This window comes from Narcine bancroftii, chromosome 1 (genome assembly GCF_036971445.1).
Source record: "Narcine bancroftii isolate sNarBan1 chromosome 1, sNarBan1.hap1, whole genome shotgun sequence".
NCBI classification, from domain to species: Eukaryota; Metazoa; Chordata; class Chondrichthyes; order Torpediniformes; family Narcinidae; genus Narcine; species Narcine bancroftii.
The window spans coordinates 51,892,861-52,469,576 of NC_091469.1; the positions used below are offsets into that span (position 1 = coordinate 51,892,861).

Sequence of the window (576,716 nt, forward strand, 5' to 3'; positions counted from 1 at the left end):
TCTTCTTTGGTGCACCTCTGTCTCGGTGGCCAGTGGAGAGGTCGCCATATGACACGATCTTGGGAAGGCGATGGTCCTCCATTCTGGAGACGTGACCTACCCAGCGCAGTTGGATCTTCAGCAGCGTTGACTCGATGCTGTCGGCCTCTGCCATCTTCGATGTTGGAGATGAAGTCGCTCCAATGAACGTTGAGGATGGACCATGACAATGACTTGCATTTTGCTGTTAATCGGCATGCAATAATAAATCTATGCGGAAGGGCAGGTCCTAGAAGCAGGTAAATCACATGCTTTATTTACTGCTGATGATGTATTTTTGGAGACCAGACTTTGGCCTAACATGGGAAACGTACCAGCCAATTTACACCCAGCAAGAATCCATGAACAACAACGGCCAGAAAACTTGTTTTAATAATGATTGAGAAATAACCATTAGGCAGGATTCCAAAGCAAAGACCCTGTTTTACTACAGGGGAAAAGAATTTTCACTTGAGAGATCAGATGTCTCCAGTCAATGTGTCATTTTCTGGGCAGTATATCCAACAAAGCTGCGCTCCATTCTACGTTAGATTGCCAGCTTCAGTTTTGTGTTCAAGGATCTGGAGTGTGCTTTGAGAATGGTTTCTGAACACTCTCCAAGAATTTTGATGTTTTGGCTTTGAATGTCCAAAGGAAATGTCATGAGTAGAAGTAGATGAAGATACAACAGAAGAGGTTGAGTCTTTTAGATGGACTGTATGTATATGAAGGGTGCAGGAATATCGAAAAGTGCAAACAGCATAGTTTAAGTCTAATTTAGGCATAGTGTTTGGCACAAACATGGCTGAAGAGTCTGTTTCTGTGCAGTTCTATCTTCAATAGCTAATTTTAATTCTTTGCACAAAATGACTCCACAACACTTTGTGATATATGTCTGTCAAACTGGTCCAATCATAACACAAATAATAATTGCATATAAGGCCATAACATTTTAATAAGTCCAGTCTATTCATCATTTATGTCTGAAGCTCTCATTCATTCTTATTCTGTTCTCCAGTAAAACCCCTGGAATTCGGCACCAATGGGGATCGGTAAGTGAATTTTCTTGTTGCTTGAGTTTGCATCTTGCCTGATTGGCAAACTAATGGTGAGGAGTGCCAATTTTAAACCTGCATTTTTTTACCTGTTTATTTTCTGCTGGTTGCTTTGAAGGTGTTTGACTGTGTTTTGTACAGTGCATTAGACTATAATGAGAGAGTCGACTCCACAACTTCATAATTCAATGAATCTTACTCTTGGATCACTTTTGCAAAAAATACTTTAGTTTCTTCAGGTATTTGGTCTTTAAATCACAATCTATTTTCTGAGATTTGGATTACTTTGATAAATTTGGAAATGACTGCATGCAGTTTAACTGGCAGAATACATCTGCTTGGGCCTATTTTAAGGTATGCTGTACCTCGTATTCTTGATATCTTTGATGCAATCTTGAGACTAGATTCATTTGGAAAGAGAATCTGGCCTTGAAACTCAGTGGAACACTCCAATCCAATGATGGGTACCAATCAACTGAGCAGAGTTAACAATAAATTAGATTGGTCCCACGTTCATGCTAACAGCCATTCTCATGGAACTTTTGAGAGAAAGTAAATAGGAAAGGGAGGATAAAATCTGGTCATGAATGGGAGAACGCACATCCTATTATATTGCTATGCAGCCAAGAAACATATTTCTTATTCTCTTGAATCTGTATTAATGGAAATTTTAACAGTGAATACTTATTGGTTGTTTGGCATTCTCCAGTCATATATTTTAAGGGCTGCTGATTGGGCTGGTAGGAAAATGGGAGATTTGAACAAAACATGAACAACCTTTGTGGGCCTCATGTCAGGAAAAACAAGGACTGGTTCGACGAAAATAGCCAGGAAATCCAGGAGCTGCTGGTAAAGAAGTGAGCTGCCCACCAGGTTCACCTTACAAAGCCATCCTGGCCAGAGAAGAAACAAGCCTTCAGTCGCGCATGCAGCCATCTTCAGCGCAAACTCCGGGAGATCCAAAATGAGTGGTGGACTAGCCTCGCGAAACGAACCCAGCTCAGCGCGGACATTGGCGAATTCAGGGGTTTTTATGAGGCTCTAAAGGCCGTATACGGCCCCTCACCCCAAGTCCAAAGCCCGCTGCACAGCTCAGATGGCAAAGTCCTCCTCAGCGACAAGATCTCCATCCCCAACCGATGATCAGAACACTTCCAATCTCTTTTCAGTGCCAACCACTCAGTCCAAGATTCCGCCTTGCTCCAGCTCCCTCAAAAGGCCCTAAGGCTAGAGCTGGATGAGGTCCTCACCCGGGAAGAGACATAAAAGGCAATTGAACATCTGAAAAGTGGCAAAGCAGCAGGTATGGATGGAATCCCCCCAGAGGTCTGGAAGGCTGGCGGCAAAACTCTGCATGCCAAACTGCATGAGTTTTTCAAGCTCTGCTGGGACCAAAGAAAACTGCCTCAAGACCTTCGTGATGCCATCATCATCACCCTGTAAAAAAACAAAGGCGAGAAATCAGACTGCTCAATCTACAGGGGAATCAACCTGTTCTCCATTGCAGGCAAAATCTTCACTAGGATTCTCCTAAATAGAATAATACCTCATGTCGCCGAGAATGTTCTCCCAGAATCACAGTGCGGCTTTCATGCAAACAGAGGAACTACTGACATGGTCTTTGCCCTCAGACAGCTCCAAGAAAAGTGCAGAGAACAAAACAAAGGACTCTACATCACCTTTGTTGACCTCACCAAAGCCTTCGATACCGTAAGCAGGAAAGGGCTTTGGCAAATACTAGAGCACCTCGGATGACCCCCAAAGTTAATCAACATGAAAACTGCATGAAAACCAACAAAGTTGGGTCAGATACAGCAATGAGCTCTCTGAACGCTTCTACATAAACAATGGTGTGAAGCAAGGCTGCGTTCTCGCACCAACCCTCTTTTCAATCTTCTTCAGCATGATGCTGAACCAAGCCATGAAAGACCTCAACAATGAAGATGCTGTTTACATCCGGTACCGCACGGATGGCAGTGTCTTCAATCTGAGGCGCCTGAAAGCTCACACCAAGACACAAGAGCAACTTGTCCGTGAACTACTCTTTGCAGACGATGCCGCTTTAGTTGCCCATTCAGAGCCAGCTCTTCAGCGCTTGACTTCCTGTTTTGCGGAAACTGCCAAAATGTTTGGCCTGGAAGTCAGCCTGAAGAAATCTGAGGTCCTCCATCAGCCAGCTCTCCACCAGGACTACCAGCCCCCCCACATCTCCATCGGGCACACAAAACTCAAAATGGTCAACCAGTTTTCCTATCTCGGCTGCACCATTTCATCGGATGCAAGGATCGACAACGAGATAGACAACAGACTCGCCAAGGCAAATAGTGCCTTTGGAAGACTACACAAAAGAGTCTGGAAAAACAACCAACTGAAAAACCGCACAAAGATAAGCGTATACAGAGCCGTTGTCATACCCACACTCCTGTTCGACTCCGAATCATGTGTCCTCTACCGGCATCACCTACGGCTCCTATAACGCTTCCACCAGCGTTGTCTCCGCTCCATCCTCAACATTCATTGGAGCGACTTCATCCCTAACATCGAAGTACTCGAGATGGCAGAGGCCGACAGCATCGAATCCACGCTGTTGAAGATCCAACTGCGCTGGGTAGGTCACGTCTCCAGAATGGAGGACCATTGCCTTCCCAAGATCGTGTTATATGGCGAGCTCTCCACTGGCCACCGTGACAGAGGTGCACCAAAGAGGAGGTACAAGGGCTGCCTAAAGAAAGCTGTTGGTGCCTGCCACATTGACCACCGCCAGTGGGCTGATATCGCCTTTTACCGTGCATCTTGGCGCCTCACAGTTTGGCGGGCAGCAACCTCCTTGGAAGAAGACCGCAGAGCCCACCTCACTGACAAAAGACAAAGGAGGAAAAACCCAACACCCAACCCCAACCAACCAATTTTTTCCTGCAACCGGTACAACCGTGTCTGCCTGTCCCGCATCGGACTTGTCAGCCACAAATGAGCCTGCAGCTGACGTGGACATTGACCCCTCAATAAATCTTCGTCCGCGAAGCCAAGTCAAAGAACATATATTTCAGGCTTTTGTCTTTTCAATATTGCATTTAACATGTGTTAAACACTAAGTGCAGATCATACCACTACAAATTTAAGGCACTCAGAAGAACAATGAACTTTTTTTAATTCTCAGTCTACACATAATGTGAACTAGCTACTAATTCTTTTGGCTTTTGATATGGAAGATATTTGCCACTAGCAATCTAGTCATCCTGCATTTATTGAAGATATTTCTTTGGTTACTGAAATGTAATCACTGTCTGACAAAGGATGAAACAATGTATTTTTTCATCTTCTAAGCTATGATGCAATCACCATTATCATTGAGTTGCAGTTAAGGCTGTTATGACTGTTCCATCCTTAATAGTGACAAAAATATGGCAGATTGAAGCATAAACCCAATTATATCAAATGACAGAGTAAAACAGCTAAATATTGCATCAAACTAAATTGACAATAGAATATTTGTTATAAATTGGTATTGACAAAATGTTTTGAAAAATTGCTTAACCCACTGTGGAATGCAACAAACAAAAGCAATACGATTATTTATAAGGTCTTCATTTAACTAGGTAATAACTTTTACATCTAAACTTTTACAGCCTTTCCCATTCCATTCAAGCTGATAATAGAGAAGTGTAAGGAAATGCCTTATTGGTATGCAGTGTTCCAATTATCTGACAGAGTCAGAGCCCATTTACAACTAATAAGAAATAAGACGACAAAATTGAATCTCCTGCGTGAACTCATAATTTACATATTTATTACACAGAAATGCTAATGAGGCTAATAAGAATTCCCACTACTAATTTGAAAGTTGAGGACATTTTCCAACAAAATATCAATTGGTACAACTCACCTCAGAAATGAAGTAGATACTGCTCTGAAACCCTATTTCCCTGTTAATGCTTCATTATAAAAGGAAAATCCATCATCATGTCCAGAGAAAAGGATATTTCAGGGAAACTTATGCGGCAAAAATATCCATCGAATTAAACAAAATACTTAGAATGTTTCTATTATTTTCTATGTTAGAAGGTGATATTACAAGATGTCCTGGGCTTCAAAGTCTCTCACTCAGAACAATGGGCTCAGATTCAATGTCCATTCAAAGCAACCAGCAACAGCTTTGCTTCAGTTAAGTGGGCTCATATTTACATTAAATTTCATGACAGCCAATAACAGATAAATTTGACTGGCAGATGGTGTGGAATTTATGGACTTCATTAAAACCTCAAACTGTTTAGACTAGAAATCATTCTGCTTTGGCAAAGGCTCAATGGAGTGTTGCTGCACAGTAGTTCCATGCCAATTTTGTGTGAGGCCCTCCCACAATGAAGTGCTTTCACCCAGAAGGTCCATAGTGCTCTGCAAGGAAGTACAGATGTCTCATGGAAAGCTGCACAGATAATCCCATCCTATGCCATTGTGAGATGCAAATGCTAGAGGGAAAGGATATCCAATCAGGTGGCAGTGAGAACTAAAACTAGCCTATGACCATGGATCAGTAATAAAGGTGTGAAATACGAGACATATCTACACATTTTGCTGCACATATAGACAATATTCAAAGTTCATAGTTCAGATTTATGATCAGAGTACATACATGAAATCACATACCATCCTGAGATTCTTTTCTCGTGTGGGCTGAGCAGATTTTTTACTTACCAGTAGTTAAAGAAACTGTGCTCAAAAAAAGATGCGTGCAAACTGTGAGATACAAAAAAATCCAATAATAAATAATGTGTAAAATAAGAGACCTTAAATTACTCTCTGATTGAGTTTGTTGTCTAAGATTCTGATGATGGAGGGGTAGCAATTGTTCCTGAATCTGGTCGTATAAGCCTCTAGCACCTATACCTTTTTCATAATGGCAGCAGTGAGAACAGAGCACGTCCAGGTGGTGTGAATCCTTGATCTCCGTTAGCAGTGTTCTATGTTGATTTTCTCAATGATGGGGAGAGTTTTGCCCATGATGTATCCACTACCTTTCACAGAGCTTTCCACTCAGATGATTTGGTGCCCCATACTAGGCCATGATGCAGCTGGTCAGCACACTTTCTGTAACAAATCTGCAGAAGTTTGCCAAAGTTTTCCATGTCATAAAAAAACCTCTACAAACTCCTGAGAAAGTAGAGGTGCTGACATGCTTTCTTCATGATGACAGATGTGTGTTGGGTCCAGGAAAGGTCCTCCTAAATAGTGACTCCCAGGAATTTAAAATTGCTCACCCTCTCCACCTCTGCTCCCCCCAATGATCACTGAATTGTACACCTCTGGCTTTCCCCTCCTGAAGTCCACAATCAGCTTTTTGAGTTTGGTGATATTGAGTGTGAAGTTGCTAATAGCACACCATTCAGCCAAGTTTTCAGTCTCCCTTCTGTATACTGACTCATCATCCTCTTTTATACAACTACCATGATATTATCAGCAAATTTGGAGATGGTGTTATTGCTGATTTGAGCCATGCAGTCATAGCAGTAAAGCGAGTAGAGTAGGGTCTAAAAACACAGCCCTGTGGTGCTCTGATATTGATGGAGATTGTGGAGGATATGTTCTTACTAATTCTCACTGATTGTGGTTTGGAGGTGTGGAAATCCAGGATGCTATTTCACTGTGGGATATTGAGGCCCAGGTCTTGGAGTTTGTTGATCAGTTTTGAGGGGATGCTAGCATTTAATGCTGAACTCTAGTTGGTAATGTGCATCCAGATGTCTGTGTTTTTGATGTCCAAGTGTTTCAGGGCTTTGTGTAGAGCTAGTAAGTTAGCATCTGCCATAGCCCTGTTGCTGCAATAAGCAAATTGGAATGGGTCTATGTTGCCCCTTGGACATATGCTTCAATGCCAGCCTCTCAATATTTGATGATCAGATCAAAGATGTCTTTAGTTAAATGAGTTTGACCATACTTGGTTCAGTAATAGAGCAGGAGCTGCAAATTAAGAGTCAGGTACCAAAGGAACATGTTAACCTGAGACACATGAACAGGATATTGGACACCTTGTATTCCACATTATTAAACAGGTCTGCCTTTCTCAAGTCAGACAGGCTACAATTTTTCCATTATGGACTTTTCTGATGTGAATATTTTATTGCACTATGTGAGTACATTTCTTGTGAAACATTCTTACAACAGGGAAATATGAACATTTTTCATTTAAAATAAAAGGCTATGTGTAGAGAAAACTCGTACTGTTTCACTGTTTGAGACAGGGCAATATTGCAATTGTTCCAACTTTATGAAGGAGAAGTTGTACTTTTAGAAGACAATAAGGATCGAGAATGTCAATAAGGACCCACAGTGTAATAGCATCTTGGATTTCCTCACCTCCAAACCACAATTTTGTTGTTGGCCACAAGAGCAAACCTCAAGTGGGGGCAATGTTTTATCCTGAATAATGTCCAAATCTCTTCTACAAGGCAATTAAATTCAAGGGAAAAATTAATTCATTTTTAAAAATTATTTATTTTAATGGAGGAAAGTATTATGGATTCTCTAGACGTGGCTTGGGGTCCTGAAAGTCACGTACAACTTGAAATGAAGAAAGTAAAACAGCCCAAATTTAATGTTATGGCCTGACAAATTATATCAAGATAGATACATTGCATAGCTGCGGCCGAGGTGACAAGAACCCCAACCATTATGAATACACACAAGGCCGTAGGACCAGACAGCATACCTGATCAGATACTGAAGGACTGTGCAGACAAATTGACAGGGTCTTCATGTTCATATTGAACACCTCACTGCAGTAGTCCATCTCTGCAGGTGTCAAGACAGCCACCTTCAACCTGGTGCCAAAGTGGGTGCCAGTTACAGGTCTTAATGACTACCGCCTCATAGCACTGACCTCCATTATTATGAAATGCTTTGTGGTTCTGGTATGGCACACATCAACACACATCTCCCAGACATGCTGAACCCATTTCAATTTGCCTATAGAAGAAATCTATAGTCTTGCCCCAACTTTCCATCTGAAGTATGATACCTCATACGAAGGCTGCTATTCAGTGACTTTAACTCGGCATTTAATGCAATCATACCCTAGAGACTGGTGGAGAAGCTGTCCTCACTGAGACTCAACACCTCTCTCTGTAACTGGATTCTGGACTTTCTGACAGAAAGACCGGAGTCTGTCTGGGTCGGTAACAGAACATCAAGTACCGTCAAACTGAGCACAGGTGCTCATACTACTAACTCATGACTGCATCACCAGATCCAGCCTTAACAGAGTTATCTAGTTTACAATTGACACAACAGTAGTTGAACTCATCAGCAACAAGGATGAATCTCATTACAGAGTAGAGGTGGATTATCTCATGATATGGTGTGACAATAACAACCTGAGTCTTAGTGAGGATAAGACAAAGGAGACGATGATGGACTTCAGCAGGACCAGGAATGACCACACTTCACCACACATCTATAACTTGGTAGTGGAGAGATTAGAGAGCACCAAGTTCCTCAGATTCCACTTAATAAGTGACCTTTTGTGGATACACATCATATCCTCATTTGTCAGAAAGGTGCAACAGCGACTTCACTTCCTGAGAAGACTGAAGAGGGCAAGGCTACTGACCACCATCATGTCAATCTTCTGCAGGAGCTCTATAGAGTGTGTCCTGGCTGGCTGAATCAGTGCAGTACAGTTACTGTAGAGAATTAGATCAGAGGTCAATCATAAGAGAGGCAGAGTGGATCACTGTGGTCTCCTTATCACCCCCCCCCCACCCCCCCACCGCCATTGACGATGTCGACTGGGATCATTGTTTGAAAAGGGTGCGCTGAAGCATTGAGGACCCCCACCACCCTGCACATAGCATCTTTCAACTACTCTCATCAGGAAAGAGATACAGGAGTATCATAGCCAGCACCACCAGGCTGAAAAGCACTTTCTTCCTGCAGGCAGTGAGCACTTAGGACGAGAGAAAGCTGTTCCATAGGGTTGTACTTGTGCAATTCGATGATAATAAAGTTGAATTTGTACAATGGTCGTGCCTATATACCCGGAGTCGTGGTTTAAACATTTTCAAAGAATTCAGGCTTTTTTTAAGGAAGGCATGCAAAATGGTTAGAACCTACACCACTTCACACAACATCTATCAACTACTGCCATCGATAACTTAATAGCTAATTGTGAAGTTCTCATTAAAATACTGACTGCAGGCTCTTCCCTTTGTTTTCTGATTGGATAGATATAATCATTTCCCTTAGTCAAGGCTTGCAATGAATGCATCAGCTCTGAATGTATTTTCAGTCAATCAGTTTGTTCCCACTTCTGTTTGCCTATGGGTCATTCTGCATTTCTAGAATCATTTGGCTTTGACAAGCAAGCAACATTGATGCCTTATTGCCTCCACAGAATGCCTATTTTTTTTCCATTCAGGGCTGTTGTTAAAGTTCCTCTGACTTTAGAGCCATTTCATTCCAGCTATATCTTAGTGCCATTGGCAATTCATCAAATTTGGCTTAGGGAATTCTCCAAATACTGTGAGAGAACAGAATAAGCATCTCCCATTGAGTCAATGTCATGATGGTTAGGCTGCACTTTAGGCCTCTTACCATGTAATAACAAAACTTCTTGTGTAAACTATGTGCTGATAATTTAATAAATCCAGAAATTCAACACTGGAAGCAGACACATTCTCCTCACAGTGTTTTTCCACATTTGTGAAGTAAGTTATTCAACGCAAAATATCTCTTTTCCAAATTATTCTCTGCAGTGCCAGTCATAGTGTTAATTCCTCAGGTGGTTCTTACTAAGAGAAGGTTAAAAAGAAATCATTTCATTCGGAGTGCTATCCCCTTCTAGTTTATGCTTCTTGCTATTGCTTAATTTGAAAAGCTGGAGAGAGACAAGGATCAATACTTGACATCAAATATAAACAGAGGTAGAACTATGATTGCTGACAGGAATCGTACATTATCAATGAGATTTCAGTAAGGAAAGGCAAAGTGCAAACTAATAAAACACTTGCACAACACATCCTTCAACCTTGAATCTTGTCAGGGCACTGAATAGCACACGCTCATGGGGAGCATGATCGGTTAACATTTGGGAAACTATACTGATTCAAGAGTTGCGGTCTGCCTTGAAATTGTGATAGCCGCACTCCTGTCAAGGTACAAAAAGTACAACCAAGCCACACAGTACAATTCAAACAGACTTTATTTGAATAACGCTAGCGAGAATGAGCAGTCGTTAGTATTGAGAAGTGAAGGTCACCACACTAAGACTGTTTGGTCTCACTCACAGGGTACAATATTTAAGGTATCTTCCTGCATACAAATTGGATATCATTTCTTTGAATGTATTGTAACAACATATTTTTTGCATTTTGCATATCTGTGGTGGTACACCACCAGCCTACTGCAGGGGGCAACCTCTGTACCTGCAGGTGTGTAAGGGAACAGGAGACCTGGCCAGCTGTCAATCAGTCGGCCTGAATGGATCAAGCCCCACCTGGTCGGGTGTCAATCACCCTCCAGGATATAAGCCTGTGCTGGCCTCCTGAGGCCTCACTCAGAGTTGCTGCAGCCACAGCCAGCCTGGCTCAGTGGAAGTCTTTGTGGATTAAAGCCTGTTGTACAGTCTTTAGGATTCTGACGGGGTTGACTGAGTCACACCCTTTCTTACTGCTGTGTAACTGGGGTGTAAAATGTAAAAAGCGAGGGGGAGGCGGCGGCCCCGGCCTCGGTAGAGTGAGGCAGGCAGAGACTCCAGTCCGGGCAGAAGCGAGGGGGAGGCGGTGGCCCCGGCCTCAGCAGAGTGAAGCAGGCGGAGGCCCCGGTCCGGGCAGAAAGAAGGAGGTGGCGGCCCCGGTCCAGGCACAGGGAAGGCGGCGGCGGCCCCGGCCCCAGTCTGAGCAGATGGTAGGCGGCGGCGACCCCAATCCGTCAAAAGCGAGGGGGAAGCGGCAGCCCCGGCCTCAGTATCCTGTTGTCATACCCACACTCCTGTTCGGCTCCGAATCATGGGTCCTCTACTGGCATCACCTATGGTTCCTAGAATGCTTCCACCAGCGTTGTCTCCGCTCCATCCTCAACATCCATTGGAGCGACTTCATCTCCAACATCAAAGTACTCGAGATGGCAGAGGCCGACAGCATCGAATCCACGCTGCTGAAGATCAAACTACGCTGGGTAGGTCACGTCTCCAGAATGGAGGACCATTGCCTTCCCAAGATCGTGTTATATGGTGTGTTCTCCACTGGCCACCGAGACAGAGGTGCACCAAAGAAGAGGTACAAGGACTGCCTAAAGAAATCTCTTGGTGCCTGCCACATTGACCACCGCCAGTGGGCTGATATCGCCTCCAACCGTGCATCTTGGTGCCTCACAGTTCGGCAAGCAGCAACCTCCTTGGAAGAAGACCGCAGAGCCCACCTCACTGACAAAAGACAAAGGAGGAAAAACCCAACACCTAACCCCAACCAACCAATTTTCCCTTGCAACCGCTCCAAACGTGTCTGCCTGTCCCGCATCGGACTTATCAGCCACAAATGAGCCTGCAGCTGACGTGGACCTTACCCCTCCATAAATCTTCGTCCGCGAAGCCAAGCCAAAGAAGAAGACAGTCTTTATCTTTGTGTGTGTCTGATTCTGGCTAACAAGTGCACCACAATATCCTCTTCCTAAAGATAGGAAAATGGTTTGTTAACAATCATTTATTCTTATCTACAAGTCATAATTAAGGGACATTCTTCTTGCATACAAAATTCAACAGAAATCTAGAAGGTTGCTCTCAGTACACACTAATATCCATTCTCTGCCTGCCTGCCTGCCTGCCTGATTCCTGGTTTCTAATTAACACATGCAAATGGAGAGTTTCACTCTAATCTTAAATTATTAAAGTTAACAATGGTGGCCAAAACTTCAGGGCAGAAACAATTGTCAACCAGGAACTGAGTGGCATGGTCAGAGTTGCTGGACGTTTACTGCAGCCTTTTGACAACTCCTTGACTCTTATTGGCCATCAGTTTGTACTATTGTGTTAAAGATATCAAGCAGGCATCAGGATATCTGGAGCCTGGGGATTCTCTAGAGGAGGTGAGAATTGATTCCTGCTTGGGAGGTTTGTTATCTTAAAATTTAGACCCTATTCTCTGGATGCTTCTTGACTGAGTAAAACTTATGCTGGTTTTCTTATAAACCATGTTTGTAGCTATCTTAGAAACATGACTTTCTACATTTCTACATTCCCTATGAACACAACTTTCTACATTTCTACATTCCCTATGAACACAACCTTCTACATTTCTACATTCCCTATGAACACAACCTTCTACATTTCTACATTCCCTATGAACACAACCTTCTACATTTCTACATTCCTTATAAACACAACCTTCTACATTTTTACATTCCCTATGAAGACAGCTTTCTACATTTCTACATTCCCTATGAACACAACCTTCCACATTTCTACATTCCCAATGAACACAACCTTCTACATTTCTACATTCCCTATGAACACAACCTTCTACATTTTTACATTCCCCTCTGTTTATCATGAATATGATAACTAAAAAAAGGTCTGTAGAGAAAACTTGGACAGAATTAAAACAGTAAATCTACAAGGGTGGCTGGGAGCCAAAGGATATGTGCAGCAGACAGACATTTCACACCAATGTTATATAAGTCCTGTATCTCTCTTATTGCATGTGGTTCACCCGTTTAGTGATGTTGTCAGAGCTATATGTACAGCAGCCTTGACCTATAACTTTACAGGTCTTACCACGACCAGCCGGAATAAAATCATGGTCCATTGTCACTGTACGGATGGTAACCGTCTCCACTGATAGCTGAGAAACCACCTTCCCAGCTACTTGGTGTCCCTTAGCTATTTCATTAGCCAATAGCTCCCCAACACAGAGTCAGGAAACCAGCACTTAGGAAGCCTTTCTCATAATGCCCCAGGGAAACAGAATCATAAAGACCTGCTCCCATCCTAGAGATACCTCTCTTCATCCTGAACCCAGTTACCTCTGGCCAATCAGGGTATTAATGTAGTTCTGAACATGAGCCATAGGGGGAACCATGTCCAATTGGTAGTCAGACTTGGATATATCCTATGTCAAAAAACATTGTATACAGTGAAGTTTTACATCAACTTTCTCCTATCTTTGGTATGGTTATGTATCTGTGGGTCCCAAAAGATGTCTTGTTATTCTGTTGTCCTCCACATGTTTGTCCTGACTTTCACTTATCTGTGATCTGTTTAGTCTTAAAAATCCATTATCACTCCCTGTAAGGTATTAACCTGTCAATCAAAATTCCTCTTTTCAGACACAATTGTGATATTCAGTTCACACGTCTTTAGGTTTTAGGTGGGCCTTTTTCCTTCAGTCTGTTCGGTGTATCCAGTGAGGGTGTCCTTCAAGCTTTACTGCAGTCAGTGTTGTTTATCAGCACCTGGAATAGCTGATTCTCACTGAGTTCTCAATTTCCTCTGATTCCATTTCTCTCGAGGATGTAATTTTCAGATTCGATGTTAGGATATCCACCACTTTGATTCTGTTGGATTATTCTCCTTTAGGTGTACTTGATGTGAATGCACCGCTGTAGTACGCGTCAAAAGATCCAAAGACTTGTTGATCCAAACCAAGGCTTTTATTAACTGGAGCATATCACAAGTAGGTCGACAAGTCCAGAATAACCTGGTCTGGCTAGGAGCAATCCTTTAAGACCTGCCAGTAGGTGTGGCTACACTCTCAGCCATTCACAGTCATCCTACACTACCATCTGTACATATATACATATACACATTGGTGATAGAGTCTGTACTATCACAACCGTTCAAAAAGGTTTTAGTTAGATTACTCAAATATTTTCTTATGTTGTGGCCTGATGATGATAATTTCATCCCCACTGGCGGTGCAGACTTCACTCCACAAGATGTCCGAATTGGCTGTCCGTGGTCCATCTCTGCAGTAGATAGCCCCGACTTAACCTACAGTGTCACTCGCATTTTAAATAATGCTAAGGGTACCAATTATGCTCATTTTTAGCCCTGTTTCCTTAGTCAGTTATGCCCATTTAATTTTTTAATGTTCTATTTGCACATTCCACTATTTCTGCTCTCTGGATTTCATGGGAGTAGTGGAAATATTGCAAGATCCCCAATATCTTATTCAATTCTTTATTTTGCTCAGTTACAAAGTGAAGACCATTATCTGACTTCAGTACCTCAGGCAGTCCATAGCAAGGAATTACTTCCCTTGCTAAATTTTAAAATAATTGACAAAGCAGTATCATTTTAATAATTAAAGCACCAATATTTACAGCAATGTACTCGCAATAATTCAGTAAACTCAGATTAAGACACGAAAAAATGGCCTCATGGCAAGAGGAACATCTCTTCTGGCATGGTGTCCCTTTATCAACATGGTTTTATTGGCATGCAGCATTTTTTGTTATTCTTTTTTATCCGTCTTCTTCACTAAAATTTTGGATGCCACCATGTCTGTATTGAGGTATTTACAGTAATATTTATCATTCCCTCCTTACCAATGTGGGTGTAATTATTTACATAAGCAAGTTACAAAGATATCAAAAACTATACACATGTTTGGCCAGCAGGCATAATTTATAATTGAGTTTCAGGATGTGGGGGTGTTACCCCTCTATTCCCTTGGTTGGGACTCAATGGCAGTGGAGTCCCCCTACTTTAAGAAAGCATTTTTTAATTTTCTTTCTGTCCCAGTCGTACAGAAACTTCCTGTCTGCCTACTCACTTGGGTATCTTATCTCTGTTAGTGAGTTGCTGCAGTTCAATGGAATGGAAATATTTAGGCATTCTCCGTTTATTTTCAATATACCCAATTATTTATTGAAATTCATTTCAGTCTGCAAGAACACAAGGTTTGTGGTGGTACTGCAGGGGGCAACCTCTGTACCTGCAGGAGTGTAAGGGGACAGGACAACACCTGGGCGGCTATCAATCAGTCAGCCTGAATGGATCAAGCCCCACCCGGCCGGGTGTCAATCACCCTCCAGGATATAAGCCTGCGCCGGCCTCCCGAGGCCTCACTCAGAGTTGCTGCAGCCACAGCCAACCTGGCTCTGTGGAAGTCTTTGTGGATTAAAGTCTGTTGTACAGTCTTTATCTTTGTGTGTGTCTGATTCTTGCTAACAGTGCACCACAATTTAATCCACAAAATTTTCCCACAGCATCTATGGAAAAACTCCTGTGCGCAGGGAGCCTCGAGGTCGACCCACGCCATCCGGAAGCCCAGACACGCATCAAGATCTGGCAGCACATGGTCAAGACAATCATCGAGGCACATGAGGGCGACATCCTGGACTCTGATCGGAAGAGGTTGGTCCTACTCTGGTCAAAACTGGGTCCCCGCACCTTTCAGGTAACCAAAGGCTGCTCCACATACAAGAGTGCAATGGACACTCTTGAGAACTTGTACAATCCCCCCACGAATGTGGTCTGTGCAAGGTATCTCCTCAACACCCGAGCCCAGCAACCTGGGGAGATGGCTGAGTCTTACTTGGGCCACTTGCGAGAGTTGGCCCGACTGTGTCTGGCTGAACTCGGGGTAGGTGTAGAGGAGGGCGAGAGGCTGATCCAGGATGCCTTCGTCCAAGGACTATGCTCGAGGGCCATCCGGCAGAAGCTGCTGGAAGACAACATCTATGCCCTAACCAGGACTGTGGAAGTGATCCAAACCCTGGAAGCAGCAGCTCTGCACGTCGAAGCCTTTGATTCCAGGTTCCCCCAGGCTCCCTCATGGCCCTCTCGCACTGCAGCTGCAGCCCCAGGCTGAGCTGGGGAGGAGAATGTTGCTGTGGCAGGTGCCCGGCGCCCCTGTAAGTACTGTGGGTCCTGGTGTGGGTCAGATCGACGATCGCGCCAAAACTGCCCAGCTAGGAACCAGTATTGTTCCCAATGCGGCAAGAAAGGCCATTTTGCAAAAGTGTGCCACTCTAAACCTGCCGGCAGCTCAGGGGATTTCTATGACCTCCCCAACTCCCCTGCAGATACCCCACGTGACCGTGCTGGGCAGCGCCATTGTCCCCTCGATGACTTCCCCCTTCCCCGACTTCGACTGTACAACATCTGGCCCTGCCAGTGACTGTCACAGCGTGTGCCCTAAGCATCTGCACCAGACCCCACCCACACCGTTCACAGAGAACTACAGCAACGTCACTTCCAGCTCACGGTGTGACGTCACTTCTGGCTGATTTAATGATGTCACTGCCGCCAGATGTGATGATGTCACTTCCCTCGGCGCAGTGGACATGGCTAGGGAAGGAGTCCAGCCATGCAGCGGCCCCCCACATGCCACCACCATCTTGGGCCAGGCAGCCCCCTACACGGAGGGCCCCTGACAACATTAAGAACAATGTGGTCAACACAGGTGATGACCAGGCCACTCTACTGATGCTCCCCATGCATCCGGGTGCCATCAGCTGCCGCACGCCGCACCCAGCGACCCTCGGCAATGTGGTCAACACGGGCGATGACCAGACCGCCCTACCGACGCTCCCCATGTCTCCAGATTGCGACGACTCCGACTCCGAAACGGTCCTGGCTGCCACCACACTGACCAGGGACATCCCCCACGATCTCATGCGCTCAATGATGAATGTGTGAGTCAACAGGCAGGTAACTAAGTGCCTGTTGGACAGTGGCAGATCTTCATTCCCTAAGGTTAAAGGTCCAGCCCACCACCTGCTCAATCGCCCTCGCTGCCAAGGATAAGACCGTTGGTACCCTCGGGTGTTGCTCGGTCGATATAACGGTGGGAGGGGGAGACTTACACAGGATTCAGGCTCCTGGTCATGCCCAAACTCGGCACACCACTCCTCCTGAGCCTGGATTTCCAGTGCTATCGGCAGAGTGTCACCATTGGCTTCGGGGGGCTCCAACCTCCACTCACATTGCACAGCACGGCAACCTACCAGCCCCAGCCAATCTGCGGCCTCTCCATACTGCGCATCACCCTACCGGCGTTCTTTCCACATCTTGCGCTAAGCAGCAAGCCGATCGCCACCAGAAGTAGGTGCTATTGCGCTGCTGACAGGGACTTCATCAAGGTGGAGGTGCGGCCTTCCTGGTGGAAGGCATTATAGAGCCCAGTAAGAGCCCTTGGAGAGCTCAATTCCTGTTAGTAAAAGGGGGAAGTAAGTCGAGGATCGTTATGGATTACAGCCAGACCATTAATCTGTACACCCAGCTGGATTCCTACCCCCTGTTGAGGATCGCCGACATGGTCAATGAGATAGCCCGCTACCGGATTTTCTCCACGACTGACCTGAAGTCAGCGTATCACCAAATTCCTATCCACCCGAAGTCAAGCCCTACACCGCCTTTGAGGCAGACGGATGCCTGTACCAGTTCTGCTGGGTTCCTTTTGGGCTCACAAACGGGGTCTCCGTCTTCCAGCGGGAGATGGATGGCATGATAAACTGGCACAAGCTGAAGGCGACGTTTCCATATCTGCATAACGTCACTATCTGCGGCCGTGAGCAGCAGGACCATGATGCTAACCTGGAAAAATTCCTCCAGATGACCGCGGAGCTGAACCTCATTTACAAGGGGAAGGGTGTGTTCAGCACCACCCACCTTGCCATCCTGGGGTGCATCGTGGTCCATGGAGTCATCGGACCAGATCCGGAAAGGATGTGCCCATTAATGGAGTTACCCCTCCCCCCCCACGCTAAAGGCCCTCCGCAGGTGCCTGGGCCTGTTCCCTTATTACTCGCAGTGGGTTCCTCGTTTCTCAGACAAGGTCCGCCCACTGGCCCAAGTCACAACTTTTCCCCTCCCACCTGAGGTGCAGGCAGCCTTCACCCGCATCAGGCAAGACATCGCAGACGCCACGATGCAGGCTGTGGATGAGGTCTCCCCCTTGCAGGTGGAGAGCAATGCCTCTGACGAGGCCCTTGCTGCTACCCTCAACCAAGGGGGGGGGTGTGCCCCATCACCTTCTTCTCCAGGACCCTCCATGGCTCCGAGCTAGGGCACTCCACCATTGAAAAGGAGGCCCAGGCGAATGTGGAACCGGTCTGCCACTGGCACCACTACCTGGCCGGCAGGAGATTCACACTCCTCACAGACCAGCGGGCCATGGCGTTCATGTACCCACAAGAGCAAGATCAAGAATGACAAGATCCTGCGCTGGAGAGTTGAGCTGGCAACCTACAGCTACAACATCTAATACTGCCCCGAGAAGTTTAACGACTCCCCTGATGCCCTCTCTCGCACCTGCGCATCTCTGCATGACGACAGGTTGCAGGCATTGCATGAGACCCTCTGCCATCTGGGCGTCACCCGATTATACCATTTCATTAAGTCCTGAAATCTGCTGTACACCATCAGGGATGTCAGGGACATGACCAAGGCCTGTCGGGTCTGTGTGGAGTGTAAACCCCGCTTCTTGCGCCCCCCCCCCACCCCCACCCCGGCCCATGTTGTAAAGGCTACTTGGCCTTTTGAGCATCTCGGCATGGACTTCAAAGGGCCCCTGTCTTCCACAAACCGAAAGTCTACTTCCTCACAGTAGTGGATGAGTACTCACGCTTCCCTTTCACCATCCCTTGTCCGGACACCTCCATGGTAACTGTCATCAGGGCCTTGGGGCAGATTTTCGCCATGTTTGGTTACCCCACCTTCATCCACAGCGACTGGGGGTTTAGTTTCATGAGCGATGAGCTGCGCCAGTTCCTGACGGCGAGGGGCATTGTGACCAGTCGCATGACAAGCTATAACCCAAGAGGCAATCGGCAAGTGGAATGTGAGAATGGGGTGGTCTGGAAGGCAGTCTCCTGGCTCTCAGGTCAAAAGGGTGGGCAGTTGAGTATTGGCAGGATGCTCTGCCCGAGGCGCTCCATGCCATTCAGTCACTGCTGTGCACGGCTACCAACAAGACTCTTCACGAACGTCTGTTCTCATTCCCCAGGAGGTCAGCGACTGGAATGTCACTCCCGGCATGCCTCACGTCCCCGGGAGCGGTGCTTCTGCGTAAGCATGTATGGACACACAAGTCCGAAGCCCTTGTAGAGCAGGTTTTCCTATAACTACGCTTATGTTAGATTCGGCAGTGGCAGGGAGGACATCGTCTCAACTAAGGACCTGGCACCAGCAGGAGAACCCACCACACCACACCACCCTTCAACCCAGGACGACGCTGAGTGGGCATACATCCCCGTCTCCAGGCAGCTATGGGGCACCCAGGGCCTCCTTGACCACCAGGGGCCTGCTTCAGCCTTAGGAGACTAACCTCCCCCCACCCAACCAATACAACCCGCATATGTCGACCTGGCCCCCCCGGCCACCCCTCCATGCAGCACCACACCAGCCACACACACCCCTGCCGCCAGCCCCCCCACTTCCCCTCTGACTAGTGACCAGGAGTCAGTCCTACAACAGTCACAGAGACAGCAGCGGCCACCAAATCACCTCAACCTGTAAATATTGTATGTACATAGTTAGTGCGATTCCTTGTTACTGCCCCCCACCCCCCCCCACCTCCACTCCAGGACAATTTTAAAGAAGGGGGTGAAAGTGGTGGTACACCACCGGCCTACTGCAGGGGGCAACCTCTGTACCTGCAGGAGTGTAAGGGGACAGGACAACACCTGGCCGGCTGTCAATCAATGGCCTGAATGGATCAAGCCCCACCCGGTCAGGTGTCAATCACCCTCCGGGATTATAAGCCTTCACCGACCAGCCTCCCGAGGCCTCACTCAGAGTTGCTGCATACACAGCCAGCCTAGCTCTGTGGAAGTCTTTTTGGATTAAAGCTTGTTGTACAGTCTTTATCTTTGTGTGTGTGTCTGATTCTGGCTAACAGTGCACCACAAGGTTAATTTATGATGAAGTTTAAAGAGTCCTCAGCTTAAAGAAAATTGGTCTATTTTTTTTACCAAAAACAAGGGTGGTTTGAAAGTTAATATTCTGAATTAAAAGGATAGCAATAAAAATATACACGGCAGTGACCATTTTGAAGCGCTGTTTTCTCAACAAATCCCACCCTGGATGAGACATATAAGGCAATCGAACAACTGAAAAGTGGCAAAGCAGCAGGTATGGATGGAATCCCCCCAGAAGTCTGGAAGGCTGGCGGCAAAACTCTGCATGCCAAACTGCATGAGTTTTTCAAGCTTTGTTGGGACCAAGGTAAACTGCCTCAGGATCTTCGTGATGCCACCATCATCACCCTGTACAAAAACAAAGGCGAGAAATCAGACTGCTCAAACTACAGGGGAATCACGTTGCTCTCCATTGCAGGCAAAATCTTCGCTAGGATTCTACTAAATTGAATAATACCTAGTGTCGCCGAGAATATTCTCCCAGAATCACAGTGCGGCTTTCGCGCAAACAGAGGAACCACTGACATGGTCTTTGCCCTCAGACAGCTCCAAGAAAAGTGCAGAGAACAAAACAAAGGACTCTACATCACCTTTGTTGACCTCACCAAAGCCTTCGACACCGTGAGCAGGAAAGGGCTTTGGCAAATACTAGAGCGCATCGGATGTCCCCCAAAGTTCCTCAACATGATTATCCAACTGCACGAAAACCAACAAGGTCGGGTCAGATACAGCAATGAGCTCTCTGAACCCTTCTCCGTTAACAATGGCGTGAAGCAAGGCTGTGTTCTCGCACCAACCCTCTTTTCAATCTTCTTCAGCATGATGCTGAACCAAGCCATGAAAGACCCCAACAATGAAGACGCTGTTTACATCCGGTACCGCACGGATGGCAGTCTCTTCAATCTTAGGCGCCTGCAAGCTCACACCAAGACAAAAGAGAAACTTGTCCGTGAACTACTCTTTGCAGATGATGCCGCTTTAGTTGCCCATTCAGAGCCAGCTCTTCAGCGCTTGACGTCCTGCTTTGCGGAAACTGCCAAAATGTTTGGCCTGGAAGTCAGCCTGAAGAAAACGGAGGTCCTCCATCAGCCAGCTCCCCACCATGACTACCAGCCCCCCCACATCTCCATCGGGCACACAAAACTCAAAACGGTCAACCAGTTTACCTATCTCGGCTGCACCATTTCATCAGATGCAAGGATCGACAATGAGATAGACAACAGACTCGCCAAGGCAAATAGCGCCTTTGGAAGACTACACAAAAGAGTCTGGAAAAACAACCAACTGAAAAACCTCACAAAGATAAGCGTATACAGAGCCGTTGTCATACCCACACTCCTGTTCGGCTCCGAAGCATGGGTCCTCTACCGGCACCACCTACGGCTCCTAGAACGCTTCCACCAGCGTTGTCTCCGCTCCATCCTCAACATCCATTGGAGCGCTTACACCCCTAACGTCGAAGTACTCGAGATGGCAGAGGTCGACAGCATCGAGTCCACGCTGCTGAAGATCCAGCTGCGCTGGATGGGTCACGTCTCCAGAATGGAGGACCATCGCCTTCCCAAGATCGTGTTATATGGCGAGCTCTCCACTGGCCACCGTGACAGAGGTGCACCAAAGAAAAGGTACAAGGACTGCCTAAAGAAATCTCTTGGTGCCTGCCACATTGACCACCGCCAGTGGGCTGATAACACCTCAAACCGTGCATCTTGGCGCCTCACAGTTTGGCGGGCAGCAACCTCCTTTGAAGAAGACCGCAGAGCCCACCTCACTGACAAAAGGCAAAGGAGGAAAAACCCAACACCCAACCCCAACCAACCAATTTTCCCTTGCAACCGCTGCAATCGTGTCTGCCTGTCCCGCATCGGACTTGTCAGCCACAAACGAGCCTGCAGCTGACGTGGACTTTTTACCCCCTCCATAAATCTTCGTCCGCGAAGCCAAGCCAAAGAAAGAATTATGTCACACATATATGGCTCAATCCGAATCATTTCTGACTGTCCTTATTTGGGTTATAATTTGCCTCTAAGGTATTCCCTGCAAAACCTTTGAACCACCAAATGCTACAGCATGCATTTAGATCTGAAATGAAAGAAGAACCAAGTTTAAGCTGTCCTCAATGGTGGCCATTCGGAAGATGGGGTGTTGTTCCGATTTGCAGGTGACCTTTTCCAGCTTCTAAAAATGACTTAAAATGAGAGAATTTAAGACACCAATTTGTTATTTACTCCATGCTGGTATTTATAGTCCATTAAAGCAGCCTCCAATCACACTTGCTTTCACATCACACACCCTTCTATAGTTCTCTTTTTTGCTGCTTAGTTCACTTCCCCTTAAAATCATTTGTGGAATAAAACTGCACAGGAACAGTCTTTAACTCCACCTGTCAGTGCCAGTCCCAAGGTGCAAATCAAGCTAAAGTTCTGTCATTTAAACATCCCTCCATTCTCTTCATATGCCTTTGGCTATCTGGAAGCTTCTTAAATGTTGATATTGTATGTGTTTCCACCTCTTTTACTATGAGCCTGGCAATTCATCTCAACTTCATATTTTAAAAGCCTTTATCCAGAAAATGGCTTTATTGAGAAAAAGGTTTTATTGAATTGCTTACTCAATTTATTCATGATCATTTGCTTCTTATTCTTTAAATTATCTTCAATTTTACTTGTTTTCCATACACCATCATGACTTTATTTATTGACCATGGACAAGTACCTCCTTAGTTAATCTCTTGAGATAGAAGCCCCATTCACCCTGATTGAACTTTAAGCACTAAGTTTGCAGACTGTTAAGTAATTAGCCAGGATTGCTGGCATCTATTCAAGAAGGGGTCCATTTGAAAAAGAGTTCAAAAGTGGTTAATTTTCTGAAAGAAATAAATGACTCCTATGTAAATGGAAAAAAAAGATCAGCAATGGTGCTTTGCTTCTAACATAAAGTAACAAATGAAAAATGTGCACTGATAAATGACTTCTTTTTAATGCCAAAATTGTCTCCATGTTTTTAAAGAACTGCTAATTACAAACTTGCTTTTAGTGTCAGTAGAAAATTTAATGTGGGCTTAGTTGAAACAGCATTTAAAATGGTGTTATTATGTACATAAAAATAGCAGAACAACAAAGGAGTAAGTAGGTTAGGGGGATAGCAAAAGTCTAGGCACTTTCAGGTGGCCAATTGCCCCGCATGTAAAGCTGCATGTTTAGGCAATATGCGGCTGTTTTGAGGCCACCAGAATGTGCAGGAGGCACTCTTGAGGCGAGCTACATAACCCTCCTCCGAGAGGGATAATCAGCTCAGCTCAGTGGCTCCTCCAGCCATCTGAATACAGCTGGCTGAAAGCGGATGTTAAAGGGTTAGGCTCCTGACGTGGCAGTGACGTCGTCAGCCTGAGACGCCTGGCGCGAATCTTGAAGCACATTGTGCAGGTAGGCTAGTGCAGATACAGTCACTTTGTTTAGCAGTGAAGGAAAACAGTGCATTTGAACAATGGCTCCAAGAAAGGCTAGTAACTGGTCTGAAGAAGAGGTAAAATTGCTTCTAGACCATCTGATTCAGGAATCCTAGGAAAAGGAGCTCACTGGGACAGTTAGGGATGGTCCCACTTTTGAGCGGCTGTCCAGAGTGCTCGCAGCACAAGGGCACAGCCGCAGTAAAAATCAAGTGGTCACAAAGCTGAAGAGCATGAGGAAGAAATTCCACGCAGTCCTGGACCACAACAGGAGGAGTGGCAATGGGCGCAAAGAGTGACAGTACTTCAACCAGTGCCACACTGGTCCGCTACTCCCTTGAATGTAGCCAGCGCTCTGGAGACCCCTGAATCCCCAGAGCTCATCCCTGAGGGATCTCAGGGTTCACCCAGCGGCAATGGAGGAGACATGCTGGTCCAGGAGGAGGAGGCCACCACCAAGGACCCAGCAGCCACGGACTTGGATGCCCCCGAGAGAAGCAGCGCAGAGATCACTGTCCCTGGAAGTGGCGAGGTGGCACTCTCAACAGAGAACACAGGTACAGTGGCATTGAGGTTGTGTTTATGGAGAAGCACCTTAGCCCAATGCTGATGCACTTTTCCTATTTCCACCCACAGCCTCTGGTCCCAGATGCAAGCGCCAGCGACTGACCAGGGGTCAGGTTCTTGTGAAGGAGCTGCAGGCGATGATGTTGGCACTTGACAGGGAGGACAGAGACCGCCAGCGTGCAGAAGAGCCGCTGGATCATGAGAGCCATGCTCGCCGATCTGAGGGAGGACAAGGAAGCAATGTGCTGCTCCGAAGTGGAGAAGCATGCCCAGTCGATGTCTGAGTTTGCAGCTTCCCTACAGCACTGAGGGCCACAATGGACAGACAATCAGTCATTTTCAACAGATTGGTCACGCTAATGGAGACCTCCCCATCCCCATAGTCATATGGTCAGCCTCATCTCATGTACCTGGCCCCTCCATCCAGCATGCCATTTCATTCCATGCCAGTGCATCACGATAGTGGACGCTTTGGCATGACTGAGATGCTGGGGTCCAGGACAGGTTCCTCATTCCCCCACCTCCAACTCATACCTCTCGATGCTGGAATGAGGTTTGTGTCGGACTAAACATCCTTAATGCTGCTAACTCACTGTTCACTTTTGTTGTTCATGAAGCTCCTCATAAGTGTAATGTTCTGTGCAACATTTTAAGGATGGAAACATTCAGCAGTGAGATGCTTGGTGCTGGGTGGTTGTGTTTATTGTTTTAGTGTTTGATCTGCTGTGTTCAAGTGTGGAGTGGATTTGCACTGTTATTTGTCCATTCCATGGTTTCCTTCAAGTTTAAGAATGATGTGAAATGTTAACGTTGCGGTATCAACCTCAGGTATTTATGAGGCATTGTGATTTCTCAAAGAACGTCTTTTATAAAATTTTATTAATTTTTTGACAAGCACACAAGTCACAAGTTTCATTTATATGCGCCCGTTCATTTGCGAGAGCACATAACATGCCAGGCAGCAGGCTCATATCACCACATTGGGTGGGGAGGGTGGAGGGGGGTACGTCATGGAAAATGGGGAGCTGGGTAGCAGGGACATACTCTTACAGGATGGACATGATGGCAGAACAGATGGCCTGGTGCCCATGGCCCTGCTGATCAGCACGATCTGCGCTATTGGGTGCAGGACCATCTGCTTCAACCAATGTCCACTCTGAAGGGAAGTCTTCCTTGTTAATCTCACATATATTGTGCAGTACACAGCAGGTAAACGCCACATCTGGGACTAAAGTGGTAGAGATATCTAAACTCTTTGACAGGCATCGCCAGCGGCCTTTTAGATGGCCAAATGCATGTTCCACCACTATCCTTGCTGAATTAAAGGCCTTGTTAAATCTTCACTGATCCTGATCCAGTACTCAGTGCTGTGTGAATCCCTTAATCAGCCAGCTTTGTAGGGGGTATGCCGCATCACCCACAAGATGTGCTGGAACCTCCACTCCCTCAACATCCTGGACACCTGCAGACACAACAATGCAGACATGTAGTTAATTCATGCACCTGAACGTTGGCACAGCAAGCATGCATAACATTTGAAACACAGAGCTTTGAAGGGTGAACACTCACGTCATATGGGAAGAGGTATCCACCATAGTCCTCAGCTTTTCTATACAGACGAGAGTCGGCAAGCATCATGGCCGGCCACCCCACAAACACATCTGAGAAGCTGTAACATGAATGGAAATCACAGTGGAAATCACTGTGTTATAGTCATTGGAAATGTGATGTGATGTACATCAATAGAGGCTTAACTCACCAGAATCTGTGGTCAATCACCGCTTGCAGAACCACCGAGTGCAACCCTTTGCGATTGTAGTAGGCTGCAGCATCAATGCTGGGTGTGATAATGGGAATGTGTGAACCATCAATGGCACTAACACACATTGGGTATCCCCTTTGGGCGAAGCCATCAATGGTCTCCTGGAGACGTGTTCCACTTGACAGGGAGATGAAACATTTACCGAGGAATTTCCTCAAGGCGGCAGTCTTGCTCCACCATGCACCCAGTGCTTATGCCGATTCCAAAGATGGTACTGATGGATCGATGCTCACAAAGGGTGGCAAACCACCACAAGGCCACAGCTAATCGAAGTCCGGGCTCCAATGATCACTGCGTCCGGTCTATGCACCTTTTGGTGAGGTTCTATGAGTTCCAGCATGAAGTAAAAGGTGCCACGCGATATACGAAAGTGTCTCCTCCACTCAGTATCATCAAATTTGGTGAGGACATTACTCCAGAACTCAGCATCCTGTGGTCGGTTCAACCTCCAGAGAAAGCTCCATGTTTCAAATGTTATGCATGCTTGCTGTGTCAACGTTCAGGTGCATGAATTAACTACATGTCTGCATATCTAATTGACTGACCAGCAGCATTCGCCTTTGTCTGTGGCACTTACGTTCCGCACGCCTTTCAACTGCTAACTGCTGCCTTCTTGCCCTCAACCTTTGCAGGAACCTTCTCCTGATTGCACCCATGCGATTTTCAGATCTCAAGGACAATTGAAGAGCTTCAACAACACAAATAGCCTTAGCAAGGATCTGCCTTATCTCATTCTGAACACTCAGAAACGCTGAAATCATCATCATTATGTCTCCTTCCTGCACAGAGTCTCCCATTGTCCTGGGTTCCTTCATGTCGCGCTCAAAATGACATTATGTCAGTGGGCGGGATCACAGCTGACACTGGGCAGGAGCCAGAGTGTGCTCAGAGCCGTATCCTGTGCAGCTGTGTCCTTCAGATGGCCAGCGTTGCGCTTTAAACGCTGCCACCTGAATGGCAATTTAAAGGGCCGCTTCTGCTTCTTCAAGCACATTCTTAGCATAGAATGCACCTGAAAAAGCTTTATGTCTCTCTCCCTCAAAGGTGGGGATCTGGGTTTGAGTATAAGTGGACAAAGTGGAAATATATTTCAACCCTGTTGCGATCTGTTCCCGTTTGTTTATATAAATCATTCGCATCTGTACTTTCCCATGCTATAAATTGTGCGCTTTATTTTCTCAGGCTTGTTAATATTTTAATAGTAACTACCAGGTTTTTAATCTGAAATGATATTTGTGGCCTTTAAGTATCAAATTTAATGTAATGACCTCTACAGGGCTTCTGCTCTGACACTTGGAAGCCTCCACTTAGCATCTTCTAGCTTGATATGCTGGAGAAAAGTTCAATGTGCGTCTTTTTGGATGAGCTTTTACTGTTTCTGCTGCTGCCCCATACCTTACATCATCCCCCTCTTTTTCTTTTAATATGTCATTTTATTTTCTTATTACTTTATGATTCATTAAAAGTGCTTTTGTTTATTTTCCTTATCCCTCTTCTGTTGTTGTTTATCATGCCAGTCGCACTCTGATTGCAATACCTGCCATGTTTTTTGTGGACCATTTTGAGTGCTAATTGCTATGCCACTTTTACTGTGTTAACCCTCCAATTCTTATTCCTTTCCTTATCCCACTTTTTGGGAGCCTCCTCATTCTCTAATTCTACTTTTCCATTTCATAGAGGCATATTTTTTTCCATGGTCATTGTTCAGCATTGGGAATTTTACCGGTATTACACATCCCTCCTGTTGGCCATTTTTTAATATCCTAGTTTTTTAGTTAATACCACTGACAGGATATGGTATTGCTTACCATGTTCCCAGCCTGTTTTCCGAATAGATGCCGGACAATATCTCTCGTGGCAAGGTGCACTGAATCTGACTGAGTCTTCTTCCAAATGACCTTTGCACTTAGCAGGAATAAGGTGGTGCAAGCCACCAAGGTAATCTAAGTAGTGGTGAAGCACTGTATGTCTGAATAGTTTAAATAGATCTGGTTGAGAAGCAACCAGCTACCCAAAATGATACCCAAGTGTCAGAACGTACCCTTCCAAATGTACCATCAGCTGGCAGAACAACTTTCTCAATTTGCTGGCTACAAACTATGTGATGTCCAGCTCGTATGCGTTTTTCTCAATACAGGTACTCGTAAGACTCAACCATTATCATCAACAATGTCTTCAATTTCTTAATTCTCATAAACTCATCATTTCAACTTAAACATCTAATTTTATTGTAAACTCCTGTCATTTCAACATAAACTCATCTCCCCTCAGGTATCGTGTCTTGTGTTCTGGTTCTTTTTCTCTCGGCAGGAAACCAGATCAATCTCATATGAGGGACCACAATGTTACTCTGGGTCAGTGAAGGAGTTCAGGCTCAAGGGTCCCGAAGGTGCACTGCTGCTCCGTCCGATATCCCAGTATCCTTGTGGCCGCTTACAACATACGCAGTGATCTGACCAGTGAGAGATTGCTGATTATGCCAATGTGATAGCCACACTCCTGTCAAGGTACAAAAAGTACAACCAAGCCACACAGTACAATTCAAACAGACTTTATTCGAATAACACTAGCAGGAATGAGCAGTCATTAGTATTGGGTAGAGCCATTTTAGTTGGCATGATCTTGTGATGGATCCAATTTTAAAAAGCAGAGATTTTGGAAGACTAATCCACTGCGCTTTGCCAGCAGCCTAATGGGAGCTTGCGAGGTGGTGATTCGGCGCCGGTGTTTGTAGCTGGGTTTATTAATCGGAGAAAGATGTATCTGGTCTCGAGAGAGAGTGTTGAGGGATGAAGGATGGAGATCGGCCGAGTCCCCGATTGTCATACCGGATAGAAACATGGGTAAATCTCTTTAGCTTAATTGAGATGCCTGCATGTTTTCTCTGTTTCCTAGCAAATTAACAATCTGCAAACTCAGCAGTTAACCATTGTGAGCCCGGGAATGAACTGGTTCTTAAGAGCAAGCCACATGCAGTATGTCTGCAAACTGGGGTGATAGCGAGATACGTGAGCTCCTGGCGCTCAGGACTCAGGAGGAAATGGATCACCAATTTACTGGCACTGTTAAAGATCGCCCCACTTTCAAAAGGCTGGCCATTTAACTTAGGGATGGGGGCTTTCAATGCAGTAAAGTTCAGATCATAACGAAGTTAAAGAGACTCCGCAAGAAATTACACTAGGTGATGGATCTCAATGGCAGGATTTGCCATATTTTTATCTGTGGCTTTCCATAAGGGGAACAAGCAACACTGCCAATTTGCAGCATGATGGAGGACCCGGTTTCCCCTAAGATTAATCCCTGCAGCATCTTCCGGCACCAACCCCCCCCCCCCCCCCCCGCCACCCCCAGTAGTAGTGCTGATGCTGGAGACGTTAACACATTGGAGACGGACGCCACCCATAGGAAACGAGCAAGCAGCCAGGTGATGTTTTATTTTGCTTAATCGTTATCATTATTCTCATGTGTCTGCCAAAAGGACCCGTCCCCCAATGTTCCCCTTTTATTGTCTTTTCTCTAGAAACCCAGCCAAAGTAGACATTGACTAAGGTGCAGCTCATTTCGAAGGACATCAAGGACATATTTGTATCTGTGGACAAGGGGGATGTGGAGAGGGATCACCTTTGTGTTGAGAGGCAGAGGGGTAATGAGGACCAGATGTGGTGAATATGTTGGAAGTGGGTGATGCAGCATGGAAGTTAGATAGACTGCAGCATGCCCAACACATGGCTGGGTCCACCTCTATGCTCCAGGGCATTGGACTACAAATGAATAATCTGGTCTCATTCTACAAGGTTTGATGTCACATATGCCTGACCCTGCCCATCAGTTTCATCCCCCCCTCTTAGCATTACTAAATCGCCCCGACCCAGTACCATTCCCCTGAATCCCAGAGATGCCTTCACTCTACTCTGCCACGTATCGGTTACAGCCTCATCCAGATGGCATCATTTAATGAGTCAATTAATCCACCTTCCTCCACATGCAGGACTGATTTGAGATTATTTCACACATGTACATTGTGATAAGTATTATAATAAGTAATCAATAGTCATTTCCTCATGTATTTGCACTCTTTATTATTATTGCCTTGTTATTGCGGTTTTTATTGTGCTTGACGTGTTTCATGCAAAAATTAAAATGAAAAACTTCTGGCAAGTGGCTAAAACATTTAATAAATGATGCTATTTCTTTGCTTCATAAGCTTACGATTACTGAGTGGACCTGATCTGTTTACAGAATAGGATTGACATTAGAATCAGTTTAGTGGATTGACATAATATTGATTTAGTTGATAGACATAATTACTTCACGGATAACCTGGTGCATCATGGTAAACAGGTCGTTCAGGCTCAGGGGAGATTGGACAGATAAGCGTTCCACTCTGGCAAGAATAGTTCCTTGTTGAGTTCACATATGTTGTGTAGCACACAGCAGGCAACAACAATGTCCGATACAAAAGTGGTACAAATATTGAGGCACTTGGCCAGGCACATCCATCAAGCTTTCAGTCATCCAAAAGCATTTTTCACCACCATCCTTGCCGAGCTCAAGTGACCATTAAAACGTTCAATGGTGGGTGAAACCCTTCATCAGCCACTTCATGAGGGGTTAAGCTGGGTCACTGAGTAGATGCAGGGGGACCTCCAATCCATTAGCAGTTCTGGATTTCTGTGGGAAGAGCAATGTAGATTTATATGTACTTTCACAAATGAACAGTTCACTAATGTTTTATAGTGCCCACCTTACAATATCAGGAAAAAACCAAACTTCTTAACCTGCCATGAGTCTTATTTGAAGTAGTCAGGCAATCATTCCTTCAGTGTAACATCTAAATGTGTCATTGTGATCACATCCTATAGGGGGTACATGCCACCATGAAAGCATGAGTTATTGCCTGATCAATGCAAAAACAATGGTCGGTATGGTATATACACTTGCCTCACATGCTTAAAGGTATCTGCCCTTATCTTCATGTGTACAGCTATGCCAAACCCCATATACATCTGTGAAGCTGGAAAAACAAAATGCTGAGTGTATGGATAGACATATGGGACACATTATTCAATAAAGCCAGATAAGAGTGACTCAGGCCGTGATCCATACTAGTATGTGTGCCATTGGATACTCCCGTTTCACGAATCCATCAATTGTCTCCTGAAGATATGCATCACTTGGCAGGTTGACAAAAAGTTTAGAAGGGGCTCTCCTCAATGTCCCAGTAACCACACACACACACACACACACACACACACACACACACACACACACACACACACACACACACACACACACACACACACACACACACACACACACACACACACACACACACACACACACACACACACACACACACACACACACACAGTGGCGATACTGACACCAAAAAATACAACTGATGGATTGATATTCACATGGGGTGGCCAACCACCACAAAGCAAGAATGAATTTAAGTCAAGGTTCTGTTGCCAGTTTGTTGTCTTGCACCTGAGGTGAGGCTCAATGAGTTCCAGCCCAAAGTCAAAAGTCTTCCTTGACGTACGAAAGCATATTCGCCACTCATCATCATCTAAATTGTTGAGGACATTAGACCAGAATGCTCTCTCTCACTTCCGCATGCTCCTTTTAGATACCAGATCAAATTCACTTAAAAGAACCATATAAGGTGGCACGCCCTTTTGCCTCAAACTGCTCCCCGCTACTCTTCAAATTCAGCAGGAACATCTTCATGATTACACACACTCATTCTTCACAAGATTGGGACATAACATGCTCAAGAAAGGTGCAGAACATTTGGGTAAGTTCTAATACTGGAAGAAAGGAACTCGGCTAACATTCATACCTGCTGTTCGGCCTCCATCATTGTGTTCAAAGCGATTTTGCTTCCCAGCATGCATGTTCTACATCATAGCAGAGGGTGGCGCCGCTGTGACTCACATCCTACCCCTTTTGCCCTGAGAAGCCAGCTCGCTACATGAAAGAACTCAGCAATCCACTTTCAGTATGATCAGTGAATCCACCTTCCGATTCCCATTTTACATTGATCGTGAGTTGGACAATAAGGTAGCTTCTCTGTGTAAATACCCCTAATGACTAACATTAAGAATAAATAGTTTAAAAGGCAAAAATACTACACTATACTTACACTGAATAAAGTTCACTTGCATGAATTTCCAAATCTAAAAGTATTTTACTTTAATTTCAGTCACATTCTTTGAAAACATTTATCTTACTAAGCAGGGATAAGGAAACACTTCAAGAGAGTCAACCCAATGGTGAGGGGCTTCAACCAACTCATCATCCTCGGTGATGCCTTTGCTGTTTCACACAACTTTATTCAAACAGCTGCTACAAGCAAAGCATGACCAAAGCACTCCACTGGCTGAATATTTGCTCCCATCATCACCAAAGGTTTATGTGTTACTTCACAGAACACTTACTTTTATAATTTTTAAAATGTGTATTCTTACTTATTATTTTATTCTTATTTATTTTTTGTAATATTTATTTTCCTCATCTTTTTTTCCAGTTACTTGAGGCTTCCAGTTTCTTGAGCAGAAAATTGTTAGTTGTCCAATGCATCAGCAAGGACAAATCTTGAAGCTGAGGCAGACCATAACCCTCTTGGGCCAAGCATTTGAAGTCAGAGCTTGCAGTGAGGACAAAGAAAAAAAATACTCAGCAGGTCAGGCAACATCTATGCAAAAAGAAACAGAGTTGATGTTTCAGGTAGGTGTCTCCTGATACATTTTCTTTTCTTTTAAAAATATTTTTATTGAATTTAACATATAAGCATACATAATAAATGATGAATCATTGCATACAAGTAAATACATACAGAAGGGAGAAAAAAATGATGAGTAAATAAAAAAATATGCATAACTACATTAATAGCTATATATTAACAATCCAGTAATAAACATAATATATGCTACCATGTCAGACCCATTTATTAGACTGTTGTATTAAAATTAAAAATTAAAAAAGAATTAAACAAAGAAAAAATAGCTAAAAACTAATGGACTAATCTAATCTATCCCCTCCTTTTAATAAAGGTTACTTTTTTTAAAATGAAGAATTAAATAACGATGTGGAATCACTGACGACCCTGGAGAACAGACAAAGAATTACCAGAATGTATAATAATTATTGATTCTTCCAATTATAAAAACACACTGAGAATGGGCCCCAACATTTCATAAATTGAAACTTTGTATCTTTAATATTATATCTGATTTTCTCTAATCTTAAATATGACATTACATCATACTGCCACTGTAAATGAGTAGGCATTGCATCTCCTTTCCATTTCAATAAAATATCTTATCTGGCGATCAATGAGGTAAAAGCAGAGACATTTTCCTGAGATGCCAATAGAGGTTCATCTGAGTCACAAGAAAAACCAAACAGAGCAATTAGCGGACAGGGGTCAATGTTAATCTTGAAAATTGTTGATAGAGTTTGAAGAATCTCTTTCTAAAATCTCTCTAAATTTGGGCATTGTCAGAACATATGAATCGGAGAGGCTTCAAAATTTTTACATTTTTCACAAAAAGGATCAATATCTGCATAAAAATGAGATAACTTAAATTTAGACATATAAGTTCTGAGCACCACCTTCAATTGTAATAAGCAATGCCTTGGACAAAATGAGGAATTATTAATCAATCTGAGAGTAGAGGACCGATCTTCATCTGAAAATGTTATGTTCAAATCTCTTTCCCACTCTCTTTTGATCCCAGCCATTGGGACTGAATTTAAGTCTAGTAAATTATTATGAATACATGCTATTAATCGACCATGAAAATACTTAAGAGGGTAAATCATTTCATATATGGCCAACATTAAGAAAAAGACCAATAAGGAAAGCCTGGATTTAATTAATCAGATTAAGCAAATTAATCGCTCAAAACAAAAAATCCTGAGTTTTATAAGAGAAGAGTTGAACTTAAAACCAAATTTGATTTACTTTCTACTTATCCAATTGAACAGCAATTGTTAAGAAATAGAAGTTGTTTTATAGTCATGTGGAAAAATTTAGCAAGTTACTAGCTTGACAATTAAAAGTAATAATTGCTAAAAAAAAACAAATAAATAAGATTCATATGAGTGATGGCAATATGACATCAGACCATTCCAAAATTAACGAGGCTTTTAGAGAATTTTATACTAACCTTTTTACTTCTAAATTTAAGAATGATTAAGTTTCAATGTCAGATTTCTTCAATCAATTGAATTTACCTGTACTTTCTCAAGAGAAGTGGGCTAATTTATAAAATCCTATTTTGCAGGAGGATATAGCTGTGGCTATTTCCTCATGGCAGTCAGATAAATATCCTGGACCAGATGGATTTCCTGCAGAATTTTATAAATCCTTCTCTAAATAACTTGTACCTCTCTTTTCTTTGATTTTGCCTGATTTGTTTAAAGAAGAGAAATTACCTTTATCATTTAACGAAGCTTGCATTCTCAGATCAAACTGGTTTTATTAAACATCATCATTCCTATTACAATATACATTGACTACTGAATATACTATACATGCCTTCTAGTCCATCAATTGAATGTGTTCTTTCATTAGATGCTGAAAAAGCATTTCATTGAGTTGAATGGAATTAATTATTTGGTGCATGGGGTAAATTTAATTTTGGTCTAGATGTTATTAAATGGATTTAATTTAATAATATTCAAGCCTCAAAGCTTTAGTCCATTCTAATTTACCGCAAATGTCTATGTTTAATCTCAGTAACAAGGCATGGTTGTCCTCTTAAGTCCTTTGCTTTTTGATATCATATTGGAACCATTAGCTGTTGCTCTTCGACAGTGTAGAGAATTTAATGGTATAATTAGAGGAGCAATTAAACATAAAATAACACTTTATATGGATGATTTATTGCTTTTTATTTCAAATTTCTATACCATGCATATAAATCATTTTTGATAAATTCAGTCAGTTCTCAGCTTATATTAAATTTACATAAGAGTTAACATTTACCCTTAAAAGGTGCTTTTGAAGGCTATTCCAATTTTCCATTTAAAATAGTGAAAAAACATTTTCAATATTTAGGAATTACAATCACAAAAAATTATAAAATTGTACTGAAAGAGAATTTCTAGGTATTGTTTGATAGGATTAAACAATCATTATTAGGTTGGTCTCCCTTATTGATTACAATAATGCAACATATTAGTTTAATTAAAATGAATATTTAACCTAATTTTTGTATCTTTTTCAAGTGTTACCAATTTTTATCACCAAATTTTTTTTCAGCTCGCTGGATTCAGCTATTTCTACATATATATTTAGCAGGGGTGGGGGGAAACACATATAAATAAAGCCCATCTTCAAAAACTAAATTAAATGGAAGATTATCACTTCTAGATATTAGATTATATGATTGGGTGATTACTATACATAATTTACTTTTATTATTACATTTGGATAAAACAGTGAATCACAATTCCTGGATAGAAATTAAATTACAATTTACTGAGAAAAACCTCTATGTTGGCAATTTTCCTTTACCAAATTAATAAATAATCAAATGATGAAAAATAGATTGAGAATGTGGGCTCAGTTCAGGATTTTTTTTAGAATTAATGGTTTATCACTGGCTAGTCCAATTATAGCTAACCATCTTTTTCAACCGTCATTGTTGGATGCATAGGAATGGCATAGAAAAGGTACTCAATGTTTCAAGGATCTTTTTATTCAAAATAGTTTTGCCTCTTTTGAACAATTATCAGCCAAATTTAATTTTTCCAATAGGCATTTTTTAGATATTCACAAATTAGGCATTTTGTTCAGTCCCATAAATTTCTAACACCTGCTACATTTTAATAAGTCACCAATCTGAAATGTTGGACACATGGAGATCTTCAGGTGCTGGAATCTGAAGCTAAACATAATCTGCTGGAGGAACTCAACAAGTCAAGCACCATCAGTGGGAGACAAAGAATGGTTGAAGTTTTAAGCTAAACTCCTTTATTGAGACTAGATATTGAAACATCATCCATTCGTTTTCTCCCACCGGTGCTGTTTGACTGCTGAGTTAATCATGCAGATTGTATTTAATCTGAAATATTAACTGTTTTTCTCTCTCTGGAGATAGTTTGATTTGCCAAAAATCTCAAGCATTTTCTATCTATTTCAAATTTATGGATTATTTTTGCATTTAGGTCAAAGAAAGCAATGTTAGTCATTCAAATAGCATGGCTTCAGAGGAAACAGATTTCTAAAAATTGTTCGATGGGTAGGTGCGAACTGTCACTTTTCATACAAAAAGTCATGTTCCAGTCTGAAGAGTTTTACACCAGAAAGTTGGAAGTGCTAATGAAAATCCCACTGGAATGGTAAGGTTGAATTTCTCATCAAGCACAAAGCTCATTTTCAATACCACCTTTTTTTCTCCAGTTATAAGAAGGATTTCTGGGCTTTTAAGTTAATTCCCTTGAAAGAAAGAGCTTTAGACCTCTTCTGGTAGTAACCAGTCTCTTGAATCCAGAAATCTATGAGGCTTGATATGTCTCCAAATGTAACATTAGTTAAAGAGCATGATGATCAATCTGACCTCTTGAAACACAAATACCTCTTTTTGGTGCTGCTGATCTTATATTTTTGAGACATACAGTTGCACAGCAAGGTTTTTTGCCTGATGAATCTAAAGTGCAAGACATTCGAGATTTTCTTACACCCGTTACATTTGGCCAGTAGTGACATCTTTTAGGGATGATGAATTTCTACTGCTGTTTCTTGCTGAATGCCACAAAGTATCTATTACCCCTTACTAAACAACTAAAAAGATCCAATAAGGCCACTTATAAAAGACCATTGAGTTTGGGAGTTGATGCCATTTTGTGCTTTCAACTATGTGAGGACTGTGCTTGCAAATGCCATGATGCTTGCACATCAAAAGCCCAACACCTTGCTTTCTCTTACCACAGATGCCACTGTTAGTGCTGAGGGACCAGTGTTAAAACAACGAGTCCAAGGGCAATTGGAACTTCTGGCGTTTTTCAGCCAAGCTGTCACCAGCTCAAGCAAAACATAGTATGTTTGATCAAGAACTCCTAGCCACCTATCTCACAGTGAAACTTTTCTAGTTTTTGTTGGAAGGAAACCCTTTCACCACTTATACAGACCACCAAACTCTTACACATACCTCACGTACTAGCACACATCTCTACTCACCATAAGAAATCAAGTCAAGTCAAGTCACCCTTATTTATTATTCATACCATGCTCGCACAGTAACGTTGAGTGCATTTCTCCAGGACCAAGGAGCATATTTATATAAATATAAGTTAAAATAGAAGTTAAACATATTAGAATACTCTCTTCTCTTCTCTCTCTTTGGCTTGGCTTCGCGGACGAAGATTTATGGAGGGGGTAAATGTCCACTTCAGCTGCAGACTCGTTTGTGGCTTTCAAGTCCGATGCGGGACAGGCAGACACGGTTGCAGCGGTTGAAGGGGAAAATCGGTTGGTTGGGGTTGGGTGTTGGGTTTTTCCTCCTTTGTCTTTTGACAGTGAGGTTGGCTCTGCAGTCTTCTTCAAAGGAGGTTGCGGCCGGCCGAACTGTGAGGCGCCAAGATGAACGGTTTGAGGCGATATCAGCCCACTGGCAGTGGTCAATGTGGCAGGCACCAAGAGATTTCTTTAAGCAGTCCTTGTACCTCTTCTTTGGTGCACCTCTGTCACGGTGGCCAGTGGAGAGCTCGCCATATAACACGATCTTGGGAAGGCAATGGTCCTCCATTCTGGAGACGTGACCCACCCAGCGCAGCTGGATCTTCAGCAGCGTGGACTCGATGCTGTCGGCCTCTGCCATCTCGAATACTTCGATGTTAGGGATGAAGGCGCTCCAATGAATATTGAGGATGGAGCGGAGACAACGCTGGTGGAAGCGTTCTTGGAGCCGTAGGTGATGCCGGTAGAGGACCCATGATTCGGAGCCAAACAGGAGTGTGGGTATGACAATGGCTCTGTATATGCTTATCTTTGTGAGGTTTCTCAGTTGGTTGTTTTTCAGTTGGTTGTTCTTCCAAAGGCGCTATTTGCCTTGGCGAGTCTGTTGTCTATCTCGTTGTCGATCCTTGCATCTGATGAAATGGTGCAGCCGAGGTAGGTAAACTGGTTGACCGTTTTGAGTTCTGTGTGCCCGATGGAGATGTGTGGGGGCTGGTAGTCAGGGTGGGGAGCTGGCTGATGGAGGACCTCCGTTTTCCTCAGGCTAACTTCCAGGCCAAACATTTTGGCAGTTTCCGCAAAACAGGACGTCAAGCGCTGAAGAGCTGGCTCTGAATGGGCAACTAAAGCGGCATCGTTTGCAAAGAGTAGTTCACGGACAAGTTTCTCTTGTGTCTTGGTGTGAGCTTGCAGGCGCCTCAGATTGAAGAGACTGCCATCCGTGCGGTACCGGATGTAAACAGCGTCTTCATTGTTGAGGTCTTTCATGGCTTGGTTCAGCATCATGCTGAAGAAGATTGAAAAGAGGATTGGTGCGAGAACGCAGCCTTGCTTCACGCCATTGTTAATGGAGAAGGGTTCAGAGAGCTCATTGCTGTATCTGACCCGACCTTGTTGGTTTTCGTGCAGTTGGATAACCATGTTGAGGAACTTTGGGGGGCATCCGATGCGCTCTAGTATTTGCCAAAGCCCTTTCCTGCTCACGGTGTCGAAGGCTTTGGTGAGGTCAACAAAGGTGATGTAGAGTCCTTTGTTTTGTTCTCTGCACTTTTCTTGGAGCTGTCTGAGGGCAAAGACCATGTCAGTAGTTCCTCTGTTTGTGCGAAAGCCGCACTGTGATTCTGGGAGAATATTCTCGGCGACACTAGGTATTATTCTATTTAGGAGAATCCTAGCGAAGATTTTGCCTGCAATGGAGAGCAGCGTGATTCCCCTGTAGTTTGAACAGTCTGATTTCTCACTTTTGTTTTTGTACAGGGTGATGATGATGGCATCACAAAGGTCCTGAGGGAGTTTTCCTTGGTCCCAACAAAGCTTGAAAAACTCATGCAGTTTGACATGCAGAGTTTTGCTGCCAGTCTTCCAGACCTCTGGGGGGATTCCATCCATACCTGCTGCTTGCCACTTTTCAGTTGTTTAATTGCCTTATGTGTCTCATCCCAGGTGAGGACCTCATCCAGCTCTAGCCTTAGGGGTTGTTGAGGGAGCTGGAGCAGGGCGGAATCTTGGACTGAGCGGATGCCACTGAAAAGAGATTGGAAGTGTTCTGACCATCTGTTGAGGATGGAGATCTTGTCGCTGAGGAGGACTTTGCCGTCTGAGCTGCGCAGCGGGCTTTGGACTTGGGGCGTACACAGCCTTTAGAGCCTCGTAGAAACCCCTGAAGTCGCCAATGTCCACACTGAACTGGGTTCGCCTGGCGAGGCTAGTCCACCACTCATTTTGGATCTCCCGGAGTTTGCGCTGAAGATGGCTGCATGCGCGACGGAAGGCTTGTTTCTTCTCTGGACAGGACGGCTTTGTAAGGTGAGCCTGGTGGGCAGCTCGCTTCTTTGTCAGCAGCTCCTGGATTTCATGGCTGTTATCGTCGAACCAGTCCTTGTTTTTCCTGGAGGAGAACCCAGTACCTCTTCAGTGGATTGCAGTATGGTAGTCTTCAGCTGATCCCAGAGGGGTTCAGCGGATGAGTCCGTGAGGCGGATTGCATCGTCGAGCTTTGCTTTGAGGTTTGCCTGGAAGTTTCACTTCGTCTGACTGCAGGTTTCCAACATTGAACCTCTTTCTCAGGGCTTTACTGTTCCTGAGCTTTGGCTTGAAGTGAAGGTTGAGCTTGCAGCGAACCAGCCGGTGGTTAGTGTGGCATTCCACACTGGGCATGACCCTGGTGTGGAGCACATCTCGTTTGTCTCTTTCTCGCACCAGGACGTAGTCCAAGAGGTGCCAGTGTTTGGATTGGGGATGCATCCAGGTAGTCTTCAGGCTGTCCCTCTGCTGAAAAAGGGAGTTTGTAATGACAAGCCGCTGTTCTGCGCAGAGCTCCAACAGGAGGCGCCCATTGTCGTTGCACTTGCCGACACCATGCTTGCCCAGGATTCCTAGCCAGGTTTCTGAGTCTTTGCCGACGCGAGCGTTGAAGTCGCCAAGGATGACAACCTTGTCCGTTGTAGGGGTGCGTTGAATGAGGTTGCGCAGGTCAGTGTAGAACTTGTCCGTTTCTGCTGGTTCCGCATGAAGGGTTGGAGCATAGACACTGATGAGGGTAATGCGACGCTTGTTTTGAAGGGGGAGTCGCATGGACATGATCCGGTCCGAGTGGCCTGTCGGGAGGTTTTCGAGTTTGGAGGCAATGGAGTTCTTGACCATGAAGCCTACACCATATATGCATCGTTCATCCAAAGGCTTGCCAGACCAGTAGAGTGTGTAGCCCGCGCCGCATTCTTGGAGGCTGCCTACATCTGCCAGGCGGACTTCACTGAAAGCGGCTATGTCGATGTCAAGTCTGAGGAGTTCATGTGCAATGAGGCAGACCGACGTTCAGGTCGGTGGCTGTCAGCCTTGTCTAGCATGGTTCTGATGTTCCACCATTCTAGCTTGAGTTTGTGAGCATCTTTTGAGGGGGAGGATGTGGAGGGGCAGGACGTGGACATGTCCTCGGGCCTGTGCAAAGGAGCTTTTAGGTGGAGTGCAGGGCGCGCAGTACTGGCCCCACCCTTTACACCCATGGTTCATGTGCCGTGGCCAAGCAAGCTGGGACGTGGCAGCGAGGTCCTTGGGTCGTAGGTTTTATATCGGAGTGGCCTTCTCCTATGCAGGTTTCTTACCCGGGCTGGAGGGGTCTGCCTCCCCTCCTAGGTTGGTCCATACTGCCCGGACCGGGGCCGAGGCCGGGGCCAGCTTCTGAGTTCTGTGGTGGTCGCGGCGCCTCCTGAATTCTATGCCCCGGTCTGGGCAGAGAGTTGGAGGCGGCGGCCCCAGTCCGGGCACAGGGAGAGCAGCGGCGGCCCCGGCCCTGGTCCGGGCAGAGGGTAGGCGGCGGCGGCCCTGATCCAGGCAGGAGCAAGGGGGAGGCGGCAGCCCCGGCCTCGGTCGAGTGAGGCAGGCGGAGGCCCCGGTCCGGGCAGAGAGTTGGAGGCAGCGGCCCCGGTCCAGGCACAGGGAGAGCGGTGGCGGCCCCAGCCCCGGTCCGGGCAGAAGGTGGGCGGCGGCGGCCCCGATCCGGGTAAGGGGGAGGCGGCGGCCCCGGTCCGGGCAGAGAGAGATTAGAATACTAAAATATTAAGATTAGTACGGAAATAGTCCACAGTACCCTATCCACAAATGTTCTGAGAATTCAGGAGTCTGATGGTTTGGGGAAAAACTCTTGCCCAATCTGGATGTAAGGCCTGAGTGCTGCAGTACCTCCTACCAGATGGCAGAAGGGAGAACAATTTACATGAAGGGTGTGTGAAGCACTTAACAATGTTTATTTCCTTTTGCCTGCATTGACTATTGTAGATGTCCTTCATGGTGGGAAGAGAGTCCCCAATGATCTTTTCCACTGACTTCCCTATCCAGTGCAGGGTCTTGTGGTCAGAGGAAGTACAGCATCCTAATCAGGCAGTGATGTCTGTAGTGAGGATGGAGGGTGGGAGATGAACTATCCTCAGCCTTCGCAGGAAGTAGAGGCTCTGCTGGGCTTTCTTGGCTATGGAGTTGGTGTCAAGGGACCAGGTAAGATTCTCTGCCAAGTGTAATCCAAGGAACTTGACACTCTTGACTACCTCACCAGTCGAGCCGTCAATGTGTGGTCCTCCCAGGCCCTCCTGAAGTTAACAACCATCTTTTTTGTGTTTTATAATGTTCAGATACAGGTTGTTGGCTCTGTACCAGTCTGTTAGCGACTGCACCTCGTCTCTGTATGCTGAATTTTCATTCTTACTGATCAGGCCAATCACGGTCGTGTAGTCAGCAAACTTGATGATGTGGTTCAAGCTTTGTTTAACTGCACAGCCATGGGTCAGCAGAGTGAACAGCAGTGGACTAAGCACACAGTCTTCGGGGGTCCTATTCTCAGTGTGATAGTCTTGGAGGTGGTGTTACAGATCCTGACTACCTGAGCTCTCCATGACAGGAAGTTAAGAATCTAATTGCAATGAATCTAATTGCTAGGACTTCATCTTACAATTTTCACCAGACATAGGGCACATCCGGGGGAAAGCAAATGCCATGGCTAATGCCCAGTCCAGGTGTGATATTGATGCATACATACAATGACTATCATCGATTTCAGAGACGTGGCTCGTATACAGCACAACGATCCCTATCTTATCTGATATCATGAGATCATCTCTGGTCTTGATCTACATGATGTGAGCCTGGTTGAATCAGGTGAAACATTGGTCTGCGATTTTTCCACAGGAAGACCTAGGCCTTTTGTGCAATGAGGCTGGAGATTTTTTTGACTCTCTTCATAATCTATCTCATGCTGGTAGAAGAGGATAAATTAAACTGATTACAAAACATTTAACCTGGTCTCATATTAAATGGAATGTTTGTTTATTGGCAAGTACCTGCTTTCCCTGTCAACGCTCTAAAATCTACAGACACACAAAATCCAAGCTGGGGCATTTTGTTATTCCGGATTCTCGATTCCATCTTGTTTATTTAGACTTGGTAGGCCTGCTTCCACCATCCAGAGGCCATACTTATCTGCTCACATGTGAGCACCAGACTACCAAGGGGCAGGAGGCCAATCCTGTCACTGATAACTCTGCTGAGATGATTGCTTGGGCGTTTATGGATAATTGGATTTCATCTATCAGTGTTCTGGGCACTCTGACAATGGACCAAGTGTCTCAGTTTGAGTCAGGACTGTTCTGAGCTGTTACTGATCTTTTGAAAACTGCCCATAATTGGACTATGGCAACCACAGGCCAACAGCCTCATTGAGCATTTCCATCACCAATTGAAAACAGCATTGACACAGGTGGTGGTGCATCTCGGTGGAGCCCACAGTTCTCCGTGGCGTGGGTACTACTGTAAAGCAGGATATTGGATGTTTAGCAGCAGAGTATGGCACCACGCTGACTCTGCCCAGTGAGTTTGTGAATCTGATTCCAGGGTCAGCGCTCTCAGATCCAACAAGTTAGGTCAATCTTCATTGGGAAAACAGGAGATTACTCAGACCAACTCCTGTACGATATGCTGGATGATTTATTCTTGTGTTCCTTCGACATGAAGGTGTTCACAAACCATTTCATCCCTTTTAAGATGAACCTTTTGAGATTTTACAATGCCTCCTGAAGTCTTTTGTGATTGACAGGAATGGGAAAGCTGACACAGTCAACAGGTGGAAGCTGGCATATATCGATGGTCCATGCTCTGTGTCTATGCCAGAGCACCTCTGCCAATCGGAGCATGCACTGCCCACCTTGCAGCATCATATGAAGTCTGACCGGACTGCCAGTTACATAATGGGACAAGTCTGATCAGTCACCTCTTTTCATTGCTCAGAGGCTGGGTTGCATACATATCTGCATTGGGATTGGTGACAGTCGCCACTGATGATATATCCGAGGCAACGCACGGGAGTTAGAGCACGTATGCACGGGCTATTTCAGGAGGTTGCATACGTGGGATGGATCTCAGATGCAGGTGGAGGAGAATGAGAGCATCAGGACCACCCATGTGGCGGAGAGCCAATGAAAAGGTCAGAAGGGTTTGTCTGGGTGGTGTTTGGGGAGTTGAAGAATTCAGTGTTGTGTCTGAAGGGATTAAAAAGAGTCAACTGAAAGGAATACTCATTTAATTGTGCATAAACTGGGTAAATTACTCTTGCTACAGTATATACATTCACGTTCAGAAACACTTGGACTGGGAGCTTGCTCTGAGATATGGATTGGTTCTAATAACATACCAGTCTGATATTTTCTTTGGACAGTGCATTGCTGTCAAAGACCTTTAAACTGCTTGTAAAATTTCTGTGATGTAGTGCATTGCAATTCGCTGGTGTTTTTCTAAGGAATCATCTATGGAAGAAGAATACAATCTGATCCATTATTCACTTGAATTCACAGTCACTATGTGTAATTTCATCATTATTTTATTAAATAGAGCTGCTTCAAGGGCTTCCTAACTCTTCCCACTTTTATTCCCCAATGCACAAAACAGCCCCTTCAGCCCACCTTGTCCACGTTGACATAGTTGTTATTCTGAGCAATTGTCGTTTGCCTGCATTTAGTTCATTTCCTTTTAAATTCTTCCTATCCATAAAATGATTCAGCTAACAATTGGTATGTAAAATTAAGGCCTTTCTTGTGATGAAATAATAAATTAATGCACAAATCTCAAATAACAAAACAATGACAATGACAGGATATGCAGGAATGTCCTTGAGTAGAAAGGCACCGGGGACTTCAGACTTGTGGAATGACACAGACCATGAGTTCCTCAGGGTTCAGCAGGTGCTAATTTCTCAGAGGGCACCAATGACACCCTGCGTGCAATGCTGGTCTTCAAGCTGTGACACTTTTCATGAATTAGGTTCTGTTGTTGTGGATGCTCAAAGGTTATGGGCAAAGGAACGAGAATATACACACAGACTAGTCCATGATAGATAGAGGTGTGTAAGCCCAGTTTTGGTGGAGATAGAAGCATGAACTTTCTACATTTTTTCCTTGGGCATTTTTTGCAAGAGAACCCTTTCCTTTGATCCAACTCCTTCTGGACTGCAGATACAATGGGACCAGAATTAAATTTACTTTGGAAAAATTAACACACCTGGAAAATGTTCTGAATTCTCCACGATTATTCTAGCTCTGAAGTTCAGAGTGGGCATCTAGAACAAGCACTCGTGCATATGACTCCTAATACAACTGCAAGTGTCAAGATAATGCAAGATATGAAAAAGAATGCAGATGCCAGAAATCTGAGCCTAAAACAAAATTCAGTGAAAATTCAGCAGGTCAGGAAGTTTCAGAGTCTGTTTCTTTTTTCATTGAATCTGTCTGGCCTATTGCCAACATTTTGTTTTTAAGACCATAATAAGACTCACATACTACAAGATGTAGGAGCAGAGTTAGGCTATTCAACCCATCCAGTCTGTTCCACCATTTGAATTGTGACTGGTGTATTTTTCCTCTCACCCATTTTCCTTCCTTTTCCCCTCACCATTGACACCCTTACTTTTATTTAAAAAATATTTTTATTAATTTCAATAACAGTAAATTTGTACAGTACAATTATGGAATGTGCCACTGAAAAAAAGTTAAAAAAAAACCACTGCAAGTATAATCAAACAAATGAATTCACAGCCATAATAAAGAAAGGACCTAATAAATTTAAATTAAGCAAAACCCTTAAACCATAGTTTAAAATATAGTAATCAACCAAAAAAAAGGAGAAACAAATCTTTAATCAAAACCCTTCCATTAACAAGGTTAGAAAAAAGAACCTAGGATATGTATATCAAGTGACAACAACTTGGAAACCAACAACACATCAAGATTTAGAATAATCTTTAGATTATAATAGTCCATGAAAAGGCCCCATGTCTTTGAAAATTAGTATTTGAATCTTTAATGGCATATCTCTAATTTTTTTCTAAGCTTAAACAAGACATAGTATCATCCCGGTGGTTATCAACCTTTTTCTTTCCACTCACATACCAATTTAAGTCATCCCTAGGCCGTAGGTGCTCTGTGAGTAGAAAGGGATTGCTTACCAGGGTGGAAAGAAAAAAGTTGAAAGCCACTGTTTTAATCGTACCTAATTGACTCGTCATGTGCACGGTTTCATAACTCCAGAGGAAATGGGCCAATGACAATTTTTCTCAAGTCAAATATTTTCAGTAGCAATTGGGTCCAGAGCAGTGGTTCTCAACCTTCCCTTCCCACCTAAGCAACCCCTGACTAATCACAGAGCACCAATGTCATAGGGAATTACTTCAAGTGGTACGTGAGTGGAAAGGAAAAGGTTGAGAACTACTGACTTAACCATTGTATGTGTAGGTGGAATGTTACCTTTCCATTGGATCAACATCTGGCCATCAATGAAGTAAAGGATAAAATTTGGCTTTGAGATGAAGTCAATCAAACATCATCATCATCAGATGTTCCAAACAGAGCAATTAAAGGGCAAGGTTCCAATTTAACTGTAAGAATCATTGATCGTGTGATCACCCCTTATGAGTCAAGAATATATTAAAATTTCCTTTTTTGCAAGTAATTGATAATCTTTCACAACAGAGGCATCAATGTCTTTGCACTGTGATTTATGCTTTATTGTGTCAGTCTAATGCACAAAATAAAGCTGCATATTTAAATCATTCAATGTGACAAGGTGCATTGTAAGGCCAACACGATTTTTCAGTGCAATTCAGATTCATAATTTTTAAAAAGCACGTGCTTTATGAATGAATTCCCGATCTATGGCTTCTATATTGCAGGGCAATGAAGTGGGTATCTAAATGTAATTGATAGAGAAAACACCAGAACAATGCTTATCACCTTTGCTCACCCTAAACTCAAACATGTGGAAAGAGTCAAGAATTTAACACAGAAGTGAGATAATGGAAGGAGAGTAACTTTAGATCACTTTTGTATATTACTTAATAGCCGAGTGTAGCCGCACTATGTTGGCACTACAACTCCCAGGAGGCATTAAACCAGCCATGTGATGTCAGTGCGCGATGATGTCAGCGCCCGTCAAGCGTGATTCTGTCTTTTAAAAGGTTGAGCGGGTGATGAAAGAGTAAATCTGTTTGATTCACTCTAGAAATGCCTTGTGTGGTTATTTTGTTGTGTCCATTGCAATTTCAGTGGCCACAACTGGTGACCCCGACGTGATTCGAACATGCAGCCTTTTGATCTGGAGTATTGATTTCTTCATAGACTTGTATACCCTGATAAGCAGCAAAAACAGAAGTTTGCCTTTTATTTTATCTTCCTGTGAATAAATTGATTATTTAAAGAGCCTTTCTTGAAGCAATTTTTCTGCTTCAAAAGGTAACCTGTTGTAAATGATAACCATTGAATGACCAAAGAATATGCCAAGAGAAATGCCTCTCTTGACATATCTTCATGAAATCTATTCTTGTGCCAAATCCAGAAAGAGAAAGCTCTTATGCTATTGGGAAAGTTGCTGATCATAAGGGAGGCCAAAGAATAAACCATGAAAAATGAGTCAGAAACTGGTAGTCTAGGCTTCATTATTGTTTTATAGAATTAGCATTCTGGGTGTGTGTTCATTGAGCTGGTGATCATCTGGTGGAGGAGTGTGGTCATGTCGATAAAGTTTTCAAACTTGGGATGTGGCTTTAGAGAAGGACTGAAAGATGGTCAACTAATAACTATCATATTAAAGGGTGCCGAGTGTCTCTGCCTCCTTCCCACCAGCTCCCCATCCCCTTCCCTTCCTTCTCCTACCAGAAAGCTACCCTCTCCACCTATCACATCTTAGCTTTTATTTTTGTTTTGCGTCTCTCCTCCCTCATCTCCTCCCCCTCCCTCCTTCCTCCTTTTTATTTAGGTGCCTGTCTGTTTTTGCTTAGACCTGATGAAGGGTCAAGTCCTGCCATCTTGGTTATCCTTTGCTTCCTCTGCATGACCTGCATTTCTCCTGCAGGTTTGTATATTGCACTCAACCCCAGCATCTGCAGACTTGTTTAACCCCAACCTGCACCCTAGGGGTGTCATAAATAGCTGCTCCTATGGCAAAGCCCTGGAGAAAATGTGAAACATTCAGGACCAGTTCAGAATTGCAGAGATCTGAGCAACCATTGTAATGCACCATCAATAACTCCAAAAGACTGTAGTTGATCCAACTGATAGGCTTTTATTAGCTTTAGAACAAAAGCTCATCCATGCTGCTCAACTGTTCAGCACTGGACAGAGAGCTGTGGAACATTCTGGAGGCTGTGGGAGGAGCCAGAGGCACAGTCAGCCAATGGGTGTGCCAAAGCAGACAAATATATACATACAATGGTTACATTCACCCCTGGCAGCTTTTGGTCATTGTCCAGATCTCTTCAATGGAGTATGGCAGGTTGTAGGCATTGACGAAGTGGAAGAACCTCGTAACTCCGGGGTACCAGAGATCATTGTGAAGGGCTTGTAAGTGGTCAATCTGTGCACTGACACAGGTCTTGCGAGATAGGGCATCAGAAGGCTCATAGAGTTTCCCAGGCCGGTTCAGGATATTGTAATTGTAGGTGGACAGTTTGATTCTCCACCTCTTGTCATTCTTGATTTTACATGAACATTAACGTAACAGCCCATCGGCAATTTAGCAGCGTGAATCGTTTACCAGCCAGGTAGTGTCTCCTGTGCCACATTGCCTCGATAATGGCTTGGGCTTCCTTCTCGATAGAGGAGTGTCGAATTTTGGGGCCCTGGAGGGTACGAGTAAAGAAAGTAACTGGCCTTCCTGCCTGGTTAAGTGTAGCTGCAGAGCAAAATCTGAAGCATCACTTTCCAACTGGAATAGGATAGATTCATCCACCACGTGCATTGTAGCCTTGGCAATATCTGCCTTGATGCGGCTGAAGGCTGCACAGGCATCTGTCGTCAGAGGGAAAGAGGTGGATTTGATAATGGGGAGGGGGGTCTTGTCTCTATAGTTAGGGACCCATGGGCATTGTAAGAGAAAAAACCCAGGCACCTGTGGGGGAGGAGAGTTCCAGGAGTGGGCACATGCTGTCAGGGTCTGGATCAATTACTCCATTATCAATTATACAGCCAAGGATGCCAAGGCGGGTTATGCAAAACACGCACTTGGCCTTATTTTATGTGAGATTGGGGAGCTTGGCAGTTTGGAGGAATTCTTTAAGGTTGATATCATGGTCCTGCAAGTCATGGCCACAGATGGTGACACCGTCGAGGCACGGGAATGTGGCCTACTAATCTACCATGCAGTCCATCTCTCACTGGAAGATTGAAATCCCATTGGTGATGACTAAGGGGACCCGCAGGAAGTGGTAGAGGCAGCCATCTGCCTCATACCCAGTATACTGGAAGTCCTTTGGGTGACTAGGGAACTGATGATATGAGAATTTCAGGTTGAGGGTAGAAAAGACCTGATACTGGTGTGATTTGGTTCACCATATCAGATATATGGGGGAGGGGGTACGTGTCTAGTTGTGTGTATCTATTAATAGTCTGACTAGTTGATGATCATCCTGTTCTCTTCATTCCTCACTACCACTACCACTACGAGCTCTCAAAGAACTGGTGCTGGGCTCAACGATTCCCTCATTAAGTAAATGTTGCACCTCTTCCCGAATAAAGGCCTTGTCTCTAGTACTGTACCTCCTTCTTTTGGCAATGATGGGTTTATAGTCGAGGGTGAGATTGCTGAAAAATGGTGAGGGGTGATTTTGAACTCAGAGTGTCCACAGATTATGCGTAATGAGTGATTGGGTTGCTGGCTGTGTACGATGGGTGGGGGGGTGGGTGGGGTGCTGAAGGATAGGTGGAGTGCCATGGGCATTTCGAGATCTGCTGGTTACAGACAATGAGTGATAGATGGGGTCCATCAAATTCCATCGTCACGTTTTTGAGGTGACATTGAAAATCAAGTCCCAGCAACACCAAAAGTTTAAAGGTTTTGTAGTCTGTTCCCCGCACGGTCAAAGTCATTGAACTGTAGCCATGGATATCCGCCATATGTGACCTTGCAGCCAAGTAGACCTTTTGGTTAACTGGCCATACCACGTTGGATTAGCGCTGCACCGTGTTGGGATGAATGAAGCTCTCCATGCTCCCACTATTGAATAGGCAACTTGTCATGTGGCCATTTACCTGAATGTCCATCATCAACCTGGTGAGCTGATGCAGGCTGTCCTGGTCGAGTGTGATGAAGGCCTTTGTCGGAGTGTTTCTTGTCACTTTGGCAGAGAGGTCACATGGTGATTTGGAAGATGGTAGTGTCCAAGATGGCAGCCCACATGGCCCGCATGTGGCGCTGCTGAATCCTGAAGATGGCTCCCAAGATGGCAGTCCCTGCAACTCTCTCGTGGTGCTGCTGGGAAAACGTTTAGATCTACACACCTTAGCATAGTGTTCCTTCTTCCATTTGATGATCTTGGAAACTCAAGTGCAGATACCTATAAAGACTGTGACTTCAAGTATTTTTGAAGCTGAAGTAGACTTCTAGAGTAAAGGTGATTTGAGGGTAAAAGGATCGGGCAGAATAATGGCTAAGAATCAGTAAGTTTACACTGACCTACACCTGGTATCATTCTTATTGCCTGCATTCAGTTGACATAAGAATATATTGTGCACATCCATGGTCCTTTACATAACGATGGATAACTCAGAATAAAAATCATGGACATTATATATTATCTTCAAGTGATGGACATTATGCAACTTGAGGTAAGTTCACAAGTTTCAATCATTCAATAGTTTTCATCGAAATTGGATTGTATTCCACAAAAGGAAGTGATGCATTTCTTTATTAAACTGCTCAATAACATTTACTCCCTTGCAATACAATTAGCAATATAGTGTCGTCATTCTATGCCCCAGTTAGAAAATCAACATCCGCAGGAGCTAGATTTTTCACTTGTGTGTTTACCTGACTGACTGCCTGCAAAACAAAATTTATTAAGACCTCATTGATTATTAATATTATTTATTACATATTCTTGTGGATGGTAACCACTCTAATATGGTTAGTGTGGGCTCTCCAATGTATGAAAAGAACATTAACCATTAATATGCAAAAAAAAAACCTGCAAACACCTTTTGAGTTATGGAGTGTAATTAGAACTGGTGATTCATTCACTTGAAATCAATGGTCTGCATAATGTACCACAATGGTATTCTGAACAAGCGGAATCATAAATATGGGAATCAATCCACCACCTCTTTTTATTTATAAACCCTGACAAGGCAACTCAATGTCTGTCAAAGGAATTCTCAACATTATAACAATTAATGTATTCATGCAGAGAAATGGTAAAGGTAAAGCTTCCATTATTGTCATGAAATGCTACATTTAGAATGTAACTTACATAAAATTCTTTAACTTTTGTCTGCCATAAGGCAGACAGAGAGGCACCATTTTCTCTAGCTCCCCTCACAGAAACCTACAGCACCTGGTGTTCCCAGGCAGTTTCCCTCCAAGTACTGACCAGTCCTGTGCCTGCTTAGATTCTGAGATCTGACAATCCCAGGCATATTCAGGCTATTTGGTGCTGTTATAATTGAATTTGAGAAAAAATGTCACTAACTAATCTTGAAAAAAATAAGTTTACACCTAAAACAACAGTTACACCTACCCAAGGAAATTCCTTTGAGAAAAATTAAATGTTTGCAATGGCAGCCTTGTTCTTTACAGTTTTTTTTCTGCAGAAACTAAATAAACAAGGGTAAAAATACTGTTTGACTTCTAACTACTTGCTGGATCTGCCTACTCGCATTTTCAATTCATCCACTCGAACTCTAAACTTAACTATTTTGCAGTCTCTTTCCATTTGGATAATGGTCCATATCTTGATCAATCATGGAAATTCATGGTCTTACACTCCTCACATTAACTCTATTTTCCAGGATTTTGCTCAAGACACTATCTATAGCAGGGATTCCCAACCTTTTTGTTCCTCTGTACCCCTTGGGCATTTTTATAGGTTCCCATGTACCCCTAAAAATTAAGGATAAAAAACATGACATTGTGCAATCTGACTGCAGATTACAATACCATGTATTGTACGGTAGTGGTTATTCTCTCAAACCCAATGTACCCCCTGAAAAGTGCAAATGTACCACTGGGATTACATATACCCCAGGTTGGGAACCCCTGATCTATAGGGTCATTCCATGTCGGGCCTCCACCTTGAGACTAGCTATGGAGTAGATGGAAAAATGGGAATTTTTCAGAGAGCAGTCCTAAAAGGCTGCTCCAGTGTCCCATTCATATCCAGAGGTGCCTCGTAGTGCCCTCCAGATCCAACGGAGGTGGGGTGACTGGTGTCATAGTGCCACCCATCATAAAGATGTGGAAGAGCAATGGCCAGCTTCCCTACCCATAATCCCCCATACAGCTGAAACCACTCTATGGTTCCCAGAACAGTTTGGTCATTGTTCTGCCATGCTTTGAGCTGCAGAGAGTGGCCCGGTTTGGGTGTCCGAGCCTTCACTGGGCTCCCCCTGATGGCTTCCACTGCTCTGTCAGTCCCCACTGCCCCGCCAGTCCCAGCTGACAGTTCCTGCTACCCCCGACAGTTCCTTCTGCCCCAGCAGCCTCCACTGACAGCTCATGCTGCCCTGACGGTCCCTGCCATCCCTGACTTTGAGGGAGAGGGGTGAGTGGGCCAATTTGTGGCTATTTTATCAGAGCATTAACTTTTGGGAAGACGGGTCGGGGGCTGATGGCGTCATCAACCCGCCCATAAACAGCCACTTAGTGCAGCTGTACATTCAGATTGATCGGTGGAGGGCTGTGCTGTGGAGATTATCCCTCTCAGAGAGGGGTTGGAATATACGGCTCCTAGACCACTTCCACACATTCAGAAAGATAGGTGATATGCGTTTTGGTGGAGTTTCTCTACCTTTCCATCTCAACTTTTGGGCTATCTGAAATGGCCTTATATCGCATTACAAATCATAATGCCTCATTGCAACATGCTCCTCCACTGATATTTCTATTGTTAACACATTTGGCAGCCTTGCACTTCATTCCCTATTCCAGATCTTTAATGTAAATAGTTTATAATTGAGGGCCAAGTACTGATTTAGACAGACATAAATACAACACAGTAACAGGCCATTTCAGCCCACGAATCCGTGCCAGCCAATTTACACCCAATTAACCTAAACCCCTGGTACTGTTTGAATGGTGGGAGGAAACTGGAGCCCCGGGGAAAGCCCTCACAGACACATGGAGAATGTAGAAACTCCATACAGACAACACAGGATTCGAACCCAGTCCCAACCGTTGGTGCTGTAAAGGCGCTGTGCTAACTGCTACACAAACTAATCCTGGGGTGCTCCATTAGTTACATCCTGTCAGTCGGGAAAAAGGACCCTATTTATTCCTAATTTCTGTTTTCAATCCATGGAAAAGACCATCCAAACCATGGGGTCTTAATACATGCACCGGCCTTTTAAGGAACATCCTTTCAATGCATTTTGGAAGCCCCAAATACAAACACACTACATACATTTAAATTTTACATTTAGAGATGCATATGAAAACTGTCCTTTCCAGCCCTTACCACCCAAATAGACCCATGTGACCAACAAACTGACTGATCGAATCTTTCTTTGCTATGTGGAAGGAAACTGGAGCACCTGGAGGAAACTCCTTGTGGACAGCATGGGGTCCAATGCCAGGTCACTGATGCTGTAATAGCACTGCAGTAACCGTTACATTAACCATGCTGCATGTACAGTTAAATTTGTCAAACACAGCTTCAAAAAGGTCATTATGTGTTAAATCAGAAGATGCAATGCACTCCCCAGGACTTGTTCTATTTCATTGAAATAGTGTAGGAAGTCAAGCGCAGAGAGATCAGCATGGCAGTGAAATGTGGGATTAAAGCGACTGTCTGAGGTCATTTCTATGCTTACAAGTGGAACAAAAGTGTTCTACCAAGTAACGAGTTAATTTCTGTTCAGTCTTGCTGTTTTGCAGGAGACTGCATCATGAATAGCAAAATCAAACACTAATCTGAAAGAAGCAAGTGTTCAGCTGGACAGACTATTTGGGTTCTTTATAATGGGAACATGGGGATAAATGTGCTACATCCACCATGAAGGTCTAGGAAAGGTAGTGGGTATTGGCAGATTTGGAGAAAGGAACGAGACTCCTCAGAGTGGAGAATCCATTTTGAATACTGAAAAGGGAAGAAAGATCTTCTGATAAATGTGAAATCTGCATATTCTGGGGTCATGTACAAGTCACAAAAGTGAGGGAGAACCTCAGCAGGTCATGCAGCATCTATCAGAATGTCAACATTTCAGGGCTGAGCCCTTGTTGGGAGTATGAGAACTTGTTGATATTGAGTGATCGTGAATATCAAATTCTCACTTTAAATAGGATTTTAACCTAACTTCCATTAATTACAGTATGCCAATATATACTTTACTCATCTTTTAAAACCCCATTCTTTTCCAAATTTATCCCATCAAAGTTAATGAAAGAGCAGCAGTTTTAGCTGCAATTGCACCAATATCCTCCCTTGGAAGTTAGTCTCAAAAATTTATGTCCCTGCTCCACATGAATAATTGTGTCACATGGTTCCAAAACAGTTAATTTTGCATAGTTGACCATGTGGCTGCTTGAATCTGAAAACCCCTTTAAAATGTTTCAACAGATTTGCTGCGAGCTCTCATATGTTTTCAAAGCTCTGGGGCTCTTACTCATTTTCAGGGACTAGAAGAGCTAGACATTAGTGGGTACATCATCACAATTTTTATATTTTCTTATTAATTTTTTTGGATTATCACATCAGGCAAGACTTAATTAAGTTTCCATAAGCAGCTTTCAATTTTTTTAATTTACTTTAACTACCACTGTTAAATGGCAGGGGAATCTTAAGTCTGCTAAATTAATGGCTGTATTTCAATTTTGAAAGATTGTTATTGTTTTGGCAAACAAAATCTGAATAGTGGAGACATTCTACATTCTGGTAACAATCAAAATATACAACATATTAGCAGATTAGTTATAACCCAAGGCCAAAATGAAAATGTTTGCGCTTTGATTATTGATTCAGATTTATATGTGTATGCAGGTATAGATCTTAATTATGTCACTAGAAAACCTTTACAGGCAAATGTAAACTCAAAGTGCATCTTGACAGTAAATTTTAAACAAATCAGTTTTTCTTTTCAATTCACTACAACAAAAGAATGCCCATCACCCTTCTAATCTAGAAGTGCTTGTGGAATTTCTAACCATACGAGGTGGGCACTGATCCAAGCCTGGAGACTGAGTCCTTCCCTTGCATCTCCAGTCAATTGCTCATGCATTATTCACAGATATTTAAAAAAACAAAACTGTGTGGCAGTGCTGGGAGAGAAGAAAGAGAAAGACCAATGAAGAGAGGGATGGAGGGGAGTAAAAAAGGAGAGTGGGTTGAAGAAAGTTAAGGAGAAATGAACAAAGAAGATGGACTATTCAGACATCTGTCCTGTTATTCATTTTCGTGATGCAAGTTTTTCTGCCCAAATTGTTGGCTATCAATTCGCATGCACAAAAATGCTGGTGGAATTCAGCAGGGCATCCATAGAAATGAAAAGGCAGTTAACGCCCAGGGCAGCACAGTTAGAATAGCCATTAGCACAATGTTGTCTGTGTGGGATTCCTCCAGTTTCCTCCCATCCTTCAAAAACATACCAGGTTGAAGGCATATTGGGTAGGATTGCAGCATGGGCTCATGGGCTGGAAGGACCTGCTACTATGCTGTATGTCTAATTTTTTTTAATATATAATTGAAAACATTCAGGACTGAGCCTTTCTTCAGGAGGGCTGAAAATCAGACAGAGCTATAATTCCTAGTCCTCTGCCATCATCCCCACCTGTATTCACCTGTAACCTCTTGCCTGTTGATCTGCACTTTTCCCTCATCCCTTTCCACGCCCACCTTTTTATTCATGCATCTGCCTGATTTTCATTATTCCTGAAGAAGGGCTCAGGCCCAAAACATCAACTGCCTTCTGCTTTCTGTTGATGCTGCCTGACCCCCTGAGTTTAACTAGTACTTCACGTTGTTCCTCCTTCCTTTGTAATCTTTTTTAAAAACTAGAATAAAAAGTAATGAAAATAATGTTGGAATTAATAATAACATTTTATTTGTTTAACTGAAATTGGTATTTAGTGTCCTGGAATCTGGAACATTGAACATTTTGATCATTCCCAATTTATGTTGATGAAACCTGACCATCTTATCAGAGCCTTGTGGAGAAATTTAATCCTTTTCAATTCAGTAGCCAGAGATGAAAACTGAAGATCCGATGACACCAATATTGCTGAAATATATGATTGGACATGTGATAAGAATTGTGGTCTAATGAGTAGACCTCAGAAACTTGGAAAAAATTGCAATGAGGAGCTGATTTTTATGGTGGACATTAAAATAGATATGAAGACAGCTTAATAAACTCCACTGACACAGCCATTTGGCATCCAGGGATGGGATCAAACTATTCAAGATAAGAGAACATGGTAAACCATCATTGAATATGCCTCCTCCTTTAATCACCATTGCACTGATATTGCTGGTTGTGCATGGTATATCAGCTATGGAGATTTCAGGTGAAAAATCAAAATTGTTCCTGGAATATACAGGATCCACTTTTTAATTACCAAGTTATCATTCTAATTAAATACATTTGATCAATCAATGAGGATGTTTTTTTTTGTAAAATGAGCTAGAATTCTAGATAATGTGAGAAGATGAAAAATAATTGATCATTGAATTGTTTATTATATATACCGAGATACAGTGAAAAACTTTGTTTTGCATGCTAACCAGTTAGTTCAACTCATAATCACAGGTAGTACAACATAAAACAAAAGTGCAACTTGTATCATTACGGTAAGTCAAGGAGTTCAGGGTATAATGTTGCAAAGACAAGGGTCTCTGCATACAGAAAAATACAGTTAAAAGAACATCATCCGTTTCCATTTAGGAATCTGAGAAAGGCAGGACTGAAATTGTTCTTAATGATGTGACAGCTGCACACTTAATTCAAGAAAATCTTATCTGTTTGGGTGGCTTAACACAACGGGCCTTCCTTGGCCATCTCCTATCATTCAGTACATTTTAAGTTTTGCAAAAGAGAAGGATGGATTTCGCATGAGATATTAAAATGGTATTTTTTTTGGTGGTTGTTTTCTTGATGAATAATATCTGTCCTTAGAAAGACAGACGGCGGGGGCGTGGCAAGATGGCGTAGAAGAAAGAAGTATTCCACCTTTCCCCAGCTGGATCACTAAGTACCCGGTTTTTAAAAAGTATAAAAGTGGTTTATAATAATATTTACAGTTGTTTAAAAAACAGTGATTTATGATGGCATCTAAGGTGAAAAAATTTAAACCTGAACTTCAGAAAAAAATTACCATCTAAAAGTGCGGAAGAATTGAGGCCTACCAGCATAGCTGAATCCACGGAGTTGTCATTGGGAGTCTCCAAGCCTCAGAAGACTCCAGCCCATTTGAGTTTGACTCCAACACCGATCCTGTCTCCGCAAGATGGCACTGACACATTGATGAGCTCAGCCGTTGCCGACCCGCAGTCATGTGAAGTCGTGCGCGCGGGCGGCATGGCCAACAAGGGGACCCACGAAACTGCAAACTCACTGGGCGGCTCAGTGGCACGCAGTGTAGTGTCGGAGGATGCTCCTGCGCATCCGACAGCTTTGCCTAGCCTGTGTGGGGCATCCTGGGTCCGAGAATTGCTGGAGAAAGTGTAGGCAGTGGGGGAGCCCGAATGCCAGCATCCTGAAGAGGTCAGGGTGCCGGCGTCGGGTGTCCAGACCCGCAGCCGTTCAGCCAAAGGACCTACGATGACTGAGGAAGAAGAGGAACTTACTTTATTGGAATTGGAGCTTGCAGTTAAAGGAGGTGGATCTCAAAAAGTGGAAGTGAAATCTGGAATGGATTCAGTGTTTACTGTTTTGGAAGGGATTGCTTGTCAAATGCATAATAAGTCAAAACAAATATCAACTCAAGTGATTTATGGAGATGAAAATAAAAATAAATACCTTGTGTGACGAAATGTCAACTGTGAAACAGGAAATGACTGTAGTTAAAAGTGATATTAATAGATGCATAAAATCAGTTGATACTATGCAAGATAATTTTAAGAAAATTGAAACAGCCTTTCTGAGTGTCAAACTCGGGTAGAACGTAATAGAGAAAAAATGGAAAAAGTGGAAGGTTCTTTTGTAGATTAGGGGATTCAAAAAAGAGAATTAATGAAGAAGATTGATTCGTTGGAAAATCAAAGTCGAAGGAATAATGTGAAAATAGTTGGTCTTCCAGAGGATATTGAAGGTGCTGACCCTATAAAAATTTTTAAGCACTGGATCCCAGAGCTTTTTCCTGGAGGTTTGGAATTGGATAGGGCTCACAGAGCTCTGAGAAGAAAACCACTCCCAGGACAAACACCGATAGCAGTCTTAGTTCGTTGTTTAAAATATCAAGATAGAAAAATAATTTTATGTATGAAAGCACAGAATGCACAGCAGAATTGATCTCCATTAGTGGTTCAAAATAACAGTGTGTTCTTTTATGCTAATTTGAGCCAAGAGGTTATTAGAAGATGACAAAAATTTAATACCGCTAAAGATGTTTTGTGGCGAAAAGGCTACAAGTTTGCTTTTCATTATCCTGCAATTTTGAAGGTTTTCTATGGAAATTTTCAATCTCAATTTTTTGAAAATGATCATGATGCTTTGGTTTTTGCTAATTCTTTGCTGGAACTGTGAAGGAATGAGCATTCTCCTCCGTTGTCTCCAAAGAGGAGGGTAAATGGAAATGGAAATGGATATGGGAATGGAAGAAATGGAAAGTATGGAAAGAATGGAAAGAAAGAAGAGTTGACACAAAAGTCTTCTTGTTGTTGAAGATCTGGAGCAGTCATTGGGCTTGGAATCATTGGGCTGAATATATGGAGTATATTCTATTGTGTTTGATTAAATAATAAATATGTGTCTGGCTGGGGGGGTGGATGACACTGAAAACTTTGATAGTCATCAGCCACTAGTGGGTTTACTACTCCCAGATTTTTAGAGTATTACTACCTTTGGGTAGACTTCTTTGTATTTTTCTGTTATTAAAAAAAAAATGAGGGTTTTTTTTTCTTGGAAGAATTATAGAAGGGAGCATTATTTTCTAGTGTGTAAATATATTAGTAGTTAAAAAAGATGTATAAATGGAATTTTGCAACTTTTAAGGTTCAGCGATTAAATAATCCAATTAAAAGAAAGAGAATATAGGCTTATATTAAAAAAAAGAAAATTGTTTTTTTTTGCAAGAAACACATTTGACTGAAAAAGAACATTTGAAATTGAAAAGAGGTTGGGTTGGTCATGGTTTTTCTTCTTTTCATTCTAAGGCAAGAGGAATAACAATTTTGATTCATAAAAATTTACCATTTGAATTGAAATTTTCAGGGGGTATGCTAGCAGAGTCTTGGACTTTGTTGAATCTTTTTGCCCCTAATGTTTATTTCAGATGCTTTTTTATTGTTAACTCAAGATAATGAAAATGTTTTAGTTGGTGGTGATTTTAACTGTGTTTTCGACCCTTTATTGGATAGAAATCCAAAAAATATAAGGAAATCAAAGATGGTAACACAAATTAATGTGTTAATGAAAGATTTAAATTTGGTGGATATTTGGAGAAAAGTTAATCATACAGAGAAAGATTTTTCTTTTTATTCTTCACGACGTGATTCATTTTCTAGAATTGATTTATTTTTGGTATCAGCACATTTACAAGGTAGAGTATTAAGAGCTGAATATAAAAGTAGAGTTATATCAGATCATTCATTATTACTTTTATCTTGTGAAAGTTCTGAGGTAGTATGGCCATCGTTTAGATAGAAATTTAATGCAATGTTATTGAAAAAAAAGTTTGTTTCTTTTGTTAAATAACATATCTCTTTATTTTTGACCAAGAATGTTAAATCTGTGGATAATCATTTTGTAATATGGGATGCTTTAAAAGCTTATTTGAGGGGGAAGTTTATTAGTTATTCTATGTAAGTTAAGAAACAATACATGGCAGAAAGTTTAGAGTTAGAAAATAAGATTGCTGAGTTAGAGAAAGATTTTCATAAAGATGTAACAAAAGATTAAAAATTCACTTAGCGAGGTTGAAATTAGAATATAATACTTTACAAACATCAGTTTGAGCACCTAATTAATTGATCTAAACAATGTTATTATGAGTTTGGGAAAGAGCTCATAAGGTACTTGCTTGGCAATTGGAAGCTGAACAGACATCTCAGATTATTAACACTGTTAAGAAGAATTCAAAAGTTACCTCAGGAAATTAATGACCAGTTTTATTCATTTTATTTAAAATTATATACTTCTGAGGGGAAACAGGATAAAGGTTCTATTGACACTTACTTATCTAAAATAAAGTTACTGGTATGAGATGGAAATGAGGTTCAGGAATTAGAATCTTCATTTATGGAATTTGAAATGAAGGAAGCTATTCAGGAAATGCCCAATGGAAAGTCCCCAGGGGATGATGGATTCCCTGTGGAATTTTAAATATATTTTTTTTAATGATGATCTCTCTAATGTATTTGGAGAAGTGTTGAATCAAGTTACTGAAGATCAGAAGTTACCAGAATCATGTTCAAGTGCTTTAATAATTGTCATTCCAAAAAAAGATAGAGATCCATTAAAAGTGTCTTCATATAGACCTATTTCTTTATTACAGCCAGGAAATCCAGGAGCTGCTGGCAAAGAAGTGAGCTGCCCACCAGGCTCACATTACAAAGCCGTCCTGTCCAGAGAAGAAACAAGCCTTCCGTCGCGCATGCAGCCATCTTCAGCGCAAACTCCGGGAGATCCAAAATGAGTGGTGGACTAGCCTCGCCAAACGAACCCAGCTCAGCGTGGACATTGGTGACTTCAGGGGTTTCTACGAGGCTCTAAAGGCTGTGTACGGCCCCTCACCCCAAGTCCAAAGCCCGCTGCGCAGCTCAGATGGCAAAGTCCTCTTCAGCGACAAGATCTCCATCCTCAACCGATGGTCAGAACACTTCCAATAATTTTTCAGTGCCAACCACTCAGTCCAAGATTCCGCCCTGCTCCAGCTCCCTCAACAGCCCCTAAGGCTAGAGCTGGATGAGGTCCTCACCCAGGATGAGACATATAAGGCAATCGAACAACTGAAAAGTGGCAAAGCAGCAGGTATGGATGGAATCCCCCCAGATGTCTGGAAGGCTGGCGGCAAAACTCTGCATGTCAAACTGCATGAGTTTTTCAAGCTTTGTTGGGACCAAGGAAAACTGCCTCAGGACCTTCGTGATGCCACCATCATCACCCTGTACAAAAACAAAGGCGAGAAATCAGACTGCTCAAACTACAGGGGAATCACGCAGCTCTCCATTGCAGGCAAAATCTTCGCTAGGATTCTCCTAAATAGAATAATACCTAGTGTCGCCGAGAATATTCTCCCAGAATCACAGAGCGGCTTTCGCGCCAACAGAGGAACTACTGACATGGTCTTTGCCCTCAGACAGCTCCAAGAAAAGTGCAGAGAACAAAACAAAGGACCTACATCACCTTTGTTGACCTCACCAAAGCCTTCGACACCGTGAGCAGGAAAGGGCTTTGGCAAATACTAGAGCGCATCGGATGTCCCCCAAAGTTCCTCAACATGATTATCCAACTGCACGAAAACCAACAAGGTCAGGTCAGATACAGCAATGAGCTCTCTGAACCCTTCTCCATTAACAATGGCGTGAAGCAAGGCTGTGTTCTCGCACCAACCCTCTTTTCAATCTTCTTCAGCATGATGCTGAACCAAGCCATGAAAAACCCCAACAATGAAGACGCTGTTTACATCCGGTACCGCACGGAATGCAGTCTCTTCAATCTGAGGCGCCTGCAAGCTCACACCAAGACACAAGAGAAACCTGTCCGTGAACTACTCTTTGCAGACGATGCCGCTTTAGTTGCCCATTCAGAGCCAGCTCTTCAGCGCTTGACGTCCTGCTTTGCGGAAACTGCCAAAATGTTTGGCCTGGAAGTCAGCCTGAAGAAAACTGAGGTCCTCCATCAGCCAGCTCCCCACCATGACTACCAGCCCCCCCACATCTCCATCGGGCACACAAAACTCAAAACGGTCAACCAGTTTACCTATCTCGGCTGCACCATTTCATCAGATGCAAGGATCGACAATGAGATAGACAACAGACTCGCCAAGGCAAATAGCGCCTTTGGAAGACTACACAAAAGAGTCTGGAAAAACAACCAACTGAAAAACCTCACAAAGATAAGCGTATACAGAGCCGTTGTCATACCCACACTCCTGTTCGGCTCCGAATCATGGGTTTCTACCGGCATCACCTACGGCTCCTAGAACGCTTCCACCAGCGTTGTCTCCGCTCCATCCTCAACATCCATTGAAGCGCTTTCAAAGTACTCGAGATGGCAGAGGTCGACAGCATCGAGTCCACGCTGCTGAAGATCCAGCTGCGCTGGATGGGTCACATCTCCAGAATGGAGGACCATCGCCTTCCCAAGATCGTGTTATATGGCGAGCTCTCCACTGGCCACCATGACAGAGGTGCACCAAAGAAGAGGTACAAGGACTGCCTAAAGAAATCTCTTGGTGCCTGCCACATTGACCACCGCCAGTGGGCTGATCTTGCCTCAAACCGTGCATCTTGGCGCCTCACAGTTTGGCGGGCAGCAACCTCCTTTGAAGAAGACCGCAGAGCCCACCTCACTGACAAAAGGCAAAGGAGGAAAAACCCAACACCCAACCCCAACCAACCAATTTTCCCCTGCAGCCGCTGCAACCGTGTCTGCCTGTCCCGCATCGGACTTGTCAGCCACAAACGAGCCTGCAGCTGACGTGGACTTTTACCCCCTCCATAAATCTTCGTCCGCGAAGCCAAGCCAAAGAGAAGATAGATTATAAAATTATAGTGTAAGTATTAGCTAATAGACTTGCTAAATATTTACCTAAATTGGTACATATTGATCAAACAGGTTTTGTTAAGAATAGAAATGCATCATATAATATATTTCGATTAATTACTTTGGTCAACGTATATTGAAAGCAAACTAACCATCCTATGGTGGTTGCATTAGGTGTAGAAAAGGCTTTTGATAGGGTTGAGTGGGATTTTTTATGTAAAGTGTTTGAGAAATTTAAATTCGGCCCTTCTTTTATTGGTTGGATTAAAGCTTTATATATGAACCCGATTGCTAGGGTGGTGACAAATGGACAGATTTCTTTACCATTTAAATTGACTCATTCAATTTGACAGGGCTACCAATTGTCACTAGCCTTGTTTGCATTGGTTATTAAACTGTTAGCTCAGGCTATCGGACAAAATGAAGAAATTAGAGGGATGAGTGTTAAGAATGAGGAATATAAAATTAACTTATTTGCGGACAATGTGTGGTATATTTGACGAAACCGAAACGATCGTTGAAACAATTGGAAGAGTGTTTGCTGAAGTTTGGAGAACTATCAGGATATAAAGTGAAATTTTGCCAGTTGGAGTGGGAGATTATTCTGAATTTAAAACAATTACAAAATTAAGGTGGACAGGTAAAATTAAATGTTTAGGTGTGTTTATGGATACAAATGATCAATCATTATATCAATTAAATTATGTACCTATATTAAGATAGATTAAAGCAGATTTGATTAAGTGGAAAGATCTTCCATTAACTTTGATTGGTTGGGTTAATTGTATTAAAATGAATATTTTTTCCTCAAATTCACTATTTATTTCAGTCATTACCTTGTTTACTTTCTAAGGGCTTTTTTCATGATTTGAATAAAGCAGTGCGAGAGTTTTTATGGAAAGGTAAATTAGCCCAAGCGGTGTTGCATAGACTTACATGGAAGTATACATTGGGCAGACTACATTTACCACATTTTCAAAATTATTATGAAGCAGCCCAGTTGAAGTTTATTAGTAGATTGATGAATTTAGATCAGCCTCCCAGCTGGGCTAAAGTGGAAATGGCATGTATATCTAGGGTTGAAATACATGAATTTATATTTTGTTGAAATTTGATTTTGTTACAGCAATATGATATGCCGATATTGAAACATTTGTTAAAGATCTGAATTTTAAAAAAACAGGTTGTAAGGGTCGAAATAAAAATGATCAATTTTATCTCCATTGTATAACAATCAGCTTATTCCTTTTTTAATGTTTAATAATCATTTAAATATTTGGGATTCTAAAGGTATAAAGACAATAGAAGATTGTTTTGTCGAGGAGAAATTTCTTTCTTTTAAGAAATTGAGAGAAAGATTTGATATATCTGTAAATTCTTTGTTTGTGTATTATCAACTTAGAGCTTTGATAAAAGATAATTATGATAGAGAGATGATTTTACCTACTTTGTCGAGATTTGAATCTTTGATTTCCTCTATACCTAAAAAGGGTTATATTTCAGTTATGTATAATTTGTTACAAGATAGTATGGATAAGTCAGATTGGGTGAAATCTAAACTTAAATGGGAGAGTGATTTAGTATTTATTTTTCCCCATGATGATTGGGTGAATATGTGTCAGGACAATGTAATTAAATTGACTAATGTAAGATATGGAATGCTTAATTATAATTTTTTACATCAATTATATTTGACCCCGGAAAAGCTTTTAAAAAAAATGGATTTAGTCATTGTGATTCTTGTTTTAGATGTGGCTCATGTATTGGAACGTTTTTACATGCTGTTTGAAATTGTGTTAAAGTTCAATCATTTTCGCAAGGAAATAAAGTAGTTTTGGAGAAATTATATAATTTTATATTACCGTTAGATCCAATGATTTTCTTGTTGGGAAATTTGTATTCGTTAAGGGAAATGTGATTGGATAAAATTCAAATTGCTTTTGTATGTTTGGTGTTATCAGTAGTGCGTAAATGTGTTGCTAGTACATGGAAAATGATACTGAGATTAATATATCATGTTAGCATAATAAATTGAAAGTATGTATTGTTATGGAAAAAATGATAATTTACATGATAATTATTCTTCTTTCGTTAGTAAGTGGTCTCCGTATTTGAAATAAATGCATTTAGATATACTTTGAAATGTTATTAACATTTATAATATTTTCTTTTTATATATATTATAATTTATTTTTTTTGCTCCCCTTAAGGGAGTTGGCTGTAGGAGCGGGAGGGTGGGATGGGTGTTAATGCAAAATTTTCTTTGATTATTTCTATACTGTATGTTATGTTCTTGTTAACTTTTAGATAAAGTTTGAAAAAAAAAGTAAGACAGACGGCCACACACTTGTCACTGAAAGTAAATTGGGTGTAAGGATATTTCCTCATCACAGAACTGTATCTCAGATAATCTGAGCACCTTGTGCTTGAGGCAATTAAATGTTTGTGGTGTGTGTTAGTTTTAGTATAGAATAAGAAGAAACCAGCTAAAGATGCAGAATATACCATTGCAGTGGGCATGACATAACAAAGTTCAAAAAATATATTCAACTATTCTTGGAAAAGAAGTTGCATGTCTTCTATGAATCAGAGAGAGAGAGAGAGAGAGACAGCCGAGAGCAAAGAAAGCTCCTCACTACTGATGCCCTGACGAGTGATGGAAAATATATTTAAATGAGGTAACTTGATATCATTGTGTACGGTGTCTTGTCATCAAACTTTCATGAAGTAGCAGTGCTAGTGGTGGAGGCTGCAGCTGTTCTATCAACCCAAGTATTATAGGAAATTGTAGAGCATCCTAGTAATGAGTTGTGGGCAGCACGGGAGTTGTGTAGCAGTTAGCGCAATGCTATTACAGTGCTCTCTGTAAGTTTGTATGTTCTCTCTGGGTCCGCATGGGTTTCCTCCCACTCTTCAAAATGTATGGGGGTTGAGGTTAATTGGGTGTACAGTATTAGGGTGGCATAGGCTCAGGGATTGGAAAGGTTGTATTTCAAAATTACATTAAAATTAAATTGTAAGTAGCTGAGTCACACAGACCAGGAAGATTCAAACCTTGTTCTACTTTGAATTTGCAGATCAGTCAAGCCAACAGCAGCAGCACTTCAATTTTTATTAACACTCCCAGGTAAGATCAGATTAAAATTATCTGCATTATTGTAGGAAAATTGTTATAGAGGTCACTGCAAAATTGGCAAATGTGTTAACACTCAGAAATGTATATCGACTAAGTTATGATTTACTCTCATTAGATTAGGTTCCTTTCTGGAGTCACCAAGTCATGCAGGTCTAGAACAGTCCCTTTGGCCCATCAAACCTGAATCAACCATAAAGCATTCTCTAACCAATGGCATCATGTTCTCCCCACAGTTTTATCATTTGTCTCTACATTTTTATTGTCACCTACACACTAGGGCCAATTTATAGTGGCCAATTAACCTGTTAACACACTCTTCTTTGGGATGTGAGAGGAAATTGGAACATCTGGAGGAAACCCACATGGTCACAGGACAAACATGCAAACTTCACACAAAGGTCAGATGGAACTTAACCTGCTGGAAGTGAGGGGCAGCAATTATTTTAGCTGCATCACTGTGCCATATATTTTCCCAAGCTCATCAGGTCTCACACAGGAAATAAAACAAATGAGTATGAAAATCTTGCTGAGAGGGCAAAATATGAGGTGAGGGGATTGGGATTTAGAAAGGATGCGAACAGATTATTCTTCACTCACAGTGTGGTGGGCACATGGAACAAACTACCAGACAAAGTCGCAGAGGGAAGTACATTAGCTTCCTTTGAGAAACACGTATAGCTGGATGGATGGGAGGGGATTAGAGGAGTGTGGGCCCAATACAGGCAAGTGGGACTAAACAAAGAGGGCACATTGGTTTGGCCCAGAGAAGCTGAAATATAAGCACCTGAAATATTAACCTAGCTTCTCAATTCCTTGATGCTGCTTGGGTGTTGAAGGTTTCCTATCTTTGTGGTGACAGCAACAATACCTGTCATGTTCCTTTTGTCCCTGTCAAATAATATGTTCTCCATTCCGATGCTTTGACATTTAATTGCAATTTAGCAGGATGGAGTTAGAATCAACATTCTGAAGTTCCAGCTCAGATAAAATTCACTTCTTTTAGCAGCAGCTCTAATTTGCAAAACAACTATGTTCTTACCCTATGAAAAATCTTTACTGGAAAAAAATACAAGGTAATTAGCCATGAAATGCATTAACAATTAGGTTTCAATAGCTAATCTTTGAGTCATCCAAAAAGTCTTCACTTTCAAACGGATTGCAAAAACATGGCAAACATTGCAAGAACACACACAACCAGACGGGTTGAACTCAGTGAGCAGACAAGTTTATTGGAGGCTGCTGGGCTGCACTTACTCCCAGCCCGGACATGGCTGAGAACCGCGCTGGAGGGCGCTGACATCATCTGGGCATCACATGGTCCCCCAGCGCAGGTTTCTGAGCCCTGTGCTGGAAAGAAGGGAAACCCCTGATGGTACCATTTTGGCCAGCTGCCTCGCCGTGTGGCTTACAAGCGGGACCAGTTCGCCTGCCTAGTGGTGAGCCGCCACAGCAAATTATAATGTTATTTACATAGGAAGTAGGAACAGGAATAGGCCAAAAATGGCCCATCGAGCCTACTCCGCCATTCAATACGATCATGGCTGATCTAATTTATGACCTAACTCCACCTACCTGCCTTCTCCCCATATCCCCTAATTCCTCTATCATGTAAAAATTTATCTAACCGAATTTTAATTATGTTTAATGAGGGAGCCTCAACCACTTACCTGGTTAGAGAATTCCAAACATTCACTACTCTCTGGGAAAAACTATTTTTCCTCATCTCTGTCCTAAATCTACTCCCCCGAATCTTGAGACTGTGTCCTCTCGTTTTAGTTTCCCCGGCCAGCTCAAAAAACCTTCCTACATCTATCCTATCCATACCCTTCATAATCCTATATATTTCTATAAGATCTCCTCTCATTCAACAACCAACTGAAAAACCTCACAAAGATAAGCGTATACAGAGCCGTTGTCATACCCACACTCCTGTTCGGCTCCGAATCATGGGTCCTCTACCGGCATCACCTACGGCTCCTAGAACGTTTCCACCAGCGTTGTCTCCGCTCCATCCTCAACATCCATTGGAGCGCTTTCATCCCTAACGTCGAAGAACTTGAGATGGCAGAGGTCGACAGCATCGAGTCCACGCTGCTGAAGATCCAGCTGCGCTGGGCGGGTCACGTCTCCAGAATGGAGGACCATCGCCTTCCCAAGATCGTGTTATATGGAAAGCTCTCCAATGGCCACCGTGACAGAGGTGCACCAAAGAAAAGGTACAAGGACTGCCTAAAGAAACCTCTTGGTGCCTACCACATTGACCACCTCCAGTGGGCTGATATCGCCTCAAACCGTGCATCTTGGCGCCTCACAATTTGGCGGGCAGTAACCTCCTTTGAAGAAGACCGCAGAGCCCACCTCACTGACAAAAGGCAAAGGAGGAAAAACCCAACACCCAACCCCAACCAACCAATTTTCCCCTGCAGCCGCTGCAACCGTGTCTGCCTGTCCCGCATTGGACTTGTCAGCCACAAACGAGCCTGCAGCTGACGTGGACTTTTACCCCCTCCATAAATCTTCGTCCGCGAAGCCAAGCCAAAGAGGAACAGGAATAGGCCAAAAATGGCCAATTGAGCCTGCTCCGCCATTCAATACGATCATGGCTGATCTAATTTATGACCTAACTCCACCTACCTGCCTTCTCCCCATATCCCCTAATTCCTCTATCATGTAAAAATTTATCTAACCGAATTTTAATTATGTTTAATGAGGGAGCCTCAACCACTTACCTGGTTAGAGAATTCCAAACATTCACTACTCTCTGGGAAAAACTATTTTTCCTCATCTCTGTCCTAAATCTACTCCCCCGAATCTTGAGACTGTGTCCTCTCATTTTAGTTTCCCCGGCCAGCTCAAAAAACCTTCCTACATCTATCCTATCCATACCCTTCATAATCCTATATATTTCTATAAGATCTCCTCTCATTCAACAACCAACTGAAAAACCTCACAAAGATAAGCGTATACAGAGCCGTTGTCATACCCACACTCCTGTTCGGCTCCGAATCATGGGTCCTCTACCGGCATCACCTACGGCTCCTAGAACGTTTCCACCAGCGTTGTCTCCGCTCCATCCTCAACATCCATTGGAGCGCTTTCATCCCTAACGTCGAAGAACTTGAGATGGCAGAGGTCGACAGCATCGAGTCCACGCTGCTGAAGATCCAGCTGCGCTGGGCGGGTCACGTCTCCAGAATGGAGGACCATCGCCTTCCCAAGATCGTGTTATATGGAAAGCTCTCCAATGGCCACCGTGACAGAGGTGCACCAAAGAAAAGGTACAAGGACTGCCTAAAGAAACCTCTTGGTGCCTACCACATTGACCACCTCCAGTGGGCTGATATCGCCTCAAACCGTGCATCTTGGCGCCTCACAATTTGGCGGGCAGTAACCTCCTTTGAAGAAGACCGCAGAGCCCACCTCACTGACAAAAGGCAAAGGAGGAAAAACCCAACACCCAACCCCAACCAACCAATTTTCCCCTGCAGCCGCTGCAACCGTGTCTGCCTGTCCCGCATTGGACTTGTCAGCCACAAACGAGCCTGCAGCTGACGTGGACTTTTACCCCCTCCATAAATCTTCGTCCGCGAAGCCAAGCCAAAGAGGAACAGGAATAGGCCAAAAATGGCCCATTGAGCCTGCTCCGCCATTCAATACGATCATGGCTGATCTAATTTATGACCTAACTCCACCTACCTGCCTTCTCCCCATATCCCCTAATTCCTCTATCATGTAAAAATTTATCTAACTGAATTTTAATTATGTTTAATGAGGGAGCCTCAACCACTTCCCTGGTTAGAGAATTCCAAACATTCACTACTCTCTGGGAAAAACTATTTTTCCTCATCTCTGTCCTTAATCTACTCCCCCGAATCTTGAGACTGTGTCCTCTCGTTTTAGTTTCCCCGGCCAGCCCAAAAAACCTTCCTACATCTATCCTATCCATACCCTTCATAATCCTATATGTTTCTATAAGATCTCCTCTCATTCTTCTGAACTCGAGCGAATACAATCCTAGATGATTTAATCTTTCATCATAAGTCAACCCCTTCATCCCAGGGATCAACCTAGTAAACCTCCTCTGGACCGTCTCCAAAGCCAGTATATCCTTCCTCAAATATGGAGACCAGAACTGGACACAGTACTCCAGGTGCGGTCTCACCAGTACCTTATACAGTTGCAACATTACCTACCTACTCCTGAATTCAATTCCTCTAGCGATGAAGGCCAACATTCCATTTGCCTTCTTAATAACCTGCTGCACCTGCAACCTATCATTTTGCGATTCATGCACAAGCACTCCCAAGTCCCTCTGCACAACAGCATGCTATAGTTTTTCACCCTTTAAATAATATTCAGCTCTTTTATTTTTCTTGCCAAAGTGGATAACCTCACAATTACTAACATTGTACTCCATCTGCCAGACCTTTGCCCACTCATCCAGCTTAACTATATCCCTCTGCAGACTCTCCACAACCTCATTACAATTTGCTCTTCCACTCAATTTGGTGTCATCCGCAAACTTGGCTACACCCCATTTTGTCCCCTCCTCCAAGTCGTCAATGTAAATGATGAACAGTTGTGGGCCTGAAACTATGCTTCGCTGATAATACATATTGCATTTTATGTTTAGCAGCAAATCCAGATTTTAAAATCTTTCAATCAAGGAGGACACTAATGTGAGAGGTAACAGCATGGCACATTTTCAAGTGAACTATTATTGATGAATTCCCTTTTTTTTGACACTCAGCATGAAGTTTCCATCTCACAAAAAGCATACTCTGGTCAGAATAAGTGATGTCAGAATAAACGGGAAGAAATCAAATTCCTTAAGTATTACATCCTTTATACAAAACATATGGCAGGAATAGGAGCTTTAATCTGGGAGATGAGGAGAGGCAAAATTTTGATTTGGTTTCGCTCTTCAGTCTTTTTTTTTTAAAAATGAACCCAAAATATCTGCTTAGTTCAGAATTTAAAATAGTTACTTTAAATTTGTTTGAGATCAATTTTGTCATCCATCTTACAAAATAATAGATGTGATTAACTGAAACATACATTTAGTGTCATTTGACAATTTCCAATTCTTTCTCCATTTTTCACAAATGGCAATAGAGCCACATTAAGTGTAGTAGGGTGGCACTGTTAGTATAGCAGTTAGCACAATACTGGTAGGATGTCAGCAACCTGGTTTCTAATCCAGTGCTCTCTGTAAGGACTTTGTACATTCTCCCCATGTATGCATGGGTTTCCTCTCAGTGCTTCAGTTTCCTCCCGCTCTTCAAAACTTATGGGAGTTGTAGGTTAATTGGGTGTAATTGGGCATCAAGGACCTGTTACCATGCTCTATGTCTTAAAAAAGAACTACCTGATCAGCTGATTGTTTCCAGTAATTTATTTTTATTTATATTTCTAGTATCTATGTTGTTTTGATTCCAAATTTGCCGCATTTGTCTTTTAAATTATTGCATGACCATGAGGACCATATCAGTGGTTGATACCAGATTTCACCTACGTTAGAGCTGACTCTTTGCACTTTATTTCAGTACTGCACTGTTCATTAAGGGGGTGGTATTTTATATTTTTCCCATGTCCTCAGGTCTGATTCACCTTCAAAATGTCAGCATCTCCTCCACAGAAAAGGTTTATTCATGCTTCTCATTGAAATCTTACATTTATCTTGGAAGTCTGTGATCAGAAGATTATATGTTCAAGTCTCACTCCAGAGACGTGTGCACAACAATGCAAGTTGACAATATAATGTTACAAGCACTGCTTTATGGACCTCACTTTCAATGAAGGCCTTATCCATTAGCTCAGGAGAATTTTAAACATCCCAATGCACTATTTTCAGTGAGAGCAGGGGAGCTTAACCTTGGTAACTTGGTCAATATTTATCGCTCATCTATCTTAAAGGATGCATATTATACATTGATACCTGTGGATGCTCATGTTCAAAATTACTTAGCCACCGACCTTTTGAAATGTTGAAAGCTGCAGTGCAGGTATGATGTTACCATTCACTTTCACATGCACAATCAAAGAAATACTTACTGGCCATTTTATATGATATTTAACTAAAACGTCCTCTTGCATTTATCATGTATAGATATATTCATGCCATTGACTGGATGCTATAGATTCTGAATTGTTCATATGGCATTTAATGTGCATGCATAATATAGCACAATTTAGATTGGCCATTATATTAGGGAAGGTACTAAATCACATACATTGACGGTAGCTAATTAGCCTATCAACTTATCTGTGGGTAATGGGATGACATCCAAGCAGTCAGAGAGAAAGTGAAATTCCAATTAAATAACACACACATTCACAGTTGAAGCTGGATCCTGACGAGCAAAAAGCAAGAAATACTTTCCACTTTAACAAAGCTGAGATATTGCAGATGAGGGGAAGGAAGATGTGAAAATGAATATTAGACATCTTAGGACAGGGACATTAGAAATAGAATCAGTCCCTTATGCATGCTCCACCATCCTATAAGCTAATGGTTGATCTTTATCTCAATACCAATTTCCTTAATTCCTCCCATTTTATTTGGTTTCTCAAATATACAAAATATATTGCTTTCTGCTTTAAATATTCTCAGAAATCATCCTCCATAAGACTCTTGGATAGAGAATTTCAAAGATTCACCCATCTGGGTGAAATGATTTCTCTTCAACTCAGTCCTGAATGCCCAGCTTCTTATTTTAGGCCAATCACCAGTTCTACAACCCAAATCAAGGGAAGCACAGATTATACATTTGCATTATCAAGACTTGGAAGAATATTGATTGTTTCTGAGATTACTTTTTTTAAAACTCTGGACAATAAAGATACATCCTGCTTAGCTTAATTGGGAAGGGTGGAGAGAATGAAGGGTATGTCTACAATAACATTACACATGGGAGATAAGAGAGGCAAGAATCAAGGGGTTGAAAAACATCAGCTGGAGATAAAGATTTGTCAATGTTTTGGGCCAGAATCTTATCATGACTGACAAGGCAGTGGAGAGATAGCCAGTCTGATATGGACAGCGTGAGAGGAGTTGGACAGGGAACATTAAGGGATTGGTGAGCCAGGAAGGGGTGAAGGTTGACAGACAAAGTTAATTGCCAGGTGGCAGAAAAAAGGAAGAGAGACAGGAGATGGAAAATGAAGGGTTCAGGAGGATGATGAATCATACGTGGTAGAGTGGGATGAGGAGTGGAGAGAAAGGCTGCAGGTGCTAGAATTTGGTTAGAAAATGTACAATGAGACCTATTGGGGTCGGATGGATCAGAAGGGGAATGATGAAGGGGGAAGGATCCTATAGGGAAAATGTGAGTGGAGGAAGATGGAACCTGAGAGGGAGGGACAATTACAATGGTGGGAAAGGATCAAATATAGATTAGGGGAAAGAGAAAGAACTGAAATGACTCAGACAAAGAGAAAATAGATGTTAATTGAAAATTAAAAGTACAATGATCACAGCATTTGGTTGTAGGTGGAATATGAGAGGTTATTTCTGTTTTAATTATGGTTAATTGCATTCTCTACTTTCCTAAAATGCCGAGATACACCAAAATACTTTCAAAGTGACTACTTCCAATTTGTTTAACTCCAGAAACTGAGTTTAACCTTGGGTGACCATAATATCTCCTCCTAGTCAGTCTTTAACACGTTGTTAGTTACTGGTGGGAGTCTTGTGGGCAAAGTGGAAGTTCATTAAACAGAACAACATTCTCCATAATTGTTCCTTCAGGTCAAGCACCGTCTTTGCTCTGCCATCACACCAAACATTTCATGGCCACTGGGACAAAATCCAGTTGAACAATAGCCGCTGTGGTAATTCAAGAAAATAACTCGGCACCTTGTATTCAAAGCAGCTGAGCCTACAAATAAAACTGAAGAAACCACAAAATACCTGCAGATGCAAAAAATCAGAAATACTGGATGTAATTAACAAGTCAGGCAGTATCTGTTGAGAGTGAAACAGATTTAAAGCTTTACATCAGTGACTTCTCACCATAAGTGATATAATATTAATACCTTGCAATCATTGCCCACGGTAAAACTGATGTCAACTTTGTAAAGGAAGCCTCTCGTGTGATGATCTCAATCTAGCAAAGCATCCCAATGTATCACATTGTGCAGATTACATTTAAGCAAAAGTTTCAGGGAATCTAGTGGAATAGCCAAAGTTATTTGGTGAAGACTCAGGTTTTAGGGAAAAGTTCAAGTTCAGATTTTAAAATTTCAAATTCAACTTTATTATTACATGTATTGAGGTACAATATGAAAGATCATTTTGCAAGCAATCCAAACATAATACAGCAATAAAACACATTTATGTAGTTACAAAGAGATCAGTTAGAAAAAAGCAAAAGCAACACTATTTTATTAGTATGGGATAATAATGTTGAAGGTGTGCAAAAAATGCAGCAGGGCAAAATAGGAGTACCAGAGGATGTGAACAGCAAATCAAAGCATCTAACCTTCTCCAATATGAGATCAGTCAACTTCACAAAGATTAGTGGCTGAGTTGAGAGCCTTTCTGATTTGTTTCAAGCTAAGTATTCTTAAAATTTTCCCCACTTCATAAAGTGCGGAGGCGCCTGTCCATCATTACATGTGCTCATGTTTTGACAATCCTACATCACAATGTTCAGGGAGAGATATTGTAATTCAATACATCAAGCAGATGGGGAATAAATTGGGCACCCTGTTCCAACTTTGAAATGCTTGTCGGATGATGACTTTTTGTTAACTAACAGAGTTATTGATTTGTCATAGCATTATTTTTGGAGTCTCACAATAGTCTTGTGGGAAAGACTACTTTTTTTTTAAAGAGTGGAATGTAAAATGTAAGAAAGTTATGGATGCATAGTTTTGGATGATACAGTTTCTGAAACTACCCAATTAGCTCAAATAGACTGCAAGTAATAACTTCTCAAAAGAAATACGCTGAACAGAGGTTTAACTTATATATATGTAAAACATCCGTTTTAAGAATAAACTACCAGAGAAAATTCATTTGTGCACTTGTGCATGTGCTTTGCACACACAATTGGTGTGTGACTTTGTAGTGTGCCGCCAAGTTGCAGCAGATCAGTGCTGCACATCGATGTAGCCAGGGTAAGTCCCATGCAAAGCTCTGTGGATGTCAGCTATTTTCAGTCCTACTATGAGATTTTTTTTCTGAATACTGGCACTGTGAAAAGTGAGCCTATTGCTTATTTTATCCATCCTCCACCTCTAAGGAAACAATATTCAACTGCAATTGTTGCTTGAAGCCAATGGACAGATGGGCTGAATTATTTGAAAGAGTGTCAAGAGTGATGTGGGAGATGACACTTTGCTTCTCTAATGTCAAATTTCTCTTTGTGGGTGATAAATAGAACAGTACAGCTCAGTGCAGGCCCTTCAACCCTTGATGTTGTACTGACCCATATATACCTTCCTTAAAATAATACTAAACCCTCACAACCCCGTAACCCTCTAATTTTCTTTCATCCATGTATCTGTTTAAGAGTCCCTTAAATGTCTCCAATGTTTCAGCCTCCACTACCATCTTTGGCAAGGAATTCCAGGCATCCACAACCCTCTTAAAACAAACTTACCCATGATGTCTCCCATAGACCACTACAGCACAGAAACAAGCTCTTTGGCCCTTTAGTTCTGTGCCAAACCATTATTCTCCCTAGACACACACCCAGTCCATACCACACTTGTCCAAATATTTCTTGAATATTAAAATTGAGCCAGTATTCACCACTTCAGCTAGCATCTCATGTCACACTCCAACTCTGTGGGAAGAAATTTGCCTAATGTTCCCCTAAACTTTTCCCCTTTCAACCTTAACCCATGTTCTCTGGTTTGTATCTCACCCACTCTCAGTGGAAAAAGCCTACCTATTTTTACTCTGTCCGTCCCCCCTCATAATTTTAAATATCTCTATCAAATCTCTCCTCATTCTTCTACATTCCAGGGAATAAAGTTCTAATCTGTTAACCTTTCCCTGTAAATCAGTTCTTGAAGACCTGAAAGTTCCAGGGTGACCTTTGCAGTTTCCATGATGCTTCAGTGAGTGAATGGGAAAGTTTCAGTCCTGAGCCCATCCCTCTTGCTGTTTACAGTTACTGAGCCCAAGCACGACTGGTTAAATGTCCTGTCCAGTCACTTCCTGTACACAGTAAAACACCAAGTCTGCAGACACTGTGAATGATAGAACTCAACAGGTCTCGTAAAGACCATAGGAAGTAAAGATATGTCATCCACTTTTCAGGTTGAAGATTTCCTCTGGCATTATTTTGTTTTTACTTCAAGTAAACACACATTTTCCTCTTTAAATTAGAAAGATTAAATCTTTCACAATCCCAGGACCAGAAGTTTATTAAATAATATAAATCACATGTTCCACATCAACATGTCACCACCTCTGCAGGCAGTGTGTTCAGACTGACCTCTGGGCCATGCAGTGACAGATTGCCCAGTCAGATATAAGCAATGAATATAAACTGCCCAGTCTCCTTCATTCATCCTGCAGAATCCAATGATCCTGTCCCACCTGGCCAGAATAGTTTTGTTTATTTCATTGGACAACAATTTCTACTCTATGCCCAGAAGCATACCAGAGGGAGGCATCCAATTGTAGGAAGCAGTCGGTTCGCTCTCTTTGGTAAGGGCTTGCACTCTTACCATGCCAGAGTCACAACCTTGTGGTATGTGTGACTGCAGGCACCAACAGCACCTGTCTTTACTGCTGCCAGTCTATCTGCAATTGCCTTGCAGTACTTGCTATGCCAAGATGCCAGGTGAGCTTTTCTGTGATTAGGGGGGAGTTAAAAGATTCCCCTCACTGAAAGCTGAAGATGGTGAACATGATAACTTCACAAACATCTGGTGCCCCCAACTGTTGAAGAACGTATACCTGGTGATAAAAGCTGTTGCAAGCAATCGATTTGCAGATTGTGAGTAATGGTTTGAGAACTCACTGAACTGTTTCCTCCGTCTCCTGTGAACTATCCAGTAGATGTTAGTTGAGATATCCCAAACCCTACCCAGATGATAGTACATGCAGCAGGGTGCTCAATGCATCAGGTATGACTGGAGCAGAATGCTGAAGACCAACTCAATCTCCCCAGCAATAGCCTGCAGAATCCATGTCTGCACATTGTCCAATTCCCTCCCTCTCAATCCTTTAATCCATCCTCCACCAGCACCTCCCACCCAGGTCCATTATATTTTCCCAGAAATTGGCAGTGGAAGCATTCCTTGCATTCCACTGGACATCCCCATGTTTGGACCAAATAGGATCCAGAAACAAAAAAAAAAATCTAATTAGGAGAGAACATCAAATGCTGGACAATGAAGATTTTGCTTCCTGAACATTCTTGGGTATATTTTAGAGATTTTTTCACTGATGATCACGAAAATCACCTTAAAGTTTTCCTATCACCTACTGCTTTTTTAAGCTATAACCTATTTTTTTGTGATTTCCTGTCATATTTTAAGTCTACTAGTATATTGACCACAATGCAAGCTGTTTTGGTCAGTCCAAGCATGGCTGGGCATGCACTTAGTGCAGGTATTATGCGAATGTTGTCTTAGGCCTGGGCATGCTTTGTCAGGATAGATTCAGACTGGCTATACAAGCAGCTCACATAGACAAATGTTGTGCATTTACATTGAAGACAACAATGAAGACGCTGTTTACATCCGGTACCGCACGGATGGCAGTCTCTTCAATCTGAGGCGCCTGCAAGCTCACACCAAGACACAAGAGAAACTTGTCCGTGAACTACTCTTTGCAGATGATGCCGCTTTAGTTGCCCATTCAGAGCCAGCTCTTCAGCGCTTGACGTCCTGCTTTGCGGAAACTGCCAAAATGTTTGGCCTGGAAGTCAGCCTAAAGAAAACTGAGGTCCTCCATCAGCCAGCTCCCCACCATGACTACCAGCCCACCCACATCTCCATCGGGCACACAAAACTCAAAACGGTCAACCAGTTTACCTATCTCGGCTGCACCATTTCATCAGATGCAAGGATCGACAATGAGATAGACAACAGACTCGCCAAGGCAAATAGCGCCTTTGGAAGACTACACAAAAGAGTCTGGAAAAACAACCAACTGAAAAACCTCACAAAGATAAGCATATACAGAGCCATTGTCATACCCACACTCCTGTTCGGCTCCGAATCATGGGTCCTCTACCGGCACCACCTACGGCTCCTAGAACACTTCCACCAGCGTTGTCTCCGCTCCATCCTCAACATCCATTGGAGCGCTTACACCCCTAACGTCGAAGTACTCGAGATGGCAGAGGTCGACAGCATCGAGTCCACGCTGCTGAAGATCCAGCTGCGCTGGATGGGTCACGTCTCCAGAATGGAGGACCATCGCCTTCCCAAGATCGTGTTATATGGCGAGCTCTCCACTGGCCACCGTGACAGAGGTGCACCAAAGAAAAGGTACAAGGACTGCCTAAAGAAATCTCTTGGTGCCTGCCACATTGACCACCGCCAGTGGGCTGATAACGCCTCAAACCGTGCATCTTGGCGCCTCACAGTTTGGCGGGCAGCAACCTCCTTTGAAGAAGACCGCAGAGCCCACCTCACTGACAAAAGGCAAAGGAGGAAAAACCCAACACCCAACCCCAACCAACCAATTTTCCCTTGCAACCGCTGCAATCGTGTCTGCCTGTCCTGCATCGGACTTGTCAGCCACAAACGAGCCTGCAGCTGACGTGGACTTTTTACCCCCTCCATAAATCTTCGTCCGCGAAGCCAAGCCAAAGAAAGAACATTGATATAGATTGAACACATGTTGATGCACATGTTCTTCAGGAAATAGCATAGTGAGAGTGTACTTAACAATAGCATTTATTGTCTTCATGAAGATTCAATAGAGTAGAAAAGTCTTGACAATGTTGCATCAGCTGCAGTACATTCGGTTATATTTGTGGTGAGTATACGCTTAGAGCTCAAACATGCAGCGTGACTGCACTAATTAAAAATGCCTATTAGCTCCACTTCAGTTGTAAAATTAGTGACCAAGTCAAACTCTGGGCTCCTCACATTTGTTGTGCAACATGCGCAGTCAAACTGAGAGTTTGGCTCAGAAGTAAACATGATAAATTAAATAAAAGTTAATCTAATGTTTATTCAACTTCCTACTAGGTACAGCAAATCTAAAATTATCTTTGTATTCAGCTTGTTTTCTGTCATAATCCTTTTTATCAGGAAGAAAATATTTTGAAAAAAATTGTTGTCCAGTGAAATAAACAAAACTATTCAGACATACATATTCTCACCTTATCATCCAACCCCCTTCACCATCCTGTGCTCCAAATACAGCTGTGTGTGTTTATGCCCATCTCCCAGTACCGTCCTCCCAACTTAGATTCCTATTGCTTGCAATGAACTTCCTGGAACCTAAAAGGAAACTATTTGCCTCTTGTCACATTGACACGGGAAGAAATTTTCCCCCGTTAGACCAGCAACTATGGGGTTAGAGGAGACAGGTTGGGGCACAGGAGAGATCTTACTCTGAAACACTGCCCCACGTGGTGCACAGAGGCTGTGGGTGAAGGTGAGATGAAAACAAACCCTTCCCCCCACCCCCATGTCAGTCCTAGTGACAGAGCTTACCTGATCAGGCCTGAATATGGGGGACATGCTGGTGGGACTAGTAGTGCCAGGCAGGTCTGCCACCTCCACTAACTATCAAACACTACAGCATAGAAATCAGCCCTTCTAGACCATGCCAAACCATTATTCTGTCTAGTCCCACTGATCTGCACCCATTCTATAATGCTCCATAGCCCTTCCATCCAAACTTCTCGTGTCAAAATCAAGCTCACATTCACCACTTCAACTGACAGCTCACTCAACATTCCCACCACTATCTGTATGAAGATTTTCCCTTTAAACATTTCACCTTTCATCCTTAACACAGGTCATTTAGTTTTTAAATCTCTCCTAACCTCAGTGGGAAAGCCTGCTTCCATCATAATTTTGTATATCTGTATCAAATCACCCCTCATTCTTCTATGGTCCAGGGATACCTAACAGCAATGTCCAACAACTCCTTTAAGACTTGGTCTCCATATCGCTGTTTACCCCTAAACATCCCTCCCTTAGCTTTGTATGCGTCCTCTGGCATTTGCTGATCCTGCCCTGGGAAACAGGTGCTAGCTGCCCATTCTATCTATGCCTCCCATAATCTTGTACACCTCTATCAGGTCTCCTCTCAATCTTCTACACTCCAAAGATAAAAGCCCTAGCTCTGCTAACCTTGTCTTATAAGATTTGTTTCCCAATCCAGGCAACCTCCTGGTAAATCTCCTCTGCACCCTCTCCATAGCTTCCACATCCTTCCTATAATGAAGTTACCAGACTGAACACAATACTACAAGTGTGGTCTCATCAGAGATTTGTGGAGTTGCAACATGATCTCTCTATTCCTGAATTCAATGCCCCCATTAATGAATCCCAACATCCCATAGGCCTTCTTAATTATCCTATCAAATTGTATGGTGACCTTGAGGGATATATGGATTGGAACCCCAAGCTCCCTCTGTTCATCCACACTCTTAAGTAACCAACCATTAACCCTGTACTTAGCCTTCTGGTTTGTCCTTCCAAAATGCATCACCTCACACTTATCCATATTGAAATCCATCTGCCATTTTTCTGGCCAACGCTGCATCCTGTCTATATCCTCTTGTAACCTTTGACAATCTTCAGCTCCATCCACAACTCCTCCAACCTCTGTGTCACCTGCAAACTTACTGACCCAACCTTTCGCCTCTTCATCCAAGTCATTTATAAAAATCACAAAGAGCAGAGGCCCCAGAACAGATCCTTGTGGTACTTCACTAGTTATTGACCTCCAGGCAGAATACTTTCCTTCCACTACTACTCTCTGCTTTCTTCCTACAAACCAAATGTTTATCCACACAGTCAAGGTTCTACTGATTCCATGCTTCAGGACTTTCTTATTGGGCCTCTCATGAGGGACCTTGTCAAATGCCTTGCTAAAATCCACGTAGACCACATCTACTGCCCTACCTTCATTAATTTCTTTTGTTACCTCTCAGAAAACTCAATTGGATTCGTGAGGCATGACCTTCCTTTCACAAAGCCAGGCTAACTATCCTTGATTAGACTTACTTCTCCAAAGGCTCGTAGATCCTTTGTACACCACTGACACAAGACTCACCAGTCTATAATTCCAAGGATTCTCCCTTTTACCTTTTTTAAGCAAAGGGACTATATTTGCAATTCTGTAATCCTCCAGCAGCTCCCCTGTGGCCACAAAGGAATTAAAGATTATAATGACTGCCAGTAGAGCTCGTCGAAAGAATCAAAGACTTGTTGATCCAAACCAAGGCTTTTATTAGCAAAAGACAGGAGCTCTTCACAGGTGGCCGATCAGTCCGGAATGATCTGACCTGGCTAGGGACACAACCCTTTAAGGCCCAGACAGTAGGCGTGGCTTAGCTCTCAGCCAATCGCTGTAAGCACAGTCTAGATATTGTAACTATATACACTATATACATTGGTGATAGATCTGTACTATCACACTGCCCCAGCTATTTCTTCTCTCACTTCCATTAACAATCTGAGGTAAATCACATGTGCCCTGGAGACTTATCAATCTTGATGTTTTTAAGAAGATCCAGCACATCTTCTTCCTTAATATCCACATTGTCCAGCAGACAGGCCTGTTCAATTTCAACCTCACTGTGATCAAGTTTATTTGCTTTCATTAATACTGAAGCAAAATATTCATTTCGGACCTTCCCAACTCCTTCTGCCTCCAACACTGTGGCCTCCTTTATCCTTTAGCAGCCCCACCGTCATCTTTATTTGCTTCATGTACACATAGAATCCCTTACGTTTCTGCTTAATCCTACATGCCAAGACCTTCTCCGAAGTCCTTGCTTAAGCTCCTTCCTGTCTATTATATACTTCTCATGAGCCCTTCCTTTTTCCTGCTTTCTATATCCAACACAAGCTCCCTTCTTCCTTTTGACCAGTTGCCTCACCTGTTTCATAAGTCACAGTTCCATTTTTCTATCATCTTTTCCTTGTCCCAGTGGAAAAAACCTATCTTAAACCCTGGAAGTGGTCCCTAAACTTTCTCTTTATTACCTTGGTGCTTTCAACCTTGAGGATCTGTTTCCAATTTACTCTCATTAGTTCCTGCCTCATCCCTTCATAATGACCCCATCCCCAATTAAACACTTCCCCATTTTGTCTGTTTTTATCCTTTTTCATAGCTATGCTGAAGCTCAGGGAGCTGTGGTCACTCTCACCAAAAAGCTCCCCCACCGAGAGTTCCGCCACCTGACCAGGTTTATTACTGAGAACTAGATCCAGAATGGTCACTCCTCTCCACATTCTCTGTCAGGAGTCCTTCTTGAACACACCTGACAAATTCAGCCTCATCCATCCCTCTTGCAGTCAGGAGGCGCCAGTCTATATTAGGGAAGTTGAAATCATCCATAACTACAACCTTGTATTTCCTGCACCATTTCAATATCTCCCGGTTTATCTGCTCCTCGGTGTTCTGAGGGCTATTTAGGAGCCTATAGACTACTCTAGTACAGTGGTGGCTCCCTTCCTATTTCTGACTTCCACTCACACCAACTCAGTGGACACTCCCTTTGCAGCATCCTCCCTTTCTATAGCCTCAATACTATCCCTGACCAGTAATGCTACTCCCCATCCCACCACAATCCTCCCCCTCAGCCCTGCTCTTTCTACCTCTCATCCTATTCCTTTTAAAACACCTAAATCCCAGTACATCCATCAGCCAATCCTGCTCTCTTCCAGCCAAGTTTCTGTAATGGCCACAACATTGTAGTTCCACATACTAATCAATGCTCATAAGTACATCCCCTTTATTTCTAACACTTGTAGGATTGAAATAGATACATGTCAACCCCTCTAACTGGCTACATTTATGTTTTGTCCCCTGCCTGTCCTTCCTCATCAAATCAGAACACATCATCATGCTTTTGACCTTCTGCCCTAATCTCTACACTTACATTCTGGTTCCTACCCCTCATCAAACTATTTTTAAACCTTCCCCGTCAGCTCTAGCAAACCTGCCCCCAGGATATTGATCTTTTTCCAGTTCAGGTGTAGGCCTTCCTTTTTGTACAGGTCAGACCTTTCCCAGAAGAGATTCCAACAATCCACAAATCTGAACCCCTGCCCCCTGAACCAACTCTTCAGCCACTCATTTGTCTGCCACAACTTCCTGTTCTTATCCTTTGTGGCACGTGGCACAGGCAGCACTTCTAAGATTACTACCCTTGAGGATCTGCTTTTTAAACTTTTTTCATAACTCCCTACATTCACAATCTCAACCCTGCTCCTATCTATGTCATTGATCACCACGAGCACCATGACATCCGGCTGCTCACACTCCCCCTCCAGAATGCTGCGAATTCAATCTGAGGCATCCCTGACCTTGGCACCTGGGAGGCAACATAGCATCTTGGAACTTCAATCAAGTTCACAAAATCTCATATCTGCACTCCTAACCAACAAGTCCCCAATTACCATAGCTCTCCTTTTCTCCCCACTACCATTCTGAGCCAATGGGCTAGCTTCTGCACCCAAGAAACAGCCACAGGAGTACTCTGCACTGTCTGCCTATTCCCATTCCCTCTCCTAACAGTCACCCAGTTACCTGACTCTTAACTTTTGGGGGTGACTGTCTCCCTGAAGCCCAACAGTGTCACTTTCTCTGCCTCCTGAATGATCCAGTGTTCATCCAGCTTCAGCTCCATTTCCCTAACTCAGTATCCCAGGAGCCACAGGTGGATGCACCTCTTGCAGATGTAGTCATCAGGGACAATTGTGCTGTCCCAGATTTCTCATATGCTGCATTTGGAGCATCCCACTGCCCTAGCTGCTGTCTCCATTATTTTTCCTAGTTTAAATTCAAAGATCTTACCTTACTGGAATCCTCAGCCTCTGCTCACCATAGCCTTGTGAGTCTCTAGGTCCCACTCCTACCATGAGCCAAAGCCTCAAAGGGCCACTCCTCTTGAGAAACCCTTCTTTTTATTTGTCACTGCCCCTTATCTTAATTACTCCTGCCACCAATCACCTTTCTGCTTAATCCTTAACTTGTCCTCCACTCATTTTTTAAAGGCACTCACCTCAAGTTGGCTCCCAACACTCCCAGCTCTCTCTCAAGTCTCACCCTCCTCTTTCTTCAGTAACGGTTCCGAGATGTCTGTGATCTGAGTCCTGCTCTGCTCAGTTTTAAAGGCACAAACCTCAAGCTAGCTCCCGACACTCCCAGCTCTCTCTGTTCATACTCCTCCTCTTTCAGCAATTGTCCCAAGATGTTACAGATCAAATGCTTCACAACCAGAGCTAAAGAAAAACCATGGCTCAATGCAGAGGTCTGGGCAGCTGCCTTCAGTACAGGAGACAGGATGGAACTAAGATCAGCCAGGGCAGAACTCTCCCATGCAATCCAGAAGGAAAGGCATGGGTACACACAGAAAATTCAGTCAGCTGTGCAACACTAACACATGTGGTAAGGGAACAAAACTATAACAGACCACAAAACAACCTTGTGAATCAAAGATGGTGATACCTCCCTTCCTGACAGAGTGAACGTTTTCTATGCATGGTTCAACGAGAAGAACAGACCGATACCGAAGAAAGCTCCATGTCCTGCTGATGATTGGGCTCCCGGCATAACCGTGGCCGAGGTGAAGCAAACCTATCCACGGTGAGCCCACAAGGCAGTAGGACCAGATGATATACCAGGTTGTGTACTGAAGGGTTGTAGAGACAAACTGACAGAAGCCCTTACAGACATTTTCAATGCATCACTGCAGCAGCTCATCATCCCTGTGGATTCAAGACAGTGACCATCATTCCAGTACCAAAGAGGGTGGCAGTAACAGACCTGACCTCTGCCCTGTGGAACCGACTTTCACTATTATGAAATGCTTCGAGCATCTGGTGATGGAACACCTCAAAGTGCATCTCCCAGAGACACTGGACCCATTTCAGTTCACCTTCAGACGGAACCATTCCACTGATGATACTACAGCATTGTTCCTCCACTCCATCCTGACCTATCTGGAGAATGATGCCTCGAACGCCAGGCTACTCTTCATCAACTTCAGCTTGGTGTGTAATACGATCATTTTCCAGAGGCTGGTGGAGAAACTGTACTCACTGGAACTCAACACCCCTCTCTGTAACTGGATTTTGAACTTCCTAACAGAATGATCACAGTCTGTCCAGGTCAGCAGCAGCATATCGAGCACTGTTACACTGAGCATTTGTGCACCTCAGTGCTGTGTGCTCAGCCCTCTCCTGTTCATGCTATTGACCTATGACTTCAATGCCAGATCCAGCTCCAACAGAGTCATCAAGTTTGCAGATGGCACAACAGCCGTTGGTCTCATCAGCAATAACCGTGAATCCCACTACATAAAAGAGGTGTAAAATCTTGTGTTATGGTGCAAGAATAAGAACCAGAGTCTCAAGGTGGACAAGACAAAGGAAATGAATGTAGATTTCAGGAGGACTAGGGATGACCACCCTTCACTACACATCAATAACTATGTAGTGGAGAGAGTAGAAAGCACCAAATTCCTTGGAGTCTACTTAAGTCATGACCTATCTTAGACACACTTGTCAGGAGAAGCCACTGGCCACCCTGCTGTCAACTTCCTATGGAGCACTACTGAAAGAATCCTAGCTGGCTGCATCACAGTGTGGTGCGATTTCTGTAGAGCATTGGATCAGAGGGCCATCCACAGGAAGATAAGAGCGGCAGAGAGGATCATAAGTGTCTCACTCCCTCCTATCGATGTGATCTACTAGGATTGTTGTCTGAAGACAGCTCAAAAAATAATTAAAGCCTCCTACCACCCTGCACACACCATCTCCCAGCTACTCCCATTGGGATAGAGATAAAGAAGTATCAGAGCCAGACCCAGCAGGCTGAGAAACAGTTTCTTCCCATGGGCAATGAGACTGCTGAATGACTGAGGAACTGCTCATACAATCCCTCCGAGACCACTATTTATTTATCAATATGTATTTACTTTTACATAAGTACTGCATACAAATCATTTGTAAATATGTTTGCTATGCCTTCACTTGTGTTTGCAATGTTTATTGACATTGAGGATTAAAGAATGCCATTTCATCAGGTTGCAATTAAATAATGATGAACTTGAACTTGAACCCAAGAGGTGTTTCATGAGTGCAATGTGACAGTGTGGATAGCATCCAGAGAAGGCAGCCTCATAAGGGAGGACTGGAAGGAGCTCACAGAAGGAGGATGTGGGTATCTGAGACCGATTCTCTCCACCAAACTCCTGCAAGTAATATAATACGCATGAAACCTACACTTCACCCATGGAGCTCCTTACTAAAATATGCAGTTTGTTGCAGCCATAAAGTTAACACTGAAAGGTTCCTTTTTTCAAAGAGTGTGAAAGTCACAATGACTGTTACATTTTACATGACAGGTTCCTTCCAGTTCAAAGATAGCACTACGTTCAGGAACTGTTGATACCCCTATGCCATTAGATTCCAAAACAAAAGTTCATTCACAGACTCATTTAAGAATTCTGACTTTGTACATTATTTAATATTGAATATTTATTTTCTGTACTGCAAAGTCAGTTTGATTACATTTCTTTGTTTGCATTCTCTGTTTTGTATATGCATCTTTTCTTCAGCTTATTTTTTTTTACTATTGATAAGTAGAAATTCTGCCTGGCCTGCATGAAAAACAAACTCAGGTTAGTACGTGATGTGATGTATGTCCTCTGACCATAAATTTGAACTTGCAATATTTTGCATTGATTTTCACTAAGGAAAAAGATATGAATGATGGCAAGATGAGGTGGGGCATGTATATATTCAGGTGTATATTTTGAATCTTGAATGGATATCAGGAGGGGGTGATCTTTGGCCTCATGAAAAACATTAAGGTGGATAAATCTGCAGGCACTGGTGGAATCTATCCCAGGATATTGAGGCAGGAAAGGAAGGAGATTGCTGGGTATTTGCAGGGAACTTTATATCCTGCTTAGTCATAGGTAGGTCCCAGAGACTGGAGGATAGCCGAGGGCACGGCTTTATGGTGAAACGTGAAAATTTAAAGGAGATCTGCAAGGCAGGATTTTTGGATGGAGAGTGATAATTTCATGAAATGTGATATGAGGATTGATGGAAGCAGATTTAATGGCAATATTTAGGAGGCATTTAGACAGACACAGAACCAAACAAAGAATTGAGGGACAGACCAGTCTGATTAATTAGATGGGTGCAGGTTATATGCCATAAGGGTTCTGAGGTTAGTAAAGGATTACTTAAGACAGCATGTGAGTGGAAAGGAAAAGGTTGAAAATCACAGCCATGACTGGATATCATGCCTTACCTACTATATTGCTATATTACTTACATCAGTTCACATTGGTCTTGAGATTAATAGCTGTGCTTACTTCATAAAGGGGAAGGGGTAGAATGGTGGAGGATATCTGTCAACTCCAGTTGTACAGAGTGTGCCAATGGCAATCTGTTCTCCTAAGTGCCTGGTTTTATTTTGTCATTGAATGTGACTGTCACTTGGCTATCAGCTCATTTTCTATTAGCGGTGTTGACTCATAACACAGATATTTTAAACTGGAATCATACAGCACAGTGTTGGAGGTAACTTGTGTGACAGCAACCAAAGAATGAACCAGAAGTTCACACATTGCCTATATGAACACTTTAATTCCATTTGACTAATATTTCCACATTCCATTTTCAATTACTTTTAGTATCTGAATATATTTGCTGTGTTATTTTGAACACTTTCATTCCTTTTGACTATATTTTCACATTCCCTTTTCAATTGGTTTTAGTATCTGAATATATTTGCTGTGTTATTTTGAAAGCCTGGAAGATGATTCTGAGTGCAGCCAACCTTATGAAATGCCAATTGAGCTTTTGCAAACCTGTCTAGTTGTCATGTCTTGTTCAAATAAAAAGTAAAAATCTTAAAGAACCACAATGCATTACTAACACGATGTGATGGACAGGATTATGTTATTTTAATCAAGGTGTTTGCTGCTTATTTTGTTTTATGCATATTTTTGACATAAAGTGTGGAATTAATAACAGTACTGAAACATTCATTTATACAGCAGAGAATTTAGTTCAATATTCTATTGCGATTAGCACCAGTAAATATCTAAAAAGTTTACCTTTGTTAATCTTGTCTATTCAGGTTCAGCTTCAGTAACAAACTGAACCAACTTTAACATACACAAAAGTGTTGGATTAACTCAGCAGGTCAGTTTCCATCCATGGAACACAATAGGCTTTCCATAGAAGTGGCATGACCTGAGTTTCCTCAACAACTGTGTGGACTGCATGTGTTCCCCAGCATTGCAGATTTCTTATTTGCCTCCCATTCAAGCCTGAATGTGATTGATGCTTGATTTTCTAGAAATTCATATTGATGTTAAAATAGGTAATCTGGAATATATTGTTTACTGTTAACCTAAGATTTAGTGATTCCTGTACAATCCATATGAATAACTGAAAAGATTTTAAAGTTAGATGAAAAGATGAAATCTTTTCTCACAATAATTTGTTTCTTGGCTTCGGACGTAAACAAAATAAATTGCTCCTAATGTGAAACTCTAAGAAAAAGTTGTCTTTTTTTTATGTTAAAATCTCTCAAAAGACACTTTTAATTGCATATTCTCTCAAATGAATAGCTCTCCTAATTCATTTAAATTATGTTTTTGATTTGAAAATAAACATAGGTATTCCTCTTGAATTAATTAATGGTAAAAATCAGAAACAACCCTTGGAGTCATACTTATTTCCCTCAACATTTCAGAGTCAAACTCCATGATTTGAATTGTCAGTATTGTGTTCTATGGCGAGCTCTCCACTGGCCACCGAGACAGAGGTGCACCAAAAGAAGAGGTACAAGGACTGCTTAAAGAAATCTCATGGTGCCTGCCACATTGACCACCGCCAGTGGGCTGATATCGCCTCCAACCGTGCATCTTGGCGCTTCACAGTTCGGAGGGCAGCAACCTCCTTTGAAGAAGACCGCAGAGCCCACCTCACTGACAAAAGACAGAGGAAAAACCCAACACCCAACCCCAACCAACCAATTTTCCCTTGCAACCGCTGCAACCTTGCATGCCTGTCCCGCATCAGACTTGTCAGTCACCAACGAGCCTGCAACAGACGTGGACATACCCCTCCATAAATCTTTGTCCGCGAAGCCAAGCCAAAGAAATAATATTCTGTGTATAGTGCTTTTAAACAGCTGTATGTAATGTTAGATATAACCTGTGGGTCTGTTTGGAAAAGAACACTTCTCATTGTACCAGATATTTTGCGACAAATAAATTTATATAGAGTAGTTATTTTTTTGAGAAAGAAATTTAAATTTTAGCATGAAATCAAATTTACTCCTGCTCTTGTAGATCTTTGTTGTGTAAGACATGTAGTTTATTGTCACAAGCTCAATAGTGAAAAAATATGTATACATCAACCCAGTGTTCTTGATATTTAGCTTTTGTCCTTTCCCTGATCAATGTTCTTATGGATTTTGGGACAATTTTTTCTTCTTCAAAGGAGGTTGCTGCCCGCCGAACTGTGAGGCGCCAAGATGCACGGTTGGAGGCGATATCAGCCCACTGGCGGTGGTCAATGTGGCAGGCACCAAGAATATATTCTTGGTACACAGAATATATAGGAAGATCAATTAGCATCAAGCAAAGGCAGCATGGCAAAATCTAGTCAGTTCTTGGAAATATACTTTATAAATTGAGTGACTTTGATAATGAGAATCTCAAATCAATCATTTATTTTCTATAATAAATTAGTTGGAATTGCAACCGATACACACTTATTTTAATTTGGTGCATAGCTCCAAATTTTGAGGGAGATTTTGCACCCTGAAGATATCTAGAACTGGAGGGTATGATTGTGTGATGCAGCGACACAAGCACACTCATGTGCGTGAGCTACACAGCTGGACTTCTGACTTTCAGCAAATCACTATCTCCAGTCACACTCTTCATACTTCCAGCTTCCTATGTCCTCATGCTCTTCCACCATACACAGTTCGACTGTGGAATGAATTTTAAAATTGCAGATCAGATGCAACCTATCCCTTACATTTTTAATAGTCTTGCATAATTTTTTAATGACCTGAGAAAAGAATTTCATTTGTCACCTTGTGAAATATACTAGTTTTTCCACAACATTCAGATTTGCCCTTTGCACTAAAAAAGTGTTGTATCTTCTTTCATCTTCTGCAAGAGCAGCATTTACACTGAGTGGAGAGCGCGTCGAAAGAACCAAAGACTTGTTGATCCAAACCAAGGCTTTTATTAACTAAAAGACTGGAGCATATCACAAGTAGGTCGACTGGTCCAGAATGACCTGGTCTGGCTAGGAGCAATCCTTTAAGACCTGCCAGTAGGCGTGGCTGGACACTCAGCCAATCACAGTCATCCAACACTACAATCTGTACATATACACAGTGGTGATAGAATCTCTACTATCACACTTTGTTCAAGTATCGAGTGTTTCAGTGAGCTCTCATCCCTCAAACCATAATCATAACCTGGTAAAACAGGTTAGATGACCTGAAGTTACCAGACTCATATTTACTTAATATTCTTCCTATGTCGGAATAATCATCTAAATGAGGTTATCTTCTCCATGAGGTGCCCATTGGAATTTATTTTAATTGCAATAAAACAGGAGTGGTGCTGTATTAAAGTTAGAGTTGTAAAACTGTTACTCTGTGTTGGGACTATGTGCCACGTGGTGTTCCTCTACTGGAGTTCACCTCAGACCCCATCACCAAGGCAACAGCCTCTTCCTGAATACATACGACAGATGTCAAATAGGTAGTGCCAAAGTCGCTCTGGCTCTTCCAGAAGTGGACAATGAATTAACTTTTCATATCTTGAGGAAAGGGTGTGTTAGAGGGTGACAGAACACCATTTGATCAAGTGAGTGACAGTCAAGTCAAGTCAAGTTTATTGTTATTTGATTGTACAAGCACAGCCCAATGAAACAGCCTTCCCCTGTCCTTAGTGCAAAACATGCAGAAACAAACAGACATAACACACATACAGATAAACAAGAAATATGCAGGACAAGTATTTTATCTATACAAATAAATAAATAAATACTGTTTTGTACAAATGAGAGACTCGGATGGTTAGCAGTTCCTTTGGTCGTTCAATATTCTCACAGCTCATGGGAAGAAGCATTTCCTCAGCCTGATGATGCTGGTTCTGATACTCCTGCATCTCTTCCACGATGGGGGCACCTGGAAGATGCTGTGTGCAGGGTGGAAGGGCTCCTCAATTATTTGAGGACTCCTTCTATGGTATGCGCTTACTTCCTCCCCTTAAATGAATTTAAACAAAATATTCTCTCATCCCATTTTCTGTTTTATTCAAAATTTCTAGCAAATATGTTTTTGTTTAATATTTCACAAATGAATAGAAACAAGTTTATTCAATGTAACTATTGGATGTAATTAAGTTGAAATTAGAGCTAACTTTCAATCTATAAATTGAACATGTCTTGGAGTTAAGCTTTTGTAAAAATTGTTTCCCTTCCTTTGAACGATAAAATACACAAAGCTGCCTAGAACTAAATTATGTCATTTTTGATTTTTTTGAAAATGGGAAAGAATCAAAATCATTTAGTGTAAATTTCAACAGAGAATGTGAGAATCAACACCATAAATAGCTGGACCCTCTGCCTGGAGGTGCCATGGGCAATGTCACATGTCATGCAGTACTGACAAGATCTATTTGCTTCTTTCTCAGATACCACATTTTTTTCGGACAAGCAAGGATCACAGCTGGCTTATTTTGAAAACTGGGGCAGAGTTTGTCCATTGTGTGATAAAGGAAGATTCACTTATGCTTGTATTTTTTTAAAAATCACAGCATTATCCAATATGGGATGCTTTACCTGCTCAAGCACCTCAAATGGGTTTGAAAAGTGAATGCATTGATGATTTCAGTTTCATGGTGTATTCTTTAACTATTGAAATGCTCCAATCGAGTCTATCATTTGAATATCTGCAGTTAAGATAAAAAGAAAAATAAATAAACTATTGTAGCGTGATCACTACAGCTATAGCTCGGTTATAGGTCTTGGTTATAGCCTTAAGGCTGTAGCTCGAATCCGCAGGAGAAGAAAGACACACACACCAGTAGAGTGTATTCTCACTGAGTTTATTAAGTGGCAGCTCTGCCTTTTATAGTCAGCTTGGCCGCGTCACCACCGGGACATGGCTTGAACGGGCCAGCTGCTGATTGGCTACCTCAGATGCCCGGGTCCCCTGCAATCCACCGGCGGTGATTGGCCAGTTTCACCGCTCTGCCAGCGGCCATTAAAAATGAATATTTCAGCCCACACAATACTTTGGCGGTCGCTGCGTTCGATGGCCATTTCCTGTGTCGGCCCGAGGCGTGGGTCGCCACACTATATTAATATAGTTATTTTGTAGAAGATTTTTCCTGACATTGGTAAAAGTGCAGAAATTCTGACTGTAATGTCAAGCACAAAACAAACTGCTGTTGGAACTCAGCAGGTCGAGAAGCATCCGAGCAGGGAATAGAATTGTTGATATTTTGGATTGAGGCACTGCATTATCTCTTTACTAGATTCAAGATTCAAAAATCCTATATTATCATGTACAGAGCATGTAATATTACACAAAATTACCTTCTACCTACCATAAGGCAGACATAGAGTCGTCATTAGTGTCAACTTAAAGTAGGAGAGAAAGAGAATTAAAAGAAAATCCCTTCAGAGTTAAGTGCCCATGGATTTGCCTCGAGCACTCCTGCACCCTTTGTAGTCATATAGACCCCTATTTGATCTATCAGCAATCTGAGCTCCAGATCCAAACCTCTGAGACAATCAGGACTTCAGCACCTGAGGGCCTTTGGGAGCCCTTCTTGCCCTCAGCATTATCTCAGATTCTGGCTCTGTTATCAAGTTTCCATGAGCCTGTCTCCAACAGCCCACAGCCCATGCGGGTCCCCCAACCACAAGAAACCCTTGCTTGTCTGCTGCTGTGGTCACCGTCGTGTTGGATTGCCTCCTCTTCCTCTGCTTCTGAAGAAGGGTAAGGGGTGGTTTGGGGTTCAGAGGGTGTTCTCCCTGTTTCTCGTGCCCTACTATCTAGATAACCCACTGTGTTCCAGCAGAAGTTTTTTTTTCTCTGTTCCAGTTTTTAGCATCTGCATTCCCTTATGCCTCCAGTGTAATGTGGATCTTTGTCTAACTCCTGAAATCTAACCTTAACTTCATTGGAATTCCAGTATTATTTCCAAATTCTGATGTGTATGTCACCAGTTTTAGCATCAATAATGGAAAGGGGATTTCCATCCTGATGGTTTATTTATATCTTTTCTATTATTATTCTGCTCCTGGAACTAACTTGTTGCCCTGCCCTGGAGGATGTTCAATGACTTCCTACCTTATACAAGGCAGCATGAATTAGTATTTTTCATTATGGAAATACTTTTGCTATTAGGAAGGCCATGTAATCCCTCGAATGCATTCACCCACTTGATGGCTTGGCTGGATTTACAATGTTCAAGCCACCGTGAGTTTCTGGGTGATAGAGATCAGTGATCAAGAACTGAATGCAATCAAAAACTGACTTGTACAACCAGAAAGCAATGTTGAAGAATCTGTCACTGTTGCAGATTCCATTCAAGAAAAACTGAGGATAGCAGGTGCTGTGTGCTTGATTTCAACATGCAAACCCTTTAGTTGACAGCTCATTGCTGGTCCACATGCAATGTGTTCCAAGTGTGTCTGCATCCAATATCTCCAAGTAAAAGTGGAACATGTAGCCTGCCTGTAATGTCATTTGGTGCATGATATATGTCAGGGAAAAAGTTAGGTCAGCTGAGGTGAATTGCCTTTAAAAGCACCTGTACCAATTTTGTGATGAACATAATTTCACCACAAAATGATTTGCTAACTTGATTTAACCCATGTAAAATTGATATAGATTACAAATGTGTGTCTATGGATTTAATTATCCAGATTCATTTGTCATGATTTTTTTCAGAAGGTAAGAGGTCTCATTTTTTTTATTGGAGAGACTGATTTCTTTTGTACTCTTCAAGTTCAAACTCAGGTTTATTATTATCTGATTGTCCAAATACAACCTAACAAAATAAGGTTTTAAGGTCCTCAGCACAAAAACACAACCGGACTTAACACACATACAGGCAAACAGTATGTATGCAGTACATAATACATGTATAAAAAGAAATAAATATTGATTTAAGAAATAGTAGTCTTGGAGGGTAAGTATGAGCAGTTCATTCAGTCATCCAGCAGTTTCAGTCCCCATGGAAAGAAGCTGTTTCACAGCCTGTTCTATTACTCTATTTTGATGAGAACAGCTGAAACATGCTGTATTCAGGGTGGTAGGGGTCTTGAATGATTTTGCGCATCTTTTTCAGACAACAATATCGTAGACTATGTTGATGGGGGGGGGGTGGTAGGGAGATATCAGTGTGCCTCTCTGTTGCTCTTATGTTCCTGTGGATTCCCCTCTGATCCAATGTTCTACAGCAACCATATCACACTGTAATGTAGCTATCACTCTTGATAGAGCTCCTGTAAAAATTTGACAAGATGTTGATCAGTAGCCTTGCCCGCCTCAGTTTTCTCAGGATGTGCAGTTACTGTTGCACCTTCCTAGCAAGTGAGGAGATGTTTAGTGTCCACGATAGGTCACTTGTCAAGTGGACTCAAAGGAACTCGGTGCTCTCTCCTCTCTCCATTACTGAGTTATTGATGTGTAATGGAGGGTGGTCATTCCTAGTCCTCCTGAATTCCACGATCATCTCCTTTCCATTGTCCACGTTGAATCTCAGGTTGTTATTGACCCACTGTATCACGAGATTTTTTCGCCTCTTCTCCGTAGTGAGACTCATCCTTGTTGCTGATGAGGCCAACTACTGTTGTGTCATCGGCAAATATGATGATTGTTGGAGCTGGATCTGGTGATATAGGCTTGGGTCAGTAGCATGAAAAGGAGCAGGCAGTGCTCTGCATGATGGTGCTCAACGATCTGTTGCTGATCCCAACAGACTGTGGTCTTTCGATTAGGAAGTCCAGGATCCAGTTATGGAGAGGGACGTTAAATCCCAGTGAGAAAGCTTCTCAACCAGCCTTTTGGGAATGATTGTATTAAATGCCGAGCTGAGGTCAATGCACAACAGACTGGCATATGTGGTATTTTTCTCCACATGGGTCAGGATGGAGTGGAGATACAAGGCTGCAGCATTATCAGTGGAATGGTTTTGTCTGTCAGTAAATTGAAATGTGTCCAATGTCTCTAGGAGGTGCACTGTGATGTATTCCATCATCACATGCTTGAAGTATTTCATAATGGTGGAAGTTATTGCCATGGGACAGTAGTAATTGAGACCTGTTACTGTTGCCATCTTTGGCACCTCGATGGTGGCTGAATTGAAACCCACGGGAATGATGGACTGCTGCAATGACATGTTGAAGATGTCCATGAGATGGTCCACGCAGTACTTCAGTAGCCCAGCAGATATATTTTCTAGTCCCGCTACCTTGTTCGGGGTCACCTTGGATGAGTTCCCCTCACCTCGGCCAATCAGGGGCACATGGAGATTTCATTGGTGTCACCCTATTCTTCAGATCAACCTGTGTGGAGAAGTAATTCAGTTTGTCTGGGAGAGAGGCATCATTGTCTTTGACTCGCAAGGTGGTCTTATGATCTGTTATAGTTTTGATCCCTTGCCACATGCGCATCATGTTGCCGTTGTGGCATAAATGTATAAAGATCTTCTTTGTCAATGCATGCTTTGCCTTCCGGATAGCATGGGAAAGTTCAACACTGGCTGCTCTTACTGCCATCTTGTCTCCTGTCTTGAAGCCAGCATCACTAACTTTGAAAAGGGCCCAGACTGCTGCTTCCAACCATGGTTTCTGCTTAGCCCTGATTGTGTAGCATTTGATCTCGGTGACATCCTCAATACACTTGCTGATGTACCCAGTCACTGAACTTGTGTACTCCTCTAGGTTTACATGACACCTCCCTTAAATAGCTTCAGCCCATGGACTCAAAATAGTCCTGTAGCAGTTTTGTGGCCCCTCCCCCACCACTCCCCCCTCCCCAACTACATTCTGATCTCCCTTTGAACAGGCTTAATTAGTTTGGCTAGCGATCTGTAAGCTGGGGTTAGCAGGATAAATATTTGGTCTGAGTATCCAAGGTGGGCACAAAGGGCAGCATTGTACGTGCCGGGAATGTCAGTGTAAACCCGATCCAGAGTGTTCTCTCCTTTGGTGGTGGTTGATAGGCTACTGAAACTATGGTAAGACTGTTTTCATGTTGGTGTGGTTGAAGTAGCTAGCTAAAATCATAGCACTGTCAGTAGGTAATGTCTGTGCTTCACAAATGGGACCATAAAGCTCCTCATGGCTTCAACCTCATTAGCCAAAGGCAGAATATAATCTGTAGTGATCATTATGGCAGCCTCCCTGAAACAACTCCAGTTCATGATCTCAAACCAGTGCTGTTGTCCTCCCATCCACCCCTACCCCCCCAACCAGATTCTGATCTTCCTGTGAACTGGCTGAGATTATTTTGCCAACGATCTGTATGCCGAGGTTAGTAGGACAGATATATGATCCGAGTATCCAAGGAGAAGGTGATTGGCAGCCTTGTATGCACGAGGGTCATTGGTGTACACCTGATCCAGGATGTTCTCTCTTCTGTTGTGAAGATGACATGCTGTTGAAGTGATGGAAAGACTGTAATTGAAGCTGCCAGTCAAGGCACCATCAGGGTGGGATGTCTCGGCTTCACAGATGGCACTGTAAAGCTCTCTTTTGTCTTCACCCTTATTAACCGAAGCAGAATAAAAACTGCAATGATCAGCATGGCCAAGAATTCCCTTGGCAGGTAGAGGGGTCTGCATTTCACCAACAGGTATCTCTGCTGAGCAGAAGGTTTTTACAACAGATACATATGTGCAGCAGTTCTCACTGTAAATCCACAGTCCCTCTCCTCAAGTCTTGCCAGAAACAAGTGTCTCTGCCTGCCCTGAAGCAGGTAAGTCCATCAAGCTGGACTGAGTCACTGAGTCTGGAGTGGAGTCCTGGAGCCATGGTTCTTTAAGCACCAGAGCACAGCAGTCCTGCACTTCTTTCTCGTTCAGATGTAGTCTCATGCGATCCATTTTGTTCCCCAGAGATCTTAGATCATCAGAGGTGCGGGTCTGAAGGGGTTACTCTCAGTCTAACCCTGTTGCCGGCCCAGTTGCTGTGCTTTTGCTTTCTCCAACAGCACTTCTATCAGCCTCCTGCACCTCTCCAGCGACCCACTCCACTGTTTTCTGCAGTCTGCATCTGTTTCAGTAGGTTGAAATGGCTCAGTAGCTTACCAATCTGATCTGCTAGTTCCAAACAACAAATTCACATTTCACCCCAAATTCCATTTCCTAAGTGAAGACAATGATAAACTAGAGAAACTCAAAAACTGAATGCTGGAAACTTGAGTAAATAATGAGAGGATGGGGGACTTAACCAGTCAGGGCGCATCTGTAGACAGAATGGTCGGCCAACACTTCAGGTTGGGACCCTACATCAAGACTAAAGGGGAGATAGTAAACATTAAAGTAGGGGTGATGGGAAGAGGTCAAAAGGACACTGGACAAATGAAAGTGGGAGAGGTGGAGAGACAGATAGGAGAAAGAGAGAAATGGAGGATGGAATGGTGAAAAGAGTGAGAACAGGAGCAGGTAGAGAATAGATGGAAAAGAGGAACCAGACTGGGGGAGGATCACCTAAATAGAATATCCAACATTCATGCCATTGGGATTGACACTACTTGAAAGGAATATCATGTGCTGTTCTTCACATTTACAATTGTGCCCACTCTAGCACTGGCTTAGGCTGAGGACAGACAGGACAACTTCTTCTTCCATACTTCCATGATAACTATCTTCTGTATAAATTTAATAATTGTGTGAACTGCTTTGCATGATGACCTCATTGTCTTTCATGCACTTTGCTGCCAACTTCCACCCTGACCTCAAATTCACTTTGTTCATCTCTATCAAAACTCTCCCTTTCCTTGATCTCTGTCTCCATCTCAGGAGACAATTCTTGACAGACATCTTCATTTAACCCAGCTACTCTCACAGCTACCTAGACTACATCTCTTCCCATCCTGACCACTGTAAGGATTCCAGTCCATTCTCTCAATTCCTCCATCTCTGTTGCATCTGCACCTAGGATGAGGACTTCCATGCTAAATCATCAGAGATGTCCTCCTTCAATGTGGCTTTTCTTCTACCACCACCAACTCAGCACTTACCTGCATATCCTCCATTACCCACACGTCTGCCCTGGCCCCCTTTTCTCCCACATGCAACAAGGACAGGATTCCTCTTGTCCTCAACTACCACCCTACCAGAATCTGCATCCATCACATCCTCCTCCACCATTACTGCTACCTACTAGGTGATCCCACCACTAGATACATATTCACCTTTTCTCCCCTTTCTGTTTTCTGCAGGGACTGCTCTCTCTGTGACTCCCTTGTCCACTCCTCCCACCCCACCAATCATTCCCTTGGAACCTACCCCTCTGACTGCAGGAGATGCCCCACTTGTGTCCACGCTTCCTCACTCAGCACTATTTAAGCTCCCAAACAGTGCTTCTAAGTAAAACAACATTTCATTTGTGAATCTGCAGGGGTCATCTACTGCATCCACTGCTCCCATTATGGTCTCATTTACATCGGAGAGACTGGACGCAGACTGGGAGATTGCTTTGTTGAGCCCCTCAGCTCTGTAGGGTGCAATAATGTGGCTCTCCAAATAGGTTCACACATTTCAAATCCCCATCCCAATCCCTTGTCTGTCCATGGTCTCATGTACTGCCAGATTGAGACCACTCGTAAATTGGAGGAATAACACCTCATCTTTGGACTGGACACCCTCCAACCAGATAGCATTATCGGCAACTTCTCTGGCTTTCATTAATTTCCAACCCCCCCACTTCCATTCGTCTATCCATTCCCTGTCTCCTTTTGCACAGACATGATAAATTCTACATAGACCCTGATCATATCCAATTAGCATCTTTGTTGGTCTGAATTCCTCCCCATTGTTTGAATTCTGAGACTTTCTGATATTTCCTGCTTCTACCTTTTCAGATTTTTCTTTGAAGATAGGCTCAGGCCCGAAACATCGGCAATATATCTTTGACCCTTATCGATGCTGAAAAGACCATCTGAGTTCCTCCAGCAGTTTGGTTGTTTTTTTCTTCAGTCACAGCGTCTGCAGCCTATCATGTTTTACTTTTGCATACCTATATCACTAGATGTGGACAAGCTTTTTGCTGTTCAAGAGAATTTCAGTATGACCCATGAGATATTCTCAGATTGCACTTAATACAGTTGTCAGCAGTCTCTGACAAGTGTTTGGAACTTTAAAATAGCATTAACTAACTTTAAAGCTTTAACCCCTAAAAATCTAATCCAAATTGTTATTTTCTAGTGTTTTTTCATGTTAATGTTTAGCTTTCATAGTTTTGCATCAAGCTGGTCTTCCATTTGGATAACAATACACAGCAAAAAAATAATCTAAGTTGTAAATCTTTATATCTAATTCTTAATCAATGTATTTTACAATATCCAGAAGAGCTGCATTATCAATGTTTTGGGTGATAAATCAGCACAAGGAACTGCAGGGCTGCTGCGCTCAGGTGATTACAAAACCATGGCTCCTGGACTCCATTCTAGACTCTGCGATCCAGCTTGATGGCCTTATCTCCCTCAGGGCAGACACAGATGCACCTGCTTCTGGCAAGATTCGAGGAAGGAGACAATGCATTTACATCAGAGAACTAGTGCACAAATGTCTCTGTTGCAAAGGCTCTCTGCTCAGCAGAGATAGAGTACCTGTTGGTGAAATGTAGAGCCTTCTATCTGCCCCGGGAATTTTTGGCCACACAGATTGGCTCCGTTTATATTCCACCTTTGGTAAATGAGGGTGAAGCAATAAAGGAGTTTTATGATGCCATCTGTGAAGCTTAGACATCCCACCCTGATGGTTCCATGATTGTAACTGGCGTGCCAACCATGACAACCTGTGAACTGTTTTACCACAATTTCAGCACCTTGTTCACAATGCCACTAGAGGAGAGAATACTCTAGATCAGGTGTACACCAATGTGTCTGGCGCATATCACGTTTCCCCTCACCCTGGTTATTCAGATCACATATCCAGCCTGCTAAGACCGCCATAAAATGAACAAAGCCAGGATGTGACCAGTGGGGGTTGGGGTGGGGGGTAGACACAGCAATTACAAGACAGCTTTGAGACTGTGGACAGGAGCTGTTCCAGAGAGGCAGCCACCTACAACGTCCATGTAAACATCAAAATGTATGTGAGCTCATTGACTGGCTAGATTATCAAGTGCATTGAAGATGTTTCCGAGGTCAAATGCTGCACAACCAGGCCTCACCAGACAACGTATCTGCTAGGGTACTGAAGGACTGAACAGACCATCTTTTCTGCATGGTTCAATGAGAAGAATAGGTTGACACCACTGAAATCTCCATGTGCCCCTGCATTGCTACAGCCAAAATGTAGACAAAGTTAAATACTTTCATGTATGTTACATTCTAAATCTAGTATTATATGACAATAATGGAACCTTTACCTTTGCTCTCTCCAAGGTGAACCCGCATAAGGCAGCGGGACTAGAAAATGTATCTGCTGGATACTGAAGTACTGCCCAGACAAACTCATGGAGGTCTTTATGGACATCTTCAACACATCACTGCAGCAGTTTATCATTCCTGTAGGTTTCAATATAATGACTATCATCCCAGTACCAAAAAGGTCAACAGCAACAGCTGTCAATGACTACCACCCAGTGGCACTCACCTCCACCATTATGAAATGCTTTGAGTGCCTGGAGATGGAACGCATCAAAGCACACCTCCCAGAGACATTGGACCCATTTCAATTTGCCTACAGTCAGAACCATTCCACTTATGATGCTTGTCCCTCCACTAGGTCCTGGCCCACCTGGAGAACCAATGCCTCATATACCAGGCTGCTGTTCATTGATTTTAGCTAGGCATTTAATATGAGCATACTTCACAGGCACATAGAGAAGCTATCCTTGCTGGGACTCAACACCCCTCTCTGTAATTAGATTCTGGACTAAATGAAAGAGCACATTTTGTCCAGGTCAGCAGCAGAACATCGAGCACCCTCACCCTGAGCATTGTACCACCTCATGCTGTGTGCTCAGCCTGTTCTTGTTCATGAATGCAACACCAGTTCCAGTTCCAGCAGAGAAAAGATGGAAATTCTATAATGAAATGGTGCAAGGAAAAATAAACTGAGTCTTAACGTGGACAAGACTAAGATGATTGTGGACTTCAGGAGGAACAGGGTCAAACACCCTTCACTATACATTAATAGCTCAGTAATGGAGAGTAGAGAGCAACAAGTTCTTTGGAGTCTTCTAAGTGACCTATCCAAGACACAAAACATTTCCAACTCCACTTCCTGAGAAGACTGAGGCAGGCCACCATCCTGTCAACTTTCTACAGTAGCTCTGTCGAGACTGTACCATCTGGCTGCATCACTGTGTGTTATGCTTGCTGCAGATTGTGTAAACATCAGATTGGAGGACAATCAACAGGATCATAAAAGCAGCAGGAAGGTTCACTGGGGTCATCCTCCCCCTCATCGATGGTATATACTGGGATTGTTGTTTAAAGAGGGCTCGCAAAATCTGTGAGGATCCCTATCACCCCACACACTGCATCTTTCAGCTACTCCCTTCAGGAAAGAGGTATACGAGTATCAGAACCACCAGTATGAATGCTGATGAGCTGATCAAACCAACCCTCTGAGGTTCAACTATTTATTTAACAATAATATTTATTTATTTTAATATTTGTATACAAGCACTTTGCATATGTATCATTTGCTGTATGTGTGTTTGCAGTGTGTTTCACTGAAGACCTGTACAAATGGATGATAAATAAACTTGAACATGAACAATGACATGGGCTTCTAACATAGACAGAGGCTTTGTCCCATACTTGAAAAATGGTGCAGTCAATATATTATAATCATCTTCAGCAAATGCTGAAAATGCTATGCTATTGTTGATAACAATGTCCAACAATGCTTTAGATGGTTAACTAAATTATTGTACACATTACCCATCACATTGGTTTTGCATTTTTCAAAATTCATGAAGATGGTTAGCACAAAAAGTCTCATACAATCGAAGGTATCCCCAATGGAAACTAAAGAATTGCTCATAATTTTGCCTTGAGGAAGAGCAAAGGACAATAGCCTGGAAATGTAATCCTAGCCAATGCTATACAGTAGCATAAGGTGAAGTGGAATCCCAATGGAACTGTATTATGGAGGCAGAGCACAATGTGTGACTGCTTGTTCAACACTTACATTGGGGAGATGAATTCCAAGGCAAATATGAATTACAGATTTTAGTTTGTTAATGGAATCATTGTGTTTTTCCTATTTGAACTGCACTTTGGAGAAAACTGCACACCCCAATGAAATCTGCTCCACTATCATCAAATTGTTTCAATTGGCTGAGGCACAGAAGTATTTTGTCATGTTCTAGCATGAGAACTGAAATAAATTTATACAATCTGCTGTGGGAAACATCCTCTCTGACCAATATAATTTTATGATGTGCAAATCTTCAGCAAGTTTTCCTTGGATCAAGATAAAGAGTGAATTGTAAAGTCAGCAGAAGGTTCCCATGTTGGCTGCACCTAATAGTTTTGCAACAGAGGAAATACAATCTTGACTGAAAGTCCTTCAGTACCCAGTTCTCCCTTCCCCATAAATCCTTGATCACTTTAGCATAAGAAATAAATCAACCTTATTCTTGAAAATGCTGCTGTAAATATTTTGCCTGCATTGTTCTCTGTGGTAAAGTATTTCACAGGATCGTCACTTGACTGGGTGAAGAAATGTCCACACATCTAAATTCTATATCATAATCCCTGGTTCTGGACTCTTTAGCCATTGGAAGCATCCTTCCTGTATTTAGTTTCCCTTGTCCTGTTAGAATTTCACAGGTTTCTGAGATTCCTTTAAATGTTCTAATATACAAGGCTAAACAATCCAAACTCCCTTCATAGGTCTGGGTTGCTATTGACGGTATTGGTCTGGTAAACTTTGCTGCACTCTCTCCTTTGCAATGAACTTCGTCCTCAGGTAAGGAGACCACAACAGTCCACAAACGTTTCACTAGGGCTCTTTATGACTTCAGTAAGATATCCTTTCCCCTGCACTCATATTCTCTTGTAATGATACGCAATGCACAAGCGGTCTTTCTGATTTCTTGCCATACTTGAGTACAAAGAACAGTGCAGCCTAGGAGCAGGCCCTTCAGTCCATGTCTTTGTGCCAAAACTGATGCCCAAATCAAAATAAAACTCTGTGCTTGCACTTGATAGATTACCCTCCATCTCCCTTTATATTCACATGTCTCTCTAGAAGCCTCCTAAATGCAACTATTGTATGTGCTTCCACCACTACTCCTGGCAGCTCACTCTAGTATCTACCATGCCCGGTATAAAAATAAATGTCTTGCGCATCTCCTTTAATTGTTCTCCCTCTCATCTTAAATCGTGTCCTCTTGTGTGTGTGATACTTTAAACCTGGGGAGAAGATCATGACTGTCCTCCCAATCAATGTCTCTTATGATTAACATTATCAGGTTTCTCCTTAGCCTCCAATGCCCCAGAGAAAATAACCCAATTTTGTCCAACCTTTCCCCATAACTTGTACCCTATAAACCAGGCAACATCCTGATCAACCTCTTTTGTAATCCTTTCTAAATTCTTCATGTACTTCCTGCAATGGAGTAATCAGAATTGCACACAGTATTCCAAGTGCAGCCTAAACAAAGTTTTAAATAGCTGCAACATTACTTTTATACTTAATGCTCTTCCAAATGATGACATTCATACATACGCCTTATTACTTTATGTGGCCATTTTCAATGACCTATGAACCTGGACCCCTGATCCCTCTGGACAAGAGTCCTTCTATTAACTGTATATGTTTCCCTTACATTTGATCTCCCAAAGTGCAATACCTCCTTTTTTTGGATTAAACTATTTTCCATGTCAATGCTCATATCTGTAAATGGAACCTGAACACTTAATTTCAACGATTTGGATACAAACCAGATTGGCCTTGCTACACCTTCCCTTATCCCGATCTATCACCAATCAAATAATCATTTTTCTCTTTTAACAAACAAAGGGGTTACCTCACATTTATTCCTGCTAAACTGCAGCTGCCAAGTTACTTACCCAACTCGTCTTAATAACATTGGATACTCTTTTCATCTTCCTTACAACTGGTATTTTCCCTACTGCATGCCATCTACAGACTTAAACATGTTGCTTTTAGTTCCCTAATCCAAATTGTTGATATAAATTTGAGTAGCTGAGGCCCAGTCACTGATTCCTGCATCCCACCAGTCCTTTCCCACCATTTGGCTCTCAACAATTCTTAATCATACTACAGGTGCTCATCCTTTTATCTGAAATCTTTGGGACCAGACACTTTTCAGTATTTGGATTATGGCGGTGGTACAGATTCACACAAAACAAAGACACATGGCGCCGGATAAGGGGAGGTTGTGGTGGTGCTGGATGTTGGGGGGAGGGGGGAAGAAGATGAGATAAAGAAGGACCATAAAATCACTTGCATACTTTAAATGTTTTTAAGTAAAACATGCATTAAAACTTCAAACATAACTGGCTCAAACTAAGCTTTTAAGTAAAACTTACCCATGGGGGATTCTGTAACTCTTTTTGACATTTTCACAGTTTTCAGAGTCAGTGAGCCACAGAGGCATCTGACGTCAATGACCTCCGACATCAATGTCGTGCCGTCTGCGATGAATCAGGTATTCTTACACAGCGAATTGGAGGCACCGAACTCTGATTTTTTTCGGGCGGCACTTAAAAAGTAAACATTCCCTCGTGTTCCACTAATTAATGACACAGACCGACATGGGATTTTCAAGTGTGAGTTGAGTATGGATTGTGTCGAGTCAGGTTTGGTGAGCACATAACATCCATGGAAAAAATGTTTGGTTTTTGGAGGTTTTCAGTTTCCAGAATTATGGATAAGCATCTGTTGTACCATACAGTATAATTATATAATTCAAAGGGAGCTTGCAAAGCATCGCCTGATGAGCCAGATGCCAAACCACTGGGACTTCTTAACAATCGACTAGTGGATATAAAGGGTTTACTACACATAATTTTCCTTCCATCACAAAAAAAAATCCTTGGAGCAGAAATTATCCAGCTGAGAAAAATGTAATCAACATAAGCTAATGGCTTTCCTCCTGAATCCACTAAATGTTTGTCTTCAGCAGGAACTATGACTTAGACAGCTGAAAGCTTACATTGTAATTTTTCTTCACAACACCGTTGCATCTTGATGCTCTAAAGTGAAGGAAATTCCTTCTTTCCCCAAACCTGGTTCTTGTACTTAACAGAAGTGGTTTCAGTGTATGAAGATTCTCCTCAGAAAAATTGAGTGTCGATTAGTTAACTTACCATGAAACAGAAATGTATTGGCTTAAATATTGCCAACCTGGTTTGCTTTGATTTGATATGAAATAAAATATATAATTTCATTATTTACTCTATTTTAAAACAAAACACTTCAAAGTTAATTTGCTCCAATTAGTGTCAATGGGAGGCAAATTGATTTTATTTAGGATCTGCTTCTGTAGTTTTATACTTTGAAATATTGCATCATATTTTGTGCCTTGTTTGAATTCAAATCAGTGTAAGGGGAAAAAAGGTTTTTGGTGTGGTCTGAGCATTTTGCTGAAATCACAGATTATTTATGGCATGGTAATACTGATGCCCCACTTAGTGTTTTCACGCATCTTCCAGTCCTTACAGATAGAAAATCTACTGTAACTGAGGTTTGCACAGCTATCATGACTATTTCCCCTTTTCCTCCCCGTCCAATCTTAAGTCCCTACAATTCCCTCTCCACAACTTTCTTCTGACAAATATTTTCTATAAGATGGAATGAGTCAAAGATCTGAGTCTGGGCTTTCCACAAAATAATGCTGAATTTCTTGGAGAGAGTGCAGATCTGTGCTATTAGGGCTCATTTACATTCATCTGGAGGACCAGACTTCTGTTGCCGTACCAGACTTCACTGATAACTCAGATACCTACCTAGCTAGTGAACCAAGGATTCTCTATATTAGTTGTCCTTGATCCATTTGCAAAGTTGACAGAGACATACACGGCCTCCTGTGAGGGAGTTTACTCATATTTTATCACAGCTTCCTTAAACGACATCAGTAATTGTTCATAATACTGGTCAATACTCAGATGAACAGTGAACAGCTTTATGATGACTAACCCATGGTCAGTTTTTAGTAGTCATCAATACTCTGTATTCATATCTGTAAGTTATTTCCGTGTAATTTAACAGTCTTTTCCTCTTATAATCACTTCCAGTGTTGTAATTTTAAGAGAGATCAGGACTCTTTATAACCTTGGTCCTTTTTATCATTTCCAAATTTAGTTACTACTGTCTTCTTCTTTGGCTTGGCTTCGCGGACGAAGATTTATGGAGGGGGTAAATGTCCACGTCAGCTGCAGTCTCGTTTGTGGCTGACAAGTCCGATGCGGGACAGGCAGACACGGTTGCAGCGGCTGCAAGGGAAAATTGGTGGGTTGGGGTTGGGTGTTGGGTTTTTCCTCCTTTGTCTTTTGTCAGTGAGGAGGGCTCTGCGGCCTTCTTCAAAGGAGGTTGCTGCCCGCCAAACTGTGAGGCGCCAAGATGTACATCATTGGCAATCATATCTTCATGTCGTCAAGGCCCAAGTTCTGAAACTTGCTACTGAGACTTTTATACATAGCTACTATCCAGGTTTCAGAATCTACCCTTTTGTCTGGGATTTTGGTTAGCTATCTGTGGTGGTATACCACCGGCCTACTGCAGGGGGCAACGCCTGTAAGTGCAGGAGTGTAAGGGGACAGGCCAGCTGTCAATCAGTCGGCCTGAAGGGATCAAGCCCCACCCGGCCAGGTGTCAGTCACCCTCTGAGATATAAGCCTGCACCGGCCTCCCAAAGCTTACTCAGAGTTACTGCAGCTACAGCCAGCCTGGCTCTGTGGAAGTCTTTGTGGATTAAAGTCTTTACCTTGTGTGTGTCTGATTCTGGCTAACAGTGCGCCACAATATCCTATCATTTTATACATGGGGCTTGGAGTCTATTTTGTGTTGGCTATTTGTGAAGCCCCTTGAGGTATTTTATTGTATTATATAAATAAAGCATTATTTCTGTAATACTATTATCTACAGACATCCATCTTGTAGCAACAGCTATAAATCATATGATTGAAGTCTCAATCAATTGATTTTTTTTTAAAGTTAATTGCATCATTCTTTCCTTCTCCTTGCTTTGGTCCACATTCTTTGTAAAGGTGAAAACTCTGAGATGAAACTTCAATTGGAACCAGCCTTGGGCTTTACACATCAAAATTGAACAGTACCAACAGATCTGAATTAAACCAAGAAATCACAGAGGTGTAGAGGGACCAGTGTTGGAGACACAGGCAGATCATTCTAAACTCAGCTCACCACTTATAATTCCAACCACTCTTTGCTCAAATCTCAATAATAGAATTTGCCTGGAAAAAAAACATTATAGAACAAGAGCAAACCAATTGGACCCTGCACCTATGCAGGTGCTCTCTTCTTTAACACCATTTTCCCAGAGCTCCTTTATATCTTTTTTAAAAAGCTCATTTGTTTCAAACTGAGATGGTAATCTTTTTCTCCACAATCATTTCTGGGGAAATGTTTTGTGATCTGACAGTTCATAGTTGAAGACCCATCATTGTCACATCTCCATCCACTCTCCATAAACCATTTGCCGACAAGTAAGAAGAATTTTTCGCCATCTCTTCAAATAAAGTTCTCTTAATCAGTAGTTCTTCATTCCTTCTAACCCACTCACTGATGCCTATTTCTCATTCTGCAGAAATTAACTACCCCATGTTTCCACTCACCAGCCTTCATTGTAACAGTCTCCCTACATCCTCACTCTCTGACCGTCTCCTTTCTCCCATTCACTCTCTCTCCCAAGTTTAAGTTTATTTGGTACAAAATACCCAGTACAGTGAAAAGGACTCTTCTGCAAACATACCGACCGATTATCTTTAACATTGACCCAGTCATGTAAAGAGCATAGTTTACCTAACATTGGATTGAAATGAAAAGGAAGTTCCATTAGCATCAAGCAGGTGTAACATTAAAACCTTGATTATAGGCTTCATTCAGTAGGGATGTAACTGTCTTGAACCATCTAGTGTGTGCTTTATCACTCTTAAGCCTTCGGCCAATGGAAAGAGGAAGAGTATAATCTCTTGAAGGTATGATCAGGCTTTTGAAATGTTGGTTATCTTTTGTAAGTAGCGGGAGATGTAGATGGAGTCCATGGAGGAGAGGGAAGTTTGTTATAATTCTGAGGTGTATTCACTACTTTCTGTAGCTTCTACCAATCTTGAGTCATGCAGCTCACAAACTGTGCTATGATGCATCCAGCAAGTGTATTTTCATCTGTGTACCTGTAGAAGATTTTAAGGGATGGGTGGGGGGGAAACATGCTGAACTTCATTAGTCTTCTGAAAAACTAGAACTAGTTTTGCACTTTCTTGATGATTGAGTAAACTTGATTTCGCAGGTCAGGTCATTGTTGATATTTATTCCTAAGAACTTGAAGCTGTCTACTCTATCAAATTCAGTGCCTTTAATGTGGACAGGGGTGTGGACTCTTCCCCCTTCTCCTGGTTAATTATCTCCTTCATCTTATTTATGTTGAGAGAGAGGTTGTGATCTTGGCACCAGGCCATAAGACTTTCAATCTGTTTCCTGTACTCAGTCTTTTGTTATTTGGTACCTGGCCCATTACTGTGCTGTCATTGACAAATTTGAAGAGTTGGAACATTATTTAGCTGTACAGTCATGGATGTAGAAGGATTTTAGTAAGGGACTGTGTAGAATACAATTGTGAAGGATACATTTTTATCCGTTCCTCTCTTACTCCAATAAAATTGGGAGAAACAAGAACTTAGAGGACATGGGTGAAGCGTGAAAAATGAAATGTTTAAGGGAACCGAAGGGGGAGCTTTTTTACTCAGAGAATGCTGAATGAAAGTTGTGGATGTGATTTTGATTTAAATTTCGAAGAGAAAGTTAGATAAATACATAGGTAGGAAGGGATGGAGTGCCATGGTCAAAGTACAGGTCGAAAGTACAAAGCAGAAAAATAATTTGGGAAGATCTAGATAGGTTAATGGGCCTGTTTCTATTCTGCATTGTTCTATGGTATTCTGCTGTCATCCAAGTGCTCTATTCAGAATGTCTTGCCTTCCACTGCCTCATTGGGAACCACTCTAGCCCCTATTTACTTGCTTTTAGCACATTTCTGCACCATTGTCCCATTTAATTTTGTTTTATTTTAATTTTAAAGATATAGCATGGTAGAAGGCTTTTCCAGTTCATGAAACCCATTTTATCTAATTACATCTATTTAACCTACAATCCTATACATTGTTGGGGGTAAAAGGTAACAGGAGCATCTGGAGAAAACCCACGCAGACACGTGGAGAATGTACAAACTCCTTAATGAGAGCATGTCTCTTCACACCTGTCTTCCCCCAACTAGCACCTGAGAGATTCACTTATGTTTTTGGTTGTTTCGGAATACAGTAACGGAAGTTAATATCACCAAGGCAGATGCTTCCCCCTATTGGACCTCTGGTTTATGTGGATTGTGGAAAAATACATGGCCTCCCTGCCCATGTATAATATTGAGGATTGTGATGCTCACGTGACCTCTCAGTCTGAAATTTATTCGTAAGTCACATCACCTGTCAATCAAGGTTGGACTCTGGCCAACCATTAGTGCACACTTTGCTGTTGGGTCATTTAAAGTACTTAGCATCATCACTGGCTAGGCTCAGAACTGTATAAAACATGGATGCATAGAACATTTCTTTCTCTATGACTCGTGGTCCAAGCCCAGGACATTACTCCACACTAGGTCGCTACTGTGGACATCGCTGGAATTGCTGTGGATAAGGTGTGCAGTACACTTAAACTGAGCCATAGTACTGCGATAGATCAGTACTGCAGAGAGCTCCCCCCCCCCCCACTCATTGGTACAGGGATCCAGGAATGTGTGTGTGAAAGTCCTTGACTGTAGAATGTGTACACGTGTGAGCGTATAGAAGATAGGCAGCCATGGTATTGGATTCCAACCTGAGTCCGATGTGAATGTCTATATCATTATTTAGTAATATAGCAATTGATTATAATTTAATATTCTCCCCTGTTTGTCTCCTGTGTGTTCATTAAAATTACCTGTGATTGTAACCCTTGTGTCCAGACTTATCTCTCTGTGAACCTACCAAACTTGATACTTTCCAAACACAACACCTGTGATGGCAAGGAATAAGAAAGCTCTTGCTGCAAGAAACTAAATATCAAAAATACTTCCAAGCTTTTTTTCTACATATTCAAGAGCATCATGCATCCTTCTAGGAACCTTTCAAATAATCCAAAGGTTAGCAATATTTCACTGGATTGGAACAAGGTGTGACATCCTTCATGGTGAAACAATCTGCTGAGACTGCTGCCCAGATATACATTAAATGCACTTCCTGATGCTGTAATTGTACATACAAAAGGTGTCAAGGAAGAAATATGGGACGGTATCCAATCGGAATGCTTTTTCACTTAATTTTTAAGGAGTCTAAGCAATTCACAGATACACTTCAACTGTATTGTCAATTTTTCCTTTCATTCCTTTCAAGTTTAGATATATACTGAAATGAGAAGCGTTATTTTTTCAACAGTCAAAATGGAAGTCATTGAAACAATCTTCAGATAAATGGTGACAGAAATGAAAAGCTGATTGTTAGCATCCACCCATTTTCTTTTAAGTGCCACAGTCATTAACCCAAATGTGGTCATTTTGAATGAGTCTATTTAATGCCATGAGTACAGCTAAAGTATGCTTTGGGCTGACACATCCAGACAGTCGAGTTAAGGAGCTACAATTATTCTCCACTCTGCACATTTTGAGGCATTGTTACAAGCTATGAATGAAACAACCATTAAAAGCCTGGTCCCGAACCGGCAGGTGATTTTAAATTGTGATGAAAGATATTGACCATGATAAATAGATTAGAAATTAGCCTAAAATAAGAAAAAAAATAAACATTGCTCTGAAAATCTGAAACTAAAGCATAGATGCTAGCAATATTCAGTAGCTCAAAGAACAGAAATGGAATCAATGTTTCTCATTCATAACCTAATGTAAGAACTGAAATAAAAAATCCACAAATCTAAGTGCAGGGAAGGAAAAGGGTTATTGAGAGGAATGAAAATGCCTGTGATAGGGTGGAGACCAAAAGAAAGCAAAATAAATCTGGTGATGCTGTTGGCTGAAATAGAGCAATGAAAAGTGAATTAATCACAAACTGGAGACACAAATAAAAATTGGAAAGGAAAAATAGGAAAACTAATAAATGCTGAAGTAAAAATAGAACACTACAGCCAGAAATCTGAACAAAAAAACAGAGAATTCTGATAATACTCAGCAGGTCAAGCATCTTCTGAGGAGGAAGAGGGAGATAGAATTAACATTGCTGTTGATTATCTTTCATCAGAACTCGCCAATTCCAATAACAACACGAAAGACTGATTATCTGAAATTTGTAGAATACAATGTTGAATGTTCAAAGGCTGTTTTGTGCCTCATTGGGAGATTTAATGTTGTCACATAAGCATATGCTGGCCTTCATTGGTGCACTTTACTAAATGAAAAGCAAAGAGGTTGGAGTAAGCATGGAATGAAGAATTAAAATGACAGTAAACTGAAACATCCGCTTCATTCTTGTGACTGAATGGAGGTATTCAGCATATGGCACTCAGTATGCATCTGATGTCTTCATTGTTGAGCCGACTACACCACAAGAACTGAATGCAATAGGTTTCCATGAGACATGCACACTGCATTCAGTGTTTACACTTATCGTGCAGATTCATGGTTACTATCAGTAATATTAGATATTACATTCCAGATTTATTAATTGATTAAATTGAAACTCCCCTGCTGTCATAATGGGTTTCAAACACATCACATTATGTGTTCAGGCCTCTGAATTACTAATTGAATAGCAAAAATACTTCCCACTGAACCCTATAAATATAAATAGGAATTCAGAAATGTAGTCATCATTGAACCTGTAAACAGGGTGCATAAAAACAGATCTAAGTAACTCTCTACACACCAGCAGGAAGGAAGCTGCAGGAAATATGAAGCTATTCTGGACACATGGCTGCACCATTAGAGCTAAGAGGACAAAGAGAATATTTAAACCATTGCCAACTCAACTATCCCCAGTAAATTAAAGCATGAAATCATCAAAGATCCATAAAGTTCACATTAATGGTTTTGAAATGAGGTACTGCAAGCATCAGCTCTGCGGTACAGATTGTAGAGCTAATTGGAAAAAGATGCCTGAAGGAGACAACTCCTAGAAGATGGATTAGACAATGAGTTGAAGATAGGCCTTTGATTGCAACTGAATTTCTTGTAGTTACCCCAGGCAAGATAAAAATCTTTTAAAATAATTGAGTTGATCTCCTCTGTTTGCTCACTGATAAGATCCTAGACGTATGTTTACTATATTAAATTTGTTGATTATGCTTCCTGCAGCCTGCTAGCCACCTGTTTGAACTGCTTCAAATTCTATTTTTATAGTGACTTGAAGAAAATAATTGAATTTTGCATCACAATTCATATTATGTCTTTTTGCAAAGATTTTGTTGTGTGTCACAAAAAAAATAATATTCTGTCTCATGCTGACCTGATCCCCACTTCTACAATGGCTGCCCAGGGTTGCTTCATTGCCACATTTGCTTGATGCTGAGGAGAAATTCATGGACCAGATGCCAGTTCAGTGGTCTGGATGATGGATAGCCTTTCATGTCACACTGAAGGAGGTCCAGTCATGAAATTTCAATCATTATGAAGACTCTATCCCCAAATTTGGCATCTGTTTAAGCTGTAATTTTTGATAGGGTATAAATGCCACTGGCCATTAGACCTCTCCGGCATCATCGTTATACTAGCTCAGCCATCACCCACAAATGGACAACTCACCTAACCATCATCCGCAACTCCCCAACACCACCTGCACAATTTCCACAACATTCTGCAGAGTTCCAGTGGCTACCCAGCCACACTATTGGTCCTTGCATTTGATTTTCATCAGACTTCTTCAGTTTCAAGTTAAAGATGTCCTTCTGCAGTTGTACAGGGCTCTGGTGAGACCACACCTGGAACACTGAGTCCAGTTCTGATCTCTTAATTTGTGGAAGGACATGCTCGCTATTCATGAAGTTTGTTCCTAGGATGGCGGAATTGTCATATGCCGAAAGGTTGGATAAACTGGGTTTGTATACATTGGAATTTAAAAGAATGATGAGAGATATGATTGAGGTATATCAGATTATTAAGGGATTGGACATGATAGAAACTGATTACATGTTCCCAATGTTGGGGGAGACTAGGAATAGAGGCCATAGTTTAAGAATACAGGGAAGGCCCTTTAGGTCAGAGATGAGAAAGATTTTTTTTTAACCCAGAGAGTTGTTGGTCTGTGGAATGCTTTGACACAGAGGGTGGGAGAGGTGGGTTCTCTAGATGTTCAAGAGGGAGTTAGATAAGGTTCTTGTGCACAAGGGAATTAAGGATTATTGGGAGAAGGCAGGGACAGGGTACTGATCTGAATGAATGGTGGTGCTGGCTTGATAGGTCAAATGGCCCACTCAACCACCTATTTTCTATTGTCTATTATACTTGGTACAGTGTGAGGAAAGTTCTTCGATGAGCAGTCTAATGAGCTATCTCTCATATTTATGCAGCCATGTAAATTAGAAAGGCAAAAGCACTGTTACTGAGTACAGGTTACAATGAGAAAGTTATCAGTTTTACACAGCAAAGGTAATATAAGAGCATTGTTGAGGAGTTCATTTAGGAGCCTGATGGATGCAGGGAAAAGCCTTTTAAGTGTGATTTCACATTCTTGAACTTTTCAACCAATGGAAGGAGGGAGAGTGAGTGTGTCCTGGGTGTCATGAGTCTTTCACTATGTTGGCTGGCTCTGTGAGGCAGTGGGAGGTTTAGATGGAGGTGAGGCAAGTTTGCATGTTGTTTTGAGCTGCATGCACCACCTTCTGTAATTTTGAATGTTGAAAGAGCAGCTTTCACACAATGTCTTCCATCCAGCAAGTCTATTTGTGAATGTGCCCTTGTAGAACTTGTTGAATATCATGTGGGACATTTTGAACATGCTTAGTCTTCTCTGAAACAGAAGCATTGGTGTGCTTTCTTGACCATTGAGTCAATATGGTTGGACCAGGTCAGGTCATTGAAACTGTTTGCTCTCAAGAACTTAAAGTGATTCACTGTCTCTAGTGTCATGGATGAGAACAGAAATTCAGGCTCTAACTCCTCTCCTGAAGCCTCTGATCAGATTTCTGTTTTATTTTATTATTTATTTACAGCATAGTAGAAGTTGATTTGGGCCACTTAAACCCGTGCAGTCAAATTAAACCCAAATTAACCTAAAACTCCATACAAATTGAAATGTGGGAAAAAACCAGAGTACGCATGGAAAACCTATGCAGACAGTAGGAGAATGTATAAACCCCTTACTGACAGCACCAGATTACTGACATTGAAAGAGAAGTTGTTATCTTCAGACCATGCTACTAGACTTTCAATCTCCTTCCTGGATTCCATCTAATCATTATTTGATACCTGGCTTACAACTGTAGTATTCTTATGAAATTTGAAGATGGAGTTGGGAAGTTCTTGGCTGTAGAGTTGTGTGTGCAGAAGGAGTATAGTAGGGGAAACAGTATACATCTTTGAGGAGTGCTGGTGTTCAGTGTTATCAAGGAGAAATGTTATTACCTATCTTCACTGATTGTAGTCTATTAGACAGGAAGTCTAGGATCTATGGGGGTGGGGGGGGGGTGCTGTGGCCCTAATCCCAAAGTTTGGGATGAGTTTGCCAGAGACCTTGGTATTGAAGGTGGGGGATGAAGTCTATGAACAGTGATCTAACAGGTCCAGAATCATTGTTTGGTAGATATTTAGGCACATTATTGTGATTTAGGTCCATTATTGTGCTTTTCTTCAGGACTGGTATGATGATGGCCTTCTTGAAACAGCTGACATCTGCAGCCAGTTACCAGAAGAGATTAAAGATATCTGTGAATACTTCTGCCAGTTGATCTGTGCAGTCATGACAATGGACTCCATTTAGGCCGGTTACTTTCTGCAGTGAAACATGTAAGTCTGCAGATGTTGTGATTGTAGTAACAACACAGAAATGCTGATGAACTCAACAGGAGGAGGTAAAGATGTATAACCAGCTATTTGAGCTTGTGCACTTCTTCAAGGTATGAGTAACAAGAAGGCAGGTGTCCGAATTAAAAGGCTAGGGAGAAGAGCAGAAAGGGCAGGGGGAAGAATGTAGACCAACAGATTGTTAATTGGATATGGATGTGACACAGGAGAGAGGAAAGGTGAGAAATAACTGGGAGAGGGCTTGGGGAAAGGAGACAGAGAAACAAGGGAAGTGAGAGAGAGAAACAGAGCTAGAGAAAAGGAGACATGGGAGGGGAGGTTGGGGGGAGCTAACAAAAACAAGAGAAGTCCATGTTAATGCCATTTGGTTGGAGGGTGCCCGGACGGACCACGAGCTGTTATTCCTACAATTTGTGAATGGACTCAGTCTGGCAGTGCATGGGACTATGGAAAGATATGTGAGTGAGGGAATGGGGTGGGGAATTGAAGTGGATGATCACTAGGAGATCCACGCTATTATGGTGGAGAGAGCTGAGGTACTCAACGATGCGATCTTCCAGTTCGTATCCAGTTTCTCTGAAGTAGAGGACACCACAACAGGAGACCAGAAGAAGTATATGATCCCTGCAGATTCACGTGAAATGTTACAGTGAAGTGTTGTGGAAGGCTGAGAGGGGAGGAGAAGGGAAGATGTGTCTGACTTTAGGATCACAAAGTAGGTGATGGAAATGACAGAGAATGATATGTTGAATGTGGGGGCTGGTGTGGTTATAGGTGAGGACAAGGGGAACCCTGTCTTAGTTTGGGATGGAGCGGGCCATGGCCAATGTGTGGGTAATGGAGGATATGTGGGTGAGGATCAAGTTGATGGTGTTAGAGGGAAGCCATTTTTTTTTAAGAAGGAGGACATCACTAATGAATTGGCATGGAAGACATTGTACTGAAGCAGAAGTGGTGGAGATTGAGGAATAGTGAAGAAGGAACAGAATCTTTACAGGGGACAGGTTGTGAAGAGGTGTAGTTGAGTTAGCTGTGAGAGTTAGTGGGATTGTAAAAGATAGCGGTTGAGAATTTGTCTCCCAAGTAGAACATACATAAAACATTATAGCACAGTCCAGGCCCTTTGGTCCTCAATATTGTACCAGCCCATATCCTTCAAAAATATACCTGTGTACTAAACCCCTCCTATCTTGTAGCACTCTATTTGTCTTCCATCTATATGCCTAAGAGTCTCTTAAATGCGACTAATGTTTGAGCCTCCACCACCATCCCTGGCAAGGCATTCCAGGCACCTGCAACTCTATGTATAAAAAAATTACCCCTGATGCCTCACTAAACTTCCCTTCTTTTACTTTGAACATATATCTTCTGGTGTTTGCTATTCCTGACCTTGGAAACAGGCGCTGGCTGACCACCCTATCTATCCCTCTCATAATCTTGTAGACCTCCATTAAGTCTCGTCTCATCTTGCTATGCTCCAAATAAAAGAGTCCCAGCTCTGCTAAACTTGCCTCATAAGACTTATTTTCCAATCCAGGCAACATCCTGGTAAATCTCCTCTGCACCCTCTCCATAACCTTCACATCCTTCCTATAATGAGGTGAGCAGAATTATACATATTAGTCCAAATGTGGTCTACCCAGAAATTTGTAAGCTGCTATTTGACCTCTCTACTCCAGAACTCAATCCCCTATTAATAAAGCCCAGCACCCTATAGGCCTTCCTAACTATCCTATCAACCTGTGTGGCGACCTTGAGGGATGTATGGATTTGGACCCCAATGTCCCTTTAATCATCCACACTCCTAAGTGACTGATCATTAGCCCTGTGCTCAGCCTTCTGGCTTATCCTTCTAAAATGCATCACTTCACACTTATCCAGATTGAACTCCATCTACCACTTTTATGCCCAACTTTGCATCCTGTCTATATCCTTTTGTAACCTACGACAACCTTCAGCACCATCCACAACTCCTCCAACCTTTGTATCATCCACAAACTTACTGAGCCATCCTTCCGCTTCTTCATCTGTCATTTATAAAGATCACAAAGAGCAGGGGTCCCAGAACAGTTCCTTGCCAAACTCCACTAGTCACTGACCTCCAGGCAGAATACTTTCTTTCCACTACTACTCTCTGCTTCCTATCTGTAAGCCAATATTTTATCCACACAGCCAAGGATCCATGGATTCCATGCTTCATGACTTTATGAACAAGTCTCTCATGGGAGACCTTGTCAAATACCTAACTAAAATCCATATGAACCACATGTACCACCCTACCCTCATCAATTTCTTTTGTTACTTCCTCAAAAAATTCAATTAGGCTCATGAGGCACTAATTTCCCTTCACAAAACCATGCTGAATATCTTTGCATAGACTGTACTTCTCCCAATGCTTATAGATCCTATCCTTAAGAATCCTCTCCAGTATTTTGCACACCACTGACTAAGACTTACATAGTCTATAATTCCCCGGATTCTTCCTATTACCTTTATTAAACAAGGGGACCACATTTGTCATTCTCAAATCCTCTGGATCCTTCCCTATGGCCAAAGAAGATTCAAAGATCATAGTCACTGCCCCAGCTATCCCTTCTCTCCCTTCCCATGGTAACCAGGGATATATTGCGTCTGGCCCCAGGAACTAGAGAAAGGGTATAGTGATGTCAGAGAAGGACCAAATAAATTTGAGGTTGGGGTTGAAGTTGGCAGCAGGCTTTCTCTCCAGAGGAAGTCATGACTTGAGCAGCAATGACCATGGTGGGAGCACTTGATGTTGCTGCCTCATTGGCACCCTGTTCAAAGCCAGTGTAGAACTCATCAGGGAGACTTGTGCTATTGCATGTTATGCTGTCTGGCCTATTTTGTTGTCTGTGATTGCGTGAGACCCTGCCATAGCCTCTGTGTGTCTGTGATGTTCTCATGGGACATGAGCATGGTTGGGTACTGCTCTTGGCTGCCCTTATGGCCTTGTAGAGATTGTAAACTGCATCTCCTTATTTAAATATCAATTAATTAATTAACCGAATCTTAACAACACCATGTGGAACCTAAAAGCCTACCATGTGCTTTCAGGAGGGATTGCAGGCACCAGGGTGATGGACAATTTAGGAAGGTTGTGCTTTGACACTTATAGCAACACCAAAGCAGATTTAGTAAGTTAATACCTACTGTGCCCTCCTAACTAAATTATCAATGGGTATTTACTTACATTCATCTACTAACCTTGGGCCACTTAATGGAGAACTAATTAGATTTAAATTAATTTTGCTCATAAATGTTTTGTGACTTGGTTATAGGCTTCTAACTGTAAAGCAACAGATATTTCAGAAATAATATTAATTTGCTAATTATTTTGTTCCCTTCCTATCAGAACCATGTTCTTTCTGCTGGTTTTAATCTGATTATAATTTGTTTCCCTTCTCCCTTGAGCATTTCCAATATTGCTGAAGTTATCAGTAGAGTAGCACTACCAATAGATATCTTATCCACTGCCCTGTGAGCAGTACTTAACCAATTGCTTATTTACCACTGTCCCATCTAAACCATTGCCTCATTGCATTTGGAGAGTCTAAATCTCAGCATTTAATGTGTGCTGCAGAACTTTCCTTGTCTCAGTGAAGGCAGCAACCTTCTTCAGATTCATGCACACAAAGTGCATCTGAAATAATGCTATGAGCTTGGAATCCTCATTGACAAGGCAAACCTTTTTTAATGAACATCTTGTATGCAGAAAACATTAAGAACTGACTTCCTGAAGGCTGCGTAAAACTGAAACGTCAATGACGCATTCTTTCTCTGCTCTGCTTTAACCTCACCTGACTCTCCAAACCTTACCACCTTGACTTTTCATTCCTCTTCCTGAACATTTCTTAGTTTTTGGGGAATAATGTTGCATAGCAATTATGCAAATTGAGGAATATTAAATAAACAGTGCATTTCTCTTGAATTTATTTTAATTCAAGTAGCTTGTTTCACTCAAATACATCAAAATCAAATGCATGGATGTTAAAAATTGTCCAAAATGCACATGTCCGATGCATATGTACATTGTGCAATGTTTATGACAATAAGCTCATGATCAATTATCAAATAAAAGTGGGAAGGCAATTCTTTACTTTCCTTAATTTTAAAAAGGACTGAACAATGAATGCAGACCTCTGGCAAAGCCCATCACTGCCTGTGAAGACAAATAGAAGAAAAAAATAAATATCCGAAGTGCCACAGTTCCCAGAATAAACCATGAAAGTTCTAACCAAACTAACTGACATTTTGCACTGATAGACAATAAAGATGAAAACATTTGAATAATTGAAAACTCACCAGAACGCTCAGCTTAAGTGTAACTTCTCTATGCCTTTGCCTGCTCTAGTTCATCTAAAAAAGATGGTTGGAGCCAAGATAATGAACAGACTTCCATTTGCAGTTTAGAGGATGTTGCTGATTGCCCCAAAGAGCAACTTTGGAGAGCTTGACAATTAGGTGGCCAAACCTCAGGTTGTAGTGTATTGCTTTGAGGGGTTGCAGAATGGACAAACTCACCAACAGGCAACTGCAAGGACATAATAGGCATGATGAGTGTGTAAGTGCTCTCCTCCTCAGGGAAGATGGAAAATTCATGTTCCTTACAAGCACTGCTGCTCACAAAGGATGGAACATCAGCTAATTTAACAATCAGCTGGAGCATTGATTATCATGATTCATTCAAAGTAATTGCCAAAGTAGGTTTCAAAGATCTGATGGCAGATGTCCAAGCAGCAGTTGACCTTGTATGACAGAAGTTCAATAGAACTCTCATGCATGGGGTGGTTTCTTCTTGTGCCGTAATTTAATTTGCAGCAACAATCACCATTCGTTGCAAAAAGGCTTCTTAGTGTTGAGATTAAACTGATGATTTCATTCTACATTCTAGAAACCATTTATCTATTTATTTATTAATATACAGCATGATAAGGGGCCATTTCAGCGCATGAATATGTGCCGCCAAATTGCACCCAATTAAACTACCCCGACACGTTTTGAATGGTGGGAGGAAACCGAAGCCTCCAGAGAAAACCCATGCAGACATGGGGTGAACATTTCAACTCCTTATGGGACTCAAACCATGGTCCCGATCACTGGCACTGGATCAGCATTGCACTAAATGCCATGCTAATCATGCTGCCCCCAAATGCTAACTGTGCTGCTCCAAACTATGGGCTTTATGTTTTACACTTAAAGTCATGCAGAATTGGAGATCAATCCTGATATTCTACAAGACATCTTGTTCATTTTCTAAGCAATTACATAGGCACACTCATCTGCCTCTGTCAATGGAAATCTCTATCATAGTTCCGCAGGATACAGAGGAACAGAAGAGCTAGAACCAGGACTAGACCCCTTGAGACAGCTTAACTTTCCAGGATGATTGTTGCTGTTAGAATATTTGCTGTGATTCACTTCTTTGCCTTTCTCTATGGCCTTTCATACCTCTATGTTCCAATGATCTGTTGAATTCCACAATGAACACGTTCAATGACTCCATTTATGTTCCAATGATCTGTTGAATTCCACCATGAACACATTCAATGACTCCATCTATGTTCCAATGATCTGTTGAATTCTACCATGAACACATTCAATGACTCGATCTATGTTCCAATGATCTGTTGAATTCTACCATGAACACATTCAATGACTCCATCTATGTTCCAATGATCTGTTGAATTCCACCATGAACACTTACAATGAACACATCTCTGTTCCAATGATCGGTTGAATTCCACCATGAACACATTAAATGACTCCATCTATGTTCCAATGTTATGTTGAATTCCACCAGGAATATATACAATGACTCTGCCTATGTTCCAATGATCTGTTGAATTCAACCATGAACACATTCAATGACTCCATCTATGTTCCAATGTTATGTTGAATTCCACTATAACACATTCAATGACTCCATCCATGTTCCAATGATGTGTTGAATTCCACCATGAACACATTCAATGACTCCATCTATGTTCCAATGATCTGTTGAATTCCACCATAAACACATTCAATGACTCCATCTATGTTCCAATGATCTGTTGAATTCCACCATGAACACATTCAATGACTCCATCTATGTTCCAATGATCTGTTGAATTCTACCATGAACACATTCAATGACTCCATCTATGTTCCAATGATCTGTTGAATTCTACCATGAACACATTCAATGACTCCATCTATGTTCCAATGATCTGTTGAATTCCACCATGAACACTTACAATAAACACATCTCTGTTCCAATGATCGGTTGAATTCCACCATGAACACATTAAATGACTCCATCTATGTTCCAATGTTATGCTGAATTCCACCAGGAATATATACAATGACTCTGCCTATGTTCCAATGATCTGTTGAATTCAACCATGAACACATTCAATGACTCCATCTATGTTCCAATGTTATGTTGAATTCCACTATAACACATTCAATGACTCCATCCATGTTCCAATGATGTGTTGAATTCCACCATGAACACATTCAATGACTCCATCTATGTTCCAATGATCTGTTGAATTCCACCATAAACACATTCAATGACTCCATCTATGTTCCAATGATCTGTTGAATTCCACCATGAACACATTCAATGACTCCATCTATGTTCCAATAAACTGTTGAATTCCACCATGAACACATTCAATGACTCTATCTATGTTCCAATGATCTGTTGAATTCAACCATGAACACATTCAAAGACTTCACCTATGTTCCAATGATCTGTTGAAATCCACCATGAACACATTCAATTACTCCATCTATGTTCCAATGATCTGTTGAATTCTACCATAAACACATTCAATGACTCCATCTATGTTCAAATGATTTGTAGAAATCCACCATGAACACATTCAATGACTCCATCTATGTTCCAATGATCTTTTGAATTGCACCATAAACACATTCAATGACTCCATCTATGTTCCAATGATCTGTTGAATTCAACCATGAACACATTCAATGACTCCATCTATGTTCCAATGATCTGTTGAATTCCACCATTAACACATTCAATGACTCCATCTATGTTCCAATGATCTGTTGAATTCCAACATAAACACATTCAATGACTCCATCTATGTTCCAATGATCTGTTGAATTCCCCCATGAACACATTCAATGATCCCGTCAATGTTCCAATGATCTGTTGAATTCCATCATGAACGCATTCAATGAATCCATCTATGTTCCAATGATCTGTGGAATTCCACCATGAACACATTCAATGACTCCATCTATGTTCCAATGAACTGTTGAATTCCACCATGAACACATTCAAAGACCCATCTATGTTCCAATGATCTGTTGAATTCCACCTTGAACACATTCAGTAACCCAATTAAGGTTCCAATGATCTGTTGAATTCCACTATGAACACATTCAATGACTCCATCTATGTTCCAATGATCTGTTGAATTCCACCATGAACACTTACAATGAACACATCTCTGTTCCAATGATCAGTTGAATTCCACCATGAACACATTAAATGACTCCATCTATGTTCCAATGATATGTTGAATTCCACCAGGAATATATACAATGACTCTGCCTATGTTCCAATGATCTGTTGAATTCAACCATGAACACATTAATTGACTCCATCTATGTTCCAATGTTATGTTGAATTCCACTATAACACATTCAATGACTCCATCCATGTTCCAATGATGTGTTGAATTCCACCATAAACACATTCAATGATTCCATCTATGTTCCAATGATCTGTTGAATTCCACCATGAACACATTCAATGACTCCATCTATGTTCCAATGATCTGTTGAATTTCACCATGAACACATTCAATGACTCCATCTATGTTCCAATAAACTGCTGAATTCCACCATGAACACATTCAATGACTCTATCTATGTTCCAATGATCTGTTGAATTCAACCATGAACACATTCAAAGACTTCATCTATGTTCCAATGATCTGTTGAAATCCACCATGAACACATACAATTCCTCCATCTATGTTCAATGATCTGTTGAATTCCACCATAAACACATTCAATGACTCCATCTATGTTCAAATGATTTGTTGAATTCCACCATGAACACATTCAATGACTCCATCTATGTTCCAATGATCTTTTGAATTGCACCATAAACACATTCAATGACTCCATCTATGTTCCAATGATCTGTTGAATTCCACCATAAACACATTCAATGACTCCATCTATGTTCCAATGATCTGTTGAATTCCACCATGAACACATTGAATGACTCCATCTATGTTCGAATAATCTGTTGTATTCCACCTTGAACACATTCAATGCCCCCATCTATGTTCCAATGATCTGTTGAATTCCACCATGAACACATTCAATGATTCCATCTATGTTCCAATGATCTGTTGAATTCCACCATGAACACATTCAATGACTCCATCTATGTTCCAATTATCTGTTGAATTCCACCATGAACTCATTCAAAACTACAACTTGTTCGAATGATCAGTTGAATTCCACCATGAACACATTCAATGACTCCATCTATGTTTTAATGATCTGTTGAATTCCACCATGAACACATTCAATGACTCTATCTATGTTCCAATCATCTGATGAATTCCACCACGAACACATTCAATGATCCAGTCTATGTTCCAATAATCTGTTGTATTCCACCTTGAACACATTCAATGACCCCATCAATGTTCCAATGATCTGTTGAATTCCACCATGAACTCATTCAAAACTACAAATTGTTCGAATAATCACTTGAATTCCACCATGAACACATTCAATGACTCCATCTATGTTCCAATGATCTGTTGAATTCCACCATGAACACATTCAATGACCCATCTATAATCCAATGATCTGTTGAATTCCAACATGAACACATACAATGACTCAATTTATGTTACAATAATTTGTTGAATTCGACCATGAACACATTCAATGACACCATCTATGTTCCAATGATGTGTTGAATACACCATGAACACATTCAATGACTCAATCTATATTCCAATGATCTGTTGAATTCGACCATGAATACATTCAATGACCCCATCTATGTTCCAATAATCTGTTGAATTCCACCATGAACACAATCAATGACTCAATCTATGTTGCAATGATGTTGAATTCCACCATGAACACATTCAATGACTCCATATATGTTCAATGAGCTGTTGAATTCCACCATGAACACATTCAATGACTCCATCTATGTTCAAATGATCTGTTGAATTCCACCATGAACACTGTCAATGACCCATCTATAATCCAATGATCTGTTGAATTCCAACATGAACACATACAATGACTCCATCTATGTTCCAATGATCTGTTTTATTCCACCATGAACACATTCAATGACCCAATCTATGTTCCAATAATCTGTTGAATTCCACCATGAACACAATCAATGACTCAATCTATGTTGCAATGATGTTGAATTCCACCATGAACACATTCAATGACTCCATCTATGTTCAATGAGCTGTTGAATTCCACCATGAACACATTCAATGACTCCATCTATGTTCAAATGATCTATTGAATTCCACCATGAACACTGTCAATGACCCATCTATAATGCAATGATCTGTTGAATTCCACCATGAACACATTAAATGACTCCATCTATGTTCCAATGTTATGTTGAATTCCACCTGGAATATATACAATGACTCTGCCTATGTTCCAATGATCTGTTGAATTCAACCATGAACACATTCAATGACTCCATCTATGTTCCAATGTTATGTTGAATTCCACTATAACACATTCAATGACTCCATCCATGTTCCAATGATGTGTTGAATTCCACCATGAACACATTCAATGACTCCATCTATGTTCCAATGATCTGTTGAATTCCACCATAAACACATTCAATGACTCCATCTATGTTCCAATGATCTGTTGAATTCCACCATGAACACATTCAATGACTCCAGTTATGTTCCAATGATCTGTTGAATTCTACCATGAACACATTCAATGACTCCATCTATGTTCCAATGATCTGTTGAATTCTACCATGAACACATTCAATGACTCCATCTATGTTCCAATGATCTGTTGAATTCCACCATGAACACTTACAATAAACACATCTCTGTTCCAATGATCGGTTGAATTCTACCATGAACACATTAAATGACTCCATCTATGTTCCAATGTTATGTTGAATTCCACCAGGAATATATACAATGACTCTGCCTATGTTCCAATGATCTGTTGAATTCAACCATGAACACATTCAATGACTCCATCTATGTTCCAATGTTATGTTGAATTCCACTATAACACATTCAATGACTCCATCCATGTTCCAATGATGTGTTGAATTCCACCATGAACACATTCAATGACTCCATCTATGTTCCAATGATCTGTTGAATTCCACCATAAACACATTCAATGACTCCATCTATGTTCCAATGATCTGTTGAATTCCACCATGAACACATTCAATGACTCCATCTATGTTCCAATAAACTGTTGAATTCCACCATGAACACATTCAATGACTCTATCTATGTTCCAATGATCTGTTGAATTCAACCATGAACACATTCAAAGACTTCATCTATGTTCCAATGATCTGTTGAAATCCACCATGAACACATTCAATTACTCCATCTATGTTCCAATGATCTGTTGAATTCCACCATAAACACATTCAATGACTCCATCTATGTTCAAATGATTTGTAGAAATCCACCATGAACACATTCAATGACTCCATCTATGTTCCAATGATCTTTTGAATTGCACCATAAACACATTCAATGACTCCATCTATGTTCCAATGATCTGTTGAATTCAACCATAAACACATTCAATGACTCCATCTATGTTCCAATGATCTGTTGAATTCCACCATTAACACATTCAATGACTCCATCTATGTTCCAATGATCTGTTGAATTCCACCATAAACACATTCAATAATCCAATTTATGTTCCAATGATCTGTTGAATTCCACCATGACTACATTCAATGACTCCATCTATGTTCCAATGATCTTTTGAATTCCACCATGAACATTTACAATGAACCCATCTCTGTTCCAATGATCAGTTGAATTCCACCATGAACACATTAAATGACTCCATCTATGTTCCAATGATATGTTGAATTCCACCATAAACACATTCAATGACTCCATCTATGTTCCAATGATCTGTTGAATTCCACCATGAACACATTCAATGACTCCATCTATGTTCCAATGATCTGTTGAATTCCACCATGAACACATTCAATGACTCCATCTATGTTCAAATGATTTCTTGAATTCCACCATGAACACATTCAATGACTCCAACTATGTTCCAATGATCTGTTGAATTCCACCATGAACACATTCAATGACTCTATCTATGTTCCAATGATCTGTTGAATTCCACCATGAACACATTCAAAGACTTCATCTATGTTCCAATGATCTGTTGAAATCCACCATAAACACATTCAATGACTCCATCTATGTTCAAATGATTTGTTGAATTCCACCATGAACACATTCAATGACTACATCTATGTTCCAATGATCTGTTGAATTCCACCATAAACACATTCAATGACTCCATCTATGTTCCAATGATCTGTTGAATTCCACCATGAACACATTCAATAATCCAATTTATGTTCCAATGATCTGTTGAATTCCACCATGAACACATTCAATGACTCCATCTATGTTCCAATGATCTGTTGAATTCCACCATGAACACATACAATGACTCCATCTATGTTCCAATGATCTGTTGAATTCCACCATGAACACATTCAATGACTCCATCTATGTTCCAATAACCTGTTGTATTCCCTCTTGAACACATTCAATGACTCCATCTATGTTCCAATGATCCATTCAATTCCACCATGAACACATTCAATGACTCCATCTATGTTCCAATGATCTGTTGAATTCCACCATGAACACATTCAATGACCCAATCTATGTTCCAATGATGTGTTGAATATACCATGAACACATTCAATGACTCAATCTATATTCCAATGATCTGTTGAATTCGACCATGAATACATTCAATGACCCCATCTATGTTCCAATAATCTGTTGAATTCCACCATGAACACAATCAATGACTCAATCTATGTTGCAATGATGTTGAATTCCACCATGAACACATTCAATGACTCCATCTATGTTCCAATGATCTGTTGAATTCGACCATGAACACATTCAATGACTCCATCTATGTTCAAATGATCTGTTGAATTCCACCATGAACACTGTCAATGACTCCATCTATGTTCCAATGTTATGTTGAATTCCACCATGAACACATTCAATGACTCCATCTATGTTCCAATGATCCATTCAATTCCACCATTAACACATTCAATGACTCCATCTATGTTCCAATGATCTGTTTTATTCCACCATGAACACATTCAATGACCCAATCTATGTTCCAATGATCTGTTGAATTCTACCATGAACACATTCAAAACTCCATCTATGTTCCAATGATCTGTTGAATTCCACCATGAACACATTGAAAACTCCATCTATGTACCAATGATCTGTTGAAATCCACCATGAACACATTCAATGACTTCATCAGTGTTCCAATGATCTGTTGAATTCCACCATGAACACATTCAATGACACCATTTATGTTCCAATGATCTGTTGAATTCCACCATGAACAAATTCAATGACACTATCTATTTTTGCAATGATCTTTTGAATTCTACCATGAACACATTCAAAGACTCCATCTATGTTCCAATGATCTGTTGAATTCCACCATAAACACATTCAATGATCCCATCTATGTTCCAATGAGCTGTTGAATTCCACCATGAACACATACAAAGACTTCATCTATGTTCCAATGATCTGTTCAAACCCACCATGAACACTTTCAATGTCTCCATCTATGTTACTATGATCTGTTGAATTCCACAATGAACACATTCAATGACTCCATCTATGTTCCAATGAGCTGTTGAATTCCACCATGAACACATTCAATGACTCCATCTATGTTCAAATGATCTGTTGAATTCCACCATGAACACTGTCAATGACTCCATCTATGTTCCAATGTTATGTTGAATGCCACCATGAAAACATTCAATGACTCCATCTATGTTCCAATGATCTGTTTTATTCCACCATGAACACATTCAATGACCCAATCTATGTTCCAATGATCTGTTGAATTCCACCATGAACACATTCAATGACACCATTTATGTTCCAATGATCTGTTGAATTACACCATGAACACATTCAATGACACCATTTATGTTCCAATGATCTGTTGAATTCCACCATGAACAAATTCAATGACTCTATCTATGTCCCAATGATCTTTTGAATTCTACCATGAACACATTCAAAGACTCCATCTATGTTCCAACGATCTGTTGAATTCCACCATAAACACATTCAATGACCCCATCTATGTTCCAATGAGCTGTTGAATTCCACCATGAACACATACAAAGACTTCATCTATGTTCCAATGATCTGTTGGAACCCACGATGAACACTATCAATGACTCCATCTATGTTACTATGATCTGTTGAATTCCACAATGAACACATTTAATGACTCCATCTATGTTCCAATGATTTGTTGAATACACCATGAACACATTCAATGACTCAATCTATGTTCAAATGATCTGTTGAATTCGACCGTGAATACATTCAATGACTCCATCTATGTTCCAAATATCTGTTGAATTCCACCATGAACACATTCAATGACTCCATCTATGTTGCAATGATCTGTTGAATTCCACCATGAACACATTCAATTACTCCATATATGTCCAATGATCTGTTGAATTCCACGATGAAGACATTCAATGACTCCATCTATGTTCCAATGATCTGTTGAATTCCACGATGAACACATTCAATGACTCCATCTATGTTCCAATGATCTGTTGAATTCCACCATTAACACATTCAATGACTCCATCTATGTTCCAATGATCTGTTGAATTCCACCATAAACACATTCAATGACTCCATCTATGTTGCAATGATCTGTTGAATTCCCCAATGAACACATTCAATGATCCCATCAATGTTCCATTGATCTGTTGAATTCCACCATGAACGCATTCAATGAATCCATCTATGTTCCAATGATCTGTGGAATTCCACCATGAACACATTCAATGACTCCGTCTATGTTCCAATGATCTGTTGAATTCCACCATGAACACATTCAATGACCCATCTATTTTCCAATGATCTGTTGAATTCCACCTTGAACACATTCAATAATCCAATTTACGTTCCAATGATCTGTTGAATTCCACCATGACTACATTCAATGACTCCATCTATGTTCCAATGATCTTTTGAATTCCACCATGAACAATTACAATGAACCCATCTCTGTTCCAATGATCGGTTGAATTCCACCATGAACACATTAAATGACTCCATCTATGTTCCAATGATATGTTGAATTCCACCATGAACACATTCAATGACTCCATCTATGTTCCAATGATCTGTTGAATTCCACCATGAACACATTCAATGACTCCATCTATGTTCAAATGATTTGTTGAATTCCACCATGAACACATTCAATGACACAATCTATGTTGCAATGATGTTGAATTCCACCATGAACACAATCAATGACTCAATCTATGTTGCAATGATGTTGAATTCCACCATGAACACATTCAATGACTCCATCTATGTTCAATGAGCTGTTGAATTCCACCATGAACACATTCAATGACCCAATCTATGTTCCAATGATGTGTTGAATATACCACGAACACATTCAATGACTCAATCTATGTTCCAATGATCTGTTGAATTCGACCATGAATACATTCAATGACTCCATCTATGTTCCAATGAGCTGTTGAATTCCACCATGAACACATTCAATGACTCCATCTATGTTCAAATGATCTGTTGAATTCCACCATGAACACTGTCAATGACTCCATCTATGTTCCAATGTTATGTTGAATTCCACCATGAACACATTCAATGACTCCATCTATGTTCCAATGATCTGTTTTATTCCACCATGAACACATTCAATGACCCAATCTATGTTCCAATGATCTGTTGAATTCTACCATGAACACATTCAAAACTCCATCTATGTTCCAATGATCTGTTGAATTCCACCATGAACACATTGAAAACTCCATCTATGTTCCAATGATCTGTTGAATTCCACCATGAACACATTCAATAACTCCATCAGTGTTCCAATGATCTGTTGAATTCCACCATGAACAAATTCAATGACTCTATCTATGTTCCAATGATCTTTTGAATTCTACCATGAACACATTCAAAGACTCCATCTATGTTCCAATGATCTGTTGAATTCCACCATAAACACATTTAATGATCCCATCTATGTTCCAAAGATCAGTTGAATTCCACCACAACACATTCAATGACTCCATCTATGTTCCAATGATCTGTTGAATTCCACCATGAACACATTGAAAACTCCATCTATGTTCCAATGATCTGTTGAATTCCACCATGAACACATTCAATGACTCCATCAGTGTTCCAATGATCTGTTGAATTCCACCATGAACACATTCAATGGCACCATTTATGTTGCAATGATCTGTTGAATTCCACCATGAACAAATTCAATGACTCTATCTATGTTCCAATGATCTTTTGAATTCTACCATGAACACATTCAAAGACTCCATCTATGTTCCAATGATCTGTTGAATTCCACCATAACCACATTCAATGACCCCATCTATGTTCCAATGAGCTGTTGAATTCCACCATGAACACATACAAAGACTTCATCTATTTTCCAATGATCTGTTGGAACCCACCATGAACACTATCAATGACTCCATCTATGTTACTATGATCTGTTGAATTCCACAATGAACACATTTAATGACTCCATCTATGTTCCAATGATTTGTTGAATACACCATGAACACATTCAATGACTCAATCTATGTTCCAATGATCTGTTGAATTCGACCATGAATACATTCAATGACTCCATCTATGTTCAAATGATCTGTTGAATTCCACCATGAACACTGTCAATGACTCCATCTATGTTCCAATGATCTGTTGAATTCCACCATGAACACATTCAATTACACCATATATGTCCAATGATCTGTTGAATTCCACGATGAAGACATTCAATGACTCCATCTATGTTCCAATGATCTGTTGAATTCCACGATGAACACATTCAATGACTCCATCTATGTTCCAATGATCTGTTGAATTCCACCATGAACACATTCAATGACTCCATCTATGTTCCAATGATCTGTTGAATTCCACCATTAACACATTCAATGACTCCATCTATGTTCCAATGATCTGTTGAATTCCACCATAAACACATTCAATGACTCCATCTATGTTCCAATGATCTGTTGAATTCCCCAATGAACACATTCAATGATCCCATCAATGTTCCATTGATCTTTTGAATTCCACCATGAACGCATTCAATGAATCCATCTATGTTCCAATGATCTGTGGAATTCCACCATGAACACATTCAATGACTCCGTCTATGTTCCAATGATCTGTTGAATTCCACCATGAACACATTCAATGACCCATCTATTTTCCAATGATCTGTTGAATTCCACCTTGAACACATTCAATAATCCAATTTATGTTCCAATGATCTGTTGAATTCCACCATGACTACATTCAATGACTCCATCTATGTTCCAATGATCTTTTGAATTCCACCATGAACATTTACAATGAACCCATCTCTGTTCCAATGATCAGTTGAATTCCACCATGAACACATTAAATGACTCCATCTATGTTCCAATGATATGTTGAATTCCACCATAAACACATTCAATGACTCCATCTATGTTCCAATGATCTGTTGAATTCCACCATGAACACATTCAATGACTCCATCTATATTCCAATGATCTGTTGAATTCCACCATGAACACATTCAATGACTCCATCTATGTTCAAATGATTTGTTGAATTCCACCATGAACACATTCAATGACTCCAACTATGTTCCAATGATCTGTTGAATTCCACCATGAACACATTCAATGACTCTATCTATGTTCCAATGATCTGTTGAATTCCACCATGAACACATTCAAAGACTTCATCTATGTTCCAATGATCTGTTGAAATCCACCATAAACACATTCAATGACTCCATCTATGTTCAAATGATTTGTTGAATTCCACCATGAACACATTCAATGACTACATCTATGTTCCAATGATCTGTTGAATTCCACCATAAACACATTCAATGACTCCATCTATGTTCCAATGATCTGTTGAATTCCACCATGAACACATTCAATAATCCAATTTATGTTCCAATGATCTGTTGAATTCCACCATGAACACATTCAATGACTCCATCTATGTTCCAATGATCTGTTGAATTCCACCATGAACACATACAATGACTCCATCTATGTTCCAATGATCTGTTGAATTCCACCATGAACACATTCAATGACTCCATCTATGTTCCAATAACCTGTTGTATTCCCTCTTGAACACATTCAATGACTCCATCTATGTTCCAATGATCCATTCAATTCCACCATGAACACATTCAATGACTCCATCTATGTTCCAATGATCCATTCAATTCCACCATTAACACATTCAATGACTCCATCTATGTTCCAATGATCTGTTGAATTCAACCATGAACACATTCAATGACCCAATCTATGTTCCAATGATGTGTTGAATATACCATGAACACATTCAATGACTCAATCTATATTCCAATGATCTGTTGAATTCGACCATGAATACATTCAATGACCCCATCTATGTTCCAATAATCTGTTGAATTCCACCATGAACACAATCAATGACTCAATCTATGTTGCAATGATGTTGAATTCCACCATGAACACATTCAATGAATCCATCTATGTTCCAATGATCTGTTGAATTCGACCATGAACACAATCAATGAATCCATCTATGTTCCAATGATCTGTTGAATTCGACCATGAACACAATCAATGACTCCATCTATGTTCAAATGATCTGTTGAATTCCACCATGAACACTGTCAATGACTCCATCTATGTTCCAATGTTATGTTGAATTCCACCATGAACACATTCAATGACTCCATCTATGTTCCAATGATCCATTCAATTCCACCATTAACACATTCAATGACTCCATCTATGTTCGAATGATCTGTTTTATTCCACCATGAACACATTCAATGACCCAATCTATGTTCCAATGATCTGTTGAATTCTACCATGAACACATTCAAAACTCCATCTATGTTCCAATGATCTGTTGAATTCCACCATGAACACATTGAAAACTCCATCTATGTTCCAATGATCTGTTGAATTCCACCATGAACACATTCAATGACTTCATCAGTGTTCCAATGATCTGTTGAATTCCACCATGAACACATTCAATGACACCATTTATGTTCCAATGATCTGTTGAATTCCACCATGAACAAATTCAATGACACTATCTATGTTCCAATGATCTTTTGAATTCTACCATGAACACATTCAAAGACTCCATCTATGTTCCAATGATCTGTTGAATTCCACCATAAACACATTCAATGATCCCATCTATGTTCCAATGAGCTGTTGAATTCCACCATGAACACATACAAAGACTTCATCTATGTTCCAATGATCTGTTCAAACCCACCATGAACACTTTCAATGTCTCCATCTATGTTACTATGATCTGTTGAATTCCACCATGAACACATTCAATGACTCCATCTATGTTCCAATGAGCTGTTGAATTCCACCATGAACACATTCAATGACTCCATCTATGTTCAAATGATCTGTTGAATTCCACCATGAACACTGTCAATGACTCCATCTATGTTCCAATGTTATGTTGAATTCCACCATGAACACATTCAATGACTCCATCTATGTTCCAATGATCTGTTTTATTCCACCATGAACACATTCAATTACCCAATCTATGTTCCAATGATCTGTTGAATTCCACCATGAACACATTCAATGACACCATTTATGTTCCAATGATCTGTTGAATTCCACCATGAACAAATTCAATGACTCTATCTATGTCCCAATGATCTTTTGAATTCTACCATGAACACATTCAAAGACTCCATCTATGTTCCAATGATCTGTTGAATTCCACCATAAACACATTCAATGACCCCATCTATGTTCCAAGGAGCTGTTGAATTCCACCATGAACACATACAAAGACTTCATCTATGTTCCAATGATCTGTTGGAACCCACGATGAACACTATCAATGACTCCATCTATGTTACTATGATCTGTTGAATTCCACAATGAACACATTTAATGACTCCATCTATGTTCCAATGATTTGTTGAATACACCATGAACACATTCAATGACTCAATCTATGTTCCAATGATCTGTTGAATTCGACCATGAATACATTCAATGACTCCATCTATGTTCCAAATATCTGTTGAATTCCACCATGAACACATTCAATGACTCCATCTATGTTGCAATGATCTGTTGAATTCCACCATGAACACATTCAATTACTCCATATATGTCCAATGATCTGTTGAATTCCACGATGAAGACATTGAATGACTCCATCTATGTTCCAATGATCTGTTGAATTCCACGATGAACACATTCAATGACTCCATCTATGTTCCAATGATCTGTTGAATTCCACCATGAACACATTCAATGACTCCATCTATGTTCCAATGATCTGTTGAATTCCACCATTAACACATTCAATGACTCCATCTATGTTCCAATGATCTGTTGAATTGCACCATAAACACATTCAATGACTCCATCTATGTTGCAATCATCTGTTGAATTCCCCAATGAACACATTCAATGATCCCATCAATGTTCCATTGATCTGTTGAATTCCACCATGAACGCATTCAATGAATCCATCTATGTTCCAATGATCTGTGGAATTCCACCATGAACACATTCAATGACTCCGTCTATGTTCCAATGATCTGTTGAATTCCACCATGAACACATTCAATGACCCATCTATTTTCCAATGATCTGTTGAATTCCACCATGAACACATTCAATGTCTCCATCTATGTTCAAATGATTTGTTGAATTCCACCATGAACACATTCAATGACTCCATCTATGTTCCAATGATCTGTTGAATTCCACCATGAACACATTCAATGACTCTATCTATGTTCCAATGATCTGTTGAATTTCACCATGAACACATTCAAAGACTTCATCTATGTTCCAATGATCTGTTGAAATCCACCATAAAGACATTCAATGACTCCATCTATGTTCAAATGATTTGTTGAATTCCACCATGAACACATTCAATGACTACATCTATGTTCCAATGATCTGTTGAATTCCACCATAAACACATTCAATGACTCCATCTATGTTCCAATGATCTGTTGAATTCCACCATGAACACATTCAATAATCCAATTTATGTTCCAATGATCTGTTGAATTCCACCATGAACACATTCAATGACTCCATCTATGTTCCAATGATCTGTTGAATTCCACCATGAACACATACAATGACTCCATCTATGTTCCAATGATCTGTTGAATTCCACCATGAACACATTCAATGACTCCATCTATGTTCCAATAACCTGTTGTATTCCATCTTGAACACATTCAATGACCCCATCTATGTACAAATGATCTGTTGAATTCCACCATGAACACATTCAATGACTCCATCTATGTTCCAATGATCCGTTCAATTCCACCATTAACACATTCAATTACTCCATCTATGTTCCACTAATTTGTTGAATTCCACGATGAACACATTCAATGACTCCATCTATGTTCCAATGATCTGTTGAATTCAACCATGAACACATTCAATGACCCAATCTATGTTCCAATGATGTGTTGAATATACCACGAACACATTCAATGACTCAATCTATGTTCCAATGATCTGTTGAATTCGACCATGAATACATTCAATGACCCCATCTATGTTCCAATGATCTGTTGAATTCCACCATGAACACAATCAATGACTCAATCTATGTTGCAATGATGTTGAATTCCACCATGAACACATTCAATGACTCCATCTATGTTCCAATGAGCTGTTGAATTCCACCATGAACACATTCAATGACTCCATCTATGTTCAAATGATCTGTTGAATTCCACCATGAACACTGTCAATGACTCCATCTATGTTCCAATGTTATGTTGAATTCCACCATGAACACATTCAATGACTCCATCTATGTTCCAATGATCTGTTTTATTCCACCATGAACACATTCAATGACCCAATCTATGTTCCAATGATCTGTTGAATTCTACCATGAACACATTCAAAACTCCATCTATGTTCCAATGATCTGTTGAATTCCACCATGAACACATTGAAAACTCCATCTATGTTCCAATGATCTGTTTAATTCCACCATGAACACATTCAATGACTCCATCAGTGTTCCAATGATCTGTTGAATTCCACCATGAACAAATTCAATGACTCTATCTATGTTCCAATGATCTTTTGAATTCTACCATGAACACATTCAAAGACTCCATCTATGTTCCAATGATCTGTTGAATTCCACCATAAACACATTTAATGATCCCATCTATGTTCCAATGAGCTGTTGAATTCCACCATGAACACATACAAAGACTTCATCTATGTTACAATGATCTGTTGAAACCCACCATGAACACTTTCAATGTCTCCATCTATGTTACTATGATCTGTTGAATTCCACAATGAACACATTTAATGACTCCATCTATGTTCCAATGATTTGTTGAATACACCATGAACACATTCAATGACTCAATCTATGTTCCAATGATCTGTTGAATTCGACCATGAATACATTCAATGACTCCATCTATGTTCCAATGATCTGTTGAATTCCCCCATGAACACATTCAATGATCCCGTCAATGTTCCAATGATCTGTTGAATTCCACCATGAACGCATTCAATGAATCCATCTATGTTCCAATGATCTGTGGAATTCCACCATGAACACATTCAATGACTCCATCTATGTTCCAATGAACTGTTGAATTCCACCATGAACACATTCAAAGACCCATCTATGTTCCAATGATCTGTTGAATTCCACCTTGAACACATTCAGTAACCCAATTAATGTTCCAATGATCTGTTGAATTCCACTATGAACACATTCAATGACTCCATCTATGTTCCAATGATCTGTTGAATTCCACCATGAACACTTACAATGAACACATCTCTGTTCCAATGATCAGTTGAATTCCACCATGAACACATTCAATGACTCCATCAGTGTTCCAATGATCTGTTGAATTCCACCATGAACAAATTCAATGACTCTATCTATGTTCCAATGATCTTTTGAATTCTACCATGAACACATTCAAAGACTCCATCTATGTTCCAATGATCTGTTGAATTCCACCATAAACACATTTAATGATCCAATCTATGTTCCAAAGATCAGTTGAATTCCACCACAACACATTCAATGACTCCATCTATGTTCCAATGATCTGTTGAATTCCACCATGAACACATTGAAAACTCCATCTATGTTCCAATGATCTGTTGAATTCCACCATGAACACATTCAATGACTCCATCAGTGTTCCAATGATCTGTTGAATTCCACCATGAACACATTCAATGGCACCATTTATGTTGCAATGATCTGTTGAATTCCACCATGAACAAATTCAATGACTCTATCTATGTTCCAATGATCTTTTGAATTCTACCATGAACACATTCAAAGACTCCATCTATGTTCCAATGATCTGTTGAATTCCACCATAACCACATTCAATGACCCCATCTATGTTCCAATGAGCTGTTGAATTCCACCATGAACACATACAAAGACTTCATCTATTTTCCAATGATCTGTTGGAACCCACCATGAACACTATCAATGACTCCATCTATGTTACTATGATCTGTTGAATTCCACAATGAACACATTTAATGACTCCATCTATGTTCCAATGATTTGTTGAATACACCATGAACACATTCAATGACTCAATCTATGTTCCAATGATCTGTTGAATTCGACCATGAATACATTCAATGACTCCATCTATGTTCAAATGATCTGTTGAATTCCACCATGAACACTGTCAATGACTCCATCTATGTTCCAATGATCTGTTGAATTCCACCATGAACACATTCAATTACACCATATATGTCCAATGATCTGTTGAATTCCACGATGAAGACATTCAATGACTCCATCTATGTTCCAATGATCTGTTGAATTCCACGATGAACACATTCAATGACTCCATCTATGTTCCAATGATCTGTTGAATTCCACCATGAACACATTCAATGACTCCATCTATGTTCCAATGATCTGTTGAATTCCACCATTAACACATTCAATGACTCCATCTATGTTCCAATGATCTGTTGAATTCCACCATAAACACATTCAATGACTCCATCTATGTTCCAATGATCTGTTGAATTCCCCAATGAACACATTCAATGATCCCATCAATGTTCCATTGATCTTTTGAATTCCACCATGAACGCATTCAATGAATCCATCTATGTTCCAATGATCTGTGGAATTCCACCATGAACACATTCAATGACTCCGTCTATGTTCCAATGATCTGTTGAATTCCACCATGAACACATTCAATGACCCATCTATTTTCCAATGATCTGTTGAATTCCACCTTGAACACATTCAATAATCCAATTTATGTTCCAATGATCTGTTGAATTCCACCATGACTACATTCAATGACTCCATCTATGTTCCAATGATCTTTTGAATTCCACCATGAACATTTACAATGAACCCATCTCTGTTCCAATGATCAGTTGAATTCCACCATGAACACATTAAATGACTCCATCTATGTTCCAATGATATGTTGAATTCCACCATAAACACATTCAATGACTCCATCTATGTTCCAATGATCTGTTGAATTCCACCATGAACACATTCAATGACTCCATCTATATTCCAATGATCTGTTGAATTCCACCATGAACACATTCAATGACTCCATCTATGTTCAAATGATTTGTTGAATTCCACCATGAACACATTCAATGACTCCAACTATGTTCCAATGATCTGTTGAATTCCACCATGAACACATTCAATGACTCTATCTATGTTCCAATGATCTGTTGAATTCCACCATGAACACATTCAAAGACTTCATCTATGTTCCAATGATCTGTTGAAATCCACCATAAACACATTCAATGACTCCATCTATGTTCAAATGATTTGTTGAATTCCACCATGAACACATTCAATGACTACATCTATGTTCCAATGATCTGTTGAATTCCACCATAAACACATTCAATGACTCCATCTATGTTCCAATGATCTGTTGAATTCCACCATGAACACATTCAATAATCCAATTTATGTTCCAATGATCTGTTGAATTCCACCATGAACACATTCAATGACTCCATCTATGTTCCAATGATCTGTTGAATTCCACCATGAACACATACAATGACTCCATCAATGTTCCAATGATCTGTTGAATTCCACCATGAACACATTCAATGACTCCATCTATGTTCCAATAACCTGTTGTATTCCCTCTTGAACACATTCAATGACTCCATCTATGTTCCAATGATCCATTCAATTCCACCATGAACACATTCAATGACTCCATCTATGTTCCAATGATCCATTCAATTCCACCATTAACACATTCAATGACTCCATCTATGTTCCAATGATCTGTTGAATTCAACCATGAACACATTCAATGACCCAATCTATGTTCCAATGATGTGTTGAATATACCATGAACACATTCAATGACTCAATCTATATTCCAATGATCTGTTGAATTCGACCATGAATACATTCAATGACCCCATCTATGTTCCAATAATCTGTTGAATTCCACCATGAACACAATCAATGACTCAATCTATGTTGCAATGATGTTGAATTCCACCATGAACACATTCAATGAATCCATCTATGTTCCAATGATCTGTTGAATTCGACCATGAACACAATCAATGACTCCATCTATGTTCAAATGATCTGTTGAATTCCACCATGAACACTGTCAATGACTCCATCTATGTTCCAATGTTATGTTGAATTCCACCATGAACACATTCAATGACTCCATCTATGTTCCAATGATCCATTCAATTCCACCATTAACACATTCAATGACTCCATCTATGTTCGAATGATCTGTTTTATTCCACCATGAACACATTCAATGACCCAATCTATGTTCCAATGATCTGTTGAATTCTACCATGAACACATTCAAAACTCCATCTATGTTCCAATGATCTGTTGAATTCCACCATGAACACATTGAAAACTCCATCTATGTTCCAATGATCTGTTGAATTCCACCATGAACACATTCAATGACTTCATCAGTGTTCCAATGATCTGTTGAATTCCACCATGAACACATTCAATGACACCATTTATGTTCCAATGATCTGTTGAATTCCACCATGAACAAATTCAATGACACTATCTATGTTCCAATGATCTTTTGAATTCTACCATGAACACATTCAAAGACTCCATCTATGTTCCAATGATCTGTTGAATTCCACCATAAACACATTCAATGATCCCATCTATGTTCCAATGAGCTGTTGAATTCCACCATGAACACATACAAAGACTTCATCTATGTTCCAATGATCTGTTCAAACCCACCATGAACACTTTCAATGTCTCCATCTATGTTACTATGATCTGTTGAATTCCACCATGAACACATTCAATGACTCCATCTATGTTCCAATGAGCTGTTGAATTCCACCATGAACACATTCAATGACTCCATCTATGTTCAAATGATCTGTTGAATTCCACCATGAACACTGTCAATGACTCCATCTATGTTCCAATGTTATGTTGAATTCCACCATGAACACATTCAATGACTCCATCTATGTTCCAATGATCTGTTTTATTCCACCATGAACACATTCAATTACCCAATCTATGTTCCAATGATCTGTTGAATTCCACCATGAACACATTCAATGACACCATTTATGTTCCAATGATCTGTTGAATTCCACCATGAACAAATTCAATGACTCTATCTATGTCCCAATGATCTTTTGAATTCTACCATGAACACATTCAAAGACTCCATCTATGTTCCAATGATCTGTTGAATTCCACCATAAACACATTCAATGACCCCATCTATGTTCCAAGGAGCTGTTGAATTCCACCATGAACACATACAAAGACTTCATCTATGTTCCAATGATCTGTTGGAACCCACGATGAACACTATCAATGACTCCATCTATGTTACTATGATCTGTTGAATTCCACAATGAACACATTTAATGACTCCATCTATGTTCCAATGATTTGTTGAATACACCATGAACACATTCAATGACTCAATCTATGTTCCAATGATCTGTTGAATTCGACCATGAATACATTCAATGACTCCATCTATGTTCCAAATATCTGTTGAATTCCACCATGAACACATTCAATGACTCCATCTATGTTGCAATGATCTGTTGAATTCCACCATGAACACATTCAATTACTCCATATATGTCCAATGATCTGTTGAATTCCACGATGAAGACATTGAATGACTCCATCTATGTTCCAATGATCTGTTGAATTCCACGATGAACACATTCAATGACTCCATCTATGTTCCAATGATCTGTTGAATTCCACCATGAACACATTCAATGACTCCATCTATGTTCCAATGATCTGTTGAATTCCACCATTAACACATTCAATGACTCCATCTATGTTCCAATGATCTGTTGAATTGCACCATAAACACATTCAATGACTCCATCTATGTTGCAATCATCTGTTGAATTCCCCAATGAACACATTCAATGATCCCATCAATGTTCCATTGATCTGTTGAATTCCACCATGAACGCATTCAATGAATCCATCTATGTTCCAATGATCTGTGGAATTCCACCATGAACACATTCAATGACTCCGTCTATGTTCCAATGATCTGTTGAATTCCACCATGAACACATTCAATGACCCATCTATTTTCCAATGATCTGTTGAATTCCACCATGAACACATTCAATGTCTCCATCTATGTTCAAATGATTTGTTGAATTCCACCATGAACACATTCAATGACTCCATCTATGTTCCAATGATCTGTTGAATTCCACCATGAACACATTCAATGACTCTATCTATGTTCCAATGATCTGTTGAATTTCACCATGAACACATTCAAAGACTTCATCTATGTTCCAATGATCTGTTGAAATCCACCATAAAGACATTCAATGACTCCATCTATGTTCAAATGATTTGTTGAATTCCACCATGAACACATTCAATGACTACATCTATGTTCCAATGATCTGTTGAATTCCACCATAAACACATTCAATGACTCCATCTATGTTCCAATGATCTGTTGAATTCCACCATGAACACATTCAATAATCCAATTTATGTTCCAATGATCTGTTGAATTCCACCATGAACACATTCAATGACTCCATCTATGTTCCAATGATCTGTTGAATTCCACCATGAACACATACAATGACTCCATCTATGTTCCAATGATCTGTTGAATTCCACCATGAACACATTCAATGACTCCATCTATGTTCCAATAACCTGTTGTATTCCATCTTGAACACATTCAATGACCCCATCTATGTACAAATGATCTGTTGAATTCCACCATGAACACATTCAATGACTCCATCTATGTTCCAATGATCCGTTCAATTCCACCATTAACACATTCAATTACTCCATCTATGTTCCACTAATTTGTTGAATTCCACGATGAACACATTCAATGACTCCATCTATGTTCCAATGATCTGTTGAATTCAACCATGAACACATTCAATGACCCAATCTATGTTCCAATGATGTGTTGAATATACCACGAACACATTCAATGACTCAATCTATGTTCCAATGATCTGTTGAATTCGACCATGAATACATTCAATGACCCCATCTATGTTCCAATGATCTGTTGAATTCCACCATGAACACAATCAATGACTCAATCTATGTTGCAATGATGTTGAATTCCACCATGAACACATTCAATGACTCCATCTATGTTCCAATGAGCTGTTGAATTCCACCATGAACACATTCAATGACTCCATCTATGTTCAAATGATCTGTTGAATTCCACCATGAACACTGTCAATGACTCCATCTATGTTCCAATGTTATGTTGAATTCCACCATGAACACATTCAATGACTCCATCTATGTTCCAATGATCTGTTTTATTCCACCATGAACACATTCAATGACCCAATCTATGTTCCAATGATCTGTTGAATTCTACCATGAACACATTCAAAACTCCATCTATGTTCCAATGATCTGTTGAATTCCACCATGAACACATTGAAAACTCCATCTATGTTCCAATGATCTGTTTAATTCCACCATGAACACATTCAATGACTCCATCAGTGTTCCAATGATCTGTTGAATTCCACCATGAACAAATTCAATGACTCTATCTATGTTCCAATGATCTTTTGAATTCTACCATGAACACATTCAAAGACTCCATCTATGTTCCAATGATCTGTTGAATTCCACCATAAACACATTTAATGATCCCATCTATGTTCCAATGAGCTGTTGAATTCCACCATGAACACATACAAAGACTTCATCTATGTTACAATGATCTGTTGAAACCCACCATGAACACTTTCAATGTCTCCATCTATGTTACTATGATCTGTTGAATTCCACAATGAACACATTTAATGACTCCATCTATGTTCCAATGATTTGTTGAATACACCATGAACACATTCAATGACTCAATCTATGTTCCAATGATCTGTTGAATTCGACCATGAATACATTCAATGACTCCATCTATGTTCCAATGATCTGTTGAATTCCCCCATGAACACATTCAATGATCCCGTCAATGTTCCAATGATCTGTTGAATTCCACCATGAACGCATTCAATGAATCCATCTATGTTCCAATGATCTGTGGAATTCCACCATGAACACATTCAATGACTCCATCTATGTTCCAATGAACTGTTGAATTCCACCATGAACACATTCAAAGACCCATCTATGTTCCAATGATCTGTTGAATTCCACCTTGAACACATTCAGTAACCCAATTAATGTTCCAATGATCTGTTGAATTCCACTATGAACACATTCAATGACTCCATCTATGTTCCAATGATCTGTTGAATTCCACCATGAACACTTACAATGAACACATCTCTGTTCCAATGATCAGTTGAATTCCACCATGAACACATTAAATGACTCCATCTATGTTCCAATGATATGTTGAATTCCACCAGGAATATATACAATGACTCTGCCTATGTTCCAATGATCTGTTGAATTCAACCATGAACACATTCAATGACTCCATCTATGTTCCAATGTTATGTTGAATTCCACTATAACACATTCAATGACTCCATCCATGTTCCAATGATGTGTTGAATTCCACCATAAACACATTCAATGATTCCATCTATGTTCCAATGATCTGTTGAATTCCACCATGAACACATTCAATGACTCCATCTATGTTCCAATGATCTGTTGAATTTCACCATGAACACATTCAATGACTCCATCTATGTTCCAATAAACTGCTGAATTCCACCATGAACACATTCAATGACTCTATCTATGTTCCAATGATCTGTTGAATTCAACCATGAACACATTCAAAGACTTCATCTATGTTCCAATGATCTGTTGAAATCCACCATGAACACATACAATTCCTCCATCTATGTTCAATGATCTGTTGAATTCCACCATAAACACATTCAATGACTCCATCTATGTTCAAATGATTTGTTGAATTCCACCATGAACACATTCAATGACTCCATCTATGTTCCAATGATCTTTTGAATTGCACCATAAACACATTCAATGACTCCATCTATGTTCCAATGATCTGTTGAATTCCACCATAAACACCTTCAATGACTCCATCTATGTTCCAATGATCTGTTGAATTCCACCATGAACACATTGAATGACTCCATCTATGTTCGAATAATCTGTTGTATTCCACCTTGAACACATTCAATGATTCCATCTATGTTCCAATGATCTGTTGAATTCCACCATGAACACATTCAATGACTCCATCTATGTTCCAATGATCTGTTGAATTCCACCATGAACACATTCAATGACTCCATCTATGTTTTAATGATCTGTTGAATTCCACCATGAACACATTCAATGACTCTATCTATGTTCCAATCATCTGATGAATTCCACCACGAACACATTCAATGATCCAGTCTATGTTCCAATAATCTGTTGCATTCCACCTTGAACACATTCAATGACCCCATCAATGTTCCAATGATCTGTTGAATTCCACCATGAACTCATTCAAAACTACAACTTGTTCGAATGATCACTTGAATTCCACCATGAACACATTCAATGACTCCATCTATGTTCCAATGATCTGTTGAATTCCACCATGAACACATTCAATGACCCATCTATAATCCAATGATCTGTTGAATTCCAACATGAACACATACAATGACTCAATTTATGTTACAATAATTTGTTGAATTCGACCATGAACACATTCAATGACTCCATCTATGTTCCAATGATGTGTTGAATACACCATGAACACATTCAATGACTCAATCTATATTCCAATGATCTGTTGAATTCCACCATGAACACTGTCAATGACTCCATCTATGTTCCAATGATCTGTTGAATTCCACCATGAACACATTCAATGACTTCATCAGTGTTCCAATGATCTGTTGAATTCCACCATGAACACATTCAATGACACCATTTATGTTCCAATGATCTGTTGAATTCCACCATGACTACATTCAATGACTCCATCTATGTTCCAATGATCTTTTGAATTCCACCATGAACATTTACAATGAACCCATCTCTGTTCCAATGATCAGTTGAATTCCACCATGAACACATTAAATGACTCCATCTATGTTCCAATGATATGTTGAATTCCACCATAAACACATTCAATGACTCCATCTATGTTCCAATGATCTGTTGAATTCCACCATGAACACATTCAATGACTCCATCTATATTCCAATGATCTGTTGAATTCCACCATGAACACATTCAATGACTCCATCTATGTTCAAATGATTTGTTGAATTCCACCATGAACACATTCAATGACTCCAACTATGTTCCAATGATCTGTTGAATTCCACCATGACTACATTCAATGACTCCATCTATGTTCCAATGATCTTTTGAATTCCACCATGAACATTTACAATGAACCCATCTCTGTTCCAATGATCAGTTGAATTCCACCATGAACACATTAAATGACTCCATCTATGTTCCAATGATATGTTGAATTCCACCATAAACACATTCAATGACTCCATCTATGTTCCAATGATCTGTTGAATTCCACCATGAACACATTCAATGACTCCATCTATATTCCAATGATCTGTTGAATTCCACCATGAACACATTCAATGACTCCATCTATGTTCAAATGATTTGTTGAATTCCACCATGAACACATTCAATGACTCCAACTATGTTCCAATGATCTGTTGAATTCCACCATGAACACATTCAATGACTCTATCTATGTTCCAATGATCTGTTGAATTCCACCATGAACACATTCAAAGACTTCATCTATGTTCCAATGATCTGTTGAAATCCACCATAAACACATTCAATGACTCCATCTATGTTCCAATGATCTGTTGAATTCCACCATAAACACATTCAATGACTCCATCTATGTTGCAATGATCTGTTGAATTCCCCAATGAACACATTCAATGATCCCATCAATGTTCCATTGATCTGTTGAATTCCACCATGAACGCATTCAATGAATCCATCTATGTTCCAATGATCTGTGGAATTCCACCATGAACACATTCAATGACTCCGTCTATGTTCCAATGATCTGTTGAATTCCACCATGAACACATTCAATAATCCAATTTACGTTCCAATGATCTGTTGAATTCCACCATGACTACATTCAATGACTCCATCTATGTTCCAATGATCTTTTGAATTCCACCATGAACAATTACAATGAACCCATCTCTGTTCCAATGATCGGTTGAATTCCACCATGAACACATTAAATGACTCCATCTATGTTCCAATGATATGTTGAATTCCACCATGAACACATTCAATGACTCCATCTATGTTCCAATGATCTGTTGAATTCCACCATGAACACATTCAATGACTCCATCTATGTTCAAATGATTTGTTGAATTCCACCATGAACACATTCAATGACACAATCTATGTTGCAATGATGTTGAATTCCACCATGAACACAATCAATGACTCAATCTATGTTGCAATGATGTTGAATTCCACCATGAACACATTCAATGACTCCATCTATGTTCAATGAGCTGTTGAATTCCACCATGAACACATTCAATGACCCAATCTATGTTCCAATGATGTGTTGAATATACCACGAACACATTCAATGACTCAATCTATGTTCCAATGATCTGTTGAATTCCACCATGAACACATTCAATGACTCCATCTATGTTCAAATGATTTGTTGAATTCCACCATGAACACATTCAATGACACAATCTATGTTGCAATGATGTTGAATTCCACCATGAACACAATCAATGACTCAATCTATGTTGCAATGATGTTGAATTCCACCATGAACACATTCAATGACTCCATCTATGTTCAATGAGCTGTTGAATTCCACCATGAACACATTCAATGACCCAATCTATGTTCCAATGATGTGTTGAATATACCACGAACACATTCAATGACTCAATCTATGTTCCAATGATCTGTTGAATTCGACCATGAATACATTCAATGACTCCATCTATGTTCCAATAAACTGCTGAATTCCACCATGAACACATTCAATGACTCTATCTATGTTCCAATGATCTGTTGAATTCAACCATGAACACATTCAAAGACTTCATCTATGTTCCAATGATCTGTTGAAATCCACCATGAACACATACAATTCCTCCATCTATGTTCAATGATCTGTTGAATTCCACCATAAACACATTCAATGACTCCATCTATGTTCAAATGATTTGTTGAATTCCACCATGAACACATTCAATGACTCCATCTATGTTCCAATGATCTTTTGAATTGCACCATAAACACATTCAATGACTCCATCTATGTTCCAATGATCTGTTGAATTCCACCATAAACACCTTCAATGACTCCATCTATGTTCCAATGATCTGTTGAATTCCACCATGAACACATTGAATGACTCCATCTATGTTCGAATAATCTGTTGTATTCCACCTTGAACACATTCAATGATTCCATCTATGTTCCAATGATCTGTTGAATTCCACCATGAACACATTCAATGACTCCATCTATGTTCCAATGATCTGTTGAATTCCACCATGAACACATTCAATGACTCCATCTATGTTTTAATGATCTGTTGAATTCCACCATGAACACATTCAATGACTCTATCTATGTTCCAATCATCTGATGAATTCCACCACGAACACATTCAATGATCCAGTCTATGTTCCAATAATCTGTTGCATTCCACCTTGAACACATTCAATGACCCCATCAATGTTCCAATGATCTGTTGAATTCCACCATGAACTCATTCAAAACTACAACTTGTTCGAATGATCACTTGAATTCCACCATGAACACATTCAATGACTCCATCTATGTTCCAATGATCTGTTGAATTCCACCATGAACACATTCAATGACCCATCTATAATCCAATGATCTGTTGAATTCCAACATGAACACATACAATGACTCAATTTATGTTACAATAATTTGTTGAATTCGACCATGAACACATTCAATGACTCCATCTATGTTCCAATGATGTGTTGAATACACCATGAACACATTCAATGACTCAATCTATATTCCAATGATCTGTTGAATTCCACCATGAACACTGTCAATGACTCCATCTATGTTCCAATGATCTGTTGAATTCCACCATGAACACATTCAATGACTTCATCAGTGTTCCAATGATCTGTTGAATTCCACCATGAACACATTCAATGACACCATTTATGTTCCAATGATCTGTTGAATTCCACCATGACTACATTCAATGACTCCATCTATGTTCCAATGATCTTTTGAATTCCACCATGAACATTTACAATGAACCCATCTCTGTTCCAATGATCAGTTGAATTCCACCATGAACACATTAAATGACTCCATCTATGTTCCAATGATATGTTGAATTCCACCATAAACACATTCAATGACTCCATCTATGTTCCAATGATCTGTTGAATTCCACCATGAACACATTCAATGACTCCATCTATATTCCAATGATCTGTTGAATTCCACCATGAACACATTCAATGACTCCATCTATGTTCAAATGATTTGTTGAATTCCACCATGAACACATTCAATGACTCCAACTATGTTCCAATGATCTGTTGAATTCCACCATGACTACATTCAATGACTCCATCTATGTTCCAATGATCTTTTGAATTCCACCATGAACATTTACAATGAACCCATCTCTGTTCCAATGATCAGTTGAATTCCACCATGAACACATTAAATGACTCCATCTATGTTCCAATGATATGTTGAATTCCACCATAAACACATTCAATGACTCCATCTATGTTCCAATGATCTGTTGAATTCCACCATGAACACATTCAATGACTCCATCTATATTCCAATGATCTGTTGAATTCCACCATGAACACATTCAATGACTCCATCTATGTTCAAATGATTTGTTGAATTCCACCATGAACACATTCAATGACTCCAACTATGTTCCAATGATCTGTTGAATTCCACCATGAACACATTCAATGACTCTATCTATGTTCCAATGATCTGTTGAATTCCACCATGAACACATTCAAAGACTTCATCTATGTTCCAATGATCTGTTGAAATCCACCATAAACACATTCAATGACTCCATCTATGTTCCAATGATCTGTTGAATTCCACCATAAACACATTCAATGACTCCATCTATGTTGCAATGATCTGTTGAATTCCCCAATGAACACATTCAATGATCCCATCAATGTTCCATTGATCTGTTGAATTCCACCATGAACGCATTCAATGAATCCATCTATGTTCCAATGATCTGTGGAATTCCACCATGAACACATTCAATGACTCCGTCTATGTTCCAATGATCTGTTGAATTCCACCATGAACACATTCAATAATCCAATTTACGTTCCAATGATCTGTTGAATTCCACCATGACTACATTCAATGACTCCATCTATGTTCCAATGATCTTTTGAATTCCACCATGAACAATTACAATGAACCCATCTCTGTTCCAATGATCGGTTGAATTCCACCATGAACACATTAAATGACTCCATCTATGTTCCAATGATATGTTGAATTCCACCATGAACACATTCAATGACTCCATCTATGTTCCAATGATCTGTTGAATTCCACCATGAACACATTCAATGACTCCATCTATGTTCAAATGATTTGTTGAATTCCACCATGAACACATTCAATGACACAATCTATGTTGCAATGATGTTGAATTCCACCATGAACACAATCAATGACTCAATCTATGTTGCAATGATGTTGAATTCCACCATGAACACATTCAATGACTCCATCTATGTTCAATGAGCTGTTGAATTCCACCATGAACACATTCAATGACCCAATCTATGTTCCAATGATGTGTTGAATATACCACGAACACATTCAATGACTCAATCTATGTTCCAATGATCTGTTGAATTCGACCATGAATACATTCAATGACTCCATCTATGTTCCAATGAGCTGTTGAATTCCACCATGAACACATTCAATGACTCCATCTATGTTCAAATGATCTGTTGAATTCCACCATATACACTGTCAATGACTCCATCTATGTTCCAATGTTATGTTGAATTCCACCATGAACACATTCAATGACTCCATCTATGTTCCAATGATCTGTTTTATTCCACCATGAACACATTCAATGACCCAATCTATGTTCCAATGATCTGTTGAATTTCACCATGAACACATTCAATGACTCCATCTATGTTCCAATAAACTGCTGAATTCCACCATGAACACATTCAATGACTCTATCTATGTTCCAATGATCTGTTGAATTCAACCATGAACACATTCAAAGACTTCATCTATGTTCCAATGATCTGTTGAAATCCACCATGAACACATACAATTCCTCCATTTATGTTCAATGATCTGTTGAATTCCACCATAAACACATTCAATGACTCCATCTATGTTCAAATGATTTGTTGAATTCCACCATGAACACATTCAATGACTCCATCTATGTTCCAATGATCTTTTGAATTGCACCATAAACACATTCAATGACTCCATCTATGTTCCAATGATCTGTTGAATTCCACCATAAACACCTTCAATGACTCCATCTATGTTCCAATGATCTGTTGAATTCCACCATGAACACATTGAATGACTCCATCTATGTTCGAATAATCTGTTGTATTCCACCTTGAACACATTCAATGATTCCATCTATGTTCCAATGATCTGTTGAATTCCACCATGAACACATTCAATGACTCCATCTATGTTCCAATGATCTGTTGAATTCCACCATGAACACATTCAATGACTCCATCTATGTTTTAATGATCTGTTGAATTCCACCATGAACACATTCAATGACTCTATCTATGTTCCAATCATCTGATGAATTCCACCACGAACACATTCAATGATCCAGTCTATGTTCCAATAATCTGTTGTATTCCACCTTGAACACATTCAATGACCCCATCAATGTTCCAATGATCTGTTGAATTCCACCATGAACTCATTCAAAACTACAACTTGTTCGAATGATCACTTGAATTCCACCATGAACACATTCAATGACTCCATCTATGTTCCAATGATCTGTTGAATTCCACCATGAACACATTCAATGACCCATCTATAATCCAATGATCTGTTGAATTCCAACATGAACACATACAATGACTCAATTTATGTTACAATAATTTGTTGAATTCGACCATGAACACATTCAATGACTCCATCTATGTTCCAATGATGTGTTGAATACACCATGAACACATTCAATGACTCAATCTATATTCCAATGATCTGTTGAATTCCACCATGAACACTGTCAATGACTCCATCTATGTTCCAATGATCTGTTGAATTCCACCATGAACACATTCAATGACTTCATCAGTGTTCCAATGATCTGTTGAATTCCACCATGAACACATTCAATGACACCATTTATGTTCCAATGATCTGTTGAATTCCACCATGACTACATTCAATGACTCCATCTATGTTCCAATGATCTTTTGAATTCCACCATGAACATTTACAATGAACCCATCTCTGTTCCAATGATCAGTTGAATTCCACCATGAACACATTAAATGACTCCATCTATGTTCCAATGATATGTTGAATTCCACCATAAACACATTCAATGACTCCATCTATGTTCCAATGATCTGTTGAATTCCACCATGAACACATTCAATGACTCCATCTATATTCCAATGATCTGTTGAATTCCACCATGAACACATTCAATGACTCCAACTATGTTCCAATGATCTGTTGAATTCCACCATAAACACATTCAATGACTCCATCTATGTTGCAATGATCTGTTGGAACCCACGATGAACACTATCAATGACTCCATCTATGTTACTATGATCTGTTGAATTCCACAATGAACACATTTAATGACTCCATCTATGTTCCAATGATTTGTTGAATACACCATGAACACATTCAATGACTCAATCTATGTTCCAATGATCTGTTGAATTCGACCATGAATACATTCAATGACTCCATCTATGTTCCAAATATCTGTTGAATTCCACCATGAACACATTCAATGACTCCATCTATGTTGCAATGATCTGTTGAATTCCACCATGAACACATTCAATTACTCCATATATGTCCAATGATCTGTTGAATTCCACGATGAAGACATTGAATGACTCCATCTATGTTCCAATGATCTGTTGAATTCCACGATGAACACATTCAATGACTCCATCTATGTTCCAATGATCTGTTGAATTCCACCATGAACACATTCAATGACTCCATCTATGTTCCAATGATCTGTTGAATTCCACCATTAACACATTCAATGACTCCATCTATGTTCCAATGATCTGTTGAATTGCACCATAAACACATTCAATGACTCCATCTATGTTGCAATCATCTGTTGAATTCCCCAATGAACACATTCAATGATCCCATCAATGTTCCATTGATCTGTTGAATTCCACCATGAACGCATTCAATGAATCCATCTATGTTCCAATGATCTGTGGAATTCCACCATGAACACATTCAATGACTCCGTCTATGTTCCAATGATCTGTTGAATTCCACCATGAACACATTCAATGACCCATCTATTTTCCAATGATCTGTTGAATTCCACCATGAACACATTCAATGTCTCCATCTATGTTCAAATGATTTGTTGAATTCCACCATGAACACATTCAATGACTCCATCTATGTTCCAATGATCTGTTGAATTCCACCATGAACACATTCAATGACTCTATCTATGTTCCAATGATCTGTTGAATTTCACCATGAACACATTCAAAGACTTCATCTATGTTCCAATGATCTGTTGAAATCCACCATAAAGACATTCAATGACTCCATCTATGTTCAAATGATTTGTTGAATTCCACCATGAACACATTCAATGACTACATCTATGTTCCAATGATCTGTTGAATTCCACCATAAACACATTCAATGACTCCATCTATGTTCCAATGATCTGTTGAATTCCACCATGAACACATTCAATAATCCAATTTATGTTCCAATGATCTGTTGAATTCCACCATGAACACATTCAATGACTCCATCTATGTTCCAATGATCTGTTGAATTCCACCATGAACACATACAATGACTCCATCTATGTTCCAATGATCTGTTGAATTCCACCATGAACACATTCAATGACTCCATCTATGTTCCAATAACCTGTTGTATTCCATCTTGAACACATTCAATGACCCCATCTATGTACAAATGATCTGTTGAATTCCACCATGAACACATTCAATGACTCCATCTATGTTCCAATGATCCGTTCAATTCCACCATTAACACATTCAATTACTCCATCTATGTTCCACTAATTTGTTGAATTCCACGATGAACACATTCAATGACTCCATCTATGTTCCAATGATCTGTTGAATTCAACCATGAACACATTCAATGACCCAATCTATGTTCCAATGATGTGTTGAATATACCACGAACACATTCAATGACTCAATCTATGTTCCAATGATCTGTTGAATTCGACCATGAATACATTCAATGACCCCATCTATGTTCCAATGATCTGTTGAATTCCACCATGAACACAATCAATGACTCAATCTATGTTGCAATGATGTTGAATTCCACCATGAACACATTCAATGACTCCATCTATGTTCCAATGAGCTGTTGAATTCCACCATGAACACATTCAATGACTCCATCTATGTTCAAATGATCTGTTGAATTCCACCATGAACACTGTCAATGACTCCATCTATGTTCCAATGTTATGTTGAATTCCACCATGAACACATTCAATGACTCCATCTATGTTCCAATGATCTGTTTTATTCCACCATGAACACATTCAATGACCCAATCTATGTTCCAATGATCTGTTGAATTCTACCATGAACACATTCAAAACTCCATCTATGTTCCAATGATCTGTTGAATTCCACCATGAACACATTGAAAACTCCATCTATGTTCCAATGATCTGTTTAATTCCACCATGAACACATTCAATGACTCCATCAGTGTTCCAATGATCTGTTGAATTCCACCATGAACAAATTCAATGACTCTATCTATGTTCCAATGATCTTTTGAATTCTACCATGAACACATTCAAAGACTCCATCTATGTTCCAATGATCTGTTGAATTCCACCATAAACACATTTAATGATCCCATCTATGTTCCAATGAGCTGTTGAATTCCACCATGAACACATACAAAGACTTCATCTATGTTACAATGATCTGTTGAAACCCACCATGAACACTTTCAATGTCTCCATCTATGTTACTATGATCTGTTGAATTCCACAATGAACACATTTAATGACTCCATCTATGTTCCAATGATTTGTTGAATACACCATGAACACATTCAATGACTCAATCTATGTTCCAATGATCTGTTGAATTCGACCATGAATACATTCAATGACTCCATCTATGTTCCAATGATCTGTTGAATTCCCCCATGAACACATTCAATGATCCCGTCAATGTTCCAATGATCTGTTGAATTCCACCATGAACGCATTCAATGAATCCATCTATGTTCCAATGATCTGTGGAATTCCACCATGAACACATTCAATGACTCCATCTATGTTCCAATGAACTGTTGAATTCCACCATGAACACATTCAAAGACCCATCTATGTTCCAATGATCTGTTGAATTCCACCTTGAACACATTCAGTAACCCAATTAATGTTCCAATGATCTGTTGAATTCCACTATGAACACATTCAATGACTCCATCTATGTTCCAATGATCTGTTGAATTCCACCATGAACACTTACAATGAACACATCTCTGTTCCAATGATCAGTTGAATTCCACCATGAACACATTCAATGACTCCATCAGTGTTCCAATGATCTGTTGAATTCCACCATGAACAAATTCAATGACTCTATCTATGTTCCAATGATCTTTTGAATTCTACCATGAACACATTCAAAGACTCCATCTATGTTCCAATGATCTGTTGAATTCCACCATAAACACATTTAATGATCCCATCTATGTTCCAAAGATCAGTTGAATTCCACCACAACACATTCAATGACTCCATCTATGTTCCAATGATCTGTTGAATTCCACCATGAACACATTGAAAACTCCATCTATGTTCCAATGATCTGTTGAATTCCACCATGAACACATTCAATGACTCCATCAGTGTTCCAATGATCTGTTGAATTCCACCATGAACACATTCAATGGCACCATTTATGTTGCAATGATCTGTTGAATTCCACCATGAACAAATTCAATGACTCTATCTATGTTCCAATGATCTTTTGAATTCTACCATGAACACATTCAAAGACTCCATCTATGTTCCAATGATCTGTTGAATTCCACCATAACCACATTCAATGACCCCATCTATGTTCCAATGAGCTGTTGAATTCCACCATGAACACATACAAAGACTTCATCTATTTTCCAATGATCTGTTGGAACCCACCATGAACACTATCAATGACTCCATCTATGTTACTATGATCTGTTGAATTCCACAATGAACACATTTAATGACTCCATCTATGTTCCAATGATTTGTTGAATACACCATGAACACATTCAATGACTCAATCTATGTTCCAATGATCTGTTGAATTCGACCATGAATACATTCAATGACTCCATCTATGTTCAAATGATCTGTTGAATTCCACCATGAACACTGTCAATGACTCCATCTATGTTCCAATGATCTGTTGAATTCCACCATGAACACATTCAATTACACCATATATGTCCAATGATCTGTTGAATTCCACGATGAAGACATTCAATGACTCCATCTATGTTCCAATGATCTGTTGAATTCCACGATGAACACATTCAATGACTCCATCTATGTTCCAATGATCTGTTGAATTCCACCATGAACACATTCAATGACTCCATCTATGTTCCAATGATCTGTTGAATTCCACCATTAACACATTCAATGACTCCATCTATGTTCCAATGATCTGTTGAATTCCACCATAAACACATTCAATGACTCCATCTATGTTCCAATGATCTGTTGAATTCCCCAATGAACACATTCAATGATCCCATCAATGTTCCATTGATCTTTTGAATTCCACCATGAACGCATTCAATGAATCCATCTATGTTCCAATGATCTGTGGAATTCCACCATGAACACATTCAATGACTCCGTCTATGTTCCAATGATCTGTTGAATTCCACCATGAACACATTCAATGACCCATCTATTTTCCAATGATCTGTTGAATTCCACCTTGAACACATTCAATAATCCAATTTATGTTCCAATGATCTGTTGAATTCCACCATGACTACATTCAATGACTCCATCTATGTTCCAATGATCTTTTGAATTCCACCATGAACATTTACAATGAACCCATCTCTGTTCCAATGATCAGTTGAATTCCACCATGAACACATTAAATGACTCCATCTATGTTCCAATGATATGTTGAATTCCACCATAAACACATTCAATGACTCCATCTATGTTCCAATGATCTGTTGAATTCCACCATGAACACATTCAATGACTCCATCTATATTCCAATGATCTGTTGAATTCCACCATGAACACATTCAATGACTCCATCTATGTTCAAATGATTTGTTGAATTCCACCATGAACACATTCAATGACTCCAACTATGTTCCAATGATCTGTTGAATTCCACCATGAACACATTCAATGACTCTATCTATGTTCCAATGATCTGTTGAATTCCACCATGAACACATTCAAAGACTTCATCTATGTTCCAATGATCTGTTGAAATCCACCATAAACACATTCAATGACTCCATCTATGTTCAAATGATTTGTTGAATTCCACCATGAACACATTCAATGACTACATCTATGTTCCAATGATCTGTTGAATTCCACCATAAACACATTCAATGACTCCATCTATGTTCCAATGATCTGTTGAATTCCACCATGAACACATTCAATAATCCAATTTATGTTCCAATGATCTGTTGAATTCCACCATGAACACATTCAATGACTCCATCTATGTTCCAATGATCTGTTGAATTCCACCATGAACACATACAATGACTCCATCAATGTTCCAATGATCTGTTGAATTCCACCATGAACACATTCAATGACTCCATCTATGTTCCAATAACCTGTTGTATTCCCTCTTGAACACATTCAATGACTCCATCTATGTTCCAATGATCCATTCAATTCCACCATGAACACATTCAATGACTCCATCTATGTTCCAATGATCCATTCAATTCCACCATTAACACATTCAATGACTCCATCTATGTTCCAATGATCTGTTGAATTCAACCATGAACACATTCAATGACCCAATCTATGTTCCAATGATGTGTTGAATATACCATGAACACATTCAATGACTCAATCTATATTCCAATGATCTGTTGAATTCGACCATGAATACATTCAATGACCCCATCTATGTTCCAATAATCTGTTGAATTCCACCATGAACACAATCAATGACTCAATCTATGTTGCAATGATGTTGAATTCCACCATGAACACATTCAATGAATCCATCTATGTTCCAATGATCTGTTGAATTCGACCATGAACACAATCAATGACTCCATCTATGTTCAAATGATCTGTTGAATTCCACCATGAACACTGTCAATGACTCCATCTATGTTCCAATGTTATGTTGAATTCCACCATGAACACATTCAATGACTCCATCTATGTTCCAATGATCCATTCAATTCCACCATTAACACATTCAATGACTCCATCTATGTTCGAATGATCTGTTTTATTCCACCATGAACACATTCAATGACCCAATCTATGTTCCAATGATCTGTTGAATTCTACCATGAACACATTCAAAACTCCATCTATGTTCCAATGATCTGTTGAATTCCACCATGAACACATTGAAAACTCCATCTATGTTCCAATGATCTGTTGAATTCCACCATGAACACATTCAATGACTTCATCAGTGTTCCAATGATCTGTTGAATTCCACCATGAACACATTCAATGACACCATTTATGTTCCAATGATCTGTTGAATTCCACCATGAACAAATTCAATGACACTATCTATGTTCCAATGATCTTTTGAATTCTACCATGAACACATTCAAAGACTCCATCTATGTTCCAATGATCTGTTGAATTCCACCATAAACACATTCAATGATCCCATCTATGTTCCAATGAGCTGTTGAATTCCACCATGAACACATACAAAGACTTCATCTATGTTCCAATGATCTGTTCAAACCCACCATGAACACTTTCAATGTCTCCATCTATGTTACTATGATCTGTTGAATTCCACCATGAACACATTCAATGACTCCATCTATGTTCCAATGAGCTGTTGAATTCCACCATGAACACATTCAATGACTCCATCTATGTTCAAATGATCTGTTGAATTCCACCATGAACACTGTCAATGACTCCATCTATGTTCCAATGTTATGTTGAATTCCACCATGAACACATTCAATGACTCCATCTATGTTCCAATGATCTGTTTTATTCCACCATGAACACATTCAATTACCCAATCTATGTTCCAATGATCTGTTGAATTCCACCATGAACACATTCAATGACACCATTTATGTTCCAATGATCTGTTGAATTCCACCATGAACAAATTCAATGACTCTATCTATGTCCCAATGATCTTTTGAATTCTACCATGAACACATTCAAAGACTCCATCTATGTTCCAATGATCTGTTGAATTCCACCATAAACACATTCAATGACCCCATCTATGTTCCAAGGAGCTGTTGAATTCCACCATGAACACATACAAAGACTTCATCTATGTTCCAATGATCTGTTGGAACCCACGATGAACACTATCAATGACTCCATCTATGTTACTATGATCTGTTGAATTCCACAATGAACACATTTAATGACTCCATCTATGTTCCAATGATTTGTTGAATACACCATGAACACATTCAATGACTCAATCTATGTTCCAATGATCTGTTGAATTCGACCATGAATACATTCAATGACTCCATCTATGTTCCAAATATCTGTTGAATTCCACCATGAACACATTCAATGACTCCATCTATGTTGCAATGATCTGTTGAATTCCACCATGAACACATTCAATTACTCCATATATGTCCAATGATCTGTTGAATTCCACGATGAAGACATTGAATGACTCCATCTATGTTCCAATGATCTGTTGAATTCCACGATGAACACATTCAATGACTCCATCTATGTTCCAATGATCTGTTGAATTCCACCATGAACACATTCAATGACTCCATCTATGTTCCAATGATCTGTTGAATTCCACCATTAACACATTCAATGACTCCATCTATGTTCCAATGATCTGTTGAATTGCACCATAAACACATTCAATGACTCCATCTATGTTGCAATCATCTGTTGAATTCCCCAATGAACACATTCAATGATCCCATCAATGTTCCATTGATCTGTTGAATTCCACCATGAACGCATTCAATGAATCCATCTATGTTCCAATGATCTGTGGAATTCCACCATGAACACATTCAATGACTCCGTCTATGTTCCAATGATCTGTTGAATTCCACCATGAACACATTCAATGACCCATCTATTTTCCAATGATCTGTTGAATTCCACCATGAACACATTCAATGTCTCCATCTATGTTCAAATGATTTGTTGAATTCCACCATGAACACATTCAATGACTCCATCTATGTTCCAATGATCTGTTGAATTCCACCATGAACACATTCAATGACTCTATCTATGTTCCAATGATCTGTTGAATTTCACCATGAACACATTCAAAGACTTCATCTATGTTCCAATGATCTGTTGAAATCCACCATAAAGACATTCAATGACTCCATCTATGTTCAAATGATTTGTTGAATTCCACCATGAACACATTCAATGACTACATCTATGTTCCAATGATCTGTTGAATTCCACCATAAACACATTCAATGACTCCATCTATGTTCCAATGATCTGTTGAATTCCACCATGAACACATTCAATAATCCAATTTATGTTCCAATGATCTGTTGAATTCCACCATGAACACATTCAATGACTCCATCTATGTTCCAATGATCTGTTGAATTCCACCATGAACACATACAATGACTCCATCTATGTTCCAATGATCTGTTGAATTCCACCATGAACACATTCAATGACTCCATCTATGTTCCAATAACCTGTTGTATTCCATCTTGAACACATTCAATGACCCCATCTATGTACAAATGATCTGTTGAATTCCACCATGAACACATTCAATGACTCCATCTATGTTCCAATGATCCGTTCAATTCCACCATTAACACATTCAATTACTCCATCTATGTTCCACTAATTTGTTGAATTCCACGATGAACACATTCAATGACTCCATCTATGTTCCAATGATCTGTTGAATTCAACCATGAACACATTCAATGACCCAATCTATGTTCCAATGATGTGTTGAATATACCACAAACACATTCAATGACTCAATCTATGTTCCAATGATCTGTTGAATTCGACCATGAATACATTCAATGACCCCATCTATGTTCCAATGATCTGTTGAATTCCACCATGAACACAATCAATGACTCAATCTATGTTGCAATGATGTTGAATTCCACCATGAACACATTCAATGACTCCATCTATGTTCCAATGAGCTGTTGAATTCCACCATGAACACATTCAATGACTCCATCTATGTTCAAATGATCTGTTGAATTCCACCATGAACACTGTCAATGACTCCATCTATGTTCCAATGTTATGTTGAATTCCACCATGAACACATTCAATGACTCCATCTATGTTCCAATGATCTGTTTTATTCCACCATGAACACATTCAATGACCCAATCTATGTTCCAATGATCTGTTGAATTCTACCATGAACACATTCAAAACTCCATCTATGTTCCAATGATCTGTTGAATTCCACCATGAACACATTGAAAACTCCATCTATGTTCCAATGATCTGTTTAATTCCACCATGAACACATTCAATGACTCCATCAGTGTTCCAATGATCTGTTGAATTCCACCATGAACAAATTCAATGACTCTATCTATGTTCCAATGATCTTTTGAATTCTACCATGAACACATTCAAAGACTCCATCTATGTTCCAATGATCTGTTGAATTCCACCATAAACACATTTAATGATCCCATCTATGTTCCAATGAGCTGTTGAATTCCACCATGAACACATACAAAGACTTCATCTATGTTACAATGATCTGTTGAAACCCACCATGAACACTTTCAATGTCTCCATCTATGTTACTATGATCTGTTGAATTCCACAATGAACACATTTAATGACTCCATCTATGTTCCAATGATTTGTTGAATACACCATGAACACATTCAATGACTCAATCTATGTTCCAATGATCTGTTGAATTCGACCATGAATACATTCAATGACTCCATCTATGTTCCAATGATCTGTTGAATTCCCCCATGAACACATTCAATGATCCCGTCAATGTTCCAATGATCTGTTGAATTCCACCATGAACGCATTCAATGAATCCATCTATGTTCCAATGATCTGTGGAATTCCACCATGAACACATTCAATGACTCCATCTATGTTCCAATGAACTGTTGAATTCCACCATGAACACATTCAAAGACCCATCTATGTTCCAATGATCTGTTGAATTCCACCTTGAACACATTCAGTAACCCAATTAATGTTCCAATGATCTGTTGAATTCCACTATGAACACATTCAATGACTCCATCTATGTTCCAATGATCTGTTGAATTCCACCATGAACACTTACAATGAACACATCTCTGTTCCAATGATCAGTTGAATTCCACCATGAACACATTAAATGACTCCATCTATGTTCCAATGATATGTTGAATTCCACCAGGAATATATACAATGACTCTGCCTATGTTCCAATGATCTGTTGAATTCAACCATGAACACATTCAATGACTCCATCTATGTTCCAATGTTATGTTGAATTCCACTATAACACATTCAATGACTCCATCCATGTTCCAATGATGTGTTGAATTCCACCATAAACACATTCAATGATTCCATCTATGTTCCAATGATCTGTTGAATTCCACCATGAACACATTCAATGACTCCATCTATGTTCCAATGATCTGTTGAATTTCACCATGAACACATTCAATGACTCCATCTATGTTCCAATAAACTGCTGAATTCCACCATGAACACATTCAATGACTCTATCTATGTTCCAATGATCTGTTGAATTCAACCATGAACACATTCAAAGACTTCATCTATGTTCCAATGATCTGTTGAAATCCACCATGAACACATACAATTCCTCCATCTATGTTCAATGATCTGTTGAATTCCACCATAAACACATTCAATGACTCCATCTATGTTCAAATGATTTGTTGAATTCCACCATGAACACATTCAATGACTCCATCTATGTTCCAATGATCTTTTGAATTGCACCATAAACACATTCAATGACTCCATCTATGTTCCAATGATCTGTTGAATTCCACCATAAACACCTTCAATGACTCCATCTATGTTCCAATGATCTGTTGAATTCCACCATGAACACATTGAATGACTCCATCTATGTTCGAATAATCTGTTGTATTCCACCTTGAACACATTCAATGATTCCATCTATGTTCCAATGATCTGTTGAATTCCACCATGAATACATTCAATGACTCCATCTATGTTCCAATGATCTGTTGAATTCCACCATGAACACATTCAATGACTCCATCTATGTTTTAATGATCTGTTGAATTCCACCATGAACACATTCAATGACTCTATCTATGTTCCAATCATCTGATGAATTCCACCACGAACACATTCAATGATCCAGTCTATGTTCCAATAATCTGTTGTATTCCACCTTGAACACATTCAATGACCCCATCAATGTTCCAATGATCTGTTGAATTCCACCATGAACTCATTCAAAACTACAACTTGTTCGAATGATCACTTGAATTCCACCATGAACACATTCAATGACTCCATCTATGTTCCAATGATCTGTTGAATTCCACCATGAACACATTCAATGACCCATCTATAATCCAATGATCTGTTGAATTCCAACATGAACACATACAATGACTCAATTTATGTTACAATAATTTGTTGAATTCGACCATGAACACATTCAATGACTCCATCTATGTTCCAATGATGTGTTGAATACACCATGAACACATTCAATGACTCAATCTATATTCCAATGATCTGTTGAATTCCACCATGAACACTGTCAATGACTCCATCTATGTTCCAATGATCTGTTGAATTCCACCATGAACACATTCAATGACTTCATCAGTGTTCCAATGATCTGTTGAATTCCACCATGAACACATTCAATGACACCATTTATGTTCCAATGATCTGTTGAATTCCACCATGACTACATTCAATGACTCCATCTATGTTCCAATGATCTTTTGAATTCCACCATGAACATTTACAATGAACCCATCTCTGTTCCAATGATCAGTTGAATTCCACCATGAACACATTAAATGACTCCATCTATGTTCCAATGATATGTTGAATTCCACCATAAACACATTCAATGACTCCATCTATGTTCCAATGATCTGTTGAATTCCACCATGAACACATTCAATGACTCCATCTATATTCCAATGATCTGTTGAATTCCACCATGAACACATTCAATGACTCCATCTATGTTCAAATGATTTGTTGAATTCCACCATGAACACATTCAATGACTCCAACTATGTTCCAATGATCTGTTGAATTCCACCATGACTACATTCAATGACTCCATCTATGTTCCAATGATCTTTTGAATTCCACCATGAACATTTACAATGAACCCATCTCTGTTCCAATGATCAGTTGAATTCCACCATGAACACATTAAATGACTCCATCTATGTTCCAATGATATGTTGAATTCCACCATAAACACATTCAATGACTCCATCTATGTTCCAATGATCTGTTGAATTCCACCATGAACACATTCAATGACTCCATCTATATTCCAATGATCTGTTGAATTCCACCATGAACACATTCAATGACTCCATCTATGTTCAAATGATTTGTTGAATTCCACCATGAACACATTCAATGACTCCAACTATGTTCCAATGATCTGTTGAATTCCACCATGAACACATTCAATGACTCTATCTATGTTCCAATGATCTGTTGAATTCCACCATGAACACATTCAAAGACTTCATCTATGTTCCAATGATCTGTTGAAATCCACCATAAACACATTCAATGACTCCATCTATGTTCCAATGATCTGTTGAATTCCACCATAAACACATTCAATGACTCCATCTATGTTGCAATGATCTGTTGAATTCCCCAATGAACACATTCAATGATCCCATCAATGTTCCATTGATCTGTTGAATTCCACCATGAACGCATTCAATGAATCCATCTATGTTCCAATGATCTGTGGAATTCCACCATGAACACATTCAATGACTCCGTCTATGTTCCAATGATCTGTTGAATTCCACCATGAACACATTCAATAATCCAATTTACGTTCCAATGATCTGTTGAATTCCACCATGACTACATTCAATGACTCCATCTATGTTCCAATGATCTTTTGAATTCCACCATGAACAATTACAATGAACCCATCTCTGTTCCAATGATCTGTTGAATTCCACCATGAACACATTCAATGACTCCATCTATGTTCAAATGATTTGTTGAATTCCACCATGAACACATTCAATGACTCCAACTATGTTCCAATGATCTGTTGAATTCCACCATGAACACATTCAATGACTCTATCTATGTTCCAATGATCTGTTGAATTCCACCATGAACACATTCAAAGACTTCATCTATGTTCCAATGATCTGTTGAAATCCACCATAAACACATTCAATGACTCCATCTATGTTCCAATGATCTGTTGAATTCCACCATGAACACATTAAATGACTCCATCTATGTTCCAATGATATGTTGAATTCCACCATGAACACATTCAATGACTCCATCTATGTTCCAATGATCTGTTGAATTCCACCATGAACACATTCAATGACTCCATCTATGTTCAAATGATTTGTTGAATTCCACCATGAACACATTCAATGACACAATCTATGTTGCAATGATGTTGAATTCCACCATGAACACAATCAATGACTCAATCTATGTTGCAATGATGTTGAATTCCACCATGAACACATTCAATGACTCCATCTATGTTCAATGAGCTGTTGAATTCCACCATGAACACATTCAATGACCCAATCTATGTTCCAATGATGTGTTGAATATACCACGAACACATTCAATGACTCAATCTATGTTCCAATGATCTGTTGAATTCGACCATGAATACATTCAATGACTCCATCTATGTTCCAATGAGCTGTTGAATTCCACCATGAACACATTCAATGACTCCATCTATGTTCAAATGATCTGTTGAATTCCACCATATACACTGTCAATGACTCCATCTATGTTCCAATGTTATGTTGAATTCCACCATGAACACATTCAATGACTCCATCTATGTTCCAATGATCTGTTTTATTCCACCATGAACACATTCAATGACCCAATCTATGTTCCAATGATCTGTTGAATTTCACCATGAACACATTCAATGACTCCATCTATGTTCCAATAAACTGCTGAATTCCACCATGAACACATTCAATGACTCTATCTATGTTCCAATGATCTGTTGAATTCAACCATGAACACATTCAAAGACTTCATCTATGTTCCAATGATCTGTTGAAATCCACCATGAACACATACAATTCCTCCATTTATGTTCAATGATCTGTTGAATTCCACCATAAACACATTCAATGACTCCATCTATGTTCAAATGATTTGTTGAATTCCACCATGAACACATTCAATGACTCCATCTATGTTCCAATGATCTTTTGAATTGCACCATAAACACATTCAATGACTCCATCTATGTTCCAATGATCTGTTGAATTCCACCATAAACACCTTCAATGACTCCATCTATGTTCCAATGATCTGTTGAATTCCACCATGAACACATTGAATGACTCCATCTATGTTCGAATAATCTGTTGTATTCCACCTTGAACACATTCAATGATTCCATCTATGTTCCAATGATCTGTTGAATTCCACCATGAACACATTCAATGACTCCATCTATGTTCCAATGATCTGTTGAATTCCACCATGAACACATTCAATGACTCCATCTATGTTTTAATGATCTGTTGAATTCCACCATGAACACATTCAATGACTCTATCTATGTTCCAATCATCTGATGAATTCCACCACGAACACATTCAATGATCCAGTCTATGTTCCAATAATCTGTTGTATTCCACCTTGAACACATTCAATGACCCCATCAATGTTCCAATGATCTGTTGAATTCCACCATGAACTCATTCAAAACTACAACTTGTTCGAATGATCACTTGAATTCCACCATGAACACATTCAATGACTCCATCTATGTTCCAATGATCTGTTGAATTCCACCATGAACACATTCAATGACCCATCTATAATCCAATGATCTGTTGAATTCCAACATGAACACATACAATGACTCAATTTATGTTACAATAATTTGTTGAATTCGACCATGAACACATTCAATGACTCCATCTATGTTCCAATGATGTGTTGAATACACCATGAACACATTCAATGACTCAATCTATATTCCAATGATCTGTTGAATTCCACCATGAACACTGTCAATGACTCCATCTATGTTCCAATGATCTGTTGAATTCCACCATGAACACATTCAATGACTTCATCAGTGTTCCAATGATCTGTTGAATTCCACCATGAACACATTCAATGACACCATTTATGTTCCAATGATCTGTTGAATTCCACCATGACTACATTCAATGACTCCATCTATGTTCCAATGATCTTTTGAATTCCACCATGAACATTTACAATGAACCCATCTCTGTTCCAATGATCAGTTGAATTCCACCATGAACACATTAAATGACTCCATCTATGTTCCAATGATATGTTGAATTCCACCATAAACACATTCAATGACTCCATCTATGTTCCAATGATCTGTTGAATTCCACCATGAACACATTCAATGACTCCATCTATATTCCAATGATCTGTTGAATTCCACCATGAACACATTCAATGACTCCATCTATGTTCAAATGATTTGTTGAATTCCACCATGAACACATTCAATGACTCCAACTATGTTCCAATGATCTGTTGAATTCCACCATGACTACATTCAATGACTCCATCTATGTTCCAATGATCTTTTGAATTCCACCATGAACATTTACAATGAACCCATCTCTGTTCCAATGATCAGTTGAATTCCACCATGAACACATTAAATGACTCCATCTATGTTCCAATGATATGTTGAATTCCACCATAAACACATTCAATGACTCCATCTATGTTCCAATGATCTGTTGAATTCCACCATGAACACATTCAATGACTCCATCTATATTCCAATGATCTGTTGAATTCCACCATGAACACATTCAATGACTCCATCTATGTTCAAATGATTTGTTGAATTCCACCATGAACACATTCAATGACTCCAACTATGTTCCAATGATCTGTTGAATTCCACCATGAACACATTCAATGACTCTATCTATGTTCCAATGATCTGTTGAATTCCACCATGAACACATTCAAAGACTTCATCTATGTTCCAATGATCTGTTGAAATCCACCATAAACACATTCAATGACTCCATCTATGTTCCAATGATCTGTTGAATTCCACCATAAACACATTCAATGACTCCATCTATGTTGCAATGATCTGTTGAATTCCCCAATGAACACATTCAATGATCCCATCAATGTTCCATTGATCTGTTGAATTCCACCATGAACGCATTCAATGAATCCATCTATGTTCCAATGATCTGTGGAATTCCACCATGAACACATTCAATGACTCCGTCTATGTTCCAATGATCTGTTGAATTCCACCATGAACACATTCAATAATCCAATTTACGTTCCAATGATCTGTTGAATTCCACCATGACTACATTCAATGACTCCATCTATGTTCCAATGATCTTTTGAATTCCACCATGAACAATTACAATGAACCCATCTCTGTTCCAATGATCGGTTGAATTCCACCATGAACACATTAAATGACTCCATCTATGTTCCAATGATATGTTGAATTCCACCATGAACACATTCAATGACTCCATCTATGTTCCAATGATCTGTTGAATTCCACCATGAACACATTCAATGACTCCATCTATGTTCAAATGATTTGTTGAATTCCACCATGAACACATTCAATGACACAATCTATGTTGCAATGATGTTGAATTCCACCATGAACACAATCAATGACTCAATCTATGTTGCAATGATGTTGAATTCCACCATGAACACATTCAATGACTCCATCTATGTTCAATGAGCTGTTGAATTCCACCATGAACACATTCAATGACCCAATCTATGTTCCAATGATGTGTTGAATATACCACGAACACATTCAATGACTCAATCTATGTTCCAATGATCTGTTGAATTCGACCATGAATACATTCAATGACTCCATCTATGTTCCAATGAGCTGTTGAATTCCACCATGAACACATTCAATGACTCCATCTATGTTCAAATGATCTGTTGAATTCCACCATATACACTGTCAATGACTCCATCTATGTTCCAATGTTATGTTGAATTCCACCATGAACACATTCAATGACTCCATCTATGTTCCAATGATCTGTTTTATTCCACCATGAACACATTCAATGACCCAATCTATGTTCCAATGATCTGTTGAATTCTACCATGAACACATTCAAAACTCCATCTATGTTCCAATGATCTGTTGAATTCCACCATGAACACATTGAAAACTCCATCTATGTTCCAATGATCTGTTGAATTCCACCATGAACACATTCAATGACTCCATCAGTGTTCCAATGATCTGTTGAATTCCACCATGAACAAATTCAATGACTCTATCTATGTTCCAATGATCTTTTGAATTCTACCATGAACACATTCAAAGACTCCATCTATGTTCCAATGATCTGTTGAATTCCACCATAAACACATTTAATGATCCCATCTATGTTCCAAAGATCAGTTGAATTCCACCATGAACACATTCAATGACTCCATCTATGTTCCAATGATCTGTTGAATTCCACCATGAACACATTGAAAACTCCATCTATGTTCCAATGATCTGTTGAATTCCACCATGAACACATTCAATGACTCCATCAGTGTTCCAATGATCTGTTGAATTCCACCATGAACACATTCAATGGCACCATTTATGTTGCAATGATCTGTTGAATTCCACCATGAACAAATTCAATGACTCTATCTATGTTCCAATGATCTTTTGAATTCTACCATGAACACATTCAAAGACTCCATCTATGTTCCAATGATCTGTTGAATTCCACCATAACCACATTCAATGACCCCATCTATGTTCCAATGAGCTGTTGAATTCCACCATGAACACATACAAAGACTTCATCTATTTTCCAATGATCTGTTGGAACCCACCATGAACACTATCAATGACTCCATCTATGTTACTATGATCTGTTGAATTCCACAATGAACACATTTAATGACTCCATCTATGTTCCAATGATTTGTTGAATACACCATGAACACATTCAATGACTCAATCTATGTTCCAATGATCTGTTGAATTCGACCATGAATACATTCAATGACTCCATCTATGTTCAAATGATCTGTTGAATTCCACCATGAACACTGTCAATGACTCCATCTATGTTCCAATGATCTGTTGAATTCCACCATGAACACATTCAATTACACCATATATGTCCAATGATCTGTTGAATTCCACGATGAAGACATTCAATGACTCCATCTATGTTCCAATGATCTGTTGAATTCCACGATGAACACATTCAATGACTCCATCTATGTTCCAATGATCTGTTGAATTCCACCATGAACACATTCAATGACTCCATCTATGTTCCAATGATCTGTTGAATTCCACCATTAACACATTCAATGACTCCATCTATGTTCCAATGATCTGTTGAATTCCACCATAAACACATTCAATGACTCCATCTATGTTCCAATGATCTGTTGAATTCCCCAATGAACACATTCAATGATCCCATCAATGTTCCATTGATCTTTTGAATTCCACCATGAACGCATTCAATGAATCCATCTATGTTCCAATGATCTGTGGAATTCCACCATGAACACATTCAATGACTCCGTCTATGTTCCAATGATCTGTTGAATTCCACCATGAACACATTCAATGACCCATCTATGTTCCAATGATCTGTTGAATTCCACCATGAACACATTCAATGACTCCATCTATGTTCCAATGATCCGTTCAATTCCACCATTAACACATTCAATTACTCCATCTATGTTCCAATAATTTGTTGCATTCCACGATGAACACATTCAATGACTCCATCTATGTTCCAATGATCTGTTGAATTCCACCATTAACACATTCAATGACTCCATCTATGTTCCAATGATCTGTTGAATTCCACCATAAACACATTCAATGACTCCTTCTATGTTCCAATGATCTGTTGAATTCCACCATGAACACGTTCAATGACCCATCTATGTCCCAATGATCTGTTGAATTCCACCTTGAACACATTCAATATCCCAATTTATGTTCCAATGATATGTTGAATTCAAACATGAACACATTCAATGACTCCATCTATGTTCCAATGTTATGTTGAATTCCACTATAACACATTCAATGACTCCATCGATGTTCCAATGATCTGTTGAATTCCACCATGAACACATTCAATGATTCCATCTATGTTCCAATGATCTGTTGAATTCCACCATGAACACATTCAATGACTCCATCTAAGTTCCAATGATCTGTTGAATTCCACCATGAACATATTCAATGACTCTATCTATGTTCCAATGATCTGTTGAATTCCAACATGAACACATTCAAAGACTTCATCTATGTTCCAATGATCTGTTGAAATCCACCAGGAACGCATTCAATTACTCCATCTATGTTCCAATGATCTGTTGAATTCCACCATAAACACATTCAATGACTCCATCTATGTTCAAATGATTTATTGAATTTTACCATGAACACATTCAATGACTCCATCTATGTTCCAATGATCTGTTGAATTCCACCATAAACACATTCAATGACTCCATCTATTTTCCAATGATCTGTTGAATTCCACCATGAACACATTCAATGACTCCATCTATGTTCCAATGATCTGTTGAATTCCACCATGAACACATTCAATGACTCCATCTATGTTCCAATGATCTGATGAATTCCACCACGAACACATTCAATGATCCAGTCTATGTTCCAATAATCTGTTGTATTCCACCTTGAACACATTCAATGACCCCATCAATGTTCCAATGATCTGTTGAATTCCACCATGAACTCATTCAAAACTACAACTTGTTCGAATGATCACTTGAATTCCACCATGAACACATTCAATGACTCCATCTATGTTCCAATGATCTGTTGAATTCCACCATGAACACATTCAATGACCCATCTATAATCCAATGATCTGTTGAATTCCAACATGAACACATACAATGACTCAATTTATGTTACAATAATTTGTTGAATTCGACCATGAACACATTCAATGACTCCATCTATGTTCCAATGATGTGTTGAATACACCATGAACACATTCAATGACTCAATCTATATTCCAATGATCTGTTGAATTCGACCATGAATACATTCAATGTCCCCATCTATGTTCCAATAATCTGTTGAATTCCACCATGAACACAATCAATGACTCAATCTATGTTGCAATGATTTTGAATTCCACCATGAACACATTCAATGACTCCATATATGTTCAATGAGCTTTTGAATTCCACCATGAACACATTCAATGACTCCATCTATGTTCAAATGATCTGTTGAATTCCACCATGAACACTGTCAATGACCCATCTATAATCCAATGATCTGTTGAATTCCAACATGAACACATACAATGACTCCATCTATGTTCCAATGATCTGTTTTATTCCACCATGAACACATTCAATGACCCAATCTATGTTCCAATAATCTGTTGAATTCCACCATGAACACAATCAATGACTCAATCTATGTTGCAATGATGTTGAATTCCACCATGAACACATTCAATGACTCCATCTATGTTCAATGAGCTGTTGAATTCCACCATGAACACATTCAATGACTCCAGCTATGTTCAAATGATCTGTTGAATTCCACCATGAACACTGTCAATGACCCATCTATAATCCAATGATCTGTTGAATTCCAACATGAACACATACAATGACTCCATCTATGTTCCAATGATCTGTTTTATTCCACCATGAACACATTCAATGACCCAATCTATGTTCCAATAATCTGTTGAATTCCACCATGAACACAATCAATGACTCAATCTATGTTGCAATGATGTTGAATTCCACCATGAACACATTCAATGACTCCATCTATGTTCCAAAGATCAGTTGAATTCCACCATGAACACATTCAATGACTCCATCTATGTTCCAATGATCTGTTGAATTCCACCATGAACACATGGAAAACTCCATCTATCTTCCAATGATCGGTTGAATTCCACCATGAACACATTCAATGACTCCATCAGTGTTCCAATGATCTGTTGAATTCCACCATGAACACATTGAATGGCACCATTTATGTTCCAATGATCTGTTGAATTCCACCATGAACAAATTCAATGACTCTATGTTCCAATGATCTTTTGAATTCTGCCATGAACACATTCAAAGACTCCATCTATGTTCCAATGATCTGTCGAATTCCACCATAAACACATTCAATGACCCCATCTATGTTCCAATGAGCTGTTGAATTCCACCATGAACACATACAAAGACTTCATCTATTTTCCAATGATCTGTTGGAACCCACCATGAACACTATCAATGACTCCATCTATGTTACTATGATCTGTTGAATTCCACAATGAACACATTTAATGACTCCATCTATGTTCCAATGATTTGTTGAATACACCATGAACACATTCAAAGACTCCATCTATGTTCCAATGATCTGTCGAATTCCACCATAAACACATTCAATGACCCCATCTATGTTCCAATGAGCTGTTGAATTCCACCATGAACACATACAAAGACTTCATCTATTTTCCAATGATCTGTTGGAACCCACCATGAACACTATCAATGACTCCATCTATGTTACTATGATCTGTTGAATTCCACAATGAACACATTTAATGACTCCATCTATGTTCCAATGATTTGTTGAATACACCATGAACACATTCAATGACTCAATCTATGTTCCAATGATCTGTTGAATTCGACCATGAATACATTCAATGACTCCATCTATGTTCCAATTATCTGTTGAATTCCACCATGAACACATTCAATGACTCCATCTATGTTGCAATGATCTGTTGAATTCCAGCATGAACACATTCAATTACACCATATATGTCCAATGATCTGTTGAATTCCACGATGAAGACATTCAATGACTCCATCTATGTTCCAATGATCTGTTGAATTCGACCATGAATACATTCAATGACCCCATCTATGTTCCAATAATCTGTTGAATTCCACCATGAACACAATCAATGACTCAATCTATGTTGCAATGATGTTGAATTCCACCATGAACACATTCAATGACTCCATATATGTTCAATGAGCTGTTGAATTCCACCATGAACACATTCAATGACTCCATCTATGTTCAAATGATCTGTTGAATTCCACCATGAACACTGTCAATGACCCATCTATTATCCAATGATCTGTTGAATTCCACCATGAACACTTACAATGAACCCATCTCTGTTCCAATGATCGGTTGAATTCCACCATGAACACATTAAATGACTCCATCTATGTTCCAATGTTATGTTGAATTCCACCATGAACACATTCAATGACTCCATCTATGTTCCAATGATCTGTTGAATTCCACCATGAACACATTCAAAGACTCCATCTATGTTCCAATGATCTGTTGAATTCCACCATGAACACATTCAATGACTCCATCTATGTTCAAATGATTTGTTGAATTCCACCACGAAAACATTCAATGACTCCATCTATGTTCCAATGATCTGTTGAATTACACCATGAACACATTCAATGACTCTATCTATGTACCAATGATCTGTTGAATTCCACCATGAACACATGCAAAGACTTCATCTATGTCCAATGATCTGTTGAAATCCACCATAAACACATTCAATGACTCCATCTATGTTCAAATGATTTGTTGAATTCCACCATGAACACATTCAATGACTCCATCTATGTTCCAATGATCTGTTGAATTCCACCATGAACACATTCAATGACTCCATCTATGTTCCAATGATCTGTTGAATTCCAACATGAACACATTCAATGACTCCATCTATGTTCCAATGATCTGTTGAATTCCACCATGAACACATTCAATGACTCCATCCATGTTCCAATGATCTGTTGAATTCCACCATGAACACATACAATGACTCCATCTATGTTCCAATGATCTGTTGAAATCCACCATGAACACATTCAATGACACCATCTATGTTCCAATAATCTGTTGTATTCCATGTTGAACACATTCAATGACCCCATCTATGTTCCAATGATCTGTTGAATTCCACCATGAACACATTCAATGACTCCATCTATGTTCCAATGATCCGTTCAATTCCACCATTAACACATTCAATTACTCCATCTATGTTCCAATAATTTGTTGCATTCCACGATGAACACATTCAATGACTCCATCTATGTTCCAATGATCTGTTGAATTCAACCATGAACACATTCAATGACTCCATCTATGTTCCAATTATCTGTTGAATTCCACCATTAACACATTCAATGACTCCATCTATGTTCCAATGATCTGTTGAATTCCACCATAAACACATTCAATGACTCCATCTATGTTCCAATGATCTGTGGAATTCCACCATGAACACATTCAATGACTCCATCTATGTTCCAATGATCTGTTGAATTCCACCATGAACACGTTCAATGACCCATCTATGTCCCAATGATCTGTTGAATTCCACCTTGAACACATTCAATATCCCAATTTATGTTCCAATGATATGTTGAATTGAAACATGAACACATTCAATGACTCCATCTATGTTCCAATGTTATGTTGAATTCCACTATAACACATTCAATGACTCCATCGATGTTCAAATGATCTGTTGAATTCCACCATGAACACATTCAATGATTCCATCTATGTTCCAATGATCTGTTGAATTCCACCATGAACACATTCAATGACTCCATCTAAGTTCCAATGATCTGTTGAATTCCACCATGAACACATTCAATGACTCCATCTATGTTCCAATGATCTGTTGAATTCCACCATGAACACATTCAATGACTCCATCTATGTTCCAATGATCTGATGAATTCCACCACGAACACATTCAATGATCCAGTCTATGTTCCAATAATCTGTTGTATTCCACCTTGAACACATTCAATGACCCCATCAATGTTCCAATGATCTGTTGAATTCCACCATGAACTCATTCAAAACTACAACTTGTCCGAATGATCACTTGAATTCCACCATGAACACATTCAATGACTCCATCTATGTTCCAATGATCTGTTGAATTCCACCATGAACACATTCAATGACCCATCTATAATCCAATGATCTGTTGAATTCCAACATGAACACATACAATGACTCAATTTATGTTACAATAATTTGTTGAATTCGACCATGAACACATTCAATGACTCCATCTATGTTCCAATGATGTGTTGAATACACCATGAACACATTCAATGACACAATCTATATTCCAATGATCTGTTGAATTCGACCATGAATACATTCAATGACCCCATCTATGTTCCAATAATCTGTTGAATTCCACCATGAACACAATCAATGACTCAATCTATGTTGCAATGATGTTGAATTCCACCATGAACACATTCAATGACTCCATATATGTTCAATGAGCTGTTGAATTCCACCATGAACACATTCAATGACTCCATCTATGTTCAAATGATCTGTTGAATTTCACCATGAACACTGTCAATGACCCATCTATAATCCAATGATCTGTTGAATTCCAACATGAACACATACAATGACTCCATCTATGTTCCAATGATCTGTTTTATTCCACCATGAACACATTCAATGACCCAATCTATGTTCCAATAATCTGTTGAATTCCACCATGAACACAATCAATGACTCAATCTATGTTGCAATGATGTTGAATTCCACCATGAACACATTCAATGACTCCATCTATGTTCAATGAGCTGTTGAATTCCACCATGAACACATTCAATGACTCCATCTATGTTCAAATGATCTGTTGAATTCCACCATGAACACTGTCAATGACCCATCTATAATCCAATGATCTGTTGAATTACAACATGAACACATACAATGACTCCATCTATGTTCCAATGATCTGTTTTATTCCACCATGAACACATTCAATGACCCAATCTATGTTCCAATGATCTGTTGAATTCTACCATGAACACATTCAAAACTCCATCTATGTTCCAAAGATCAGTTGAATTCCACCATGAACACATTCAATGACTCCATCTATGTTCCAATGATCTGTTGAATTCCACCATGAACACATGGAAAACTCCATCTATGTTCCAATGATCTGTTGAATTCCACCATGAACACATTCAATGACTCCATCAGTGTTCCAATGATCTGTTGAATTCCACCATGAACACATTGAATGGCACCATTTATGTTCCAATGATCTGTTGAATTCCACCATGAACACATTCAATGACTCCATATATGTTCCAATGATCTTTTGAATTCTACCATGAACACATTCAAAGACTCCATCTATGTTCAAATGATCTGTTGAATTTCACCATGAACACTGTCAATGACCCATCTATAATCCAATGATCTGTTGAATTCCAACATGAATACATACAATGACTCCATCTATGTTCCAATGATCTGTTTTATTCCACCATGAACACATTCAATGACCCAATCTATGTTCCAATAATCTGTTGAATTCCACCATGAACACAATCAATGACTCAATCTATGTTGCAATGATGTTGAATTCCACCATGAACACATTCAATGACTCCATCTATGTTCAATGAGCTGTTGAATTCCACCACGAACACATTCAATGACTCCATCTATGTTCAAATGATCTGTTGAATTCCACCATGAACACTGTCAATGACCCATCTATAATCCAATGATCTGTTGAATTACAACATGAACACATACAATGACTCCATCTATGTTCCAATGATCTGTTTTATTCCACCATGAACACATTCAATGACCCAATCTATGTTCCAACAATCTGTTGAATTCCACCATGAACACAATCAATGACTCAATCTATGTTGCAATGATGTTGAATTCCACCATGAACACATTCAATGACTCCATCTATGTTCAATGAGCTGTTGAATTCCACCATGAACACATTCAATGACTCCATCTATGTTCAAATAATCTGTTGAATTCCACCATGAACACTGTCAATGACTCCATCTATGTTCCAATGTTATGTTGAATTCCACCATGAACACATTCAATGACTCCATCTATGTTCCAATGATCTGTTTTATTCCACCATGAACACATTCAATGACCCAATCTATGTTCCAATGATGTGTTGAATTCTTCCATGAACACATTCAAAACTCCATCTATGTTCCAAAGATCAGTTGAATTCCACCATGAACACATTCAATGACTCCATCTATGTTCGAATGATCTGTTGAATTCCACCATGAACACATGGAAAACTCCATCTATGTTCCAATGATCTGTTGAATTCCACCATGAACACATTCAATGACTCCATCTATGTTCCAATGATCTGTTGAATTCCACGATGAACACATTCAATGACTCCATCTATGTTCCAATGATCTGTTGAATTACACCATGAACACATTCAATGACTCCATCTATGTTCCAATGATCTGTTTTATTCCACCATGAACACATTCAATGACTCCATCTATGTTCCAATGATCTGTTGAATTCCATGATGAACACATTCAATGACTCCATCTATGTTCCAATGATCTGTTGAATTCCACCATGAACACATTCAATGACTCCATCTATGTTCCAATGATCTGTTGAATTCCACCATTAACACATTCAATTACTCCATCTATGTTCCAATGATCTGTTGAATTCCCCAATGAACACATTCAATCATCCCATCAATGTTCCATTGATCTGTTGAATTCCACCATGAACGCATTCAATGAATCCATCTATGTTCCAATGATCTGTGGAATTCCACCATGAACACATTCAATGACTCCATCTATGTTCCAATGATCTGTTGAATTCCACCATGAACACATTCAATGACCCATCTATGTTCCAATGATCTGTTGAATTCCACCTTGAACACATTCAATAATCCAATTTATGTTCCAATGATCTGTTGAATTCCACCATGAACACATTCAATGACTCCATCTATGTTCCAATCATCTGTTGAATTCCACCATGAACACTTACATTGAACCCATCTCTGTTCCAATGATCGGTTGAATTCCACCATGAACACATTAAATGACTCCATCTATGTTCCAATGTTATGTTGAATTCCACCATGAACACATTCAATGACTCCATCTATGTTCCAATGATCTTTTGAATTCCACCATGAACACATTCAAAGACTCCATCTATGTTCCAATGATCTGTTGAATTCCACCATGAACACATTCAATGACTCCATCTATGTTCAAATGATTTGTTGAATTCCACCACGAAAACATTCAATGACTCCATCTATGTTCCAATGATCTGTTGAATTACACCATGAACACATTCAATGACTCTATCTATGTACCAATGATCTGTTGAATTCCACCATGAACACATGCAAAGACTTCATCTATGTTCCAATGATCTGTTGAAATCCACCATAAACACATTCAATGACTCCATCTATGTTCAAATGATTTGTTGAATTCCACCATGAACACATTCAATGACTCCATCTATGTTCCAATGATCTGTTGAATTCCACCATATACACATTCAATGACTCCATCTATGTTCCAATGATCTGTTGAATTCCACCATGAACACATTCAATGACTCCATCTATGTTCCAATGATCTGTTGAATTCCACCATGAACACATTCAATGACTCCATCTATGTTCCAATGATCTGTTGAATTCCACCATGAACACATACAATGACTCCATCTATGTTCCAATGATCTGTTGAAATCCACCATGAACACATTCAATGACACCATCTATGTTCCAATAATCTGTTGTATTCCATGTTGAACACATTCAATGACCCCATCTATGTTCCAATGATCTGTTGAATTCCACCATGAACACATTCAATGACTCCATCTATGTTCCAATGATCCGTTCAATTCCACCATTAACACATTCAATTACTCCATCTATGTTCCAATAATTTGTTGCATTCCACGATGAACACATTCAATGACTCCATCTATGTTCCAATGATCTGTTGAATTCCACCATTAACACATTCAATGACTCCATCTATGTTCCAATGATCTGTTGAATTCCACCATAAACACATTCAATGACTCCTTCTATGTTCCAATGATCTGTTGAATTCCACCATGAACACGTTCAATGACCCATCTATGTCCCAATGATCTGTTGAATTCCTCCTTGAACACATTCAATATCCCAATTTATGTTCCAATGATATGTTGAATTCAAACATGAACACATTCAATGACTCCATCTATGTTCCAATGTTATGTTGAATTCCACTATAACACATTCAATGACTCCATCGATGTTCCAATGATCTGTTGAATTCCACCATGAACACATTCAATGATTCCATCTATGTTCCAATGATCTGTTGAATTCCACCATGAACACATTCAATGACTCCATCTAAGTTCCAATGATCTGTTGAATTCCACCATGAACATATTCAATGACTCTATCTATGTTCCAATGATCTGTTGAATTCCAACATGAACACATTCAAAGACTTCATCTATGTTCCAATGATCTGTTGAAATCCACCATGAACGCATTCAATTACTCCATCTATGTTCCAATGATCTGTTGAATTCCACCATAAACACATTCAATGACTCCATCTATGTTCAAATGATTTATTGAATTTTACCATGAACACATTCAATGACTCCATCTATGTTCCAATGATCTGTTGAATTCCACCATAAACACATTCAATGACTCCATCTATTTTCCAATGATCTGTTGAATTCCACCATGAACACATTCAATGACTCCATCTATGTTCCAATGATCTGTTGAATTCCACCATGAACACATTCAATGACTCCATCTATGTTCCAATGATCTGATGAATTCCACCACGAACACATTCAATGATCCAGTCTATGTTCCAATAATCTGTTGTATTCCACCTTGAACACATTCAATGACCCCATCAATGTTCCAATGATCTGTTGAATTCCACCATGAACTCATTCAAAACTACAACTTGTTCGAATGATCACTTGAATTCCACCATGAACACATTCAATGACTCCATCTATGTTCCAATGATCTGTTGAATTCCACCATGAACACATTCAATGACCCATCTATAATCCAATGATCTGTTGAATTCCAACATGAACACATACAATGACTCAATTTATGTTACAATAATTTGTTGAATTCGACCATGAACACATTCAATGACTCCATCTATGTTCCAATGATGTGTTGAATACACCATGAACACATTCAATGACTCAATCTATATTCCAATGATCTGTTGAATTCGACCATGAATACATTCAATGACCCCATCTATGTTCCAATAATCTGTTGAATTCCACCATGAACACAATCAATGACTCAATCTATGTTGCAATGATGTTGAATTCCACCATGAACACATTCAATGACTCCATATATGTTCAATGAGCTTTTGAATTCCACCATGAACACATTCAATGACTCCATCTATGTTCAAATGATCTGTTGAATTCCACCATGAACACTGTCAATGACCCATCTATAATCCAATGATCTGTTGAATTCCAACATGAACACATACAATGACTCCATCTATGTTCCAATGATCTGTTTTATTCCACCATGAACACATTCAATGACCCAATCTATGTTCCAATAATCTGTTGAATTCCACCATGAACACAATCAATGACTCAATCTATGTTGCAATGATGTTGAATTCCACCATGAACACATTCAATGACTCCATCTATGTTCAATGAGCTGTTGAATTCCACCATGAACACATTCAATGACTCCAGCTATGTTCAAATGATCTGTTGAATTCCACCATGAACACTGTCAATGACCCATCTATAATCCAATGATCTGTTGAATTCCAACATGAACACATACAATGACTCCATCTATGTTCCAATGATCTGTTTTATTCCACCATGAACACATTCAATGACCCAATCTATGTTCCAATAATCTGTTGAATTCCACCATGAACACAATCAATGACTCAATCTATGTTGCAATGATGTTGAATTCCACCATGAACACATTCAATGACTCCATCTATGTTCAATGAGCTGTTGAATTCCACAATGAACACATTCAATGACTTCATCTATGTTCAAATGATCTGTTGAATTCCACCATGAACACTGTCAATGACTCCATCTATGTTCCAATGGTATGTTGAATTCCACCATGAACACATTCAATGACTCCATCTATGTTCCAATGATCTGTTTTATTCCACCATGAACACATTCAATGACCCAATCTATGTTCCAATGATCTGTTGAATTCTACCATGAACACATTCAAAACTCCATCTATGTTCCAAAGATCAGTTGAATTCCACCATGAACACATTCAATGACTCCATCTATGTTCCAATGATCTGTTGAATTCCACCATGAACACATGGAAAACTCCATCTATGTTCCAATGATCTGTTGAATTCCACCATGAACACATTCAATGACTCCATCAGTGTTCCAATGATCTGTTGAATTCCACCATGAACACATTGAATGGCACCATTTATGTTCCAATGATCTGTTGAATTCCACCATGAACAAATTCAATGACTCTATGTTCCAATGATCTTTTGAATTCTACCATGAACACATTCAAAGACTCCATCTATGTTCCAATGATCTGTCGAATTCCACCATAAACACATTCAATGACCCCATCTATGTTCCAATGAGCTGTTGAATTCCACCATGAACACATACAAAGACTTCATCTATTTTCCAATGATCTGTTGGAACCCACCATGAACACTATCAATGACTCCATCTATGTTACTATGATCTGTTGAATTCCCCAATGAACACATTTAATGACTCCATCTATGTTCCAATGATTTGTTGAATACACCATGAACACATTCAATGACTCAATCTATGTCCCAATGATCTGTTGAATTCGACCATGAATACATTCAATGACTCCATCTATGTTCCAATTATCTGTTGAATTCCACCATGAACACATTCAATGACTCCATCTATGTTGCAATGATCTGTTGAATTCCAGCATGAACACATTCAATTACACCATATATGTCCAATGATCTGTTGAATTCCACGATGAAGACATTGAATGACTCCATCTATGTTCCAATGATCTGTTGAATTCGACCATGAATACATTCAATGACCCCATCTATGTTCCAATAATCTGTTGAATTCCACCATGAACACAATCAATGACTCAATCTATGTTGCAATGATGTTGAATTCCACCATGAACACATTCAATGACTCCATATATGTTCAATGAGCTGTTGAATTCCACCATGAACACATTCAATGACTCCATCTATGTTCAAATGATCTGTTGAATTCCACCATGAACACTGTCAATGACCCATCTATAATCCAATGATCTGTTGAATTCCACCATGAACACTTACAATGAACCCATCTCTGTTCCAATGATCGGTTGAATTCCACCATGAACACATTAAATGACTCCATCTATGTTCCAATGTTATGTTGAATTCCACCATGAACACATTCAATGACTCCATCTATGTTCCAATGATCTGTTGAATTCCACCATGAACACATTCAAAGACTCCATCTATGTTCCAATGATCTGTTGAATTCCACCATGAACACATTCAATGACTCCATCTATGTTCAAATGATTTGTTGAATTCCACCACGAAAATATTCAATGACTCCATCTATGTTCCAATGATCTGTTGAATTACACCATGAACATATTCAATGACTCTATCTATGTACCAATGATCTGTTGAATTCCACCATGAACACATGCAAAGACTTCATCTATGTTCCAATGATCTGTTGAAATCCACCATAAACACATTCAATGACTCCATCTATGTTCAAATGATTTGTTGAATTCCACCATGAACACATTCAATGACTCCATCTATGTTCCAATGATCTGTTGAATTCCACCATAAACACATTCAATGACTCCATCTATGTTCCAATGATCTGTTGAATTCCAACATGAACACATTCAATGACTCCATCTATGTTCCAATGATCTGTTGAATTCCACCATGAACACATTCAATGACTCCATCTATGTTCCAATGATCTGTTGAATTCCACCATGAACACATACAATGACTCCATCTATGTTCCAATGATCTGTTGAAATCCACCATGAACACATTCAATGACACCATCTATGTTCCAATAATCTGTTGTATTCCATGTTGAACACATTCAATGACCCCATCTATGTTCCAATGATCTGTTGAATTCCACAATGAACACATTCAATGACTCCATCTATGTTCCAATGATCCGTTCAATTCCACCATTAACACATTCAATTACTCCATCTATGTTCCAATAATTTGTTGCATTCCACGATGAACACATTCAATGACTCCATCTATGTTCCAATGATCTGTTGAATTCAACCATGAACACATTCAATGACTCCATCTATGTTCCAATGATCTGTTGAATTCCACCATTAACACATTCAATGACTCCATCTATGTTCCAATGATCTGTTGAATTCCACCATAAACACATTCAATGACTCCATCTATGTTCCAATGATCTGTTGAATTCCACCATGAACACATTCAATGATTCCATCTATGTTCCAATGATCTGTTGAATTCCACCATGAACACATTCAATGACTCCATCTAAGTTCCAATGATCTGTTGAATTCCACCATGAACACATTCAATGACTCCATCTATGTTCCAATGATCTGTTGAATTCCACCATGAACACATTCAATGACTCCATCTATGTTCCAATGATCTGATGAATTCCACCACGAACACATTCAATGATCCAGTCTATGTTCCAATAATCTGTTGTATTCCACCTTGAACACATTCAATGACCCCATCAATGTTCCAATGATCTGTTGAATTCCACCATGAACTCATTCAAAACTACAACTTGTTCGAATGATCACTTGAATTCCACCATGAACACATTCAATGACTCCATCTATGTTCCAATGATCTGTTGAATTCCACCATGAACACATTCAATGACCCATCTATAATCCAATGATCTGTTGAATTCCAACATGAACACATACAATGACTCAATTTATGTTACAATAATTTGTTGAATTCGACCATGAACACATTCAATGACTCCATCTATGTTCCAATGATGTGTTGAATACACCATGAACACATTCAATGACACAATCTATATTCCAATGATCTGTTGAATTCGACCATGAATACATTCAATGACCCCATCTATGTTCCAATAATCTGTTGAATTCCACCATGAACACAATCAATGACTCAATCTATGTTGCAATGATGTTGAATTCCACCATGAACACATTCAATGACTCCATATATGTTCAATGAGCTGTTGAATTCCACCATGAACACATTCAATGACTCCATCTATGTTCAAATGATCTGTTGAATTTCACCATGAACACTGTCAATGACCCATCTATAATCCAATGATCTGTTGAATTCCAACATGAACACATACAATGACTCCATCTATGTTCCAATGATCTGTTTTATTCCACCATGAACACATTCAATGACCCAATCTATGTTCCAATAATCTGTTGAATTCCACCATGAACACAATAAATGACTCAATCTATGTTGCAATGATGTTGAATTCCACCATGAACACATTCAATGACTCCATCTATGTTCAATGAGCTGTTGAATTCCACCATGAACACATTCAATGACTCCATCTATGTTCAAATGATCTGTTGAATTCCACCATGAACACTGTCAATGACCCATCTATAATCCAAAGATCAGTTGAATTCCACCATGAACACATTCAATGACTCCATCTATGTTCCAATGATCTGTTGAATTCCAACATGAACACATGGAAAACTCCATCTATGTTCCAATGATCTGTTGAATTCCACCATGAACACATTCAATGACTCCATCAGTGTTCCAATGATCTGTTGAATTCCACCATGAACACATTGAATGGCACCATTTATGTTCCAATGATCTGTTGAATTCCACCATGAACAAATTCAATGACTCTATGTTCCAATGATCTTTTGAATTCTACCATGAACACATTCAAAGACTCCATCTATGTTCCAATGATCTGTCGAATTCCACCATAAACACATTCAATGACCCCATCTATGTTCCAATGAGCTGTTGAATTCCACCATGAACACATACAAAGACTTCATCTATTTTCCAATGATCTGTTGGAACCCACCATGAACACTATCAATGACTCCATCTATGTTACTATGATCTGTTGAATTCCACAATGAACACATTTAATGACTCCATCTATGTTCCAATGATTTGTTGAATACACCATGAACACATTCAATGACTCAATCTATGTTCCAATGATCTGTTGAATTCGACCATGAATACATTCAATGACTCCATCTATGTTCCAATTATCTGTTGAATTCCACCATGAACACATTCAATGACTCCATCTATGTTGCAATGATCTGTTGAATTCCAGCATGAACACATTCAATTACACCATATATGTCCAATGATCTGTTGAATTCCACGATGAAGACATTCAATGACTCCATCTATGTTCCAATGATCTGTTGAATTCGACCATGAATACATTCAATGACCCCATCTATGTTCCAATAATCTGTTGAATTCCACCATGAACACAATCAATGACTCAATCTATGTTGCAATGATGTTGAATTCCACCATGAACACATTCAATGACTCCATATATGTTCAATGAGCTGTTGAATTCCACCATGAACACATTCAATGACTCCATCTATGTACAAATGATCTGTTGAATTCCACCATGAACACTGTCAATGACCCATCTATAATCCAATGATCTGTTGAATTCCACCATGAACACTTACAATGAACCCATCTCTGTTCCAATGATCGGTTGAATTCCACCATGAACACATTAAATGACTCCATCTATGTTCCAATGTTATGTTGAATTCCACCATGAACACATTCAATGACTCCATCTATGTTCCAATGATCTGTTGAATTCCACCATGAACACATTCAAAGACTCCATCTATGTTCCAATGATCTGTTGAATTCCACCATGAACACATTCAATGACTCCATCTATGTTCAAATGATTTGTTGAATTCCACCACGAAAACATTCAATGACTCCATCTATGTTCCAATGATCTGTTGAATTACACCATGAACACATTCAATGACTATATCTATGTACCAATGATCTGTTGAATTCCACCATGAACACATGCAAAGACTTCATCTATGTTCCAATGATCTGTTGAAATCCACCATAAACACATTCAATGACTCCATCTATGTTCAAATGATTTGTTGAATTCCACCATGAACACATTCAATGACTCCATCTATGTTCCAATGATCTGTTGAATTCAACCATAAACACATTCAATGACTCCATCTATGTTCCAATGATCTGTTGAATTCCAACATGAACACATTCAATGACTCCATCTATGTTCCAATGATCTGTTGAATTCCACCATGAACACATTCAATGACTCCATCTATGTTCCAATGATCTGTTGAATTCCACCATGAACACATACAATGACTCCATCTATGTTCCAATGATCTGTTGAAATCCACCATGAACACATTCAATGACACCATCTATGTTCCAATAATCTGTTGTATTCCATGTTGAACACATTCAATGACCCCATCTATGTTCCAATGATCTGTTGAATTCCACCATGAACACATTCAATGACTCCATCTATGTTCCAATGATCCGTTCAATTCCACCATTAACACATTCAATTACTCCATCTATGTTCCAATAATTTGTTGCATTCCATGATGAACACATTCAATGACTCCATCTATGTTCCAATGATCTGTTGAATTCAACCATGAACACATTCAATGACTCCATCTATGTTCCAATGATCTGTTGAATTCCACCATTAACACATTCAATGACTCCATCTATGTTCCAATGATCTGTTGAATTCCACCATAAACACATTCAATGACTCCATCTATGTTCCAATGATCTGTGGAATTCCACCATGAACACATTCAATGACTCCATCTATGTTCCAATGATCTGTTGAATTCCACCATGAACACGTTCAATGACCCATCTATGTCCCAATGATCTGTTGAATTCCACCTTGAACACATTCAATATCCCAATTTATGTTCCAATGATATGTTGAATTCAAACATGAACACATTCAATGACTCCATCTATGTTCCAATGTTATGTTGAATTCCACTATAACACATTCAATGACTCCATCGATGTTCAAATGATCTGTTGAATTCCACCATGAACACATTCAATGATTCCATCTATGTTCCAATGATCTGTTGAATTCCACCATGAACACATTCAATGACTCCATCTAAGTTCCAATGATCTGTTGAATTCCACCATGAACACATTCAATGACTCCATCTATGTTCCAATGATCTGTTGAATTCCACCATGAACACATTCAATGACTCCATCTATGTTCCAATGATCTGATGAATTCCACCACGAACACATTCAATGATCCAGTCTATGTTCCAATAATCTGTTGTATTCCACCTTGAACACATTCAATGACCCCATCAATGTTCCAATGATCTGTTGAATTCCACCATGAACTCATTCAAAACTACAACTTGTTCGAATGATCACTTGAATTCCACCATGAACACATTCAATGACTCCATCTATGTTCCAATGATCTGTTGAATTCCACCATGAACACATTCAATGACCCATCTATAATCCAATGATCTGTTGAATTCCAACATGAACACATACAATGACTCAATTTATGTTACAATAATTTGTTGAATTCGACCATGAACACATTCAATGACTCCATCCATGTTCCAATGATGTGTTGAATACACCATGAACACATTCAATGACACAATCTATATTCCAATGATCTGTTGAATTCGACCATGAATACATTCAATGACCCCATCTATGTTCCAATAATCTGTTGAATTCCACCATGAACACAATCAATGACTCAATCTATGTTGCAATGATGTTGAATTCCACCATGAACACATTCAATGACTCCATATATGTTCAATGAGCTGTTGAATTCCACCATGAACACATTCAATGACTCCATCTATGTTCAAATGATCTGTTGAATTTCACCATGAACACTGTCAATGACCCATCTATAATCCAATGATCTGTTGAATTCCAACATGAACACATACAATGACTCCATCTATGTTCCAATGATCTGTTTTATTCCACCATGAACACATTCAATGACCCAATCTATGTTCCAATAATCTGTTGAATTCCACCATGAACACAATAAATGACTCAATCTATGTTGCAATGATGTTGAATTCCACCATGAACACATTCAATGACTCCATCTATGTTCAATGAGCTGTTGAATTCCACCATGAACACATTCAATGACTCCATCTATGTTCAAATGATCTGTTGAATTCCACCATGAACACTGTCAATGACCCATCTATAATCCAATGATCTGTTGAATTACAGCATGAACACATACAATGACTCCATCTATGTTCCAATGATCTGTTTTATTCCACCATGAACACATTCAATGACCCAATCTATGTTCCAACAATCTGTTGAATTCCACCATGAACACAATCAATGACTCAATCTATGTTGCAATGATGTTGAATTCCACCATGAACACATTCAATGACTCCATCTATGTTCAATGAGCTGTTGAATTCCACCATGAACACATTCAATGACTCCATCTATGTTCAAATAATCTGTTGAATTCCACCATGAACACTGTCAATGACTCCGTCTATGTTCCAATGTTATGTTGAATTCCACCATGAACACATTCAATGACTCCATCTATGTTCCAATGATCTGTTTTATTCCACCATGAACACATTCAATGACCCAATCTATTTTCCAATGATCTGTTGAATTCTACCATTAACACATTCAAAACTCCATCTATGTTCCAAAGATCAGTTGAATTCCACCATGAACACATTCAATGACTCCATCTATGTTCCAATGATCTGTTGAATTCCACCATGAACACATGGAAAACTCCATCTATGTTCCAATGATCTGTTGAATTCCACCATGAACACATTCAATGACTCCATCAGTGTTCCAATGATCTGTTGAATTCCACCATGAACACATTGAATGGCACCATTTATGTTCCAATGATCTGTTGAATTCCACCATGAACACATTCAATGACTCCATATATGTTCCAATGATCTTTTGAATTCTACCATGAACACATTCAAAGACTCCATCTATGTTCAAATGATCTGTTGAATTTCACCATGAACACTGTCAATGACCCATCTATAATCCAATGATCTGTTGAATTCCACCATGAACACATTCAATGACCCAATCTATGTTCCAATGATCTGTTTTATTCCACCATGAACACAATCAATGACTCAATCTATGTTGCAATGATGTTGAATTCCACCATGAACACATTCAATGACTCCATCTATGTTCAATGAGCTGTTGAATTCCACCATGAACACATTCAATGACTCCATCTATGTTCAAATGATCTGTTGAATTCCACCATGAACACTGTCAATGACCCATCTATAATCCAATGATCTGTTGAATTACAACATGAACACATACAATGACTCCATCTATGTTCCAATGATCTGTTTTATTCCACCATGAACACATTCAATGACCCAATCTATGTTCCAACAATCTGTTGAATTCCACCATGAACACAATCAATGACTCAATCTATGTTGCAATGATGTTGAATTCCACCATGAACACATTCAATGACTCCATCTATGTTCAATGAGCTGTTGAATTCCACCATGAACACATTCAATGACTCCATCTATGTTCAAATAATCTGTTGAATTCCACCATGAACACTGTCAATGACTCCATCTATGTTCCAATGTTATGTTGAATTCCACCATGAACACATTCAATGACTCCATCTATGTTCCAATTATCTGTTTTATTCCACCATGAACACATTCAATGACCCAATCTATGTTCCAATGATCTGTTGAATTCTACCATGAACACATTCAAAACTCCATCTATGTTCCAAAGATCAGTTGAATTCCACCATGAACACATTCAATGACTCCATCTATGTTCCAATGATCTGTTGAATTCCACCATGAACACATGGAAAACTCCATCTATGTTCCAATGATCTGTTGAATTCCACCATGAACACATTCAATGACTCCATCAGTGTTCCAATGATCTGTTGAATTCCAGCATGAACACATTGAATGGCACCATTTATGTTCCAATGATCTGTTGAATTCCACCATGAACAAATTCAATGACTCTATCTATGTTCCAATGATCTTTTGAATTCTACCATGAACACATTCAAAGACTCCATCTATGTTCCAATGATCTGTCGAATTCCACCATAAACACATTCAATGACCCCATCTATGTTCCAATGAGCTGTTGAATTCCACCATGAACACATACAAAGACTTCATCTATTTTCCAATTATCTGTTGGAACCCACCATGACACTATCAATGACTCCATCTATGTTACTATGATCTGTTGAATTCCACAATGAACACATTTAATGACTCCATCTATGTTCCAATGATTTGTTGAATACACCATGAACACATTCAATGACTCAATCTATGTTCCAATGATCTGTTGAATTCGACCATGAATACATTCAATGACTCCATCTATGTTCCAATTATCTGTTGAATTCCACCATGAACACATTCAATGACTCCATCTATGTTGCAATGATCTGTTGAATTCCACCATGAACACATTCAATTACACCATATATGTCCAATGATCTGTTGAATTCCACGATGGAGACATTCAATGACTCCATCTATGTTCCAATGATCTGTTGAATTCCACGATGAACACATTCAATGACTCCATCTATGTTCCAATGATCAGTTGAATTCCACCATGAACACATTCAATGACTCCATCTATGTTCCAATGATCTGTTGAATTCCACCATTAACACATTCAATGACTCCATCTATGTTCCAATGATCTGTTGAATTCCACCTTGAACACATTCAATAATCCAATTTATGTTCCAATGATCTGTTGAATTCCACCATGAACACATTCAATGACTCCATCTATGTTCCAATCATCTGTTGAATTCCACCATGAGCACTTACAATGAACCCATCTCTGTTCCAATGATCGGTTGAATTCCACCATGAACACATTAAATGACTCCATCTATGTTCCAATGTTATGTTGAATTCCACCATGAACACATTCAATGACTCCATCTATGTTCCAATGATCTGTTGAATTCCACCATGAACACATTCAATGACTCCATCTATGTTCAAATGATTTGTTGAATTCCACCATGAACACATTCAATGACTCCATCTATGTTCCAATGATCTGGTGAATTCCACCATGAACACATTCAAAGACTTCATCTATGATCCAATGATCTGTTGAAATCCACCATAAACACATTCAATGACTCCATCTATGTTCAAATGATTTGTTGAATTCCACCATGAACACATTCAATGACTACATCTATGTTCCAATGATCTGTTGAATTCCACCATAAACAAATTCAATGACTCCATCTATGTTCCAATGGTCTGTTGAATTCCACCATGAACACATTCAATAATCCAATTTATGTTCCAATGATCTGTTGAATTCCACTATGAACACATTCAATGACTCCATCTATGTTCCAATGATCTGTTGAATTCCACCATGAACACATACAATGACTCCATCTATGTTCCAATGATCTTTTGAATTCCACCATGAACACATTCAATGACTCCATCTATGTTCCAATAACCTGTTGTATTCCATCTTGAACACATTCAATGACCCCATCTATGTACCAATGATCTTTTGAATTCCACCATGAACACATTCAATGACTCCATCTATGTTCAAATGATTTGTTGAATTCCACCATAAACACATTCAATGACTCCATCTATGTTCAAATGATTTGTTGAATTCCACCATGAACACATTCAATGACTCCATCTATGTTCCAATGATCTGTTGAATTCCACCATGAACACATTCAATGACTCCATCTATGTTCCAATAACCTGTTGTATTCCATCTTGAACACATTCAATGACCCCATCTATGTACCAATGATCTGTTGAATTCCACCATGAACACATTCAATGACTCCATCTATGTTCAAATGATTTGTTGAAATCCACCATAAACACATTCAATGACTCCATCTATGTTCAAATGATTTGTTGAATTCCACCATGAACACATTCAATGACTCCATCTATGTTCCAATGATCTGTTGAATTCCACCATGAACACATTCAATGACTCCATCTATGTTCCAATAACCTGTTGTATTCCATCTTGAACACATTCAATGACCCCATCTATGTACCAATGATCTGTTGAATTCCACCATGAACACATTCAATGACTCCATCTATGTTCCAATGATCCGTTCAATTCCACCATTAACACATTCAATTACTCCATCTATGTTCCAATAATTTGTTGAATTCCACGATGAACACATTCAATGACTCAATCTATGTTCCAATGATCTGTTGAATTCAACCATGAACACATTCAATGACCCAATCTATGTTCCAATGATGTGTTGAATATACCATGAACACATTCAATGACTCAATCTATATTCCAATGATCTGTTGAATTCGACCATGAATACATTCAATGACCCCATCTATGTTCCAATAATCTGTTGAATTCCAACATGAACACAATCAATGACTCAATCTATGTTGCAATGATGTTGAATTCCACCATGAACACATTCAATGACTCCATCTATGTTCCAATGAGATGTTGAATTCCACCATGAAAACATTCAATGACTCCATCTATGTTCAAATGATCTGTTGAATTCCACCATGAACACTGTCAATGACTCCATCTATGTTCCAATGTTATGTTGAATTCCACCATGAACACATTCAATGACTCCATCTATGTTCCAATGATCTGTTTTATTCCACCATGAACACATTCAATGACCCAATCTATGTTCCAATGATCTGTTGAATTCTACAATGAACACATTCAAAACTCCATCTATGTTCCAATGATCTGTTGAATTCCACCATGAACACATTGAAAACTCCATCTATGTTCCAATGATCTGTTGAATTCCACCATGAACACATTCAATGACTCCATCAGTGTTCCAATGATCTGTTGAATTCCACCATGAACAAATTCAATGACTCTATCTATGTTCCAATGATCTTTTGAATTCTACCATGAACACATTCAAAGACTCCATCTATGTTCCAATGATCTGTTGAATTCCACCATAAACACATTCAATGATCCAATCTATGTTCCAATGAGCTGTTGAATTCCACCATGAACACATACAAAGACTTCATCTATGTTCCAATGATCTGTTGAAACCCACCATGAACACTTTCAATGTCTCCATCTATGTTACTATGATCTGTTGAATTCCACAATGAACACATTTAATGACTCCATCTATGTTCCAATGATTTGTTGAATACACCATGAACACATTCAATGAATCAATCTATGTTCCAATGATCTGTTGAATTCGACCATGAATACATTCAATGACTCCATCTATGTTCCAATTATCTGTTGAATTCCACCATGAACACATTCAATGACTCCATCTATGTTGCAATGATCTGTTGAATTCCACCATGAACACATTCAATTACTCCATATATGTGCAATGATCTGTTGAATTCCACGATGAAGACATTCAAGGACTCCATCTATGTTCCAATGATCTGTTGAATTCCACGATGAACACATTCAATGACTCCATCTATGTTCCAATGATCTGTTGAATTCCACCATGAACACATTCAATGACTCCATCTATGTTCCAATGATCTGTTTTATTCCACCATGAACACATTCAATGACTCCATCTATGTTCCAATGATCTGTTGAATTCCACGATGAACACATTCAATGACTCCATCTATGTTCCAATGATCTGTTGAATTCCACCATGAACACATTCAATGACTCCATCTATGTTCCAATGATCTGTTGAATTCCACCATTAACACATTCAATTACTCCATCTATGTTCCAATGATCTGTTGAATTCCACCATAAACACATTCAATGACTCCATCTATGTTCCAATGATCTGTTGAATTCCCCAATAAACACATTCAATCATCCCATCAATGTTCCATTGATCTGTTGAATTCCACCATGAACGCATTCAATGAATCCATCTATGTTCCAATGATCTGTGGAATTCCACCATGAACACATTCAATGACTCCATCTATGTTCCAATGATCTGTTGAATTCCACCATGAACACATTCAATGACCCATCTATGTTCCAATGATCTGTTGAATTCCACCTTGAACACATTCAATAATCCAATTTATGTTCCAATGATCTGTTGAATTCCACCATGAACACATTCAATGACTCCATCTATGTTCCAATCATCTGTTGAATTCTACCATGAATACTTACAATGAACCCATCTCTGTTCCAATGATCGGTTGAATTCCAGCATGAACACATTAAATGACTCCATCTATGTTCCAATGTTATGTTGAATTCCACCATGAACACATTCAATGACTCCATCTATGTTCCAATGATCTGTTGAATTCCACCATGAACACATTCAAAGACTCCATCTATGTTCCAATGATCTGTTGATTTCCACCATGAACACATTCAATGACTCCATCTATGTTCAAATGATCTGTTGAATTACACCATGAACACATTCAATGACTCTATCTATGTACCAATGATCTGTTGAATTCCACCATGAACACATGCAAAGACTTCATCTATGTTCCAATGATCTGTTGAAATCCACCATAAACACATTCAATGACTCCATCTATGTTCAAATGATTTGTTGAATTCCACCATGAACACATTCAATCACTCCATCTATGTTCCAATGATCTGTTGAATTCCACCATAAACACATTCAATGACTCCATCTATGTTCCAATGATCTGTTGAATTCCACCATGAACACATTCAATGACTCCATCTATGTTCCAATGATCTGTTGAATTCCTCCATGAACACATTCAATGACTCCATCTTTGTTCCAATGATCTGTTGAATTCTACCATGAACACATACAATGACTCCATCTATGTTCCAATGATCTGTTGAAATCCACCATGAACACATTCAATGACACCATCTATGTTCCAATAATCTGTTGTATTCCATCTTGAACACATTCAATGACCCCATCTATGTTCCAATGATCTGTTGAATTCCACCATGAACACATTCAATGACTCCATCTATGTTCCAATGATCCGTTCAATTCCACCATTAACACATTCAATTACTCCATCTATGTTCCAATAATTTGTTGCATTCCACGATGAACACAATCAATGACTCCATCTATGTTCCAATGATCTGTTGAAATCAACCATGAACACATTCAATGACTCCATCTATGTTCCAATGATCTGTTGAATTCCACCATTAACACATTCAATGACTCCATCTATGTTCCAATGATCTGTTGAATTCCACCATAAACACATTCAATGACTCCATCTATGTTCCAATGATCTGTGGAATTCCACCATGAACACATTCAATGACTCCATCTAAGTTCCAATGATCTGTTGAATTCCACCATGAACACGTTCAATGACCCATCTATGTCACAATGATCTGTTGAATTCCACCTGGAACACATTCAATATCCCAATTTATGTTCCAATGATATGTTGAATTCAAACATGAACACATTCAATGACTCCATCTATGTTCCAATGTTATGTTGAATTCCACTATAACACATTCAATGACTCCATCGATGTTCCAATGATCTGTTGAATTCCACCATGAACACATTCAATGATTCAATCTATGTTCCAATGATCTGTTCAATTCCACCATGAACACATTCAATGACTCCATCTAAGTTCCAATGATCTGTTGAATTCCACCATGAACATATTCAATGACTCTATCTATGTTCCAATGATCTGTTGAATTCCAACATGAACACATTCAAAGCCTTCATCTATGTTCCAATGACCTGTTGAAATCCACCATGAACACATTCAATTACTCCATCTATGTTCCAATGATCTGTTGAATTCCACCATAAACACATTCAATGACTCCATCTATGTTCAAATGATTTATTGAATTCCACCATGAACACATTCAATGACTCCATCTATGTTCCAATGATCTGTTGAATTCCACCATAAACACATTCAATGACTCCATCTATTTTCCAATGATCTGTTGAATTCCACCATGAACACATTCAATGACTCCATCTATGTTCCAATGATCTGTTGAATTCCACCATGAACACATTCAATGTCTCCATCTATGTTCCAATGATCTGTTGAAATCCACCATGAACACATACAATGACTCTATCTATGTTCCAATGATCTGTTGAATTCCACCATGAACACATTCAATGACTCCATCTATGTTCCAATAATCTGTTGTATTCCACCTTGAACACATTCAATGACCCCATCAATGTTCCAATGATCTGTTGAATTCCACCATGAACACATTCAATGACTCCGTATATGTTCCAATCATCTGATGAATTCCACCATGAACACATTCAATGATCCAGTCTATGTTCCAATATTCTGTTATATTCCACCTTGAACACATTCAATGACCCCATCAATGTTCCAATGATCTGTTGAATTCCACCATGAACACATTCAAAACTACAACTATGTTAGAAAGGTCAGTTGAATTCCACCATGAACACATTCAATGACTCCATCTATGTTCCAATGATGTGTTGAATTCCACAATGAACAAATTCTATGACCCATCTATAATCCAATGATCTGTTGAATTCCACCATGAACACATTCAATGACTCAATTTATGTTACAATGATCTGTCAAATTCCACCATGAACACACTCAATCACTCCATCTATGTTCCAATGATGTGTTGAATACACCATGAACAGATTCAATGACTCAATCTATATTCCAATGATCTGTTGAATTCGACCATGAATACATTCAATGACCCCATCTATGTTCCAATAATCTGTTGAATTCCATCATGAACACATTCAATGACTCAATCTATCTTGCAATGATGTTGAATTCCACCATGAACACATTAAATGACTCCATCTATGTTCCAAAGAGCTGTTGAATTCCACCATGAACACATTCAATGACTCCATCTATGTTAAAATGATCTGTTGAATTCCACCATGAATATTGTCAATGACTCCATCTATGTTCCAATGTTATGTTGAATTCCACCATGAACACATTCAATGCCTCCATCTATGTTCCAATGATCTGTTGAATTCGACCATGAATACATTCAATGACTCCATCTATGTTCCAATGATCTGTTGAATTACACCATGAGCACATTCAATGACTCCATCTATGTTGCAATGATCTGTTGAATTCCACCATTAACACATTCAATGACTCCATCTATGTTCCAATGATCTGTTGAATTCCACCATGAAGACATTCAATGACTCCATCTATGTTCCAATGATCTGTTGAATTCCACAATGAACACTTTCAATGACTCCATCTATGTTCCAAAGTTATGTTGAACTCCACTATGAACACATTCAATGACTCCATCTATGTTCCAATGATCCGTTCAATTCCACCATTAACACATTCAATTACTCCATCTATGTTCCAATGATTTGTTGAATTCCATCATGAACACATTCAATGACTCCATCTATGTTCCAATGATCTGTTGAATTCGACCATGAATACATTCAAAGACTCCATCTATGTTCCGATGATCTGTTGAATTCCACCATGAACACATTCAATGACTCCATCTATGTTGCAATGATCTGTTGAATTCCACCATTAACACATTCAATTACTCCATCTATGTTCCAATGATCTGTTGAATTCCACCATGAAGACATTCAATGACTCCATCTATATTCCAATGATCTGTTGAATTCCACCATGAACACTTTCAATGACTCCATCTATGTTCCAATGTTATGTTGAACTCTACTATGAACACATTTAATGACTCCATCTATGTTCCAATGATCCGTTCAATTCCACCATTAACACATTAAATTACTCCATCTATGTTCCAATGATTTGTTGAATTCCACGATAAACACATTCAATGACTCCATCTATGTTCCAATGATCTGTTGAATTCAACCATGAACATATTCAATGACTCCATCTATGTTCCAATGATCTGTTGAATTCCACCATTAACACATTCAATGACTCCATCTATGTTCCAATGATCTGTTGAATTCCACCATAAACACATTCAATGACTCTATCTATGTTCTAATGATCTGTTGAATTCCCCCATGAACACATTCAATGATCCCGTCAATGTTCCAATGATCTGTTGAATTCCACCATGAACGCATTCAATGAATCCATCTATGTTCCAATGATCTGTGGAATTCCACCATGAACACATTCAATGACTCCATCTATGTTCCAATGAACTGTTGAATTCCACCATGAACACATTCAATGTCCCATCTATGTTCCAATGATCTGTTGAATTCCACCTTGAACACATTCAATAACCCAATTAATGTTCCAATGGTCTGTTGAATTCCACCATGAACACATTCAATGACAACATCTATGTTACAATGATCTGTTGAATTCCACCATGAACACTTACAATGAACACATCTCTGTTCCAATGATCGGGTGAATTCCACCATGAACACATTAAATGACTCCATCTATGTTCCAATGATATGTTGAATTCCACCAGGAACATATACAATGACTCTGCCTATGTTCCAATCATCTGTTGAATTCAACCATGAACACATTCAATGACTCCATCTCTGTTCCAATGTTATGTTGAATTCCACTATAACACATTCAATGACTCCATCCATGTTCCAATGATGTGTTGAATTCCACCATAAACACATTCAATGATTCCATCTATGTTCCAATGATCTGTTGAATTCCACCATGAACACATACAATGACTCCATCTATGTTCCAATGAACTGTTGAATTTCACCATGAACACATTCAATGACTCTATCTATGTTCCAATGATCTGTTGAATTCAACCATGAACACATTCAAAGACTTCATCTATGTTCCAATGATCTGTTGTATTCCACCATGAACACATTCAAAACTACAACTATGTTAGAAAGATCAGTTGAATTCCACCATGAACATATTAAATGACGCTATCTATGTTCCAATGATCTGTTGAATTCCAACATGAACACATTCAAAGACTTCATCTATGTTCCAATGATCTGTTGAAATCCACCATGAACACATTCAATTACTCCATCTATGTTCCAATGATCTGTTGAATTCCACCATGAACACATTCAATGACCCAATCTATGTTCCAATGATGTGTTGAATATACCATGAACACATTCAATGACTCAATCTATATTCCAATGATCTGTTGAATTCGACCATGAATACATTCAATGAGCTCATCTATGTTCCAATCATATGTTGAATTCCACCATGAACACAATCAATGACTCAATCTATGTTGCAATGATGTTGAATTCCACCATGAACACATTCAATGACTCCATCTATGTTCCAATGATCTGTTGAATTCGACCATGAACACATTCAATGACTCCATCTATGTTCAAATGATCTGTTGAATTCCACCATGAACACTGTCAATGACTCCATCTATGTTCCAATGTTATGTTGAATTCCACCATGAACACATTCAATGACTCCATCTATGTTCCAATGATCTGTTTTATTCCACGATGAACACATTCAATGACTCCATCTATGTTCCAATGATCTGTTGAATTCCACGATGAACACATTCAATGACTCCATCTATGTTCCAATGATCTGTTGAATTCCACCATGAACACATTCAATGACTCCATCTATGTTCCAATGATCTGTTGAATTCCACCATTAACACATTCAATTACTCCATCTATGTTCCAATGATCTGTTGAATTCCACCATAAACACATTCAATGACTCCATCTATGTTCCAATGATCTGTTGAATTCCCCAATGAACACATTCAATCATCCCATCAATGTTCCATTGATCTGTTGAATTCCACCATGAACACATTCAATGACTCCATCTATGTTCCAATGATCTGTTTTATTCCACGATGAACACATTCAATGACTCCATCTATGTTCCAATGATCTGTTGAAATCCACCATGAACACATTCAATTACTCCATCTATGTTCCAATGATCTGTTGAATTCCACCATGAACACATTCAAAGACTCCATCTATGTTCAAATGATCTGTTGAATTCCACCATGAACACATTCAATGACTCCATCTATGTTCAAATGATTTGTTGAATTCCACCACGAAAACATTCAATGACTCCATCTATGTTCCAATGATCTGTTGAATTACACCATGAACACATTCAATGACTCTATCTATGTACCAATGATCTGTTGAATTCCACCATGAACACATGCAAAGACTTCATCTATGTTCCAATGATCTGTTGAAATCCACCATAAACACATTCAATGACTCCATCTATGTTCAAATGATTTGCTGAATTCCACCATGAACACATTCAATGACTCCATCTATGTTCCAATGATCTGTTGAATTCCACCATAAACACATTCAATGACTCCATCTATGTTCCAATGATCTGTTGAATTCCACCATGAACACATACAATGACTCCATCTATGTTCCAATGATCTGTTGAAATCCACCATGAACACATTCAATGACACCATCTATGTTCCAATAATCTGTTGTATTCCATGTTGAACACATTCAATGACCCCATCTATGTTCCAATGATCTGTTGAATTCCACCATGAACACATTCAATGACTCCATCTATGTTCCAATGATCCGTTCAATTCCACCATTAACACATTCAATTACTCCATCTATGTTCCAATAATTTGTTGCATTCCACGATGAACACATTCAATGACTCCATCTATGTTCCAATGATCTGTTGAATTCCACCATTAACACATTCAATGACTCCATCTATGTTCCAATGATCTGTTGAATTCCACCATAAACACATTCAATGACTCCATCTATGTTCCAATGATCTGTTGAATTCCACCATAAACACATTCAATGACTCCATCTATGTTCCAATGATCTGTGGAATTCCACCATGAACACATTCAATGACTCCATCTATGTTCCAATGATCTGTTGAATTCCACCATGAACACGTTCAATGACCCATCTATGTCCCAATGATCTGTTGAATTCCACCTTGAACACATTCAATATCCCAATTTATGTTCCAATGATATGTTGAATTCAAACATGAACACATTCAATGACTCCATCGATGTTCCAATGATCTGTTGAATTCCACCATGAACACATTCAATGATTCCATCTATGTTCCAATGATCTGTTGAATTCCACCATGAACACATTCAATGACTCCATCTAAGTTCCAATGATCTGTTGAATTCCACCATGAACATATTCAATGACTCTATCAATGTTCCAATGATCTGTTGAATTCCAACATGAACACATTCAAAGACTTCATCTATGTTCCAATGATCTGTTGAAATCCACCATGAACACATTCAATTACTCCATCTATGTTCCAATGATCTGTTGAAATCAAACATGAACACATTCAATGACTCCATCTATGTTCCAATGATCTGTTGAATTCCACCATTAACACATTCAATAACTCCATCTATGTTCCAATGATCTGTTGAATTCCACCATAAACACATTCAATGACTCCATCTATGTTCCAATGATCTGTGGAATTCCACCATGAACACATTCAATGACTCCATCTATGTTCCAATGATCTGTTGAATTCCACCATGAACACGTTCAATGACCCATCTATGTCACAATGATCTGTTGAATTCCACCTGGAACACATTCAATATCCCAATTTATGTTCCAATGATATGTTGAATTCAAACATGAACACATTCAATGACTCCATCTATGTTCCAATGTTATGTTGAATTCCACTATAACACATTCAATGACTCCATCGATGTTCCAATGATCTGTTGAATTCCACCATGAACACATTCAATGATTCAATCTATGTTCCAATGATCTGTTCAATTCCACCATGAACACATTCAATGACTCCATCTAAGTTCCAATGATCTGTTGAATTCCACCATGAACATATTCAATGACTCTATCTATGTTCCAATGATCTGTTGAATTCCAACATGAACACATTCAAAGCCTTCATCTATGTTCCAATGATCTGTTGAAATCCACCATGAACACATTCAATTACTCCATCTATGTTCCAATGATCTGTTGAATTCCACCATAAACACATTCAATGACTCCATCTATGTTCAAATGATTTATTGAATTCCACCATGAACACATTCAATGACTCCATCTATGTTCCAATGATCTGTTGAATTCCACCATAAACACATTCAATGACTCCATCTATTTTCCAATGATCTGTTGAATTCCACCATGAACACATTCAATGACTCCATCTATGTTCCAATGATCTGTTGAATTCCACCATGAACACATTCAATGACTCCATCTATGTTCCAATGATCTGTTGAATTCCACCATGAACACATACAATGACTCTATCTATGTTCCAATGATCTGTTGAATTCCACCATGAACACATTCAATGACTCCATCTATGTTCCAATAATCTGTTGTATTCCACCTTGAACACATTCAATGACCCCATCAATGTTCCAATGATCTGTTGAATTCCACCATGAACACATTCAATGACTCCGTATATGTTCCAATCATCTGATGAATTCCACCATGAACACATTCAATGATCCAGTCTATGTTCCAATATTCTGTTATATTCCACCTTGAACACATTCAATGACCCCATCAATGTTCCAATGATCTGTTGAATTCCACCATGAACACATTCAAAACTACAACTATGTTAGAAAGATCAGTTGAATTCCACCATGAACACATTCAATGACTCCATCTATGTTCCAATGATGTGTTGAATTCCACAATGAACAAATTCTATGACCCATCTATAATCCAATGATCTGTTGAATTCCACCATGAACACATTCAATGACTCAATTTATGTTACAATGATCTGTCGAATTCCACCATGAACACACTCAATCACTCCATCTATGTTCCAATGATGTGTTGAATACACCATGAACAGATTCAATGACTCAATCTATATTCCAATGATCTGTTGAATTCGACCATGAATACATTCAATGACCCCATCTATGTTCCAATAATCTGTTGAATTCCATCATGAACACATTCAATGACTCAATCTATCTTGCAATGATGTTGAATTCCACCATGAACACATTAAATGACTCCATCTATGTTCCAAAGAGCTGTTGAATTCCACCATGAACACATTCAATGACTCCATCTATGTTCAAATGATCTGTTGAATTCCACCATGAATATTGTCAATGACTCCATCTATGTTCCAATGTTATGTTGAATTCCACCATGAACACATTCAATGCCTCCATCTATGTTCCAATGATCTGTTGAATTCGACCATGAATACATTCAATGACTCCATCTATGTTCCAATGATCTGTTGAATTACACCATGAGCACATTCAATGACTCCATCTATGTTGCAATGATCTGTTGAATTCCACCATTAACACATTCAATGACTCCATCTATGTTCCAATGATCTGTTGAATTCCACCATGAAGACATTCAATGACTCCATCTATGTTCCAATGATCTGTTGAATTCCACAATGAACACTTTCAATGACTCCATCTATGTTCCAAAGTTATGTTGAACTCCACTATGAACACATTCAATGACTCCATCTATGTTCCAATGATCCGTTCAATTCCACCATTAACACATTCAATTACTCCATCTATGTTCCAATGATTTGTTGAATTCCATCATGAACACATTCAATGACTCCATCTATGTTCCAATGATCTGTTGAATTCGACCATGAATACATTCAAAGACTCCATCTATGTTCCGATGATCTGTTGAATTCCACCATGAACACATTCAATGACTCCATCTATGTTGCAATGATCTGTTGAATTCCACCATTAACACATTCAATTACTCCATCTATGTTCCAATGATCTGTTGAATTCCACCATGAAGACATTCAAAACTACAACTATGTTAGAAAGATCAGTTGAATTCCACCATGAACATATTAAATGACGCTATCTATGTTCCAATGATCTGTTGAATTCCAACATGAACACATTCAAAGACTTCATCTATGTTCCAATGATCTGTTGAAATCCACCATGAACACATTCAATTACTCCATCTATGTTCCAATGATCTGTTGAATTCCACCATGAACACATTCAATGACCCAATCTATGTTCCAATGATATGTTGAATATACCATGAACACATTCAATGACTCAATCTATATTCCAATGATCTGTTGAATTCGACCATGAATACATTCAATGACCTCATCTATGTTCCAATCATCGGTTGAATTCCACCATGAACACAATCAATGACTCAATCTATGTTGCAATGATGTTGAATTCCACCATGAACACATTCAATGACTCCATCTATGTTCCAATGATCTGTTGAATTCGACCATGAACATATTCAATGACTCCATCTATGTTCAAATTATCTTTTGAATTCCACCATGAACACTGTCAATGACTCCATCTATGTTCCAATGTTATGTTGAATTCCACCATGAACACATTCAATGACTCCATCTATGTTCCAATGATCTGTTTTATTCCACGATGAACACATTCAATGACTCCATCTATGTTCCAATGATCTGTTGAATTCCACGATGAACACATTCAATGACTCCATCTATGTTCCAATGATCTGTTGAATTCCACCATGAACACATTCAATGACTCCATCTATGTTCCAATGATCTGTTGAATTCCACCATTAACACATTCAATTACTCCATCTATGTTCCAATGATCTGTTGAATTCCACCATAAACACATTCAATGACTCCATGTATGTTCCAATGATCTGTTGAATTCCCCAATGAACACATTCAATCATCCCATCAATGTTCCATTGATCTGTTGAATTCCACCATGAACACATTCAATGACTCCATCTATGTTCCAATGATCTGTTGAATTCCACCATGAACACATTCAATGACTCCATCTATGTTCCAATGATCTGTTGAATTCCACCATGAACACATTCAATGACTCCATCTATGTTCCAATGATCTGTTGAATTCCACCATGAACACATACAATGACTCCATCTATGTTCCAATGATCTGTTGAAATCCACCATGAACACATTCAATGACACCATCTATGTTCCAATAATCTGTTGTATTCCATGTTGAACACATTCAATGACCCCATCTATGTTCCAATGATCTGTTGAATTCCACCATGAACACATTCAATGACTCCATCTATGTTCCAATGATCCGTTCAATTCCACCATTAACACATTCAATTACTCCATCTATGTTCCAATAATTTGTTGCATTCCACGATGAACACATTCAATGACTCCATCTATGTTCGAATGATCTGTTGAATTCAACCATGAACACATTCAATGACTCCATCTATGTTCCAATGATCTGTTGAATTCCACCATTAACACATTCAATGACTCCATCTATGTTCCAATGATCTGTTGAATTCCACCATAAACACATTCAATGACTCCATCTATGTTCCAATGATCTGTGGAATTCCACCATGAACACATTCAATGACTCCATCTATGTTCCAATGATCTGTTGAATTCCACCATGAACACGTTCAATGACCCATCTATGTCCCAATGATCTGTTGAATTCCACCTTGAACACATTCAATATCCCAATTTATGTTCCAATGATATGTTGATTTCAAACATGAACACATTCAATGACTCCATCTATGTTCCAATGTTATGTTGAATTCCACTATAACACATTCAATGACTCCATCGATGTTCCAATGATCTGTTGAATTCCACCATGAACACATTCAATGATTCCATCTATGTTCCAATGATCTGTTGAATTCCACCATGAACACATTCAATGACTCCATCTAAGTTCCAATGATCTGTTGAATTCCACCATGAACATATTCAATGACTCTATCAATGTTCCAATGATCTGTTGAATTCAAACATGAACACATTCAAAGACTTCATCTATGTTCCAATGATCTGTTGAAATCCACCATGAACACATTCAATTACTCCATCTATGTTCCAATGATCTGTTGAATTCCACCATAAACACATTCAATGACTCTATCTATGTTCCAATGATCTGTTGAATTCAACCATGAACACATTCAAAGACTTCATCTATGTTCCAATGATCTGTTGTATTCCACCATGAACACATTCAAAACTACAACTATGTTAGAAAGATCAGTTGAATTCCACCATGAACATATTAAATGACGCTATCTATGTTCCAATGATCTGTTGAATTCCAACATGAACACATTCAAAGACTTCATCTATGTTCCAATGATCTGTTGAAATCCACCATGAACACATTCAATTACTCCATCTATGTTCCAATGATCTGTTGAATTCGACCATGAACACATTCAATGACTCCATCTATGTTCAAATGATCTGTTGAATTCCACCATGAACACTGTCAATGACTCCATCTATGTTCCAATGTTATGGTGAATTCCACCATGAACACATTCAATGACTCCATCTATGTTCCAATGATCTGTTTTATTCCACGATGAACACATTCAATGACTCCATCTATGTTCCAATGATCTGTTGAATTCCACGATGAACACATTCAATGACTCCATCTATGTTCCAATGATCTGTTGAATTCCACCATGAACACATTCAATGACTCCATCTATGTTCCAATGATCTGTTGAATTCCACCATTAACACATTCAATTACTCCATCTATGTTCCAATGATCTGTTGAATTCCACCATAAACACATTCAATGACTCCATCTATGTTCCAATGATCTGTTGAATTCCCCAATGAACACATTCAATCATCCCATCAATGTTCCATTGATCTGTTGAATTCCACCATGAACGCATTCAATGACTCCATCTATGTTCCAATGATCTGTTTTATTCCACGATGAACACATTCAATGACTCCATCTATGTTCCAATGATCTGTTGAAATCCACCATGAACACATTCAATTACTCCATCTATGTTCCAATGATCTGTTGAATTCCACCATGAACACATTCAAAGACTCCATCTATGTTCAAATGATCTGTTGAATTCCACCATGAACACATTCAATGACTGCATCTATGTTCAAATGATTTGTTGAATTCCACCACGAAAACATTCAATGACTCCATCTATGTTCCAATGATCTGTTGAATTACACCATGAACACATTCAATGACTCTATCTATGTACCAATGATCTGTTGAATTCCACCATGAACACATGCAAAGACTTCATCTATGTTCCAATGATCTGTTGAAATCCACCATAAACACATTCAATGACTCCATCTATGTTCAAATGATTTGTTGAATTCCACCATGAACACATTCAATGACTCCATCTATGTTCCAATGATCTGTTGAATTCCACCATAAACACATTCAATGACTCCATCTATGTTCCAATGATCTGTTGAATTCCACCATGAACACATTCAATGACTCCATCTATGTTCCAATGATCTGTTGAATTCCACCATGAACACATTCAATGACTCCATCTATGTTCCAATGATCTGTTGAATTCCACCATGAACACATAAAATGACTCCATCTATGTTCCAATGATCTGTTGAAATCCACCATGAACACATTCAATGACACCATCTATGTTCCAATAATCTGTTGTATTCCATGTTGAACACATTCAATGACCCCATCTATGTTCCAATGATCTGTTGAATTCCACCATGAACACATTCAATGACTCCATCTATGTTCCAATGATCTGTTGAATTCCACCATGAACACATTCAATGATTCCATCTATGTTCCAATGATCTGTTGAATTCCACCATGAACACATTCAATGACTCCATCTAAGTTCCAATGATCTGTTGAATTCCACCATGAACATATTCAATGACTCTATCAATGTTCCAATGATCTGTTGAATTCAAACATGAACACATTCAAAGACTTCATCTATGTTCCAATGATCTGTTGAAATCCACCATGAACACATTCAATTACTCCATCTATGTTCCAATGATCTGTTGAATTCCACCATAAACACATTCAATGACTCTATCTATGTTCCAATGATCTGTTGAATTCAACCATGAACACATTCAAAGACTTCATCTATGTTCCAATGATCTGTTGTATTCCACCATGAACACATTCAAAACTACAACTATGTTAGAAAGATCAGTTGAATTCCACCATGAACATATTAAATGACGCTATCTATGTTCCAATGATCTGTTGAATTCCAACATGAACACATTGAAAGACTTCATCTATGTTCCAATGATCTGTTGAAATCCACCATGAACACATTCAATTACTCTATCTATGTTCCAATGATCTGTTGAATTCCACCATGAACACATTCAATGACCCAATCTATGTTCCAATGATGTGTTGAATATACAATGAACACATTCAATGACTCAATCTATATTCCAATGATCTGTTGAATTCGACCATGAATACATTCAATGACCCCATCTATGTTCCAATCATCTGTTGAATTCCACCATGAACACAATCAATGACTCAATCTATGTTGCAATGATGTTGAATTCCACCATGAACACATTCAATGACTCCATCTATGTTCCAATGATCTGTTGAATTCGACCATGAACACATTCAATGACTCCATCTATGTTCAAATGATCTGTTGAATTCCACCATGAACACTGTCAATGACTCCATCTATGTTCCAATGTTATGGTGAATTCCACCATGAACACATTCAATGACTCCATCTATGTTCCAATGATCTGTTTTATTCCACGATGAACACATTCAATGACTCCATCTATGTTCCAATGATCTGTTGAATTCCACGATGAACACATTCAATGACTCCATCTATGTTCCAATGATCTGTTGAATTCCACCATGAACACATTCAATGACTCCATCTATGTTCCAATGATCTGTTGAATTCCACCATTAACACATTCAATTACTCCATCTATGTTCCAATGATCTGTTGAATTCCACCATAAACACATTCAATGACTCCATCTATGTTCCAATGATCTGTTGAATTCCCCAATGAACACATTCAATCATCCCATCAATGTTCCATTGATCTGTTGAATTCCACCATGAACGCATTCAATGACTCCATCTATGTTCCAATGATCTGTTTTATTCCACGATGAACACATTCAATGACTCCATCTATGTTCCAATGATCTGTTGAAATCCACCATGAACACATTCAATTACTCCATCTATGTTCCAATGATCTGTTGAATTCCACCATGAACACATTCAAAGACTCCATCTATGTTCAAATGATCTGTTGAATTCCACCATGAACACATTCAATGACTCCATCTATGTTCAAATGATTTGTTGAATTCCACCACGAAAACATTCAATGACTCCATCTATGTTCCAATGATCTGTTGAATTACACCATGAACACATTCAATGACTCTATCTATGTACCAATGATCTGTTGAATTCCACCATGAACACATGCAAAGACTTCATCTATGTTCCAATGATCTGTTGAAATCCACCATAAACACATTCAATGACTCCATCTATGTTCAAATGATTTGTTGAATTCCACCATGAACACATTCAATGACTCCATCTATGTTCCAATGATCTGTTGAATTCCACCATAAACACATTCAATGACTCCATCTATGTTCCAATGATCTGTTGAATTCCACCATGAACACATTCAATGACTCCATCTATGTTCCAATGATCTGTTGAATTCCACCATGAACACATTCAATGACTCCATCTATGTTCCAATGATCTGTTGAATTCCACCATGAACACATAAAATGACTCCATCTATGTTCCAATGATCTGTTGAAATCCACCATGAACACATTCAATGACACCATCTATGTTCCAATAATCTGTTGTATTCCATGTTGAACACATTCAATGACCCCATCTATGTTCCAATGATCTGTTGAATTCCACCATGAACACATTCAATGACTCCATCTATGTTCCAATGATCCGTTCAATTCCACCATTAACACATTCAATTACTCCATCTATGTTCCAATAATTTGTTGCATTCCACGATGAACACATTCAATGACTCCATCTATGTTCGAATGATCTGTTGAATTCAACCATGAACACATTCAATGACTCCATCTATGTTCCAATGATCTGTTGAATTCCACCATTAACACATTCAATGACTCCATCTATGTTCCAATGATCTGTTGAATTCCACCATAAACACATTCAATGACTCCATCTATGTTCCAATGATCTGTGGAATTCCACCATGAACACATTCAATGACTCAATTTATGTTACAATGATCTGTCGAATTCCACCATGAACACACTCAATCACTCCATCTATGTTCCAATGATGTGTTGAATACACCATGAACAGATTCAATGACTCAATCTATATTCCAATGATCTGTTGAATTCGACCATGAATACATTCAATGACCCCATCTATGTTCCAATAATCTGTTGAATTCCATCATGAACACATTCAATGACTCAATCTATCTTGCAATGATGTTGAATTCCACCATGAACACATTAAATGACTCCATCTATGTTCCAAAGAGCTGTTGAATTCCACCATGAACACATTCAATGACTCCATCTATGTTCAAATGATCTGTTGAATTCCACCATGAATATTGTCAATGACTCCATCTATGTTCCAATGTTATGTTGAATTCCACCATGAACACATTCAATGCCTCCATCTATGTTCCAATGATCTGTTGAATTCGACCATGAATACATTCAATGACTCCATCTATGTTCCAATGATCTGTTGAATTACACCATGAACACATTCAATGACTCCATCTATGTTGCAATGATCTGTTGAATTCCACCATTAACACATTCTATGACTCCATCTATGTTCCAATGATCTGTTGAATTCCACCATGAAGACATTCAATGACTCCATCTATGTTCCAATGATCTGTTGAATTCCACAATGAACACTTTCAATGACTCCATCTATGTTCCAAAGTTATGTTGAACTCCACTATGAACACATTCAATGACTCCATCTATGTTCCAATGATCCGTTCAATTCCACCATTAACACATTCAATTACTCCATCTATGTTCCAATGATTTGTTGAATTCCATCATGAACACATTCAATGACTCCATCTATGTTCCAATGATCTGTTGAATTCGACCATGAATACATTCAAAGACTCCATCTATGTTCCGATGATCTGTTGAATTCCACCATGAACACATTCAATGACTCCATCTATGTTGCAATGATCTGTTGAATTCCACCATTAACACATTCAATTACTCCATCTATGTTCCAATGATCTGTTGAATTCCACCATAAAGACATTCAATGACTCCATCTATATTCCAATGATCTGTTGAATTCCACCATGAACACTTTCAATGACTCCATCTATGTTCCAATGTTATGTTGAACTCTACTATGAACACATTTAATGACTCCATCTATGTTCCAATGATCCGTTCAATTCCACCATTAACAAATTAAATTACTCCATCTATGTTCCAATGATTTGTTGAATTCCACGATAAACACATTCAATGACTCCATCTATGTTCCAATGATCTGTTGAATTCCACCTTGAACACATTCAATAACCCAATTAATGTTCCAATGGTCTGTTGAATTCCACCATGAACACATTCAATGATAACATCTATGTTACAATGATCTGTTGAATTCCACCATAAACACTTACAATGAACACATCTCTCTTCCAATGATCGGGTGAATTCCACCATGAACACATTAAATGACTCCATCTATGTTCCAATGATATGTTGAATTCCACCAGGAACATATACAATGACTCTGCCTATGTTCCAATCATCTGTTGAATTCAACCATGAACACATTCAATGACTCCATCTCTGTTCCAATGTTATGTTGAATTCCACTATAACACATTCAATGACTCCATCCATGTTCCAATGATGTGTTGAATTCCACCATAAACACATTCAATGATTCCATCTATGTTCCAATGATCTGTTGAATTCCACCATGAACACATTCAATGACTCCATTTATGTTCCAATGATCTGTTGAATTCCACCATGAACACATACAATGACTCCATCTATGTTCCAATGAACTGTTGAATTCCACCATGAACACATTCAATGACTCTATCTATGTTCCAATGATCTGTTGAATTCAACCATGAACACATTCAAAGACTTCATCTATGTTCCAATGATCTGTTGTATTCCACCATGAACACATTCAAAACTACAACTATGTTAGAAAGATCAGTTGAATTCCACCATGAACATATTAAATGACGCTATCTATGTTCCAATGATCTGTTGAATTCCAACATGAACACATTCAAAGACTTCATCTATGTTCCAATGATCTGTTGAAATCCACCATGAACACATTCAATTACTCCATCTATGTTCCAATGATCTGTTGAATTCCACCATGAACACATTCAATGACCCAATCTATGTTCCAATGAGGTGTTGAATATACCATGAACACATTCAATGACTCAATCTATATTCCAATGATCTGTTGAATTCGACCATGAATACATTCAATGACCCCATCTATGTTCCAATCATCTGTTGAATTCCACCATGAACACAATCAATGACTCAATCTATGTTGCAATGATGTTGAATTCCACCATGAACACATTCAATGACTCCATCTATGTTCCAATGATCTGTTGAATGCGACCATGAACACATTCAATGACTCCATCTATGTTCAAATGATCTGTTGAATTCCACCATGAACACTGTCAATGACTCCATCTATGTTCCAATGTTATGTTGAATTCCACCATGAACACATTCAATGACTCCATCTATGTTCCAGTGATCTGTTTTATTCCACGATGAACACATTCAATGACTCCATCTATGTTCCAATGATCTGTTGAATTCCACGATGAACACATTCAATGACTCCATCTATGTTCCAATGATCTGTTGAATTCCACCATGAACACATTCAATGACTCCATCTATGTTCCAATGATCTGTTGAATTCCACCATTAACACATTCAATGACTCCATCTATGTTCCAATGATCTGTTGAATTCCACCATAAACACATTCAATGACTCCATCTATGTTCCAATGATCTGTTGAATTCCCCAATGAACACATTCAATCATCCCATCAATATTCCATTGATCTGTTGAAATCCACCATGAACGCATTCAATGACTCCATCTATGTTCCAATGATCTGTTTTATTCCACGATGAACACATTCAATGACTCCATCTATGTTCCAATGATCTGTTGAAATCCACCATGAACACATTCAATTACTCCATCTATGTTCCAATGATCTGTTGAATTCCACCATGAACACATTCAAAGACTCCATCTATGTTCAAATGATCTGTTGAATTCCACCACGAACACATTCAATGACTCCATCTATGTTCAAATAATTTGTTGAATTCCACCACGAAAACATTCAATGACTCCATCTATGTTCCAATGATCTGTTGAATTACACCATGAACACATGCAAAGACTTCATCTATGTACCAATGATCTGTTGAATTCCACCATGAACACATGCAAAGACTTCATCTATGTTCCAATGATTTGTTGAATTCCACCATGAACACATTCAATGACTCCATCTATGTTCCAATGATCTGTTGAATTCCACCATGAACACATCAATGACTCCATCTATGTTCCAATGATCTGTTGAATTCCACCATGAACACATTCAATGACTCCATCTATGTTCCAATGATCTGTTGAATTCCACCATGAACACATACAATGACTCCATCTATGTTCCAATGATCTGTTGAAATCCACCATGAATACATTCAATGACACCATCTATGTTCCAATAATCTGTTGTATTCCATGTTGAACACATTCAATGACCCCATCTATGTTCCAATGATCTGTTGAATTCCACCATGAACACATTCAATGACTCCATCTATGTTCCAATGATCCGTTCAATTCCACCATTAACACATTCAATTACTCCATCTATGTTCCAATAATTTGTTGCATTCCACGATGAACACATTCAATGACTCCATCTATGTTCGAATGATCTGTTGAATTCAACCATGAACACATTCAATGACTCCATCTATGTTCCAATGATCTGTTGAATTCCACCATTAACACATTCAATGACTCCATCTATGTTCCAATGATCTGTTGAATTCCACCATAAACACATTCAATGACTCCATCTATGTTCCAATGATCTGTGGAATTCCACCATGAACACATTCAATGACTCCATCTATGTTCCAATGATCTGTTGAATTCCACCATGAACACGTTCAATGACCCATCTATGTCCCAATGATCTGTTGAATTCCACCTTGAACACATTCAATATCCCAATTTATGTTCCAATGATATGTTGAATTCAAACATGAACACATTCAATGACTCCATCTATGTTCCAATGTTATGTTGAATTCCACTATAACACATTCAATGACTCCATCGATGTTCCAATGATCTGTTGAATTCCACCATGAACACATTCAATGATTCCATCTATGTTCCAATGATCTGTTGAATTCCACCATGAACACATTCAATGACTCCATCTAAGTTCCAATGATCTGTTGAATTCCACCATGAACATATTCAATGACTCTATCAATGTTCCAATCATCTGTTGAATTCCAACATGAACACATTCAAAGACTTCATCTATGTTCCAATGATCTGTTGAAATCCACCATGAACACATTCAATTACTCCATCTATGTTCCAATGATCTGTTGAATTCCACTATAAACACATTCAATGACTCTATCTATGTTCCAATGATCTGTTGAATTCAACCATGAACACATTCAAAGACTTCATCTATGTTCCAATGATCTGTTGTATTCCACCATGAACACATTCAAAACTACAACTATGTTAGAAAGATCAGTTGAATTCCACCATGAACATATTAAATGACGCTATCTATGTTCCAATGATCTGTTGAATTCCAACATGAACACATTCAAAGACTTCATCTATGTTCCAATGATCTGTTGAAATCCACCATGAACACATTCAATTACTCCATCTATCTTCCAATGATCTGTTGAATTCCACCATGAACACATTCAATGACCCAATCTATGTTCCAATGATGTGTTGAATATACCATGAACACATTCAATGACTCAATCTATATTCCAATGATCTGTTGAATTCGACCATGAATACATTCAATGACCCCATCTATGTTCCAATCATCTGTTGAATTCCACCATGAACACAATCAATGACTCAATCTATGTTGCAATGATGTTGAATTCCACCATGAACACATTCAATGACTCCATCTATGTTCCAATGATCTGTTGAATTCGACCATGAACACATTCAATGACTCCATCTATGTTCAAATGATCTGTTGAATTCCACCATGAACACTGTCAATGACTCCATCTATGTTCCAATGTTATGTTGAATTCCACCATGAACACATTCAATGACTCCATCTATGTTCCAATGATCTGTTTTATTCCACGATGAACACATTCAATGACTCCATCTATGTTCCAATGATCTGTTGAATTCCACGATGAACACATTCAATGACTCCATCTATGTTCCAATGATCTGTTGAAATCCTCCATGAACACATTCAATTACTCCATCTATGTTCCAATGATCTGTTGAATTCCACCATGAACACATTCAAAGACTCCATCTATGTTCAAATGATCTGTTGAATTCCACCATGAACACATTCAATGACTCCATCTATGTTCAAATGATTTGTTGAATTCCACCACGAAAACATTCAATGACTCCATCTATGTTCCAATGATCTGTTGAATTACACCATGAACACATTCAATGACTCTATCTATGTACCAATGATCTGTTGAATTCCACCATGAACACATGCAAAGACTTCATCTATGTTCCAATGATCTGTTGAAATCCACCATAAACACATTCAATGACTCCATCTATGTTCAAATGATTTGTTGAATTCCACCATGAACACATTCAATGACTCCATCTATGTTCCAATGATCTGTTGAATTCCACCATAAACACATTCAATGACTCCATCTATGTTCCAATCATCTGTTGAATTCCACCATGAACACATTCAATGACTCCATCTATGTTCCAATGATCTGTTGAATTCCACCATGAACACATTCAATGACTCCATCTATGTTCCAATGATCTGTTGAATTCCACCATGAACACATACAATGACTCCATCTATGTTCCAATGATCTGTTGAAATCCACCATGAACACATTCAATGACACCATCTATGTTCCAATAATCTGTTGTATTCCATGTTGAACACATTCAATGACCCCATCTATGTTCCAATGATCTGTTGAATTCCACCATGAACACATTCAATGACTCCATCTATGTTCCAATGATCCGTTCAATTCCACCATTAACACATTCAATTACTCCATCTATGTTCCAATAATTTGTTGAATTCAACCATGAACACATTCAATGACTCCATCTATGTTCCAATGATCTGTTGAATTCCACCATTAACACATTCAATGACTCCATCTATGTTCCAATGATCTGTTGAATTCCACCATAAACACATTCAATGACTCCATCTATGTTCCAATGATCTGTGGAATTCCACCATGAACACATTCAATGACTCCATCTATGTTCCAATGATCTGTTGAATTCCACCATGAACACGTTCAATGACCCATCTATGTCCCAATGATCTGTTGAATTCCACCTTGAACACATTCAATATCCCAATTTATGTTCCAATGATATGTTGAATTCAAACATGAACACATTCAATGACTCCATCTATGTTCCAATGTTATGTTGAATTCCACTATAACACATTCAATGACTCCATCGATGTTCCAATGATCTGTTGAATTCCACCATGAACACATTCAATGATTCCATCTATGTTCCAATGATCTGTTGAATTCCACCATGAACACATTCAATGACTCCATCTAAGTTCCAATGATCTGTTGAATTCCACCATGAACATATTCAATGACTCTATCAATGTTCCAATCATCTGTTGAATTCCAACATGAACACATTCAAAGACTTCATCTATGTTCCAATGATCTGTTGAAATCCACCATGAACACATTCAATTACTCCATCTATGTTCCAATGATCTGTTGAATTCCACCATAAACACATTCAATGACTCTATCTATGTTCCAATGATCTGTTGAATTCAACCATGAACACATTCAAAGACTTCATCTATGTTCCAATGATCTGTTGTATTCCACCATGAACACATTCAAAACTACAACTATGTTAGAAAGATCAGTTGAATTCCACCATGAACATATTAAATGACGCTATCTATGTTCCAATGATCTGTTGAATTCCAACATGAACACATTCAAAGACTTCATCTATGTTCCAATGATCTGTTGAAATCCACCATGAACACATTCAATTACTCCATCTATGTTCCAATGATCTGTTGAATTCCACCATGAACACATTCAATGACCCAATCTATGTTCCAATGATGTGTTGAATATACCATGAACACATTCAATGACTCAATCTATATTCCAATGATCTGTTGAATTCGACCATGAATACATTCAATGACCCCATCTATGTTCCAATCATCTGTTGAATTCCACCATGAACACAATCAATGACTCAATCTATGTTGCAATGATGTTGAATTCCACCATGAACACATTCAATGACTCCATCTATGTTCCAATGATCTGTTGAATTCGACCATGAACACATTCAATGACTCCATCTATGTTCAAATCATCTGTTGAATTCCACCATGAACACTGTCAATGACTCCATCTATGTTCCAATGTTATGTTGAATTCCACCATGAACACATTCAATGACTCCATCTATGTTCCAATGATCTGTTTTATTCCACGAGGAACACATTCAATGACTCCATCTATGTTCCAATGATCTGTTGAATTCCACGATGAACACATTCAATGACTCCATCTATGTTCCAATGATCTGTTGAATTCCACCATGAACACATTCAATGACTCCATCTATGTTCCAATGATCTGTTGAATTCCACCATTAACACATTCAATTACTCCATCTATGTTCCAATGATCTGTTGAATTCCACCATAAACACATTCAATGACTCCATCTATGTTCCAATGATCTGTTGAATTCCCCAATGAACACATTCAATCATCCCATCAATGTTCCATTGATCTGTTGAATTCCACTATGAACGCATTCAATGACTCCATCTATGTTCCAATGATCTGTTTTATTCCACGATGAACACATTCAATGACTCCATCTATGTTCCAATGATCTGTTGAAATCCACCATGAACACATTCAATTACTCCATCTATGTTCCAATGATCTGTTGAATTCCACCATGAACACATTCAAAGACTCCATCTATGTTCAAATGATCTGTTGAATTCCACCATGAACACATTCAATGACTCCATCTATGTTCAAATGATTTGTTGAATTCCACCACGAAAACATTCAATGACTCCATCTATGTTCCAATGATCTGTTGAATTACACCATGAACACATTCAATGACTCTATCTATGTACCAATGATCTGTTGAATTCCACCATGAACACATGCAAAGACTTCATCTATGTTCCAATGATCTGTTGAAATCCACCATAAACACATTCAATGACTCCATCTATGTTCAAATGATTTGTTGAATTCCACCATGAACACATTCAATGACTCCATCTATGTTCCAATGATCTGTTGAATTCCACCATAAACACATTCAATGACTCCATCTATGTTCCAATGATCTGTTGAATTCCACCATGAACACATTCAATGACTCCATCTATGTTCCAATGATCTGTTGAATTCCACCATGAACACATTCAATGACTCCATCTATGTTCCAATGATCTGTTGAATTCCACCATGAACACATACAATGACTCCATCTATGTTCCAATGATCTGTTGAAATCCAACATGAACACATTCAATGACACCATCTATGTTCCAATAATCTGTTGTATTCCATGTTGAACACATTCAATGACCCCATCTATGTTCCAATGATCTGTTGAATTCCACCATGAACACATTCAATGACTCCATCTATGTTCCAATGATCCGTTCAATTCCACCATTAACACATTCAATTACTCCATCTATGTTCCAATAATTTGTTGCATTCCACGATGAACACATTCAATGACTCCATCTATGTTCGAATGATCTGTTGAATTCAACCATGAACACATTCAATGACTCCATCTATGTTCCAATGATCTGTTGAATTCCACCATTAACACATTCAATGACTCCATCTATGTTCCAATGATCTGTTGAATTCCACCATAAACACATTCAATGACTCCATCTATGTTCCAATGATCTGTGGAATTCCACCATGAACACATTCAATGACTCCATCTATGTTCCAATGATCTGTTGAATTCCACCATGAACACGTTCAATGACCCATCTATGTCCCAATGATCTGTTGAATTCCACCTTGAACACATTCAATATCCCAATTTATGTTCCAATGATATGTTGAATTCAAACATGAACACATTCAATGACTCCATCTATGTTCCAATGTTATGTTGAATTCCACTATAACACATTCAATGACTCCATCGATGTTCCAATGATCTGTTGAATTCCACCATGAACACATTCAATGATTCCATCTATGTTCCAATGATCTGTTGAATTCCACCATGAACACATTCAATGACTCTATCAATGTTCCAATGATCTGTTGAATTCCAACATGAACACATTCAAAGACTTCATCTTTGTTCCAATGCTCTGTTGAAATCCACCATGAACACATTCAATTACTCCATCTATGTTCCAATGATCTGTTGAAGTCCACCATTAACACATTCAATGACTCCATCTATGTTCCAATGATCTGTTGAATTCCACCATAAACACATTCAATGACTCCATCTATGTTCCAATGATCTGTGGAATTCCACCATGAACACATTCAATGACTCCATCTATGTTCCAATGATCTGTTGAATTCCACCATGAACACGTTCAATGACCCATCTATGTCCCAATGATCTGTTGAATTCCACCTTGAACACATTCAATATCCCAATTTATGTTCCAATGATATGTTGAATTCAAACATGAACACATTCAATGACTCCATCTATGTTCCAATGTTATGTTGAATTCCACTATAACACATTCAATGACTCCATCGATGTTCCAATGATCTGTTGAATTCCACCATGAACACATTCAATGATTCCATCTATGTTCCAATGATCTGTTGAATTCCACCATGAACACATTCAATGACTCCATCTAAGTTCCAATGATCTGTTGAATTCCACCATGAACATATTCAATGACTCTATCAATGTTCCAATCATCTGTTGAATTCCAACATGAACACATTCAAAGACTTCATCTATGTTCCAATGATCTGTTGAAATCCACCATGAACACATTCAATTACTCCATCTATGTTCCAATGATCTGTTGAATTCCACCATAAACACATTCAATGACTCTATCTATGTTCCAATGATCTGTTGAATTCAACCATGAACACATTCAATGACCCCATCTATGTTCCAATGATCTGTTGAATTCCACCATGAACACATTCAAAGACTCCATCTATGTTCCAATGATCTGTTGATTTCCACCAAGAACACATTCAATGACTCCATCTATGTTCAAATGATCTGTTGAATTACACCATGAACACATTCAATGACTCTATCTATGTACCAATGATCTGTTGAATTCCACCATGAACACATGCAAAGACTTCATCTATGTTCCAATGATCTGTTGAAATCCACCATAAACACATTCAATGACTCCATCTATGTTCAAATGATTTGTTGAATTCCACCATGAACACATTCAATCACTCCATCTATGTTCCAATGATCTGTTGAATTCCACCATAAACACATTCAATGACTCCATCTATGTTCCAATGATCTGTTGAATTCCACCATGAACACATTCAATGACTCCATCTATGTTCCAATGATCTGTTGAATTCCTCCATGAACACATTCAATGACTCCATCTTTGTTCCAATGATCTGTTGAATTCTACCATGAACACATACAATGACTCCATCTATGTTCCAATGATCTGTTGAAATCCACCATGAACACATTCAATGACACCATCTATGTTCCAATAATCTGTTGTATTCCATCTTGAACACATTCAATGACCCCATCTATGTTCCAATGATCTGTTGAATTCCACCATGAACACATTCAATGACTCCATCTATGTTCCAATGATCCGTTCAATTCCACCATTAACACATTCAATTACTCCATCTATGTTCCAATAATTTGTTGCATTCCACGATGAACACAATCAATGACTCCATCTATGTTCCAATGATCTGTTGAAATCAACCATGAACACATTCAATGACTCCATCTATGTTCCAATGATCTGTTGAATTCCACCATTAACACATTCAATGACTCCATCTATGTTCCAATGATCTGTTGAATTCCACCATAAACACATTCAATGACTCCATCTATGTTCCAATGATCTGTGGAATTCCACCATGAACACATTCAATGACTCCATCTAAGTTCCAATGATCTGTTGAATTCCACCATGAACACGTTCAATGACCCATCTATGTCACAATGATCTGTTGAATTCCACCTGGAACACATTCAATATCCCAATTTATGTTCCAATGATATGTTGAATTCAAACATGAACACATTCAATGACTCCATCTATGTTCCAATGTTATGTTGAATTCCACTATAACACATTCAATGACTCCATCGATGTTCCAATGATCTGTTGAATTCCACCATGAACACATTCAATGATTCAATCTATGTTCCAATGATCTGTTCAATTCCACCATGAACACATTCAATGACTCCATCTAAGTTCCAATGATCTGTTGAATTCCACCATGAACATATTCAATGACTCTATCTATGTTCCAATGATCTGTTGAATTCCAACATGAACACATTCAAAGCCTTCATCTATGTTCCAATGACCTGTTGAAATCCACCATGAACACATTCAATTACTCCATCTATGTTCCAATGATCTGTTGAATTCCACCATAAACACATTCAATGACTCCATCTATGTTCAAATGATTTATTGAATTCCACCATGAACACATTCAATGACTCCATCTATGTTCCAATGATCTGTTGAATTCCACCATAAACACATTCAATGACTCCATCTATTTTCCAATGATCTGTTGAATTCCACCATGAACACATTCAATGACTCCATCTATGTTCCAATGATCTGTTGAATTCCACCATGAACACATTCAATGTCTCCATCTATGTTCCAATGATCTGTTGAAATCCACCATGAACACATACAATGACTCTATCTATGTTCCAATGATCTGTTGAATTCCACCATGAACACATTCAATGACTCCATCTATGTTCCAATAATCTGTTGTATTCCACCTTGAACACATTCAATGACCCCATCAATGTTCCAATGATCTGTTGAATTCCACCATGAACACATTCAATGACTCCGTATATGTTCCAATCATCTGATGAATTCCACCATGAACACATTCAATGATCCAGTCTATGTTCCAATATTCTGTTATATTCCACCTTGAACACATTCAATGACCCCATCAATGTTCCAATGATCTGTTGAATTCCACCATGAACACATTCAAAACTACAACTATGTTAGAAAGGTCAGTTGAATTCCACCATGAACACATTCAATGACTCCATCTATGTTCCAATGATGTGTTGAATTCCACAATGAACAAATTCTATGACCCATCTATAATCCAATGATCTGTTGAATTCCACCATGAACACATTCAATGACTCAATTTATGTTACAATGATCTGTCAAATTCCACCATGAACACACTCAATCACTCCATCTATGTTCCAATGATGTGTTGAATACACCATGAACAGATTCAATGACTCAATCTATATTCCAATGATCTGTTGAATTCGACCATGAATACATTCAATGACCCCATCTATGTTCCAATAATCTGTTGAATTCCATCATGAACACATTCAATGACTCAATCTATCTTGCAATGATGTTGAATTCCACCATGAACACATTAAATGACTCCATCTATGTTCCAAAGAGCTGTTGAATTCCACCATGAACACATTCAATGACTCCATCTATGTTAAAATGATCTGTTGAATTCCACCATGAATATTGTCAATGACTCCATCTATGTTCCAATGTTATGTTGAATTCCACCATGAACACATTCAATGCCTCCATCTATGTTCCAATGATCTGTTGAATTCGACCATGAATACATTCAATGACTCCATCTATGTTCCAATGATCTGTTGAATTACACCATGAGCACATTCAATGACTCCATCTATGTTGCAATGATCTGTTGAATTCCACCATTAACACATTCAATGACTCCATCTATGTTCCAATGATCTGTTGAATTCCACCATGAAGACATTCAATGACTCCATCTATGTTCCAATGATCTGTTGAATTCCACAATGAACACTTTCAATGACTCCATCTATGTTCCAAAGTTATGTTGAACTCCACTATGAACACATTCAATGACTCCATCTATGTTCCAATGATCCGTTCAATTCCACCATTAACACATTCAATTACTCCATCTATGTTCCAATGATTTGTTGAATTCCATCATGAACACATTCAATGACTCCATCTATGTTCCAATGATCTGTTGAATTCGACCATGAATACATTCAAAGACTCCATCTATGTTCCGATGATCTGTTGAATTCCACCATGAACACATTCAATGACTCCATCTATGTTGCAATGATCTGTTGAATTCCACCATTAACACATTCAATTACTCCATCTATGTTCCAATGATCTGTTGAATTCCACCATGAAGACATTCAATGACTCCATCTATATTCCAATGATCTGTTGAATTCCACCATGAACACTTTCAATGACTCCATCTATGTTCCAATGTTATGTTGAACTCTACTATGAACACATTTAATGACTCCATCTATGTTCCAATGATCCGTTCAATTCCACCATTAACACATTAAATTACTCCATCTATGTTCCAATGATTTGTTGAATTCCACGATAAACACATTCAATGACTCCATCTATGTTCCAATGATCTGTTGAATTCAACCATGAACATATTCAATGACTCCATCTATGTTCCAATGATCTGTTGAATTCCACCATTAACACATTCAATGACTCCATCTATGTTCCAATGATCTGTTGAATTCCACCATAAACACATTCAATGACTCTATCTATGTTCTAATGATCTGTTGAATTCCCCCATGAACACATTCAATGATCCCGTCAATGTTCCAATGATCTGTTGAATTCCACCATGAACGCATTCAATGAATCCATCTATGTTCCAATGATCTGTGGAATTCCACCATGAACACATTCAATGACTCCATCTATGTTCCAATGAACTGTTGAATTCCACCATGAACACATTCAATGTCCCATCTATGTTCCAATGATCTGTTGAATTCCACCTTGAACACATTCAATAACCCAATTAATGTTCCAATGGTCTGTTGAATTCCACCATGAACACATTCAATGACAACATCTATGTTACAATGATCTGTTGAATTCCACCATGAACACTTACAATGAACACATCTCTGTTCCAATGATCGGGTGAATTTCACCATGAACACATTAAATGACTCCATCTATGTTCCAATGATATGTTGAATTCCACCAGGAACATATACAATGACTCTGCCTATGTTCCAATCATCTGTTGAATTCAACCATGAACACATTCAATGACTCCATCTCTGTTCCAATGTTATGTTGAATTCCACTATAACACATTCAATGACTCCATCCATGTTCCAATGATGTGTTGAATTCCACCATAAACACATTCAATGATTCCATCTATGTTCCAATGATCTGTTGAATTCCACCATGAACACATACAATGACTCCATCTATGTTCCAATGAACTGTTGAATTTCACCATGAACACATTCAATGACTCTATCTATGTTCCAATGATCTGTTGAATTACACCATGAACACATTCAAAGACTTCATCTATGTTCCAATGATCTGTTGTATTCCACCATGAACACATTCAAAACTACAACTATGTTAGAAAGATCAGTTGAATTCCACCATGAACATATTAAATGACGCTATCTATGTTCCAATGATCTGTTGAATTCCAACATGAACACATTCAAAGACTTCATCTATGTTCCAATGATCTGTTGAAATCCACCATGAACACATTCAATTACTCCATCTATGTTCCAATGATCTGTTGAATTCCACCATGAACACATTCAATGACCCAATCTATGTTCCAATGATGTGTTGAATATACCATGAACACATTCAATGACTCAATCTATATTCCAATGATCTGTTGAATTCGACCATGAATACATTCAATGAGCTCATCTATGTTCCAATCATATGTTGAATTCCACCATGAACACAATCAATGACTCAATCTATGTTGCAATGATGTTGAATTCCACCATGAACACATTCAATGACTCCATCTATGTTCCAATGATCTGTTGAATTCGACCATGAACACATTCAATGACTCCATCTATGTTCAAATGATCTGTTGAATTCCACCATGAACACTGTCAATGACTCCATCTATGTTCCAATGTTATGTTGAATTCCACCATGAACACATTCAATGACTCCATCTATGTTCCAATGATCTGTTTTATTCCACGATGAACACATTCAATGACTCCATCTATGTTCCAATGATCTGTTGAATTCCACGATGAACACATTCAATGACTCCATCTATGTTCCAATGATCTGTTGAATTCCACCATGAACACATTCAATGACTCCATCTATGTTCCAAATCTGTTGAATTCCACCATTAACACATTCAATTACTCCATCTATGTTCCAATGATCTGTTGAATTCCACCATAAACACATTCAATGACTCCATCTATGTTCCAATGATCTGTTGAATTCCCCAATGAACACATTCAATCATCCCATCAATGTTCCATTGATCTGTTGAATTCCACCATGAACACATTCAATGACTCCATCTATGTTCCAATGATCTGTTTTATTCCACGATGAACACATTCAATGACTCCATCTATGTTCCAATGATCTGTTGAAATCCACCATGAACACATTCAATTACTCCATCTATGTTCCAATGATCTGTTGAATTCCACCATGAACACATTCAAAGACTCCATCTATGTTCAAATGATCTGTTGAATTCCACCATGAACACATTCAATGACTCCATCTATGTTCAAATGATTTGTTGAATTCCACCACGAAAACATTCAATGACTCCATCTATGTTCCAATGATCTGTTGAATTACACCATGAACACATTCAATGACTCTATCTATGTACCAATGATCTGTTGAATTCCACCATGAACACATGCAAAGACTTCATCTATGTTCCAATGATCTGTTGAAATCCACCATAAACACATTCAATGACTCCATCTATGTTCAAATGATTTGCTGAATTCCACCATGAACACATTCAATGACTCCATCTATGTTCCAATGATCTGTTGAATTCCACCATAAACACATTCAATGACTCCATCTATGTTCCAATGATCTGTTGAATTCCACCATGAACACATACAATGACTCCATCTATGTTCCAATGATCTGTTGAAATCCACCATGAACACATTCAATGACACCATCTATGTTCCAATAATCTGTTGTATTCCATGTTGAACACATTCAATGACCCCATCTATGTTCCAATGATCTGTTGAATTCCACCATGAACACATTCAATGACTCCATCTATGTTCCAATGATCCGTTCAATTCCACCATTAACACATTCAATTACTCCATCTATGTTCCAATAATTTGTTGCATTCCACGATGAACACATTCAATGACTCCATCTATGTTCCAATGATCTGTTGAATTCCACCATTAACACATTCAATGACTCCATCTATGTTCCAATGATCTGTTGAATTCCACCATAAACACATTCAATGACTCCATCTATGTTCCAATGATCTGTTGAATTCCACCATAAACACATTCAATGACTCCATCTATGTTCCAATGATCTGTGGAATTCCACCATGAACACATTCAATGACTCCATCTATGTTCCAATGATCTGTTGAATTCCACCATGAACACGTTCAATGACCCATCTATGTCCCAATGATCTGTTGAATTCCACCTTGAACACATTCAATATCCCAATTTATGTTCCAATGATATGTTGAATTCAAACATGAACACATTCAATGACTCCATCGATGTTCCAATGATCTGTTGAATTCCACCATGAACACATTCAATGATTCCATCTATGTTCCAATGATCTGTTGAATTCCACCATGAACACATTCAATGACTCCATCTAAGTTCCAATGATCTGTTGAATTCCACCATGAACATATTCAATGACTCTATCAATGTTCCAATGATCTGTTGAATTCCAACATGAACACATTCAAAGACTTCATCTATGTTCCAATGATCTGTTGAAATCCACCATGAACACATTCAATTACTCCATCTATGTTCCAATGATCTGTTGAAATCAAACATGAACACATTCAATGACTCCATCTATGTTCCAATGATCTGTTGAATTCCACCATTAACACATTCAATAACTCCATCTATGTTCCAATGATCTGTTGAATTCCACCATAAACACATTCAATGACTCCATCTATGTTCCAATGATCTGTGGAATTCCACCATGAACACATTCAATGACTCCATCTATGTTCCAATGATCTGTTGAATTCCACCATGAACACGTTCAATGACCCATCTATGTCACAATGATCTGTTGAATTCCACCTGGAACACATTCAATATCCCAATTTATGTTCCAATGATATGTTGAATTCAAACATGAACACATTCAATGACTCCATCTATGTTCCAATGTTATGTTGAATTCCACTATAACACATTCAATGACTCCATCGATGTTCCAATGATCTGTTGAATTCCACCATGAACACATTCAATGATTCAATCTATGTTCCAATGATCTGTTCAATTCCACCATGAACACATTCAATGACTCCATCTAAGTTCCAATGATCTGTTGAATTCCACCATGAACATATTCAATGACTCTATCTATGTTCCAATGATCTGTTGAATTCCAACATGAACACATTCAAAGCCTTCATCTATGTTCCAATGATCTGTTGAAATCCACCATGAACACATTCAATTACTCCATCTATGTTCCAATGATCTGTTGAATTCCACCATAAACACATTCAATGACTCCATCTATGTTCAAATGATTTATTGAATTCCACCATGAACACATTCAATGACTCCATCTATGTTCCAATGATCTGTTGAATTCCACCATAAACACATTCAATGACTCCATCTATTTTCCAATGATCTGTTGAATTCCACCATGAACACATTCAATGACTCCATCTATGTTCCAATGATCTGTTGAATTCCACCATGAACACATTCAATGACTCCAGCTATGTTCCAATGATCTGTTGAATTCCACCATGAACACATACAATGACTCTATCTATGTTCCAATGATCTGTTGAATTCCACCATGAACACATTCAATGACTCCATCTATGTTCCAATAATCTGTTGTATTCCACCTTGAACACATTCAATGACCCCATCAATGTTCCAATGATCTGTTGAATTCCACCATGAACACATTCAATGACTCCGTATATGTTCCAATCATCTGATGAATTCCACCATGAACACATTCAATGATCCAGTCTATGTTCCAATATTCTGTTATATTCCACCTTGAACACATTCAATGACCCCATCAATGTTCCAATGATCTGTTGAATTCCACCATGAACACATTCAAAACTACAACTATGTTAGAAAGATCAGTTGAATTCCACCATGAACACATTCAATGACTCCATCTATGTTCCAATGATGTGTTGAATTCCACAATGAACAAATTCTATGACCCATCTATAATCCAATGATCTGTTGAATTCCACCATGAACACATTCAATGACTCAATTTATGTTACAATGATCTGTCGAATTCCACCATGAACACACTCAATCACTCCATCTATGTTCCAATGATGTGTTGAATACACCATGAACAGATTCAATGACTCAATCTATATTCCAATGATCTGTTGAATTCGACCATGAATACATTCAATGACCCCATCTATGTTCCAATAATCTGTTGAATTCCATCATGAACACATTCAATGACTCAATCTATCTTGCAATGATGTTGAATTCCACCATGAACACATTAAATGACTCCATCTATGTTCCAAAGAGCTGTTGAATTCCACCATGAACACATTCAATGACTCCATCTATGTTCAAATGATCTGTTGAATTCCACCATGAATATTGTCAATGACTCCATCTATGTTCCAATGTTATGTTGAATTCCACCATGAACACATTCAATGCCTCCATCTATGTTCCAATGATCTGTTGAATTCGACCATGAATACATTCAATGACTCCATCTATGTTCCAATGATCTGTTGAATTACACCATGAGCACATTCAATGACTCCATCTATGTTGCAATGATCTGTTGAATTCCACCATTAACACATTCAATGACTCCATCTATGTTCCAATGATCTGTTGAATTCCACCATGAAGACATTCAATGACTCCATCTATGTTCCAATGATCTGTTGAATTCCACAATGAACACTTTCAATGACTCCATCTATGTTCCAAAGTTATGTTGAACTCCACTATGAACACATTCAATGACTCCATCTATGTTCCAATGATCCGTTCAATTCCACCATTAACACATTCAATTACTCCATCTATGTTCCAATGATTTGTTGAATTCCATCATGAACACATTCAATGACTCCATCTATGTTCCAATGATCTGTTGAATTCGACCATGAATACATTCAAAGACTCCATCTATGTTCCGATGATCTGTTGAATTCCACCATGAACACATTCAATGACTCCATCTATGTTGCAATGATCTGTTGAATTCCACCATTAACACATTCAATTACTCCATCTATGTTCCAATGATCTGTTGAATTCCACCATGAAGACATTCAAAACTACAACTATGTTAGAAAGATCAGTTGAATTCCACCATGAACATATTAAATGACGCTATCTATGTTCCAATGATCTGTTGAATTCCAACATGAACACATTCAAAGACTTCATCTATGTTCCAATGATCTGTTGAAATCCACCATGAACACATTCAATTACTCCATCTATGTTCCAATGATCTGTTGAATTCCACCATGAACACATTCAATGACCCAATCTATGTTCCAATGATATGTTGAATATACCATGAACACATTCAATGACTCAATCTATATTCCAATGATCTGTTGAATTCGACCATGAATACATTCAATGACCTCATCTATGTTCCAATCATCGGTTGAATTCCACCATGAACACAATCAATGACTCAATCTATGTTGCAATGATGTTGAATTCCACCATGAACACATTCAATGACTCCATCTATGTTCCAATGATCTGTTGAATTCGACCATGAACATATTCAATGACTCCATCTATGTTCAAATTATCTTTTGAATTCCACCATGAACACTGTCAATGACTCCATCTATGTTCCAATGTTATGTTGAATTCCACCATGAACACATTCAATTACTCCATCTATGTTCCAATGATCTGTTTTATTCCACGATGAACACATTCAATGACTCCATCTATGTTCCAATGATCTGTTGAATTCCACGATGAACACATTCAATGACTCCATCTATGTTCCAATGATCTGTTGAATTCCACCATGAACACATTCAATGACTCCATCTATGTTCCAATGATCTGTTGAATTCCACCATTAACACATTCAATTACTCCATCTATGTTCCAATGATCTGTTGAATTCCACCATAAACACATTCAATGACTCCATGTATGTTCCAATGATCTGTTGAATTCCCCAATGAACACATTCAATCATCCCATCAATGTTCCATTGATCTGTTGAATTCCACCATGAACACATTCAATGACTCCATCTATGTTCCAATGATCTGTTGAATTCCACCATGAACACATTCAATGACTCCATCTATGTTCCAATGATCTGTTGAATTCCACCATGAACACATTCAATGACTCCATCTATGTTCCAATGATCTGTTGAATTCCACCATGAACACATACAATGACTCCATCTATGTTCCAATGATCTGTTGAAATCCACCATGAACACATTCAATGACACCATCTATGTTCCAATAATCTGTTGTATTCCATGTTGAACACATTCAATGACCCCATCTATGTTCCAATGATCTGTTGAATTCCACCATGAACACATTCAATGACTCCATCTATGTTCCAATGATCCGTTCAATTCCACCATTAACAAATTCAATTACTCCATCTATGTTCCAATAATTTGTTGCATTCCACGATGAACACATTCAATGACTCCATCTATGTTCGAATGATCTGTTGAATTCAACCATGAACACATTCAATGACTCCATCTATGTTCCAATGATCTGTTGAATTCCACCATTAACACATTCAATGACTCCATCTATGTTCCAATGATCTGTTGAATTCCACCATAAACACATTCAATGACTCCATCTATGTTCCAATGATCTGTGGAATTCCACCATGAACACATTCAATGACTCCATCTATGTTCCAATGATCTGTTGAATTCCACCATGAACACGTTCAATGACCCATCTATGTCCCAATGATCTGTTGAATTCCACCTTGAACACATTCAATATCCCAATTTATGTTCCAATGATATGTTGATTTCAAACATGAACACATTCAATGACTCCATCTATGTTCCAATGTTATGTTGAATTCCACTATAACACATTCAATGACTCCATCGATGTTCCAATGATCTGTTGAATTCCACCATGAACACATTCAATGATTCCATCTATGTTCCAATGATCTGTTGAATTCCACCATGAACACATTCAATGACTCCATCTAAGTTCCAATGATCTGTTGAATTCCACCATGAACATATTCAATGACTCTATCAATGTTCCAATGATCTGTTGAATTCAAACATGAACACATTCAAAGACTTCATCTATGTTCCAATGATCTGTTGAAATCCACCATGAACACATTCAATTACTCCATCTATGTTCCAATGATCTGTTGAATTCCACCATAAACACATTCAATGACTCTATCTATGTTCCAATGATCTGTTGAATTCAACCATGAACACATTCAAAGACTTCATCTATGTTCCAATGATCTGTTGTATTCCACCATGAACACATTCAAAACTACAACTATGTTAGAAAGATCAGTTGAATTCCACCATGAACATATTAAATGACGCTATCTATGTTCCAATGATCTGTTGAATTCCAACATGAACACATTCAAAGACTTCATCTATGTTCCAATGATCTGTTGAAATCCACCATGAACACATTCAATTACTCTATCTATGTTCCAATGATCTGTTGAATTCCACCATGAACACATTCAATGACCCAATCTATGTTCCAATGATGTGTTGAATATACCATGAACACATTCAATGACTCAATCTATATTCCAATGATCTGTTGAATTCGACCATGAATACATTCAATGACCCCATCTATGTTCCAATCATCTGTTGAATTCCACCATGAACACAATCAATGACTCAATCTATGTTGCAATGATGTTGAATTCCACCATGAACACATTCAATGACTCCATCTATGTTCCAATGATCTGTTGAATTCGACCATGAACACATTCAATGACTCCATCTATGTTCAAATGATCTGTTGAATTCCACCATGAACACTGTCAATGACTCCATCTATGTTCCAATGTTATGGTGAATTCCACCATGAACACATTCAATGACTCCATCTATGTTCCAATGATCTGTTTTATTCCACGATGAACACATTCAATGACTCCATCTATGTTCCAATGATCTGTTGAATTCCACGATGAACACATTCAATGACTCCATCTATGTTCCAATGATCTGTTGAATTCCACCATGAACACATTCAATGACTCCATCTATGTTCCAATGATCTGTTGAATTCCACCATTAACACATTCAATTACTCCATCTATGTTCCAATGATCTGTTGAATTCCACCATAAACACATTCAATGACTCCATCTATGTTCCAATGATCTGTTGAATTCCCCAATGAACACATTCAATCATCCCATCAATGTTCCATTGATCTGTTGAATTCCACCATGAACGCATTCAATGACTCCATCTATGTTCCAATGATCTGTTTTATTCCACGATGAACACATTCAATGACTCCATCTATGTTCCAATGATCTGTTGAAATCCACCATGAACACATTCAATTACTCCATCTATGTTCCAATGATCTGTTGAATTCCACCATGAACACATTCAAAGACTCCATCTATGTTCAAATGATCTGTTGAATTCCACCATGAACACATTCAATGACTCCATCTATGTTCAAATGATTTGTTGAATTCCACCACGAAAACATTCAATGACTCCATCTATGTTCCAATGATCTGTTGAATTACACCATGAACACATTCAATGACTCTATCTATGTACCAATGATCTGTTGAATTCCACCATGAACACATGCAAAGACTTCATCTATGTTCGAATGATCTGTTGAAATCCACCATAAACACATTCAATGACTCCATCTATGTTCAAATGATTTGTTGAATTCCACCATGAACACATTCAATGACTCCATCTATGTTCCAATGATCTGTTGAATTCCACCATAAACACATTCAATGACTCCATCTATGTTCCAATGATCTGTTGAATTCCACCATGAACACATTCAATGACTCCATCTATGTTCCAATGATCTGTTGAATTCCACCATGAACACATTCAATGACTCCATCTATGTTCCAATGATCTGTTGAATTCCACCATGAACACATAAAATGACTCCATCTATGTTCCAATGATCTGTTGAAATCCACCATGAACACATTCAATGACACCATCTATGTTCCAATAATCTGTTGTATTCCATGTTGAACACATTCAATGACCCCATCTATGTTCCAATGATCTGTTGAATTCCACCATGAACACATTCAATGACTCCATCTATGTTCCAATGATCTGTTGAATTCCACCATGAACACATTCAATGATTCCATCTATGTTCCAATGATCTGTTGAATTCCACCATGAACACATTCAATGACTCCATCTAAGTTCCAATGATCTGTTGAATTCCACCATGAACATATTCAATGACTCTATCAATGTTCCAATGATCTGTTGAATTCAAACATGAACACATTCAAAGACTTCATCTATGTTCCAATGATCTGTTGAAATCCACCATGAACACATTCAATTACTCCATCTATGTTCCAATGATCTGTTGAATTCCACCATAAACACATTCAATGACTCTATCTATGTTCCAATGATCTGTTGAATTCAACCATGAACACATTCAAAGACTTCATCTATGTTCCAATGATCTGTTGTATTCCACCATGAACACATTCAAAACTACAACTATGTTAGAAAGATCAGTTGAATTCCACCATGAACATATTAAATGACGCTATCTATGTTCCAATGATCTGTTGAATTCCAACATGAACACATTGAAAGACTTCATCTATGTTCCAATGATCTGTTGAAATCCACCATGAACACATTCAATTACTCTATCTATGTTCCAATGATCTGTTGAATTCCACCATGAACACATTCAATGACCCAATCTATGTTCCAATGATGTGTTGAATATACAATGAACACATTCAATGACTCAATCTATATTCCAATGATCTGTTGAATTCGACCATGAATACATTCAATGACCCCATCTATGTTCCAATCATCTGTTGAATTCCACCATGAACACAATCAATGACTCAATCTATGTTGCAATGATGTTGAATTCCACCATGAACACATTCAATGACTCCATCTATGTTCCAATGATCTGTTGAATTCGACCATGAACACATTCAATGACTCCATCTATGTTCAAATGATCTGTTGAATTCCACCATGAACACTGTCAATGACTCCATCTATGTTCCAATGTTATGGTGAATTCCACCATGAACACATTCAATGACTCCATCTATGTTCCAATGATCTGTTTTATTCCACGATGAACACATTCAATGACTCCATCTATGTTCCAATGATCTGTTGAATTCCACGATGAACACATTCAATGACTCCATCTATGTTCCAATGATCTGTTGAATTCCACCATGAACACATTCAATGACTCCATCTATGTTCCAATGATCTGTTGAATTCCACCATTAACACATTCAATTACTCCATCTATGTTCCAATGATCTGTTGAATTCCACCATAAACACATTCAATGACTCAATCTATGTTCCAATGATCTGTTGAATTCCCCAATGAACACATTCAATCATCCCATCAATGTTCCATTGATCTGTTGAATTCCACCATGAACGCATTCAATGACTCCATCTATGTTCCAATGATCTGTTTTATTCCACGATGAACACATTCAATGACTCCATCTATGTTCCAATGATCTGTTGAAATCCACCATGAACACATTCAATTACTCCATCTATGTTCCAATGATCTGTTGAATTCCACCATGAACACATTCAAAGACTCCATCTATGTTCAAATGATCTGTTGAATTCCACCATGAACACATTCAATGACTCCATCTATGTTCAAATGATTTGTTGAATTCCACCACGAAAACATTCAATGACTCCATCTATGTTCCAATGATCTGTTGAATTACACCATGAACACATTCAATGACTCTATCTATGTACCAATGATCTGTTGAATTCCACCATGAACACATGCAAAGACTTCATCTATGTTCCAATGATCTGTTGAAATCCACCATAAACACATTCAATGACTCCATCTATGTTCAAATGATTTGTTGAATTCCACCATGAACACATTCAATGACTCCATCTATGTTCCAATGATCTGTTGAATTCCACCATAAACACATTCAATGACTCCATCTATGTTCCAATGATCTGTTGAATTCCACCATGAACACATTCAATGACTCCATCTATGTTCCAATGATCTGTTGAATTCCACCATGAACACATTCAATGACTCCATCTATGTTCCAATGATCTGTTGAATTCCACCATGAACACATAAAATGACTCCATCTATGTTCCAATGATCTGTTGAAATCCACCATGAACACATTCAATGACACCATCTATGTTCCAATAATCTGTTGTATTCCATGTTGAACACATTCAATGACCCCATCTATGTTCCAATGATCTGTTGAATTCCACCATGAACACATTCAATGACTCCATCTATGTTCCAATGATCCGTTCAATTCCACCATTAACACATTCAATTACTCCATCTATGTTCCAATAATTTGTTGCATTCCACGATGAACACATTCAATGACTCCATCTATGTTCGAATGATCTGTTGAATTCAACCATGAACACATTCAATGACTCCATCTATGTTCCAATGATCTGTTGAATTCCACCATTAACACATTCAATGACTCCATCTATGTTCCAATGATCTGTTGAATTCCACCATAAACACATTCAATGACTCCATCTATGTTCCAATGATCTGTGGAATTCCACCATGAACACATTCAATGACTCAATTTATGTTACAATGATCTGTCGAATTCCACCATGAACACACTCAATCACTCCATCTATGTTCCAATGATGTGTTGAATACACCATGAACAGATTCAATGACTCAATCTATATTCCAATGATCTGTTGAATTCGACCATGAATACATTCAATGACCCCATCTATGTTCCAATAATCTGTTGAATTCCATCATGAACACATTCAATGACTCAATCTATCTTGCAATGATGTTGAATTCCACCATGAACACATTAAATGACTCCATCTATGTTCCAAAGAGCTGTTGAATTCCACCATGAACACATTCAATGACTCCATCTATGTTCAAATGATCTGTTGAATTCCACCATGAATATTGTCAATGACTCCATCTATGTTCCAATGTTATGTTGAATTCCACCATGAACACATTCAATGCCTCCATCTATGTTCCAATGATCTGTTGAATTCGACCATGAATACATTCAATGACTCCATCTATGTTCCAATGATCTGTTGAATTACACCATGAACACATTCAATGACTCCATCTATGTTGCAATGATCTGTTGAATTCCACCATTAACACATTCTATGACTCCATCTATGTTCCAATGATCTGTTGAATTCCACCATGAAGACATTCAATGACTCCATCTATGTTCCAATGATCTGTTGAATTCCACAATGAACACTTTCAATGACTCCATCTATGTTCCAAAGTTATGTTGAACTCCACTATGAACACATTCAATGACTCCATCTATGTTCCAATGATCCGTTCAATTCCACCATTAACACATTCAATTACTCCATCTATGTTCCAATGATTTGTTGAATTCCATCATGAACACATTCAATGACTCCATCTATGTTCCAATGATCTGTTGAATTCGACCATGAATACATTCAAAGACTCCATCTATGTTCCGATGATCTGTTGAATTCCACCATGAACACATTCAATGACTCCATCTATGTTGCAATGATCTGTTGAATTCCACCATTAACACATTCAATTACTCCATCTATGTTCCAATGATCTGTTGAATTCCACCATAAAGACATTCAATGACTCCATCTATATTCCAATGATCTGTTGAATTCCACCATGAACACTTTCAATGACTCCATCTATGTTCCAATGTTATGTTGAACTCTACTATGAACACATTTAATGACTCCATCTATGTTCCAATGATCCGTTCAATTCCACCATTAACAAATTAAATTACTCCATCTATGTTCCAATGATTTGTTGAATTCCACGATAAACACATTCAATGACTCCATCTATGTTCCAATGATCTGTTGAATTCCACCTTGAACACATTCAATAACCCAATTAATGTTCCAATGGTCTGTTGAATTCCACCATGAACACATTCAATGATAACATCTATGTTACAATGATCTGTTGAATTCCACCATGAACACTTACAATGAACACATCTCTCTTCCAATGATCGGGTGAATTCCACCATGAACACATTAAATGACTCCATCTATGTTCCAATGATATGTTGAATTCCACCAGGAACATATACAATGACTCTGCCTATGTTCCAATCATCTGTTGAATTCAACCATGAACACATTCAATGACTCCATCTCTGTTCCAATGTTATGTTGAATTCCACTATAACACATTCAATGACTCCATCCATGTTCCAATGATGTGTTGAATTCCACCATAAACACATTCAATGATTCCATCTATGTTCCAATGATCTGTTGAATTCCACCATGAACACATTCAATGACTCCATTTATGTTCCAATGATCTGTTGAATTCCACCATGAACACATACAATGACTCCATCTATGTTCCAATGAACTGTTGAATTCCACCATGAACACATTCAATGACTCTATCTATGTTCCAATGATCTGTTGAATTCAACCATGAACACATTCAAAGACTTCATCTATGTTCCAATGATCTGTTGTATTCCACCATGAACACATTCAAAACTACAACTATGTTAGAAAGATCAGTTGAATTCCACCATGAACATATTAAATGACGCTATCTATGTTCCAATGATCTGTTGAATTCCAACATGAACACATTCAAAGACTTCATCTATGTTCCAATGATCTGTTGAAATCCACCATGAACACATTCAATTACTCCATCTATGTTCCAATGATCTGTTGAATTCCACCATGAACACATTCAATGACCCAATCTATGTTCCAATGAGGTGTTGAATATACCATGAACACATTCAATGACTCAATCTATATTCCAATGATCTGTTGAATTCGACCATGAATACATTCAATGACCCCATCTATGTTCCAATCATCTGTTGAATTCCACCATGAACACAATCAATGACTCAATCTATGTTGCAATGATGTTGAATTCCACCATGAACACATTCAATGACTCCATCTATGTTCCAATGATCTGTTGAATGCGACCATGAACACATTCAATGACTCCATCTATGTTCAAATGATCTGTTGAATTCCACCATGAACACTGTCAATGACTCCATCTATGTTCCAATGTTATGTTGAATTCCACCATGAACACATTCAATGACTCCATCTATGTTCCAGTGATCTGTTTTATTCCACGATGAACACATTCAATGACTCCATCTATGTTCCAATGATCTGTTGAATTCCACGATGAACACATTCAATGACTCCATCTATGTTCCAATGATCTGTTGAATTCCACCATGAACACATTCAATGACTCCATCTATGTTCCAATGATCTGTTGAATTCCACCATTAACACATTCAATGACTCCATCTATGTTCCAATGATCTGTTGAATTCCACCATAAACACATTCAATGACTCCATCTATGTTCCAATGATCTGTTGAATTCCCCAATGAACACATTCAATCATCCCATCAATATTCCATTGATCTGTTGAAATCCACCATGAACGCATTCAATGACTCCATCTATGTTCCAATGATCTGTTTTATTCCACGATGAACACATTCAATGACTCCATCTATGTTCCAATGATCTGTTGAAATCCACCATGAACACATTCAATTACTCCATCTATGTTCCAATGATCTGTTGAATTCCACCATGAACACATTCAAAGACTCCATCTATGTTCAAATGATCTGTTGAATTCCACCACGAACACATTCAATGACTCCATCTATGTTCAAATAATTTGTTGAATTCCACCACGAAAACATTCAATGACTCCATCTATGTTCCAATGATCTGTTGAATTACACCATGAACACATGCAAAGACTTCATCTATGTACCAATGATCTGTTGAATTCCACCATGAACACATGCAAAGACTTCATCTATGTTCCAATGATTTGTTGAATTCCACCATGAACACATTCAATGACTCCATCTATGTTCCAATGATCTGTTGAATTCCACCATGAACACATCAATGACTCCATCTATGTTCCAATGATCTGTTGAATTCCACCATGAACACATTCAATGACTCCATCTATGTTCCAATGATCTGTTGAATTCCACCATGAACACATACAATGACTCCATCTATGTTCCAATGATCTGTTGAAATCCACCATGAATACATTCAATGACACCATCTATGTTCCAATAATCTGTTGTATTCCATGTTGAACACATTCAATGACCCCATCTATGTTCCAATGATCTGTTGAATTCCACCATGAACACATTCAATGACTCCATCTATGTTCCAATGATCCGTTCAATTCCACCATTAACACATTCAATTACTCCATCTATGTTCCAATAATTTGTTGCATTCCACGATGAACACATTCAATGACTCCATCTATGTTCGAATGATCTGTTGAATTCAACCATGAACACATTCAATGACTCCATCTATGTTCCAATGATCTGTTGAATTCCACCATTAACACATTCAATGACTCCATCTATGTTCCAATGATCTGTTGAATTCCACCATAAACACATTCAATGACTCCATCTATGTTCCAATGATCTGTGGAATTCCACCATGAACACATTCAATGACTCCATCTATGTTCCAATGATCTGTTGAATTCCACCATGAACACGTTCAATGACCCATCTATGTCCCAATGATCTGTTGAATTCCACCTTGAACACATTCAATATCCCAATTTATGTTCCAATGATATGTTGAATTCAAACATGAACACATTCAATGACTCCATCTATGTTCCAATGTTATGTTGAATTCCACTATAACACATTCAATGACTCCATCGATGTTCCAATGATCTGTTGAATTCCACCATGAACACATTCAATGATTCCATCTATGTTCCAATGATCTGTTGAATTCCACCATGAACACATTCAATGACTCCATCTAAGTTCCAATGATCTGTTGAATTCCACCATGAACATATTCAATGACTCTATCAATGTTCCAATCATCTGTTGAATTCCAACATGAACACATTCAAAGACTTCATCTATGTTCCAATGATCTGTTGAAATCCACCATGAACACATTCAATTACTCCATCTATGTTCCAATGATCTGTTGAATTCCACTATAAACACATTCAATGACTCTATCTATGTTCCAATGATCTGTTGAATTCAACCATGAACACATTCAAAGACTTCATCTATGTTCCAATGATCTGTTGTATTCCACCATGAACACATTCAAAACTACAACTATGTTAGAAAGATCAGTTGAATTCCACCATGAACATATTAAATGACGCTATCTATGTTCCAATGATCTGTTGAATTCCAACATGAACACATTCAAAGACTTCATCTATGTTCCAATGATCTGTTGAAATCCACCATGAACACATTCAATTACTCCATCTATCTTCCAATGATCTGTTGAATTCCACCATGAACACATTCAATGACCCAATCTATGTTCCAATGATGTGTTGAATATACCATGAACACATTCAATGACTCAATCTATATTCCAATGATCTGTTGAATTCGACCATGAATACATTCAATGACCCCATCTATGTTCCAATCATCTGTTGAATTCCACCATGAACACAATCAATGACTCAATCTATGTTGCAATGATGTTGAATTCCACCATGAACACATTCAATGACTCCATCTATGTTCCAATGATCTGTTGAATTCGACCATGAACACATTCAATGACTCCATCTATGTTCAAATGATCTGTTGAATTCCACCATGAACACTGTCAATGACTCCATCTATGTTCCAATGTTATGTTGAATTCCACCATGAACACATTCAATGACTCCATCTATGTTCCAATGATCTGTTTTATTCCACGATGAACACATTCAATGACTCCATCTATGTTCCAATGATCTGTTGAATTCCACGATGAACACATTCAATGACTCCATCTATGTTCCAATGATCTGTTGAAATCCTCCATGAACACATTCAATTACTCCATCTATGTTCCAATGATCTGTTGAATTCCACCATGAACACATTCAAAGACTCCATCTATGTTCAAATGATCTGTTGAATTCCACCATGAACACATTCAATGACTCCATCTATGTTCAAATGATTTGTTGAATTCCACCACGAAAACATTCAATGACTCCATCTATGTTCCAATGATCTGTTGAATTACACCATGAACACATTCAATGACTCTATCTATGTACCAATGATCTGTTGAATTCCACCATGAACACATGCAAAGACTTCATCTATGTTCCAATGATCTGTTGAAATCCACCATAAACACATTCAATGACTCCATCTATGTTCAAATGATTTGTTGAATTCCACCATGAACACATTCAATGACTCCATCTATGTTCCAATGATCTGTTGAATTCCACCATAAACACATTCAATGACTCCATCTATGTTCCAATCATCTGTTGAATTCCACCATGAACACATTCAATGACTCCATCTATGTTCCAATGATCTGTTGAATTCCACCATGAACACATTCAATGACTCCATCTATGTTCCAATGATCTGTTGAATTCCACCATGAACACATACAATGACTCCATCTATGTTCCAATGATCTGTTGAAATCCACCATGAACACATTCAATGACACCATCTATGTTCCAATAATCTGTTGTATTCCATGTTGAACACATTCAATGACCCCATCTATGTTCCAATGATCTGTTGAATTCCACCATGAACACATTCAATGACTCCATCTATGTTCCAATGATCCGTTCAATTCCACCATTAACACATTCAATTACTCCATCTATGTTCCAATAATTTGTTGCATTCCACGATGAACACATTCAATGACTCCATCTATGTTCGAATGATCTGTTGAATTCAACCATGAACACATTCAATGACTCCATCTATGTTCCAATGATCTGTTGAATTCCACCATTAACACATTCAATGACTCCATCTATGTTCCAATGATCTGTTGAATTCCACCATAAACACATTCAATGACTCCATCTATGTTCCAATGATCTGTGGAATTCCACCATGAACACATTCAATGACTCCATCTATGTTCCAATGATCTGTTGAATTCCACCATGAACACGTTCAATGACCCATCTATGTCCCAATGATCTGTTGAATTCCACCTTGAACACATTCAATATCCCAATTTATGTTCCAATGATATGTTGAATTCAAACATGAACACATTCAATGACTCCATCTATGTTCCAATGTTATGTTGAATTCCACTATAACACATTCAATGACTCCATCGATGTTCCAATGATCTGTTGAATTCCACCATGAACACATTCAATGATTCCATCTATGTTCCAATGATCTGTTGAATTCCACCATGAACACATTCAATGACTCCATCTAAGTTCCAATGATCTGTTGAATTCCACCATGAACATATTCAATGACTCTATCAATGTTCCAATCATCTGTTGAATTCCAACATGAACACATTCAAAGACTTCATCTATGTTCCAATGATCTGTTGAAATCCACCATGAACACATTCAATTACTCCATCTATGTTCCAATGATCTGTTGAATTCCACCATAAACACATTCAATGACTCTATCTATGTTCCAATGATCTGTTGAATTCAACCATGAACACATTCAAAGACTTCATCTATGTTCCAATGATCTGTTGTATTCCACCATGAACACATTCAAAACTACAACTATGTTAGAAAGATCAGTTGAATTCCACCATGAACATATTAAATGACGCTATCTATGTTCCAATGATCTGTTGAATTCCAACATGAACACATTCAAAGACTTCATCTATGTTCCAATGATCTGTTGAAATCCACCATGAACACATTCAATTACTCCATCTATGTTCCAATGATCTGTTGAATTCCACCATGAACACATTCAATGACCCAATCTATGTTCCAATGATGTGTTGAATATACCATGAACACATTCAATGACTCAATCTATATTCCAATGATCTGTTGAATTCGACCATGAATACATTCAATGACCCCATCTATGTTCCAATCATCTGTTGAATTCCACCATGAACACAATCAATGACTCAATCTATGTTGCAATGATGTTGAATTCCACCATGAACACATTCAATGACTCCATCTATGTTCCAATGATCTGTTGAATTCGACCATGAACACATTCAATGACTCCATCTATGTTCAAATCATCTGTTGAATTCCACCATGAACACTGTCAATGACTCCATCTATGTTCCAATGTTATGTTGAATTCCACCATGAACACATTCAATGACTCCATCTATGTTCCAATGATCTGTTTTATTCCACGAGGAACACATTCAATGACTCCATCTATGTTCCAATGATCTGTTGAATTCCACGATGAACACATTCAATGACTCCATCTATGTTCCAATGATCTGTTGAATTCCACCATGAACACATTCAATGACTCCATCTATGTTCCAATGATCTGTTGAATTCCACCATTAACACATTCAATTACTCCATCTATGTTCCAATGATCTGTTGAATTCCACCATAAACACATTCAATGACTCCATCTATGTTCCAATGATCTGTTGAATTCCCCAATGAACACATTCAATCATCCCATCAATGTTCCATTGATCTGTTGAATTCCACCATGAACGCATTCAATGACTCCATCTATGTTCCAATGATCTGTTTTATTCCACGATGAACACATTCAATGACTCCATCTATGTTCCAATGATCTGTTGAAATCCACCATGAACACATTCAATTACTCCATCTATGTTCCAATGATCTGTTGAATTCCACCATGAACACATTCAAAGACTCCATCTATGTTCAAATGATCTGTTGAATTCCACCATGAACACATTCAATGACTCCATCTATGTTCAAATGATTTGTTGAATTCCACCACGAAAACATTCAATGACTCCATCTATGTTCCAATGATCTGTTGAATTACACCATGAACACATTCAATGACTCTATCTATGTACCAATGATCTGTTGAATTCCACCATGAACACATGCAAAGACTTCATCTATGTTCCAATGATCTGTTGAAATCCACCATAAACACATTCAATGACTCCATCTATGTTCAAATGATTTGTTGAATTCCACCATGAACACATTCAATGACTCCATCTATGTTCCAATGATCTGTTGAATTCCACCATAAACACATTCAATGACTCCATCTATGTTCCAATGATCTGTTGAATTCCACCATGAACACATTCAATGACTCCATCTATGTTCCAATGATCTGTTGAATTCCACCATGAACACATTCAATGACTCCATCTATGTTCCAATGATCTGTTGAATTCCACCATGAACACATACAATGACTCCATCTATGTTCCAATGATCTGTTGAAATCCAACATGAACACATTCAATGACACCATCTATGTTCCAATAATCTGTTGTATTCCATGTTGAACACATTCAATGACCCCATCTATGTTCCAATGATCTGTTGAATTCCACCATGAACACATTCAATGACTCCATCTATGTTCCAATGATCCGTTCAATTCCACCATTAACACATTCAATTACTCCATCTATGTTCCAATAATTTGTTGCATTCCACGATGAACACATTCAATGACTCCATCTATGTTCGAATGATCTGTTGAATTCAACCATGAACACATTCAATGACTCCATCTATGTTCCAATGATCTGTTGAATTCCACCATTAACACATTCAATGACTCCATCTATGTTCCAATGATCTGTTGAATTCCACCATAAACACATTCAATGACTCCATCTATGTTCCAATGATCTGTGGAATTCCACCATGAACACATTCAATGACTCCATCTATGTTCCAATGATCTGTTGAATTCCACCATGAACACGTTCAATGACCCATCTATGTCCCAATGATCTGTTGAATTCCACCTTGAACACATTCAATATCCCAATTTATGTTCCAATGATATGTTGAATTCAAACATGAACACATTCAATGACTCCATCTATGTTCCAATGTTATGTTGAATTCCACTATAACACATTCAATGACTCCATCGATGTTCCAATGATCTGTTGAATTCCACCATGAACACATTCAATGATTCCATCTATGTTCCAATGATCTGTTGAATTCCACCATGAACACATTCAATGACTCTATCAATGTTCCAATGATCTGTTGAATTCCAACATGAACACATTCAAAGACTTCATCTTTGTTCCAATGATCTGTTGAAATCCACCATGAACACATTCAATTACTCCATCTATGTTCCAATGATCTGTTGAATTCCACCATTAACACATTCAATGACTCCATCTATGTTCCAATGATCTGTTGAATTCCACCATAAACACATTCAATGACTCCATCTATGTTCCAATGATCTGTGGAATTCCACCATGAACACATTCAATGACTCCATCTATGTTCCAATGATCTGTTGAATTCCACCATGAACACGTTCAATGACCCATCTATGTCCCAATGATCTGTTGAATTCCACCTTGAACACATTCAATATCCCAATTGATGTTCCAATGATATGTTGAATTCAAACATGAACACATTCAATGACTCCATCTATGTTCCAATGTTATGTTGAATTCCACTATAACACATTCAATGACTCCATCGATGTTCCAATGATCTGTTGAATTCCACCATGAACACATTCAATGATTCCATCTATGTTCCAATGATCTGTTGAATTCCACCATGAACACATTCAATGACTCCATCTAAGTTCCAATGATCTGTTGAATTCCACCATGAACATATTCAATGACTCTATCAATGTTCCAATCATCTGTTGAATTCCAACATGAACACATTCAAAGACTTCATCTATGTTCCAATGATCTGTTGAAATCCACCATGAACACATTCAATTACTCCATCTATGTTCCAATGATCTGTTGAATTCCACCATAAACACATTCAATGACTCTATCTATGTTCCAATGATCTGTTGAATTCAACCATGAACACATTCAAAGACTTCATCTATGTTCCAATGATCTGTTGTATTCCACCATGAACACATTCAAAACTACAACTATGTTAGAAAGATCAGTTGAATTCCACCAAGAACATATTAAATGACGCTATCTATGTTCCAATGATCTGTTGAATTCCAACATGAACACATTCAAAGACTTCATCTATGTTCCAATGATCTGTTGAAATCCACCATGAACACATTCAATTACTCCATCTATGTTCCAATGATCTGTTGAATTCCACCATGAACACATTCAATGACCCAATCTATGTTCCAATGATGTGTTGAATATACCATGAACACATTCAATGACTCAATCTATATTCCAATGATCTGTTGAATTCGACCATGAATACATTCATTGACCCCATCTATGTTCCAATCATCTGTTGAATTCCACCATGAACACAATCAATGACTCAATCTATGTTGCAATGATGTTGAATTCCACCATGAACACATTCAATGACTCCATCTATGTTCCAATGATCTGTTGAATTCGACCATGAACACATTCAATGACTCCATCTATGTTCAAATCATCTGTTGAATTCCACCATGAACACTGTCAATGACTCCATCTATGTTCCAATGTTATGTTGAATTCCACCATGAACACATTCAATGACTCCATCTATGTTCCAATGATCTGTTTTATTCCACGAGGAACACATTCAATGACTCCATCTATGTTCCAATGATCTGTTGAATTCCACGATGAACACATTCAATGACTCCATCTATGTTCCAATGATCTGTTGAATTCCACCATGAACACATTCAATGACTCCATCTATGTTCCAATGATCTGTTGAATTCCACCATTAACACATTCAATTACTCCATCTATGTTCCAATGATCTGTTGAATTCCACCATAAACACATTCAATGACTCCATCTATGTTCCAATGATCTGTTGAATTCCCCAATGAACACATTCAATCATCCCATCAATGTTCCATTGATCTGTTGAATTCCACCATGAACGCATTCAATGACTCCATCTATGTTCCAATGATCTGTTTTATTCCACGATGAACACATTCAATGACTCCATCTATGTTCCAATGATCTGTTGAAATCCACCATGAACACATTCAATTACTCCATCTATGTTCCAATGATCTGTTGAATTCCACCATGAACACATTCAAAGACTCCATCTATGTTCCAATGATCTGTTGAATTCCACGATGAACACATTCAATGACTCCATCTATGTTCCATTGATCTGTTGAATTCCACCATGAACACATTCAATGACTCCATCTATGTTCCAATGATCTGTTGAATTCCACCATTAACACATTCAATTACTCCATCTATGTTCCAATGATCTGTTGAATTCCACCATAAACACATTCAATGACTCCATCTATGTTCCAATGATCTGTTGAATTCCCCAATGAACACATTCAATCATCCCATCAATGTTCCATTGATCTGTTGAATTCCACCATGAACGCATTCAATGACTCCATCTATGTTCCAATGATCTGTTTTATTCCACGATGAACACATTCAATGACTCCATCTATGTTCCAATGATCTGTTGAAATCCACCATGAACACATTCAATTACTCCATCTATGTTCCAATGATCTGTTGAATTCCACCATGAACACATTCAAAGACTCCATCTATGTTCAAATGATCTGTTGAATTCCACCATGAACACATTCAATGACTCCATCTATGTTCAAATGATTTGTTGAATTCCACCACGAAAACATTCAATGACTCCATCTATGTTCCAATGATCTGTTGAATTACACCATGAACACATTCAATGACTCTATCTATGTACCAATGATCTGTTGAATTCCACCATGAACACATGCAAAGACTTCATCTATGTTCCAATGATCTGTTGAAATCCACCATAAACACATTCAATGACTCCATCTATGTTCAAATGATTTGTTGAATTCCACCATGAACACATTCAATGACTCCATCTATGTTCCAATGATCTGTTGAATTCCACCATAAACACATTCAATGACTCCATCTATGTTCCAATGATCTGTTGAATTCCACCATGAACACATTCAATGTCTCCATCTATGTTCCAATGATCTGTTGAATTCCACCATGAACACATACAATGACTCCATCTATGTTCCAATGATCTGTTGAAATCCAACATGAACACATTCAATGACACCATCTATGTTCCAATAATCTGTTGTATTCCATGTTGAACACATTCAATGACCCCATCTATGTTCCAATGATCTGTTGAATTCCACCATGAACACATTCAATGACTCCATCTATGTTCCAATGATCCGTTCAATTCCACCATTAACACATTCAATTACTCCATCTATGTTCCAATAATTTGTTGCATTCCACGATGAACACATTCAATGACTCCATCTATGTTCGAATGATCTGTTGAATTCAACCATGAACACATTCAATGACTCCATCTATGTTCCAATGATCTGTTGAATTCCACCATTAACACATTCAATGACTCCATCTATGTTCCAATGATCTGTTGAATTCCACCATAAACACATTCAATGACTCCATCTATGTTCCAATGATCTGTGGAATTCCACCATGAACACATTCAATGACTCCATCTATGTTCCAATGATCTGTTGAATTCCACCATGAACACGTTCAATGACCCATCTATGTCCCAATGATCTGTTGAATTCCACCTTGAACACATTCAATATCCCAATTTATGTTCCAATGATATGTTGAATTCAAACATGAACACATTCAATGACTCCATCTATGTTCCAATGTTATGTTGAATTCCACTATAACACATTCAATGACTCCATCGATGTTCCAATGATCTGTTGAATTCCACCATGAACACATTCAATGATTCCATCTATGTTCCAATGATCTGTTGAATTCCACCATGAACACATTCAATGACTCTATCAATGTTCCAATGATCTGTTGAATTCCAACATGAACACATTCAAAGACTTCATCTTTGTTCCAATGATCTGTTGAAATCCACCATGAACACATTCAATTACTCCATCTATGTTCCAATGATCTGTTGAATTCCACCATTAACACATTCAATGACTCCATCTATGTTCCAATGATCTGTTGAATTCCACCATAAACACATTCAATGACTCCATCTATGTTCCAATGATCTGTGGAATTCCACCATGAACACATTCAATGACTCCATCTATGTTCCAATGATCTGTTGAATTCCACCATGAACACGTTCAATGACCCATCTATGTCCCAATGATCTGTTGAATTCCACCTTGAACACATTCAATATCCCAATTTATGTTCCAATGATATGTTGAATTCAAACATGAACACATTCAATGACTCCATCTATGTTCCAATGTTATGTTGAATTCCACTATAACACATTCAATGACTCCATCGATGTTCCAATGATCTGTTGAATTCCACCATGAACACATTCAATGATTCCATCTATGTTCCAATGATCTGTTGAATTCCACCATGAACACATTCAATGACTCCATCTAAGTTCCAATGATCTGTTGAATTCCACCATGAACATATTCAATGACTCTATCTATGTTCCAATCATCTGTTGAATTCCAACATGAACACATTCAAAGACTTCATCTATGTTCCAATGATCTGTTGAAATCCACCATGAACACATTCAATTACTCCATCTATGTTCCAATGATCTGTTGAATTCCACCATAAACACATTCAATGACTCTATCTATGTTCCAATGATCTGTTGAATTCAACCATGAACACATTCAAAGACTTCATCTATGTTCCAATGATCTGTTGTATTCCACCATGAACACATTCAAAACTACAACTATGTTAGAAAGATCAGTTGAATTCCACCATGAACATATTAAATGACGCTATCTATGTTCCAATGATCTGTTGAATTCCAACATGAACACATTCAAAGACTTCATCTATGTTCCAATGATCTGTTGAAATCCACCATGAACACATTCAATTACTCCATCTATGTTCCAATGATCTGTTGAATTCCACCATGAACACATTCAATGACCCAATCTATGTTCCAATGATGTGTTGAATATACCATGAACACATTCAATGACTCAATCTATATTCCAATGATCTGTTGAATTCGACCATGAATACATTCAATGACCCCATCTATGTTCCAATCATCTGTTGAATTCCACCATGAACACAATCAATGACTCAATCTATGTTGCAATGATGTTGAATTCCACCATGAACACATTCAATGACTCCATCTATGTTCCAATGATCTGTTGAATTCGACCATGAACACATTCAATGACTCCATCTATGTTCAAATCATCTGTTGAATTCCACCATGAACACTGTCAATGACTCCATCTATGTTCCAATGTTATGTTGAATTCCACCATGAACACATTCAATGACTCCATCTATGTTCCAATGATCTGTTTTATTCCACGAGGAACACATTCAATGACTCCATCTATGTTCCAATGATCTGTTGAATTCCACGATGAACACATTCAATGACTCCATCTATGTTCCAATGATCTGTTGAATTCCACCATGAACACATTCAATGACTCCATCTATGTTCCAATGATCTGTTGAATTCCACCATTAACACATTCAATTACTCCATCTATGTTCCAATGATCTGTTGAATTCCACCATAAACACATTCAATGACTCCATCTATGTTCCAATGATCTGTTGAATTCCCCAATGAACACATTCAATCATCCCATCAATGTTCCATTGATCTGTTGAATTCCACCATGAACGCATTCAATGACTCCATCTATGTTCCAATGATCTGTTTTATTCCACGATGAACACATTCAATGACTCCATCTATGTTCCAATGATCTGTTTAAATCCACCATGAACACATTCAATTACTCCATCTATGTTCCAATGATCTGTTGAATTCCACCATGAACACATTCAAAGACTCCATCTATGTTCAAATGATCTGTTGAATTCCACCATGAACACATTCAATGACTCCATCTATGTTCAAATGATTTGTTGAATTCCACCACGAAAACATTCAATGACTCCATCTATGTTCCAATGATCTGTTGAATTACACCATGAACACATTCAATGACTCTATCTATGTACCAATGATCTGTTGAATTCCACCATGAACACATGCAAAGACTTCATCTATGTTCCAATGATCTGTTGAAATCCACCATAAACACATTCAATGACTCCATCTATGTTCAAATGATTTGTTGAATTCCACCATGAACACATTCAATGACTCCATCTATGTTCCAATGATCTGTTGAATTCCACCATAAACACATTCAATGACTCCATCTATGTTCCAATGATCTGTTGAATTCCACCATGAACACATTCAATGACTCCATCTATGTTCCAATGATCTGTTGAATTCCACCATGAACACATTCAATGACTCCATCTATGTTCCAATGATCTGTTGAATTCCACCATGAACACATACAATGACTCCATCTATGTTCCAATGATCTGTTGAAATCCAACATGAACACATTCAATGACACCATCTATGTTCCAATAATCTGTTGTATTCCATGTTGAACACATTCAATGACCCCATCTATGTTCCAATGATCTGTTGAATTCCACCATGAACACATTCAATGACTCCATCTATGTTCCAATGATCCGTTCAATTCCACCATTAACACATTCAATTACTCCATCTATGTTCCAATAATTTGTTGCATTCCACGATGAACACATTCAATGACTCCATCTATGTACGAATGATCTGTTGAATTCAACCATGAACACATTCAATGACTCCATCTATGTTCCAATGATCTGTTGAATTCCACCATTAACACATTCAATGACTCCATCTATGTTCCAATGATCTGTTGAATTCCACCATAAACACATTCAATGACTCCATCTATGTTCCAATGATCTGTGGAATTCCACCATGAACACATTCAATGACTCCATCTATGTTCCAATGATCTGTTGAATTCCACCATGAACACGTTCAATGACCCATCTATGTCCCAATGATCTGTTGAATTCCACCTTGAACACATTCAATATCCCAATTTATGTTCCAATGATATGTTGAATTCAAACATGAACACATTCAATGACTCCATCTATGTTCCAATGTTATGTTGAATTCCACTATAACACATTCAATGACTCCATCGATGTTCCAATGATCTGTTGAATTCCACCATGAACACATTCAATGATTCCATCTATGTTCCAATGATCTGTTGAATTCCACCATGAACACATTCAATGACTCTATCAATGTTCCAATGATCTGTTGAATTCCAACATGAACACATTCAAAGACTTCATCTTTGTTCCAATGATCTGTTGAAATCCACCATGAACACATTCAATTACTCCATCTATGTTCCAATGATCTGTTGAATTCCACCATAAACACATTCAATGACTCCATCTATGTTCAAATGATTTATTGAATTCCACCATGAACACATTCAATGACTCCATCTATGTTCCAATGATCTGTTGAATTCCACCATAAACTCATTCAATGACTCCATCTATTTTCCAATGATCTGTTGAATTCCACCATGAACACATTCAATGACTCCATCTATGTTCCAATGATCTGTTGAATTCCACCATGAACACATTCAATGACCCATCTATGTTCCAATGATCTGTTGAATTCCACCTTGAACACATTCAATAATCCAATTTATGTTCCAATGATCTGTTGAATTCCACCATGAACACATTCAATGACTCCATCTATGTTCCAATCATCTGTTGAATTCCACCATGAATACTTACAATGAACCCATCTCTGTTCCAATGATCGGTTGAATTCCAGCATGAACACATTAAATGACTCCATCTATGTTCCAATGTTATGTTGAATTCCACCATGAACACATTCAATGACTCCATCTATGTTCCAATGATCTGTTGAATTCCACCATGAACACATTCAAAGACTCCATCTATGTTCCAATGATCTGTTGATTTCCACCATGAACACATTCAATTACTCCATCTATGTTCAAATGATTTGTTGAATTCCACCACGAAAACATTCAATGACTCCATCTATGTTCCAATGATCTGTTGAATTACACCATGAACACATTCAATGACTCTATCTATGTACCAATGATCTGTTGAATTCCACCATGAACACATGCAAAGACTTCATCTATGTTCCAATGATCTGTTGAAATCCACCATAAACACATTCAATGACTCCATCTATGTTCAAATGATTTGTTGAATTCCACCATGAACACATTCAATGACTCCATCTATGTTCCAATGATCTGTTGAATTCCACCATAAACACATTCAATGACTCCATCTATGTTCCAATGATCTGTTGAATTCCACCATGAACACATTCAATTACTCCATCTATGTTCCAATGATCTGTTGAATTCCTCCATGAAAACATTCAATGACACCATCTATGTTCCAATAATCTGTTGTATTCCATCTTGAACACATTCAATGACCTCATCTATGTTCCAATGATCTGTTGAATTCCACCATGAACACATTCAATGACTCCATCTATGTTCCAATGATCCGTTCAATTCCACCATTAACACATTCAATTACTCCATCTATGTTCCAATAATTTGTTGCATTCCACGATGAACACATTCAATGACTCCATCTATGTTCCAATGATCTGTTGAAATCAACCATGAACACATTCAATGACTCCATCTATGTTCCAATGATCTGTTGAATTCCACCATTAACACATTCAATGACTCCATCTATGTTCCAATGATCTGTTGAATTCCACCATAAGCACATTCAATGACTCCATCTATGTTCCAATGATCTGTGGAATTCCACCATGAACACATTCAATGACTCCATCTATGTTCCAATGATCTGTTGAATTCCACCATGAACACGTTCAATGACCCATCTATGTCCCAATGATCTGTTGAATTCCACCTTGAACACATTCAATATCCCAATTTATGTTCCAATGATATGTTGAATTCAAACATGAACACCTTCAATGACTCCATCTATGTTCCAATGTTATGTTGAATTCCACTATAACACATTCAATGACTCCATCGATGTTCCAATGATCTGTTGAATTCCACCATGAACACATTCAATGATTCAATCTATGTTCCAATGATCTGTTCAATTCCACCATGAACACATTCAATGACTCCATCTAAGTTCCAATGATCTGTTGAATTCCACCATGAACATATTCAATGACTCTATCTATGTTCCTATGATCTGTTGAATTCCAACATGAACACATTCAAAGCCTTCATCTATGTTCCAATGATCTGTTGAAATCCACCATGAACACATTCAATTACTCCATCTATGTTCCAATGATCTGTTGAATTCCACCATAAACACATTCAATGACTCCATCTATGTTCAAATGATTTATTGAATTCCACCATGAACACATTCAATGACTCCATCTATGTTCCAATGATCTGTTGAATTCCACCATAAACACATTCAATGACTCCATCTATTTTCCAATGATCTGTTGAATTCCACCATGAACACATTCAATGACTCCATCTATGTTCCAATGATCTGTTGAATTCCACCATGAACACATTCAATGACTCCATCTATGTTCCAATGATCTGTTGAATTCCACCATGAACACATACAATGACTCTATCTATGTTCCAATGATCTGTTGAATTCCACCATGAACACATTCAATGACTCCATCTATGTTCAAATAATCTGTTGTATTCCACCTTGAACACATTCAATGACCCCATCAATGTTCCAATGATCTGTTGAATTCCACCATGAACACATTCAATGACTCCGTATATGTTCCAATCATCTGATGAATTCCACCATGAACACATTCAATGATCCAGTCTATGTTCCAATATTCTGTTATATTCCACCATGAAAACATTGAAAACTCCATCTATGTTCCAATGATCTGTTGAATTCCACAATGAACACATTCAATGAATCCATCAATGTTCCAATGATCTGTTGAATTCCACCATGAACACATTCAATGACACCAATTATGTTCCAATGATCTGTTGAATTCCACCATGAACACATTTAATGACACCATTTATGTTCCAATGATCGGTTGAATTCCACCATGAATACATTCAATGACTCCATCTATGTTCCAATGATCTGTTGAATTCCAACATGAACACATTCAATGACTCCATCTATGTTCAAATGATCTGTTGAATTCCACCATGAACACATTCAATGACTCCGTATATGTTCCAATCATCTGTTGAATTCCACCATGAACACATTCAATGATACAGTCTATGTTCCAATAATCTGTTGAATTCCACCATTAACACATTCAATGACTCCATCTATGTTCCAATGATGTGTTGAATTCCACCATAAACACATTCAATGACTCCATCTATGTTCCAATCATCTGTTGAATTCCACCATCAACACATTCAATGATTCCATCTGTGTTCCAATGATCTGTTGAATTCCACCATGAACACATTCAATTACTCCATCTAAGTTCCAATGATCTGTTGAATTCCAACATGAACACATTCAATGACTCCATCTATGTTCCAATAATCTGTTGAATTCCACCATGAACACATTCAATGACTCCATCTATGTTCCAATGATCTGTTGAATTCCACCATGAACACATTCAAAACTCCAACTATGTTCGAATGATCAGTTGTATTCCACCATGAACACATTCAATGACCCCATCTATGTTCCAATGATCTGTTGAATTCCACCATGAACACATTCGAAACTCCAACTATGTTCGAATGATCAGTTGAATTCCACCATTAACACATTCAATGACTCCATCTATGTTCCAATGATCTGTTGAATTCCACCATGAACACATTCAATTACTCCATATATGTCCAATGATCTGTTGAATTCCACGATGAAGACATTCAATGACTCCATCTATGTTCCAATGATCTGTTGAATTCCACGATGAACACATTCAATGACTCCATCTATGTTCCAATGATCTGTTGAATTCCACCATGAACACATTCAATGACTCCATCTATGTTCCAATGATCTGTTGAATTCCACCATAAACACATTCAATGACTCCATCTATGTTCCAATGATATGTTGAATTCCACCATGAACACATTCAATGACTCCATCTATGTTCCAATGATCTGTTGAATTCCACCATAAACACATTCAAAGACTCCATCAGTGTTCCAAAGATCTGTTGAATTCCACCATGAACACATTCAATGACACCATTTATGTTCCAATGATCTGTTGAATTCCACCATGAACACATTGAAAACTCCATCTATGTTCCAATGATCTGTTGAATTCCACCATGAACACATTCAATGACTCCATCAGTGTTCCAAAGATCTGTTGAATTCCACCATGAACACATTCAATGACACCATTTATGTTCCAATGATCTGTTGAATTCCACCATGAACAAATTCAATGACTCTATCTATGTTCCAATGATCTTTTGAATTCTACCATGAACACATTCAAAGACTCCATCTATGTTCCAATGATCTGTTGAATTCCACCATAAACACATTCAATGACCCCATCTATGTTCCAATGAGCTGTTGAATTCCACCATGAACACATACAAAGACTTCATCTATGTTCCAATGATCTGTTGGAACCCATCATGAACACTATCAATGACTCCATCTATGTTACTATGATCTGTTGAATTCCACAATGAACACATTTAATGACTCCATCTATGTTCCAATGATTTGTTGAATACACCATGAACACATTCAATGATTCAATCTATGTTCCAATGATCTGTTGAATTCGACCATGAATACATTCAATGACTCTATCTATGTTCCAATTATCTGTTGAATTCTGCCATGAACACATTCAATGACTCCATCTATGTTGCAATGATCTGTTGAATTCCACCATGAACACATTCAATTACTCCATATATGTCCAATGATCTGTTGAATTCCACGATGAAGACATTCAATGACTCCATCTATGTTCCAATGATGTGTTGAATTCCACGATGAACACATACAATGACTTCATCTATGTTCCAATGATCTGTTGAATTCCACCATGAACACATTCAATGACTCCATCTATGTTCCAATGATCTGTTGAAATCAACCATGAACACATTCAATGACTCCATCTATGTTCCAATGATCTGTTGAATTCCACCATTAACACATTCAATGACTCCATCTATGTTCCAATGATCTGTTGAATTCCACCATAAACACATTCAATGACTCCATCTATGTTCCAATGATCTGTGGAATTCCACCATGAACACATTCAATGACTCCATCTATGTTCCAATGATCTGTTGAATTCCACCATGAACACGTTCAATGACCCATCTATGTCCCAATGATCTGTTGAATTCCACCTTGAACACATTCAATATCCCAATTTATGTTCCAATGATATGTTGAATTCAAACATGAACACATTCAATGACTCCATCTATGTTCCAATGTTATGTTGAATTCCACTATAACACATTCAATGACTCCATCGATGTTCCAATGATCTGTTGAATTCCACCATGAACACATTCAATGATTCAATCTATGTTCCAATGATCTGTTCAATTCCACCATGAACACATTCAATGACTCCATCTAAGTTCCAATGATCTGTTGAATTCCACCATGAACATATTCAATGACTCTATCTATGTTCCAATGATCTGTTGAATTCCAACATGAACACATTCATAGCCTTCATCTATGTTCCAATGATCTGTTGAAATCCACCATGAACACATTCAATTACTCCATCTATGTTCCAATGATCTGTTGAATTCCACCATAAACACATTCAATGACTCCATCTATGTTCAAATGATTTATTGAATTCCACCATGAACACATTCAATGACTCCATCTATGTTCCAATGATCTGTTGAATTCCACCATAAACACATTCAATGACTCCATCTATTTTCCAATGATCTGTTGAATTCCACCATGAACACATTCAATGACTCCATCTATGTTCCAATGATCTGTTGAATTCCACCATGAACACATTCAATGACTCCATCTATGTTCCAATGATCTGTTGAATTCCACCATGAACACATACAATGACTCTATCTATGTTCCAATGATCTGTTGAATTCCACCATGAACACATTCAATGACTCCATCTATGTTCCAATAATCTGTTGTATTCCACCTTGAACACATTCAATGACCCCATCAATGTTCCAATGATCTGTTGAATTCCACCATGAACACATTCAATGACTCCGTATATGTTCCAATCATCTGATGAATTCCACCATGAACACATTCAATGATCCAGTCTATGTTCCAATATTCTGTTATATTCCACCTTGAACACATTCAATGACCCCATCAATGTTCCAATGATCTGTTGAATTCCACCATGAACACATTCAAAACTACAACTATGTTAGAAAGATTAGTTGAATTCCACCATGAACACATTCAATGACTCCATCTATGTTCAAATGATGTGTTGAATTCCACAATGAACAAATTCTATGACCCATCTATAATCCAATGATCTGTTGAATTCCACCATGAACACATTCAATGACTCAATTTATGTTACAATGATCTGTCGAATTCCACCATGAACACACTCAATCACTCCATCTATGTTCCAATGATGTGTTGAATACACCATGAACAGATTCAATGACTCAATCTATATTCCAATGATCTGTTGAATTCGACCATGAATACATTCAATGACCCCATCTATGTTCCAATAATCTGTTGAATTCCATCATGAACACATTCAATGACTCAATCTATCTTGCAATGATGTTGAATTCCACCATGAACACATTAAATGACTCCATCTATGTTCCAATGTTATGTTGAATTCCACCATGAACACATTCAATGACTCCATCTATGTTCAAATGATCTGTTGAATTCCACCATGAATACATTCAATGACTCCATCTATGTTCCAATGATCTGTTGAATTACACCATGAACACATTCAATGACTCCATCTATGTTGCAATGATCTGTTGAATTCCACCATTAACACATTCAATGACTCCATCTATGTTCCAATGATCTGTTGAATTCCACCATGAAGACATTCAATGACTCCATCTATGTTCCAATGATCTGTTGAATTCCACAATGAACACTTTCAATGACTCCATCTATGTTCCAAAGTTATGTTGAACTCCAATATGAACACATTCAATGACTCCATCTATGTTCCAATGATCCGTTCAATTCCACCATTAACACATTCAATTACTCCATCTATGTTCCAATGATTTGTTGAATTCCATCATGAACACATTCAATGTCTCCATCTATGTTCCAATGATCTGTTGAATGCGACCATGAATACATTCAAAGACTCCATCTATGTTCCGATGATCTGTTGAATTCCACCATGAACACATTCAATGACTCCATCTATGTTGCAATGATCTGTTGAATTCCACCATTAACACATTCAATTACTCCATCTATGTTCCAATGATCTGTTGAATTCCACCATGAAGACATTCAATGACTCCATCTATATTCCAATGATCTGTTGAATTCCACCATGAACACTTTCAATGACTCCATCTATGTTCCAATGTTATGTTGAACTCTACTATGAACACATTTAATGACTCCATCGATGTTACAATGATCCGTTCAATTCCACCATTAACACATTAAATTACTCCATCTATGTTCCAATGATTTGTTGAATTCCACGATAAACACATTCAATGACTCCATCTATGTTCCAATGATCTGTTGAATTCCACCATTAACACATTCAATGACTCCATCTATGTTCCAATGATCTGTTGAATTCCACCATAAACACATTCAATGATTCTATCTATGTTCTAATGATCTGTTGAATTCCCCCATGAACACATTCAATGATCCCGTCAATGTTCCAATGATCTGTTGAATTCCACCATGAACGCATTCAATGAATCCATCTATGTTCCAATGATCTGTGGAATTCCACCATGAACACATTCAATGACTCCATCGATGTTCCAATGAACTGTTGAATTCCACCATGAACACATTCAATGTCCCATCTATGTTCCAATGATCTGTTGAATTCCACCTTGAACACATTCAATAACCCAATTAATGTTCCAATGGTCTGTTGAATTCCACCATGAACACATTCAATGACAACATCTATGTTACAATGAACTGTTGAATTCCACCATGAACACTTACAATGAACACATCTCTGTTCCAATGATCGGGTGAATTTCACCATGAACACATTAAATGACTCCATCTATATTCCAATGATATGTTGAATTCCACCAGGAACATATACAATGACTCTGCCTATGTTCCAATCATCTGTTGAATTCAACCATGAACACATTCAATGACTCCATCTCTGTTCCAATGTTATGTTGAATTCCACTATAACACATTCAATGCCTCCATCCATGTTCCAATGATGTGTTGAATTCCACCATAAACACATTCAATGATTCCATCTATGTTCCAATGATCTGTTGAATTCCACCATGAACACATTCAATGACTCCAACTATGTTCCAATGATCTGTTGAATTCCACCATGAACACATACAATGACTCCATCTATGTTCCAATGAACTGTTGAATTCCACCATGAACACATTCAATGACTCTATCTATGTTCCAATCATCTGTTGAATTCCACCATGAACACATTCAATGATACAGTCTATGTTCCAATAATCTGTTGAATTCCACCATTAACACATTCAATGACTCCATCTATGTTCCAATGATGTGTTGAATTCCACCATAAACACATTCAATGACTCCATCTATGTTCCAATCATCTGTTGAATTCCACCATCAACACATTCAATGATTCCATCTGTGTTCCAATGATCTGTTGAATTCCACCATGAACACATTCAATTACTCCATCTAAGTTCCAATGATCTGTTGAATTCCAACATGAACACATTCAATGACTCCATCTATGTTCCAATAATCTGTTGAATTCCACCATGAACACATTCAATGACTCCATCTATGTTCCAATGATCTGTTGAATTCCACCATGAACACATTCAAAACTCCAACTATGTTCGAATGATCAGTTGTATTCCACCATGAACACATTCAATGACCCCATCTATGTTCCAATGATCTGTTGAATTCCACCATGAACACATTCGAAACTCCAACTATGTTCGAATGATCAGTTGAATTCCACCATTAACACATTCAATGACTCCATCTATGTTCCAATGATCTGTTGAATTCCACCATGAACACATTCAATTACTCCATATATGTCCAATGATCTGTTGAATTCCACGATGAAGACATTCAATGACTCCATCTATGTTCCAATGATCTGTTGAATTCCACGATGAACACATTCAATGACTCCATCTATGTTCCAATGATCTGTTGAATTCCACCATGAACACATTCAATGACTCCATCTATGTTCCAATGATCTGTTGAATTCCACCATAAACACATTCAATGACTCCATCTATGTTCCAATGATATGTTGAATTCCACCATGAACACATTCAATGACTCCATCTATGTTCCAATGATCTGTTGAATTCCACCATAAACACATTCAAAGACTCCATCAGTGTTCCAAAGATCTGTTGAATTCCACCATGAACACATTCAATGACACCATTTATGTTCCAATGATCTGTTGAATTCCACCATGAACACATTGAAAACTCCATCTATGTTCCAATGATCTGTTGAATTCCACCATGAACACATTCAATGACTCCATCAGTGTTCCAAAGATCTGTTGAATTCCACCATGAACACATTCAATGACACCATTTATGTTCCAATGATCTGTTGAATTCCACCATGAACAAATTCAATGACTCTATCTATGTTCCAATGATCTTTTGAATTCTACCATGAACACATTCAAAGACTCCATCTATGTTCCAATGATCTGTTGAATTCCACCATAAACACATTCAATGACCCCATCTATGTTCCAATGAGCTGTTGAATTCCACCATGAACACATACAAAGACTTCATCTATGTTCCAATGATCTGTTGGAACCCATCATGAACACTATCAATGACTCCATCTATGTTACTATGATCTGTTGAATTCCACAATGAACACATTTAATGACTCCATCTATGTTCCAATGATTTGTTGAATACACCATGAACACATTCAATGATTCAATCTATGTTCCAATGATCTGTTGAATTCGACCATGAATACATTCAATGACTCTATCTATGTTCCAATTATCTGTTGAATTCTGCCATGAACACATTCAATGACTCCATCTATGTTGCAATGATCTGTTGAATTCCACCATGAACACATTCAATTACTCCATATATGTCCAATGATCTGTTGAATTCCACGATGAAGACATTCAATGACTCCATCTATGTTCCAATGATGTGTTGAATTCCACGATGAACACATACAATGACTTCATCTATGTTCCAATGATCTGTTGAATTCCACCATGAACACATTCAATGACTCCATCTATGTTCCAATGATCTGTTGAAATCAACCATGAACACATTCAATGACTCCATCTATGTTCCAATGATCTGTTGAATTCCACCATTAACACATTCAATGACTCCATCTATGTTCCAATGATCTGTTGAATTCCACCATAAACACATTCAATGACTCCATCTATGTTCCAATGATCTGTGGAATTCCACCATGAACACATTCAATGACTCCATCTATGTTCCAATGATCTGTTGAATTCCACCATGAACACGTTCAATGACCCATCTATGTCCCAATGATCTGTTGAATTCCACCTTGAACACATTCAATATCCCAATTTATGTTCCAATGATATGTTGAATTCAAACATGAACACATTCAATGACTCCATCTATGTTCCAATGTTATGTTGAATTCCACTATAACACATTCAATGACTCCATCGATGTTCCAATGATCTGTTGAATTCCACCATGAACACATTCAATGATTCAATCTATGTTCCAATGATCTGTTCAATTCCACCATGAACACATTCAATGACTCCATCTAAGTTCCAATGATCTGTTGAATTCCACCATGAACATATTCAATGACTCTATCTATGTTCCAATGATCTGTTGAATTCCAACATGAACACATTCATAGCCTTCATCTATGTTCCAATGATCTGTTGAAATCCACCATGAACACATTCAATTACTCCATCTATGTTCCAATGATCTGTTGAATTCCACCATAAACACATTCAATGACTCCATCTATGTTCAAATGATTTATTGAATTCCACCATGAACACATTCAATGACTCCATCTATGTTCCAATGATCTGTTGAATTCCACCATAAACACATTCAATGACTCCATCTATTTTCCAATGATCTGTTGAATTCCACCATGAACACATTCAATGACTCCATCTATGTTCCAATGATCTGTTGAATTCCACCATGAACACATTCAATGACTCCATCTATGTTCCAATGATCTGTTGAATTCCACCATGAACACATACAATGACTCTATCTATGTTCCAATGATCTGTTGAATTCCACCATGAACACATTCAATGACTCCATCTATGTTCCAATAATCTGTTGTATTCCACCTTGAACACATTCAATGACCCCATCAATGTTCCAATGATCTGTTGAATTCCACCATGAACACATTCAATGACTCCGTATATGTTCCAATCATCTGATGAATTCCACCATGAACACATTCAATGATCCAGTCTATGTTCCAATATTCTGTTATATTCCACCTTGAACACATTCAATGACCCCATCAATGTTCCAATGATCTGTTGAATTCCACCATGAACACATTCAAAACTACAACTATGTTAGAAAGATCAGTTGAATTCCACCATGAACACATTCAATGACTCCATCTATGTTCAAATGATGTGTTGAATTCCACAATGAACAAATTCTATGACCCATCTATAATCCAATGATCTGTTGAATTCCACCATGAACACATTCAATGACTCAATTTATGTTACAATGATCTGTCGAATTCCACCATGAACACACTCAATCACTCCATCTATGTTCCAATGATGTGTTGAATACACCATGAACAGATTCAATGACTCAATCTATATTCCAATGATCTGTTGAATTCGACCATGAATACATTCAATGACCCCATCTATGTTCCAATAATCTGTTGAATTCCATCATGAACACATTCAATGACTCAATCTATCTTGCAATGATGTTGAATTCCACCATGAACACATTAAATGACTCCATCTATGTTCCAATGTTATGTTGAATTCCACCATGAACACATTCAATGACTCCATCTATGTTCAAATGATCTGTTGAATTCCACCATGAATACATTCAATGACTCCATCTATGTTCCAATGATCTGTTGAATTACACCATGAACACATTCAATGACTCCATCTATGTTGCAATGATCTGTTGAATTCCACCATTAACACATTCAATGACTCCATCTATGTTCCAATGATCTGTTGAATTCCACCATGAAGACATTCAATGACTCCATCTATGATCCAATGATCTGTTGAATTCCACAATGAACACTTTCAATGACTCCATCTATGTTCCAAAGTTATGTTGAACTCCAATATGAACACATTCAATGACTCCATCTATGTTCCAATGATCCGTTCAATTCCACCATTAACACATTCAATTACTCCATCTATGTTCCAATGATTTGTTGAATTCCATCATGAACACATTCAATGTCTCCATCTATGTTCCAATGATCTGTTGAATGCGACCATGAATACATTCAAAGACTCCATCTATGTTCCGATGATCTGTTGAATTCCACCATGAACACATTCAATGACTCCATCTATGTTGCAATGATCTGTTGAATTCCACCATTAACACATTCAATTACTCCATCGATGTTCCAATGATCTGTTGAATTCCACCATGAAGACATTCAATGACTCCATCTATATTCCAATGATCTGTTGAATTCCACCATGAACACTTTCAATGACTCCATCTATGTTCCAATGTTATGTTGAACTCTACTATGAACACATTTAATGACTCCATCGATGTTACAATGATCCGTTCAATTCCACCATTAACACATTAAATTACTCCATCTATGTTCCAATGATTTGTTGAATTCCACGATAAACACATTCAATGACTCCATCTATGTTCCAATGATCTGTTGAATTCAACCATGAACATATTCAATGACTCCATCTATGTTCCAATGATCTGTTGAATTCCACCATTAACACATTCAATGACTCCATCTATGTTCCAATGATCTGTTGAATTCCACCATAAACACATTCAATGATTCTATCTATGTTCTAATGATCTGTTGAATTCCCCCATGAACACATTCAATGATCCCGTCAATGTTCCAATGATCTGTTGAATTCCACCATGAACGCATTCAATGAATCCATCTATGTTCCAATGATCTGTGGAATTCCACCATGAACACATTCAATGACTCCATCTATGTTCCAATGAACTGTTGAATTCCACCATGAACACATTCAATGTCCCATCTATGTTCCAATGATCTGTTGAATTCCACCTTGAACACATTCAATAACCCAATTAATGTTCCAATGGTCTGTTGAATTCCACCATGAACACATTCAATGACAACATCTATGTTACAATGATCTGTTGAATTCCACCATGAACACTTACAATGAACACATCTCTGTTCCAATGATCGGGTGAATTTAACCATGAACACATTAAATGACTCCATCTATATTCCAATGATATGTTGAATTCCACCAGGAACATATACAATGACTCTGCCTATGTTCCAATCATCTGTTGAATTCAACCATGAACACATTCAATGACTCCATCTCTGTTCCAATGTTATGTTGAATTCCACTATAACACATTCAATGCCTCCATCCATGTTCCAATGATGTGTTGAATTCCACCATAAACACATTCAATGATTCCATCTATGTTCCAATGATCTGTTGAATTCCACCATGAACACATTCAATGACTCCATCTATGTTCCAATGATCTGTTGAATTCCACCATGAACACATACAATGACTCCATCTATGTTCCAATGAACTGTTGAATTCCACCATGAACACATTCAATGACTCTATCTATGTTCCAATGATCTGTTGAATTCAACCATGAACACATTCAAAGACTTCATCTATGTTCCAATGATCTGTTGTATTCCACCATGAACACATTCAAAACTACAACTATGTTAGAAAGATCAGTTGAATTCCACCATGAACATATTAAATGACGCTATCTATGTTCCAATGATCTGTTGAATTCCAACATGAACACATTCAAAGACTTCATCTATGTTCCAATGATCTGTTGAAATCCACCATGAACACATTCAATTACTCCATCTATGTTCCAATGATCTGTTGAATTCCACCATGAACACATTCAATGACCCAATCTATGTTCCAATGATGTGTTGAATATACCATGAACACATTCAATGACTCAATCTATATTCCAATGATCTGTTGAATTCGACCATGAATACATTCAATGACCCCATCTATGTTCCAATCATCTGTTGAATTCCACCATGAACACAATCAATGACTCAATCTATGTTGCAATGATGTTGAATTCCACCATGAACACATTCAATGACTCCATCTATGTTCCAATGATCTGTTGAATTCGACCATGAACACATTCAATGACTCCATCTATGTTCAAATGATCTGTTGAATTCCACCATGAACACTGTCAATGACTCCATCTATGTTCCAATGTTATGTTGAATTCCACCATGAACACATTCAATGACTCCATCTATGTTCCAATGATCTGTTTTATTCCACGATGAACACATTCAATGACTCCATCTATGTTCCAATGATCTGTTGAATTCCACGATGAACACATTCAATGACTCCATCTATGTTCCAATGATCTGTTGAATTCCACCATGAACACATTCAATGATTCCATCTATGTTCCAATGATCTGTTGAATTCCACAATTAACACATTCAATTACTCCATCTATGTTCCAATGATCTGTTGAATTCCACCATAAACACATTCAATGACTCCATCTATGTTCCAATGATCTGTTGAATTCCCCAATGAACACATTAAATCATCCCATCAATGTTCCATTGATCTGTTGAATTCCACCATGAACGCATTCAATGACTCCATCTATGTTCCAATGATCTGTTTTATTCCACGATGAACACATTCAATGACTCCATCTATGTTCCAATGATCTGTTGAAATCCACCATGAACACATTCAATTACTCCATCTATGTTCCAATGATCTGTTGAATTCCACCATGAACACATTCAAAGACTCCATCTATGTTCAAATGATCTGTTGAATTCCACCATGAACACATTCAATGACTCCATCTATGTTCAAATGATTTGTTGAATTCCACCACGAAAACATTCAATGACTCCATCTATGTTCCAATGATCTGTTGAATTACACCATGAACACATTCAATGACTCTATCTATGTACCAATGATCTGTTGAATTCCACCATGAACACATGCAAAGACTTCATCTATGTTCCAATGATCTGTTGAAATCCACCATAAACACATTCAATGACTCCATCTATGTTCAAATGATTTGTTGAATTCCACCATGAACACATTCAATGACTCCATCTATGTTCCAATGATCTGTTGAATTCCACCATAAACACATTCAATGACTCCATCTATGTTCCAATGATCTGTTGAATTCCACCATGAACACATTCAATGACTCCATCTATGTTCCAATGATCTGTTGAATTCCACCATGAACACATTCAATGACTCCATCTATGTTCCAATGATCTGTTGAATTCCACCATGAACACATACAATGACTCCATCTATGTTCCAATGATCTGTTGAAATCCACCATGAACACATTCAATGACACCATCTATGTTCCAATAATCTGTTGTATTCCATGTTGAAGACATTCAATGACCCCATCTATGTTCCAATGATCTGTTGAATTCCACCATGAACACATTCAATGACTCCATCTATGTTCCAATGATCCGTTCAATTCCACCATTAACACATTCAATTACTCCATCTATGTTCCAATAATTTGTTGCATTCCACGATGAACACATTCAATGACTCCATCTATGTTCGAATGATCTGTTGAATTCAACCATGAACACATTCAATGACTCCATCTATGTTCCAATGATCTGTTGAATTCCACCATTAACACATTCAATGACTCCATCTATGTTCCAATGATCTGTTGAATTCCACCATAAACACATTCAATGACTCCATCTATGTTCCAATGATCTGTGGAATTCCACCATGAACACATTCAATGACTCCATCTATGTTCCAATGATCTGTTGAATTCCACCATGAACACGTTCAATGACCCATCTATGTCCCAATGATCTGTTGAATTCCACCTTGAACACATTCAATATCCCAATTTATGTTCCAATGATATGTTGAATTCAAACATGAACACATTCAATGACTCCATCTATGTTCCAATGTTATGTTGAATTCCACTATAACACATTCAATGACTCCATCGATGTTCCAATGATCTGTTGAATTCCACCATGAACACATTCAATGATTCCATCTATGTTCCAATGATCTGTTGAATTCCACCATGAACACATTCAATGACTCCATCTAAGTTCCAATGATCTGTTGAATTCCACCATGAACATATTCAATGACTCTATCAATGTTCCAATGATCTGTTGAATTCCAACATGAACACATTCAAAGACTTCATCTATGTTCCAATGATCTGTTGAAATCCACCATGAACACATTCAATTACTCCATCTATGTTCCAATGATCTGTTGAATTCCACCATAAACACATTCAATGACTCCATCTATGTTCAAATGATTTATTGAATTCCACCATGAACACATTCAATGACTCCATCTATGTTCCAATGATCTGTTGAATTCCACCATAAACACATTCAATGACTCCATCTATTTTCCAATGATCTGTTGATTTCCACCATGAACACATTCAATGACTCCATCTATGTTCCAATGATCTGTTGAATTCCACCATGAACACATTCAATGACTCCATCTATGTTCCAATGATCTGTTGAATTCCACCATGAACACATTCAATGACTCCATCTATGTTCCAATAATCTGTTGTATTCCACCTTGAACACATTCAATGACCCCATCTATGTTCCAATGATCTGTTGAATTCCACCATGAACAAATTCAATGACTCCGTATATGTTCCAATCATCTGATGAATTCCACCATGAACACATTCAATGATCCAGTCTATGTTCCAATATTCTGTTATATTCCACCTTGAACACATTCAATGACCCCATCAATGTTCCAATGATCTGTTGAATTCCACCATGAACACATTCGAAACTACAACTATGTTAGAAAGATCAGTTGAATTCCACCATGAACACATTCAATGACTCCATCTATGTTCCAATAATGTGTTGAATTCCACAATGAACAAATTCTATGACCCATCTATAATCCAATGATCTGTCGAATTCCACCATGAACACACTCAATGACTCCATCTATGTTCCAATGATCTGTTGAATTCCACAATGAACACATTCAATGACTCCATCTATGTTCCAATGATGTGTTGAATACACCATGAACAGATTCAATGACTCAATCTATATTCCAATGATCTGTTGAATTCGACCATGAATACATTCAATGACCCCATCTATGTTCCAATAATCTGTTGAATTCCATCATGAACATATTCAATGACTCAATCTAATCTGCAATGATGTTGAATTCCACCATGAACACATTAAATGACTCCATCTATGTTCCAATGAGCTGTTGAATTCCACCATGAACACATTCAATGACTCCATCTATGTTCAAATGATCTGTTGAATTCCACCATGAACATTGTCAATGACTCCATCTATGTTCCAATGTTATGTTGAATTCCACCATGAACACATTCAATGCCTCCATCTATGTTCCAATGATCTGTTGAATTCGACCATGAATACATTCAATGACTCCATCTATGTTCCAATGATCTGTTGAATTACACCATGAACACATTCAATGACTCCATCTATGTTGCAATGATCTGTTGAATTCCACCATTAACACATTCAATGACTCCATCTATGTTCCAATGATCTGTTGAATTCCACCATGAAGACATTCAATGACTCCATCTATGTTCCAATGATCTGTTGAATTCCACAATGAACACTTTCAATGACTCCATCTATGTTCCAAAGTTATGTTGAACTCCACAATGAACACATTCAATGACTCCATCTATGTTCCAATGATCCGTTCAATTCCACCATTAACACATTCAATTACTCCATCTATGTTCCAATGATTTGTTGAATTCCATCATGAACACATTCAATGACTCCATCTATGTTCCAATGATCTGTTGAATTCGACCATGAATACATTCAATGACTCCATCTATGTTCCGATGATCTGTTGAATTCCACCATGAACACATTCAATGACTCCATCTATGTTGCAATGATCTGTTGAATTCCACCATTAACACATTCAATTACTCCATCTATGTTCCAATCATCTGTTGAATTCCAGCATGAAGACAGTCAATGACTCCATCTATATTCCAATGATCTGTTGAATTCCACCATGAACACTTTCAATGACTCCATCTATGTTCCAATGTTATGTTGAACTCTACTATGAACACATTCAATGACTCCATCTATGTTCCAATGATCCGTTCAATTCCAATATTAACACATTAAATTACTCCATCTATGTTCCAATGATTTGTTGAATTCCACGATAAACACATTCAATGACTCCATCTATGTTCCAATGATCTGTTGAATTCAACCATGAACATATTCAATGACTCCATCTATGTTCCAATGATCTGTTGAATTCCACCATTAACACATATAATGACTCCATCTATGTTCCAATGATCTGTTGAATTCCACCATAAACACATTCAATGACTCTATCTATGTTCTAATGATCTGTTGAATTCCCCCATGAACACATTCAATGATCCCGTCAATGTTCCAATGATCTGTAGAATTCCACCATGAACGCATTCAATGAATCCATCTATGTTCCAATGATCTGTGGAATTCCACCATGAACACATTCAATGACTCCATCTATGTTCCAATGAACTGTTGAATTACACCATGAACACATTCTATGACCCATCTATGTTCCAATGATCTGTTGAATTCCACCTTGAACACATTCAATAACCCAATTAATGTTCCAATGGTCTGTTGAATTCCACCATGAACACATTCAATGACTCCATCTATGTTACAATGATCTGTTGAATTCCACCATGAACACTTACAATGAACACATCTCTGTTCCAATGATCGGGTGAATTCCACCATGAACACATTAAATGACTCCATCTATGTTCCAATGATATGTTGAATTCCACCAGGAACATATACAATGACTCTGCCTATGTTCCAATCATCTGTTGAATTCAACCATGAACACATTCAATGACTCCATCTCTGTTCCAATGTTATGTTGAATTCCACTATAACACATTCAATGACTCCATCCATGTTCCAATGATGTGTTGAATTCCACCATAAACACATTCAATGATTCCATCTATGTTCCAATGATCTGTTGAATTCCACCATGAACACATTCAATGACTCCATCTATGTTCCAATGATCTGTTGAATTCCACCATGAACACATACAATGACTCCATCTATGTTCCAATGAACTGTTGAATTCCACCATGAACACATTCAATGACTCTATCTATGTTCCAATGATCTGTTGAATTCAACCATGAACACATTCAAAGACTTCATCTATGTTCCAATGATCTGTTGTATTCCACAATGAACACATTCAAAACTACAACTATGTTAGAAAGATCAGTTGAATTCCACCATGAACATATTAAATGACTCTATCTATGTTCCAATGATCTGTTGAATTCCAACATGAACACATTCAAAGACTTCATCTATGTTCCAATGATCTGTTGAAATCCACCATGAACACATTCAATTACTACATCTATGTTCCAATGATCTGTTGAATTCCACCATGAACACATTCAATCACCCAATCTATGTTCCAATGATGTGTTGAATATACCATGAACACATTCAATGACTCAATCTATATTCCAATGATCTGTTGAATTCGACCATGTATACATTCAAAGACCCCATCTATGTTCCAATAATCTGTTGAATTCCACCATGAACACAATCAATGACTCAATCTATGTTGCAATGATGTTGAATTCCACTATGAACACATTCAATGACTCCATCTATGTTCCAATGATCTGTTGAATTCGACCATGAACACATTCAATGACTCCATCTATGTTCAAATGATCTGTTGAATTCCACCATGAACACTGTCAATGACTCCATCTATGTTCCAATGTTATGTTGAATTCCACCATGAACACATTCAATGACTCCATCTATGTTCAAATGATCTGTTTTATTCCACCATGAACACATTCAATGACCCAATCTATGTTCCAATGATCTGTTGAATTCTACCATGGACACATTCAAAACTCCATCTATGTTCCAATGATCTGTTGAATTCCACCATGAACACATTCAAAACTCCATCTATGTTACTATGATCTGTTGATTTCCACAATGAACACATTCAATGACTCCATCTATGTTCCAATGAGCTGTTGAATTCCACCATGAACACATTCAATGACTCCATCTATGTTCAAATGATCTGTTGAATTCCACTATGAACACTGTCAATGACTCCATCTATGTTCCAATGTTATTTTGAATTCCACCATGAACACATTCAAAACTCCATCTATGTTCCAAAGATCAGTTGAATTCCACCATGAACACATTCAATGACTCCATCTATGTTCCAATGATCTGTTGAATTCCACCATGAACACATTCAATGACTCCATCAGTGTTCCAAAGATCTGTTGAATTCCACCATGAACACATTCAATGACACCATTAATGTTCCAATGATCTGTTGAATTCCACCATGAACAAATTCAATGACTCTATCTATGTTCCAATGATCTTTTGAATTCTACCATGAACACATTCAAAGACTCCATCTATGTTCCAATGATCTGTTGAATTCCACCATAAACACATTCAATGACCCCATCTTTGTTCCAATGAGCTGTTGAATTCCACCATGAACACATACAAAGACTTCATCTATGTTCCAATGATCTGTTGGAACCCACCATGAACACTATCAATGACTCCATCTATGTTACTATGATCTGTTGAATTCCACAATGAACACAATAAATGACTCCATCTATGTTCCAATGATTTGTTGAATACACCAGGAACACATTCAATGACTCAATCTATGTTCCAATTATCTGTTGAGTTCCACCATGAACACATTCAATGACTCCATCTATGTTGCAATGATCTGTTGAATTCCACCATGAACACATTCAATTACTCCATATATGTCCAATGATCTGTTGAATTCCACGATGAAGACATTCAATGACTCCATCTATGTTCCAATGATCTGTTGAATTCCACGATGATCACATTCAATGACTCCATCTATGTTCCAATGATCTATTGAATTCCACCATGAACACATTCAATGACTCCATCTATGTTCCAATGATCTGTTGAATTCCACCATTAACACATTCAATGACTCCATCTATGTTCCAATGATATGTTGAATTCCACCATGAACACATTCAATGATTCCATCTACGTTCCAATGATCTGTTGAATTCCACCGTAAACACATTCAATGACTCCATCAGTGTTCCAAAGATCTGTTGAATTCCACCATGAACACATTCAATGACACCATTTATGTTCCAATGATCTGTTGAATTCCACCATGAACGCATTGAAAACTCCATCTATGTTCCAATGATCTGTTGAATTCCACCATGAACACATTCAATGACTCCATCAGTGTTCCAAAGATCTGTTGAATTCCACCATGAACACATTCAATGACACCATTTATGTTCCAATGATCTGTTGAATTCCACCATGAACAAATTCAATGACTCTATCTATGTTCCAATGATCTTTTGAATTCTACCATGAACACATTCAAAGACTCCATCTATGTTCCAATGATCTGTTGAATTCCACCATAAACACATTCAATGACCCCATCTATGTTCCAATGAGCAATTGAATTCCACCATGAACACATACAAAGACTTCATCTATGTTCCAATGATCTGTTGGAACCCACCATGAACACTATCAATGACTCCATCTATGTTACTATGATCTGTTGAATTCCACAATGAACACATTTAATGACTCCATCTATGTTCCAATGATTTGTTGAATACACCATGAACACATTCAATGATTCAATCTATGTTCCAATGATCTGTTGAATTCGACCATGAATACATTCAATGACTGTATCTATGTTCCAATTATCTGTTGAATTCCACCATGAAAACATTGAAAACTCCATCTATGTTCCAATGATCTGTTGAATTCCACAATGAACACATTCAATGAATCCATCAATGTTCCAATGATATGTTGAATTCCACCATGAACACATTCAATGACACCAATTATGTTCCAATGATCTGTTGAATTCCACCATGAACACATTTAATGACACCATTTATGTTCCAATGATCGGTTGAATTCCACCATGAATACATTCAATGACTCCATCTATGTTCCAATGATCTGTTGAATTCCAACATGAACACATTCAATGACTCCATCTATGTTCAAATGATCTGTTGAATTCCACCATGAACACATTCAATGACTCCGTATATGTTCCAATCATCTGTTGAATTCCACCATGAACACATTCAATGATACAGTCCATGTTCCAATAATCTGTTGAATTCCACCATTAACACATTCAATTATCCCGTCTAAGATCCAATGATCTGTTGAATTCCACCATGAACACATTCAATGAGTCCATTTATGTTCCAATGATCTGTTGAATTCCACCATGAACACATTCAATGACTCCATCTATGTTCCAATGATCTGTTGAATTCCACCATAAACACTTTCAATGACTCCAACTATGTTCTAATGATGTGTTGAATTCCACCATGAACACATTCAATGACTCCATCTATATTCCAATGATCTGTTGAATTCGACCATGAATACATTCAATGACCCCATCTACGTTCCAATGATCTGTTGAATTCCACCATGAACACATTCAATGACTCCATCTATGTTGCAATGATGTTGAATTCCACCATGAACACATTCAATGACTCAATCTATGTTCCAATGAGTTTTTGAATTCCACCATGAACACATTCAATATCTCCATCTATGTTCAAATGATCTGTTGAATTCCACCATGAACACTTTCAGTGACTCCATCTATGTTCCAATGTTATGTTGAATTCCACCATGAACACATTCAATGACTCCATCTATGTTCCAATGATCTGTTGTATTCCACCATGAACACATTCAATGACCCAATCTATGTTCCAATGATCTGTTGAATTCTACCATGAACACATTCAAAACTCCATCTATGTTCCAATGATCGGTTGAATTCCACCATGAACACCTTCAATGACTCCATCTATGTTCCAATGTTCTGTTGAATTCCACCATGAAAACATTGAAAACTCCATCTATGTTCCAATGATCTGTTGAATTCCACAATGAACACATTCAATGAATCCATCAATGTTCCAATGATCTGTTGAATTCCACCATGAACACATTCAATGACACCAATTATGTTCCAATGATCTGTTGAATTCCACCATGAACACATTTAATGACACCATTTATGTTCCAATGATCGGTTGAATTCCACCATGAATACATTGAATGACTCCATCTATGTTCCAATGATCTGTTGAATTCCAACATGAACACATTCAATGACTCCATCTATGTTCAAATGATCTGTTGAATTCCACCATGAACACATTCAATGACTCCGTATATGTTCCAATCATCTGTTGAATTCCACGATGAACACATTCAATGATACAGTCTATGTTCCAATAATCTGTTGAATTCCACCATTAACACATTCAATGACTCCATCTATGTTCCAATGATCTGTTGAATTCCACCATAAACACATTCAATGACTCCATCTATGTTCCAATCATCTGTTGAATTCCACCATCAACACATTCAATGATTCCATCTGTGTTCCAATGATCTGTTGAATTCCACCATGAACACATTCAATGACTCCATCTAAGTTCCAATGATCTGTTGAATTCCACCATGAACACATTCAATGACTCCATCTATGTTCCAATGATCTGTTGAATTCCACCATAAACACATTCAATGACTCCATCTATGTTCCAATGATCTGTTGAATTCCACCATGAACACATTCAAAACTCCAACTATGTTCGAATGATCAGTTGTATTCCACCATGAACACATTCAATGACCCCATCTATGTTCCAATGATCTGTTGAATTCCACCATGAACACATTCGAAACTCCAACTATGTTCGAATGATCAGTTGAATTCCACCATTAACACATTCAATGACTCCATCTATGTTCCAATGATCTGTTGAATTCCACCATGAACACATTCAATTACTCCATATATGTCCAATGATCTGTTGAATTCCACGATGAAGACATTCAATGACTCCATCTATGTTCCAATGATCTGTTGAATTCCACGATGAACACATTCAATGACTCCATCTATGTTCCAATGATCTGTTGAATTCCACCATGAACACATTCAATGACTCCATCTATGTTCCAATGATCTGTTGAATTCCACGATGAACACATTCAATGACTCCATCTATGTTCCAATGATCTGTTTTATTCCACCATGAACACATTCAATGACCCAATCTATGTTCCAATGATCTGTTGAATTCTACCATGAACACATTCAAAACTCCATCTATGTTCCAATGATCTGTTGAATTCCACCATGAACACATTCAAAACTCCATCTATGTTACTATGATCTGTTGATTTCCACAATGAACACATTCAATGACTCCATCTATGTTCCAATGAGCTGTTGAATTCCACCATGAACACATTCAATGACTCCATCTATGTTCAAATGATCTGTTGAATTCCACTATGAACACTGTCAATGACTCCATCTATGTTCCAATGTTATGATGAATTCCACCATGAACACATTCAAAACTCCATCTATGTTCCAAAGATCAGTTGAATTCCACCATGAACACATTCAATGACTCCATCTATGTTCCAATGATCTGTTGAATTCCACCATGAACACATTCAATGACTCCATCAGTGTTCCAAAGATCTGTTGAATTCCACCATGAATACATTCAATGACACCATTAATGTTCCAATGATCTGTTGAATTCCACCATGAACAAATTCAATGACTCTATCTATGTTCCAATGATCTTTTGAATTCTACCATGAACACATTCAAAGACTCCATCTATGTTCCAATGATCTGTTGAATTCCACCATAAACACATTCAATGACCCCATCTATGTTCCAATGAGCTGTTGAATTCCACCATGAACACATACAAAGACTTCATCTATGTTCCAATGATCTGTTGGAACCCACCATGAACACTATCAATGACTCCATCTATGTTACTATGATCTGTTGAATTCCACAATGAACACAATAAATGACTCCATCTATGTTCCAATGATTTGTTGAATACACCATGAACACATTCAATGACTCAATCTATGTTCCAATTATCTGTTGAGTTCCACCATGAACACATTCAATGACTCCATCTATGTTGCAATGATCTGTTGAATTCAACCATGAACACATTCAATTACTCCATATATGTCCAATGATCTGTTGAATTTAACGATGAAGACATTCAATGACTCCATCTATGTTCCAATGATCTGTTGAATTCCACGATGATCACATTCAATGACTCCATCTATGTTCCAATGATCTGTTGAATTCTACCATGAACACATTCAATGACTCCATCTATGTTCCAATGATCTGTTGAATTCCACCATTAACACATTCAATGACTCCATCTATGTTCCAATGATATGTTGAATTCCACCATGAACACATTCAATGACTCCATCTATGTTCCAATGATCTGTTGAATTCCACCGTAAACACATTCAATGACTCCATCAGTGTTCCAAAGATCTGTTGAATTCCACCATGAACACATTCAATGACACCATTTATGTTCCAATGATCTGTTGAATTCCACCATGAACGCATTGAAAACTCCATCTATGTTCCAATGATCTGTTGAATTCCACCATGAACACATTCAATGACTCCATCAGTGTTCCAAAGATCTGTTGAATTCCACCATAAACACATTCAATGACTCCATCAGTGTTCCAAAGATCTGTTGAATTCCACCATGAACACATTCAATGACACCATTTATGTTCCAATGATCTGTTGAATTCCACCATGAACACATTCAATGACTCCGTCTATGTTCCAATGATCTGTTGAATTCCACCATGAACACATTCAATGACCCATCTATTTTCCAATGATCTGTTGAATTCCACCTTGAACACATTCAATAATCCAATTTATGTTCCAATGATCTGTTGAATTCCACCATGACTATATTCAATGACTCCATCTATGTTCCAATGATCTTTTGAATTCCACCATGAACAATTACAATGAACCCATCTCTGTTCCAATGATCGGTTGAATTCCACCATGAACACATTAAATGACTCCATCTATGTTCCAATGATATGTTGAATTCCACCATGAACACATTCAATGACTCCATCTATGTTCCAATGATCTGTTGAATTCCACCATAAACACATTCAATGACTCCATCTATGTTCCAATGATCTGTTGAATTCCACCATGAACACATTCAATAATCCAATTTATGTTCCAATGATCTGTTGAATTCCACCATGAACACATTCAATGACTCCATCTATGTTCCAATGATCTGTTGAATTCCACCATGAACACATACAATGACTCCATCTATATTCCAATGATCTGTGGAATTCAACCATGAACACATTCAATGACTCCATCTATGTTCCAATGATCTGTTGAATTCCACCATGAACACATTCAATGACTCCATCTAAGTTCCAATGATCTGTTGAATTCCACCATGAACACATTCAAAACTCCAACTATGTTCGAATGATCAGTTGTATTCCACCATGAACACATTCAATGACCCCATCTATGTTCCAATGATCTGTTGAATTCCACCATGAACACATTCAAAACTCCAACTATGTTCGAATGATCAGTTGAATTCCACCATTAACACATTCAATGACTCCATCTATGTTCCAATGATCTGTTGAATTCCACCATGAACACATTCAATGGCTTCATCTATGTTCTAATGATCTGTTGAATTCCACCATGAACACATTCAATGACTCCATCTATGTTCCAATGATCTGTTGAATTCCACCATGAACACATTCAATGACTCTATCTATGTTCCAATGATCTGTTGAATTCCACCATGAACACATTCAAAGACTCCATCTATATTCCAATGATCTGTTGAATTCCACCATGAACACATACAATGAATCCAACTATGTACCAATGATCTGTTGAATTCCACCATGAACACATTCAATGACTCCATCTATGTTCCAATGATCTGTTGAATTCCACCATGAACACATTCAATGACTCCATCTATGTTCCAATGATCTGTTGAATTCCACCATGAACACATTCAAAACTCCAACTATGTTCGAATGATCAGTTGTATTCCACCATGAACACATTCAATGACCCCATCTATGTTCCAATGATCTGTTGAATTCCACCATGAACACATTCGAAACTCCAACTATGTTCGAATGATCAGTTGAATTCCACCATTAACACATTCAATGACTCCATCTATGTTCCAATGATCTGTTGAATTCCACCATGAACACATTCAATTACTCCATATATGTCCAATGATCTGTTGAATTCCACGATGAAGACATTCAATGACTCCATCTATGTTCCAATGATCTGTTGAATTCCACCATGAACACATTCAATGACTCCATCTATGTTCCAATGATCTGTTGAATTCCACCATGAACACATTCAATGACTCCATCTATGTTCCAATGATCTGTTGAATTCCACGATGAACACATTCAATGACTCCATCTATGTTCCAATGATCTGTTTTATTCCACCATGAACACATTCAATGACCCAATCTATGTTCCAATGATCTGTTGAATTCTACCATGAACACATTCAAAACTCCATCTATGTTCCAATGATCTGTTGAATTCCACCATGAACACATTCAAAACTCCATCTATGTTACTATGATCTGTTGATTTCCACAATGAACACATTCAATGACTCCATCTATGTTCCAATGAGCTGTTGAATTCCACCATGAACACATTCAATGACTCCATCTATGTTCAAATGATCTGTTGAATTCCACTATGAACACTGTCAATGACTCCATCTATGTTCCAATGTTATGATGAATTCCACCATGAACACATTCAAAACTCCATCTATGTTCCAAAGATCAGTTGAATTCCACCATGAACACATTCAATGACTCCATCTATGTTCCAATGATCTGTTGAATTCCACCATGAACACATTCAATGACTCCATCAGTGTTCCAAAGATCTGTTGAATTCCACCATGAACACATTCAATGACACCATTAATGTTCCAATGATCTGTTGAATTCCACCATGAACAAATTCAATGACTCTATCTATGTTCCAATGATCTTTTGAATTCTACCATGAACACATTCAAAGACTCCATCTATGTTCCAATGATCTGTTGAATTCCACCATAAACACATTCAATGACCCCATCTATGTTCCAATGAGCTGTTGAATTCCACCATGAACACATACAAAGACTTCATCTATGTTCCAATGATCTGTTGGAACCCACCATGAACACTATCAATGACTCCATCTATGTTACTATGATCTGTTGAATTCCACAATGAACACAATAAATGACTCCATCTATGTTCCAATGATTTGTTGAATACACCATGAACACATTCAATGACTCAATCTATGTTCCAATGATCTGTTGAGTTCCACCATGAACACATTCAATGACTCCATCTATGTTGCAATGATCTGTTGAATTCCACCATGAACACATTCAATTACTCCATATATGTCCAATGATCTGTTGAATTCCACGATGAAGACATTCAATGACTCCATCTATGTTCCAATGATCTGTTGAATTCCACGATGATCACATTCAATGACTCCATCTATGTTCCAATGATCTGTTGAATTCCACCATGAACACATTCAATGACTCCATCTATGTTCCAATGATCTGTTGAATTCCACCATGAACACATTCAAAACTCCAACTATGTTCGAATGATCAGTTGTATTCCACCATGAACACATTCAATGACCCCATCTATGTTCCAATGATCTGTTGAATTCCACCATGAACACATTCGAAACTCCAACTATGTTCGAATGATCAGTTGAATTCCACCATTAACACATTCAATGACTCCATCTATGTTCCAATGATCTGTTGAATTCCACCATGAACACATTCAATTACTCCATATATGTCCAATGATCTGTTGAATTCCACGATGAAGACATTCAATGACTCCATCTATGTTCCAATGATCTGTTGAATTCCACCATGAACACATTCAATGACTCCATCTATGTTCCAATGATCTGTTGAATTCCACCATTAACACATTCAATGACTCCATCTATGTTCCAATGATCTGTTGAATTCCACCATTAACACATTCAATGACTCCATCTATGTTCCAATGATATGTTGAATTCCACCATGAACACATTCAATGACTCCATCTATGTTCCAATGATCTGTTGAATTCCACCATAAACACATTCAAAGACTCCATCAGTGTTCCAAAGATCTGTTGAATTCCACCATGAACACATTCAATGGCTTCATCTATGTTCTAATGATCTGTTGAATTCCACCATGAACACATTCAATGACTCCATCTATGTTCCAATGATCTGTTGAATTCCACCATGAACACATTCAATGACTCTATCTATGTTCCAATGATCTGTTGAATTCCACCATGAACACATTCAAAGACTCCATCTATATTCCAATGATCTGTTGAATTCCACCATGAACACATACAATGAATCCAACTATGTACCAATGATCTGTTGAATTCCACCATGAACACATTCAATGACTCCATCTATGTTCCAATGATCTGTTGAATTCCACCATGAACACATTCAATGACTCCATCTATGTTCCAATGATCTGTTGAATTCCACCATGAACACATTCAAAACTCCAACTATGTTCGAATGATCAGTTGTATTCCACCATGAACACATTCAATGACCCCATCTATGTTCCAATGATCTGTTGAATTCCACCATGAACACATTCGAAACTCCAACTATGTTCGAATGATCAGTTGAATTCCACCATTAACACATTCAATGACTCCATCCATGTTCCAATGATCTGTTGAATTCCACCATGAACACATTCAATTACTCCATATATGTCCAATGATCTGTTGAATTCCACGATGAAGACATTCGATGACTCCATCTATGTTCCAATGATCTGTTGAATTCCACGATGAACACATTCAATGACTCCATCTATGTTCCAATGATCTGTTGAATTCCACCATGAACACATTCAATGACTCCATCTATGTTCCAATGATCTGTTGAATTCCACGATGAACACATTCAATGACTCCATCTATGTTCCAATGATCTGTTTTATTCCACCATGAACACATTCAATGACCCAATCTATGTTCCAATGATCTGTTGAATTCTACCATGAACACATTCAAAACTCCATCTATGTTCCAATGATCTGTTGAATTCCACCATGAACACATTCAAAACTCCATCTATGTTACTATGATCTGTTGATTTCCACAATGAACACATTCAATGACTCCATCTATGTTCCAATGAGCTGTTGAATTCCACCATGAACACATTCAATGACTCCATCTATGTTCAAATGATCTGTTGAATTCCACTATGAACACTGTCAATGACTCCATCTATGTTCCAATGTTATGATGAATTCCACCATGAACACATTCAAAACTCCATCTATGTTCCAAAGATCAGTTGAATTCCACCATGAACACATTCAATGACTCCATCTATGTTCCAATGATCTGTTGAATTCCACCATGAACACATTCAATGACTCCATCAGTGTTCCAAAGATCTGTTGAATTCCACCATGAACACATTCAATGACACCATTAATGTTCCAATGATCTGTTGAATTCCACCATGAACAAATTCAATGACTCTATCTATGTTCCAATGATCTTTTGAATTCTACCATGAACACATTCAAAGACTCCATCTATGTTCCAATGATCTGTTGAATTCCACCATAAACACATTCAATGACCCCATCTATGTTCCAATGAGCTGTTGAATTCCACCATGAACACATACAAAGACTTCATCTATGTTCCAATGATCTGTTGGAACCCACCATGAACACTATCAATGACTCCATCTATGTTACTATGATCTGTTGAATTCCACAATGAACACAATAAATGACTCCATCTATGTTCCAATGATTTGTTGAATACACCATGAACACATTCAATGACTCAATCTATGTTCCAATTATCTGTTGAGTTCCACCATGAACACATTCAATGACTCCATCTATGTTGCAATGATCTGTTGAATTCCACCATGAACACATTCAATTACTCCATATATGTCCAATGATCTGTTGAATTCCACGATGAAGACATTCAATGACTCCATCTATGTTCCAATGATCTGTTGAATTCCACGATGATCACATTCAATGACTCCATCTATGTTCCAATGATCTGTTGAATTCCACCATGAACACATTCAATGACTCCATCTATGTTCCAATGATCTGTTGAATTCCACCATTAACACATTCAATGACTCCATCTATGTTCCAATGATCTGTTGAATTCCACCGTAAACACATTCAATGACTCCATCAGTGTTCCAAAGATCTGTTGAATTCCACCATGAACACATTCAATGACACCATTTATGTTCCAATGATCTGTTGAATTCCACCATGAACGCATTGAAAACTCCATCTATGTTCCAATGATCTGTTGAATTCCACCATGAACACATTCAATGACTCCATCAGTGTTCCAAAGATCTGTTGAATTCCACCATGAACACATTCAATGACACCATTTATGTTCCAATGATCTGTTGAATTCCACCATGAACAAATTCAATGACTCTATCTATGTTCCAATGATCTTTTGAATTCTACCATGAACACATTCAAAGACTCCATCTATGTTCCAATGATCTGTTGAATTCCACCATAAACACATTCAATGACCCCATCTATGTTCCAATGAGCTGTTGAATTCCACCATGAACACATACAAAGACTTCATCTATGTTCCAATAATCTGTTGGAACCCACCATGAACACTATCAATGACTCCATCTATGTTACTATGATCTGTTGAATTCCACAATGAACACATTTAATGACTCCATCTATGTTCCAATGATTTGTTGAATACACCATGAACACATTCAATGATTCAATCTATGTTCCAATGATCTGTTGAATTCGACCATGAATACATTCAATGACTCTATCTATGTTCCAATTATCTGTTGAATTCCACCATGAAAACATTGAAAACTCCATCTATGTTCCAATGATCTGTTGAATTCCACAATGAACACATTCAATGAATCCATCAATGTTCCAATGATCTGTTGAATTCCACCATGAACACATTCAATGACACCAATTATGTTCCAATGATCTGTTGAATTCCACCATGAACACATTTAATGACACCATTTATGTTCCAATGATCGGTTGAATTCCACCATGAATACATTCAATGACTCCATCTATGTTCCAATGATCTGTTGAATTCCAACATGAACACATTCAATGACTCCATCTATGTTCAAATGATCTGTTGAATTCCACCATGAACACATTCAATGACTCCGTATATGTTCCAATCATCTGTTGAATTCCACCATGAACACATTCAATGATACAGTCTATGTTCCAATAATCTGTTGAATTCCACCATTAACACATTCAATGACTCCATCTATGTTCCAATGATCTGTTGAATTCCACCATAAACACATTCAATGACTCCATCTATGTTCCAATCATCTGTTGAATTCCACCATCAACACATTCAATGATTCCATCTGTGTTCCAATGATCTGTTGAATTCCACCATGAACACATTCAATTACTCCATCTAAGTTCCAATGATCTGTTGAATTCCAACATGAACACATTCAATGACTCCATCTATGTTCCAATGATCTGTTGAATTCCACCATGAACACATTCAATGACTCCATCTATGTTCCAATGATCTGTTGAATTCCACCATGAACACATTCAAAACTCCAACTATGTTCGAATGATCAGTTGTATTCCACCATGAACACATTCAATGACCCCATCTATGTTCCAATGATCTGTTGAATTCAACCATGAACACATTCGAAACTCCAACTATGTTCGAATGATCAGTTGAATTCCACCATTAACACATTCAATGACTCCATCTATGTTCCAATGATCTGTTGAATTCCACCATGAACACATTCAATTACTCCATATATGTCCAATGATCTGTTGAATTCCACGATGAAGACATTCAATGACTCCATCTATGTTCCAATGATCTGTTGAATTCCACGATGAACACATTCAATGACTCCATCTATGTTCCAATGATCTGTTGAATTCCACCATGAACACATTCAATGACTCCATCTATGTTCCAATGATCTGTTGAATTCCACCATTAACACATTCAATGACTCCATCTATGTTCCAATGATATGTTGAATTCCACCATGAACACATTCAATGACTCCATCTATGTTCCAATGATCTGTTGAATTCCACCATAAACACATTCAAAGACTCCATCAGTGTTCCAAAGATCTGTTGAATTCCACCATGAACACATTCAATGACACCATTTATGTTCCAATGATCTGTTGAATTCCACCATGAACACATTGAAAACTCCATCTATGTTCCAATGATCTGTTGAATTCCACCATGAACACATTCAATGACTCCATCAGTGTTCCAAAGATCTGTTGAATTCCACCATGAACACATTCAATGACACCATTTATGTTCCAATGATCTGTTGAATTCCACCATGAACAAATTCAATGACTCTATCTATGTTCCAATGATCTTTTGAATTCTACCATGAACACATTCAAAGACTCCTTCTATGTTCCAATGATCTGTTGAATTCCACCATAAACACATTCAATGACCCCATCTATGTTCCAATGAGCTGTTGAATTCCACCATGAACACATACAAAGACTTCATCTATGTTCCAATGATCTGTTGGAAACCACCATGAACACTATCAATGACTCCATCTATGTTACTATGATCTGTTGAATTCCACAATGAACACATTTAATGACTCCATCTATGTTCCAATGATTTGTTGAATACACCATGAACACATTCAATGATTCAATCTATGTTCCAATGATCTGTTGAATTCGACCATGAATACATTCAATGACTCTATCTATGTTCCAATTATCTGTTGAATTCCACCATGAACACATTCAATGACTCCATCTATGTTGCAATGATCTGTTGAATTCCACCATGAACACATTCAATTACTCCATATATGTCCAATGATCTGTTGAATTCCACGATGAAGACATTCAATGACTCCATCTATGTTCCAATGATGTGTTGAATTCCACGATGAACACATACAATGACTTCATCTATGTTCCAATGATCTGTTGAATTCCACCATGAACACATTCAATGACTCCATCTATGTTCCAATGATCTGTTGAATTCCACCATTAACACATTCAATGACTCCATCTATGTTCCAATGATATGTTGAATTCCACCATAAACACATTCAATGACTCCATCAATGTTCCAATGATCTGTTGAATTCCACCATGAACACATTCAATGACTCCGTCTATGTTCCAATGATCTGTTGAATTCCACCATGAACACATTCAATGACCCATCTATTTTCCAATGATCTGTTGAATTCCACCTTGAACACATTCAATAATCCAATTTATGTTCCAATGATCTGTTGAATTCCACCATGACTATATTCAATGACTCCATCTATGTTCCAATGATCTTTTGAATTCCACCATGAACAATTACAATGAACCCATCTCTGTTCCAATGATCGGTTGAATTCCACCATGAACACATTAAATGACTCCATCTATGTTCCAATGAAATGTTGAATTCCACCATGAACACATTCAATGACTCCATCTATGTTCCAATGATCTGTTGAATTCCACCATAAACACATTCAATGACTCCATCTATGTTCCAATGATCTGTTGAATTCCACCATGAACAAATTCAATAATCCAATTTATGTTCCAATGATCTGTTGAATTCCACCATGAACACATTCAATGACTCCATCTATGTTCCAATGATCTGTTGAATTCCACCATGAACACATTCAATGACACCATTTATGTTCCAATGATCTGTTGAATTCCACCATGAACACATTGAAAACTCCATCTATGTTCCAATGATCTGTTGAATTCCACCATGAACACATTCAATGACTCCATCAGTGTTCCAAAGATCTGTTGAATTCCACCATGAACACATTCAATGACACCATTTATGTTCCAATGATCTGTTGAATTCCACCATGAACAAATTCAATGACTCTATCTATGTTCCAATGATCTTTTGAATTCTACCATGAACACATTCAAAGACTCCTTCTATGTTCCAATGATCTGTTGAATTCCACCATAAACACATTCAATGACCCCATCTATGTTCCAATGAGCTGTTGAATTCCACCATGAACACATACAAAGACTTCATCTATGTTCCAATGATCTGTTGGAAACCACCATGAACACTATCAATGACTCCATCTATGTTACTATGATCTGTTGAATTCCACAATGAACACATTTAATGACTCCTTCTATGTTCCAATGATTTGTTGAATACACCATGAACACATTCAATGATTCAATCTATGTTCCAATGATCTGTTGAATTCGACCATGAATACATTCAATGACTCTATCTATGTTCCAATTATCTGTTGAATTCCACCATGAACACATTCAATGACTCCATCTATGTTGCAATGATCTGTTGAATTCCACCATGAACACATTCAATTACTCCATATATGTCCAATGATCTGTTGAATTCCACGATGAAGACATTCAATGACTCCATCTATGTTCCAATGATGTGTTGAATTCCACGATGAACACATACAATGACTTCATCTATGTTCCAATGATCTGTTGAATTCCACCATGAACACATTCAATGACTCCATCTATGTTCCAATGATCTGTTGAATTCCACCATTAACACATTCAATGACTCCATCTATGTTCCAATGATATGTTGAATTCCACCATAAACACATTCAATGACTCCATCAATGTTCCAATGATCTGTTGAATTCCACCATGAACACATTCAATGACTCCGTCTATGTTCCAATGATCTGTTGAATTCCACCATGAACACATTCAATGACCCATCTATTTTCCAATGATCTGTTGAATTCCACCTTGAACACATTCAATAATCCAATTTATGTTCCAATGATCTGTTGAATTCCACCATGACTATATTCAATGACTCCATCTATGTTCCAATGATCTTTTGAATTCCACCATGAACAATTACAATGAACCCATCTCTGTTCCAATGATCGGTTGAATTCCACCATGAACACATTAAATGACTCCATCTATGTTCCAATGATATGTTGAATTCCACCATGAACACATTCAATGACTCCATCTATGTTCCAATGATCTGTTGAATTCCACCATAAACACATTCAATGACTCCATCTATGTTCCAATGATCTGTTGAATTCCACAATGAACACATTCAATAATCCAATTTATGTTCCAATGATCTGTTGAATTCCACCATGAACACATTCAATGACTCCATCTATGTTCCAATGATCTGTTGAATTCCACCATGAACACATACAATGACTCCATCTATATTCCAATGATCTGTGGAATTCAACCATGAACACATTCAATGACTCCATCTATGTTCCAATGATCTGTTGAATTCCACCATGAACACATTCAATGACTCCATCTATGTTCCAATGATCTGTTGAATTCCACCATGAACACATTCAAAACTCCAACTATGTTCGAATGATCAGTTGTATTCCACCATGAACACATTCAATGACCCCATCTATGTTCCAGTGATCTGTTGAATTCCACCATGAACACATTCAAAACTCCAACTATGTTCGAATGATCAGTTGAATTCCACCATTAACACATTCAATGACTCCATCTATGTTCCAATGATCTGTTGAATTCCACCATGAACACATTCAATGGCTTCAACTATGTTCTAATGATCTGTTGAATTCCACCATGAACACATTCAATGACTCCATCTATGTTCCAATGATCTGTTGAATTCCACCATGAACACATTCAATGACTCTATCTATGTTCCAATGATCTGTTGAATTCCACCATGAACACATTCAAAGACTCCATCTACATTCCAATGATCTGTTGAATTCCACCATGAACACATACAATGAATCCAACTATGTACCAATGATCTGTTGAATTCCACCATGAACACATTCAATGACTCCATCTATGTTCCAATGATCTGTTGAATTCCACCATGAACACATTCAATGACTCCATCTATGTTCCAATGATCTGTTGAATTCCACCATGAACACATTCAAAACTCCAACTATGTTCGAATGATCAGTTGTATTCCACCATGAACACATTCAATGACCCCATCTATGTTCCAATGATCTGTTGAATTCCACCATGAACACATTCGAAACTCCAACTATGTTCGAATGATCAGTTGAATTCCACCATTAACACATTCAATGACTCCATCTATGTTCCAATGATCTGTTGAATTCCACCATGAACACATTCAATTACTCCATATATGTCCAATGATCTGTTGAATTCCACGATGAAGACATTCAATGACTCCATCTATGTTCCAATGATCTGTTGAATTCCACGATGAACACATTCAATGACTCCATCTATGTTCCAATGATCTGTTGAATTCCACCATGAACACATTCAATGACTCCATCTATGTTCCAATGATCTGTTTAATTCCACGATGAACACATTCAATGACTCCATCTATGTTCCAATGATCTGTTTTATTCCACCATGAACACATTCAATGACCCAATCTATGTTCCAATGATCTGTTGAATTCTACCATGAACACATTCAAAACTCCATCTATGTTCCAATGATCTGTTGAATTCCACCATGAACACATTCAAAACTCCATCTATGTTACTATGATCTGTTGATTTCCACAATGAACACATTCAATGACTCCATCTATGTTCCAATGTTATGATGAATTCCACCATGAACACATTCAAAACTCCATCTATGTTCCAAAGATCAGTTGAATTCCACCATGAACACATTCAATGACTCCATCTATGTTCCAATGATCTGTTGAATTCCACCATGAACACATTCAATGACTCCATCAGTGTTCCAAAGATCTGTTGAATTCCACCATGAACACATTCAATGACACCATTAATGTTCCAATGATCTGTTGAATTCCACCATGAACAAATTCAATGACTCTATCTATGTTCCAATGATCTTTTGAATTCTACCATGAACACATTCAAAGACTCCATCTATGTTCCAATGATCTGTTGAATTCCACCATAAACACATTCAATGACCCCATCTATGTTCCAATGAGCTGTTGAATTCCACCATGAACACATACAAAGACTTCATCTATGTTCCAATGATCTGTTGGAACCCACCATGAACACTATCAATGACTCCATCTATGTTACTATGATCTGTTGAATTCCACAATGAACACAATAAATGACTCCATCTATGTTCCAATGATTTGTTGAATACACCATGAACACATTCAATGACTCAATCTATGTTCCAATTATCTGTTGAGTTCCACCATGAACAGATTCAATGACTCCATCTATGTTGCAATGATCTGTTGAATTCCACCATGAACACATTCAATTACTCCATATATGTCCAATGATCTGTTGAATTCCACGATGAAGACATTCAATGACTCCATCTATGTTCCAATGATCTGTTGAATTCCACGATGATCACATTCAATGACTCCATCTATGTTCCAATGATCTGTTGAATTCCACCATGATCACATTCAATGACTCCATCTATGTTCCAATGATCTGTTGAATTCCACCATTAACACATTCAATGACTCCATCTATGTTCCAATGATATGTTGAATTCCACCATGAACACATTCAATGACTCCATCTATGTTCCAATGATCTGTTGAATTCCACCGTAAACACATTCAATGACTCCATCAGTGTTCCAAAGATCTGTTGAATTCCACCATGAACACATTCAATGACTCCATCTATGTTGCAATGATCTGTTGAATTCCACCATGAACACATTCAATTACTCCATATATGTCCAATGATCTGTTGAATTCCACGATGAAGACATTCAATGACTCCATCTATGTTCCAATGATGTGTTGAATTCCACGATGAACACATACAATGACTTCATCTATGTTCCAATGATCTGTTGAATTCCACCATGAACACATTCAATGACTCCATCTATGTTCCAATGATCTGTTGAATTCCACCATTAACACATTCAATGACTCCATCTATGTTCCAATGATATGTTGAATTCCACCATAAACACATTCAATGACTCCATCAATGTTCCAATGATCTGTTGAATTCCACCATGAACACATTCAATGACTCCGTCTATGTTCCAATGATCTGTTGAATTCCACCATGAACACATTCAATGACCCATCTATTTTCCAATGATCTGTTGAATTCCACCTTGAACACATTCAATAATCCAATTTATGTTCCAATGATCTGTTGAATTCCACCATGACTATATTCAATGACTCCATCTATGTTCCAATGATCTTTTGAATTCCACCATGAACAATTACAATGAACCCATCTCTGTTCCAATGATCGGTTGAATTCCACCATGAACACATTAAATGACTCCATCTATGTTCGAATGATATGTTGAATTCCACCATGAACACATTCAATGACTCCATCTATGTTCCAATGATCTGTTGAATTCCACCATAAACACATTCAATGACTCCATCTATGTTCCAATGATCTGTTGAATTCCACCATGAACACATTCAATAATCCAATTTATGTTCCAATGATCTGTTGAATTCCACCATGAACACATTCAATGACTCCATCTATGTTCCAATGATCTGTTGAATTCCACCATGAACACATTCAATGACACCATTTATGTTCCAATGATCTGTTGAATTCCACCATGAACACATTGAAAACTCCATCTATGTTCCAATGATCTGTTGAATTCCACCATGAACACATTCAATGACTCCATCAGTGTTCCAAAGATCTGTTGAATTCCACCATGAACACATTCAATGACACCATTTATGTTCCAATGATCTGTTGAATTCCACCATGAACAAATTCAATGACTCTATCTATGTTCCAATGATCTTTTGAATTCTACCATGAACACATTCAAAGACTCCTTCTATGTTCCAATGATCTGTTGAATTCCACCATAAACACATTCAATGACCCCATCTATGTTCCAATGAGCTGTTGAATTCCACCATGAACACATACAAAGACTTCATCTATGTTCCAATGATCTGTTGGAAACCACCATGAACACTATCAATGACTCCATCTATGTTACTATGATCTGTTGAATTCCACAATGAACACATTTAATGACTCCTTCTATGTTCCAATGATTTGTTGAATACACCATGAACACATTCAATGATTCAATCTATGTTCCAATGATCTGTTGAATTCGACCATGAATACATTCAATGACTCTATCTATGTTCCAATTATCTGTTGAATTCCACCATGAACACATTCAATGACTCCATCTATGTTGCAATGATCTGTTGAATTCCACCATGAACACATTCAATTACTCCATATATGTCCAATGATCTGTTGAATTCCACGATGAAGACATTCAATGACTCCATCTATGTTCCAATGATGTGTTGAATTCCACGATGAACACATACAATGACTTCATCTATGTTCCAATGATCTGTTGAATTCCACCATGAACACATTCAATGACTCCATCTATGTTCCAATGATCTGTTGAATTCCACCATTAACACATTCAATGACTCCATCTATGTTCCAATGATATGTTGAATTCCACCATAAACACATTCAATGACTCCATCAATGTTCCAATGATCTGTTGAATTCCACCATGAACACATTCAATGACTCCGTCTATGTTCCAATGATCTGTTGAATTCCACCATGAACACATTCAATGACCCATCTATTTTCCAATGATCTGTTGAATTCCACCTTGAACACATTCAATAATCCAATTTATGTTCCAATGATCTGTTGAATTCCACCATGACTATATTCAATGACTCCATCTATGTTCCAATGATCTTTTGAATTCCACCATGAACAATTACAATGAACCCATCTCTGTTCCAATGATCGGTTGAATTCCACCATGAACACATTAAATGACTCCATCTATGTTCCAATGATATGTTGAATTCCACCATGAACACATTCAATGACTCCATCTATGTTCCAATGATCTGTTGAATTCCACCATAAACACATTCAATGACTCCATCTATGTTCCAATGATCTGTTGAATTCCACCATGAACACATTCAATAATCCAATTTATGTTCCAATGATCTGTTGAATTCCACCATGAACACATTCAATGACTCCATCTATGTTCCAATGATCTGTTGAATTCCACCATGAACACATACAATGACTCCATCTATATTCCAATGATCTGTGGAATTCAACCATGAACACATTCAATGACTCCATCTATGTTCCAATGATCTGTTGAATTCCACCATGAACACATTCAATGACTCCATCTATGTTCCAATGATCTGTTGAATTCCACCATGAACACATTCAAAACTCCAACTATGTTCGAATGATCAGTTGTATTCCACCATGAACACATTCAATGACCCCATCTATGTTCCAATGATCTGTTGAATTCCACCATGAACACATTCAAAACTCCAACTATGTTCGAATGATCAGTTGAATTCCACCATTAACACATTCAATGACTCCATCTATGTTCCAATGATCTGTTGAATTCCACCATGAACACATTCAATGGCTTCATCTATGTTCTAATGATCTGTTGAATTCCACCATGAACACATTCAATGACTCCATCTATGTTCCAATGATCTGTTGAATTCCACCATGAACACATTCAATGACTCTATCTATGTTCCAATGATCTGTTGAATTCCACCATGAACACATTCAAAGACTCCATCTACATTCCAATGATCTGTTGAATTCCACCATGAACACATACAATGAATCCAACTATGTACCAATGATCTGTTGAATTCCACCATGAACACATTCAATGACTCCATCTATGTTCCAATGATCTGTTGAATTCCACCATGAACACATTCAATGACTCCATCTATGTTCCAATGATCTGTTGAATTCCACCATGAACACATTCAAAACTCCAACTATGTTCGAATGATCAGTTGTATTCCACCATGAACACATTCAATGACCCCATCTATGTTCCAATGATCTGTTGAATTCCACCATGAACACATTCGAAACTCCAACTATGTTCGAATGATCAGTTGAATTCCACCATTAACACATTCAATGACTCCATCTATGTTCCAATGATCTGTTGAATTCCACCATGAACACATTCAATTACTCCATATATGTCCAATGATCTGTTGAATTCCACGATGAAGACATTCAATGACTCCATCTATGTTCCAATGATCTGTTGAATTCCACGATGAACACATTCAATGACTCCATCTATGTTCCAATGATCTGTTGAATTCCACCATGAACACATTCAATGACTCCATCTATGTTCCAATGATCTGTTGAATTCCACGATGAACACATTCAATGACTCCATCTATGTTCCAATGATCTGTTTTATTCCACCATGAACACATTCAATGACCCAATCTATGTTCCAATGATCTGTTGAATTCTACCATGAACACATTCAAAACTCCATCTATGTTCCAATGATCTGTTGAATTCCACCATGAACACATTCAAAACTCCATCTATGTTACTATGATCTGTTGATTTCCACAATGAACACATTCAATGACTCCATCTATGTTCCAATGTTATGATGAATTCCTCCATGAACACATTCAAAACTCCATCTATGTTCCAAAGATCAGTTGAATTCCACCATGAACACATTCAATGACTCCATCTATGTTCCAATGATCTGTTGAATTCCACCATGAACACATTCAATGACTCCATCAGTGTTCCAAAGATCTGTTGAATTCCACCATGAACACATTCAATGACACCATTAATGTTCCAATGATCTGTTGAATTCCACCATGAACAAATTCAATGACTCTATCTATGTTCCAATGATCTTTTGAATTCTACCATGAACACATTCAAAGACTCCATCTATGTTCCAATGATCTGTTGAATTCCACCATAAACACATTCAATGACCCCATCTATGTTCCAATGAGCTGTTGAATTCCACCATGAACACATACAAAGACTTCATCTATGTTCCAATGATCTGTTGGAACCCACCATGAACACTATCAATGACTCCATCTATGTTACTATGATCTGTTGAATTCCACAATGAACACAATAAATGACTCCATCTATGTTCCAATGATTTGTTGAATACACCATGAACACATTCAATGACTCAATCTATGTTCCAATTATCTGTTGAGTTCCACCATGAACACATTCAATGACTCCATCTATGTTGCAATGATCTGTTGAATTCCACCATGAACACATTCAATTACTCCATATATGTCCAATGATCTGTTGAATTCCACGATGAAGACATTCAATGACTCCATCTATGTTCCAATGATCTGTTGAATTCCACGATGATCACATTCAATGACTCCATCTATGTTCCAATGATCTGTTGAATTCCACCATGATCACATTCAATGACTCCATCTATGTTCCAATGATCTGTTGAATTCCACCATTAACACATTCAATGACTCCATCTATGTTCCAATGATATGTTGAATTCCACCATGAACACATTCAATGACTCCATCTATGTTCCAATGATCTGTTGAATTCCACCGTAAACACATTCAATGACTCCATCAGTGTTCCAAAGATCTGTTGAATTCCACCATGAACACATTCAATGACACCATTTATGTTCCAATGATCTGTTGAATTCCACCATGAACGCATTGAAAACTCCATCTATGTTCCAATGATCTGTTGAATTCCACCATGAACACATTCAATGACTCCATCAGTGTTCCAAAGATCTGTTGAATTCCACCATGAACACATTCAATGACACCATTTATGTTCCAATGATCTGTTGAATTCCACCATGAACATATTCAATGACTCTATCTATGTTCCAATGATCTTTTGAATTCTACCATGAACACATTCAAAGACTCCATCTATGTTCCAATGATCTGTTGAATTCCACCATAAACACATTCAATGACCCCATCTATGTTCCAATGAGCTGTTGAATTCCACCATGAACACATACAAAGACTTCATCTATGTTCCAATGATCTGTTGGAACCCACCATGAACACTATCAATGACTCCATCTATGTTACTATGATCTGTTGAATTCCACAATGAACACATTTAATGACTCCATCTATGTTCCAATGATTTGTTGAATACACCATGAACACATTCAATGATTCAATCTATGTTCCAATGATCTGTTTTATTCCACCATGAACACATTCAATGACCCAATCTATGTTCCAATGATCTGTTGAATTCTACCATGAACACATTCAAAACTCCATCTATGTTCCAATGATCTGTTGAATTCCACCATGAACACATTCAAAACTCCATCTATGTTACTATGATCTGTTGATTTCCACAATGAACACATTCAATGACTCCATCTATGTTCCAATGATCTGTTGAATTCGACCATGAATACATTCAATGACTCTATCTATGTTCCAATTATCTGTTGAATTCCACCATGAACACATTCAATGACTCCATCTATGTTGCAATGATCTGTTGAATTCCACCATGAACACATTCAATTACTCCATATATGTCCAATGATCTGTTGAATTCCACGATGAAGACATTCAATGACTCCATCTATGTTCCAATGATGTGTTGAATTCCACGATGAACACATACAATGACTTCATCTATGTTCCAATGATCTGTTGAATTCCACCATGAACACATTCAATGACTCCATCTATGTTCCAATGATCTGTTGAATTCCACCATTAACACATTCAATGACTCCATCTATGTTCCAATGATATGTTGAATTCCACCATAAACACATTCAATGACTCCATCAATGTTCCAATGATCTGTTGAATTCCACCATGAACACATTCAATGACTCCGTCTATGTTCCAATGATCTGTTGAATTCCACCATGAACACATTCAATGACCCATCTATTTTCCAATGATCTGTTGAATTCCACCTTGAACACATTCAATAATCCAATTTATGTTCCAATGATCTGTTGAATTCCACCATGACTATATTCAATGACTCCATCTATGTTCCAATGATCTTTTGAATTCCACCATGAACAATTACAATGAACCCATCTCTGTTCCAATGATCGGTTGAATTCCACCATGAACACATTAAATGACTCCATCTATGTTCCAATGATATGTTGAATTCCACCATGAACACATTCAATGTCTCCATCTATGTTCCAATGATCTGTTGAATTCCACCATAAACACATTCAATGACTCCATCTATGTTCCAATGATCTGTTGAATTCCACCATGAACACATTCAATAATCCAATTTATGTTCCAATGATCTGTTGAATTCCACCATGAACACATTCAATGACTCCATCTATGTTCCAATGATCTGTTGAATTCCACCATGAACACATACAATGACTCCATCTATATTCCAATGATCTGTGGAATTCAACCATGAACACATTCAATGACTCCATCTATGTTCCAATGATCTGTTGAATTCCACCATGAACACATTCAAAACTCCAACTATGTTCGAATGATCAGTTGTATTCCACCATGAACACATTCAATGACCCCATCTATGTTCCAATGATCTGTTGAATTCCACCATGAACACATTCAAAACTCCAACTATGTTCGAATGATCAGTTGAATTCCACCATTAACACATTCAATGACTCCATCTATGTTCCAATGATCTGTTGAATTCCACCATGAACACATTCAATGGCTTCATCTATGTTCCAATGATCTGTTGAATTCCACCATGAACACATTCAATGACTCCATCTATGTTCCAATGATCTGTTGAATTCCACCATGAACACATTCAATGACTCTATCTATGTTCCAATGATCTGTTGAATTCCACCATGAACACATTCAAAGACTCCATCTACATTCCAATGATCTGTTGAATTCCACCATGAACACATACAATGAATCCAACTATGTACCAATGATCTGTTGAATTCCACCATGAACACATTCAATGACTCCATCTATGTTCCAATGATCTGTTGAATTCCACCATGAACACATTCAATGACTCCATCTATGTTCCAATGATCTGTTGAATTCCACCATGAACACATTCAAAACTCCAACTATGTTCGAATGATCAGTTGTATTCCACCATGAACACATTCAATGACCCCATCTATGTTCCAATGATCTGTTGAATTCCACCATGAACACATTCGAAACTCCAACTATGTTCGAATGATCAGTTGAATTCCACCATTAACACATTCAATGACTCCATCTATGTTCCAATGATCTGTTGAATTCCACCATGAACACATTCAATTACTCCATATATGTCCAATGATCTGTTGAATTCCACGATGAAGACATTCAATGACTCCATCTATGTTCCAATGATCTGTTGAATTCCACGATGAACACATTCAATGACTCCATCTATGTTCCAATGATCTGTTGAATTCCACCATGAACACATTCAATGACTCCATCTATGTTCCAATGATCTGTTGAATTCCACGATGAACACATTCAATGACTCCATCTATGTTCCAATGATCTGTTTTATTCCACCATGAACACATTCAATGACCCAATCTATGTTCCAATGATCTGTTGAATTCTACCATGAACACATTCAAAACTCCATCTATGTTCCAATGATCTGTTGAATTCCACCATGAACACATTCAAAACTCCATCTATGTTACTATGATCTGTTGATTTCCACAATGAACACATTCAATGACTCCATCTATGTTCCAATGTTATGATGAATTCCACCATGAACACATTCAAAACTCCATCTATGTTCCAAAGATCAGTTGAATTCCACCATGAACACATTCAATGACTCCATCTATGTTCCAATGATCTGTTGAATTCCACCATGAACACATTCAATGACTCCATCAGTGTTCCAAAGATCTGTTGAATTCCACCATGAACACATTCAATGACACCATTAATGTTCCAATGATCTGTTGAATTCCACCATGAACAAATTCAATGACTCTATCTATGTTCCAATGATCTTTTGAATTCTACCATGAACACATTCAAAGACTCCATCTATGTTCCAATGATCTGTTGAATTCCACCATAAACACATTCAATGACCCCATCTATGTTCCAATGAGCTGTTGAATTCCACCATGAACACATACAAAGACTTCATCTATGTTCCAATGATCTGTTGGAACCCACCATGAACACTATCAATGACTCCATCTATGTTACTATGATCTGTTGAATTCCACAATGAACACAATAAATGACTCCATCTATGTTCCAATGATTTGTTGAATACACCATGAACACATTCAATGACTCAATCTATGTTCCAATTATCTGTTGAGTTCCACCATGAACACATTCAATGACTCCATCTATGTTGCAATGATCTGTTGAATTCCACCATGAACACATTCAATTACTCCATATATGTCCAATGATCTGTTGAATTCCACGATGAAGACATTCAATGACTCCATCTATGTTCCAATGATCTGTTGAATTCCACGATGATCACATTCAATGACTCCATCTATGTTCCAATGATCTGTTGAATTCCACCATGATCACATTCAATGACTCCATCTATGTTCCAATGATCTGTTGAATTCCACCATTAACACATTCAATGACTCCATCTATGTTCCAATGATATGTTGAATTCCACCATGAACACATTCAATGACTCCATCTATGTTCCAATGATCTGTTGAATTCCACCGTAAACACATTCAATGACTCCATCAGTGTTCCAAAGATCTGTTGAATTCCACCATGAACACATTCAATGACACCATTTATGTTCCAATGATCTGTTGAATTCCACCATGAACGCATTGAAAACTCCATCTATGTTCCAATGATCTGTTGAATTCCACCATGAACACATTCAATGACTCCATCAGTGTTCCAAAGATCTGTTGAATTCCACCATGAACACATTCAATGACACCATTTATGTTCCAATGATCTGTTGAATTCCACCATGAACAAATTCAATGACTCTATCTATGTTCCAATGATCTTTTGAATTCTACCATGAACACATTCAAAGACTCCATCTATGTTCCAATGATCTGTTGAATTCCACCATAAACACATTCAATGACCCCATCTATGTTCCAATGAGCTGTTGAATTCCACCATGAACACATACAAAGACTTCATCTATGTTCCAATGATCTGTTGGAACCCACCATGAACACTATCAATGACTCCATCTATGTTACTATGATCTGTTGAATTCCACAATGAACACATTTAATGACTCCATCTATGTTCCAATGATTTGTTGAATACACCATGAACACATTCAATGATTCAATCTATGTTCCAATGATCTGTTGAATTCGACCATGAATACATTCAATGACTCTATCTATGTTCCAATTATCTGTTGAATTCCACCATGAAAACATTGAAAACTCCATCTATGTTCCAATGATCTGTTGAATTCCACAATGAACACATTCAATGAATCCATCAATGTTCCAATGATCTGTTGAATTCCACCATGAACACATTCAATGACACCAATTATGTTCCAATGATCTGTTGAATTCCACCATGAACACATTTAATGACACCATTTATGTTCCAATGATCGGTTGAATTCCACCATGAATACATTCAATGACTCCATCTATGTTCCAATGATCTGTTGAATTCCAACATGAACACATTCAATGACTCCATCTATGTTCAAATGATCTGTTGAATTCCACCATGAACACATTCAATGACTCCGTATATGTTCCAATCATCTGTTGAATTCCACCATGAACACATTCAATGATACAGTCTATGTTCCAATAATCTGTTGAATTCCAACATTAACACATTCAATGACTCCATCTATGTTCCAATGATCTGTTGAATTCCACCATAAACACATTCAATGACTCCATCTATGTTCCAATCATCTGTTGAATTCCACCATCAACACATTCAATGATTCCATCTGTGTTCCAATGATCTGTTGAATTCCACCATGAACACATTCAATTACTCCATCTAAGTTCCAATGATCTGTTGAATTCCAACATGAACACATTCAATGACTCCATCTATGTTCCAATGATCTGTTGAATTCCACCATGAACACATTCAATGACTCCATCTATGTTCCAATGATCTGTTGAATTCCACCATGAACACATTCAAAACTCCAACTATGTTCGAATGATCAGTTGTATTCCACCATGAACACATTCAATGACCCCATCTATGTTCCAATGATCTGTTGAATTCCACCATGAACACATTCGAAACTCCAACTATGTTCGAATGATCAGTTGAATTCCACCATTAACACATTCAATGACTCCATCTATGTTCCAATGATCTGTTGAATTCCACCATGAACACATTCAATTACTCCATATATGTCCAATGATCTGTTGAATTCCACGATGAAGACATTCAATGACTCCATCTATGTTCCAATGATCTGTTGAATTCCACGATGAACACATTCAATGACTCCATCTATGTTCCAATGATCTGTTGAATTCCACCATGAACACATTCAATGACTCCATCTATGTTCCAATGATCTGTTGAATTCCACCATTAACACATTCAATGACTCCATCTATGTTCCAATGATATGTTGAATTCCACCATGAACACATTCAATGACTCCATCTATGTTCCAATGATCTGTTGAATTCCACCATAAACACATTCAAAGACTCCATCAGTGTTCCAAAGATCTGTTGAATTCCACCATGAACACATTCAATGACACCATTTATGTTCCAATGATCTTTTGAATTCCACCATGAACACATTGAAAACTCCATCTATGTTCCAATGATCTGTTGAATTCCACCATGAACACATTCAATGACTCCATCAGTGTTCCAAAGATCTGTTGAATTCCAACATGAACACATTCAATGACACCATTTATGTTCCAATGATCTGTTGAATTCCACCATGAACAAATTCAATGACTCTATCTATGTTCCAATGATCTTTTGAATTCTACCATGAACACATTCAAAGACTCCTTCTATGTTCCAATGATCTGTTGAATTCCACCATAAACACATTCAATGACCCCATCTATGTTCCAATGAGCTGTTGAATTCCACCATGAACACATACAAAGACTTCATCTATGTTCCAATGATCTGTTGGAAACCACCATGAACACTATCAATGACTCCATCTATGTTACTATGATCTGTTGAATTCCACAATGAACACATTTAATGACTCCATCTATGTTCCAATGATTTGTTGAATACACCATGAACACATTCAATGATTCAATCTATGTTCCAATGATCTGTTGAATTCGACCATGAATACATTCAATGACTCTATCTATGTTCCAATTATCTGTTGAATTCCACCATGAACACATTCAATGACTCCATCTATGTTGCAATGATCTGTTGAATTCCACCATGAACACATTCAATTACTCCATATATGTCCAATGATCTGTTGAATTCCACGATGAAGACATTCAATGACTCCATCTATGTTCCAATGATGTGTTGAATTCCACGATGAACACATACAATGACTTCATCTATGTTCCAATGATCTGTTGAATTCCACCATGAACACATTCAATGACTCCATCTATGTTCCAATGATCTGTTGAATTCCACCATTAACACATTCAATGACTCCATCTATGTTCCAATGATATGTTGAATTCCACCATAAACACATTCAATGACTCCATCAATGTTCCAATGATCTGTTGAATTCCACCATGAACACATTCAATGACTCCGTCTATGTTCCAATGATCTGTTGAATTCCACCATGAACACATTCAATGACCCATCTCTTTTCCAATGATCTGTTGAATTCCACCATAAACACATTCAATGACTCCATCTATGTTCCAATGATCTGTTGAATTCCACCATGAACACATTCAATAATCCAATTTATGTTCCAATGATCTGTTGAATTCCACCATGAACACATTCAATGACTCCATCTATGTTCCAATGATCTGTTGAATTCCACCATGAACACATACAATGACTCCATCTATATTCCAATGATCTGTGGAATTCAACCATGAACACATTCAATGACTCCATCTATGTTCCAATGATCTGTTGAATTCCACCATGAACACATTCAATGACTCCATCTATGTTCCAATGATCTGTTGAATTCCACCATGAACACATTCAAAACTCCAACTATGTTCGAATGATCAGTTGTATTCCACCATGAACACATTCAATGACCCCAGCTATGTTCCAATGATCTGTTGAATTCCACCATGAACACATTCAAAACTCCAACTATGTTCGAATGATCAGTTGAATTCCACCATTAACACATTCAATGACTCCATCTATGTTCCAATGATCTGTTGAATTCCACCATGAACACATTCAATGGCTTCATCTATGTTCTAATGATCTGTTGAATTCCACCATGAACACATTCAATGACTCCATCTATGTTCCAATGATCTGTTGAATTCCACCATGAACACATTCAATGACTCTATCTATGTTCCAATGATCTGTTGAATTCCACCATGAACACATTCAAAGACTCCATCTATATTCCAATGATCGGTTGAATTCCACCATGAACACATACAATGACTCCATCTATGTTCCTTTCTTTCTTTGGCTTGGCTTCGCGGACGAAGATTTATGGAGGGGGTAAAAAGTCCTCGTCAGCTGCAGGCTCGTTTGTGGCTGACCAGTCCGATGCGGGACAGGCAGACACGATTGCAGCGGTTGCAAGGGAAAATTGGTTGGTTGGGGTTGGGTGTTGGGTTTTTCCTCCTTTGCCTTTTGTCAGTGAGGTGGGCTCTGCGGTCTTCTTCAAAGGAGGCTGCTGCCCGCCAAACTGTGAGGCGCCAAGATGCACGGTTTGAGGCGTTATCAGCCCACTGGCGGTGGTCAATGTGGCAGGCACCAAGAGATTTCTTTAGGCAGTCCTTGTACCTTTTCTTTGGTGCACCTCTGTCACGGTGGCCAGTGGAGAGCTCGCCATATAATACGATCTTGGGAAGGCGATGGTCCTCCATTCTGGAGACGTGACCCATCCAGCGCAGCTGGATCTTCAGCAGCGTGGACTCGATGCTGTCGACCTCTGCCATCTCGAGTACCTCGACGTTAGGGGTGTGAGCGCTCCAATGGATGTTGAGGATGGAGCGGAGACAGCGCTGGTGGAAGCGTTCTAGGAGCCGTAGGTGGTGCCGGTAGAGGACCCATGATTCGGAGCCGAACAGGAGTGTGGGTATGACAACGGCTCTGTATACGCTTATCTTTGTGAGGTTTTTCAGTTGGTTGTTTTTCCAGACTCTTTTGTGTAGTCTTCCAAAGGCGCTATTTGCCTTGGCGAGTCTGTTGTCTATCTCATTGTCGATCCTTGCATCTGATGAAATGGTGCAGCCGAGATAGGTAAACTGGTTGACCGTTTTGAGTTTTGTGTGCCCGATGGAGATGTGGGGGTCTGGTAGTCATGGTGGGGAGCTGGCTGATGGAGGAACTCAGTTTTCTTCAGGCTGACTTCCAGGCCAAACATTTTGGCAGTTTCCGCAAAGCAGGACGTCAAGCGCTGAAGAGCTGGCTCTGAATGGGCAACTAAAGCGGCATCATCTTCAAAGAGTAGTTCACGGACAAGTTTCTCTTGTGTCTTGGTGTGAGCTTGCAGGCGCCTCAGATTGAAGAGACTGCCATCCGTGCGGTACCGGATGTAAACAGCGTCTTCATTGTTGGGGTCTTTCATGGCTTGGTTCAGCATCATGCTGAAGAAGATTGAAAAGAGGGTTGGTGCGAGAACACAGCCTTGCTTCACGCCATTGTTAATGGAGAAGGGTTCAGAGAGCTCATTGCTGTATCTGACCCGACCTTGTTGGTTTTCGTGCAGTTGGATAATCATGTTGAGGAACTTTGGGGGACATCCGATGCGCTCTAGTATTTGCCAAAGCCCTTTCCTGCTCACGGTGTCGAAGGCTTTGGTGAGGTCAACAAAGGTGATGTAGAGTCCTTTGTTTTGTTCTCTACACTTTTCTTGGAGCTGTCTGAGGGCAAAGACCATGTCAGTGGTTCCTCTGTTAGCGCGAAAGCCGCACTGTGATTCTGGGAGAATATTCTCAGCGACACTAGGTATTATTCTATTTAGTAGAATCCTAGCGAAGATTTTGCCTGCAATGGAGAGCAACGTGATTCCCCTGTAGTTTGAGCAGTCTGATTTCTCGCCTTTGTTTTTGTACAGGGTGATGATGGTGGCATCACGAAGATCCTGAGGCAGTTTACCTTGGTCCCAACAAAGCTTGAAAAACTCATGCAGTTTGGCATGCAGGGTTTTGCCGCCAGCCTTCCAGACTTCTGGGGGGATTCCATCCATACCTGCTGCTTTGCCACTTTTCAGTTGTTCGATTGCCTTATATGTCTCATCCAGGGTGGGAACCTCATCCAGCTCTAGCCTTAGGGGCTGTTGAGGGAGCTGGAGCAGGGCGGAATCTTGGACTGAGCGGTTGGTACTGAAAAGAGATTGGAAGTGTTCTGACCATCGGTTGAGGATGGAGATCTTGTCGCTGAGGAGGACTTTGCCGTCTGAGCTGCGCAGCGGGCTTTGGACTTGGGGTGAGGGGCCGTACACAGCCTTTAGAGCCTCGTAGAAACCCCTGAAGTCGCCAATGTCCGCGCTGAGCTGTGTTCGTTTGGCGAGGCTAGTCCACCACTCATTTTGGATCTCCCGGAGTTTGCGCTGAAGATGGCTGCATGCGCGACGGAAGGCTTGTTTCTTCTCTGGACAGGACGGCTTTGTAAGGTGAGCCTGGTGGGCAGCTCGCTTCTTTGCCAGCAGCTATGTTCCAATGATATGTTAAATTCCACCAGGAACATATACAACGACTCCACCTATGTTCCAATCATCTGTTGAATTCCACCATGAACACATTCAATGATTCCATCTATGTTCCAATGTTATGTTGAATTCCACTATCAACACATTAAAGGACACCATCCATGTTCCAATGATGTGTTGAATTCCACCATGAACACATTTAATGACTCCATATATGTTCCAATGATCTGTTGAATTCCACCATGAACACATTCAATTATCCCGTCTAAGATCCAATGATCTGTTGAATTCCACCATGAACACATTCAATGAGTCCATTTATGTTCCAATGATCTGTTGAATTCCACCATGAACACATTCAATGACTCCATCTATGTTCCAATGATCTGTTGAATTCCACCATAAACACTTTCAATGACTCCAACTATGTTCTAATGATGTGTTGAATTCCACCATGAACACATTCAATGACTCCATCTATATTCCAATGATCTGTTGAATTCGACCATGAATACATTCAATGACCCCATCTACGTTCCAATGATCTGTTGAATTCCACCATGAACACATTCAATGACTCCATCTATGTTCCAATGATCTGTTGAATTCCACCATTAACACATTCAATGACTCCATCTATGTTCCAATGATATGTTGAATTCCACCATAAACACATTCAATGACTCCATCAATGTTCCAATGATCTGTTGAATTCCACCATGAACACATTCAATGACTCCGTCTATGTTCCAATGATCTGTTGAATTCCACCATGAACACATTCAATGACCCATCTATTTTCCAATGATCTGTTGAATTCCACCTTGAACACATTCAATAATCCAATTTATGTTCCAATGATCTGTTGAATTCCACCATGACTATATTCAATGACTCCATCTATGTTCCAATGATCTTTTGAATTCCACCATGAACAATTACAATGAACCCATCTCTGTTCCAATGATCGGTAGAATTCCACCATGAACACATTAAATGACTCCATCTATGTTCCAATGATATGTTGAATTCCACCATGAACACATTCAATGACTCCATCTATGTTCCAATGATCTGTTGAATTCCACCATAAACACATTCAATGACTCCATCTATGTTCCAATGATCTGTTGAATTCCACCATGAACACATTCAATAATCCAATTTATGTTCCAATGATCTGTTGAATTCCACCATGAACACATTCAATGACTCCATCTATGTTCCAATGATCTGTTGAATTCCACCATGAACACATACAATGACTCCATCTATATTCCAATGATCTGTGGAATTCAACCATGAACACATTCAATGACTCCATCTATGTTCCAATGATCTGTTGAATTCCACCATGAACACATTCAATGACTCCATCTATGTTCCAATGATCTGTTGAATTCCACCATGAACACATTCAAAACTCCAACTATGTTCGAATGATCAGTTGTATTCCACCATGAACACATTCAATGACCCCATCTATGTTCCAATGATCTGTTGAATTCCACCATGAACACATTCAAAACTCCAACTATGTTCGAATGATCAGTTGAATTCCACCATTAACACATTCAATGACTCCATCTATGTTCCAATGATCTGTTGAATTCCACCATGAACACATTCAATGGCTTCATCTATGTTCTAATGATCTGTTGAATTCCACCATGAACACATTCAATGACTCCATCTATGTTCCAATGATCTGTTGAATTCCACCATGAACACATTCAATGACTCTATCTATGTTCCAATGATCTGTTGAATTCCACCATGAACACATTCAAAGACTCCATCTATATTCCAATGATCTGTTGAATTCCACCATGAACACATACAATGAATCCAACTATGTACCAATGATCGGTAGAATTCCACCATGAATACATACAATGACTCCATCTATGTTCCTTTCTTTCTTTGGCTTGACTTCGCGGACGAAGATTTATGGAGGGGGTAAAAAGTCCTCGTCAGCTGCAGGCTCGTTTGTGGCTGACCAGTCCGATGCGGGACAGGCAGACACGATTGCAGCGGTTGCAAGGGAAAATTGGTTGGTTGGGGTTGGGTGTTGGGTTTTTCCTCCTTTGCCTTTTGTCAGTGAGGTGGGCTCTGCGGTCTTCTTCAAAGGAGGCTGCTGCCCGCCAAACTGTGAGGCGCCAAGATGCACGGTTTGAGGCGTTATCAGCCCACTGGCGGTGGTCAATGTGGCAGGCACCAAGAGATTTCTTTAGGCAGTCCTTGTACCTTTTCTTTGGTGCACCTCTGTCACGGTGGCCAGTGGAGAGCTCGCCATATAATACGATCTTGGGAAGGCGATGGTCCTCCATTCTGGAGACGTGACCCATCCAGCGCAGCTGGATCTTCAGCAGCGTGGACTCGATGCTGTCGACCTCTGCCATCTCGAGTACCTCGACGTTAGGGGTGTGAGCGCTCCAATGGATGTTGAGGATGGAGCGGAGACAGCGCTGGTGGAAGCGTTCTAGGAGCCGTAGGTGGTGCCGGTAGAGGACCCATGATTCGGAGCCGAACAGGAGTGTGGGTATGACAACGGCTCTGTATACGCTTATCTTTGTGAGGTTTTTCAGTTGGTTGTTTTTCCAGACTCTTTTGTGTAGTCTTCCAAAGGCGCTATTTGCCTTGGCGAGTCTGTTGTCTATCTCATTGTCGATCCTTGCATCTGATGAAATGGTGCAGCCGAGATAGGTAAACTGGTTGACCGTTTTGAGTTTTGTGTGCCCGATGGAGATGTGGGGGGGCTGGTAGTCATGGTGGGGAGCTGGCTGATGGAGGAACTCAGTTTTCTTCAGGCTGACTTCCAGGCCAAACATTTTGGCAGTTTCCGCAAAGCAGGACGTCAAGCGCTGAAGAGCTGGCTCTGAATGGGCAACTAAAGCGGCATCATCTTCAAAGAGTAGTTCACGGACAAGTTTCTCTTGTGTCTTGGTGTGAGCTTGCAGGCGCCTCAGATTGAAGAGACTGCCATCCGTGCGGTACCGGATGTAAACAGCGTCTTCATTGTTGGGGTCTTTCATGGCTTGGTTCAGCATCATGCTGAAGAAGATTGAAAAGAGGGTTGGTGCGAGAACACAGCCTTGCTTCACGCCATTGTTAATGGAGAAGGATTCAGAGAGCTCATTGCTGTATCTGAACCGACCTTGTTGGTTTTCGTGCAGTTGGATAATCATGTTGAGGAACTTTGGGGGACATCCGATGCGCTCTAGTATTTGCCAAAGCCCTTTCCTGCTCACGGTGTCGAAGGCTTTGGTGAGGTCAACAAAGGTGATGTAGAGTCCTTTGTTTTGTTCTCTACACTTTTCTTGGAGCTGTCTGAGGGCAAAGACCATGTCAGTGGTTCCTCTGTTAGCGCGAAAGCCGCACTGTGATTCTGGGAGAATATTCTCAGCGACACTAGGTATTATTCTATTTAGTAGAATCCTAGCGAAGATTTTGCCTGCAATGGAGAGCAACGTGATTCCCCTGTAGTTTGAGCAGTCTGATTTCTCGCCTTTGTTTTTGTACAGGGTGATGATGGTGGCATCACGAAGATCCTGAGGCAGTTTACCTTGGTCCCAACAAAGCTTGAAAAACTCATGCAGTTTGGCATGCAGGGTTTTGCCGCCAGCCTTCCAGACTTCTGGGGGGATTCCATCCATACCTGCTGCTTTGCCACTTTTCAGTTGTTCGATTGCCTTATATGTCTCATCCAGGGTGGGAACCTCATCCAGCTCTAGCCTTAGGGGCTGTTGAGGGAGCTGGAGCAGGGCGGAATCTTGGACTGAGCGGTTGGTACTGAAAAGAGATTGGAAGTGTTCTGACCATCGGTTGAGGATGGAGATCTTGTCGCTGAGGAGGACTTTGCCGTCTGAGCTGCGCAGCGGGCTTTGGACTTGGGGTGAGGGGCCGTACACAGCCTTTAGAGCCTCGTAGAAACCCCTGAAGTCGCCAATGTCCGCGCTGAGCTGTGTTCGTTTGGCGAGGCTAGTCCACCACTCATTTTGGATCTCCCGGAGTTTGCGCTGAAGATGGCTGCATGCGCGACGGAAGGCTTGTTTCTTCTCTGGACAGGACGGCTTTGTAAGGTGAGCCTGGTGGGCAGCTCGCTTCTTTGCCAGCAGCTATGTTCCAATGATATGTTAAATTCCACCAGGAACATATACAACGACTCCACCTATGTTCCAATCATCTGTTGAATTCCACCATGAACACATTCAATGATTCCATCTATGTTCCAATGTTATGTTGAATTCCACTATCAACACATTAAAGGACACCATCCATGTTCCAATGATGTGTTGAATTCCACCATGAACACATTTAATGACTCCATATATGTTCCAATGATCTGTTGAATTCCACCATGAACACATTCAATTATCCCGTCTAAGATCCAATGATCTGTTGAATTCCACCATGAACACATTCAATGAGTCCATTTATGTTCCAATGATCTGTTGAATTCCACCATGAACACATTCAATGACTCCATCTAAGTTCCAATGATCTGTTGAATTCCACCATAAACACTTTCAATGACTCCAACTATGTTCTAATGATGTGTTGAATTCCACCATGAACACATTCAATGACTCCATCTATATTCCAATGATCTGTTGAATTCGACCATGAATACATTCAATGACCCCATCTACGTTCCAATGATCTGTTGAATTCCACCATGAACACATTCAATGACTCCATCTATGTTGCAATGATGTTGAATTCCACCATGAACACATTCAATGACTCAATCTATGTTCCAATGAGTTTTTGAATTCCACCATGAACACATTCAATATCTCCATCTATGTTCAAATGATCTGTTGAATTCCCCCATGAACACTTTCAGTGACTCCATCTATGTTCCAATGTTATGTTGAATTCCACCATGAACACATTCAATGACTCCATCTATGTTCCAATGATCTGTTGTATTCCACCATGAACACATTCAATGACCCAATCTATGTTCCAATGATCTGTTGAATTCTACCATGAACACATTCAAAACTCCATCTATGTTCCAATGATCAGTTGAATTCCACCATGAACACCTTCAATGACTCCATCTATGTTCCAATGTTCTGTTGAATTCCACCATGAAAACATTGAAAACTCCATCTATGTTCCAATGATCTGTTGAATTCCACAATGAACACATTCAATGAATCCATCAATGTTCCAATGATCTGTTGAATTCCACCATGAACACATTCAATGACACCAATTATGTTCCAATGATCTGTTGAATTCCACCATGAACACATTTAATGACACCATTTATGTTCCAATGATCGGTTGAATTCCACCATGAATACATTGAATGACTCCATCTATGTTGCAATGATCTGTTGAATTCCAACATGAACACATTCAATGACTCCATCTATGTTCAAATGATCTGTTGAATTCCACCATGAACACATTCAATGACTCCGTATATGTTCCAATCATCTGTTGAATTCCACGATGAACACATTCAATGATACAGTCTATGTTGCAATAATCTGTTGAATTCCACCATTAACACATTCAATGACTCCATCTATGTTCCAATGATCTGTTGAATTCCACCATAAACACATTCAATGACTCCATCTATGTTCCAATCATCTGTTGAATTCCACCATCAACACATTCAATGATTCCATCTGTGTTCCAATGATCTGTTGAATTCCACCATGAACACATTCAATGACTCCATCTAAGTTCCAATGATCTGTTGAATTCCACCATGAACACATTCAATGACTCCATCTATGTTCCAATGATCTGTTGAATTCCACCATGAACACATTCAATGACTCCATCTATGTTCCAATGATCTGTTGAATTCCACCATGAACACATTCAAAACTCCAACTATGTTCGAATGATCAGTTGTATTCCACCATGAACACATTCAATGACGCCATCTATGTTCCAATGATCTGTTGAATTCCACCATGAACACATTCGAAACTCCAACTATGTTCGAATGATCAGTTTAATTCCACCATTAACACATTCAATGACTCCATCTATGTTCCAATGATCTGTTGAATTCCACCATGAACACATTCAATTGCTCCATATATGTCCAATGATCTGTTGAATTCCACGATGAAGACATTCAATGACTCCATCTATGTTCCAATGATCTGTTGAATTCCACGATGAACACATTCAATGACTCCATCTATGTTCCAATGATCTGTTGAATTCCACCATGAACACATTCAATGACTCCATCTATGTTCCAATGATCTGTTGAATTCCACCATTAACACATTCAATGACTCCATCTATGTTCCAATGGTATGTTGAATTCCACCATGAACACATTCAATGACTCCATCTATGTTCCAATGATCTGTTGAATTCCACCATAAACACATTCAATGACTCCATCAGTGTTCCAAAGATCTGTTGAATTCCACCATGAACACATTCAATGACACCATTTATGTTCCAATGATCTGTTGAATTCCACCATGAACACATTGAAAACTCCATCTATGTTCCAATGATCTGTTGAATTCCACCATGAACACATTCAATGACTCCATCAGTGTTCCAAAGATCTGTTGAATTCCACCATGAACACATTCAATGACACCATTTATGTTCCAATGATCTGTTGAATTCCACCATGAACAAATTCAATGACTCTATCTATGTTCCAATGATCTTTTGAATTCTACCATGAACACATTCAAAGACTCCATCTATGTTCCAATGAGCTGTTGAATTCCACCATGAACACATACAAAGACTTCATCTATGTTCCAATGATCTTTTGGAACCCACCATGAACACTATCAATGACTCCATCTATGTTACTATGATCTGTTGAATTCCACAATGAACACATTTAATGACTCCATCTATGTTCCAATGATTTGTTGAATACACCATGAACACATTCAATGACTCAATCTATGTTCCAATGTTCTGTTGAATTCGACCATGAATACATTCAATGACTCTATCTATGTTCCAATTATCTGTTGAGTTCCACCATGAACACATTCAATGACTCCATCTATGTTGCAATGATCTGTTGAATTCCACCATGAACACATTCAATTACTCCATATATGTCCAATGATCTGTTGAATTCCACGATGAAGACATTCAATGATTCCATCTATGTTCCAATGATCTGTTGAATTCCACGATGAACACATTCAATGACTCCATCTATGTTCCAATGATCTGTTGAATTCCACCATGAACACATTCAATGACTCCATCTATGTTCCAATGATCTGTTGAATTCCACCATTAACACATTCAATGACTCCATCTATGTTCCAATGCTATTTTGAATTCCACCATGAACACATTCAATGACTCCATCTATGTTCCAATGATCTGTTGAATTCCACCGTAAACACATTCAATGACTCCATCAGTGTTCAAAAGATCTGTTGAATTCCACCATGAACACATTCAATGACACCATTTATGTTCCAATGATCTGTTGAATTCCACCATGAACACATTGAAAACTCCATCTATGTTCCAATGATCTGTTGAATTCCACCATGAACACATTCAATGACTCCATCAGTGTTCCAAAGATCTGTTGAATTCCACCATGAACACATTCAATGACACCATTTATGTTCCAATGATCTGTTGAATTCCACCATGAACAAATTCAATGACTCTATCTATGTTCCAATGATCTTTTGAATTCTACCATGAACACATTCAAAGACTCCATCTATGTTCCAATGATCTGTTGAATTCCACCATAAACACATTCAATGACCCCATCTATGTTCCAATGAGCTGTTGAATTCCACCATGAACACATACAAAGACTTCATCTATGTTCCAATGATCTGCTGGAACCCACCATGAACACTATCAATGACTCCATCTATGTTACTATGATCTGTTGAATTCCACAATGAACACATTTAATGACTCCATCTATGTTCCAATGATTTGTTGAATACACCATGAACACATTCAATGATTCAATCTATGTTCCAATGATCTGTTGAATTCGACCATGAATACATTCAATGACTCTATCTATGTTCCAATTATCTGTTGAATTCCACCATGAAAACATTTAAAACTCCATCTATGTTCCAATGATCTGTTGAATTCCACAATGAACACATTCAATGAATCCATCAATGTTCCAATGATCTGTTGAATTCCACCATGAACACATTCAATGACACCAATTATGTTCCAATGATCTGTTGAATTCCACCATGAACACATTTAATGACACCATTTATGTTCCAATGATCGGTTGAATTCCACCATGAATACATTCAATGACTCCATCTATGTTCCAATGATCTGTTGAATTCCAACATGAACACATTCAATGACTCCATCTATGTTCAAATGATCTGTTGAATTCCACCATGAACACATTCAATGACTCCGTATATGTTCCAATCATCTGTTGAATTCCACCATGAACACATTCAATGATACAGTCTATGTTCCAATAATCTGTTGAATTCCACCATTAATACATTCAATGACTCCATCTATGTTCCAATGATCTGTTGAATTCCACCATAAACACATTCAATGACTCCATCTATGTTCCAATCATCTGTTGAATTCCACCATCAACACATTCAATGATTCCATCTGTGTTCCAATGATCTGTTGAATTCCACCATGAACACATTCAATGACTCCATCTAAGTTCCAATGATCTGTTGAATTCCACCATGAACACATTCAATGACTCCATCTATGTTCCAATGATCTGTTGAATTTCACCATGAACACATTCAATGACTCCATCTATGTTCCAATGATCTGTTGAATTCCACCATGAACACATTCAAAACTCCAACTATGTTCGAATGATCAGTTGTATTCCACCATGAACACATTCAATGACCCCATCTATGTTCCAATGATCTGTTGAATTCCACCATGAACACATTCGAAACTCCAACTATGTTCGAATGATCAGTTGAATTCCACCATTAACACATTCAATGACTCCATCTATGTTCCAATGATCTGTTGAATTCCACCATGAACACATTCAATTACTCCATATATGTCCAATGATCTGTTGAATTCCACGATGAAGACATTCAATGACTCCATCTATGTTCCAATGATCTGTTGAATTCCACGATGAACACATTCAATGACTCCATCTATGTTCCAATGATCTGTTGAATTCCACCATGAACATATTCAATGACTCCATCTATGTTCCAATGATCTGTTGAATTCCACCATTAACACATTCAATGACTCCATCTATGTTACAATTATATGTTGAATTCCACCATGAACACATTCAATGACTCCATCTATGTTCCAATGATCTGTTGAATTCCACCATAAACACATTCAATGACTCCATCAGTGTTCCAAAGATCTGTTGAATTCCACCATGAACACATTCAATGACACCATTTATGTTCCAATGATCTGTTGAATTCCACCATGAACACATTGAAAACTCCATCTATGTTCCAATGATCTGTTGAATTCCACCATGAACACATTCAATGACTCCATCAGTGTTCCAAAGATCTGTTGAATTCCACCATGAACACATTCAATGACACCATTTATGTTCCAATAATCTGTTGAATTCCACGATGAAGACATTCAATGACTCCATCTATGTTCCAATTATCTGTTGAATTCCACGATGAACACATTCAATGACTCCATCTATGTTCCAATGATCTGTTGAATTCCACCATGAACAAATTCAATGACTCCATCTATGTTCCAATGATCTGTTGAATTCCACCATTAACACATTCAATGACTCCATCTATGTTCCAATGATATGTTGAATTCCACCATGAACACATTCAATGACTCCATCTATGTTCCAATGATCTGTTGAATTCCACCATAAACACATTCAATGACTCCATCAGTGTTCCAAAGATCTGTTCAATTCCACCATGAACACATTCAATGACACCATTTCTGTTCCAATGATCTGTTGAATTCCACCATGAACACATTGAAAACTCCATCTATGTTCCAATGATCTGTTGAATTCCACCATGAACACATTCAATGACTCCATCAGTGTTCCAAAGATCTGTTGAATTCCACCATGAACACATTCAATGACACCATTTATGTTCCAATGATCTGTTGAATTCCACCTAGAACAAATTCAATGACTCTATCTATGTTCCTATGATCTGTTGAATTCCACCATAAACACATTCAATGACTCCATCTATGTTCCAATAATCTGTTGAATTCCACCATAAACACATTCAATGACTCCATCTATGTTCCAATGATCTGTTGAATTCCACCATGAACCCATACAATGAATCCATCAATGTTCCAATGATCTTTTGAATTCCACCATGAACACATTCAATGATTCCATCTATGTTCCAATGATCTGTTGAATTCCAGCATGAACACATTCAATGACCCATCTATGTTCCAATGATCGATTGAATTCCACCATGAACACATTCAATGACTCCATCTATGTTCCAATGTTATGTTGTATTCCACTATGAACACATTCAAGGACACCATCCATGTTCCAATGATGTGTTGATTTGCACCATGAACACTTTCAATGACTCCATCTATGTTCCAATGATCTGTTGAATTCCAACATGAACACATTCAATGATCCCCTCTATGATCCATTGATCTGTTAAATTCCACCATGAACACATTCAATGAGTCCATCTATGTTCCAATGATCTGTTGAATTCCACCATGAACACATTCAATGAAACCATCTATGTTCCAATGATCTGTTGAATTCCACCATGAACACATTCAATGAATCTATCTATGTTCCAATGATCTGTTGAATTCCACCATGAAGACATTGAAACACTCCATCTATGTTCCAATGATCTGTTGAAATCCACCATGAACACATTCAATGACTCCATCTATGTTCCTATGATCTGTTGAATTCCACCATAAACACATTCAATGACTCCATCTATGTTCCTATGATCTGTTGAATACCACCATAATCAAATTCAGTGACTCCATCTATGTTCCAATAATCTGTTGAATTCCACCATGAACACATTCAACGACTCCATCTATGTTCAAATGATCTGTTGATTTCCACCATGAACAAATTCAATGACTCGATCTATGTTCCAATGATCTGTTAAATTCCACCATAAACACATTCAATGACTCCATCTATGTTGCTATGATCTGTTGAATTCCACCATAAACACATTCAATGACTCCATCTATGTTCCAATGATCTGTTGAATTCCATCATGAACCCATACAATGAATCCATCAATGTTCCAATGATCTGTTCAATTCCACCATGAACACATTCAATGATTCCATCTATGTTCCAATGATCTGTTGAATTCCACTATGAACACATTCAATGACTCCATCTATGTTCCGATGATGTTTTGAATTCATCTATGAACACATTCAATGACTCCATCTATGTTCAAATCATCGGTTGACTTCCACAATGAACACATTCAATGACTCCATCTATGTTCCAATCATCTGTTGAATTCCACCATGAACACATACAATGAATCCATCAATGTTCCAATGATCGGTTGAAATCCACCATGAACACATTCAATGATTCCATCTATGTTCCAATGTTATGTTGAATTCCACTATCAACACATTAAAGGACACCATCCATGTTCCAATGATGTGTTGAATTCCACCATGAACACATTTAATGACTCCATATATGTTCCAATGATCTGTTAAATTCCACCATGAACACATTCAATTATCCCGTCTAAGATCCAATGATCTGTTGAATTCCACCATGAACACATTCAATGAGTCCATTTATGTTCCAATGATCTGTTGAATTCCACCATGAACACATTCAATGACTCCATCTAAGTTCCAATGATCTGTTGAATTCCACCATAAACACTTTCAATGACTCCAACTATGTTCTAATGATGTGTTGAATTCCACCATGAACACATTCAATGACTCCATCTATATTCCAATGATCTGTTGAATTCGACCATGAATACATTCAATGACCCCATCTACGTTCCAATGATCTGTTGAATTCCACCATGAACACATTCAATGACTCCATCTATGTTGCAATGATGTTGAATTCCACCATGAACACATTCAATGACTCAATCTATGTTCCAATGAGTTTTTGAATTCCACCATGAACACATTCAATATCTCCATCTATGTTCAAATGATCTGTTGAATTCCACCATGAACACTTTCAGTGACTCCATCTATGTTCCAATGTTATGTTGAATTCCACCATGAACACATTCAATGACTCCATCTATGTTCCAATGATCTGTTGTATTCCACCATGAACACATTCAATGACCCAATCTATGTTCCAATGATCTGTTGAATTCTACCATGAACACATTCAAAACTCCATCTATGTTCCAATGATCAGTTGAATTCCACCATGAACACCTTCAATGACTCCATCTATGTTCCAATGTTCTGTTGAATTCCACCATGAAAACATTGAAAACTCCATCTATGTTCCAATGATCTGTTGAATTCCACAATGAACACATTCAATGAATCCATCAATGTTCCAATGATCTGTTGATTTCCACCATGAACACATTCAATGACACCAATTATGTTCCAATGATCTGTTGAATTCCACCATGAACACATTTAATGACACCATTTATGTTCCAATGATCGGTTGAATTCCACCATGAATACATTGAATGACTCCATCTATGTTCCAATGATCTGTTGAATTCCAACATGAACACATTCAATGACTCCATCTATGTTCAAATGATCTGTTGAATTCCATCATGAACACATTCAATGACTCCGTATATGTTCCAATCATCTGTTGAATTCCACGATGAACACATTCAATGATACAGTCTATGTTCCAATAATCTGTTGAATTCCACCATTAACACATTCAATGACTCCATCTATGTTCCAATGATCTGTTGAATTCCACCATAAACACATTCAATGACTCCATCTATGTTCCAATCATCTGTTGAATTCCACCATCAACACATTCAATGATTCCATCTGTGTTCCAATGATCTGTTGAATTCCACCATGAACACATTCAATGACTCCATCTAAGTTCCAATGATCTGTTGAATTCCACCATGAACACATTCAATGACTCCATCTATGTTCCAATGATCTGTTGAATTCCACCATGAACACATTCAATGACTCCATCTATGTTCCAATGATCTGTTGAATTCCACCATGAACACATTCAAAACTCCAACTATGTTCGAATGATCAGTTGTATTCCACCATGAACACATTCAATGACCCCATCTATGTTCCAATGATCTGTTGAATTCCACCATGAACACATTCGAAACTCCAACTATGTTCGAATGATCAGTTGAATTCCACCATTAACACATTCAATGACTCCATCTATGTTCCAATGATCTGTTGAATTCCACTATCAACACATTAAAGGACACCATCCATGTTCCAATGATGTGTTGAATTCCACCATGAACACATTTAATGACTCCATATATGTTCCAATGATCTGTTGAATTCCACCATGAACACATTCAATTATCCCGTCTAAGATCCAATGATCTGTTGAATTCCACCATGAACACATTCAATGAGTCCATTTATGTTCCAATGATCTGTTGAATTCCACCATGAACACATTCAATGACTCCATCTAAGTTCCAATGATCTGTTGAATTCCACCATAAACACTTTCAATGACTCCAACTATGTTCTAATGATGTGTTGAATTCCACCATGAACACATTCAATGACTCCATCTATATTCCAATGATCTGTTGAATTCGACCATGAATACATTCAATGACCCCATCTACGTTCCAATGATCTGTTGAATTCCACCATGAACACATTCAATGACTCCATCTATGTTGCAATGATGTTGAATTCCACCATGAACACATTCAATGACTCAATCTATGTTCCAATGAGTTTTTGAATTCCACCATGAACACATTCAATATCTCCATCTATGTTCAAATGATCTGTTGAATTCCACCATGAACACTTTCAGTGACTCCATCTATGTTCCAATGTTATGTTGAATTCCACCATGAACACATTCAATGACTCCATCTATGTTCCAATGATCTGTTGTATTCCACCATGAACACATTCAATGACCCAATCTATGTTCCAATGATCTGTTGAATTCTACCATGAACACATTCAAAACTCCATCTATGTTCCAATGATCAGTTGAATTCCACCATGAACACCTTCAATGACTCCATCTATGTTCCAATGTTCTGTTGAATTCCACCATGAAAACATTGAAAACTCCATCTATGTTCCAATGATCTGTTGAATTCCACAATGAACACATTCAATGAATCCATCAATGTTCCAATGATCTGTTGATTTCCACCATGAACACATTCAATGACACCAATTATGTTCCAATGATCTGTTGAATTCCACCATGAACACATTTAATGACACCATTGATGTTCCAATGATCGGTTGAATTCCACCATGAATACATTGAATGACTCCATCTATGTTCCAATGATCTGTTGAATTCCAACATGAACACATTCAATGACTCCATCTATGTTCAAATGATCTGTTGAATTCCATCATGAACACATTCAATGACTCCGTATATGTTCCAATCATCTGTTGAATTCCACGATGAACACATTCAATGATACAGTCTATGTTCCAATAATCTGTTGAATTCCACCATTAACACATTCAATGACTCCATCTATGTTCCAATGATCTGTTGAATTCCACCATAAACACATTCAATGACTCCATCTATGTTCCAATCATCTGTTGAATTCCACCATCAACACATTCAATGATTCCATCTGTGTTCCAATGATCTGTTGAATTCCACCATGAACACATTCAATGACTCCATCTAAGTTCCAATGATCTGTTGAATTCCACCATGAACACATTCAATGACTCCATCTATGTTCCAATGATCTGTTGAATTCCACCATGAACACATTCAATGACTCCATCTATGTTCCAATGATCTGTTGAATTCCACCATGAACACATTCAAAACTCCAACTATGTTCGAATGATCAGTTGTATTCCACCATGAACACATTCAATGACCCCATCTATGTTCCAATGATCTGTTGAATTCCACCATGAACACATTCGAAACTCCAACTATGTTCGAATGATCAGTTGAATTCCACCATTAACACATTCAATGACTCCATCTATGTTCCAATGATCTGTTGAATTCCACCATGAACACATTCAATTACTCCATATATGTCCAATGATCTGTTGAATTCCACGATGAAGACATTCAATGACTCCATCTATGTTCCAATGATCTGTTGAATTCCACGATGAACACATTCAATGACTCCATCTATGTTCCAATGATCTGTTGAATTCCACCATGAACACATTCAATGACTCCATCTATGTTCCAATGATCTGTTGAATTCCACCATTAACACATTCAATGACTCCATCTATGTTCCAATGGTATGTTGAATTCCACCATGAACACATTCAATGACTCCATCTATGTTCCAATGATCTGTTGAATTCCACCATAAACACATTCAATGACTCCATCAGTGTTCCAAAGATCTGTTGAATTCCACCATGAACACATTCAATGACACCATTTATGTTCCAATGATCTGTTGAATTCCACCATGAACACATTGAAAACTCCATCTATGTTCCAATGATCTGTTGAATTCCACCATGAACACATTCAATGACTCCATCAGTGTTCCAAAGATCTGTTGAATTCCACCATGAACACATTCAATGACACCATTTATGTTCCAATGATCTGTTGAATTCCACCATGAACAAATTCAATGACTCTATCTATGTTCCAATGATCTTTTGAATTCTACCATGAACACATTCAAAGACTCCATCTATGTTCCAATGAGCTGTTGAATTCCACCATGAACACATACAAAGACTTCATCTATGTTCCAATGATCTGTTGGAACCCACCATGAACACTATCAATGACTCCATCTATGTTACTATGATCTGTTGAATTCCACAATGAACACATTTAATGACTCCATCTATGTTCCAATGATTTGTTGAATACACCATGAACACATTCAATGACTCAATCTATGTTCCAATGTTCTGTTGAATTCGACCATGAATACATTCAATGACTCTATCTATGTTCCAATTATCTGTTGAGTTCCACCATGAACACATTCAATGACTCCATCTATGTTGCAATGATCTGTTGAATTCCACCATGAACACATTCAATTACTCCATATATGTCCAATGATCTGTTGAATTCCACGCTGAAGACATTCAATGACTCCATCTATGTTCCAATGATCTGTTGAATTCCACGATGAACACATTCAATGACTCCATCTATGTTCCAATGATCTGTTGAATTCCACCATGAACACATTCAATGACTCCATCTATGTTCCAATGATCTGTTGAATTCCACCATTAACACATTCAATGACTCCATCTATGTTCCAATGCTATTTTGAATTCCACCATGAACACATTCAATGACTCCATCTATGTTCCAATGATCTGTTGAATTCCACCGTAAACACATTCAATGACTCCATCAGTGTTCCAAAGATCTGTTGAATTCCACCATGAACACATTCAATGACACCATTTATGTTCCAATGATCTGTTGAATTCCACCATGAACACATTGAAAACTCCATCTATGTTCCAATGATCTGTTGAATTCCACCATGAACACATTCAATGACTCCATCAGTGTTCCAAAGATCTGTTGAATTCCACCATGAACACATTCAATGACACCATTTATGTTCCAATGATCTGTTGAATTCCACCATGAACAAATTCAATGACTCTATCTATGTTCCAATGATCTTTTGAATTCTACCATGAACACATTCAAAGACTCCATCTATGTTCCAATGATCTGTTGAATTCCACCATAAACACATTCAATGACCCCATCTATGTTCCAATGAGCTGTTGAATTCCACCATGAACACATACAAAGACTTCATCTATGTTCCAATGATCTGCTGGAACCCACCATGAACACTATCAATGACTCCATCTATGTTACTATGATCTGTTGAATTCCACAATGAACACATTTAATGACTCCATCTATGTTCCAATGATTTGTTGAATACACCATGAACACATTCAATGATTCAATCTATGTTCCAATGATCTGTTGAATTCGACCATGAATACATTCAATGACTCTATCTATGTTCCAATTATCTGTTGAATTCCACCATGAAAACATTTAAAACTCCATCTATGTTCCAATGATCTGTTGAATTCCACAATGAACACATTCAATGAATCCATCAATGTTCCAATGATCTGTTGAATTCCACCATGAACACATTCAATGACACCAATTATGTTCCAATGATCTGTTGAATTCCACCATGAACACATTTAATGACACCATTTATGTTCCAATGATCGGTTGAATTCCACCATGAATACATTCAATGACTCCATCTATGTTCCAATGATCTGTTGAATTCCAACATGAACACATTCAATGACTCCATCTCTGTTCAAATGATCTGTTGAATTCCACCATGAACACATTCAATGACTCCGTATATGTTCCAATCATCTGTTGAATTCCACCATGAACACATTCAATGATACAGTCTATGTTCCAATAATCTGTTGAATTCCACCATTAACACATTCAATGACTCCATCTATGTTCCAATGATCTGTTGAATTCCACCATAAACACATTCAATGACTCCATCTATGTTCCAATCATCTGTTGAATTCCACCATCAACACATTCAATGATTCCATCTGTGTTCCAATGATCTGTTGAATTCCACCATGAACACATTCAATGACTCCATCTAAGTTCCAATGATCTGTTGAATTCCACCATGAACACATTCAATGACTCCATCTATGTTCCAATGATCTGTTGAATTTCACCATGAACACATTCAATGACTCCATCTATGTTCCAATGATCTGTTGAATTCCACCATGAACACATTCAAAACTCCAACTATGTTCGAATGATCAGTTGTATTCCACCATGAACACATTCAATGACCCCATCTATGTTCCAATGATCTGTTGAATTCCACCATGAACACATACGAAACTCCAACTATGTTCGAATGATCAGTTGAATTCCACCATTAACACATTCAATGACTCCATCTATGTTCCAATGATCTGTTGAATTCCACCATGAACACATTCAATTACTCCATATATGTCCAATGATCTGTTGAATTCCACGATGAAGACATTCAATGACTCCATCTATGTTCCAATGATCTGTTGAATTCCACGATGAACACATTCAATGACTCCATCTATGTTCCAATGATCTGTTGAATTCCACCATGAACATATTCAATGACTCCATCTATGTTCCAATGATCTGTTGAATTCCACCATTAACACATTCAATGACTCCATCTATGTTACAATGATATGTTGAATTCCACCATGAACACATTCAATGACTCCATCTATGTTCCAATGATCTGTTGAATTCCACCATAAACACATTCAATGACTCCATCAGTGTTCCAAAGATCTGTTGAATTCCACCATGAACACATTCAATGACACCATTTATGTTCCAATGATCTGTTGAATTCCACCATGAACACATTGAAAACTCCATCTATGTTCCAATGATCTGTTGAATTCCACCATGAACACATTCAATGACTCCATCAGTGTTCCAAAGATCTGTTGAATTCCACCATGAACACATTCAATGACACCATTTATGTTCCAATGATCTGTTGAATTCCACGATGAAGACATTCAATGACTCCATCTATGTTCCAATGATCTGTTGAATTCCACGATGAACACATTCAATGACTCCATCAATGTTCCAATGATCTGTTGAATTCCACCATGAACAAATTCAATGACTCCATCTATGTTCCAATGATCTGTTGAATTCCACCATTAACACATTCAATGACTCCATCTATGTTCCAATGATATGTTGAATTCCACCATGAACACATTCAATGACTCCATCTATGTTCCAATGATCTGTTGAATTCCACCATAAACACATTCAATGACTCCATCAGTGTTCCAAAGATCTGTTCAATTCCACCATGAACACATTCAATGACACCATTTCTGTTCCAATGATCTGTTGAATTCCACCATGAACACATTGAAAACTCCATCTATGTTCCAATGATCTGTTGAATTCCACCATGAACACATTCAATGACTCCATCAGTGTTCCAAAGATCTGTTGAATTCCACCATGAACACATTCAATGACACCATTTATGTTCCAATGATCTGTTGAATTCCACCTAGAACAAATTCAATGACTCTCTCTATGTTCCTATGATCTGTTGAATTCCACCATAAACACATTCAATGACTCCATCTATGTTCCAATAATCTGTTGAATTCCACCATAAACACATTCAATGACTCCATCTATGTTCCAATGATCTGTTGAATTCCACCATGAACCCATACAATGAATCCATCAATGTTCCAATGATCTTTTGAATTCCACCATGAACACATTCAATGATTCCATCTATGTTCCAATGATCTGTTGAATTCCAGCATGAACACATTCAATGACCCATCTATGTTCCAATGATCGATTGAATTCCACCATGAACACATTCAATGACTCCATCTATGTTCCAATGTTATGTTGTATTCCACTATGAACACATTCAAGGACACCATCCATGTTCCAATGATGTGTTGATTTGCACCATGAACACTTTCAATGACTCCATCTATGTTCCAATGATCTGTTGAATTCCAACATGAACACATTCAATGATCCCCTCTATGATCCATTGATCTGTTAAATTCCACCATGAACACATTCAATGAGTCCATCTATGTTCCAATGATCTGTTGAATTCCACCATGAACACATTCAATGAAACCATCTATGTTCCAATGATCTGTTGAATTCCACCATGAACACATTCAATGAATCTATCTATGTTCCAATGATCTGTTGAAATCCACCATGAACACATTCAATGACTCCATCTATGTTCCTATGATCTGTTGAATTCCACCATAAACACATTCAATGACTCCATCTATGTTCCTATGATCTGTTGAATACCACCATAATCAAATTCAGTGACTCCATCTATGTTCCAATAATCTGTTGAATTCCACCATGAACACATTCAACGACTCCATCTATGTTCAAATGATCTGTTGATTTCCACCATGAACAAATTCAATGACTCGATCTATGTTCCAATGATCTGTTAAATTCCACCATAAACACATTCAATGACTCCATCTATGTTGCTATGATCTGTTGAATTCCACCATAAACACATTCAATGACTCCATCTATGTTCCAATGATCTGTTGAATTCCACCATGAACCCATACAATGAATCCATCAATGTTCCAATGATCTGTTGAATTCCACCATGAACACATTCAATGATTCCATCTATGTTCCAATGATCTGTTGAATTCCACTATGAACACATTCAATGACTCCATCTATGTTCCGATGATGTTTTGAATTCATCTATGAACACATTCAATGACTCCATCTATGTTCAAATCATCGGTTGACTTCCACAATGAACACATTCAATGACTCCATCTATGCTCCAATCATCTGTTGAATTCCACCATGAACACATACAATGAATCCATCAATGTTCCAATGATCGGTTGAAATCCACCATGAACACATTCAATGACTCCATCTATGTTCCTATGATCTGTTGAATTCCACCATGAACACATTCAATGACTCTATTTATGTTCCAATGATCTGTTGAATTCCACCATGAACACATTCAAAGACTCAATCTATGTTCCAATGGTCTGTTGAATTCCACCATAAACACATTCAATGACTCCATCTATGTTCCAATGTTATGTTGAATTCCACTATGAACACAATCAAGCACTCCATCCATGTTCCAATGATCGGTTGAATTCCACAATGAACACATACAATGACTCCATATATGTTCTAATGATATGTTGAATTCCACCATGAACACATTCAATGACTCCATCTATGTTCCAATGATCTGTTGAATTCCACCATGAACACATTCAATGACTCAATCTATGTTCCAATGATCCATTGAATTCCACCATGAACACATTCAATGACTCCATCTATGTTCCAATGATATGTTGAATTCCACCATGAACACATTCAATGATTCCATCTATCTTCCAATGAACTGTTGAATTCCACCATGAAAACATACAATAAATCCATCAATGTTCCAATGATCTGTTGAATTGCACCATTTACACTTTCAATGATTCCATCTATGTTCTAATGATCTGTTGAATTCCTGCATGAACACATTCAATGACCCATCTATGTTCCAATGATCAATTGATTTCCACCATGAACACATTCAATGACTTCATCTATGTTCCAATGTTATGTTGTATTCCACTATGAACACATTCAAGGACACCATCCATGTTCCAATGATGTGTTGCTTTGCACCATGAACACATTCAATGATTCCATCTATGGTCCAATGATCTGTTGAATTCCAACATGAACACATTCAATGATTCCATCTATGTTCCAATGATCTGTTGAATTCCAACATGAACACATTCAATGACTCCATCTATGTTCCGATGATCTGTTGCATTCATCTATGAACACATTCAATGACTCCATCTATGTTCAAATCATCGGTTGACTTCCACCATGAACACATTCAATGACTCTATCTATGTTCCAATCATCTGTTGAATTCCACCATGAAAACATACAATGAATCCATCAATGTTCCAATGATCGGTTGAATTCCACAATGAACACATACAATGACTCCATCTATGTTCTAATGATATGTTGAATTCCACCAGGAACATATTCAATGACTCCACTATGTTCCAATGATCTGTTGAATTCCACCATGAACACATTCAATGACTCCATCTATGTTACAATGATCTGTTGAATTCCACCATGAACACATTCAATGACTCCATCTATGTTCCAATGATCCATTGAATTCCACCATGAACACATTCAATGACTCCATCTATGTTCCAATGATCTGATGAATTCCAAAATGAACACATTCAATGATTCCATCTATCTTCCAATGAACTGTTGAATTCCACCATGAAAACATACAATAAATCCATCAATGTTCCAATGATCTGTTGAATTGCACCATTTACACATTCAATGATTCCATCTATGTTCCAATGATCTGTTGAATTCCAGCATGAACACATTCAATGACCCATCTATGTTCCAATGATCGATTGAATTCCACCATGAACACATTCAATGACTCCATCTATGTTCCAATGTTATGTTGTATTCCACTATGAACACATTCAAGGAGACCATCCATGTTCCAATGATGTGTTGATTTGCACCATGAACACATTCAATGACTCCATCTATGTTCCAATTATCTGTTGAATTCCAACATGAACACATTCAATGATCCCCTCTATGATCCATTGATCTGTTAAATTCCATCATGAACACATTCAATGAGTCCATCTATGTTCCAATGATCTGTTGAATTCCACCATGAACCCATACAATGACTCCATCTATGTTCCAATGGTCTGTTGAATTCCACCATAAACACATTCAATGACTCCATCTATGTTCCATTGTTATGTTGAATTCCACTATGAACACATTCAAGGACTCCATCAATGTTCCAATGATCTGTTGAATTCCACCATGAACACATTCAATGACTCCATCTATGTTCCAATGATCTGTTGAATTCCACCATGAACACATTCAATGATTCCATCTATGTTCCAATGATCTGTTGAATTCCACCATGAAAACATACAATGACTCCATCAATGTTCCAATGATCTGTTGAATTGCACCATTTACACATTCAATGATTCCATCTATGTTCCAATGATCTGTTGAATTCCAGCATGAACACATTCAATGACCCATCTATGTTCCAATGATCGGTTGAATTGCACAATGAACACATTCAATGACTCGATCTATGTTCCAATGATCTGTTGAATTCCAACATGAACACATTCAATGATCCCGTCTGTGATCCATTGATCTCTTAAATTCCACCATGAACACATTCAATGAGTCCATCTATGTTCCAATGATCTGTTGAATTCCACCATGAACACATTCAATGAATCCATCTATGTTCCAATGATCTGTTGAATTCCAGCATGAACACATTCATTAACCTTATCAATGTTCCAATGATCTGTTGAAATCCACCATGAACACATTCAATGATTCCATCTATGTGCCAATGATCTGTTGAATTCCACCATGAAAACATACAATGACTCCATCAATGTTCCAATGATCTGTTGAAATCCACCATGAACACATTCAATGACTCCATCTATGTTCCTATGATCTGTTGAATACCACCATAATCAAATTCAGTGACTCCATCTATGTTCCAATAATCTGTTGATTTCCACGATGAACACATTCAACGACTCCATCTATGTTCAAATGATCTGTTGATTTCCACCATGAACACATTCAATGACTCCATCTATGTTCCAATGATCTGTTAAATTCCACCATAAACACATTCAATGACTCCATCTATGTTGCTATGATCTGTTGAATTCCACCATAAACACATTCAATGACTCCATCTATGTTCCAATGATCTGTTGAATTCCACCATGAACCCATACAATGAATCCATCAATGTTCCAATGATCTGTTGAATACCACCATGAACACATTCAATGATTCCATCTATGTTCCAATGATCTGTTGAATTCCACCATGAACACATTCAATGACTCCATCTATGTTCCGATGATGTTTTGAATTCATCTATGAACACATTCAATGACTCCATCTATGTTCAAATCATCGGTTGACTTCCACCATGAACACATTCAATGACTCCATCTATGTTCCAATCATCTGTTGAATTCCAACATGAACACATACAATGAATCCATCAATGTTCCAATGATCGGTTGAAATCCACCATGAACACATTCAATGACTCCATCTATATTCCTATGATCTGTTGAATTCCACCATGAACACATTCAATGACTCTATTTATGTTCCAATGATCTGTTGAATTCCACCATGAACACATTCAAAGACTCCATCTATGTTCCAATGGTCTGTTGAATTCCACCATAAACACATTCAATGACTCCATCTATGTTCCAATGTTATGTTGAATTCCACTATGAACACAATCAAGCACTCCATCCATGTTCCAATGATCGGTTGAATTCCACAATGAACACATACAATGACTCCATCTATGTTCTAATGATATGTTGAATTCCACCACGAACATAATCAATGACTCCACTATGTTCCAATGATCTGTTGAATTCCAACATGAACACATTCAATGACTCCATCTATGTTCCAATGATCTGTTGAATTCCACCATGAACACATTCAATGACTCAATCTATGTTCCAATGATCCATTGAATTCCACCATGAACACATTCAATGACTCCATCTATGTTCCAATGATACGTTGAATTCCACCATGAACACATTCAATGATTCCATCTATCTTCCAATGAACTGTTGAATTCCACCATGAAAACATACAATAAATCCATCAATGTTCCTATGATCTGTGGAATTGCACCATTTACACATTCAATGATTCCATCTATGTTCCAATGATCTGTTGAATTCCTGCATGAACACATTCAATGACCCATCTATGTTCCAATGATCAATTGATTTCCACCATGAACACATTCAATGACTTCATCTATGTTCCAATGTTATGTTGTATTCCACTATGAACACATACAAGGACACCATCCATGTTCCAATGATGTGTTGCTTTGCACCATGAACACATTCAATGATTCCATCTATGGTCCAATGATCTGTTGAATTCCAACATGAACACATTCAATGATTCCATCTATGTTCCAATGATCTGTTGAATTCAAACATGAACACATTCAATGACTCCATCTATGTTCCGATGATCTGTTGAATTCATCTATGAACACATTCAATGACTCCATCTATGTTCAAATCATCGGTTGACTTCCACCATGAACACATTCAATGACTCTATCTATGTTCCAATCATCTGTTGAATTCCACCATGAAAACATACAATGAATCCATCAATGTTCCAATGATCGGTTGAATTCCACAATGAACACATACAATGACTCCATCTATGTTCTAATGATATGTTGAATTCCACCAGGAACATATTCAATGACTCCACTATGTTCCAATGATCTGTTGAATTCCACCATGAACACATTCAATGACTCCATCTATGTTACAATGATCTGTTGAATTCCACCATGAACACATTCAATGACTCCATCTATGTTGCAATGATCCATTGAATTCCACCATGAACACATTCAATGACTCCATCTATGTTCCAATGATCTGATGAAATCCAAAATGAACACATTCAATGATTCCATCTATCTTCCAATGAACTGTTGAATTCCACCATGAAAACATACAATAAATCCATCAATGTTCCAATGATCTGTTGAATTGCACCATTTACACATTCAATGATTCCATCTATGTTCCAATGATCTGTTGAATTCCAGCATGAACACATTCAATGACCCATCTATGTTCCAATGATCGATTGAATTCCACCATGAACACATTCAATGACTCCATCTATGTTCCAATGTTATGTTGTATTCCACTATGAACACATTCAAGGAGACCATCCATGTTCCAATGATGTGTTGATTTGCACCATGAACACATTCAATGACTCCATCTATGTTCCAATGATCTGTTGAATTCCAACATGAACACTTTCAATGATCCCCTCTATGATCCATTGATCTGTTAAATTCCACCATGAACACATTCAATGAGTCCATCTATGTTCCAATGATCTGTTGAATTCCACCATGAACACATTCAATGACTCCATCTATGTTCCTATGATCTGTTGAATTCCACCATAAACACATTCAATGACTCCATCAATGTTCCAATAATCTGTTGAATTCCACCATAAACACATTCAATGACTCCATCTATGTTCCAATGATCTGTTGAATTCCACCATGAACCCATACAATGAATCCATCAATGTTCCAATGATCTTTTGAATTCCACCATGAACACATTCAATGACTCCATCTATGTTCCAATGATCTGTTGAATTCCAACATGAACACATTCAATGATCCCCTCTATGATCCATTGATCTGTTAAATTCCACCATGAACACATTCAATGAGTCCATCTATGTTCCAATGATCTGTTGAATTCCACCATGAACACATTCAATGAAACCATCTATGTTCCAATGGTCTGTTGAATTCCACCATGAACACATTCAATGATCCCCTCTATGATCCATTGATCTGTTAAATTCCACCATGAACACATTCAATGAGTCCATCTATGTTCCAATGATCTGTTGAATTCCACCATGAACACATTCAATGAGTCCATCTATGTTCCAATGATCTGTTGAATTCCACCATGAACACATTCAATGATTCCATCTATCTTCCAATGGACTGTTGAATTCCACCATGAAAACATACAATAAAACCATCAATGTTCCAATGATCTGTTGAATTTCACCATTTACACATTCAATGATTCCATCTATGTTCCAATGATCTGTTGAATTCCTGCATGAACACATTCAAAGACCCATCAATGTTCCAATGATCAATTGATTTCCACCATGAACACATTCAATGACTCCATCTATGTTCCAATGTTATGTTGTATTCCACTATGAACACATTCAAGGACACCATCCATGTTCCAATGATGTGTTGCTTTGCACCATGAACACATTCAATGACTCCATCTATGGTCCAATGATCTGTTGAATTCCAACATGAACACATTCAATGATTCCATCTATGTTCCAATGATCTGTTGAATTCCACCATGAACACATTCAATGACTCCATCTATGTTCCGATGATATGTTGAATTTATCTATGAACACATTCAATGACTCCATCTATGTTCAAATCATCGGTTGACTTCCACCATGAACACATTCAATGACTCCATCTATGTTCCAATCATCTGTTGAATTCCACCATGAAAACATACAATGAATCCATCAATGTTCCAATGATCGGTTGAATTCCACAATGAACACATACAATGACTCCATCTATGTTCTAATGATATGTTGAATTCCACCAGGAACATATTCAATGACTCCACTATGTTCCAATGATCTGTTGAATTCCACCATGAACACATTCAATGACTCCATCTATGTTACAATGATCTGTTGAATTCCACCATGAACACATTCAATGACTCCATCTATGTTCCAATGATCCATTGAATTCCACCATGAACACATTCAATGACTCCATCTATGTTCCAATGATCTGATGAATTCCACCATGAACACATTCAATGATTCCATCTATCTTCCAATGAACTGTTGAATTCCACCATGAAAACATACAATAAATCCATCAATGTTCCAATGATCTGTTGAATTGCACCATTTACACATTCAATGATTCCATCTATGTTCCAATGATCTGTTGAATTCCAGCATGAACACATTCAATGACCCATCTATGATCCAATGATCGATTGAATTCCACCATGAACACATTCAATGACTCCATCTATGTTCCAATGTTACGTTGTATTCCACTATGAACACATTCAAGGAGACCATCCATGTTCCAATGATGTGTTGATTTGCACCATGAACACATTCAATGACTCCATCTATGTTCCAATGATATGTTGAATTCCAACATGAACACATTAAATGATCCCCTCTATGATCCATTGATCTGTTAAATTCCACCATGAACACATTCAATGAGTCCATCTATGTTCCAATGATCTGTTGAATTCCACCATGAACACATTCAATGACTCCATCTATGTTCAAATGATCGGTTGAATTCCACCATAAACACATTCAATGACTCCATCTATGTTCCAATAATCTGTTGAATTCCACCATAAACACATTCAATGACTCCATCTATGTTCCATTGATCTGTTGAATTCCACCATGAACCCATACAATGAATCCATCAATGTTCCAATGATCTGTTGAATTCCAACATGAACACATTGAACGATCCCGTCTGTGATCCATTGATCTCTTAAATTCCACCGTGAACACATTCAATTAGTCCATCTATGTTCCAATGATCTGTTGAATTCCACCACGAACACATTCAATGAATCCATCTATGTTCCAATGATCTGTTGAATTCCAGCATGAACACATTCAATGACCTTATCTATGTTCCAATGATCTGTTGAATTCCACCATGAACACATTGAAAGACTCCATCTATGTTCCAATGATCTGATGAAATCCACCATGAACACATTCAATGACTCCATCTATGTTCCTATGATCTGTTGAATACCACCATAAACAAATTCAGTGACTCCATCTATGTTCCAATAATCTGTTGAATTCCACCATGAACACATTCAACGACTCCATCTATTTTCAAATGATCTGTTCATTTCCACCATGAACACATTCAATGACTCCATCTATGTTCCAATGATCTGTTGAAATCCACCATGAACACAGTCTATGACTCCATCTATGTTCCTATGATCTGTTGAATTCCACCATAAACACATTCAATGACTCCATCTATGTCCCAATAATCTGTTGAATTCCACCATGAACACATTCAATGACTCCATCTATGTTCAAATGATCTATTGAATTCCACCATGAACACGTTCAATGATTCCATCTATCTTCCAATGAACTGTTGAATTCCACCATGAAAACATACAATAAATCCATCAATGTTCCAATGATCTGTTGAATTGCACCATTTACACATACAATGATTCCATCTATGTGCCAATGATCTGTTGAATTCCAGCATGAACACATTCAATGACCCATCTATGTTCCAATGATCGATTGAATTCCACCATGAACACATTCAATGACTCCATCTATGTTCCAATGTTATGTTGTATTCCACTATGAACACATTCAAGGACACCATCCATGTTCCAATGATGTGTTGAATTCCACCATGAACACATTCAATGTTTCCATCTATGTTCCAATGATCTGTTGAATTCCACCATGAAAACATACAATAAATCCATCAATGTTCCAATGATCTGTTGAATTGCACCATTTACACATTCAATGATTCCATCTATGTTCCAATGATCTGTTGAATTCCAGCATGAACACATTCAATGACCCATCTATGTTCCAATGATCGGTTGAATTCCACCATGAACACATTCAATGACTCCATCTATGTTCCAATGTTATGTTGAATTCCACTATGAACACATTCAAGGACACCATCCTTGTTCCAATGATGTGTTGAATTCCACCATGAACACATTCAATGACTCCATCTATGTTCCGATGATCTGTTGAATTCATCTATGAACACATTCAATGACTCCATCTATGTTCAAATCATCGGTTGACTTCCACCATGAACACATTCAATGACTCCATCTATGTTCCAATCATCTGTTGAATTCCACCCTGAAAACATACAATGAATCCATTAATGTTCCAATGATCGGTTGAATTCCACAATGAACACATACAATGACTCCATCTATGTTCTAATGATATGTTGAATTCCACCAGGAACATATTCAATGACTCCACTATGTTCCAATGATCTGTTGAATTCCACCATGAACACATTCAATGACTCCATCTATGTTACAATCATCTGTTGAATTCCACCATCAACACATTCAATGACTCTATCTATGTTCCAATGATCCATTGAATTCCACCATGAACACATTCAATGACTCCATCTATGTTCCAATGATCTGATGAATTCCACCATGAACACATTCAATGATTCCATCTATCTTCCAATGAACTGTTGAACTCCACCATGAAAACATACAATAAATCCATCTATGTTCCAATGATCTGTTGAATTGCACCATTTACACATTCAGTGACTCCATCTATGTTCCAATGATCTGATGAATTCCACCATGAACACATTCAATGATTCCATCTATCTTCCAATGAACTGTTGAATTCCACCATGAAAACATACAATAAATCCATCAATGTTCCAATGATCTGTTGAATTGCACCATTTACACATTCAATGATTCCATCTATGTTCCAATGATCTGTTGAATTCCAGCATGAACACATTCAATGACCCATCTATGTTCCAATGATCGATTGAATTCCACCATGAACACATTCAATGACTCCATCTATGTTCCAATGTTATGTTGTATTCCACTATGAACACATTCAAGGAGACCATCCATGTTCCAATGATGTGTTGATTTGCACCATGAACACATTCAATGACTCCATCTATGTTCCAATGATCTGTTGAATTCCTACATGAACACATTCAATGATCCCCTCTATGATCCATTGATCTGTTAAATTCCACCATGAACACATTCAATTAGTCCATCTATGTTCCAATGATCTGTTGAATTCCACCATGAACACATTCAATGACTCCATCTATGTTCCTATGATCTGTTGAATTCCACCATAAACACATTCAATGACTCCATCTATGTTCCTATAATCTGTTGAATTCCACCATAAACACATTCAATGACTCCATCTATGTTCCAATGATCTGTTGAATTCCACCATGAACCCATACAATGAATCCATCAATGTTCCAATGATCTTTTGAATTCCACCATGAACACATTCAATGATTCCATCTATGTTCCAATGATCTGTTGAATTCCAGCATGAACACATTCAATGACCCATCTATGTTCCAATGATCGATTGAATTCCACCATGAACACATTCAATGACTCCATCTATGTTCCAATGTTATGTTGTATTCCACTATGAACACATTCAAGGACACTATCCATGTTCCAATAATGTGTTGATTTGCACCATGAACACATTCAATGACTCCATCTATGTTCCAATGATCTGTTGAATTCCAACATGAACACATTCAATGATCCCCTCTATGATCCATTTATCTGTTAAATTCCACCATGAACACATTCAATGAGTCCATCTATATTCCAATGATCTGTTGAATTCCACCATGAACACATTCAATGAAACCATCTATGTTCCAATGACCTGTTGAATTCCACCATGAACCCATACAATGACTCCATCTATGTTCCAATGGTCTGTTGAATTCCACCATAAACACATTCAATGACTCCATCTATGTTCCATTGTTATGTTGTATTCCACTATGAACACATTCAAGGACTCCATCCATGTTCCAATGATCTGTTGAATTCCACCTTGAACACATTCAATGACTCCATCTATGTTCCAATGATCTGTTGAATTCCACCATGAACACATTCAATGACTCCATCAATGTTCCAATGATCTGTTGAATTGCACCATTTACACATTCAATGATTTCATCTATGTTCCAATGATCTGTTGAATTCCAGCATGAACACATTCAATGACCCATCTATGTTCCAATGATCGGTTGAATTGCACCATGAACACATTCAATGACTCCATCTATGTTCCAATGATCTGTTGAATTCCAACATGAACACATTCAATGATCCCGTCTGTGATCCATTGATCTCTTAAATTCCACCATGAACACATTCAATGAGTCCATCTATGTTCCAATGATCTGTTGAATTCCACCATGAACACATTCAATGAATCCATCTATGTTCCAATGATCTGTTGAATTCCAGCATGAACACATTCAATGACCTTATCAATGTTCCAATGATCTGTTGAATTCCACCATGAACACATTCAATGATTCCATCTGTGTTCCAATGATCTGTTGAATTCCACCATGAAAACATACAATGACTCCATCAATGTTCCAATGATCTGTTGAAATCCACCATGAACACATTCAATGACTCCATCTATGTTCCTATGATCTGTTGAATACCACCATAAACAAATTCAGTGACTCCATCTATGTTCCAATAATCTGTTGAATTCCACCATGAACACATTCAACGACTCCATCTATGTTCAAATGATCTGTTGATTTCCACCATGAACACATTCAATGACTCCATCTATGTTCCAATGATCTGTTAAATTCCAACATAAACACATTCAATGACTCCATCTATGTTGCTATGATCTGTTGAATTCCACCATAAACACATTCAATGACTCCATCTATGTTCCAATGATGTGTTGAATTCCACCATGAACCCATACAATGAATCCATCAATGTTCCAATGATCTGTTGAATTCCACCATGAACACCTTCAATGATTCCATCTATGTTCCAATGATCTGTTGAATTCCACCATGAACACATTCAATGACTCCATCTATGTTCCGATGATGTTTTGAATTCATCTATGAACACATTCAATGACTCCATCTATGTTCAAATCATCGGTTGACTTCCACCATGAACACATTCAATGACTCCATCTATGTTCCTATCATCTGTTGAATTCCACCATGAACACATACAATGAATCCATCAATGTTCCAATGATCGGTTGAAATCCACCATGAACACATTCAATGACTCCATCTATGTTCCTATGATCTGTTGAATTCCACCATGAACACATTCAATGACTCTATTTATGTTCCAATGATCTGTTGAATTCCACCATGAACACATTCAAAGACTCCATCTATGTTCCAATTGTCTGTTGAATTCCACTATAAACACATTCAATGACTCCATCTATGTTCCAATGTTATTTTGAATTCCACTATGAACACAATCAAGCACTCCATCCATGTTCCAATGATCTGTTGAATTCCACCATGAACACATTCAATGACACCATCTATGTTCCAATGATCTGTTGTATTCCACCATGAACACATTCAATGGTCCCGTCTATGTTCCAATGATCCGTTGAATTCCACCATGAACACATTCAATGACTCCATCTATGTTCCAATGATCTGTTGAATTCCACTATGAACACATTCAATGTTTCCATCTATGTTCCAATGATCTGTTGAATTCAACCAGGAAAACATACAATAAATCCATCAATGTTCCAATGATCTGTTGAATTGCACCATTTACACATTCAATGATTCCATCTATGTTCCAATGATCTGTTGAATTCCAGCATGAACACATTCAATGACCCATCTATGTTCCAATGATCGGTTGAATTCCACCATGAACACATTCAATGACTCCATCTATGTTCCAATGTTATTTTGAATTCCACTATGAACACAATCAAGCACTCCATCCATGTTCCAATGATCTGTTGAATTCCACCATGAACACATTCAATGACACCATCTATGTTCCAATGATCTGTTGTATTCCACCATGAACACATTCAATGATCCCGTCTATGTTCCAATGATCCGTTGAATTCCACCATGAACACATTCAATGACTCCATCTATGTTCCAATGATCTGTTGAATTTCACCATGAACACATTCAATGTTTCCATCTATGTTCCAATAATCTGTTGAATTCCACCATGAAAACATACAATAAATCCATCAATGTTCCAATGATCTGTTGAATTGCACCATTTACACATTCAATGATTCCATCTATGTTCCAATGATCTGTTGAATTCCAGCATGAACGCATTCAATGACCCATCTATGTTCCAATGATCGGTTGAATTCCACCATGAACACATTCAATGACTCCATCTATGTTCCAATGTTATGTTGAATTCCACTATGAACACATTCAAGGACACCATCCTTGTTCCAATGATGTGTTGAATTCCACCATGAACACATTCAATGACTACATCTATGTTCCGATGATCTGTTGAATTCATCTATGAACACATTCAATGACTCCATCTATGTTCAAATCATCGGTTGACTTCCACCATGAACACATTCAATGACTCCATCTATGTTCCAATCATCTGTTGAATTCCACCCTGAAAACATACAATGAATCCATCAATGTTCCAATGATCGGTTGAATTCCACAATGAACACATACAATGACTCCATCTATGTTCTAATGATATGTTGAATTCCACCAGGAACATATTCAATGACTCCACTATGTTCCAATGATCTGTTGAATTCCACCATGAACACATTCAATGACTCCATCTATGTTACAATGATCTGTTGAATTCCACCATGAACACATTCAATGACTCCATCTATGTTCCAATGATCCATTGAATTCCACCATGAACACATTCAATGACTCCATCTATGTTCCAATGATCTGATGAATTCCACCATGAACACATTCAATGATTCCATCTATCTTCCAATGAACTGTTGAATTCCACCATGAAAACATACAATAAATCCATCAATGTTCCAATGATCTGTTGAATTGCACCATTTACACATTCAATGATTCAATCTATGTTCCAATGATCTGTTGAATTCCAGCATGAACACATTCAATGACCCATGTATGTTCCAATGATCGATTGAATTCCACCATGAACACATTCAATGACTCCATCTATGTTCCAATGTTATGTTGTATTCCACTATGAACACATTCAAGGAGACCATTCATGTTCCAATGATGTGTTGATTTGCTCCATGAACACATTCAATGACTCCATCTATGTTCCAATGATCTGTTGAATTCCAACATGAACACATTCAATGATCCCCTCTATGATCCATTGATCTGTTAAATTCCACCATGAACACATTCAATGAGTCCATCTATGTTCCAATGATCTGTTGAATTCCACCATGAACACATTCAATGACTCCATCTATGTTCCTATGATCTGTTGAATTCCACCATAAACACATTCAATGACTCCATCTATGTTCCAATAATCTGTTGAATTCCACCATAAACACATTCAATTACTCCATCTATGTTCCAATGATCTGTTAAATTCCACCATGAACACATTCAATGACTCCATCTATGTTCCAATGATCTGTTGAATTCCACTATTAACACATTCAAGGACACCATCCATGTTCCAATGATGTGCTGATTTGCACCTTGAACACATTCAATGACTCCATCTATGTTCCAATGATCTGTTGAATTCCAGCATGAACACATTCAATGACCCATCTATGTTCCAAAGATCGATTGAATTCCACCATGAACACATTCAATGACTCCATCTATGTTCCAATGTTATGTTGTATTCCACTATTAACACATTCAAGGACACCATCCATGTTCCAATGATGTGTTGATTTGCACCATGAACACATTCAATGATTCCATCCATGTTCCAATGATCTGTTGAATTCCACCATGAACACATTCAATGAGTCCATCTATGTTCCAATTATCTGTTGAATTCCACCATGAACACATTCAATGAATCTATCTATGTTCCAATGATCTGTTGAATTCCACCATGAAGACATTGAAACACTCCATCTATGTTCCAATGATCGGTTGAATTCCACCATGAACACGTTCAATGACTCCATCTATGTTCCTATGATCTGTTGAATTCCAGCATAAACACATTCAATGACTCCATCTATGTTCCAATAATCTGTTGAATTCCACCATGTACACATTCAACGACCCCATCTATGTTCAAATTATCTGTTGAATTCCACCATGAACCCATACAATGACACCATCTATGTTCCAATGGTCTGTTGAATTCCACCATAAACACATTCAATGACTCCATCTATGTTCCAATGTTATGTTGAATTCCACTATGAACACATTCAAGGACTCCATCCATGTTCCAATGATCTGTTGAATTCCACCATGAACACATTCAATGACTCCATCTATGTTCCAATGATCTGTTGAATTCCACCATGAACACATTCAATGATTCCATCTATGTTCCAATGATCTGTTGAATTCCACCATGAAAACATACAATGACTCCATCAATGTTCCAATCATCTGTTGAATTGCACCATTTACACATTCAATGATTCCATCTATGTTCCAATGATCTGTTGAATTCCAGCATGAACACATTCAATGACCCATCTATGTTCCAATGATCGGTTGAATTGCACCATGAACACATTCAATGACTCCATCTATGTTCCAATGATCTGTTGAATTCCAACATGAACACATTCAATGATCCCGTCTGTGATCCATTGATCTCTTAAATTCCACAATGAGCACATTCAATGAGTCCATCTATGTTCCAATGATCTGTTGAATTCCACCATGAACACATTCAATGAATCCATCTATGTTCCAATGATCTGTTGAATTCCAGCATGAACACATTCAATGACCTTATCTATGTTCCAATGATCTGTTGAATTCCACCATGAACACATTGAAAGACTCCATCTATGTCCCAATGATCTATTGAAATCCACCATGAACACATTCAATGACTCCATCTATGTTCCTATGATCTGTTGAATACCACCATAAACAAATTCAGTGACTCCATCTATGTTCCAATAATCTGTTGAATTCCACCATGAACACATTCAACGACTCCATCTATGTTCAAATGATCTGTTGATTTCCACCATGAACACATTCAATGACTCCATCTATGTTCCAATGATCTGTTAAATTCCACCATAAACACATTCAATGACTCCATCTATGTCACTATGATCTGTTGAATTCCAACATAAACACATTCAATGACTCCATCTATGTTCCAATGATCTGTTGAATTCCACCATGAACCCATACAATGAATCCATCAATGTTCCAATGATCTGTTGAATTCCACCATGAACACATTGAATGATTCCATCTATGTTCCAATGATCTGTTGAATTCCACCATGAACACATTCAATGACTCCATCTATGTTCCGATGATGTGTTGAATTCATCTATGAACACATTCAATGACTCCATCTATGTTCAAATCATCGGTTGACTTCCACCATGAACACATTCAATGACTCCATCTATGTTCCTATCATCTGTTGAATTCGACCATGAACACATACAATGAATCCATCAATGTTCCAATGTTCGGTTGAAATCCACCATGAACACATTCAATGACTCCATCTATGTTCCAATGATCTGTTAAATTCCACCATAAACACATTCAATGACTCCATCTATGTTGCTATGATCTGTTGAATTCCACCATAAACACATTCAATGACTCCATCTATGTTCCAATGATCTGTTGAATTCCACCATGAACCCATACAATGAATCAATCAATGTTCCAATGATCTGTTGAATTCCACCATGAACACATTCAATGATTCCATCTATGTTCCAATGATCTGTTGAATTCCACCATGAACACATTCAATGACTCCATCTATGTTCCGATGATGTGTTGAATTCATCTATGAACACATTCAATGACTCCATCTATGTTCAAATCATCGGTTGATTCCACCATGAACACATTCAATGACTCCATCTATGTTCCGATCATCTGTTGAATTCCACCATGAACACATACAATGAATCCATCAATGTTCCAATCATCGGTTGAAATCCACCATGAACACATTCAATGACTCCATCTATGTTCCTATGATCTGTTGAATTCCACGATGAACACATTCAATGACTCTATTTATGTTCCAATGATCTGTTGAATTCCACCATGGACACATTCAAAGACTCCATCTATGTTCCAATGGTCTGTTGAATTCCACCATAAACACATTCAATGACTCCATCTATGTTCCAATGTTATGTTGAATTCCACTATGAACACAATCAAGAACTCCATCCATGTTCCAATGATCTGTTGAATTCCACCATCAACACATTCAATGATCCCGTCTATGTTCCAATGATCCGTTGAATTCCACCATGAACACATTCAATGACTCCATCTATGTTCCAATGATCTGTTGAATTCCACCATGAACACATTCAATGTTTCCATCTATGTTCCAATTATCTGTTGAATTCCACCATGAAAACATACAATAAATCCATCAATGTTCCAATGATCTGTTGAATTGCACCATTTACACATTCAATGATTCCATCTATGTTCTAATGATCTGTTGAATTCCAGCATGAACACATTCAATGACCCATCTATGTTCCAATGATCGGTTGAGTTCCACCATGACCACATTCAATGACTCCATCTGTGTTCCAATGTTATGTTGAATCCCACTATGAACACATTCAAGGACACCATCCTTGTTCCAATGATGTGTTGAATTGCACCATGAACACATTCAATGACTCCATCTATGTTCCAATGATCTGTTGAATTCCAACATGAACACATTCAATGATCCCGTCTGTTATCCATTGATCTGTTAAATTCCACCATAACACATTCAATGAGTCCATCTATGTTCCAATGATCTGTTGAATTCCACCATGAACACATTCAATGAATCCATCTATGTTCCAATGATCTTTTGAATTCCAGCATGAACACATTCAATGACCTTATCAATGTTCCAATGATCTGTTGAATTCCACCATGAACACATTCAATGATTCCATCTGTGTTCCAATGATCTGTTGAATTCCACCATGAAAACATACAATGACTCCATCAATGTTCCAATAATCTGTTGAAATCCACCATGAACACATTCAATGACTCCATCTATGTTCCTATGATCTGTTGAATACCACCATAAACAAATTCATTGACTCCATCTATGTTCCAATAATCTGTTGAATTCCACCATGAACACATTCAACGACTCCATCTATGTTCAAATGATCTGTTGATTTCCACCATGAACACATTCAATGACTCCATCTATGTTCCAATGATCTGTTAAATACCACCATAAACACATTCAATGACTCCATCTATGTTGCTATGATCTGTTGAATTCCACCATAAACACATTCAATGACTCCATCTATGTTCCAATGATCTGTTGAATTCCAACATGAACCCATACAATGAATCAATCAATGTTCCAATGATCTGTTGAATTCCACCATGAACACATTCAATGATTCCATCTATGTTCCAATGATCTGTTGAATTCCACCATGAACACATTCAATGACTCCATCTATGTTCCGATGATGTGTTGAATTCATCTATGAACACATTCAATGACTCCATCTATGTTCAAATCATCGGTTGATTCCACCATGAACACATTCAATGACTCCATCTATGTTCCGATCATCTGTTGAATTCCACCATGAACACATACAATGAATCCATCAATGTTCCAATGATCGGTTGAAATCCACCATGAACACATTCAATGACTCCATCTATGTTCCTATGATCTGTTGAATTCCACCATGAACACATTCAATGACTCTATTTATGTTCCAATGATCTGTTGAATTCCACCATGGACACATTCAATGACTCCATCTATGTTCCAATGATCTGTTGAATTTCACCATGAACACATTCAATGTTTCCATCTATGTTCCAATAATCTGTTGAATTCCACCATGAAAACATACAATAAATCCATCAATGTTCCAATGATCTGTTGAATTGCACCATTTACACATTCAATGATTCCATCTATGTTCCAATGATCTGTTGAATTCCAGCATGAACACATTCAATGACCCATCTATGTTCCAATGATCGGTTGAATTCCACCATGAACACATTCAATGACTCCATCTATGTTCCAATGTTATGTTGAATTCCACTATGAACACATTCAAGGACACCATCCTTGTTCCAATGATGTGTTGAATTCCACCATGAACACATTCAATGACTACATCTATGTTCCGATGATCTGTTGAATTCATCTATGAACACATTCAATGACTCCATCTATGTTCAAATCATCGGTTGACTTCCACCATGAACACATTCAATGACTCCATCTATGTTCCAATCATCTGTTGAATTCCACCCTGAAAACATACAATGAATCCATCAATGTTCCAATGATCGGTTGAATTCCACAATGAACACATACAATGACTCCATCTATGTTCTAATGATATGTTGAATTCCACCAGGAACATATTCAATGACTCCACTATGTTCCAATGATCTGTTGAATTCCACCATGAACACATTCAATGACTCCATCTATGTTACAATGATCTGTTGAATTCCACCATGAACACATTCAATGACTCCATCTATGTTCCAATGATCCATTGAATTCCACCATGAACACATTCAATGACTCCATCTATGTTCCAATGATCTGTTGAATTCCACCATGAACACATTCAATGATTCCATCTATGTTCCAATGATCTGTTGAATTCCACCATGAACACATTCAATGACTCCATCTATGTTCCGATGATGTGTTGAATTCATCTATGAACACATTCAATGACTCCATCTATGTTCAAATCATCGGTTGATTCCACCATGAACACATTCAATGACTCCATCTATGTTCCGATCATCTGTTGAATTCCACCATGAACACATACAATGAATCCATCAATGTTCCAATCATCGGTTGAAATCCACCATGAACACATTCAATGACTCCATCTATGTTCCTATGATCTGTTGAATTCCACCATGAACACATTCAATGACTCTATTTATGTTCCAATGATCTGTTGAATTCCACCATGGACACATTCAAAGACTCCATCTATGTTCCAATGGTCTGTTGAATTCCACCATAAACACATTCAATGACTCCATCTATGTTCCAATGTTATGTTGAATTCCACTATGAACACAATCAAGAACTCCATCCATGTTCCAATGATCTGTTGAATTCCACCATGAACACATTCAATGACACCATCTATGTTCCAATGATCTGTTGTATTCAACCATCAACACATTCAATGATCCCGTCTATGTTCCAATGATCCGTTGAATTCCACCATGAACACATTCAATGACTCCATCTATGTTCCAATGATCTGTTGAATTCCACCATGAACACATTCAATGTTTCCATCTATGTTCCAATTATCTGTTGAATTCCACCATGAAAACATACAATAAATCCATCAATGTTCCAATGATCTGTTGAATTGCACCATTTACACATTCAATGATTCCATCTATGTTCTAATGATCTGTTGAATTCCAGCATGAACACATTCAATGACCCATCTATGTTCCAATGATCGGTTGAGTTCCACCATGACCACATTCAATGACTCCATCTGTGTTCCAATGTTATGTTGAATCCCACTATGAACACATTCAAGGACACCATCCTTGTTCCAATGATGTGTTGAATTGCACCATGAACACATTCAATGACTCCATCTATGTTCCAATGATCTGTTGAATTCCAACATGAACACATTCAATGATCCCGTCTGTTATCCATTGATCTGTTAAATTCCACCATAACACATTCAATGAGTCCATCTATGTTCCAATGATCTGTTGAATTCCACCATGAACACATTCAATGAATCCATCTATGTTCCAATGATCTTTTGAATTCCAGCATGAACACATTCAATGACCTTATCAATGTTCCAATGATCTGTTGAATTCCACCATGAACACATTCAATGATTCCATCTGTGTTCCAATGATCTGTTGAATTCCACCATGAAAACATACAATGACTCCATCAATGTTCCAATAATCTGTTGAAATCCACCATGAACACATTCAATGACTCCATCTATGTTCCTATGATCTGTTGAATACCACCATAAACAAATTCATTGACTCCATCTATGTTCCAATAATCTGTTGAATTCCACCATGAACACATTCAACGACTCCATCTATGTTCAAATGATCTGTTGATTTCCACCATGAACACATTCAATGACTCCATCTATGTTCCAATGATCTGTTAAATACCACCATAAACACATTCAATGACTCCATCTATGTTGCTATGATCTGTTGAATTCCACCATAAACACATTCAATGACTCCATCTATGTTCCAATGATCTGTTGAATTCCAACATGAACCCATACAATGAATCAATCAATGTTCCAATGATCTGTTGAATTCCACCATGAACACATTCAATGATTCCATCTATGTTCCAATGATCTGTTGAATTCCACCATGAACACATTCAATGACTCCATCTATGTTCCGATGATGTGTTGAATTCATCTATGAACACATTCAATGACTCCATCTATGTTCAAATCATCGGTTGATTCCACCATGAACACATTCAATGACTCCATCTATGTTCCGATCATCTGTTGAATTCCACCATGAACACATACAATGAATCCATCAATGTTCCAATGATCGGTTGAAATCCACCATGAACACATTCAATGACTCCATCTATGTTCCTATGATCTGTTGAATTCCACCATGAACACATTCAATGACTCTATTTATGTTCCAATGATCTGTTGAATTCCACCATGGACACATTCAATGACTCCATCTATGTTCCAATGATCTGTTGAATTTCACCATGAACACATTCAATGTTTCCATCTATGTTCCAATAATCTGTTGAATTCCACCATGAAAACATACAATAAATCCATCAATGTTCCAATGATCTGTTGAATTGCACCATTTACACATTCAATGATTCCATCTATGTTCCAATGATCTGTTGAATTCCAGCATGAACACATTCAATGACCCATCTATGTTCCAATGATCGGTTGAATTCCACCATGAACACATTCAATGACTCCATCTATGTTCCAATGTTATGTTGAATTCCACTATGAACACATTCAAGGACACCATCCTTGTTCCAATGATGTGTTGAATTCCACCATGAACACATTCAATGACTACATCTATGTTCCGATGATCTGTTGAATTCATCTATGAACACATTCAATGACTCCATCTATGTTCAAATCATCGGTTGACTTCCACCATGAACACATTCAATGACTCCATCTATGTTCCAATCATCTGTTGAATTCCACCCTGAAAACATACAATGAATCCATCAATGTTCCAATGATCGGTTGAATTCCACAATGAACACATACAATGACTCCATCTATGTTCTAATGATATGTTGAATTCCACCAGGAACATATTCAATGACTCCACTATGTTCCAATGATCTGTTGAATTCCACCATGAACACATTCAATGACTCCATCTATGTTACAATGATCTGTTGAATTCCACCATGAACACATTCAATGACTCCATCTATGTTCCAATGATCCATTGAATTCCACCATGAACACATTCAATGACTCCATCTATGTTCCAATGATCTGATGAATTCCACCATGAACACATTCAATGATTCCATCTATCTTCCAATGAACTGTTGAATTCCACCATGAAAACATACAATAAATCCATCAATGTTCCAATGATCTGTTGAATTGCACCATTTACACATTCAATGATTCCATCTATGTTCCAATGATCTGTTGAATTCCAGCATGAACACATTCAATGACCCATGTATGTTCCAATGATCGATTGAATTCCACCATGAACACATTCAATGACTCCATCTATGTTCCAATGTTATGTTGTATTCCACTATGAACACATTCAAGGAGACCATTCATGTTCCAATGATGTGTTGATTTGCTCCATGAACACATTCAATGACTCCATCTATGTTCCAATGATCTGTTGAATTCCAACATGAACACATTCAATGATCCCCTCTATGATCCATTGATCTGTTAAATTCCACCATGAACACATTCAATGAGTCCATCTATGTTCCAATGATCTGTTGAATTCCACCATGAACACATTCAATGACTCCATCTATGTTCCTATGATCTGTTGAATTCCACCATAAACACATTCAATGACTCCATCTATGTTCCAATAATCTGTTGAATTCCACCATAAACACATTCAATTACTCCATCTATGTTCCAATGATCTGTTAAATTCCACCATGAACACATTCAATGACTCCATCTATGTTCCAATGATCTGTTGAATTCCACTATTAACACATTCAAGGACACCATCCATGTTCCAATGATGTGCTGATTTGCACCATGAACACATTCAATGACTCCATCTATGTTCCAATGATCTGTTGAATTCCAGCATGAACACATTCAATGACCCATCTATGTTCCAAAGATCGATTGAATTCCACCATGAACACATTCAATGACTCCATCTATGTTCCAATGTTATGTTGTATTCCACTATTAACACATTCAAGGACACCATCCATGTTCCAATGATGTGTTGATTTGCACCATGAACACATTCAATGATTCCATCCATGTTCCAATGATCTGTTGAATTCCACCATGAACACATTCAATGACTCCATCTATGTTCCAATGATCTGTTGAATTCCACCATGAACACATTCAATGAATCTATCTATGTTCCAATGATCTGTTGAATTCCACCATGAAGACATTGAAACACTCCATCTATGTTCCAATGATCGGTTGAATTCCACCATGAACACGTTCAATGACTCCATCTATGTTCCTATGATCTGTTGAATTCCAGCATAAACACATTCAATGACTCCATCTATGTTCCAATAATCTGTTGAATTCCACCATGTACACATTCAACGACCCCATCTATGTTCAAATTATCTGTTGAATTCCACCATGAACCCATACAATGACACCATCTATGTTCCAATGGTCTGTTGAATTCCACCATAAACACATTCAATGACTCCATCTATGTTCCAATGTTATGTTGAATTCCACTATGAACACATTCAAGGACTCCATCCATGTTCCAATGATCTGTTGAATTCCACCATGAACACATTCAATGACTCCATCTATGTTCCAATGATCTGTTGAATTCCACCATGAACACATTCAATGATTCCATCTATGTTCCAATGATCTGTTGAATTCCACCATGAAAACATACAATGACTCCATCAATGTTCCAATCATCTGTTGAATTGCACCATTTACACATTCAATGATTCCATCTATGTTCCAATGATCTGTTGAATTCCAGCATGAACACATTCAATGACCCATCTATGTTCCAATGATCGGTTGAATTGCACCATGAACACATTCAATGACTCCATCTATGTTCCAATGATCTGTTGAATTCCAACATGAACACATTCAATGATCCCGTCTGTGATCCATTGATCTCTTAAATTCCACCATGAGCACATTCAATGAGTCCATCTATGTTCCAATGATCTGTTGAATTCCACCATGAACACATTCAATGAATCCATCTATGTTCCAATGATCTGTTGAATTCCAGCATGAACACATTCAATGACCTTATCTATGTTCCAATGATCTGTTGAATTCCACCATGAACACATTGAAAGACTCCATCTATGTTCCAATGATCTATTGAAATCCACCATGAACACATTCAATGACTCCATCTATGTTCCTATGATCTGTTGAATACCACCATAAACAAATTCAGTGACTCCATCTATGTTCCAATAATCTGTTGAATTCCACCATGAACACATTCAACGACTCCATCTATGTTCAAATGATCTGTTGATTTCCACCATGAACACATTCAATGACTCCATCTATGTTCCAATGATCTGTTAAATTCCACCATAAACACATTCAATGACTCCATCTATGTCACTATGATCTGTTGAATTCCAACATAAACACATTCAATGACTCCATCTATGTTCCAATGATCTGTTGAATTCCACCATGAACCCATACAATGAATCCATCAATGTTCCAATGATCTGTTGAATTCCACCATGAACACATTGAATGATTCCATCTATGTTCCAATGATCTGTTGAATTCCACCATGAACACATTCAATGACTCCATCTATGTTCCGATGATGTGTTGAATTCATCTATGAACACATTCAATGACTCCATCTATGTTCAAATCATCGGTTGACTTCCACCATGAACACATTCAATGACTCCATCTATGTTCCTATCATCTGTTGAATTCGACCATGAACACATACAATGAATCCATCAATGTTCCAATGTTCGGTTGAAATCCACCATGAACATATTCAATGACTCCATCTATGTTCCTATGATCTGTTGAATACCACCATAAACAAATTCAGTGACTCCATCTATGTTCCAATAATCTGTTGAATTCCACCATGAACACATTCAACGACTCCATCTATGTTCAAATGATCTGTTGATTTCCACCATGAACACATTCAATGACTCCATCTATGTTCCAATGATCTGTTAAATTCCACCATAAACACATTCAATGACTCCATCTATGTTGCTATGATCTGTTGAATTCCACCATAAACACATTCAATGACTCCATCTATGTTCCAATGATCTGTTGAATTCCACCATGAACCCATACAATGAATCAATCAATGTTCCAATGATCTGTTGAATTCCACCATGAACACATTCAATGATTCCATCTATGTTCCAATGATCTGTTGAATTCCACCATGAACACATTCAATGACTCCATCTATGTTCCGATGATGTGTTGAATTCATCTATGAACACATTCAATGACTCCATCTATGTTCAAATCATCGGTTGATTCCACCATGAACACATTCAATGACTCCATCTATGTTCCGATCATCTGTTGAATTCCACCATGAACACATACAATGAATCCATCAATGTTCCAATCATCGGTTGAAATCCACCATGAACACATTCAATGACTCCATCTATGTTCCTATGATCTGTTGAATTCCACCATGAACACATTCAATGACTCTATTTATGTTCCAATGATCTGTTGAATTCCACCATGGACACATTCAAAGACTCCATCTATGTTCCAATGGTCTGTTGAATTCCACCATAAACACATTCAATGACTCCATCTATGTTCCAATGTTATGTTGAATTCCACTATGAACACAATCAAGAACTCCATCCATGTTCCAATGATCTGTTGAATTCCACCATGAACACATTCAATGACACCATCTATGTTCCAATGATCTGTTGTATTCAACCATCAACACATTCAATGATCCCGTCTATGTTCCAATGATCCGTTGAATTCCACCATGAACACATTCAATGACTCCATCTATGTTCCAATGATCTGTTGAATTCCACCATGAACACATTCAATGTTTCCATCTATGTTCCAATTATCTGTTGAATTCCACCATGAAAACATACAATAAATCCATCAATGTTCCAATGATCTGTTGAATTGCACCATTTACACATTCAATGATTCCATCTATGTTCTAATGATCTGTTGAATTCCAGCATGAACACATTCAATGACCCATCTATGTTCCAATGATCGGTTGAGTTCCACCATGACCACATTCAATGACTCCATCTGTGTTCCAATGGTATGTTGAATCCCACTATGAACACATTCAAGGACACCATCCTTGTTCCAATGATGTGTTGAATTGCACCATGAACACATTCAATGACTCCATCTATGTTCCAATGATCTGTTGAATTCCAACATGAACACATTCAATGATCCCGTCTGTTATCCATTGATCTGTTAAATTCCACCATAACACATTCAATGAGTCCATCTATGTTCCAATGATCTGTTGAATTCCACCATGAACACATTCAATGAATCCATCTATGTTCCAATGATCTTTTGAATTCCAGCATGAACACATTCAATGACCTTATCAATGTTCCAATGATCTGTTGAATTCCACCATGAACACATTCAATGATTCCATCTGTGTTCCAATGATCTGTTGAATTCCACCATGAAAACATACAATGACTCCATCAATGTTCCAATAATCTGTTGAAATCCACCATGAACACATTCAATGACTCCATCTATGTTCCTATGATCTGTTGAATACCACCATAAACAAATTCATTGACTCCATCTATGTTCCAATAATCTGTTCAATTCCACCATGAACACATTCAACGACTCCATCTATGTTCAAATGATCTGTTGATTTCCACCATGAACACATTCAATGACTCCATCTATGTTCCAATGATCTGTTAAATACCACCATAAACACATTCAATGACTCCATCTATGTTGCTATGATCTGTTGAATTCCACCATAAACACATTCAATGACTCCATCTATGTTCCAATGATCTGTTGAATTCCAACATGAACCCATACAATGAATCAATCAATGTTCCAATGATCTGTTGAATTCCACCATGAACACATTCAATGATTCCATCTATGTTCCAATGATCTGTTGAATTCCACCATGAACACATTCAATGACTCCATCTATGTTCCGATGATGTGTTGAATTCATCTATGAACACATTCAATGACTCCATCTATGTTCAAATCATCGGTTGATTCCACCATGAACACATTCAATGACTCCATCTATGTTCCGATCATCTGTTGAATTCCACCATGAACACATACAATGAATCCATCAATGTTCCAATGATCGGTTGAAATCCACCATGAACACATTCAATGACTCCATCTATGTTCCTATGATCTGTTGAATTCCACCATGAACACATTCAATGACTCTATTTATGTTCCAATGATCTGTTGAATTCCACCATGGACACATTCAAAGACTCCATCTATGTTCCAATGGTCTGTTGAATTCCACCATAAACACATTCAATGACTCCATCTATGTTCCAATGTTATGTTGAATTCCACTATGAACACAATCAAGAACTCCATCCATGTTCCAATGATCTGTTGAATTCCACCATGAGCACATTCAATGACACCATCTATGTTCCAATGATCTGTTGTATTCCACCATCAACACATTCAATGATCCCGTCTATGTTCCAATGATCCGTTGAATTCCACCATGAACACATTCAATGACTCCATCTATGTTCCAATGATCTGTTGAATTCCACCATGAACACATTCAATGTTTCCATCTATGTTCCAATTATCTGTTGAATTCCACCATGAAAACATACAATAAATCCATCAATGTTCCAATGATCTGTTGAATTGCACCATTTACACATTCAATGATTCCATCTATGTTCTAATGATCTGTTGAATTCCAGCATGAACACATTCAATGACCCATCTATGTTCCAATGATCGGTTGAGTTCCACCATGACCACATTCAATGACTCCATCTGTGTTCCAATGTTATGTTGAATTCCACTATGAACACATTCAAGGACACCATGCTTGTTCCAATGATGTGTTGAATTGCACCATGAACACATTCAATGACTCCATCTATGTTCCAATGATCTGTTGAATTCCAACATGAACACATTCAATGATCCCGTCTATGATCCATTCATCTGTTAAATTCCACCATAACACATTCAATGAGTCCATCTATGTTCCAATGATCTGTTGAAATCCACCATGAACACATTCAATGACTCCATCTATGTTCCTATCATCTGTTGAATTCCACCATAAACACATTCAATGACTCCATCTATGTTCCAATAATCTGTTGAATTCCACCATGAACACATTCAACGACTCCATCTATGTTCAAATGATCTGTTGAATTCCACCATGAACACATTCAATGAATCCATCTATGATCCAATGATCTGTTGAATTCCACCATAAACACATTCAATGACTCCATCTATGTTCCAATGTTATGTTGAATTCCACTATGAACATATTCAAGGACTCCATCCATGTTCCAATGATCTGTTCAATTCCACCATGAACACATTCAATGACTACATCTATGTTCCACTGTTATGTTGAATTCCACTATGAACACATTCAAAGACTCCATCCATGTTCCAATGATCTGTTTAATTCCACCATGAACACATTCAATGACTCCATCTATGTTCCAATGATCTGTTGAATTCCACCATGAACACATTCAATGATCCCGTCTATGATCCAATGATCTGTTGAATTCCACCATGAAAACATTCAATGAGACCATTTATGTTCCATTGATCTGTTGAAATCCACCATGAACACATACAATGATTCCATCTATGTTCCAATGATCTGTTGAATTCCAGTTTGAACACATTCAATGACTCCATCTATGTTCCTATGATCTGTTGAATTCCACCATAAACACATTCAAAGACTCCATCTATATTCCAATGATCTGTTGAATTCCACCATGAACACATTCAATGACCCATCTATGTTCCAATGACCTGTTGAATTCCACCATGAACACATACAATGAATCGATCTATGTTCCAATGTTCGGTTGATTTCCACCATGAACACATTCAATGACTCCATCTCTGTTCCAATGTTATGTTGAATTCCACTATGAACACATTCAAGGACACCATCCATGTTCCAATGATGCGTTGAATTGCACCATGAACACATTCAATGACTCCATCTATGTTCCAATGATCTGTTGAATTCCACCATGAACACATTCAATGATCCCGTCAATGATCCAATGATCTGTTAAATTCCACCATGAACACATTCAATGAGTCCATCTATGTTCCAATGATCTGTTGAATTCCACCATGAACACATTCAATGATTCCATCTATGTTCCAATGATCTGTTGAATTCCAACATGAAAACATACAATGACTCCATCAATGTTCCAATGATCTGTTGAATTGCACCATTTACACATTCAATGATTCCATCTATGTTCCAATGATCTGTTGAATTCCAGCATGAACACATTCAATGACCCATCTATGTTACAATGATCTGTTGAATTGCACCATGAACACATTCAATGACTCCATCTATGTTCCAAAGATCTGTTGAATTCCAACATGAACACATTCAATGATCCCGTCTGTTATCCATTGATCTCTTAAATTCCACCATGAACACATTCAATGAGTCCATCTATGTTCCAATGATCTGTTGAATTCCACCATGAACACATTCAATGAATCCATCTATGTTCCAATGATCTGTTGAATTCCAGCATGAACACATTCAATGACCTTATCAATGTTCCAATGATCTGTTGAATTCCACCATGAACACATTCAATGATTCCATCTGTGTTCCAATGATCTGTTGAATTCCACCATGAACACATTCAATGACTCCATCTATGTTCCTATGATCTGTTGAATACCACCATAAACAAATTCAGTGACTCCATCTATGTTCCAATAATCTGTTGAATTCCACCATGAACACATTCAACGACTCCATCTATGTTCAAATGATCTGTTGATTTCCACCATGAACACATTCAATGACTCCATCTATGTTCCAATGATCTGTTAAATTCCACCATAAACACATTCAATGATTCCATCTATGTTGCTATGATCTGTTGAATTCCACTATAAACACATTCAATGACTCCATCTATGTTCCAATGATCTGTTGAATTCCACCATGAACCCATACAATGAATCCATCAATGTTCCAATGATCTGTTGAATTCCACCATGAACACATTCAATGATTCCATCTATGTTCCAATGATCTGTTGAATTCCACCATGAACACATTCAATGACTCCATCTATGTTCCGATGATGTTTTGAATTCATCTATGAACACATTCATTGACTCGATCTATGTTCAAATCATCGGTTGACTTCCACCATGAACACATTCAATGACTCCATCTATGTTCCAATCATCTGTTGAATTCCACCATGAACACATACAATGAATCCATCAATGTTCCAATGATCTGTTGAATTCCACCATGAACACATTCAATGATTCCATCTGTGTTCCAATGATCTGTTGAAATCCACCATGAACACATTCAATGACTCCATCTATGTTCCTATGATCTGTTGAATACCACCATAAACAAATTCAGTGACTCCATCTATGTTCCAATAATCTGTTGAATTCCACCATGAACACATTCAACGACTCCATCTATGTTCAAATGATATGTTGATTTCCACCATGAACACATTCAATGACTCCATCTATGTTCCAATGATCTGTTAAATTCCACCATAAACACATTCAATGATTCCATCTATGTTGCTATGATCTGTTGAATTCCACTATAAACACATTCAATGACTCCATCTATGTTCCAATGATCTGTTGAATTCCACCATGAACCCATACAATGAATCCATCAATGTTCCAATGATCTGTTGAATTCCACCATGAACACATTCAATGATTCCATCTATGTTCCAATGATCTGTTGAATTCCACCATGAACACATTCAATGACTCCATCTATGTTCCGATGATGTTTTGAATTCATCTATGAACACATTCATTGACTCGATCTATGTTCAAATCATCGGTTGACTTCCACCATGAACACATTCAATGACTCCATCTATGTTCCAATCATCTGTTGAATTCCACCATGAACACATACAATGAATCCATCAATGTTCCAATGATCGGTTGAAATCCACCATGAACACATTCAATGACTCCATCTATGTTCCTATGATCTGTTGAATTCCACCATGAACACATTCAATGACTCTATTTATGTTCCAATGATCTGTTGAATTCCACCATGAACACATTCAAAGACTCCATCTATGTTCCAATGGTCTGTTGAATTCCACCATAAACACATTCAATGACTCCATCTATGTTCCAATGTTATGTTGAATTCCACTATGAACACAATCAAGCACTCCATCCATGTTCCAATGATCTGTTGAATTCCACCATGAACACATTCAATGACACCATCTATGTTCCAATGATCTGTTGTATTCCACCATGAACACATTCAATGATCCCGTCTATGTTCCAATGATCCGTTGAAATTCACCATGAACACATTCAATGACTCCATCTATGTTCCAATGATCTGTTGAATTCCACCATGAACACATTCAATGTTTCCATCTATGTTCCAATGATCTGTTGAATTCCACCATGAAAACATACAATAAATCCATCAATGTTCCAATGATCTGTTGAATTGCACCATTTACACATTCAATGATTCCATCTATGTTCCAATGATCTGTTGAATTCCACCATAAACACATTCAATGACTCCATCTATGTTCCAATGATCTGTTGAATTCCACCATGAACCCATACAATGAATCAATCAATGTTCCAATGATCTGTTGAATTCCACCATGAACACATTCAATGATTCCATCTATGTTCCAATGATCTGTTGAATTCCACCATGAACACATTCAATGACTCCATCTATGTTCCGATGATGTGTTGAATTCATCTATGAACACATTCAATGACTCCATCTATGTTCAAATCATCGGTTGACTTCCACCATGAACACATTCAATGACTCCATCTATGTTCCTATCATCTGTTGAATTCCACCATGAACACATACAATGAATCCATCAATGTTCCAATGATCGGTTGAATCCACCATGAACACATTCAATGACTCCATCTATGTTCCTATGATCTGTTGAATTCCACCATGAACACATTCAATGACTCTATTTATGTTCCAATGATCTGTTGAATTCCACCATGGACACATTCAAAGACTCCATCTATGTTCCAATGGTCTGTTGAATTCCACCATAAACACATTCAATGACTCCATCTATGTTCCAATGTTATGTTGAATTCCACTATGAACACAATCAAGAACTCCATCCATGTTCCAATGATCTGTTGAATTCCACCATGAACACATTCAATGACACCATCTATGTTCCAATGATCTGTTGTATTCCACCATCAACACATTCAATGATCCCGTCTATGTTCCAATGATCCGTTGAATTCCACCATGAACACATTCAATGACTCCATCTATGTTCCAATGATCTGTTGAATTCCACCATGAACACATTCAATGTTTCCATCTATGTTCCAATTATCTGTTGAATTCCACCATGAAAACATACAATAAATCCATCAATGTTCCAATGATCTGTTGAATTGCACCATTTACACATTCAATGATTCCATCTATGTTCTAATGATCTGTTGAATTCCAGCATGAACACATTCAATGACCCATCTATGTTCCAATGATCGGTTGAGTTCCACCATGACCACATTCAATGACTCCATCTGTGTTCCAATGTTATGTTGAATTCCACTATGAACACATTCAAGGACACCATCCTTGTTCCAATGATGTGTTGAATTGCACCATGAACACATTCAATGACTCCATCTATGTTCCAATGATCTGTTGAATTCCAACATGAACACATTCAATGATCCCGTCTGTTATCCATTGATCTGTTAAATTCCACCATAACACATTCAATGAGTCCATCTATGTTCCAATGATCTGTTGAATTCCACCATGAACACATTCAATGAATCCATCTATGTTCCAATGATCTGTTGAATTCCAGCATGAACACATTCAATGACCTTATCAATGTTCCAATGATCTGTTGAATTCCACCATGAACACATTCAATGATTCCATCTGTGTTCCAATGATCTGTTGAATTCCACCATGAAAACATACAATGACTCCATCAATGTTCCAATAATCTGTTGAAATCCACCATGAACACATTCAATGACTCCATCTATGTTCCTATGATCTGTTGAATACCACCATAAACAAATTCATTGACTCCATCTATGTTCCAATAATCTGTTGAATTCCACCATGAACACATTCAACGACTCCATCTATGTTCAAATGATCTGATGATTTCCACCATGAACACATTCAATGACTCCATCTATGTTCCAATGATCTGTTAAATTCCACCATAAACACATTCAATGACTCCATCTATGTTGCTATGATCTGTTGAATTCCACCATAAACACATTCAATGACTCCATCTATGTTCCAATGATCTGTTGAATTCCAACATGAACCCATACAATGAATCAATCAATGTTCCAATGATCTGTTGAATTCCACCATGAACACATTCAATGATTCCATCTATGTTCCAATGATCTGTTGAATTCCACCATGAACACATTCAATGACTCCATCTATGTTCCGATGATGTGTTGAATTCATCTATGAACACATTCAATGACTCCATCTATGTTCAAATCATCGGTTGATTCCACCATGAACACATTCAATGACTCCATCTATGTTCCGATCATCTGTTGAATTCCACCATGAACATATACAATGAATCCATCAATGTTCCAATGATCGGTTGAAATCCACCATGAACACATTCAATGACTCCATCTATGTTCCTATGATCTGTTGAATTCCACCATGAACACATTCAATGACTCTATTTATGTTCCAATGATCTGTTGAATTCCACCATGGACACATTCAAAGACTCCATCTATGTTCCAATGGTCTGTTGAATTCCACCATAAACACATTCAATGACTCCATCTATGTTCCAATGTTATGTTGAATTCCACTATGAACACAATCAAGAACTCCATCCATGTTCCAATGATCTGTTGAATTCCACCATGAGCACATTCAATGACACCATCTATGTTCCAATGATCTGTTGTATTCCACCATCAACACATTCAATGATCCCGTCTATGTTCCAATGATCCGTTGAATTCCACCATGAACACATTCAATGACTCCATCTATGTTCCAATGATCTGTTGAATTCCACCATGAACACATTCAATGTTTCCATCTATGTTCCAATTATCTGTTGAATTCCACCATGAAAACATACAATAAATCCATCAATGTTCCAATGATCTGTTGAATTGCACCATTTACACATTCAATGATTCCATCTATGTTCCAATGATCTGTTGAATTCCAGCATGAACACATTCAATGACCCATCTATGTTCCAATGATCGGTTGAGTTCCACCATGACCACATTCAATGACTCCATCTGTGTTCCAATGTTATGTTGAATTCCACTATGAACACATTCAAGGACACCATCCTTGTTCCAATGATGTGTTGAATTGCACCATGAACACATTCAATGACTCCATCTATGTTCCAATGATCTGTTGAATTCCAACATGAACACATTCAATGATCCCGTCTATGATCCATTCATCTGTTAAATTCCACCATAACACATTCAATGAGTCCATCTATGTTCCAATGATCTGTTGAAATCCACCATGAACACATTCAATGACTCCATCTATGTTCCTATCATCTGTTGAATTCCACCATAAACACATTCAATGACTCCATCTATGTTCCAATAATCTGTTGAATTCCACCATGAACACATTCAACGACTCCATCTATGTTCAAATGATCTGTTGAATTCCACCATGAACACATTCAATGAATCCATCTATGATCCAATGATCTGTTGAATTCCACCATAAACACATTCAATGACTCCATCTATGTTCCAATGTTATGTTGAATTCCACTATGAACATATTCAAGGACTCCATCCATGTTCCAATGATCTGTTCAATTCCACCATGAACACATTCAATGACTACATCTATGTTCCACTGTTATGTTGAATTCCACTATGAACACATTCAAAGACTCCATCCATGTTCCAATGATCTGTTTAATTCCACCATGAACACATTCAATGACTCCATCTATGTTCCAATGATCTGTTGAATTCCACCATGAACACATTCAATGATCCCGTCTATGATCCAATGATCTGTTGAATTCCACCATGAAAACATTCAATGAGACCATTTATGTTCCATTGATCTGTTGAAATCCACCATGAACACATACAATGATTCCATCTATGTTCCAATGATCTGTTGAATTCCAGTTTGAACACATTCAATGACTCCATCTATGTTCCTATGATCTGTTGAATTCCACCATAAACACATTCAAAGACTCCATCTATATTCCAATGATCTGTTGAATTCCACCATGAACACATTCAATGACCCATCTATGTTCCAATGACCTGTTGAATTCCACCATGAACACATACAATGAATCGATCTATGTTCCAATGTTCGGTTGATTTCCACCATGAACACATTCAATGACTCCATCTCTGTTCCAATGTTATGTTGAATTCCACTATGGACACATTCAAGGACACCATCCATGTTCCAATGATGCATTGAATTGCACCATGAACACATTCAATGACTCCATCTATGTTCCAATGATCTGTTGAATTCCACCATGAACACATTCAATGATCCCGTCAATGATCCAATGATCCGTTAAATTCCACCATGAACACATTCAATGAGTCCATCTATGTTCCAATGATCTGTTGAATTCCACCATGAACACATTCAATGATTCCATCTATGTTCCAATGATCTGTTGAATTCCACCATGAAAACATACAATGACTCCATCAATGTTCCAATGATCTGTTGAATTGCACCATTTACACATTCAATGATTCCATCTATGTTCCAATGATCTGTTGAATTCCAGCATGAACACATTCAATGACCCATCTATGTTCCAATGATCTGTTGAATTGCACCATGAACACATTCAATGACTCCATCTATGTTCCAAAGATCTGTTGAATTCCAACATGAACACATTCAATGATCCCGTCTGTTATCCATTGATCTCTTAAATTCCACCATGAACACATTCAATGAGTCCATCTATGTTCCAATGATCTGTTGAATTCCACCATGAACACATTCAATGAATCCATCTATGTTCCAATGATCTGTTGAATTCCAGCATGAACACATTCAATGACCTTATCAATGTTCCAATGATCTGTTGAATTCCACCATGAACACATTCAATGATTCCATCTGTGTTCCAATGATCTGTTGAATTCCACCATGAAAACATACAATGACTCCATCAATGTTCCAATGATCTGTTGAAATCCACCATGAACACATTCAATGACTCCATCTATGTTCCTATGATCTGTTGAATTCCACCATGAACACATTCAATGACTCTATTTATGTTCCAATGATCTGTTGAATTCCACCATGAACACATTCAAAGACTCCATCTATGTTCCAATGGTCTGTTGAATTCCACCATAAACACATTCAATGACTCCATCTATGTTCCAATGTTATGTTGAATTCCACTATGAACACAATCAAGCACTCCATCCATGTTCCAATGATCTGTTGAATTCCACCATGAACACATTCAATGACACCATCTATGTTCCAATGATCTGTTGTATTCCACCATGAACACATTCAATGATCCCGTCTATGTTCCAATGATCCGTTGAAATCCACCATGAACACATTCAATGACTCCATCTATGTTCCAATGATCTGTTGAATTCCACCATGAACACATTCAATGTTTCCATCTATGTTCCAATGATCTGTTGAATTCCACCATGAAAACATACAATAAATCCATCAATGTTCCAATGATCTGTTGAATTGCACCATTTACACATTCAATGATTCCATCTATGTTCCAATGATCTGTTGAATTCCAGCATGAACACATTCAATGACCCATCTATGTTCCAATGATCGGTTGAGTTCCACCATGACCACATTCAATGACTCCATCTGTGTTCCAATGTTATGTTGAATTCCACTATGAACACATTCAAGGACACCATCCTTGTTCCAATGATGTGTTGAATTGCACCATGAACACATTCAATGACTCCATCTATGTTCCAATGATCTGTTGAATTCCAACATGAACACATTCAATGATCCCGTCTATGATCCATTCATCTGTTAAATTCCACCATAACACATTCAATGAGTCCATCTATGTTCCAATGATCTGTTGAAATCCACCATGAACACATTCAATGACTCCATCTATGTTCCTATCATCTGTTGAATTCCACCATAAACACATTCAATGACTCCATCTATGTTCCAATAATCTGTTGAATTCCACCATGAACACATTCAACGACTCCATCTATGTTCAAATGATCTGTTGAATTCCACCATGAACACATTCAATGAATCCATCTATGATCCAATGATCTGTTGAATTCCACCATAAACACATTCAATGACTCCATCTATGTTCCAATGTTATGTTGAATTCCACTATGAACATATTCAAGGACTCCATCCATGTTCCAATGATCTGTTCAATTCCACCATGAACACATTCAATGACTACATCTATGTTCCACTGTTATGTTGAATTCCACTATGAACACATTCAAAGACTCCATCCATGTTCCAATGATCTGTTTAATTCCACCATGAACACATTCAATGACTCCATCTATGTTCCAATGATCTGTTGAATTCCACCATGAACACATTCAATGATCCCGTCTATGATCCAATGATCTGTTGAATTCCACCATGAAAACATTCAATGAGACCATTTATGTTCCATTGATCTGTTGAAATCCACCATGAACACATACAATGATTCCATCTATGTTCCAATGATCTGTTGAATTCCAGTTTGAACACATTCAATGACTCCATCTATGTTCCTATGATCTGTTGAATTCCACCATAAACACATTCAAAGACTCCATCTATATTCCAATGATCTGTTGAATTCCACCATGAACACATTCAATGACCCATCTATGTTCCAATGACCTGTTGAATTCCACCATGAACACATACAATGAATCGATCTATGTTCCAATGTTCGGTTGATTTCCACCATGAACACATTCAATGACTCCATCTCTGTTCCAATGTTATGTTGAATTCCACTATGGACACATTCAAGGACACCATCCATGTTCCAATGATGCATTGAATTGCACCATGAACACATTCAATGACTCCATCTATGTTCCAATGATCTGTTGAATTCCACCATGAACACATTCAATGATCCCGTCAATGATCCAATGATCCGTTAAATTCCACCATGAACACATTCAATGAGTCCATCTATGTTCCAATGATCTGTTGAATTCCACCATGAACACATTCAATGATTCCATCTATGTTCCAATGATCTGTTGAATTCCACCATGAAAACATACAATGACTCCATCAATGTTCCAATGATCTGTTGAATTGCACCATTTACACATTCAATGATTCCATCTATGTTCCAATGATCTGTTGAATTCCAGCATGAACACATTCAATGACCCATCTATGTTCCAATGATCTGTTGAATTGCACCATGAACACATTCAATGACTCCATCTATGTTCCAAAGATCTGTTGAATTCCAACATGAACACATTCAATGATCCCGTCTGTTATCCATTGATCTCTTAAATTCCACCATGAACACATTCAATGAGTCCATCTATGTTCCAATGATCTGTTGAATTCCACCATGAACACATTCAATGAATCCATCTATGTTCCAATGATCTGTTGAATTCCAGCATGAACACATTCAATGACCTTATCAATGTTCCAATGATCTGTTGAATTCCACCATGAACACATTCAATGATTCCATCTGTGTTCCAATGATCTGTTGAATTCCACCATGAAAACATACAATGACTCCATCAATGTTCCAATGATCTGTTGAAATCCACCATGAACACATTCAATGACTCCATCTATGTTCCTATGATCTGTTGAATTCCACCATGAACACATTCAATGACTCTATTTATGTTCCAATGATCTGTTGAATTCCACCATGAACACATTCAAAGACTCCATCTATGTTCCAATGGTCTGTTGAATTCCACCATAAACACATTCAATGACTCCATCTATGTTCCAATGTTATGTTGAATTCCACTATGAACACAATCAAGCACTCCATCCATGTTCCAATGATCTGTTGAATTCCACCATGAACACATTCAATGACACCATCTATGTTCCAATGATCTGTTGTATTCCACCATGAACACATTCAATGATCCCGTCTATGTTCCAATGATCCGTTGAAATCCACCATGAACACATTCAATGACTCCATCTATGTTCCAATGATCTGTTGAATTCCACCATGAACACATTCAATGTTTCCATCTATGTTCCAATGATCTGTTGAATTCCACCATGAAAACATACAATAAATCCATCAATGTTCCAATGATCTGTTGAATTGCACCATTTACACATTCAATGATTCCATCTATGTTCCAATGATCTGTTGAATTCCACCATAAACACATTCAATGACTCCATCTATGTTCCAATGATCTGTTGAATTCCACCATGAACCCATACAATGAATCAATCAATGTTCCAATGATCTGTTGAATTCCACCATGAACACATTCAATGATTCCATCTATGTTCCAATGATCTGTTGAATTCCACCATGAACACATTCAATGACTCCATCTATGTTCCGATGATGTGTTGAATTCATCTATGAACACATTCAATGACTCCATCTATGTTCAAATCATCGGTTGACTTCCACCATGAACACATTCAATGACTCCATCTATGTTCCTATCATCTGTTGAATTCCACCATGAACACATACAATCAATCCATCAATGTTCCAATGATCGGTTGAAATCCACCATGAACACATTCAATGACTCCATCTATGTTCCTATGATCTGTTGAATTCCACCATGAACACATTCAATGACTCTATTTATGTTCCAATGATCTGTTTAATTCCACCATGGACACATTCAAAGACTCCATCTATGTTCCAATGGTCTGTTGAATTCCACCATAAACACATTCAATGACTCCATCTATGTTCCAATGTTATGTTGAATTCCACTATGAACACAATCAAGAACTCCATCCATGTTCCAATGATCTGTTGAATTCCACCATGAACACATTCAATGACACCATCTATGTTCCAATGATCTGTTGTATTCCACCATCAACACATTCAATGATCCCGTCTATGTTCCAATGATCCGTTGAATTCCACCATGAACACATTCAATGACTCCATCTATGTTCCAATGATCTGTTGAATTCCACCATGAACACATTCAATGTTTCCATCTATGTTCCAATTATCTGTTGAATTCCACCACGAAAACATACAATAAATCCATCAATGTTCCAATGATCTGTTGAATTGCACCATTTACACATTCAATGATTCCATCTATGTTCTAATGATCTGTTGAATTCCAGCATGAACACATTCAATGACCCATCTATGTTCCAATGATCGGTTGAGTTCCACCATGACCACATTCAATGACTCCATCTGTGTTCCAATGTTATGTTGAATTCCACTATGAACACATTCAAGGACACCATGCTTGTTCCAATGATGTGTTGAATTGCACCATGAACACATTCAATGACTCCATCTATGTTCCAATGATCTGTTGAATTCCAACATGAACACATTCAATGATCCCGTCTATGATCCATTCATCTGTTAAATTCCACCATAACACATTCAATGAGTCCATCTATGTTCCAATGATCTGTTGAAATCCACCATGAACACATTCAATGACTCCATCTATGTTCCTATCATCTGTTGAATTCCACCATAAACACATTCAATGACTCCATCTATGTTCCAATAATCTGTTGAATTCCACCATGAACACATTCAACGACTCCATCTATGTTCAAATGATCTGTTGAATTCCACCATGAACACATTCAATGAATCCATCTATGATCCAATGATCTGTTGAATTCCACCATAAACACATTCAATGACTCCATCTATGTTCCAATGTTATGTTGAATTCCACTATGAACATATTCAAGGACTCCATCCATGTTCCAATGATCTGTTCAATACCACCATGAACACATTCAATGACTACATCTATGTTCCACTGTTATGTTGAATTCCACTATGAACACATTCAAGGACTCCATCCATGTTCCAATGATCTGTTTAATTCCACCATGAACACATTCAATGACTCCATCTATGTTCCAATGATCTGTTGAATTCCACCATGAACACATTCAATGATCCCGTCTATGATCCAATGATCTGTTGAATTCCACCATGAAAACATTCAATGAGTCCATTTATGTTCCATTGATCTGTTGAAATCCACCATGAACACATACAATGATTCCATCTATGTTCCAATGATCTGTTGAATTCCAGTTTGAACACATTCAATGACTCCATCTATGTTCCTATGATCTGTTGAATTCCACCATAAACACATTCAAAGACTCCATCTATATTCCAATGATCTGTTGAAATCCACCATGAACACATTCAATGACCCATCTATGTTCCAATGACCTGTTGAATTCCACAATGAACACATACAATCAATCGATCTATGTTCCAATGTTCGGTTGATTTCCACCATGAACACATTCAATGACCCCATCTATGTTCCAATGTTATGTTGAATTCCACTATGAACACATTCAAGGACACCATCCATGTTCCAATGATGCGTTGAATTGCACCATGAACACATTCAATGACTCCATCTATGTTCCAATGATCTGTTGAATTCCACCATGAACACATTCAATGATCCCGTCAATGATCCAATGATCTGTTAAATTCCACCATGAACACATTCAATGATTCCATCTATGTTCCAATGATCTGTTGAATTCCACCATGAAAACATACAATGACTCCATCAATGTTCCAATGATCTGTTGAATTGCACCATTTACACATTCAATGATTCCATCTATGTTCCAATGATCTGTTGAATTCCAGCATGAACACATTCAATGACCCATCTATGTTCCAATGATCTGTTGAATTGCACCATGAACACATTCAATGACTCCATCTATGTTCCAATGATCTGTTGAATTCCAACATGAACACATTCAATGATCCCGTCTGTTATCCATTGATCTCTTAAATTCCACCATGAACACATTCAATGAGTCCATCTATGTTCCAATGATCTGTTGAATTCCACCATGAACACATTCAATGAATCCATCTATGTTCCAATGATCTGTTGAATTCCAGCATGAACACATTCAATGACCTTATCAATGTTCCAATGATCTGTTGAATTCCACCATGAACACATTCAATGATTCCATCTGTGTTCCAATGATCTGTTGAATTTCACCATGAAAACATACAATGACTCCATCAATGTTCCAATGATCTGTTGAAATCCACCATGAACACATTCAATGACTCCATCTATGTTCCTATGATCTGTTGAATACCACCATAAACAAATTCAGTGACTCCATCTATGTTCCAATAATCTGTTGAATTCCACCATGAACACATTCAACGACTCCATCTATGTTCAAATGATCTGTTGATTTCCACCATGAACACATTCAATGACTCCATCTATGTTCCAATGATCTGTTAAATTCCACCATAAACACATTCAATGATTCCATCTATGTTGCTATGATCTGTTGAATTCCACTATAAACACATTCAATGACGCCATCTATGTTCCAATGATCTGTTGAATTCCACCATGAACCCATACAATGAATCCATCAATGTTCCAATGATCTGTTGAATTCCACCATGAACACATTCAATGATTCCATCTATGTTCCAATGATCTGTTGAATTCCACCATGAACACATTCAATGACTCCATCTATGTTCCGATGATGTTTTGAATTCATCTATGAACACATTCAATGACTCCATCTATGTTCAAATCATCGGTTGACTTCCACCATGAACACATTCAATGACTCCATCTATGTTCCAATCATCTGTTGAATTCCACCATGAACACATACAATGAATCCATCAATGTTCCAATGATCGGTTGAAATCCACCATGAACACATTCAATGACTCCATCTATGTTCCTATGATCTGTTGAATTCCACCATGAACACATTCAATGACTCTATTTATGTTCCAAGGATCTGTTGAATTCCACCATGAACACATTCAAAGACTCCATCTATGTTCCAATGGTCTGTTGAATTCCACCATAAACACATTCAATGACTCCATCTATGTTCCAATGTTATGTTGAATTCCACTCTGAACACAATCAAGCACTCCATCCATGTTCCAATGATCTGTTGAATTCCACCATGAACACATTCAATGACACCATCTAAGTTCCAATGATCTGTTGTATTCCACCATGAACACATTCAATGATCCCGTCTATGTTCCAATGATCTGTTGAATTCCACCATGAACACATTCAATGACTCCATCTATGTTCCAATGATCTGTTGAATTCCACCATGAACACATTCAATGTTTCCATCTATGTTCCAATGATCTGTTGAATTCCACCATGAAAACATACAATAAATCCATCAATGTTCCAATGATCTGTTGAATTGCACCATTTACACATTCAATGATTCCATCTATGTTCCAATGATCTGTTGAATTCCAGCATGAACACATTCAATGACACATCTATGTTCCAATGATCGGTTGAATTCCACCATGAACACATTCAATGACTCCATCTATGTTCCAATGTTATGTTGAATTCCACTATGAACACATTCAAGGACACCATCCTTGTTCCAATGATGTGTTGAATTCCACCATGAACACATTCAATGACTCCATCTATGTTCCAATGTTATGTTGTATTCCACTATGAACACATTCAAGGACACCATCCATGTTCCAATGATGTGTTGCTTTGCACCATGAACACATTCAATGACTCCATCTATGGTCCAATGATCTGTTGAATTCCAACATGAACACATTCAATGATTCCATCTATGTTCCAATGATCTGTTGAATTCCACCATGAACACATTCAATGACTCCATCTATGTTCCGATGATATGTTGAATTCATCTATGAACACATTCAATGACTCCATCTATGTTCAAATCATCGGTTGACTTCCACCATGAACACATTCAATGACTCCATCTATGTTCCAATCATCTGTTGAATTCCACCATGAAAACATACAATGAATCCATCAATGTTCCAATGATCGGTTGAATTCCACAATGAACACATACAATGACTCCATCTATGTTCTAATGATATGTTGAATTCCACCAGGAACATATTCAATGACTCCACTATGTTCCAATGATCTGTTGAATTCCACCATGAACACATTCAATGACTCCATCTATTTTACAATGATCTGTTGAATTCCACCGTGAACACATTCAATGACTCCATCTATGTTCCAATGATCCATTGAATTCCACCATGAACACATTCAATGACTCCATCTATGTTCCAATGATCTGATGAATTCCACCATGAACACATTCAATGATTCCATCTATCTTCCAATGAACTGTTGAATTCCACCATGAAAACATACAATAAATCCATCAATGTTCCAATGATCTGTTGAATTGCACCATTTACACATTCAATGATTCCATCTATGTTCCAATGATCTGTTGAATTCCAGCATGAACACATTCAATGACCCATCTATGATCCAATGATCGATTGAATTCCACCATGAACACATTCAATGACTCCATCTATGTTCAAATGATCTGTTGAATTCCACCATGAACACATTCAATGAATCCATCTATGATCCAATGATCTGTTGAATTCCACCATAAACACATTCAATGACTCCATCTATGTTCCAATGTTATGTTGAATTCCACTATGAACATATTCAAGGACTCCATCCATGTTCCAATGATCTGTTCAATACCACCATGAACACATTCAATGACTACATCTATGTTCCACTGTTATGTTGAATTCCACTATGAACACATTCAAGGACTCCATCCATGTTCCAATGATCTGTTTAATTCCACCATGAACACATTCAATGACTCCATCTATGTTCCAATGATCTGTTGAATTCCACCATGAACACATTCAATGATCCCGTCTATGATCCAATGATCTGTTGAATTCCACCATGAAAACATTCAATGAGTCCATTTATGTTCCATTGATCTGTTGAAATCCACCATGAACACATACAATGATTCCATCTATGTTCCAATGATCTGTTGAATTCCAGTTTGAACACATTCAATGACTCCATCTATGTTCCTATGATCTGTTGAATTCCACCATAAACACATTCAAAGACTCCATCTATATTCCAATGATCTGTTGAAATCCACCATGAACACATTCAATGACCCATCTATGTTCCAATGACCTGTTGAATTCCACAATGAACACATACAATCAATCGATCTATGTTCCAATGTTCGGTTGATTTCCACCATGAACACATTCAATGACCCCATCTATGTTCCAATGTTATGTTGAATTCCACTATGAACACATTCAAGGACACCATCCATGTTCCAATGATGCGTTGAATTGCACCATGAACACATTCAATGACTCCATCTATGTTCCAATGATCTGTTGAATTCCACCATGAACACATTCAATGATACCGTCAATGATCCAATGATCTGTTAAATTCCACCATGAACACATTCAATGATTCCATCTATGTTCCAATGATCTGTTGAATTCCACCATGAAAACATACAATGACTCCATCAATGTTCCAATGATCTGTTGAATTGCACCATTTACACATTCAATGATTCCATCTATGTTCCAATGATCTGTTGAATTCCAGCATGAACACATTCAATGACCCATCTATGTTCCAATGATCTGTTGAATTGCACCATGAACACATTCAATGACTCCATCTATGTTCCAATGATCTGTTGAATTCCAACATGAACACATTCAATGATCCCGTCTGATATCCATTGATCTCTTAAATTCCACCATGAACACATTCAATGAGTCCATCTATGTTCCAATGATCTGTTGAATTCCACCATGAACACATTCAATGAATCCATCTATGTTCCAATGATCTGTTGAATTCCAGCATGAACACATTCAATGACCTTATCAATGTTCCAATGATCTGTTGAATTCCACCATGAACACATTCAATGATTCCATCTGTGTTCCAATGATCTGTTGAATTTCACCATGAAAACATACAATGACTCCATCAATGTTCCAATGATCTGTTGAAATCCACCATGAACACATTCAATGACTCCATCTATGTTCCTATGATCTGTTGAATACCACCATAAACAAATTCAGTGACTCCATCTATGTTCCAATAATCTGTTGAATTCCACCATGAACACATTCAACGACTCCATCTATGTTCAAATGATCTGTTGATTTCCACCATGAACACATTCAATGACTCCATCTATGTTCCAATGATCTGTTAAATTCCACCATAAACACATTCAATGATTCCATCTATGTTGCTATGATCTGTTGAATTCCACTATAAACACATTCAATGACGCCATCTATGTTCCAATGATCTGTTGAATTCCACCATGAACCCATACAATGAATCCATCAATGTTCCAATGATCTGTTGAATTCCACCATGAACACATTCAATGATTCCATCTATGTTCCAATGATCTGTTGAATTCCACCATGAACACATTCAATGACTCCATCTATGTTCCGATGATGTTTTGAATTCATCTATGAACACATTCAATGACTCCATCTATGTTCAAATCATCGGTTGACTTCCACCATGAACACATTCAATGACTCCATCTATGTTCCAATCATCTGTTGAATTCCACCATGAACACATACAATGAATCCATCAATGTTCCAATGATCGGTTGAAATCCACCATGAACACATTCAATGACTCCATCTATGTTCCTATGATCTGTTGAATTCCACCATGAACACATTCAATGACTCTATTTATGTTCCAAGGATCTGTTGAATTCCACCATGAACACATTCAAAGACTCCATCTATGTTCCAATGGTCTGTTGAATTCCACCATAAACACATTCAATGACTCCATCTATGTTCCAATGTTATGTTGAATTCCACTCTGAACACAATCAAGCACTCCATCCATGTTCCAATGATCTGTTGAATTCCACCATGAACACATTCAATGACACCATCTAAGTTCCAATGATCTGTTGTATTCCACCATGAACACATTCAATGATCCCGTCTATGTTCCAATGATCTGTTGAATTCCACCATGAACACATTCAATGACTCCATCTATGTTCCAATGATCTGTTGAATTCCACCATGAACACATTCAATGTTTCCATCTATGTTCCAATGATCTGTTGAATTCCACCATGAAAACATACAATAAATCCATCAATGTTCCAATGATCTGTTGAATTGCACCATTTACACATTCAATGATTCCATCTATGTTCCAATGATCTGTTGAATTCCAGCATGAACACATTCAATGACACATCTATGTTCCAATGATCGGTTGAATTCCACCATGAACACATTCAATGACTCCATCTATGTTCCAATGTTATGTTGAATTCCACTATGAACACATTCAAGGACACCATCCTTGTTCCAATGATGTGTTGAATTCCACCATGAACACATTCAATGACTCCATCTATGTTCCAATGTTATGTTGTATTCCACTATGAACACATTCAAGGACACCATCCATGTTCCAATGATGTGTTGCTTTGCACCATGAACACATTCAATGACTCCATCTATGGTCCAATGATCTGTTGAATTCCAACATGAACACATTCAATGATTCCATCTATGTTCCAATGATCTGTTGAATTCCACCATGAACACATTCAATGACTCCATCTATGTTCCGATGATATGTTGAATTCATCTATGAACACATTCAATGACTCCATCTATGTTCAAATCATCGGTTGACTTCCACCATGAACACATTCAATGACTCCATCTATGTTCCAATCATCTGTTGAATTCCACCATGAAAACATACAATGAATCCATCAATGTTCCAATGATCGGTTGAATTCCACAATGAACACATACAATGACTCCATCTATGTTCTAATGATATGTTGAATTCCACCAGGAACATATTCAATGACTCCACTATGTTCCAATGATCTGTTGAATTCCACCATGAACACATTCAATGACTCCATCTATTTTACAATGATCTGTTGAATTCCACCATGAACACATTCAATGACTCCATCTATGTTCCAATGATCCATTGAATTCCACCATGAACACATTCAATGACTCCATCTATGTTCCAATGATCTGATGAATTCCACCATGAACACATTCAATGATTCCATCTATCTTCCAATGAACTGTTGAATTCCACCATGAAAACATACAATAAATCCATCAATGTTCCAATGATCTGTTGAATTGCACCATTTACACATTCAATGATTCCATCTATGTTCCAATGATCTGTTGAATTCCAGCATGAACACATTCAATGACCCATCTATGATCCAATGATCGATTGAATTCCACCATGAACACATTCAATGACTCCATCTATGTTCCAATGTTACGTTGTATTCCACTATGAACACATTCAAGGAGACCATCCATGTTCCAATGATGTGTTGATTTGCACCATGAACACATTCAATGACTCCATCTATGTTCCAATGATATGTTGAATTCCAACATGAACACATTAAATGATCCCCTCTATGATCCATTGATCTGTTAAATTCCACCATGAACACATTCAATGAGTCCATCTATGTTCCAATGATCTGTTGAATTCCACCATGAACACATTCAATGACTCCATCTATGTTCAAATGATCGGTTGAATTCCACCATAAACACATTCAATGACTCCATCTATGTTCCAATAATCTGTTGAATTCCACCATAAACACATTCAATGACTCCATCTATGTTCCATTGATCTGTTGAATTCCACCATGAACCCATACAATGAATCCATCAATGTTCCAATGATCTGTTGAATTCCAACATGAACACATTCAACGATCCCGTCTGTGATCCATTGATCTCTTAAATTCCACCGTGAACACATTCAATTAGTCCATCTATGTTCCAATGATCTGTTGAATTCCACCACGAACACATTCAATGAATCCATCTATGTTCCAATGATCTGTTGAATTCCAGCATGAACACATTCAATGACCTTATCTATGTTCCAATGATCTGTTGAATTCCACCATGAACACATTGAAAGACTCCATCTATGTTCCAATGATCTGATGAAATCCACCATGAACACATTCAATGACTCCATCTATGTTCCTATGATCTGTTGAATACCACCATAAACAAATTCAGTGACTCCATCTATGTTCCAATAATCTGTTGAATTCCACCATGAACACATTCAACGACTCCATCTATTTTCAAATGATCTGTTCATTTCCACCATGAACACATTCAATGACTCCATCTATGTTCCAATGATCTGTTGAAATCCACCATGAACACAGTCTATGACTCCATCTATGTTCCTATGATCTGTTGAATTCCACCATAAACACATTCAATGACTCCATCTATGTCCCAATAATCTGTTGAATTCCACCATGAACACATTCAATGACTCCATCTATGTTCAAATGATCTATTGAATTCCACCATGAACACATTCAATGATTCCATCTATCTTCCAATGAACTGTTGAATTCCACCATGAAAACATACAATAAATCCATCAATGTTCCAATGATCTGTTGAATTGCACCATTTACACATACAATGATTCCATCTATGTGCCAATGATCTGTGGCATTCCAGCATGAACACATTCAATGACCCATCTATGTTCCAATGATCGATTGAATTCCACCATGAACACATTCAATGACTCCATCTATGTTCCAATGTTATGTTGTATTCCACTATGAACACATTCAAGGACACCATCCATGTTCCAATGATGTGTTGAATTCCACCATGAACACATTCAATGTTTCCATCTATGTTCCAATGATCTGTTGAATTCCACCATGAAAACATACAATAAATCCATCAATGTTCCAATGATCTGTTGAATTGCACCATTTACACATTCAATGATTCCATCTATGTTCCAATGATCTGTTGAATTCCAGCATGAACACATTCAATGACCCATCTATGTTCCAATGATCGGTTGAATTCCACCATGAACACATTCAATGACTCCATCTATGTTCCAATGTTATGTTGAATTCCACTATGAACACATTCAAGGACACCATCCTTGTTCCAATGATGTGTTGAATTCCACCATGAACACATTCAATGACTCCATCTATGTTCCGATGATCTGTTGAATTCATCTATGAACACATTCAATGACTCCATCTATGTTCAAATCATCGGTTGACTTCCACCATGAACACATTCAATGACTCCATCTATGTTCCAATCATCTGTTGAATTCCACCCTGAAAACATACAATGAATCCATTAATGTTCCAATGATCGGTTGAATTCCACAATGAACACATACAATGACTCCATCTATGTTCTAATGATATGTTGAATTCCACCAGGAACATATTCAATGACTCCACTATGTTCCAATGATCTGTTGAATTCCAGCATGAACACATTCAATGACTCCATCTATGTTACAATCATCTGTTGAATTCCACCATCAACACATTCAATGACTCTATCTATGTTCCAATGATCCATTGAATTCCACCATGAACACATTCAATGACTCCATCTATGTTCCAATGATCTGATGAATTCCACCATGAACACATTCAATGATTCCAACTATCTTCCAATGAACTGTTGAACTCCACCATGAAAACATACAATAAATCCATCTATGTTCCAATGATCTGTTGAATTGCACCATTTACACATTCAGTGACTCCATCTATGTTCCAATGATCTGATGAATTCCACCATGAACACATTCAATGATTCCATCTATCTTCCAATGAACTGTTGAATTCCACCATGAAAACATACAATAAATCCATCAATGTTTCAATGATCTGTTGAATTGCACCATTTACACATTCAATGATTCCATCTATGTTCCAATGATCTGTTGAATTCCAGCATGAACACATTCAATGACCCATCTATGTTCCAATGATAGATTGAATTCCACCATGAACACATTCAATGACTCCATCTATGTTCCAATGTTATGTTGTATTCCACTATGAACACATTCAAGGAGACCATCCATGTTCCAATGATGTGTTGATTTGCACCATGAACACATTCAATGACTCCATCTATGTTCCAATGATATGTTGAATTCCAACATGAACACATTAAATGATCCCCTCTATGATCCATTGATCTGTTAAATTCCACCATGAACACATTCAATGAGTCCATCTATGTTCCAATGATCTGTTGAATTCCACCATGAACACATTCAATGACTCCATCTATGTTCAAATGATCGGTTGAATTCCACCATAAACACATTCAATGACTCCATCTATGTTCCAATAATCTGTTGAATTCCACCATAAACACATTCAATGACTCCATCTATGTTCCATTGATCTGTTGAATTCCACCATGAACCCATACAATGAATCCATCAATGTTCCAATGATCTGTTGAATTCCAACATGAACACATTCAACGATCCCGTCTGTGATCCATTGATCTCTTAAATTCCACCGTGAACACATTCAATTAGTCCATCTATGTTCCAATGATCTGTTGAATTCCACCACGAACACATTCAATGAATCCATCTATGTTCCAATCATCTGTTGAATTCCAGCATGAACACATTCAATGACCTTATCTATGTTCCAATGATCTGTTGAATTCCACCATGAACACATTGAAAGACTCCATCTATGTTCCAATGATCTGATGAAATCCACCATGAACACATTCAATGACTCCATCTATGTTCCTATGATCTGTTGAATACCACCATAAACAAATTCAATGACTCCATCTATGTTCCAATAATCTGTTGAATTCCACCATGAACACATTCAACGACTCCATCTATTTTCAAATGATCTGTTCATTTCCACCATGAACACATTCAATGACTCCATCTATGTTCCAATGATCTGTTGAAATCCACCATGAACACAGTCTATGACTCCATCTATGTTCCTATGATCTGTTGAATACCACCATAAACACATTCAATGACTCCATCTATGTCCCAATAATCTGTTGAATTCCACCATGAACACATTCAATGACTCCATCTATGTTCAAATGATCTATTGAATTCCACCATGAACACATTCAATGATTCCATCTATCTTCCAATGAACTGTTGAATTCCACCATGAAAACATACAATAAATCCATCAATGTTCCAATGATCTGTTGAATTCCACCATGAACCCATACAATGAATCCATCAATGTTCCAATGATCTGTTGAATTCCACCATGAACACATTCAATGATTCCATCTATGTTCCAATGATCTGTTGAATTCCACCATGAACACATTCAATGACTCCATCTATGTTCCGATGATGTTTTGAATTCATCTATGAACACATTCAATGACTCCATCTATGTTCAAATCATCGGTTGACTTCCACCATGAACACATTCAATGACTCCATCTATGTTCCAATCATCTGTTGAATTCCACCATGAACACATACAATGAATCCATCAATGTTCCAATGATCGGTTGAAATCCACCATGAACACATTCAATGACTCCATCTATGTTCCTATGATCTGTTGAATTCCACCATGAACACATTCAATGACTCTATTTATGTTCCAAGGATCTGTTGAATTCCACCATGAACACATTCAAAGACTCCATCTATGTTCCAATGGTCTGTTGAATTCCACCATAAACACATTCAATGACTCCATCTATGTTCCAATGTTATGTTGAATTCCACTCTGAACACAATCAAGCACTCCATCCATGTTCCAATGATCTGTTGAATTCCACCATGAACACATTCAATGACACCATCTAAGTTCCAATGATCTGTTGTATTCCACCATGAACACATTCAATGATCCCGTCTATGTTCCAATGATCTGTTGAATTCCACCATGAACACATTCAATGACTCCATCTATGTTCCAATGATCTGTTGAATTCCACCATGAACACATTCAATGTTTCCATCTATGTTCCAATGATCTGTTGAATTCCACCATGAAAACATACAATAAATCCATCAATGTTCCAATGATCTGTTGAATTGCACCATTTACACATTCAATGATTCCATCTATGTTCCAATGATCTGTTGAATTCCAGCATGAACACATTCAATGACACATCTATGTTCCAATGATCGGTTGAATTCCACCATGAACACATTCAATGACTCCATCTATGTTCCAATGTTATGTTGAATTCCACTATGAACACATTCAAGGACACCATCCTTGTTCCAATGATGTGTTGAATTCCACCATGAACACATTCAATGACTCCATCTATGTTCCAATGTTATGTTGTATTCCACTATGAACACATTCAAGGACACCATCCATGTTCCAATGATGTGTTGCTTTGCACCATGAACACATTCAATGACTCCATCTATGGTCCAATGATCTGTTGAATTCCAACATGAACACATTCAATGATTCCATCTATGTTCCAATGATCTGTTGAATTCCACCATGAACACATTCAATGACTCCATCTATGTTCCGATGATATGTTGAATTCATCTATGAACACATTCAATGACTCCATCTATGTTCAAATCATCGGTTGACTTCCACCATGAACACATTCAATGACTCCATCTATGTTCCAATCATCTGTTGAATTCCACCATGAAAACATACAATGAATCCATCAATGTTCCAATGATCGGTTGAATTCCACAATGAACACATACAATGACTCCATCTATGTTCTAATGATATGTTGAATTCCACCAGGAACATATTCAATGACTCCACTATGTTCCAATGATCTGTTGAATTCCACCATGAACACATTCAATGACTCCATCTATTTTACAATGATCTGTTGAATTCCACCATGAACACATTCAATGACTCCATCTATGTTCCAATGATCCATTGAATTCCACCATGAACACATTCAATGACTCCATCTATGTTCCAATGATCTGATGAATTCCACCATGAACACATTCAATGATTCCATCTATCTTCCAATGAACTGTTGAATTCCACCATGAAAACATACAATAAATCCATCAATGTTCCAATGATCTGTTGAATTGCACCATTTACACATTCAATGATTCCATCTATGTTCCAATGATCTGTTGAATTCCAGCATGAACACATTCAATGACCCATCTATGATCCAATGATCGATTGAATTCCACCACGAACACATTCAATGAATCCATCTATGTTCCAATCATCTGTTGAATTCCAGCATGAACACATTCAATGACCTTATCTATGTTCCAATGATCTGTTGAATTCCACCATGAACACATTGAAAGACTCCATCTATGTTCCAATGATCTGATGAAATCCACCATGAACACATTCAATGACTCCATCTATGTTCCTATGATCTGTTGAATACCACCATAAACAAATTCAATGACTCCATCTATGTTCCAATAATCTGTTGAATTCCACCATGAACACATTCAACGACTCCATCTATTTTCAAATGATCTGTTCATTTCCACCATGAACACATTCAATGACTCCATCTATGTTCCAATGATCTGTTGAAATCCACCATGAACACAGTCTATGACTCCATCTATGTTCCTATGATCTGTTGAATACCACCATAAACACATTCAATGACTCCATCTATGTCCCAATAATCTGTTGAATTCCACCATGAACACATTCAATGACTCCATCTATGTTCAAATGATCTATTGAATTCCACCATGAACACATTCAATGATTCCATCTATCTTCCAATGAACTGTTGAATTCCACCATGAAAACATACAATAAATCCATCAATGTTCCAATGATCTGTTGAATTCCACCATGAACCCATACAATGAATCCATCAATGTTCCAATGATCTGTTGAATTCCACCATGAACACATTCAATGATTCCATCTATGTTCCAATGATCTGTTGAATTCCACCATGAACACATTCAATGACTCCATCTATGTTCCGATGATGTTTTGAATTCATCTATGAACACATTCAATGACTCCATCTATGTTCAAATCATCGGTTGACTTCCACCATGAACACATTCAATGACTCCATCTATGTTCCAATCATCTGTTGAATTCCACCATGAACACATACAATGAATCCATCAATGTTCCAATGATCGGTTGAAATCCACCATGAACACATTCAATGACTCCATCTATGTTCCTATGATCTGTTGAATTCCACCATGAACACATTCAATGACTCTATTTATGTTCCAAGGATCTGTTGAATTCCACCATGAACACATTCAAAGACTCCATCTATGTTCCAATGGTCTGTTGAATTCCACCATAAACACATTCAATGACTCCATCTATGTTCCAATGTTATGTTGAATTCCACTCTGAACACAATCAAGCACTCCATCCATGTTCCAATGATCTGTTGAATTCCACCATGAACACATTCAATGACACCATCTAAGTTCCAATGATCTGTTGTATTCCACCATGAACACATTCAATGATCCCGTCTATGTTCCAATGATCTGTTGAATTCCACCATGAACACATTCAATGACTCCATCTATGTTCCAATGATCTGTTGAATTCCACCATGAACACATTCAATGTTTCCATCTATGTTCCAATGATCTGTTGAATTCCACCATGAAAACATACAATAAATCCATCAATGTTCCAATGATCTGTTGAATTGCACCATTTACACATTCAATGATTCCATCTATGTTCCAATGATCTGTTGAATTCCAGCATGAACACATTCAATGACACATCTATGTTCCAATGATCGGTTGAATTCCACCATGAACACATTCAATGACTCCATCTATGTTCCAATGTTATGTTGAATTCCACTATGAACACATTCAAGGACACCATCCTTGTTCCAATGATGTGTTGAATTCCACCATGAACACATTCAATGACTCCATCTATGTTCCAATGTTATGTTGTATTCCACTATGAACACATTCAAGGACACCATCCATGTTCCAATGATGTGTTGCTTTGCACCATGAACACATTCAATGACTCCATCTATGGTCCAATGATCTGTTGAATTCCAACATGAACACATTCAATGATTCCATCTATGTTCCAATGATCTGTTGAATTCCACCATGAACACATTCAATGACTCCATCTATGTTCCGATGATATGTTGAATTCATCTATGAACACATTCAATGACTCCATCTATGTTCAAATCATCGGTTGACTTCCACCATGAACACATTCAATGACTCCATCTATGTTCCAATCATCTGTTGAATTCCACCATGAAAACATACAATGAATCCATCAATGTTCCAATGATCGGTTGAATTCCACAATGAACACATACAATGACTCCATCTATGTTCTAATGATATGTTGAATTCCACCAGGAACATATTCAATGACTCCACTATGTTCCAATGATCTGTTGAATTCCACCATGAACACATTCAATGACTCCATCTATTTTACAATGATCTGTTGAATTCCACCATGAACACATTCAATGACTCCATCTATGTTCCAATGATCCATTGAATTCCACCATGAACACATTCAATGACTCCATCTATGTTCCAATGATCTGATGAATTCCACCATGAACACATTCAATGATTCCATCTATCTTCCAATGAACTGTTGAATTCCACCATGAAAACATACAATAAATCCATCAATGTTCCAATGATCTGTTGAATTGCACCATTTACACATTCAATGATTCCATCTATGTTCCAATGATCTGTTGAATTCCAGCATGAACACATTCAATGACCCATCTATGATCCAATGATCGATTGAATTCCACCATGAACACATTCAATGACTCCATCTATGTTCAAATGATCTGTTGAATTCCACCATGAACACATTCAATGAATCCATCTATGATCCAATGATCTGTTGAATTCCACCATAAACACATTCAATGACTCCATCTATGTTCCAATGTTATGTTGAATTCCACTATGAACATATTCAAGGACTCCATCCATGTTCCAATGATCTGTTCAATACCACCATGAACACATTCAATGACTACATCTATGTTCCACTGTTATGTTGAATTCCACTATGAACACATTCAAGGACTCCATCCATGTTCCAATGATCTGTTTAATTCCACCATGAACACATTCAATGACTCCATCTATGTTCCAATGATCTGTTGAATTCCACCATGAACACATTCAATGATCCCGTCTATGATCCAATGATCTGTTGAATTCCACCATGAAAACATTCAATGAGTCCATTTATGTTCCATTGATCTGTTGAAATCCACCATGAACACATACAATGATTCCATCTATGTTCCAATGATCTGTTGAATTCCAGTTTGAACACATTCAATGACTCCATCTATGTTCCTATGATCTGTTGAATTCCACCATAAACACATTCAAAGACTCCATCTATATTCCAATGATCTGTTGAAATCCACCATGAACACATTCAATGACCCATCTATGTTCCAATGACCTGTTGAATTCCACAATGAACACATACAATCAATCGATCTATGTTCCAATGTTCGGTTGATTTCCACCATGAACACATTCAATGACCCCATCTATGTTCCAATGTTATGTTGAATTCCACTATGAACACATTCAAGGACACCATCCATGTTCCAATGATGCGTTGAATTGCACCATGAACACATTCAATGACTCCATCTATGTTCCAATGATCTGTTGAATTCCACCATGAACACATTCAATGATCCCGTCAATGATCCAATGATCTGTTAAATTCCACCATGAACACATTCAATGATTCCATCTATGTTCCAATGATCTGTTGAATTCCACCATGAAAACATACAATGACTCCATCAATGTTCCAATGATCTGTTGAATTGCACCATTTACACATTCAATGATTCCATCTATGTTCCAATGATCTGTTGAATTCCAGCATGAACACATTCAATGACCCATCTATGTTCCAATGATCTGTTGAATTGCACCATGAACACATTCAATGACTCCATCTATGTTCCAATGATCTGTTGAATTCCAACATGAACACATTCAATGATCCCGTCTGTTATCCATTGATCTCTTAAATTCCACCATGAACACATTCAATGAGTCCATCTATGTTCCAATGATCTGTTGAATTCCACCATGAACACATTCAATGAATCCATCTATGTTCCAATGATCTGTTGAATTCCAGCATGAACACATTCAATGACCTTATCAATGTTCCAATGATCTGTTGAATTCCACCATGAACACATTCAATGATTCCATCTGTGTTCCAATGATCTGTTGAATTTCACCATGAAAACATACAATGACTCCATCAATGTTCCAATGATCTGTTGAAATCCACCATGAACACATTCAATGACTCCATCTATGTTCCTATGATCTGTTGAATACCACCATAAACAAATTCAGTGACTCCATCTATGTTCCAATAATCTGTTGAATTCCACCATGAACACATTCAACGACTCCATCTATGTTCAAATGATCTGTTGATTTCCACCATGAACACATTCAATGACTCCATCTATGTTCCAATGATCTGTTAAATTCCACCATAAACACATTCAATGATTCCATCTATGTTGCTATGATCTGTTGAATTCCACTATAAACACATTCAATGACGCCATCTATGTTCCAATGATCTGTTGAATTCCACCATGAACCCATACAATGAATCCATCAATGTTCCAATGATCTGTTGAATTCCACCATGAACACATTCAATGATTCCATCTATGTTCCAATGATCTGTTGAATTCCACCATGAACACATTCAATGACTCCATCTATGTTCCGATGATGTTTTGAATTCATCTATGAACACATTCAATGACTCCATCTATGTTCAAATCATCGGTTGACTTCCACCATGAACACATTCAATGACTCCATCTATGTTCCAATCATCTGTTGAATTCCACCATGAACACATACAATGAATCCATCAATGTTCCAATGATCGGTTGAAATCCACCATGAACACATTCAATGACTCCATCTATGTTCCTATGATCTGTTGAATTCCACCATGAACACATTCAATGACTCTATTTATGTTCCAAGGATCTGTTGAATTCCACCATGAACACATTCAAAGACTCCATCTATGTTCCAATGGTCTGTTGAATTCCACCATAAACACATTCAATGACTCCATCTATGTTCCAATGTTATGTTGAATTCCACTCTGAACACAATCAAGCACTCCATCCATGTTCCAATGATCTGTTGAATTCCACCATGAACACATTCAATGACACCATCTAAGTTCCAATGATCTGTTGTATTCCACCATGAACACATTCAATGATCCCGTCTATGTTCCAATGATCTGTTGAATTCCACCATGAACACATTCAATGACTCCATCTATGTTCCAATGATCTGTTGAATTCCACCATGAACACATTCAATGTTTCCATCTATGTTCCAATGATCTGTTGAATTCCACCATGAAAACATACAATAAATCCATCAATGTTCCAATGATCTGTTGAATTGCACCATTTACACATTCAATGATTCCATCTATGTTCCAATGATCTGTTGAATTCCAGCATGAACACATTCAATGACACATCTATGTTCCAATGATCGGTTGAATTCCACCATGAACACATTCAATGACTCCATCTATGTTCCAATGTTATGTTGAATTCCACTATGAACACATTCAAGGACACCATCCTTGTTCCAATGATGTGTTGAATTCCACCATGAACACATTCAATGACTCCATCTATGTTCCAATGTTATGTTGTATTCCACTATGAACACATTCAAGGACACCATCCATGTTCCAATGATGTGTTGCTTTGCACCATGAACACATTCAATGACTCCATCTATGGTCCAATGATCTGTTGAATTCCAACATGAACACATTCAATGATTCCATCTATGTTCCAATGATCTGTTGAATTCCACCATGAACACATTCAATGACTCCATCTATGTTCCGATGATATGTTGAATTCATCTATGAACACATTCAATGACTCCATCTATGTTCAAATCATCGGTTGACTTCCACCATGAACACATTCAATGACTCCATCTATGTTCCAATCATCTGTTGAATTCCACCATGAAAACATACAATGAATCCATCAATGTTCCAATGATCGGTTGAATTCCACAATGAACACATACAATGACTCCATCTATGTTCTAATGATATGTTGAATTCCACCAGGAACATATTCAATGACTCCACTATGTTCCAATGATCTGTTGAATTCCACCATGAACACATTCAAAGACTCCATCTATGTTCCAATGGTCTGTTGAATTCCACCATAAACACATTCAATGACTCCATCTATGTTCCAATGTTATGTTGAATTCCACTCTGAACACAATCAAGCACTCCATCCATGTTCCAATGATCTGTTGAATTCCACCATGAACACATTCAATGACACCATCTAAGTTCCAATGATCTGTTGTATTCCACCATGAACACATTCAATGATCCCGTCTATGTTCCAATGATCTGTTGAATTCCACCATGAACACATTCAATGACTCCATCTATGTTCCAATGATCTGTTGAATTCCACCATGAACACATTCAATGTTTCCATCTATGTTCCAATGATCTGTTGAATTCCACCATGAAAACATACAATAAATCCATCAATGTTCCAATGATCTGTTGAATTGCACCATTTACACATTCAATGATTCCATCTATGTTCCAATGATCTGTTGAATTCCAGCATGAACACATTCAATGACACATCTATGTTCCAATGATCGGTTGAATTCCACCATGAACACATTCAATGACTCCATCTATGTTCCAATGTTATGTTGAATTCCACTATGAACACATTCAAGGACACCATCCTTGTTCCAATGATGTGTTGAATTCCACCATGAACACATTCAATGACTCCATCTATGTTCCAATGTTATGTTGTATTCCACTATGAACACATTCAAGGACACCATCCATGTTCCAATGATGTGTTGCTTTGCACCATGAACACATTCAATGACTCCATCTATGGTCCAATGATCTGTTGAATTCCAACATGAACACATTCAATGATTCCATCTATGTTCCAATGATCTGTTGAATTCCACCATGAACACATTCAATGACTCCATCTATGTTCCGATGATATGTTGAATTCATCTATGAACACATTCAATGACTCCATCTATGTTCAAATCATCGGTTGACTTCCACCATGAACACATTCAATGACTCCATCTATGTTCCAATCATCTGTTGAATTCCACCATGAAAACATACAATGAATCCATCAATGTTCCAATGATCGGTTGAATTCCACAATGAACACATACAATGACTCCATCTATGTTCTAATGATATGTTGAATTCCACCAGGAACATATTCAATGACTCCACTATGTTCCAATGATCTGTTGAATTCCACCATGAACACATTCAATGACTCCATCTATTTTACAATGATCTGTTGAATTCCACCATGAACACATTCAATGACTCCATCTATGTTCCAATGATCCATTGAATTCCACCATGAACACATTCAATGACTCCATCTATGTTCCAATGATCTGATGAATTCCACCATGAACACATTCAATGATTCCATCTATCTTCCAATGAACTGTTGAATTCCACCATGAAAACATACAATAAATCCATCAATGTTCCAATGATCTGTTGAATTGCACCATTTACACATTCAATGATTCCATCTATGTTCCAATGATCTGTTGAATTCCAGCATGAACACATTCAATGACCCATCTATGATCCAATGATCGATTGAATTCCACCATGAACACATTCAATGACTCCATCTATGTTCAAATGATCTGTTGAATTCCACCATGAACACATTCAATGAATCCATCTATGATCCAATGATCTGTTGAATTCCACCATAAACACATTCAATGACTCCATCTATGTTCCAATGTTATGTTGAATTCCACTATGAACATATTCAAGGACTCCATCCATGTTCCAATGATCTGTTCAATACCACCATGAACACATTCAATGACTACATCTATGTTCCACTGTTATGTTGAATTCCACTATGAACACATTCAAGGACTCCATCCATGTTCCAATGATCTGTTTAATTCCACCATGAACACATTCAATGACTCCATCTATGTTCCAATGATCTGTTGAATTCCACCATGAACACATTCAATGATCCCGTCTATGATCCAATGATCTGTTGAATTCCACCATGAAAACATTCAATGAGTCCATTTATGTTCCATTGATCTGTTGAAATCCACCATGAACACATACAATGATTCCATCTATGTTCCAATGATCTGTTGAATTCCAGTTTGAACACATTCAATGACTCCATCTATGTTCCTATGATCTGTTGAATTCCACCATAAACACATTCAAAGACTCCATCTATATTCCAATGATCTGTTGAAATCCACCATGAACACATTCAATGACCCATCTATGTTCCAATGACCTGTTGAATTCCACAATGAACACATACAATCAATCGATCTATGTTCCAATGTTCGGTTGATTTCCACCATGAACACATTCAATGACCCCATCTATGTTCCAATGTTATGTTGAATTCCACTATGAACACATTCAAGGACACCATCCATGTTCCAATGATGCGTTGAATTGCACCATGAACACATTCAATGACTCCATCTATGTTCCAATGATCTGTTGAATTCCACCATGAACACATTCAATGATCCCGTCAATGATCCAATGATCTGTTAAATTCCACCATGAACACATTCAATGATTCCATCTATGTTCCAATGATCTGTTGAATTCCACCATGAAAACATACAATGACTCCATCAATGTTCCAATGATCTGTTGAATTGCACCATTTACACATTCAATGATTCCATCTATGTTCCAATGATCTGTTGAATTCCAGCATGAACACATTCAATGACCCATCTATGTTCCAATGATCTGTTGAATTGCACCATGAACACATTCAATGACTCCATCTATGTTCCAATGATCTGTTGAATTCCAACATGAACACATTCAATGATCCCGTCTGTTATCCATTGATCTCTTAAATTCCACCATGAACACATTCAATGAGTCCATCTATGTTCCAATGATCTGTTGAATTCCACCATGAACACATTCAATGAATCCATCTATGTTCCAATGATCTGTTGAATTCCAGCATGAACACATTCAATGACCTTATCAATGTTCCAATGATCTGTTGAATTCCACCATGAACACATTCAATGATTCCATCTGTGTTCCAATGATCTGTTGAATTTCACCATGAAAACATACAATGACTCCATCAATGTTCCAATGATCTGTTGAAATCCACCATGAACACATTCAATGACTCCATCTATGTTCCTATGATCTGTTGAATACCACCATAAACAAATTCAGTGACTCCATCTATGTTCCAATAATCTGTTGAATTCCACCATGAACACATTCAACGACTCCATCTATGTTCAAATGATCTGTTGATTTCCACCATGAACACATTCAATGACTCCATCTATGTTCCAATGATCTGTTAAATTCCACCATAAACACATTCAATGATTCCATCTATGTTGCTATGATCTGTTGAATTCCACTATAAACACATTCAATGACGCCATCTATGTTCCAATGATCTGTTGAATTCCACCATGAACCCATACAATGAATCCATCAATGTTCCAATGATCTGTTGAATTCCACCATGAACACATTCAATGATTCCATCTATGTTCCAATGATCTGTTGAATTCCACCATGAACACATTCAATGACTCCATCTATGTTCCGATGATGTTTTGAATTCATCTATGAACACATTCAATGACTCCATCTATGTTCAAATCATCGGTTGACTTCCACCATGAACACATTCAATGACTCCATCTATGTTCCAATCATCTGTTGAATTCCACCATGAACACATACAATGAATCCATCAATGTTCCAATGATCGGTTGAAATCCACCATGAACACATTCAATGACTCCATCTATGTTCCTATGATCTGTTGAATTCCACCATGAACACATTCAATGACTCTATTTATGTTCCAAGGATCTGTTGAATTCCACCATGAACACATTCAAAGACTCCATCTATGTTCCAATGGTCTGTTGAATTCCACCATAAACACATTCAATGACTCCATCTATGTTCCAATGTTATGTTGAATTCCACTCTGAACACAATCAAGCACTCCATCCATGTTCCAATGATCTGTTGAATTCCACCATGAACACATTCAATGACACCATCTAAGTTCCAATGATCTGTTGTATTCCACCATGAACACATTCAATGATCCCGTCTATGTTCCAATGATCTGTTGAATTCCACCATGAACACATTCAATGACTCCATCTATGTTCCAATGATCTGTTGAATTCCACCATGAACACATTCAATGTTTCCATCTATGTTCCAATGATCTGTTGAATTCCACCATGAAAACATACAATAAATCCATCAATGTTCCAATGATCTGTTGAATTGCACCATTTACACATTCAATGATTCCATCTATGTTCCAATGATCTGTTGAATTCCAGCATGAACACATTCAATGACACATCTATGTTCCAATGATCGGTTGAATTCCACCATGAACACATTCAATGACTCCATCTATGTTCCAATGTTATGTTGAATTCCACTATGAACACATTCAAGGACACCATCCTTGTTCCAATGATGTGTTGAATTCCACCATGAACACATTCAATGACTCCATCTATGTTCCAATGTTATGTTGTATTCCACTATGAACACATTCAAGGACACCATCCATGTTCCAATGATGTGTTGCTTTGCACCATGAACACATTCAATGACTCCATCTATGGTCCAATGATCTGTTGAATTCCAACATGAACACATTCAATGATTCCATCTATGTTCCAATGATCTGTTGAATTCCACCATGAACACATTCAATGACTCCATCTATGTTCCGATGATATGTTGAATTCATCTATGAACACATTCAATGACTCCATCTATGTTCAAATCATCGGTTGACTTCCACCATGAACACATTCAATGACTCCATCTATGTTCCAATCATCTGTTGAATTCCACCATGAAAACATACAATGAATCCATCAATGTTCCAATGATCGGTTGAATTCCACAATGAACACATACAATGACTCCATCTATGTTCTAATGATATGTTGAATTCCACCAGGAACATATTCAATGACTCCACTATGTTCCAATGATCTGTTGAATTCCACCATGAACACATTCAATGACTCCATCTATTTTACAATGATCTGTTGAATTCCACCATGAACACATTCAATGACTCCATCTATGTTCCAATGATCCATTGAATTCCACCATGAACACATTCAATGACTCCATCTATGTTCCAATGATCTGATGAATTCCACCATGAACACATTCAATGATTCCATCTATCTTCCAATGAACTGTTGAATTCCACCATGAAAACATACAATAAATCCATCAATGTTCCAATGATCTGTTGAATTGCACCATTTACACATTCAATGATTCCATCTATGTTCCAATGATCTGTTGAATTCCAGCATGAACACATTCAATGACCCATCTATGATCCAATGATCGATTGAATTCCACCATGAACACATTCAATGACTCCATCTATGTTCCAATGTTACGTTGTATTCCACTATGAACACATTCAAGGAGACCATCCATGTTCCAATGATGTGTTGATTTGCACCATGAACACATTCAATGACTCCATCTATGTTCCAATGATATGTTGAATTCCAACATGAACACATTAAATGATCCCCTCTATGATCCATTGATCTGTTAAATTCCACCATGAACACATTCAATGAGTCCATCTATGTTCCAATGATCTGTTGAATTCCACCATGAACACATTCAATGACTCCATCTATGTTCAAATGATCGGTTGAATTCCACCATAAACACATTCAATGACTCCATCTATGTTCCAATAATCTGTTGAATTCCACCATAAACACATTCAATGACTCCATCTATGTTCCATTGATCTGTTGAATTCCACCATGAACCCATACAATGAATCCATCAATGTTCCAATGATCTGTTGAATTCCAACATGAACACATTCAACGATCCCGTCTGTGATCCATTGATCTCTTAAATTCCACCGTGAACACATTCAATTAGTCCATCTATGTTCCAATGATCTGTTGAATTCCACCACGAACACATTCAATGAATCCATCTATGTTCCAATGATCTGTTGAATTCCAGCATGAACACATTCAATGACCTTATCTATGTTCCAATGATCTGTTGAATTCCACCATGAGCACATTGAAAGACTCCATCTATGTTCCAATGATCTGATGAAATCCACCATGAACACATTCAATGACTCCATCTATGTTCCTATGATCTGTTGAATACCACCATAAACAAATTCAGTGACTCCATCTATGTTCCAATAATCTGTTGAATTCCACCATGAACACATTCAACGACTCCATCTATTTTCAAATGATCTGTTCATTTCCACCATGAACACATTCAATGACTCCATCTATGTTCCAATGATCTGTTGAAATCCACCATGAACACAGTCTATGACTCCATCTATGTTCCTATGATCTGTTGAATTCCACCATAAACACATTCAATGACTCCATCTATGTCCCAATAATCTGTTGAATTCCACCATGAACACATTCAATGACTCCATCTATGTTCAAATGATCTATTGAATTCCACCATGAACACATTCAATGATTCCATCTATCTTCCAATGAACTGTTGAATTCCACCATGAAAACATACAATAAATCCATCAATGTTCCAATGATCTGTTGAATTGCACCATTTACACATACAATGATTCCATCTATGTGCCAATGATCTGTGGCATTCCAGCATGAACACATTCAATGACCCATCTATGTTCCAATGATCGATTGAATTCCACCATGAACACATTCAATGACTCCATCTATGTTCCAATGTTATGTTGTATTCCACTATGAACACATTCAAGGACACCATCCATGTTCCAATGATGTGTTGAATTCCACCATGAACACATTCAATGTTTCCATCTATGTTCCAATGATCTGTTGAATTCCACCATGAAAACATACAATAAATCCATCAATGTTCCAATGATCTGTTGAATTGCACCATTTACACATTCAATGATTCCATCTATGTTCCAATGATCTGTTGAATTCCAGCATGAACACATTCAATGACCCATCTATGTTCCAATGATCGGTTGAATTCCACCATGAACACATTCAATGACTCCATCTATGTTCCAATGTTATGTTGAATTCCACTATGAACACATTCAAGGACACCATCCTTGTTCCAATGATGTGTTGAATTCCACCATGAACACATTCAATGACTCCATCTATGTTCCGATGATCTGTTGAATTCATCTATGAACACATTCAATGACTCCATCTATGTTCAAATCATCGGTTGACTTCCACCATGAACACATTCAATGACTCCATCTATGTTCCAATCATCTGTTGAATTCCACCCTGAAAACATACAATGAATCCATTAATGTTCCAATGATCGGTTGAATTCCACAATGAACACATACAATGACTCCATCTATGTTCTAATGATATGTTGAATTCCACCAGGAACATATTCAATGACTCCACTATGTTCCAATGATCTGTTGAATTCCAGCATGAACACATTCAATGACTCCATCTATGTTACAATCATCTGTTGAATTCCACCATCAACACATTCAATGACTCTATCTATGTTCCAATGATCCATTGAATTCCACCATGAACACATTCAATGACTCCATCTATGTTCCAATGATCTGATGAATTCCACCATGAACACATTCAATGATTCCAACTATCTTCCAATGAACTGTTGAACTCCACCATGAAAACATACAATAAATCCATCTATGTTCCAATGATCTGTTGAATTGCACCATTTACACATTCAGTGACTCCATCTATGTTCCAATGATCTGATGAATTCCACCATGAACACATTCAATGATTCCATCTATCTTCCAATGAACTGTTGAATTCCACCATGAAAACATACAATAAATCCATCAATGTTTCAATGATCTGTTGAATTGCACCATTTACACATTCAATGATTCCATCTATGTTCCAATGATCTGTTGAATTCCAGCATGAACACATTCAATGACCCATCTATGTTCCAATGATAGATTGAATTCCACCATGAACACATTCAATGACTCCATCTATGTTCCAATGTTATGTTGTATTCCACTATGAACACATTCAAGGAGACCATCCATGTTCCAATGATGTGTTGATTTGCACCATGAACACATTCAATGACTCCATCTATGTTCCAATGATATGTTGAATTCCAACATGAACACATTAAATGATCCCCTCTATGATCCATTGATCTGTTAAATTCCACCATGAACACATTCAATGAGTCCATCTATGTTCCAATGATCTGTTGAATTCCACCATGAACACATTCAATGACTCCATCTATGTTCAAATGATCGGTTGAATTCCACCATAAACACATTCAATGACTCCATCTATGTTCCAATAATCTGTTGAATTCCACCATAAACACATTCAATGACTCCATCTATGTTCCATTGATCTGTTGAATTCCACCATGAACCCATACAATGAATCCATCAATGTTCCAATGATCTGTTGAATTCCAACATGAACACATTCAACGATCCCGTCTGTGATCCATTGATCTCTTAAATTCCACCGTGAACACATTCAATTAGTCCATCTATGTTCCAATGATCTGTTGAATTCCACCACGAACACATTCAATGAATCCATCTATGTTCCAATGATCTGTTGAATTCCAGCATGAACACATTCAATGACCTTATCTATGTTCCAATGATCTGTTGAATTCCACCATGAACACATTGAAAGACTCCATCTATGTTCCAATGATCTGATGAAATCCACCATGAACACATTCAATGACTCCATCTATGTTCCTATGATCTGTTGAATACCACCATAAACAAATTCAGTGACTCCATCTATGTTCCAATAATCTGTTGAATTCCACCATGAACACATTCAACGACTCCATCTATTTTCAAATGATCTGTTCATTTCCACCATGAACACATTCAATGACTCCATCTATGTTCCAATGATCTGTTGAAATCCACCATGAACACAGTCTATGACTCCATCTATGTTCCTATGATCTGTTGAATACCACCATAAACACATTCAATGACTCCATCTATGTCCCAATAATCTGTTGAATTCCACCATGAACACATTCAATGACTCCATCTATGTTCAAATGATCTATTGAATTCCACCATGAACACATTCAATGATTCCATCTATCTTCCAATGAACTGTTGAATTCCACCATGAAAACATACAATAAATCCATCAATGTTCCAATGATCTGTTGAATTGCACCATTTACACATACAATGATTCCATCTATGTGCCAATGATCTGTGGCATTCCAGCATGAACACATTCAATGACCCATCTATGTTCCAATGATCGATTGAATTCCACCATGAACACATTCAATGACTCCATCTATGTTCCAATGTTATGTTGTATTCCACTATGAACACATTCAAGGACACCATCCATGTTCCAATGATGTGTTGAATTCCACCATGAACACATTCAATGTTTCCATCTATGTTCCAATGATCTGTTGAATTCCACCATGAAAACATACAATAAATCCATCAATGTTCCAATGATCTGTTGAATTGCACCATTTACACATTCAATGATTCCATCTATGTTCCAATGATCTGTTGAATTCCAGCATGAACACATTCAATGACCCATCTATGTTCCAATGATCGGTTGAATTCCACCATGAACACATTCAATGACTCCATCTATGTTCCAATGTTATGTTGAATTCCACTATGAACACATTCAAGGACACCATCCTTGTTCCAATGATGTGTTGAATTCCACCATGAACACATTCAATGACTCCATCTATGTTCCGATGATCTGTTGAATTCATCTATGAACACATTCAATGACTCCATCTATGTTCAAATCATCGGTTGACTTCCACCATGAACACATTCAATGACTCCATCTATGTTCCAATCATCTGTTGAATTCCACCCTGAAAACATACAATGAATCCATTAATGTTCCAATGATCGGTTGAATTCCACAATGAACACATACAATGACTCCATCTATGTTCTAATGATATGTTGAATTCCACCAGGAACATATTCAATGACTCCACTATGTTCCAATGATCTGTTGAATTCCAGCATGAACACATTCAATGACTCCATCTATGTTACAATCATCTGTTGAATTCCACCATCAACACATTCAATGACTCTATCTATGTTCCAATGATCCATTGAATTCCACCATGAACACATTCAATGACTCCATCTATGTTCCAATGATCTGATGAATTCCACCATGAACACATTCAATGATTCCAACTATCTTCCAATGAACTGTTGAACTCCACCATGAAAACATACAATAAATCCATCTATGTTCCAATGATCTGTTGAATTGCACCATTTACACATTCAGTGACTCCATCTATGTTCCAATGATCTGATGAATTCCACCATGAACACATTCAATGATTCCATCTATCTTCCAATGAACTGTTGAATTCCACCATGAAAACATACAATAAATCCATCAATGTTTCAATGATCTGTTGAATTGCACCATTTACACATTCAATGATTCCATCTATGTTCCAATGATCTGTTGAATTCCAGCATGAACACATTCAATGACCCATCTATGTTCCAATGATAGATTGAATTCCACCATGAACACATTCAATGACTCCATCTATGTTCCAATGTTATGTTGTATTCCACTATGAACACATTCAAGGAGACCATCCATGTTCCAATGATGTGTTGATTTGCACCATGAACACATTCAATGACTCCATCTATGTTCCAATGATCTGTTGAATTCCAACATGAACACATTCAATGATCCCCTCTATGATCCATTGATCTGTTAAATTCCACCATGAACACATTCAATTAGTCCATCTATGTTCCAATGATCTGTTGAATTCCACCATGAACACATTCAATGACTCCATCTATGTTCCTATGATCTGTTGAATTCCACCATAAACACATTCAATGACTCCATCTATGTTCCAATAATCTGTTGAATTCCACCATAAACACATTCAATGACTCCATCTATGTTCCAATGATCTGTTGAATTCCACCATGAACCCATACAATGAGTCCATCAATGTTCCAATGATCTTTTGAATTCCACCATGAACACATTCAATGATTCCATCTATGTTCCAATGATCTGTTGAATTCCAGCATGAACACATTCAATGACCCATCTATGTTCCAATGATCGATTGAATTCCACCATGAACACATTCAATGACTCCATCTATGTTCCAATGTTATGTTGTATTCCACTATGAACACATTCAAGGACACTATCCATGTTCCAATAATGTGTTGATTTGCACCATGAACACATTCAATGACTCCATCTATGTTCCAATGATCTGTTGAATTCCAACATGAACACATTCAATGATCCCCTCTATGATCCATTTATCTGTTAAATTCCAGCATGAACACATTCAATGAGTCCATCTATATTCCAATGATCTGTTGAATTCCACCATGAACACATTCAATGAAACCATCTATGTTCCAATGATCTGTTGAATTCCACCATGAACCCATTCAATGAATCTATCTATGTTCCAATGATCTGTTGAATTCCACCATGAAGACATTGAAACACTCCATCTATGTTCCAATGATCTGTTGAAATCCACCATGAACACATTCAATGACTCCATCTATGTTCCTATGATCTGTTGAATTCCACCATGAACACATTCAACGACTCCATCTATGTTCAAATGATCTGTTGAATTCCACCATGAACCCATACAATGACTCCATCTATGTTCCAATGGTCTGTTGAATTCCACCAGAAACACATTCAATGACTCCATCTATGTTCCATTGTTATGTTGTATTCCACTATGAACACATTCAAGGACTCCATCCATGTTCCAATGATCTGTTGAATTCCACCATGAACACATTCAATGACTCCATCTATGTTCCAATGATCTGTTGAATTCCACCATGAACACATTCAATGATTCCATCTATGTTCCAATGATCTGTTGAATTCCACCATGAAAACATACAATGACTCCATCAATGTTCCAATGATCTGTTGAATTGCACCATTTACACATTCAATGATTCCATCTATGTTCCAATGATCTGTTGAATTCCAGCATGAACACATTCAATGACCCATCTATGTTCCAATGATCGGTTGAATTGCACCATGAACACATTCAATGACTCCATCTATGTTCCAATGATCTGTTGAATTCCAACATGAACACATTCAATGATCCCGTCTGTGATCCATTGATCTCTTAAATTCCACCATGAACACATTCAATGAGTCCATCTATGTTCCAATGATCTGTTGAATTCCACCATGAACACATTCAATGAATCCATCTATGTTCCAATGATCTGTTGAATTCCAGCATGAACACATTCAGTGACCTTATCAATGTTCCAATGATCTGTTGAATTCCACCATGAACACATTCAATGATTCCATCTGTGTTCCAATGATCTGTTGAATTCCACCATGAAAACATACAATGACTCCATCAATGTTCCAATGATCTGTTGAAATCCACCATGAACACATTCAATGACTCCATCTATGTTCCTATGATCTGTTGAATACCACCATAAACAAATTCAGTGACTCCATCTATGTTCCAATAATCTGTTGAATTCCACCATGAACACATTCAACGACTCCATCTATGTTCAAATGATCTGTTGATTTCCACCATGAACACATTCAATGACTCCATCTATGTTCCAATGATCTGTTAAATTCCAAAATAAACACATTCAATGACTCCATCTATGTTGCTATGATCTGTTGAATTCCACCATAAACACATTCAATGACTCCATCTATGTTCCAATGATGTGTTGAATTCCATCATGAACCCATACAATGAATCCATCAATGTTCCAATGATCTGTTGAATTCCACCATGAACACATTCAATGATTCCATCTATGTTCCAATGATCTGTTGAATTCCACCATGAACACATTCAATGACTCCATCTATGTTCCGATGATGTTTTGAATTCATCTATGAACACATTCAATGACTCCATCTATGTTCAAATCATCGGTTGACTTCCACCATGAACACATTCAATGACTCCATCTATGTTCCTATCATCTGTTGAATTCCACAATGAACACATACAATGAATCCATCAATGTTCCAATGATCGGTTGAAATCCACCATGAACACATTCAATGACTCCATCTATGTTCCTATGATCTGTTGAATTCCACCATGAACACATTCAATGACTCTATTTATGTTCCAATGATCTGTTGAATTCCACCATGAACACATTCAAAGACTCCATCTATGTTCCAATTGTCTGTTGAATTCCACTATAAACACATTCAATGACTCCATCTATGTTCCAATGTTATTTTGAATTCCACTATGAACACAATCAAGCACTCCATCCATGTTCCAATGATCTGTTGAATTCCACCATGAACACATTCAATGACACCATCTATGTTCCAATGATCTGTTGTATTCCACCATGAACACATTCAATGATCCCGTCTATGTTCCAATGATCTGTTGAATTCCACCATGAACACATTCAATGACTCCATCTATGTTCCAATGATCTGTTGAATTCCACCATGAACACATTCAATGTTTCCATCTATGTTCCAATGATCTGTTGAATTCAACCATGAAAACATACAATAAATCCATCAATGTTCCAATGATCTGTTGAATTGCACCATTTACACATTCAATGATTCCATCTATGTTCCAATGATCTGTTGAATTCCAGCATGAACACATTCAATGACCCATCTATGTTCCAATGATCGGTTGAATTCCACCATGAACACATTCAATGACTCCATCTATGTTCCAATGTTATTTTGAATTCCACTATGAACACAATCAAGCACTCCATCCATGTTCCAATGATCTGTTGAATTCCACCATGAACACATTCAATGACACCATCTATGTTCCAATGATCTGTTGTATTCCACCATGAACACATTCAATGATCCCGTCTATGTTCCAATGATCCGTTGAATTCCACCATGAACACATTCAATGACTCCATCTATGTTCCAATGATCTGTTGAATTCCACCATGAACACATTCAATGTTTCAATCTATGTTCCAATGATCTGTTGAATTCCACCATGAAAACATACAATAAATCCATCAATGTTCCAATGATCTGTTGAATTGCACCATTTACACATTCAATGATTCCATCTATGTTCCAATGATCTGTTGAATTCCAGCATGAACACATTCAATGACCCATCTATGTTCCAATGATCGGTTGAATTCCACCATGAACACATTCAATGACTCCATCTATGTTCCAATGTTATGTTGAATTCCACTATGAACACATTCAAGGACACCATCCTTGTTCCAATGATGTGTTGAATTCCACCATGAACACATTCAATGACTACATCTATGTTCCGATGATCTGTTGAATTCATCTATGAACACATTCAATGACTCCATCTATGTTCAAATCATCGGTTGACTTCCACCATGAACACATTCAATGACTCCATCTATGTTCCAATCATCTGTTGAATTCCACCCTGAAAACATACAATGAATCCATCAATGTTCCAATGATCGGTTGAATTCCACAATGAACACATACAATGACTCCATCTATGTTCTAATGATATGTTGAATTCCACCAGGAACATATTCAATGACTCCACTATGTTCCAATGATCTGTTGAATTCCACCATGAACACATTCAATGACTCCATCTATGTTACAATGATCTGTTGAATTCCACCATGAACACATTCAATGACTCCATCTATGTTCCAATGATCCATTGAATTCCACCATGAACACATTCAATGACTCCATCTATGTTCCAATGATCTGATGAATTCCACCATGAACACATTCAATGATTCCATCTATCTTCCAATGAACTGTTGAATTCCACCATGAAAACATACAATAAATCCATCAATGTTCCAATGATCTGTTGAATTGCACCATTTACACATTCAATGATTCCATCTATGTTCCAATGATCTGTTGAATTCCAGCATGAACACATTCAATGACCCATGTATGTTCCAATGATCGATTGAATTCCACCATGAACACATTCAATGACTCCATCTATGTTCCAATGTTATGTTGTATTCCACTATGAACATATTCAAGGAGACCATTCATGTTCCAATGATGTGTTGATTTGCTCCATGAACACATTCAATGACTCCATCTATGTTCCAATGATCTGTTGAATTCCAACATGAACACATTCAATGATCCCCTCTATGATCCATTGATCTGTTAAATTCCACCATGAACACATTCAATGAGTCCATCTATGTTCCAATGATCTGTTGAATTCCACCATGAACACATTCAATGACTCCATCTATGTTCCTATGATCTGTTGAATTCCACCATAAACACATTCAATGACTCCATCTATGTTCCAATAATCTGTTGAATTCCACCATAAACACATTCAATTACTCCATCTATGTTCCAATGATCTGTTAAATTCCACCATGAACACATTCAATGACTCCATCTATGTTCCAATGATCTGTTGAATTCCACTATTAACACATTCAAGGACACCATCCATGTTCCAATGATGTGTTGATTTGCACCATGAACACATTCAATGACTCCATCTATGTTCCAATGATCTGTTGAATTCCAGCATGAACACATTCAATGACCCATCTATGTTCCAAAGATCGATTGAATTCCACCATGAACACATTCAATGACTCCATCTATGTTCCAATGTTATGTTGTATTCCACTATTAACACATTCAAGGACACCATCCATGTTCCAATGATGTGTTGATTTGCACCATGAACACATTCAATGATTCCATCCATGTTCCAATGATCTGTTGAATTCCACCATGAACACATTCAATGACTCCATCTATGTTCCAATGATCTGTTGAATTCCACCATGAACACATTCAATGAATCTATCTATGTTCCAATGATCTGTTGAATTCCACCATGAAGACATTGAAACACTCCATCTATGTTCCAATGATCGGTTGAATTCCAGCATAAACACATTCAATGACTCCATCTATGTTCCAATAATCTGTTGAATTCCACCATGTACACATTCAACGACCCCATCTATGTTCAAATTATCTGTTGAATTCCACCATGAACCCATACAATGACACCATCTATGTTCCAATGGTCTGTTGAATTCCACCATAAACACATTCAATGACTCCATCTATGTTCCAATGTTATGTTGAATTCCACTATGAACACATTCAAGGACTCCATCCATGTTCCAATGATCTGTTGAATTCCACCATGAACACATTCAATGACTCCATCTATGTTCCAATGATCTGTTGAATTCCACCATGAACACATTCAATGATTCCATCTATGTTCCAATGATCTGTTGAATTCCACCATGAAAACATACAATGACTCCATCAATGTTCCAATCATCTGTTGAATTGCACCATTTACACATTCAATGATTCCATCTATGTTCCAATGATCTGTTGAATTCCAGCATGAACACATTCAATGACCCATCTATGTTCCAATGATCGGTTGAATTGCACCATGAACACATTCAATGACTCCATCTATGTTCCAATGATCTGTTGAATTCCAACATGAACACATTCAATGATCCCGTCTGTGATCCATTGATCTCTTAAATTCCACCATGAGCACATTCAATGAGTCCATCTATGTTCCAATGATCTGTTGAATTCCACCATGAACACATTCAATGAATCCATCTATGTTCCAATGATCTGTTGAATTCCAGCATGAACACATTCAATGACCTTATCTATGTTCCAATGATCTGTTGAATTCCACCATGAACACATTGAAAGACTCCTTCTATGTTCCAATGATCTATTGAAATCCACCATGAACACATTCAATGACTCCATCTATGTTCCTATGATCTGTTGAATACCACCATAAACAAATTCAGTGACTCCATCTATGTTCCAATAATCTGTTGAATTCCACCATGAACACATTCAACGACTCCATCTATGTTCAAATGATCTGTTGATTTCCACCATGAACACATTCAATGACTCCATCTATGTTCCAATGATCTGTTAAATTCCACCATAAACACATTCAATGACTCCATCTATGTTACTATGATCTGTTAAATTCCAACATAAACACATTCAATGACTCCATCTATGTTCCAATGATCTGTTGAATTCCACCATGAACCCATACAATGAATCCATCAATGTTCCAATGATCTGTTGAATTCCACCATGAACACATTGAATGATTCCATCTATGTTCCAATGATCTGTTGAATTCCACCATGAACACATTCAATGACTCCATCTATGTTCCGATGATGTGTTGAATTCATCTATGAACACATTCAATGACTCCATCTATGTTCAAATCATCGGTTGACTTCCACCATGAACACATTCAATGACTCCATCTATGTTCCTATCATCTGTTGAATTCCACCATGAACACATACAATGAATCCATCAATGTTCCAATGTTCGGTTGAAATCCACCATGAACATATTCAATGACTCCATCTATGTTCCTATGATCTGTTGAATACCACCATAAACAAATTCAGTGACTCCATCTATGTTCCAATAATCTGTTGAATTCCACCATGAACACATTCAACGACTCCATCTATGTTCAAATGATCTGTTGATTTCCACCATGAACACATTCAATGACTCCATCTATGTTCCAATGATCTGTTAAATTCCACCATAAACACATTCAATGACTCCATCTATGTTGCTATGATCTGTTGAATTCCACCATAAACACATTCAATGACTCCATCTATGTTCCAATGATCTGTTGAATTCCACCATGAACCCATACAATGAATCAATCAATGTTCCAATGATCTGTTGAATTCCACCATGAACACATTCAATGATTCCATCTATGTTCCAATGATCTGTTGAATTCCACCATGAACACATTCAATGACTCCATCTATGTTCCGATGATGTGTTGAATTCATCTATGAACACATTCAATGACTCCATCTATGTTCAAATCATCGGTTGATTCCACCATGAACACATTCAATGACTCCATCTATGTTCCGATCGTCTGTTGAATTCCACCATGAACACATACAATGAATCCATCAATGTTCCAATCATCGGTTGAAATCCACCATGAACACATTCAATGACTCCATCTATGTTCCTATGATCTGTTGAATTCCACCATGAACACATTCAATGACTCTATTTATGTTCCAATGATCTGTTGAATTCCACCATGGACACATTCAAAGACTCCATCTATGTTCCAATGGTCTGTTGAATTCCACCATAAACACATTCAATGACTCCATCTATGTTCCAATGTTATGTTGAATTCCACTATGAACACAATCAAGAACTCCATCCATGTTCCAATGATCTGTTGAATTCCACCATGAACACATTCAATGACACCATCTATGTTCCAATGATCTGTTGTATTCAACCATCAACACATTCAATGATCCCGTCTATGTTCCAATGATCCGTTGAATTCCACCATGAACACATTCAATGACTCCATCTATGTTCCAATGATCTGTTGAATTCCACCATGAACACATTCAATGTTTCCATCTATGTTCCAATTATCTGTTGAATTCCACCATGAAAACATACAATAAATCCATCAATGTTCCAATGATCTGTTGAATTGCACCATTTACACATTCAATGATTCCATCTATGTTCTAATTATCTGTTGAATTCCAGCATGAACACATTCAATGACCCATCTATGTTCCAATGATCGGTTGATTTCCACCATGACCACATTCAATGACTCCATCTGTGTTCCAATGTTATGTTGAATTCCACTATGAACACATTCAAGGACACCATCCTTGTTCCAATGATGTGTTGAATTGCACCATGAACACATTCAATGACTCCATCTATGTTCCAATGATCTGTTGAATTCCAACATGAACACATTCAATGATCCCGTCTGTTATCCATTGATCTGTTAAATTCCACCATAACACATTCAATGAGTCCATCTATGTTCCAATGATCTGTTGAATTCCACCATGAACACATTCAATGAATCCATCTATGTTCCAATGATCTGTTGAATTCCAGCATGAACACATTCAATGACCTTATCAATGTTCCAATGATCTGTTGAATTCCACCATGAACACATTCAATGATTCCATCTGTGTTCCAATGATCTGTTGAATTCCACCATGAAAACATACAATGACTCCATCAATGTTCCAATAATCTGTTGAAATCCACCATGAACACATTCAATGACTCCATCTATGCTCCTATGATCTGTTGAATACCACCATAAACAAATTCAGTGACTCCATCTATGTTCCAATAATCTGTTGAATTCCACCATGAACACATTCAACGACTCCATCTATGTTCAAATGATCTGTTGATTTCCACCATGAACACATTCAATGACTCCATCTATGTTCCAATGATCTGTTAAATTCCACCATAAACACATTCAATGACTCCATCTATGTTGCTATGATCTGTTGAATTCCACCATAAACACATTCAATGACTCCATCTATGTTCCAATGATCTGTTGAATTCCAACATGAACCCATACAATGAATCAATCAATGTTCCAATGATCTGTTGAATTCCACCATGAACACATTCAATGATTCCATCTATGTTCCAATGATCTGTTGAAATCCACCATGAACACATTCAATGACTCCATCCATGTTCCAATGATCTGTTGAATTCCACCATGAACACATTCAATGACACCATCTATGTTCCAATGATCTGTTGTATTCCACCATGAACACATTCAATGATCCCGTCTATGTTCCAATGATCCGTTGAATTCCACCATGAACACATTCAATGACTCCATCTATGTTCCAATGATCTGTTGAATTCCACCATGAACACATTCAATGTTTCCATCTATGTTCCAATGATCTGTTGAATTCCACCATGAAAACATACAATAAATCCATCAATGTTCCAATGATCTGTTGAATTGCACCATTTACACATTCAATGATTCCATCTATGTTCCAATGATCTGTTGAATTCCAGCATGAACACATTCAATGACCCATCTATGTTCCAATGATCGGTTGAATTCCACCATGAACACATTCAATGACTCCATCTACGTTCCAATGTTATGTTGAATTCCACTATGAACACATTCAAGGACACCATCCTTGTTCCAATGATGTGTTGAATTCCACCATGAACACATTCAATGACTACATCTATGTTCCGATGATCTGTTGAATTCATCTATGAACACATTCAATGACTCCATCTATGTTCAAATCATCGGTTGACTTCCACCATGAACACATTCAATGACTCCATCTATGTTCCAATCATCTGTTGAATTCCACCCTGAAAACATACAATGAATCCATCAATGTTCCAATGATCGGTTGAATTCCACAATGAACACATACAATGACTCCATCTATGTTCTAATGATATGTTGAATTCCACCAGGAACATATTCAATGACTCCACTATGTTCCAATGATCTGTTGAATTCCACCATGAACACATTCAATGACTCCATCTATGTTACAATGATCTGTTGAATTCCACCATGAACACATTCAATGACTCCATCTATGTTCCAATGATCCATTGAATTCCACCATGAACACATTCAATGACTCCATCTATGTTCCAATGATCTGATGAATTCCACCATGAACACATTCAATGATTCCATCTATCTTCCAATGAACTGTTGAATTCCACCATGAAAACATACAATAAATCCATCAATGTTCCAATGATCTGTTGAATTGCACCATTTACACATTCAATGATTCCATCTATGTTCCAATGATCTGTTGAATTCCAGCATGAACACATTCAATGACCCATGTATGTTCCAATGATCGATTGAATTCCACCATGAACACATTCAATGACTCCATCTATGTTCCAATGTTATGTTGTATTCCACTATGAACACATTCAAGGAGACCATTCATGTTCCAATGATGTGTTGATTTGCTCCATGAACACATTCAATGACTCCATCTATGTTCCAATGATCTGTTGAATTCCAACATGAACACATTCAATGATCCCCTCTATGATCCATTGATCTGTTAAATTCCACCATGAACACATTCAATGAGTCCATCTATGTTCCAATGATCTGTTGAATTCCACCATGAACACATTCAATGACTCCATCTATGTTCCTATGATCTGTTGAATTCCACCATAAACACATTCAATGACTCCATCTATGTTCCAATAATCTGTTGAATTCCACCATAAACACATTCAATTACTCCATCTATGTTCCAATGATCTGTTAAATTCCACCATGAACACATTCAATGACTCCATCTATGTTCCAATGATCTGTTGAATTCCACTATTAACACATTCAAGGACACCATCCATGTTCCAATGATGTGTTGATTTGCACCATGAACACATTCAATGACTCCATCTATGTTCCAATGATCTGTTGAATTCCAGCATGAACACATTCAATGACCCATCTATGTTCCAAAGATCGATTGAATTCCACCATGAACACATTCAATGACTCCATCTATGTTCCAATGTTATGTTGTATTCCACTATTAACACATTCAAGGACACCATCCATGTTCCAATGATGTGTTGATTTGCACCATGAACACATTCAATTATTCCATCCATGTTCCAATGATCTGTTGAATTCCACCATGAACACATTCAATGACTCCATCTATGTTCCAATGATCTGTTGAATTCCACCATGAACACATTCAATGAATCTATCTATGTTCCAATGATCTGTTGAATTCCACCATGAAGACATTGAAACACTCCATCTATGTTCCAATGATCGGTTGAATTCCACCATGAACACATTCAATGACTCCATCTATGTTCCTATGATCTGTTGAATTCCAGCATAAACACATTCAATGACTCCATCTATGTTCCAATAATCTGTTGAATTCCACCATGTACACATTCAACGACCCCATCTATGTTCAAATTATCTGTTGAATTCCACCATGAACCCATACAATGACACCATCTATGTTCCAATGATCTGTTGAATTCCACCATGAAGACATTGAAACACTCCATCTATGTTCCAATGATCGGTTGAATTCCACCATGAACACATTCAATGACTCCATCTATGTTCCTATGATCTGTTGAATTCCAGCATAAACACATTCAATGACTCCATCTATGTTCCAATAATCTGTTGAATTCCACCATGTACACATTCAACGACCCCATCTATGTTCAAATTATCTGTTGAATTCCACCATGAACCCATACAATGACACCATCTATGTTCCAATGGTCTGTTGAATTCCACCATAAACACATTCAATGACTCCATCTATGTTCCAATGTTATGTTGAATTCCACTATGAACACATTCAAGGACTCCATCCATGTTCCAATGATCTGTTGAATTCCACCATGAACACATTCAATGACTCCATCTATGTTCCAATGATCTGTTGAATTCCACCATGAACACATTCAATGATTCCATCTATGTTCCAATGATCTGTTGAATTCCACCATGAAAACATACAATGACTCCATCAATGTTCCAATCATCTGTTGAATTGCACCATTTACACATTCAATGATTCCATCTATGTTCCAATGATCTGTTGAATTCCAGCATGAACACATTCAATGACCCATCTATGTTCCAATGATCGGTTGAATTGCACCATGAACACATTCAATGACTCCATCTATGTTCCAATGATCTGTTGAATTCCAACATGAACACATTCAATGATCCCGTCTGTGATCCATTGATCTCTTAAATTCCACCATGAGCACATTCAATGAGTCCATCTATGTTCCAATGATCTGTTGAATTCCACCATGAACACATTCTATGAATCCATCTATTTTCCAATGATCTGTTGAATTCCAGCATGAACACATTCAATGACCTTATCTATGTTCCAATGATCTGTTGAATTCCACCATGAACACATTGAAAGACTCCATCTATGTTCCAATGATCTATTGAAATCCACCATGAACACATTCAATGACTCCATCTATGTTCCTATGATCTTTTGAATACCACCATAAACAAATTCAGTGACTCCATCTATGTTCCAATAATCTGTTGAATTCCACCATGAACACATTCAACGACTCCATCTATGTTCAAATGATCTGTTGATTTCCACCATGAACACATTCAATGACTCCATCTATGTTCCAATGATCTGTTAAATTCCACCATAAACACATTCAATGACTCCATCTATGTTACTATGATCTGTTGAATTCCAACATAAACACATTCAATGACTCCATCTATGTTCCAATGATCTGTTGAATTCCACCATGAACCCATACAATGAATCCATCAATGTTCCAATGATCTGTTGAATTCCACCATGAACACATTGAATGATTCCATTTATGTTCCAATGATCTGTTGAATTCCACCATGAACACATTCAATGACTCCATCTATGTTCCGATGATGTGTTGAATTCATCTATGAACACATTCAATGACTCCATCTATGTTCAAATCATCGGTTGACTTCCACCATGAACACATTCAATGACTCCATCTATGTTCCTATCATCTGTTGAATTCCACCATGAACACATACAATGAATCCATCAATGTTCCAATGTTCGGTTGAAATCCACCATGAACATATTCAATGACTCCATCTATGTTCCTATGATCTGTTGAATACCACCATAAACAAATTCAGTGACTCCATCTATGTTCCAATAATCTGTTGAATTCCACCATGAACACATTCAACGACTCCATCTATGTTCAAATGATCTGTTGATTTCCACCATGAACACATTCAATGACTCCATCTATGTTCCAATGATCTGTTAAATTCCACCATAAACAAATTCAATGACTCCATCTATGTTGCTATGATCTGTTGAATTCCACCATAAACACATTCAATGACTCCATCTATGTTCCAATGATCTGTTGAATTCCACCATGAACCCATACAATGAATCAATCAATGTTCCAATGATCTGTTGAATTCCACCATGAACACATTCAATGATTCCATCTATGTTCCAATGATCTGTTGAATTCCACCATGAACACATTCAATGACTCCATCTATGTTCCGATGATGTGTTGAATTCATCTATGAACACATTCAATGACTCCATCTATGTTCAAATCATCAGTTGATTCCACCATGAACACATTCAATGACTCCATCTATGTTCCGATCGTCTGTTGAATTCCACAATGAACACATACAATGAATCCATCAATGTTCCAATCATCGGTTGAAATCCACCATGAACACATTCAATGACTCCATCTATGTTCCTATGATCTGTTGAATTCCACCATGAACACATTCAATGACTCTATTTATGTTCCAATGATCTGTTGAATTCCACCATGGACACATGCAAAGACTCCATCTATGTTCCAATGGTCTGTTGAATTCCACCATAAACACATTCAATGACTCCATCTATGTTCCAATGTTATGTTGAATTCCACTATGAACACAATCAAGAACTCCATCCATGTTCCAATGATCTGTTGAATTCCACCATGAACACATTCAATGACACCATCTATGTTCCAATGATCTGTTGTATTCAACCATCAACACATTCAATGATCCCGTCTATGTTCCAATGATCCATTGAATTCCACCATGAACACATTCAATGACTCCATCTATGTTCCAATGATCTGTTGAATTCCACCATGAACACATTCAATGTTTCCATCTATGTTCCAATTATCTGTTGAATTCCACCATGAAAACATACAATAAATCCATCAATGTTCCAATGATCTGTTGAATTGCACCATTTACACATTCAATGATTCCATCTATGTTCTAATTATCTGTTGAATTCCAGCATGAACACATTCAATGACCCATCTATGTTCCAATGATCGGTTGAGTTCCACCATGACCACATACAATGACTCCATCTGTGTTCCAATGTTATGTTGAATTCCACTATGAACACATTCAAGGACACCATCCTTGTTCCAATGATGTGTTGAATTGCACCATGAACACATTCAATGACTCCATCTATGTTCCAATGATCTGTTGAATTCCAACATGAACACATTCAATGATCCCGTCTGTTATCCATTGATCTGTTAAATTCCACCATAACACATTCAATGAGTCCATCTATGTTCCAATGATCTGTTGAATTCCACCATGAACACATTCAATGAATCCATCTATGTTCCAATGATCTGTTGAATTCCAGCATGAACACATTCAATGACCTTATCAATGTTCCAATGATCTGTTGAATTCCACCATGAACACATTCAATGATTCCATCTGTGTTCCAATGATCTGTTGAATTCCACCATGAAAACATACAATGACTCCATCAATGTTCCAATAATCTGTTGAAATCCACCATGAACACATTCAATGACTCCATCTATGTTCCTATGATCTGTTGAATACCACCATAAACAAATTCAGTGACTCCATCTATGTTCCAATAATCTGTTGAATTCCACCATGAACACATTCAACGACTCCATCTATGTTCAAATGATCTGTTGATTTCCACCATGAACACATTCAATGACTCCATCTATGTTCCAATGATCTGTTAAATTCCACCATAAACACATTCAATGACTCCATCTATGTTGCTATGATCTGTTGAATTCCACCATAAACACATTCAATGACTCCATCTATGTTCCAATGATCTGTTGAATTCCAACATGAACCCATACAATGAATCAATCAATGTTCCAATGATCTGTTGAATTCCACCATGAACACATTCAATGACTCCATCTATGTTCCGATGATGTGTTGAATTCATCTATGAACACATTCAATGACTCCATCTATGTTCAAATCATCGGTTGATTCCACCATGAACACATTCAATGACTCCATCTATGTTCCGATCATCTGTTGAATTCCACCATGAACACATACAATGAATCCATCAATGTTCCAATGATCGGTTGAAATCCACCATGAACACATTCAATGACTCCATCTATGTTCCTATGATCTGTTGAATTCCACCATGAACACATTCAATGACTCTATTTATGTTCCAATGATCTGTTGAATTCCACCATGGACACATTCAAAGACTCCATCTATGTTCCAATGGTCTGTTGAATTCCACCATAAACACATTCAATGACTCCATCTATGTTCCAATGTTATGTTGAATTCCACTATGAACACAATCAAGAACTCCATCCATGTTCCAATGATCTGTTGAATTCCACCATGAGCACATTCAATGACACCATCTATGTTCCAATGATCTGTTGTATTCCACCATCAACACGTTCAATGATCCCGTCTATGTTCCAATGATCCGTTGAATTCCACCATGAACACATTCAATGACTCCATCTATGTTCCAATGATCTGTTGAATTCCACCATGAACACATTCAATGTTTCCATCTATGTTCCAATTATCTGTTGAATTCCACCATGAAAACATACAATAAATCCATCAATGTTCCAATGATCTGTTGAATTGCACCATTTACACATTCAATGATTCCATCTATGTTCTAATGATCTGTTGAATTCCAGCATGAACACATTCAATGACCCATCTATGTTCCAATGATCGGTTGAGTTCCACCATGACCACATTCAATGACTCCATCTGTGTTCCAATGTTATGTTGAATTCCACTATGAACACATTCAAGGACACCATCCTTGTTCCAATGATGTGTTGAATTGCACCATGAACACATTCAATGACTCCATCTATGTTCCAATGATCTGTTGAATTCCAACATGAACACATTCAATGATCCCGTCTATGATCCATTCATCTGTTAAATTCCACCATAACACATTCAATGAGTCCATCTATGTTCCAATGATCTGTTGAAATCCACCATGAACACATTCAATGACTCCATCTATGTTCCTATCATCTGTTGAATTCCACCATAAACACATTCAATGACTCCATCTATGTTCCAATAATCTGTTGAATTGCACCATGAACACATTCAACGACTCCATCTATGTTCAAATGATCTGTTGAATTCCACCATGAACACATTCAATGAATCCATCTATGATCCAATGATCTGTTGAATTCCACCATAAACACATTCAATGACTCCATCTATGTTCCAATGTTATGTTGAATTCCACTATGAACATATTCAAGGACTCCATCCATGTTCCAATGATCTGTTCATTTCCACCATGAACACATTCAATGACTACATCTATGTTCCACTGTTATGTTGAATTCCACTATGAACACATTCAAAGACTCCATCCATGTTCCAATGATCTGTTTAATTCCACCATGAACACATTCAATGACTCCATCTATGTTCCAATGATCTGTTGAATTCCACCATGAAAACATTCAATGATCCCGTCTATGATCCAATGATCTGTTGAATTCCACCATGAAAACATTCAATGAGACCATTTATGTTCCATTGATCTGTTGAAATCCACCATGAACACATACAATGATTCCATCTATGTTCCAATGATCTGTTGAATTCCAGTTTGAACACATTCAATGACTCCATCTATGTTCCTATGATCTGTTGAATTCCACCATAAACACATTCAAAGACTCCATCTATATTCCAATGATCTGTTGAATTCCACCATGAACACATTCAATGACCCATCTATGTTCCAATGACCTGTTGAATTCCACCATGAACACATACAATGAATCGATCTATGTTCCAATGTTCGGTTGATTTCCACCATGAACACATTCAATGACTCCATCTCTGTTCCAATGTTATGTTGAATTCCACTATGAACACATTCAAGGACACCATCCATGTTCCAATGATGCGTTGAATTGCACCATGAACACATTCAATGACTCCATCTATGTTCCAATGATCTGTTGAATTCCACCATGAACACATTCAATGATCCCGTCAATGATCCAATGATCTGTTAAATTCCACCATGAACACATTCAATGAGTCCATCTATGTTCCAATGATCTGTTGAATTCCACCATGAAAACATACAATGACTCCATCAATGTTCCAATGATCTGTTGAATTGCACCATTTACACATTCAATGATTCCATCTATGTTCCAATGATCTGTTGAATTCCAGCATGAACACATTCAATGACCCATCTATGTTCCAATGATCTGTTGAATTCCACCATGAACACATTCAATGACTCCATCTATGTTCCAAAGATCTGTTGAATTCCAACATGAACACATTCAATGATCCCGTCTGTTATCCATTGATCTCTTAAATTCCACCATGAACACATTCAATGAGTCCATCTATGTTCCAATGATCTGTTGAATTCCACCATGAACACATTCAATGAATCCATCTATGTTTCAATGATCTGTTGAATTCCAGCATGAACACATTCAATGACCTTATCAATGTTCCAATGATCTGTTGAATTCCACCATGAACACATTCAATGATTCCATCTGTGTTCCAATGATCTGTTGAATTCCACCATGAAAACATACAATGACTCCATCAATGTTCCAATGATCTGTTGAAATCCACCATGAACACATTCAATGACTCCATCTATGTTCCTATGATCTGTTGAATACCACCATAAACAAATTCAGTGACTCCATCTATGTTCCAATAATCTGTTGAATTCCACCATGAACACATTCAACGACTCCATCTATGTTCAAATGATCTGTTGATTTCCACCATGAACACATTCAATGACTCCATCTATGTTCCAATGATCTGTTAAATTCCACCATAAACACATTCAATGATTCCATCTATGTTGCTATGATCTGTTGAATTCCACTATAAACACATTCAATGACTCCATCTATGTTCCAATGATCTGTTGAATTCCACCATGAACCCATACAATGAATCCATCAATGTTCCAATGATCTGTTGAATTCCACCATGAACACATTCAATGATTCCATCTATGTTCCAATGATCTGTTGAATTCCACCATGAACACATTCAATGACTCCATCTATGTTCCGATGATGTTTTGAATTCATCTATGAACACATTCATTGACTCGATCTATGTTCAAATCATCGGTTGACTTCCACCATGAACACATTCAATGACTCCATCTATGTTCCAATCATCTGTTGAATTCCACCATGAACACATACAATGAATCCATCAATGTTCCAATGATCGGTTGAAATCCACCATGAACACATTCAATGACTCCATCTATGTTCCTATGATCTGTTGAATTCCACCATGAACACATTCAATGACTCTATTTATGTTCCAATGATCTGTTGAATTCCACCATGAACACATTCAAAGACTCCATCTATGTTCCAATGGTCTGTTGAATTCCACCATAAACACATTCAATGACTCCATCTATGTTCCAATGTTATGTTGAATTCCACTATGAACACAATCAAGCACTCCATCCATGTTCCAATGATCTGTTGAATTCCACCATGAACACATTCAATGACACCATCTATGTTCCAATGATCTGTTGTATTCCACCATGAACACATTCAATGATCCCGTCTATGTTCCAATGATCCGTTGAAATCCACCATGAACACATTCAATGACTCCATCTATGTTCCAATGATCTGTTGAATTCCACCATGAACACATTCAATGTTTCCATCTATGTTCCAATGATCTGTTGAATTCCACCATGAAAACATACAATAAATCCATCAATGTTCCAATGATCTGTTGAATTGCACCATTTACACATTCAATGATTCCATCTATGTTCCAATGATCTGTTGAATTCCACCATAAACACATTCAATGACTCCATCTATGTTCCAATGATCTGTTGAATTCCACCATGAACCCATACAATGAATCAATCAATGTTCCAATGATCTGTTGAATTCCACCATGAACACATTCAATGATTCCATCTATGTTCCAATGATCTGTTGAATTCCACCATGAACACATTCAATGACTCCATCTATGTTCCGATGATGTGTTGAATTCATCTATGAACACATTCAATGACTCCATCTATGTTCAAATCATCGGTTGACTTCCACCATGAACACATTCAATGACTCCATCTATGTTCCTATAATCTGTTGAATTCCACCATGAACACATACAATGAATCCATCAATGTTCCAATGATCGGTTGAAATCCACCATGAACACATTCAATGACTCCATCTATGTTCCTATGATCTGTTGAATTCCACCATGAACACATTCAATGACTCTATTTATGTTCCAATGATCTGTTGAATTCCACCATGGACACATTCAAAGACTCCATCTATGTTCCAATGGTCTGTTGAATTCCACCATAAACACATTCAATGACTCCATCTATGTTCCAATGTTATGTTGAATTCCACTATGAACACAATCAAGAACTCCATCCATGTTCCAATGATCTGTTGAATTCCACCATGAACACATTCAATGACACCATCTATGTTCCAATGATCTGTTGTATTCCACCATCAACACATTCAATGATCCCGTCTATGTTCCAATGATCCGTTGAATTCCACCATGAACACATTCAATGACTCCATCTATGTTCCAATGATCTGTTGAATTCCACCATGAACACATTCAATGTTTCCATCTATGTTCCAATTATCTGTTGAATTCCACCACGAAAACATACAATAAATCCATCAATGTTCCAATGATCTGTTGAATTGCACCATTTACACATTCAATGATTCCATCTATGTTCTAATGATCTGTTGAATTCCAGCATGAACACATTCAATGACCCATCTATGTTCCAATGATCGGTTGAGTTCCACCATGACCACATTCAATGACTCCATCTGTGTTCCAATGTTATGTTGAATTCCACTATGAACACATTCAAGGACACCATGCTTGTTCCAATGATGTGTTGAATTGCACCATGAACACATTCAATGACTCCATCTATGTTCCAATGATCTGTTGAATTCCAACATGAACACATTCAATGATCCCGTCTATGATCCATTCATCTGTTAAATTCCACCATAACACATTCAATGAGTCCATCTATGTTCCAATGATCTGTTGAAATCCACCATGAACACATTCAATGACTCCATCTATGTTCCTATCATCTGTTGAATTCCACCATAAACACATTCAATGACTCCATCTATGTTCCAATAATCTGTTGAATTCCACCATGAACACATTCAACGACTCCATCTATGTTCAAATGATCTGTTGAATTCCACCATGAACACATTCAATGAATCCATCTATGATCCAATGATCTGTTGAATTCCACCATAAACACATTCAATGACTCCATCTATGTTCCAATGTTATGTTGAATTCCACTATGAACATATTCAAGGACTCCATCCATGTTCCAATGATCTGTTCAATACCACCATGAACACATTCAATGACTACATCTATGTTCCACTGTTATGTTGAATTCCACTATGAACACATTCAAGGACTCCATCCATGTTCCAATGATCTGTTTAATTCCACCATGAACACATTCAATGACTCCATCTATGTTCCAATGATCTGTTGAATTCCACCATGAACACATTCAATGATCCCGTCTATGATCCAATGATCTGTTGAATTCCACCATGAAAACATTCAATGAGTCCATTTATGTTCCTTTGATCTGTTGAAATCCACCATGAACACATACAATGATTCCATCTATGTTCCAATGATCTGTTGAATTCCAGTTTGAACACATTCAATGACTCCATCTATGTTCCTATGATCTGTTGAATTCCACCATAAACACATTCAAAGACTCCATCTATATTCCAATGATCTGTTGAAATCCACCATGAACACATTCAATGACCCATCTATGTTCCAATGACCTGTTGAATTCCACAATGAACACATACAATGAATCGATCTATGTTCCAATGTTCGGTTGATTTCCACCATGAACACATTCAATGACTCCATCTATGTTCCAATGTTATGTTGAATTCCACTATGAACACATTCAAGGACACCATCCATGTTCCAATGATGCGTTGAATTGCACCATGAACACATTCAATGACTCCATCTATGTTCCAATGATCTGTTGAATTCCACCATGAACACATTCAATGATCCCGTCAATGATCCAATGATCTGTTAAATTCCACCATGAACACATTCAATGAGTCCATCTATGTTCCAATGATCTGTTGAATTCCACCATGAACACATTCAATGATTCCATCTATGTTCCAATGATCTGTTGAATTCCACCATGAAAACATACAATGACTCCATCAATGTTCCAATGATCTGTTGAATTGCACCATTTACACATTCAATGATTCCATCTATGTTCCAATGATCTGTTGAATTCCAGCATGAACACATTCAATGACCCATCTATGTTCCAATGATCTGTTGAATTGCACCATGAACACATTCAATGACTCCATCTATGTTCCAATGATCTGTTGAATTCCAACATGAACACATTCAATGATCCCGTCTGTTATCCATTGATCTCTTAAATTCCACCATGAACACATTCAATGAGTCCATCTATGTTCCAATGATCTGTTGAATTCCACCATGAACACATTCAATGAATCCATCTATGTTCCAATGATCTGTTGAATTCCAGCATGAACACATTCAATGACCTTATCAATGTTCCAATGATCTGTTGAATTCCACCATGAACACATTCAATGATTCCATCTGTGTTCCAATGATCTGTTGAATTCCACCATGAAAAAATACAATGACTCCATCAATGTTCCAATGATCTGTTGAAATCCACCATGAACACATTCAATGACTCCATCTATGTTCCTATGATCTGTTGAATACCACCATAAACAAATTCAGTGACTCCATCTATGTTCCAATAATCTGTTGAATTCCACCATGAACACATTCAACGACTCCATCTATGTTCAAATGATCTGTTGATTTCCACCATGAACACATTCAATGACTCCATCTATGTTCCAATGATCTGTTAAATTCCACCATAAACACATTCAATGATTCCATCTATGTTGCTATGATCTGTTGAATTCCACTATAAACACATTCAATGACGCCATCTATGTTCCAATGATCTGTTGAATTCCACCATGAACCCATACAATGAATCCATCAATGTTCCAATGATCTGTTGAATTCCACCATGAACACATTCAATGATTCCATCTATGTTCCAATGATCTGTTGAATTCCACCATGAACACATTCAATGACTCCATCTATGTTCCGATGATGTTTTGAATTCATCTATGAACACATTCAATGACTCCATCTATGTTCAAATCATCGGTTGACTTCCACCATGAACACATTCAATGACTCCATCTATGTTCCAATCATCTGTTGAATTCCACCATGAACACATACAATGAATCCATCAATGTTCCAATGATTGGTTGAAATCCACCATGAACACATTCAATGACTCCATCTATGTTCCTATGATCTGTTGAATTCCACCATGAACACATTCAATGACTCTATTTATGTTCCAAGGATCTGTTGAATTCCACCATGAACACATTCAAAGACTCCATCTATGTTCCAATGGTCTGTTGAATTCCACCATAAACACATTCAATGACTCCATCTATGTTCCAATGTTATGTTGAATTCCACTATGAACACAATCAAGCACTCCATCCATGTTCCAATGATCTGTTGAATTCCACCATGAACACATTCAATGACACCATCTATGTTCCAATGATCTGTTGTATTCCACCATGAACACATTCAATGATCCCGTCTATGTTCCAATGATCTGTTGAATTCCACCATGAACACATTCAATGACTCCATCTATGTTCCAATGATCTGTTGAATTCCACCATGAACACATTCAATGTTTCCATCTATGTTCCAATGATCTGTTGAATTCCACCATGAAAACATACAATAAATCCATCAATGTTCCAATGATCTGTTGAATTGCACCATTTACACATTCAATGATTCCATCTATGTTCCAATGATCTGTTGAATTCCAGCATTAACACATTCAATGACCCATCTATGTTCCAATGATCGGTTGAATTCCACCATGAACACATTCAATGACTCCATCTATGTTCCAATGTTATGTTGAATTCCACTATGAACACATTCAAGGACACCATCCTTGTTCCAATGATGTGTTGAATTCCACCATGAACACATTCAATGACTACATCTATGTTCCGATGATCTGTTGAATTCATCTATGAACACATTCAATGACTCCATCTATGTTCAAATCATCGGTTGACTTCCACCATGAACACATTAAATGACTCCATCTATGTTCCAATCATCTGTTGAATTCCACCCTGAAAACATACAATGAATCCATCAATGTTCCAATGATCGGTTGAATTCCACAATGAACACATACAATGACTCCATCTATGTTCTAATGATATGTTTAATTCCACCAGGAACATATTCAATGACTCCACTATGTTCCAATGATCTGTTGAATTCCACCATGAACACATTCAATGACTCCATCTCTGTTACAATGATCTGTTGAATTCCACCATGAACACATTCAATGACTCCATCTATGTTCCAATGATCCATTGAATTCCACCATGAACACATTCAATGACTCCATCTATGTTCCAATGATCTGATGAATTCCACCATGAACACATTCAATGATTCCATCTATCTTCCAATGAACTGTTGAATTCCACCATGAAAACATACAATAAATCCATCAATGTTCCAAAGATCTGTTGAATTGCACCATTTACACATTCAATGATTCCATCTATGTTCCAATGATCTGTTGAATTCCAGCATGAACACATTCAATGATCCATGTATGTTCCAATGATCGATTGAATTCCACCATGAACACATTCAATGACTCCATCTATGTTCCAATGTTATGTTGTATTCCACTATGAACACATTCAAGGAGACCATCCATGTTCCAATGATGTGTTGATTTGCACCATGAACACATTCAATGACTCCATCTATGTTCCAATGATCTGTTGAATTCCAACATGAACACATTCAATGATCCCCTCTATGATCCATTGATCTGTTAAATTCCACCATGAACACATTCAATGAGTCCATCTATGTTCCAATGATCTGTTGAATTCCACCATGAACACATTCAATGACTCCATCTATGTTCCTATGATCTGTTGAATTCCACAATAAACACATTCAATGACTCCATCTATGTTCCAATAATCTGTTTAATTCCACCATAAACACATTCAATTACTCCATCTATGTTCCAATGATCTGTTGAATTCCACCATGAACCCATACAATGAATCCATCAATGTTCCAATGATCTTTTGAATTCCACCATGAACACATTCAATGATTCCATCTATGTTCCAATGATCTGTTGAATTCCAGCATGAACACATTCAATGACCCATCTATGTTCCAATGATCGATTGAATTCCACCATGAACACATTCAATGACTCCATCTATGTTCCAATGTTATGTTGTTTTTTCTTTGGCTTGGCTTCGCGGACGAAGATTTATGGAGGGGGTAAAAAAGTCCACGTCAGCTGCAGGCTCGTTTGTGGCTGACCAGTCCGATGCGGGACAGGCAGACACGATTGCAGCGGTTGCAAGGGAAAATTGGTTGGTTGGGGTTGGGTGTTGGGTTTTTCCTCCTTTGCCTTTTGTCAGTGAGGTGGGCTCTGCAGTCTTCTTCAAAGGAGGCTGCTGCCCGCCAAACTGTGAGGCGCCAAGATGCACGGTTTGAGGCGTTATCAGCCCACTGGCGGTGGTCAATGTGGCAGGCACCAAGAGATTTCTTTAGGCAGTCCTTGTACCTTTTCTTTGGTGCACCTCTGTCACGGTGGCCAGTGGAGAGCTCGCCATATAATACGATCTTGGGAAGGCGATGGTCCTCCATTCTGGAGACGTGACCCATCCAGCGCAGCTGGATCTTCAGCAGCGTGGACTCGATGCTGTCGACCTCTGCCATCTCGAGTACCTCGACGTTAGGGGTGTGAGCGCTCCAATGGATGTTGAGGATGGAGCGGAGACAGCGCTGGTGGAAGCGTTCTAGGAGCCGTAGGTGGTGCCGGTAGAGGACCCATGATTCGGAGCCGAACAGGAGTGTGGGTATGACAACGGCTCTGTATACGCTTATCTTTGTGAGGTTTTTCAGTTGGTTGTTTTTCCAGACTCTTCCAAAGCCTTCGACACCGTGAGCAGGAAAGGGCTTTGGCAAATACTAGAGCGCATCGGATGTCCCCCAAAGTTCCTCAACATGATTATCCAACTGCACGAAAACCAACAAGGTCGGGTCAGATACAGCAATGAGCTCTCTGAACCCTTCTCCATTAACAATGGCGTGAAGCAAGGCTGTGTTCTCGCACCAACCCTCTTTTCAATCTTCTTCAGCATGATGCTGAACCAAGCCATGAAAGACCCCAACAATGAAGACGCTGTTTACATCCGGTACCGCACGGATGGCAGTCTCTTCAATCTGAGGCGCCTGCAAGCTCACACCAAGACACAAGAGAAACTTGTCCGTGAACTACTCTTTGCAGATGATGCCGCTTTAGTTGCCCATTCAGAGCCAGCTCTTCAGCGCTTGACGTCCTGCTTTGCGGAAACTGCCAAAATGTTTGGCCTGGAAGTCAGCCTGAAGAAAACTGAGGTCCTCCATCAGCCAGCTCCCCACCATGACTACCAGCCCCCCCACATCTCCATCGGGCACACAAAACTCAAAACGGTCAACCAGTTTACCTATCTCGGCTGCACCATTTCATCAGATGCAAGGATCGACAATGAGATAGACAACAGACTCGCCAAGGCAAATAGCGCCTTTGGAAGACTACACAAAAGAGTCTGGAAAAACAACCAACTGAAAAACCTCACAAAGATAAGCGTATACAGAGCCGTTGTCATACCCACACTCCTGTTATGTTGTATTCCACTATGAACACATTCAAGGACACCATCCATGTTCCAATGATGTGTTGATTTGCAGCATGAACACATTCAATGACTCCATCTATGTTCCAATGATCTGTTGAATTCCAACATGAACACATTCAATGATCCCCTCTATGATCCATTGATCTGTTAAATTCCACCATGAACACATTCAATGAGTCCATCTATGTTCCAATGATCTGTTGAAATCCACCATGAACACATTCAATGAAACCATCTATGTTCCAATGATCTGTTGAATTCCACCATGAACACATTCAATGAATCTATCTATGTTCCAATGATCTGTTGAATTCCACCATGAAGACATTGAAACACTCCATCTATGTTCCAATGATCGGTTGAATTCAACCATGAACACATTCAATGACTCCATCTATGTTCCTATGATCTGTTGAATTCCAGCATAAACACATTCAATGACTCCATCTATGTTCCAATAATCTGTTGAATTCCACCATGTACACATTCAACGACCCCATCTATGTTCAAATTATCTGTTGAATTCCACCATGAACCCATACAATGAACCATCTATGTTCCAATGGTCTGTTGAATTCCAGCATAAACACATTCAATGACTCCATCTATGTTCCAATGTTATGTTGAATTCCACTATGAACACATACAATGAATCCATCAATGTTCCAATGATCGGTTGAAATCCACCATGAACACATTCAATGACTCCATCTATGTTCCTATGATCTGTTGAATTCCACCATGAACACATTCAATGACTCTATTTATGTTCCAATGATCTGTTGAATTCCACCATGGACACATTCAAAGACTCCATCTATGTTCCAATGGTCTGTTGAATTCCACCATAAACACATTCAATGACTCCATCTATGTTCCAATGTTATGTTGAATTCCACTATGAACACAATCAAGAACTCCATCCATGTTCCAATGATCTGTTGAATTCCACCATGAACACATTCAATGACACCATCTCTGTTCCAATGATCTGTTGTATTCCACCATCAACACATTCAATGATCCCGTCTATGTTCCAATGATCCGTTGAATTCCACCATGAACACATTCAATGACTCCATCTATGTTCCAATGATCTGTTGAATTCCACCATGAACACATTCAATGTTTCCATCTATGTTCCAATTATCTGTTGAATTCCACCATGACAACATACAATAAATCCATCAATGTTCCAATGATCTGTTGAATTGCACCATTTACACATTCAATGATTCCATCTATGTTCTAATGATCTGTTGAATTGCACCATGAACACATTCAATGACTCCATCTATGTTCCAATGATCTGTTGAATTCCAACATGAACACATTCAATGATCCCGTCTATGATCCATTCATCTGTTAAATTCCACCATAACACATTCAATGAGTCCATCTATGTTCCAATGATCTGTTGAAATCCACCATGAACACATTCAATGACTCCATCTATGTTCCTATCATCTGTTGAATTCCACCATAAACACATTCAATGACTCCATCTATGTTCCAATAATCTGTTGAATTCCACCATGAACACATTCAACGACTCCATCTATGTTCAAATGACCTGTTGAATTCCACCATGAACACATACAATGAATCGATCTATGTTCCAATGTTCGGTTGATTTCCACCATGAACACATTCAATGACTCCATCTATGTTTAAATGTTATGTTGAATTCCACTATGAACACATTCAAGGACACCATCCATGTTCCAATGATGCGTTGAATTGCACCATGAACACATTCAATGACTCCATCTATGTTCCAATGATCTGTTGAATTCCACCATGAACACATTCAATGATCCCGTCATTGATCCAATGATCTGTTAAATTCTACCATGAACACATTCAATGAGTCCATCTATGTTCCAATGATCTGTTGAATTCCACCATGAACACATTCAATGATTCCATCTATGTTCCAATGATCTGTTGAATTCCACCATGAAAACATACAATGACTCCATCAATGTTCCAATGATCTGTTGAATTGCACCATTTACACATTCAATGATTCCATCTATGTTCCAATGATCTGTTGAATTCCAGCATGAACACATTCAATGACCCATCTATGTTCCAATGATCTGTTGAATTGCACCATGAACACATTCAATGACTCCATCTATGTTCCAATGATCTGTTGAATTCCAACATGAACACATTCAATGATCCCGTCTGTTATCCATTGATCTCTTAAATTCCACCATGAACACATTCAATGAGTCCATCTATGTTCCAATGATCTGTTGAATTCCACCATGAACACATTCAATGAATCCATCTATGTTCCAATGATCTGTTGAATTCCAGCATGAACACATTCAATGACCTTATCAATGTTCCAATGATCTGTTGAATTCCACCATGAACACATTCAATGATTCCATCTGTGTTCCAATGATCTGTTGAATTCCACCATGAAAACATACAATGACTCCATCAATGTTCCAATGATCTGTTGAAATCCACCATGAACACATTCAATGACTCCATCTATGTTCCTATGATCTGTTGAATACCACCATAAACAAATTCAGTGACTCCATCTATGTTCCAATAATCTGTTGAATTCCACCATGAACACATTCAACGACTCCATCTATGTTCAAATGATCTGTTGATTTCCACCATGAACACATTCAATGACTCCATCTATGTTCCAATGATCTGTTAAATTCCACCATAAACACATTCAATGATTCCATCTATGTTGCTATGATCTGTTGAATTCCACTATAAACACGTTCAATGACTCCATCTATGTTCCAATGATCTGTTGAATTCCACCATGAACCCATACAATGAATCCATCAATGTTCCAATGATCTGTTGAATTCCACCATGAACACATTCAATGATTCCATCTATGTTCCAATGATCTGTTGAATTCCACCATGAACACATTCAATGACTCCATCTATGTTCCGATGATGTTTTGAATTCATCTATGAACACATTCAATGACTCCATCTATGTTCAAATCATCGGTTGACTTCCACCATGAACACATTCAATGACTCCATCTATGTTCCAATCATCTGTTGAATTCCACCATGAACACATACAATGAATCCATCAATGTTCCAATGATCGGTTGAAATCCACCATGAACACATTCAATGACTCCATCTATGTTCCTATGATCTGTTGAATTCCACCATGAACACATTCAATGACTCTATTTATGTTCCAAGGATCTGTTGAATTCCACCATGAACACATTCAAAGACTCCATCTATGTTCCAATGGTCTGTTGAATTCCACCATAAACACATTCAATGACTCCATCTATGTTCCAATGTTATGTTGAATTCCACTATGAACACAATCAAGCACTCCATCCATGTTCCAATGATCTGTTGAATTCCACCATGAACACATTCAATGACACCATCTATGTTCCAATGATCTGTTGTATTCCACCATCAACACATTCAATGATCCAGTCTATGTTCCAATGATCTGTTGAATTCCACCATGAACACATTCAATGACTCCATCTATGTTCCAATGATCTGTTGAATTCCACCATGAACACATTCAATGTTTCCATCTATGTTCCAATGATCTGTTGAATTCCACCATGAAAACATACAATAAATCCATCAATGTTCCAATGATCTGTTGAATTGCACCATTTACACATTCAATGATTCCATCTATGTTCCAATGATCTGTTGAATTCCAGCATGAACACATTCAATGACCCATCTATGTTCCAATGATCGGTTGAATTCCACCATGAACACATTCAATGACTCCATCTATGTTCCAATGTTATGTTGAATTCCACTATGAACACATTCAAGGACACCATCCTTGTTCCAATGATGTGTTGAATTCCACCATGAACACATTCAATGACTACATCTATGTTCCGATGATCTGTTGAATTCATCTATGAACACATTCAATGACTCCATCTATGTTCAAATCATCGGTTGACTTCCACCATGAACACATTCAATGACTCCATCTATGTTTCAATCATCTGTTGAATTCCACCCTGAAAACATACAATGAATCCATCAATGTTCCAATGATCGGTTGAATTCCACAATGAACACATACAATGACTCCATCTATGTTCTAATGATATGTTGAATTCCACCAGGAACATATTCAATGACTCCACTATGTTCCAATGATCTGTTGTATTCCACCATCAACACATTCAATGATCCCGTCTATGTTCCAATGATCTGTTGAATTCCACCATGAACACATTCAATGACTCCATCTATGTTCCAATGATCTGTTGAATTCCACCATGAACACATTCAATGTTTCCATCTATGTTCCAATGATCTGTTGAATTCCACCATGAAAACATACAATAAATCCATCAATGTTCCAATGATCTGTTGAATTGCACCATTTACACATTCAATGATTCCATCTATGTTCCAATGATCTGTTGAATTCCAGCATGAACACATTCAATGACCCATCTATGTTCCAATGATCGGTTGAATTCCACCATGAACACATTCAATGACTCCATCTATGTTCCAATGTTATGTTGAATTCCACTATGAACACATTCAAGGACACCATCCTTGTTCCAATGATGTGTTGAATTCCACCATGAACACATTCAATGACTACATCTATGTTCCGATGATCTGTTGAATTCATCTATGAACACATTCAATGACTCCATCTATGTTCAAATCATCGGTTGACTTCCACCATGAACACATTCAATGACTCCATCTATGTTTCAATCATCTGTTGAATTCCACCCTGAAAACATACAATGAATCCATCAATGTTCCAATGATCGGTTGAATTCCACAATGAACACATACAATGACTCCATCTATGTTCTAATGATATGTTGAATTCCACCAGGAACATATTCAATGACTCCACTATGTTCCAATGATCTGTTGAATTCCACCATGAACACATTCAATGACTCCATCTATGTTACAATGATCTGTTGAATTCCACCATGAACACATTCAATGACTCCATCTATGTTCCAATGATCCATTGAATTCCACCATGAACACATTCAATGACTCCATCTATGTTCCAATGATCTGATGAATTCCACCATGAACACATTCAATGATTCCATCTATCTTCCAATGAACTGTTGAATTCCACCATGAAAACATACAATAAATCCATCAATGTTCCAAAGATCTGTTGAATTGCACCATTTACACATTCAATGATTCCATCTATGTTCCTATGATCTGTTGAATTCCACCATAAACACATTCAATGACTCCATCTATGTTCCAATAATCTGTTGAATTCCACCATAAACACATTCAATTACTCCATCTATGTTCCAATGATCTGTTGAATTCCACCATGAACCCATACAATGAATCCATCAATGTTCCAATGATCTTTTGAATTCCACCATGAACACATTCAATGATTCCATCTATGTTCCAATGATCTGTTGAATTCCAGCATGAACACATTCAATGACCCATCTATGTTCCAATGATCGATTGAATTCCACCATGAACACATTCAATGACTCCATCTATGTTCCAATGTTATGTTGTTTTTTCTTTGGCTTGGCTTCGCGGACGAAGATTTATGGAGGGGGTAAAAAAGTCCACGTCAGCTGCAGGCTCGTTTGTGGCTGACCAGTCCGATGCGGGACAGGCAGACACGATTGCAGCGGTTGCAAGGGAAAATTGGTTGGTTGGGGTTGGGTGTTGGGTTTTTCCTCCTTTGCCTTTTGTCAGTGAGGTGGGCTCTGCAGTCTTCTTCAAAGGAGGCTGCTGCCCGCCAAACTGTGAGGCGCCAAGATGCACGGTTTGAGGCGTTATCAGCCCACTGGCGGTGGTCAATGTGGCAGGCACCAAGAGATTTCTTTAGGCAGTCCTTGTACCTTTTCTTTGGTGCACCTCTGTCACGGTGGCCAGTGGAGAGCTCGCCATATAATACGATCTTGGGAAGGCGATGGTCCTCCATTCTGGAGACGTGACCCATCCAGCGCAGCTGGATCTTCAGCAGCGTGGACTCGATGCTGTCGACCTCTGCCATCTCGAGTACCTCGACGTTAGGGGTGTGAGCGCTCCAATGGATGTTGAGGATGGAGCGGAGACAGCGCTGGTGGAAGCGTTCTAGGAGCCGTAGGTGGTGCCGGTAGAGGACCCATGATTCGGAGCCGAACAGGAGTGTGGGTATGACAACGGCTCTGTATACGCTTATCTTTGTGAGGTTTTTCAGTTGGTTGTTTTTCCAGACTCTTCCAAAGCCTTCGACACCGTGAGCAGGAAAGGGCTTTGGCAAATACTAGAGCGCATCGGATGTCCCCCAAAGTTCCTCAACATGATTATCCAACTGCACGAAAACCAACAAGGTCGGGTCAGATACAGCAATGAGCTCTCTGAACCCTTCTCCATTAACAATGGCGTGAAGCAAGGCTGTGTTCTCGCACCAACCCTCTTTTCAATCTTCTTCAGCATGATGCTGAACCAAGCCATGAAAGACCCCAACAATGAAGACGCTGTTTACATCCGGTACCGCACGGATGGCAGTCTCTTCAATCTGAGGCGCCTGCAAGCTCACACCAAGACACAAGAGAAACTTGTCCGTGAACTACTCTTTGCAGATGATGCCGCTTTAGTTGCCCATTCAGAGCCAGCTCTTCAGCGCTTGACGTCCTGCTTTGCGGAAACTGCCAAAATGTTTGGCCTGGAAGTCAGCCTGAAGAAAACTGAGGTCCTCCATCAGCCAGCTCCCCACCATGACTACCAGCCCCCCCACATCTCCATCGGGCACACAAAACTCAAAACGGTCAACCAGTTTACCTATCTCGGCTGCACCATTTCATCAGATGCAAGGATCGACAATGAGATAGACAACAGACTCGCCAAGGCAAATAGCGCCTTTGGAAGACTACACAAAAGAGTCTGGAAAAACAACCAACTGAAAAACCTCACAAAGATAAGCGTATACAGAGCCGTTGTCATACCCACACTCTTGTTATGTTGTATTCCACTATGAACACATTCAAGGACACCATCCATGTTCCAATGATGTGTTGATTTGCACCATGAACACATTCACTGACTCCATCTATGTTCCAATGATCTGTTGAATTCCAACATGAACACATTCAATGATCCCCTCTATGATCCATTGATCTGTTAAATTCCACCATGAACACATTCAATGAGTCCATCTATGTTCCAATGATCTGTTGAAATCCACCATGAACACATTCAATGAAACCATCTATGTTCCAATGATCTGTTGAATTCCACCATGAACACATTCAATGAATCTATCTATGTTCCAATGATCTGTTGAATTCCACCATGAAGACATTGAAACACTCCATCTATGTTCCAATGATCGGTTGAATTCCACCATGAACACATTCAATGACTCCATCTATGTTCCTATGATCTGTTGAATTCCAGCATAAACACATTCAATGACTCCATCTATGTTCCAATAATCTGTTGAATTCCTCCATGTACACATTCAACGACCCCATCTATGTTCAAATTATCTGTTGAATTCCACCATGAACCCATACAATGAACCATCTATGTTCCAATGGTCTGTTGAATTCCACCATAAACACATTCAATGACTCCATCTATGTTCCAATGTTATGTTGAATTCCACTATGAACACATACAATGAATCCATCAATGTTCCAATGATCGGTTGAAATCCACCATGAACACATTCAATGACTCCATCTATGTTCCTATGATCTGTTGAATTCCACCATGAACACATTCAATGACTCTATTTATGTTCCAATGATCTGTTGAATTCCACCATGGACACATTCAAAGACTCCATCTATGTTCCAATGGTCTGTTGAATTCCACCATAAACACATTCAATGACTCCATCTATGTTCCAATGTTATGTTGAATTCCACTATGAACACAATCAAGAACTCCATCCATGTTCCAATGATCTGTTGAATTCCACCATGAACACATTCAATGACACCATCTATGTTCCAATGATCTGTTGTATTCCACCATCAACACATTCAATGATCCCGTCTATGTTCCAATGATCCGTTGAATTCCACCATGAACACATTCAATGACTCCATCTATGTTCCAATGATCTGTTGAATTCCACCATGAACACATTCAATGTTTCCATCTATGTTCTAATTATCTGTTGAATTCCACCATGAAAACATACAATAAATCCATCAATGTTCCAATGATCTGTTGAATTGCACCATTTACACATTCAATGATTCCATCTATGTTCTAATGATCTGTTGAATTCCAGCATGAACACATTCAATGACTCCATCTATGTTCCAATGTTATGTTGAATTCCACCAGGAACATATTCAATGACTCCACTATGTTCCAATGATCTGTTGAATTCCACCATGAACACATTCAATGACTCCATCTATGTTCCAATCATCTGTTGAATTCCACCCTGAAAACATACAATGAATCCATCAATGTTCCAATGATCGGTTGAATTCCACAATGAACACATACAATGACTCCATCTATGTTCTAATGATATGTTGAATTCCACCAGGAACATATTCAATGACTCCACTATGTTCCAATGATCTGTTGAATTCCACCATGAACACATTCAATGACTCCATCTATGTTAAAATGATCTGTTGAATTCCACCATGAACACATTCAATGACTCCATCTATGTTCCAATGATCCATTGAATTCCACCATGAACACATTCAATGACTCCATCTATGTTCCAATGATCTGATGAATTCCACCATGAACACATTCAATGATTCCATCTATCTTCCAATGAACTGTTGAATTCCACCATGAAAACATACAATAAATCCATCAATGTTCCAAAGATCTGTTGAATTGCACTATTTACACATTCAATGATTCCATCTATGTTCCAATGATCTGTTGAATTCCAGCATGAACACATTCAATGACCCATCTATGTTCCAATGATCGATTGAATTCCACCATGAACACATTCAATGACTCCATCTATGTTCCAATGTTATGTTGTATTCCACTATGAACACATTCAAGGAGACCATCCATGTTCCAATGATGTGTTGATTTGCACCATGAACACATTCAATGACTCCATCTATGTTCCAATGATCTGTTGAATTCCAACATGAACACATTCAATGATCCCCTCTATGATCCATTGATCTGTTAAATTCCACCATGAACACATTCAATGAGTCCATCTATGTTCCAATGATCTGTTGAATTCCACCATGAACACATTCAATGACTCCATCTATGTTCCTATGATCTGTTGAATTCCACCATAAACACATTCAATGACTCCATCTATGTTCCAATAATCTGTTGAATTCCACCATAAACACATTCAATTACTCCATCTATGTTCCAATGATCTGTTGAATTCCACCATGAACCCATACAATGAATCCATCAATGTTCCAATGATCTTTTGAATTCCACCATGAACACATTCAATGATTCCATCTATGTTCCAATGATCTGTTGAATTCCAGCATGAACACATTCAATGACCCATCTATGTTCCAATGATCGATTGAATTCCACCATGAACACATTCAATGACTCCATCTATGTTCCAATGTTATGTTGTTTTTTCTTTGGCTTGGCTTCGCGGACGAAGATTTATGGAGGGGGTAAAAAAGTCCACGTCAGCTGCAGGCTCGTTTGTGGCTGACCAGTCCGATGCGGGACAGGCAGACACGATTGCAGCGGTTGCAAGGGAAAATTGGTTGGTTGGGGTTGGGTGTTGGGTTTTTCCTCCTTTGCCTTTTGTCAGTGAGGTGGGCTCTGCAGTCTTCTTCAAAGGAGGCTGCTGCCCGCCAAACTGTGAGGCGCCAAGATGCACGGTTTGAGGCGTTATCAGCCCACTGGCGGTGGTCAATGTGGCAGGCACCAAGAGATTTCTTTAGGCAGTCCTTGTACCTTTTCTTTGGTGCACCTCTGTCACGGTGGCCAGTGGAGAGCTCGCCATATAATACGATCTTGGGAAGGCGATGGTCCTCCATTCTGGAGACGTGACCCATCCAGCGCAGCTGGATCTTCAGCAGCGTGGACTCGATGCTGTCGACCTCTGCCATCTCGAGTACCTCGACGTTAGGGGTGTGAGCGCTCCAATGGATGTTGAGGATGGAGCGGAGACAGCGCTGGTGGAAGCGTTCTAGGAGCCGTAGGTGGTGCCGGTAGAGGACCCATGATTCGGAGCCGAACAGGAGTGTGGGTATGACAACGGCTCTGTATACGCTTATCTTTGTGAGGTTTTTCAGTTGGTTGTTTTTCCAGACTCTTCCAAAGCCTTCGACACCGTGAGCAGGAAAGGGCTTTGGCAAATACTAGAGCGCATCGGATGTCCCCCAAAGTTCCTCAACATGATTATCCAACTGCACGAAAACCAACAAGGTCGGGTCAGATACAGCAATGAGCTCTCTGAACCCTTCTCCATTAACAATGGCGTGAAGCAAGGCTGTGTTCTCGCACCAACCCTCTTTTCAATCTTCTTCAGCATGATGCTGAACCAAGCCATGAAAGACCCCAACAATGAAGACGCTGTTTACATCCGGTACCGCACGGATGGCAGTCTCTTCAATCTGAGGCGCCTGCAAGCTCACACCAAGACACAAGAGAAACTTGTCCGTGAACTACTCTTTGCAGATGATGCCGCTTTAGTTGCCCATTCAGAGCCAGCTCTTCAGCGCTTGACGTCCTGCTTTGCGGAAACTGCCAAAATGTTTGGCCTGGAAGTCAGCCTGAAGAAAACTGAGGTCCTCCATCAGCCAGCTCCCCACCATGACTACCAGCCCCCCCACATCTCCATCGGGCACACAAAACTCAAAACGGTCAACCAGTTTACCTATCTCGGCTGCACCATTTCATCAGATGCAAGGATCGACAATGAGATAGACAACAGACTCGCCAAGGCAAATAGCGCCTTTGGAAGACTACACAAAAGAGTCTGGAAAAACAACCAACTGAAAAACCTCACAAAGATAAGCGTATACAGAGCCGTTGTCATACCCACACTCCTGTTATGTTGTATTCCACTATGAACACATTCAAGGACACCATCCATGTTCCAATGATGTGTTGATTTGCACCATGAACACATTCAATGACTCCATCTATGTTCCAATGATCTGTTGAATTCCAACATGAACACATTCAATGAGTCCATCTATGTTCCAATGATCTGTTGAAATCCACCATGAACACATTCAATGAAACCATCTATGTTCCAATGATCTGTTGAATTCCACCATGAACACATTCAATGAATCTATCTATTTCCAATGATCTGTTGAATTCCACCATGAAGACATTGAAACACTCCATCTATGTTCCAATGATCGGTTGAATTCCACCATGAACACATTCAATGACTCCATCTATGTTCCTATGATCTGTTGAATTCCAGCATAAACACATTCAATGACTCCATCTACGTTCCAATAATCTGTTGAATTCCACCATGTACACATTCAACGACCCCATCTATGTTCAAATTATCTGTTGAATTCCACCATGAACCCATACAATGAACCATCTATGTTCCAATGGTCTGTTGAATTCCACCATAAACACATTCAATGACTCCATCTATGTTCCAATGTTATGTTGAATTCCACTATGAACACATACAATGAATCCATCAATGTTCCAATGATCGGTTGAAATCCACCATGAACACATTCAATGACTCCATCTATGTTCCTATGATCTGTTGAATTCCACCATGAACACATTCAATGACTCTATTTATGTTCCAATGATCTGTTGAATTCCACCATGGACACATTCAAAGACTCCATCTATGTTCCAATGGTCTGTTGAATTCCACCATAAACACATTCAATGACTCCATCTATGTTCCAATGTTATGTTGAATTCCACTATGAACACAATCAAGAACTCCATCCATGTTCCAATGATCTGTTGAATTCCACCATGAACACATTCAATGACACCATCTATGTTCCAATGATCTGTTGTATTCCACCATCAACACATTCAATGATCCCGTCTATGTTCCAATGATCCGTTGAATTCCACCATGAACACATTCAATGACTCCATCTATGTTCCAATGATCTGTTGAATTCCACCATGAACACATTCAATGTTTCCATCTATGTTCCAATTATCTGTTGAATTCCACCATGAAAACATACAATAAATCCATCAATGTTCCAATGATCTGTTGAATTGCACCATTTACACATTCAATGATTCCATCTATGTTCTAATGATCTGTTGAATTCCAGCATGAACACATTCAATGACCCATCTATGTTCCAATGATCGGTTGAGTTCCACCATGACCACATTCAATGACTCCATCCATGTTCCAATGATCTGTTCAATTCCACCATGAACACATTCAATGAGTCCATCTATGTTCCAATGATCTGTTGAATTCCACCATGAACACATTCAATGAATCCATCTATGTTCCAATGATCTGTTGAATTCCAGCATGAACACATTCAATGACCTTATCTATGTTCCAATGATCTGTTGAATTCCACCATGAACACATTGAAAGACTCCATCTATGTTCCAATGATCTATTGAAATCCACCATGAACACATTCAATGACTCCATCTATGTTCCTATGATCTGTTGAATACCACCATAAACAAATTCAGTGACTCCATCTATGTTCCAATAATCTGTTGAATTCCACCATGAACACATTCAATGATTCCATCTATGTTCCAATGGTCTGTTGAATTCCACCATAAACACATTCAATGACTCCATCTATGTTCCAATGTTATGTTGAATTCCACTATGAACACATACAATGAATCCATCAATGTTCCAATGATCGGTTGAAATCCACCATGAACACATTCAATGACTCCATCTATGTTCCTATGATCTGTTGAATTCCACCATGAACACATTCAATGACTCTATTTATGTTCCAATGATCTGTTGAATTCCACCATGGACACATTCAAAGACTCCATCTATGTTCCAATGGTCTGTTGAATTCCACCATAAACACATTCAATGACTCCATCTATGTTCCAATGTTATGTTGAATTCCACTATGAACACAATCAAGAACTCCATCCATGTTCCAATGATCTGTTGAATTCCACCATGAACACATTCAATGACACCATCTATGTTCCAATGATCTGTTGTATTCCACCATCAACACATTCAATGATCCCGTCTATGTTCCAATGATCCGTTGAATTCCACCATGAACACATTCAATGACTCCATCTATGTTCCAATGATCTGTTGAATTCCACCATGAACACATTCAATGTTTCCATCTATGTTCTAATTATCTGTTGAATTCCACCATGAAAACATACAATAAATCCATCAATGTTCCAATGATCTGTTGAATTGCACCATTTACACATTCAATGATTCCATCTATGTTCTAATGATCTGTTGAATTCCAGCATGAACACATTCAATGACTCCATCTATGTTCCAATGTTATGTTGAATTCCACCAGGAACATATTCAATGACTCCACTATGTTCCAATGATCTGTTGAATTCCACCATGAACACATTCAATGACTCCATCTATGTTCCAATCATCTGTTTAATTCCACCCTGAAAACATACAATGAATCCATCAATGTTCCAATAATCGGTTGAATTCCACAATGAACACATACAATGACTCCATCTATGTTCTAATGATATGTTGAATTCCACCAGGAACATATTCAATGACTCCACTATGTTCCAATGATCTGTTGAATTCCACCATGAACACATTCAATGACTCCATCTATGTTACAATGATCTGTTGAATTCCACCATGAACACATTCAATGACTCCATCTATGTTCCAATGATCCATTGAATTCCACCATGAACACATTCAATGACTCCATCTATGTTCCAATGATCTGATGAATTCCACCATGAACACATTCAATGATTCCATCTATCTTCCAATGAACTGTTGAATTCCACCATGAAAACATACAATAAATCCATCAATGTTCCAAAGATCTGTTGAATTGCACTATTTACACATTCAATGATTCCATCTATGTTCCAATGATCTGTTGAATTCCAGCATGAACACATTCAATGACCCATCTATGTTCCAATGATCGATTGAATTCCACCATGAACACATTCAATGACTCCATCTATGTTCCAATGTTATGTTGTATTCCACTATGAACACATTCAAGGAGACCATCCATGTTCCAATGAAGTGTTGATTTGCACCATGAACACATTCAATGACTCCATCTATGTTCCAATGATCTGTTGAATTCCAACATGAACACATTCAATGATCCCCTCTATGATCCATTGATCTGTTAAATTCCACCATGAACACATTCAATGAGTCCATCTATGTTCCAATGATCTGTTGAATTCCACCATGAACACATTCAATGACTCCATCTATGTTCCTATGATCTGTTGAATTCCACCATAAACACATTCAATGACTCCATCTATGTTCCAATAATCTGTTGAATTCCACCATAAACACATTCAATTACTCCATCTATGTTCCAATGATCTGTTGAATTCCACCATGAACCCATACAATGAATCCATCAATGTTCCAATGATCTTTTGAATTCCACCATGAACACATTCAATGATTCCATCTATGTTCCAATGATCTGTTGAATTCCAGCATGAACACATTCAATGACCCATCTATGTTCCAATGATCGATTGAATTCCACCATGAACACATTCAATGACTCCATCTATGTTCCAATGTTATGTTGTATTCCACTATGAACACATTCAAGGAGACCATCCATGTTCCAATGATGTGTGGATTTGTACCATAAACACATTCAATGACTCCATCTATGTTCCAATAATCTGTTGAATTCCACCATAAACACATTCAATTACTCCATCTATGTTCCAATGATCTGTTGAATTCCACCATGAACCCATACAATGAATCCATCAATGTTCCAATGATCTTTTGAATTCCACCATGAACACATTCAATGATTCCATCTATGTTCCAATGTTCTGTTGAATTCAGGCATGAACACATTCAATGACCCATCTATGTTCCAATGATCGATTGAATTCCACCATGAACACATTCAATGACTCCATCTATGTTCCAATGTTATGTTGTTTTTTCTTTGGCTTGGCTTCGCGGACGAAGATTTATGGAGGGGGTAAAAAAGTCCACGTCAGCTGCAGGCTCGTTTGTGGCTGACCAGTCCGATGCGGGACAGGCAGACACGATTGCAGCGGTTGCAAGGGAAAATTGGTTGGTTGGGGTTGGGTGTTGGGTTTTTCCTCCTTTGCCTTTTGTCAGTGAGGTGGGCTCTGCGGTCTTCTTCAAAGGAGGCTGCTGCCCGCCAAACTGTGAGGCGCCAAGATGCACGGTTTGAGGCGTTATCAGCCCACTGGCGGTGGTCAATGTGGCAGGCACCAAGAGATTTCTTTAGGCAGTCCTTGTACCTTTTCTTTGGTGCACCTCTGTCACGGTGGCCAGTGGAGAGCTCGCCATATAATACGATCTTGGGAAGGCGATGGTCCTCCATTCTGGAGACGTGACCCATCCAGCGCAGCTGGATCTTCAGCAGCGTGGACTCGATGCTGTCGACCTCTGCCATCTCGAGTACCTCGACGTTAGGGGTGTGAGCGCTCCAATGGATGTTGAGGATGGAGCGGAGACAGCGCTGGTGGAAGCGTTCTAGGAGCCGTAGGTGGTGCCGGTAGAGGACCCATGATTCGGAGCCGAACAGGAGTGTGGGTATGACAACGGCTCTGTATACGCTTATCTTTGTGAGGTTTTTCAGTTGGTTGTTTTTCCAGACTCTTCCAAAGCCTTCGACACCGTGAGCAGGAAAGGGCTTTGGCAAATACTAGAGCGCATCGGATGTCCCCCAAAGTTCCTCAACATGATTATCCAACTGCACGAAAACCAACAAGGTCGGGTCAGATACAGCAATGAGCTCTCTGAACCCTTCTCCATTAACAATGGCGTGAAGCAAGGCTGTGTTCTCGCACCAACCCTCTTTTCAATCTTCTTCAGCATGATGCTGAACCAAGCCATGAAAGACCCCAACAATGAAGACGCTGTTTACATCCGGTACCGCACGGATGGCAGTCTCTTCAATCTGAGGCGCCTGCAAGCTCACACCAAGACACAAGAGAAACTTGTCCGTGAACTACTCTTTGCAGATGATGCCGCTTTAGTTGCCCATTCAGAGCCAGCTCTTCAGCGCTTGACGTCCTGCTTTGCGGAAACTGCCAAAATGTTTGGCCTGGAAGTCAGCCTGAAGAAAACTGAGGTCCTCCATCAGCCAGCTCCCCACCATGACTACCAGCCCCCCCACATCTCCATCGGGCACACAAAACTCAAAACGGTCAACCAGTTTACCTATCTCGGCTGCACCATTTCATCAGATGCAAGGATCGACAATGAGATAGACAACAGACTCGCCAAGGCAAATAGCGCCTTTGGAAGACTACACAAAAGAGTCTGGAAAAACAACCAACTGAAAAACCTCACAAAGATAAGCGTATACAGAGCCGTTGTCATACCCACACTCCTGTTATGTTGTATTCCACTATGAACACATTCAAGGACACCATCCATGTTCCAATGATGTGTTGATTTGCACCATGAACACATTCAATGACTCCATCTATGTTCCAATGATCTGTTGAATTCCAACATGAACACATTCAATGAGTCCATCTATGTTCCAATGATCTGTTGAAATCCACCATGAACACATTCAATGAAACCATCTATGTTCCAATGATCTGTTGAATTCCACCATGAACACATTCAATGAATCTATCTATTTCCAATGATCTGTTGAATTCCACCATGAAGACATTGAAACACTCCATCTATGTTCCAATGATCGGTTGAATTCCACCATGAACACATTCAATGACTCCATCTATGTTCCTATGATCTGTTGAATTCCAGCATAAACACATTCAATGACTCCATCTACGTTCCAATAATCTGTTGAATTCCACCATGTACACATTCAACGACCCCATCTATATTCAAATTATCTGTTGAATTCCACCATGAACCCATACAATGAACCATCTATGTTCCAATGGTCTGTTGAATTCCACCATAAACACATTCAATGACTCCATCTATGTTCCAATGTTATGTTGAATTCCACTATGAACACATACAATGAATCCATCAATGTTCCAATGATCGGTTGAAATCCACCATGAACACATTCAATGACTCCATCTATGTTCCTATGATCTGTTGAATTCCACCATGAACACATTCAATGACTCTATTTATGTTCCAATGATCTGTTGAATTCCACCATGGACACATTCAAAGACTCCATCTATGTTCCAATGGTCTGTTGAATTCCACCATAAACACATTCAATGACTCCATCTATGTTCCAATGTTATGTTGAATTCCACTATGAACACAATCAAGAACTCCATCCATGTTCCAATGATCTGTTGAATTCCACCATGAACACATTCAATGACACCATCTATGTTCCAATGATCTGTTGTATTCCACCATCAACACATTCAATGATCCCGTCTATGTTCCAATGATCCGTTGAATTCCACCATGAACACATTCAATGACTCCATCTATGTTCCAATGATCTGTTGAATTCCACCATGAACACATTCAATGTTTCCATCTATGTTCCAATTATCTGTTGAATTCCACCATGAAAACATACAATAAATCCATCAATGTTCCAATGATCTGTTGAATTGCACCATTTACACATTCAATGATTCCATCTATGTTCTAATGATCTGTTGAATTCCAGCATGAACACATTCAATGACCCATCTATGTTCCAATGATCGGTTGAGTTCCACCATGACCACATTCAATGACTCCATCTATGTTCCAATGTTATGTTGAATTCCACTATGAAAATATTCAAGGACTCCATCCATGTTCCAATGATCTGTTCAATTCCACCATGAACACATTCAATGAGTCCATCTATGTTCCAATGATCTGTTGAATTCCACCATGAACACATTCAATGAATCCATCTATGTTCCAATGATCTGTTGAATTCCAGCATGAACACATTCAATGACCTTATCTATGTTCCAATGATCTGTTGAATTCCACCATGAACACATTGAAAGACTCCATCTATGTTCCAATGATCTATTGAAATCCACCATGAACACATTCAATGACTCCATCTATGTTCCTATGATCTGTTGAATACCACCATAAACAAATTCAGTGACTACATCTATGTTCCAATAATCTGTTGAATTCCACCATGAACACATTCAATGATTCCATCTATGTTCCAATGATCTGTTGAATTCCACCATGAACACATTCAATGACTCCATCTATGTTCCGATGATGTGTTGAATTCATCTATGAACACATTCAATGACTCCATCTATGTTCAAATCATCGGTTGACTTCCACCATGAACATATTCAATGACTCCATCTATGTTCCTATCATCTGTTGAATTCCACCATGAACACATACAATGAATCCATCAATGTTCCAATGATCGGTTGAAATCCACCATGAACATATTCAATGACTCCATCTATGTTCCTATGATCTGTTGAATACCACCATAAAAAAATTCAGTGACTCCATCTATGTTCCAATAATCTGTTGAATTCCACCATGAACACATTCAACGACTCCATCTATGTTCAAATGATCTGTTGAATTCCACCATGAACACATTCAATGACTCCATCTATGTTCCAATGATCTGTTAAATTCCACCATAAACACATTCAATGACTCCATCTATGTTGCTATGATCTGTTGAATTCCACCATAAACACATTCAATGACTCCATCTATGTTCCAATGATCTGTTGAATTCCACCATGAACCCATACAATGAATCAATCAATGTTCCAATGATCTGTTGAATTCCACCATGAACACATTCAATGATTCCATCTATGTTCCAATGATCTGTTGAATTCCACCATGAACACATTCAATGACTCCATCTATGTTCCGATGATGTGTTGAATTCATCTATGAATACATTCAATGACTCCATCTATGTTCAAATCATCGGTTGACTTCCACCATGAACACATTCAATGACTCCATCTATGTTCCTATCATCTGTTGAATTCCACCATGAACACATACAATGAATCCATCAATGTTCCAATGATCGGTTGAAATCCACCATGAACACATTCAATGACTCCATCTATGTTCCTATGATCTGTTGAATTCCACCATGAACACATTCAATGACTCTATTTATGTTCCAATGATCTGTTGAATTCCACCATGGACACATTCAAAGACTCCATCTATGTTCCAATGGTCTGTTGAATTCCACCATAAACACATTCAATGACTCCATCTATGTTCCAATGTTATGTTGAATTCCACTATGAACACAATCAAGAACTCCATCCATGTTCCAATGATCTGTTGAATTCCACCATGAACACATTCAATGACACCATCTATGTTCCAATGATCTGTTGTATTCCACCATCAACACATTCAATGATCCCGTCTATGTTCCAATGATCCGTTGAATTCCACCATGAACACATTCAATGACTCCATCTATGTTCCAATGATCTGTTGAATTCCACCATGAACACATTCAGTTTCCATCTATGTTCCAATTATCAGTTGAATTCCACCATGAAAACATACAATAAATCCATCAATGTTCCACTGTTATGTTGAATTCCACTATGAACACATTCAAGGACTCCATCCATGTTCCAATGATCTGTTTAATTCCACCATGAACACATTCAATGACTCCATCTATGTTCCAATGATCTGTTGAATTCCACCATAAACACATTCAATGATCCCGTCTATGATCCAATGATCTGTTGAATTCCACCATGAAAACATTCAATGAGTCCATTTATGTTCCATTGATCTGTTGAAATCTACCATGAACACATACAATGATTCCATCTATGTTCCAATGATCTGTTGAATTCCAGTTTGAACACATTCAATGACTCCATCTATGTTCCTATGATCTGTTGAATTCCACCATAAACACATTCAAAGACTCCATCTATATTCCAATGATCTGTTGAATTCCACCATGAACATATTCAATGACCCATCTATGTTCCAATGACCTGTTGAATTCCACCATGAACACATACAATGAATCGATCTATGTTCCAATGATCGGTTGATTTCCACCATGAACACATTCAATGACTCCATCTATGTTCCAATGTTATGTTGAATTCCACTATGAACACATTCAAGGACACCATCCATGTTCCAATGATGCGTTGAATTGCACCATGAACACATTCAATGACTCCATCTATGTTCCAATGATCTGTTGAATTCCACCATGAACACATTCAATGATCCCGTCAATGATCCAATGATCTGTTAAATTCCACCATGAACACATTCAATGAGTCCATTTATGTTCCAATGATCTGTTGAATTCCACCATGAACACATTCAATGACTCCATCTATGTTCCAATGATCTGTTGAAATCCACCATGAACACATTCAATGACTCCATCTATGTTCCTATGATCTGTTGAATTCCACCATAAACACATTCAATGACTCCATCTATGTCCCAATAATCTGTTGAATTCCACCATGAACACATTCAATGACTCCATCTATGTTCAAATGATCTATTGAATTCCACCATGAACACATTCAATGACTCCATCTATGTTCCAAAGATCTGTTGAATTCTACCATGAACACATTCAATGACTCCATCTATGTTCCAATGATCTGTTGAATTCCTCCATGAACACATTCAATGACTCCATCTATGTTCAAATGATCGGTTGAATTCCACCATTAACACATTCAATGACTCCATATATGTTCCAATCATCTGTTGAATTCCACCATGAACACATTCAATGATCCAGTCTATGTTCCAATGATCTGTTGTATTCCACCATGAACACATTCAATGACCCCATCTATGTACCAATGATCTGTTGAATTCCAACATGAACACATTCAAAACTCCATCTATGTTCCAATGATCAGTTGAATTCCATCATGAACACATTCAATGACTCCATCTATGTTCCAATGATCTGTTGAATTCCACCATGAACACATTCAAAACTCCATCTATGTTCCAATGATCTGTTGAATTCCACCATGAACACATTCAATGACTCCATCAATGTTCCAATGATCTGTTGAATTCCACCAATGAACACATTCAATGACTCCATCTATGTTCCAATGATATGTTGAATTCCACCATGAACACCTTCATTGACTCCATCCATGTTCCAATGATCTGTTTAATTCCTTTATAAACACATTCAATGACTCCATCTATGTTCACATTGTCTGTTGAATTCCACCATGAACACATTTAATGACTCCATCTTTGTTCCAATCATCTGTTGAATTCCACCATGAACACATTCAATTACTCCATCTATGTTCAAATGATCGGTTGAATTCCACCATTAACACATACAATGACTCCATATATGTTCCAATCATCTGTTGAATTCCACCATGAACACATTCAATGATCCAGTCTATGTTCCAATGATCTGTTGTATTCCACCATGAACACATTCAATGTCCCCATCTATGTACCAATCATCTGTTGAATTCCACCATGAACACATTCAAAACTCCATCTATGTTCCAATGATCAGTTGAATTCCACCATGAACACATTCAATGACTCCATCTATGTTCCAATGATCTGTTGAATTCCACCATGAACACATTCAAAACTCCATCTATGTTCCAATGATCTGTTGAATTCCACCATGAACACATTCAATGACTCCATCAATGTTCCAATGATCTGTTGAATTCCACCATGAACACATTAAATGACCCCATTTATATTTCAATGATCTGTTGAATTCCACCATGAATATATTCAATGACTCTATCTATGTTCCAATGATCTGTTGATTTCCACCATGAACACATTCAAAGACTCCATCTATGTTCCAATGATCGGTTGAATTCCACAATGAACACATAAAATGACTCCATCTATGTTCTAATGATATGTTGAATTCCACCAGGAACATATTCAATGACTCCACTATGTTCCAATGATCTGTTGAATTCCACCATGAACACATTCAATGACTCCATCTATGTTACAATGAACTGTTGAATTCCACCATGAACACATTCAATGACTCCATCTATGTTCCAATGATCCATTGAATTCCACCATGAACACATTCAATGACTCCATCTCTGTTCCAATGATCTGTTGAATTCCACCATGAACACATTCAATGATCCAGTCTATGTTCCAATGATCTGTTGTATTCCACCATGAACACATTCAATGACCCCATCTATGTACCAATGATCGGTTGAATTCCAACATGAACACATTCAAAACTCCATCTATGTTCCAATGATCAGTTGAATTCCATCATGAACACATTCAATGACTCCATCTATGTTCCTATGATCTGTTGAATTCCAGCATAAACACATTCAATGACTCCATCTATGTTCCAATAATCTGTTGAATTCCACCATGTACACATTCAACGACCCCATCTATGTTCAAATTATCTGTTGAATTCCACCATGAACCCATACAATGAACCATCTATGTTCCAATGGTCTGTTGAATTCCACCATAAACACATTCAATGACTCCATCTATGTTCCAATGTTATGTTGAATTCCACTATGAACACATACAATGAATCCATCAATGTTCCAATGATCGGTTGAAATCCACCATGAACACATTCAATGACTCCATCTATGTTCCTATCATCTGTTGAATTCCACCATGAACACATTCAATGACTCTATTTATGTTCCAATGATCTGTTGAATTCCACCATGGACACATTCAAAGACTCCATCTATGTTCCAATGGTCTGTTGAATTCCACCATAAACACATTCAATGACTCCATCTATGTTCCAATGTTATGTTGAATTCCACTATGAACACAATCAAGAACTCCATCCATGTTCCAATGATCTGTTGAATTCCACCATGAACACATTCAATGACACCATCTCTGTTCCAATGATCTGTTGTATTCCACCATCAACACATTCAATGATCCCGTCTATGTTCCAATGATCCGTTGAATTCCACCATGAACACATTCAATGACTCCATCTATGTTCCAATGATCTGTTGAATTCCACCATGAACACATTCAATGTTTCCATCTATGTTCCAATTATCTGTTGAATTCCACCATGAAAACATACAATAAATCCATCAATGTTCCAATGATCTGTTGAATTGCACCATTTACACATTCAATGATTCCATCTATGTTCTAATGATCTGTTTAATTCCACCATGAACACATTCAATGACTCCATCTATGTTCCAATGTTATGTTGAATTCCACTATGAACATATTCAAGGACTCCATCCATGTTCCAATGATCTGTTCAATTCCACCATGAACACATTCAATGAGTCCATCTATGTTCCAATGATCTGTTGAATTCCACCATGAACACATTTAATGAATCCATCTATGTTCCAATGATCTGTTGAATTCCAGCATGAACACATTCAATGACCTTATCTATGTTCCAATGATCTGTTGAATTCCACCATGAACACATTGAAAGACTCCATCTATGTTCAAATGATCTGTTGATTTCCACCATGAACACATTCAATGACTCCATCTATGTTCCAATGATCTGTTAAATTCCACCATAAACACATTCAATGACTGCATCTATGTTGCTATGATCTGTTGAATTCCACCATAAACAAATTCAGTGACTCCATCTATGTTCCAATAATCTGTTGAATTCCACCATGAACACATTCAATGATTCCATCTATGTTCCAATGATCTGTTGAATTCCACCATGAACACATTCAATGACTCCATCTATGTTCCGATGATGTGTTGAATTCATCTATGAACACATTCAATGACTCCATCTATGTTCAAATCATCGGTTGACTTCCACCATGAACATATTCAATGACTCCATCTATGTTCCTATCATCTGTTGAATTCCACCATGAACACATACAATGAATCCATCAATGTTCCAATGATCGGTTGAAATCCACCATGAACATATTCAATGACTCCATCTATGTTCTAATGATCTGTTGAATTCCACCATGAACACATTCAACGACTCCATCTATGTTCAAATGATCTGTTGATTTCCACCATGAACACATTCAATGACTCCATCTATGTTCCAATGATCTGTTAAATTCCACCATAAACACATTCAATGACTGCATCTATGTTTCTATGATCTGTTGAATTCCACCATAAACACATTCAATGACTCCATCTATGTTCCAATAATCTGTTGAATTCCACCATGAACACATTCAATGATTCCATCTATGTTCCAATGATCTGTTGAATTCCACCATGAACCCATACAATGAATCAATCAATGTTCCAATGATCTGTTGAATTCCACCATGAACACATTCAATGACTCCATCTATGTTCCTATGATCTGTTGAATTCCACCATAAACACATTCAAAGACTCCATCTATATTCCAATGATCTGTTGAATTCCACCATGAACATATTCAATGACCCATCTATGTTCCAATGACCTGCTGAATTCCACCATGAACACATACAATGAATCGATCTATGTTCCAATGATCGGTTGATTTCCACCATGAACACATTCAATGACTCCATCTATGTTCCAATGTTATGTTGAATTCCACTATGAACACATTCAAGGACACCATCCATGTTCCAATGATGCGTTGAATTGCACCATGAACACATTCAATGACTCCATCTATGTTCCAATGATCTGTTGAATTCCACCATGAACACATTCAATGATCCCGTCAATGATCCAATGATCTGTTAAATTCCACCATGAACCCATACAATGAATCAATCAATGTTCCAATGATCTGTTGAATTCCACCATGAACACATTCAATGACTCCATCTATGTTCCTATGATCTGTTGAATTCCACCATAAACACATTCAAAGACTCCATCTATATTCCAATGATCTGTTGAATTCCACCATGAACATATTCAATGACCCATCTATGTTCCAATGACCTGCTGAATTCCACCATGAACACATACAATGAATCGATCTATGTTCCAATGATCGGTTGATTTCCACCATGAACACATTCAATGACTCCATCTATGTTCCAATGTTATGTTGAATTCCACTATGAACACATTCAAGGACACCATCCATGTTCCAATGATGCGTTGAATTGCACCATGAACACATTCAATGACTCCATCTATGTTCCAATGATCTGTTGAATTCCACCATGAACACATTCAATGATCCCGTCAATGATCCAATGATCTGTTAAATTCCACCATGAACACATTCAATGAGTCCATTTATGTTCCAATGATCTGTTGAATTCCACCATGAACACATTCAATGACTCCATCTATGTTCCAATGATCTGTTGAAATCCACCATGAACACATTCAATGACTCCATCTATGTTCCTATGATCTGTTGAATTCCACCATAAACACATTCAATGACTCCATCTATGTCCCAATAATCTGTTGAATACCACCATGAACACATTCAATGACTCCATCTATGTTCAAATGATCTATTGAATTCCACCATGAACACATTCAATGACTCCATCTATGTTCCAATGATCTGTTGAATTCTACCATGAACACATTCAATGACTCCATCTATGTTCCAATGATCTGTTGAATTCCTCCATGAACACATTCAATGACTCCATCTATGTTCAAATGATCGGTTGAATTCCACCATTAACACATTCAATGACTCCATATATGTTCCAATCATCTGTTGAATTCCACCATGAACACATTCAATGATCCAGTCTATGTTCCAATGATCTGTTGTATTCCACCATGAACACATTCAATGACCCCATCTATGTACCAATGATCTGTTGAATTCCAACATGAACACATTCAAAACTCCATCTATGTTCCAATGATCAGTTGAATTCCATCATGAACACATTCAATGACTCCATCTATGTTCCAATGATCTGTTGAATTCCACCATGAACACATTCAAAACTCCATCTATGTTCCAATGATCTGTTGAATTCCACCATGAACACATTCAATGACTCCATCAATGTTCCAATGATCTGTTGAATTCCACCATAAACACATTCAATGACTCCATCTATGTTCCAATGATATGTTGAATTCCACCATGAACACCTTCATTGACTCCATCCATGTTCCAATGATCTGTTTAATTCCTTTATAAACACATTCAATGACTCCATCTATGTTCAAATTGTCTGTTGAATTCCACCATGAACACATTCAATGGCTCCTTCTATGTTCAATGATCTGTTGAATTCCACCATGAACACATTTAATGACTCCATCTTTGTTCCAATCATCTGTTGAATTCCACCATGAACACATTCAATTACTCCATCTATGTTCAAATGATCGGTTGAATTCCACCATTAACACATACAATGACTCCATATATGTTCCAATCATCTGTTGAATTCCACCATGAACACATTCAATGATCCAGTCTATGTTCCAATGATCTGTTGTATTCCACCATGAACACATTCAATGTCCCCATCTATGTACCAATCATCTGTTGAATTCCACCATGAACACATTCAAAACTCCATCTATGTTCCAATGATCAGTTGAATTCCACCATGAACACATTCAATGACTCCATCTATGTTCCAATGATCTGTTGAATTCCACCATGAACACATTCAAAACTCCATCTATGTTCCAATGATCTGTTGAATTCCACCATGAACACATTCAATGACTCCATCAATGTTCCAATGATCTGTTGAATTCCACCATGAACACATTAAATGACCCCATTTATATTTCAATGATCTGTTGAATTCCACCATGAATATATTCAATGACTCTATCTATGTTCCAATGATCTGTTGATTTCCACCATGAACACATTCAAAGACTCCATCTATGTTCCAATGATCGGTTGAATTCCACAATGAACACATACAATGACTCCATCTATGTTCTAATGATATGTTGAATTCCACCAGGAACATATTCAATGACTCCACTATGTTCCAATGATCTGTTGAATTCCACCATGAACACATTCAATGACTCCATCTATGTTACAATGATCTGTTGAATTCCACCATGAACACATTCAATGACTCCATCTATGTTCCAATGATCCATTGAATTCCACCATGAACACATTCAATGACTCCATCTCTGTTCCAATGATCTGTTACATTCCACCATGAACACATTCAATGATTCCAATTATCTTCCAATGAACTGTTGAATTCCACCATGAAAACATACAATAAATCCATCAATGTTCCAATGATCTGTTGAATTGCACCATTTACACATTCAATGATTCCATCTATGTTCCAATGATCTGTTGAATTCCAGCATGAACACATTCAATGACCCATCTATGTTCCAATGATCGATTGAATTCCACCATGAACACATTCAATGACTCCATCTATGTTCCAATGTTATGTTGTATTCCACTATGAACACATTCAAGGACACCATCCATGTTCCAATGATGTGTTGATTTGCACCATGAACACATTCAATGACTCCATCTATGTTCCAATGATCTGTTGAATTCCAACATGAACACATTCAATGATCCCCTCTATGATCCATTGATCTGTTAAATTCCACCATGAACACATTCAATGAGTCCATCTATGTTCCAATGATCTGTTGAATTCCACCATGAACACATTCAATGACTCCATCTATTTTTCTATGATCTGTTGAATTCCACCATAAACACATTCAATGACTCCATCTATGTTCCAATAATCTGTTGAATTCCATCATAAACACATTCAATGACTCCATCTAGGTTCCAGTGATCTGTTGAATTCCACCATGAACCCATACAATGAATCCATCAATGTTCCAATGATCTGTTGAATTCCACCATGAACACATTCAATGATTCCATCTATGTTCCAATGATCTGTTGAATTCCAGCATGAACACATTCAATGATGCATCTATGTTCCAATGATCGATTGAATTCCACCATAAACACATTCAAAGACTCCATCTATGTTCCAATGTTATGTTGTATTCCACTATGAACACATTCAAGGACACCATCCATCTTCCAATGATGTGTTGATTTGCACCATGAACACATTCAATGACTCCATCTATGTTCCAATGATCTGTTGAATTCCAACATCAACACATTCAATGATCCCCTCTATGATCCATTGATCTGTTAAATTCCACCATGAACACATTCAATGAGTCCATCTATGTTCCAATGATCTGTTGAATTCCACCATGAACACATTCAATGAAACCATCTATGTTCCAATGATCTGTTGAATTCCACCATGAACACATTCAATGAATCTATCCATGTTCCAATGAACTGTTGAATTCCACCATGAAGACATTGAAACACTCCATCTATGTTCCAATGATCTGTTGAACTCCACCATGAACACATTCAATGACTCCATCTATTTTCCTATGATCTGTTGAATTCCACCAAAAACACATTCACTGACTCCATCTATGTTCCAATAATCTGTTGAATTCCACAATGAACAAATTCAACGACTCCATCTATGTTCAAATGATCTGTTGAATTCCACCATGAAACCATACTATGACTCCATCTATGTTCAAATTGTCTGTTCAATTCCACCATGAACACATTCAATGGCTCCTATGTTCCAATGATCTGTTGAATTCCACCATGAACACATTTAATGACTCCATCTTTGTTCCAATCATCTGTTGAATTCCACCATGAACACATTCAATTACTCCATCTATGTTCAAATCATCGGTTGAATTCCACCATTAACACATACAATGACTCCATATATGTTCCAATCATCTGTTGAATTCCACCATGAACACATTCAATGATCCAGTCTATGTTCCAATGATCTGTTGTATTCCACCATGAACACATTCAATGTCCCCATCTATGTACCAATCATCTGTTGAATTCCACCATGAACACATTCAAAACTCCATCTATGTTCCAATGATCAGTTGAATTCCACCATGAACACATTCAATGACTCCATCTATGTTCCAATGATCTGTTGAATTCCACCATGAACACATTCAAAACTCCATCTATGTTCCAATGATCTGTTGAATTCCACCATGAACACATTCAATGACTCCATCAATGTTCCAATGATCTGTTGAATTCCACCATGAACACATTAAATGATCCCATTTATATTTCAATGATCTGTTGAATTCCACCATGAATATATTCAATGACTCTATCTATGTTCCAATGATCTGTTGATTTCCACCATGAACACATTCAAAGACTCCATCTATGTTCCAATGATCTGTTGAATTCCACCATGAACACATTCAAAACTCCATCTATGTTCCAATGATCTGTTGAATTCCACCATGAACACATTCAATGACTCCATCAATGTTCCAATGATCTGTTGAATTCCACCATGAACACATTAAATGACCGCATTTATATTTCAATGATCTGTTGAATTCCACCATGAATATATTCAATGACTCTATCTATGTTCCAATGATCTGTTGATTTCCACCATGAACACATTCAAAGACTCCATCTATGTTCCAATGATCGGTTGAATTCCACAATGAACACATACAATGACTCCATCTATGTTCTAATGATATGTTGAATTCCACCAGGAACATATTCAATGACTCCACTATGTTCCAATGATCTGTTGAATTCCACCATGAACACATTCAATGACTCCATCTATGTTACAATGATCTGTTGAATTCCACCATGAACACATTCAATGACTCCATCTATGTTCCAATGATCCATTGAATTCCACCATGAACACATTCAATGACTCCATCTCTGTTCCAATGATCTGTTGAATTCCACCATGAACACATTCAATGATTCCATCTATCTTCCAATGAACTGTTGAATTCCACCATGAAAACATACAATAAATCCATCAATGTTCCAATGATCTGTTGAATTGCACCATTTACACATTCAATGATTCCATCTATGTTCCAATGATCTGTTGAATTCCAGCATGAACACATTCAATGACCCATCTATGTTCCAATGATCGATTGAATTCCACCATGAACACATTCAATGACTCCATCTATGTTCCAATGTTATGTTGTATTCCACTATGAACACATTCAAGGACACCATCCATGTTCCAATGATGTGTTGATTTGCACCATGAACACATTCAATGACTCCATCTATGTTCCAATGATCTGTTGAATTCCAACATGAACACATTCAATGATCCCCTCTATGATCCATTGATCTGTTAAATTCCACCATGAACACATTCAATGAGTCCATCTATGTTCCAATGATCTGTTGAATTCCACCATGAACACATTCAATGACTCCATCTATTTTTCTATGATCTGTTGAATTCCACCATAAACACATTCAATGACTCCATCTATGTTCCAATAATCTGTTGAATTCCATCATAAACACATTCAATGACTCCATCTAGGTTCCAGTGATCTGTTGAATTCCACCATGAACCCATACAATGAATCCATCAATGTTCCAATGATCTGTTGAATTCCACCATGAACACATTCAATGATTCCATCTATGTTCCAATGATCTGTTGAATTCCAGCATGAACACATTCAATGATGCATCTATGTTCCAATGATCGATTGAATTCCACCATGAACACATTCAAAGACTCCATCTATGTTCCAATGTTATGTTGTATTCCACTATGAACACATTCAAGGACACCATCCATGTTCCAATGATGTGTTGATTTGCACCATGAACACATTCAATGACTCCATCTATGTTCCAATGATCTGTTGAATTCCAACATCAACACATTCAATGATCCCCTCTATGATCCATTGATCTGTTAAATTCCACCATGAACACATTCAATGAGTCCATCTATGTTCCAATGATCTGTTGAATTCCACCATGAACACATTCAATGAAACCATCTATGTTCCAATGATCTGTTGAATTCCACCATGAACACATTCAATGAATCTATCCATGTTCCAATGAACTGTTGAATTCCACCATGAAGACATTGAAACACTCCATCTATGTTCCAATGATCTGTTGAACTCCACCATGAACACATTCAATGACTCCATCTATTTTCCTATGATCTGTTGAATTCCACCAAAAACACATTCACTGACTCCATCTATGTTCCAATAATCTGTTGAATTCCACCATGAACAAATTCAACGACTCCATCTATGTTCAAATGATCTGTTGAATTGCACCATGAAACCATACTATGACTCCATCTATGTTCCAATGGTCTGTTGAATTCCAGCATAAACACATTCAATGACTGCATCTATGTTCCAATGATCTGTTGAATTCCACCATGAACACATTCAGTGATTCCATCTATGTTCCAATGATCTGTTGAATTCCACCATGAAAACATACAATGACTCCATCAATGTTCCAATGATCTGTTGAATTGCACCATTTACACATTCAATGATTCCATCTATGTTCCAATGATCTGTTGAATTCCAGCATGAACACATTCAATGACCCATCTATGTTCCAATGATCGATTGAATTCCACCATGAACACATTCAATGACTCCATCTATGTTCCAATGATCTGTTGAATTCCAACATGAAAACATTCAATGATCCCCTCTATGACCCATTGATCTGTTAAATTCCACAATGAACACATTCAATGAGTCCATCTATGTTCCAATGATCTGTTGAATTCCACCATGAACACATTCAATGACTCCATCTATGTTTCTATGATCTGTTGAATTCCACCATAAACACATTCAATGACTCCATCTATGTTCCAATAATCTGTTAAATTCCACCATAAACACATTCAATGACTCCATCTATGTTCCAATGATCTGTTGAATTCCACCATGAACCCATACATTGAATCCATCAATGTTCCAATGATCTATTGAATTCCACCATGAACACATTCAATGATTCCATCTATGTTCCAATGATCTGTTGAATTCCAGCATGAACACATTCAATGACCCATCTATGTTCCAATGATCGATTGAATTCCACCATGAACACATTCAATGACTCCATCTATGTTCCAATGTTATGTTGTATTCCACTATGAACACATTCAAGGACACAATCCATGTTCCAATGATGTGTTGATTTGCACCGTGAACACATTCAATGACTCCATCTATGTTCCAATGATCTGTTGAATTCCAACATGAACACATTCAATGATCCCCTCTATGATCCATTGATCTGTTAAATTCCACCATGAACACATTCAATGAGTCCATCTATGTTCCAATGATCTGTTGAATTCCACCATGAACACATTCAATGACTCCATCTATGTTCCAATGATATGTTGAATTCCACCATGAACACCTTCATTGACTCCATCCATGTTCCAATGATCTGTTTAATTCCTTTATAAACACATTCAATGACTCCATCTATGTTCAAATTGTCTGTTCAATTCCACCATGAACACATTCAATGGCTCCTTCTATGTTCCAATGATCTGTTGAATTCCACCATGAACACATTTAATGATCCCATTTATATTTCAATGATCTGTTGAATTCCACCATGAATATATTCAATGACTCTATCTATGTTCCAATGATCTGTTGATTTCCACCATGAACACATTCAAAGACTCCATCTATGTTCCAATGATCGGTTGAATTCCACAATGAACACATACAATGACTCCATCTATGTTCTAATGATATGTTGAATTCCACCAGGAACATATTCAATGACTCCACTATGTTCCAATGATCTGTTGAATTCCACCATGAAGACATTGAAACACTCCATCTATGTTCCAATGATCTGTTGAACTCCACCATGAACACATTCAATGACTCCATCTATTTTCCTATGATCTGTTGAATTCCACCAAAAACACATTCAATGACTCCATCTATGTTCCAATAATCTGTTGAATTCCACCATGAACAAATTCAACGACTCCATCTATGTTCAAATGATCTGTTGAATTCCACCATGAAACCATACTATGACTCCATCTATGTTCCAATGGTCTGTTGAATTCCAGCATAAACACATTCAATGACTGCATCTATGTTCCAATGATCTGTTGAATTCCACCATGAACACATTCAGTGATTCCATCTATGTTCCAATGATCTGTTGAATTCCACCATGAAAACATACAATGATTCCATCAATGTTCCAATGATCTGTTGAATTGCACCATTTACACATTCAATGATTCCATCTATGTTCAAATGATCTGTTGAATTCCAGCATGAACACATCCAATGACCCATCTATGTTCCAATGATCGATTGAATTCCACCATGAACACATTCAATGACTCCATCTATGTTCCAATGATCTGTTGAATTCCAACATGAAAACATTCAATGATCCCCTCTATGACCCATTGATCTGTTAAATTCCACCATGAACACATTCAATGAGTCCATCTATGTTCCAATGATCTGTTGAATTCCACCATGAACACATTCAATGACTCCATCTATGTTTCTATGATCTGTTGAATTCCACCATAAACACATTCAATGACTCCATCTATGTTCCAATAATCTGTTAAATTCCACCATAAACACATTCAATGACTCCATCTATGTTCCAATGATCTGTTGAATTCCACCATGAACCCATACAATGAATCCATCAATGTTCCAATGATCTATTGAATTCCACCATGAACACATTCAATGATTCCATCTATGTTCCAATGATCTGTTGAATTCCAGCATGAACACATTCAATGACCCATCTATGTTCCAATGATCGATTGAATTCCACCATGAACACATTCAATGACTCCATCTATGTTCCAATGTTATGTTGTATTCCACTATGAACACATTCAAGGACACAATCCATGTTCCAATGATGTGTTGATTTGCACCGTGAACACATTCAATGACTCCATCTATGTTCCAATGATCTGTTGTAATCCACCATGAACACATTCAATGACTCCATATATGTTCCAATGATCTGTTGAATTCCACCATGAACACATTCAATGACTCCATCTATGTTCCGATGATCTGTTGAATTCATCTATGAACACATTCAATGACTCCATCTATGTTCAAATCATCGGTTGACTTCCACCATGAACACATTCAATGACTCCATCTATGTTCCAATCATCCGTTGAATTCCACCATCAACACATACAATGAATCCATCAATGTTCCAATGATCCGTTGAAATCCACCATGAACACATTCAATGACTCCATCTATGTTCCTATGATCTGTTGAATTCCACCATGAACACATTTAATGACTCTATTTATGTTCCAATGATCTGTTGAATTCCACCATGAACACATTCAAAGACTCCATCTATGTTCCAATCGTCTGTTGAATTCCACCATAAACACATTCAATGACTCCATCTATGTTCCAATGTTATGTTGAATTCCACTATGAACACAATCAAGGACTCCATCCATGTTCCAATGATCTGTTGAATTCCACCATGAACACATTGAATGACACCATCTATGATCCAATGATCTGTTGTATTCCACCATGAACACATTCAATGATCCCGTCTATGTTCCAATGATCCGTTGAATTCCACCATGAACACATTCAATGACTCCATCTATGTTCCAATGATCTGTTGAATTCCACCATGAACACATTCAAAGACTCCATCTATGTTCCAATGATCGGTTGAATTCCACAATGAACACATACAATGACTCCATCTATGTTCTAATGATATGTTGAATTCCACCAGGAACATATTCAATGACTCCACTATGTTCCAATGATCTGTTGAATTCCACCATGAAGACATTGAAACACTCCATCTATGTTCCAATGATCTGTTGAACTCCACCATGAACACATTCAATGACTCCATCTATTTTCCTATGATCTGTTGAATTCCACCAAAAACACATTCAATGACTCCATCTATGTTCCAATAATCTGTTGAATTCCACCATGAACAAATTCAACGACTCCATCTATGTTCAAATGATCTGTTGAATTCCACCATGAAACCATACTATGACTCCATCTATGTTCCAATGGTCTGTTGAATTCCAGCATAAACACATTCAATGACTGCATCTATGTTCCAATGATCTGTTGAATTCCACCATGAACACATTCAGTGATTCCATCTATGTTCCAATGATCTGTTGAATTCCACCATGAAAACATACAATGATTCCATCAATGTTCCAATGATCTGTTGAATTGCACCATTTACACATTCAATGATTCCATCTATGTTCCAATGATCTGTTGAATTCCAGCATGAACACATCCAATGACCCATCTATGTTCCAATGATCGATTGAATTCCACCATGAACACATTCAATGACTCCATCTATGTTCCAATGATCTGTTGAATTCCAACATGAAAACATTCAATGATCCCCTCTATGACCCATTGATCTGTTAAATTCCACCATGAACACATTCAATGAGTCCATCTATGTTCCAATGATCTGTTGAATTCCACCATGAACACATTCAATGACTCCATCTATGTTTCTATGATCTGTTGAATTCCACCATAAACACATTCAATGACTCCATCTATGTTCCAATAATCTGTTAAATTCCACCATAAACACATTCAATGACTCCATCTATGTTCCAATGATCTGTTGAATTCCAACATGAACCCATACAATGAATCCATCAATGTTCCAATGATCTATTGAATTCCACCATGAACACATTCAATGATTCCATCTATGTTCCAATGATCTGTTGAATTCCAGCATGAACACATTCAATGACCCATCTATGTTCCAATGATCGATTGAATTCCACCATGAACACATTCAATGACTCCATCTATGTTCCAATGTTATGTTGTATTCCACTATGAACACATTCAAGGACACAATCCATGTTCCAATGATGTGTTGATTTGCACCGTGAACACATTCAATGACTCCATCTATGTTCCAATGATCTGTTGTAATCCACCATGAACACATTCAATGACTCCATATATGTTCCAATGATCTGTTGAATTCCACCATGAACCCATACAATGAATCCATCAATGTTCCACTGATCTGTTGAATTCCACCATGAACACATTCAATGATTCCATCTATGTTCCAATGATCTGTTGAATTCCACCATGAACACATTCAATGACTCCATCTATGTTCCGATGATCTGTTGAATTCATCTATGAACACATTCAATGACTCCATCTATGTTCAAATCATCGGTTGACTTCCACCATGAACACATTCAATGACTCCATCTATGTTCCAATCATCCGTTGAATTCCACCATCAACACATACAATGAATCCATCAATGTTCCAATGATCCGTTGAAATCCACCATGAACACATTCAATGACTCCATCTATGTTCCTATGATCTGTTGAATTCCACCATGAACACATTTAATGACTCTATTTATGTTCCAATGATCTGTTGAATTCCACCATGAACACATTCAAAGACTCCATCTATGTTCCAATCGTCTGTTGAATTCCACCATAAACACATTCAATGACTCCATCTATGTTCCAATGTTATGTTGAATTCCACTATGAACACAATCAAGGACTCCATCCATGTTCCAATGATCTGTTGAATTCCACCATGAACACATTGAATGACACCATCTATGATCCAATGATCTGTTGTATTCCACCATGAACACATTCAATGATCCCGTCTATGTTCCAATGATCCGTTGAATTCCACCATGAACACATTCAATGACTCCATCTATGTTCCAATGATCTGTTGAATTCCACCATGAACACATTCAATGACTCCATCTATGTTCCAATGATCTGTTGAATTCCACCATGAACACCTTCAATGACTCCATCCATGTTCCAATGATCTGTTTAATTCCTTTATAAACACATTCAATGACTCCATCTATGTTCAAATTATCTGTTGAATTCCACCATGAACACATTCAATGGCTCCTTCTATGTTCCAATGATCTGTTGAATTCCTCCATGAACACATTTAATGACTCCATCTTTGTTCCAATCATCTGTTGAATTGCACCATGAACACATTAAATTACTCCATCTATGTTCAAATGATTGGTTGAATTCCACCATTAAAACATTCAATGACTCCATATATGTTCCAATCATCTGTTGAATTCCACCATGGACATATTCAATGATCCAATCTATGTTCCAATGATCTGTTGTATTCCACCATGAACACATTCAATGACTCCATCTATGTACCAATGATCTGTTGAATTCCACCATGAACACATTGAAAACTCCATCTATGTTCCAATGATCAGTTGAATTCCACCATGAACACATTCAATGACTCCATCTATGTTCCAATGAATTGTTGAATTCCACCATGAACACATTCAAAACTCCATCTATGTTCCAATCATCTGTTGAATTCCACCATGAACACATTCAATGACTCCATCAATGTTCCAATGATCTGTTGAATTCCACCATGAACACATACAATGACTCCATCTATGATCTAATGATATGTTGAATTCCACCAGGAACATATTCAATGACTCCACTATGTTCCAATGATCTGTTGAATTCCACCATGAACACATTCAATGACTCCATCTATGTTACAATGTTCTGTTGAATTCCACCATGAACACATTCAATGACTCCATCTATGTTCCAATGATCCATTGAATTCCACCATGAACACATTCAATGACTCCATCTATGTTCCTATCATCTGTTGAATTCCACCATAAACACATTCAATGACTCCATCTATGTTCCAATAATCTGTTGAATTCCACCATGAACACATTCAACGACTCCATCTATGTTCAAATGATCTGTTGAATTCCACCATGAACACATTCAATTAATCCATCTATTTTCCAATGATCTGTTGAATTCCACCATAAACACATTCAATGACTCCATCTATGTTCCAATGTTATGTTGAATTCCACTATGAACATATTAAAGGACTCCATCAATGTTCCAATGATCTGTTCAATTCCACCATGAACACATTCAATGACTACATCTATGTTCCACTGTTATGCTGAATTCCACTATGAACACATTCAAGGACTCCATCCATGTTCCAATGATCTGTTGAATTCCACCATGAACACATTCAATGATCCCGTCTATGTTCCAATGATCTGTTGAATTCCAGTTTGAACACATTCAATGACTCCATCTATGTTCCTATGATCTGTTGAATTCCACCATGAAAACATTCAATGAGTCCATTTATGTTCCATTGATCTGTTGAATTCCACCATGAACACATTCAATGACTCCATCTATGTTCCAATGATCTGTTGAAATCCACCATAAACACATTCAATGACTCCATCTATGTCCCAATAATCTGTTGAATTCCACCATGAACACATTCAATGACTCCATCTATGTTCAAATGATCTATTGAATTCCACCATGAACACATTCAATGATTCCATCTATGTTACATTGTTCTGTTGAATTCCACCATGAACACATTCAATGACTCCATCTATGTTCCAATGATCCATTGAATTCCACCATGAACACATTCAATGACTCCATCTATGTTCCTATCATCTGTTGAATTCCACCATAAACACATTCAATGACTCCATCTATGTTCCAATAATCTGTTGAATTCCACCATGAACACATTCAACGACTCCATCTATGTTCAAATGATCTGTTGAATTCCACCATGAACACATTCAATGAATCCATCTATTTTCCAATGATCTGTTGAATTCCACCATAAACACATTCAATGACTCCATCTATGTTCCAATGTTATGTTGAATTCCACCATGAACACATACAATGATTCCATCTATGTTCCAATGATCTGTTGAATTCCAGTTTGAACACATTCAATGACTCCATCTATGTTCCTATGATCTGTTGAATTCCACCATAAACACATTCAAAGACTCCATCTATATTCCAATGATCTGTTGAATTCCACCATGAACACATTCAATGACCCATCTATGTTCCAATGATCTGTTGAATTCCACCATGAACACATTCAATGATCCCATCAAAGAGCCAATGATCTTTTAAATTCCACCATGAACACATTCAATGACTCCTTCTATGTTCCAATGATCTGTTGAATTCCACCATGAACACGTTCAATGACCCATCTATGTCCCAATGATCTGTTGAATTCCACCTTGAACACATTCAATATCCCAATTTATGTTCCAATGATATGTTGAATTCAAACATGAACACATTCAATGACTCCATCTATGTTCCAATGTTATGTTGAATTCCACTATAACACATTCAATGACTCCATCGATGTTCCAATGATCTGTTGAATTCCACCATGAACACATTCAATGATTCCATCTATGTTCCAATGATCTGTTGAATTCCAGCATGAACACATCCAATGACCCATCTATGTTCCAATGATCGATTGAATTCCACCATGAACACATTCAATGACTCCATCTATGTTCCAATGATCTGTTGAATTCCAACATGAAAACATTCAATGATCCCCTCTATGACCCATTGATCTGTTAAATTCCACCATGAACACATTCAATGAGTCCATCTATGTTCCAATGATCTGTTGAATTCCACCATGAACACATTCAATGACTCCATCTATGTTTCTATGATCTGTTGAATTCCACCATAAACACATTCAATGACTCCATCTATGTTCCAATAATCTGTTAAATTCCACCATAAACACATTCAATGACTCCATCTATGTTCCAATGATCTGTTGAATTCCACCATGAACCCATACAATGAATCCATCAATGTTCCAATGATCTATTGAATTCCACCATGAACACATTCAATGATTCCATCTATGTTCCAATGATCTGTTGAATTCCAGCATGAACACATTCAATGACCCATCTATGTTCCAATGATCGATTGAATTCCACCATGAACACATTCAATGACTCCATCTATGTTCCAATGTTATGTTGTATTCCACTATGAACACATTCAAGGACACAATCGATGTTCCAATGATGTGTTGATTTGCACCGTGAACACATTCAATGACTCCATCTATGTTCCAATGATCTGTTGTAATCCACCATGAACACATTCAATGACTCCATATATGTTCCAATGATCTGTTGAATTCCACCATGAACCCATACAATGAATCCATCAATGTTCCAATGATCTGTTGAATTCCACCATGAACACATTCAATGATTCCATCTATGTTCCAATGATCTGTTGAATTCCACCATGAACACATTCAATGACTCCATCTATGTTCCGATGATCTGTTGAATTCATCTATGAACACATTCAATGACTCCATCTATGTTCAAATCATCGGTTGACTTCCACCATGAACACATTCAATGACTCCATCTATGTTCCAATCATCCGTTGAATTCCACCATCAACACATACAATGAATCCATCAATGTTCCAATGATCCGTTGAAATCCACCATGAACACATTCAATGACTCCATCTATGTTCCTATGATCTGTTGAATTCCACCATGAACCCATACAATGAATCCATCAATGTTCCAATGATCTATTGAATTCCACCATGAACACATTCAATGATTCCATCTATGTTCCAATGATCTGTTGAATTCCAGCATGAACACATTCAATGACCCATCTATGTTCCAATGATCGATTGAATTCCACCATGAACACATTCAATGACTCCATCTATGTTCCAATGAATTGTTGAATTCCACCATGAACACATTCAAAACTCCATCTATGTTCCAATCATCTGTTGAATTCCAACATGAACACATTCAATGACTCCATCAATGTTCCAATGATCTGTTGAATTCCACCATGAACACATACAATGACTCCATCTATGATCTAATGATATGTTGAATTCAACCATGAACACATTCAATGACTCCATCTATGTTCCAATGATCTGTTGAAATCCACCATAAACACATTCAATGACTCCATCTATGTCCCAATAATCTGTTGAATTCCACCATGAACACATTCAATGACTCCATCTATGTTCAAATGATCTATTGAATTCCACCATGAACACATTCAATGATTCCATCTATGTTACATTGTTCTGTTGAATTCCACCATGAACACATTCAATGACTCCATCTATGTTCCAATGATCCATTGAATTCCACCATGAACACATTCAATGACTCCATCTATGTTCCTATCATCTGTTGAATTCCACCATAAACACATTCAATGACTCCATCTATGTTCCAATAATCTGTTGAATTCCACCATGAACACATTCAACGACTCCATCTATGTTCAAATGATCTGTTGAATTCCACCATGAACAAATTCAATGAATACATCTATTTTCCAATGATCTGTTGAATTCCACCATAAACACATTCAATGACTCCATCTATGTTCCAATGATATGTTGAATTCCACCATGAACACCTTCATTGACTCCATCCATGTTCCAATGATCTGTTTAATTCCTTTATAAACACATTCAATGACTCCATCTATGTTCAAATTGTCTGTTCAATTCCACCATGAACACATTCAATGGCTCCTTCTATGTTCCAATGATCTGTTGAATTCCACCATGAACACATTTAATGACTCCATCTTTGTTCCAATCATCTGTTGAATTCCACCATGAACACATTCAATTACTCCATCTATGTTCAAATCATCGGTTGAATTCCACCATTAACACATACAATGACTCCATATATGTTCCAATCATCTGTTGAATTCCACCATGAACACATTCAATGATCCAGTCTATGTTCCAATGATCTGTTGTATTCCACCATGAACACATTCAATGTCCCCATCTATGTACCAATCATCTGTTGAATTCCACCATGAACACATTCAAAACTCCATCTATGTTCCAATGATCAGTTGAATTCCACCATGAACACATTCAATGACTCCATCTATGTTCCAATGATCTGTTGAATTCCACCATGAACACACTCAAAACTCCATCTATGTTCCAATGATCTGTTGAATTCCACCATGAACACATTCAATGACTCCATCAATGTTCCAATGATCTGTTGAATTCCACCATGAACACATTAAATGATCCCATTTATATTTCAATGATCTGTTGAATTCCACCATGAATATATTCAATGACTCTATCTATGTTCCAATGATCTGTTGATTTCCACCATGAACACATTCAAAGACTCCATCTATGTTCCAATGATCGGTTGAATTCCACAATGAACACATACAATGACTCCATCTATGTTCTAATGATACGTTGAATTCCACCAGGAACATATTCAATGACTCCACTATGTTCCAATGATCTGTTGAATTCCACCATGAAGACATTGAAACACTCCATCTATGTTCCAATGATCTGTTGAACTCCACCATGAACACATTCAATGACTCCATCTATTTTCCTATGATCTGTTGAATTCCACCAAAAACACATTCAATGACTCCATCTATGTTCCAATAATCTGTTGAATTCCACCATGAACAAATTCAACGACTCCATCTATGTTCAAATGATCTGTTGAATTCCACCATGAAACCATACTATGACTCCATCTATGTTCCAATGGTCTGTTGAATTCCAGCATAAACACATTCAATGACTGCATCTATGTTCCAATGATCTGTTGAATTCCACCATTAACACATTCAGTGATTCCATCTATGTTCCAATGATCTGTTGAATTCCACCATGAAAACATACAATGACTCCATCAATGTTCCAATGATCTGTTGAATTGCACCATTTACACATTCAATGATTCCATCTATGTTCCAATGATCTGTTGAATTCCAGCATGAACACATCCAATGACCCATCTATGTTCCAATGATCGATTGAATTCCACCATGAACACATTCAATGACTCCATCTATGTTCCAATGATCTGTTGAATTCCAACATGAAAACATTCAATGATCCCCTCTATGACCCATTGATCTGTTAAATTCCACCATGAACACATTCAATGAGTCCATCTATGTTCCAATGATCTGTTGAATTCCACCATGAACACATTCAATGACTCCATCTATGTTTCTATGATCTGTTGAATTCCACCATAAACACATTCAATGACTCCATCTATGTTCCAATAATCTGTTAAATTCCACCATAAACACATTCAATGACTCCATCTATGTTCCAATGATCTGTTGAATTCCACCATGAACCCATACAATGAATCCATCAATGTTCCAATGATCTATTGAATTCCACCATGAACACATTCAATGATTCCATCTATGTTCCAATGTTCTGTTGAATTCCAGCATGAACACATTCAATGACCCATCTATGTTCCAATGATCGATTGAATTCCACCATGAACACATTCAATGACTCCATCTATGTTCCAATGTTATGTTGTATTCCACTATGAACACATTCAAGGACACAATCCATGTTCCAATGATGTGTTGATTTGCACCGTGAACACATTCAATGACTCCATCTATGTTCCAATGATCTGTTGTAATCCACCATGAACACATTCAATGACTCCATATATGTTCCAATGATCTGTTGAATTCCACCATGAACCCATACAATGAATCCATCAATGTTCCAATGATCTGTTGAATTCCACCATGAACACATTCAATGATTCCATCTATGTTCCAATGATCTGTTGAATTCCACCATGAACACATTCAATGACTCCATCTATGTTCCGATGATCTGTTGAATTCATCTATGAACACATTCAATGACTCCATCTATGTTCAAATCATCGGTTGACTTCCACCATGAACACATTCAATGACTCCATCTATGTTCCAATCATCCGTTGAATTCCACCATCAACACATACAATGAATCCATCAATGTTCCAATGATCCGTTGAAATCCACCATGAACACATTCAATGACTCCATCTATGTTCCTATGATCTGTTGAATTCCACCATGAACACATTTAATGACTCTATTTATGTTCCAATGATCTGTTGAATTCCACCATGAACACATTCAAAGACTCCATCTATGTTCCAATCGTCTGTTGAATTCCACCATAAACACATTCAATGACTCCATCTATGTTCCAATGTTATGTTGAATTCCACTATGAACACAATCAAGGACTCCATCCATGTTCCAATGATCTGTTGAATTCCACCATGAACACATTGAATGACACCATCTATGATCCAATGATCTGTTGTATTCCACCATGAACACATTCAATGATCCCGTCTATGTTCCAATGATCCGTTGAATTCCACCATGAACACATTCAATGACTCCATCTATGTTCCAATGATCTGTTGAATTCCACCATGAACACATTCAATGACTCCATCTATGTTCCAATGATCTGTTGAATTCCACCATGAACACCTTCAATGACTCCATCCATGTTCCAATGATCTGTTTAATTCCTTTATAAACACATTCAATGACTCCATCTATGTTCAAATTATCTGTTGAATTCCACCATGAACACATTCAATGGCTCCTTCTATGTTCCAATGATCTGTTGAATTCCTCCATGAACACATTTAATGACTCCATCTTTGTTCCAATCATCTGTTGAATTGCACCATGAACACATTAAATTACTCCATCTATGTTCAAATGATTGGTTGAATTCCACCATTAAAACATTCAATGACTCCATATATGTTCCAATCATCTGTTGAATTCCACCATGAACATATTCAATGATCCAATCTATGTTCCAATGATCTGTTGTATTCCACCATGAACACATTCAATGACTCCATCTATGAACCAATGATCTGTTGAATTCCACCATGAACACATTGAAAACTCCATCTATGTTCCAATGATCAGTTGAATTCCACCATGAACACATTCAATGACTCCATCTATGTTCCAATGAATTGTTGAATTCCACCATGAACACATTCAAAACTCCATCTATGTTCCAATCATCTGTTGAATTCCACCATGAACACATTCAATGACTCCATCAATGTTCCAATGATCTGTTGAATTCCACCATGAACACATACAATGACTCCATCTATGATCTAATGATATGTTGAATTCCACCAGGAACATATTCAATGACTCCACTATGTTCCAATGATCTGTTGAATTCCACCATGAACACATTCAATGACTCCATCTATGTTACAATGTTCTGTTGAATTCCACCATGAACACATTCAATGACTCCATCTATGTTCCAATGATCCATTGAATTCCACCATGAACACATTCAATGACTCCATCTATGTTCCTATCATCTGTTGAATTCCACCATAAACACATTCAATGACTCCATCTATGTTCCAATAATCTGTTGAATTCCACCATGAACACATTCAACGACTCCATCTATGTTCAAATGATCTGTTGAATTCCACCATGAACACATTCAATTAATCCATCTATTTTCCAATGATCTGTTGAATTCCACCATAAACACATTCAATGACTCCATCTATGTTCCAATGTTATGTTGAATTCCACTATGAACATATTCAAGGACTCCATCAATGTTCCAATGATCTGTTCAATTCCACCATGAACACATTCAATGACTACATCTATGTTCCACTGTTATGCTGAATTCCACTATGAACACATTCAAGGACTCCATCCATGTTCCAATGATCTGTTGAATTCCACCATGAACACATTCAATGATCCCGTCTATGTTCCAATGATCTGTTGAATTCCAGTTTGAACACATTCAATGACTCCATCTATGTTCCTATGATCTGTTGAATTCCACCATGAAAACATTCAATGAGTCCATTTATGTTCCATTGATCTGTTGAATTCCACCATGAACACATTCAATGACTCCATCTATGTTCCAATGATCTGTTGAAATCCACCATAAACACATTCAATGACTCCATCTATGTCCCAATAATCTGTTGAATTCCACCATGAACACATTCAATGACTCCATCTATGTTCAAATGATCTATTGAATTCCACCATGAACACATTCAATGATTCCATCTATGTTACATTGTTCTGTTGAATTCCAACATGAACACATTCAATGACTCCATCTATGTTCCAATGATCCATTGAATTCCACCATGAACACATTCAATGACTCCATCTATGTTCCTATCATCTGTTGAATTCCACCATAAACACATTCAATGACTCCATCTATGTTCCAATAATCTGTTGAATTCCACCATGAACACATTCAACGACTCCATCTATGTTCAAATGATCTGTTGAATTCCACCATGAACACATTCAATGAATCCATCTATTTTCCAATGATCTGTTGAATTCCACCATAAACACATTCAATGACTCCATCTATGTTCCAATGTTATGTTGAATTCCACCATGAACACATACAATGATTCCATCTATGTTCCAATGATCTGTTGAATTCCAGTTTGAACACATTCAATGACTCCATCTATGTTCCTATGATCTGTTGAATTCCACCATAAACACATTCAAAGACTCCATCTATATTCCAATGATCTGTTGAATTCCACCATGAACACATTCAATGACCCATCTATGTTCCAATGATCTGTTGAATTCCACCATGAACACATTCAATGATCCCATCAAAGAGCCAATGATCTTTTAAATTCCACCATGAACACATTCAATGACTCCTTCTATGTTCCAATGATCTGTTGAATTCCACCATGAACACGTTCAATGACCCATCTATGTCCCAATGATCTGTTGAATTCCACCTTGAACACATTCAATATCCCAATTTATGTTCCAATGATATGTTGAATTCAAACATGAACACATTCAATGACTCCATCTATGTTCCAATGTTATGTTGAATTCCACTATAACACATTCAATGACTCCATCGATGTTCCAATGATCTGTTGAATTCCACCATGAACACATTCAATGATTCCATCTATGTTCCAATGATCTGTTGAATTCCAGCATGAACACATCCAATGACCCATCTATGTTCCAATGATCGATTGAATTCCACCATGAACACATTCAACGACTCCATCTATGTTCCAATGATCTGTTGAATTCCAACATGAAAACATACAATGATCCCCTCTATGACCCATTGATCTGTTAAATTCCACCATGAACACATTCAATGAGTCCATCTATGTTCCAATGATCTGTTGAATTCCACCATGAACACATTCAATGACTCCATCTATGTTTCTATGATCTGTTGAATTCCACCATAAACACATTCAATGACTCCATCTATGTTCCAATAATCTGTTAAATTCCACCATAAACACATTCAATGACTCCATCTATGTTCCAATGATCTGTTGAATTCCACCATGAACCCATACAATGAATCCATCAATGTTCCAATGATCTATTGAATTCCACAATGAACACATTCAATGATTCCATCTATGTTCCAATGATCTGTTGAATTCCAGCATGAACACATTCAATGACCCATCTATGTTCCAATGATCGATTGAATTCCACCATGAACACATTCAATGACTCCATCTATGTTCCAATGTTATGTTGTATTCCACTATGAACACATTCAAGGACACAATCCATGTTCCAATGATGTGTTGATTTGCACCGTGAACACATTCAATGACTCCATCTATGTTCCAATGATCTGTTGTAATCCACCATGAACACATTCAATGACTCCATATATGTTCCAATGATCTGTTGAATTCCACCATGAACCCATACAATGAATCCATCAATGTTCCAATGATCTGTTGAATTCCACCATGAACACATTCAATGATTCCATCTATGTTCCAATGATCTGTTGAATTCCACCATGAACACATTCAATGACTCCATCTATGTTCCGATGATCTGTTGAATTCATCTATGAACACATTCAATGACTCCATCTATGTTCAAATCATCGGTTGACTTCCACCATGAACACATTCAATGACTCCATCTATGTTCCAATCATCCGTTGAATTCCACCATCAACACATACAATGAATCCATCAATGTTCCAATGATCCGTTGAAATCCACCATGAACACATTCAATGACTCCATCTATGTTCCTATGATCTGTTGAATTCCACCATGAACCCATACAATGAATCCATCAATGTTCCAATGATCCATTGAATTCCACCATGAACACATTCAATGATTCCATATATGTTCCAATGATCTGTTGAATTCCAGCATGAACACATTCAATGACCCATCTATGTTCCAATGATCGATTGAATTCCACCATGAACACATTCAATGACTCCATCTATGTTCCAATGAATTGTTGAATTCCACCATGAACACATTCAAAACTCCATCTATGTTCCAATCATCTGTTGAATTCCACCATGAACACATTCAATGACTCCATCAATGTTCCAATGATCTGTTGAATTCCACCATGAACACATACAATGACTCCATCTATGATCTAATGATATGTTGAATTCCACCATGAACACATTCAATGACTCCATCTATGTTCCAATGATCTGTTGAAATCCACCATAAACACATTCAATGACTCCATCTATGTCCCAATAATCTGTTGAATTCCACCATGAACACATTCAATGACTCCATCTATGTTCAAATGATCTATTGAATTCCACCATGAACACATTCAATGATTCCATCTATGTTACATTGTTCTGTTGAATTCCACCATGAACACATTCAATGACTCCATCTATGTTCCAATGATCCATTGAATTCCACCATGAACACATTCAATGACTCCATCTATGTTCCTATCATCTGTTGAATTCCACCATAAACACATTCAATGACTCCATCTATGTTCCAATAATCTGTTGAATTCCACCATGAACACATTCAACGACTCCATCTATGTTCAAATGATCTGTTGAATTCCACCATGAACAAATTCAATGAATACATCTATTTTCCAATGATCTGTTGAATTCCACCATAAACACATTCAATGACTCCATCTATGTTCCAATGAATTGTTGAATTCCACCATGAACACATTCAATGACTCCATCTATGTTCCAATGATCTGTTGAATTCCACCATGAACACCTTCAATGACTCCATCCATGTTCCAATGATCTGTTTAATTCCTTTATAAACACATTCAATGACTCCATCTATGTTCAAATTATCTGTTGAATTCCACCATGAACACATTCAATGGCTCCTTCTATGTTCCAATGATCTGTTGAATTCCTCCATGAACACATTTAATGACTCCATCTTTGTTCCAATCATCTGTTGAATTGCACCATGAACACATTAAATTACTCCATCTATGTTCAAATGATTGGTTGAATTCCACCATTAAAACATTCAATGACTCCATATATGTTCCAATCATCTGTTGAATTCCACCATGAACATATTCAATGATCCAATCTATGTTCCAATGATCTGTTGTATTCCACCATGAACACATTCAATGACTCCATCTATGTACCAATGATCTGTTGAATTCCACCATGAACACATTGAAAACTCCATCTATGTTCCAATGATCAGTTGAATTCCACCATGAACACATTCAATGACTCCATCTATGTTCCAATGAATTGTTGAATTCCACCATGAACACATTCAAAACTCCATCTATGTTCCAATCATCTGTTGAATTCCACCATGAACACATTCAATGACTCCATCAATGTTCCAATGATCTGTTGAATTCCACCATGAACACATACAATGACTCCATCTATGATCTAATGATATGTTGAATTCCACCAGGAACATATTCAATGACTCCACTATGTTCCAATGATCTGTTGAATTCCACCATGAACACATTCAATGACTCCATCTATGTTACAATGTTCTGTTGAATTCCACCATGAACACATTCAATGACTCCATCTATGTTCCAATGATCCATTGAATTCCACCATGAACACATTCAATGACTCCATCTATGTTCCTATCATCTGTTGAATTCCACCATAAACACATTCAATGACTCCATCTATGTTCCAATAATCTGTTGAATTCCACCATGAACACATTCAACGACTCCATCTATGTTCAAATGATCTGTTGAATTCCACCATGAACACATTCAATTAATCCATCTATTTTCCAATGATCTGTTGAATTCCACCATAAACACATTCAATGACTCCATCTATGTTCCAATGTTATGTTGAATTCCACTATGAACATATTGAAGGACTCCATCAATGTTCCAATGATCTGTTCAATTCCACCATGAACACATTCAATGACTACATCTATGTTCCACTGTTATGCTGAATTCCACTATGAACACATTCAAGGACTCCATCCATGTTCCAATGATCTGTTGAATTCCACCATGAACACATTCAATGATCCCGTCTATGTTCCAATGATCTGTTGAATTCCAGTTTGAACACATTCAATGACTCCATCTATGTTCCTATGATCTGTTGAATTCCACCATGAAAACATTCAATGAGTCCATTTATGTTCCATTGATCTGTTGAATTCCACCATGAACACATTCAATGACTCCATCTATGTTCCAATGATCTGTTGAAATCCACCATAAACACATTCAATGACTCCATCTATGTCCCAATAATCTGTTGAATTCCACCATGAACACATTCAATGACTCCATCTATGTTCAAATGATCTATTGAATTCCACCATGAACACATTCAATGATTCCATCTATGTTACATTGTTCTGTTGAATTCCACCATGAACACATTCAATGACTCCATCTATGTTCCAATGATCCATTGAATTCCACCATGAACACATTCAATGACTCCATCTATGTTCCTATCATCTGTTGAATTCCACCATAAACACATTCAATGACTCCATCTATGTACCAATAATCTGTTGAATTCCACCATGAACACATTCAACGACTCCATCTATGTTCAAATGATCTGTTGAATTCCACCATGAACACATTCAATGAATCAATCTATTTTCCAATGATCTGTTGAATTCCACCATAAACACATTCAATGACTCCATCTATGTTCCAATGTTATGTTGAATTCCACCATGAACACATACAATGATTCCATCTATGTTCCAATGATCTGTTGAATTCCAGTTTGAACACATTCAATGACTCCATCTATGTTCCTATGATCTGTTGAATTCCACCATAAACACATTCAAAGACTCCATCTATATTCCAATGATCTGTTGAATTCCACCATGAACACATTCAATGACCCATCTATGTTCCAATGATCTGTTGAATTCCACCATGAACACATTCAATGATCCCATCAAAGAGCCAATGATCTTTTAAATTCCACCATGAACACATTCAATGACTCCTTCTATGTTCCAATGATCTGTTGAATTCCACCATGAACACGTTCAATGACCCATCTATGTCCCAATGATCTGTTGAATTCCACCTTGAACACATTCAATATCCCAATTTATGTTCCAATGATATGTTGAATTCAAACATGAACACATTCAATGACTCCATCTATGTTCCAATGTTATGTTGAATTCCACTATAACACATTCAATGACTCCATCGATGTTCCAATGATCTGTTGAATTCCACCATGAACACATTCAATGATTCCATCTATGTTCAAATGATCTGTTGAATTCCAGCATGAACACATCCAATGACCCATCTATGTTCCAATGATCGATTGAATTCCACCATGAACACATTCAATGACTCCATCTATGTTCCAATGATCTGTTGAATTCCAACATGAAAACATTCAATGATCCCCTCTATGACCCATTGATCTGTTAAATTCCACCATGAACACATTCAATGAGTCCATCTATGTTCCAATGATCTGTTGAATTCCACCATGAACACATTCAATGACTCCATCTATGTTTCTATGATCTGTTGAATTCCACCATAAACACATTCAATGACTCCATCTATGTTCCAATAATCTGTTAAATTCCACCATAAACACATTCAATGACTCCATCTATGTTCCAATGATATGTTGAATTCCACCATGAACCCATACAATGAATCCATCAATGTTCCAATGATCTATTGAATTCCACCATGAACACATTCAATGATTCCATCTATGTTCCAATGATCTGTTGAATTCCAGCATGAACACATTCAATGACCCATCTATGTTCCAATGATCGATTGAATTCCACCATGAACACATTCAATGACTCCATCTATGTTCCAATGTTATGTTGTATTCCACTATGAACACATTCAAGGACACAATCCATGTTCCAATGATGTGTTGATTTGCACCGTGAACACATTCAATGACTCCATCTATGTTCCAATGATCTGTTGTAATCCACCATGAACACATTCAATGACTCCATATATGTTCCAATGATCTGTTGAATTCCACCATGAACACATTCAATGACTCCATCTATGTTCCGATGATCTGTTGAATTCATCTATGAACACATTCAATGACTCCATCTATGTTCAAATCATCGGTTGACTTCCACCATGAACACATTCAATGACTCCATCTATGTTCCAATCATCCGTTGAATTCCACCATCAACACATACAATGAATCCATCAATGTTCCAATGATCCGTTGAAATCCACCATGAACACATTCAATGACTCCATCTATGTTCCTATGATCTGTTGAATTCCACCATGAACCCATACAATGAATCCATCAATGTTCCAATGATCTATTGAATTCCACCATGAACACATTCAATGATTCCATCTATGTTCCAATGATCTGTTGAATTCCAGCATGAACACATTCAATGACCCATCTATGTTCCAATGATCGATTGAATTCCACCATGAACACATTCAATGACTCCATCTATGTTCCAATGAATTGTTGAATTCCACCATGAACACATTCAAAACTCCATCAATGTTCCAATCATCTGTTGAATTCCACCATGAACACATTCAATGACTCCATCAATGTTCCAATGATCTGTTGAATTCCACCATGAACACATACAATGACTCCATCTATGATCTAATGATATGTTGAATTCCACCATGAACACATTCAATGACTCCATCTATGTTCCAATGATCTGTTGAAATCCACCATAAACACATTCAATGACTCCATCTATGTCCCAATAATCTGTTGAATTCCACCATGAACACATTCAATGACTCCATCTATGTTCAAATGATCTATTGAATTCCACCATGAACACATTCAATGATTCCATCTATGTTACATTGTTCTGTTGAATTCCACCATGAACACATTCAATGACTCCATCTATGTTCCAATGATCCATTGAATTCCACCATGAACACATTCAATGACTCCATCTATGTTCCTATCATCTGTTGAATTCCACCATAAACACATTCAATGACTCCATCTATGTTCCAATAATCTGTTGAATTCCACCATGAACACATTCAACGACTCCATCTATGTTCAAATGATCTGTTGAATTCCACCATGAACAAATTCAATGAATACATCTATTTTCCAATGATCTGTTGAATTCCACCATAAACACATTGAATGACTCCATCTATGTTCCAATGTTATGTTGAATTCCACTATGAACACAATCAAGGACTCCATCCATGTTCCAATGATCTGTTGGATTCCACCATGAACACATTGAATGACACCATCTATGTTCCAATGATCTGTTGTATTCCACCATGAACACATTCAATGATCCCGTCTATGTTCCAATGATCCGTTGAATTCCACCATGAACACATTCAATGACTCCATCTATGTTCCAATGATCTGTTGAATTCCACCATGAACACATTCAATGACTCCATCTATGTTCCAATGATCTGTTGAATTCCACCATGAACACCTTCAATGACTCCATCCATGTTCCAATGATCTGTTTAATTCCTTTATAAACACATTCAATGACTCCATCTATGTTCAAATTATCTGTTGAATTCCACCATGAACACATTCAATGGCTCCTTCTATGTTCCAATGATCTGTTGAATTCCTCCATGAACACATTTAATGACTCCATCTTTGTTCCAATCATCTGTTCAATTGCACCATGAACACATTAAATTACTCCATCTATGTTCAAATGATTGGTTGAATTCCACCATTAAAACATTCAATGACTCCATATATGTTCCAATCATCTGTTGAATTCCACCATGAACATATTCAATGATCCAATCTATGTTCCAATGATCTGTTGTATTCCACCATGAACACATTCAATGACTCCATCTATGTACCAATGATCTGTTGAATTCCACCATGAACACATTGAAAACTCCATCTATGTTCCAATGATCAGTTGAATTCCACCATGAACACATTCAATGACTCCATCTATGTTCCAATGAATTGTTGAATTCCACCATGAACACATTCAAAACTCCATCTATGTTCCAATCATCTGTTGAATTCCACCATGAACACATTCAATGACTCCATCAATGTTCCAATGATCTGTTGAATTCCACCATGAACACATACAATGACTCCATCTATGATCTAATGATATGTTGAATTCCACCAGGAACATATTCAATGACTCCACTATGTTCCAATGATCTGTTGAATTCCACCATGAACACATTCAATGACTCCATCTATGTTACAATGTTCTGTTGAATTCCACCATGAACACATTCAATGACTCCATCTATGTTCCAATGATCCATTGAATTCCACCATGAACACATTCAATGACTCCATCTATGTTCCTATCATCTGTTGAATTCCACCATAAACACATTCAATGACTCCATCTATGTTCCAATAATCTGTTGAATTCCACCATGAACACATTCAACGACTCCATCTATGTTCAAATGATCTGTTGAATTCCACCATGAACACATTCAATTAATCCATCTATTTTCCAATGATCTGTTGAATTCCACCATAAACACATTCAATGACTCCATCTATGTTCCAATGTTATGTTGAATTCCACTATGAACATATTCAAGGACTCCATCAATGTTCCAATGATCTGTTCAATTCCACCATGAACACATTCAATGACTACATCTATGTTCCACTGTTATGCTGAATTCCACTATGAACACATTCAAGGACTCCATCCATGTTCCAATGATCTGTTGAATTCCACCATGAACACATTCAATGATCCCGTCTATGTTCCAATGATCTGTTGAATTCCAGTTTGAACACATTCAATGACTCCATCTATGTTCCTATGATCTGTTGAATTCCACCATGAAAACATTCAATGAGTCCATTTATGTTCCATTGATCTGTTGAATTCCACCATGAACACATTCAATGACTCCATCTATGTTCCAATGATCTGTTGAAATCCACCATAAACACATTCAATGACTCCATCTATGTACCAATAATCTGTTGAATTCCACCATGAACACATTCAATGACTCCATCTATGTTCAAATGATCTATTGAATTCCACCATGAACACATTCAATGATTCCATCTATGTTACATTGTTCTGTTGAATTCCACCATGAACACATTCAATGACTCCATCTATGTTCCAATGATCCATTGAATTCCACCATGAACACATTCAATGACTCCATCTATGTTCCTATCATCTGTTGAATTCCACCATAAACACATTCAATGACTCCATCTATGTTCCAATAATCTGTTGAATTCCACCATGAACACATTCAACGACTCCATCTATGTTCAAATGATCTGTTGAATTCCACCATGAACACATTCAATGAATCCATCTATTTTCCAATGATCTGTTGAATTCCACCATAAACACATTCAATGACTCCATCTATGTTCCAATGTTATGTTGAATTCCACCATGAACACATACAATGATTCCATCTATGTTCCAATGATCTGTTGAATTCCAGTTTGAACACATTCAATGACTCCATCTATGTTCCTATGATCTGTTGAATTCCACCATAAACACATTCAAAGACTCCATCTATATTCCAATGATCTGTTGAATTCCACCATGAACACATTCAATGACCCATCTATGTTCCAATGATCTGTTGAATTCCACCATGAACACATTCAATGATCCCATCAAAGAGCCAATGATCTTTTAAATTCCACCATGAACACATTCAATGAGTCCATTTATGTTCCAATGATCTGTTGAATTCCACCATGAACACATACAATGACTCCATCTATGTTCCAATGATCTGTTGAAATCCACCATAAACACATTCAATGACTCCATCTATGTCCCAATAATCTGTTGAATTCCACCATGAACACATTCAATGACTCCATCTATGTTCAAATGATCTGTTGAATTCCACCATGAACACATTCAATTAATCCATCTATTTTCCAATGATCTGTTGAATTCCACCATAAACACATTCAATGACTCCATCTATGTTCCAATGTTATGTTGAATTCCACTATGAACATATTCAAGGACTCCATCAATGTTCCAATGATCTGTTCAATTCCACCATGAACACATTCAATGACTACATCTATGTTCCACTGTTATGCTGAATTCCACTATGAACACATTCAAGGACTCCATCCATGTTCCAATGATCTGTTGAATTCCACCATGAACACATTCAATGATCCCGTCTATGTTCCAATGATCTGTTGAATTCCAGTTTGAACACATTCAATGATCCAGTCTATGTTCCAATGATCTGTTGTATTCCACCATGAACACATTCAATGACTCCATCTATGTACCAATGATCTGTTGAATTCCACCATGAACACATTGAAAACTCCATCTATGTTCCAATGATCAGTTGAATTCCACCATGAACACATTCAATGACTCCATCTATGTTCCAATGAATTGTTGAATTCCACCATGAACACATTCAAAACTCCATCTATGTTCCAATGATCTGTTGAATTCCACCATGAACACATTCAATGACTCCATCAATGTTCCAATGATCTGTTGAATTCCACCATGAACACATACAATGACTCCATCTATGATCTAATGATATGTTGAATTCCACCAGGAACATATTCAATGACTCCACTATGTTCCAATGATCTGTTGAATTCCACCATGAACACATTCAATGACTCCATCTATGTTCCAATGATCTGTTGTATTCCACCATCAACACATTCAATGATCCCGTCTATGTTCCAATGATCCGTTGAATTCCACCATGAACACATTCAATGACTCCATCTATGTTCCAATGATCTGTTGAATTCCACCATGAACACATTCAGTTTCCATCTATGTTCCAATTATCTGTTGAATTCCACCATGAAAACATACAATAAATCCATCAATGTTCCACTGTTATGTTGAATTCCACTATGAACACATTCAAGGACTCCATCCATGTTCCAATGATCTGTTTAATTCCACCATGAACACATTCAATGACTCCATCTATGTTCCAATGATCTGTTGAATTCCACCATAAACACATTCAATGATCCCGTCTATGATCCAATGATCTGTTGAATTCCACCATGAAAACATTCAATGAGTCCATTTATGTTCCATTGATCTGTTGAAATCTACCATGAACACATACAATGATTCCATCTATGTTCCAATGATCTGTTGAATTCCAGTTTGAACACATTCAATGACTCCATCTATGTTCCTATGATCTGTTGAATTCCACCATAAACACATTCAAAGACTCCATCTATATTCCAATGATCTGTTGAATTCCAACATGAACATATTCAATGACCCATCTATGTTCCAATGACCTGTTGAATTCCACCATGAACACATACAATGAATCGGTCTATGTTCCAATGATCGGTTGATTTCCACCATGAACACATTCAATGACTCCATCTATGTTCCAATGTTATGTTGAATTCCACTATGAACACATTCAAGGACACCATCCATGTTCCAATGATGCGTTGAATTGCACCATGAACACATTCAATGACTCCATCTATGTTCCAATGATCTGTTGAATTCCACCATGAACACATTCAATGATCCCGTCAATGATCCAATGATCTGTTAAATTCCACCATGAACACATTCAATGAGTCCATTTATGTTCCAATGATCTGTTGAATTCCACCATGAACACATTCAATGACTCCATCTATGTTCCAATGATCTGTTGAAATCCACCATGAACACATTCAATGACTCCATCTATGTTCCTATGATCTGTTGAATTCCACCATAAACACATTCAATGACTCCATCTATGTTCCTATGATCTGTTGAATTCCACCATGAACACATTTAATGACTCTATTTATGTTCCAATGATCTGTTGAATTCCACCATGAACACATTCAAAGACTCCATCTATGTTCCAATCGTCTGTTGAATTCCACCATAAACACATTCAATGACTCCATCTATGTTCCAATGTTATGTTGAATTCCACTATGAACACAATCAAGGACTCCATCCATGTTCCAATGATCTGTTGAATTCCACCATGAACACATTGAATGACACCATCTATGTTCCAATGATCTGTTGTATTCCACCATGAACACATTCAATGATCCCGTCTATGTTCCAATGATCCGTTGAATTCCACCATGAACACATTCAATGACTCCATCTATGTTCCAATGATCTGTTGAATTCCACCATGAACACATTCAATGACTCCATCTATGTTCCAATGATCTGTTGAATTCCACCATGAACACCTTCAATGACTCCATCCATGTTCCAATGATCTGTTTAATTCCTTTATAAACACATTCAATGACTCCATCTATGTTCCAATCATCTGTTGAATTGCACCATGAACACATTAAATTACTCCATCTATGTTCAAATGATTGGTTGAATTCCACCATTAAAACATTCAATGACTCCATATATGTTCCAATCATCTGTTGAATTCCACCATGAACATATTCAATGATCCAGTCTATGTTCCAATGATCTGTTGTATTCCACCATGAACACATTCAATGACTCCATCTATGTACCAATGATCTGTTGAATTCCACCATGAACACATTGAAAACTCCATCTATGTTCCAATGATCAGTTGAATTCCACCATGAACACATTCAATGACTCCATCTATGTTCCAATGAATTGTTGAATTCGACCATGAACACATTCAAAACTCCATCTATGTTCCAATGATCTGTTGAATTCCACCATGCACACATTCAATGACTCCATCAATGTTCCAATGATCTGTTGAATTCCACCATGAACACATACAATGACTCCATCTATGATCTAATGATATGTTGAATTCCACCAGGAACATATTCAATGACTCCACTATGTTCCAATGATCTGTTGAATTCCACCATGAACACATTCAATGACTCCATCTATGTTCCAATGATCTGTTGTATTCCACCATCAACACATTCAATGATCCCGTCTATGTTCCAATGATCCGTTGAATTCCACCATGAACACATTCAATGACTCCATCTATGTTCCAATGATCTGTTGAATTCCACCATGAACACATTCAGTTTCCATCTATGTTCCAATTATCTGTTGAATTCCACCATGAAAACATACAATAAATCCATCAATGTTCCACTGTTATGTTGAATTCCACTATGAACACATTCAAGGAGTCCATCCATGTTCCAATGATCTGTTTAATTCCACCATGAACACATTCAATGACTCCATCTATGTTCCAATGATCTGTTGAATTCCACCATAAACACATTCAATGATCCCGTCTATGATCCAATGATCTGTTGAATTCCACCATGAAAACATTCAATGAGTCCATTTATGTTCCATTGATCTGTTGAAATCTACCATGAACACATACAATGATTCCATCTATGTTCCAATGATCTGTTGAATTCCAGTTTGAACACATTCAATGACTCCATCTATGTTCCTATGATCTGTTGAATTCCACCATAAACACATTCAAAGACTCCATCTATATTCCAATGATCTGTTGAATTCCAACATGAACATATTCAATGACCCATCTATGTTCCAATGACCTGTTGATTTCCACCATGAACACATACAATGAATCGATCTATGTTCCAATGATCGGTTGATTTCCACCATGAACACATTCAATGACTCCATCTATGTTCCAATGTTATGTTGAATTCCACTATGAACACATTCAAGGACACCATCCATGTTCCAATGATGCGTTGAATTGCACCATGAACACATTCAATGACTCCATCTATGTTCCAATGATCTGTTGAATTCCACCATGAACACATTCAATGATCCCGTCAATGATCCAATGATCTGTTAAATTCCACCATGAACACATTCAATGAGTCCATTTATGTTCCAATGATCTGTTGAATTCCACCATGAACACATTCAATGACTCCATCTATGTTCCAATGATCTGTTGAAATCCACCATGAACACATTCAATGACTCCATCTATGTTCCTATGATCTGTTGAATTCCACCATAAACACATTCAATGACTCCATCTATGTCCCAATAATCTGTTGAATTCCACCATGAACACATTCAATGACTCCATCTATGTTCAAATGATCTATTGAATTCCACCATGAACACATTCAATGACTCCATCTATGTTCCAATGATCTGTTGAATTCTACCATGAACACATTCAATGACTCCATCTATGTTCCAATGATCTGTTGAATTCCTCCATGAACACATTCAATGACTCCATCTATGTTCAAATGATCGGTTGAATTCCACCATTAACACATTCAATGACTCCATATATGTTCCAATCATCTGTTGAATTCCACCATGAACACATTCAATGATCCAGTCTATGTTCCAATGATCTGTTGTATTCCACCATGAACACATTCAATGACCCCATCTATGTACCAATGATCTGTTGAATTCCAACATGAACACATTCAAAACTCCATCTATGTTCCAATGATCAGTTGAATTCCACCATGAACACATTCAATGACTCCATCTATGTTCCAATCATCCGTTGAATTCCACCATCAACACATACAATGAATCCATCAATGTTCCAATGATCCGTTGAAATCCACCATGAACACATTCAATGACTCCATCTATGTTCCTATGATCTGTTGAATTCCACCATGAACACATTTAATGACTCTATTTATGTTCCAATGATCTGTTGAATTCCACCATGAACACATTCAAAGACTCCATCTATGTTCCAATCGTCTGTTGAATTCCACCATAAACACATTCAATGACTCCATCTATGTTCCAATGATCTGTTGAATTCCACCATGAACACATTCAATGACTCCATCTATGTTCCAATGATCTGTTGAATTCCACCATGAACACTTCAATGACTCCATCCATGTTCCAATGATCTGTTTAATTCCTTTATAAACACATTCAATGACTCCATCTATGTTCAAATTATCTGTTGAATTCCACCATGAACACATTCAATGGCTCCTTCTATGTTCCAATGATCTGTTGAATTCCTCCATGAACACATTTAATGACTCCATCTTTGTTCCAATCATCTGTTGAATTGCACCATGAACACATTAAATTACTCCATCTATGTTCAAATGATTGGTTGAATTCCACCATTAAAACATTCAATGACTCCATATATGTTCCAATCATCTGTTGAATTCCACCATGAACATATTCAATGATCCAGTCTATGTTCCAATGATCTGTTGTATTCCACCATGAACACATTCAATGACTCCATCTATGTACCAATGATCTGTTGAATTCCACCATGAACACATTGAAAACTCCATCTATGTTCCAATGATCAGTTGAATTCCACCATGAACACATTCAATGACTCCATCTATGTTCCAATGAATTGTTGAATTCCACCATGAACACATTCAAAACTCCATCTATGTTCCAATGATCTGTTGAATTCCACCATGAACACATTCAATGACTCCATCAATGTTCCAATGATCTGTTGAATTCCACCATGAACACATACAATGACTCCATCTATGATCTAATGATATGTTGAATTCCACCAGGAACATATTCAATGACTCCACTATGTTCCAATGATCTGTTGAATTCCACCATGAACACATTCAATGACTCCATCTATGTTACAATGTTCTGTTGAATTCCACCATGAACACATTCAATGACTCCATCTATGTTCCAATGATCCATTGAATTCCACCATGAACACATTCAATGACTCCATCTATGTTCCTATCATCTGTTGAATTCCACCATAAACACATTCAATGACTCCATCTATGTTCCAATAATCTGTTGAATTCCACCATGAACACATTCAACGACTCCATCTATGTTCAAATGATCTGTTGAATTCCACCATGAACACATTCAATGAATCCATCTATTTTCCAATGATCTGTTGAATTCCACCATAAACACATTCAATGACTCCATCTATGTTCCAATGTTATGTTGAATTCCACTATGAACATATTCAAGGACTCCATCAATGTTCCAATGATCTGTTCAATTCCACCATGAACACATTCAATGACTACATCTATGTTCCACTGTTATGCTGAATTCCACTATGAACACATTCAAGGACTCCATCCATGTTCCAATGATCTGTTGAATTCCACCATGAACACATTCAATGATCCCGTCTATGTTCCAATGATCTGTTGAATTCCAGTTTGAACACATTCAATGACTCCATCTATGTTCCTATGATCTGTTGAATTCCACCATGAAAACATTCAATGAGTCCATTTATGTTCCATTGATCTGTTGAATTCCACCATGAACACATTCAATGACTCCATCTATGTTCCAATGATCTGTTGAAATCCACCATAAACACATTCAATGACTCCATCTATGTCCCAATAATCTGTTGAATTCCACCATGAACACATTCAATGACTCCATCTATGTTCAAATGATCTATTGAATTCCACCATGAACACATTCAATGATTCCATCTATGTTACAATGTTCTGTTGAATTCCACCATGAACACATTCAATGACTCCATCTATGTTCCAATGATCCATTGAATTCCACCATGAACACATTCAATGACTCCATCTATGTTCCTATCATCTGTTGAATTCCACCATAAACACATTCAATGACTCCATCTATGTTCCAATAATCTGTTGAATTCCACCATGAACACATTCAACGTCTCCATCTATGTTCAAATGATCTGTTGAATTCCACCATGAACACATTCAATGAATCCATCTATTTTCCAATGATCTGTTGAATTCCACCATAAACACATTCAATGACTCCATCTATGTTCCAATGTTATGTTGAATTCCACCATGAACACATACAATGATTCCATCTATGTTCCAATGATCTGTTGAATTCCAGTTTGAACACATTCAATGACTCCATCTATGTTCCTATGATCTGTTGAATTCCACCATAAACACATTCAAAGACTCCATCTATATTCCAATGATCTGTTGAATTCCACCATGAACACATTCAATGACCCATCTATGTTCCAATGATCTGTTGAATTCCACCATGAACACATTCAATGATCCCATCAAAGAGCCAATGATCTTTTAAATTCCACCATGAACACATTCAATGAGTCCATTTATGTTCCAATGATCTGTTGAATTCCACCATGAACACATTCAATGACTCCATCTATGTTCCAATGATCTGTTGAAATCCACCATAAACACATTCAATGACTCCATCTATGTCCCAATAATCTGTTGAATTCCACCATGAACACATTCAATGACTCCATCTATGTTCAAATGATCTATTGAATTCCACCATGAACACATTCAATGATTCCATCTATCTTCCAATGAACTGTTGAATTCCACCATGAAAACATACAATAAATCCATCAATGTTCCAATGATCTGTTGAATTGCACCATTTACACATTCAATGATTCCATCTATGTTCCAATGATCTGTTGAATTCCACCATGAACACATTCAATGAATCCATCTATTTTCCAATGATCTGTTGAATTCCACCATAAACACATTCAATGACTCCATCTATGTTCCAATGTTATATTGAATCCCACTATGAACATATTCAAGGACTCCATCAATGTTCCAATGATCTGTTCAATTCCACCATGAACACATTCAATGACTACATCTATGTTCCACTGTTATGCTGAATTCCACTATGAACACATTCAAGGACTCCATCCATGTTCCAATGATCTGTTGAATTCCACCATGAACACATTCAATGATCCCGTCTATGTTCCAATGATCTGTTGAATTCCAGTTTGAACACATTCAATGACTCCATCTATGTTCCTATGATCTGTTGAATTCCACCATGAAAACATTCAATGAGTCCATTTATGTTCCATTGATCTGTTGAATTCCACCATGAACACATTCAATGACTCCATCTATGTTCCAATGATCTGTTGAAATCCACCATAAACACATTCAATGACTCCATCTATGTCCCAATAATCTGTTGAATTCCACCATGAACACATTCAATGACTCCATCTATGTTCAAATGATCTATTGAATTCCACCATGAACACATTCAATGATTCCATCTATGTTACAATGTTCTGTTGAATTCCACCATGAACACATTCAATGACTCCATCTATGTTCCAATGATCCATTGAATTCCACCATGAACACATTCAATGACTCCATCTATGTTCCTATCATCTGTTGAATTCCACCATAAACACATTCAATGACTCCATCTATGTTCCAATAATCTGTTGAATTCCACCATGAACACATTCAACGACTCCATCTATGTTCAAATGATCTGTTGAATTCCACCATGAACACATTCAATGAATCCATCTATTTTCCAATGATCTGTTGAATTCCACCATAAACACATTCAATGACTCCATCTATGTTCCAATGTTATGTTGAATTCCACCATGAACACATACAATGATTCCATCTATGTTCCAATGATCTGTTGAATTCCAGTTTGAACACATTCAATGACTCCATCTATGTTCCTATGATCTGTTGAATTCCACCATAAACACATTCAAAGTCTCCATCTATATTCCAATGATCTGTTGAATTCCACCATGAACACATTCAATGACCCATCTATGTTCCAATGATCTGTTGAATTCCACCATGAACACATTCAATGATCCCATCAAAGAGCCAATGATCTTTTAAATTCCACCATGAACACATTCAATGAGTCCATTTATGTTCCAATGATCTGTTGAATTCCACCATGAACACATTCAATGACTCCATCTATGTTCCAATGATCTGTTGAAATCCACCATAAACACATTCAATGACTCCATCTATGTCCCAATAATCTGTTGAATTCCACCATGAACACATTCAATGACTCCATCTATGTTCAAATGATCTATTGAATTCCACCATGAACACATTCAATGATTCCATCTATCTTCCAATGAACTGTTGAATTCCACCATGAAAACATACAATAAATCCATCAATGTTCCAATGATCTGTTGAATTGCACCATTTACACATTCAATGATTCCATCTATGTTCCAATGATCTGTTGAATTCCAGCATGAACACATTCAATGACCCATCTATGTTACAATGATCGATTGAATTCCACCATGAACACATTCAATGACTCCATCTATGTTCCAATGATCTGTTTTATTCCACCATCAACACATTCAATGATCCCGTCTATGTTCCAATGATCCGTTGAATTCCACCATGAACACATTCAATGACTCCATCTATGTTCCAATGATCTGTTGAATTCCACCATGAACACATTCAGTTTCCATCTATGTTCCAATTATCTGTTGAATTCCACCATGAAAACATACAATAAATCCATCAATGTTCCACTGTTATGTTGAATTCCACTATGAACACATTCAAGGACTCCATCCATGTTCCAATGATCTGTTTAATTCCACCATGAACACATTCAATGACTCCATCTATGTTCCAATGATCTGTTGAATTCCACCATAAACACATTCAATGATCCCGTCTATGATGCAATGATCTGTTGAATTCCACCATGAAAACATTCAATGAGTCCATTTATGTTCCATTGATCTGTTGAAATCTACCATGAACACATACAATGATTCCATCTATGTTCCAATGATCTGTTGAATTCCAGTTTGAACACATTCAATGACTCCATCTATGTTCCTATGATCTGTTGAATTCCACCATAAACACATTCAATGACCCATCTATGTTCCAATGACCTGTTGAATTCCACCATGAACACATACAATGAATCGATCTATGTTCCAATGATCGGTTGATTTCCACCATGAACACATTCAATGACTCCATCTATGTTCCAATGTTATGTTGAATTCCACTATGAACACATTCAAGGACACCATCCATGTTCCAATGATGCGTTGAATTCCACCATGAACACATTCAATGACTCCATCTATGTTCCAATGATCTGTTGAATTCCACCATGAACACATTCAATGATCCCGTCAATGATCCAATGATCTGTTAAATTCCACCATGAACACATTCAATGAGTCCATTTATGTTCCAATGATCTGTTGAATTCCACCATGAACACATTCAATGACTCCATCTATGTTCCAATGATCTGTTGAAATCCACCATGAACACATTCAATGACTCCATCTATGTTCCTATGATCTGTTGAATTCCACCATAAACACATTCAATGACTCCATCTATGTCCCAATAATCTGTTGAATTCCACCATGAACACATTCAATGACTCCATCTATGTTCAAATGATCTATTAAATTCCACCATGAACACATTCAATGACTCCATCTATGTTCCAATGATCTGTTGAATTCTACCATGAACACATTCAATGACTCCATCTATGTTCCAATGATCTGTTGAATTCCTCCATGAACACATTCAATGACTCCATCTATGTTCAAATGATCGGTTGAATTCCACCATTAACACATTCAATGACTCCATATATGTTCCAATCATCTGTTGAATTCCACCATGAACACATTCAATGATCCAGTCTATGTTCCAATGATCTGTTGTATTCCACCATGAACACATTCAATGACCCCATCTATGTACCAATGATCTGTTGAATTCCAACATGAACACATTCAAAACTCCATCTATGTTCCAATGATCAGTTGAATTCCATCATGAACACATTCAATGACTCCATCTATGTTCCAATGATCTGTTGAATTCCACCATGAACACATTCAAAACTCCATCTATGTTCCAATGATCTGTTGAATTCCACCATGAACACATTCAATGACTCCATCAATGTTCCAATGATCTGTTGAATTCCACCATGAACACATTCAATGACTCCATCTATGTTCCAATGACATGTTGAATTCCACCATGAACACCTTCATTGACTCCATCCATGTTCCAATGATCTGTTTAATTCCTTTATAAACACATTCAATGACTCCATCTATGTTCAAATTGTCTGTTGAATTCCACCATGAACACATTCAATGGCTCCTTCTATGTTCCAATGATCTGTTGAATTCCACCATGAACACATTTAATGACTCCATCTTTGTTCCAATCATCTGTTGAATTCCACCATGAACACATTCAATTACTCCATCTATGTTCAAATGATCGGTTGAATTCCACCATTAACACATACAATGACTCCATATATGTTCCAATCATCTGTTGAATTCCACCATGAACATATTCAATGATCCAGTCTATGTTCCAATGATCTGTTGTATTCCACCATGAACACATTCAATGTCCCCATCTATGTACCAAACATCTGTTGAATTCCACCATGAACACATTCAAAACTCCATCTATGTTCCAATGATCAGTTGAATTCCACCATGAACACATTCAATGACTCCATCTATGTTCCAATGATCTGTTGAATTCCACCATGAACACATTCAAAACTCCATCTATGTTCCAATGATCTGTTGAATTCCACCATGAACACATTCAATGACTCCATCAATGTTCCAATGATCTGTTGAATTCCAACATGAACACATTAAATGACCCCATTTATATTTCAATGATCTGTTGAATTCCACCATGAATATATTCAATGACTCTATCTATGTTCCAATGATCTGTTGATTTCCACCATGAACACATTCAAAGACTCCATCTATGTTCCAATGATCCGTTGAATTCCACAATGAACACATACAATGACTCCATCTATGTTCTAATGATCTGTTGAATTCCACCATGAACACATTCAAAACTCCATCTATGTTCCAATGATCTGTTGAATTCCACCATGAACACATTCAATGACTCCATCAATGTTCCAATGATCTGTTGAATTCCACCATGAACACATTAAATGACCCCATTTATATTTCAATGATCTGTTGAATTCCACCATGAATATATTCAATGACTCTATCTATGTTCCAATGATCTGTTGATTTCCACCATGAACACATTCAAAGACTCCATCTATGTTCCAATGATCGGTTGAATTCCACAATGAACACATACAATGACTCCATCTATGTTCTAATGATATGTTGAATTCCACCAGGAACATATTCAATGACTCCACTATGTTCCAATGATCTGTTGAATTCCACCATGAACACATTCAATGACTCCATCTATGTTACAATGATCTGTTGAATTCCACCATGAACACATTCAATGACTCCATCTATGTTCCAATGATCCATTGAATTCCACCATGAACACATTCAATGACTCCATCTCTGTTCCAATGATCTGTTGAAATCCACCATGAACACATTCAATGATTCCATCTATCTTCCAATGAACTGTTGAATTCCACCATGAAAACATACAATAAATCCATCAATGTTCCAATGATCTGTTGAATTGCACCATTTACACATTCAATGATTCCATCTATGTTCCAATGATCTGTTGAATTCCAGCATGAACACATTCAATGACCCATCTATGTTCCAATGATCGATTGAATTCCACCATGAACACATTCAATGACTCCATCTATGTTCCAATGTTATGTTGTATTCCACTATGAACACATTCAAGGACACCATCCATGTTCCAATGATGTGTTGATTTGCACCATGAACACATTCAATGACTCCATCTATGTTCCAATGATCTGTTGAATTCCAACATGAACACATTCAATGATCCCCTCTATGATCCATTGATCTGTTAAATTCCACCATGAACACATTCAATGAGTCCATCTATGTTCCAATGATCTGTTGAATTCCACCATGAACACATTCAATGACTCCATCTATGTTCCAATAATCTGTTGAATTCCATCATAAACACATTCAATGACTCCATCTAGGTTCCAGTGATCTGTTGAATTCCACCATGAACCCATACAATGAATCCATCAATGTTCCAATGATCTGTTGAATTCCACCATGAACACATTCAATGATTCCATCTATGTTCCAATGATCTGTTGAATTCCAGCATGAACACATTCAATGACGCATCTATGTTCCAATGATCGATTGAATTCCACCATGAACACATTCAAAGACTCCATCTATGTTCCAATGTTATGTTGTATTCCACTATGAACACATTCAAGGACACCATCCATGTTCCAATGATGTGTTGATTTGCACCATGAACACATTCAATGACTCCATCTATGTTCCAATGATCTGTTGAATTCCAACATGAACACATTCAATGATCCCCTCTATGATCCATTGATCTGTTAAATTCCACCATGAACACATTCAATGAGTCCATCTATGTTCCAATGATCTGTTGAATTCCACCATGAACACATTCAATGAAACCATCTATGTTCCAATGATCTGTTGAATTCCACCATGAACACATTCAATGAATCTATCCATGTTCCAATGAACTGTTGAATTCCACCATGAAGACATTGAAACACTCCATCTATGTTCCAATGATCTGTTGAACTCCACCATGAACACATTCAATGACTCCATCTATTTTCCTATGATCTGTTGAATTCCACCATAATCACATTCAATGATCCCGTCTATGATGCAATGATCTGTTGAATTCCACCATGAAAACATTCAATGAGTCCATTTATGTTCCATTGATCTGTTGAAATCTACCATGAACACATACAATGATTCCATCTATGTTCCAATGATCTGTTGAATTCCAGTTTGAACACATTCAATGACTCCATCTATGTTCTTATGATCTGTTGAATTCCACCATAAACACATTCAAAGACTCCATATATATTCCAATGATCTGTTGAATTCCACCATGAACATATTCAATGACCCATCTATGTTCCAATGTTATGTTGAATTCCACTATGAACACATTCAAGGACACCATCCATGTTCCAATGATGCGTTGAATTGCACCATGAACACATTCAATGACTCCATCTATGTTCCAATGATCTGTTGAATTCCACCATGAACACATTCAATGATCCCGTCAATGATCCAATGATCTGTTAAATTCCACCATGAACACATTCAATGAGTCCATTTATGTTCCAATGATCTGTTGAATTCCACCATGAACACATTCAATGACTCCATCTATGTTCCAATGATCTGTTGAAATCCACCATGAACACATTCAATGACTCCATCTATGTTCCTATGATCTGTTGAATTCCACCATAAACACATTCAATGACTCCATCTATGTCCCAATAATCTGTTGAATTCCACCATGAACACATTCAATGACTCCATCTATGTTCAAATGATCTATTGAATTCCACCATGAACACATTCAATGACTCCATCTATGTTCCAATGATCTGTTGAATTCTACCATGAACACATTCAATGACTCCATCTATGTTCCAATGATCTGTTGAATTCCTCCATGAACACATTCAATGACTCCATCTATGTTCAAATGATCGGTTGAATTCCACCATTAACACATTCAATGACTCCATATATGTTCCAATCATCTGTTGAATTCCACCATGAACACATTCAATGATCCAGTCTATGTTCCAATGATCTGTTGTATTCCACCATGAACACATTCAATGACCCCATCTATGTACCAATGATCTGTTGAATTCCAACATGAACACATTCAAAACTCCATCTATGTTCCAATGATCAGTTGAATTCCATCATGAACACATTCAATGACTCCATCTATGTTCCAATGATCTGTTGAATTCCACCATGAACACATTCAAAACTCCATCTATGTTCCAATGATCTGTTGAATTCCACCATGAACACATTCAATGACTCCATCAATGTTCCAATGATCTGTTGAATTCCACCATGAACACATTCAATGACTCCATCTATGTTCCAATGACATGTTGAATTCCACCATGAACACCTTCATTGACTCCATCCATGTTCCAATGATCTGTTTAATTCCTTTATAAACACATTCAATGACTCCATCTATGTTCAAATTGTCTGTTGAATTCCACCATGAACACATTCAATGGCTCCTTCTATGTTCCAATGATCTGTTGAATTCCACCATGAACACATTTAATGACTCCATCTATGTTCAAATGATCGGTTGAATTCCACCATTAACACATACAATGACTCCATATATGTTCCAATCATCTGTTGAATTCCACCATGAACACATTCAATGATCCAGTCTATGTTCCAATGATCTGTTGTATTCCACCATGAACACATTCAATGTCCCCATCTATGTTCCAATCATCTGTTGAATTCCACCATGAACACATTCAATTACTCCATCTATGTTCAAATGATCGGTTGAATTCCACCATTAACACATACAATGACTCCATATATGTTCCAATCATCTGTTGAATTCCACCATGAACACATTCAATGATCCAGTCTATGTTCCAATGATCTGTTGTATTCCACCATGAACACATTCAATGTCCCCATCTATGTACCAATCATCTGTTGAATTCCACCATGAACACATTCAAAACTCCATCTATGTTCCAATGATCAGTTGAATTCCACCATGAACACATTCAATGACTCCATCTATGTTCCAATGATCTGTTGAATTCCACCATGAACACATTCAAAACTCCATCTATGTTCCAATGATCTGTTGAATTCCACCATGAACACATTCAATGACTCCATCAATGTTCCAATGATCTGTTGAATTCCACCATGAACACATTAAATGACCCCATTTATATTTCAATGATCTGTTGAATTCCACCATGAATATATTCAATGACTCTATCTATGTTCCAATGATCTGTTGATTTCCACCATGAACACATTCAAAGACTCCATCTATGTTCCAATGATCGGTTGAATTCCACAATGAACACATACAATGACTCCATCTATGTTCTAATGATATGTTGAATTCCACCAGGAACATATTCAATGACTCCACTATGTTCCAATGATCTGTTGAATTCCACCATGAACACATTCAATGACTCTATCTATGTTACAATGATCTGTTGAATTCCACCATGAACACATTCAATGACTCCATCTATGTTCCAATGATCCATTGAATTCCACCATGAACACATTCAATGACTCCATCTCTGTTCCAATGATCTGTTGAATTCCACCATGAACACATTCAATGATTCCATCTATCTTCCAATGAACTGTTGAATTCCACCATGAAAACATACAATAAATCCATCAATGTTCCAATGATCTGTTGAATTGCACCATTTACACATTCAATGATTCCATCTATGTTCCAATGATCTGTTGAATTCCAGCATGAACACATTCAATGACCCATCTATGTTCCAATGATCGATTGAATTCCACCATGAACACATTCAATGACTCCATCTATGTTCCAATGTTATGTTGTATTCCACTATGAACACATTCAAGGACACCATCCATGTTCCAATGATGTGTTGATTTGCACCATGAACACATTCAATGACTCCATCTATGTTCCAATGATCTGTTAAATTCCAACATGAACACATTCAATGATCCCCTCTATGATCCATTGATCTGTTAAATTCCACCATGAACACATTCAATGAGTCCATCTATGTTCCAATGATCTGTTGAATTCCACCATGAACACATTCAATGACTCCATCTATGTTCCAATAATCTGTTGAATTCCATCATAAACACATTCAATGACTCCATCTAGGTTCCAGTGATCTGTTGAATTCCACCATGAACCCATACAATGAATCCATCAATGTTCCAATGATCTGTTGAATTCCACCATGAACACATTCAATGATTCCATCTATGTTCCAATGATCTGTTGAATTCCAGCATGAACACATTCAATGACGCATCTATGTTCCAATGATCGATTGAATTCCACCATGAACACATTCAAAGACTCCATCTATGTTCCAATGTGATGTTGTATTCCACTATGAACACATTCAAGGACACCATCCATGTTCCAATGATGTGTTGATTTGCACCATGAACACATTCAATGACTCCATCTATGTTCCAATGATCAGTTGAATTCCAACATGAACACATTCAATGATCCCCTCTATGATCCATTGATCTGTTAAATTCCACCATGAACACATTCAATGAGTCCATCTATGTTCCAATGATCTGTTGAATTCCACCATGAACACATTCAATGAAACCATCTATGTTCCAATGATCTGTTGAATTCCACCATGAACACATTCAATGAATCTATCCATGTTCCAATGAACTGTTGAATTCCACCATGAAGACATTGAAACACTCCATCTATGTTCCAATGATCTGTTGAACTCCACCATGAACACATTCAATGACTCCATCTATTTTCCTATGATCTGTTGAATTCCACCAAAAACACATTCAATGACTCCATCTATGTTCCAATAATCTGTTGAATTCCACCATGAACAAATTCAACGACTCCATCTATGTTCAAATGATCTGTTGAATTCCACCATGAAACCATACTATGACTCCATCTATGTTCCAATGGTCTGTTGAATTCCAGCATAAACACATTCAATGACTGCATCTATGTTCCAATGATCTGTTGAATTCCACCATGAACACATTCAGTGATTCCATCTATGTTCCAATGATCTGTTGAATTCCACCATGAAAACATACAATGACTCCATCAATGTTCCAATGATCTGTTGAATTGCACCATTTACACATTCAATGATTCCATCTATGTTCCAATGATCTGTTGAATTCCAGCATGAACACATTCAATGACCCATCTATGTTCCAATGATCGATTGAATTCCACCATGAACACATTCAATGACTCCATCTATGTTCCAATGATCTGTTGAATTCCAACATGAAAACATTCAATGATCCCCTCTATGACACATTGATCTGTTAAATTCCACCATGAACACATTCAATGAGTCCATCTAGGTTCCAATGATCTGTTGAATTCCACCATGAACACATTCAATGACTCCATCTATGTTTCTATGATCTGTTGAATTCCACCATAAACACATTCAATGACTCCATCTATGTTCCAATAATCTGTTAAATTCCACCATAAACACATTCAATGACTCCATCTATGTTCCAATGATCTGTTGAATTCCACCATGAACCCATACAATGAATCCATCAATGTTCCAATGATCTATTGAATTCCACCATGAACACATTCAATGATTCCATCTATGTTCCAATGATCTGTTGAATTCCAGCATGAACACATTCAATGACCCATCTATGTTCCCATGATCGATTGAATTCCACCATGAACACATTCAATGACTCCATCTATGTTCCAATGTTATGTTGTATTCCACTATGAACACATTCAAGGACACAATCCATGTTCCAATGATGTGTTGATTTGCACCGTGAACACATTCAATGACTCCATCTATGTTCCAATGATCTGTTGAATTCCAACATGAACACATTCAATGATCCCCTCTATGATCCATTGATCTGTTAAATTCCACCATGAACACATTCAATGAGTCCATCTATGTTCCAATGATCTGTTGAATTCCACCATGAACACATTCAATGAAACCATCTATGTTCCAATGATCTGTTGAATTCCACCATGAACACATTCAATGAATCTATCCATGTTCCAATGATCTATTGAATTCCACCATGTAGACATTGAAACACTCCATCTATGTTCCAATCATCTGTTGAAATCCACCATGAACACATTCAATGACTCCATCTATGTTCCTATGATCTGTTGAATTCCACCATGAACACATTCAATGACTCCATCTATGTTCCAATAATCTGTTGAATTCCACCATGAACACATTCAACGACTCCATCTATGTTCAAATGATCTGTTGAATTCCACCATGAACCCATACAATGACTCCATCTATGTTCCAATGGTTTGTTGAAATCCACCATGAACACATTCAATGACTCCATATATGTTCCAATGATCTGTTGAATTCCACCATGAACCCATACAATGAATCCATCAATGTTCCAATGATCTGTTGAATTCCACCATGAACACATTCAATGATTCCATCTATGTTCCAATGATCTGTTGAATTCCACCATGAACACATTCAATGACTCCATCTATGTTCCGATGATCTGTTGAATTCATCTATGAACACATTCAATGACTCCATCTATGTTCAAATCATCGGTTGACTTCCACCATGAACACATTCAATGACTCCATCTATGTTCCAATCATCCGTTGAATTCCACCATCAACACATACAATGAATCCATCAATGTTCCAATGATCCGTTGAAATCCACCATGAACACATTCAATGACTCCATCTATGTTCCTATGATCTGCTGAATTCCACCATGAACACATTTAATGACTCTATTTATGTTCCAATGATCTGTTGAATTCCACCATGAACACATTCAAAGACTCCATCTATGTTCCAATCGTCTGTTGAATTCCACCATAAACACATTCAATGACTCCATCTATGTTCCAATGTTATGTTGAATTCCACTATGAACACAATCAAGGACTCCATCCATGTTCCAATGATCTGTTGAATTCCACCATGAACACATTGAATGACACCATCTATGTTCCAATGATCTGTTGTATTCCACCATGAACACATTCAATGATCCCATCTATGTTCCAATGATCCGTTGAATTCCACCATGAACACATTCAATGACTCCATCTATGTTCCAATGATCTGTTGAATTCCACCATGAACACATTCAATGACTCCATCTATGTTCCAATGATCTGTTGAATTCCACCATGAACACCTTCAATGACTCCATCCATGTTCCAATGATCTGTTTAATTCCTTTATAAACACATTCAATGACTCCATCTATGTTCAAATTATCTGTTGAATTCCACCATGAACACATTCAATGGCTCCTTCTATGTTCCAATGATCTGTTGAATTCCTCCATGAACACATTTAATGACTCCATCTTTGTTCCAATCATCAGTTGAATTGCACCATGAACACATTAAATTACTCCATCTATGTTCAAATGATTGGTTGAATTCCACCATTAAAACATTCAATGACTCCATATATGTTCCAATCATCTGTTGAATTCCACCATGAACACATTCAATGATCCAGTCTATGTTCCAATGATCTGTTGTATTCCACCATGAACACATTCAATGACTCCATCTATGTACCAATGATCTGTTGAATTCCACCATGAACACATTGAAAACTCCATCTATGTTCCAATGATCAGTTGAATTCCACCATGAACACATTCAATGACTCCATCTATGTTCCAATGAATTGTTGAATTCCACCATGAACACATTCAAAACTCCATCTATGTTCCAATGATCTGTTGAATTCCACCATGAACACATTCAATGACTCCATCAATGTTCCAATGATCTGTTGAATTCCACCATGAACACATACAATGACTCCATCTATGATCTAATGATATGTTGAATTCCACCAGGAACATATTCAATGACTCCACTATGTTCCAATGATCTGTTGAATTCCACCATGAACACATTCAATGACTCCATCTATGTTACAATGTTCTGTTGAATTCCACCATGAACACATTCAATGACTCCATCTATGTTCCAATGATCCATTGAATTCCACCATGAACACATTCAATGACTCCATCTATGTTCCTATCATCTGTTGAATTCCACCATAAACACATTCAATGACTCCATCTATGTTCCAATAATCTGTTGAATTCCACCATGAACACATTCAACGACTCCATCTATGTTCAAATGATCTGTTGAATTCCACCATGAACACATTCAATGAATCCATCTATTTTCCAATGATCTGTTGAATTCCACCATAAACACATTCAATGACTCCATCTATGTTCCAATGTTATGTTGAATTCCACTATGAACATATTCAAGAACTCCATCAATGTTCCAATGATCTGTTCAATTCCACCATGAACACATTCAATGACTACATCTATGTTCCACTGTTATGCTGAATTCCACTATGAACACATTCAAGGACTCCATCCATGTTCCAATGATCTGTTGAATTCCACCATGAACACATTCAATGATCCCGTCTATGTTCCAATGATCTGTTGAATTCCAGTTTGAACACATTCAATGACTCCATCTATGTTCCTATGATCTGTTGAATTCCACCATGAAAACATTCAATGAGTCCATTTATGTTCCATTGATCTGTTGAATTCCACCAAGAACACATTCAATGACTCCATCTCTGTTCCAATAATCTGTTGAATTCCACCATGAACACATTCAATGACTCCATCTATGTTCCAATGATCCATTGAATTCCACCATGAACACATTCAATGACTCCATCTATGTTCCTATCATCTGTTGAATTCCACCATAAACACATTCAATGACTCCATCTATGTTCCAATAATCTGTTGAATTCCACCATGAACACATTCAACGACTCCATCTATGTTCAAATGATCTGTTGAATTCCACCATGAACACATTCAATGTATCCATCTATTTTCCAATGATCTGTTGAATTCCACCATAAACACATTCAATGACTCCATCTATGTTCCAATGTTATGTTGAATTCCACCATGAACACATACAATGATTCCATATATGTTCCAATGATCTGTTGAATTCCAGTTTGAACACATTCAATGACTCCATCTATGTTCCTATGATCTGTTGAATTCCACCATAAACACATTCAAAGACTCCATCTATATTCCAATGATCTGTTGAATTCCACCATGAACACATTCAATGACCCATCTATGTTCCAATGATCTGTTGAATTCCACCATGAACACATTCAATGATCCCATCAAAGAGCCAATGATCTTTTAAATTCCACCATGAACACATTCAATGAGTCCATTTATGTTCCAATGATCTGTTGAATTCCACCATGAACACATTCAATGACTCCATCTATGTCCCAATAATCTGTTGAATTCCACCATGAACACATTCAATGACTCCATCTATGTTCAAATGATCTATTGAATTCCACCATGAACACATTCAATGATTCCATCTATCTTCCAATGAACTGTTGAATTCCACCATGAAAACATACAATAAATCCATCAATGTTCCAATGATCTGTTGAATTGCACCATTTACACATTCAATGATTCCATCTATGTTCCAATGATCTGTTGAATTCCAGCATGAACACATTCAATGACCCATCTATGTTACAATGATCGATTGAATTCCACCATTAACACATTCAATGACTCCATCTATGTTCCAATGTTATGTTGTATTCCACTATGAACACATTCAAGGACACCATCCATGTTCCAATGATGTGTTGATTTGCACCATGATCACATTCAATGACTCCATCTATGTTCCAATGATCTGTTGAATTCCAACATGAACAAATTGAATGATCCCCTCTATGATCCATTGATCTGTTAAATTCCACCATGAACACATTCAATGAGTCCATCTATGTTCCAATGATCTGTTGAATTCCACCATGAACACATTCAATGACTCCATCTATGTTTCTGTGATCTGTTGAGTTCCACCATAAACACATTCAATGACTCCATCTATGTTCCAATAATCTGTTGAATTCCACCATAAACACATTCAATGACTCCATCTATGTTCCAATGATCTGTTGAATTCCACCATGAACCCATACAATGAATCCATCGATGTTCCAATGATCTGTTGAATTCCACCATGAACACATTCAATGATTCAATCTATGTTCCAATGATCTGTTGAATTCCAGCATGAACACATTCAATGACCCATCTATGTTCCAATGACCGATTGAAATCCACCATGAACACATTCAATGACTCCATCTATGTTCCAATGTTATGTTGTATTCCACTATGAACACATTCAAGGACACCATCCATGTTCCAACGATGTGTTGATTTGCACCATGAACACATTCAATGACTCCATCTATGTTCAAATGATCTGTTGAATTCCAACATGAACACATTCAATGATCCCCTCTATGATCCATTGATCTGTTAAATTCCACCATGAACACATTCAATGAGTCCATCTATGTTCCAATGATCTGTTGAATTCCACCATGACCACATTCAATGAAACCATCTATGTTCCAATGATCTGTTGAATTCCACCATGAACACATTCAATAAATCTATCCATGTTCCATGATCTGTTGAATTCCACCATGAAGACATTGAAACACTCCATCTATGTTCCAATGATCTGTAGAAATCCACCATGAACACATTCAATGACTCCATCTATGTTCCCATGATCTTTTGAATTCCACCATAAACACAATCAATGACTCCATCTATGTTCCAATAATCTCTTGAATTCCACCATGAACACATTCAACGACTCCATCTATTTTCAAATGATCTGTTGAATTCCACCATGAACCCATTCAATGACTCCATCTATGTTCCAATGTTATGTTGAATTCCACTATGAACACATTCAAGGACTCCATCCATGTTCCAATGATCTGTTGAATTCCACAATGAACACATTCAATGACTCCATCTATGTTCCAATGATCTGTTGAATTCCACCCTGAACACATTCAATGATTCCATCTATGTTCCAATGATCTGTTGAATTCCACCATGAAAACATACAATGACTCCATCAATGTTCCAATGATCTGTTGAATTGCACCATTTACACATTCAATGATTCCATCTATTTTCAAATGATCTGTTGAATTCCACCATGAACCCATTCAATGACTCCATCTATGTTCCAATGTCATGTTGAATTCCACTATGAACACATTCAAGGACTCCATCCATGTTCCAATGATCTGTTGAATTCCACCATGAACACCTTCAATGACTCCATCTATGTTCCAATTATCTGTTGAATTCCACCATGAACACATTCAATGATTCCATCTATGTTCCAATGATCTGTTGAATTCCACCATGAAAACATACAATGACTCCATCAATGTTCCAATGATCTGTTGAATTGCACCATTTACACATTCAATGATTCCATCTATGTTCCAATGATCTGTTGAATTCCAGCATGAACACATTCAATGACCCATCTATGTTCCAATGATCGGTTGAATTGCACCATGAACACATTCAGAGACTCCATCTATGTTCCAAAGATCTGTTGAATTCCAACATGAACACATTCAATGATCCCGTCTATGATCCATTGATCTCTTAAATTGCACCATGAACACATTCAATGAGTCCATCTATGTTCCAATGATCTGTTGAATTCCACCATGAACACATTCAATGAATCCATCTATGTTCCAATGATCTGTTGAATTCCAGCATGAACACATTCAATGACCTTATCTATGTTCCAATGATCTGTTGAATTCCACCATGAACACATTGAAAGACTCCATCTATTTTCCAATGATCTGTTGAAATCCACCATGAACACATTCAATGATTCCATCTATGTTCCTATGATCTGTTGAATTCCACCATGAACCCATACAATGAATCCATCAATGTTCCAATGATCTGTTGAATTCCACCATGAAGACATTCAATGATTCCATCTATGTTCCAATGATCTGTTGAATTCCACCATGAACACATTCAATGACTCCATCTATGTTCCGATGATCTGTTGAATTCATCTATGAACACATTCAATGACTCCATCTATGTTCCAATCATCTGTTGAATTCCACCATGAACACATACAATGAATCCATCAATGTTCCAATGATCGGTTGAAATCCACCATGAACACATTCAATGACTCCATCTATGTTCCTATGATCTGTTGAATTCCACCATGAACACATTCAATGACTCTATTTATGTTCCAATGATCTGTTGAATTCCAGTTTGAACACATTCAATGACTCCATCTATGTTCCAAAGGTCTGTTGAATTCCACCATAAACACATTCAATGACTCCATCTATGTTCCAATGTTATGTTGAATTCCACTATGAACACAATCAAGGACTCCATCCATGTTCCAATGATCTGTTGAATTCCACCATGAACACATTCAATGACACCATCTATGTTCCAATGATCTGTTGTATTCCACCATGAACACTTTCAATGATCCCGTCTATGTTCCAATGATCCGTTGAATTCCACCATGAACACATTCAATGACTCCATCTATGTTCCAATGATCTGTTGAATTCCACCATGAACACATTCAATGTTTCCATCTATGTTCCAATGATCTGTTGAATTACACCATGAAAACATACAATAAATCCATCAATGTTCCAATGATCTGTTGAATTGCACCATTTACACATTCAATGATTCCATCTATGTTCCAATGATCTGTTGAATTCCAGCATGAACACATTCAATGACCCATCTATGTTCCAATGATCGGTTGAATTCCACCATGAACACATTCAATGACTCCATCTATGTTCCAATGTTATCTTGAATTCCACTATGAACACATTCAAGGACACCATCCTTGTTCCAATGATGTGTTGAATTGCACCATGAACACATTCAATGACTCCATCTATGTTCCAATGATCTGTTGAATTCCAACATGAACACATTCAATGATCCCGTCTATGATCCATTGATCTGTTAAATTCCACCATGAACACATTCAATGAGTCCATCTATGTTCCAATGATCTGTTGAAATCCACCATGAACACATTCAATGACTCCATCTATGTTCCTATCATCTGTTGAATTCCACCATAAACACATTCATGACTCCATCTATGTTCCAATAATCTGTTGAATTCCACCATGAACACATTCAACGACTCCATCTATGTTCAAATGATCTGTTGAATTCCACCATGAACACATTCAATGAATCCATCTATGTTCCAATGATCTGTTGAATTCCACCATAAACACATTCAATGACTCCATCTATGTTCCAATGTTATGTTGAATTCCACTATGAACCCATTCAAGGACTCCATCCATGTTCCAATGATCAGTTGAATTCCACCATGAACACATTCAATGACTCCATCTATGTTCCAATGTTATGTTGAATTCCACTATGAACACATTCAAGTACTCCATTCATGTTCCAATGATCTGTTGAATTCCACCATGAACACATACAATGACTCCATCTATGTTCCAATGATCTGTTGAATTCCACCATGAACACATTCAATGATCCCGTCTATGATCCAATGATCTGTTGAATTCCACCATGAACACATTCAATGAGTCCATTTATGTTCCATTGATCTGTTGAAATCCACCATGAACACATACAATGATTCCATCTATGTTCCAATGATCTGTTGAATTCCAGTTTGAACACATTCAATGACTCCATCTATGTTCCTATGATCTGTTGAATTCCACCATAAACACATTCAATGACTCCATCTATATTCCAATGATCTGTTGAATTCCACCATGAACACATTCAATGACCCATCTATGTTCCAATGACCTGTTGAATTCCACCATGAACACATACAATGAATCGATCTATGTTCCAATGATCGGTTGAATTCCACCATGAACACATTCAATGACTCCATCTATGTTCCTATGATCTGTTGAATTCCACCATAAACACATTGAAAGACTCCATCTATGTTCCAATGATCTGTTGAAATCCACCATGATCACATTCAATGACTCCATCTATGTTCCTATGATCTGTTGAATTCCACCATAAACACATTCAATGACTCCATCTATGTCCCAATAATCTGTTGAATTCCACCATGAACACATTCAACGACTCCATCTATGTTCCAATAATCTGTTGAATTCCACCATAAACACATTCAATGACTCTATCTATGTTCCAATGATCTGTTGAATTCCACCATGAACACATTCAATGACTCCATCTATGTTCCTATGATCTGTTGAATTCCTCCATGAACACATTCAATGACTCCATCTATGTTCAAATGATCGGTTGAATTCCACCATAAACACATTCAATGACTCCATATATGTTCCAATCATCTGTTGAATTCCACCATGAACACATTCAATGATCCAGACTATGTTCCAATGATCTGTTGTATTCCACCATGAACACATTCAATGACCCCATCTATGTACCAATGATCTGTTGAATTCCACCATGAACACATTCAAACTCCATCTATGTTCCAATGATCAGTTGAATTCCATCATGAACACATTCAATGACTCCATCTATGTTCCAATGATCTGTTGAATTCCACCATGAACACATTCAAAACTCCATCTATGTTCCATTGATCTGTTGAATTCCACCATGAACACATTCAATGACTCCATCAATGTTCCAATGATCTGTTGAATTCCACCATGAACACATTCAATGACTCCATCTATATTCCAATGATCTGTTGAATTCCACCATGAAAACCTTCAATGACTCCATCCATGTTCCAATAATCTGTTTAATTCTTTTATAAACACATTCAATGACTCCATCTATGTTCAAATTATCTGTTGAATTCCACCATGAACACATTCAATGGCTCCTTCTATGTTCCAATGATCTGTTGAATTCCACCATGAACACATTTAATGACTCCATCTTTGTTCCAATCATCTGTTGAATTCCACCATGAACACATTCAATTACTCCATCTATGTTCAAATGATCGGTTGAATTCCACCATTAACACATTCAATGACTCCATATATGTTCCAATCATCTGTTGAATTCCACCATGAACACATTCAATGATCCAGTCTATGTTCCAATGATCTGTTGTATTCCACCATGAACACATTCAATGACTCCATCTATGTACCAATGATCTGTTGATTTCCACCATGAACACATTCAAAACTCCATCTATGTTCCAATGATCAGTTGAATTCCACCATGAACACATTCAATGACTCCATCTATGTTCCAATGATCTGTTGAATTGCACTATGAACACATTCAATGACTCCATCTATGTTCCAATGATCTGTTGAATTCCACCATGAACACATTCAATGACTCCATCAATGTTCCAATGATCTGTTGAATTCCACCATGAACACATTCAATGACTCCATTTATATTCCAATGATCTGTTGAATTCCACCATGAACATATTCAATGACTCTATCTATGTTCCAATGATCTGTTGAATTCCACCATGAACACATTCAAAGACTCCATCTATGTTCCAATGATCTGTTGAATTCCACCATGAACACTTTTAATGACTGCATCTATGTTCGTTTGACCTGTTGAATTCCACCATGAACACATTCAATGACTCCATCTATGTTCAAATTATCTGTTGAATTCCACCATGAACACATTCAATGACTCCATCTATGTTCCAATGATCTGTTGAATTCCACCATGAACACATTTAATGACTCCATCTTTGTTCCAATCATCTGTTGAATTCCACTATGAACACATTCAATGACCCCATCTATGTTCCAATGATCTGTTGAATTCCACTATGAACACATTCAATGACTCCATCTATGTTCCAATGATCTGTTGTATTCCACCATGAACACATTCAATGACTCCATCTTTGTTCCTATCATCTGTTGAATTCCACCATGAACACATTAAATGACTCCATCTCCATAGCTTTTTGCAGTGGAGCGTTTCTCTTTAATATTTTTTATTAGTTTTACACAAATATACATATATACATTTATATACAAAATATTTATGGAATACACAATAAAAATGACAGATTACAAAGCTCGGGAAAATATTAAAGTACATACAGCATATCCATAATATAAAATCACATCTGATAATAATTTTATTGTGGATAGCCGTGTCTCTAATCTCAAACCACATATCAACATTGTATGGCTATTTTAAAAATCTATATCGTTCCTGGACCATAATGGCAAAATCCTGAAATTTAGGATTTATATTATGCCTAAAGTTTGTGCAAATAATTCAGGAATGGTCCCCACAACACTTGAAACCTTATATTTGTATTATTAATTGAGTAATGAATCTTTTCTAAATTTAAGCAGGACGTAATGTCCCTCAGCCACTGAGCATGGGTGGATGGGGCAGCATCCTTCCATTATCATCTGTCTGGCCGAAATACAGAGAATGACTTTTGATTGGAGTTAAAACAACATCATCCTCTCCAGTTGTATCAAAAAGTGCAAGCAAAGAATTAGGCTTGAGATTTAAATTCAATATATAGTTGTAAACCCATCCCTCCAGTATTTTTCAAGGCTAGGACATGTCCAGAACATATGGATTAAAGAAGTCTTTCCTCTCTTACATTTATCACAACAAGAATTTACTTCTGAATAGATATGAGATCATTTAACTTTAGTCATGTGGGCCCTATGTACTGTACAACTTTAAATCGTAACCATCAATGATGGGCATCGATGGATGTTGTAATAACCAGGTTAAAATTTGAATCCAAAACCTTGTCTGATAATGAAATGTTTAAATCCTTTTCCCAGACATTTTTTATTTTAATTAGAGGGGCATGTCTCAAACCTACCCACTCTCATAGATAATTGATTTTAAACCATTGCAAGAAAGTTGAAAACTAAAAATAAATACACCAACAATGTTCTCATCAGGTGCCCCAGGAAAATCAGATACCTGAGATTGAAGAAAATGCCTGATTTTCTGGAAAAAAAGAAGAATATTTGGTAAATTAATCTTATCAGAAAACTGTTCAAATGACACAAAGCTGTTATCAATAAAAGTATCAATATTCAATCTGTGCCAAACATAAAAAGCAAGATCATGCAAAGAAGGTTGAAAAAGATGATTGGATAAATATGGATTGAGAAAGAAAAACTGTGAAGTCCAAAATATTTTCTGAACTGCACCCACTCTCCCACAATGTACCTGACAACAGGATTGTCAATTGATTTATTTAAACCAGTGGTTCTCAACCTTTTCCTTTCCACTCACATACCACTTTTAGTATTCCCTATGCCATCAGTGCTTTGTGACCAGTAAGGGATTGCTTAGGGTGGTATGTGAGTGGAAAGGGAAGGCTGAGAATCACTGCTCTAGACCTAATTGTTACTGAAATATTTTGCTTGAGAAAAATTGTTATTGACCCATTTCCTTTGGAGTTATGAAACAGTGCACATAACAAGTCAATTAGGTACGATTAAAACAGTGGTTTTCAATTTTTTTCTTTCCACTCATATATCATCTAAAGTAATCCTTTACTAATCACAGAGCATCTATGGCATAGGGAATACTTAAAGTGGTATGTGAGTGGAAAGAAAAGGGTTGAGAACCACTGATTTAAATAGAAGGGAAGTAAGGATCCAAGAAGTATTGAAATGGAAAAGTTTTATGCAGAGTTCAGTTCCTTTGTTACCCATAATGGACCCACTCGGTTTTGAAAATGTAACCAAAACATAAGGTTATGTATATTGATGGCCCAATAATAAAATCTGTAATTAGCACCATGCCTCCATTACTTTTAGATTTTTGAAGATAGACTTCATTTAGACAAGGGTGCTTACCCTTCCATATAATAGGACAATATAGCCGAATCAAGTGAATCACAAAACGATTTGGGAATGAAAATTAGTATAGATTGAAAAAGATATAAAAAATTTAGTAAGATGTTCATTTTACTAGAATTAATACTGTTACAAGCCCAGAGGACCCCAAAACCCAGTAGCAATAGATTTCCACCAAGACAAATGATTACTTTAACAAAAGTTGCTTTTAATTGTCTTTAAACATGAAAACAGAATCACACTTTAACTTAACTAACCTAACATAAACCCCTTCTAATTCTAAGCACACATTTATGTAATGTGTGTGTGTGTGTGTGTGTGTGTGTGTGTGTGTGTGTGTGTGTGTGTGGGGTGTGTGTGTGTGTGTGTAAGTTCAGAAAAGTTCTTTGATTCACTGTCCAATCTCACTTCTCATTTCTCCAAGTTCACTGGTTACAGGCAATTTTTATACTGTGCACAGAATTTAACATTTATAAAGTTCACTAGGCTTTGGTGCTTGAAAGGTAAATGGTTACCACTAATGGTTACCACTCAGTAAGGCTCTTGTCGGTTTTCAGAGAGAGATTTGTTGTACACTAGACATCCACAACTGATTTCTTTTTAATCAGCCACTTCAGTGTCTTGCCAAAGAAACTTGCCCCTTCAGGGTTCTCCAGATGATAACCTCTTTCTTTTAGGTAACCAGAGAGTTCCTTTTTGTTTTATTTATTTCAAATGAAACATTAGACAGCCAGCCCTCTCCTCTTGCATGAACCACAAGGGCTTTGCCAGGCTGAACTAAGCACTCACAATCCATCTTCCAAATGGGATTTTCCACAAGCATGCCAGCGTGTCCTTTTCCAGTCCTAGCTGCTGCTGCTTACTGTAAAACTGGAGAACTGATTTCTTTCCTCTCTCTCTCTCTCTCTCTCTCTCTCTCTCTCTCACACACACACACACACACACACACACACACACACACACACACACACACACACACACACACACACACACACACAGAAAAGTCTGTTTTACTCTCTCTGCTTGCAAAAACCACATGATCCTCCTAGAACAGCAAGTTTCACTCCAGACAGAATGGGCTCTGACAGGTTCTTCATCTGTTTCCTTTTTGTCAACAGCAATCCATTAGTGAAGTCTCTTTGGCACACTCCAAAGTTTCTGCAAAGGCTCTGTTGGCCCTGACATGTATTGCTCCAGTATTTTAAATAAGATCTGTTTTAAAGTGTTTGTATGTGACCTACTCTAAAAATCTGCTGCAATTTATCTCCCAAAAACGTATCTATATACAATGCAAACACAACATAATCTGTCACAATACAACCAACCAGCGACATAGACAGGGATTGTGTTAAGGACTCTTTCACATGCTTTAATAAGTTAACTTAATAAGGTGGAGAGTTTCAATTATCAAAAGATATCACTCCTCATCTCCACCATAATTGTATGTCCCCCCAGTTTTAGAATCTTTCACAAATTGATGGTACTCCCAGCATCAACTGTCATGCCACTTAACATTTTTTACAGATAGTCCTCATTTTACAAATAGAATGGCTTCCTGGAAAATGTTTCATTAAACAATATTTTGTAAACTAAAAGCATGTGATAAAGTGGGAGAGGGTGCAGAAAAGATTCATGAGAATGTTGCCTTGTCCGGTTGGCTTTATGAGGAGAGCTTGGATAGGCTGGGAACTTTTTCCACTGGAATAACAGAGATTGAACTCATAGAGGTTTATAAAATTCTGAGGGTCTTAAATAGATAAATAGTCCCAGCCGATTTCCTGCGATAGGGGTGTCTGAAATGGTTAAGGTGGTAGGGCAGGGCTCCCAACCAGTGGGCCATAATTTCCATCTGGGCCATGGAGACTTCCCAAACCTCTGAGGTCAGGGTGGCCCTGATGTTCTGCAAGATGAACTCATTGACTTTCACAATGCTTCTGGTTGCAGAGATGTGTTTAACACTTCATCTAACTCTGGGTGTTGACCAAAAATGATGGATAATTACCTCAAAATTATGAAGGAGTATCTTCAGAAGATCCTACACATCATAACCACTTATCTTTGTGAATCAGGCTTTTTGATGTTGCTGCAGTTAAAGTAAAGGCATGAAAGTGCATTGAAGTGGAGGTTGCATTGTCTAGAACAGCACCAAGAATGTGGAAACTGGTGAAGAATCTTCAGGAACAGGGATCTCATTAAAATGACTAGAGCTTTGAGTATAATTGGGAGTTTTTTTTAATGTTCAGTGTATGCTTGCAGTGCTTTTTTTAAATGTTAAAGGAAATACTTTAAATTAGATAAAGATGTGCTTCTTACAGAGCCACCTTTGATTTCAAAATATTGTTTAGTCATTGCCACTAGTAGGTGGGCATTTCACTGAAAAAGTCAACCACTGTGATAGGGGAAAGATTTGAAGTGGATCTGAGAGGTAATTTTTCCACACAGTGGTGTTGAATGTATTGAGCCGAGCTGCTAGGGGAGATGTTAGTAAAGGCACATGTACAATGTTTAAAAGTCATTTGCACAGGTATATGAATAGGAAAGGTTGAAAGTGATATGGTCCAAACGCATGCAAATTGACAGACATCTCCGTTGGCATCGACACATTTGGCTGAAGGCATTGTTTCAGAGCTGTATTCTCTGTGAATCTACAAAATTATGAACCTAAGAGGGCTGAACAAAATCTTGGGTATTTTTGTACAATTTATTCAAATGGGTGGAGAATGGCACTCTATTGATTGTAGTGAAAAATGGATATGAGTATTGAAGCCCTCAAAGAATCAATGAATTGTTGAAGATTTATAAATGAACTATTTGTAACTGAAGAAACAATTGTATGTTTCAATATAATCATAGCTCTCTTTTGTCACCTCCACTAAATGCAGGTCCAATCTGTCCAATCTTTTCTTACAAGCCAACCCCTTCATCTCGGGCGAATCAACTGGGTGATCTTCAGCTCGGCTGTCACCAAAACAAGTTTATTTCTCCCTTAATAAAAGGAGACACACTTTGTTTTTGTCCTCAATTCCTGTTGCAATAAAGATCAGTATTTATCTTTGCTCATCCTGTACTACATTTCCAAGCAGCTCACATATACCACAGTGTTAAGTAGTCTGTCGCCATTTAAATAAGCCTCCCATTTTCCATCTGTATTAGCACTCACTTTATATACAGCCATTTGCAACTCTTCATCCTTCTCAATTTGTTTTTTCATTGAGTTTAGAACAGGGTGAACCTCTTTGATCAGGTAACGTTAGGATCTGGCCATTGCTAGATCACAGAAAATGCTGGAAAACAGAAATTGACCCCTAAGGGAATCCCATGTGAACACATCAAAGGTAGAACAAAGCTTTAAACAGTAAATAATATTGTGGGGTGGCAAGGTTAGCGTAGCAATGCCTTTACAGTTCCAGCAATCGGGTCTAGGGTTCAAGTCCCTTGCTGTCTGTAAGGAGTTTGTATTGACGGCAACAGATTCAAAATGTGCCAGACCACAGAGTGCCGGATAATAGAGGTTCAACCTGCATCATCAACAAATTTGCCACAATACACTTGGTCCCTGCATTTAGGTTATTAATGTAAATTATAAATTGCTGATATCCAGCACCGATTCTTGTGATGCCACCTGAAAATGGCCCATTTATACTGACATGTTCTGTTAGGCAGCCAATCAACTATCTGTGGTAATATTTAATCTGACCACTGACATGTTATCTTGTGGTGTAACTTTATATATAGCACTTTGTTGAATGCCATTAGACAAGTTTGGGATTCACAAAATCCTAATATTCAGGTAGAGCAAGTAATTAGGAGAGCAAATAGAATATTAATATTTATTGTGATGAAAATTCAAAACAAAAACTGGGTGGCTATGTTTTAGTTATAAATAATATTGGTGAGATCCTATCTGTATTAAGTGCATGATGACAGTCCTTATTAAAGTAAGGATGTTGATGCACTCGAAGCAGAAAATATACCAGGTTAATACTGACAATTCTGTTCACTCCATTACAGAAAGGGTGTGGAGGCTTTGAAAAGGGTACAGAAGAGGTTTACCAGGATGCTGCCTTGATTAGTAGGTATAAGCTACACAGAGAGTAGGAGGCATTTGGATGGGCAGCAAGGAGTAGTTGTGAAAGCAGAAAATGAGAGTAGAATTGAAGACGTTTCGAGGTTGACACATAAATATACAGAACAAGGAATAGAGGGATATGTATCATGGACAAGCAGTAGAGTTTGTTTAATTTGGGCATCATGCTCACTGTAGACATCATGGACCAAAGTACCTGTTCCTGGGCTTTACTGTTTTATGTTCTAATACCTGGTAAGACCAGCTGTCTTATGAGAAGAGGTAGGATATGCTAGCCTTAAATCTACTGCAATTTAAAAAAGTGAAGAGGAACTTGATTGATTCCATATATATAACCACATAACTGTTTATAGCATGGAAACAGGCCATCTTGGCCCTTCAAGTTCATGCCAGTTCACTCAAACAACTCCGCTAGATCCCCCCGCCTACTCTCCGCCCATAACCCTCCAACCCCATCTTATCCATGCAGATATCCAGCCTCCTTTTAAATGAAAGAATTGACTCTGCCTCAACTATTTCCTCCGGAAGATTATTCCATTCAGCCACCACTCTCTGAGTGAAGAAGCATCCTCTAATGTTTCTCCTAAAATTTTGTGCCCTTACCCTCAATTTGTGTCCTCTTGTTTCAACCTCCCCTGCTCTCAGGGGGAAGAGTCTACTTACATCTAGTCTATCTATTCCCTTCATAACTTTAAACACCTCTATCAAATCCCCTCCCAACTGTTTACATTCCAATGAATAAGGTCCTAACCTCTTTAATCTTTCTCTGTACTCTAGGTATTTCAAGCCAGGCAACATCCTTGTAAATTTCTCTGCACCCTCTCCACCTTATCTATATCCTTCCTATAATTTGGAAACCAGAATTGAATGCAATACTCCAAACCTGGCCTCACCAACGCCTTAAACAGTCGCAGCATCACTTTCCAGCTCCTATACTCTATGCTATGATTTATGAAGGCTAACATACCAAATGCCTTCTTAACCATCCTGTCAACATGGGAATCCACCTTCAAGGAACAATATGTCATAACTCCAAGATCTCTTTGTTCTTGTGCATTCCCCAATGCCCTCCCCTTTACTACATATGTCATATTCTGATTATTTTTTTCCAAAATGAAGCACCTCACACTTCTCTACATTAAGTTCCATCTGCCATTTTTCAGCCCAATTTTCCAGACAAACCAAATCCCTCTGTAATCCCTGAAAACCTTCCCCGCTATCCACCACTCCCCCTATTCTCGCATTGTCTGTGTATTTACTTACCCAGTTAACCACCCCATCATTCAAATCATTAATATAAATTATGAACAACAGGGGACCTAGCACTGATCCTTAAGGCGTGCCAATCGTCATAGGCTTCCATCCTAACAGACAGTTGTCCACCATGACCCTCTGCTGTCTCTCCTCCAGCCACCTCTCAACCCATCTTACTATTTCTCTATTAATCTCTAGTGACTGAACCTTCCTTATTAACCTTTCATGTAGAACCTTATCAAAAGCTTTACTAAAATCCAGATAGACTATATCAACTGCCCTACCTTCATCCACCTTTCTTGTCACTTCTTTGAAAAGCTCAACAAGGTTCGTCAAACATGACTTCCCCTTCACAAACCAATGCTGGGTGCTCCTGATTAATCCCTGCTTATCCAGATACCTATACACACCATCTCTAAGAATACCCTCCATTAATTTCCCTACCACTGAAGTCAAGCTTACAGGCCTATAATAACTTGGCCAACATTTCATACCTTTTTTAAACAACGGAACAACATTAACAACCCTCCAATCCTGCGGCACCACACCCTCCTCCAGTGATCGTTGAAAAATCACTGACTGCTATTTGCTCCCTGACCTCCCTTAATGTCCTGGGAAAAATCCTATCAGGACCAGGAGACTTATCCACTTTTACTGACCCTAGCAGTTCCAAACCCCTCTCTTTACTAATCCCTATCTTTTCCATAACTAAGCCATGGGCCTCACTTATCTCACATAGTCCAATGTCCTTTTCCTTCGTGAACACAGATGAGAAAAAATAATTTAATATCTCTCCCATCTGATGCGGTTCCTCGCACAGTTCACCACTCTCATTTTCTATTCTATCGTGAGAAATCTTGTAGATGTGGAGAGAATGCTTCCTCTTGTGGGAAAATCCAGAATGAGTGGACATTGTGTTGAAATTGGGAATTGCGCATTTCAGTCATAAATGAAGTAAAGATTTTTCTCTCGGAGTGGTGTGAGTCTTTGGAACCGTCTTCTTCAAAGGTGGTCGAAACAGTGTCTTTTGAAGAAATTAGACCCTGGATAAGCAAGAAAGGTAAGATTACCATGAGTAAGATCACAATTTAATCAGCCACAACTTTATTGATTGGCAGTGCAGTTTGAAGAGACTGTGTGGCTTACTCCTGCTCCTCATTCATCTGCTCAAACATCATTTGGCATCCCTTTTATTCACTTCAATGTTTCCATCCACAAAGACTCAGATAAGTTTCTCGTAGAGCGGTTGTGCAAACTCACTGTCCAAGTAAACTTTTTATGAGGCTGGCTATTCATTCACATTGAGAGACTAGTGCAAATTTATGTCCAAACTTCACTCAGCTGTGGGTGTGACTGCCATATGAAAAGTAACTGAGCCTTATCCTCCACCTTCCCCTTTTCAATCTTCTCCTGATGGCTCTGCTACACAGATGATATAACATGACTCTTTGAAATGAAATAGGTACAAGGCCATAGTTCGGGGATGATGCAGCTAGGAAGGCGCATTTGTACCTGCAGCATGAAGTGGATGGGAGGACTGGATACAAACTTAGCTTGATCTTTAATGATCCACCACAGGCTACTGTAAGTATGACAAATTAACCCACAATTTCCAGATGACTCATCCTTTAGACTGTTGGTGCATATGTTATGTCTGAGTGCTAGATTAATGGGAACCAATGAGTTTCATAGCACAACTGTTAGTTTGTAGCACTCACCACTGTTCTATCTGAACATGGACAGATGTGCACAGCAATGTTATGCGATCAGGTGCTCAGAATACAATGCCTGATATTCACCTCCCTATCCACCTTCTCTCATTGCCTTTTTATCTTCAGCCCATAGTGGCTTCCTGAAATAGAAAGCATCTCATTCTGGGCCCCTATGTCAGTGCCAACCTCTGCATATTTTATTCACCTTCTCCTATCTGCAGGATTACTTCCACCAGAGGTTAGTTTCAATGGGCACCTTCCCTTCGAGATGTAACCTTGCAGTAGTCCTGATTAATTTCAGCAGATCCATGGGACCTCTAACACGATACCTCCTAAATGTGAACACATTGCCACAAGTGATTCCTGAGCAGTCAATTCCTTGCACAAGAACATACTTGCAGTACTGGGACTGATGGGTGGAAATCTCCCACATGATACTATTTTTGCACACACTTTTATGTCGTTATGAATTTCTAGTTTTTCATGTTCAGAGCGAGGGCAAATGTGTAATGCATTAAGCAGATGGCTAAATCAAGCAGTCATCTCAAAAACAATTGAGTTTTGACAGAATTCATCATTACAGTTCCTCCATAATTTCTATCCCCCAGTCATCTTGGCAGTTCTATGTCGTTATCATCCCATTTTCACATTAACATTTATGTCCTTCATATTTCATTTCATTTTTTTTTATAATTTGCAGCAACAATTCCACAGCAGAATGATTTAATCAGCATGTCATCATAATCTGTGGAAACAAAGATTTAAATTATCTTTATTTTAAGCAGTCTGGTTTCTAATTTCAGTGAACCATGCTGCCTGTGAAATCCTCATAACTTGCCAATCCACATGATGGGTAAATGGGGCATAAAGATTAGCATGAAGAAAATGATGCCTTTAGATCTTAGCCCCCCCCAGGACTCTCCTCAAAGTTTATGGGTCTTCTTCCATGTGAAGCAATCAAGTTATGGTTTCTTCTGCATTTCTCTCCTTCTGATTACATAAAAAGAAAACACTTTAAAATATTTATGTTGCACGAGATAAAAAGAGAACAAGGCTTTTACTTAAATTTGCTGAGAGCCCCAGGGCCCCTGTTGAGAATGACTGCTGGAGATCATAATCAGTACTTATTGAAATTAATGTGGACTCCTGACTCAGAGTTTGAGCAAACATTATAATGGTGTAATTTTGCACTTTATATCTGGTGAAAACATTGAAGTACTTTCAAGTTGGGTGTATCTTTGCTGACCACTGGCTGTCAATCGGTTTGATCTCATCATGTCCAGGATTCCAATCCATACTCAGCCAGGCAAGACAAGGTGGAGATGGTCATAAGAAATAAATGAACAAAGGATTTCTGCCTGAAGTTTGATGAGATGTTGAACTGGATTTGTTCTCCCAATTTTCCACCATCTCCTGGGTGGCAGAGAAGAGCAGACCATTTAAGGTATCCTGCATGTACAAGAGGAACCATGCATGTTACTTTCCTAACACAGAACCATTAATATGCCTAGGATGCACACCTCATGAAAGTTTCTTCCAAATAAGATGCTGTACTACCACTGTACAGAAAAAACAGAGGCCACCTTGAAAGGCCCACAATTGACCACCAGCCATGGTCCATGGTGAATTATTTGTGTGAAAATTTTCAAAGGATCTATTTATTTATTTTTTGAATTAGCTCACTGTGGATGGCTCAGTGGCCTTCCAGAGAGTAATCCAGGTTAAATCCTGACCTTGGGTACTCTCTATATGGAGTTTGCCCATGGTTCCTGAGCTATGTAGGTACTTTTTTCCAAGAAACTCTGGTTTCCTCCCACAACCCCAAATTACTTGCTGGTTTTTAGGATAATGGACTATTGTAAATTGACCTTGATATAGATGAAAGGTAAAAATTGAAGGAGGCATTGATTGGCATATTTGAGATTTGGCTTGTGGGGAAATAAGTGCACAAATTAGACAGCTCTATGAGTCAGCATTTGGCTTAATGGGCTGAATGGCTTCCTTCTATCTGATAAGGAAATAAGAGAGCCAAGCCTACAGAAATTGTCAAAACCATTCAGTCAACTGTTTTTTACTACTTATGGAAGCTGTGTGACCTGTTGAGCTTCAGTGCAGATTTTCTTGTTTAGAACTATTTAATATTCCCACACAAAACACAACCACCAGACTGCTGGAAATTCACCTCTGTTAGGATACATGGAAAATTGTAGAGTGTCTCCACCAGACAAATGCATAAGTTATGCCCATATCTGCTGTGGGAGACAGCAGCAGAGTTACTGGGTGAAATCCCAGACCATTCTTGATTGGAAGGGTAATAGCATGAGACTTGGGTTCGAATCCTGTGCTGTTTGTAAGGAGATTGTACATTCTCCCTGCATCTGCATTTTGTTTTCCCTGGAGGCTCCAGTTTCTTCCCACTTTATAACAAAAATTGACCCCGCTGCAACCACCTCTTTTGAAAGGTCATTTCATTCAGCCACCACTCTCTGAGTGAAGAAGCTTCCTCTTAGGTTACTTCTAAAGTTTTGCTCCCTAACCATTAACTTATGACCCCTCATTCTAATCTCTCCTACCCTCAAGGGGAAGAGTCTATTCACATTTACTCTATTCCCCTCATAATTTTATATACCTTCATCAAATCCCCCCTTGACCTTCTACGCTCCAATGAATCCACTCAATCTTTCTCTGTATTCTAGATACTGCAATCCAGGCAACATTTTAGTAAATCTTCTCTGCACCCTCTCTACCTTATTGATATCCTTCCTATAATTTGGAGACCAGAACTGCACACAATATTCCAAACTTGGCCTCACCAATGTCTTGAACAGTCTTAACATATCTCCCAGCTCCTATATTCTATGCTTTGATTTATAAAGGCCAACATACCAAAAGCCTTCTTCACCACCCTATCTACATGAGAATCCACTTTCAAGATCTCTGTTCCTCTGCATTCCACAATGCCCTCCCCTTCACTGCTTATGTCCTGTTTTGATTATTTTTCCCAAAATGAAGCACCACACATCTGAATTAAATTCCATCTGCTACTTTTCAGCCCACTCTCCTAAGCAGTCTAAATCCTTCTGCAGTCCCTGAAAACCATCCTCACTATCCACAACACCTCCAATTTTTATATCGTCTGCATATTTACTCACTCAATTTACCATTCGATCATCCAAATCATTAATGTAAATGACAAACAACAATAGACCCAACACCGATCCTTGAGGCACACCTCTAGTTACTGGCTTTCATCCTGACAGAGAGTTGTCCACCGTGACTCTCTGGTGACTATCTTCTAGCCACTGTTGAACCCATCTGACTATCTCAACATTAATCCCTAGTGCCTGAACCTTCCTTACCAACCTTCCATGTGAAACTTTATCAAAAGCCTTACTGAAATCCAAATAGACCACATCTACTGCTCTACCTTCATCAACCTTTCTAGTCACTTCCTCAGAAAATTCAACAAGATTTGTCAAACATGACCTTGCCCTGATCAATTCCTGCCCCTCTAGATTCTTATACATATTATCTCTAAGAATACTTTCCATTAGTTTACCCACCACTCACGTCAAAATTGCTGGCTGATAATTGCTAGGCCTACACCTGGAGCCCTTTTTAAACAGAGGAACCACGTTTGCAACACGCCAATCCCGCAGCACCACATCTTCCTCTAGTGACTTGAAAAATCACTGTCAGAACCTTCACTATTTCCTCCCTGACTTCCCTCAAGGTCCTGGGGAAAATCCCATTGGGACCTGGAGACTTATTCACCTTTATATACCTTAGAAGTTCCAACACCCCCTCTTTTTTAATCCCTATATTTTCCATAATTAGCCCTTTTCCCCTCACTTATCCTACACAATTCCATATCCTTTTTCCTAGTGAATACCGACAAGAATTCATTCAATATCTCCCCCTTCTCATTTGGCTCCTCACACCTTCATCCGATTCGATTCTGTAATGGACCAATTCTATCCTTCACTCTCCTTTAGCTATTCACATATTTGTAAAAACCCTTCAGATTTACTTTCACCTTATTCACTATAGCCACGGCGTACCTTCTTTTCTACAATCTATGCATCTTTTAAGCATCTCGTCCATATCTTGCTTCCTGTATTTAATGCAGGCCTCCTTTTTATCTCAAACCAACTTCCTAATCTCTCTTGAAAACCTAAGAGGAACATAAAGATTCTTCACTCTCAAAATCTCGCCTTTAAATGTCTCCAATTCTCCTCTACCTCCTTCCCAAAAAACAAATCAGCCCAAACCACTCCCTGCATATCCCTTCTTGTTTTATCAAATCTGGCTATCCCCCACTCAAAAACCTTAATCTTGGACCAGACCTATCATTTTCCATAATTATATTGAAATTAATCATATCATGATCACTGGATCCAAAGTGCTCCCCAAAACACACCCTCCGTCACCTGCCCTATTTCATTCCCCAACAGTAAGTCCAACACTGCCCCCTCTCTAATAGATACCTCAACATATTGCTGGAAAAAAACTATCCTGCACTAATTTTACAAACTCTAAGCCATCCAGCCCTTTCACTGACTGTGTCTCCCAATCTATATTAGGAAAATTAAAATCCTCATCTAACACAAATCTGTGCTTATTGCACATTTCAGCTATTTCCTTACACATTTGTTCCTCTAGTTCTCGCTCCCCATTGGGTGGTCTATAATACACCCCTATAATTTTAACCTCACCTTTTCTAATTTTTAATTCCACCCACACTGCCTCCTTTGACGAGTCCTCCAATCTATCATGCCTCAACATCACTGTAATATTTTCCCCTACAAGTAATACCACACAACACCACCACCACCCCCCCCCACCCCTCCAATTCTATCACACCTAAAGCAGCAAAATTCTGGAATATTTAACTGCCAGTCAGATCTCTCCTGCAACCATGTCTCACTAATCGCCACCATGTCATACTGCCAAGTGCCTATCCACACCTTCAGCTCATCCACCTTCCTTACAATACTCCTAGCATTGAAGTAAATGCATTTCAGAGATTGCCCACATCTTACCTTCTGCCTATCCCCTTCTTTACTGTCCACACTATTATTTGTTTCCATCAACCCCCTTCCATCATAGCACCAATCCCTTTCCTCCTCAATCAATTGCCTTTCCACCTCCAAATTTTGTCTATGGCTCTTTGCCGTCAAAACTTCTCTCTGCTGTCCTCCCTCACATGGACCCCTCACCCCAATCATACTAGTTTAAAGTCCCCAGCCAGGATCCTGGTCCCTCTGGGATTCAGATGCAACCCATCCATTCGGTACAGGTCTCACCTCCCCCGAAATAGGATGCAGAGTTCCAAAAACTCTAATCTCTGCCGCTTATTCCATTCCTTTAGCAACACATTCATCCCCTGCCTGATTCTATTCTTGCCCTCACTATCACATGGCACAGGAAGTAATCCAGAGATTACCCTCTTTGAAGTCCTTTTTAGCTCCTTACCTAACTCCCTACATTTATTCTTTAGGACCACTTCCTCCTTCCCTATGTCATTGGCATTTCACTCCCTTCTATGATGTTGTGGACATGCAAAGTTACATCCTGGACCCTAGCACCAGGGAGGCAAACCACCATCCGGTTTCCTTTGTCGTGTCCACAGAATCCTCTATCAGTCCTCCTGACCATTGAATCCCCTATAACTATTGCCCTCCTCTTCCTTTCCCTACCCTTCTGGGCTACAGAGGCTGACCCTGTGCCAGAAGTACAGCCACCACTGCCTTTCCCAGCCTGACTGACCCCCCTCCCCTCCCCCCCCCCCCCCCCCACAACAGTACTCAAGAAAAAGTAGCGATTGTTGAGGACCACAGGCTCAGGGGCTCTCTCTTGAACCTGTCCCTTACCCTTCCCTCTCCTAACCGTAACCCACTGACTCTCCTCCCATGGCCCTGTTGAGACCACCTAGCTATAACTCCTATCTATGACGGCCTCACTCTCCCTGACCAGAGCAACGTCATTGAGCTTAGCTCCAGTTCCCTGACTTGATCCCTAAGACGCTGCAGCTCAGCATACCTAGTGCAGACGTGGATGTCCAGGAGGCTAGAACACTCCAGGACTTCACACATCTGACACTGAGAACAGCAATCTTCTCTCACACACATCCCGTCTCTCTCTCCCCTCGCCTTGCAAAGAGAAAAAAAAATAGCTATATATTATATGTGACATATATACCGTCTTACCTTCATCCAGATATGCTCGACCTTAGTCTCTCGAGCCAAAGCCTCAAATTCCCACTCTTTTACCGTGCAGTCCTTGCTGGCTGCTCCTTTTCCTTACCCTCCTTTTATTGGCCCTTGACCAAATTAACCCCATCACTCCCAATTCACTCCTCCTCCTCACAATGCCACCCAAGCTCCATTCACTGCTTCCTCCGACCTGCCGTCTGAACCAGATAGGCCCAATCTTAATAAATTTGGATTTACTTTTGGGGAAGTTAACATTCATGACAGCCAAATTCCTCAAAAGGAAAAATTTCGGATCAGGAGGGAAATTCGCCTCTGTAATTTTTGTTAATATTTCCCCAAATTTATCCAAAAAGGTATTAATTTCATGCATAATCAGGTAGAATGTACAAATATCTATGCCACATTGTCTTGGGTAAACTTATACCTCTCATTTTGTTTGTTTTAGATTGGTCACAGTGTTTGAGCTACCGAAAGAAAATAGACACACACACCGAGAGCAGTTCAGTTTATACAAATGTTTATTACAAATTCAAAAGCTGATTTCACACTACAATATTCAAGCCCTTCCCAACTATACTTATCAATGCTTTGACTGATCCCAACTGCCGAAGCGAGGCAATGACTGCACACTTGTAGTAGGTTGTCAGGGCGCCGGTAGCAGCTTCTCCACCTCCCCTGACTGGGACGTTGGCTGGACTCCAGAAGTCCTTCTTCTTGCTGAGAGATGTTGCCACCTCTCGGAGAGTCTCTCACTTCAGCAGCGGGACCATGGCTTATATTACCCAAAAACTGCTTACCCGAGCACCTATTCTCAGCACAGCAAGAAAGATAAGCAAGCAAGCTAGCATGCTAGGTTAATTAACGAATAACATAATTTTCAGCTTATCATTTTTAATACAATGGTTTATTCTACATCAAGGCTAGGTCTCTGACAGTCTGTGACCAAAACAAGCAGGAAGATTAAATGTTCTCGGTACACAGATGTCCTTTCTTCAGATAACAGCATCTCTGGCCCCTTGGTGGAATTTTGCTTATGTCTGCTGAGTCTAAAAACAATTAGGTTCTCAGCCTTGCAGAACCCAAAGCTGCAAGTTTTAACAAAAAAAGGTTCTCAGCTCTGCAGAACCAAGAGCTGGAAATTAAAAAAAAAACAGGTTAAAAAATAGGTTAGAATGTTCCATTACACACACCTAAAGCACACATTTGAGATTTCCAATTTATTATTATGTAACTTTTGAGGTGTGAGATATAGTTGATGTAAAAAATTGAAATGTATAATTTTAATCCTGAATTAGTAAGAATACTATCTAAGCATAAATTTGACCAGCATTGTTGATCAATGCCAACGCCCAAATCCGATTCCCATCTCTCCCGAGATTGATGTAACCTAATTTTTGGGCTTTCGTCTTGGAGCAGGAAATATATAGTAGAAATAAATTTCACATTAGAACTTCATCATCTGTTAACATTGATAGGGACAATGATGCTCCCAACTTATACCTTAAAAAAAGATTGTAATTGAAAATAGCAGAAGAATGTTCTATTAGTCAAATTATATATTTTTTTAGTTTCTAAAAAGACATAAATTACCTCTGTTGATTGTAACAATCTTCAATACACCTTGTAATACTAGTTATATCTGATTCTTATTTGCATTGTAACTCAAATATACACTCTGGGATAGTTGCTTTAAACTAACAACTTCCAATGTTTTCACATAAGAACACACACCAATGCAGTGCAAGTTAAACATAAAAAAAACCAGATTGGATTGAATTCTCTTCATAGGCAATGTTTTGAGATCAGATAATCCAGAGCCGAGTGTGCAATGAGGCCAACATGGGAAAGCAGATTTTGCCACATATAAACCCCATGGATGGATGTGGTATGTTTTGGAGATGGTAGGTTTTGACTGCCTCTGAGCAAAAGTGGAGACTGATTGTGTTGGGATCCTCCTGCCTTTTGCTTGGCAATCCATCTGACAGACCTGGCTAGGAATTGCAATTCCCAATCAATGTGGGATCCCCAATCAAAAGGAAATAAGATTTCTCATGAAAAAGATACATTCAGTTAACTATTTTAATATATTTGGGATATTAAATACATTTTTAATTGCAGTGTATTTTAAATTTAATTAAATTAACTTTGAGTTTTTAAATATTTCTGTCTACTATAAAAATAAAAAGGAAAACTGGAGCAAAATTGCCACCCCAGCCTACCCTTAAGGACTAGTAAGATATTTCAAGACAACAATAATTCAGAGCTACTGTTTGTTGAGGCCTTAACACTTGACTGTAGATAGAAAAGTAATGGTGACGAGTTTGGGGAATTCGTGTGGGCAGCAGGCCAAATCAAGCACAATTTGACCTGTCTTTAATGGATATAAATGATGACAATCATTTGGTTTCTATTATGTTCTACCACTAAATAAACTAATATCAGAGCAAACTCTTTGTCTCTTGACCAATCCAGCTTTTTTTGATTCTAGTATTATAGCGAGACACCCACTCAAAGTGCTGGCTTTTTTTGTGCAAAGTGCAATTTCCTGACATTCATTTTCAAACTTGTTCTGTTCCAGGAAACATCAAAGGTCATATTTTCAAGTATTCAATATCTGTCAACTTGAGAGCACAACAGAGCCGTTGAATTCAGTCTCCTTTAGATGATTTGGAAACGATTTGTATTTCACCCTGATTTTCTGAACATTACAAGCAGCTGCTCATTCTCTCAACTGTTGCCTTTGGAAATGCAAATATCTGTAAACGCCAGCAGGAAGGATGAACTTTGAAACTTAAACTTTGGAGAAAAACAATCCAGCTTGACATAAAAGTGACAGCTACATCAGATAAAGATATTAAAAATATTGGGATTTTCTTGAATATTTACTCATTGAGGATTCTGGAGGATTCTGAAAATAGATAATGTCTTAATTTACATAAATCAACTCCTGCATAAATTATAGACTGGAAGTATCATTGGAATTGCAATGTATTCAGATGCAAGTTTAAAACTGATTGAGATGTAATTTAGCTTATTAGCATAATCTGAAGTGGTTGAATTGTCAAGATAAGGAGTGTGTTTCAAAGATAACTAATGATAAGTCAAATGAATGTGTCCAAGATTTATAACAAAGGCTGGATGGGGAAATTATTCATCTACACATCTCTTTAAAAATTACAAACTTTCTCATAAACCCATTTTCTTTTACATTATTATATGGTGATGACTCTTGTATTTCCACAAATAATTAAAAGATTTATTCAAGACCAGCAAAATCTTTTGCTTTTGTTCTCATTATACTGAGTGTTGAATGACAGGAGCTACATTGCTAAGTAAGAATAAACTGAGTTGTGGAGGACTCTGGTTTTCTATTTCATTGTTTAATTTGATTTTATTTTGATTTGGTAGCGGGATATTCACTGAAAATGCTTCTGGACATGCAGGAAGATTTTGATGTACCTAGCCGCCTGAAGACTAACCATAGAACCAATGACTAGCTTTCAATTCTAATCTGAATACTGATGGCTGTGAATATAAAAACGTACAAACAAAAAAAAAATAGGAGCCATCCAGACCAGCAACACTGCTCTGCCATTTAATGAGATCATGGCTGATCTGATGATAGGCTAATTTCCACCTCCCTGACTTTTCCCATTTCCCTTAATTTCCCTACTATATAAACATCTATCCAACTTTGCCTTAAATGTACTATATTTACTGAGGTCAACGAGCAGTGAATTCCACAGATTCCCCACCCTCTAGGAAAAGCTGTTCTTCCCCATCTCTGTCCTAAATTTCCTACTCTAAATCTTGAGGCTATGTTCCCTGGTTCTAGTCTCCCTCACCAATGGAAACAATTTACCTACCTCTATCTTATCTACGATTTTTGTGATGTTTCTTTTATTTTAATAAATAAACTTGAGTTATTTTAAAACAACTATACTCTGTTAGCTAAAGTACACAAGACCGTGTGGAGGCATCCATCTTGAATCCAACCCAAGCTGCCGCAAGCTAGTGTCCAACTCCATCTAGTGGTCAGGAGGATCACTAGCACTCTATCATTACATTCCCTTTCCTTGAGATGTTTAATCTAACAACATGACACACTAATACAGTATTAATTTCAATTTAAAGTTCAACACAAACACAACATCAGCAGCACTAACTCTTTAAGACAGCAAATCTTTTTCTTTTAGCGATTCAGTATGTCAGGTACTTTGATAACGAGTGTGGATCTTCTTAATACAGGTGCTTGTATCGGCTCTGCTTGTCCACTACTGTCTAGCACTGGTGGTGTTACCTCTGTTGCTGTGGAGGCTGGATCTTCTGCATTTGTCTGTTTCTGTAGTGTCTCTTGTGTTTTCAGCAGGCTCTTTCAATTTCTCCTCAGATTTTGAGCATCTTCTATTCTAAAAGTGCAGGATCTTGGATTTACTTCCTTCAGAACAGTAGCCTTTTCATCCCTGGTGTTGAAATCTCTGAGTCTCATTGTGCAATGTTGTGTCAGTGGACCTAAGCTTCATGCTGCCTTGTCATAATCTGCTTTTTGCCTCCATTGTAGACAATTTTATTTCTATTCAACATCTTGGACATCTCTGTTCTTGCTTGGGTCTGGGGAGTAGGGAAGTGTGGTGCATAGTCTTTGTCCTACCAGAAACTCAGCCAATGACATGCCATGTTCAAGTGGCAAAGCTCTGTAACTCAATAGAGCTAGATAAGGATTTGAGCCATTGCCTAGTGCTTTCTTGAGAAACTGTTTAACTATGTGAACTCTTTTCTCTGCTTTACCGTTTGACTGTGGATGCAGAAGACTTGAAGTCACGTGTCAAAAATCATACTCTTGTGCAAAGATTTGGAGACAATTTGAGGAATTCCATGTCTTGCAAAGATTGATTTCACATTATAACAGAGTTCTGTGTTGTGAATTGACCTATGTGTTGTGTGGTTTTATGTTAAAAAGTGACAGTTTGCCTTTGAAAGCCAAGGTGAAGGTGGGCTGCTGAGAGTGAGAGAGTGGGAGATGGACTGGGCATGTGCAGGAGATGATCTAGAGATTTCTGGACTTGGAAGACAAGTCATGGCTGGGTGTGGCTGTGAAGTGGAAGGAGGCAAAAGCATGAGTCATTGTCTGGGAGACAGTTTGGAATGTTGGGCATTTTAAAAGGGATGAAGGTTCTGAAGGCTCTGAAGGCAGCCAGAAGGATCCGGACCAAGCCATTTTTCTTCTCTCTCCTTTCTCTCTGCAAGCAACACAAGAAGACCATTTCGAATTTTGTGTTCTCTCTCTCTAAAAGATCTTTTGGCTTCAGTTTACCAAACAAACTGAATTTTGTTTACCATCTTTACTTCAATTGTAATCGAACTTTTGTGAGTCTTATGTGTTTTGTGTTTGTTTTGTGTCTAAGTTATTTTTTTGTTTGCTGGTTGGAAATATAACTTAGACTTTGATTATATATGTTATATTTAGGCTGGGGAATTTATTAATTTTACACTGTTATAAAAAATTGTATATTAACCAGTGGGCATTGTTATAAAAGGGGGAATTTTGAATTAAAGTTTGAAGGTGAAATTTTGTTAATAAAGTAATTGTTCATCTTTACCCCTGTGTGATATGCCTTCTTTGTGTTTGCTGGTTTGATTTTGTAACAATATATTTGATCACACAAACAGCAGACATGTTAGGAAACAGCACAATCTCTATATAGTTCGATGGATAATTAATAACCAGCAAGTATTCTTTACATCCATGTGGAACAGATCAGTCCCAACTTTCTGCCATGGTTCTGCTGGTAAGTCAGTTATTATCATGGGTTCATTTGCTTTGCATAATGTTTCAAGCAGGTCTCACAACCATCCTGTCAATGTCAGTATTTATCTCTGGCCAATAAACAGTGGTTCTGGCCCTCCTCTTGCATTTTTCCATTCCCAGTATTTCTTATTGCAGAATAACAATTCTGCTCTGTCTGAGCAGAAGCCGATTGTCAACATTCAGCTCTTCTCTGATGTTGTAGTGTGGCTGATATTCACCTCCAGGCCATCCTTCATTCAGATTCTTGACCTGTAGAACTGTGTCCTTTTCTGTTTCAGCTGCGATCTGCTTGGATTTCATGTCAGATACACATGGAGATTTATATTTGTCTCTTTGTGTGCTTCATTTTGCGTCATGGCCCTCTTAATTAGGCTTAAGTTTTCATATGCTTTGATTCAAGTTTTCACAAGAAGTGAATCATTTCCATCTGTGACTATTACGAACCTGAGGGTTGTGCTCTTTATCTTTAACTTTCACCTTGAGTTTACATGTATCTTTCATGTCAATGCTCTGTCAGTTGTAGCCTTTCAGCTGTACATGATTTGCATGGATATATGGCTTTGTGGCGGCTCACCACTAGGCAGGTGAACTGGCCCAGCTTGTAATCCACGCGGCAGGGCGGCCGGCCAAAATGGCGCCGTTGGGGGTTTCCCCTTCTTTTGAGCACAGGGCTCAGAAGCCCGCGCTGGGGGACCATGTGACAGCCGGGTGACATCAGCGTCCCCCCAGCACAGTTCTCAGCCAGGTCCGGGCTTGGAGTTTAAGTCCAGCCCAGCAGTCTGCAATAAATAAGTTCTGCTCACTGTGCTCAACCCATCTGGTTGTGTGTCCTTTCAGTAGTAGTGTAGCTGCCGCTACAATTGGTGACCCCGACTCATTCAAACGTATTTGAACCCATCATAGCGAACCTGGGATCAGTGCTATAGCCGTCAAGCTGCCTGACTTCTGGGTTCAGGAGTCGGAGACCTGGTTCAGTCACGCGGAGGCTCAGTTTCATCTCTGCCAGATTTTAACCGACACAACTATATTCTACCATGTGGTCGCTGCCCTAAACCAGGCCACCGCCAAATGCATGCTGCACCTTGTTCAGCATCTACCCTCCGAAGACAAACTCGAGAACATCAAGCGAGTGCTCACCAGATTCCTTGGACTATCCAGGCACCAGCGTGCCGCTCAGATGCTGCATGTCGACGCCTTGGGGGACATGTCTCCAGTGGAGCTGATGGACGAGATGCTTGCACTCATGGTTGATCACACCAACTGCCCACTCATCGAGTGCATTTTCCTCAATCATCTGCCTGAGGACATCCGGCCGTTACTGGCCCAAGAGAGCTTTACTGACCAGAGGAAGGTTGATCAGAAGGCCCGAGAGCTATGGCTCGAATGATTCTCAGAGGGCTCAGTGGTCCAGCAGGTCATGAGGCACAGGCATGACCATGCCAAGCTTGACCCTAGCGCTATGGTAGAGCATCTGACTCCTGCAGGGGCCACCAGGAGCATAACCAGGGGAACGGCATCTGCTCCAGGCATCTGCTTCTACCACCAGCACTGGGGAGCCAAGGCTCGGAAGTGTCATCAGCCCTGTTCACCTCCAGATTGGCCGACAAAAGTTCTCGTGGAGGCTCACCGTCTTGTCCCTTCTGACCGCCATCCTGGGCGCCGACTTCCTCCTTGTCCACGAGCTTCTGGTGGACATTCGGGGTATGTACCTGATGGGCACCTGTACTTTCCAGGCCATATGCCTTGACACCTCCCGCACAGAGCAGCCTCAGATGGCCACAATCAGCATGCCCAGAGACAAGTTCCAGCTAATCCTGGATGAGTTTCCGACCCTCCTCAAGCCACAGTTCTCCGCTGCCTCACCGCGCCAAGGGGTGTTCCACCACATCCCCACCTAGGGCCCACCGGTTGACATCAAGGCATTCCGGCTCCCTCCTGACAAGCTCCAGGTGGCGAAGGAGGAGTTTTTGCATCTGTTGAAGCTGGGGATCATTCAGCAGTGTGAGAGCCCGTGAGCCTCACCGCTCCATCTGGTCCCAAAGGAGTCGACAGCTCAATGAGGTGACATTTCCTGACAGTTATCCCATCCCTTACATCCAGGACTTTTCGGCCAACCTGCATGGTGTGAGGGTTTTCTCCAAGATTAATCTCATGTGTGGGTATCACCAAATCCCGGTGCACCCTGAGGACATACCCAAGACGGCCATCATCACCCCCTTTGGCTTGTTCGAATTCCTTCGCATGCCACTCGGGCTCAAGAACGCCGTTCAGACCTTCCAGCGCCTCATGGATGCAGTGGGCAGGGACCTGGATTTCGTCTTCATTTACTTAGATGACATCCTCATTGCCAGCAGGAATCAGGCTCAACACAAGGCCCACCTGCACACACTCTTCTCCCGGCTGGCCAACTTCAGCCTCACCATCAACCCAGCCAAGTGCCAGTTTGGGAATTCCATGCAATTCCTGGGCCATACCATCACGGCCAAGGGAGCCACGTCCGCCGCTATGAAGTTCACGGCTATCAAGGAGTTTCCACATCCAGACAATTTCAAGGTGCTGCAGGAGTTCGCAGGTATAGTCAACTTCTACAACTGATTCATCCCGGGTGCTGCGCACATTATGCAGCTGCTATTCGCCCTCATCGCAGCCAAGCACAAAACGCTCACCTGGACCCCAGAGGCCTACAGTGCATTCGAGGCCACCAAGGACGCCCTCATGAAGGCTACCTTGCTTGCCCACCCACACACTGACCTGCATATGGCGTTCTCAGTCGATGCCTCTGCCACAGCCATCAGCGCCATCCTGGAACAGCAGGTAAACGGACAATGGAAGTCACTGACATTCTTCAGCCGGCTTCTCCGCCCACCAGAGCTCAAGTATAGCACTTTTGACCGTGAGTTACTGGGCATGTACCTGGCGGTGCGGCATTTCCGCTATTTCTTGGAGGGGAGGACTTTTACCATCTTCACTGACCACAAACCCCTCACCCAGGCACTCGCGATGGCGAAGGACTCCTGGTCGGCCTGCCAGCACTGTCACCTCTCCTTCATGTCAGAGTTTATCACTGATATTCGGAACAAGGTGGGGAAGGACAACGTGGTCGCCGATGCACTCTCGCGACCGGCCATCTGCTCGATGATGCCTGGCCTTGACTTCGATCAGCTCACCTGGGACCAGAAATCCGACGAGGAGACGTGAACCTTCAGGACTGCCATCATGGGCCTGCCGATCCGAGACCTCCCGACTCCCAGCGGCAGAAGCACCATCCTTCACATCCATGACCTTTTGCACCCGTCTATCAGGTCCACGGTCTGGATGGTGGCAGAGCGGTTCATCTGGCACGGGGTGCGGAAGCAGATCGTAGGCTGGGCCAGAACATGCACCCATTGCGAGATGTCCAAGGTATACAGGCACACCAGGGTGCCTGTGCAAGAGTTCGAGCATGTCTGGGAATGGTTCAACCACATTCATGTGGACATAGTCAGGCTCTTACCTGTTTCCGAGGCAACCATTACCTGTTCACGGTGATGGACCGCACCACTCATTGGCCCGAGGCGATCCCGATGCCAGACAACTCCACGGACTCCTGCTCCTGAGCGCTGTTGCACGGTTGGCTCACCCAGTTCAGCATTCCGAATCACCTCACCAGCTATCAGGGTGCCCTGTTCACCTCTGCGTTCTGGGCACAGCTTGCCAACAGGTTGGAGATCAAGCTACACTGCACTACAGCCGATCACCTGCAGGCCAATGGGCTGGTCGAGTGTCTGCACCACCACCTTAAGTTGGCACTTATGGCCCACCTCACTGGTCCCAACTGGGTGGACGAACTGCCTTGGGTGCTCCTGGGCATCCGCTCCACGCCCAAGGAGGATCTGCAGGCATCATCAGCTGAGCTGGTCGATGGCGCACCGCTGGCACTTCCTGGTGAGTTCATCAACGTGCCTCACAACCCCCAGTGGTCACCGCATGAGCTGCTTCCCCACCTCCGGGCCCACTTGGACTCCTTTGCACCGCCGCCCAGACATGGCACACAGCCATCTCATGTCCCCAGCAAGTTGCTTTCCGCAGAGTAAGTTTTTTATTCAGCTGGGCCTGCCCGCAGCACCTCTGCAGTGACCTTACGAGGAGCCCTACAAGGTTGTCCAGTGTACAGGATCTTTGTTCACGCTGGACATCGGTGGCAGGCCAGAATTGTTTACTGTGAACAGGCTGAAGCCAGCGCACCTTGACCCCACCGAACCAGTGATTGTGGCCCAGCCAAGGAAGTGAGGTCGCCCAGCTAAAAAGGACATTGGCACCGGTTTTGGGGGGGTGGGGTGGCTGTGTGGCGGCACACCACTAGGCAGGCGAATCAGCCCCGCTTGTAATCCACGTGGCGGGGCAGCCAGCCAAAATGGTGCCGTCGAGGGTTTCCCCTTCTTCTCAGCACAGGGCTCAGAAGCCCGCGCTGGTGGACCATGTGATGCCCGGGTGACGTCAGCATCCCCCAGCGCATTTCTCAGCCAGGTCCGGGCTGGGAGTATAAGTCCAGCCCAGCAGTCTGCAATAGATCAGTTCTGCTCACTGAGCTCAACCTGTCTGGTTGTGTGTTCTTTCAGTAGTAGTGTAGCTGCCGCTACAGCTTTATCTTTTTGCCCTTAGCTCGTACTCACAGATCAAATTGACCTTTACCCCTGTGTCCAGCTTAAAAGGAATATTTATTCCATTTGTATCCAATGACACAGTTCACTTATCCTGCTCAACTCTGTTCATGCTTGGCTGTACAGTGACTGTTGGTTTATAGTCTTCCTGCTCTACCATGTCCACGAAGAGTGCATCACTGAGAACAGTCTCTTCTATAGTGTGTACGGTGTGCACGCAATCACTTCTGTTTTGTTTCCCTTTGGAAAATCATTGCTTTGTGTAATGATTCTACCCTTTGCATTTGTTACAGACTTTTCCATAGGCTGCACATTGTTTTGGTGTATGTTGAGTGCCACATAGTTTACGATTGAATGTCTTTCCACCTTTTTTTTGTTTTTTCCTATACAGGTACACAATCCTTTATCCGGACAACTAAACTCTGGAAAGCTCCAAAATCCTGCAAGTGGGAAGAGAGACGGCAATGCGAGTCGGTGGTGGCAAGGGAGGGAGACCTGCAACGCGAATTGGGCGGGCGAGTGACTGGCAGCGTGAGTCGGGCGGGTGAGGGGGTGAAGACCTGCAGCATGAGTCAGGCGGGTGTGGGGGGGAGACAGGCAGTGCGAGTTGGGCGGGTGAGGGGGGAGAACAGCAGCGCGAACCAGGTGGGCGAGGGGGAGAGACTGGCATTGGGAGTCGGGTGGGCAAGGTGGGGGGGAAGACCTGCAGCGCGAGTCGGGTGGGTGAGGGGCGAGGGGGTGGAGGGAGATGGCAGTGTGACTGGAAAGGGGATGGGGGTGGATACGGCAGCACAATTCGGGTGGGCTTAAATCTGGCTTTCTGAAATCCAGAAAAATCCGAAATTCAGAACGCACTGTCCTCCAAGGGTTCCAGATAAAGGATTGTGTACCTATATCTCTTTTTTAATTTGTTTTTGTGTGTGGGCACACACTGTGACTAGGGCTATTTTCATTGGCTTTTGCCGTATCTCCAAACTTTTTCACATGCGGCAGAGCTAAATCACTGGTGTGGCATATTTTCACAGCTCCAGCTAAGGTAAGCTCTGTCTCTTACAGCAACTTCTCTCTCATTTTCTTATCAATAATCTCGAATACAATTTGAACACAGATCATTGAATTTTGCAACGGTCCAAAATTGCATATTCTTGCTTTTAATTTCAAGTCTGTTAAAGAAGTATCAAACCTCTCTCCCTGCAGCTCAAATGTTTCATTTTTCTTTGGTGAACAGTGTTCATCAAACATTTTGATAACATGTTGAACTTGCCCTGGTTTTCTGCCTTGGAAAAACAAATGTATTGAAAGCCTCTAGTGTTTGAGTTTCTGCCATGGTACGTAGCAGTGCTATCTTCCATGCATCAGGTTTGCTATTGAGTCCAATGGCTTGCAGGTATGGCATGAATCCTTACTTGAACAGCCTCCACTCGTGGTCGATATTTTCAGCCCAATTTACACCATCAGAAGACTTGGCACTCTCCATATCTCTGCTGATATCTACTGATTCTCACTCCTGTGCCATGTGATATTTATTTTAATGTAATAAAGAAAGTTAGGTCCTTTTAAAACAATTATACTCTAATAGGTAAAGTATGCAAGATCCTGTGGAGGCATCCATCTTAAATCCAACTAAACTGCCACAAACTAGACTCTGACTAACTCTAATAGTCAGGAGGGTCACTAGCACTCTATCATAATTTTATTTGTTTATGTAAGATCCCTCTCATTCTTATGAATTCCAGCAGGTACAGTCCCAGATGACTCAATCCCCTCACATAGGTTAATGCACTCAGCTCTGGAATCAACCAGGTGAACCTTCTCTGTACCACCTCCAAAGCTAGTACATCCTTCCTCAAGTAAGGAAAACAGAATGCAGTACTCTAGATGCAACCTCACAAGTACCTTTCAGAGTTGGAGCATTGTGTTCATACTCCTAAATTTGTAATGAAAGTAATCGTGTTTGCATAGCCAGTAGCAAGGGCTTGATTATAGTTACTGTTTGATTATACTTGGCTGTCAGCATGGGGCTGACACACAAAGCAAGACAGAGTATTTTATCTGTAATGGTGGCTTGCAGCCTCATGGTGTTGTTTACAACAACTTTAAAGTAAATAACCTTTTCCTTCAACCATGTGTTGTCTAAGAACAATACACATACAAATACAAGGTGAAACATGGGGTCAGAAGTGGGATGAAGGGAATTAGAAGAAAATACTTTAAAGGGTAAAATCTAAAGTCAGCAACTGATCAGTAAAGAGAAGCTAACAAAGTGATAAATGCAAGGATTACATCCACCAGTGATCAGTGAAACTTCAGCTGAGAGATAATGTGACTGAAAATTGGAACAGATTTAAACAGCATTTTGGATTGTATTTAGTGGCAGTCAGAGCTGATGAGAAAAGTGATAAAGTCATGGGTGATTAAGCCCTGGACATGTATAATAACTTCACATATGCTGCTGAAGGAGACAAAATGAAACTGGAAAAAAATAATGGAACAACTTGAGGCATACTGCATACCTAAACGTAAAATGATGTTTGAGAGGCACAGACTTTTCATGTGTACAGAAAACGGAAGTATTGATCAGTATGTGACTGAATTGAGAAACAGAAGCAAAACATGTGAATTTGGTGGATTGACTGACTTACTGTTAAAAGACAGAATTGTGTGTGGTATTCCAGATAATAGTCTAAGGGAAAGACTGCTAAGACAGCAAAATCTAGACCTGGAAAAAAGCCACAGCACTCTGTAGGGCTACAGAAACTGTAAAATTGCAGGCAAAAGAGCTGTTCAGTGAAACTAGCTGCAACGTGGATGCAGTGAGCAAGAAAATACATAAATCTTTTAACTAAAAGAGCACCAAAGTGGAAAGTGAAGTGTGGCCAGTGAACAAAAATGAAAGGGACAATCGAAAGTCATGTCATTGTTGCGGCACACAACACCTACCAAAACAGTGTCCAGCATATGGTAAAACATGCTTTATGTGCAACAAAAGAAACCATTTTGCCATTGCTGTAGGAACCAAGTGGATCAAAGCAAGGTTCATGCAGTAGATAAAAGAGAGACAGAGGAATTGTATATAGATACTGTGACTGAAAACAATAAGGAAAGCAGAGACTGCATGTTGAGATTAAAAGTGAATGATGTATACATTTCAGTTAAATTGGATACTGGAGCATAAATTAATGTAATATCAGAGACTGATTTTAACAAGATTAGACCGAGACCAAAGATGTATGGAACAAAAGTGAAGGTGACAGGATATTCAGGTACCAATATACCAGTCCAAGGAGAATGAATGGTCAAAGTAAAACACAAATACAAAGAGAACATGCTAGCATTCATTGTGGTACCAAAGGGTGTACAGGCCATCTAGGTTTAACAGCCTCTGAGAAACTGAACTTGGTAAAATGAGTTCTTATGGTGGAAAGCAAAGGAGAGACAATCTATGATGCATGAAAGAGTACAATGACCTATTTCAGGGTCTAGGCTGCCTTCCAGGAGAACACATGATCAGAGTGGATAAGCATGTGCCACCGATAATATATCCATGCAGAAAAGTTCCATTTGTGCTTCAAAAGCAACTAAGGGCAAAGTTGGACAGGATGGAAAGCCTGAACGTGATTCAGAAGATAGATGAGCCAACGGAGTGGGTGAGTTCACTCGTTGTTGTGGACAATAAGAATGGAAAGCTATGAATTTGCTTGGATTCATGTGGTCTAAAGAGTGAACACTTTAAGCTTCACATGCGTGAAGAAATCCTGTCACAATTTGCAAATGCAAAGTTTTTCAGCAAGTTAGATGCATCATCATGATTTGGGCAGTTGAAATTGGATGAAGCAAGTTCAAGACTGCACGTTCAATAGTCCATTTGGCAGATACAGATTCCTAAGGTTACCATTCAGATTTGTCTCAGCTCCTGAAATGTATCACAAAACTATCCATATGGTCTATGAGAACCTGGTTGGAGTTGATACCTCAATGGATGACATCATAGTATGGGGAACCACGAGAATGGAGCATGATGAGAGACTAAGGAAGGTCCTGGAAGCAACAAGGAAAGCAAACCTGAAGCTGAATAGAGAGAAATGCCCGCTCAGAGTGACAGAACTAACATTTGTAGGAACTATTAATGGCAGTGAGGATATCAGACCAGATCCCAGAATAGTGTCCACCATTGGGAACATGCCAAGGCCACAATGCAAAAAGGACATATAGAGGTTTAATGGAATGGTCAACTATATGGGTAAATTCATATCCAACCTCTCAGAAAAGACGGCTCCATTGATAAGACTAACAGAAAAGAACATTGAATGGGAGTGGAATTATGAACATGAAAAGTCATGGAGTGAACTAAAGAAACTGCTCACAGAGGAACCAGTTCTGAGGTTTTACGACCCAGCGAGACCCATCAAGATATCATCAGATGCATCACATAGTGGGGTCACTGCAGTTCTTCTGCAAAAATATGAAGACTGGCAACCCATTGCGTATGCACCACGCTCAATGACAGAGGCGGAGACACTATACACTCAAATTGAAAAGAAGTTGCTCAGCATCACATACGTCTGTGAAAGCTTTCATCAGTTTGTGTCAGGACAAGCAATCAGTGTAAAGATAGACCATAAGCCCTTGATTGCATTGTTCCAAAAGCAATTAAATGAATATCTACTTAGAATACAAAGAATGATGATTAGGCTGCAATGCTATACACTGATGTAGTGTACACTCTGGGTAAGGTAATGAACGCAGCAGACACGTTGTCTAGAGCTGTTGACACAAGAGAGCCCACAAACACCAAAATGGATGAAGACGTGAATGCCTTCGAGGACACGATCACAAGTGCACTGCCCATATCAGATGCAAAAATGGAACTCATAAAGTCTGAGACAAACAAAAAAGAAACACTGAGAAAACTGAGAAAAAACATCTTAGATTTAACTTGCTGAAAAACTTTGCATTTGCAACATGAAGCAGGACTGCTCACCTGATGTTTCAGAGAACTGGAACTACAGGGTGGAACTATCAGTGGTTGAAGACATCATCTACAAAGGAAGCAAAATCCTTATCCCAAAGAGTCTGAGAAAAGAGATGCTAAAAAGAATCAATGGAGGACATCTTGGAATCGAAAAGTGTAAGAAAAGAGCATGAGAGTGATGTACTGGTCAAGAATAAACAATGATATAACAAATGAAATGTCAAACTGTACAATATGCCGAAAATATCAAGCAAGTAATCCTGAAGAACCACTAAAGCCACACCCAGCACCGTACAGACCTTACCAGAAGGTAGGCGCTGATCTATTTGAATGTCAAGGGAAGGACTATCTTGTACTTACAGACTATTATTCCCTGTATCCAGAGGTGTGTAAACTGAACACCACCACTGCAGATGTTGTAATAACAGTATGAAAGCCATGTTCTCCAGACATGGTGTGGCAAGTGAGGTCTTCACAGAAAATGGACCCCAGTTTTGCAATTTCAAGTTCTGACAGTTTGCCAATTGTCTAGTGGAAAAATCAGTACAGACAGTGAAAAGACTGATAAACAAGGCAAAAGACAGTGGAACGGATTTCTGCCAGAGCATGCTATTATACTGCACAATGCTGCTCAAGTGTGATATGTCACCAGCACAACTCCTTATGGGATGCAGGCTAAAATCAAACCTACCCATTCAGGAGAAAAAACAAAAGAGGGGGAGGATGTGAGGAAGTTCAAAGAACAACAGAAAGAAAAACAAAAGCTTTCCTTTGACAGAGGAACAAAAAAACCTACCGGACTCTTCACTGGTGAACAAGTAAGGCTAAAAGATTAAACAAAAACTTATGGACTCAGAAGGGAGCTGTCCTTAGTGAAGTCCAGCTAAGATCATACACCATTCTGACAAATTAATGTGCTGTTCTGCGAAGAAATCGTTGAGATCTTCAAATGGGATCAGCCACAGTAGATGGAAAGACAGATACTGTTGAACAACCTGAATGCACATCTGAGAAGACATCGTCTGAGGCAACAAGTCAGATTCAAAGACAATCAATCAGGAGATTATCAAGACATGTGAATCCTTCTAAGAGACGCATTGACCAAATTTAAAGACTCCTGTTATAGAATGAAGTAGTGCTATCTTATTCTCACTTCAAGTTTTAGTGTATGTAAATCTGAACACACAAAACAAGTTTAAAAAATGTTAACAATGTTGATAATAATGAAAATGTAAATTCCTTGTGTTAGTTAAAATTTCAGAATTATACAAAAAAAACATGTTAGTTAAAAGTAAGCTACTTTTGTTTTAAGAAAGGGAGATGTAAAGATAGTGATCATGTTTGCATGGCTACTAGCAAGGCCTTGATTATAGTTACTGTTTTATTAGACTTGGGTGCCACCAGGGGGCTGACACACAGTATGGAGACTTTCAGCCTCATGGCATAGCTCATGGTGCTGTTCACATTAACTTTAAAGTAAAGAAACTTTTCCTTCATCCATGCATTATCTAAGAACTCACACATATGAATACAAGATGAAACACAATTTAGTTCTTCTAGCAATGAAGGCGAATGTTCCATTTGCCTTCTTGTACCTCCTTACACCTGTTACACCTGCAAACCAATCTTTTGCGATTCACACTCAAGCACTCCCAAGTCCTCCTGCATGGCAGCATGCTGCAATCATGCCATTTAAGTAATAATAATTTAATCTTCCATTTCTCCTTCCAAGGTTGATAACCTCATATTTACAAACATTGTACTCCATCTGCTAGACCCTTGCCCACACACTTAGCCGATTTATATCTTTCTGTAGACTCTCCGTATCCTCTGTAGAATTTGCTTTTCTGCTCAATTTAGTGTCCATCAGCAAATTTAGATACACTACACTCTGTCCCCTCTTCCAGATCATTAATGTATATTATTAATAGTTGTGATCCAGCACCGACCCCTGCGGCACCCCGTGGCGAACACATTGATCCACTGTTACTTTTTGAATTGATTTAGATTTATTTCTACAGTTTCCTTTGGTGTTTTCTTTTCTAGGCCCACTTGAATTTGTACTCAGCGTTGGGAATATTTTTGAAAATACATGGTTTGAGTGCTGTATGATGTATTCATATCCATTTTCAATTATGTGCAAAGCTAGAGAATTAAACATTTTTAAAATTTAGACATAGAGCATGGACACATGCCTTTCCGGCCCCCAAGATTGTACTGCCCAAATATCCAAATTAACCTACAACACCCATATGTTTTGAAGGGTGGGAGGAAACTGGAGCACCCAGAGGGACACATGCACACACACACACACACACACACACACACACGCACACGCACACGCACACAGAGCAGTCTTCACAAAGCAGCAGCTTTCTGGCAAGTAACTTCCATGGACCTGTTCTTGCTTCACTGCAAAAACATTATTAGAAAACCTGGTGCTGGTGTTGCCTGTCACCTGCAACATTCAACATTCTGTGACAGCCTTGTCATTTCATGCTCCTGCTTCACAGATCCTTGATCTATCAATCAAATTTCTTCCAACAGGTTAAACACTTAATTCTTTCTGCTTTCAATTTCTTTTTGAATTGATGATTTTTCATTAACCTGTCATTGTATGATAATTACATTACTCAAAACAATTCTCCCTAGATACTCTACCCAACACACCCTGTAACCACAAAATGACTGCACATGGAAACTGCATGAACACAACCACTCTAACCTTGGATTGGCTGATCTGCTGCTCTCCAGAACAGTGGTCTTTCTGTTTCTCCTCATTTATAATTACATCAACAGCACTTGGGAAATCTGCTGATGCACTGGTCCAGATGCTGAGATGTTGCTACTGTTAATACTTAATACTTGCTGTTGCTACTCAATAATCAACAATTTATCCATCTAGTGATAAAAGATTATTAGGGAACTTCACAACATTAATTGGATTACATTCATCTTGGATGAAGGCTACATTCTTGCTACTCTTTCTTCACTGCCACTTTCCTATCTCCATCGAACATGAAGAGGTCCCACTACTTGGTGTAGCGAGACAAGATATGGAACAAGGACTCACTACCCTTGAGCCATATCTCAGACTTTATGGTATTGGCTGGACAGGGATAACTTTAGCATATCTGAATATGGATTTTAGACTGATATCAGGATGTCCTTCCATCTTAATCTTGTTACAGTATATATTGATACAATTGAACGGCACATTAGGTTATTTCCGGGGATGGAAATATTTGGCAGATTAAGTGACCTGAGATGGATTTTATTTCAATCCTGGTTTGTAAAACTATTTATTTTATTTCACAATATTTAATTAACTGAATTTTAATTCTCTCGTAGCCACAATAAGGTTCTTTTTTTTTTCTAATTTTCCAGATTATTAGTTCACTTATTCAGCCTCTATGCTGCTTCTTACCTATTAGTGCCAAATACAAAAAGGATTTTTTATTAAGCAGGTACTTCATGAAATAAAAATCATGCAAGTATGCAAATGGAGAAGGGGAGGGGGAGAGGTAGATTTCTCTTAATTCTCCCTTTCAGTTTACCTGTCTCATACTTATTTGTTTGAGGTCTTCTTTGGCACCCAAGTGTTTCATCTGCCTGAAACATCACATCTAGTCCTTCCTCTTTACACAAGTTGATAGATTTTGCTTTGTACTTCTAGCTTTTTTTCCAGCTCACTGTTTAAGATTCCAGTGATCTCTAGTGTTCATTTGGCCAGTGCAAAGGAAATTAGACTGTTGACTGATTCAGAAGTGCTTTCTCTGCTTCCAGTCTTTATCAAAATAAAAATCTTACTGTTTATTTAATACTTATCTCAATCATTTCCAGTTTATGATCCCGGAGCATTTAACAAACATTGCATTAAAATCTTTCTTTGAAAAAATACAAAATCACTGATTCAATCAGTAAGCTTCATCAGAGTTTTTTTTAAAACCATGATATAACTTTCATTTCATTACTGAAATGTTATTGTACCTTAGCCTTTGCCCTTCCTGTTTTCTGTTGTCTCCTCCAGCAATACAACTTTTCCAAAAGCACATACTCCCCCACTTCTAGTTACTTGTGCTTCTCTCATTTCAACCATGGTTGAAGCAGACCATGGTCTCAACTATTCAAGTCCCAATTCTTTGAACTTCCACCTCAGAGCTCTTTTCTTCTTTCATACATAAACCCTGCCCCATGGATTCTAATGAAATCGTATTGCTGATAATGCTGTCCAATATTTACAACCACTGATCTTAGTATGCTATAATTTTTGTAAAACATCTTCATTTATGATTCTTCTTTGATTTGCAAGTCCTTTAGTATTGGGAGCAGTTTAGATCTTTCTTTTTCTTTGTTAAGATTGTTTATTTATTTATGATGATGAACAATTAATCTCTTAATTTGCTTTCCAGTGACACTTTAAATGTATTTCAACAACTTTCTACTTCATTTCCTCAGAAAATCCATTTTTAACTAATAGCAAAAATCATACTTTTTTAAAAATAAAAATGGAGCATAAATACTGCTTTTTTCTGCCTTAAAATTTTAGTTTTTCCAACTTCTGGAATTATAAATGGTATTTTTTCAAACTGACTTCCTGAACTTTAAGTCCACATATTGACTTACCCTGTAGTTGCACAAATCTCCTGGGAAAATGTTCCCTTCCAAAAGTTCTGGCCCAAAAAAACAGTGATCTAAATGTGATCTGATAAAGTTCTGTAAGATTGAAATGAAGCCTCACTCCCCTTTGTTTTCCAGTTTCAGTAAAGTCAAACAAAATCCATTAGCCATTTGGAGTGCAAAAATCAATCTTTGGCATCTCTATCATCTTGTGTGCTGAGAGCTGTCATATTGACAAATAATGGTAAATCTATGCTGTCCATATTAAGAGGAGTTTTTTCTTCACACTCTCTTATGGATTGATATTTTAGGAGAGCAGGACCTCAAAACATCATTTTCTTCCAATTCCAACAATGACCAAGTTGCCAAGTTTATTGTCATTTTATTTTTTTCTCCTGAATGGTCCATCTAAGTGGGGTGTAAAATTATGGTAATGCTATTTAATCTTGTCCTCCTCCCTGCTTCAGTACTCCCGTGTCTATTTAAACTATATTCTCTCATCTTTCCTTAAGGGTCTAATTTAGAGGCTACCCATCAAATAACATCAAGACATTTAAGTTGTTATGTTAATATGTCAGATATTGTTTCAGCTGGTTGTGAACTCTGTAAAACGATGTGCAAAATTAACAAGTGATGGACAATGGCCTACTTATCACCAAGACTTCTCCCTGCTCTGCTGCTTTTGCAATCTTTTTCATTATATCTCCTGGTCGTTCCAGTTATCTGTCCATAGTTCTCTGTCAATCTACTTCTCTCATTAAGCTCGTCCCTCTGTAACCTGACACGATTCATTTCCTGACACTCTTTCACAACAGCTACTTGCAGAAATCAGTGCTAGATTTTGAATATGTTGTTTGCTGATTGATTCACACAATGGCAGATAATTTCATTTGCGTCCTCGATGTGCACCATTCATCTTGCCATCATGTGCCAAATGATTCACCATTACATCAGTAATTGTTTTACACTTCATAAATGCACAAGCTACAGATAATGCACAGGCAGGTTTTTAATTCCATCAAATGCTGACCTGTTTATTTTGGCAATTTATACATGATATTTAAATTCACTCCCTGCTGAATAGACTTAATAACTATTCTCCATCATTTGTAAATATTCTCTACAGGAGTTGTGTTGGACACAGTACATTCAGCAAAGAGCCAGGAGGGTATGAATACTATTGGCAAATTAAGTAACATTTTATAACTCGAGAAACACCTGCACACAAATAGAATCTCAATAATTGGGAGTTGTGGGGGATTAATTTGGTTAGGGTCCAGCTAGAAGGCAGAGATTTTAAAGGGCTAGACCACTACCATGGTCAAGGCTGGAAACGTGGCGTGAGGGCTGGGATCCAAACCAGATTGAAATGCAGGGGTCTGAGACCTCCCCTACTGTCCATACTACTTGCGAATGTTCAGTCAGTAGAAAATAAAATTGATGACCTCAGGGAAAGGCTGCTTTATCAGAAACAAATGAGAGAAATCTCATTTGTTTGCTGCTCCGAGACCTGGCTAATAGAGAACACATCTGATCTGACCATACAATCTGACCAGAGGGTTTTACCATTCACAGACTGGGCTGGAACTCAGATTCTGGTGAAGAGGGAGGGGGTGGTGTGTGCTTTTTAGTTAATACTGGCTAGTGCATGAACATATAAGGTTATGTAGACCTCCTGCTCCACTGCCTAGAGGAAATATCAATTAAATGCAGATCCTTCTATCTACCCTGAGAGTTCTCATCAGTGATTTTCACCATTGTTTATATCCCTCCTGATGCTGATTACAACCAGGCACTTGCAGAACTGTACGATGAGGTTAGTAAAGAGATGGTCTACCCCAATGTACTACAAATTATAGTCGGTGACTTTAATGAGGCCGGACTAAGGAAACACATTTACCACCAGCATATAACTTGTGCACTGGATCACTATTACCCTAAAATAAAGAAAGCTACTCTTCTTTCCTGAGACTGCATTTTGGCAAGTTAGATCTCCTGACTCTGGTCCTTCTGACTTCATATGGACAGACCCTAAAAAGAGAGGTTCCATAGATCAGGACAACCAGAAGGTAGTTGCAGGATGCTGAACAACGGCTACAGAACAACCTTGAGTCAATGGATAGAGCACTGTTCAAACACTTTTCTTATGATCTGACTGATTACACCAGGGCTGTTATAGACTTTGTCCAAACAGCTGTGGATGAGTGTGTCCCTCCCCAACAAATCATTTAGGGCTTTCCACAATCAGAAGCCCTGGACAAACAAAGAAATCTGGAACCAGCTGAGAGCCAGACCATATAACCATATAATAATTACAGTATGGAAACAAGCCATCTCAGCCCCTCTAGTCAGTACCAAATTAAGTGATCTCCTCTAGTTCCAATTACCTGCTTTCTACCCATAGCCCTCCGATCCTCATACATCCATGCACTTATCCAACCTTTACTTAAATGACAAAATTGACCTTGCTGCAACCATCTCTTCCCGAAGGTCATTCCACTCAGCCACCACTCTCTGAGTGAAGCTCCCTCTCATGTTACTTCTAAACTTTTGACCCCTGACTCTTAACTCGTGACCTTTTGTTTGAATCTCACGTACCCTCAAGAGAAAGAGCCTATTCACATCTCTCACCCAATATCACCAAAACAAAGGATCTTATTGTACACTTTAGGGAGGGAAAAACAGAGGTGTACGATCCAGTGACCATTAAGGGATCAGAGGTGGAGAGTGTGAGTTCATTCACTATCTTGGAGGAACTTTCCTGGATCTAACATGCTAATGTCATTGTGATGAAAGTGCTTCTATTTCCTGAGGGTTTGTGAAGGTTTAGTTTATGAATCTTTAGCATAGTCTACAGATATGTAGTGGAAAGTGTGCTGACTGGATGCATCACAGCCTAGTACGACAGCACTAATAACTCTGAGCGGAAAGCCCTGCAAAAGGTAGTGTACAAAGCCCAATACATCATAGGCAAAACTCTCCCCTCTATGGAGAACATCTACAGGGTATACTGCCATCAGAGAGCAGCAGCAAGGATCCACACCACCCAGACATGCTCTGTTCTCGCTGCTGCCATCAGGGAAGAAGTTTAGGTGCCACAAGACTCATACCATCAGTTTCGGAGGAGTGCTACCTTTCCATGATCAAACTCCTAAACTGAAGACTCGAGCACAGATTCATTTAAGGTCTTTTACTTTGCATATTATTTATTACTGAATATTTACTTTTATCTGTATTGCAATTCAATTTATCCACATTTCTCTCTTTTGTATAAATATCTTTCTTCTTGAGTACAGTTTACAGTTGCCAGTAAGTAAAAATTCTACCTTGCCTGCAGGAAAAAAAGAATCTCAGGATTGTATGTGATGTCATGTATGTATTCTGCCAAAAAAATTGGTACTTTGAAATTATCAGGGTCAGGCTAAATACCTGCTTTGTAAGTTTGCGAAAATTTACCTTTTATTAATTTCAGTGGTAAAAATAGCCACTGAAAACTCATGAGTTCTTCAATGTTGTATGTTTACCAGTGACTCCAGTCGATTAATGCAATCCATTTAGAATTGTCTTATTTTCTCTCCTGTAGGCCTTACCCTCCCTCTGCAAATGATAAAGTCCATACTGGGAAAGCAGTAATGCATTCATTTTTGTATTATGAATTATGGAGTGTCTGGAACCTGGTGGGAATGTGGATTTTGAAGGGGCATGTGACCTCTCTATCAGGAACCTGATTGGATGTCACCCCATATGCCAGTCATGGTCAGGCCTTGTTCACACGTCAGTGTGCACTTGGTAATTAGGCCCTTTAATGGCCTCATCGATACCTGGGTTGGACTGTCCAACTGTCCATCTTCCTTTTTCTCCTCAGGGACAAACCTGAACCCCATTCCAATTTGGGAACCATGGGAAAAGCTGGAGGATCTTCAATAAGATGTGCACAGACTGGGAGCTGTAGTACCGTGTAGACCTGTGTAGCAAGTGTCCCTAGTTTAGTTGGATAAAAGCTGTGCTGCCAGGGTATTGTATGTTGTAACTTGATTGTAAAGTCTTCTACCCACAAGTGCTTGTGAGTGTATTGTTTCATCTGGTGACTGTATGTGTGTGGCTTTTATCCCTATTGCAACTCCCCTTCTGTGTAAATAAAACACTACTGTTCTATCTGCTGCATTTAATCTCATTACCCTTGGAACCCATTGAATTGGTTTCATAAACATAACAACCGGCATTGCAAGCAGGGTCCTTAGAGTTTCACCTGAACACAACTACAAGGGAGATGTTTTGGAATCGGGACAGGAGAGCTAGTGCAGGCAGTGAGGATGGGTTTCCCAGGATAGGAACAATGAGAGTGCAGTGTTTGAGAACTTGACAAACATGCTGATGGATCAAGCACCTGGACCCATGTGGTGAGAAAATGCATCACCATGTGATGTCATTCCTCAAGAATTCAGGGTTCCCAAAGGGGAGTTGGAGGGGTACCTTTTGACTGCTAGCGTCTTTCCTGACAAACCAATGTGAGATTATAGAAAGGAGAGATTTGAAGAGTCCCCATAAATAAGGAGATAGAGGTGCACCAGCAGTGCTGCTGTGCAGTGAAGGAGGAGGTGCAGGCGGCCCAAGCCCAAGCCACTAATCTCGAGATGGGGGGGGGGGGGGGAACAGAGGTAGCCTGCAGGCTGCTTAAAATGTGCGCAGTTTGGTTATTAGAAGGGCTTGAATACATGCAACAGGAGGCATCCATTCAAGTTCAAAAGGCCAGGCTGAGGATGGGCAATGAGAGCCCCCAGATTACTTGCAAAGATTTGTTTATGGCATTGGTATGCACTCACGTGGAGCATGGTCACATTCATGGGATCCCCACGTCCACTTTGTAGGCATTCTGGAAAGAGCATTGCAGGGTTTAACCTTATTGGGGAGGAGCTCCAAAGTCCCCACCTACAATTCAGAACATCCCTCCCTCAGCTCCTTCCCCACCCACAGTGGCCCCTGACTCCCTTAGAACAGAGCTGAGAACCCTACTGAGACATGAACTTGTCCATATCCGGCAACAGGAAATATCACCCGTGGAGTGGCAGACATCCACGCTCCTCCCATTGGCTATCCTCCAGGGCACCCAGTGGATATGCTCTGCTGTCCTTTCCCAGATGGGACTCCCGATGCCATACATCCCAGTAGCTGTGTAGTGGATTAAAGAGAATACACACCATTGGATGGCCCTAGTAGACATTGGGGCTGAGCACACTATCATCCCTGGCAATCCTGTGATCTGGGGAGGACTGCAGGCCTCGATAGTGAGTTTAGAAGACTCCATAATCCCAGCCAGAGGAGTTACCCTCCACCCATCTATAGGCATTGATGCACCTGTTCTGTCCCCATTTAGGTTGCTGTCTCACGTGAGTGTATCTTGGGCATGAAGATGCTGAAGAGACAATCCCTATGCACCAATAAGGGGATATTCATCTTCAGGGTTGCTTGCGCAACCTAATAGGGATTGGCCAAATGGGAGCCCATAGTTGTTCCCCCACCCTCCAAAGTAGTCAGCAATTGACAATACCGGGTACCTGGGGGCAACAAAGTGATCACAGAATCATTCGCACACTATTGCGTGAAGGAGTCATTCAGCCTGCCATTACACCTTTCAACCCGGTCCGGGCAGGGAGTGGGAGGCGGCGGCCCCAGTCCAGGCACAGGGAGAGCAGCAGCGGCCCCGGCCCTGGTCCGGGCGAAGGGTAGACGGCGGCGGCCCCGATACGGGCAGGAGCAAGGGGGAGACGGCGGCCCCAGCCTCTGTCGAGTGAGGCAGGCGGAGGCCCCGGTCCGGGCAGGGAGTGGGAGGCGGCGGCCCCAGTCCAGGCACAGGGAGAGCAGCAGCGGCCCCGGCCCCGGTCCGGGCGAAGGGTAGACGGCGGCGGCCCCGATACGGGCAGGAGCAAGGGGGAGACGGCGGCTCCGGCCTCTGTCGAGTGAGGCAGGCGGAGGCCCCGGTCCGGACAGGGAGTGGTAGGCGGCGGCCCCAGTCCGGGCACAGGGAGAGCAGCAGCGGCCCCGGCCCCGGTCCGGGCGAAGGGTAGACGGCGGCGGCCCCGATCCGGGCAGAAGCAAGGGGGAGACGGCGGCCCCGGCCTCGGTCGAGTGGGGCAGGTGAAGGCCCCGATCCGGGCAGAGAGTGGGAGGCGGCGGCCCCAATCCAGGCACAGGGTGAACTGCGGCGGCCTCGGCCCCGGTCCGGGCAGTATGGACCGACCTAGGAGGGGAGGCAGGCCCCTCCAGCCCGGGTAAGTAACCTGCATAGGAGAAGGCCACTCCGATATAAAACCTACGACCCAAGGACCTCACTGCCACGTCCCAGCTTGCTTGGCCACGGCACACGAACCATGGGTGTAAAGGGTGGGGCCAGTACTGCGCGCACTGCACTCCACCTAAAAGCTCCTTTGCGCAGGCCCGAGGACAGGTCCACGTCCTCCCCCTCCACGTCCTCCCCCTCCACGTCCTCCCCCTCAAAAGATGCTCACAAACTCAAGCTAGCATGCTGGAACATCAGAACCATGCTAGACAAGGCTGACAGCCACCGACCTGAATGTCGGTCTGCCCTCATTGCACATAAACTCCTCAGACTTGACATCGACATAGCCGCTCTCAGTGAAGTCCGCCTGGCAGATGTAGGCAGCCTCCAAGAACGCGGCGCGGGCTACACACTCTACTGGTCTGGCAAGCCTTCGGATGAACGACGCCTATCTGGTGTAGGCTTCATGGTCAAGAGCTTCATTGCCTCCAAACTCGAAAACCTTCCGACAGGCCTCTCGGACCGAATCATGTCCATGCGACTCCAACTTCAAAACAAGCGTCACATCACCCTCATCAGTGTCTATGCTCCAACCCTCCAGGCGGAACCAGCAGAAAAGAACAAGTTCTACACCGACCTGCGCAACCTCATCCAACGTACCCCTACAGCCGACAAGGTTGTCATCCTGGGCGACTTCAACGCTCGTGTCGGCAAAGAGTCAGAAACCTGGCCAGGAATCCTGGGCAAGCATGGCGTCGGCAAGTGCAACGACAATGGGCGCCTCCTGTTGGAGCTCTGCGCAGAACAGCGACTTGTCATTACAAACACCCTTTTTCAGCAGAGGGACAGCCTTAAGACCACCTGGATGCATCCCCGATCCAAACACTGGCACCTCCTGGACTACATCCTGGTGCGAGAAAGTGACAAACAAGATGTGCTCCACACCAGGGTCATGCCTAGCGCAGAATGCCACACTGACCACCGGCTGGTTCGCTGCAAGCTCAACCTTCACTTCAAGCCAAAGCCCAGGAACAATAAAGCCCCCAGAAAGAGGTTCAATGTTGGAAACCTGCAGTCAGACGAAGCGAGAGGAAACTTCCAGGCAAACCTCAAAGCAAAGCTCGACGTTGCAACCCGCCTCACGGACCCGTCCCCTGAAACCCTCTGGGATCAGTTGAAGACTACCATACTGCAATCCACTGAAGAGGTACTGGGCTTCTCCTCCAGGAAAAACAAGGACTGGTTTGACGAAAACAGCCAGGAAATCCAGGAGCTGCTGGCAAAGAAGCGAGCTGCCCACCAGGCTCACCTTACAAAGCCGTCCTGTCCAGAGAAGAAACAAGCCTTCCGTCGCGCATGCAGCCATCTTCAGCGCAAACTCCGGGAGATCCAAAATGAGTGGTGGACTAGCCTCGCCAAACGAACCCAGCTCAGCGCGGACATTGGCGACTTCAGGGGTTTCTACGAGGTTCTAAAGGCTGTGTACGGCCCCTCACCCCAAGTCCAAAGCCCGCTGCGCAGCTCAGATGGCAAAGTCCTCCTCAGCGACAAGATCTCCATCCTCAACCGATGGTCAGAACACTTCCAATCTCTTTTCAGTGCCAACCGCTCAGTCCAAGATTCCGCCCTGCTCCAGCTCCCTCAACAGCCCCTAAGGCTAGAGCTGGATGAGGTTCCCACCCTGGATGAGACATATAAGGCAATCGAACAACTGAAAAGTGGCAAAGCAGCAGGTATGGATGGAATCCCCCCAGAAGTCTGGAAGGCTGGCGGCAAAACTCTGCATGCCAAACTGCATGAGTTTTTCAAGCTTTGTTGGGACCAAGGTAAACTGCCTCAGGATCTTCGTGATGCCACCATCATCACCCTGTACAAAAACAAAGGCGAGAAATCAGACTTCTCAAACTACAGGGGAATCACGTTGCTCTCCATTGCAGGCAAAATCTTCGCTAGGATTCTACTAAATAGAATAATACCTAGTGTCACCGAGAATATTCTCCCAGAATCACAGTGCGGCTTTTGCACAAACAGAGGAACCACTGACATGGTCTTTGCCCTCAGACAGCTCCAAGAAAAGTGCAGAGAACAAAACAAAGGACTCTACATCACCTTTGTTGACCTCACCAAAGCCTTCGACACCGTGAGCAGGAAAGGGCTTTGGCAAATACTAGAGCGCATCGGATGTCCCCCAAAGTTCCTCAACATGATTATCCAACTGCACGAAAACCAACAAGGTCGGGTCAGATACAGCAATGAGCTCTCTGAACCCTTCTCCATTAACAATGGCGTGAAGCAAGGCTGTGTTCTCGCACCAACCCTCTTTTCAATCTTCTTCAGCATGATGCTGAACCAAGCCATGAAAGACCCCAACAATGAAGACGCTGTTTACATCCGGTACCGCACGGATGGCAGTCTCTTCAATCTGAGGCGCCTGCAAGCTCACACCAAGACACAAGAGAAACTTGTCCGTGAACTACTCTTTGCAGATGATGCCGCTTTAGTTGCCCATTCAGAGCCAGCTCTTCAGCGCTTGACGTCCTGCTTTGCGGAAACTGCCAAAATGTTTGGCCTGGAAGTCAGCCTGAAGAAAACTGAGGTCCTCCATCAGCCAGCTCCCCACCATGTCTACCAGCCCCCCCACATCTCCATCGGGCACACAAAACTCAAAACGGTCAACCAGTTTACCTATCTCGTCTGCACCATTTCATCAGATGCAAGGATCGACAATGAGATAGACAACAGACTCGCCAAGGCAAATAGCGCCTTTGGAAGACTACACAAAAGAGTCTGGAAAAACAACCAACTGAAAAACCTCACAAAGATAAGCGTATACAGAGCCGTTGTCATACCCACACTCCTGTTCGGCTTCGAATCATGGGTCCTTACCGGCACCACCTACGGCTCCTAGAACGCTTCCACCAGCGTTGTCTCCGCTCCATCCTCAACATCCATTGGAGCGCTTACACCCCTAACGTCGAAGTACTCGAGATGGCAGAGGTCGACAACATCGAGTCCACGCTGCTGAAGATCCAGCTGCGCTGGATGGGTCACGTCTCCAGAATGGAGGACCATCGCCTTCCCAAGATCGTGTTATATGGCGAGCTCTCCACTGGCCACTGTGACAGAGGTGCACCAAAGAAAAGGTACAAGGACTGCCTAAAGAAATCTCTTGGTGCCTGCCACATTGACCACCGCCAGTGGGCTGATAACGCCTCAAAACGTGCATCTTGGCGCCTCACAGTTTGGCGGGCAGCAACCTCCTTTGAAGAAGACCGCAGAGCCCACCTCACTGACAAAAGGCAAAGGAGGAAAAACCCAACATCCAACCCCAACCAACCAATTTTCCCTTGCAACCGCTGCAATCGTGTCTGCCTGTCCCGCATCGGACTTGTCAGCCACAAACGAGCCTGCAGCTGACGTGGACTTTTTACCCCCTCCATAAATCTTCGTCCGCGAAGCCAAGCCAAAGAAGAAAAACACCTTTCAACAGCCCTGTCTGGCCTATGAGAAAGAAAAATGGCACATGGCACATGACCATTGATTGCACACAACTGAACAAAGTCGCACCTCCCTCACCGCTGCAGTCCCTGATGTAATCACACTGGTGGAGGACATTGGGGTATGGAAGAATAAACATCGGTATGCCATGGTTGACCTCACAAACACTTTCTTCTCCATCCCCCTCAGTGCCAACTTTCAGGATCAATTTCCCTTCATCTGGGAGGGCAGACAGTAAACATTTTGCTGTCTGCTCCAAGGCTATGTGCTTAGCCCCACATCGTGTCACAGGTTAATTGTGCGGGACACAAAATATCAAGCTCCCCACCACCTTTGATATCTCAGTGGCACATGACATTGATGATATCCTCTTTCAGAGTTCCTCAGAGGAAGCAGTAGCACAAGCCCTTGACATGTTCATCACCTCATTACAGGCTCAACAAAGGGCCATTAACCTGGAACCAGACAGCAGCAGAGATAATCACACTCCAGCCATTCCTTCCCATCATGTGATGGGTTAAATCTGTGAGTGCCACCTATAAGGAGGGTCATGCCAAATGATCCTCCATAGTTAAGTGGAAGGGGTACTCAGCAGACTGCACAGAGGTTGGTCCCAAAGGGGTGAGCCGCATACACAAACAGGTCATGTCCCTGCTCAAAAGTGAGAGCTTCCCATCCGAATTACCCGCAGTACTCTTTCCCACGTGGCCTGGGGACAACTGTTTGACACCCTAGATCTTGGAGAGCAGCAAGAAGCTTGCCGGTGGAACTGCAGCAAACAGTAGAGGTGCTCCACCCTGCCATGAGTAAAATACTGATATAAGGGGGTGCAGAAGAGTTCCAGTTAACTGGCCAAGCTGATGGCTCTGGTTACTCACCCTAAAAGACACTATTAGGCTGGTCCACATCTACATCCTGGGCCTTGACAAACAACATTGCAGTAATGGATGGCCTGGTGGCAGGAGACAGGGTGGCAGATCCATGGCCGCCTGGTCTTGGGACAACAGCACTGGCAGTTCATTTGGGAGGTGGCAAAACAAATGTCTACCACGTGGACATGCACACCTGCAGGAAAACTGTTGTAGCTGCCCCCAATGCTGCTGTGGACTGAGCCACTCAAATCTGCTCTGCCACCATTTGCCCTGAGCAAAGTGTCCCCAGACCCCAATGGCAGTGACCTCCCACCTACCTCCCCCTTATACAACATTGCATCCAGTGACCCCCGGTGGGGTGGGTGTTTCAGGAACTGTTTTTTTTTCCTCCCTACGATCTGAGAAACCCTAAAGTCTCGACTCTCAGAGAGACTCCCCAATTGGTGAACAGGTCTAGAGAATGGTGGTGCAGACATTTTAATGAGCACTGGTCGAACCAGTCAGTAAGTCACAGCAAGTGTGCACGAGAATGGTACTGAGGCATATCAGTGTCCACAGCCAAGGGTGCAGCAAAGCTGGGGGCTCCCTGGACCCTTAATGGCTCTCAATGCATGTGCAGACACTGCATCTATCCCTGGCTCCCTTTGGGAAAGAAGAATAGTTGCTTTCCAGGGTAAGTTGTGCCTTATATCCACCACTTTAATGATCTAATAAAGACACCCGGGCAGAAGGGCAATTACTGAGTTAGAAAGGTTCTGGATGATTGCCTTCCCCAAGTATGGCACTGCCCACCTGTCCATTGAAGTAATCCACATGACCAGTGTGCTGGAGACACTGGCCAACGAGACGGCTGTGACACTGTGGCATACGGAGGATGCTCTGACTTGATTGACACTAGAGCTGTCGGCCGTCCACATGATTACCTTGCAGAACCAGATGGCCCTGGACTACCTACTCCCTGTTTTAGATGGTATCTGTACAGTGATTGGTAAAGAGTGTTGCACTTACATTCCCGACGAATTGAGGACCATGACTCATCTGGCTGAGCATATCCAATAGTTGGGGGGTAACATTGAAAAATCAAGGAACCAGTTCTTGCATCACGATTCCTCTTGGAGAAGCTGGTGGCCCTTTACAGCTCTGGGGAGTTGGTGGGCTATTGCCATTTACTGGGTCACTTCTATCACTCTCGTGGTGGTGGGGGTTTTATCTTTTATTTTTTCTTTGTAGGTTTATCCAGAAGGCTCCTCAGAAGTATTGATGTGTGCAATGATTGGCAAGTGTCATGACTTCTGAGGGGTGAAATGTAATGCGGATTATGCATGATGATGTAGGAATGTGGATTGTGGAGAGGTATGTGACCTCTCCATCTGGAACCTGATGGTCAGTGCACATCTGGTCTTTGGGCCCTTTAATTGTCTCACCGATACCTGGGCTGGACTCTCCAGCTGATGGCAGTATAAAGCCCACCGCACGTGAGCCATCTTCCTCTTTCTCTTCTGGGATGAACCCGAGTTCCACTCCAGGTTGGAAACTGTGGACCATGCTGGAGGATCATGGGTAAGGTGTACACAAACAAAGGATTGGGGGCTGTGGTACTGTGTAGTTAGTGTCCCAAGATTAGTTAGATAAGAGCCGTACCTTCTAAGGATATCAAGGTGTGGTAAGTATCATATGTTGTAATTTGATTATAAAGCCTTCTCCCCGTGAGTGTTTGCAAATGTATCGTTTCTTCTGGCAAGTGTGTGTATGTGTGTGTCTTTTACCCCTATTGCAATTGCCCTACACATGTAAATAAAACATTACTGTACAATCAGTTGTGTTCAGACTTTTTACACTTGGGACCCATCAAACTGGTTTCACACACAAAATAATGTTATAAACCCTTGTTTTTCTGGTTTTGTTTACATTCAAATAAACACATCCTAAGCTTATTTCTTTCTCTATAAATTTATGATTCTATTGATTGGATTCAATGTTTGATCAACTATGAACCTAGTTTCCTGGCCTGTTCTGCAACCATAGGAGTAACACTCTGTGGTATACATAGCCTGAAGTTCCCTGATCCAAGACAGCACACACCATTCTATATTTCTGTCATGCAGAGTCAGCTTAAACCCCTGATTCCAAGACAGATTGCATTTGAATTATTACATCCATATCCGTTTGTATACTACTTTAAGGCATGTGAAAAATAGAGCTTTAGTAGTCCTTTAATGCATTTATCCAACTCATCGAGGGCAATTGTGATGAACTATCATTCCACTATAGATTGCAATGGGATAATGCTTCTTATTGAGCCTCTTGCAGAGGATAATTATATTCTTTGAATGTGGGAATTCAACCAATTCATGATACATCTTAAAATTTGTCCACCAATCATGTATAATTAAGCCTTATTTAATGGTCTTTTATCCATTCCTTTAATCAAGGGTTTTCTCGAATCAATGTATACTATCTACCATCCTACATCTTCCATCGTTTTTATCACTGAAACTCTCTTTTAACCTCTGCTTCTCGTTTAAAGTCTTCTGAACTAAACCTTAAAATTTCCTTCATTAATCCTGCTGAATATATTGCTGCAATAATTGGTGCTCAGAAGGGAAATGATCTCTGTATGTTTCTATATTTTGTCCTATTTTGTCTTGCTTTGTGTTTAAACATAGGAACAGTGGGGATTGAAGAGCTATGATTTGATTTCTTCACGTAGAGATTCCTTCCTACTGTTTCCCAGCATGGCATGTGTAATGTAATTTATATAATCTTGTTATTAATATCCACTTGCTATATCCTTGCTAACAGCTCTTTTGCACTCTGTTTCCGTTATGACATTATATTCTATACGGCAGCAAAGAGAGCTCGTCAAACGCTTGAAAGCAGTTTGAGTCATTCTGAGGTCATGAAAAGAAATATATGAATGAAAAGCTTCCTTTTTTAACCATTTAACACTACAGCACATAAAAAGGCCCTTCAGCCCATCATTATTCTGCCTATAGTCCCAACAACCTGTACTGGAATCATAGCCCTCTATACTCCTTCCATCAATGTACCTATCCAAAATTTTCATAAATGTCAAAATTGATCCTGCATTCACCACTACAGCAGGAAGCTCATTCCAAATTCTCACCACTCTCTGCATGAAGAAGTTCCCCTTAATATTCTCTTAAACCATTCACCTTCCACCCTTAACCCATGTCCTCTATTTCTTGTCTCATCTAACCTCAGTGGATAAAGCCTGTTTCCATTTACTCTATCTATACACCTTATAATTTTCTGTACCTCTGATTGCCTGTGCTTAAGTTCCCAGGATTCCTCAACTGAGGTTAAGGCACCAGATGAGTGTTTCATGTTGAACAAACATCATTTATTTCTATGCCTTTCTTCTTTTGTTCAAGTTATTTAGCATACTGTAGTGATGGTTTAATTAAAGGCTATCTAATCAGCTTCCTTTTTATTAAACAGTGAAGCAAATATCCTTTCTTTGAGCCTTTCATCAAACACTTTAATATTTTATCAATGTTATTCTTTAATTGACTTGACTTGTTTGTTTACATTTCAGAATAGATGCCTAGTTTTTCAACTACGTTCCAATAAATACCTGAAGCAAATTCCAAATTGCTTTCTTCATTTTCTAATTACTATCTCTCAACAGTAAAGTCATCATCCTATTTCTCATTTCCTACATGCATTTTCATCGTTTTAAAGATCAAAATACACATTTTATCTTGTGATATTTCTCAGTTTTGCCTGTCATTAATGTGATCAATAATTATTAAGACATTCTTTCTTGGCAGATTTAAGTTATACATGTAAATGGAAGTCAGAAGATGTCATGCTTATATTACTTGCCACTTCCCACAATTAGCCAAATATAAAATGTTTGATTACTATTATCCTTTCCCTTCTAACTTTATCTATTCTATAAACTATAAAATTCCCATTGAGTCCTTCTACTGTTTACACAATGTCTGTAATGCAGTGTTATCAAGCCAAACTACATGGCACAAGGATAAATATACAAAAGAACTAAACATTAAAGAATATCTTAGAGGAGGGAAGCGATAGAGTTTAGAGAAGGAATTCCAGAGTTTTGGGTTCTGGGAGCTGAAGACATGAATATTGATTGTCCTCTGAGTTTGTCAAGAGAAATCTAATGATGGTTTGATTAACCAAAATTGTTGATGTTTTGGTTTCGCTTTCATCAAAAAAAAGACACCATTTATAAACACAAACTATTACAGACCTTAGCAATGATTACAATAAAAAACTTTATTTTGTACGTAATGTGGTCCAATCTCGGAAACGTGTTCTAGGATAGAGAACCATAGAACACTACAGCACAGAAAATAGGACATTTGGCCCTTCTAGTCTGTACCAAAACATCACTCTGCTAGTCCCATTGACCTGGACCCAGTCCATAACCCTCAAGTCCTCTCCCATCCATGTATCTATCCAATTTACCACATCTGATAGTAGCTTGTCCACACTCCCACCATTGACTAAGTTTCTCCTAATGTTCCCCCTAAACCTTTCCCATTTCACCTTAAAGCCATGTCCTCTTGTATTTATCTCTCCTAATCTAAGAGGAAAGAGCCTTTTTGCATTTATTCTGTCTATAACCCTCATAATTTTGTAAACCTCTATCAAATCTCCCCTCATTCTTCTACACTCCAAGAAATAAAGTCCTAACCTGTTTAATCTTTCCCAGTAATTCAACTCCTGAAGACCAATTACATCCTAGTAAATCTTCTCTGTGCTCTTTCAATCTTATTGATATCCTTCCTGTAGTTAGGCAACTGGTACTGCACACATACTCCAAATTTGGCCTCACCAATGTCTTACACAACCTCACCATAACATCCCAACTCCCTATACTCACTACTTTGATTTATGAAGGCCAAGATGCCAAAATCATTCTTTACACCCTTTCTACTTGTGATGCCACTTTCAGAGAATTACATATAGGTATTCCCAGAACCCTTTGTTCCTCCATATTTCTCAATGTACTAACATTAACAGTGTATGTCCCAGCTTGGTTTGTCCTTCCAAGATGCAACACCTCAAAATTGTCTGCATTAAATTCCATCTGCCATTTACTGGCCCATTTTTCCAGTTGGCCCAGATCCCTCTGGAAGCTACGAAAGCCTTCTTTGCTGTCCACAATTCCTCCAATCTTAAGCCCCTTTCACACTTGCAAGTGATCACAGAAATCAAATACCAATCAGCCTTTAAAGTGGCAAGTGTGAAAGCAAAATCAGCTCAACGCCAGCATCAGATGTTGTCATCTCATGCCTGGTATTGATAGCATCGACCCCGAGTACAATCCCTGGCATCTGCAGATGTCAGTGTCGCAATCAGGCAGGTTTGAAAGGGCTAATTGAATTGTAGGATTGAAATGACCCAAGTTTTTGCGTGAGTGCGGGAAGTTGCAGTGGAAAAGTTGCAGTGGGGGAGAGAGAGGAAATAAATACTAATAAACAGCAATAAATAGCAATAGTGGACAATTTTGAAACAGTGTGGGAAAATTGGTAATGCTATAGCGCAAAATTTATAAAGACGATGGGAAAAAGCAATGGCAGACCTGACTTCCCAGAATGCCATGCAGCAGAGAAATCCCTCTATGAATGCTCCATGTATGCAGCCCTTTCTCTGCCACATGGGATTCTGGGAGGGCAGGTCCACCATCGCTTTTTCCCCATGGTATTTATAAATTGTACACGATAGAACTACCAACTTTCCCACACTGTTTAAATTGTACATTGTAGTGCTACAAACTGTCCCACACTATATAAATTGTGCAGAAATTGTCTGCTATTACTATTTGCTGGCACTTTCCCAAGGTCTCTTATAAAGGTTTATATAGGTCTGCACAATAGCAACAACAGGGGCTGAAGGGCTCATACTGTGCTGTACATAAAGCTTAATTATGTTATAATTATGCATTTTTCTTCAAATATAAGATCTAATACAATGATCAGGATTTAGGGCAAGTCCACCATCACTCAATGCATCATAACATCACCAGTAGAAGGTAGAACAGTCCTAACCCTGGGGATGGCTTCTTGAGAGTGTGAAAGTGTTCATTGTCCCAGTTAGGAGTGGTCAAGTGTGAAAAGCCAAACCCCATTCCTATCCCTGGACACTGAATGGCCAATTTAATGGGATGGAAGTGTTAAAGGGGCTATAGCATCATCAGCAAACTTGCTGATCCAACTTACCACATTATCATCCAGATCATTGATATAGACAACAAACAACAATGATCCCTGAGGCACAACACTAATCACAGGCCTCCAGTCTGAGAAGCAATCATCTACTACCACTCTCTGTCTTCTCCCATTCAGCAAATTTCAATCAATTTTACATCTCCATGGATACCTAGTGTTTGAAAATTCTGAACTAACCTCTCATGTGGGACCTTGTCAAAGGCCTTACTAAAGTCCATGTAGACAACATCCACAGCCTTTCCTTCATCTACTTTCTTGGTAATCTCCTTGAAAAACTGCAAGATTTGTTAAACACAACCTACCATACACAAAGCCATGCTGACTATCTTTAATCAGTCCTTGGCTGTCCAAATACTTGTATATCCAATCTCTCAGAACACCCTCCAAAAATTTACCCACTACTGACGTCAGGCTCACCAGAATGTAATTTTATGGTTTACTTTTGGAGCTTTTTTAAACAACAGAACAACATGAGCTACCCTCCAATTCTCCGGCACCTCTCCTGTGGCTAAGGACATTTTTATTGTTTCTGATAGGGCTCCTGCAATTTCTATACAAGTCTCCCTCAAGTTCTGAGGCAATATCATGTCACGCCCAGGGGATTTTTATCAGAATCAGGGTTTATTGTTAGGAACAAGTCATAAAATTCGGTGTTTTGTGGCATCAAAGTACAAACATACATACTATAACCATCTTATGACAATACCGTAAAAAAAATTAAAATAGCGCATGAAAAGTCAAAGTAAAGCAGTGTCTGTAGGTCACTGATCATTCAGGAATCTGATGGCTGTGGGGAAGAAGCTGTCCTTGTGTTGCTGAGTGCTTGTCTTTTCCCTAATGGTAGCAAAGTGAAGAAGACATGGCTGGTAGGGGGTCTTTGAGGATAGATACTGCTTTTTTAAGACACTGCCTCATGTAGATGTCCTCGAAGGAGTGAAGTTTGGTGCCTATAATGTCGCAGGCCAAGTTAACAACCCTCTGTAATTTACTCGTGTCCTGAGAGTTGGCACCGCCATACAAGGCGGTGATACAATCAGCCAGAATACTCTCCCTGTAGATGTTTACGAGCATCTTCTGCGACATACCAAATCTCCTCAGACACCTCACAAAGTATAGCCACTGGCAAGCCTTCTTTATTCACTGCAAGGCAGCAAGCTCCTCCTCTTATTTAATCCCTATATGTTCCATTACACTACTGTTTGTTTCTCTTCCTTCCTTATACACAATGCCAATTTCCTGAGTAGATACTGATGCAAAAAAACTGTTCAAGATCTCCCCCATTTCATGAGGCTCCACACATAGACGACTACTCTGATCTTCTAGGGGACCAATTTTGTCCCTTACTACCCTTTTTCTCTTAATATACTTGTAGAAATCCTTTGGATTTACTTCCACATTATGTGCCAAAGCAACCTCATGTCTTCTTTTTGCCTTCCTGATTTCCTTCTTAACTATTTTCTTACATTTTCTGTACTCTTCTAGTTCCTCAATTGCTCCTTGTGGCCTATCCCTGCTACACACCTCTCTCTTCTTCTTAACCAGATCACCAATATCCCTTGAAAACCAAGATTCCCTATGCCTGTTAACTTTGCCTTTAATCCTAACAGCAACATGCAAACTCTGCACTCTCAAAATTTTGTCCTTGAAGGCCTTCCACTTACTGAACACATCCTTACTAGAAAACAACCTATTCCAATCCACTCTTCCTAGATCCTTTGTAATTTTTTCCACAAAATTGGCCTTTCTCTAATTTATAATCTCAACTCGAGAACCAGACCTATCCTTATGGACATTTAACTTGAAACTAATGACATTATGGTCACTCAACCCAAAATGATCACCTACACATAGTTCTATCACCTGACATGTCTGTTTCCTTAATAGGAGATCAAGTACTGCATCCTCCCTCATTGGTACCTATATATTGATTTAGAAAACTTTCCTGAACACATTTGACAAACTCCAAGCCATCCAGCCCTTTTACTGTCCCAGTTAATATGTGGAAGTTACAACTTTCTGTTCTGTTTGGGAGTGAGGAGAAGGCTTAGGGCAGAACTCCAAAAGAAGAAATAAATGTATGAGATTCCTCTATTGACCATAGTTGAAGAAAAGACTCATTGAAAAGAGAGAACATTTCAGATGTGCTGGAATGAAAGGCCTTATCTTGAAAACAGATGTGGTGAAGTCAGAGAAACTGGGAGAAAAAGGTAGCATCCTTACGAGAGCCAGGTGAGTGGAGGAATAGTCGAAGTAGCTGTTGGATATACCTTGATATACACTCACAACCAAAGAAAGCCTTATTTATTTGAGTATTGAAATAAAATTAGATTCACTCATTATCAGATGGAATTTCAATCAGCAATATTTAATGGTTATTAAGAACAGCATATAACATGTAACTGATTTGGAGATTAATCAATGCCATTGTAAATTGAATATCCCTTCTGCAAAGTGCCTCAGAAATCTCCAACCCTTACACCATACGATTTCTAACTCTTATGCAGCAATTGTCAACCTTCATGACTTAGAAAGTTACAGAAACTGCTATTCTCCTTAGAACAGTAAACATCCTGAGAAGATACAAGAGAAAAGTTCAAAACCTGGAAGTATCCAGACAGAGTGAATAAGGAGCATCTGCCTTCATTGGGCAAGGTCAGTATTGGAACATCCAGACTCAAAATTGGCAAAAGAGCCTAATTTACAAAAGGTAAAGCCTTTTCGTCCAGCGAGTAGTTGTAATGTAAAGTTCACAGTAAAAGGCAATGAATCAGAGTCAGACTTGTGAACACTTCTGGCACAAATCCTGCTCCATTCTTTCTCCCCCACTGAAGCTGCTCAATCCCATTGGTTTCCCTGCAACATATTTTTTGCTGCATCAGATACATTTGTGGCATTTGAAAATTAACCAGATAAAAGCTTAAAGGAGACAAAGTAAGGGCAACCGGAGAAGGAGCCAGGAAATGGGACCAACTGGAATTGTGTACCTGAATTTTGTCTGGGATAGAAACATTAACCAACATCCTACTTAGCAGCAATAATTCAATGATGTTGTGAAATTAATTTCTTACGGAATTTTATTTTTTAGCTTATTTTGCATTTTAGCAATTGCTTTGATGTACACTCTTCCTCTTCTTCTCTACTTAGCTGCAACAGGAAAACAAATATTAATTTTGTTTGGGTGAACTATCTCTGTATCTGCAGTCAGCATGAGAGAGCAGTAGCCTAGGGCTGATAGACCACTGAGTATTTGTAGTTCCTTCAGAAGGCTATTGAAAATTCATGAGAATAGTGTTCATTCCATTGAGGGATGTCCCCATAAATATGAAACTGCTTCCCAATTCAATTATCATCAATCATTATTTGTTCTCCTGTGGTCAAACAGACATTGTCATTGAGATCCCCTCTTTACTCTTTGATTTTATTGAATAACCTGTAGGCAATTTCTATAGGTTAAGGGTGCATTTTATAGCAAATAATGTAATGTGCAAGCTATCATCATTCTTTACAAAATGAAGTGCGAAGATTCTGCAATGATCAAATAATGAAATTCACATAAAAATTTGTGGGATAATGTCTTTCAAAAGGTGCAAAAGTGAATGAATATAAAGACAGTGAGATTAAAAAACTGGACAATGGATTTTCCCCAGCTCAATATTTTATATGCAGACAAAAAAAAAAATTGAACACTGAAATTACACATTATGGCATGCAGATCATTTGACTACTTCAGCTAAATTCAACCATTTACTCAGGTGGGTCCTGGCCACCTTAAAGCACAGGCTGAAGTTTATGTTGCTTGTTAAGCACCTATTAATGGCAAACAAGCAAATGACTTGCAGCTTCATTGTCAATTGCGCACTTTCAAAAAAGATATTAAATCAATGGCTGGAGCGGTAAAGGTCAAAAGGGTGAAAACATCAAAGTAAAATTGATTATATATATGTTTTTACAAGGAACTACAAGGACTGCTGGCATGTGGGTCTTTTAGTCAGTGGGCTGCTACTAATTGCAACAAAAAGAGAAGAAAGATAATGTGGTGGTATCAGGCTCATTTTACTCAGCACAGTTTGAACACTGCAAGCTTCATAAAGTCAATGGAAAGGAAAATTAGGCACAAAGCAAACTCTTGTATAACTACCTTCAACTTCAAGTGACTTTTTTTTAGACACTCAACCTGTTATCCTCCTTTGATTTCAAATCTAATGTACATATTCCTGAAAGTAATTTTTTTTAAGTTAATGACTTTTACAGTTAACATCATTCCTGGACATCTACAACACTGGCATCTATCCAACAATGTGAAACATTACCCAGATATATTGCTGTTCACACAAAGCAAGACAAATGAAACCTTGCCAATTTCCAGTATATTAGTCTACTCTCACCCTGGTTCAATGAAGAGTACAGAAGGGTATGCTAGGAGCAGCACCAGGCATATCTCAGAATGAGGAATCTACCTTGTGGAGCAACAAGACCAGATAACATGCCTGGCAAATGATATAAACAGCTTCCAATGGTCAGAGCCAAGTGATCCCACAACAGATTAAACCCAAAATCTGCAGCCCTGTCACATCAAGTCATGACGGTGGTGGACAATTATGAGCAGGGTTCACAATTATCCCCATTGTCAATGAATTCAACAATTTAGTGCAATAGAAAATTGGAGCATTGACAAAAATCTTCAGGCAGAGGGCTGAAGGAACGTCAATTAACTCATCCACCTCTGGTGGTTCCCCGCAAAATTCATCAACCAATGCAATTCACTCCATCTGATATCAAGAAAGTGAATTGGAGAGAGTAAAGTCTATGAGCCCTGGCAACATTCCAGAAGATATGCACCAGAACACATTGCAGACTGGACACCCTATTCCAGTACACCCACAACACTGGCGTCCATCCAACAATGTGAAAAATTGCCAGGGTATATCTTGTTCTCAAAAATCAAGACAAACCACTTTGGTCAACACCACCCATTAGTTTACTCTTAATCATCTGCAAAGTGATAGAAGGGATAAGTTTAGTGCTATCAAGCTGCCTTACTCACTGAAGCTTAGTTTGGGTTCAAACAAGGCATTCAGTTCCTGACCTCATTACAGCATTTATCCAGACATGAGAAAAAAGAGCTGAACTCCAGAGGTGAAATGAAAGCAACTGCCCTTGATATCAAGGCAGTATTTGATTGAATATGGCATTAAGGAGCCCTGGCTAACTTGCAAGTCAATAGAAATCAGGAGGAAAACAACTGCTGGCTGGAATCATGGTTGGGGTGTTTGGGAGACCAATCATCTCAGCTTCAGGGCATTCCTTCAGGAGATCCTCAGGAGTATCCCAGATCCAATCATCTTCAGCGGCTTCATCAATGATCTTGCTTCAAGCACAACAGAAATAATAATGAGTTTATTGTTATATACCCTGTACAATGTATGTATGCACCAAAACTTGTACTTGCTGCAGCCAAACAGATACTTTGTTAAGAAAAGCAACTGCATTAATTTTAGTTAAAGAAAGATAATAAATACAAAAAATAGAAATTATTTATATTTACCATAGTGCAAGAAAAGAAAGTTGCATTCCAATAGTGCAGGCAGTCCTTTGGTAGTGTCAAAGTGTTTTCTGATCAGTTTAGTAAGGGGAACTTCAAAGAAAGAAACTGCTCTTGAACCTAGAAGTACTAGATCTCAGCTTCTGTACCTTCTTCCCAAAGGTAGCGTCGAGAAGACACTGTGTTTGAGGTGATGAGGGGTCCTTCTTGAAGCAGTGCCGCATTTAGGTGGGAGGATGGAGCCGATGATGGACTTGGCTATATTTGCTGCCTTCTGCATTCCTGGGCACTGAAATTACCAAACCAGGCTGTGAAGCAACCAAACAGTATACTTTCCATTCCATCAATATTGGCAGGTATGTGGTCCCACGACCTTCCCTCCCAAAAATAAAAGTAAGCTCCTTGGTCTTATTGACATTAAGAGCACAATGGAGTTATGGCACAACCCAACCAGATTCTTGACCTCCATCTTGTATTCATCAGTGTAGAGCACCACTTGTTACTCCTTAGATAATGAAGCTGTTTACAATCTTATCCAGCAAGACATGGACAATATTCAGGGCTGGACTGATAGCTGTAAGTAACATATGTGCCATTCAAGTGCCAAGCAAAATAATATCCAACAGAAGAAAATCAAACCGAAAATACTTTGGCAAGAAAGACTGCAGCAGTTAAGAAGGCACCTCTTAGCACCAATCCCAAACTAACTCCCTATCTCCCTTCCCAAAGGTAATTAGGAATGATAAAACAAATACTTCTCTTGACAAAGCTATGCCTTCCCAGAGTTGATTTTAAAAAAATTAGACATATAGCACTGTGACAGGCCAATTTGGCCACCCAATTTACACCCTATTAACCTATGCCCACGGTAAGTTTTGAAGGGTAGGAGGAAGCTGTAACCCGCAGAGAAAACTTATGCAGATATGGGGAGAATGTACAAACTCCTTACGGACAGCATGGGACTCAAATCCCAGTCCAGGCCCAATCGCTGGTACTTGCGCTGACTGCTATGCCAACCATGTCACCCTGAATAAATAAAAGTTTGGACTCTGGCAAAAAACAATTACAATGCTGTAACTTTTGAACCAATGAAGATTAGTGATTTCCCTACATAACAGTATTTGATATTGTTGTAAATACCTTTGGTTTCCAATTCAAAATTACATGATGGATAAAAGCCATGGCTATAGCGACATGGGATTCACTGGTACAGGTACACGATCCATTATCCATAACCCTTGGGGGACAGCGTGTTCCAAATTTTTCCAGATTTCAGAAAGCCCACCCGAATTGTGCTGCCACCTCGCCCGGCCGCCAGTCCCTCGGCCACGCCACCCGGCAGTCTCCCTTGGCCGCCGGGTCTCCTACCCCGACCGCCAGCCGCCCAGCCGGATTTTAGATGTCCGGATAAAAGATTGTGTACCTGTAATGCAGTGCAGTATGCAGTCCTTCACTGATATTGCAGAATTGAGACTTCAATGTGGTTCACAGTCTCACCCACTTTTCCTCAATTTTGTTCAAGTTGCAGAATTTCTCCCTTAGTCATTGTCATTGTCATATTAAGGCAAGTCTTCCACTTCCTCTTCGTCCTCCAACTTTTCCACATCTATGTGTTATGTCTATTCCCCCAATTAAGCAATTTTCAAAGAAGCATTCCTACTGATGTACCAAGGTCTATAAACTTTTAGTTTATACAGACCAAGGTCCTTTAATACCTCCCACACAATTCCTTTTGAATGTGAAACTTGCATGTGATTTATAATGCATTTAATCATTTTTAAAATTGTAGCAATAGCTAGTCAAATTCAATCGGCAACTAATTTGTTAATTGTTTTTTTATTTGTAAAAAATCACTGCTGGGAATCCTTCCTGCTGCTAAATGTGTATGCTTGATAAGGAGTTAGCTGGAGCACTGAGTTCCCAAATGCCATCAAATTAGCATTGTCTGCTGCATGCTGATTGACATTGTGTTCTACCCACACTAAATCTGCAAAACACTCATCAATATATCATGCAGCGCAAATCATGTCACAAAGCCAAACGCATGCATGCATTAAACACAGGGAACCAAAAGACAGCAGTATCACCCAGAAAATGTACAGCTCGAAGCTGCACGTTGTAGTCCAGCTTGCTTTCTAATTCTCTATGTGCAAGGTTATCATCTACCTTTGCTTTCATTCATCTCACAATAATTCTGAGTGCATACCTGCTTGTTACCAATTATTTCCTATTTATCCTTTCAAGACCAAGGAGCTGATTCTTGACCTCAGAATGGGGAAAACCAGAGGTGTATGATCCAGAGATTATTGGAGGATTTAAAGGTGGAGAGGGTGAACAAACTTAAGTTCTTGGGATTCACTATCTTGGAGGATCTTTCCTGGATCCAACACACTAATGGCATCATGAAGAAACTACTTCCTCATGAGTTTGCAGAGGTTTAGTATGTCATCAGAATCCCTGGCAAATTTCTACAGATGTGTGGTGGAATGTGTGCTAACCAGTTAAATCACAGACTGGTGTGGAGATATCTATATCCCTGAGCATAAAGTAATGGACATAGACCAAGACATCACAGATAAAACCCTCCCTACCATCGATCATTGGGAACATTGCCATTGGAGAGCAACATCAATCATAAAGGATCCACATCACCCAGCACATGCTTTGTTCTCGCTGCTACTATCAGGAAAGAGGTATAGGTGCTACAACATTCACACCACCAAGTTCAGGAAAAACTGCTACCCCTCCAGCATCAGACTCCTCAACAACAAATTCAATCAGGGATTAATTTAAGGACTTTACTTTTGCACCTTATTAACATTTTTTTCTCTTTGTACTCCACAGTCAGTTTGTTTACATTTATTTTATTTGTTTACATTTATTTTATTTGTTTACATTTATTTTATTTGTTTACATGTGTACATTGAGTTTATCTGCACTACTAATCAGTGGTAATTTTGCCTCGCCCACAGGAAAACGAGCATCAGGGTTGAATGTGATGTCATGTATAAACTCTGACAATAAATCAGAAGACCTAGATATTCTTAAATTCTGTTGCATTAACATAGAAGATGCTAAATGTAACCTTACCAGCATTATGTATAAATTCAATAACACTTTATTAAATTAATTTCCATTGTGCTTTACTGAAAATATATACTCCTCTTCTCAATCTAAACATTCTAATTATAAAAATTTAAGAACCTGTACCTCAACATGTTTCTGTCTCAAGACGCAAGATGTCAATAACTAATCAAGTCCAAGAAGATATTTGTAAAAGGCAAGTCATGTTTGACCAGTTTAATTGATTATTTTGAGGAATTCATAGATAAAAATGCACATCTTTATCCAATGATATAATTTTAAGGCTAAAGATACCATAGTTACAATCATTCTGATTATTCAATATTAATGCTCTAAGTTTCTATATCAACTCAATTTATGTGGCCAGTAGTATTATTATTTTATGCAAAAATTATTGAAAAGTTCTCAGTATGATCTAGTCATTTAACAATTGTAAAATAAGAACAGAAATGACCAGAAATACCTATCAGTTCAGCCAGCAGGGTAAGTATTTCAGGTTGATGGGCTCTAGAGAGAACTCTTCTGTTTCTCTTTTCATGAATGCTACTAGTCTTGGTGAGTCCTACAACATCTCGACATTATTTCTATATTTAAGAAAATAGCTTAGGAAGGGTCTTTTAGGATACTTATCAGTTAAATTTACACTCAATATATATTGAAAATTCAGTCATTAAAATATTAGCTCCTACTTAGGCAATGTTAAACATTCATTATTCCCAAAATACTTCCAAAATAAATACTAAAAACAGAACAAAGAATCATGTTGATTCTTTTTTTTAAAAAAGTTAATCGAAAAAGTGGAGTAGGTCGCTGTAGGGAAAATATTAGAAATACAGACTTCAGAAGACAATGGAAGTTGGGAAGAGCTATAAAAGAGCTCTGCTTATGAAACTGCATGTCATTAATAGTGATGGTAAATATGGGGTGGGAAGATCAGGTACTGAAAGATAAATAAATTTGCAAATTGGTGTCGAAGTTTTGCAATGGACAGATTTTATTGCACATTTCACAATGGAATAAATATGTGAAAATTTTTGTAAAATGCATGATCTGATTCCACACGTCTTAACTCCACACTGCAATAAAATCAGATATAAAACATTCATTCAGACAACCTTATTGTGGCATACTGAATGTCAAATTCTTAGCTGAAAATTAATGCCATTTTTTACCCTAGTAAGTCCAATATTTGTCTTTCTTTTTCAATATTTTTTATAGTAAACGATACATGAGGAAAATAGGATTCAGAATCAAATAGTAAATACAGAAACTTCAATATATTGCAATACATAATACAACATATGATATTATAACACATTGAACAATATTGCCCCTTTCTCCTTAATTTGGAATATTCAAAAAAGAGATGTTTTTTTTAAGTTAAAACCCAATCTAACCTCCCAAAATAAACAAACAAACAAATAAAAACAACAAAAAAAATAAGGCTGGGGAGCTTAAACTGAGAGTTCACCACAACAGGTCGGTACAAACTATTTGTTGGGCCCTTGCCAATAAAAAAACAACAGAAATTGAGAATGGTCTGGAAGGTAAAGTCAAAATACAAATTAACTCATTTGAAAATAGATTATAAAAAGACATAAGTCCCTTCAAACTTAACAGAGGCATCAAAAATGCAACTTCTTTTTTTTCTAAACTTCAACATGACACTGTGGTGGCCCGCCACCGCAGAGATCAAGTTGGCACATTGCATGCACACGCAGTAGTAAATAGTAGCATAACACACTGTAATATGTCCCTTAACACTGAATCGGTGTGGTTGAAAGCTGGAACAATACAAGACCAGCACCCCTAAAATGGTGCTGGCCAAGCTGCCCAGCTAACAGATCAATAACAAGCTGGGGAAGAAGGGTATTCAAATGCAAGAATGCTCCAGCCTGCTATTGTTATTCATACGGCTGATGTCAGCCAATCAAACAAATGGCGGGAACGTCAACTGTATAAAAGGAGCCTTTCCAGCCTCAATAAATCTCAGAGCTTAACCTCCCACACTGTGAGTGTGTGTTTCTTTGTAGCAGTCGGCTACAACATAACTTGAGAAAGCCATTGCATCAAAGTAGGTGAATTAGGATCTTTCCATTTAAATAAAATGGCTCTTCTGGCCAACAATGCAAAAGACTACAACCCGATGTGCAGAAATGGGAACTCGACCCACTTCTGGAACTATAATTCCAAAAATAGAGTCAATGAATTAGGTTTCAATCTAATACCCGGTATAAATGACAAAGTCTTGAAAATATCTGTCTAATACTTCTCCAATATAGAGAAAAACAAAAACATTTGCGTTAGTGTGGCCACTTGTGATTTACATCTATCACACATAGAACTAACATTAGGAAAGCTACGAGCCAATTTATCTTTCGACATATGAACCCAATGTACCACTTTAAAATGAATCAATGTGTGGCGGGCGCATAATGAAGAGGTGTTAACCATTCCGAAAACCTTTTCCCAAGGTTCCAATTCCAAAGCTCCTCTATTTTATCATTAGAGATTGATTGCAATTTTAATAAATTATTATAAATATTACCTATTAAACCCTTATGGGTTTAACTACAATATTTGAGTAGATTATTATTATTATCAAAGCAATTTTTTTGTAGCAGTTGGTACAACACTGGAAACACATGTTATGTTGACTATCAGCATGTGGGAAGATTCCCAACAAGGTAAAGATATCACTTATGAAGTGTGATGTGTAGGAAGTCTCCTGGTGCTCTTCAACTGGTGCCATGGATTCAGGTGATGATGGAAATAGGTGGGATGGAAACAATGCTGATAAAATCATGTCATTAAGTTCAGAAATCAAAAAAAATCTGCAATTAAAAAGAAAAGTCCAATTATAATGTGATAATAGATCGCACAACTATGTATTGATTATTTGAGAAAATGTTCAGGCTATCTGCCAAACAGCTATCAATAGAAAGAAATGCAGTTCTTACCTGTTCTCTAGGTATCCATTCTTTAAGCGTCTCTCAATAAACAGCTACTAAATTTAAGTTCTGTGCACAAAATGGTAATCAGAGTAACTCTTTTACCATTGTGGCCACCATAGGAATACTGTTTATCCCTGGCATTTTCTGGTAGCGGTCAAGAGCCTCTTCCAATGTGGTAATTCAGATGGTCTTAAGGAGAATTTGGATTGTAGGGACACCTGGACTCTATTATCAGTTGTCATGAGGTTCTCTGTAGAGGGCTATTCAAGAACAGCCCTCGTTACAGGGTTTTCAAGGCCTTTAGTGATGATTTCCTAGTTACAGTGTTTGTTTTTGCACTAGTTACAGTGTTTGTTTTTGCACTAGTTACAGTGTTTGTTTTTGCACTAGTTACAGTGTTTGTTTTTGCACTAGTTACAGTGTTTGTTTTTGCACTAGTTACAGTGTTTGTTTTTGCACTAGTTACAGTGTTTGTTTTTGCACTAGTTACAGTGTTTGTTTTTGCACTAGTTACAGTGTTTGTTTTTGCACTAGTTACAGTGTTTGTTTTTGCACTAGTTACAGTGTTTGTTTTTGCACTAGTTACAGTGTTTGTTTTTGCACTAGTTACAGTGTTTGTTTTTGCACTAGTTACAGTGTTTGTTTTTGCACTAGTTACAGTGTTTGTTTTTGCACTAGTTACAGTGTTTGTTTTTGCACTAGTTACAGTGTTTGTTTTTGCACTAGTTACAGTGTTTGTTTTTGCACTAGTTACAGTGTTTGTTTTTGCACTAGTTACAGTGTTTGTTTTTGCACTAGTTACAGTGTTTGTTTTTGCACTAGTTACAGTGTTTGTTTTTGCACTAGTTACAGTGTTTGTTTTTGCACTAGTTACAGTGTTTGTTTTTGCACTAGTTACAGTGTTTGTTTTTGCACTAGTTACAGTGTTTGTTTTTGCACTAGTTACAGTGTTTGTTTTTGCACTAGTTACAGTGTTTGTTTTTGCACTAGTTACAGTGTTTGTTTTTGCACTAGTTACAGTGTTTGTTTTTGCACTAGTTACAGTGTTTGTTTTTGCACTAGTTACAGTGTTTGTTTTTGCACTAGTTACAGTGTTTGTTTTTGCACTAGTTACAGTGTTTGTTTTTGCACTAGTTACAGTGTTTGTTTTTGCACTAGTTACAGTGTTTGTTTTTGCACTAGTTACAGTGTTTGTTTTTGCACTAGTTACAGTGTTTGTTTTTGCACTAGTTACAGTGTTTGTTTTTGCACTAGTTACAGTGTTTGTTTTTGCACTAGTTACAGTGTTTGTTTTTGCACTAGTTACAGTGTTTGTTTTTGCACTAGTTACAGTGTTTGTTTTTGCACTAGTTACAGTGTTTGTTTTTGCACTAGTTACAGTGTTTGTTTTTGCACTAGTTACAGTGTTTGTTTTTGCACTAGTTACAGTGTTTGTTTTTGCACTAGTTACAGTGTTTGTTTTTGCACTAGTTACAGTGTTTGTTTTTGCACTAGTTACAGTGTTTGTTTTTGCACTAGTTACAGTGTTTGTTTTTGCACTAGTTACAGTGTTTGTTTTTGCACTAGTTACAGTGTTTGTTTTTGCACTAGTTACAGTGTTTGTTTTTGCACTAGTTACAGTGTTTGTTTTTGCACTAGTTACAGTGTTTGTTTTTGCACTAGTTACAGTGTTTGTTTTTGCACTAGTTACAGTGTTTGTTTTTGCACTAGTTACAGTGTTTGTTTTTGCACTAGTTACAGTGTTTGTTTTTGCACTAGTTACAGTGTTTGTTTTTGCACTAGTTACAGTGTTTGTTTTTGCACTAGTTACAGTGTTTGTTTTTGCACTAGTTACAGTGTTTGTTTTTGCACTAGTTACAGTGTTTGTTTTTGCACTAGTTACAGTGTTTGTTTTTGCACTAGTTACAG

The 576,716-nt window shown here is 38.5% G+C and overlaps 1 long non-coding RNA gene across 1 annotated transcript; it reads right to left on the reverse strand.

Moving 5' to 3' along the window:
* Positions 1 to 565,603: 565,603 nt before the first annotated feature.
* On the reverse strand, positions 565,604 to 570,438 carry LOC138736517 (uncharacterized). Its single transcript, XR_011340357.1, has 3 exons — positions 570,194 to 570,438; positions 568,774 to 569,059; positions 565,604 to 568,596 (listed from the first exon to the last, which is right to left on the reverse strand). It is a non-coding gene; the product is annotated as an uncharacterized lncRNA (long non-coding RNA).
* Between the last annotated feature and the right edge of the window lie 6,278 nt (positions 570,439 to 576,716).